We start from the raw sequence: 576716 nt of genomic DNA on the forward strand, positions 1-576716 counted from the left end.
CATATGCACACAGACATATATACACATATCTTCCTCCACTCTGGAGAGTTGTTGGTCAGCCAGGAATTTCTTGAGGTATAAATATTTCTGAATAACAGTGAAACAATCATCATTCCATTCTTGAATAATTTTGAAGTGATTACTATGTGCAAAAGCTGCAGTAGGCATTATGGGGGCCTGAAGAGAAGTAAAAGCCCCAGGAATCTTCCCTACAGAAGTTTATAGTGCAGATAGAAAAGGAGACAAAATTCAGTTACCGTTAAATAATAAAAGATTGTTTATGATCAAGGAGCTAATTAACAGCAACAAACAAACCAAAAAGAAAAACCCAAGGAGAGCACTAGTTTAGAGGAAAAAGAAACCACAAAGCTGAGGGCAGAGAAATTATTCAAAAATACCTATTGCGTGCGGCACTTTGCTAGGTACTGTACGCATTGAGTTAAATCGTGTCTATCCTTTAGATTCGAAATTAGTAATTGATGATAGTAATCATGAGGCCAGAAATAATGTCATATATCTCGCCAATGAAGAACATTAAATTAGTAAATCATTTACATCACTAATGTAAAAGAGGTGATGACGGAAGAAGAATCTTAGAAATTATTTATTGTGGAAAATCACTCCCTTCTTTTGATTACAGTAGTGAATGCTTTGCTAGAGAGGTGGGCTTTCTGGAGCTATTCAGTTCAACATCAAAGGCCTTTTCAAGGAAATATTAGCAGGTAACTTATCTTTTTAGTATTGTATGAAAAAGAAGTCTACAGCATTGTCCTAAAACCAAAAAAAAAAAAAAAAAAAATGCTCACTCTTCTGAGAGCCATTGGTCTTAACTACCTCAGACACATAGTTTTGCAAATGCTTCATCCCAAATTACACATTTCATCTGTGGAATTCAATGGCAAACACTTGTGCCTCTTAGAATTGCCAGCTTCTATATTCAGAGTAGAAATCATCCATAGTTTATAACAGAATGACATTAGACCAGAGGTTAAGACACTTGGCTCTATTTCTGGCTCCGACATTTTTCCTTGATTGTGGTTCACCAAAACAATATTATTGTGTCATTAACAAAGTCAAAAGTTACATTTTAAGGATATAGTTCCCACATTTAAAAATGTCTTGCCTACATTGTCAGAATTATAGTGTACAAGACCGTCTGGTAGTTATTATTAATATAGCTGTGGAAATTTCTAAGAAGCTAGATTATTAATTGGCTTTGCACAAAAGAGGAAAATATTAGCCTTCCAAAGTAAAACAAAGGTGGAATTACTGTTAGCTCTTGCTTATCCATTGTATTTAGGGTAAAGAAAACTATCAAGATATCAACTGTGAAACCCACAGTTAGTTCCAAATCTCCTTTCAGTTAGAGTGATCCCCAAACTCATTGTTTCACCAAATCTCTCACTGGAGCAGTTAACAAGTAGCCGCAGGATGGAAGTTTGGCTCCTTTTCCTTTCTCTTGCCCTCCCTCTGGTGGAGGTGTTAATGAGTGAAATGCCCAAGATGGGCAGCTGAAGGGAACTCCAAGGGTTTACATTCTCCACCAGTTACACCTTTGGCATGGCGAATGACTGGCTGATGGCTGCCACTTTATAGACGCCCAGAGAGTGTCCACAGTGGTCTGCTTGGAATGCATCTAAATGAGAGCTCAAACAGTTAATAAAATACTATTATTGCTCATGCCTTCAAGAAAGGAATTGGCCTAATTTTTAACTGGGTTAAAATGTTCCTAATACATAACAACAAAATGTTATAAAGAGTAGGGTTCCCAGTCGGGGAGACAGGATAAACACCTGCTTTATAATAAGACAAATAATGTAATCAGAATAATGTTTTTACATTTTGAAAGTCCCTTCACATGTATTATGTCACTCGACACTCTCAACAGCCCAGCTCGCTAGGAAAGGTGATGTCCTACTCGGAGGTCCCAGGAAAGGACTAGGACCCAGGTTTCCCAACTCTTAGTTCTGTGCTACTGTCCCTGTCCATCCGGATAGCCTAACGCACAGATACATATGATAGCAATTTATCACACTGGTTCTCAAAAACATTCCCAAATTTTTAGAACATCATGATCATTCCTATCCTAACAGAAATAATATACATATAACAGTAACTTATCATAATGGCTCTTAAAAACATTCCTCAATACGGAACATCATCATCATGCCTAACCCAGAGGTGAGATTAAATTAGTTACCCACAAAGCATACTAATTAGCGCATAATAAGCTAAGTAAGTGTTAGTTAATATTGTTGTTATGATTATGAAAAACCATGTTGGAGTATCGTGTTGTAGTACAGTGTTGTGGAGAAAAGCACGGACTCTGGAGCCCATCTCCTGGGCTTAATCCTGGCTCTGTCACACAGCTATCTCCTTACATTGTGTGCAAAGCTCTTGAAGGAATACCCAGCACAGAGGCAGTGCTTTATAGATGGCAAGCACTCTTATTACTTGATAGCTCTAGTACTCGGACACATAAATAATAATCTGCCTTAAGTCACAAGGTAAATGATGGAGCCAGACTGTGATCTGGATGCTTCCATTTACCTCTTATAGAAATGTCTTTGTAGGTTATGTTATTTTTCCACACTTCCTAAAATGGGTTAACCTCCTTTTCATGTCTCCTTCCATGGCCAATATTTACTCTCCTTTACCAAACTGAAAATCTTTTTCAAAATCAACATTTATGAAAATTTCCATTGCAAAAATCTTAACCCTAGATGTCCTCAGCGGTGAAGTACTCCATGCATGCACATTTGCATTTGTAAAGAGCTGTTTTGTGCTTGAAATTGTTTTCCCTTTCTGGACATATTCTATAAGCCCACTAGAGGTACGCTACTTGAACCCTGCATTTCTATTCACTTCTTGTTAATTCACTCAACAGTATCTAGAACTGGATACTGCTATAGCCCAGTGGGCTATTCAGTAAATTACCAAATGACTGGCAGGCATCCCCTCTATTTTATTCTTTTTTTTTTTTCCTTTCTTTGTTATTGGCTGACTAGTTTTGTCAGGGGCTGTCACGAACATGCAAATTTCATGGCCATATAAAGATGATCCAGTCAAAGTCTTTCCTCTAATTGAGGCCGAGGATTTAGTTGTATATTCTAAATGTTTGTCACCTTCCACTCTGAGGAATATTAAAAACTAAGGCACAGGTATTCAGGCTCCAGGGAGTGGTGGCCCCCCCACCTCCCATCCCGCCCAAATCAAGAAACAGGACCCCTGGCGGCGGGCAGGGAGCAGGGGATGGGGAGGCGTCTTAAAATCTCAGGGGATAGAGTGGTTAAGAAAGAAGGAAAAGGTAAGCAGATCACATAGCTTCTTGGTTTTGTTCTTTTCCCTCAGGATGGTGGTGGCAGCTGATCAGACACAATAGCTGGTGGTCCCCTGCCGGTGTGAGGATACAAATGACCCTCAACAGCACCAGCAGGAGGACTGGGAAAGGGAGAAGGGGTGTGTCTGGGAGGGGGCGAGGATGAGGGTGACAAGGTGACAAACGCCGCCACCTCAGCGGGCTACCCCACTCCAGCCGGACGGGGACTGGAGCCGGTGAGCCACCTCCCGGGGGGGTGAGGGGGTGGGAAGGGGAGACAGAGGGGCGGTGGCTTTTCCTACCGGGGGAGGGGCCAAGGGTGGAGGGAAGCCTGAGTCAGCAGCGTCTGATTGGCTCTTGTTTTCTCCTCGCGTCTCCCGATTGGGCCATTTGCAGCGGGAGATGTTGTGAGGCGCGGCGGGGCGGAGCCAGCCGCCTGCAGTCTGAGGCAGGCCCCGGAATTGGGTGGGGAGGGGCGGCGGTGGCGCTCGGTCCCCGGAGCGGCTCTGACCTGTGGAGTGGAGCGGCGCAGCCACCTTTTCCTCAGTTCCGCTAGCCACGCCGGCTTCATTCAGCTGTCTGCAGATTTAAGAAGGAAAAATAATTGAATGAACCACGCCTCGCTGCGACCCCCTTCCCCCAACAGGAGAAGCAATTTTGCTGTTGGGCGTGAAAAGGACACTCCCGTATTATCTTGAAGTCACACGTCGCATCTCTGGTTCTTTCCCCTCCCGCAGCAAAAAAAAAAGGGGGGGGGGCAAAGATTCGCCAAGATGTGTTCCTCGCAGTCTGGGTGGGACCTGTGACCCCTTACATTCGCGAATCCAGTCATAGAATTGTCCCTGACGCCCCTGACGCCAAGCACCGAGTCTTCCCCAGTAGAAACCTCGGCTCCTGGCCGCTCCCGCTCTGCCCTCGGGAGACAGGAGAAGGCAGGGAAGGTTTTGTGTGAGCCTGGTTTCTGGGAGGGGTGTTGGCGAGCGGGGCGGGGTGGGGGGCAGTGAGGGCTTGCAGGTCGGAGACGCCTTGGGAGGGGGTTGGAGTGAGTACCCCCTACCCCGGCTAATCCCCCTTCTCCGGCGTCGGTTCCCGGGACCGTATTATTCAAGACAGAAAATATTCAGCCTCAGAGCCTCCCCTGGGGAGGGGAGGGGAAGGAGGTGGAGTGGGAGGAGGTGGATCCAGGGAGGAAGAAGCGAGAAATCCGCCCCCGGGAAACAGCTCGGCGCGGCAGCGGAGCGAGGCACTTCTGTCACTTGGCGATCGCGGGCGCCCGAGCGCGGCCCCGGCCCGGCCCGGCGAGGCGAGGGGAGAGTCCGGCGGCCGCCGCCCCGCCCCACGCCCTCCCGCGGCGGCCGAGAGCCCGGGGCCGGCCGGGGCAGGTCGCGGCGGTGCCTGGGAGCGGCCGGCCGGGGGCGGCGGCCTCGGAGCGCGGCGGCGGGCGGGCAGCGCCGGATCGTCTTCCCGCGCCGTCCGGCTCGCTCCGGGCGTGCGGGGCGCGCTGCCTGGGGCCGGCCAGCCCTGAGCGGATCCTCTCGCCCCGCTTTCTCCGGTGCGTGTCTGTTTTACTTTCCGCCGTAGCCGACAGGGCGCAGCGCCCGCGGGCGGGTGTGGAGAGCCCGGCTCGCCGCGGGCTCCCTCCCTTCCCGCCACCTCAGGCCACCCCGCCCGGCGCTGGCGCGGGGCCGGAGGGAGTCCGCGGCGGGCGCCCGGCGGGGGCGGAGGGGCCGCGCCCGCGTGTGCGGAGCGAGGGAGGGCCGGAGGAAGGAGGGAAGGGCACAAAGGCCGGCGGCGGGCGCCGGGGTCCGGCCGGCCGGCCGTGGAGGAGGGGCGCCTCCCGTCCGCTCATGAATATTAACCGAGCCTGCGGCCTAGCGCGTCCCGGCCGGGCCCGGCGCCCGGCCCGCGTCCCCGCTCCTGCTCGCTGCCGCGCCGCGCAAGCTGGGCCAGGCGGGCTGGGAAGGGTAAGCCCTCTGTTTGTTTTTTTGTTTGTTTGTTTGTTTGTTTGGGGTTTTTTTTTTTGTTTGTTTTTTTGTCTTTCCCCCGGGTCTCCCGACACCTTTTTAAAAGTACATATTTGGGCCGCCCTTCCCGGGAGATCGAGATCACCGACCCGCCTCTGGAAGGGGCGGAGGAAATCGTGGTAGGTGGGTGGTGGTTTTCTTTTTCCTCTTTTTTTTTTTTTTTTCTCTCTTCCCTAGGTGGCCCCAGGGAAGGGGAAAGATAGCGTCGAATGGTAGTTTGGGGAGAAGCAAGTAAATAAAAGTTGCCCGGGCTGCGGCTTCGTTTCTGTCGCTCCGGAATAATGTCCCTGAAACGGAGCTGCTCCCGAGTCCCACCCGCGGCCGCGCACACCTCCCCACCCAGCCCCGCCGCGGGCCAAGCAAAACAGCCGCCTCCTCCGGGGCAGCCTCGGGGCGCGGGGGCGCCGGGAGCGGGCGCCCAGGCTCCCCGGGCTCGCCTGCAAACGCCGGCCGAGCCAGCGCTGCCGGCCTCCGAGGCTGGCTTTTTGTTTTTGTTTTTTTGGGGGGTGGTGGAGAGGAGCGAGCAGGGGTTGTGAAAAGTATTATTCCATTTTCATCTCGTGGGGAGAAAACTTCCGCTACGCCTAAGTGTCTGGGTGATGCCGGAGAGCGTAGACACTCTCTCTTCTGCCCAGAAAACACACTGATGAAAATGCACTTGGAGAAAAGGGAAATTCTTTCTTGAAGGCTGCACACCAACCAGGCGTGTTTGACGCAACCACCGTGCAGTTCTGAGGCTTCCCTCTCTCCCTCTCTCTCTCTCTTTTTCCTGATTTATAGGAAATCAGGACAATTTTCTCTAGGAGGATTATTTCCTCTTTCGTGCGTGAGGTCCATCAGCGTGGACCGAATAATCTTTCCAAGTGGTGGAAAGGCGAACTTGGTGTAGACATGTGGCAAGGCTAAGGTCAGCGTCTGGAGAAAGTTCATGCCCTTGTAACCATTCCCTGTTCCAGGAGAGATCTCTCTGGGAGCTGACGTTCCAGCCTTCGAGACCCACTCGGATTCCTCCTGGTCTGGGAGTCACGCCGAGGAGGAGGGGGACCGCGGTCTGCAGTTGGCCTCGTTAGCTGCCGAGAAGACCCATCGTCTTTGTTTTTCAAGTCTTGAGAAATGGACGAAGACGGTGAAGTCAGTTGAAGTCCGGAGAAATAAATCATCGGGGCGTTTTGAAGGGGCTTCATCAAAACATTTCATTCCCTGGCACGTTACTTGTTTCACCAGCCCTGCACCTCCGGGAGCCTGGTGTGGAATTCTTCCCTTTTTGGTGTGTGGTAGCATTCCTCCCCCCAATGTGGACTCCAAAGGGTTGGTCCCTTCTTTGTCATTTGAAATGAAATGATGGCCACACGTCGGACTGGGCTACCGGAGGGAGATGGTGACAAGCTCAAGGCCTGTGGGTCCCCCACGTGTGAGGTAAGTGCAGAGGCAGCATCTTGGGCCACTGGCCACGGGGTGTCCTGCTGGCTGGGGGGTCAGCTGACAGGCTTTGGGCCCTTTTGGACTGGTTTGTGGGAACGCCCCCGCTTGACCCTAGGGCGGTGCAGCCTTGCCCATTTTTGTTTCCAGGAACTTCCAGCCATTCTTCTGCAAGAAGGGTTTCCTCATTTTGAAATGCCCCATCATGCCCCATCACCTCAGACTTGGGAATTCTCCCCTTGGAGGTGGCTGGGAATACTTTGACGGGTGTCTTTTCCTTCAGTCCCCGTCCTCCAGCAGTTTTGGAGTTGGGCTGCTTACGGGGTGCCTTTGTGCATTTTCGTGTGTCCGTCGCCAAGATTTGCCCTCAGAGGTGGAGCGAGGGGAGCTGGTGACGCTTGTTGCCACGGGACCTCAGTCTCACTTTGGCTTTGATGGGTATTCTGGCTTACCGTTGGTGTGGACCTCTGTTCTGGGTAGAAAAACAGGTCTTTCCCCATGGACAGTTTAAGCACAGCCTTGGAAAAAAAAGATTTATAGAGTTGTAACTCCAACTCCCCGAAAAATCTCCTGCCTTTGCTGTCCTTTTATTTATGCCTGCCTTTCACTGCTCAGAAGTTCTGTGAGCCGCCCCGGGGGTCAGGTGGCTTGCATCGCCTTTAGCCCATCGCCTCTGGAAGGGCTCAGAAGATTCTGTGCCAGGCTTCCTGAAATTTTTTGGAGCAGGCAGGACAGAAATCAGAAAATCCATTGATTTATTACACCCATGTACCCCGTTGCCTCTCGTATTCTTTTTTCTCTTCATGTTTGGAGCTCTGTAATGACTATATTGTGTTTACTTGGTTATTGGGGATTTCTGTAATTTGCTTGCTAAATGCGCTGAATTTTAAACTTTACTTTTGAGCCGTCTCTATTTTTATTGACAGATGGGATACATAACAGTAACATCCCCCAAAGAGCCTTTGCTCTCATTCTGTCATTTGTGCTTTGCAAGTGTTAAATTTTAACTTTATGGCCACAGGTTCTAGTTCTGAGTGTGTGAGTTTTGGCATTTTAGTAAAAATGAGTCAGGGTAAATTTTTGTGTTTAAAGCATGCAGAAGAACTTGCTTCCTATATCTGACTTCATACTGGATTAGAAAGTTTATGCAGAAAATACAGGGAGGTAGGCACAGTATGCCATTACTGCACAACTTGTTAGAACTGTAGGTTTGCAGTTAGGACCAGTGTTTTACTTTTTGACACCTGTAAACACCTGCTTGCAGGTAAAATGTGATTAAGTATAACACCACAATCCTCTGATCATGGTAAACCATAATAACTCCTTTTGGAAGGCCTCCCTACAACTTTGGTGATTGCTTAATGTGTATTGTAGTTACATAATAATATGTACTGTGGTCCCAAAGCCTTATTTGTCATTGTCTTGTGAATACTTTAATTAGCATGCTATTTGCATTATATTTGCAAGAACTAATGTTATTTGATTTTCTTTTTTTGTCAGTTAAGGGTTGTCCTGAAACCAAGAATTTCTAATAGACACATCTTGTCCTTGGCTAGAAAGCAATGTTTCCAGTTGCAAACTTGGCTTATGTTAACACTGACAGTTATGTATTTTTTTAAGGACTGTGAAATTTGTTTTCATTTGGATGTTACTGCTGGGATGGCCACATTATTTCTAGTTTGGGAAACAAGAAAACATTACATTGCCTGTATTTTGCTCATTTAAAGGTTATACACAGAACTTGAGTTTGGTGTTAAGCTATAATATTGTTTGGGTTTTTAAAGAATAGGTATATAGCTTACATTCTATGAGAAATAGAAATAAAGGGGCTATATGCTATCAGACAGCATCTTAAAATCTCAGGGTAAGGAGTAATTATTGCCTGTTTCATTGTTGTGTATTTAGCTCTCATTGATACTTCTGAAGCATGTTAAATCTCATATTTATTAGTAATAAAATGAGACTTGCCACTGGAATACTTTGGGTTGATAGATAATTTAAGTCTTTGACACTGCAATTAATTTTTGTGTTTAATTTTATTAGAAGTATTACATTCTGAAGTAATACTGTCATTCTTTAAAAAATTTTAGAAACTGATAGCTATGTTCCTAAATGTGTGTTTGAATCGTAAATTGGTATGTGTTTTAACCTAAAAAGAGATGAGCATATATGTCTTAATATCGATGCTGTTGATCATCCAAGAAACTTAACTGTGCAGGACAGGAGAAATCGATGCAGTGAATTAATAGAAATCTCTGATTCAGGATTTATCTAATTAGCTAACTCCACTTTTTATAGATAAGGTCTATTGCTTTGTTGGAAAACATTCAGAAACTTCTTGTTCATCTTCTGTATTAGAATCTAATTGTGTTGATACATGAATAAATGTAAGCACCACTCCCCAAGAATATATCAGAAGGTTAAAAACCAAACAAATAACAGTCCTCTTCAAATAATGAATTGTGACAATTTCGTAGAATGTATTTAAGGATTGTGCGGTAAGGATAGCACAGTTCTCTTCATACAGAATTAAATACTTTAGATATCTGAAAATATGGTTTCCTGCACTCTGAGCCGGCTAAGTGTGCTTTGGTGTGTGTGTGTGTGTGTGTGTGTGTACAGCCTCATCTGTGAAGTGTTCTGACAGCCAGCCTTGAGGAGCTTTGCTTACAGAATCACTTAGTTTAGATTTGGTGATCTGATCACCCCTTTCATACCCTATAGAGCTCATCCTTTAGGGTCCAGCTTGCTTTTTTTTTTTTTTTTAAACCAAAGGCAAAAACTTTTTCCTCAGCTTTTTAGAGCACGTTATTTTTCCTATTTCTCATATTTATTTCACTCTGTCTGTAGGCCCTCGTGTTGCCCAGCGATAGAATTTTTAGCACTTTTCACTGCCTGTTATCAAGACAGGCTTATTTACTAATGCTAATTAATTTCTTTCATTTTATGGCGTGCTTATTCATCCAGCCTGAGATTATCCTGTGACTACAGTGTATCATAGCTGATGAAAGACAATGGTTGGTTGATTTTGGAATGGTGTAAATGATACAGGAAGGCATTTTCCTGTGTATGAACTCACGAGAGTTCATCCTTTTGCTGTTCTTTCTGGAATACCTGTGCACTTTGCTTCGATCCCAGACCCCCTCGTTCCTTCTCAGGTGCTCTCCTGTTCTCTGTCTCTGTCCCTTCCTCCCTCTGCTTCTTCTTCCTCTGCTGCCCCTTTCATGTTGGCTTTACCTAGAGCCAGGCTCTTGCCATTCCTCTACTCCTCTCTTTTCTCCCTGGGTTTCATTTTACACTCTCCCATGGCTTTATTCTGCATGCTGGTGATTCTAAACTTACAGCTCAATCCCAGGTTTCATAGTTGATCTTCAGACCTATGGAACCTTTTGCCTCTTTACCAGTTTTTTTTTTAATCCAAAAAAATGCCCAAAGGCATTTCAAATTTAACAAATTTGACTCCTCTTGCTGAGTTCCTTCTTTCTGTGAGTAGCAACGCCACCTCCTTATCTGTCCCCATCAAAGACCAGGTTAGCACCCTTGACCCTTCTCTCTCCTCATTGCTCCTATCCAAAGTCCTGTGGAGTCTGCATTCCAAATCCCACCGCCACTACCCGAGTTCAGGTCAGTGGCTTCTCACTTCCGAACTCCTCTCCCGGTTTCCCAGCCTTGTCACCAGCCAACGCTCTGCCCGTGCAGTCGTCAGAGTGCTCCTCCTCAACGTTCCCCTGTAGAAAACAGTTTTCGGGCTTCCCACTGCCTTTGGAAGAAAGGCACCTGTCCAGCCCTTCTCCTGTCATATGTCACCTCTTCCTACACTTCAGTACTGAACTGCTGTCAGGTCCGCTGGGGCAACACAAGTCTCTCTGCTTTGGGCCCTCACAAATGCTGTTTTCTTTCACCCTTCCCTCCAGCTCCCCCTCCTCCACCTGCCACCCCTCCATGCCTGATTTTGACTCATCATTCTGGTCTTTTCTTCAATTTCACTTCATCGGGAAAGCCTTTCCTGTTCCTCCCAGGCTGGATTAGTGGCCCCCAGTGCAATATCCCCCAAACACCCTGTACTTTCTCAGGAATAGTCCTTACGTGTTTGTTTGTGTCTATTCCCCCCTGGACTGCAACCTCCATAGGAGCAGGTGCCATGTGTGTTTCTACTGTGTCTGGCTCATAGTAGGTGCTTAATAAATATTGTGGACTTAATGAATGAATACATAGGAAAGGCTTTAATTTTTATTCAGAGTTCACTTTGAGTCCAGTGTATTGTACTGTCTTGATGATCTGCCTGCCTCACTGATCCCTCCTTCTCAGTCCCTGAAGTTTCCTCAACTTTCTGGCCTGCTAAATCTTCATCTACAGCAGGGCTCAGTTTGGCCCTCTTTTCTTCTCTCTGTGCTCAATTTTATGGTTTTACTTATTATTAAAAGTGTTTTTTTTTTAAGTTTATTTATTGATTTTGAGAGAGAGAGACAGCGCGAGTGGGGGAGGGGCATAGAGAGAGGGAGAGAGAATCCCAAGCATCAGAGTCAAACCGTGAAACCGTGAGATCATGACCTGAGCTGAAACCAAGAGTCAGATGTTTAACAGATTGAATCACCCAGGTGACCCTGTTTTATGATTTTAAATATCAAGTGGGGTTCCATGGTGTGATGGTTAGCACTTTGGTTTTAAGTATCAAGTATATACTGATAATTCATATATACACCTATGAGAGAGAGTGTGTGTGTGTGTGTGTGTGTGTGTGTGTGTGTGTGTCTCGACCCCTGTTTGAATTCAGATTCCTGCATTCACTTGGCCACTCTGTCTCTTCTTGGATAGATAGTAAAGAGACATGTCGAAAACCACTCCTGCCCACCTTCCCAGTTTTCTCCTCCTCTCAAGCCCTGGCACTCCCACCTTCCAGGTCAGGCTTCTTGGAGTGATCTTTGGCCTCCCTCATGCATACCTTGCAAATTGGGTTGCCTGTTTCTCAGCTTCAGTGCTTTCCAGCTTGGAGTCTGTTCTCCACACGGTAACCAGACCAGAGGGGACGGTACCGTCTCTCTGTACATCAGAGGGTCACTCCTCTGCTCCTATTCCTCTGATGGCCTCTCATTTCCCTCAGGGTTAAAAGCCGAAGTTCTTCCATGCACAGTCCCAGTCTGCCCTCCCACCTCCCTGATCTCACCTCTTGCTACTTCCACTGTCCTCCCTCTGTACTAGCCCTTCTGGACTCTTGTATATACACACTGGGCATGGCATTCCCCAGAGCCTTCCCACTAGCCATGCCCTCCATGTGGAACACTCTCCCCACTCAGGCCTCTGCATGGCTCGTTTCCTTGTCTCCTTCAGGTTTTGCCTTGAGGTCACCTGAGTGTCGCCTTTGCTGACCGTTAGTTAGGTTTAGTGAAGGCCTCTCCCCTGTTCCATGACACGACCATCCCTCCTTCCTTGTTGTATTTTGCTCCCCTATCGCTTCATCTCCCTCTGACATAGCTTATCCATCTGATTTTGCCTATTTATTTGGACAGATCGTACATCTAGAATGTGTTCAGTGCAGTTTGTTTCGTTCACGTTGTATTTTCCGTGCCTAGAACGATGCCTTGCACATTATAGGCCCACAGACATTTTTTTTTTTCCAATGAGCGAATGAACGAGTGAATCAAGACTTAAGAAAAATTCCCAAGTGTTTTTGAGTTTATCTATGGGTACATAACATGTGAATGCTTAATTTAGATGAGACAGAAGTGTGTAGGGTGTTTTGTCTCTGAGACCTCCATTTCCGTTAGGACCAACTGCTGTTCACATTTTTGGTGCCTTTTTTCTTTGCACCTTTCCTTTGGGAAGCTGGTATCCAAGTAACAGTAACCCAGACAGTGTGCAGCAGAAATGAATGAAATGATTTGCACTAAGAGGTGAGATAATGGTAATTAATAGACTGGTGGATGGGGAATCAGGCTGGTGGGAAAACTATAAAAAGATAATATGTCTGTATTGGTGATCTTTTTTTTCTTAAAATGAATGGCCAATGTATTAATGCTCTTTATTAAATATTGTTCATATCAGACTTTTCATTGTAAGTTAAAATTGTTCACAACATTGACTATGACAAAATGTTAGCACTTGTTAGTTCTAGACGATGAGAATTTGGAGTGATATTATTTTTGTATTTTTTTTTTGTTGCCTAATTCCAAAACTGCAATAAGAAGACACCATTTACAGATTTTAAAAAATAAGCAATACGTTACTAGTCTTGCGAAAATTTGGTTTCTAGGAAACCTACACTGCTTAAAGTAATACTTAAATACTTTTTAAAAAGGATTCACACTACTCAAAACAGTACTTAATTTTTTTTTTTTTTTTTTTTTTTTTTTTTAAAGCATGTGTTCTTTTCCAGTGGAGGCCTAGGATTCACTCTAGGCTAGTTGTAGTACCATGTAATCTAACACTGTTATTTAAACATGTGTTCCTTTGTATACCTGAGTCTAGATGTCAGAATATCATTGTGTGTCAAAAGCTTTGTGCTGCAGGTTGGGATTAAAGGTAAAGCCTGTCAGAATTAAGAATGGCAGCAGTCGCCAACAGCAAGTACGGAGGGACATTTCCGCAGGAGTCCGGATTTGGCTGTATTGAGTGGGACACATAACTAGATACAGGCCATCAACAAATGAGTACCCCGGTCAAAAGAAGATTTCTCCACACATTGTTCGTGTTCCTTAGCATTCGTTTCTTCCAAGCTAAACATTTTATGAAGTCCTTATTCCTTGATTACATAATCTCTGATCCTTTCTTCATTTCTGTCCTTTTGACCAGGTCAGATAATCTAGCATGAAAGTGATAATTCAGTTTCTTTTGTTCTTTGCTCTGTGAAGGGACCTGTCATCTTATTATATTTAACAACATGGTGATTTAAGTATGAGCAATGCTAGTGTCGCTGAAGATGCACAGATGCTGTTATTGAATGCAGCTATCTTCTATTACAGAAAGACCATATGGTGGGCACTTGTTTTTCTTTCTGGTTGATGTGATTAGATTAGTAAAACGAAAGGTTAGTGGGCTTAAAAATTGTCCTGTTATTTATCTAATTTCAATTGACCAGAAAGAATTAAATATGTTAAATCTTATGAGCCTTCTGTAAGTTCTATTGGTCTGGAGTAGGAGGACATCTCCATTTAAAAGCTTAATTCTGGATTGTTCCCACCAAAATAGTTTTTTAGTTGAAATTGTCTTATTCTTAAAAAAACGAGTATTGTGCAAGTAGTTTACTTCATAAAAAAAATATGGAAGATGGCCTTTTGTACTTCTAAAATTATCTGAAAGACAACTGGTTACCTCGTACTTAGGTTAAAGAAACTAAATGTGATGGAAATTGTTTTTTGTAAGTCCTCTTTTTTTCCGGTTATCTATTACTATGCAAGAAATCCTGCTGTGTAGATTTGTGAATAAGAGAATAGATCTAGAGCCCAAATTTGATATTTCTGAATATTCATCTGTTTGGGGGAAATTTTTTAGGCAGCCCAGAGCTAGCTATTACTACCAAAAGATGGCAAGTTAAAGAGCATATTTACTTTTCCTTAGTCACACCAGCTGCTGTTGAGTCTTCTATTTGATATTGGGTGTGTTTTTGATTCAGAATTGGTTTTTTTATTGCCTTTCCCTCTTGTATGTGTATCCCTGTTCTAGATCCACATCTGGCACAATTATGAGTAGTGCTACATACGCGACCTGCTCCTGATCCTGCAACTTCTTTTTCCTTCTTACAACCTAGTGAGGACATAGTCTCTTGACTTACACTCTTGTTCACTGCCTTAATCTTTAATACAACTTGACAGAACTTACATTCTTAGGAACATTTTGTTTTTCCTTTTTCTTACAATGTGGAGAGTATCCTTGAATGTCGATAGATGGAAAGCTGGACTAATGATTACATTTCTTCTGGATATGTCTTAGCTGTTATGATCTTGGGGATATTGGCATCATTTTTTTTGTTTTAACCTCAAGATATCTAGACATCTATAATCCCCAGCATTTTGCTAATAAAGATTCAGTATTTAAAAGAATTTGTGTTAGCTTGGTCAAGGAGACCTACTTTCTCCTCTGGATTCTGCATATTGGCTTCTGGAAACATATTACCTACCGAGTGAATGTGAGGGGAAGGAAATGCTCTGGGCACCTAGTTGAAATCATTTCTTTATTTTAATGCTTTTAGGAAATGTTTTCAATTTATTTTTTTTTCCCATTTAGTAATATATTACTGACACCCTTCTCTGCCCATAGGGAAGATATATACAATTGACCCTTGAACAACGGACATTTGAACTGTGTGGGTCTAAAATGTGGACATTTTTTGACAAAGACAAGACAGTGCTGTAAATGTATTTTCTCTTCCTTATGATTTTGTTAATAACATTTTTCTCTAGCTTACTTTATTATAAGAATACAGTATATAATACATATCATATACAAAATATGTGTAAGTTGACTGTTTCTGTCATCAGTAAGGCTTCCAGTCAATAGGAGGCTATTAGTGGCTGAGTTCTGGGGAGTCGAAAGTTATACACAGATTTTGAAGTGTGTGTGTGGGTTGGCACCCCTTCTGTGTTTATGTGTCTCTGTAGATGGATGTGTGTGTGTCTTTCTAGATAGATAGATAGATAGACAGACAGACAGACAGACATATACCTAGACACACACACACATACGTGGATCTTACCAATTTTGTAAGTGCAGGAAAAGAAAATTACAAAGCACTGTACCAAGTTATTTTCAAGGATTGTAATATGGAAAAGAGATAAGATTTATTTTGTATGCTGTGAAGGGCAGAACTAAGGTCAGTGGATAGATAGATGAGCCAATTGATTGAGCTCAGTATTCAGAAGAATTTTTTTTTTTTTTTTTAATAGAAGGTAACTGAAATTCAATGTGTTCTTTGCAAATAGAATGACCTTCACTTGGGGGAATAACAGACAGAATTCCTGCTTTGGTAGGAATTTAAGTCAGACCAATCTGGGTGATTGTTATAATCACTTGCATAACTTATAAAACTACAGATTTTTGTTCCCACCATTAAGCTAATGAATTAGAATCCCTGGAAGTGAGACTGAAAAGCCTTAACTTTAAAAAAGATTCCCTGGTGACCTTCCAAGTTTGAGAACAACAGGCCTAAATGACATTCATAGCTCCTTCCAAAGTCTGAATTCTTATGGTACCCTGATTTTGGAATTTTTCTGACCAAATTGAAATCAGTATAAAGAAAACAGGCAGAAATATGGAGACGGAATTTAAATGACTAAGCCAGTGAGCACTTCAGGATTAACATTACAATTATTTTCTTCTATTTGTAATCATATATATTTCTACAGGTCATTGGTATACCAAAGTAATATTCGTTTCATATAAAATAAACTTTAAGTCAAAAGAGCACTTTGGGGCGCCTGCGTGGCGCAGTCGGTTAAGCGTCCGACGTCAGCCAGGTCACGATCTCGCGGTCCGTGAGTTCGAGCCCCGCGTCAGGCTCTGGGCTGATGGCTCGGAGCCTGGAGCCTGTTTCCGATTCTGTGTCTCCCTCTCTCTCTGCCCTTCCCCCGTTCATGCTCTGTCTCTCTCTGTCCCAAAAATAAATAAAAAACGTTGAAAAAAAATTAAAAAAAAAAAAAAAAGAGCACTTTAAAATTCAACAGTGAGATAGTCCCACATTTTTGTATGTTATATTTTAATCAGAAGTTACCATTTTAAAACTGATGGAATTCTGACTCTGGTCATATTGAAGCTATTGTTACCTTTTAGCTGTATTATAAAAGTAATTTGTTTCATGTCATTGACAGAAGGGTATATTTGAGCAAGTAACTGGTAGAATAATTTCTTTTGTGCATCTTATAATCATTTGTTCATATTAACTCTGTGTCAAGACTAGGAAAAGTTACAACGGCAGAAAACGTATATATACACATTATCTCTATATATGTGCTCTTTCATATATATCATTCATGTGTATATATGGTACTCTTTATCTGAGTATACATCCTGAAGGGTCTCAGAAAGCATTCTAACATAAGTAATAATTGTTAACAGAATAATTCCCTCTATATACCCTTCCTCTTTTAACACTAGCCCCTGTTCTGTCTGTCCATTGAGTCCGTTTTGTCTTTCAATCTCATGGACTATGAGATGCACTAGTTATCCACATTGTGTTATCACAATGCAAATACAATGTAAGCTAATTATAGAGTCCAATTGCTAATTCTGCAAAAGAAGCAGGATTTCTTGAAGTCATTGAAAGTAATGTTGGAGAAGGAGCAAAGCCACTGACCGGGAGGATCTGACAGAGTGAGACCAGTAGACAAATGGAGAAGGCATAACGGAGGTTGATAGGCATCTCAAAAGAGAATGATTTGAATTCACAGGATTAAGAGAAGCCTTTGAGAAAACTGATGTCCTTGAATGTCATGGGAAATATGCGATGTATTTCTTTTCTTCTAGGAAGTGATGTTTATCTTAGACCCCATGGTTGAATCTCTGTTTGCCAAGAAATACTAAAAAGCAGGTATGAATACATCAATAGAAGAAGGAATAGCAGTGGTGAATGGACTTCCTTTGCTTTCTTTTCCTAGGTAAAGACTGTTTCTGAGAGTTAATAGGAAATCCAAACTTCACTAGTTGCCTTTGATGTAAAGCTGTTTAAACAGAGGTCCATGGCTTACTTCTTCAAAGGTCCTGCTGTTACAGTAGTTGTTAGATGCCCAAATATTTTAGGGTTCTGAATATTTTAGATACCTTGGCCTTAAAATTTTTTTTTTAAGTTTATTTATTTATATTTTGAGAGAGAGAGAGCACAAGCAGGGAAGGGGCAGGGAGAGCAGGAGGTAGAGAATCCCAAGCAGGCTCTGCACTGCCAGCATGCATGGAGCTCGATGCTGGCTCAAACCCACAAACCATGAGATCATGACCTGAGCTGAAATCAAGTTGGACACTTAACCAACTGAGCCACATAGGTACCCCAATGCCTTGGTGTTTTTAATCCCTTTATTGAAGTATGATTGACATGTAAAAAGCTGTACATACTTAATGTGTACAGCTCAGTGAGTTTGGGGATAAGTATATACCATGAAATCATTTCCTCCATTAAGGCTATAAACACAATCATCACCTCCCAAAGTTTCCTCTTGCCCCTGTATTATTGCTACTGCTATTTGTACTATTATTATTATTGTTATTTTTGTGGTAAAACCCGTTAAATTAAGATCTACTGGGGCGCCTGGGTTAAGTGTCCAACTTCGGCTCAGGTCATTGATCTCACAGTTTGTGAGTTCGAGCCCCGCATCGGGCTCTGTGCTGACAGCTCAGAGCCTGGAGGCTGCTTCGGATTCTATGTCTCCCGCTGTCTCTGCCCTTCCCCTGGTTACACTCTGTCTCTCTCTCTCTCTCTCTCTCTCAAAAAAGAAAAAAAAAAAAAATCCATCCTCTTAGCAAATTTTAAGTGTCCAGTGCAGTATTGTTAGTTATAAGCACTGTGCTGTATAGTAGAACTCCAGAACCTTGCATAACTGAAACCTTGTACCCTTTGACAAGGGTTACACTATACACTATAGACTTAGTGGGAGAGACTAGGTGTCATTGGAATCTCCCTTGGGGTGGTATGAATCAAATAGAATCCTTCGCTGAAGATAGTGACAAAACCTCATTTCATATTCATAGTTCATGGTTACTAGAACTGCATCTGCTCTAGATAAGAGATAATGCAAATTCTCTTCAGTTTAGAGGAACTTGGAAGAGGAATCGTCTTTCCCTGTTTACTCCTTAGCTTCTGTCACCACGCTCGGCTGCCTTTAATTTGATCATCATAATCTTTTATCTAACTCTTACCTTGAACTAGTTGCTGAAACACTATGTTTGGATCAAGCGGGATCTCTAGGAAAAAAGGCCGATACTTAAGGCTCTGAAATTTTCGTATGTCTTCAGGATGCTTAAGGATACCAAAAACATATGGCTTAGAGAGTGAATACTACTGGATTTTGCCAAGCTATGGTGAAATGTGTAGCAGATTTTTGACAGTATGTCTTTTCTAGTTGGCTTTGAATTGACAGCGGACCAGATAGCAACTTTATGTCAGTCTCTGGAAAGGATTTCAAACTTTAGAAATCAGTTTGTGTGATTAAGAGGGAAAACAGAAGAAACTGATATCAGGAATAAAAGAGGGGACATCATTCAGAGCCTGCAGACATTTAAAAAGATGAAAAGGGGATATTATGGACAACTTTATGTCTGTGAATTTGACAGTTTAGATGAAATGGGCAAATTCTGTGTAAGAATTCTGGTACCCTTCAGATTTGTTTACGTTTGTGGGGGGTGTGGGTTCCCACCCCAGGCAATTCTCCAACACCAACTAGGTGTCCTACAGTTCTACTCAGTTCTGACACTGTGTACCTGGAGATAACATCCTAGCATCAGATCATCAGATCTCACAGATTAAGGGCTCATTCCTGGAAGACGGCCCCCTCCCTTCAGCTGCCAGGTTGTTGCCTAACCCACCAGCTGTAGATGGCTGTAGATCAGAGGTTCCTACAACCCCCTCCTTGGGTTCGATTAGTTTGGTAGAGTGACTCACAGAACTCAGAAAACCATATTACTGACTAGATCACTGGTTTATTTTAAAAGAATACAATTCAGGCACAGGCAGATGGGGGAGATGCCTAGGGCAAGGTGTGGGGCAAGGGCGTGGTTATAGAGCTTCCATGTCCTCTCTAGGTGCACCACTCTCCCCAAATCCTCACGTGCTCACCAACCTGGAAGCTTTTGAACCCCATCCTTTTGGGTTTATAGTGAGGCTCCATTACATATGCATAATTGATTAAATGATTCGCCATTGGGGAATGATTCGAACTCCAGCCCTCTCTCTTTCCCTGAGGTCAGAGGGTTGGGACTGAAACTTCCAAGTCTAATCACAGGGTTGGTTCTCTTGGCAACCAGCCCCTATTCTTAGGTGCAGTCCAAAAGTCACCTCATTAACACAACAAAAGACACCATTGTTGCTCTCCCCACTTAGGAAATTCCAAGGGTTTTAGGAACTCTGTGCCAGGAATGGGGATGAAGACCAAATATGTATTTCTTATTATAAATCATAGTATCACACCTTGGGAGATACAAATTACCAAAACTGGCACAGGAGAAATAAAAAAAATCTAACTAGCGTCATAAATGTTAAAGAAATAGAATTTGTAATGAAAAACCTCCCCACAAAGAAGACTGCAGATCCTGATGGCTGCACCGATAGAGTCTATCACGTGTTTAAGAAAGAAATCCTACCAATACTATACAAACTCAAAACACGAGGTGGAAGAACGCTCACCCTCTCCTTTTTATGAGACCCAGCATCAGCCTGGTAATAACTAGACAAGAACGTTATAAGGAATGTTCAGACCAAGAACCATTATGGCTGTAGATAGAATTCTTAACGAAATGTTAGCAAGTCAAATCTGTCAGTATATGCAAAGGATAATAATGTCATGATTAAGTGGGAGTTATCCCAGAAATGAAAGCTTGTCATTTTAACATATTAATAATGAACAAATTTAACAATTTAACATAATACAATTAAGGAGAAAACTCATATGGTCATCATCTCAGTAGATGCAGAAAAAGCATTTGACAAAATTTAACACTCATTCCTCATAAAATCTCTCAGAAAACTGGAATATAAGGAAATTTACCCAATTTGATAAGGGAATTTTATGAAAAAAGCTCCAGCTATCATACGTGGAGAAATCTTGAATACTTTGCTAGCAAGGTTAGGAACAGGGTGAGGATGTCTGCCCTCAGTACATCTATTCAGCAACGTACCGGAGTCCCTACTTAGTGTAACAAATCATGAAAAGGAAATGAAGGAAGGAAAAAGGGAAGGACGAAGTAAAACTCTTTATTTGCAGACAACATGATTGTGCACATAGAACTTTGTAAGAAATCTACCAAAAATACTTTCTAGAACTAGTAAGTGGATTTTGCAAGGTCACAAGACACAAGGATACAACGCTACTGTGCAGAAATCAGTGTATTTCTATACATTGAACAATTGGAAAATGAAATAAAAACATAGCCTTATTTTAATATCTTAAAGACAACCTAAATATGGAGAGATACCCTATGTTATGGATTGGAAGACTCAATATTAAGATATGACTTAGCCACAAATTGCCAAATAAATCCAGTTCAATCCCAGTTAAAGTTCTAGCAAGGCTTAACAAAAATTTTTTTTATAAATAAACAAGTTAATTCTAAAATTTATGTGAAAATGCCAAGGACACAGAGTAGCCAAAACTGTTTTGAAAAAGAGTAGTTTTATATTACTTATTTATAATACTGTTTTATAATGTTGAAAGCTACAAAAATAGAGACAGTATAGAATTGGCATAATGATAGATCTGTATAGCAGTGGAAGGCAGTGGAGAGTTGGGAGACCCTTGTTTGTGTATTTGATCATTTGAATTCAGTGAGGTTATTCAGGTGGTGCTGGAACAAGTAGATATCCATATGGACAAACATGAACCTTTGCCTTACATCCCACAGAAAAATCAACCCTAAATAGATCACTGACATACATGTAAAAGCTAAGACAATAAAACTTCTAGCAAAGAACAAAATATGTATGACTTTGGGGGTTAGACAAAGAGTTCTGAGACAGGACACAAGAAGCACTCACCAGAAAAGAAAACAAAATGATAAATTGGATTTCATCAAAATTAAAACCTTTTGCTCTTTGTAAAGCACTGTTAAGAGAATGAAAAGCAAAACCACAGGTGGGGAGAAAATATATTTGTAAAACATATATCTGATCAAAGACCTGCTTCCAGACAACCCAATTTTTAAAATGGGGAAAAGTTGAACTACTTTTATAGAACTTCTTTTATAGAAGATACAGGAACCGTATTTCAGCACATGAAAAGATGTTCAGTGGTATCAACCATTAGGGGAAAAAATGCAAATTAAAACTACAATGAGCTACCACTGTACTCTTATTAGAAAGCTACACGTAAGAAGAATAAAAGTACCAAGGGTTGTTGGGTAGGTGGGGCAGCCAAACTCTTAAACATTGCTGAGAGGGATGTAAAATGACACAGCCATTTAGGAAAATATTTTGGCATACATTTATCACGTGGCCCACTCCTAGGTACTTACCCAAGGGAAATGAAAACCAATGTCCTCAAAAAGACTTGTACATTAATTTCATAACAGTTTTATTCATAGTATTCCCAAATTTGAAGCAACCCCAAATCCATCAATAAATAATGGTATATCCACATAATGGAATGCTGCTCAGAAATTTAAAAAGAAGTATTGATATACTCAGCAACACAAATGAATCTCAAAATGTTGAGAAAAAAGAAGCCAGACTTGGAAGAGTGCATAACGTCTGATTCTACTTACATAAAATTCTAGAACTGAGTAAACTAAGCCTTAGTGACAGAGCGCAGATCACGGGTTGCCTGGAGCTGGGAGGGCTTTGATTGCAAAGGAGCATGAAGGGAGTTGGGGTGATGAAAATGTTCTTGATTGTATGGTGGTTGTGGTTATATGGGTATCTATAGTGGTCAGAATTCACTGAACTGTGCATTTTATAGGGGTGTACTTTCTTGTATATAAATTAAACTTCATCAGAATTTATGTAAAAGGAAAGCAGTTTGACAACACCAGATTTTAGTTAGGATGTAGAGCACAGTGACCTCTGCTACACTGCTGATCAGAGTGTAAAATGCCACCATATTTTTAAAAACCTTTGTCATTTTCTTATCAAGTTCAACATATACCTACTTTATGATCTAGCATTTTCATTCCTACGTAATTACCCCCAAGGGAAATAAAACACACGTTCACACAAAAGGCTTGTTCAGGAATGTTCATAACTGCTTTATTCAAGATAGCTTCAAACTAGGAACAACTCAATGTCTATTAATAGGAAAATAAATAGATTTTCATGTATTCCTAGTGTGGAATACTTTCTGGCAATAAAAAGCAGCAGGCTGTGTGTGCATGCAGCAATATGGATGAATTATCAATATAATGAATAGCACGATGGATGCACATTGCCTCTGTGGGTAAAGGGGGTGATTTCCAGAATGACTGGGACACATGGCAAACTTCCTGGGGGTGATGGAAATGTTCTGTCTCTTGAGGTTGGGGGGAATTACTTAGATGCATGTGTTTGTAACGTGTCATATACACTTAAGAGCTATGTTTTATAAGAGTTAAACATTGGAAATGTTTAAATGTGTAAATATTTATGCCTCAATGAAAATATATGAAAAATGCAATTAAGAATACAAGACACTGCTCACGTGAGCTGCACACATTGTTCTAAAACCGGAACAATATGGAGATTAGGATGTCACCTGCAGAAAGATGACACACACATTGGTGAAGTAGTCCATATTTTTTAAAAAATGCAAAACAAGGAAAAAAATTAAATGTAATGAGAAGTTAATGAGAAGTTAATGAGAAGTTGTCTTTCCTCACTCTCAAATCCTCCAACTATATGTTTTAAAAAGAAGGAAATCAAAATACTTTTAGCTTCTGTGCTTTTTTTTTTTTTTTTTTTTTTTTTTGAGAATGGTCAGGGAGAGAGAGTTGCTGTACCTTTCAGAAAGTTGACCTCTTAAACCTTTAATTTATAGCCCTAACATCATATCATTACATCATATCATTGGACTTCTCTTATCCTCCTAGGTAGTTCGGAAAAATTCTTAAGTTTTGTTTTTTGATAGAGAAAAATTTTTAATTTTTATTTTTTTCTTAGTTGTAGCTAACATTGAAAACTTAAAGATAGTTGAATATGAAAAATTATTGAAAAACTACATGTTCTGTAGATTTTAAGTTGCAAAATGTTGATATGTCTTGGGTTTAAGGAGACTGGCATACAACTATTAGGCAATTTAATTTTATCTCAGCCTTTAATTTGTTTTGGAAGCCAACATAAATAAGTAAACTTCTCTGAATTCAGTTTGTAAAAAAAAAAAAAAGAAAAGGTCGTTGATTTGTTCGCTTATGACAATTTTGTACTTAATTACTGTAGTACTAGATTCTTATGTAGGTAAGAGCCTATGTTGTAATGTTTCCCTTAGTTATGATCAGTAATTATAGTTCATATTTTCTTCTTGGTTCAGAAGTTTTTGATTAACTTTTTTTATTGTGGTGAAACACACATGAAATGTGTACCATTTTTACATGTACAGTTAAGTGCATTAAATACAATTCACTGTGTTGTGTAATGATCACTGTTTCTAGAACATTTTCATAATCCTGCACAGAAACTTTGTACCCATTGAGCTGTAACTCCCCATTCCCCTAACCCCTAGTAGCCTCTATTTTTTTTTAAGTTTATTTATTTATTGTGAGACAGAGAGCACAAGCAGGGGAGGGGCAGAGAGAGAGGGAGAGAGAGAGGATTGCAAGCAGGCTCCGCGCTGTCAGCGCAGAGCCCAACACAGGGCTCGAACCCATGAACCGTGAGATCATGACCTGAGCTGATATCAAGAGTCAGACAGTTAACCCACTGAGTCACCGAGGAGGGGCGCCTACTCTATTCTATGTTTAATATGAATTTTCCTGTCCTAGATAGCTCATATAAATGGAATCATACATTATTTGTCCTGTTGTGCCTGGACTATTTCACTTAGCATAAAGTTTTTAAGGTTCACCTATGTTGTAGAACGCATCAGAACTTCATTCCTTTTTATGGCTGAATGATATTCTTCTGTATGTACATAGTGTATTTTCTTATCCATTCCTCTGTTGATATGTACATTTGGGCTGTTTTTGCCTTGACTATAGTAATAATGCTGCTGTAAATATTGGTGTACAAGTTTCTGTTTGAACCCCTGTTTTTAATTCTTTTGATTATATACTCAGACGTGGAATTGCTGGGTCATATAGTAACCCTGTGTTTAACATTTTGGGGAACTGTTGAACTGTTTTCCACAGTGGCTGACCATTTTACATTCCTGCCAGCAGTGTATGAGCCTTGCAGTCTCTCCACATCCTCACCAGTACTTGTTATCTTATATTTAAAATACTACTTTTTTAAAAATCGTAGCCAACCAGCATATGGATGAAGCGAAATCTCATTGTGATTTTGATTTGCATGTCCATAATGACTACTGATGAGCATCTTTTCATGTGCTTCTTGGCTGTTTATCATCTTTGAAAAATGTCTGTTCTAGGTCTTGGCCCATTTTTAAATTGGGTGTGGTTTTTGTCGTTAACTTGTAGGAATTCTTTATATTCTGGATATTAATCCATTATCAGATATATGATTTACAAATATTTTCTCCTGTTTTGTGTGTTTTCTTTTTTACTTTCTTTTTTACTTTTACTTTTTTTTACAGTGTCATTTAATGTATCCGATTTTTAATTTTTATGAAGCCTAATTTATGTTTCCCTTTTGTCGCCTATGCTTTTGGCATCATAATGAAGAAACTGTTGTCAAATCCAAGGTCATGGAGAATTTCCATGTTATCTTGTAAGACCTTTATAGTTTTAGCTCTTAAATTTAGATTTTTGATCCACTTTAGGCCAGTTTTTCTATATGGTATAAGGTAAAGGTACGACTTCATTCTTGTGGATATCCAGTTTTCCCAGCACTGTTTGTTTGAAAAACTATCCTTTCCCTATTGAATGGTTCTGGCACCTATATTGCAAACGAATTGCCCGTATACGTGCGGATTTATGTCTGGGCTCTCTATTCCATTGGTCTATATGTCTAGCCTATACTACAGTGTACCAGTACCACTGTTGTAGTTTTATAATAAGTTTTGAAATTGGGGAGTGTGAGTCTTCCAGCTTTGTTGCTGTTGTTCTTCTTCTTCTTTTGACATTACTCAGTACTTGTCATAAGTGCACTCTTTAATCCCCATCATCTATTTCACCCATCCCCCCACCCACCTCCCCTCTGGTAACCATCAGTTTGTTCCCTACAGTTAAGAGTCTGTTTCTTGGTTTTCCTCTTTGGTTCCCCCTCTGCGTGTTTGTTTTGTTTCTTAAATTCCACATCTGAGTGAAATCATAGGGTATTTGTCTTTCTCTGACTGACTTATTTTGCTTAACATTATACTCTCCAGCTGTATTCATGTTGCAAATGGCAAGATTTCATTCTTGTTTATGGCTGAATAATAGTCCACTGTGTGTGTGTGTGTGTGTGTGTGTGTGCGTGCGTGTGTGTGTACCACATTTTCTTTATCCATTCATCTATTGATGAACTCTTGGGCAGCTTCCATAATTTAGCTATTGTAAATAATGCTGCTATAAATATAGGGGTGCGTGTATCCCTTTGGATTAGTGTTTTTGTATCTGATTTTTTTTTAAAAGCTAGGGTCTAGGTAGCTGTGAGTAGCTGTTTACAAAGTCAACCTGTATAATCTGTTGATTCTCACAAGCAAATTGGCCACTGGACCCCCAAGAAAGAGTAATGTTGGTGATAGTATTTTTTAAGCTTTCCTCTTTAAAGAGTTAAATCATATAACACTTCTTCTTTGAAATATTTTAATGTGTTCCGGTTCTATAGACATCTTTATTTATTTAATCGTTGTTTCTGCTAATCTCCTTCCTCTACTGTTTTATAACCTGTAAGCTCCTGGAGGTTTTATGGTGATGGTTTTGCTTTTCTGCAGATAATATGAACAGGCAAGGTCAGGAAAAAGTGAATTTGTTTCTGTTAGATTAACTGTGTATATTTCTAGAAGATTTTGTTGGCCAGGATGGTCTCAAACCTCTAGTTGGAAGAGAGCAAAAATACAGACCATCAGAATAGATCTCCAATAGCTGGAAGTAAAAGAGTAGTTAAGCCTTTGCAAAAGGTGATATGGTTGTTAAAGAGCTGTGACAGTTTATTTTTTAAAGTTTATGTATTTATTTTGAGAGAGAGTGAGCATGCAAACATAAGCAGGAAGGGGCAGAGAGAGAGGGAGAGGGAAAGGGAGAATCCCAAGCAGGCTCTGTGCTGTCCACGTGGAGCCCCATGAGGGGCTTGAACTCAGGGAACTGTGAGATCATGACCTGAGCCTAAACCAAGAGTCAGATGCTTAACTGACTGAGCCACCCAGGTGCCCCAAGAGCTGTATAGTTTATACTTGTTTTTGCCTAAAAATACATAAATCAGAAAAAAGTTAATTAGCGCTTTGACTTCTAGCATGCAATATTTATTTATTTGTCTCCAGTTTTGAGTGTCACAGTCTTTCAATATTTTTTATTCCTATTGCCCTTTATGTGTTTATACTATGGGCATTGACTAGCCTTTTATTTAATCTTTTTTAATTTTTTATTAAAAAAAATTTTTTTAATGTTTATTTTTGACAGAGAGAGAGAGAGAAAGCATGAGTGGGGGAGGGGGAGAGAGAGAGGGAGACACAGAATCCAAAGCAGGCTCCAGGCTCCGAGCTGTCAGCACAGAGCCTGACGTGGGGCTCGAACTCACAGATGGCGAGATCATGCATGACCTGAGCTGAAGTCGGACACTCAACCGACTGAGTCACCCAGGCACCCCAGCCTATTTAATCTTAATATGCTTTTTGTAAGTGCTAGGCTGTAATGCCTGTTTCCTGGAAACATACAGGGAGATAAAGTAGATTTTAGATATTTTTTTAGGGTTTTAAGAGTGAACACTGAACCCTTATTAAGTACCTTAACATTTATTATGTACCTTATTTAATCCTGACAATCACCATATATCACATATAAAAGATGTGTTTTTGAGGAAAACTTGAAGTTCATTTAACGCTGAATCACTGTGGCAGGACTTAAAGCACATCTGCTTCTTCCATGTGTCTTCTTACTGTCCACCAAGAGCCAGATGGGGCATTTACTCAAGCCAAATGGCCGATCCGTTGTCCCTTGAATATATGGGAAGTCTGAAGTGTTTTCATGTCTGATCTTGTTCATTTTGCCTGAAATGCCTTTCTCATGGCTTGTCGTTTATGTTAATTCCCACACTTCCTTCAAAATTTGGCTCAGGGTTTATCTGCTTGTAAAGCTTTCTCTGACCTTAGTGACCCTAGGTGAAGCTGATGTTCCCAGTTCAGGGTGGATGGTCTTGCTTTCTGTGGTCTTCTCCCCCTGCTTCTTCTTTTTTTTTTTTTTTTTTTTTCTTTTGGACTCCTGCTGCCTAGTTACCCTCAATTCCCGTGTTATTTGTACAGATCTGTAATCCAAAGTCGTCGTGTTTTTCAGAATCCAGAAGTCTTCAGATTTTAGAAATGTAAGATGATGCAGGTTCTGGAACAGCACCCCGCTATCAGTAATTTCTGCTGACAATGTACGAATATTTATCCTATAGGGAATAAATAAAAGCTTAGAAAGAGCTTTGTGTCAGGTCATGGAAGGGCAGATTTTGCCATTCGGTGAGTTACAAAATATGTTTTGACTTTTAGGGTTGTTTGAATTTCAGAAGTGTCAATATGGGATTATAGATTAACTAATTTTTTAGAAGTATGAACCATATGTTGTAAAAAAAAAGTAGTGATCATATGACTTTATGATTTTTTTTGCTTAATTCTTTCCCTTTACTTACAGAAATGGTCAGTTCCCTGATCAGCTTTCAAAGGTGACCTATATGTATGTATTTCTGTATTTATCTGCCTATCTCGTATTATTAGCTGACAAATGCAAACATAGCTCCTAGGTTTCAATTTTTATACTGGCTCCAGTTATCCCATTTTTGACCAGTGGTAGCCTCTTCAAGTTTTCAACTGAGTCCATGAGACATGGGCCCGTGTGGTTTTCTAGCTCATCTTTTATGTACATTTCCTGCCCAGGACCTTAGAACCAGCCATTTCTCTAAGAAGTCCTGCTTTCTTTTAGTGGTGAATGGTATTTTGAGATCACGTCTGGATCTTGGGAGTGTTCCTTGCCCCTGGGTTTCAGTTGTTTATGATCCTTTTCATATTAGCTTTTTTTATTTTGAAATAACTTTAGACTCACAGAGAAGTTGCATGATAGTATAGAGTTGTCGTAGAGTCTTCACCCAAATTTCTTTCATGTACATCTGAAGTAACCATAGGACAGTTGTCAAAACCAGAAAATTAGTATTGCTACAATATTACAATTGAAGTATACGCTGTGTTTAGGAATGATTGATAAAAGCTTGATTATAGTTGGACCTTGAGTCTCTGAGTCTTTATTTATGTATTATTACTTATTTTTGGTATGTGCTTCTGTGCAGTAGCTCTTAACTAATAAGATCTATCACTCACCTGGGAACTTTTGGACATCAGATGCCTGAAACTTTTCCTTCCCCTCTCCCAGAATTTTTCAGAATCTCAATATGGGGATAGAATAGTATAGGTATTTGGGGATTTTGCTAGAATCCTGTCTGTTTCAACAGCTTAATGAGATGATTCAGGAAGGAAGCATTTTGTGTTTGGCTCACAATTGGTGATAATGACCCTTTGGTTCCTAGGATAAAAGTTAATCTTTTTGTTTTGTTTTAAGTTTATTTATTTATTTTGAGAGAGTGAGCCTGCGCTGGGGAGGGGCAGAAAGAAGGGGAGAGAGAGAATTCCAAGCAGGCTGTGCACCGTCAGTGTGGAGCCCCATGTGAGGCTCGAACCCATGGGACTGTGGGATCATGGGCCTGAGCCGAAACCAAGAGTCAGGTGCTTAACTGACTGAGCCACCCAGGTGCCCCTAAAAGTTAATCTATCTTAAAATGATTCACATTTGATGCTTCTAGTGCCAGAGATTTCTATTATACTTAGAACCATCCTTCAACATTTATTAACACATTCAAAAAATATTAATTGAGTACCTTCTAAGTGCCAGACATGAGGAAACACCAGTGAAAAAATCCAGACATGGTCTGGTCTGTGCCTTCATGGATACACATGGATAATGAGAAGTACAAACAATTGAACACATAATTTTAATAGAATGCAATGAATATTATCTTAGGAGAAGAGTGGGTAGCTGTGAAAACACAGAACAGACAGACCTCACCTAGTGTAGGGATCAGGGAATGTCTTCCTGGGAAGATTGTTTTTAGTCCGGTAGGAGTTAGCTAGGTAGAGAGAAGAATCTTCTGGCAGAGGGAACAGCCTTAGTCTTTGAATATGCCTAGTGGCTACAGCTAGAGAGAATTTCTAGTATCTTACTTGAGAAAAGAGTACAAGACCAAGGAAGGAAAAAAAATCTAGAGGCGAGCAGCAGCCTATATTGAATCTTTTCAAAGCATTCGGGTTTTCATAGAAATAGCAACTCTCATTTTTACTCCTGTTTCATCAGTTTGTATATCATCTAAGGTACATAACCACAGTAATACAAATAAAACCGACATAAAGAGGTGTGCCAAAACAGACTGGTTGTGTTGAGCGTGCATCTCATTTGGTGGGAGCGGAAATGAAGTGGCTAGAGACTGTCTTCCCAAACATAAGAGTTGAGTTGCCATGGGCCCAGCCAGGGTTCATACAGCAGGAATTGAGGATTTTGGTTTGTCTGGCAAGTCATTTAGGCAGAGGTCAATTAAGCCAGTGTATACTATAATTATAGTTTGGGAAATAGATGAGCTCATTGAGAGAGATGAGAGAAAAGAGCCAAGGTCAGAACCTTAGGGAACACCACCAATTAAGGAAAAGATAGAGGAAGAAAAATCAGCTAACGATTTCAAGAAGAACTAGTTAAAAACAAGCTTTCCAGGAGCCTTTGAATCTCATCCTACTTAGACTCTTAGCAGTCTTGCAACTTTGTTTATCTGTGTTTAACCTGGCTTTTGGCAAGCTTATTTTGCCCTGAAAACCTTTTTTCACTTAACTAATTCATATTCTGCATCCTATGGAAGAAGTAGGAACAGTTTTTAGGAAACACTGCCACAGGCAGAAAGGAACCAGGAAGGGATTTAGGTGGGGTAGTCATACGATTAGTGTGTTGTTTCAGAGATTGTTTTTGGTAGTCCTCTGGAGGTGGGATTCCAGAAAGGAGTGGGCCAGGGTGTTTGGGAGACCAGCTAGAGGCCCTCGTGGTAAGCCGGGAGAAAGCCGATGGGGTCTGAATTTAGGCAGTGATAGTAGGAATAGCAAAGGGGCCAATTCACACGTTTTAGTTGAAAAGACAGGATCTGGTGACAGATGTGAGAGGTAAGGGAGAGGGAGTCTGGGATGGCTGGTTTCTGTTTCGGTGACCAAAGGGATGGATTGTGCCACCATACTGCAGATGAGGGACACAGAGCTGGTGTGGGTTGTGATGGGGAGATAATGAGTCCAGTTTGGGACATGTAGTATAAGGTATCGAGGTATACGCACTTGACAAGAGTTTAGACGTGAGATGGGGGCTTGGGAGAAAGGGTGGGGCCAAAGAGAGGTTTGCAGGTAATTCATACTTACAAAATCATGGGTCTGGAGGATGACATCATGGAGGGACAGCATAAGAGATGAGAGGTAGAATTCTAATGTGGACAGGAAGGAAGCCCATCTTAAGAATATTAATAACCATTACTTATTAGGGGTCTGTTAAACACTGTTTTAAGCATGTTACATATGTCATTTTATTTCATACTCGAACCCCCATGAGGGCAGGTGTTAGTATCTCCATTTTATAAATGGATGAGCTGAAGCTCAAAGGTTATGCCATTAGCTCCTGGTCCTACATCTGGTAGATAGCAGTTGAGGCGGTGAAGTCTCTCTTACTGCAGTCTAGCCTCCCTTTCCAGAAGGAATGGTCAGAGAAGTAGGAAGAGAACCAAGAGAACCACGGCAGGGTACCCGGGATGAGAGACCTTTAAGGAGTTGTTAGCAGGGCGAGACGTACTGAGAGATGAAGACAGGATTCAGAGATGCCTTTGGATTGAACACAGCGTGGTCACTGATGCTGCCACAGCATCGAATGGGGAGCTGGTTTGTTGTGGGATGTTGTCAGCACGATGGATTTATTGTACCAGCTTCCCAAATTGTGTTTTCATGGACTCTATAAATGCTAGCCTATGACTTCCGGAAAGAAGGAAAAAGCAATCACCTTTTTAAAAATCAGATGATAATAAAGTCAGAATGAGGCTTTTGTGAGAAGTCTTTCCCTCATGCTCTTGTAACTTACACGTACCAGTGTTTGGGAAGATGATATAGTTCTGCCGGTTAGTTATTGCTGCTTGGACAGGAAAGGGAGGGGGAGAGCGTGTCTGCGGCTCACATCACTGCAGAGCTCTGGTAACAGCGCTCCGGTGCTGACGGGAGCTGAGTCAGAGAAGACATACACGCAGACTGTGCCGTGAGCCGTCATGGCCCAGTTCAGGATTTTCGACTGTATGATCAACCACAACTGGAGCTTATTGTGCAATCTGTATTGTGCGTGGAGTGGTCAGGTTTGTTTGATACATATATGTACATATTTGCTTTTTAATTCAAAACTGCTCTAATGTATAAAGCAAAAAAAAAAAAAAATCAGTGAAAATGCTGGTTATAAAATCAGTATCTTCGTGTAACAGTGAAAAAGTAGTCTTTTAGACGTTACTTTGTGTTGAAATACTAATTTAACAGGGCACATCTCAACTCTAATGATGCGAATTTCTCTAAGAGAATTACATGGACTCTTCAGTTGCACAGATGAGACTTTGTAGAGCTTTCTGTGGTGGGGGAGGGGAAGTTGGAATGAATTATTTAAAAATAAAACCAGGAAAAAATTAAAGCAATAGAATCATAAAACAAAGTAAATGTTGTATGTTTTTGGAGACATTTCCCATTGTGTTTATAGTTAGGTAGGCAGGATTTTGGAATGAGTTGCTTTTTGGCTAGTTTTTCATTTTTCATGAAATATGGTTGATTTCTTTTACTGTGGGGTTAAATGGAAGTTCCTTTTTGGACTTAGTTTGTTCCTGAACAGGCTTTTAGGAAATAGTTATTGTGCAACAGAGAAACTTTGCTGAGTATGTTTTTTATGAGAGTTGCCATATACGTTTGAGTTTTCTTCCCTAAGAAGCAAAAACTCTCTATTTCTCCTTTCAGCCTCAGTCAACGTTGTTATTATGAGGTGTAGACTGCTTTCGTAAGTCGCAAATAGCTCTGCACGTATTCAGCATGATAGCGTCTCTCACAAAATGGAAAGATACTGGATGGTAGCTTTCTTCTATTTATTGGTGAATCTTTAAAAACTATGAATTACTTACCTTACAGGGTTATTAATCTCTTGGTGAGTGTTCGTCTTCCTTATTTAAAACTGTTCTGTAGTATTGTTTGAAATTTAGAAGAAAAGCTAAATTTAAAATATTGAAAGCAGTGAGTGATAAATGAAATGTCCATCCCCCACCCCCCCAAACACAGCATCATTTCTCAGTTCTCCCATAAACACAGCATGAACAGAAGTTTATGAGACATGAATTTAGTTCTAAGTGGGACTTGTGGATCTCCAGTACTTTCCTTTATGTCCTATTCTCTCTGTCCTGGAATGGTGAAAAGATTTTTTCATAGTTCAGGTTGGGCACAATAGACTAACGTATCAGAGATTAGAGATGGAAAAGGTCATGTAGTCTATATATCTTCCAGTGTAAGATTGATCTCTCAGTGCACTTTCTCGTTCTCTCCTAATGGATTTACATTACCGTAAAAATATGGATTTTGAATGGCTACTTAGAGAATAAAAGAAGATAGATACTTCAATTATCTTAGCATGTAAAATTCATACTATCAGGAACCTACCAAAGCTGAAACTTAAAAAGCCCAAACCAAACTGAGTGGTTAGTAACTGGTTCACAGCTCTTACTGGACTTATTAGTTAGTCTCATCGTCAGAAAACTTCCTAGTTTGAGGTCTAGGACCTTGTCAGGACTTTGGCTAATCCCAAAAGAATATTTGACTTGCGACAGAATCCAAGGATGAGTTGATCCAGTGAGCTGGCAATAGAAAGTGCTTTTGGACCTGCTGTGGCCCGGGGTTCTGTAGGCTTGCTGTTGCAACTGCTTCAGGGCAGCAGTTGATTTTATTTGAGTTTATTTTCCCCGTGGTTTAGATCCAACAAGAGGCCATTTGGTTGCCGGCGTCACTGAGAAGAGTTTGCAGAATTTAGCGTAGAGTGAGAATGGCATGTGACCACGTCTCCTGGGACTTTATGCCACCCCTTAAAGTATTTGATGGAGGTTACAAACTCTGTGATTTGGGGGCTAGGCTTCGGGTTCCATAAGAGTGAAGAGAGTTGAGGGGCGCCTGGGTGGCTCAGTCCGTTAGAGCGTCTGACTCTTGATTTCGGCTCAGGTCATGATATCCTGCTTTGTGAATTCGAGCCCCACACCACACTCTGTGCTGATGGTACGGAGTCTGCTTGGGATTCTCTCTCTTCCTCTCTCTCTGCCTCTCTCTCTGCCCCTCCCATGCATGTGTACACTCTCTCTCTTTCTCAAAATAAATGAATAAACTTAAGAAAAATATTTTAAAGAGTAAAGAGAGTTGAAGAGAGCCAGGTGTAAGACAGCAGGCACTGGTGGAGACTGTGGCAAACTGGAGAATCAGTTTCAGGAGACTGATACCATGTCGGACCTCTTGTTGTCAATCATTTAGTTTTTAAGGGAAACTTTAAAATTAGCATCTTGATGTGAATTCATCCTAATTTTTAAGTGCTGGTGACTAATCCAAGTTTTCCAAAATACCGAGATCTAAGCAAAACACATCTGCAGCCAAATGGGGCTTAAGGCTTCCCATGTACAATTTCTGGTTTCTAAGAAACTTCAGGGCAGCAGTTGATTTTATTTGAGTGTTACTATTGAAGCTAAGCGGTGGAAGGATGCTGCTGGAAAGTTTATGATATAGGTAGGGAAATGTAGGAGAGAAATAAGAGGAGTAAAGGAAAGGGCCGGGTGAGGAGTGAGGGAGGCTGACTGAAGGAGCAGCAGATGAGATAAATGATATGATGGGAACAGGAGGGTGCCGCAGTGGGCACGTTTCTCAGTTGATACTTTGTTGGCATACTGCTGGGAGAGTTCTGATTCGGGGTCTATTATTTATTAAATACTTGTACACTGCTGGAGGGAGGCAGTACAGTGCTGTGGATAAGAGTACAGATTTTAGTGTCCAAGAACTGGATCCAGTGTCCAAGGCCCAGTGCATCCCTGGCTGGTGGCCCCAGCATTACTCGCCTCTGCTTCCTCATCTCGAGTAGTACCTTCATCACAGACTGTTGTGAAGGTTAAATCAGATGACCTGGGTCCAGCATTTAACCCAGGGCCTGACACAATAAGTGCTTCACAGTGCTTCCTGTAATTATTAACATATTCTAGGCTGGATGGTAACATATATAGGGGTGATATCGTTTGAGATCCATATTGGAAATAAAAAGATGGGAGCAAAGAGGTCTGTTATTTTAATTTTTAAAATTGTAAGCCAAGTGCAGAGTCACTTACAAAAATTGGAAAATATGAATTAAAATTGATTTACCTAGTTCAGTTACTCAAATACAACTCTTATTAATATTTTGGTATGTATATTGCAGTTTTTTTTCCTGCCCATATAGTGTTTTTTTTTCCTCTGTGCTTGTGTAGTTTACAAGTTGTAATCATAGTATACATGCAAATTGTGACACAGATGCCATATTGTGATGTCATTTTTAATTGCTGCGTGATATTCTACAAAATGTATATATAATGTAATCTTAATGTATTTAATGTTTATTATCTATATATAATATTATGTACTTAATATTTCATATATTACACTATTAATATATTTAATCATCTAACTGTTGCCAAACTTTTAAATTGCTTCTAGTTTTTTTTTGTGATTATAAATAAAATATGGTGAGTATCTTTGTGATTAAAATTGTTTTCACTGCTAGGATTACTTGCATATAGGATACCATTTCAGAAGTGAAATTACTGGGTCAGAGTGATAATACTTTTATTTATTTGTTTATTTTTTAGAGTGATAATACTTTTTTTTTTTTTTTTTTTTTAACTTTTAGAGAGAGAGCGCGTGGGCAGGGGAGAGGGGCAGAGGGAGAGAGGGAATCTCATACAGGCTCCCCGCTCAGCCTGGAACCCAGTGCAGACCTCCATCCCACGACCCTGGGTTCATGACCTGAGCCAAAAATCAAGAGTCGGACGCTCAACTGACTGAGCCACCCTGGCGCCCCGAGAGTAATAATACTTTTGAAGCATAACTTTTATAAAACACATTTCTATATTAAGAAAATCTTAGAGAGTAGAGTGTTCTTAGACTTTGTGAGAGATGAGTGAATTTTAAAATTTTATGGGTGATAATACTTTGCATTTGCACCACACCATGAGGAAAAGAGGACCCTATGTTTCTCTCCTTTCTCTCCCTTGGTATATGAAATTTCAGCTGTTCTGATCAGTATTTGGAACCAGGGCTGAACGTTTGGTGGTGGTGGAGCTCAGTCATACAAAGAAGTTTGCCATTAAGGTTTCAACATGTTTGGGACATAACCAGTAACCCATTTCTTGGTTTTCCCTCAAGCCCAGTAACAATCGATCTTGCCCGGCCCCTTATCTAGGGACCTCAGAAGGGATACTGGGAGGTGCCAAGCATGGAAGATCCTGGCATATCCTTCTTTTTATACATGTGCAGAGCACCCACCCTGCAGTACGCACTGGAACATGGCCCCCATTCAGAGCCCCAAAGACCACCAGAGTCAGCGCAAAAGCCCAGAGCCCTATGTGATTCGTTCCCCTTCCTCCATCATCTCCATGACCTTGTTTCTACTGACATTTCTCTGCTCCGTTGTCTCTAATCACACTGGACTCCTTGCTGTTTCAATCCCAAGGCCTTTGCTTCCGGTTCCCTTTTCCTGAAATGCTTTACTCCCAGACCCCTCTGCACGGCATGCCTTTTCACTTCCGTCAGGGTTTTACTCACACGTCTCCTTCTCAATGAAGTGTTGCCTTTAAGTTCGTTGTCAAGTGTTACAAAGGGAAAAATAATCATACTGTTAAAGAAGATACATTTCTTTCTTCGAAAGAAGGTTGTAAAAATGGTTGGAAACTTTATTCCCTAATAGAAATAGTCATTCTGTGTTAAGTCCATTTCAGGGAAGAAGAGCCAGATTGGATTCCTTGAGTTGGAAACTGGGAGATAACCATACTGATGACTCAGGTGTATATTTTTCATCTCCTCCTTGGGGAAACCAAATGGAAGACAGAAAGAGAGTCTGCAGAGACCTTTTGTGCTTCCTCCTTGAAGCTCTTTCCTCTTCTCCAGCTCCTCTCTTTGCTCCTTGATTGTTAAGAAGCAGTTGGTAGCCTACGACAGTCTGTTCCTTCCAGCTGTTAGAACAAGCTGCTGCTGCTAACACTGGTCGGAGGAGGCTTTCAGTTGATAAGCTAGGAAATTGGGAATAGGCCTTTTGACACTTAAGATACCTTAAATTCTTGCTAGTCCTAAGTGTGATCCACAGACCAGCAGCATCTGTGTGGCCGGGAAGTCGGTAGGAAATGCAGACTTCCAGGACCCACCCCAGCCCTATAAAGTCGGAATTTGCATTTTAACAAGATCCTCTGGTGATTCTTCTACACAGTAAAGCTCTGCCTTAAATGATGGAAAGAACTAAATGCTTATTTGACTGTTTTTCTATAAATATTACTTTACATTTTATCTTCCTTTAAGAATTAAGGGAAATGTAAGGTATTATAGGGTTATCACTTACTACGTGATTTAAATTATATTTATATAAAAATTCTAAGTGGTTAATTGCTTCTTTTTTTTTTTAAATTTAGAGAGAGAGATTGAAAGGGGGAGAGGGGCAGAGGGAGAAGGAGAGAAACTCTTAAGCAGGCTCCACACTCAGCACAGAGCCTGACATGGGACTTAATCCTATGACCCGGGAATCATGACCTGAGCCACAATCAAGAGTCAGATGCTCAACTGACCGAGTTATCCAGGCGCCCTACTTCTTTGTTTTTTGTTTTTTGATCAGGGAGCCTGAAAATGAGGGCTTCTCTTTAAGGATGCTAATGGCTTGGCTTTGCTAGGCAGAATGGTATAAATTGACTTTTTTCTCGGTTTGACCTCCAGGAGAACCCTCTCTGCAGCTGTGTGGCATGCTTTGTGAGTCATCTCTTTCCTCGTTATGCTCACTGCTCACTTCCCTACGAACGAACGGCCTTGTACTGGAGATGCGTAGTTGCGATCAGCGGGGAGTAGTGCAGGAGAAACTTGCTGGTGGGCAGGGTGAAGATGGGATTACAGAAACGCTTACATGTGTAGGGATATGACTAGCATTGCTGCAATGCAGAGAGGGCTGATTTTCCATGCGTAGAGTTTACAGGTGAGATCAGTGGGCGGGGGGGGGGCGGCTAGGAATTGAAGGAGCAAGGCGTCATAACCACTGTGAGGTGAATTATTGGTTTAAGGCACAGGAGGGAAGAAAAATACCTCTCTGCCCTATGACTAGCTCCGTAACACCAAGCTTCCAAAATGCTGAAAGATGTCACAAGGAGCTTTAGTTCAGTGTTTCGTTCTGTTTTGTTTTAAAGAGAGATAGAGAGTACCAGTGGGAGAGGGAGAGGGAGAGAGCGAGAGAGTGAGCTAGGGAGAGAATCTTAAGCAGGCTCAATGTCCAGAGCAGAGCCTCATGTGGGGTTTGACCTGGGGCTTGGATCTCACAACACTGAGATCATGACCTGAGCTGAAAGGAAGAGTCAGAGGCTGTCACTTAACTGACTGAGCCACCCAGGTGCCCCTTAAGTTCAGTGTTTTGTGAGAGATAAAAAGAGCTAATGTTTAGTGGGTACTTACTATGTGTCAGATATTTTACATAGTTAGCCTCCTTTAAATCTTATAATAACCCTATCGAGATGATATTGTTTTCACACCCCCACTTTACAGGAAGCAGATTAAACATGGGGATAAGTCACTTGCCCAGGGCTGCACGCAGCTCAGAAGCTGCAGACCAGGATGCAGCCCAGGGAGTCAGACTTTGCAGCCCTTGCTCTTAACGCCCGTGCTATTCTGCCTCTGTCCTGAAGGGTAGAATATGGTATTCGGTGCATCAGTTTTTAAAACTGGTAACTCTGAAGCTGCATTAAGAATGCAAATGACAGGGGCGCCTGGGTGGCTCAGTCAGTTAAGTGTCTGACTTCAGCTCAGGTCATGATCTCACAGTCCATGAGTTCGAGCCCTGTGTCAGTCCTTGTGCTGACAGCTCAGAGCCTGCAGCCTGCTTCGGATTCTGTGTCTCCCTCTCTCTCTGCCCCTCCCCCGCTTACGGTCTGTCTCTTTCACTCCCAAAAATGAATAAATGTTAAAAAGAAAATTTAAAGAATGTAAATGACAAAGGGTGCCTGGGTGGCTCAGTCGGTTGAGCGTCCGACTTTGGCTCGGGTCATGATCTCATGGTCCATAGGTTCGAGCCCCACATCAGGGTCTGTGTGGACAGCTCAGAGCCTGGAACCTGCTTCGGATTCTGTGTCTCACTCTCTGTCTCTCTCTCTCAAAAATAAACATTAAAAAATTGTTTAAAAAAAGAACGTAAATGACAAAAATTATATATGTATATATTGTTGGTTGATGGCCAATATAGGAAGCAGGGGACAAAAGGAGACTAAAAAAGGAGTAACAGAAGCACAGATTGGGGAGAAAAGGCTTAGGAAGTCTGGAATGAGAGATACTCGGTACTAAGGGAGAGAGAAAAGGCTGAACACTAAGGGTAAGACAGGTAAGAAAACACAAAGAGGGAGAACTAGGTTTTGCAATAACTATTGGTGGTCGTGAGTGTTAGGTGCCTTTTGTAACGTGGGTTAGTTAATGTCACTTTCTTAGGTCTTTGCTCTGCTACTGAAACTCCAGCATTGCTAATATGCATATACATGTGTGATAATACTTCGAGGTGGTGACCATGCTATATAAGCAATGTAATTATCAACTGAGCCTATGTGAGCAAAGCTTAATGTTGAAATAAAGTTTTAAAAAGTAGCGTCATTAATTTCCTATAACAATACGCATAATTGCTTCTGAACTCAAAAGTGGTTAGGTTTGAATAGTAAGCAATTAGATTAAATAGGTAGTTCCTATCCATGGTTAACCCTGAGCCAGCTGCCTCTGGACCTGTAACCAGAGGGGCCAGAGGCAAACTGTGTCCTGCCCCCTTTAGCCTAGATACTCAGCCTGGGAGCTCCAGTTGATGGGCAAACTCGGGTTTAAATGAATAAGAAAGACAAAATGGAATTCTCTGAAGGAAAAGACTGATTTGTAAATGACAGACTGAATAGTCTGTGGATAAATGGAATGGCAGACTCATCTGTTTGGACTTTTTGATGATAGTTGGGCTTGATTACAAGGAAAAAAGCACTGAAAGCATGAGCTTTTGAATGCTACCTTTCCCCACCTTTGGGGGACCCATTTGCTTGAGAAGTCGGATGGTCTGGTGGTGAGAGAGCTTTGGACTGAGAGTAGAGGCTTCTGTATATGCTGTGTGCTCTGCCATTATTTGGTTGTGTGATTCTGAACAATTCTGTTGACTCTCTGGATTTTAGTGTTCTTAGCTGTAAGTAGATGATTCCAGTTCTAGCAAAAAAAAAAAGATTTTTAGAAAAGCCGGATGTGTCTTACATGCTGCTATATATTTGAGGAATGACATTTTCACTCCTGTGTTGTATCGTGTTTACTCACGACTGAGAGGAGAACCTTGCTGATAAAGGGTACCATTCATAAACTTTTAGTTTATGCCATGAATGGGAAGGTCTGTTATTTATTTAAAAAAATTTTTTTTAACGTTTATTCATTTTTGAGAGAGAGAGAGCATGAGTGGAGAAGGGGCAGAGAGAGGGAGACACAGAATCCGAAGTAGGCCCCTGGGTCCAAGCCATCAGCACAGAGCCTGATGTGGGGCTCGAACCCACGAACTGTGAGATTAAGACCTGAGCCGAAGTCGGACGCTCAACCGACTGAGCCACCCATGCACCGATAGGGATCTGTCATTTATTTAATAGAAACTTCACAGTAGTTGCTTTGAACTGTGCAGTAAGTACCTAGTTTTCCCAAGGGTGTCCAAACAGAAACAAACGTAGAGCTGCAGAATTTACTAGTTTTATCAACATAGTGCCTTAGAATGTTCCCTCCAAAATGCAATACGTAATACTCTCAAACTCTTATTTGAAGAATATAGTGTTCAACATTTTAGCTTTTAAAATGGGAGTTATAGGGGGTCTTGGTGGCTCAGTTGGTCGAGCGTCTGACTCTTGATTTCAGTTCGGGTCATGATCCCAGGGTCTTGGGATCAAGCCCCGTGTCAGGCTCTGTGCTGACTGGGCATGCAGTCTGCTTAAGGTTCTCTTTCTCTTTCCCTCTGCCCCCCTCCCCACTTGTATGCATGCTCTCTCTCTAAAAATCAATCAATCAATCAATCAATCAATCAAATGGGAATTATAAAGCTATATTCCTAATGTGAAAAAGCATCCTCCTAATTGATGGCCAATTTAGGGAGTACTGGAGAAGATGTTGCCTGAACAGGGACTAATAGGAGAAGGGAGAAGAAAAGGTGGGATAGGAAAGTGACAAGAGAGAGAGAAAACAGTTAAGAAAACAGAAAACTGCACTAGAGTCTCTCTGTTTTCTTTTCCTCTTGAGGGAAGGCCTCCTTCCCTTTATTTGCCCCTGTTGTCCCCACACCCCCTCTTGCCCCTTCACCCATCTCCCCTTTACAAGACCATTTCACCCATCTTCCAGCAGCTCATAGCTTCAGCTGTCCCCCTTCTCTGTCTTAGTGAGATTTGTCGCTCCTGGGACCTTACTCCTATCTCCTGCAGGGGCCGGGGAGAGCCAGTGACAGACTGCCCCTAGGAGAGACATGTTTTATCACCTGTCTCTGCAGATTCTGGGTTAGGCCCCCGGGATGCCGTTCTTATTCTGACTCTCATTCCTGAATTTCTCCATCCTGACTCTAAATGTTAAATGCTGCTTCCTGGGCTCTGCTGTTCTGTGGTCCTAACATCCTCACTGCTCCTGGAGAAGCCCAGATCTGTAGCAGGATTCTCTGCTATTAGTTCTGGCCTGCTGCTCAGAGGAGCCGATCCTCCTGCCTCGGTCCATTCTAAATTGCCCTGGTAAATGCAGTGTCCTCAGGCCTTCCCGAGGAACACGGTTTGCTGGTTGGTTTTCTGGTCTGACCCGTTAGGCCCATCTAGGATGCCCAGTTGTCTGGTCTTTAGAGCTGTCCCTTCCACCACAGTCAGCAGTTCTGGCATCTGTATTTCATTTAATATGGGATATCACGTCTGCCAAGCTTCTTGGAGCCATCCCTGTAGTGTATCAGCCTTGGCTGTCTTATTCCCTGCATCGGTGTTAAATCCTGTGTCAAGGAGAAGTGCCTCATCTTGGGGCGCCTGGGTGGCTTAGTTGGTTAAGCGCCCAACTTTGGCTCAGGTCATGATCTCACGATTTGTGAGTTCAAGCCCTGCATCCGGCTCTGTGCTGACAACTCAGAGCCTGGAGCTGGCTTCAGATTCTGTATCTCCCTCTCTCTCTGCCCCTTGCCCTCTCTCTCTCTCTCTCTCTCTCAAAAATAAACATTAAAAAAAAAAAAAGAAGTGCCTCGTCTTTTTATTTTTTAAAGTTTATTTCTTTGTTTTGACAGAGAGATAGAATGACTGGGGGAGGGTCAGAGACGCGGAGGGAGAAAGAGAATCCCAAGCAGGCTTTGCACCACCAGCTGTGGAGCCTGACTTGGGGCTCAAACTCACGAACCCTGAGATCATGACCTGAACTGAAATCAAGAGTCGTACTCTTAACCAACTGAGCCACCCAGGTGCCCCTCAAAGTGCCTCATCTTAACTGTTATCCAACTTTATATTCTACCCCTCCCTGATCTAGCACCCGCACAACCATTCCTGCTGTACTCGCCCATATACCAGTATATGTTGGCCCTTTGCTCCTTTGGCATATAATCATTTTTCTTTTCTTTTCTTTTCCTTCCTTCCTTCTTTTTTTAAAGCCTTATTACTGGAACCAGAGCAGCTTTAGTCTAGTGCTAATATTCCCCCTCTGGTGAAGCAATATACTTGGGAGTATTTTACCTGGTGCCCATGACTTCTGGGGTTTTCCCCATGCTGTCTGGCGGGAACTGGCACTCTTCCTATCCCAGTGTGAGCTGCAGGGATTGGTCTCTCCAGGTCTTGTCTCGGCCAGCTTCCTCATAAAAGCTCATTAGTACTCGGCTAAAGCCTGGGTGGGAAGGACCCAGAGCTCCCTCCCTGCTCCATTTTCTTTTTCGTACCCCTCCCTGAGAGCTCTGGCCACTGTGGCTTCATTGAACTTAGGGGGGCCCAAGGTGTGCCTTGGCCTTGACGTTTTCTTGTGTAGTACGCTGGGGGAGTAGTGCTCACTTTATTTCCGTTTTTTTCAGCAATCACTATCCTTTGTTGTCTGACGCCCAATGTCTGGAAATCATTGTTTTATGTATGTTCAAATTTTTAGTTGTTTTAAGTGGCAGAGTAGTTACCTACCGCAGAAAAACAGGTTGCCTGCAAAATTCCGTGATTTAGAACAATAACATTTATTATCTGCGTTTCTGCTGGTCAGAATTCCAGGCGTGGCTTCACCTGCTCCTCTGGCCCAGAGTGTCTCATGAGGCCACACTCAGGGTCAGCCAGAGCTGACATCATCTCAGGGCTTTTCTGGGGAGGGATCTGCTTCCAGACTCACTCACGTGGTTGCCGGTGGGATTCAGTTTCCCACAGGCTGCTGGGCTGAGGGCCTCAGTTTTTTGCTGGCTGTTGGCTGGAGACTGTCCTGGGTTTCTTGTCACATGCGCCTCTCCAGAGGACAGCTCACAAGATGGCAACTTGTTTCATAAGAAGGAGCAAGGGAGAAGAGCCAGAGAGAGAGTGCGGGCAAGAGAAAGGTCACAGTCTCTTGTAATCTAATCTTAGAAGTGACATCCCATCACATTTGCTGAATTCCATTCATTAGAAGCAAATCACACCCGAAGGGAGGGGAGTGTATGTAGGCATAAACACCAGAAGGTGGAGATCACTGTTCTCTTTCCTCTTTTGTCTCTCTATAGTTGGGGCTGATTATCATCTATTTCAGAATTGGGAAGTGTGTTGGGATCCCCCAAACAACCCTCTAGTTCGATGATGTGCTCAGAGGATGTAGAAGATTCCGCATATTGTAGTACTGAACTATGTTTCATAACAGCAAAGGACACAAAGCAAAAGCAGCAAAGGAAGTCCAGAGAAAACCACACAAACTTCCAAGAATCTCTCCCAGTGGAGTCGTGCACAGCACGCCAAATTCCTCTAGCATCACAGTGTGACTGTGTGTGAAGTCTGTCTACCAGGGAAGCTCATCAGAGACCGTCACCTTCTGCCCAGCATGGACCCAAATCCCAGACCCCCAGAGGGCAAGCAAATGTTCAGCATAAACCATGTCGTCTGCATACACAGTTTAGGCTCAGTGAGCGACTTTCGTCAGTTAGGGAATGGCGGGAGCCCCCCTGGATCCAAATACTCCAATGACAATGAAGAACCAACCTGTAAGCTGGCCTGTCTTAAGGATGGCAGTCTCAGGCCTCCTCTATGTTAAGTCTTTTCTGCACAGGAGGGAACGGGACTTTATATTAAGCTTACCATAAATAATGGTGATCGGTCAAAATACTTTGTTAAATCAGTGATTCTGGGTGTACACCTAGTGGTGAGGGAGAAATGGTGCTTTTTAGGGCCTTGAAATATAAGGAGCTTCATTCAGGCAGTAATCCTAATGGTTAGATCCTGACTCAAGTGTTACAATGCGTATTTTTCGGTAAGCTTAGGAAAAATGAAATTTCGGTGGTGTATTGGTATACATCTGTTGCTTCCACAAATATTTATTGAGCACTTGGTTTTTACCTGGCTTCTGTGTTAGGTCTTAGCTATAAAATGCTGAGCATGTATGTCTGTGGTCTTGGAGATTATACTCAAGTAGGGGAGACAGATTTAAACACGGAAACACAGAAATAAATCATTACAAATATAGCATTTCCTTTGTAGGAAAAGAAATATTCATGTTCTGTTCATTCAATGTACATTTTTCTATGTACCTGCTTTGTGCTACTGTTCTGGTGTGAACAAAACAGAATTCCTGCTCTCACGGACCTTATATTTTAATGGTGGGGGAGTGGAACAGAAAATCAATCAATCAGTCAAACAAACGTTTCAGACTGTGCTAAGTGCTAGGAGGAAAAATAAAGCAGGATGGAGTGACAGAGAGACAGATAAGGTGGTCAGGAAAAGCCCCACTGAGCAGAGTAACTTCTCTGAATAGATGATGTGTAGGTGGAATCCTGATTGAATTAAGGAAACAGGCCATATAAATGTCAGCACTCAGGTGGAGGGAACTGCAAAAGTAAAACCCCAAAGATGGGAAAGAGTTCGGTGTGTTTGAGATTTGTGTGGCAGGAGCCCTTGAACAGGGGAGAGGAGTTAGGGAATTAGGTCAGAGTTTTATCCAGGACCAAGGTCATGGAGGGTCTGTAAGAGAAGAGTTTGATTTCCTTCCCAGTGTGACGGGGAAGCCTACTGTAGGGCGTTTAGCATGACAGTAACATAATCAGATTCATGTTTTCACAAACACATAAACATTTTAAATAGAAATACAACAGTACACAACACACATAAATCATAAATACGCAGCTTGGTGAATTTCACACAGTGAACACACCTGTGGATCGTTGTCCAGATCAAGCTATAGAAAGTGAACAGCTCCTTAGTAGCCTCTGTTATATCCCTTGTAGTCATCTTTCCCTCTTAGTCTAAAGATAACCACCATGTATTGGTTTGCCTGTTTTGAGTTTTATGAATGCTGTCACATTTTATGTACCCTTTTGTGTTCGACTTTTTTTTTTAACGTTTATTTATTTTTGAGAGAGAGACAGACTGTGAGCAGGGGAGGTGCAGAGAGAGAGGGAGACACAGAATCCAAAGCAGGCTCCAGGCTCCGGGCTGTCAGCACAGAGCCCGACGCAGGGCTTGAACCCACAAACTGCAGGATCATGACCTGAGCTGAAGTCGGATGCTTAACCTACTGAGCCACACAGGTGCCCCTGATTTTTTCACTTAGTATTATCTTCGAAGTTCATCCATGTTGTATTAGCTGTAAATTTTAAAAATTTCATTTATAGTAGGTCATTTTATGAATATACCGCAATTTATTTTTCAATTCATTTTGATGGACGTTTGGCTTGTTTCCAACTTTTAGCCCTTATAAATAATGGTGCTCAGAATATTTTGAACATAGTTTTATATGTGTGGATTTCTGTTGAATCTATATCTAGGAGTGAAGATGCTGGGACTCAGGATATGTATATTTCATGGCCAAACTTTAACAGATATTATAAGCAGTTTTGCAGTTTTTCAAAGTGGTTGTACTAATTTATACTCCAATAGGCAGTATTTGAAAATTCTCATTTCTCTACATCCTTGCCAATAATTGATTGCCAGTTAAAAAAAAAATTTTTTTTAGCCATTTTGGTGTATGTTTAGTAGTATCTTATGGTTTAAATTTGCATTTGTCTGATAATTAATGAGGTTGAGCATCTTTTCTTACACTTATTGACCATTTCAATTCCCTCTTTTGTGACGGGTCTGTTCACATCTTTTGCCCCTCATTCACTAGCTCTAAGAAGTAGGTGAGTTACCTAATTTCTTTGAGTATACTGTTAAAAACTCATAAAATAGGACTAATGTCATCTAATTTTCAGTTTCTTTGAATAGTCTTTATTTGAGTAACAAAGCAAGTTAGTATCAATCCCAGGCCTTCATTTTTCAGAAATCCTTAAGAACTGCTTATTAAATATTTCACTCATTGACACTATCTACTCAAATATAAAGGTTTTTAAGGATGGGAGATCCAGATAATAGAGAATCAACTTTCAAAAAATAGGACTTGTTTGTAAGATAAACTCTTGCTTTGTCCTGTGGAAATTATAATTATTTAGTCAAAATTTGAATTACTTCTACAACAACAGTATCAGTATCATCAACAAAAATCTGGAAATTGATTTGGGAGATGGTCCAGCCAGCTAGTATTCAAAGAAATGCCCTATGTTATCCAATGCAACCATAAATACCTGTTCTATAACCAAAGCAAAGGAGTGTAAAGGAATGTAAAAAGCCCTTCTTTTGATATAGAATTCCCTTTTGGCTGTTCAGGCTGTTCATAAATTTTTTAGTAAAATTTATGTAGGTTGGATTTGTATTTTTTATGAGTATTGTATGGACTTTATAGTATTTTAAGATACTCCATATGTGGCTGGTATATTTATGCCTATTGAAAAATTGTACTTGTAAATGGTTTTAGAGACTTTAAATTGTTATATCTTTGCTTTTCTGATATACTGTTGAATCATTTCTGTGTTTTAGCTAATTAAAGGACTTTTTCTACGTGAAAATATTATCTATTAAAAATGATCCATTTTATGATGTAGTTTCCAGAAATATGCTAGGTTGAAAGGCAGTTATATTTATAGGACATAAATTATGGAGTGATTAAAATAATTTATTGCTTTCTAAAAGGCTCTATCCCAGAGTTCCTTTAAATAGCAAACTCCACAAAATGTGTATAAAATACTTTTTAATATTTAATCATAACTTTTTGTGAACAAATTACAAAACAAGGACCTCCTGCATTTGGAGTTTTTTACGTAGCTGGGTTTTTGAAATGAGTAAAACACAATTGGGTTCGACCAAGAAATAGTGACGCATTTGAAAGGGCAAAAACAGACCCCCCACATTCCTACATTAGTAATTGGATGGCAGCCTGGTTTCTCCATCTCGAAGCCCTGTCTTCCCCAGGGGACTATGGATGCTTAGATCACATCATCTCGTTTGCCTTTGCTGGACCAGGCAACTCAAAGGTGGACCCACTGTCATGTCTCTCTGCCTCACGTTAGGGCGCATCCCAGTGCTCAGACTGATTTGAATGTGAGATAGTTGGGCCCTTCTTAGAGTGACTTGTTGTATACTCTCTGAGATCTGGGGTCTGTTTCCCCACATGGTCGTGTCTGAGTTCTTGTGTATTTTAAGCTCTCTTTCTAGTTCCCAGAGATTTTGCTTTGATTTCTACAACCATGTTTTAAGCTATTACTGTCAACCCTCATTTATAATTTTGTATGAGAACTGTGTTCTGAACTCCAATGACGACATGTTTTCTTGTAATTCAATCTTAAACAAGCTGGAGACTCTCTGTGTATTTTTTGTCTGTGTTATTTATATTATAAGTCTTTAAGAATAGGATGTTACAGACAAAGATGTTTAGTCTCACTACTAATGAGAGAAACAAAATTAAAACAATAAGAACCACTTTTCATTTTAGCGTATTTGCAGAGATTAAAAAATGACTACCCATTGTATGCTGGAATACGGATACAGTGGTCTCATGTATTGTCAGTGGGTTTGTGACTTTGTTTTATAGATGGCACTTTGGAATTTTGTATGGGAAACTAAAAACAAACAAAACTATTTGAGCCAGCAGATCTATGCTTAGAAATTTATCCTGACAACTACTTATGGGTTTTCACAAATATTGTCTTTAAAGTGGTTGTAATAGTAGTAATACTAATAGTAAGAGTAGCATAGGGAAGTTTAATGTACTGTGTACATATCTAAATGACTTACCCTATTTAGAACATTCCATATGTTCATAGGAATGAACATATCCTATTCACTAGGGAAGAGTGAATAAATAAAATGTTTATTCATATGATAAAACATGTTAATATGGAAAGGCATTCATAACATATTAAATAAAAATAAGTAGATTAAAAGAACATTTTTCCCAAGTGCATATTTATATGTATTTACATATGAAAAATTCTGGAAGGATGTATATATACACCAAAATATTGACATCCATTTTCTCTAGAGGAGCACTGGTACATGAGTTATTTTCTTTTGGCTTTAGTTCTATTTTCTAATATGTCTTTAATGAACATAACATGTACTATGTGTTTAAAAAACATAAATTATGAAAGGAAAAAGAAAGATAGGTTACCCATTAACTATTTTCCCCAGATTGCTGAAACAGTCTATCAGTGGCGTTGTGTAGTGGAAAAGTTTCAGGATTAGGAGACTTGGAAACACAGGTTCTGGTCCGAACTATGTCACTCATTAGCTACGAGACCATCAGCAAGTCTCTCTGGGCCTCAGTTTCTGTATTTGTGAAATAAATTTGTTGAACTAGATCTCTGATTTTTAAGCTCCCTAACAGACTGTTGGAAGTTTCTATAGAACTAGCAGAATGAAGCCAGCTTCTGTACAGACTCTCCCTGCCCGTCTCTCCCAGACAGAGCAGCTCGATGTATTTGATATCTTGTATACTGAGCTTCTGTTTTAGGATACCCTTTAACCAAAGGTAAGGGAAAGGAAAAAAAAAAAATACCCTGTTTCTAAGATTCAGTAATTCTAAGTACTTTTTACGCTACTTCCTTTAAGCTTCACACCTTCATATTCATTGGGGTATAAGGTTCTTATCGGGAAGACCTTATCTTACATGTGTCAACCTTGCTCTCCTGGAAATAACAGGTGTCAGACTATGATAGGCTACATTCATTGAGAGCTAGTGAGGAAATTAATCTTCTTGTCTGATGTAATACTCTCTTCCTGATGTAATACTGACCTACCCTACTTCAGTTTGGACCCTAATGAATAGTTGGGGTCACCAATAATAATTGGGTAACTTTTGGCAAATTATTTAACCCCTTGGAGACTCAGTGTTCTATTTTATGAAATGGTGAATGACCAAGTTGGATTATATTATCTCTATGTTTCCTTCTAGGTCCATCAAATTCTGTGAAATTATGTAGTCTCTACAGTTCAGTCCAATGAAATTGAGTCAGCTGCTAACCTTGGTTGCCAGTATAGGGTCATTGATAATCATAAATTAAATTAGATTTGGAAAATTTATTTGTATGTTCGTTTAACCAGCCCCTGACTTTGTAGATCATTACAGTGCTTCAAACAAAATAGTGAAACCACATGATACGGGCCTGACGTTCTCTACATTTGTCTTCTCTATCCCATGTGTATGCTCAGAGTTACTTGTGTCTGCTCAGAGGGGACTGCATTATTTGTTGGTAGCTAAAATGAACTGAAGTTTAAGCTTAAATTGGAGATTCCTGTCTGCCCAAAGGGTAGGGATATAATTGTTTTTAACCTAAAAATAAAATCTGTTCTCTGATTGAGAGTCAACAAGATTTTATTCATATCAGAAAATAAGTAGCTTCTGAAAATAACTCATGTAATAAAGCTTCTTTATAAGAAAATACGTGTAAAAATAGACATCTGTATTTGAGTTTATGGCTATTTCTCTATCTTTGTTTGATAGGAAATAGAGCTATATACATTTACTGTCTCAATTGAGAAAAATGGGGGAAAGAGTAAACAATAATTCCACAAGATTTTAAATTAATCGTTTTATATTATCCTTTTTTAAATTAAAAAAAAATTTTTTTTTTTATTTTAGAGAGAACATGAATGGGGAGAGGGGCAGAGCAAGAGAGAGAGAATCTTAAGCAGGCTCCATGCCCAACACAGGGCACCATCCCACGACCCTGGGATCATGACCTGAGCTGAAGTCGAGAGTTGGACATTGAGCCACCCCGGTGCCCCTATATTATCCTTTTTTTCTTAAACTCTGCTCATTTAATTCATTTAAGTTTAATTTGCTTTTCATGTACTACTTCCTGTCAGGTTTTTGTTGGGCACTGGAATAAGACATAGACCTGCTCCTCAGGAAGCTGCTCTGTGATTAAAAAGACAAAGGTATAAACAAGTAATTATACTACGGTAGGATATGTTGTACAGTAAGGACGTTCTGTCGGGTAAAGGACCTGAGAAACTGCTTCAAAGTAGTGGTTGGGGAATTCTGCTGTAAGGAACTCTGGCACTGAGAAGGCAGTGGACCATTCAGCACAGACGGAATTTTCAGAATACAACCTGTCAGCAAGGAATATGCTACACAACATTGAAGGCAGATGGGCAAAGTTATTAGTGCTTGCAAGCATGTTCATTGTAGAAAATCTAGGAGTTATTTAGAAAAAAGAGAAATCTGGCCTTTGATTCCAAAGATTGTGTGTGTGTGTGTGTGTGTGTGTGTGTGTGTGTGTGTGTGTGTGTGTTTAAAATAATTTTTATAGGAGCGCCTGGGTGGCTTAGTTGGTTTAGAGTCCGACTTTGGCGCAGGTCATGATCTCACAGCTCATGAGTTCGAACCCTGCGTTGGGCTCTCTGCTGACACCTCAGAGCCTGGAGCCTACTTCGGATTCTGTGTTTCCAGCTCTCTCTGCCCCTCCCCTGCTCACGATCTGTCTCTCTCACTCTCTCAAAAATAAATAAACATTAAAAAAATACTTTTTATCATACTCTGACTTTTATATTTTACTTTTTTCCTTAGCATTGTGTTTGGGCATGCCATTTACCATGCCATTAACCATTTTTTCACAATCATGACTTCAGTAGCTATATCATGATTTTATTTATTCCTTTCTATTGCTGTTATTGGACCTTTAGTTTCCAATTTGCGTTTATAATACCTTGGAATGAACATCTTAGAATATGAATCTTTGCCCTTATCTCTTATTACTTTGCTACTTATTAGGTTAAAAGGTATAAAATTTAAGTCTCTTGATAAATATTGCCAAATAGGTTTACAGAAAGAGTATGCTCCCAGGTAGAAGTGTATGAGAATTTTCATTTGATTCCATTTTCTGTAACACCATGGGACCACGTTTTTGCCTTCTTCCCTTCCTCCCCAGTCCTTCCATCCTTCTTTTCTTTTCTCCTTTCTTTCTTTTCTTTTCTTTCTTTCTTTCTTTCTTTCTTTCTTTCTTTCTTTTCCTGATTAATTTTAGTGTACTATTTTTTCTTCCGTGTCCTTCTCTATCTAGAAAGAATCAGTTAAGTAATTCCCTTCAAAAATCCTTAGGAGAAAAGTATTTTGGAAGCTGAGTATCTTTCCTTTATGATTTGAAAATCTCATGAAATGAGAATTTAGGAACTGATTAATTTCATGTTTAAGAAGAAAATTCTAGCAGTATAATACTATATTGGGAAAAGAGAGAGGTATGTTGTACTAAATGATCAATTCTGTCATTGCATCTTTATGATTAGCAGATATTTTCTGGCAAGACAGCAGCAAAGGAGGAATGTAACTAAAACTATGTTCCTTGATTTTGGTAGATATATTTAAAAGGCAATAGATTATAAGTTCTCAGTAGAGCTTGATAGACTTTGATGCTGTGGGCAAAATGCTTGTCCTTGCATAAATTGTATTAAACTGTGAATATTTGCATGATATAGTGCTGTTGTTTTGTTGTTTGGGTCTATGCTAAATGTGACTACCACTGTACTCTTTTAAATCTACATTTAGCAAATGCTTTATTTCTTTCCATTCTTTGGCTCTTTCCTGCCTTTAGGAAGTTCCATATTTATTAAAACTCAGGAAAGGAAAAAGCAATTAAGCAGAAATTTTAATACTTAATAGAGTACTGCTGCATGGTTTGTGGGAGAAGTACATCACTCTGCATCCCTTCAGCTAAATATGAATACATAAATAAATACGTTTATGTAAAGCAGATTTAAATAACTTTGGCATTCCAGTTAATAGTCATCATTTCATGTAAATCTGTTCCTAGTATGCTCAGAAGGCGTTCGACAATCAAGCTGATAAATTTCTGTGACGTTTCGTTTTTCGTGGGTAGTTAGTTTGGAATTTTGGTTTCTGTAAAATCTAAATTATATAAGGCCTTATTAAAAAGAAGTATTTGAAGTCTATTGGAGATCATTCTTCTGTGTGGAGTCTTCTGTATGGATTTAAGTATGCCTTGCAATCTAAGAGGACAAATTTATTAGATTAAATAAATACTTGAGTTAGTTGAATGTGTATTTAGTTGTATTTGCCCTTAATAAATGGATTGATGAACTATTTTAAAAATGAAATATTGTTTATAAGTCACGAGTATTTTAAGGAGAATCAGATTGAGTTCTTTTACATTTTTGGATAGAGAGCTGCTTTTTAGAGAAAAGGTTTCTACAATTGGAGTTTTATGTTTTAGGACTGCGGGAAAGTCACTTTACTTCTCTGAGCTTCGTTTTGAAAAAAATGGAAATCCATGTGTCTCAAAGTTGTAATACCACTTAAATATGGTGACACTGACAACACATGGGCGATGCTCACTGGACGTTAGCTGAACTTTTAGCATCACTTATGCTCATATTTGCTTGTAGTTAATATCGGAAGAATTTTTGATATAATGATGTATCTTGAAGTAGAAATATCTCTCCCTTATATGAAGTGGAATTCAGGCGCTCAGTTGTTCAGGAAACAACCCTGCAGTGTGTACAGCACATGCAAAATACTTTATAAAAATATTTTTTCATTTGATTTCTTTTTCTCTAAAACCAAAGCCATAAATGATTTTTTTTTTAATGAGAAATGAGGTTCAAATATTTCCAGAGATAGCACTAAGGCAGTATGAGTGAAACTGAGGTGGAAATATTGAGAAAAGTCTGTGTGTTCAAAGAGAGATGGTCTCCTAAACCATATGTTCCTCTCGGTAAAGTAGGATGATAGGGATAAACTATGGTAGTGTCTGCTTATGGCCATAGTCCAGATCAGATTTCTGAATTACACATTGAAATTTACTATATTAGCAAGCCATCTTCTGGCATTAAATTGTAAAGGCATATCCCATACAGGTAAATACCATAAGGAAACCATCTAAATAGTATATAAACCTATGTAAATGCCTTAAAGAAAGTAGGTAAATCCAATGTAAATACTTTATTTTTTTAAAGTTTTTATTTATTCTGAGACAGAGAGAGTGAGCATGTGTTTGTGTGCTTGTGTGCGAGCTAGTGGGGGAGGTGCAGAGAGAGAGGGAGAGAGAATGCCAGGCAGGCTTCATGCTGTCAGCACAGAGCCCGGGGTGGGGCTCAGTCCCACCAGCCCCGAGATCATGACCTGAACCGAAATCAAGAGTTGGTCGCTCAACCTACTGAGCCACCCAGGCACTCCCTATGTAAATACTTTAAAGAAACTATGGTATAAAGGATGTCCTTCCAACGGGGAGATGTTCTTAGAGGCTTTAAAAAATATATATTTTTTTAATGTTTGTTTATTTCTGAGACAGAGACAGAGCATGAGCGGGGGAGGGGCAGAGAGAGAGGGAGACACACAATCTGAAGCAGGCTCCAGGCTCCCAGCTGTCAGCACAGAGCCCGACGTGGGACTCAAACTCACAAACCGTGAGATCATGACCTGAGCCCAAGTCGCTCAACTGACTGAGACACCCAGGTGCCCTGAGGCCTTTTTTTTTTTTTTTAATTGTAATTGCAAAATAACTGGAAAAAGGCCTGTTTCCTTTTATAGGATAAAAGATAAATAAGATGTGGTATATTCACAATGGAATTTTATATACCAGTGAAAATCAGTGAACCACATCAGAGATGGGGCAGCCGTTCCATCAATCCCTTTCCTCCTCTTTCTGGCAAATAGTTTAGTCACATTCCCCAGCCTACCTTGCTTTAATGAATTTTTTAAGTAACAGAATTAGAAGGTGATGCCAGAGGCTGTTAAGGAAGAAAAAAATGAATGCAGAAAATATGCCAGTTAGATTCAGTCATACCTGCTTCCGGAACCAGATTAGTAAGGAGGAACTCCTTAAAACTGTAAGGAAAGGTTTACATGTGCCAGAGGACTCATGAGGATTCTCGTTCCACGTATTATTTTGAAAGTGATTTCGCTATTTTAGCAGACAAACTCAGACTTTCCCCTGTTATCATGAAGACATTTATTATTAGTCACAAGAGGACCAAGGGAGAGAGTTAAGTAGGTGTCATCTAAACCTGTCACCACCACTGATAACACAACTCAGAGAATATGCCCAGGAAATGGGGGTGAATGGTTGTGAAGAGAAGTACATTCTGACTTTTATCATCTTGTCGTCTTATGAGCCTGATAATATTACCAGGTTATATGGGTCATAAGTAAATTCGAAATAACTTTTCGGGGCACTGGGTGGCTCATTCGGTTAAGCTTGACTCTTGATTTCGGCTCAGGTCATGATCTCACGTTATGTGAGATCGAGCCCTGCATCATGCTCCGTGCTGATGGTGTGGAGCCTGCTTGGGATTCTCTCTCTCCATGTCTCTCTCTGTGTCCCTCCCCTACTCTCTTTCTCCTAAAAAAAAAAAAAAAAAAAAAGATAAAAAGATAAACTTTTCAAAGTCATAATAGTTTAAAAAACATTAAAATTTCTCGAAATTTCACAATAATCTCCCCAATTTTTAAATTTACCACAAATTTTAAAATACCTATCTTTTATGAGGGTGAAGTTGTAAAATTGAGGAATTAAGAATTTGTGTCTTTGAAATATTGGGATCTGAAAATCAGAGAGAAAGAGACAGAAGGGAGAAAAGTGCATCTATGTAAAAATTACATTTAAAACCAGAACTCTGAATAGGAAAGGAAATCACATAAAAAAAATACTGATTCAAAATAATTGTAAATCATAGCATATAGGAATAGCAGCAGAAAGGGACCTATGTCAACAGTCAACCTAGATAAAAGATATTATAGGAATTTGCAAGGAAATAATTAATGTAAAAATTAAGAGTTACATTTTAAAAATTAAATCCAGGTATTTAATTTGAAATATTTTAGACTAAAGTCATCTAGATTTTTCAGTTTCTTTGCTCATCATCTTTTATCTCTTAAATATTAAAATGCCTACTGAGAACTAGAATCCTTGGAAAAACACATCTAGATACATCTTTAGGAGACTCTAGAAACAGAAGCTGCAAGTCAAGGGTTAGCAAGCATACTTAGCATATAAAAAAACTTTATTCAAGTGTGTTTTAGCTTGAACTTGGAAGTTAAATTAGACTTTAAACAGACAAACCCTGAAAAACATCATGTTTCCACATATGTTGAAAAATTTTGCAGAGAAATGCCACACCAAGGAAACCTAATATGTGAGGAATAATTTGCTGTAAGATTAACCTCTCTGTGGCATTACAACTATGGAGGAAGTACTTTAAAGATAAGCAATATCTAAATGATGGTTGTCATTTCCTTTCTACTCATGACACAGAAGCTAAAGAGTAAGTTCTATCACCTACTAGCCGGTTGGTTTTGACGGGTTACTCAGTCACCATGAATCCAGGTCTCCATCAGACTTGCTATGATGTCTGTAAAAATCTAGTAGAAACTTTAATGGAGAATCCAGATTTTTCTTTTCCCTTCAGACAACACTGTGGTTTATGGTTCATCTGAGTATCTGAAAACTGTTTTCATGATACCTTTTTGAAAGAAGCCATTATTTATTGGTGACTTCTGGGTTTTTTTAAAGAACAGTTAACTAGTGCTTAGTATGTGTGATTTACTGGGTTTTTTTTTTGTTTTTTTTTTGGTTTTAACATTGTTTTCCAGTTCTTTTTTTTTTTTTTTAATTGTTGTGTTTATTTATTTATTTTGAGAGAGAGAGAGAGAGAGAGCAAGCATGACAGGGGCAGAGAGAGGGAGTGAACAAGTGGGGATGGGGGGAGGGGTAGAGGAGGGCAGTATCTCAAGCAGGCTGTGCCCTGTCAGCACAGAGTTCCATGTGGGGCTCCATCTCACAAATGGTGAACTCACGACCTGTGCAGAGATCAAGAGTTGGACACTTAAGGGGCGCCTGGGTGGCTCAGTCAGTTAAGCGTCCTACTTCAGCTCAGGTCATGATCTCATAGTTCGTGAGTTCGAGCCCCGCATCGGGCTCTGTGCCGACAGCTCAGAGCCTGGAGCCTGCTTCGGATTCTGTGTCTCCCTCTCTCTCTGCCCTTCCCCTGCTCACGCTGTGTCTCCCTCTGCCTCAAAAATAAACATTAAAAAATAAATTAAAAAATAAAGTAAAATAGTTCACCTTATAAAAAAAAAAAGAGTTGGACGCTTAATTGACTCAGCCACCCAGGCACCCCATGATTTACTGTTTTAAGCACTTTACAGACTTTAACTCTTTTAATCCCATAAGGATGTGAAGTATGCACTGGTATTATCCTCATAGTAAAGATGTGGAACTGAGGCACAGATGCGTTAAGGAACTTATCCAAGGTTCACAGCTGGAGAACCAAGGACCCAGGCCCAGGTAGACTGGCTCGAGTCCGTGCTCAGTCCCTTCTGTGCGATCCCATCTCCTTGGGTTATCAAAGAAAAAAATCCAGCCAGACGACAGCCTTACCTGTGGTAACATTTCAAAACTGTAAAGGAGAAACATCTTAAAAGGGTGTTGTATCGGGGCACCCAGTGGCTCAGTAGGTTAAGCATACAACTTTGGCTCAGGTCATGGTCTTGCAGTTCATAAGTTCAAGCCCTGCATCAGGCTCTGCGCTGACAGCTCAGGGCCTGGAGCCTGCTTCATATTCTGTGTCTCCCTCTCTCTCTACCCCTCCCCCAACTTGTGTTCTCTCTCTCTCTCTCTCTCTCTCTCTCTCTCTCTCTCTCTCTCTTTCTCTCAAAAATAAATAAAAACAGGGGTGCCTGGGTGGCTCAGTTGGTTGAGCGTCCGACTTCGGCTCAGATCATGATCTCACGGTCCGTGAGTTCGAGCCCCGCGTTGGGCTCTGTGCTGACAGCTCAGAGCCTGGAACCTGTTTCAAATTCTGTGTTTCCCTCTTTCTCTGCCCCTCCCATGTTCATGCTCTGTCTCAAAAATAAAATTAAAAAAAATAATAATAATAAAATAAATAAATAAATAAATAAAAACATTAAAAAAAAAAAAAAAGAATGTGTTATCAGTTTGAAGTCTGGCCTATGGGTAGCCTGGGTGGCTTAGTCAATTAAGCCTCTGACTCTTGATTTCAGCTCAGGTCATGATCTCCACGTCCTGAGATCAAGCCCTGTGTCAGGCTCAGTGTTGAGTGTGGAGCCTGCTTGAGTGAGATTCTCTCTTGCCCTCTCCCTGTGCCCCTCCCCTGCTTGTGCACGCACCCATGCCTGCTCTCTCTCTCTCTCTCTCTCAAAAAAAAAAAAAAAAAAAAAAAGCCTGGCACTAAAATAAGAAAAATCTTACTTTAGGAAACTGATAACATTGTCAGTGGTAAGATAAACTAAAATACTTTCAAAGTAGGAGTAGGACTCATAATCTTAGGTATATGATAGAATTAATATTAGAATTTTTTAAGCTGAACACAGCCTGGTTCCTGGAAACTTCTAGGAAGCTATCCAGATTCTACTTAAAGTACAAGTAGTTACAAAAGATAGCTGAGGGGTCATATATTTATTGTGTGCATAAGCATTCTTTTGTAACTCTTGTGTTTACTTTCATGACAGCTCAGGATAACATTTAGACTTTGTCCTTTTTACCTATGTGAGTGTTTTTTTTTTTAATATCTTCATTGAAGTATAATTTACATGCTATAAAATTCACCTGCTACTGTCAGTTTGCATTTCAGTGGTTTGCACTAAATTTATACAGTTGTGGAACTTTGATCACAACCTACTTTTAGAACATTTCTATCATCCTAAAAAGTTCCGTCATGCCAATTTGTATTCTCATCCATGAGGTTTTAATTTCCTTTATTGTTATATGATTGTTTTCCTTTCATACCTTCTTTCACTCCTTTGGGTTGCTTTGTCTAATTGTTATGTCTGGGTTTTATGCAGTTAGTTTTCGTCCTTTATTTTGGTTTCTTTTAACCTTGAGCTATTATTTATTCAATCGAGTGACCTTGTTATGAAGTCTTTTAAGGGGATCAAATGACAGTCCTTAATCCACAGAAATTTAACTGCCATTGTTCTAGTCTCTTGGTTACCTCTTGCACCCTGACGCTGCTAGTACATGACTTGATGCTCATGGTGGGGAGGTGAGACGTGTGGAGAGGGACATGCCTTAGGGGTCTTCTTAAGTGGAGGATTCTGTAACTGCGGTGCCCTTCACCGTGTGCCTGTGGTTTGCTCTTCTGATAAAGTCATCACATCAAATGGCTCTGTGGGTAAGTAGAAAAGGAGTAGAGAAGGCCCATATGTGTATTTCTTTTCATCTTCTCTTTCTATGTGGAAAGAAGTATAACCCTCCCTTCTGTCCTGTCAGGAAAAGGTAGGAGGCTGGAGAGGATTTAGTGTGATGTTCTGGGAAGGTGGAATAATAGAAACAATTGAGCTATGTTGCATTAAAAAATCTTTAAAAGTTTTCAGGATCAAAAAAGAAATTCCTTATTCTTCTTCATCCCATCCTCTCCATTTTTGTGAAGAAGTCAGTAGAATAAGACATAGCAGGCTTAGTTAAGAAACTTGAAACATGAACTCATAATGCAAGAGGGTTATCTCTATATTCAAAGGAAAAGTAAAGACAACTTGAATATATTTGGAAGCTCAGGGGCCAAGTCATAATACTTCACTCAAGATAAATTTAAGACATGGACAGTTTTCAAAGTGCTAAAATTGTAGTCCTGCAGGAAAGTGAAATTTAAAAATATAATAAATTAGATCAAAGAGCTATTGGGGAGAAGAATCTGTGCAGACTACAGAATAAAAGAGAAGAAACATAATATGACATAGGGGAGATATTCTAGCTTTAGATTCAGGAAGCCATGATTTTAATTCTTGCCCTGACACTAGCCAGCAGTAATCTCAGATAAATCGCATAACCAATTTGGGCCTCAGTTTCCTCATGTGTAACATGAAACGATTTATTAATCTTAAGTCTTGAAGAGTCTTTTGTGCTTTACAATTATGTAATAAGATGGCAACACATGAATAGATGTTTATTATTAGCCATTAGGGAAACGCAAAGTATAATCACAGTACCTATCGCTACACACCTATAACAATGGCTAAAATAAAAAATAATGACAGTACCAAATGCTGTCGAGGAAGCAAAGAAATTGGATCACTCATACATCATACATCCTGGGAACCTAAAATTGTATATTCACTGTGGAAAATAGTTAGGCAGTTTCTTACAAAACTAAAGATGCAGTTACCATATAACCCAGCAACTATGCTCTTGGACATTTATTCCAGAGAAATGGAAATTATGTTCACACAAAACCTGTATACAAATATTTGTAATATATTTATTCATAATAGCCCCAAATTAAAAACAACCAAGATGTCTTTCAGACAAACTGTGGTGTATCCATACCGTGGAGTACTGTTTAGCAATGAAAGAGATGAGCTGTTGACACATGCAACAACTTGGGTGATTCTGCAGAGAATTCGGCTGATTGAAAAAAGGCAATCCCAGAAGTTTACTGACTGCATGGTTCCAGTTATATAACATTGTTGAATGATAGAAATACAGAGCAGAGTAGTGGTTGCCTAGAGTTAGGGGCTGGGTGAGGAGCGAGGGGAGAGGGTGGATGTGGTTATGAAAGGACCACAGGAGAGATCCTATGGTAAAAGCACTGTTCTGTATCTTGACTGGTGGTGAATATACAATTGTACACATGCAATAAAACTGCACAGAGCTAAACATAAACAGGATACAAGTAAAACTGCTCTGAATATGATGAATGGATGCTATCCATGTCATTATCCTGGTTGTGATACGTACTATAGTTTTCCAGGATGTTGATGTTGAGGGAAATTGCATAAAGATTAAGGAGATCCCTTGGTGTTATTTCTTACAAATGCATGTGAACCTATAGTTATCTTAAAATTAGAAGCTTAATTTAGAAAACAAAATAAATTATGTATATTTTATTTATCCTTGTATCCTAACTGGGTGGAACAGTGTTAGATACACAGTAGGTTCTCAGTATTTATTTACTGAATAAATGGGGGGATTGCTTATGTGCATGTATAAAATGATTCTTTCATTTGGATCACAAAAGGAGGATCTAGTCACCGCTTAAATCTTGACTAAACTATTTAGGTGATTAAGCCCAGAATAATAACCTTTATCCTGCAAACTTTACCTAATTGTATGATCACTTTTGCAGTTACTTGAGACTCAGCTTGATTCCCCCATGTTGATGTTTGCTCTTACTCCCTCTTTCTAGCAAAGTCCTAGAAGGGAGGATAAACTAAAATGCATTTATGATAAATTAGCTTCAGGTGCACAAAGTCTCCATAGATGATTTCAGTCTTGATTATTGTAGCTTTATGATAAGCCTTGAATTCTTGTTCTGTAAGTACACCAGTTTTGTTCTTTTTCAAATTTGTTTTAGCTGTTTGGATTCTTCTCATTTTAAAGTGAATTTTAGAAATGGTATGTTAACTTCTAAACAGAAATCTCCTGGATTTTTATTGTGATCTCATTTCTAGATCAATTTGGGGAGAGTTGACATTTTAAGAATACTTAGTCTTCTGATCCATGAACATGGTATATCTCTCCATTTATTTAGATATGCTTTAAATCTCTCGGCAGTGTTTTGGATTTTCAGTTAATAAGCCTTGCAAATCTTTTGTCAGATTTGTCCTTAAGTATTTCGTATTTTGAGCAGTATTTTAAAAGTTTTTTCAGTTACCAATGCTTATTGTAAGTATGTAGAAATACAACTGATTTTTGTATATTGCATATTATTTTCATTCACATTCCACTGACTAGAATTCCATTGACTAGAATTTGGTCACAGCTGCCCTTATGGCAAGTTTGCCTGGAGAATGTTACTATCTAGTTATCTTTCCAGGAAGAAGAGAAAATGAAATTGATGAATAGCTAACTACTAACAGCCCAAATATTGACTGTGTGATGAAAATATTAAGGATTTAGAAGTCTCTTGGATTTATTTTCTTTGTAGTGTAATAAATTTTTTATCATGCAAAAATTAATTTCAGGACATTTTTTAAGTTTTAACACCTTTATATGAAGCAAGTCATTCTGAAGGAATAGGTAGATTCACTAGTGAAACATAATAAAAATATAATAAAAGGAAGCATGTTCAAGTATTTGCCATTTGACAAAGGTGGCATTTTTTTTTTTTTAAGTTTATTTATTTATTTTGAGAGAGAGAGAGAGAACAAATGGGGAGGGTCAGAGAGAGACGGAGAGAGAGAATCCCAAGCAGGCTCTGTGCTGTGAATGCAGAGGCCAAGGCAGGGCTTGAACTCAGGAACCATGAGATCATGACCTGAGCCGAAATCAAGAGTCGGATGCTTAACCAACTGAGCCACCCAGGTGCCCCAATAAAGGTGATATTTCAAACTGCTGAGATGAACTTGGAATTGTAATTTAATACAAAATCTTAGCAGTAATGCAGACACAATTTTGAGATACCTATTAGATTGGGGAGATAGCTGGGCTAGATTTAAAAATTAGGGGTTGTCTATATATAAATGGTATTTAAAGCATTAGACTGGATGAAATCACCAAAAGACAGAGTAGAACTAGAAAAGTCTATGGACTGAGCCCTGGATATTCCCAATGTCAGCAGTTGAGCAGATGACGTAGTAACAAAGGAGACTAAGAAATAGCCTATGAGTTAGGAGTAAAATCAGTATAGGAAGTCAAGTGGAGACAAATTTTCAAAAAGGAGAAGTGATTCTTGAACCCATTGGTAAGTCACATTAAGACAAGAACTGAGAATTGACTGCTCAGTTTAGCAATGTGGAAGCCGTTGGTAACCTTGACCAGGACAGTATCAGGGAATTAGGGGATTCAAAAGAAAATGGGAGGAAAAGAATTCAAGAGAGCAACTATAGTCAACTTTCAAAGAGTTTTGCTCTACAGGATAGGCAGAGTGGTGGTGGCAAACAAGGGGGTAGCTTGAGAGGGCTATGTGGTTCGAGGATTTTGTTGTTGTTGCTTTAAAATTAAAGGACTTACAAAATGTGTCTATGCTGATGGGAGTATAGTAAAGAAAATAGATGATGTGAAGGAGAGGGGAGAATTGCAGGAATCACATCTGTGAGCAGTAAAAGGGGTCTGGTACATGGGTAGGGACCCCAGAAGAGTGGGCCATCGGAGCAGGATTGTGATGAGAAAGAGGGCAGGAGAAGCTGGCCACAGCTGTAGGGGGGTAGATGTGGCAAGCGACTAAGCTCTCATCTCATGGCCTGTGGTTTTCAGTGTGACAGAAAGCAGGGTCATTAGCTGCAAGTGAGGACGAGAAGGGATAAAATAGTCATGTAGCTCGAATATACTGGACAGAACTATATTATTATTGGCAGACAACAGTAAAAGCTCCCTTGAGGTTATGAACTTAAAATGAAAACAGCTTCGTATTTATTTATTTGTTTGTTCGATTTCTTTCTTTCTTTCTTTCTTTCTTTCTTTCTTTCTTTCTTTCTTTCTTTCTTTCTTTCTTTCTTTCTTTTTCTTCCTTCCTTCCTTCCTTCCTTCCTTCCTTCCTTCCTTCCTTCCTTCCTTCCTTCCTTCCTTCCTTCCTTCCTTCCTTTCTTTCTTTCTTTCTTTCTTTCTTTCTTTCTTTCTTTCTTTCTTTCTTTCTTTCTTTCCATCTCCGCTCATGTTTGGCCACATAGGTGCAGGCCCAGAGCAGGCAGTGTTAATTATTTATCCGAGGTTAGATTGTGTCAAGGTTAGGACTTCGAGGAAGGAAGAGAAAGGCAATGGAGTGAATTGAAACTGGCTTACAAGGGAAGTGAGAACATGAGGTGGTGAGGGACAGGGAAGAGGTAGGAGGCAGCAGCTCCAGATGGCAGACTTAGAAGAGCTGAGGGATGGATGGGAGGGAATGAAGAGTGGGTGTTTGATTTGCGATTATGCAGGGTTTTCAGCCATGACCAGATGAAAGCCAAGAGTGGAAGAGAAGAGAGCAGAATGCTGGATAGCCAGGGTAGTGGAAGGACTAGCTGTGTGGGTACTGAATTTGTGCTCAGGACTTGAAGGTCTTGTCTGTTATTTTCTAATTATCTTTTATTTCTGTTGGACTCTCTGATAACAGTTTTAGTGTTCTTAGTAAGAGAATCACGTCTCTTCTTTCATAGTTTGTGTTTCTTAGTGCTTTACGGGATGGTCATGGTGTTAGCTTCATACCTTCTATCGCGTTTTCAGTTTTAACTGTTAGACTTACCAAGGGTTCTTTCTTGCATCTGATTACCTTTCATAGCATCCCTTTCTAGAAAAATCACGATGATCTACGTGATTTGTAATACAAAGAATATGGTTCCTCTTTCTCCTTAAGGTTTGTATCTGCACTCATACATATGGTTTTTGTCCAAGTGAGGAAGTCTGTTGAATTTTCTAGTTAACTTTTAAATGTCTTTTTATTTTAGGTATCAAAGAGTAAAGATGGAAAAGAACAAAGTGAAACTGTATCACCATCCGAAGATGAAACATTCTCCTGGCCAGGTCCCAAAACAGTTATGTTGAAAAGAACATCTCAAGGCTTTGGTTTTACATTGAGGCATTTTATTGTTTATCCCCCAGAGTCTGCAATTCAATTTTCATATAAGGTAAGAACATTAATTAAAGGAAGTTAAAAACAACAACAACAACAATGCAAGGCAGTTCCTGTCTCCTTCTTATCTTCCTCTCATCCTCCCCTTGTGCCTTCCTTATGAAGGCTCCATCCTTCTGGAGGTTAATGAGGTTGTTATTGCCACGTTTTGGGGAGGGCACTTTGAATTGAATTGAGGCTTGCTTTGATTTTACTGGAATTTCTAAATAACTATTCACATATGGGTATTTTTTTTTTTTTTATATTGTAGGATGAAGAAAATGGCAACAGAGGAGGTATGCTATAAAAATTTTAATTTTTCTCTGTTTTGCTACATGTCTTTCTGTTCCTTAAGTAGTATTAAATGAGCTGATACAGTTTTTCGAGTCCAAATATATATATAACTCTTAGATGGGAGAGCCCTAGAAATGAAATAATTTTACTGTTTTATGGATTCCATTGTCTCAGCATGATTTCAACATGTGGTGATTTTATTGTGAATTATATGTTAGTGCTTATGCAGGGGAACATCTATGATTCTGAGGAAAGTAATTGTGATATTTTTATTTAATTAGTAATCTTTTAAATTCACTAATTTTTTTTTAGGTAAGAAATGCTGTGTGTTTTATCTAGCAGATTTTTTGACTCAAATAGTGAAAAAGAGAGTACTTGGGGTCTTCTCATAGTTAATCTTACTCTTGACTGAAGCATTATCTTTAATAAGCTTATTAAAAGGAGAATCAGGCCGGGGATGGGGATATTTCTTATTAACGTCCACTCATTTTTGTTTTAATTTTATATGAACTCTGATGAGTTAAATGTCACACACAATAAAATGTGCCCATTTTAAAAACTTTTATTTCTAGATGATTTTAGACTAGAATAAAGGTTGCTAAAATAGTACAGAAGTTTCTGTATATCCTTCGTTTAGCTTCCCATAATGTCCAACAACTTACACATTCGTGGTACAGTGAACAGGACTAAGAAATTAGCATTGGTCTGATACTGTTAATTAAACTACAGACTTTATTTGTTTTTTTACTAGTTTTTCTACCAGCATCTTTTCTCCGATGCGAGATTCCACATTGCATTCAATTGTCTTGTCCCTTTGTCTTCTCTAGTCTGTGACAGCGCCTCAGTCTGTCCTTGTATTTCATGGCCTCAACACCTTTGAAGAGTACCAGTGCGTTATTTTGTACAGTTCCCGTCAGTTTGGCTTTGTCTGATGTTTTCTTATCATGACTTTGAAGTTACACCTTTTTAACAAGAATGTCATGTTTGCACCAATCTTAAGTGTACAGTTATACATGTAAGGTACATTTTGATAAATCTATAACTTGTGAAACCACCATCCCAATCAAGCTCTAACACCAAAAAGAACCTTTCTGTAGAATCAGTAGGTTTTACACCTGAAACTGATGTAACATTGTATATTGCTATATACTTCAATAATTAAAAAAAAAAAAAAAAAAAAAAAAAACCTTTCCATCATTCCATAAAGTTCCCTTACACAGCACTCTGCTGTTCCTAGACAACCACTAATCTGCTTCCCATCACTGCAGATTAGTATTTCTTATAAATGGAATACCGTATCATGTACTTGTTTGTGTCTTTTGCTTGCTGTAGTATTTTTGAGGTTCCACTGCACGGTACAGATAGATACTAACACTGCTCTTTCATTTGTTGCTGATTAGTGTGTTTGAATACACCGCAGACTGGTTATCCACCCGTTTGTTTATCCACTCCCCTGTTGATGAAACTTTGTAATACCCATATCTGATTTGCGGTCTTAGAATGGTCATGCTAAGGGCTAAAGGGGAAGAAAACAATTTCTTTCAGCATTATCAAAAGTATTCTGTGAGTGTAAGGCCAGGTAGGACCCTTCATAGGTTATCACTGTTGTGCAGGGAGGGCCACTCTTGTGTCACCATCTGTCATGCACTGGGGTTCAGGAAGAATTCCAAATGTTACTTGGCATGAGCTAGAAATAGGTGTTAGCGAGGAAAGGGAAAGCTTACAAAACAGCTTCAGCAAGAGGAAGGAGGATGTGGGTCTTCTGTCCTCCCATCGTCCCTCAGGACGATGTGCTGGTGCTCAGGTGGCCTGTTACACACAGCACCTAGAATAATGCTGTCTTTTAAGAAACAGTCTGACTTATGTAAAGTCAAGAATTGGTGGATAAAACAGGGTATAGTTAGTATGATATGATCATATCATATCATATCATATCATATGATCATATCATATAGATAGATGATGATGATGATGATGAGAAGATGATGGTGATGATGATGATGATGATGATAATGATGATGATGATGATAATGATGATGATGATGTGGAGGAGGAGGGGGAGATAGTGTGGTGGCAGTGGTGGCAGCTGATTTATAATGTGCCGGGCACTGTTTTAAGATTTTTTGTGGATTAGTTCATCAACTTTCTGGGGTGGATATTATCACCTCCCTATTTTAGATGAGGAAACTGAAGCATGAAGTGTTTAAGTAATTAGCAAGGGACAGCATTGGACCACAAACAAGCCATCTGGTTCTAGGGTTTCCTCTCACTTTCTACCATGGTTTTGCAGAAAATTCTTTACTTTCATAATTCATCCTTGGAAATGTAAGAAAGAGCATTCTGTTCCCTTGAAAGGTAAAGAGTATTAAAATACCTTAATTCAACTTTCATATGCAATTTTGGTTAACATAGTCTTAGCATTTTATACTTGTTCTTTAATTTTCTTCTTCTTTTTCCTAACTGAACATGTCCTATTGGCTTAAGTCTGTTCAGCAGAAGGATAAAGCATTATTGCTTTAATATTTGCAATTGATTTCCATCTTTGATTTGGTTATATTTTTGATACCTATGCATCTCATGACTGATAGAATGTTTTTGGTATTTTTCACTTAGTTGTAAGAGATGTTAAGGGCATTCATAGGTATTTACCAAAGATAAATGAAATATTTGCCTGCAAAACTATTTGTACAGGAATATTCATAAGTGCTGTATTCATAATAAATAAACACTGGATTCAACCTAAGTATTCATCAATATAAGAATAGATAACCAAATTGTGGTGTATCAATGCAATGGAATACACATAGCCTTGTGGATCAATCTCATAAACATTTCTTATATTGAAGTGAAATTCACATAATACAAAATTCACCGTTGTAAAGCGAACAATTCAGTGACATTTAGTATAGAATTAAAGGTCATGTATGAAACGTACATCTATCACCTCTGTCTAGTTCCAAAACATTTTCATTGCTCCATAAGGAAGCCCATATCCATTAAGCTGTCATTCACTATTCTCCCCTCCCCAAAGTCCCTGAGAAATCCCAGTCTGTCTTCTGTCCCTTTGGACTCACCTATTCTGGATATTTTATAAAAATAGAATGATACAATATATAATGTTTTTCATATGGCTTCTTGCATTTTGTGTAATGTTTTTGAGTTTTGTCCATGGGGAACAGGAATCAATACTTCATTCCTGGCTGTATAGTATTCCCTTGCATGTATATACCACAGCTTGCTTATCCATTCACCCATCGATGGACATTTGGACTGTTTCTACCTTTTTTGGCTATTGTAATTAGTGTTGCTATGAACTTGTGTATGCAAGTGTTTATTTGAGTCCCTGTTTTCAGATCTCTAGGATATATATCTAGGAGTGGGATTGCTCCGCTGTTATGTGGTAATTCTGTGTTTAACATCTGGGGACCTGCCAAACTGTTTTCCACATTTCCATGGTAACTGTACCATTTTTACATTTGCACCAGCAATGTGTGAAGGTCACAGTTTCTCCGCATCCTCATCAGTGCCTGTTATTTTCCATTTTTGAATTATAGCCAGTCTAGTGAGTGTGAAGTGGTATCTCATTGTGGTTTTGCTTTGCATTTATTTCCTTAATAACTAGTGAAATTGAGCATCTTTTCGTGTGCTTGTTAACCGTTTGTATATCTTCTCTGGAGAGATGTCTATTTAAGTCCATTGCTCCTTTTTTTTTTTTTTTTAATTGGGTTATTTGTCTTTTTGATTTTGAGTTGTAAGTGTTCTTTATATATTCTAGATAGTAGATTGTTATCAGATATATGATTTGCATATATTTTCCCTCATCCCACAGATTGTTTTTTTCACTTTCTTGATAATGTCCTTTGATGCACAAAAGTTCCTAATTTTGATGAAATCTAATTTATGTACTTTTTCTTTTGTTGTTCATGCTTTTGCTGTCTAAAACATTTTGATGAGTGAAAGAAACCAAGCACAAAAGAGTACAGACTGTCTGATGCTATTTGTATGGGAGGAAAGATAAATCCAACCCAAATTGTGGTTGCCTGAATTGATTGCAAAGGGGCTAAGGGAAGTTTCTGGCAAGATGGAAATGTTCTTTATCTTGATTGTCATGGTGGTTACATGGGTTTATACATTTGTCAAAACTTAGGAAGCTCACACTTAAAATGAGCACATTTTATTACATGTAAATTATATACCTCATTAAAGTTGATTTAAAACAAAGAGAACATATATAATAATTTAGTTGGATTTTTTCCCCCAGTGTTTAGCTATTTCAGCCAGTGCAGCTATGAGCGTTCTTATACATGAACTTTTGGGAACACGTGTACTTATTTCTAGTGGGTCTGTGTATCCAGGGGTAACACTAATAGGTATGCATACAGGCACATTTAGTAGATACTGCTAAATTGTTTTCAAAGTGATTATACCAACTAATATACTGAACCACGAGGTGTGAGAGTCCCAGTTGTGTCATATCCTCACTAACATTTAATATTTGTCAGTCTTTTTAATTTTAGTCATTTTAGTGGGTGTATAGTGGTGTGGCATGTGGGTTCATTTTTATCTTCCTGAAAACTAATGGGGTTGATTACCTTTCGTTTGGCTATTGGGTATCAGTACTTTAAAAAAAATTAATTTGTAGGAGTTCTTTAAATATTCTTGATGAGGAGGGGCGCCTGAGTGGCTCAGTCAGTTAAGCGTCTGACTTCGGCTCAGGTCTCGATCTCATGGTTTGTGGGTTCAAGCCCCACGTCAGACTCTGTGCTGACAGCTCAGAGCCTGGAGCCTGCTTCAGATTCTGTGTCTCCCTCTCTGTCTGCCCCTCCCCCACTCATACCCTGTTTCTCTCTCAAAAATAAATTTAAAAAACATTAAACAATTTTTTAAATATTCTCGATGAGGATTTTATTAGTTGTATCTATAGCAAATATCCAGCTATTAGTTACCTTTCAATTTCTCGTTAGTAATTTTCATAAAGGAAAGTTCCTATTTGTAATATAGTCCAAATTGTCAATCTTCCCTTTTATGGCTAATACGTTGAATCCTATTTAAGCATGGTCACAAAGATATTCTCCTGTGTTATCTATCTCCAGTTCACCTGCAATTGACTATTTTTGCATGTAGTATGAAGTCAAGATTTTTTCCCCCTATATGGATATACATTTAACCCTGCAGTCTTTAGTGAAAAGACCGTACTTTCTTTACTGCTCTGTAAAACCACCTTGATCATAAAGTATCTGTATATGTGTAGGTCTGTTTCTGGACTTCCTTCTTTCCAGGGGTTGGCCTGTGCCTCACTTTAGTGTAGCTTCCAAACTAAGAACAGTTCTATATTTTTAAAAGGTTGTTTAAAAGAAGAAGAATATGTGACAGAGACTGTATATGTTCTGCATGGCCTAAAATATTTACTGCTTGGCTCTTTACACACAAAATTTGTCAACCTTTGTTCTGTTCCATCGGTCACTTTCTTTGCAGCAAAACTGTGATCTTAATTTTACTGTCGTTACTATATAATAAATGTTGCTGAAAGGTAAAGTCTTTTAAGTTTGTTGTTCACGATTGGATTGGCTGTTTTTGTCCATTTGAAATATTATAACACTTTTAAAATCAGTTTGTCAGTTTCCACACCCACAAAAAAATCCTATTGGAATTTTAATTAGCTTTGTATTAATTACAATATTTGATTATTTGAAAACATTTGAAATAATTGAATCTTCTAATCTGCGAGTGTAAAGTCTTTCCCATGAAGGAGTGTTGAATTTTTCTGCATCTTTTGGAATAAACCTTTTATTTTTTTCCCTTTAATCTCTTAATATAGTGAATTATATTGATTTATTTTTCCAACTGTTAAACATTGCATTACTGGACTAAACCAAGCTTGTTCATAATATATGATACTTTTTACATATTGCCAGGTTTGGTTTTCTGTTGTATTTAGGATTTTTGCATCTCTTTTCAGAGACTGTCTTTACCTAAAGGTGGGCCTTAGTTTTTTTGACATTTGGTGTAACAGTTCGGGTTCTCTGCAAAACAGACGCCACAACAGGAACAGATGGCAAGACAGTGTTAGACGTGCCAGAGATTTCATGGGAGAAGTGTCTGTGCAGGATTGAGAAGAAGGGGGCGGGAGAGGCAGGGGAAGACTTCAGAGCGCACTGTAGGTCTGACATCTGTGAAAGAAGAGAGGGAAGGGAGGCTCCGGTAGGAAAGGTGCCAGATTGCAGCACAAGGTATGGAGGTCTCTGTGAGGCAACTGGGGAGCTCCCATGCAAGCACTGCCCTTGAGAATCCTTGGGCAGGCGTGGGGAAACGTGGCCTCTGTGCAAATGTGGCGGCGGATATTAAAGGGCAGCAGCTGGGGCTGTCACCCAGCTGTGTTCCCCATAGCAGCCTCTCTCGAAGGAAATCTGCACAGCACACCTGCATGCTTGACGGGGTTGGGCTTTCTCTTTTTCACCCCTGCTCACCCCACATGTTACTTTGGAAGCCTCAACTGAAAGCATGGTGGTGTTTTCCAGGCCCTCTTCCTTGGCTGGCCTCGAATGCCCATTTTTGTTCCCGTGGCCCTTTGAGACTGATGGAAGCTCTGCACAGCCCCTCGGTCTCTCAGCTGTGGCTTTGGAAGCAGAAAAGGCCTCGATTTGAAAAACGGTGTAAAACACCGAGACCACCTCGCTGGACTTCCTTCTCTCTGGGATCTTGTCCCTCTGAGTGCTCTTGCCTTGGAGCTGTCTCTGCCTTCATACAAATGTTACCTGTACTTGGTCGAGCTTTTCTGGTTGTGGCTCATGTGTGGAAGAGTTGATTCTGAAATAAGGCAGTTCACTATTGTCAGATTTGGAAATTTTTGTCTGTTTACGTTTAATACAACTCATAATACATTTATTGTTTAATCGCCTACTTTATTTTAAAGTTTCTATTTTATTTTGAATTTCTTATATTTCTTTTCTCTCTTTAAGACTAAGTAATATATTGTGATTCTTTTAGTGGTTATCCTAGAAATTATAATATGCAAGTTTATCACAGTCTAATGCTAATTAATATTTTACTCTGTTCTGAAACAATATAAGGGCCTTAGGTCATGCTCTCTCTACTTATTTCTCTCCCTCCTACCTGCAGGATACTTTTATGTTGTGTCACAATTCTCTCGGGATTTTTGTTGGTTTGTTTTTTTCCTGAAAGGTCTTTGCTTTGCTCTCATTTTGGAAAAGATTGTTGCTACAGAATTTTATGTTGATCTTTCCTTCCAACATATTGAAGATCATATCCCACTCTCTTTTGGCTTCTATACTTGCTCATAAGAATTCATATTTTGGTTTATTGGTTTTTTGAAGGCAAACTTTTTTCATATCTACTGTTAAGATTTTCTGCATGTCTTTGGTGTTTGGCCATTTTGGTGTTTGGCCATTCTTGGTGAAAATTTATTTTTATTTTCCTTGTTTCCAATTCATTGAGCTTCTTGTGTCTGTCATTGGGTGTCTATCATCAGTTCTAGAAAATTTTCAGTCAGTGTTTCCTCACGTATTATCTGTATTTCAAGGCTCTCTTCAATTCTTCAATGCTCTCTTAATTCTTCAATTAAACATATGTTAGATGTTTTTATTCTGTCCCCTATGGCTCCTAAATTCTCTACTTTTTCCTCTTTGTTTTTGGTCTTCCCCAGCTGCATTTTGGATATTTTCTTCTAGTATATATCTAATAATCTTGAGTTTTAAATTTTGATTGTTAGAAGTTCTTTAGGGTAATGTAGTAAACTGTACATGATCGCTTCTTATAGTTTTCTCTTTATCATTTTTAGGCCTTTTTTTTTTAATAATTTCTTCAAACATGCTAAGCAAAGTTGTTTTATAATCTGGTTCTGGAAATTCCACTATCAAGAGTCTTTCTGGGTCTGTTTCTCTTTTCTTTTCTTTTCTTTTTTAAATTTTTTAACGTTTACTCATTTTTTTGAGAGAGAAAAGAGAGAATGAGTGGGGGCAGGGCAGAAAAAGAGAGAGACACAGAATCTGAAGTGGGCCCCAGGCTCTGAGGTGTCAGCACAGCACCTGGGGCTCAAACCCACGAGCAGTGAGATCATGACCTGAGCTGAAGCTGGACACTTACTGACTGAGCCACCCAGGCGCTCCTCTGTTTCTCTTTCCTTTTTTTTTTTTTTTTTCTGGTTCTAGCTCAGGATAGGTTGGGTTTTTGTTTTTTTTTTTGCTTTATGTATTGGACTATTTTGCGTTTGTTGACCTTCAAAAGTTATTACTGGAGATTTTTTGAGATCTAGGGTGAAAAAGTTGTTTTCAAGTAGACTGGTGTTTGCTTTCATACAGAACCAGGCGATTGTATTTTTAGCCTGCAAATCAATGTGAAGTTTGGTCTGTAGCCACTTTTTAGAAATTGGTTTCCTTCTCTTTTCCCCCTTCCTTTGCTTAGCACCCAGGTAGCTTTCAGGTTGGTGGAAGCATAATTTTCAGTTAACATTATTCTTAAATGTGGGCTAATCTTCTAATTGATTCATAACTGTCTAGGACTTAGGCTTTTCTTCTGCCTGCTGGGTGAAGAAACTCTTAAAATGGAAGGGGCTCATATTCAGTAGCCTGCACATATAGGGTTGACATTAATAGTATTTGGAGATGTTGTCTAGCAGCTAGGCTCACATGTATACGCACTCTGGTTCAAATATAAATTGTGCATTCCCTTGTAGTAGCTCAATTTGCTAGTACATCGATACTTCATTGGAAGATTTGCCACCCATATGTCATAATAAAATATCTTTATATCCTATCAACATGGATAAAATCAGATTACGAAGTTATTTGTAGTTTGCTGTTACGAGCAATGTTTCCTAGTATAAAAATGTATAAGCTTACAGATGCGCGCACACACACACACACACAAGATAAGTGATTCTTCATGTTGCTATTGATAAGTTAACTTCAGATATTCATTTTATTCATCTCCATCTGAGGTGGGAAAGGATGGGAAATGAGGGCTCCCAGATCTTCTTGTGGTTAAATAGGACATGGTTGAAACACTGGGGAGCCCCAGAAATCAAAGACAGTGATGGCAAGGATATATATAAATTTTATGATGTGTATTTTTTGAGAAGATTGAAAGAACTTGAGCCTTTGGCTTGCAAAAGAGATGCAGAGGGCAAGAAAGTGATAGCTATTTTCAAATGTTTGGAAGCCCATTTTGTATAAGATGAAGTAAATCGATTGTTTCATGCTTCACAGTTAGTTTCCCTAATTCTCTTCTGGAAAATCCCTCCTCATATTTTGGAGACAGCTAATCCGAATGATTGCTCCTGCTCCATGGTAAACACGCTGAGATTTTCTGCCTCCTCCTATACCTGATTCTGGGAGGTGGTGGCCGCAGCACAGATCTGATACAGGAAAATGCAGAAATAAGAGGGGCAATGATATCTCTTATCAAAAATTAATCATCGGCGTGTGCAAAGTGAAATTTTCCTACATACCCAGACTATTCATTGTATTTATGAAGACAGTGTTTTTATGCATTGCTTTAAGGACAAAGATTATTTAAGGAAGGAAACTGTCTTTTATTGTTAATTTCCAGTGTCTAGTAAGTACCTGGTAGGAGCTCAAATGTTTGTTGAGTAAACACTGTTCCCAGATGACTCTTCCCAAAGCTGCAGAACTCAGCATGTTCATGTCTGTACCTCCGCTGTCGAGGAAGAAAGTTATTGTCTCTTGTCTGCCTTCTTATCTTTCACCTTTCTCCCCTTTTTATGCAAAGTGTCAGACTTTTTTTTTTTTCTTTAATTTAGAGATCTTATTTCATATAACTGCTGAGCGTGTGAGCTGGGACAGTAGTAACAAAAATGTGGTAATCCTGGAGTTCAGTAGGAATTTGCGCAACCTCTTTGTAAAATACACTGCTAAGGTGGTCAAGTTAGATGTGAGTTAAAAAAAAAAAAAATCTATCTATCTATCTATCTATCTATCTCTCTCTATATATATATAACTTCACCTTAAAAGTTCCAGGAAACCATTTTCACAATAATGGAATTTGATTGGATTAAAGTAGGCACTGTCAGAAATCCAATTTTTTGGAGCAGGTTTTAAGACTTTGAAAGGCATGAAGTTACTTTGGTGGTCAAGAAAATAAATGCAATTTTAAAAGTTTCTGGAAGCGTTCTAAAACCTTTAAGATATATGACATCCAGGGTCTCAGAAAGCTAACTGGGGATAGGGCTATAAAGGTGAAAAAGTCAAGGAAGGTACGTGTTTGGAGTATTAATGTTCTAGGCTGTCCCCTGGAATAACTTCTCCACGGAAAATGTTGTTGCAGAGGTGATCCTGTAATTAGGTGACTTTGAGCTGTCTTTTCCCAGCTGCTGCATGACTTAAGACCTTGATCACAGACACCATCTGGCTGGATAGTCCCGTTTGGTTTTTTTTCCCTGATTGCTCTCCAGCTAGTCTACATTCAAAGTATGTGATTCATAGATACGGCTAATAAGTTAATGGTAAGAGTTATGGTCTCTGTTTTCGAAGTTTAACAGATAACTTTTCAGAGTAGAAATATTTGCATACGAATGCTAAATATATTATATATGGAAATATGTTTCCTGTTGCTTATTCATTCACTTAGCAAACATTTGTTGAGTCACTGCCATGAACAAGTCGCTAATCTGATTGCTGGGAAGGGAGCAATATGGCCTCTAACCTGGCTTTCTTCAGATAGTTGTTCAAATGTCACCTGCTAGAGAGGGTTTGCCTGACCATTTCATGAAGATAGTATTACAGCCTTGCCTTTCATTTTCCCTCTCCTTCCCACTCTGCTTATTATTTTTCCTAACACTGTCACCATCTCTCCTACTACCTGTTTCTTGTGGAACATTTTCTTCCTCCATTAGAATGTAGAACAGGAACTCTATTTTATTATTTTGGCTTAAAATCCAGAACAGTTTCTGGCCTGTATACATTCAACAAATGAGTAGGTAAGATATGGGCCTTGGCTTCCAAAAACTCCTGCTCTGGTGGACACTGAAGGTGTAATATAATTCTATAAGTGCAACCACAGAGGTGTGTACAGTTTTGACAGGACCACAGTACAGAGGGGGAATCGTCTAAGCACCAGGGAAGGGGGTCTCAGGCGGGATGTCCTCTGTGCTGTTGACAGATGAATAGGACTTTATCAGGAGGAAGGAGGAACAGTGTTCTGGAACAGATATATCAGAGACACCCGGAAGTTATATTTGCCCAGATTTGGTGGTAGGGCTTGGGGGTGGATTTTATGTCACCAACAATGGTTGATTTGTGGAGGATTATGCTTAGCTTTTCTGTCATACATGAGTAGATAGATGGGGGAAGGGGCATTAACTGCGGGATTCTAGAGGGGAAGCATATCTTCCTCTGGGGAAATGGGTTTAGTTTGGGATAAGTTGCATTTCTGATGCCTGTAGAACGTTTAGTACCTAGTTGAAAATTTGGGTGTGGAGCTCATAGAGGTGGGGGTTGAAAATAGATTTGGGAAGTCATTATTATATATGCTGTAATTAAGTCCTAGGGATAAATGAAACCATGCACAGAGAGCATGAAAACAGAATAAAAGATAGGACCCTAGGGAACACAACATCCAAGAGATGGTCAGAGAACGAAGAATCAGAAAAGGAACTCTGAGAATAAGTTTTAGAAGGTCTGAGGACAACCAGGAGGAGTCGACGACCTACTAATTAAGAGGTGGTCATTTTAAGGGGGGAGTGGATAATGTGCCATTTGTCACAGAAAATTCATTAGGCTGATGACTAAAAAGATACTGTTGGACCCAGTCTGACAAGTAGCAAAGTGGTAAGATAGGAGAATAGTTTCAGTACAGTGAGCTGACGGGATGTGAGAACCAAATATCAGTGGGTTGGAACGTAAATTAGAGCAGTGAACCTCAGTGAGCATGGGAGTGAGGTGTGTGGGCGATTTTGCCCCCAATGGCATACTTCTCAGTGTCTGAGAAACCCTGAACTGAAAGTAAAGAAATGAGGATAGGAGTATAGACTATTCTTCAGGAAGCATGAAAAGGAAGGGAAGGAGTATAAGAGATGATAGCTATGTGGAAAGACAGGGAGAAGATTTATTGTTGTTCTACATTTGGGAAGCTTTGGTAGGTCTCTGAGAACATGTATTTCCGTCCAGCGGGGAGAAGAACAGAGACTGACTGAAGTTTTACCCACGAGAGGAGACCGTGAGGGAAACAAGGTTCTAAAGAAGGCCAGTACTCAAGTCCTTACTTGAGGTGGAGCAAAAGGAAGTATGGATGTGGGCAAAGATTAAAAAATGAGGATACAGCCATCGAGGTATGGTGCCGTAAGAGGCAAAGTTATCCAACTAGTGTGAGGAAATCAAGATGGAATAGCCAGTTTAAGAAGATTTTTTGGAGGTTTGAAACCGCAACCTTGAATGTTCAGTGAGCAGTACCAAGAACTTCACTGAACTTCGAAACTGTAAATCATTGGGTTACAGGTTATGCTGAAATAGCAGGCCAAGAATAGGAGCAGAGTGGGCATCTGGACAGAATTCTCCATAGTTGGAGATTGGCAAATGGAATGCTTTGGAAGGTCAAGGAGAAAAGGAAGTGGAGGTTGCTGTTGGATTTTGTTGATCCATGAGTGTTCTTAGCAAGAAAGAGAGTGATTTCTGGGGGAGCCTGGTAAGTCCTCCTTTTTAAGATGGAAGGGCTTGATAACAATGTGAGGGGCAAATTTCATTGGTCAAGGGGTCCAGCGATGGTAAAATGGAAAGATACACAGATGGAAAGATAGCTGCTTGTGGTTAGAACACTGTAACACATTTTTCTGGGTTTGCAGAGAAATTAAAATCCAGCACAACAGGAATGGCAGGGCTATGAATCTACACGCGAGACATACTTTGTGAAATTCCTGAAACTTCAGACAGAGAGGAAAAATGATGCTTCATAAACTTCAGATACTCCAGAAGGCAGATCCCAGAACTGTTGTGTTCATTGTAGGATAATCAGCACCTGGCACATTTATGAGCTCAGTAAATATTTGTTGAATGAATAACACTCTTCCAGAGTCTTTCTTGTCTAAATAGATTGTCATGCCAGAAAATTTTGATTCATGTCTGACACCTAGTGGTATTTTACTCAAACTGCTACTAAATGGCAGCATTTTCTTTTTATTTGAGGGAGATTCTGCCGCAGGTCATTTGCAGTGTAAGAGCTTTGTTCCTGAAACATATCTCTGACTTGGTTTGGGGCAGTTTTACTATTGACATCAAGCACTGTTCTGTATGCTGGACTTTTTCATGTAGGGTATGTTCTTTCACACGGATGACCTCACTGAATTAGAATACGTAGGCAGAGCATTCATTGGGAACGGTTAACTTGATTGGGTACTTAACTTAGAGTTCTGTGGTGATTTTACACGTGAAACCTTTCTAAATTTATTTCATAGCTTTTGGTGCTGTCATTTCTATGTCATGGCATACTGCTTTTCATTAATGTTAAGTAGGCATTTGGGACAATGAATGTAGAAGGCAAGGTTGTGTTTATCGTCCGTTTATATTATCCACACCTTGGAGAGTATTACATAGTTTGGAGAACTATGGGAGGGTTTTGTTATCTTTCCTTAAGAAAAAGTAGAGTTCCTATTTGTTGGTGATGTATGCTGAAGTATTTGAAGTATTTCTTGATGAATTGGCATGATATCTGGGATTTGCTTTAAAATACTTTAGGGAAAAAAAGTAAGCAGGAGTGAAACAAGACTGGCAGGGTTTTTGCAGCTATTTAAGTCATGTTCATGGGGGTTTATTCTACTGTTTTGTCTATGCTGGACATTTTCTGCAGTGAAAAGTAAACGAAAATAATCAGATGGGTGTGGGTTAAAAGAAAGTATATCATGATTAAGTAGAATATGGTCTGCTTTTTAATATTTAACAGATTTTATTTCGTTATGTTTCACCTGATACCTCTTGAAGATGAGGTTGAGTAGAGATATGTGTTTGCTTATAATAGATATAATTTGACTGAGCCCCAGCAGGCAACATTTTACAATGTCCAGAGGTTATTGGAATTTGAGGTTTGCAGCTCATAATTATTGGAGCTGCAGATTGGAGGCTTGGGAGATACAGTTTTAAAGTACTAGCCATCACTCTGGAAATGAGAGCACCTTTAGTAGAAATTTGGGAATACCTAGATTTAATAAAATGGCATATATTTATTTTTTTAATTAGTGCTTCTGCCATAACCAAAGGAAATGGAGTACCCAATAACCTGCCATATCAGTCTTCTTAAATTGGCTGCTGCTTCATAATGATATATATGGATTTTTGCTTGTTAGACAATGTGTCTCTGTTAGGCTCTTAGGGTAATCTTGTATGCCATCAGCAAACCAGACCCCCAAAATAAAGATTAGAAGCCTGTTTTCAGCAATTAAAAATGGTTATGAAATATTTCAGGCAAACAGAAAATATAGGGGAAAAAACGTGGCTTCCAAATGCTTGCCACCTGTATTTGTCGTGTTACCGTCTCGCATCCTTCCCCCCAGTTCCAGCTCCCCCTTCCCTAATCGCCCCCCCCCAGACATAAATGATTATAAGTATGGTTAAGGTGTTTTATATTACTCCTTCCCTATTCTCTTTCCTCAGAGGTAATCACTAGCCTGAATTTGGTGTTTATTTCCCCCCGTTTGTTTTCTGCCTTAAAGTAGATTCATAATTCCTAACTTTTGCTCACTAAATTCTTCTGCATAACCTTTTATTTCCCCCCTGTGGCAATCTATTACCCATCCAAAAGAAGCTGAGCTCATTTTTCATTATTTAGATTTAACTCCGGTATCTATTTCAATCTACATTGTGGTTTCACTTATTTTTGGTCTGAAAACTAAATATCAATTTCAATAAGCTATTTAATTGATTTTCTTTAAATAATTAATGCCTGGAGCTTTAATGTTCCATTATGTGATGTATCTCTCCACCTTTGTGGGAGTATACTTCTTCCAAGGCTTGTATAACTTTCCTATGAAGCACAGTTTAAGTTCAACGGTTTTCTCTTGTGTAGAGATTCTTTTTTTACAACAAAGAAATAAATTAAAAGAATACTTAAAAAAATAAACTCTCATTGTAAATGAGAAGATTGGTTCCATTTTTTAAAAAATTGTTCAGCAGCAACCTTAAGAACTCAGAGAGAAGGAAGAATTTTAAAAGCTTAATCTCAGTGGTAGCCGTTATTTTCCATTGCTTTGTTTTTGTTTAAAACATGGATGGTATTTCTTTGTGTAAAGTATAGGGGCGCCTGGGTGGCTCAGTCAGTTAAGCGTCCAACTTTGGCTCAGGCCATGATCTCACAGTCCGTAAGTTCGAGCCCCGCATCAGGCTCTGTGCTGACAGCTCAGAACCTGGAGCCTGCTTTGGATTCTGTGTCTCCCTCTCTCTCTGCTCTTCTCCGGCTCATGCTCTGTCTCTCTGTGTCTCAAAAATAAATAACTTTTTTTTTAAAAAAAAGTATATATTTTTTTCACTCTGTTAAGAAATATTTTTCTCTTGGGGCGCCTGGGTGGCTCAGTCGGTTAAGCGGCCGACTTCGGCTCAGGTCATGATCTCGCGGTCCGTGAGTTCGAGCCCCGCGTCAGGCTCTGTGCTGACAGCTCAGAGCCTGGAGCCTGTTTCGGATTCTGTGTCTCCCTCTCTCTGACCCTCCCCCGTTCATGCTCTGTCTCTCTCTGTCTCAAAAATAAATAAACGTTAAAAAAAAAAAAAAAAAAGAAAGAAATATTTTTCTCTTGTCCTCAGAACTACAGGATTCCCTGACTTATACCTATTACTCTGTGGATATTCATTACAGGGTTCTTTTTGCAAGTGGCATACTTCAAAACTGTCACTTCTTAAAATAATCTATTTGCTTTAATCTGTTTGCTTCTATTCTAAGTTTAGATTTTGAAATAATTTACATGTTGCAAGTGATTTTGGTTTTAGCATTCTCTAAAGAAGAAAGTTATTATAGGTTTAAATAATCTTTCTTTTTTTAATGTTTATTTCTGAGAGAGAGAGAGAGAGAGAGAGAAAGTACACGTGTGGGGAAGGGACAGAGAGAGAGGGAGAGAGAGAATCTGAAGCAGGCTCTGCTCTGTCAGCACAGAGACTGATATGGGGGCTCAATCTCACAAACCATGAGATTGTGAGACGCTAACCGACTGAGCCACCCAAGTGCCGCTAAATAATCTTTCTTAACCGACAAAGCCCACTGGCCTAGAGATGTAGCACACTGGTTTCAACACCAGTCTTTTTTGAAAACAGGTGTGTAGTTCATGTCAGCTACTGGAGACTTTTTAGTGCAATCCCTTAATTTTTTTCGACCTTCTTTTCGTTAGCGTTCTGTAGTGTTTGGCTTATATTCCTCAACTTTCCCATAATCTGGCAGTTACATTTGTAGAGATACTCTTTCAACCAGGATTTAATTAAGTGCTTTCAGAGTGACAGGCCCCCTGGCTCATTTATCCCTGATCTGTATGTAAACCTTCTGGACGTTTATTATCAGTCTAGCAGAGTAATAACATTTATTAAATACCTACTTGTATTAGACATTATATAAGCATTTTAATGGATTATCTCTTTTAATCCTCATAACAGCCTTGTCAGGTGGGGATATGTTACCATCATCCTCATTGTTCAGATGAGTTAACTGGATCACAAATAAATCATTTGTCTCAAATCACAGGGAGGTGAGGTTGCCAGATAAAATACAGGATGCCCAATTAAATTGAATTTCTGAGAGACAAGTAACTCTTGTATGATTTGATACCCCCCTCCCTGGAAAATAAGTGGCAGAGCTAGGATTTTAAACCATATAATCTGCCTAAAAGGTCCAAGCTGTTAGCTACTGCCATATACGGGCTGTGAAGAATAAAAATCACATCTGCCTGGATATTCGTCCAGTATTTGGAAGGCAATCACTACCTACACTTACTTTCTTCTTTCTTTCTTTCTTTCTTTCTTTCTTTCTTTCTTTCTTTCTTTCTTTCTTTCTGTCTGTCTTTCTTTCTTTTCTTTTCTTTTCTTTTCTTTTCTTTTCTTTTCTTTTCTTTTCTTTCTTCCTTCCTTTTTACTCATTATTTTTCAGTATTTAGTATAATGTAAAAATATGTGCTTTTTTCCCCTGATTTCAAAGTCTAATATTCAAGTAAATTCATATATGTGTTTATGTCTTCTTGTTTAAGTCTTTATTAACTGTATATTAAATAACATAGCCATTGTCATTTAGCCATTTAGATTATTCAAATTCTTGTCTTTTTACTTCCTTTTCTCAGATACAGAAAGATTTAATTACATGTGTGTGCTAAAAAGATACCTTTTCTTTTCTTTTCTTTTCTTTTCTTTTCTTTTCTTTTCTTTTTTGATAAGATCAAGGAAATGACACTTGAATAAGGTATTTAACATGGGGCGCCTGGGTGGCTCAGTCGGTTGAGCGTCCGACTTCGATTCAGGTCATGAACATGCAGTTCATGAGTTCAAGCCTCGTGTCGGGCTCTGTGCTGATAGCTCAGAGCCTGGAGCCTGCTTCGGATTCTGTGCCTCCCTCTCTCTCTGCCCCTCCACCGCTTACACTCTGTCTCTCAAAAATAAAGATTAAAAAACCTTTTTTAAAAAGGTATTTAACACTTCTTTGAAGCATGTCCTATGTGTTCTTTAAAAAAAATGAGAAAGTATAAAACACAGATGTAGAATTAAAAGAGGCTTTTCACTAAGAATTGCCAGGGAAGCTATCTGGCCCTGCCAGATGATAATACAGAGAAGTAAGAAATCATTTTTCCTTATGAATTACCACAACTCAGGATCAGACTTTTAGTTTTGCACATCTGGAAATTGACTTAAAAAACTAAAGACACAGAGTGCCTGGCTGGCTCAGTCAGTAGAGCACGTGACTCTTGGTCTCAGGGTTGTGAGTTCAAGCTGCACGTTGGGCGTGGAGGCTACTTAAAAACAAAAACACAAACAAACAAACAAAAAAATGAAAAACAAAACAAAAAAAACCAGGGACACAAAAGATTGAATAAACACACATTTTAAATCTGGTATTTTTCATTTCCAGTTTCAGTAGGGTATATTAAAGAGAAGATGGTTTTTAAAATTATTTTTTCTTTTAAAAAATCCTTTAAAATTTTTAATTGAAGTATAGCTGACAGAATATATTAGTTTCAGGTGTACAATATAGTGATTTGACGTTTATATATATTACGAAATGCTTGCTATGTAAGTGTGGTTACCATCTGTCACCACACAAAGTTATTACAATATTATTGACTATATTATCTATGCTGTACTTTTCATCCCATGACTTACTTATTTTATAATTGGAGGTTTCTACCTCTTAATCCTCTTCACCTATTTCACCTGCCCACCAACCTCCCTCCCTTCTGGCGACCACCAGTTTATTCTCTGAATTTGAGTCTGTTTTGGTTTTTTGTTTTTTGTTTTTTTTCAGATCCCACATAGAAATGAAACCATATGGTATTTGTCGTTCTCTGTCCATCTTATAAAAAGAAGACACTCTTAAAATTAATGAGCCAAGTGTTTAATTCAAGACTTAGAGTCAAGGAACATGGAATTTGAAAAGAAGTATGTTTTGTAGTGAAACCTGTCTGTAATTAAGGGATATCAATTTTCTATTGTCCAGAAGGAATCAGATAATATCTAGGTAGCAATAGTAAGTCAGATTTTAGAGAAAATTCAGAAAGGAAAGTGACAACGAGAATCAAAAGTGTAATTCTCAGCAGATGTAATAGTTTCTGCTATAATATTGGCCCCTATTTTATTCAGTCTTTTCCACCTTCATATGTTTTCAGGCACAGTGTATTGAAAGATTTGTCAATGACAAAGTGTCTCTGGATTTGTAATGACAATCACTGCAAAGTTAATATTTCTTTTATAGAAATTAAAATTCTTTTGGACTACATCTGTTCTGTATATGTGAAATTTTCTATCGGGTTTACTACATTGCTATCCAGCTAACTTTTAATTTTTTAATAGAAATTATTAATGTGATTTACATTTTGTATTTTTTTTTTAATTTTTTTTTCAACGTTTTTTATTTATTGTTGGGACAGAGAGAGACAGAGCATGAACGTGGGGGGGGGGGGGGGCAGAGAGAGAGGGAGACACAGAATCGGAAACAGGCTCCAGGCTCCGAGCCATCCATCAGCCCAGAGCCTGACGCGGGGCTCGAACTCACGGACCGCGAGATTGTGACCTGGCTGAAGTCGGAAGCTTAACCGACTGCGCCACCCAGGCGCCCCTACATTTTGTATTTTTAAATATAAGTAGGGTATAATCACCTTTCGGACATAGTGGACCAGAAAACATTAATGAGAAAAGTGTTTCTTCTCTTTGATTGTACAAATCTTTCCATGAAAGCAATGACTTGATTCAGTAAAACTTAGTTAAACCCTCAAATCTCTAGCTAAGAAAAAGTAGATGGTTTTCTTTCAATGCCAGCTCCTGTAAATGTTGAGTTGGCTACAGAGAGACCTAGACTGATTACGGACTTGATTGAAATTAAGTAATTGCATTTTAAGTGAGTGATACTGAAAAGAAACTTTTTTTTCTATTCAAAGTCTTTATAAGCGGACTATCTACTTGTATTCAGTAAAGCTTGACAAAAGAATAAATAGTTCGATTATTTTTGAAGCAGCAGGGAACACCATGTTTGGATTCAGACCTGAGTTCAAATCCCTATTCTGCCTCTTTATAAGGTACTTAGTCTGTTTCCTCTCAGGTACAACGACAATATTAGGATCATAAGGCCCATCCCGAAGGCTTGTTATGAGAATCAAACTAAATAATAAATTTATTTATTCATTGAATAACTATTTATTGAATACCAGTTCTGCACTAGGCATTGTTGTAGGTACTATGGATATCAGAGAACATGATAAAAATCCCTGCTCTTCATTTTAGTGGGAGGGACAAACAGCCAAAAGGCAAGCAAATAAAAATGTAATTTTAAGTAGTGAGTGATAAGTTCTGTGAAGAAAAATAAAGCCTGACATCCACGGGAAGTTTCCCCCGGCTTTTTATTATAATTTTCAACACACAGCAAAAACCTTGTCCATCTTGGTTCAGCAACTAACCTGTTGCTATATTTGCTTCATTTACCTCCTATCCACATGTGTATCTGGGGGGTGTGGGTATCTTGGTTTATTTTTTCTCCCAACCCATTTGAAAATTAAGTTGCAGATATAATTATAGAGATATAATCATATAATCCTAACAATTAGTCCCTAACTACTTTAACAGATACCTCTTAAGAATTAGGACATTCTTCTTTATAGTAGGGATTGAACTAACATTAGTTCTTTTTTTTCCTCCAAAGCCTCATGGAGAAAGCAGTCATCAGAAATGACAAAAGGGTTTATAATATTTTCATGTCATCTGAACATAGAAGGCTGTATAAAGTTTCTTTGGGAAGATATATGATATACAGTATATTTATAATTTTTTAAATTGGATAGTAGGTACTTTGTAAGTGTGTTTTTATTACCTTTCATGTCTTTAATCCTTAAAGACATAAAAATATGTCACTAGTTTTCATTTAAGCGCTATGAAGAGTGGAAATGTACATTGACTGAGGAATTACTCCATTTAGCCTTTGGAAACTCTTTAAGAATGTAAAAATATAGAATAATTATCTCTATTATAGAAGAAAAAGTTACTAGTTTGTTTAAGTAGAAGTGTTTACTAATTGCAACTAGATTATCAAGTGGCAAAGCAAGGATTTGGATCCATATCTACTGGCTTCTAAAAACAAGCAATTTCCACTATACCCTGTTGCATTATAAGTGATTGACTTAGCCATTCACGACTTCAGAGGAATTCCTTCAGAGTAAATAGTTAAATATGTAAAGGAATCTACTGAGATATATTCCTTTATTAAGAATTTTTTGAGCCACCTTTGTGATGCACCATGATGAAAATTTAGTTTTATATGGCAAGAAATGTAAACCTTTAATATTTGACACTCATCTTTTGCCTAGCATTGCAATTTAACATATATTACTATATTACTCCATGCATATATATGTGCTTCATTTTCTCAGTCAAGTTCTTTAAGAGTCAGGGCTGTGTCTTCTACTTCAGTGGTTCCCAAGCATGAGTGTGCATCACAATCATCTCAAGAGTTTCTGATTCAGTAGGTCTCGAATGGAGTCCTCAAATTTGCATTTGTAACACATTCCCTGGTTATATCAGTGCTGCTGGTCTGGGGACCACACTTTGAGAACCGCTGTCTACCTCTTGGCCTTACCTCTCACCACAGTCCTTGCCTTGGTGCTTATCACTTAGCTTAAATGCCCTCTCATCTGGGAATCTTCCCTTGATTTCTAGTTTATTGAAACTGTAAGTTGTTCTCAAATGTTAGTGTGTACAAGAATCGCCTGGAAAACTCGTTGACAAAGCAGATTTCTGATTGGACCCTGAAACATGGATTTGTAGCAAGCACTTTCAGTGTTAATGCAGGTGATCCATCGATAGATTGTGAAATATTGACTTACGGAGTTGATCATGCGCTTGTCATTGCTATGATTTTGTATTTTATTTATTATTGTTTTCTATACTACAGTATCATTTTGTGTGTATGTCTGTCTCCCACCAGAGCCCCTGAAGGGAAAGGACTGAGTCTTAGTCATCATTATAACTTAATGCTTAGCACAATGCAGTGTTAAAGAGCAGTAGAGTGCGTACTGCCTGTGAAATCTAGCTATGTGACCTGGGAGGATTTAATCTATCCTAGCCTCAGTTTCCTCTTTTATGCAGTAGTGGTAGCAACACTTAAGTGCCGTGGAAATTAGTTCTCAGGGCATGTGTAGTCTTTAGTGTAGCAATTTATATACAGAATGTCCCCACTAAATGGAAACCATTACTATTGTGATGGTGGTTGTGTTCTAGAAGAAGCAAAATAAATGTTTGAATTAATGAAAACTCCTAAATTATGATTTTAGCATCCATATTCAGGATATGTGTTTCACGCTTCATTAAAAATCTTTGCTTCGTTGCCTAAAATACCATTTTCTCTTTTGGCATTTTAATAAAATATTGTGAGATAAAATCATGCCTTGGGCTTTTTTTCTCCTGCAGGAAAACCAAGAAACCGCTTGGAACCAATGGACACCATATTTGTTAAACAGGTTAAAGAAGGGGGACCTGCTTTTGAAGCTGGATTATGCACAGGTGCTAATATTTTTCTTTAAATAATAGCTTGTAATTTCTTTTTTACTTCATTTCTTCCTTCTTCCATATTTCATTTTCCACATTTTTATCTCCTGTATGTTTTTTCCTATGTCTCTGCATCAGTTATTACTATTTTTGAAACCTACTTAGCTGTGTGTTTCTTGATACCCAAACTGATGGGTTTGGACAGAAATAATATAAATTGTAAATTAGGAGCACTTTTGGTTACCACTTAGAGAATGGACTCTTGGGGGCCCTTTTAAAAGCACCTGTTTTGCATACATTTAATTTTGATGAGGATTACAAAAAAGCCAAATGATAAAGATGTTTATTGGCATAATTGAAATAATCTTGGAGATCCAAGATTTGGAAGTACCTTATCTGCCAGAAGTGAATTAACTAATTTGCACTGCAAAGAATAACCTAAGTCTGCAGTGGAAGGCAGGACTTGCCACGTAGGTATCCGTGGATGCGGTCTGGTAACTGTTCTAAAATACTCTTGTGATCTGTGATTTCAGCAAGTCTTTTTTTTTTTTTTAATTTTTTTTAATGTTTATTTATTTTTGAGAGAGAGAGACAGTGCTTGAGCAGGGGAGGGGCAGAGAGAGAGGGAGACATAGAATCTGAAGCAGGCTCTGGACTCTGAGCTGTCAGCACAGAGCGTGACATGGGGCTTGAATCCACGAACCATGAGATCATGACCTGAGCTGAAGCCAGACACTCAACCAACTGAGCCACCCAGGTGCCCCTCTGTGATTTTAGTAAAAACTAAGAGATTTAGTTTAGGTTAGTACACACACTAAAATAGTTACTCTTTTTGTTTTCAATATGAGATAATTTAAATGAAAATTAGTAAAGAACTATGTATTACTGCCTTTTGAATAAAGTGTAGTCTTTTCAGCTATAAATAGTACAATCAGCGGACGTTGCCACTAAGATTTATTAGGATGCACTATTTATTGATTATCTCTTCTGTCATAGTTAAAGTAAGCCTAATCCTAATCTCATTAATGTGTATAACATGTATATCAGTGTACATGTGGGATTCCATTACCCGGAATGTATCTCCTATCTTATCCTAAGCCTCGCAAAGGCAGGAAGATATGGAGATGCTGTGAGAAGCACCCAGAAAGTACTTTTTTTTTTTTTTCTATTTTCCATATCTTTTCTCTCTCAGTCTTTTCCTTTCTGCTCCCCTGAATTCTTACTAGTAATCCAAATGTCCTTTTCTCTATTAAAATGAAGAACGAGTTAATATACAGAAAGCCAAAACCATGTGCACACCCATATTCAAGTTCCGTAATATAGCACTAATAAAAAAAACTAAATGTGTTGGGAGGATACTACAAGGAAATGAGACTGAAAGTAGAGGATAGCAAGGTAATAAGAACAATCAAGTGTCTAAGCGCACTGAACGATGCTTCTCTATCAGAGATGACAGGGGAAACAGAGAAAAAGCTAGGAGTTCTGCAACTCAGAAAACAAGTGATAGGGTTATAAATAGTATAGCTGGAGCCACTTGGTGACTATACCTTTTGGCATTTCTAAGCTCATCGTTGCCTGGGGCCCTTAAGACCTAGCTCTATTTCATCAGCTGTATGTCTTAAAATTTAGATTCATTTTTGTGAAAGATACTTTAAAAGATAATGACCAAGAATATGTTAAAAATAAGTACATTAAGAGATATTTCGAGAGTTGGGGCACCTGGGTGGCTCAGACGGTTAAGTATCCAACTTCGGCTCAGGTCATGATCTCACGGTTCGTGAGTTCAAGCCCTGTGTCGGGCTGTGTGCTGACAGCTCAGAACCTGGAGCCTGCTTCAAATACTGTGTCTCCCTCTTTCTCTGCCCCTCTCCCGATCACTCTCTGTCTCTCAAAAGTGAGTAAACATTAAAAAAAATATTTCAAAAGTATTCAGAAATGACTTTTTAAGGAATTCCCCATGTGTTTTTTTTTTTTTTAATTCCTCTTTGTAGGTGATCGAATTATAAAAGTCAATGGAGAAAGTGTTATTGGAAAGACCTATTCCCAAGTAATTGCTTTAATTCAGAACAGGTAAGATTCCTGAAATATGATTAATTTTGGCCAAAGATGGGTGTTTATAAATCAGTGGAGGAAGTACACTTAATACATTAATGTCTGTACCCTACAATGGGATGTGGAGAAACAGGACTTTTCCTTAAAGTGGATAACACATTTGAGAATTGCCAAGGTTGAACTACCTGATGGTAGCTTAACTTGGTGGCTTTGCTTTAGCAAATCTATCAGATTTGTGATTAAAGTCCTTTAGAATCTGAAAGGAACAGAGTTTAGATTTAAATGAAATGACAATTAAATTTATGATTTGGTTATAACAAAAATGCACATGAAAGCCAATGTAATTTATTTTAAAACCTCTTCCTTAGATATCTTTATATACCTTATTGAATCACATTCTTGGCTCCAGTTTATTCATTTGTTGTAATAAAGACAACAAGAAATTCTCTTTGAATCCATCTCTCACCTACGTTCTACAGAATGAGAGACTTTTGAATTCTAAAGGCAAATAAATATGTGTAGAGAGACTGTGAGATCTCAAAGATAACTTAGTCCTACTCTTCCTGTCTACCACACACCGAGAAAATTTTTCTTAATTATAAATAAATAAATAAATGGAAAGCCAAAGTGGTTACCAAATTGAATTCCTGTCAGATGCTACTGGCCATGACTGGGGTCCCCTTGTCCAGATCATCCCTATTATAATTAAATTGAAGTTCACTATTTTCTGAAGACTTTTATCAAAGTCCTCCAACCATGTCTAAAGCATTTTTTGATATAATCTAAGTTATTTACACTAATGCCCTAATACATTGTCATTTTTGCAGTTAGATGATGTGATTGGGATGTATTGCTCTCCAAGTATTCTTCTTACTGTTTTACTATTTAATGAAATTCTTAGAGAAAGCAAATCTTAAATCTTGCGTCTGATGTTAGATTCTAGGTGTTCCTGACAGTGATCCCTATTTGATCTCAAGTATTGGAGAGAACAGGGGACTGGTGAAAAATTTAAAGCCACTTCAGAGGCAGTGGGGAGGTCACCCAAATTTTTACTCCCTTGAAATAATTTAGATCATTATACGTACACCAATGTATCTTATCAATTTGTAATTTAAGAATTTTTCATGTATTTGCTAACATCTCTTCTTTAAAAATAGTATTTTTCCAAGTAACCACGACTTAATCTCTGTTACTCAAAATCCACATTAAGTTTTTTTTTGGTTTTTTGTTCCTGGTGCAGTTCGTCTCTCAGAATAATAACACTTTGGAATGACAGTCTTGATTTTTCAGCTGATAAAGCAATTTGAAAAATAGAGGAAAACTGTTTTTTGATTATCTTATTTTCTTTTAAAAAATTGTGTTCCTTTTGTCTGCAGTTGGTAGCAAATGGATAATGCAGCACAAAGCCATTGAGATTCTGCAGTGTATTAATGTAAAAATGTATCCTTGCAGAAGAATTTATCTAAGCATTAGTATGTATTTTCTACCAGCTCTAAATACTGAAATACAAGTACCTACATATTTTATCAATAAAATTTATTTGAACCTGTGGTTCTTACAGTTGACTATTCTCAGCATTTATGAACCTCATAATAAGTTCAAATCGAACAAAAAGTGACACCAGTAAATTATTAGGTTTCGTTTTCTTTTTTTTGTTGTTGATTGTTTCTTCATCTCTTGATTGTATTGGGGGAAGAAAAAAATCTGTCTGATATTGTTAGGTTAGACACTGAATCACGTGATGGAGATAGCCCACCATCCTTGCCTTTTCTAAATGTAATTCCAGGTCACAAGACTCAGTATAATTCACCCCTTTGTGCTTTTTTGAACCTAGAGAAACTTCTCTATCATTTTTAACAGGGCAGTTATAGTACCAAAATAAAGTGAGACTTTGAGCCGTTTCTCTAAAGCCTCTAAAATTAAGTCAGAGAAGAAAGCAAATAGTTGAGACACTATATAGTTTTGAGAAATGAGTCATTTTGATAGTTATGATGGTGAACTCTGATTTCCTTCACTTCTGAGGCCAAAAGGGAATATTTCAAAATTGAGATGTTTAATATTACTTAAAATGTTAAATTTGAGGGTTCTTTGGTTATTTTCATGTGACTATATTTTTAACTTGATAAATAGTGAAAATATGTGGTAAAAATTATAATTCTTTCTGTGACTTGAATTAAAATAATAAATAAATATATGCTGAAGAGCTTTGTTCCAGGAGTATTTAACATAAGTAATATACTTCATGTTCCTAAATTAGAAACACATTATAAAGAAGATCTACCTGGCTATAAATAGCTCTAACATATGGCAGGATGCCTTCTTTCATTCATAGTTAGCTTGTATATATAAAAGTGACTTCTTTTTTTAATGATTTGGGTTTGAAAAGTAAAGATTAAAAAAAAACCCAAAAATTAAACTCGTAAACAAATTTAACAGATACCTCTGAGCTATTTTTTATGTCTTTTGTATACACTTGCCCCTCCCCTAAAATAATTTTTATATATATTCAATTTCAGTGATACAACATTGGAACTTAGTGTTATGCCAAAAGATGAAGACATTCTCCAAGTGGTAAGTTTTATTAATTTAAATCTGAATTGTTCAACAGTCTCAAACACTGGTAAAAATCCTTTAAAGATGGACTTTAAAGGTGGAGGTGGACAGAATGAAAGATTCTGGGGAAATTTAGCAGAGTCTGGGATTCTCTATATTTTACCAAAAAACAAATAAACAAACAAAAAAATTTTTCAACAAAAAAAAATCATCAATTTTTACAATCAAGTGACATAAGAATGTTCTATTCATTTTGACAGTGAATTTCTGTTGTTGCCATTTGGAAGGAAATTCCTAAAGAGTTTGCCCTGGTGTTACAGCCTAGGTAGTCCTTTGACCAGAAGTCATAGTTCAGGGCATAGTATATATCCCCAGGAATTAGAATCGTTTTTTTTTTTTTCTTATGAGAACAGAGATTTTGTGAAAGCCGTTTCTTAATTTTTCAATATGTATGACTGTTTGTAAATTAACCTACCAAGCAATGTTGGTAACAGTTCAATCCATTCCATTAGAAGAAAGGTTCGCAATGAATGAAGTCTACCCTGTGAAGGAAAAATGTCAGGGTCTTCAAGAGGAAATTATACTATATTGAAGTCTTTAGTATTTAGCCTAAATTTTTCCTCATTTTCAGAAAGAAAATAAGTTGAATAGAATCCTTAACTATTTTATTGGGCTTAAATATTGCTGAAAGTAAAAAGAAGTAAAACATACATAAATTTATAAACATATATAAATTTCATTCAAGAAAATACTAGTTTTCCTCAATTGACTTTGTAGTTTAGTAGAATAAAATAGCATCAGTAAAAGCTTTGAAGTAACACCCTCTAAGCTTCAGTGACCGCTGAAGTTTGTGTTTTTCCTTTTAGCAAATAATTGTGTGGTTTTTTTTTTATTATTCAAGTACAGCAGGGAGCTCATGGAATCTTTGTGATGGGAATGGAAAGGGTAAAGTCATGTTTTTCATTTGTAAGACATTAGTTTGAATTTAGTTTAAAATAAGTCCTAGGATCTTCTGTAAACAATTTTTTTTCTTTAAGAGAGAGAGAGTGAGTGAGAGAGCACGAGAGAGGGGCAGAGGGAGAAGGAGAGAGAGAATCTTACACAGGCTCCCCACTCAGCACAGAGTCTGACACGGGGCTCAACCTCACAACCACAAGATTATGACCTAAGCTGAAATCAAGAGTTGGACCCTTAACCGACTGAGTCACCCTGGTGTCCCAAAATGTTTGTGTTTTTTTTTTTTTTAACAGAAATGTGATTAAAGCTGGTCCTAGTGATTCAATTTATCCACTGACATGTAAAGTATAATTGACTAAAATCCATGGAGACCCATCTTATGTTTTCCAGGCATAGGCATGCGGATTGTATTTAGGAATGGCTTTTTAGCAATAACAGATCACCCTCCTCACGTACATAATTCTTCTGGCGTTGGGAAGTCTCAACGAGGAAGGTGCACCTGTCCAGGGTAGCTGTCCTAGGCAAGTAGAACTAGCTTGGAGTACCCACCCTGGTACTTGAGCAGAGTGAGAGAGCCGCAGACGTAACCACTGAAGGCAATGGGAGTCACCGGATTAGAAATAAATGAGGGACTCCAGGCTGATGTTCCTCCTACACAAGATGATGCACAGATGTGGAGGAGGCCTTCCCTTGAATCCTCCTTGGCAATTTGATGACTCAAAGATAGAAGGCATTTCCAAAACAGAACTGTTTTCTCATCTTCAGTGGACTCTTTCCTTGCCAAGGTGAAGGCACTGGGTTGGATGCTGTTTAGAACAGGTCTCGTTTCACAGAATGGCTGGAGTTGTACTGAATTCCTAGGGCAGGAATCAAGCACAGAATTACTGTCGCAGCCTGCTGTGTGGTTGATGAAGAGTATCAATGTGGAAGCGGCAGTGGTGGAGGGAATAATTTTCTAATTTCATGATCAGTGGAAAATTAGGTTAATTAGCCTGTCGTGTTATATTTTATTTAGGATATGTGTATTTAAAACAAAGGCAAAATACAAAGTATTACAAACACAGGGAAAAATTGGTGCACTTGAGTGGCGTGAGCACACGGATCTACAAAGCTCATTAGTAAAAGGTCGTGGTAAGGGGCGCCTGGGTGGCTCAGTCGAGTCGGTTAAGCGTCCGACTTCGGCTCAGGTCGTGATCTCGCGGTCCGTGAGTTTGAGCCTTGCGTCGGGCTCTGTGCTGACAGCTCAGAGCCTGGAGCCTGTTTCAGATTCTGTGTCTCCCTCCCTCTGACCCTCCCCCGTTCATGCTCTGTCTCTCTCTGTCTCAAAAATAAATAAACGTTAAAAAAAAAAAATTAAAGGTCGTGGTAAAATTGTAACAAAATTCATTTTTAAAACGTTATTTGAATTATTTTAATCTTAAGAGATTAAAAGCATATGCCCTGAATGATAAAAGAAAACCACACTTTTAAACTCAGCCTTCATTCACATTTGAACGTACTATAATTCATGAGAAAATCAAAGGAGTGTATATAATTAATGCCTACTATGCATTGTTCCCTAAAGGATTTTAGAAGGTGGCACCTTCTTTTTCTGCATAAATGTTTTTAGCTGGGATATCTACGAGTGTCATTTTTTAAAGCTATTGCAAAACACAAAGAGAATCTGGGATTTAAAAAAAAAATATATATGTAGAAATTGTTATAACAGATTCTAGAGTTAAAATGTTCTGTAAAGGCCTTAAGTATTTATCTTGGTCTTAAGTCTGGTACCCAAAGTATATGCTTTAAAGATGTATTTGTCCCTCTTGAGACTGAATATTCATTGTAAAGAAAAAGTAAACATGAACATTTTTACGACCACTGTAAAAATTACTCACCCAAGTGAAAGCTTCTTGTAGTTTGTATGTGTTTGCCTGGGTGACAGCAGGGCTGTGTGTCCATGGAATTTTCTTTTCTAAAGTGATATATGGACGAAATTGTTCTAGAGGCGCTCGGCTCATCTTGGCTTAGAAGATTTAATTTGGTTTAAAATTCGACTCACGGAAGGATAGGTATGTAGTAATAAATTTCATAATTGCAGATGACCAGTCATATAATATTGAAAAACATGAAGTAAAACGAAGAACAATTCATTGTGTTCCTACTAGTGCCATTAGTAGTGCTCCTGTACCCACAGCCTCCTTTTCTAAACCAACATCTATTTTCTAGATGAGCAATATGAATAGTATTACATTCATTTTAGTCATTTTGACATATTTTATTTTTTTTTTAACGTTTTTTTTTTTTTTTTTTTTTGAGACAGAGAGAGACAGAGCATGAACGGGGGAGGGGCAGAGAGAGAGGGAGACACAGAATCTCGGAAACAGGCTCCAGGCTCTGAGCCATCTGCCCAGAGCCCGACGCAGGGCTCGAACTCAAGGACCGCGAGATCGTGACCTGAGCCGAAGTCGGACGCTTAACCGACTGAGCCACCCAGGCGCCCCTTGACATATTTTATAATGATAGTTTAGACTGTGATATCTTAGCTTCATATTTTTAAGGTATTATCACAAAATAAAAAACTCTTTCTGGTCCATTTTCAAAAAAACAAAACCAAAACCAGAAGGGTTGTTTCGTTACCCTCCCAAATGTCGGCCATGCATGAAGTCATCAAGTCACCCAAAAAGGGGTTGCTGCCTGAAGAGAACCCTTTCTTGAATGGGCTCACGATAGGAGATCTCGACCTGACCATTCTTGTCAGTGGATGCATCGTGAGATTTTGTTAAGCGTTTGGCTTACTGGATTCCAAATTAAATTTTAAGTTGATTAGTCCTTATGGCTGTGGAGATTTGTGGGCATGTCTAGTGTTTGACCAGGGCACTCTGAGCCTGCTTTTGCTGTTGTGCGTTAATAAACATAGCAAGGTTAAACAGCTTTTCTAGTAGACAGGGAAGGAAGCAACAGTGTTAGGACTTGAACCCAGGTAGGTCTGAGACCAAAGCCTATTCTTTAAATTGAACCGCAGCCCTTTACTGCCAACAGGTGCAGATGAGGAGTTAAGTGGCTTAGCATAGTCACATGGTCACTGTCAGTTTTAAGTATTTATAATTCTAACATGCTTGTAAAGCCACAAATAATTTAGAAAGATATAAAGTTTTCACACCACCCCCTTCTTCCACACCCCACCTTGCCATGTTTGGCGTGTATTTTATTATACAGACAGACATGTAATTATTTTTTATTTTATCATAGGTAATATTATTAAATTAATAGATCAGCCTGTTAAAGGTGAAATGGTAGGCAGGAATTTCAGTCTTACCGACTTAGTTATTCTGCAGGGGTTTTTTTGTGGGTTTTTGTTTGTTTGTTTGTTTTTATCATCTATTAGACAATAAATATGGAATAGTAATAGTATTGTAATGGTAATAGGTATGGTAATTGCGGTTTTGGTTCAACTCTACTAAAACCGAACTGGAAGATTATTTTAGGATGAGTTACTATTAGATACTATACATAGAATCGAGATCCAGACTATTAAAATTAAATTTTATTTAATATGCTCTCTGCAGTTCTGATTCCAGATGACGAATTCTGTGGGTCACCTTTCTTTCCTTACATTCCTCACCTCCCATCCCCTCTCTTTTTAAAGAACCTTTTGGATCTGTAGGCAGGGCTGCTGCTACTCTGTTTTCATTTGGAATGGCTTTATTTTTAAAATATGAGCTTTTAAACTACTAAACTACTATAAGATATAAAAATTAACTACTAAGTAAAGGAAATCCAAGGAAGAATATTGAGTGGTATATAAAAGAGCTAAATGTAAAAAATGGGCTAGACTTTTTTTGTCATAGCCTGTTGAGTTCAATGGAGGAAAATTTAAGTGTTTTCTAATTCCATCAAAACATCTGCATATATTGTGAGGTATTCATTTGGGCTTAAATCAAATGTAAAAATAAACATTACTAAGAGCCAAATAATGCAGTTCTTATGACACTGGTTTCAAAAATTGCTGGGCCATGTCATTTCAGACAAACTTAATACACATGATGTTGACATTATTATAAAAGAATATAAATTGGCATCGTTACATATGAATTACTTTGTTTACATGATATTTTGTGCTATTTAATTGGTGCCCGCTGACAATTCAGATTCCCAATATGTAGGAATGTATGTAGTTACAACACTCATGTCAGGTCATGATGTCTCAATGGAAGAGTTGGTACTTTTCAACCAAGCACTCGAGAAAAAGTATATTTTTCTGTGAGCAGAAACCTGTGAGAAGGTTATAGAGTTTTTGGTTCTGTTCCCAGAAGGTAAAACCTTATCAGTGGGTTCCTGTTGACCTCGAGAGGTTGCATATTGTAATCCATCCCAGGTGATCCACCCAACGTTTGCTCCAGCCCTGATTAATACTTTCCTCCTTGAAAGAGTCTAAAGTGGTCCTTAGTAGGCAGCTTGTTTTCCAGAGGAATACTTAAAAGCATCACGGGAGAAGAGGATTCTTTAAAATGTGTATTGTCTATTCCTAATTTACTTCCCTAAACTTATTTTGGAGCTAATTTATGTTTGTAGCATAGCCCTGAGAGTAGCCGTAGAAGTGTGTTCCCCTAGCATAATTCCCAGGTATGTCCATGACCTACCTGGACACATACAAAGCCACAATGGTCGAGGGCACTGCTGATTTGCCTGTGGATGTTAATGGAATGGCATTGGACCCCAAACTTTATGAGAATGAGGAACTTTCAAGGAGACAGATAAACAAGCTGTTTAGTGTACATGAACTCTGAGACTGTGTAAGGAAATTCAGTAATGCTCTTGAGTGAATTCATATTTTACTCATCTCAATTATATCCGCTTCTATTAGTCTGTGTAGAATATGCTGTTTAGTTAGTCCACTGTTGACGTGTGGTCCGTGTGTATGTATGTGAGGACCCACTTTGCCATAACTTTACCCAGAAGTGGGGACCCATGAATGTAGGCTTTTTAGTATTGAGATTTGTTATTTGTGCTCTTAGATAGAGATAGTTGAAGTATGTCAAATATTTTTTTCAAGTTTTTAATAGTTCTTGTTATATACTTTTATTATTAAGATAATATTCCTTTCCAAAATTTGAATAAAGGAGGTATCCCTAAGTTATTAGTTCTAGAATAGTACTTCCCAGCAGAAATTCCAGTTGTATTAAAACCCCTTCAGGGGCGTCTGGGTGATTCAGTCAGTTAAGCATCTGACTTTAGCTCAGGTCATGATCTCACAGCTCTTGTGGGTTCGAGCCCCGTGTCGGGCTCTGTGCTGACGGCTTAGAGCCTGGAGCCTGCTTCCGATTCTGTGTCTCCCTCCCTCGCTGTCCCTCCCCCACTTGCGCTCTGTCTCTGTCTCTCTCTCTCTCTCTCTCTCAAAAATAAACATTAGAAAAAAATTTTTTTAGACCTTCAAAAAATACGAGTGCTACAGCCAAATAAGCTTGTCATTTCCCCTTGAGTTTAATAATGTACATTAATGTAGTAGAGGTTTTGAGAAGGCAGGGAGCCTACCAATCAATCCTTCACTACATCATTGAGCATGGAGAATACTCTCCTCCCCCTCCCTTTCAGGTGATGCTTAATAAAATTGCACAAACACACTGTGGGAAATACTGTACCAGACTGTTCACTCATCCAGACGCAATTTTCCTGCCATGGAAAAATATTGGTGTGAATATAATCAGCATCGAAAAGATAGTCTTGTTATAGGCATATACCCATGTATATTTTGATTGACTGTCTTCATGCCTTAAAAATATTATGGCATGCATGTTTTCTTTTATCTACTCACTCAGCTTTTTCACCGCATTCTTGTTTTCTGTAATATTCATTATAAGTTTTAAAGAGTTACTCTGGAAGTAATATTTCTATGTCTATTCAGTAATTATTTTCTTAACCTAGTAAAACAGGACAAAAGGTACAATGTTGAAAGATCTCAATTTTTGAGCGAAACATATTTAATAAAACAGTCAGTTTTTCTTTCCAAGTCATAGTGTAAAGACAGCTCCCGTCCGCTGACAGCTTGTGGTCGTGCTCTGATTTACAGGGGAAGGAGGAGGTTGTACTATTTTAAATGCATAATAGAGCATTCGTTTCGTCATCTGGAAGCAGAGATGGAAGCAGCTCAGGGGAAATGAGAGACATCAATGTTGCTCTTGTGGAAGGGAAGCTTTGTGGCACAGTATCAGACAGCAGTGCAGATGGAAGACAATACCTGTCAGGAATGCATGTCACCAGATGTATTTTGCTCTCAGAAATGGTAGACGAATCAAATAAGAACCAGATAAAAGCCTGAGAAAAAGACGCTCGGAAGGATACTGAAGTTATTCTTTATGCTTCACTGCCCTTTACTTCTCTTGGTACCTTCCGGAGAAATCAGTATAGATGTATTTTTAGCTTGCTGTTTCCAGCATCAGTATGACAACATGATTCTGTCTTTATATCAGTAAGCAGCTTCTACTATGTTTTCCCATTTTCTGCTAGCTACAGTTTACAAAGGATGTCACAGCTCTGGTAAGAAATGCACAGAAGCCATTTCCTTGCTTTTTAAGTTATGTTTTATAGAGATTTGTAATCAGCCCACCTATTAAAACTGTAAGTTTGCTTTAGCGAAATCCCTCCATAGTGTTAATCTTACTAATTTGCAGAATGTGTTTGTGATGTATGGTTTTCTTTATTTTCTTTTTTTTGTTTGTTTTATGTTTGGTTTTCTTTTGAATCCTGTGCATAACTGGTATTAAAACATAACATTTACCTGTATGTGTATTTTTTTAAGTATCTCACCCTCTCTGTTTCCTTGGTACTTTGCTGTTATGTTTGTGGCTGCACTTGGGCTTTGCAAGCTGTCTGATGCAAAGGCAGGATGTGATGATAGACATGAATTTAAGCTTGTTTTGATTAGGGGAGGATGTGTAACATGATACCACACCTCACTATCTCAGATGCTGACATAGTCCTCAGTTACATCAATTGGTTCTGTTTTATTGTGTCTCTGTCTTTAATTTCAGTTATTTTGAAGTTTTAAAATATATGGCTAGCTAATTTCACCAGTAATGGATAAAAAATAATTTGAGCTGCATGCCAGCCTATTAGTAATAGAGAAATGTCTCCTTATAGTAAGAGACCAAATAAATTTGTGCAATGTAATTTTGCATTTGCTTAAAATAAATAAAAATTATGTACAGAGAGATGAATTACTTTTTTCATATTTTGGGGTCTTTAATATACATGCTTACTTTAAACATGCCTATTTTCTCTGATTTTAAATACTAAAATGTTTAGCATGGCTTAGGACTTAATTTATCAAAATGGATTATTTTTAAGGACTCAGTAATCATGAATCTACAAGACACTGCTCAATATGTTACATTTAATTTATGCTAGCAGTGGTGCTTAAGATAAAAAGGCATTTGGCTAAGATTTTTAATATTTTCACCTTCACTCTGGCAAAAGATCAAAATGTTCTCTGGCAAAATGATCAGAATGTTGCTGGGATTTATCAGGCAGCCATTTAACCTGTCAAATGCTGAAAGATCATCAAACTTGACTGGGGAAAATTTTAGAAGCAACAAGGCTGTATCTAATTGGCTAGGGGGAAATTTGGTATGTTTCAGTCTTTTGAGAAAACAGGCAGTTGTCATTTCTATTTGTTGCAAATTCTACAATTTATTTGATTTCTGAAAGACTAGCCCTTTTCTAAATTTGTGGAGCATCCTTATGTTGTGTTTGCATGCTTGCTTTAGCGAATGTCACTTAGGAAGAAGGCAGGGCATGGTAAAATAAAATAGTGCATCGCAAGAATGGAAGCTGTTGTTCTTTCTGTGAATTTTAAATGACGCCTTTTTCTCGTTTCCATGTAGGCGTATTCTCAAGATGCCTACCTGAAAGGCAATGAAGCCTACAGTGGAAATGCCCGCAATATACCTGAACCCCCACCAATTTGCTATCCCTGGCTGCCATCTGCCCCTTCAGCCATGGCACAGCCAGTTGAAATCTCTCCTCCAGATTCATCATCGAGCAAACCACAAACCACTACGCCAGTACTGACGCAGCCTGGCAGGGCCTATAGAATGGAAATACAAGTGCCTCCATCACCAACAGATGTTGCAAAGTCCAACACAGCGGTGTGTGTTTGCAATGAAAGTGTAAGGACTGTCATTGTACCTTCTGAGAAGGTTGTAGATTTGTTAACTAATAGAAACAACCACACAGTTCCTTCACATAGAACTGAAGAGGTGAGGTATGGCATAAATGAGCAGACCGCTTTGAAAACAGTGTCAAGAACCACATCGCCACCATCATCAGTTCCCACTGCCCATCTGATTCATCAGACGACAGGCTCCAGATCATTGGAACCTTCTGGAATCTTACTTAAATCCGGCAATTACAGTGGACATTCAGAAGGAATCTCAAGCAGCAGACCTCAAGCTGTGGATTCTCCTTCTGTCTCTGTTAATCACTATTCTCCAAATTCCCATCAGCACATAGACTGGAAAAACTATAAAACTTACAAAGAGTATATTGATAACAGACGATTGCACATAGGCTGTCGGACGATTCAAGAAAGACTAGATAGTTTAAGAGCAGCATCTCAGAGCACAACGGATTATAACCAGGTGGTACCAAACCGCACTACTTTGCAGGTACGACGTCGAAGCACCTCTCACGATCGAGTGCCGCAGTCTGTTCAGATCCGACAGCGCAGCGTGTCCCAGGAGAGGCTGGAGGATTCTGTGTTGATGAAGTATTGCCCACGAAGTGCGTCTCAAGGAGCGCTGACATCTCCGTCTGTTAGTTTCAGTAATCACAGAACTCGTTCATGGGATTATATCGAGGGACAGGGCGAAACCTTAGAAAACGTCAGTTCTGAAGGTCAAATACCCGATTCAAATGGAGAGCGAAAACAGACTTATAAGTGGAGTGGATTTACCGAACAGGATGATAGACGAGGTATTCATGAAAGACCTCGACAGCAAGAAATTCATAAGTCTTTTCGAGGTTCAAATTTTACCGTGGCCCCGAGCATCGTTAATTCTGATAACAGGCGAATGACTGGCAGAGGAGTGGGGTCTGTGTCTCAGTTTAAAAAAGTGCCACCAGATCTGAAAACACTGCAGTCCAACAGAAATTTTCAGACTACCTGTGGAATGTCATTGTCTCGAGGTATTACACAAGACAGGTCACCTCTTGTGAAAGTCCGAAGTAATTCTCTGAAAGCGCCTTCTACGCACGTCACAAAACCATCGTTTAGCCAGAACTCACTTGTCTCTGTCAAAGACCAAAGACCAGTAAATCACTTGCATCAAAACAGTCTATTGAATCAGCAGCCGTGGCTGAGAACCGAAAGTGCCCCGGATCACCAAGTGGAGACGGGGAAACCCCCCTCTTTACCTGGAGCTTCCGTTAAGCCTATCCCTCAGATGAGTGAGAACTACGGCGCTTCGGATTTAGAATTACTTGCCCCTCAAAGAAATCAAGATTTAACTCTGCAAGAGGCTGAAATGCAGGAATCGAATACCTTAGATAATAAAGAAACTGTCATCCTAAGAGAAAAACCTCCATCTGGCCGCCAAACACCACAGCCTTTAAGGCATCAGTCTTACATCTTGGCAGTAAATGACCAGGAGGCCGGGTCAGACACCACCTGCTGGCTGCCTAATGATGCGCGCCGAGAGGTCCATATAAAAAGAATGGAGGAAAGGAAGGCCTCAAGTACCAGCCCACCTGGGGATTCCTTGGCATCAATCCCGTTTATAGGTGAGCTTATTCACAGCCCGTGGCTACTGTGTCAAATATTTTGCAGATCTTTTCAGCAAAGTATTATTTCTAGTTCAACGCGCACAAAAATTGTACGCTCGGATTTTAAAACACTTGTTCTGAATCTCCTGCACCAAGCTAAGACCAGAGCCATGAGCTCTTACCCTCAAAAATTATTTCAAGTGACTGTTTGCCTTTTTTATTTTAACATTATGCTCTCAATACTTTTTTTTCTTTTTCTTGAATAAGACAGAATTTCCCTATCTGGGCCCAAGGGACTCAGCAAACCAAACCGTACCTAGTTGACGATAATATCTGAACCGAAAGCCAAGTAGAACAGTGTTAATAATTAGTCATCGACCTTTCATTTATGCAGTGCTTTTTACTTTATTATTTCTTATTTCTTTGGCTTGAATGAATAGACCTCCTCGTTGGCAAGTTACTTTGTCTTGGAGTGAATCTTGGGATAGGTTTGGAAAAATTACTTAAATTACAAGCATGTGCCCCAATATGGAACAGCTGTTATGTTTACTTAGGCTTTGTCTGCTCCCATGCACCCTAGATATATTCTCCACAATGCAGCCAGTGTGGTGTTTTAAAAATGTAAATCGGGGGGCGCCTGGGTGGCGCAGTCGGTTAAGCGTCCGACTTCAGCCAGGTCACGATCTCGCGGTCCGTGAGTTCGAGCCCCGCGTCAGGCTCTGGGCTGATGGCTCGGAGCCTGGAGCCTGTTTCCGATTCTGTGTCTCCCTCTCTGTCTGCCCCTTCCCCGTTCATGCTCTGTCTCTCTCTGTCCCAAAAATAAGTAAAAAACGTTGAAAAAAAAAATAAATAAAAAAATAAAAATGTAAATCGGGCATCTGGGTGGCTCAGTCAACGGTTAAGCTTACGACTCTTGGTTTCTCCTCAGGTCATGATGTCGCCATTCATGAGTTTGAGCCCTGCATCAGGCTCTGCACTGTGCAGAGCCTACTTGGGGTTCTCTCTCTCTCTCTCTCTCTCTCTCTCTCTCTCCCCCTCTCTCTCTGCCCCTCCCCAATTTGCACAGTCTCTGTGTCTCTCAAAATAAATAAACTTAAAATAATAAAATAACAGCGTAAATCAGATCATTCCACTCCTCTGACCAGAAAGCCCTGTTTACTTTCCTCATTACCCAGAATACAATTTCAAATCCTTCCGTGGCCTGCAGGGCCCTCCGTGATGTGCCCCACAACACCCTCCACTTCTCTGATCACTTCTCCTGTCCTCTGTGCATGTGTAACCCATCATCAGCCACCCCAGCCTCCTTGCCCTTCTGGAACACGCCAGGCATGCTTCAGGGCCCTAGCACTGCCAGTTCCCAGCCCTGGAACACATTCCATAGATAGTCACAAGACTCCCTCGCTGCATTTGGGTCTGTGCTCAAGTTAGTACTTTATCAAAGCAGCTTTCCCTCACCAGCCTGTCTAAAATAGGTACCCCCCCCCCCCCACAACATACACAGAACCTGACATTCTCTATCCCCTTAAGCTACTTTATTTATCTTCATACTGCTTGTTTCCACTTGACATGTTTTATATTTTTTACTACACGTTTCTCTGTAGAGCTAAAACATATGCTACTTGAGAGCCAGGATTTTAGATCTGTTGTCTACGTCTGTAATCTCAATACCTAGAACACTGCCTGACATGTTCAACATGATATTTGTTGAAATAATAGGCTAAGGATAATGTTTGAGATGATGGTTAAATGTATAGCAAAATAAAAAAGTTCTCATCATAGTTACTATGCAGCTCTAACACACATAATCTGCTCACAGGATTATCTTGTATGTCTTTAGAATTACCTTTCCCTAATAATGAGAAGTTTAAGCTATAGAGAGATTAAATAACTTCCCTGAAGTCACACAATTAATAGACAGTAGAGACTGACACTTGGCCCTCTGACTCAGCCTCATCACAGAGCACGGCTCCAGAGGACACCATTTATATAGATGCATTGTGAGGAGCGCCCCCTGGAGTTGTGTGATGCAGGGGCCTTCTTTTGAGGCCACGGCGTGTACTCATATCCTGTTACCCCATAAGTTCATGAAGAGTTCTCCATAATTTTATAGTATATTGTGCTTCTCTTTGAGCAACATTTCAAGGTTTTTTCTTTTCTAGAAAAACTTTTTGTTTTAATGTTTTTATTTCATTTTTAGAGACAGAGAGTGAGCGGGGGAGGGGCAAAGAGAGGGAGACACAGAATCCGAAGCAGGCTCCAGGCTCTGAGCTGTCAGCACAGAACCTGATGTGAGGCTTGAACTCACGAGCCGTGAGATCATGACCTGAGCCGAAGTCGGACGCTTAACCGACTGAGCCACCCAGGCACCCTTCTAGAGAAACTTTTTAAATCTACTGAGCTATTGGACAGTCAGGCAACACTATCAGAATCAGCTTTTTTTTTTTTTTTAATGTTTGTTTTTGAGACAGAGAAAGTGCACGTTCGTGTGTTCGTGTACGCGAGAGGTGGGGGAGGGGCAGAGAGAAAGGGAGACAGAGGATCTGAAGTGGGCTCCTCACTGACAGCAGAGAGCCCATTGTGGGGCTTGAACTCACAAACCTCAAGATCATGACCTGAACCGAAGTTGGACGCTCAGCCAGCTGAGCCACCCAGGCCCGCAGAAACCTTTTGAGAAAGTTCTGTGTAACTTGTATTTTTTTATAAATATTATATATTCAAGTTATAAACATTGCAGGGAATCTCAACCTAAATTGTACTCAAATTTATATCCATACCCTTAAGTCCAAGCTCAGAGAATAGAACTTTGCCATAAATGGAATCTTATACATCATCTAGATATTTTTTAGAAAATAACTGAGGACTAACGATTGTTTTATGATTATTTTTAAACATAAAAGTCCCTACAACTTGCGGTTTTATTTGATAAGCCTATGAGATTATACCAGAATAATGACATCGTATTTTCTTCCTATTTGATAAGAATAATATAATCAGATTATATTGGAATAATAAAAAATGTGCTAGGTATATCTTTTAATAGTTCTTCCTAGTTATCTATGCGCTGAATAAATCAAAAACTCAGTTGTTAGGGGTGCCTGGGTGGCACAGTTGGTTAAGCATCTAACTCTTGATTTCAGCTCAGGTCATGATCTCAACAGTCCATGAGTCGGAGCCCCTTGTCAGGCTCTGTGCTGACCTAGCAGAGCCTACTGTGGATTCTGTCTCCCTCTCTTTCTGCCCCTCCCCTCTTGCTCTCTCTCAAAAATAAATAAACATTAAAAAAGAAATCCACTGCTATTGAAGAGAGAACTTTGGCTAATATATAAAATAAAAATCCTTGTAATTCTATATGCATATGGATTTAGAGACATTATTAAAATAAACTATTTTCTTTAAGTCACTAAAAATAAAAATGCTCAACTTACTAGTTCTGATCACATTCTACTTTAAGTACTTTTTAGTACAATTTCATATTTACCTCCTAAAGCCTTAATATATAGCATATGGTTACTGTAGTGTGTAAGTTATACCATAACCAGTGGAATAGGGCAGGATAACAAACTGAAATACAAACAGTATTTATTTCCCTCTGTTTCTGTATGTAAATGTTGTCCACAACACAAGAATTCTTAAAAGTTTCTATGCCCTGGTGGAATAATGCCAGGCCTCCTGAGTTTTTAATTGTATGCTGTTGGAAGTAAAGGCATTGAAAAGAATTGTAATATTTATCTAATTTTTAGAACATAATATCAAAAGTATAATTTCTTTTGCTTAATATTCTTGCCTTTTTCTTTTTAATGTTTATTTACTTATCTTGAGAGAGAGAGAGAGAGAGAGAGAGAGAGAGGGCATGAGCAGGGGAGGAGCAGACAGAGAGCAAGAGAGAGGATCCTAAGCAGGCTCTGCACTATCAGCAGAGAGCCCAATGCAGGGCTCAAATAGGGCTCAAACTCACAAACTGAGACATGACCTGAGCCAAAATCAAGAGTTGGACACGTAACTGACTGAGCCACCCAGGTGCCCCAATATACTTGCCTTTTTACTGCAAAAAGCGTTTAGCTCTTTAGTAACCCAAATCCTGCACTTTCACCTTGGAAGTCTAAAAAGTACTTATTAGAGACTGTGTTGTTGAATAGATAAGTAACTGATCAATGAAAGAACTTTTAGATTTCATTAAGTATAAGTTCTGTAACTTAATATTGACATCCTTTTATCATTTTAGAGTGTTACCTGACTCATACGTGTTTCTCTTTCCAATCTAGTTATTTTAAAAAATTTTATATATATATTATAAAAGTGGGATAGACATCAGCACTGAAATGAAGTAAAATAGACTATTTGCAGTGTTTCCCAGTATATTTTCAGGAAACATTAATTCCATTTGATTAAGGAGAAAAAAGGAAAAACAGGGATCAAATAAATTGAGAAATGCTGGGTTTAAATAGCTATACAAGTTTTATTTGTCTTTCCCATAAGACTCTTAGACTCGTTGATGTGCTACTCTATATTTTCTAGGTAGGTAGGATATAATACAATTTTTCTCAGAAATATTTGACCATGAGCCCTTTTATTTACAGTATCCCTGTTTAATGTATCATAAAACACTTTGGAGAATATACTTCATGGTATTTCATGGAACATTTAAAGGGAAGAAATCAAGATTTGCTTTTATATTATCATACTCCAGAATCTTAATTTCTGTGATTTTAATAATTATTTTTGGAGGGCGCCCTGCCCTGGTAGCTCTGTTGGTTGAGTGTCCAACTTCGGCTCAGGTCATGATCTTGTGATTTGTGAGTTTGAGCCCCGCGTCGGGCTCTGGTGCTGACGGCTTGGAGCCTGGAGCCTGCTTCGGATTCTGTGTCTCCCTCCGTCTCTGTCTCTCTCTCTGCCCCTCTCCCACTCATGCTCTGTCTCTCCCTCAAGAATAAATAAACATTAAAACAAATTTTTTAAAATTATTTTTTGTTATTTGAAAACATTATAAATGAATGCAAAAAATAATAAGTGCCTTGGCTTTATTCCCAAAATACCAGAGAATGGAGCCAATTCATTTATTTAGTTATTTATAATACAGAGCAAATGATAAGTCTTACAGAGAGAAAATTTTCCAACATTTTGTTACAGATTTATTGTTTAATATTTCTTTTGGTTCACAAAGATTTAGAGAAGTGAAGAAAAGAAACCATTTTATTTGTTCTTAAATTAGGAATATCAGTCATTGACAGTAATTTGCTTACCCCCCACCCGCAGTTTATAAAGCTTCACAGTAAGTACTGAAAATAAATTTTGACTTCTTTCACGAGTAAACACAAAACACAAAATGAGTAATGAGCTTATAAGTAATTTGACATCACAATAGTAGGACTTCAGGTGTATTCCACCATGTGGACTTTCTACATTTCTTTATACTACTCATATAATTTTGTTGATATAAAGAAACTATAGCTGTATTACCCACGCTCAGATTTCATTTCAAATATATTTCCCCTTTTTTTTTTTTTTTGCCATATTTCTAATACCCCTTCTTGTTCTCGCCCCAAAGCTGGCCAATATGCATGTACTTAGTGTTAGCCTACGTAAAATTGAATTAGATTGGTACAACCTTACTAGTCCTGCCATTTTAAACCAATTCAGGAGTTTTAAAGCTTGTGAGATACACATCTAGATTATAGTGTCCAAAATTTACCCCAAAGGAATGGGAGTGGGTGACTATCACCCTATATACCCCTTCCCCTCTGGGAGCTCTAGTCGCCTATTAGAGGCAGTGCACTGAGCACCCAGTCCCTCTTTTATACTAGTACATAGATACTTTCTACAAAGCAACTAATCTACAAAGAGAAAAACTATACTCATCTTACAGTCTTTTCATATACTAAGATGTGACTCCATTGGTACTTAAAACTTACACTGAGATTTTTGCTTAGATTAGATTTGCTTAGATTTACATCTCCATAAAGTTTTCAAAATTCTTCTCACTTCTTAGTCTTTCAAAACATCATCTATCTCAGGGACACCTGGGTGGCTCAGTAGGTTAAGCATCCAGCTCTTGATTTGGGCTCAGGTCATGATCTCACCGTTCGTGAGATCCACGTCAGGTTCTGCACTGATGGTGTGGAGCCTGCTTGGGATTCGTTCTCTCTCTCTCTCTCTCTCTCTCTCTCCCTCCCCCTCTCTCCCTCCCTGCCCCACTCTCATGCATGCTTGCTCTCTCTCTCAAAAAATAAATAAATAAATAAACATTTAAAAAAATCATCTATCTCATAGGAAGATACAGTATTTTGGTTATTAAAAATAACCAAATCTGAAAATGGCTTTCACAAAGCCAAATGTTTACTTAAATGCATGTCATTGAGCTGATTATTAAAGAAGCTTGGCCATAATAATTCCTATTGTTTTTTTTTTTTTTCCAACGTTTTTTATTTACTTTTGGGACAGAGAGAGACAGAGCATGAACGGGGGAGGGGCAGAGAGAGAGGGAGACACAGAATCGGAAACAGGCTCCAGGCTCCAGGCTCCGAGCCATCAGCCCAGAGCCTGACACGGGGCTCGATCTCACGGACCGCGAGATCGTGACCTGGCTGAAGTCGGACGCTTAACCGACTGCGCCACCCAGGCGCCCCGTAATAATTCCTATTGTGATAATGAGTTGAATTATTATTTAAAAATGGAGATATTTGAATTAGGTGATGGCACCCCTTATCAGTTTATAATAGGACTTGCAGTTTCAGGAACTCTAGTTATAACTAATGAACAGTTTCAGTAAGTAGAGATCTGTTGCTTAATGATCAGAGATGAGAAATATATGTTAATATATTAGTGGCTTATTTGTTTAAAGTTTATTTTAAGAGAGAGAGTGAGAGACTGAGAGAGAGAGAGAGAGACAATGAGCGCATGAACGGGGGAGGGACAGAGAGAGAGAATCCCAAGCAGACTCTGTGCACTCAGCACGGAGCCTGATGCGGGGCTCAAACTCATGAAACCTTGAGATCATGACCTGAGCTGAAATTAAGACTTGAAGGCTTAACTGACTGAGCCACCCAGGCGCCCCTTAGTGACTTATTTTTTAAGCATCCTTTCTAACCACATCTTTTTAATTTAATGTATGTGGCATTTCTTGAGTGTGCCATTTTTATCAACCCCACAACTTTTCCACCTGATGTTCGGGAACTGGTATTGCTGTTAATGAAGTTAAGAAAATTTGCCTAGAGAGTTCCAGTTTTTTTAGAATTCCTTCAGTTCGTTATGGTTACATTAGATTAAAAACAAAACTGTGGTATTACCAAAGATTAATCGGTTGTTACTTGTTAATACACAAGAAAGAACTTATGCTTGCCTGCTGAAAAGAGAATTCAACCTGCTATATAACCTGTTCATTTCTTTTGATTTAAACTGAGTAGAAGTATCACAGAAGGCAAATAAAAAGGAAGGATAGCTTTCCCATTTGAATTTCTTTTTAGACAAAGAATACATTAACTTTATTCATTCTCCTTTTCCTTAAGGACAAGGAAAAATCTCAAAGATTTTTAAACGTGTATTTTGCGTGAGGTGTAGGTTGACTTTCTAGGTCATTTGTAGTGAATGTCCCCTGTTGTGGAGCATTTTGTTTAATCCATATCTTTAGTAAAAATGATATATATACACACACACGCACACATATGCATACGCACACACTCAGGCTCTTCTGGAAATATGCACGTTTACACTAGTTACCATTTCTTCCAACTCACACAAATTTACTCCTTCCCTTGCAACTACAGTTTATTCCATCCTTGAATATTATGCTGTTTACATTCCTTAAACCCCTCTGTTATTTGGGGAGGGGGTAGGATTACCTCTTGCTAGCAGAAGTGAAATAAAAAGCAAAGTTACTTCAAGAAATTATTTTGCCATAGTCTTTGCCAAAAACTCCAATAATTTCACTGAGTTGCATAAAATTATTCTCAACTATAATTTCAAAATATAAACTACATTGATGCCATGCTTTCTTTGAGTAATTATGTGAACTGTGAGAAAAATTCTTCATAGCTCAGCTTGTTTTAGAAAAGGCCCATTTTGCCCTCTGTTCTAACCTGCAGCATTGGACAGGAGGTGTTAGGAGTAAAGCTGGTCTGTGAAAGGGAACTAGAAACACACTGTGCTCTACCTTTGTGTCGGTTGGAATTCTCTTGGTTACAAATGATAGAAAGTTTTTTTCATATTAGCTCATGCCAAAAAGGATTGTCGGCTCACGGTGAAGAAGTGTTGGGGTGGACCTGGTTCTGTGCGTGGCTGGGGCCAAATACTCAAGTGATTTGTCATCAAGATTGTGTATCTTTTTCTGTTTTGCTTTCTTCCTTCTCAGATGCTTTTTCTCCACGTGGTAGAAAAGATGGCCGCTGGCAACTCAGTTTACTGATTTTTATAGTTTTTGTTGCCGGAGGAAGGGAAGAAAAAGACTACTTTTCTCAGTATCCGTATATCAAATCCAATGGAGAGACTGTGTGACTAGTCCTAAATGGATCATATTCTTCACCCTTGGCCAGTCACTGTGGACTCAGTGAGCGAGGGCCCTTGCACGTATACCCATCCACAGGATGGGGGTGCTCTGCTGAACCCCACTGAACCCCAAAGATAGAGCTGGGCAGCTAGCAACATACATTCTCTGCAGTCATCTTGCAGATGAAGAAGAACAAATAGGATAAGAACATCATGAGGTGAAAATATTTGCCAGGTTGTGAGATGAAAAACAGCTGTCCTATTTCACTTGGTTTCGTTTTGTTATTTCATTAGTAGTCAGGTTTTCACAGGATTTTTTTTTCACATTTTTATCAGGCTTTTGTATTTCTTCCATGATTTGTCTTTTCATGTGCTTTGCTCTTCTGTTATGATTTTAGTTTTTTCCGTTTATAAGAGCTCTCAATATACTTTAGGGCTTCCATTTTTTTTCTTTGTTGTTTGAAAAATAATTCTAAGAGTTATTCATCGTTTCACAATATGCTGCCTTGATTTTGTACCACTCTATTTTTCTTGATTTGTGAAATTTTATAGATGTTCTTCTAGAATTTTAACTGTTAAGAAATAACAGTGAAGATTTTTTTATTCAGATGTGACTAATCAGTTTAAACATAATAACTTGTAGTATTCTCTATTTGGAAAAAAGCCCCAAATTATGGAGTATATATTTTCTGGGAGAATTAGTTATTTATCTATTTTTGGCAAGCAGTATTTTCCGAAACTAAAATAAAACTTTGGACACTTAGGTCTGTCAGTTTTACAGGTTAGGAAACAGTATCGCTTTGAATTTTAATATATAATAATTTCAGAGTCCTCCACCTTTTCTTTATTGTGAAGAGCTATGGGGCCTGTAGTGAATAAAGTCAATTAGGGCCTCATATGTTAAGTGAGTTCTTTATGCAGTTTAGGTTACCCTGAGGGGTTATGCCGCCTGGTAATAGCAAGTCTGCAGCCTTGATAGGTCAGAAGTATGTTTTGTATGCCTTGCTTAACATCTTAATGTTGTATATGATATGCTTAGGACAGAGATGATCCGTTATTTTCACCTGACAGAATCAGTTTGATTATTAAAAATATAGGAATTAGTTGAAAATCTGACAGCACACTGGTTTTCTCTTTGGACAACTAAACAGTGCCCATTTTCTTACATTGGAAAATGAGATGAGCATGAATTATTTTTGTTTTTATGTAGTCTATACATCGGTAATAATGAAAGCAGATATTAAAATTAGGGGTGGCTCAGTTGGTTAAGCGTCCAACCCTTGGTTTTGGCTCAGGTCGTGATCTCGCGGTTCCTGGGATTGAGCTCTACGTCAGGCTCCACGCTGACAGCCTGGAGCCTCCTCGGGATTCGCTCTCTCCCTCTCTCTGCCCTAACCCTGCTCACGCTCTCTCCCTCTCTCTCAAAATAAGTAAATAAACATTAAAAATAAAATAAAATAATTCCAATTAATCATTACAGTGGTATTTTTAAAACAGTAGAAAAAGTTCTCACATTTTTACAGAGAATAAGGAATTGGATTTATTAGTATAATTCATAAATGTGGAGTAATGTAATTTTGTGTATTTTAAAAGTATATCTGGCTTTTCTTTGTCTATCTTTAACATAGTAGATCTGTTTATTCTAAAGAATGCAAAGACTAAAATGCGTGAGCACAGCGTTCTAACCTTCCAGCTGGGCCTCCTCCACTCACCCTTGCTCCCAGACCAGCAGGGGTCTGTCCCAACCCTTTTTGCACAACATGCTTAAAACAGAGATTATTTCAACCCAGTGTAATGCAGAAATTTCCTCCAAAGTGTAGTCAGTCAAAATAGATTGAATGCATACCTCTAGGAAGTCCAGAGTCATAAAAAAAAAAAAAAAAATCACCTTTGAAATTTTGTTTAATGCTTAATCCATGAACATTTTGAATTTCATTTCATGTAATTTAGTTTTAAACAAATATAAAAATGTTTTAAGTTACTTTGCAAGGCATGAAATGGTCTTGAAAGATTTATCCCACGGCATCTCCTAGACACTCTTTGACACCTATATTTCACACCACTCTTGTCGATGTTTTTGCACAGAAATCTCTTCAGACTATTAGTACTTATCAGTCCTACATATGCCTGATCATTTCTAAAGAATACAGTATTTTCCCATTTATAACCATGTTTCTGAATCTACAACAGATTGGTGACCTAAGCAGACCCCATAAGACTAACTTACTGTATAGATATGTATCATTTGAAAAGGTTGGTTAATTTGTGGTAATTTAAGTCATAATGACAGTTTTAAAGAATACTATAATCTGTAGTAAAATTAAATTTTATCTTTATTCAATTGATGTAAAAACCTGTTATCGCCTTCCTTTTGAAAAAAGAAAATTGTATGCCCACTAACATAAGATATTAAATCATCATTTAGTAAGCTTGATTCATAGAGAAATTTTTTAAATGTTCTCTATTGCAAAGATATAAAGAGCTGCTTTTAAAGACATTGTAAAAACAGAAACTAAGCTCAAGGTAGTCAGAATTTATAGACTGTAGGTATACATGTTATAATTTTGTATCATTAGTCATCTTGATTAAAATGCCAATCATTAAAATGATAGAACATTTTTAGAATTTGGTCAAAATTAAAATAGTTCAATCTTTTAAATCAAAAAATCAAAAACCCTGTTTCATCATTATAATATATTCTTTTTTAAATATTTTTTTTAATGTTTATTTATTTTGGAGAGAGAGAGAGAGAGACAGAGCATGAGCAGGGGAAGGGCAGAGAAAGAGGGAGACACAGAATCTGAAGCAGGCTTCAGGCTCTGAGCTGTCAGCACAGGGCCTGATGCAGGGCTTGAACTCACGAACAGTGAAATCATGACCTGAGCCAAAGTCAGACCCTTAACCAACTGAGCCACCAAGGCGCCCCTATAATATATTCTTTATAGAGGGTTTTGTTGAGATTTTCTAAGACTGTAACTGTCCTTTCTCATTTTTCTCAAAAATTGAAGGTATACCTGTGTGTTTGTGCACAGGAAAATTTTAGGTATTGATACTCTGAGAGTTAAGCCTTGGCCACATCACCTTGCTTAACTTCCTGAAATGATGGGTAATACATTTAAAATGGGAAAGTAATTCTTTTAGGGTAGTGTATGATTATCATTCTGCTTTTATAGGTTCAGGTTCTGAATACCTATGAACTTTGGTATCTTGATTGCCAGTTAATGAAAGTATTAATTGGTTGGTAGAAGAAGCAACTTCTTTAATTTTTTGGACCACACTCTCAGAATTATTTGGAATTACTAGAGTAATTATAAGATTTTTATCAGACCAAGTATGTCATTTATTGATGATTTAGTGGTTAAGTGTTAAAATCTGTATCTGGTTTTTCTTTAATAATAAATGCTGGTTATTGATCATTAAGTCATTTAACATTCCAATATTTCCTTTCTTTTTATTTTCTTAAATTTTTTTTTTTAAGTAAGCTCTAAGCCCGGCGTGGGGCTCGAACTCACAACCCTGAGTTCAGTAGTCACATGCTCCACCGACTGAGCCAGCCAGGCTCCCCTCCAATATTTATTTTCTTTTTATCTTCTAGATGAACCAACGAGCCCCAGCATTGATCATGACCTTGCACACATCCCTGCTTCGGCTGTCATCTCAGCCTCCACTCCCCAGGCACCCCAGGCGCCCCAGGCACCCTCCATAGCAACGGTCCCACCCAGTCTCACCACGTCGGCTCCTTTAATTCGCCGCCAGCTCTCCCATGATCAGGGTATGTTTCAGTGAGTGGCTGTGCAAACCATCTCTGCTTTCTCAGTTTTTTGCTTAGAATGCTATGGCATACTGTGATCTGTGATCTCTTCTCTAATAAGAGGATCTGGAAACCACTTACAGATGTCTAAATGTTGGATTTTAATTACAGAATCTGTCGGCCCTCCCAGCCTAGATGCCCAGCCCAGCTCAAAGACCGAAAGATCAAAATCCTATGATGAGGGCCTGGATGATTACAGAGAAGATGCAAAATTGTAAGTCTCAAGCATATCATTTTAAGTATCTGTTTGTGGGTGTTCAGCATGATTGTGACATATAAATACTGAATTTTAATGATTTCCTTTATACTTTCTAACTTTATGTAACATTAGAAATACAAATAAAAAATAAAGCAAAGTTGTTATTCAGTAATATATTCAGTTGAGTTTTTAAAATTAATGTTTAAAAATCAGTAATACACAAACATAATACAAACAAGATATGTATTAAACAATCACTGCTACTCTAGGCCGCTAGCCACCCAGTTCTCTTCTCAGACATGACTATGTTACTATTTTCTTTTGTATTATTTCAGAGCTATTCTATGCATCGAATCACATACACATGTTTACATAGGCTCCTATGTGTGTGTGCACGTATCCTAATCACTTATAAAAACAAGTGATAGATGCTATACACACTGACCGTGGAGATCATCTAGTGCATACAATCCTGGCTCACTTCTTCATGATTGTTTCATTTTCCATTGAATGGCTGTACCAAAATCTATCTAACTGGTATTCTACATTCTATTAATAGACATTTAGATTGATTGAGCCTTCTGCTACTGCAAACAATACTTCAGTGACTATATTTGTACATAGTTCATTTAGTGTATAAGTGAATATGGTTGGAAGAGAGATTGTTACATCAAGGGGTGTGTATTTTTTTTATATTAATATGCATCATGCATCGTCTGCTGCTCTGCATAAAGCTTGTACCAAATCACAATTCCACCAACAGAGTATAGAAGTCCCTCCTTCTCACCAGCACAACATGTTACTTCACTTCTGATTTTTCTAAATCTGATGGTATCATATTGTAGTTTTTATTTGAAAATTTCTATTAAATTAATTCAACATCACTTCTTATATATTTAAGAGATATTTATATTTTCCTGTGAACTGCTTCTTCATATCCTCTGCCCATCTTCCTACTGGTTTTCCTGATTGGCTTCTGGAGGCTCTTTATATAAAGGAAACGAGCTCTCTTCTGAGATAAGTGTTGTTAAGTCTTTTCCCAATTTAGTGTTTTTCATCTGATTTTCTTAAGTTCTTTTTATTTAAACTCTGCAAAACTGTTAAACTTTTTCCTTGCAGTCACACTTAGGATTTTTTCTTTTTTATGGCCTTCGGATTTGAGGTCATACTGAAAAAGCCTTTCTCTCCTCCAGAATTACAACAAAATTCTTCCATGTTTGCCTCTCAGATTTATGTTCCTCTTTTTCTTTTGTGTATTTACAACTTTGATTCATCTGGAATTTATTTTATTCCAATTAATGAGATAAAGGGCCAACTTTATATTTTCCAGGGTCTCTCAGTTGTCCCCAGAACAATATTTTTCCCACTGATATTTCATCTTTATTATATATTAAATTATTATGTATATTTAGTTTTATTTTTAGCCTCCTTTCTGTTCAGTTGATTTATCTATCTACTTGTGTACACCAGATTCTGTTACTTGTGGTGGTTTTTTGTGGTGGTTTTATAATGTATTTATCATCTGGTAAGGCCATTCTCTCATTACGTTATGTTTTTCCAAATTCTCCTGGCTATTTTTGTTTATTTTACTATTTGAACTTTAAAGTCAATTTTCTAGTTCTTAAATTTTTATGGATATTTTTAATGGCACAGTGTTTAATTTCTAAGATTAACTTAAGGAACATTGACATTTTTATGATATTGAACCTTCGGTCAAAGAACAATTTGTCATTTTTTATCATGGTATTTTTGGAAAGATTCTCTGAGGCTTCCATTTGATTATTACTTATATTCCAATAAAGTCAGTTCTTCCTGGACCAACCACACGGGGGAAGTTTGTGTGAGGTGTGGCCATGGCAGTGGTCCGGGCTAACAGGAAGTTTTCTAATGATGCAGAGTTGAATTTGTGACCTATTTTTGCCTTCACTTCTTCCTCCCCGAAAGATACCCTGCACCAGCTACACACTGTTCCCTGCAGAGATGGCCAGACTGTGTGTTTCCTCCTTCGTTTTCATAAACCCTGATATCCGTGGTGACGAGCGAGGCTCCTGTCACCAGCTCTGGCACCCGGTTTCCCACGTTCCAAACAAGGGAAGGTTTTGATCTCTCAGTAAGCAGCGCACTGCAGTGTTGTCTGAAATACGCCACTAGGGGTGTCCTCTCTTCCGGTATCCAATCTTTTCTTCACTGTGTTTAACCCCCTATCTTCATGTATGTATATATTGTAGTTCAGAGTTACACGTGTCTCCTGATACTGGTAGATGAAGTTTGCGTATCTATTTCTAGCGATCTTGTTCAGGGCGGTTTGAAAAGGAACGGGAGTGCCATCTTCAGTCCCATCTTACAATCAAATCCTTTTTGGTTTTTTGGTTTTTTTTGCTTTGTGAACATTTATTATGTGCTAAGCAATGTTCTGGGGCATATTACATATATTATCACTGATCTTTGTAACAGTTCTTTAAAGCAGATGCTGTTGTCTCTCATTTATGATTTTTTAAATTTATTTTTATGTTTTTAATATGAAATTTGTTATCAAATTGGTTTCCATACAACACCCAGTGCTCATCCCAACAGGTGCCCTCCTCAATGCCCGTCACCCACTTTCCCCTCCCTCTCACCCCCCATCAACCCTCAGTTTGTTCTCAGTTTTTAAGAGTCTCTCATGGTTTGCCTCCTTCCCTCTCTGTAACTTTTTTTTTCCCCACTTTCTCTCCCCTCGGTCTTCTGTTAAGTTTCTCAGGACCCACATATGAGTCTTTCTCTGTGTGACTTATTTCACTTAGCATAACATTCTCCAGTTCCATCCCCATTGCTACAAAAGGCCATATTTCATTCTTTCTCATTGCCACGTAGTATTCCATTGTGTATATAAACCACAATTTCTTTATCCATTCATCAGTTGATGGACATTTAGGCTCTTTCCATAATTTGGCTATTGTCTAGAAAACCTCCAAAAGCATGGAGGTTAAAGAACACCCTACTAAAGAATGAATGGGTCAACCAGGCAGTTAGAGAAGAAATTTAAAAATATATGGAAACAAATGAAAATGAAAATACAACAATCCAAACACTTTGGGATGCAGCGAAGGCAGTCCTGAGAGGAAAATACATTGCAATCCAGGCCTATCTCAAGAAACAGGAAAAATCCCAAATACAAAATCTAACAGCACACCTAAAGGAAATAGAAGCAGAACAGCAAAGATACCCCAAACCCAGCAGAAGAAGAGAAATAATAAAGATCAGAGCAGAAATGAACAATATAGAATCTAAAAAAACTGTAGAGCAGATCAATGAAACCAAGAGTTGGTTTTTTGAAAAAATAAACAAAATTGATAAACCTCTAGCCAGGCTTCTCAAAAAGAAAAGGGAGAGGACCCAAATATATAAAAATCATGAATGAAAATGGAATTCTTACAACCAATCCCTCCGAAATGCAAGCAATTATTGGAGAATACTATGAAAAATTATATGCCAACAAACTGGACAACCTGGAAGAAATGGGCAAATTCCTAAACACCCACACACTTCCAAAACTCAAACAGGAAGAAATAGAAAATTTGAACAGATCCATAACCAGTGAAGAAATTGAATCAGTTATCAAAAATCTCCCAACAAATAAGAGTCCAGGACCAGATGGCTTCCCTGGGGAATTCTACCAGACATTTAAAGCAGAGATAATACCTATCCTTCTCAAGCTGTTCCAAAAAATAGAAAGGGAAAGAAAACTTCCAGACTCATTCTATGAAGCCAGCATTACTTTGATTCCCAAACTAGACAGAGACCCAGCAAAAAAAGAGAACTACAGGCCAATATCCCTGATGAATATGGATGCAGAAATTCTCAACAAGATACTAGCAAATCAATTCAACAGCATATAAAAAGAATTATTCACCATGATCAAGTGGGATTCATTCCTGGGCTGCAAGGCTGGTTCAATATTCGCAAATCCATCAATGTGATATATCGCATTAATAAAAGAAAAGATAAGAACCATATGATCCTGTCAATCGATGCAGAGAAAGCATTTGACCAAATTCAGCATCCTTTCTTAATAAAACCCTTGAGAAAGTTGGGATAGAAGGAACATACTTAAACATCATAAAAGCCATTTATAAAAAGCCCACAACTAATATCATCCTCAATGAGGAAAAACTGAGAGCTTTCCCCCTGAGATCAGGAACACGACAGGGATGTCCACTCTCACCGCTGTTGTTTAGAATCCTAAATTTCTTAAAATTAATTTTGAATTAAAAAAAAAAAAACAGCAAAACAACTTTGTCCCCTAAAGTGAAATTATTTTGAGTAGTTAAAGCACACCTATCTTTGGAAGCCCTAAGCCTTTTCACTGGCAGCCACTGGTCTCCATATCAAAGCATCCCGAATGCGGTTGGCAGGAAGAATGGTCTCCCTGCCACATTATCAATCATTGTAACATTGTGGGAACCCTTAACAGAGCATTGCAACTATGGTTAACTGATAATTTATTCTAAAGCCCAGTGTTCAGCCCGAGTGGTTTTTTTCTTTCATCTAAAAAGAAGGATAAACTCTCAAACTTTATGCAGAAACCATTTTAATTGACCAGATCCACTAAGAAAGCTTCTAGCATGGAATCAAAAGTGTAAGTATTTAGAAAATTAGCTGTTTGTCTCATTTGCATTGAACAGTGAGCATTCAACATGGTAATGATGAAACATCAGCTTATTATCGAAAACTAACTTGTGACACTCAATTTGTTTTTACATCTCTAAGGTGTTTTATGCATTTATGGCAAATATTTATACATTTCTTTCCGACAGGTCCTTTAAGCACGTTTCTAGCCTGAAGGGAATCAAGGTTGGTATTCAATATTTTTTAAATATCAGCAAATGATAAATGTTTCTATTTACCTTAGCTTACTTTGGCTCTTCACAGGGAATTACTGCTATTATCCTATATTCTGTCCCTTTCAGGTGCATTTGGAAAATATTATTTATAAGGTGTTCTTTTCTAATTTCTAAACATATTCATCAGTGTATATACTTCACACACATTGTGCCGATTTTTCTCACTCTATCAGTTTACGGCCAAAAATCGAACTACCCAGCCACCCTGTATCTTGCCGTATGCATATTTTTCTTTCCTCAAAATTATCGTTTCACTCCTACCCTCCGCTTTCCTCCGTACAGTTCACCCCGTCCTCTCTCGTCTACTCTCCCTTCCTACTTTGTTGACAACACACACAGAAGGCTCTTAGACAGGAATTTCCTTGTTTCACATTCTCCAGAAATCTCAGCCATCTTCATTTGCACCCACGGTTTCTGCCTCCTTTACTCTTAAGTATCTGTTTACTGGGAACATGATCCGGTTAAAAGCCTACGTCCACATTTCTTTGGATTCTATCACTTTTCGCTTTCTCGAGATCATTCTCCCCTCTGCAGAATCGCTCTCGCCAGTGGCTCATTCACCATCATATGGGCACGTTCTACTATTTGCTATATTCAAAAGACAAACAAACAAACCTTGCTTGAATCTACATCCCCCTCTATTTCCTCCTCATATTTTCTCTTCCACTGTTCACAGCAAAACTGCTTGAAAAAAATGGCCAGTCGGTCCACTTCCTCACGTCACATCTTTCTCACCCCACACGTACCAGAATGACACTGCTCATGCCAAGATTACCAGTGATGTTCAAGGTCCCCAAACTAACGGTTATTTTCGATTTTTAACTTCTTTGACCTTCCAGTAGTATCCAACACCATTTCCCACTGCCTTTCTAAAACGCTTTCTTCTGCTGGTTTCCATTTCTGCCTCTGCCATTCTAACATTTCAAATGTTGGAATGTCTAGAACTGGTTCTGACCCCTCTTTCATCTCTGTCTGCCCTCGTTGCCAACATGATCTTTTCCAGAGATCTCCCACAGTTTATACTGCTAGCGTTGGCCTCTTCCCCAAGCTGCAGCTCATGTAGGCTGCTACCCTTTTGACATCTTTATTTGGGTGTTTAATAAGCAATCCAGGTTTAGTGGCCAAATAGATCTGGGTTATACCCCAGACATGCTTATCCAGTTTTCCCCATCCCACTAGGTCCACTTCACCCAGTTTTCAAGCCCCCAAACTGGGAGTTAACCTTGTTGCTTCTTTTTCACCCTCCCCCATATCAAGTGTTATTCACTGTACCTCCAGAACACGCCCTGAAGCGATCATGATGAATGTACATTCATTAGCTATACATTCTCCCTGAACTGTTCTTTTTCCTGACCTATCATGGATGGCCCCTTTCCTCCATATTTCATCTTAAATATTCTTCCTTCAGTAGGCCTTGAACTTACAGCCGCTACTCAGTCATTTGTTACAACATCTCAGTTTTCCTTTCCCAAATGGTACTAATCACAATCTGATCATTTTCTTGTTTTTATTTTTTATTCTGATTTGTCTTTGCTCACGAAAATGTGAGCTCTCGAGAGCAGGAACATTATACTATTTCTGTTATTTTTTTAAAGATGAAAAACTTCCTACAGATGACCTTTAAAAAATGATGGCAGTCAATTCACAATTCACGTGTTTTGGTTTTTTTTTTTTTTCCAACAAGACCAGAACATTTCCTAACGGAATTGATAAAGTTGGTATTCTTCAAAAATAACCATTCATTTTGGAACATTAAAGATTTTTTTCAGGGGCGCCTGGGTGGCTCAGTCAGTTAAGTTTCTGACTTAGGCTCAAGGCCATGATCTCATGGTTCATGAGTTCAAGCCCTGCATCGGGCTCTGTGCTGTCAGCATAAACCCCGCTTCAGATCTCTTTCTCTCTCTGCCCCTTCCCCACTCACACGGCTGGCTCTCCCTCTCTCTCTCTTTCTCCCAAAAATAAACAATAAAAAAGAGTTGTTTTCAGTAAAGCAATTTCCATGTGCAAATATTTATAAAGGAAAAGGATATTTTACTATATTTTTTTGACCTTCTCTGTAGATCATAGACAGCCAGAAGTCATCAGAAGACTCTGGGTCCAGGAAAGATTCTTCCTCAGAGGTTTTCAGTGATGCTGCAAAGGAAGGATGGCTCCATTTCCGACCACTTGTCACCGATAAGGGCAAGGTAGTATGTTTTCTCAGCTACTGCGAGTGTATGGAAGGCAGCCCCTGTGAAGTAACACATAAAGTCTGTACAGATGAGACGGCAAATTATCCAGAATAAAGAGTAGAAGACATCACATATAAATATCTTTTTCCAGGTGCCTGGGCGGCTCAGCCAGTTAAGCGTCCGACTCTTGATTCGAGCTCAGGGCATGATCTCGAAGTTCATGGGATTCTCTGTCTCTCTCTCTGTGTCTCTCTTTCTCTCTGTCTCTCTCTGTCCTGCACCCACTCATCTATGATCTCGCAAAAATAAATAAATAAACATTTAAAAAAAATAAATAAAATTCTGTCACTTTTATATAAAAAATAGTTTTTTACATAAAGGAAAAAGTTACTTAAAAAAATTCTAATCATTGATTTAATTTTGTATATTTTTGTCCTGTGTATCAACTGCAAATGGAGTATACTGTCTTATATTTTGCCAGCATAAAAGAGAAATGAAGTTATTCAAGAAGGAACTCAGCTTTTCTTATCAGTTTATTAGCCAGAGATTTTCGGAGTCCTCCTTTAGGGAGTGACAATTCTCCATATTAATAATTTTAAATATTTTATTTAGCTTTCCCATTTTATTCTTTTAAATTGCTTTTATAATTTCCTTGTTTCACTTTATTTTATAAATATTGAGTTATATAAATGAGTATCACAATATCTATATGCTTCATTAAGTAGATTTCAATACAATAAAACCTTTGCCATAAATTTCTTACAATATTTGGGCAGATTATTTATAAAAAAATTTTAATACTGTCAAAAGAGTTTAATTTTTAAGAAAAACCCACCTTGGGTATGGATATTGTTGCTTGACCGCATAAAGTTGATCAGTCTTGTTAACTTAATTCATTCCTTGTACATGCTGTTTTTAAGCATTATTTGTCATTTGCATGAGCTGCGACTTTGTTGTCAGCCTTACTTTCACTCAAAAGACTTTTCTGACTGATTTTTTTTCTTTTTGTTCTCTTACCATTTTTATATATTTTACGTATTTTGCTACTCTTGTTTTACCTTGCTTTGTTCAATTTATCTTAATTACTTTGTTCATGAACGGTAAAATAGTTTTTTTCCTCCGACCAAAATTAAAGTTGACATTTCACTGTCCTTGATTTTGTCATGAATACCTTGCCTAGCTTGGTTTACCCTCCGCACAATTTGCCAATCCTCTCCTGGCCAACGCATACGATCGTGAATCAGACACCTGCTAGACTTGGTGTCCATTTGTGTGTTAACAGTATTGCTTGGTGTGTTTATCCTGTCACTAAGACTGTGCCACGCATTAAGTATTCCTGAACTGTTCCTGTTTTCCAGCGAGTTGGTGGAAGTATTCGGCCGTGGAAACAGATGTATGTTGTGCTTCGGGGCCATTCGCTGTACTTGTACAAAGATAAAAGGGAACAGATGACTCCGTCTGAAGAAGAACAGCCCATCAGCGTCAATGCTTGCTTAATAGACATCTCGTACAGCGAGACCAAGAGGAAAAATGTGTTTCGACTCACCACATCAGACTGCGAGTGCCTTTTCCAGGCCGAGGACAGAGACGACATGCTAGCGTGGATCAAGACCATCCAGGAGAGCAGCAACCTCAATGAGGAGGTGTGTGTTCAGAGTGGTGCTTGTAAAACCAGATTCTTTTGTGACATTTTTCTTAGGAAGACTGAAAGGATCTGATACATCATTTAAAAAGAAGTTATAAGGGGGGCGCTGAGTGGTTCAGTTGGTTGAGCGCCAACTTCAGCTCAGGTCACGATCTCGCAGTTTGTGAGTTCGAGCCCCACATTGGACTCTGTGCTGACCGCTTGGAGCCTGTTTCGGATTCTGTGTGTGTGTGTCTCTGTCTCGGTCTGCCCCTCTCCCCCTCTTGCTCTGTCTCTCAAAAATAAACATTAAAAACAAGTTATATGCTATTTTTGCTTGAAAAATTGATCAAAAGGAAAACTCACATGTCCCTACTCAATATTATTTTGGAAATCTCCATTACTGAACTACAAAAAGAGATAATTCCTATATTTTGCCTACTTTCTTAGAAGCAGGGTCAGGAAATCCTAGGTCCTAGTCCTGGTCATTACTAAGTAATTCCAGCTCTGGCTCCTTATCTCAAAAACAGAATTACTGTGAGGCTTAAGTTATAGTGAAAATACTTGTCAAAACAAATTACTGTATAAATGCAAAGCAATACTGATAGGAGGATTTTTGTTAATGGAAATATAAATTCAGTCAAGAATATAATAGAGCCTGCTAGAATTTAGTCATTGGTTTTCAAGAAAACTTGCATTGTCAGAAATCATGGGATAAGCTTGTTTTTCTTTTCAGTAAGAAATATGTAGGGACTTGAGGGTTTCTGGCTCACAAGCAGCAAGATATTTTTTACAACAGGAATTTCATTCATAAAGGTAGTGTTTTCAGGGTACATAATTATAAACCTGACAGTGCACGTTCGGTGGTGATTAAGTCTATAACTTTTGCTCAAGAGTATCTTCTCATATCATTAACACAGTGTTTCTTACACACTGTTCTCACCTTTTGTGCTCATTGTTAGGGCACACACAAAGAAAGCACAACACTCTTTTCCCTTAACTCACGGTGCACAGGGACACCCAGATTAACTGTAAAGTTATGTTCTCTAATGTCGTCATTTCCATTACATCAATTCAGATTATGAAAAAAGGTCTTAGGTCTTAGGAAAAAGTCTGTGCTTTTCTCTCTGATAGTTTACACCCTACCATCTTTGTAGTTAAAAATTAACACCAGATCCATTTCAATGCAACCTTTGTTTTACACCACCACTGTAAAGCTTCAGACTTGAAGTTTTTCAGAGTAAACAGGGAGAGTAAGAACTTTTTACATGAATAAATTTCAGCAACCATATGAATGTGTCATCACCGTTTTATAAACAAGGACACTGGCAAAGAGAGGTTAAGTAATTTCCTCCAGGTTACACAGCTGGTAAGTGTCAGGGCCAGAATTTAAACCCAGGCGATCTTACTGTCGATCTTAACTGTGTGATCTCTCAGCTGCTTGGTAGGAAGAGTATTTGAACTCGAGATTGTTTGACTCCAAAGTATATTTGTAAATTGAATTGTTCATTCTAATCAAAATGAGACTAATAAAAAAAATGGGGATACATGTCGATGTATAATTGGAATCAGTAGAAAACAATCATCACTTCATGGTCAAATCTGAGTTTACCGTACAGCATATTATAAAAGTTAATCTGTTGAACTTGAAAAGCCCAGTTTTGTGCTTTTCTCTTCGGATAATCTAAGTACCATTTCTGACACTAAGTCACTCCCAATCTCAATGTTTCTATGATTCATCATTAACAAATTTTGACAGTATTTTTCTATCCTTTATCCAACTGGGTTTTTTTTAATGTTTATTTTTGAGAGAGAAAGAGAGCAGGGGAGGGGCAGAGAGGGAGGGAGATACAGAATCTGAAACAGGCTCCAGGCTCTGAGCTGTCAGCACAGAGCCCGACGCAGGACTCAAACCCACAAACCATGAGATCATGACCTGAGCCGAAGTTGGACGCTCAACCAACCGAGCCACCCAGGCGCCCCCACAACTGTATTATTTTGAAATGCTGATCATTTCTGGTGTTAGAAGAAAAAAAAATGACTCTCTGGTTTCTGCCATTGATAAAAAATGTCAGATCGATAAGTTTGAACACCTGCTGCTTGCTCGCTTTAGTCTAGGTATCGTAGGAGTACAGAAAAGAAACAGAAAGCTCTTTGTTGGCAGTGGGTGGGAGGTATTTGGATCATTTATTGCAGAGTGATGTTGGGTGATGTTGAACAGAGGTTTCAAAACAAGCGCACTGAGAATATAGGGTTTGTATTTACTAAGCAATGTAGTACAATAAAGAGCTTCAAAAAATAAGTAGAGATCCCCACTTAAGTTTAGAATTGATTTTCTAATCTTACCTCCTGTTCATTCTGTAGGACACTGGAGTGACTAACAGGGATCTAATTAGTCGAAGAATAAAAGAATATAACAGTCTGATGAGGTGAGAATCCCACCATGCCTACAAGTTATTTTGGATGTAAAATACATAATTGTTAAGAAATGTTCGTTTCTTTCAGCAGCAAAGCAGAACAGTTGCCAAAAACACCTCGCCAGAGTCTCAGCATCCGGCAGACTCTGCTTGGTGCTAAATCAGAGCCAAAGACTCAAAGTCCACACTCTCCCAAGGAAGAGTCAGAAAGGAAACTTCTCAGTAAAGGTACTGATGTTAGCATTTCTGGAGAAATTTGACAAATACAATGGTTTAAGATTGGGATTTTAAAGGTATTTCATGTTTCTCTGTACCATTTCTGCTGACCTCAGCCCAGTGTGAGCTAGCTCAAAGGTCACCTTGGACCTGGTCTAGGCTAATGGGCCCTTTCCCTTAAGATGAGTCTTTGTCTTGTAGTAGATGAAGTGAAGGAAAATATAACACATACATCTACGTAAAAGACACTGCAAATGTGATTAATGCAGAGAACACAGGCACTGTCATTGTCAGATAAAACCATCATGTTTCCTTTTGCTAAAATCTCACTATCAAGAAGTCACATTGATCCTAATTTCCTGACTGTTTTAAAGAAAACTGCAGGTTGTAAAAGGGTGGAGAAGCGTAACAGATTCTGATTAAATTACATAGAAGGTTAGAAGGAGTGCTATGTTAGGAAGAGAAGAGAATATAATATTTTTGATAAATATAGGAGATATTATTTATAAGACAGGACTCTGATTTATAGAAATATTGATAAAGGACATGATTTAACCGTGCTTGTTTTCATTTTTTTCTTATGTCTTTTTCTTGCATAACAAAAGATGATACCAGTCCCCCAAAAGACAAAGGCACGTGGAGAAAAGGCATTCCAAGTATTATGAGAAAGACGTTTGAAAAAAAGCCTACTGCTACAGGAACGTTCGGTGTCAGACTAGACGACTGCCCACCCGCACACACCAATCGGGTATGAGATCCCAGCCACCTGGATTTCCTACAGTCACTAGTTCAATTATAGTCATTGTAGGACCTGAGTACACAGCCAGTCAGATAACAGAGAGTGTATGTCAGTCTGCCCAGCATGTTCCTCCTCCTAGCAGACCCAGCTTCCCTGAGCATTGCTGACCTGTCAGGGTGTGCTGAGTAATTTTATCTATAAACGCATTTTTTTCTAACATATTCACTCTGATATCAAATCATGATTCGTCCATTAGGAATGTATCTGAAATGTATCTGAAATGGTAAGAGTTCATTTTCAAATCCTGTGTGTTTCTGCTTTTAGCATCTTAAAAGAAGGATGAGAACAAGAACCTGATTAAGAAAGTAATAATAAATGTAAATGTGCGTGTGTGTGTGTGTGTGTGTGTGCGCACGCGCGTGTGTGTATACAGCGTCCATGTTAGGATTTGTGTCATGACTTGACTGATGTTGTTCTCTCCCCCTCTTCTTTTTTTGACCTTGTTCCCCTTTATCCACCTGAGTCATGCCCACATTCTCATTACTGCAGACTTTCCTCGTTTCCTCTTCAGACCTTCATCTCCCTGGGGACCCTCCTCTCTCTGTCTTGACCTAGTTGTTCTCCTCCCACTGTCCCAAATCTCTCTTGCTGCTTTGATCTATTCCTGGTTCTGCCATGTCTGCATTCTTCATTTTCTCTCTATCAAACAACAGTGATTGATGTTTTTCCTCTTGGATGGAAAGGGCCTTTTAGCTACGATATACATCTACTAACAAATATGAACATTTGTGCTTTATTAAATAAAATATTTATTTCTTGTTTTGCAGTATATTCCATTAATAGTTGACATATGTTGCAAATTAGTTGAAGAAAGAGGTCTTGAATATACAGGTATTTACAGAGTTCCTGGAAATAATGCAGCCATCTCAAGTATGCAGGAGGAGCTCAACAAGGGAATGGCGGATATTGATATACAAGACGATGTAAGTGTGTTTATATCTGTTTGAATACCTGATCTGTGTTTTTTTTTCCCCTTTGGTAGCACTGACAACAAAAATGCCACATTTCTATTTTTGCACCCCTAGAAATGGCGAGATTTGAATGTGATAAGCAGTCTACTAAAATCATTCTTCAGAAAACTCCCTGAGCCTCTCTTCACGAATGGTGAGTGAACTCCCACACAAAAGATACCAGTTGAAATAGTTTAAAATGACATTGTTGGAAAGCCAGAGAATATTAAATTGAACCTGGAGAAAATATTTTGTTAAAGGAAGCAGGAGATTTTATTTACTTGTTACTTCTGTGTAAACCATAATTATGGCTATTTTCTTTAAAATTATAGCTATTTTTTGTCATTCAGATTGGTTTTTCCTCCTGATAAATTTCAGTGAAAAAGTTTATAAAATTATGTAGGTTCAATAAAACATATCTTATCCCGTTCATGCATGTTTACTTGTCAGATTAAAAATGTGTTATTGTCCTCTGTCAAAATTTTCAGACATACTACGGTACAATTAGTAGAAAAACATTTTTTCAGTCGAGCCAAATATTTGACTTATTAAGACACTGTTCTCAATGTTGTGGTTGGGGGGAGAAAAGAATGGACAGACTACAAATAGAAGACAGTACCCTCAGAGAACTCACATTTTAGGGAATTTTATTTGATGATAAATCTTAGAGGATCGTTAAAAACAGTAGCAGGTTTGGAGACTTACATTTCAAAGGCTATTTTGGGGTCATTCCTACATTTTAAATGTGTGTGTGGTGTTTTGAAGTTGAACCTCAGAGGCAATCCAGATTATAACCCACCTAAGCAATTTAAGATAAATTTCTTTTTATTGTTCTTATTGTTGTCAGATAAATATGCCGACTTCATTGAGGCCAACCGTAAAGAAGATCCTCTAGACCGTCTGAAAACATTAAAAAGACTAGTAGGTATTATTTTCTATTTTTGGAGGTACAACTGAAATTCAGCCTTTAAATCCACCATGAAACTAATATGTTTCAGATCCACGACTTGCCCGAACATCATTACGAAACTCTTAAGTTCCTTTCTGCTCATCTGAAGACAGTGGCAGAAAATTCAGAAAAAAATAAGGTGAGTAAAGTACATATGGAAGAGGTATACTTTCAGTGGCTTTAGTTGAATAGATAAGTTTCATTGCTTCACGTCTATCAAAAACGGGGTTACAATTCAGCAAAGGCTCTGAAATCCTGTTGGCCGGTGAGCCCCCGTAAAGATCACCCTTAAAAGGAAGAGATCCCAAAATATCAGTTGTCACCATTTGAAAAACACATTTCTTTTCACATTTATCCAGCAAGAAAAATTTTAAATAAGTCAAAACCTTCTTTTATTTTTCAGCTGTGTATCAGTATTTTGGATAGGCACCATTTGTGACACTTTTGCGTGCTACAGTGATCCAGATGTACCAAGTGGTGTATACAGCAAAACTGACCTGTTCTTGGTTTGTTTTGTGTTAAGCAGATAAGACCTTCCTGTTTGCTTGTTTAAACAACACCATCGCATTCCCTTTATCAAACACACCAAGATTAGTTACCCTTCGAAATGATCTGATACTCAGTTTGTGTTCAGTTTTTCCTGATTGGTTTCAAGAAATGTCTTTGTACACCTGTTTGTTTAAATCATTATCTGAAGTTCCACACATTGTGTTTGGTTGATACCGTTGTAGTCTTCATTCATCATTTTTATCCGTCACTGGTGATTGTTGCCTAAACCCATTATATCATTAGAGGTTGCAAAATGATGGTTTTCTGAAGCTCAGCATTACTGACAAATATTTAAACGAAGTCATTTTGGCTTCTGGAGAAGAAAAACACAGAATACCACAAGCTCAGGACACTGCTGTCCCCCTTTTCTAAGAGTTATGCCTGCTTAAGGTAGAGAAAAGCATCGATTCAGTCAGTTTAGTGTCTGTGGTGTTCTGGAAGACAGTTGCTCACAGCTGTAGTAAGGCTGGAGTGTGAGAACAGTGTCAAGCCCTTTCCCTGAAGATTGAGCAGTTTACAAGCAGTGTTATAATATCCTTCAGGCTCTCAATTTCCTCAGTAGTGATAGGGCTATAAAAGGAAAAAGGAAAAAACAAGAGAGAGATTGTACTGTTTCCAGAAGTTCATCCAGTAGAATCCAAAGAGTTCTCGATACAATTATAGCTGAAGTATTTTCTAATTATTTCAGCATTCCCCAAAGTGCATTACATCATTGATCAGTTCATCACTTTTGCTGGTATTAGAAGCACTGGAAAAGTAGCGGTTGATGGTCTAATCAGTGTAGAAAGCACTGAATTAAACAACACTTAACAGGTTTCTTTACTGTAGATTTTTTTTAGTGGTTTTAATATGTTAACTAACACTGTGACTCTTGAAGAAGTGGCTAAGGCATTTCATTTCCCTGACTTATTTGATGACACTTCTGGAACATCTTTCAAAAAATACAGAATTTGGGGGCACCTGGGTGGCGCAGTCTGTTAAGCGTCCGACTTCAGCCAGGTCACGATCTCGCAGTCCGTGAGTTCGAGCCCCGCGTCAGGCTCTGGGCTGATGGCTCGGAGCCTGGAGCCTGTTTCCGATTCTGTGTCTCCCTCTCTCTCTGCCCCTCCCCCGTTCATGCTCTGTCTCTCTCTGTCCCAAAAATAAATAAAAAACGTTGAAAAAAAAATTAAAAAAAAAAATACAGAATTTGCCTTAAATAATGAATGACTAAATAAACTGCGAACTACCTGTGTTATTAGTCTTATGGAGGAGCCAGCTACAAGTATATACCCGCATAATAAATACGACTGTATACCAGAAATAATAATGTGCATTACCATTAGTCTACAAATGTAAATGAGTCTAGCAAAAATTTTGCATGAGACCTTTGAGATGGACTTTATTTTGTGAGCCACTTTCACCAGTACAGATGGAGGAATAAGAGGACAACATCTCCCGGAGGGAAAATAAGAAACAGGCCTGTGAGCCCAGTTCAAGTCAGCCTTTCCTGTTGTCAGATTTTCTTTCCACCAAGTCAGCTTTCTATGAAAATACTGACTTTGATCGCAATTTCTACTTATATCTCTGCAGTGAGCACAGTGTAATAATGCATGTATTACGGTAGTTAACATATTTGATGCATAAAAATTACTTCAGAACAGGAAGTCTGTGCGTTTTCCACTTTGCACCATACCTAAAATGTGTGTATGCACGCGTGTGGGCATGCGCCTGGCTCTCCCAAAATAGTATAGCAGTGGGGCCCCCTGAACCAGTTTGACTCTTTGAGTACTGCAGTGATTTTTTTTTAGCCTCCTGGTATGTTTTCAGGGTTGGTTAAAGCTATTTGACATTTTAATCAAATCCTAAATTCAAAATATGACACCAGACACTATAAGATATAACAAAGGGAAACAAAGGATCTATACATTAGGTAACTATGTGATTAAACAAGGAATACAAAATATCGTGGAAATGAATGTTCAAACATAAAAGCATGTCCTGTCGAGGCATTCAGATTGGCACAAGGATAAGCGGACAGCTTTGTTTTCATTGAAGTAAAATTGGTCAGAAAAGAGTATTTCTGGACTTTAGGTTTTTAAATATTTGCATTTTTAATGTACTACAGGGACAAATTTGGAAAACGTTACGTGTCTCTGAGCACCTTTTCCAGTTTTTCATTTTTGAGGGGAGAGGGTTGCCCTCTTCTTTCGTGAATGTTTTTTTCCTTTGATTTTCATATTTTTGTCAGTTAATGTAGCTGTCATAATACTAGTTTTGAACCAGATCAATCGCTTGCAATCAAAGACTTCATTGAAAAAAACGAATGCCAGTTAAGCATAGTACGTGTCATTAAAGCAGGAAAAAGAAGTTAGGTGTAGATTAGCTTATAGAAAGCCTAACTAGGAAGCATTTTTTTTTTTTTTTACACACAATCAACCAACCATTCTTCTTTGAATTCTTTTTCATCAAAAGAACCTTTCAGAAATAAAATGCCAAACACGCAATGGGAATTTAAGCCTACTTTCTTAAGAGACATTCTGATATCTTTCAATAACATCCTTTGTTCCAGATGGAACCCAGAAACCTAGCAATAGTGTTTGGCCCAACTCTTGTGAGAACATCTGAAGATAACATGACCCACATGGTCACTCACATGCCAGACCAGTACAAGATCGTAGAAACGCTTATCCAGCACGTAAGTTCAGGCTTCGTCTCCTCAAGAAAATCCTTTTGTTGTAAGCAGCTGATGTTTGGTAGGACAGAATTTGATTATAATTTTTTTTTTTTTTTTTTTACTGAGAAAATTACCTTTTTCTTTTCCTATATTATTCTCCAAAATATAGATCTATGTAGGGGCTTATTTCATTTCTCTTTTCACCTTTTTTATTTTAACTTTCAGCATGACTGGTTTTTCACAGAAGAAGGTGCTGAAGAGCCTCTTGTAAGTATTGTCCGTCAGCATTTGTACTGACTTGTTCTCATTTGGGACACCAGATCCCGATGCCACACAACAGTGTCACCTTCCTGCTTTGTATGCTATTGTCTGCTTTGCACCCCGGAAGCAGGTCTATAGCTCCTCAGTTTCTGGTCTAATGAAAATACAAGTATGATGCTTATTTTGTAGTTAATCAACTATGTGTAAACGGTGTAAAAAGTTAAGCACATGTGCTCCACTCAGTAATGTGTCTTTTGCTAAATGTTGTTTGACTTTTAAAGTATCTTTGAAGAGATGATGAAGAGATGTTTGTTTATTAACCATAGACAACAGTGCAGGAGGAAAACACAGTAGAGTCCCAGCCAGTGCCAAACATAGATCATTTACTCACCAACATTGGAAGGACAGGAGTCTCCCCTGGAGATGTATCAGGTAACTTTTGCCTGGGCAGTGTTGATCTCTAGGTTAAAAGCTAAATTCTTAATAACATGAAAGAACAAATCAATCACAAGTAACAATTCACTGTGATTTTTTTTTCCTTTTCCTCTTCTTCTTCTTCTACTTTATTTTTCTTTCCTTTCTACTAATAAAAAAACGTAATCTTCCTTTTCTGATTGATCTTAATTATCTTCCAGTGACTATAATGCCATTGGCAGTGCATGGAATTGTAATGCTTGTCCGAATGGAAATAGGAGGGAAATGAGCATGCAAACCACTGTTTTGTTCTTTTTTTTTTAATTCACAGTTTCCATGTAATAGTCATCACAAGGTAAAACAGATATATGCTACTGAATATGTGGTTGCTGTGATGGCAGAAAGTATGATCTGGACTGTATATAAGTAGTTCTTATTCTTGAGCTAGACATTCTGTTTGAAAGCAGCCAGCGAAATATGTTGAACTGCTAAGTGGGCACCATTTTCATAAATGCAGTATATTATTTGTCACTAGAGATGTCACAGTAAAAAAGTCAATCTATTTGACCTTTTCTTCTGTTTTTCTCTTGCCGCCCTAAAGTCTGGTTAAGTAGTGGTTTTCCTAGGCTCTTTTGCTGACAATTTTCGCCTGCCAAACTGTTGCACTAAATCTAGCATGTTGTTTCACACGCTGTTCTCCCTTTGTCTCTAGTTCTTGTTTGAGTCCTAAAGGGTTTTTTCAGCACTTACTGACACAGGCAAATCTATACTGATGTTGAACAGGCGAAGTGGGAGGAGTCTATCACACGGTAATGTCGCTAGTGGATTCTGTGGTGGCCCTGATGGACAGCTGGAGCTGTAGGAAGAAGGAGGATTGCTGTCCACACTGTAGCTGCCTTGTCTGCAGAAACCCCCGATTCTTGTAAATGCAAACCTGGTTGATCTGTGGTGTAAATTTTCTCTTCAAGATTATTGTAAACAGATCAATACTACTCTCTTAAAAGTTTTTCTGCTGTTTCTTGTTATTTCTGAAGCAGACCGTGAGGAGAAATAGCATGGTATGGTCCACCAGTTCTTAAAGTCATAAAGCATTTAGCCATGTGTTCAAAGGGGCGTGGCATGGGGCTCAGCTCATTAATTTTGAAAATCAATTTCCCTCAAGTTGAAAGACAAAAATTGCACAATTGGTACTCTCCTGAATAGCGCTAGCCCCTTCCTACCCTCTTTCTAATTGTATAATCTGAGTTTTTGCCAGACAGTGAAAATTATGGTCTCCATTTTTCCATTTCCATAATAGCATTTGTGATAGATAATTACAAAACTGGTAGCAATTTGACCAAACTAGTCAAAAGGATCCCTGACTGCACAGATGTGACCCTGGGGTCTAAAGCACAAAGATCAGCATTATTTACAAACCAAAGTGACCTGGAAGCAGGGTTACCTAATGCATCCGTATGCATGCAGTACATGCTTACAAAATTGAAGTCTGACGGTCTGACAAAAATCAACATAAGCACACCGAGTATGAGTGTCTCAATTCGCAGCGAGGCCAGCTGACAGTCTTGAAAGTTCTACATTGTGTATCAGTTTCAGATACAGGATGTGGTACATAGTACAATTCTTACAAAGGTCTTCCAGCTTCTTTATTGCTAGATTTACTCGTTAGAAATTCGATTGAACACTAGCGCTTCTGTTCTTGTCTAGTCCAGGGCTCCTTTGCCATTCCTATCATCGAGCTGACTCTGCCTTCAATTCACAGCATCCTTTCATGGCGGTGGCTTTCTGTGGTGCAGCTTGCATCTTTGTGAGCTCTGACTATCCACTGTGTTCTCTTGTTCTGTTTGAGTTCTGCTTTCACATTTTGTTCTGTGCCTGTCTTTCCATAAGTTTTGCATTGTCCGTTGAAAGCAGTACACATTGGCTGATACTGACCGTGTTTTATTTAACTTCTCACAGATTCAGCTACTAGTGACTCAACAAAATCTAAGGTAAATTGTTTCGTACAGTTTTGGGGAGGAGTTGCCTTGTGGCTGATTTTTGGTCGGGGTGGGGGGGGGGGCGGGGAGGGGGCGGGGAGAGTTGCCTTGTGGCTGATTATTGTGATGAGTATACAAATGCATCCCTTTCTGCGTTTCCGGACACAGACCGACAAAGTCTTTTAAAGGGAAGAATGGATTCTTAGAATATGGTAGAATACTGGATTTTGAGTTGGAATGTTGGGTTTCTCTCAGCATAGTTTAGCCTAAACCAGAGGAGTAGACACTTTTTCATTTTTAAACATGACAATTTTCTAACACACACAAAAGCAGAGAGGATAGTATAACGAGTCCCCATGCAACCATTATCCATTCTCAACAATTAACACGTGGCTGGCCATCTTGTTTCATGTGCATTTCACCCACTTCCCTCCTCCTGGACTACTCTGAAGCAAGTTCAAGCATCGTATTTCATCTGTAAATATTTCAGTAGTAATATAGGTTTTGTGACTATTACACATTCTTCTGAATGATACATATTTCATAAGAAAATATATATTCTCGGCTCCTTTCAGCAAACTCAGTATTTTTGCATAATTTGTATGCCATTGACAACACTGCCAAACTATACAACATTTTGAGTAGTTTTGGGAAGTTTTTTATTAGTTCACTTTGTCCAAACTTTGCTCTGCTGAGACAGTAGCAACTAGAATTGTCAAGAAACTTCCTAAAACATTGTTCTATTCAGAAATGAGACGAGAGATTTATATATCGTGTTTAAATTCCATAACGGGGCTGTGTATGATTAAATTTTAATTCTTGCCAGAAATTTTACAAAATATTCCAGTCACATCACACCATTTGCTATAACTTATGTTGTGATTTTTACTGGCTTTTGGCCCCAGCTTTTTATTTTGAAAAATTTTAAACCTAGAGAAAAGTTACCAGAAAAATAGCGCCCACACCTTTTGCCTTAGATTCATCATTTGGTAAATCTTGATATACATGTGGGGGTCGATCATTTGAGAGTTACATATAGACACGATAACACTTTATCCCTAAATGCTTCAGCATCCATCCCCAAACAACAGGGCATTGTCCTGTAAAATTACAGGGTAATCGTAATACCCAGGTACTTAGCATGAGTACACAGCATTACTATTTCTAATGTAGAGTTTTTATACAAATTTTCCATGTTGTCCCAATGATGTAAATTGTTTTTTATTTCCCTATACAGGATGCAATGAAGGATCACTCCTTGCATTTTATTGTCATGTTTCTTTAGGCTTCTTTGATCTAGGACAGTTTCCTTTTTGTTTGTTTGTTTTGTTCTGGTGGGTTTTTTTTTGCCAGAGGATTTCAGATTTAGATTTGGATGTTATATTTGAGATTTCAGAGTTACTTGAAATCTCTCCTTCCCTCTTACTAGGTGCATATTTCTTAATGTGTTGTTATAACAGCTTTTCCATGTTAACAATGGTGGTAGTTGTATTCTGCCTGTAATACGGTGGATATACAAGTAGTATAATTCTTTGTAGCAATTTTTCAATTGTAAAATAACCACAGCCAAATTATTTGCTCCAACACGTATATGGTCACAGAATCATAGGATTTTAAAGGGGACCCTAGGAAATCTTAATGTAATCTAATTTTGTCTTGGTTAAATAAACGAAATTGAGATGTTGGAAAGTAAATCACTTGCTCAGTGTTCTGTGCGGCAAGCCAGAGGAAGGAAGGTCAGGCTTGATTCAGAGTCCAACCGCAACCATTCTCCACTACAGTCTTCAGCAGAAGGTGTTAAAATGTAGATAACCAATTAGAAGGGTACTGGATAACCGGGCGTTCCTTTCCAGCCCATAAAAACAAAGTTCTCTTAATCTGTGATTTTATTGTGGTGAATGCTTTTTCATACAACAGCCTAAATTTTTTTTTTTTTTTACGACTTTGATACGGTAGTTTTAGTTTGTGTCAGATCTTTATGACAATAGAGAAACACACTTTCTGCTTCTATTACTCAGCATACTTCCTGCCTTCCTGCTTGTCTTCCACGGTCTGTGATCAAATGTTTCTTGACCCCCTCGCCCACCACTACCCTTGACTTAGCAGATAGGCATTATGAAGAAACTAATTAAATAGTTGTCGTCAAGACCCTATTGAGCATAGCTAAGGAAACCAGTAGCCTGCACTACAGCTTTAACAATGATGGTGCTTCTATGGTAAGGATTTAAGATCTTTAACTGACCTTACATTATTTGAATTGTCTGGTTTTGTTGTTACCTTGAGATAAATGAGACATTCCCTACCTGATTTGCCCAGGCAAGTCTGAAGACCCAGTCTGGCTGAACTAATGCAAGACCAAAGGGTTCCCTTAATGAGCTTATCTGATACCAGATATGTATCATATGGCGTCTGTAATTAGAACACGGAAGTCAGTCATACAATTTTAGTAACCCATGGCAGAATATTGTATGCAACTCTGTCAAAATATTAACTCTCAAACCTGTGTTCCAGATTAAGGAACCTGAAGTAGGTCCAGCATTGCACAAGCAGGGGCAGTGGGTAGGTGCAGGGAAACTAACAAGAATAGGAGCTCTAGGTAGCTCTAAGCACGAACTGTTTCCCTGTGAAAGACGGATGTATGTGCACTGTGACTTGCCAGATAAATACCACCAGTTACCAAGACATGGAACTGGTCATAAAGAAAGAAAAATGTCTCTTGGGACCAGGTCACACGGAGGCACAAAACCCCACACTCTGTAGTGTGCGTAGAGCTTCCGTAGAGCTAACTCGGTAAGAAACGTTTGGGGGAAGGCCTCTTCAGGCGAGCTCCGTGGCGTCCTTGTGTTGAAAGCCTCGTTTCTCTGATTGCCTCTCAGGGCTCGTGGGGATCTGGAAGAGACCAGTACAGCAGGGAACTGCTCGTGTCCTCCATATTCGCGGCCGCTAGTCGCAAGAGGAAAAAGCCCAAAGAAAAGGCGCAGCCCAGCAGCTCAGAAGACGAACTGGACAGTGTGTTTTTTAAGAAAGAGAGCACAGAACAGTGTCACAATGACCTTAAAGAGGAGTCCAAAAAAGAGAGTGAGGCATTGTGCAGAAAGCAAAGGCTCGTCCTTTCCAAAGAAAACAGCGCCAAGAAGGACAACGGTGCCCCAAAAGATGAAAAGACGCCCCCGCGGCAGGAGAGCGCGCCGTCGGAAGAACCCTCACCTCCGCACAGCTCGAGGCACAGCAAGTCTCCGACGCTGAGCGGCCGCTTCCCCTTGCTGAGAGACAGCTCCAGATCCCCGGCCGCGCACAAGTCGTCCCCCCACTTGGAAGAGCCGGGGTCCGACTCTGGCCCTCTGCCCAGCACTTCCTCGCAGGCTTCTCCGGCCAGGCCTCCCACCAAGACGTCCACCAGCCCGGAAAGCAAACGCGGCGAGGTTCTGGCCACCGTAGGCACCGCCACCTCCGACTGTTCCGCCGCGCCACCCACCGCGTACCCGGCCAGCCTGGACTGCAGCCGGCTGAGCCCCGACGTGCGCTCCGTGGCCGAGAGCAAGGGGGACGAGGCGGACGACGAGCGCAGCGAGCTCATCAGCGAGGGGCGGCCGGTCGAGACGGACAGCGAGAGTGACTTCCCCGTGTTCCCCGCGGCCCTGGCCCCTGACAGGCTCTTCCGGGGAAAGCTGCAGGAGGCCGGGAAGGCGAGCCGGAGGAACTCGGAAGGCAGCGAGGTCAGTTGCACGGAGGGAAGTCTGACACCGAGCCTGGACAGCCGAAGGCAGCTCTTCAGCTCCCACAAGCTGATCGAGTGCGACACCCTGTCCAGGAAGAAATCGGCGCGGTTCAAGTCCGACAGCGGCAGCCTCGGGGATGCCAAGAGCGACCGAGAAGCCCCTGCCATAACCCGGGTGTTTGACGTCATGAAGAAAGGAAAGTCGACGGGCAGTTTACTGACACCGACCCGAAATGAATCCGAAAAACAGGAGCCCACTTGGAAGACCAAGATAGCAGATCGGTTAAAACTGAGACCCCGGGCGCCGGCCGACGACATGTTCGGAGTAGGAACCCAAAAAGCGAGCGCCGAGGCGGCCAAGAGGAAAAACATCAAACGGCGGCACACGCTAGGAGGGCACAGAGATGCCGCCGAGATCAGTGTTTTGAATTTTTGGAAGGCGCACGAGCAGGGTGCGGAGAGGGAATCCGAACTTTCAGCTGTGAATCGGTTAAAGCCCAAGTGCTCAGCCCAGGACCTCTCCATCTCAGACTGGCTGGCCAGGGAGCGCCTGCGCACCAGCGCCTCCGACCTCAGCAGAGGGGAGACCGGGGGCCCCCAGCCCGAGAGCTCGCACGCCTTGGAAGGAGCCACGGCCCACGCACCTTTGTCCTCCCAGGCCAACGCGGGCGGCTCTCCCGGTACCTTGGCTTCAACCAACAGGCCCCTTCTTTCCAGCCCACCCCAGTCACCTGACCAAATAAATGGAGAAAGCTTCCAGAACATGAGCCAACACGCTAGTTCTGCAGCATTATAATGCCCAGCCTCCTCGACTGTCTGAAACCCCGGGCGATAAAGCACAGTTGCATCCCTGTCTTTAAACTGGGGTATGTCCTCCATAGCAAATAAAAAAAAGCTACTGTTACACGTTCCAGTAACTCTGTAAATATTTTCTTGTACCAGAATTGTTATTATGCAGCCTTCATTTGGGCTGGTTTCATCATTTTGCACTGTGGAATAGCTTTACAGTGCATTACTACAGCCAGAAGAACATATATATATATATATATATATATATATATATATATATATATATAGGATAGTTGTATACAAATGAGCAAGGTATTTGTTGCAACTTACTACATAGTGTATACCCAAGATTACTGAAGAAAATAGCTGGCATTATTAGTATGCAGCAAATTTGTTCTTTTGGTTTCATCACTAACAAAAGTGCCTCATCATAAAAATCCATTTGGTTATTAGGGTGCCATATTGTTAAAATTAGATAACTTACATTGAATAAATGAACGCATTTTATTGGTAACAAAGTTCATTACATTTACCAGTTTTAACACAGGTGGATACGGAACTTCCATTCTTTAGTCATTCCAGGTGGATCTCTGAGTTTTATATTCAAACTTTTAATACAGTTTTTGAGTTTTGTGTGACTTGAATTTTTAATCTTTCTGTAAAATACGTAACTTAAATGAACATATTATATGTGTATCTTTTCTTCAGATACCAGATTTGATATAAATGTTGTAACATAGGTGTGTAGATAGTGACCTGGACGGAACTGGCTTCTTTATCGAGAAGAATATAATTCTGCATGAGGACTTAATGAATCCAAACCTGTGTCATGCCTGTGTGCATACCCAATTAAACACTGGAAATAAAAATTGTTTTGGTGAACTTTGCATGGCTTGAAACTTATTCTAATATATTTTTAAATGTCTTCCATTTATAACTGCCTTAATTGGTCCTGACTTTAAGAAAATCACTGCTCTCTTTATATAGTCCATCTCTCTGCTGTGTTGGACAGGGATCTCTCATAAATGTTTACATTGGCCTAACCTCCCTTCTGCACACAGATAATATTTAGCTTTTCTAGCTAAAGTAACATGTTGTGTTTACCTTTTGTTGGAGATAATGAATGAAAAGGGCTTGTGTTTGGGAATCAGATCAACTCTGTACTTCCTAGATATGTAAACTTGGACAAATTATGTAACTCCTCTGAATTTATCCCCTCAGATAAATAATGATAATAGTATCCATTATAAGGGTTATTAGATTTAAATGCCATACTGTTCCAGATATAGTGCCTGCCACTCACAACTTGCAAAATATGTCAAATGTATTCTAAGAAATAATGGGTACTTAAAGTCTCAGAATGGTAAGACTGGAAGGGCCTTAAAAATCACCAAATCGAGTTGTTTTCAACCCTGCCAGACCCCATATTCTCATTCTGTAAAGAATATTTTTAAATTTCTCCTTTACTATTCTGAAGAGAAATTCACAGATACTATAAACTACCTGTATAACAAATCTATGTATGTAATATATATCTTATTCCATATATTATGGAATGTCTATAATTTTCTTATAGAAAGGAAAGAAAATGATTTATAATAAAGTAATAAACAATTCAATATGAGAAGCAGTCAGATATTTGCACCAATATAGAGTCACTAACAGTGCAATAACTTTATGTACCGTGAGTAGTTTTGCTACTGGTGACATGATACTCTTAAACGATGATAAAATTCTGTACAAAATATAAGTACGCTCTTTCCTACTGTACACAGTAGGCATATTACTGGAAAAGCCAGTGTATTCTTAAAATCATCAAAAGTACTTTTTATATGTAAAAACAAGAAGCTGGTTCAAGGCTCAAATAATGATTTTCTATTCATTTCGGTTCTTATATTTATTATCTTCACTTTTCTTTGGATCTTGAGATGTTTGCTAGATCATTGATTTTCAGCCACTTTTTGTTTTTTGATATTTGCTGTTTAAAAGGCTATTTGTTTTATTTTCATTTGTTTCAAAACATTTTCTAATTTCTGTTGTGATTTTTTATTGTGATTTCTATTGTGAGTTATTTAGATGTATATTGCTTAATTTCTAAACATTTGGAGGCTTTCTAGTTTGTCTTGTAAAAAAATTATTTCTAGTATAATTCACATGATCATTAAACATATTCTGATAGTTTCAAGCTGTTTGAAATTAATGGAGATTTCCATTACATAAACCAGCATGTGGCAGATTTCTATAAATGTTCCACGTCCACTTGAAAAGAATATAACCGGGGGCGCCTGTGTGGTTCAGTCAGGTAAGCCTCTGACTTCGGCTCAGGTCATGATCTCGTGGTTCATGAGTTCAAGCCCCACATCGGGCTCTGTGCTGACCACTCAGAGCCTGTAGCCTGCTTCAGATTCTTTCTCTCTCTCTGTTCCTGCCCTGCTCACGCTCTGTCTGTCTCTCTTTCTCAAAAATGAATAAACATTTAAAAAAAATTTTTTTAAGAAATAAAACAATATAACTGGTGCTTTATTATGTTAACTGGGTCAGGTTTCTTAATTTTAGTTTTTCAGATCTTTTATATCCTTACTGATATCTTACCTAGCTCGTATCATTTCCTGAGAGGTGATGAAGTCTTATGTTTACAAATTTTTTTGGTCTCTTATTTCTGTCCATTTTTTCCTTACACATTTTGAAGCTAGTTTATGCTAAGTGGACATAGATTTAGAATTATTTTATCTTCATGGCGAATTGGCCACTTTATTGTTATGGAATGCCCTTCATTCTGTCTACCAAAGCTGTTTGTGTTAAAGTTTAATTTTATATGATACTGGTGTGACTGTCTCAGTTACTTTTGGCTAGTGTTTGCATAGTAATCTTTCTCATCCTTTTACTTTCAACCCTTGTGTGTTTATATTCGGTTTTTATCTCTTGTAGCAGCATATTATTCTTTTTTAAACGTAGTCTGATAATCTTTGTCTTTTAACCGAAGTACGTAATTCAGTTACATTTAATGAAATTACTGATGTATTTGGATTCATATGTGCTGTCTTATTTGTTTTCTACTTGTCTCACAAGTTTTATGTACCTTTTTCTCTTATTTCTTGCCTCTTCGGAATTACTCAAATGTTATTATTATACCCTTTTCCCCTTCTATTAGCATGTTATTTATTCTTTTACTATTCTTTTAGAGACATCTTTCATCTAATAGGACCTAATTTAAATGAAACATTTACTACTTTGACATCTGCTTATTATAGTTGATCATATATATATATATATATATATATATATATATATATATCCATACCTTGTAAGACATTATTTTTGTTTTATATACTTGAATATTCATCTGCATTTACCAACAATTACCATTTCTACTGCTCTTTATTCTTTCCTTATTTTTGTGTTTTATCTGCAGTCTTTCTCTTCCTAAAGAACTCTAATTATAGGGTCGCCTGGGTGGCTCAGTTGGCTAGGCTCAGGCATCTAACTTTGGCTCAGGTCATGATCTCATGGTTCATGGGTTCAAGCCCCACGTCGCGCTCTGTGCTAACAGCTGGGATCCTGTGTCTTCCTCTCTCTTTGCCCCTTCTCCCCCCACTCTCAAAAATAAACTTAAAAAATCTTAGAAACAGTGAATTCTCTAAAAACACCCAGATAGCCAGGGATCTCCTGTTAAGTAGTATGATTTTATGTGCATAGTTCAGTGATTTACAGTTATTCAAATTGTCCCCAGCCTAAGTTATTCTCGTCTCATTTCAATAAAAATGTAATGGTTAGAGGGGTGACTGGGTGGCTCAGTCGTTTCAGCGTCCGACTTCAGCTCAGGTCACGATCTCGCGGTCCGTGAGTTCGAGCCCCGCGTCGGGCTCTGGGCTGATGGCTCAGAGCCTGGAGCCTGCTTCCGATTCTGTGTCTCCCTCTCTCTCTCCCCCTCCCCCGTTCATGCTCTGTCTCTCTCTGTCTCAAAAATAAATAAACATTAAAAAAAAAATTAAAAAAAAATGTAATGGTTAGACTAGCTTATCCTGCAGGTCTTGTGTCTAAGTTTTGTTTTGTGTCTACCTTTTAATGAAAAGGTTTTAAGAAATTTTGGGATCTCATTTTAAAAGTGGTTTTATACTGCTTCTTTAGTGAAAGAAGGGACCCAGCATTTGTTTGGGGGTTCCTTTATTCAGATTTATAAAGTGCACGCTGAAATGCAATTTCTGCTCTCTGAAGGAGCTGACAGGTGGAAATATGTAATTACGTGGAGGTGTCAAAGATTCCTACTTCTCGGTTCTTAAATTGAAATCATATTCTTTTTTTTTTTTTTCTCAGAAGTTTATTTATTTTGGGAGAGAGAGCATGAGTGAAGGAAGGGCAGAGAGAGAGGTAGAGAGAGAGAATCCCAGGCAGTCTTCGCACGTCAGCACAGCGCAGAACCCGACACAGGGCTTGAATTCACAAACTGAGATCAGACCTGAGCCGAAATCAAGAGTTGGGACACTTAACCGACTGAGCCACTCAGGAACCCCTTGAGATCATATTCTCTAAGCCTTACTTCACATCCACCTGGAACGCTGCATTGAACGCTCAAAGCCCTGGACTATAGTCATGACCTGCTGCTGACCAGCTGTGTGACTTTTGGCAGAAAGTTACTTCTCTGGGCCTCAGTTTTCCCATCTGTAAAAACAGGTTGGAACAGATGATCCTAAAGTAGCTTCAGGCCCACCATTTGATTCTTCTGTAGACTATAATGCATTCTAGCATCTTCTAGCGTCTTCCACATATGGCAACATTGCTTTATCTTTTCTTAAGAAAAAGTAGAGAAAAATACTGAAAACACAGAGAAGAAGAATATGACACTCGGTTTATATTGCCCAGGATGAACAAATATTATTAACATTTTTGTAATATTGGCATCAGCTCTTTTTTAACAGGATAAATATTTCTGTTTTTACTCCACTTTGTTACCCTTCCCATTCCTATTCCCTTCCCTCCTCCCAACACAGACATCATGAGTATATCGCTCCAGTCACATTTTACTTTTATTATGTATATAACCACAATTATAACGTGTAATATTTTTAATTTACATAAATCATAGCATAGTATCTATCTAACTTGCTGTTGTCACTTCATATGTCTTCGAGATCTGCCTTTATTGAACCATGTAGCTCTATTCTATTTTCCCATTTTTCTTGGGGTGGGCGTGGTGTTCGAAGGGGTGTCTTTGTACTTGCCTCTGTGCACACACATACAGAGTGTCTTAAAAGCTTCTGGGTCGATACTGTGCACCTTTTCGACTTGACTAGGTTTTGTCAAAATAATCTCCAAAGTGGTGTCCACTTAGACACCATCAGCCGTGTATGAGTTTTCTCATTTCTTCACATCCTCTTGGATGCTAGATATTTTGGGGTTCTTAATGTTTTGTCTGGAAAGTTGATGCATGTGAGGTAACATCTGACTGTTGTGCATAGTCAAGACAGTGTTTTCTGTTGCTGGCTTTTTCTCAGAGATCTTTATATAAGCTGGATACTAATCCTTTACCTGTTGTGTAGATTTCAAATATCATCTTTCAGTTTGTAGTTTTTAAGGTATTTAACTGTATATTTTAAATTTGTCTTTTTAAATCAGTTACTAGCTTTTACATGTACTTGTTGAGTCCCATTTAAGAAATACTTCTTTGGGAGCCTGGGTGGCTCCGTCGGTTAAGAGTCTGACTCTTGATCTCAGCTCAGGTCTTGATCAGGGTTGTGAGTTCAAGCCCCACATTGGGCTCCACACTGGGCATGAAGCAGAAAGGAAAGGAAAAGGGAAAGGGAAAGGGAAAGGGAAAGGGAAAGGGAAAGGGAAAGGGAAAGGAAGGGGGGGAGGGGAGGGGAGGGGAGAGGAAAGAAGGGGAGGGAAGGAGTGTTTTTCACTGTTAGGTGTTTAGGTGTCTGGGACTTTTTTTATAAATGATGTGAGGTAGTATGACAACACTTTTTTTCTCCTATGGTAGTTATTGTGGATGTTTTTACTACACAACTACAGATCTAGGAATATTAATAATAATAATAATAATAATAATAATAATGTTATTCTTCGTCTTCGTCTCCGTCTCCATCTCTGTCTCCTTCTCCTTATTCTTTTTTCTTCTTCTTCTCCCTCCTCCCTCCTTCCTCTTCCTTTCTTCTTTTTTAGTATAGTTGACAATGTTACATTAGTTTCAGACACATAATATTACATTGGATCCAGGAATTCTTAAACAGGACAACCAAGTGTCCCTCCTTGCCACTTCACTGTTGGAAGGTGGAGAAATTCTACCCCAGCAGCGAGGATGCTTTAGCAGACTGTTTTGTGCCAACAGAGAACAGCAGGCGCTGGTTGTAACACAGGCAGGTCAGCTGGCTGCTCAAAAGGAAGTAGGGCTGTACTGCGGGGGCGAGGGGACACCTGCCACCCGGCCTCATGGCATCCCTGCAGTGCAAACTAAAGTGAGAGCTGGAGCAGTGATGAAATACACAAACAGGAGAAAGCTTAGTTCTCTCCAGCCAAGGAGAGGATTGAGACTTTATATGTCCCAACCTTCCAATCGTAAAGCAGCTACAAAAGGAAACTATTGGGAAACGCAGATAGAGACTTATCAATTGTCCACTTGACTGTGGGGTTTCTTACTTTTTAAAAAAAAAAAATTGTCTTAAGTTTATTTCTGAGAGAGAGAGAGAGCGAGCAGGGGAGGGGCAGAGAGAGCGGTAGAGAGAGAATCCCAGCAGTACACTGTCAGCACGGAGCCGGATGTGGGGCTCCAACTCAGAAACCGTGAGATTATGACCTGAGCCAAAACCAAGAGTCGGCTGCTTAACTGACTGAGCCACCCAGGTGCCCCGACTATGGGGTTTCTACAGATGCTTTCTTCCGGACATAGAAAAAATAAAAAGGCCGTGAAACCTTTACTTTTGAGAATAGGATAAAGATGATGGTTATGAGAACCTACCAGCAGAATTGAGCAAAACACCAGGGTGCTCACACGCCATATGCTGAAATTCACATAGATTAGTAGTCAGTGTTAGATTGCAAGATATGGATACATTTTTCCAGTAGGCAGAATTACTATTCTCCCAGTTCTCGACGGCGCTACGTAAATACAGATGTGTGGGTCACCTTACAATGATGTTCATAGTTTCCTGGTGGGTTTTTAAATACATATATTGAAGTCAGTCTTGATTTTCTACAGAATTACTCTCACAACAAGTATTTAAAGATCTTTATCATGTCTCCCAAATCTTATCTTTTTCCATTTTAAGCATCCTAACTGCTGAACATGGAAGAGTGGTTGAAAGTTAAAAGGAGGTGGATATTATCTCCATATGAGGAAGAGAATTCTAACCAGGTCCCACTGTTTAGTGAATTGAGTTGACCTTTGGAAGTAGAAAGCTGACATCAGTGTGCATTTGCTCTGCTAGATTGCTCTCGATTGTGGCTCATTCAGTTCTGGTTGTTGGACTGACAGAAAGTAGATTTTGCAAAAAAAAATTTTTTTTAACTATTTTATTTATTTATTGACTTATTTATTTATTTTAGTTTTTGAGAGAGAGAGGGTGCAAGTAGCAAGGGGCAGAGAGGGGGAGAGACCGGCAGGGAGAGAGAGAATCCCACCTGATAGTGCGGAGCCCGAAACAGGGGCTCGAGCTCACCTGACAAGAAGCTAGTGCTCACCTGACACAGGACTCGAACTCGTGAACTGTGAGATCATGACCTGAACGGAAGTTGGATGCGTAACCCACTGAGCCACCCAGGTGCCCTGGAAATGAAGTTTTGTGTAGACTCTCACAAAAGCTGTATCCTCCTTACTGAATGTTATTTATGGAGAATCCAGGATCTCCCCTCCCCCCCCACCCCTTTCTGTTTAGATACTACCTAAGCATCTTGGGAAGCATACCTTAGTGGCCGTTACCAAGAATGTTTGTTCATTTGAAGAAATAAGCAAATTCTAATGTCCCTAAAAAAATCACATCTACTACTGCCTTTAGTCTATTAGGGTGTTTTCCATCCACAGGAAGTAATTTAACCTGACACAAAGACATCTGATTCCAATTTGATTTTTTTTTTTAAGTTTATTTATTTTGAGAGGGAGGGAGAGTGGGAGAGAGCAGGGGAGGGACAGAGAGAGAGGGAGAGAAAATATCAAGCAGGCTCCATGCCATCATCACAGAGCCCAACACGGGCCTCAAACTCATGAACCATGAAATCATGGCCTGAGCGGAAATCAAGAGTCAGACCCCTAACCGACTGAGCCACCCAGGCGCCCCCAGTTCGAATTCTTACCAGCCGACGCTGGCTTTCAGCTAGGGGTTCAGCTGCACATGTTGACCAGTGCACACGTGGCCTCTCCAAGCGGCTTGGGCTTCACACAGCATGGAGGCTGGGTGCCCAGAGGGAGCGTCCCAACAACAAGCTGCTCTAAGGGCATAGACTAGAAGCCACAAGGCTACTTGGAACCTAGCCTGGGAGAGCCAGAACATCACTTCTGCATTCCACTGGTCAAGCAAGGCACCAAGCCCAGACCAGATTCAAAGGGAGGCAGATCAGACTCTACCTCTCAAGGCAAAGGACGGTGCAGGATCTGTGGCTTTCTTTAACAAGGTGTACACTTCTCTGTGTTAGTTCTTTTATCTCTGGCTTAGGGCGTTGCCTCTTAGTATCAGTATTTGTATTTTCAAGCGCCCTCAAAAGGTATTTTCTCTAAGCAGCAGGATGGACAGCCACAGTTTCCAGAATGCTCTTCCCAGGCCTTTCCTCTTCCCACTTACACTTTTTTTTTTTTTTTTTTTTAATTTTTAATGTTTACTTTTGAGAGAGAGGAAGACACAGACTCCAAAGCAGACTCCAGGCTCCGAGCTGTCAGCACAGAGCCGGGACACGCGGCTCGAACTCACAAACCCTGAGGTCATGACTTGAGCTGAAGTCGGACACTTCACTGAGCCACCCAGGTGTTCCAACACTTTGAACACCATAAGCCCCGTCGGCTCTGTTTTAGTGCCGCAGGCCCCTGCCTCAAAAACTGAAAGCCGCCAACGTGCCCCTTCGGCAGCTGCCCTCGGTGTTCCCATCCCCTGGCAGGTGCGCGGCCGGGCGGCGGGGCTGTTTGCCCGCTGGGTCGCGCGGGGTGAGCTAGGTCAGGCCGCGCTGGCTCACGACTAGCAAGGTCTGTTCCTCTCCCGTGTTCGGCGGCTGTGGACCAGCGGCAGCTCCGTTCCGCGTCTCCCCCACGCTGGGCTGGGCGTTGCCAGCCACCGCATCCACGGACAAGAGAACGTGGCAAACGGTGCCCGGCTGCACAGCCCCTGCCTCTCGCCGGTCACCGCTAGAAGCGCTCGCTCCGGGGCTCTGCGGGGCAGCGGCGTCCCGGCTCCTCCCCGGAGGGCATTGAACGAGAGTGGGGAGGGGGGGTGGCACGCTTCTCCGCCCTCGTCTTCCTTAGCTCCTCCACCCCCACCGCCCTGTGAGAGCCGGAGTTTTCGGAAAGGGGAGTGCGGTCTTGAGCTTAACGTCCTTTCAGTAGAAATAACCGCAGTCTTCATTTCTTACCATTGCTGTAGCCAATCAGTGGCTTAGGACTGCACGCATTTACTCTCCCCCGCTTCTGGAAGTCAGAGGTTCAAAACCACCTTCGCTGGTTGGAAATCACGGTGAGGCTGTGCCCCCTGAAGGCTCGAGGGGAGAGGCTGCCTTTGTCCCTTTCTAGCGTCTGGAGCTGTTGTCCCGGCACCTGGGGGCGGGTGGCTCCTCCCTCCACCTTCCAAGCTGGTGGCATAGTACCTTGCTTCGGTTCCCATACTACTTTCTTCTGTAGCCCCTCGCTCCCTCTCTCTTATAAAAACCCTTGTGGTTACATTGAAGAGCTGCCAAAAATCCAGGATACTCTCCTACACTTGGGTAACGTAATAACATTGGCAAAAGTCTCTTCTGCCCTATAAGGTGATGTTCACAGGTTCTAGGACCTGTGTGTCTCTGGAGGCCATTATCCAGCCTACCACAAGGGTGGTCTACCAGAAGGTTTGAAATGACTGTATTCTAACGACATAACTTTTTTTTTTTTTTTTTAAGTATACGCTAACCCTAAATGTACTCAACATAAGGAGGCAGGGGCCAAGAGCTAGGCTCATGCTTATTCTCTCCATTATGCTTAAGAACCTAAATCTCTGTCAGCTACTACAATATGGCAGCAAGGATTGCAATCCTTGAGGGGAGAACTCAACGGGCAGCATCGGAATGCCGCTCAGGGCGCCTTCAGCTCGGCGCTTTCCAACCCCCCCACCCCCCCCACCCCCCCCCGCATCTCTTGGCCCGTGAGATCATCGTTGCAGCCTTTCCCAACCAGAAGTTCTCATCCGAAACACACCACACAGAAAATGGTTTGAGCAGCGATTCTCTCAAGAGTGGATGGTACATGCCCAGTACCATTCTAGGTTCGGAGAAAAGAAGTCAGTTCCTCACACACAACACGTGTCTTAGGTTCGGCGCATGTGTATATTTAAGTAGAAACGTTGCACAGCACACGTCACCAAGGCTAAAGGGGTCACACTACTGCTAAAGGGTCAGTATAAGGTAGAAGTTAGTGCCTGGGATTCCGAGGGCTGCTGAGTGATTTGGTATCCCACCTCTGCCGCTTACAAATAATAGCATCTACCAAGGATGACATGAGCTAACGTCAAGGCCTAGAAAGCGCCCGATACATCGAAAGTGCCATCTTGTAGTTATCTGCAAGATACGTCTACATCTACATCTTGTAGCTACCTACAAGACTAAACCCCACAGGGTGGAGGTCTCTGGTTAACGGCTGTATTCCAGATGCCCAGAACAGTGGCTGGAACACCGTGGGCGCACCTAACATTTGTTGAGTGAATGGAGGATCTTATTGAAAGCCTAGACTGAGGGAAAAAATGTGGTTGGAAGTAGGGACGTCATGTAATTTCTTATCCAGTGCTGGACGCTTTTCTGAGTAAAGGATCTTGATCCATGTGGTGTTGATTTTTGTGCGTGTTGTGAAGTGAGGATTTATATCTTTTTATCCTATGGTCTCAGTACCGTGTAGTGACCAGAGCCCCATTTCCGCACTGGTGAGCAACACCAGTTCTGCCATATATCATGTTCCCATGTGTGTGCCGGTCTGTTTGGGGCTCGCTATCCCCAAACGCTGATCTACTCCAGTCCATAGGTCCTGAAGACTACATGCTTTATAAAACTCGATGGGAAGATTTTGCTTCCTGATTCTTCTTAGTCAGGCTATTCGAGGTACTATGAGGTTCCACATGAGTTTTATAATTCGATGTGATGTTCTCTTTCATTTTTTCTTTCTTTTATTGGGGGGGTATTTTGTTCTATGTTTAATTTCTCAAGCTGAATACTTAGGCTAAGGAGTTTAGCTCTTTTATTTCCATCTTTCCTCTTTTGAAATGTCATCATTAGAAGTTGTCCATTCCTCTCTAAGTGGCATAAGCGACGGCAAACAAGTTTTAATGCTAAGTATTTTTAAATGTTTGTTGTGATTTCTTCTTGACACATAGTTGTTTAGAAATATGTTTCAGATGTTCCAAAAATAATAATTTTGTTAACCTAACTGCATTTGGCAGAGTATGTAGTTTCTATGATCTAGTTCTTTGCAATTTGTGGAGGCTAGTATGCAAGCAGCTCTGATTAATGTTCTGTGTGTGCTTGGAAAAGATGTGTACTCTCTAGGAGCGAGGGACACGCCATTCTACGTACGTCCATTGAGATTTTAAAATCTGTATGTTTTCTGGTTTGGGGAGGTCAATTAACCAAGATGGCTGCCCACTGTGGTGATGATACATGTGTCACCTTCTCCTTCTAGGGTCTTTTGTGGTGTGGGATGGTTGGTTGGTTGGTTTTGCTCTTGGAGTCTTGCTGTGTCATCTTATAAGTTTAGAATTGCTGTAACTCTCTGCCTCTCTCTTAGAAGGACGCTTCTCATTCCACAATGATTTAACTGTTATCATTTCCTCGTGATGCTTTGCGTCTCTATTTTAACTTAAAGCCTGTTTTGTATTTGTTTTATATTAATATAGCTACCCTACTTTTGTTCTTTTTGGTACTTGCTTGGTATATTTTTCCCATCCTTTTACCTTTAGCCTTTCTATGTCTCTCTCCATTATATGAATTCACAGTGAAGTCCTTAAAATGAATACATGGTACATTTCCTTCCCTTTTTCTTGTTTTTAAATTAGTCTGATGAGCTCTATCATTTCACTTCCATGATTCCTCTTTTTACACTGATGGTGCTTATTGATTTGTTTCCATCATCTGTTGGTTTTGATTTGCTTATATCAGCTGTTGAACTCCTTGTTTTCTCTTATTTTTTGTTTGTTTTTTACCTTTATATCTTCACCTTAACTTGAATTGAGTGATATTTTCTTCTCTTTCCATTTTTCGCTACCTAATTTCTGTCCTCTTAGTGGATACCCCAGAAACTTTAATATGCATACGAAATAAATAGAGTCAACAGCTGTACCTTCTTCCCAAGCTATTCAAAGATCTAGGTATACTTGATTTCCAGTTGTCCTATCCTTTTTAAAAAATTTTTTTTAATGTTTATTCATTTTTTGAGAGAAAGAGACAGAATGTGAGTGGGGGAGGGGCAGAGAGAGAGGGAGATACAGAATCGGAAGCAGGCTCCAGGCTCTGAGCTGTCAGCACAGAGCCCCACGCGGGGCTTGAACTCATGAACCGCAAGATCATGACCTGGCTGAAGTCTGACGCTTAACCAACTGAGCCACTCAGGCACCCCTCCAATTGTCCTATCCTAACTTTACTCAGGAAAGATCGTTTTGCCAGATACGCACCCATAGGCTGCCAGCAGTATTTTCCCTCAGTATCATGAGATATTAATCCATTCTCTTTTTGGGCCTTGGTGTTGCTGTTGTGAAACCCAGTCAGTCTGGGTCTGTGTAAGTAACCTGTTATTTTTACTAAGATTGTCCCTTTGTGTTTGGTGTTCTGACACTTTGCTACAGTGTGTCTAGGTATGGATTTCTTTTTATCTTCTTACTTAGAATTTGGATTTCTGAAACAGAATTGATCTCTTTCATCCATTCTAGAAAATGTCTCAGTCCTTTTTTTAAAAAATTTTTTATGTTTATTTATTTTTGAGAGAGAGAGACAGAGTGTGAACAGGCGAGAGGCAGACACAGAATCGAAGCAGGCTGCAGGCTCCGAGCCATCAGCACAGAGCCCGACGCGGGGCTCAGACCCACAAACTGTGAGATCACGACCTGAGCCGAAGTCGGACGCTCAACCGACTGAGCCACCCAGGCGCCCCTCTCAGTCCTTTCTTAATATTTGTTCTCCCCTTTCCTCTATTATCTCCTCCAGGAGCTCCTATTAAATGTCTGTTGGGTGAACTCACTCGATCTTCCCTGTCCCTTCCCTTCTTGCTCCTTTTTTATGTCTCACTTTCTCTCTTTGTTGCAACCAGGTTGGTTCTGCGGGACTACTTGCCAGCTGATCATTTTACTTTTGGCAATGTCTAACCTGTGCATTCGTCTGTCCACGGAGTTTTTAATTTCACTTTTCTCTCATTTTTAGAAGTTCTGCTATGTCTTTTTTCCAAAACAACCTGAGAGCTCTTTTTGTTTGCATCACATTTCATGATTTCTTTTATTTCTATAAAATGTTAAGCACATTTCTTTTAGCATGAATGTTGGACCAGGCTCCCCAGCTTCAAATCTGAATGAATTTGAACAAGCCATGTAACTTAACTTCTCTGCGCCTCAGTTTCCTCACATGTGGAATGAAGGAAATAATAATGTCCATCTCATAGATACTGTTGCATGCGTTTGCTGTTGTTATTATTATATTTCGGATCCAATAATCGCCATAACTTCAGTTTTCTCAGGTCTGATCCTCTTCCTTTTCCTTTTCTACTCCTCTTTTTCTTCTTCCTTTTCCTCTCCCTTCTTGAAATATAATGGACATATAGCATTAGCTTCAGATGTACAACATAATGATTTGATATTTGTTTATATTGTGAAATAATCACAATAAGTCCAGTTAACATCTATCACCACATAGTTATGATTTTTTTTCTTGTGATGAGAACTTTTAAGATCTACTCTCAGCAACTTGAGGTCTGATTCTTTAATCTGATATTTCTATAGACTCTTGCCTATGGTGATTGTTTTTTCCATATGATAAAGCATGTTTGTGGTTTCAATTCATCCAAGTCAGAATAGGGGCTCCTGGGTGGCTCAGTCGGTTGAGCATCTGACTTTGGCTCAGGTCTGATCTTGCGGTTTGTGAGTTCAAGCACCGTGTCGGGCTCTGTGCTGACAGCTCAGAGCCTGCAGCCTGCTTCAGATTCTGTCTCCCTCTCTCTCTGCCCCTCCCCTGCTCGCACTCTGTCTCTCTGTCTCTCTCAAAAATAAACATTAAAGGTTTTAAAACATCAGAATAATAGATTTATAATTTTATCATTATCATCTTCATGCCAAAAAGGTAAGCGTTTGTTGAAGTGTGTACAGTTCAGTATACCTAAGTGACATTTTTCTATTTTTGAGAATACCCGAAGCCCACTTTCTAAGATTAGTGGGCAAGAGGACTCAGGCATTTTGATGCCCACTTAGTCTGTGGCTTTGAAGGTCAATGTAAGATTCCTAGGAGCTCATAGAGTGACACAGGAGCCTCTGGAGAGGTTTCTTAGAGGAGCCCTTACCTTAAGAATCAAAGAAAACAAGTCTATCAATAACTAAAACCAACCAGAGCCACTGTGAAGCCACGTGACCTAATATTTCCCTTTTGAGTGGTTAATCTGAGACTCCAAGAGATCAAAAGCTGTTAACCTGGGCAATGAACTTGACATTTTTAGACTGTATTGTTGACACAAATAATCAGTCTCCCTCATTTCATTTTTCAAGCAGCCAGAGAGAGCTTTAAATTTGTAAGTTGTTCATCATCTCTGTTCATTTTGGCCAACGTGATAGATTTGAAGAAACCTACTAAAGTTTCCCTTAGGCTGTGTTGACATTTTTATGTTTTGACATTCCAAATTCTTCCTTCTCAGAAATTCTTAGGGGAAATATCCAATTATTTTCTTTCCTTTTACCAAGATGACCTGATCTGGAAACTGAAATAGAGCCCCGCAGGACCCTCTTGCTGTGGAAAAATGAGAGAAGCGAGGGCTTTGATTCAAGACGCTAGTGGGGCCTGTGGTTGATTATTACCGGTTAGCAGCATTTCCCGTCCCCACCCCAGGAAAACATCACTCAAACACGGAAGGCTTCATCCCCAAAGAAGGAATCAGCAAAGTAATCTTGTGAGTGTAGATTTCTTACCCGGGGGCAAGAGAATAAAAACTCAAACCCGGTAGCTTCGCAAAGACTCAAAACACAAAAACAGAAATGTGACTTTTTTTTTTTTTAAATGAATGCTCTATTGTGTTTCTAGGATAGATAACATTTTTAATATTGGAAAACAGTAATCTTCTCATCCCTCCAGCCCACCCGAGCAGACATCATGCAAACAAAACTTAAGCCCTGAGATTGTTGGTTAAGCATTAAGCGTTCCAACTTCCTTGGGTTCCTTAGCCCGCTGGGAAGGGTCTGCAGACTGAGGAACCAGGCAGTAGGCCAACCTTGCTCAGCCCCCCTGCCCCTGAGCCCTCCTCCCATGCAGCCTTCCCTCCCAACATTTGAAGAGCATGCCCTCCAGCCACAGCTGCGGATTGCTTTCTCCAGCCTGCCCCTTACCTCATTATTTTCATCTCATGCGGTCTTAACGGACTGATTGCTCGCCTGAAGCCATAATAATTGCCAAGGTGAACAAAAGGAGATGTCACCTAAAAATCCTGATTTTTTTTTTTAAACTGGAAGGCCCCACTAGTCCTGCATTCCTGCAGAGCAGGGATGGGGTACCCCCTATAGACCCCCTATAGACGGACCTTGTGCTCCAGGGTCCCCCTGCCGGCTCCCCCCTCCTGCCCGGGGCCACAGTCGGTACTGCAGTATCTGCTTGAAGCCCAGAAGAGTCACCACCAGACTCGGGGAAATTAGATGTCCCGAATAAAGAAGCTAGAACCCTTTGGCTTCTCTCTCCGGTTCTATCCCAGAGTCTTATCAGGGGTAAGAAAGAATAGAAAAGGACAATTGAAGAGGGAGCTCTTTGGACGACATGTGTTTCCTTGACACCAGACGGCCCGTCTCCACCACCCGGGTGTGAGGCTGGCAGCTCACACGAAGGGAGCAGAGCCTGGGTGCCAGGCGACCGCTGTTCTGCATGTTTTCTGTTCATCTGCACGATGATTCTCATGGTTGCCCGGTGAAACAGATCAGGGCACAGACTTGCTTATTTCTCGCTATCCGTGTGCACAGACTACGTTTCCCAGCCCCTCTCCCGGCCAGGCGTGGCCACATGACTCAGTTCTCACCCCCTGTCCAGAAAATGCGGTTTTTGCGACTTCCAGCAAGTGTGTTTAAAGGGAGGGGCGGGCCCTTCTATAAGCTTTCCTCTTTCCACTGTCAGAGGCTGAGCTCTAGAAGGCCCCTCATGAGGTACCCAGGAAAGCGAGCCTGGCATGGTGGAGGCTGCCCACGTGACTCCGTGGACTGCCACACCAGCCGTGGACTCTACCCCTGGGCAGCATGGACGCAGTACGGATAGACTTCTCTCTAGTTTAAGCCATATTATTTGGGGCTTATTATGTGCAGCTGAACCTACTCCTAGATGATACAGAAGTATTACATCCCTCTGGTACAGATGAGGAAACTGAGGCAGAGACATTCCGTGATTTGTCTAAGATTATACAGCTAAGAATGGCAAATGGTGTTCCACCCAGGTCAGATTCCCCTGCAGAGTGCTCGAATATCTAGCGGCGGTATTTGAATCTATCAAATTGACCCCAGTGGTTCTGGGTTGTTGTTGTTTTAGTAATGGAATTTTAGAACTTATAAAGCGTAGACATTTCTATCCCTATATAATTTTCCAAGAATACAAAACTAAATGAAAGTATTAAGTCAGTATTATGTGTCTGAATAAAATCTAGTCAGTTGAAAATTTTAGATTATGATGTATCAGGATTTACTTTTTTTTTTTTTTTTTTTTTTTTTGAGAGGCAGAGATGGGGGCAGAGGGACAGAGGGGGAAAGACAGAGACAGAAAAGAGAGACTGAGAGAGAATCTTAAGCAGGCTCCACACTTAGTGTAGAGCCCAACACAGGGCTCAATCCTGTGACCCTGAGATCACGACCTGAGCCAAAATCAAGGGTCAGACACTTAACCAGCTGAGCCACCCAGGCGCCCCTAGGATTTTCCAAAGTGAGAAAATTTACCGGATGAAGTATGTCAAGAAAATATACAGGACATACAGAACACAACTTTCAATTGTTTAAACACATTTAAACAAACATTATTGAAACATTATTTTAGTTACTTGCACCTTTAGTTACCACTGTAGTTAGTTACAAGTTTTCAAACTAAAGGATGCCGCCAAGTCCCTTCCCTATTTAAAACCCAAATGATTGCTTGGGGCACAGTTTCTTAGAAACAAGGCAGACAGACAGAATATGCCAGATCTGCAGAGATTAGAAGTGAGCCCAGGGCCGTTGTTCCATTGCCACATTCTAGGACCATCTCTCAAGTCTGTTTCCTCAACTCCTTTCCATTGACACAACCCTCTGGCTTTCAGGACGTTGCCTGGATTCTTGGACTCAGCCTCTTTCCCCTTTGGCGCTTCTCAGCTTCTGGAAGCCACCACCGAATTGCTGTCACTCTTCCTGACTTCAGGGCGACGCTGTCCATCACAACACCCCCAGCGTCTCTGTTCCCCTCAGCACCCTTCCCTCCTTCCTCTCCCACCTGATCCCTGGAGTAATAGTCACTTCTCCTAAGGCGCCATTTTCCAGCCCTTTTCCCTCTGGGAAAGATACAAGGAAAGGTCGAGGGGGAGGTGAGCTGATCCGGTCCCTCAGTCAAAGCAATGCCTGGTCTTTCCCAGTCCTGTGGCAGGAAGACGGCCTAGCAGGGAGCCGTTGCTATTCCCATGCTTCCGTGGCTGTCACCGAGAGGCAGGAGGGACGGCCTGTGCACCAGGTCGGCCGGCAGCCCCCCTCATGTGCCCCTAAGCTTGCTGGCCAGCTGGGCTGCAGGCCACATGGGTCTGTACCTGAGGCTCTGTGCTTTTCTTCCCAGAACCGGCTGGCTGTCGGCCCCGTGGGGCTTCCCAGGAAGGGGGGGGGGGGGGGTGACATTCTCTCTGAAAATAGGAGAGGCAGGATGGACGGCCTGTGCACCAGGTCGGCCGGCAGCCCCCCTCATGTGCCCCTAAGCTTGCTGGCCAGCTGGGCTGCAGGCCACATGGGTCTGTACCTGAGGCTCTGTGCTTTTCTTCCCAGAACCGGCTGGCTGTCGGCCCCGTGGGGCTTCCCAGGAAGGGGGGGGGGGTGTGTGTGACATTCTCTCTGAAAATAGGAGAGGCAGGACAGTTCTGGCCATGACGGAAAGGGGGCAGCCAGACCTCAGGGGTGGTAGATGGGGTTCCTTGAGACAGCTGGGAAAGTGTCAAGGCATTTCCTGTCTGTCCTCCTGTAGGCTTTGGCGTGACAGGACTTGAGAAGGTAATAATTGAGTTCATTTTTCAAGACCTTAGTGTACAGTTTAAAAACAAAGATTTTGCTTGTTGTGGCTTTGTTTTGATTTTGAATATTGTCAGTTTTTCTCAGGGCCACCATCTTGCCAGAAGCCTCTGGTATTGCCATGGCAACAGAAGGAGGGACCGGTGCTTGGTGCATAATATCGATGGAATTCAGAGATTATCCTCTTCTGAATATCATCCATGGGCAAGCAGGATATTTTAAATTTGCAGAAGGCAGAGGTAGAACGAAGGGGTAGGGGAGGTGAGACTCGGAGCCACCCATGGTCCCCACACATCCGATTAGGCACTGATGGAGTCCTTCTTCCTATTAATCTCTGCGATCTGTCCCTTAGCTGCTGTCCAGTCTCGGGGCACACTTGTGAGCCCTCTCGATGCTGAGCCCCTACCCTCCTCCCGTCAATCTCCACCCCACTTCCGGAAGGCTTTCCAAGATGCAAATTGCGTCACTTTCTTGTTTAAAATCCACTCACACTTTCCTCTTGCCTACGAAGCAAATTACTACTTTTGTGGCTTAGAATGCAAGACTTTTCTTGTTTTGGTTCCACTAATTTTATGGCATCGTCTCTGCTTCCTCCCTGAGGCACTGGCCCAGCCAAATACAGTTTTTCCTTGAGTTGTTTCTCTGAGTGGACTTTTCTTGCCCTGCCCAGTAAGGCCGTGAGGGCCACACGGCTTGGTGCTCCCACCCGTCCTCAGCACTGTACCCACACCTCAGTGGTTTGTGTCTATTTCTTGTCCTGCCTTTCCTGCCAGATTCTGAGGTCCCTGAGGACAGCTGTTGAGTTTTCCCCCCAGGGGACCTCACACAATTGCCCAATAATGAGGTACACAATAGAATGGAAGACTTGGCAGGTTTTGTGCCCTTGGGGCCTGTCAGCAAGGAGGGAGGCCACACTCTAAAAGCCGCAGGGTGATTTAAGGCCTCCTCAAGGGTAAGGAGCCAAAGTAATGAGGGGCTGGTTGAGATGGACTAATCATGAGACAACCCGCCCCCCACCCCAAGCAAAGATTCCAGGAGCCAGTCTCCCCTTGCACCCCACTGGCTGCTCTCCATACTTCTACATACTAGTCCTCCCAAGATGGCAGGCGGCTTGGCGCCCTGCGGCCACACACTTTATCCACTTCTTTGCTTCATTACTTCCTGCTCACCCGTCAAGACTCGGCTCAAATGACAGCTCCCCTGGGAGGTGTTCCTTACTGCCCCTCTCCATGGAGCACAGCTTCTGGATCTTGGGGTTCCTACAGCATCTCAAGACCCCCAGGTCACTCTGAGAAGAGATGATTCTCTTCTAGATGACCCCTCCCTTCCCAGGGAACATGGTCTCTGGAAGTCATGCATGTAGCTCACACGTGTGTAGCTCACACCTCGGGCAGGACTTCCTAGGGGCCCTCAGAGCATGCTGGGATATAGCATGTTCTATTCAGAAACTAAAACCCCTTGATCATTCAAGAAAAAAGTTGATGATGCCTCAGAACTGGCACCCGGCCTCAAAAGCTGCCTGGAATGGAGACAGAGTCTGGGACACATCTCCATCTCTCTTTTCCTGGGGTTCCAATGACCCCTGGCTTCCCTGGGCACATCTGTTTCCTTCCTCTCTCCCCGCCCCCTGCCCCTCCCAAATGCAGCTGTCTCCAGGCCAACTAGGAGGCTAACTATCCCTCACTGCTCAGCGCTGCCTTCAGCCTCCGCCCTGCTGCTAAGGGAATAGTCTCAGGTCAACTGCCCTTCAAATCCCAGCCACACATGACTCAGAAGGGCAGGTCACAGAACACCCCAGGTCAGTGAGGGAGGCCAGAGGTTCCAAAGACTCTCCCTCTTTGGGTACTTGTTATGGTGAGAAACGGCCGTTGTATGTAGGTGATGAATCACTGAATTCTACTCCCGAAACCAATATTGCACGGTATGGTAACTAAAGTTTAAATAAAAATCCGGAAAAAAGAAAACAAAAAAACAACCCTCGCCTTTGTCCCCAGGCGGCCGCTTATAGCCCTGAAGAGGGGCGCAGCGCCACCTGGTGGACCTTCCAGGTAAAGCTGCCCCATGTTCCCTCAGCCGCCAGCCTTCCGGCCGCAAGTGCTGGGCCTCCCCAGGCCCCTGAGATTTTCAAGCCCCAGCGTTCACCTCGTCTGGTGCTCCCCTACTGAGCCGGACAGGACTCGTCCCTGCGGCACTGGAGGAATTTTCTCGGCCTGCTTGCTCCCTTCAAACCCCTTCAGAACAGGGGAACTCACGTTAAAACAAACAGGAAAGGGCAAGAGTCTAAAAGGGCTAAACTGTGAGGGTCGGGGGGAGAGGGAGCAGGGGGTGAGAGCGGGAGGAAGGAGGGCAGGCGCACATGGGGAGTGGCAAGCACCTCTTCTTTCTTCTGCCACCCCGAGTCCCAGTCAAGCTGCGCACGTAGGGGTTTCCCTCAAAGGGAACGGCATTGGGTACAAAATGTGATACGACCCACTCTCACTGGCACCTTCCGTGGGCCAGACCCCGTCCTCTTGGACCTCTCCGCCATGAGACAGACATAAATACCCAACCAAAGTGAGCGCAGGGGTGAAGCTGGGCTTCTCGGCCTCGGCACTGCTGACATGGGACTGGGCCAGCTTTTGCTGTGGCGGGGGGGGGGGGGGGGGTGCCCTGTCTGTCGTGGGGTGTTTAGGAGTGCCCCTGACCCCTACCAGATGCTAGAAGCATCCCCACTACCCCCTTGTGAGAACCCAAAGTGTCTCCTGACATCTCTGCGTGTCTCTTGGGGACAAACTGGCCTCTCGCTGAGAACCCCCGAGGTAGACATCTTGGTCGCCGGCCGAAGGAGCCCTGTGCTGTGACCTGGAAGTGGATGGAGACAACAGGGGCATGAGCACATCCCATCCAAGAACACCCAGGGCTCTGAGTGGTCCTGGCTTCCACACAGTGCTGACGCTGAGGGCCTGGACGTGCGAAGCAGCGACAGCAGCACCTCCAAGAGACGTCAGGGCAGAATTTCTCCGCCATTTTTGGTAGCACGTGACCCTTGTTACAGATGGAGATTCCACGTCCCTCCCCCAGCGTCCCTATGTGGCTTTGGGATACAGTAAAGGTGGCCAAGCTGAGAGTGACTGATACACACGGGTTGTCTTTGCCTTCACGCCCGCCAGGCCCTCGTACAGAGTCTGGAGTTTTATTTCGGGGTCCCTGGAATGATCTGCTGACTTGAACAGGTGGAAATGTAAATCTGTTTTGGTGTACCTTTGGGGCCCTCACCCTGGTGACCTCATCTAACCTTCATTATCTCCCACGGGCCCTGCCTCCATCACTTTGGGCGTTCTGGTTTCGACATCTGAATTGTGGGGGACACCGACTTTCAGTCCATGGGTTCTGCCCTCTGATGCTTGGGAGGCCACTCCTGGATGCTGGACTCTTGGCTTACATGTGGCCCTTCTTCCTCTGTCCCTACAGTACTTGGAAGGAAGGGAATGTTAATTTTCTCCTTCCTCAGTTTATCATCACTCTCCCCCACAGTAGGAGTAATGAGAGGTAGTGAGCGGTTCGGAAAGAGAGACGCTGAGGTGGCCACAAGGGCCACTGTCATCCAGGGCCACAGCTGCATACTGCTGGTGGGTTGTGCATTGGTAGAACTGTGGCCAAAACACATGAACGAAGTTGAGAGATTCGGAGAGAAGCAGAGCGCTTCCGTCTCTGCGAGGAAGTTCCAGAAAGGACCACCAGGTGGCAGCAAGTGAACAGAAATTTCCTAAGACTATGTCCTAGCTCTGGGGGACCAGAATGGCAGGAACAGCATGAGCCTGGCATGCGCTCTCCACCAGCCTGTGTCTCCACAGAAGAACATGGTCCTTCGTGGGTTTTGGCAGGTGCTCTGGGCCCCTCTGTGTATATGTACAGACGCTAATTCCTGTACTTACTGGTTTTCACTGATGGCTCACACTACCATATACCTCTGACTCCCATAAATGCTAAGGAGAGGGCGTTCATAGCAGGGGCCCTGATCCAGGCTTCCTGGAGAGAATATTCCGGGCAGAGGAGAACGAGTGGCTCAGGCTTGTCCGAGCAGCAGAGCGGACAGCGGGGAAGCAAGAACAGGGGAGTGATGGGGATGGGGTTGGAGCTGACAGGGAGGACGGTAGCAGCCAGACCCTGTGGGGCAGGAAGGCCTTGCTTCACCCTGGAGTGTCTCCTTTAAGGAATGTTAGAAGTGTCAGAAGGGCAAAGGAGGGCGTGGCCTCTTCCTCTGGAATCCGCCCCCCCCACTCCCCCTGTGAAAGAACGTTTTTTCCAGGATGTGGAACGTGTGTCCGACCTGACAAAGCCCTTCCACTGTGTGATTCTGTTCCTCTGTGGAAACAAAGAGCATCAGATTGCAATCGCTGTGCCATGATCTATTTATTCCTGAAAGTTTCATTCCCTGACTGCATTTCCAGGCGAGTGAACTCTCTCCTGTGAGTAAAATATGCCCTCTTGGCCTGGTTTACTGTAGACGTCGGGGCAAAACCCACTTCTCTAGGTACAGGAGGTAGACAGGGCCCTCTGAGCAGAGACCATGCCTGGGAGGCCCTTTCTGCCTTGGAGGAGACCAGGAATGTGGAGGCGAGAGGCGCTGAGGCCCCAGACTCTGGCACTGGCGCGTGTGGACCAACGAGCACGAAATCAGGTGGGGAACGACACCCGAGAAAGGAGATCCCGAGTGGGTCGAAGACGAGCCTTGCCTTCCTTCCAGGTCTAAGGAATCTTGTACCTCTAACGCGTCTGGAATCTCCCGTCTAATCAGCCTGACGGGCTGCACTGCAACCAGTTCTAGGGCTAGCTCAGAGCATGACTGAGGAAGTCGGCTGCAGAGAAGCGTGTCATGCCTTCCCCAGACAGAACCACAGGTCTGTCGCTCACCAGTGTGATCATCCGTGTTCCTTCTGCCCTGCAGAGGTATGCTGGCTGGCCGGGGCGCGGGGTTGGTCCCTACCGCCCTTTATCAATAGAAGAGGGGACTCAATCTCATTCGTTTCATGTGGAATATTTGTATGTAAATCCTCTAACTAAAGCCAAAGCTGGGGCTGAAAACGGTGCACTGGGTGTCGCAACATGGAGGCACGGCTGACCCTCGAGGGAGCCATTTCAGGGCGCAGTGGGAGCGGAAGCTGGTGGGCTCAGTGGAGGGATCCTCGTGGGGGGTGACGCCCAAGACAGGGCCCGCTTCTGGGAGCTGGGGAAAGGCACTGGGGTCACCTATCAGGCATGGACCGAGGGCTCTTGGTGGGGAGAGGCTCTGCGAACATTTCTAGCCCGAATCTGGGAGCCTACCCACCACCCTCCGACCTTCTTACTGGACAGGGGTGAAGGCGGAGATAGGCTTCTCCCGCCTGGTCCCCCTCTGCTCGCCGTGGGCTTCTAGATTCTCTGCCCCATCCTCAGATCCCGTATTGCCCGAATAGTTTTCATATTTACACGGGCTGTCCTCCTCCCTGCTGCCCCTCCCCACAAAAGGAGTGCTTCTGCACTTTGCTTTTTTGGCTTTACACATGCATATTTCACACAGAGACCTAGATGCACCATTTGAAACACATCGCAACTTGGTATTCACCAGCCAGTGGAACCTCCGTAACAAGCGTAAAAGGGCACCTGCAACGTCTCGTTGTAACCGACTATTGGGAACCATCGTGAGGACGCCTGGCTTCTCCAGAAACTACGGGGGGCGGGGGGGTTATACCTGTACTTTCTTGGCGTCAGATGTCAGATCCTTGAATTACTCCAACCCCAAAGGCACTTGAGTGCTGTAATTGTTAGCTACCTGCAAACGAGACGAGCCCTACATGTAGCCAGTGTTGGGAGACCCCGGGGCAGCACCGGAAGAGTCAAAACACAAGGACAGCTTCAGATGCCCCGGGGGGGGCGACACTATCAGCTGGGAGTGAGAAACAATGTCCCTCCAGTCCAACTATGTTTTTTAAAATGGTTGGAAAACTTGACAAAGAAATAAAATATTTTCCAAGTCTGAATCCGCTCTCATGGGGTAATAGTCACCTTTTGTTTTTAAGATACACCATCTTCAGGGCTCCTGGGTGGCTGGTTACGCATCCAGCTCTTGATCTCGGCTCGGGTCATGAGCTCACGGTTAGTGACCAACAGCGGACAGCCCGCTTGGGACTCTCTCTCTCTCTCTCTCCCCCTCTCTCTGCTCCTCCTGTGCATACTCTCCCTCTCTCTCTCTCTCTCAAAATAAATAAACATAAGAAAAAAAAAAGACACCCCATCCTCTCATTACTCCCGGGCCCCTGCTGTCCTAGTGCGAGACTGTGGTTCCCAGCCCTGGCTTCCCATTAGAATCGCCCGGAAAGGTCTGACAATCTGCTGCACGGGGAGAGCCTCTGTCCCCCTCGTTTAGAATCTCTGAGGGTGTGACCCAGGCCTCTGCATCTTTAAGGGTTCCCATGTGATCACAGGTGCAGCCAAGTTTGAGAATCTGGGCCACGAGTCCCCATTTATTCCAAATGCCAGATCCGGCTTCCTTGGGTTCTTCCGTCACCAGGGTGGATCCCACTGGCCATCCCTGTTTTCCCCATCCTGTCCCTAGTCAGAGAGGAGACCGTGGCGGGTGAGAGCCCTCGTTCTAAATGATTCAGCACCTTGCTAATCCCAGAGCTTCAACAGTTAGAAGAGAGAAGTCTGTTCCCACCCATCTGCTCAAGATTTCCTGTCCCTTTCCTTTTTTTTTTTTTTAAATGTTTATTTTGAGAGATAGTGCACGATGGGGGGAGGGGGGGGGAGAGAGAGAGAATCCCAAGCAGGCTCTGTGCACTGTCAGTACACAGCCTGACTCTGGGCTGAAACTCAAAAACCAGGAGATCATGACCTGAGCAGAAATCCAGGGTCAGATGCTTAACCCACCGAGCCACAGAAGTGCCCCTGTCTCTTTCCTCCTTAAACTAAATGCTTAGAGCTTGGTTTTCTTTTGTCCTTAATCACTTGCTCTTGCAGGCATGAATGGAGAGCGCACACATGCTGATATGGATAGAGGTGTCATGCAAAAGTTCCAGAAATGGCAGGCCGTTCAGGCGCCCCGAGCTCTGGGTTTGGTCCCTAATGCTGTCTTGTGGAGAAGGGCTCGCGAGGCCGGATCCTTATGCCGTCCAGGTTGGCCCTGACTTTTTCCAACAACGAAGTGTGTGTTCAGTATTCTATGCCAGTGAGTCTCAGCCAAAGCGGTTCTGCCCGTTAGAGACAAGTGCAGGTATTTGTGGAGAGCTCTGTAGCTGTCACCGTGATGAGGCAAAACTGGCATCGTGCGGGTGCGGGCCAGGGACGCCAGGCGTCCTGCAATGGGCTGCCAGGAACTGTCCCCTGCGGCAGGACCTGGTAACGCCCCGCCCAACATTCATGCGAGCGAAAAACCTATTTACAACGATCTGCACCTGCAGGCCGATTCTGCTTTAAAAATAAGCTTTTAGGCATTCTTGGAAAGATGCAAAAAAAATTTTTTTTTCACTCAACAGAGTGTTGCATCTGAAAAAAATATTCTCCGAGATAAACCCTAGGGGCTCCTCAGATTCGTGCGACCGTCCATCAAGTCGGTGCCATGGGCTGGATGCACAAGCATGGACACGTCTCGGGTTCTCCTCTGTGCGTGGAGAATAATAACGGAACCTCCCTCAGAGGACTGTTGAGAAGATTAAATGCGACATATAGAAAATTCTTGAGACAGAGCCAGACACATGTTGCACCTTCAATAAAGGTTAGGGTTGTTGTCTTTATCACGGATAACCGGACACTCGTCCCGCTCTTCCAAAGGCTTCCATCTGGTTGCAGAGAAGAAGTCAGACTGCGGGAGTCCAGAGGAGAGGCCTTTCACAGAGGTGATGGCATGTGGCCCTCTCTGGCATGACACACAACTTTTAACAGTGTTGCAGCGTTACAGAGGTTGCTTTTCTTTCGGCGTCGTGACTGCAACTCCTTCCAAAGCCAAGCAAACCAAAGACATTTGCACAGGAGAAAAGCCAGGGCCCTAGAATCATGGCTACTAAAGACCGGTCCTTTTGTGAGGTTGCATTTTCAGGGTCAGGAGAAGGTGCACCCCAAATCACCCTGCCCAGACTCCTCAGATGGCGGGAGGAGTTGGTGTCCATCCCTGAGCTGAGCACCCAGGGCAAGACCCGTGAAGAGAAGCAGGCACATCCGCTGGGCTCCCAGAGCAGTTCTGGCCATGCCTGTCCCCCAGACTGCTTCCCGAGGGCCCCCCTCTGCAATTTGAACTAGCTTCTTCCCCTCTCCATGGCTCTGAAGATGCAAAAGCATTTGAGAGCGACCAAGAAATTTTCTTTGGAGGGGGAGCGGAGGAAGAAAGACTGCTTCAACCAAAAACTCAAAAGGTGGTATCGCAGAAGCAACCAGGTGACGTTGCTGGGGAAACGCACCACGGACCACAGGCCCCTGTGCCGTGATCTCTGCTCCTGAGAAGGTCATGTCCAAAGATAATAAAGTGATTGCACGAGCCCTTTTGAGGAGAGAACGTCAGATCTGCCAGGGCTCGTGGCCGTCCAGCTGGAAACAAAAGCTCATCCTGATGACCTGAAGGCAAGAAGATCAAGTTATGCTCGGCACACTCCACCTAGAAGACAGCGGATCACATGCGGCAGACTTAACACCAAATGCTTCATTTGTCGAAGTGCCTAGCGTTGGTGGCCAAGTCCTTGATCCTTGTGTCTGTCAACGCATCCACAATAACTGCCGTCCATTGCCTATCGAGGGCCAGGTATCATGCTAAGTGTTCTGCGTGTATCACCTTTTATTTATTTATTTTTTAATGTTTATTTAGTTTTGACAGAGAGAGAGAGACAGAGCATGAACGGGGGAGGGTCAGAGAGAGGGAGACACAGAATCTGAAACAGGCTGCGGGCTCCGAGCTGTCAGCACAGAGCCCGACGCGGGGCTCGAACCCACAGACCGCGAGATCATGACCTGGGCCGACGTCGGTCGCTTAACCGACTCAGCCACCCAGGCGCCACTACCCTGTGGATTTTAACATAATGCACTTGTTGAGTTGTTGTAGGACGTGATTGAAATGTCGGAACATTTTATACCTAAAAGCTGTAAGATGACGACTTTCCGGAGCCCTCCCCCAAACACGTGATTCATATAATGTTAACACGTAATTTACACAATGAGTGGACCTGTAACATACTAGATCTGATAAAGGCATCCCAGATCTGTAAACTTGAAGCTTACGGACACCGACAACCAGGTGCTCAGGTAATACTCATTTTCCCTTTACATCGAACCAAGTTAAATATTTTGGAGGCCAAAAAGGATATGAAGCAGTTTCCTGAGACTGTTCTTGTCGATTCCATACTCCTGGTGGTATTTTCACCGACTGTTACCCACAGTGTAATGTTAGCTAGCGTATGTCTTTCTACACCAACAATATTTTTTGACACTGAGAACTCGAAAAAAATCATAGTGATAAAGATGCTTTATTTCTACTTGACTTCTACCGGACATTTAAAAAGAAAAGGTAGTAAGAGCCCCTCTTGTAAACGAGGGTGGAGACTCTGGACCCAGGTTTGCTTTCTGTTAGCCAAACCTTGGTAAAGCCACAGAGGAGAGAGTCAGCAGGTTACATCAGAAGGCACCGCACTTGCAATGAATTGATCAGGAACTCATCATGAATCAGAGAAGTAGAGCTTTCTGAAAGCCAGCTCGTGTCCGTTACACGTTACTTATAACGTCCTCAAAACCCAAACCAATTAACTTGGTAATAGTTATGTTTGTTCTTTGACTAGGAAGCAGTTCGAGTGACAAGGTACAAAAAATAATAAGCATGCAGCCCTTTATTTAGTTTTGCAAAGTCTCTGCTTATCGTTCTGTATATTACATGACTGTGTTATACAAATACATTTATTTACAAAAACACTCTATCTGTGCAAACTTGTTGCTTTTTAAAAATGTACGGGTATCCCCATTTCTGCCCATCCCAAGATATATTTTTAAAGCATGCATAAAAATTAACTTTGGTGTGCGAAAACTACTCTGTGCTGCCACATACGGTATTTTTTATTATGTCTATTTATATATGTACAAAAGTTGATCAGTTTACAGAACCGTACAGAAGTGTACATGTTAAAATCCACAATGCAAGAGTGTGGGTCACCAGGTCTCAGGAAACAAAGGAAGGTTTAGATACTGGAAAGGAAACAACTAGAGAATCCCAATATGTTAAGAGAAAGAAACAAGAGAAAGAAAGAAAGAAAGAAAGAAAGAAAGAAAGAAAGAAAGAAAGAAAGAAAGAAAGAAAGAAAAGCAAAGAAAACTAGCTCGCTTGGGCTGCAAATTATTATACATAATTCTCACGGCAGTGCAATAGGTTTGATAAACTGCCTTCTACATACGCCTCGTGTCGGCTCGTGTAGAAGTTCACTGGCTTTTTGTCTAGCACGCTACTTTCAAATGTACAATGCTATAGTATCAAAATGTTTTTGGCAAAAAAGATCTTGAAAGGAACCATGACGTTCTGACAAAAATAGAAATCTGTAATAAAGCTAAATAACACCAAAATAAAAGGAAATATTATAGTATCTGTTTTACAATTTGTATAGATAGTCACGCTTGTGTATTTCTCGGTTTCACGTCTAGTCTCCGTAATGAAAAATATTTTTGTACAAAACATACTAAAATTCTGGAATCATACATGTTTTACATGCTGAGTACATTTTCCTCCCCGTCTCTCACACACCCTTCTCTCCTGCCAGCCACTCTTTTCCTAACACATGCTTACTTCATTTGACGGGTATCGGCTATAGACAGTAAACACTATGTAATTACAATAGCAACGAAGAAAACAAACAAGCTTCACTGACATCTATTAATCCAGTATTTAGCACATACTTAGCATTAAGCCTCAAACAGTACGGCAATATGTTACATTCGCTTGGGAAAACAGTTGTGGAAGACTGTCGAAAAACATTTTTTGTGTGTTTTTTTAACGGTAACTCCGACTTTCACCTAACAGGATTTGGCCTTTAAGAGGTTTCCTTGGCTGTGGATGGGGTGGCTTTGCTTGAACTTCCGTTCTGTGCCTTGTAGCTGGTGAGGCCGGGAGTGTGGATGGTCCTGATGCTCTTGGCACCTTGATTCAGTGAAGTGGGGGAGGCGGGGGAGGGCGGGGAGGAGGAGGAGGAGGAGGGGGAAGGGGCTGCTCGGCCGTTTTGAGTCTGCAGTGAGAATGAGAGATGGTGGCCTTTCCCTGTATGAGTGGGGCTCTGAAACTTTAAGGAGCCATTAGAGACAGAGGGGATGAGGGAGGCAGAGGGAGCAGATCGTCCTGTTTGGGGGCTGAGAGGGTTAGAAGTAACCGGTGGTTTAGTAGCAGGTGGAATAGGCAAGTTAGAGCTGTCACCACTAGAAGAGGGCAGAGAACTGCTTTTCCCAGAGCTGGGAGAAAGGGCTGGAATCTTAGAAGCAGGTAAGGAGGGGAAAGTAGGCTTACAGTCCCCACCAGCTTTCTTAGCACTTCCATTAGCCTGCAAACAAAGATGGCGGGAGACAGTTTGTCAGAAAGCTGGTAACACGATCAAACCACAGGGTCTGGCAACACAGCCCTTCTGAGAATGACTAAATAAAAGAAACCAAATCAAACCGAACCAGTTCAAGGCCTAAGCTAAGTTCTTGTTGTGCTGCACTGGACCTGGTAGAGACCCCCCAAAGTACAAGAGCGGAGATGTGTAGAACGGGAGGAAAGGAAGAACGGCGTAGGTGAGAAGAGGCACACCATCCCGCTACCGTTCCCGGGTGCTAGGTCGGCCATGCGTCTGGGTGATTACTGGGGTGGGGCGGGGGCATCGTGATGGACAGTTAATGTGCCTCTAATGCAACGCAGTCAGCATATACGTTAGTACTGGTGACTTTCAGGGCAGCTCAAGGACAGGTCTGACTCGGTTTCCCGAGGTGTTCTGATGAACCACTACATTCACCCAAAGAAAAGCCGACGGGCCCGGCACCTTGTGTTAACAGTTAAACTTTGGAGTCACAAAGTAAAAGATGTTTTATTGCAAGCATGCAGAAGCGTGGTGAAAAGTTTAACGAAGGTTTTTAGACTTTCTTCATGCCCCAGATCCAGGGTGTCTACGTAAACCGTATCTTACAAAGAAAACATGATATTTGGTATAAACTAAGTCAGTGACTTGCTTCTTAAACGCAACAGTGTCCATCCAAAATTGGGTTTAAGGTAAAACTACCTGACGGTATTGGCGGGGGTCCTGCAGTTTGGACTGCTTGCCAGGCTTGTCCAGGCTTCCGGGTCTGTTCTTGGAACTCATGGGGACCGGCATCCTGCTCGTCTGTGGGGTCCCGGTGGCACCCTGTGGGAAGGAGCAGCGGGAGGGGAAGAGAAGGAGAAGCACGTGAGCGGATTGTCACGCAAGCTCTCCCACTATGTGCAGAAGCTCAACGTGAGAAGCCACAGCCCTACATGCAGGACAGATCTAGGAGACGGACATCAGGAGACACCACTGGGGTTAATTTGAAGAATCAAACAGAATGAATCTGCTCCACTACTGATCAAACGGATTTTAATGTGAGTATCAGAGCAATCATTTCAACAGCACATGACTGACCCAGCGTCCTCTGCGTTTACCCAACACCAATCAGCAACAGAGGTAAAAAGAGAATCAATTAGCTGTTAGACACCTAGTTGTTGTTGTTTTGAAGGTGAGGGAGAAAGTGTGAGAGAAAGGGATCGTGGCGAACAGACAAAAATAAAACCACAATGAGCCACCTGAAAGGAAGCAAGTAAATCACGAGACACCTGTTGCTAATGGTGATTATGGCAGATGTAAGAAAGCAGCTGGGTCTTTTCGTTTTCCATCAGACCAAGATACCTTACGTGAGGCTGAAGGTACGGACGAGGGGGGCTCTAGGGCAGTGGGAGCTTCATCCAGAACTAGCAGGGAGCGGGGAGAGGCCTCTTGGGCTATGTGGGCTGAGCTTGCAACAGAATCTCTGTTGGAAGAGCATGAAGCGTCCACTAGGGCTTTTGGACTCATTTCACTGATTGTGGTTTCAAGCTGTTTGATGGTCTGCTCCAGGCTGTCCAGCGTCCTGTAGGTATTTTTTCTAATTTCGTCAGTTCTGGAAATCACAGGTGCGTTCTCCGCACTGGGCGGCTCTGGTCTCCTAAGCATACTTTTGGGGGCGTCTTCAGGTTGGGACCTAGTGATTTCAAATCGTTTAGCTTCCTTGTGCTGCTTCAAAGTGCCGTCCTCCTCCTCCTCCTCGTAGACCACCACCTGCAGCGTCTTCTTCCCCGTTTTGGTTCCCGTGCGAATTGCCTGAGTGAGAGCAGCCAGTTGCTTTTTAGGGAATTTGAATTTAAACTTTTTCTTGGGGCTTTCAAACTGGTCATCCGTCACGTCACCCTTGCTTTCTGCACTTGGAGAATCTGCGTGGCCGAACCTGCTCAGCTCGTTCTTACTCGTTTCCTGTCCTGGGGGTTCAGCCTCTGGTGAAAGGCAGTGTGGCTGGAATTTACCATCAGCCTGCTGCCCTGATCCGGGGCTGCCGGATGCAACCTTCTCATGCAACTTTTGGGAAGTGTTATTCTGGAGTACAGGGTCTCCGTTTTCCTCCTCTTCCTCCTCCTCTATCTTTTCCTCTGTCATCATCCTCTCTAATTCCTCGTCGCATTCCTCGAATATGGTTGAAAGTCTCTTATATGCAGACCGGATGTCCATGGGCTCGTCAAAAATGATGATAACTGGTTTCTTGTCTAGGCACACGACTGGCTCTTCGTTTTCGGCTCCTTCTTGTGGGGACGTTGCTTCTTTCTTGGCGTCAATGTTAACCGTCTGTACATCTTCCCCCTTTTGGCTCACTATGTCGCGGACCTCCCCACTGGAGAGCACCTGGACGGCAGTTTTGGTGATCATGAAGGCGATGTTGTCGGTGGTCGCATTTTCTTCAGTGGGAGAACTTGGTGTCGATTCTCCGTCCTCGCTGGAGTTCACGCTAGCATGCCGTGCCCCCTTGGGTCTTAGAGCAACCTGGCCGAACTCTGTCATGTGAACCTCTTGATCTTGAGTTCTGACATCACACGTGCTCAATTCAGTTGACCTAGCGGGAGAGGGAAGGTCACACCTATCTGCGTTTTCCTGTCTTTCTAGTCTCATCTCCTTCGTCTTTCCATAATTCATCTTCTGATTCTTAGCGTCAGGCACAGGGTACTGCAGTCCTGAGCTCTTAGGTCCTTTGTTTATTTCATCTAATGAACAAAGGCCAGAGTAACTGGGATTGACCTTAGACACATTTTTCTGGGTATAGTTTCTACTGTCTTTAAATAAACGTTTGCCGGGTATGGAATTTTCCTTCTTTAGGATGTCTGTTTTATACTCTGATGTTCTTGATGCATCAGAAACACTATTCTCCATTGCTATTTCCCATTTAGGATGGTCAAGGGGTGTGAGAGCCCCTGTGGGAACCTGAGAGGGAAGTGGAGGAGGGAAACCACACACATTAATCAGAACAGGATCCGCGAAAGGGGGCCATGAATCTGCATGGTATCTGTCGGAACGCAGATTTGCTAAACTCACCTTTCGGGATTCCATTTGGGGGCCGTTTTCATATTCGACATCAGATTTCCAAACGTCTTCATGGAAAAATTCCAAATTCTGGTAGAATAGTGTAGGACATGTTACTGCACAAAACCACATCCCCCCCCCAAAGTGGACTATAACTAAATCGTTCCTTTAATCACACTTCCAGAACCTGCGGGCCAAGCACATCTGCCAAAGCCTAGACAGCTCTACTTTGGCTGGCTTTGTTGTTCTCCAGCTTCCAAACACGCCCTGTGTTCGCACGAGACGAAAATCTCAATTAGCAAAATAGTTTAGGGATTTGCAAAATTGGTGAGGGAGCAGTTAAGAGAATAAAAGGATCGATTCTGAATCCACACGTTCTCTCTCCAGCATCTGATTGTGAGCTTAGCAGAATCGAAAACGGGAAGAGAGGTGTAGTGCAGTAGAAAGCACAGTATCTTGGCAGGCAGAAGCTTTGTGGTTCTAATCCAGCTCTGCCCCTTAACTGTGCCACCTTCACTTTCCTGGGCCTCCGTTTTCTTGTGTATAGACTGGGGAACTAGACCAGAACCCTTCCAGCTAGTTATTTCGGTACTATCTCTGCTGCTTTTCTGGAAACTGTCCTATAAGGACTCTGCCCCACTTGGGTGTAGTACTTGGAGATGAAACGAAAACCTTATTTTTCCCTGGTCAAATGACAGACTGACAGTGTATCTGCAGTTTGCACTTGGACTTGGCCAAGTCAAGTGTCACAATAACCTTCAACCTAATAATACCCAAGGCGGTCAAATCCAAATTCAGAATGATAATGCCGCCAAAATACCCTCGAAACACCTCCAAAGCAGATATTGGAGACTACAGCGGTGACTTTGACATCGTAAGTCAGCTTCTAGTCTCTGTATTCTCGGATACAGAGCGAAGGTCCATTTCTGTGGGTGTCACCGAGATTCAGGACGTGAGGACCCAGCAGTGAGGCTCAGGTCCGGACAGTGCTTCACCGGGAAGCGTGGCCTTGTCTGGCTCCCTTGGGCTCTGCCACGACACTAACACTAGCTGTGCCTTGTCGCTTCCAAAGCACTGCTGCCCTTTCTTCTTGCTGCCAAAGCCCGAAAGGAAGAGGTGGTTACAGGGGGAAGGGACACAATCCCGAGAAGGTTGTCTGGCTAAAGCAATGACAACATAACAAAGCATAATAACCGGGCCCTGCCCAAGTCAACCCACGGCAACCCCACCGCCCTGTTACAAATGGAAAGGATGTCCATACACATTCAAGGAATAACACACAAACAACAGAGTCAGTATTAATCACATGGAAACATCGTACAGGATACAAGGTGCATCAGCCACCGGATACCTCCTGTTAAACCTCCCCTCCTCCCGGTAAGGCCCCAAACCAGTGCAACAATTCGGCCGGTGCAGACGAACAACATGAGGTCTTTTGTGGGATTTTAAGTTTGGATCATTAAACAACTCACACATCCAATAAAAGGTTTAAGAAGAAAAGCAAGAGAGGTTTCAGACTAAGGTTTCCACCCCGAACACGGAGGCAGCAGAGCATGCTAGGACTTGAGTGAGAATTTACCCCTGAATTGGAGAAGGAGTCGACATGTAATCTAGGCACGACACGTGCACAGCTGACGTTCTTCTGGCCCAGTGCCCGGGGTCAGCGCTGGCATCTGTTCTGACTGGTCAGGGCCCATGCCATACCCACTGCTAAGTATTTCAAATGTCACCCAGAGACACACGTATTTTAAAAGGGGTGAGGTAGCAAGAATACTCCGATGAAAGCCACTAAGATAAAGATGTCAAGGGTAGGTTTCACAAGACCTGTTACTTTTGTTACTGGGCTAGAAAAAAAGAACGAAATTATCACAACAAGTGCATTCACTGTATCCAGGGTAGCTCGGTCACAATTGTCATGTAATCTCACAATGATATCTCATAGGTAATCTTAGAGGGTCAAGACTGCGTAAAATGTGGTTAAACCTCTTAATGTCTGTTTATAGGTAGGTCCTGAGGTTTGGATCATTCAGAAAACTGTGTGGCAGGCTCTAAATGCATATGGCAATCAAGCAAAATCAGAGACACAGTTATAGGAAAATTGTACACAAGTGAAGCACTAGGCTGACACCTCATGATGATAAGGAGAAAATTTTAAAGAAATACTTGATTTATAGAAGAGTAGACGAATAGCCCAGGAGGAGTGCTGACAAAAATGTGGGGAGAAGTCTGATACTCATGGTTATTGTGAGACAGGTCAGTCTGCTGTGTAGAAGTATCTAAAACAAGCACTTAAGTGCCTATACGGCTCTCACTACAGACTTGGCCTATTATCCGACGGACTCCTGATTGAGGTGAAGGGTATCTCAAGGCTATGGCTTTCTAATTGCAAGGCGAGAAATCTTATGCAACTTTTCAGCCAATCAGCAAAGTTCTACGAGACAACGATGATCTCTAGAGGGATCTTCCGGAAGTTCCCAGTTCCCAGTGTTTCAGACAGACATCGGCCCAGGTATGCCCTGTGACTCAGGATATGCCAGGGCCTTTCATGAGGTGGTTTTACTTAGGGCCACTGTAGGGCAATCCCACAGACTGAAAGAGGAGTATATTTCAAATAGGATGTCATGGGTCCACCTGAAAGTAACAGGAGATTCTCTTCATGAGAAAGATTTAACAGCAATAATCTCATAACCTCTCCTGCTGCACGGAGATGCCCCCAGCACCCCCCCCCCCCCCCACGTCGGTAGACCTAGTTTGCAGGAGGCCCTGGGATGGTTGTGAGGCAGGGAGGAGGAGGCCGGTCTCCTTGTCAGGGCCTCACGGCCGGGGGCTGTCAGCCCCAGGACCGCATCTCTTGAAGGATTATGCTAGAACAGCCCTCTGATTAGTGATCCTTCATCTCCCTCACTGAGGCTTCTTTCACGGGGACTGAGGTGCCCACCAGGAGTAGCTATTAGGCTATGCTACGGCTGATTTGTTTGACTTTATTTAGGGGAAGCTCGAACCTAGTCCTTGCGAAAAGTGCTAGGACCGGAGTGGGTCACGATAAGCTTTTAATCCTGAAATTCATTCAGATAAGATGGCTTTATGCCCAAGAATCCTAAAAGCTCTAGAGCCAACTCAGAAAGTTGAAGCTCACACATTCAGGCCAATGTCCTTTCCCTAAAGTACTTACGTAATGACGGTGAACTTTGTTTTAGAGCCCGGACAGCTGTCCTGAAGCCATTAGGACGCCACAATGTGTATGAGCACTGAGCTTACACCGAACTTATTGTCTTGCAAGGTATATTTGAGAATTTGTCCTACTTAACGCAAATTCCGTCTGGCGTTCCTGAACACGTGTGCAAACACATCTGCGTCGTTTCTACGAGGATACACCCAGGGATGGTGAGCATATAGCTCTGCGGTGTGTTTTGTCCCTACCCTCTAAGGCTTGCAGCTACTTCTGACACAGGCGTGTTGGATCTAGAAGACACGTTAAGAATTAGAAAAAGTGCTACACACTTGACTGGTGTTTCCATTTTCTTCTAGAGTTCTAGAAAATCTGCAAGGGGGATACTCTTTAGTTTGGGAAGATAATGCCCAAGTTCTGCATAGACTGTTACAGGAACACACAGCGCACGCTGGGAACCCGAACCAGGTATCTCTGATTAAACCTAAGGCTGTGTCTCCGTTAGTTTTAAAAAAAAACAAAACAAACCAGGTGAGAGGGAAAAAGAGGGCACAGAAAGAAGGACAAACGCAGGAGCGGTGTTAGTGTCAGAGCAAGGAAAGAAGGACCATTCGACTGTGTGGCAAATGTGTAACTGCCACGTTACCTTCTTCTCCTTGGGTGGGACTGTGGCCCCCGGCCTAGTGTCTTTAACGTGACTGTCAGCCCGGGACTGCTCAGCGTGACTGTTTGAATTTACATCCATAAAGGAACACTTCTGGAATGCCTAAGGGATTAAAATACTGAGGTTAACAGGGATGCTGGCGTAGTGAGGAGGGAGGAGGGAACAGACAGGGAGTCTGGAGGCGTGGAGACCCCAGCCTAGTCCTGCCGGGCGGTCACACCAGGGACGGGGAGGCGGCGCCACGAAACCTGGTTTGGCATTTGGCCTCAGAGCAGCAAAGCTGAGCTCTGAGCCAGAGGCAGAGGCTTCCTCACTGGCTGTGCCACAGCGTGATAAATGGACAGAACCCTTGGAACGCATGCCCTTTGTGGGGTGTCTGGGTGCCTCGGTCGGTTAAGCGACGGATTCTTGACCTCAGCTCAGGTGGTGATCTCACAGTTTGTGGGACTGAGCCCCACACTGGGCTCAGCGCTGAAAGCGTGGAGCCTGCTTGGGATCCTCTCTCCCTCCCCCTCTCTCTCTACCCCTCCCCTGCTTGCACTACTCTCTCCTCCAAAGTGCGCAGAGCCCGATTGGGATTCTCTCTCTCTTTCTCTCTCTCTCTCTCTCTCTCTCTCTCTGCCCTTCTTCCCCTGCTTACACTACTCTCTCGTGCAAAATAAACTTTAAACAACAACAACAAAAAAGAATACAGTAGTAACATAGTAACAGGTACTCCCACATTCTAAGGTGCTCTGAGGTGCATTTAGAATAAAGTGATGCTCCTGAGTGCCCATGGGGTTCTGAGCTGCCTCCTTTCTGCCTGAGCTTCTAGATCTGTCCTAGAAAACTATCAATTTTAGTTCTAAGAGTCCACCCCAGTTTGGGTGAACAGTGGGTGAGGGAGGCCAGTCCTCAGACAAACAGAAAGCACAGGCTGTGTCTGCGGGGCAGAGAGGGAGTGACAATACGGTCACAAAAGCAGGAAAGATGAAGAACCCAGAACCCAAGCTTCTTGAAATCAGTGGCTCTCAATTCAACTACATGTCACCTAGTTAAAAAAAATTTTTGTTACCCAGGCCTCACACAGAGAATAATTAATTCAGAATTAATTCACAGGCCTTTTTTTTTTTTTTTTTAAACTCCCCCAAATAATTCAAATTTGCAGTCAGGATTAAAGATCAGCTATTTCGATGAAAAATCCCAAATAACTGCCTCAATATTTTCTTACTGCCGAATATGGCCCTTTGGAAATAACTCCGTGGGCAGAAAGAATATCCAGGCCCGTGCCAAGTTGACTGTTTCAGCACGGGTCCTAAAATACGACTTGAGCCGATGCCTGGGACCTTCCCCGGCCTGCTCTTCTGTTTCTCTGCTTGTTCCTTCTTCTTGAAGCCAGTGTGCTGGCTCCCCCCTTGGGGTCTCTCAGACACCCCAGTCCTAGCAGGCCCTGGAGATGCCCATTGAGGCCACCTGCCATCTCTGCTGGGCTGTCAGACCCTGGACTTTGGAGCCTCTGTTTTTTTCCGACGCCTGGTAACACACAGCAGGAAACTGTTCCACAGTCACACTCAGGAGGCCGCATCTGCTCCTTGTCCTGCCTCGGGGGCATCTAAGTGCAGAGCCCAAGTGCGCGGCTGACCTCCTGATGCAGCGGGTAGGGTCCCTACTCCAGAAGGAGGGATCTTGGCTTTGGTTAAGTCAGGCTTAGAGCACTTGATTCACCAGTATTACCTAACCACCAATAACACAACAAGAAACCACATACTCCAGGCTTTGAAAACTTTCAAAGAAACCATCAGAGATATTTAGATGTCAGTGGTGGGAAATATTCCCAAGTCATGAGCTCTAAAGCGTAGCTGGAACAAGTAAATGACTTTTCTTTGGGGGCTAGTGCAGGATTATCCATGAGCCTAAAAGTTTCTACTTCTTGGATTATGAGTGACTGTTCACCTTGCACAGATGTAAAATTACCTAGTTCTTCGTCATCCATTTGAACCAAACTGGGCCGCGATCAATTTAAACCATGCTTTGGGGCAGAGGCTACAACGAACGGTCCCAGAATCTGCCTACACATCTCAGGACGAGCACCAATCTCCCGACGACAAGCAGCCCGGCCATGCCAGTGTCATTAGCCAGAGGGTCCTCCCTGGATCACTGAGTGACAGACGCCTCCACCCTCTCAACTGTTTCATGCATCGCTAACCGTATACATCTATGGTTCCTATGTATGACATTCTTTAAACGTCCTAAAAATCTGTCACCGATCTGATTGGTGGAGGGGATGTCCTAGGCCAGTCTGAGAGAAGCTCAGAAGGGCTCAGCCCTGTGACAAATCAACCAGCAGCCCTGTAAATCCAAACAGCCCAATTTTGGTAGTTATTACCACGGAAAGCAGAGTGGAACAGCCATGGTAGAAATGACATGGCTTAAAAGTTCTCCTTACTCCACACGAAGAATGCACACCCATGGTGCATGCACTGGTGAAGAGGCAATGTATTTTGGAGCCCTAAGTGTGTGATCTGACCGTGTGATCTGACCATCCAGAGAGGGGAAAAAATGCTACAGTGAGTATGGGTCAAAATGAAATATTCTATGAACAGACTTTGGTCTGGGAATTGTGCATGCCTCTGATTAGAAAAGTTCTTAGAACATACACCCAGGGTAGGTTCACATCCATGATTTGAATGTGGGGTAAACTTGGAGTACAGTTTCTGTACCCCATCCTTAATCCTAAGAATGGACTGTGTCAATTAATTAAAAAATAAAAATCGAAAACTAATAAATAATCATTTCGCAAACAGGGCAAAGAAAATGGGAAATGAAATCGTTCCGTTTTTCTGCATATTTGGAAAGATGATGCTGACATCGAATGGGAACTTGGTATGAAGGACAGAAGACCTAAGGGCAGCCATTCTAAGTATTAAAACCAAAGTTTTTATGAGACCCACGTGAAGGAGGCCTTAATCAGTCCTTATGAAGACAAGACAATGGCTGATATTTCGGATCCCTGTCTGAATTGCTTTTGAAATGAATGGACTATTAAAAGCAAGGAAAGTAAATCCTCTTGGCCGGAGCTAGGAAAACTCGCAATTCATTTCCCGTATAAACTTCCTGAATTGTTTTGTGAAACAGTCATTCCTTACACACGTCATGAAGTACCCTGAGGGTAGTTCAGGGCCATCTTGGAAAACCGGAGGCCAAGGCCAGAAGATGCTGCTTACGAGGCCTAGGTCCAAAGGCTCCTTGCCAGCCCTCTCTAGCTAATGGATCTGTGAGAGACGTGGCCAGAGCGGCCTGGGTAGGAAGGCAAGGAGCCACAACCAGTTACCTCATCCACATACCTGGAGTTCCGCCATTATTTTGTCTCCTTCTTCTTCTTCCTCCTCGTCCTTTGAGGACGAGGTAGCGACTGGCGGTGGGGATGGGGTCCAGGTGGAAGCCAGCTCCTCGGTCGGACACTTAGAGGCTCTAGCCTGGGGGCTTGGCCCAGCATCTTCACTGCTTGCCTGTGGAAGATTCAAATCACGGATATTAGCTCAACGCCTCTAGGGGCTGGCAAAAAGAGGCACAGATTACAGCAACACACGTTCCCTTACTGCCTGGCATGTCGGCTTCCTACCTCTTCAAATCGAGTCGAAAGACTATTAATATCCCTTGCTTTTAGTTTGGGTTTTTTTTTGTACAAGCTGCCATTTTGGTGAATGGGTTGAAGATTTTAAACAAAGTTATAACTACTCAACATTTGGTGCCTTTAAGAAAGGCCTGCCCGTACTACATCTCCTTGGAAGTTGTATTTTACATTTAACACAAGAGACCAAACTTGCCAAGTTAAGTGCAAGCTAAAACCCACTGAACACCTTTCTGTACAGACTCTTACAACCGTGTGAGCTAGTCTCACTTAGCTTTTGTGAGGTGGACTTTCCTTTGCGTCCCCTTCTACTCCGTTTTCAATCTTATGAGGCCCTTGCTGGAGAAGTAGCTTGTGATTTGCATTTTACATTGTTGCAGCTACAAGTCAAGTAAGGATAGAGCTGGTGGTGCTGAGTCTAGTCCAATAACACTGGCTGACATTTTCCCATCTGTGGGGCTTCCTGTGATGTAGCTTAATCAATTCTCTCCTCTGCCTTACTGCTTTCTGTGTTCTACATGAGAATAGAGAGAACCTTGTCTAAGGGTATCATTTGAACTCAGAGACCAGTTCACCAGAGCTGAACCCATCAGACCTTAGCGGTGATGTTCTCCTTCCTGCTGGTGTAGACCACATCGCCGGACCTCGTGGTGGTGAGCCCTGATCCTGGCAGGTAGCTCCGCCGAGGGGGTGGGGGAGGAGGAGGTGGGGACTTACCCCCCAGCTTGTCCAAGTCTTGTTCTGAATTTGGAGAGTCTTCTGGAAAACAGTGTGTCATTGCAAAATAACCTCTTTGCAAGAGAACTTCCAGAACAGTGTATTTCTATAAACTTGATGCAATCTGATGTAAACATCTCTCTGTTCTCTCCATAGTGCCAGGATTAAAGGCATAGACCCTATAGCCTGACTGACTTGAAATCCCGAAAAGACCCTGCACAAGTTAATTAACTTCTCTCTGCCTCAGTTGTGTCGTCTATTAAATGGGTATCATAATAATCCTCTCCACTGGGATGCTATGGAGATTAAATACCTTAATATACACGAAGCATTTAGAACAGTGCTTAGTGACTTACTGTAAATGCAATGCAAGTATGAGCTATCATTATTAAAAAAATATGTGCATATATATATGTATATATATATATGTATATACATATGTAGCATATATACATATGTAGATAAGCTTCATGCCCAGTGTGGAGCCCAACATAGGGCTTGAACTCAGGGCCCTGAGATCAAGACCTGAGCTGAGATTAAGAGTCAGATGCTCAGGGCGCCTCAGTGGCTCAGATGGTGAAGCGTCCGACTGCGGCTCATGTCATGATCACACAGTTGGTGAGTTCGAGCCCCGCCTCAGGCTCTCCACTGTCAGTGCAAAGCCCACTTCAGATCCTCTGCCTTCCTCTCTCTCTGCCCCTCCCCTGCTCACTCTCTCATTCTCTCTCAAAAATAAACATTAAAAAAAAAAAAAAAGAGTCAGATGTTCAACCGACTGAGCCATCCAGGTGCCCCAAGAGCTATCATCATTAAGTAAAACTTCTGGGTATTCCTTGGAGAGATGAAATATTAGAGCTTAGAGACAAATCCAGAGCCCCTCGCATGGCTGCTAAAGGAAGGACGTGGGAGACAGTGTTATTAGCAGGAGGAGTTTGTGCAGGGGATGTTAGAATAGAATCTGGCCGATGAAGGGCCAGGAGGGAAATGCAAGGCAGATGAACAGAAAACAAAGTCAGGGACAAAATGGACTTTTGGTCCTGGTTATGTGGTTGGAAAGGGTTCTCTGCTAATGAAAGGAGGCAGTAAACACAGAAATGCAGAAGGAGAAGTTGGCATTGACACCAAAGGTTAGGAAATACAGATATCTACTTAGCTTTCTCCAGAAAAATGTCCAGAAAAGGCACTTAACCAAATTCAAACCTCCTCATTTCTGTCCTTTATCATCATTCCTCACCTCTGCCTTTTACCAGCCTGAACCCAAGTGCGCACTAAAGCAGCAGAAGCAGAAACTCAGGGTTGGACCTTCCAACCGGGCTTTGCCCCAGCTCTCTCTAGGAACACGGCCTGCCCTCTCAGGAATATGTTTGTCCTTTCTGAGCAACCTAGTCAGAGCTGTTTGAGGGACACGCTTGAGAAGTTTCTACTTAAAGCTGTAGTAAGGGTGTGGGTGCTCATTAGGGTGAAAGGCCAGTGGTTATGTGTAGCCGACAGTTCTGGTCTCCTGCAGGAGAGTGTGGGTGACGAGGCCCCAGCAGCAGTGGGCCACCCGGCTGGTTCCTGAGCCAGCGGCCTGGCCGGGGGACAGCCTCATCAGCTTTGTGGGTCCCCCCAGGGACTGGCACAGGCTGACGGGCCCTGGAAGTGGGCCCAGGTCTCCTCTCCTGGGTCACGAACCATGACTGCCTCTTTGCCCAGCTTTGGTCAGGGCTCCTCCGAGCTCTCCTCTCCGCGAAGCCTTGCCCTTGCTCTGTGTGCTCAGCCCAGTTTTAGCAAAGAATTCCGTGAAGTCCGTTTAGCAAGAATCCCCCATTCTTGACATCTGAGCTGGTTCTTCACTCCCTCTGCACATCCAGGCCCTTGGCCTGCCTTTTAGCGAGACTCTCCCTACCCTTGATGTATTGTATTCAGAGCTGGGTTCAGTTTCTCTCCCCTGCTGCCGTGGTCTTGAATAAAGTCTGGCTTGCTCTTTTTAACAAATATCTCTGTGAATAATTTTTCTTTAACACTGACTGAGGCTACTGTCTCTAAAATTTTCCACTGATTTTTTTAGGAGCTACTATCCGTTCCCGTTTTCTAAGTAGTCAGACAATTTATACAAGAGGAAATACAAATAGCTTTTAAAAACCCTGAACGTAGAATTTCACCTCATTAGTAAACAAAAATCAGTAAAAGCAGTGACATCCATGCCAAATAAGTAAAAATGATAGAAACCAACGTTTGCAGGTAACAGATTGTATCCTTATGCATTTCTGGTGGCTGGTACATTAGCAGACTCTCTCTGAAATCAGGCCATGTGTTAAGACAAAACAAAACAAAACAAAACAAAACAAAACAGAACAAAACAAACTCAGCTAGTGGAGCATGTGACTCTTGATCTCAGGGTTGTGAGTTCAAGTCCCATGCTGGGTATAGAGTTTACTTATAACATAACATAACATAACATAACATAACATAACATAACATAACACAACATAACATAACACGCTTAATTGAGCAAAAATACTTTGGGGAGTAATTTTTAAAAAACACTTTATGCAAGTTATTTCTTTGGTTTTAAATGTTTGTTTATTTTTGAGAAAGAGGGAGACAGAGTGCAAGCGGGGGAGGAGCAGAGAGAGAGGGAGACACAGAATCGGAAGCAGGCTCCAGGCTCCGAGCTGTCAGCACAGAGCCTGACGCGGGGCTCGAACTCATGAACCGAGAGATCGTGACCTGAGCTGAAGTCAGACGCTTCACTGATTGAGCCACCCAGGCGCCCCACTTTATACAAATTTTTTTTTAATCTGAAGGAATAAAAAGCCCAGATGTGGTAAGATAACAAGTGCAATCACGAGAAGGAACAATTATGATTTATAACTATTTTTTATAACTTATTTGTGATTATAAAACATCAAAGGACTACCTGACAAAAGCAATAATAAGGAGAGCCAAATTAGGCCAGATGGAAATGGAATGGTGTAGATTCTTACCCATGAGAAATTCCTCACGGGGACTTTGGGAGAGAAGCCATCTTTGTGAGAACAGGGCTGCCCCTCCCGGGCCCCTTCCTCCTAAGGTACTTGCTGCCTGACCCTTCTGGTCCCTAAACAGGCCTCACCCAGCTGGGCAGGTGGGGAAAAGGGGTGAAAAACTTGGCTCACACAGGCTGATGGGGGCAGTTTCAGTGAGGGGAATTTTAGAGCAGCTTTGGCGAAGGAGAACAGCGAGACAGGGTTACAGTGGTTACAAATTGTATCTACGCTCATGTTCCTGGACATGCATGCAAGTCAAGATGGCGATTCCTTTCCAAATTAATTTCAGCTACTGGAGGAGGCACCATTGAATGTGGCTCTGAGACACTGGGCTGCAGGTAGAATGGTGTCTCTGTTCGCAACTTTAAGATCAGAGTAAGGCATGAGGCTTGTTGGTTGGAGATTTAGGAGGCTGAGTTTTCTAACCGTTATTTTATGTTCTTAGGGACACATTGAGGCTTCACTTCCATAGTTTAGTTAGTTCAATATACAATCTAATAATTTTGACTTAAAAAATGCAATTTCGCCTCATGATCTAATGTCCCCTCGGGACCTCATAAAGGCTGGCATTTTCTTCCTGCAGCATATGAAAAGCTCTTACTCTAAATGCGGCCCTCTTATTCTCCCAGCTGGTGCTGTGAAGTGTCATAAATTCACAGGAAATGTGGAAGCCGGGAATCTAAATTTTACCTTACCGGGCATTGTTCTAGTATCCTCAAGTAGAACATCGTTTCCAGGCTATGGTTATAGTTAAGAGGCAGTAGTGAGAATGTAGTGATACCTGAGGATTTGCTCCAATTTATAAGAGTCTTACGAAGTGAGAGATTGGTGCTGCTGGCCAGCACGTGCTTACGTGGGCAGCACTGCCCTGACCCGAGGGTAGCCAGCCCGCATAGCCCTGTGAGCACCTCACCTGAAAGTTCTAGCTTGTCTACCGGAGCATCGCCCTTTGGTTGTGGGCCCAAGGCTGGTGGCATCTCCAGGTTTGGAATTGACCTCATGATGTTGGCCTGAGCTTCTTCCAGTAGCTTCTCAAACTCTTTCCCGTTATAGTGGTCCAGATTTTGCCTTTTCTCTTCCCATTTCCTCTCTGCTTTCTGCAGGAAAAGAACAAGTGAAGAAGGTTTAAAAACCAGAGGGAAAGCTAATCAGAGATTTCGTGTCGGGGTGGCGGAGAGCGTAACACAGGTTAAATGTGGATAAAATAATGCTCCGGTTTCCGCACCGAGGGACATTTTTGCACAGACAAACGTGCCCCTGTGCTCTCTGCTGTGTAAGCCCAAGTGGTCTTCACTCACACAGAAGCAAGCTCAGAAACCCAAATGCATTCTTTCCATTATTACTGAGCACTTACTGCTACTTTCAACCAATACTAATAAAAGGACGCAGGGATATGCTTTCAAAAGTATGTATCCCATCACCAAGTTTTTGTTCTCGAAACGGAGCTTTCACTGTGGAGGAGATGTGCAGACAAACAGAAGCTAAGCCCAAAAACACTCACCAGGAACAAGGAATCCTACATCCCAGTCCCATGGCTAAGAACTGCTATATGGCCTCTGGGTCAAACTTTCTTACGTGTAAAATGGGGTTTATCTGGGTACCCTCGAAGTTCCATCAAGTTCTCCCAATAGGGAGAATTACATGAAATGCATTTTTAAATACCTGCACATTTTTTTTAAAGGAACATTGTCCTGTGATTTCGAGGTGGCACAGTAATCCTTCCAGGAGGGCAGAGAACCCCAACACGTAAGAACTGGAAAAGACCGAGGGGATCACTTCACCAACACACTTCACACGTGAGAACGCCGAGGCCCAGTGAGGCAAAGGATGTGTCCAAGATCCACGCTGCGTAAACAAGCCTCCACCGCCACCGTCCTTTCCACCCCCCTCCCTTCATTGTTTCTTCCTAGCATTTATGACCATCTGGCATACGCTGGTTCTCGGCCTCTCCCTACAAGCAGGCATGTTTCTTGAAGGCATGGACTCTGTCCCTTCTGTTCCCTGCCTGCCTCAGGGCCTCTGGGGGCTGGTGCACAGCAGGGCTCGGGGATACGGTCCGTGGAGGAAGCTCACCTTACGCAGCAGCAGTGGAGCGGGCGGCGAGGCCCAGGCCTCCTTACCGCAGATCAGGGCATTTTCAGAGACGACTCGTGAGTCGAAACTGAGAATACACACGTGGCCACGAAGGCCACGCCCAGTGGGTTCTCAAGAGACGTTTGTTAAATAGATGGGTCGTCCCACTGACACGGTTTCCATACAGAGATGTAGGAAGTGGCAGATTCCACTCACTCTCAGGAGGAAATGTGTTGTTCAGTTTTCGCCCCTGCCCTGCTGGGCACGATGGGACAGAATCACCGTCAGGCAATCACATCTCACCCCTCCCGTGAGCTGCGTTTCATAAACGGCTGGCTTGGAGGAGAGGCACAGCCGCTGACTTTGGAGCAGAGGCAGAAGCTACCTAGGGTCCAGAGGCCCGGTTGCCCTGACCGTGGCCTTGGCAATTTGAAGAGGTTATTTTTTTCTTGAAACCTGAGTTATCCACTGCTGACACGCAAGAGAGGCGGGCACGGTGAGGAGCAGGGTCTGGGGTAACGACGCTGGGGAGACAAAATGTGATACTCAGGTGTGGATACCGGCTCTTGATAGAATCTTTAAAACCATGGCGTGTTTTCTATGTCGTGTGACTCTAAGACCCAGTTTTCTCTTTCCATTTTGACCGCCTCCACCTTGCATCCTGAGACTACTCTAATGACTTCCCACCCAGCAACCTTAATTCGAGACCCCACCCCCTTAATTGATTCTGTACATTGTTTCAGAGCAATTTTCTGAAGATGCTGATTTTTTATCACTGCTCTGAGGGGCCGCATTTTTTCGGACACCCACCCCATGACCTTGAGACGTCCTGGACTGGTTTGCCAGCTCCCACACATCCGGTTCCAGTCTGTTTTGCCAGCCTCATCTCCTCTATCTTGTTCCCCTAAAACAAGTTTACTCGTGGTTCCCTTTGCTCCAGCAACCCCTCTGTGCTAGCCCTCACCAACCCTGCTCCACTTACCCAGATTCTACTGACTTTTCCAGGCCAGTAGCAAACCCTCCACCGGCCCGCATTCACCAGTGATGTGCTTGAGCAGGGAGAGCTGACTCACATCTCCCCAGCCGCATGCCCACTGATGTCCCGCTGAAACTCGAAATCAGCGACGGTGGGAGAATACGCCTCAGAAACTGGCAGATTCTATGAATCAGGGCTTCCCCCTGCCCCCACCAGAGAACTGGTTGGTAAACACTTCCCAGCGCACCATGGTTTCACCTTCCCACAGGATGGGGTGTCTCACCCTTCTCTGAAATCCGACTGTTCTCTTAATCTGGCCATCGAAACCCATTTGTAGTTCAAAAAATCTCTCTTTGAGACAAATATATATACATACATAGACATATAGATATATCGATATATCTATGTAGATATATCGATATATCTATATAGATATATCGATATATCTATATCTATATATCTATATATATTTGATATAAATGTATCTTTGACACATATATGCATTCTCTTTACAACCAGACTATAAACTCCTTGAGGGAAGGACCAGATGTTATTCCTCTATAGGGTTAACGAGAAATGGACGTAGGACCCTACCTCAATGGACACTGCCCTGTTCTTGGCGCTCGCGCTGTGGATTTCCTCAATGAGCAAGCTCTGCATGGCAGAGCCGTTCATGGGCATCTGTGGGGACTGAGGAGCCTGTGCCGACTGCAGAGCTGAGGTCACTTCCTGTGTAGTGGCCGAAGGGCTGGTGGGGTGGGGACCCGAGCCCCCCGGCAAGTGCTGGGCGGGGTTGAGCAGGGCGGCAGAGAGCTGGGAGGGCTGGATGACCACAGGGGAGCTCTGCGCATGGTGAACGGTCAAGGGCACCACTTCTGACTTCACGTCGCCGGGGACTCCTGCGCCGTGGAGGGGCTGGCCTGAGGTGTGGGGTGCCTCCTCCTGGCTCTTCAGGACTTCCGCGGCCGTGGCCTTTTCCATAGCGACGTACTGTGCGGCCTGGGCTGCATCTGTACCTTTCAAGAGCCCATCGGTGACATGTCTGGGAGAAACCATGCACAGAAGCATTAACTCTTAAGGTAGGTAACTTGCATTTTATTTGTATGGCACACTTGAATGCCGTGGCATCTCAAAGCCAGGCAAGAGGTTGCAAAATTAAGACATCTGACAACCCGGAGTAGCAGCTTGGGGATGAAGGTTTCCATAGCAACTTCCTAATGCCCTCCAATTGCCTCCTGACCGTCTCTGGGACCTGACTGCTCAGTCCTTCCCTCACGAGATGGTCTGTCTCTGCCTTTCCACCAGCACCATTGTGCCCAGCCAGACACGGTTCCATCACTATTGGTGTGGGGGCAGCCAGGAGTGAACAGATGATTCTAACATTAACCCCCTCCACCCAGTCCCCGCTGGACAGCCCTCAGAGATGCTCTGTTCTAACCCCAAAAGCTTCCTGAGCCCTCCATATTCTCCTCCTTTGAAAATCCACATGGAACTCTTGTTCCTCTCCAAAACCTAACTGCTAATTATCTACTGTTGACCAGAAGGATTACCTATATCATAAGTACCTGATTAACATACATTTTGTATGCTATGCCTGGATTCTTACAATAAAGTAAGCTAGGGAAAGGAAAACGTGATTAGGAAGATCACAAAGAAAATACATTTACAGCATTGTCTTGTACTTATCAAAAAAAAAAAAAATCCTTACATAAGTGAATCCGTGCAGTTCAAACCCGAGTTGTCCAAGAGTCAACTGTATTTTAATTCCTGGTGCTTGCTCTTCCTGTCGCTTGGATCAGGCTTCCTTCCCCACCTGGACTCGACCTCGCCTTTCTGGGAGGTCAACAGTGACTCCAAATCTAACAGCCCGGTTGGTCCTCATCCTCCTCTGCATTTTGGGGTCACATGAAGCTATCTGTGCATTTCCACCCACGGTGCAGTGGAAAGAACACGGCTCTGGGGTCAGACAGGCCTGTGTTTGAATATCATCAGTTCTGGCAGGTTCTAGCTCTAGGATGCTGGGAACTGTACCTTTCTGAGCCTCAGATATTTTTCTGTAGAATGTAGTGATGATGATAAGGAGGAGGGAGGATGAGACTGCCTTCTGGCGCCTTCCTCGGGAGCTGTTGTTACGATCGATGTAGGGTATGTCAGCTGATATGATACACGGTACTTGACCTATAATCTTTAATCAGTCCCTTACTTTCTTCTTATTAAAATGTCTATTTTTGATTTGAAAAGAGACACTGCATTCGATGACTCTCCTCTGCTACTCACTTGTTTCTTTTGCTGTTTACCTACCCTGTTCCTCCAATCCCCAAGGGACCCCCGAGGATCTGTTCCCCCCCTTTCCCTCTCCTGCCACCGTGCCCTCTCTTCCACTGTCAGTAGTCATCTTCATGAAGGCAACTTCCAGTTCTCAAGCTCTCCTCCCTCCTGCCCTCCCTCTCTCCAGTTTGGCAGGGCCACGCCTTTAACGCTGTCTCTTGAACTTCATTCAGTGTGTATTTCTTCTTCTAACTGAAGTCATCTGTGCTCCAGAAGTGAAGGAGGCTAATAAAATATTTTGACGCATTCTTTAATCTTAAAGTGTTATTAAAAAGGACCACCTTCAAATGATTTTTTGAAAAAAATGTTTACTTAATGTTTCCTAACTTGTGCCAAACGCAGCAGGCTTGTGCTGAATGATCGGGACCTCAAGTCATACTGCAATGGAACGTCTAAGGTGGGAAGGAGTTGCTGCCGTCCTCCCTCACGAGTTTCCCCGCCCCCGGGGGGGGGGAGGCCGGTTACCTCCGCAACATGGTCAGGGTGTCGGTCATGCTCCGTACTCTCTGCAGGAGGCTGTCCAGCCTGTGGGGCTCCTCCTTCAGAAACCGCACGGCCTCGACTTCTATGCGCAAGATGGCTCGCATCTTGTTTTGTAAGGTGGGGAATTCTCCTGCAGGCCAAGAGCAGAGGGTGAGTTGGAGAAAAAGCGGAACAAGCCCCCATCCCACACACGCACGCCGGGTAGGGTCGGGAGCTTGGGGTTCCTCGGCTGCAGCGCTCCGCACACACCTCCAGGAGGCAGACGCCTGTCCGACAGAGCCGGGTTCCAAGTGACCTCGGGCAAGGGCAGAGGTCCTCTGCGCCTCACTTCCTGTCTGCTTATGTGGGATAAAGGCAACTGTCCCTGAGGGCCATTTTCAATGAATCTGGCACAGGTGCCCTGGCACACTGGAAGAGCCAGTGGAGAGAAACTGTCATTGGTATCATTTCGCCCTAAATCTTATGGCGCCCACTAAAATAGAAGCTCCAAGAAGACAGGGACATCTGCCCATTTTGTTCAGTGAGGCATCGCCAGTGCCTAGAACAGCGCCCACAGGGTATTTGATGAACACTTGCAGGCACACATGCACGAACGAACGGATCTGTCACTGTCGGACAGAGTTTTAACCTCCCCCCCTCCACCCCGCTCTCCTCCCGGAGACATGCTTCGGACTTCTCCCCTTCAAGGAGGAGGCTCACCTTTCAGGGTGGCTACTGCTTCTCCCACTTGTCGCAGGAGGAAAGCCCCATCTTCCACATCTTTTAGAGTGACCACTCGGGTAGCCGACGTAGAGTCCTTCTTCAAGTCTTCAACGAAGTCTTCCAGCTCACTGGGGGTGGGGGCAAGCAGACCAGTAGGTGGCAGTGAACACCGAGACCCCCGAAAAAGGGCAGCTGTAGTAGCAAAGGGCCCATCCGAGCCTCCTGTTGCTCACCGCGGCCCAGCCTCCCCTGGCCTTCCGCTAAGATGACGGCAGTATCTCAAGAGAGTAGCTTGGTGTGGCTTAAATATTCCTCTGAGGTGTAAGGCGGGTGCAAGGAGTTTTCCCAGGGCCTGTTCTTGGGGATGCCCAGGTTGGCCAGAGGGGAGGTGGTGGCTGGACCCATTCTTTATTTTCAGTGGTGCTGATGCCGACTAAGGGAGGGGAGTGTGCATTTTGTCAGGTGATGGGGTGGGGGCGGGGAGCGCACGCCGTAGCGGGGCAAAAGGAGGGGTCCTGATTGGCTTATATTAGCCTTCTAAACCTGAAACTTGATATATTGGGCTGGATAATTCTTTCCTATAGGGACTTGACCTGTGCATTGTAGGGTGTTTCGCAGCACCCTGCCCTCTACCCACTAGATCTAGTAGCACCCTCTCCCCAGCGTGTGACAAACAAAGATGTCTCCAGACACTGGGAAATGTCCCTGAGGGAAGTGGGGATGGGGTGGGGGAGGGGAGCAAACTTGCCCCTGATCGAGAACCTCTGGTTTATACTGATGGCCTCATCAATAAGGACTGACTTTCCTCTCTAAGCTCCAAAGACGAAGAATGATCACAGATCTGATTTCTGGTGTGTATGTGTGTGTAAGAGAGAGGGAGAGAAAGGCACACGCAGGTGTACGCACGTGCGCACACACACACACACACACACACACACACACAGGTACTGCTAGTTCTGAGGTCTTCTGCTTCAAAATGCAAAGCAACCAACGAAACAAACCAACAACATCCTGTCTCCTGGGCACATTAATCACCCATCGTAAACACGGTTGTATCATTTCAGTTTGCCCGTAAATCTGACGACAGAAAACTTCTCTTAAGGTAGTGGAGGACAAGAACGTTGAGAGATTAAGAACCACTAGGTGGCGGTAGGCAAACAGCATTCACCTACAGGGGCAGTGCTAGGGGCTGGCGGGGAACAGGGAAAGAAGACACCACGTATCTATAAAAAGATGGCCTGCCAAGACCCTTCCCGCTAAGTGGGGGCGCAGATGGAGGTTATGGATGGCACAGCTACTGCAGGACGGATTCAGGCGGGATGCCATGTGTGTTTAACAAGGACCAATGGGGCAAACAACAAGTCCATCTGCTGTAGAGAAGCGAGATGGAGTTTTTGGTGACGTCTTTCATTCTATTATGGAAAATGGACCCAAATTGCCTGTGATCCCTTCAGATGAAATACTGCAACTCAGGACCCAAAGGGAAAGCCCCAACTGCTCACTGTCCACATTTGCAAACTATGGGAAGGTACCTGGTGTTATGGGAACCCACCCACAGGAAACTTCCTGCAGCTAACCACACCCCTGAGGAGACGATGTATGCCATCCCTCCTAAGAGCTCTAAATATGGCACCTATGTGTGCAAAAGTTATTTACCACTTCATCACCAAACTGAAATATCTTGGAGTGTGGACTGGACACACTGTCCAGTCCTTCCAAGTTCCGAGGGAAGAGCTAAGACCCAAATGTTATCACGGTTCCATTTACAACCCACAAGTCTGCCAGGTGTCAATGAATACTCCTAAGAGCGATCATCTGACCTGAAGTCAGTCTGCCTAAAGTTCTATTTTAATCTCTTTTACATGATGTGCCTTTGGGATTTCATAACTCTGAACACAGAAGACCCATAAATGTCACAGCTTTTCCTGGGTTGATCAAGGAATATACACAAAAGTGTATTGATATTATTGTACACAACAATGTCATTTCTGTTCATATGTTTATGATATATATTATGAAGCACTCAGATAAAATTTGTTTATTCAAAATCTAACAGAGATCATGGAGCTAAAATGAATGCTGAAAACAAACTTTCAATATTATGTAATCAATATGACTTTGGAGATGTGAACTCGGCTCAAAGGAAAGCCAGATGTTCACAGATGCTGTGGTTTAGCTCTAAATCCATTCTATTTGTGTAAGTTGCTTTTCATACTATGTTAGTTAAAAGAAGCATTAATGTTTTCATTAATATATTAATGAAATATATTTCATTTGACAGTTATTAGAAGCCCAATTATTATTAACAAGTAGAAACCCACCAAAGAGAAATGATCTGGATTCCATTTCTCTCCATATTCTAGATCCAAATTTCACTTCTCTGCCCTCTTAATGGCTCACCAGCAACTTAGTCCAACATGACGCCCAAGAGAACTTATTTTCCACTGTGTGTGTGTGTGTGTGTGTGTGTGTGTGTGTGTGTGTGTAAGGTGAAGGGCAGGGAAGGGGAGAGAAGGGAAGGAGGGGAGATTGTTTTCCTGATGTTCTTAAGTTGAAATTTCCAGTTGTCTTTTTTTTTTTTTTACATGTATTTATCTTTGAGAGACAGAGTAAGACAGAGCACAAGTGGGAGAGGGGCAGAGAGAGGAGACAAAGAATCTGAAGGAGGCTCCAGGCTCTGAGCTGTCAGCACAGAGCCCGATGCGGGGCTTGAACCCACAAACCATGAGATCATGACCTGAGCTGAAGTCACTCAACCGACAGCCACCCAGGCGCCCCCAGCTGTCTTTTGTAACAGTCCGTTTTCATTTGATTTCTCTTCCCATTCCTGCTTTTACTCCTTGATTCAGGCCTACTGACATTTTTTTAAAGTTTATTTATTTATCTTGAGAGTGAGAGTGCATGCATGCAAGTGAGGGAGGGAGAGAGAACGAGAGAGAGTATCCCAAGCAGGCTCCATGCTGTCAGTGCACAGCCCAATGCGGGGCTCAATCCCACAAAACTTGAGATCATGACCTGAGCCGAAATTAAGACTCAGATGCTTAACTGATGGAGGGAGCCACCCTTGTGCCCCAGGACTTACTGACTTTCGACTGGACTGTTCTAGCTGCTGCCAATATGGTTTCCCTGACACCAATGTTTCCCCCTCCAACAGTCCTGCACATGATCACCAGAGGGACCTTTCTGAAACACAGCTCTGCATCCTTTGCTGTGTTTCCTTGATCAAAAAACTTTGCTGCATCCTTGATCAAAAAACGTCAGTGACCTCCTCATCAGGCTGGTCAAATGGGAAGACACTTGAGAATCTCCCCTGGTTAAATGTACATTCTTACGCTCCATCCAGAGAGGTTCTGGATCTGGGGTTGGACCCAGGAGCTTCCATGAAAAGCCAGGAATCTAGGTTTCTGTCACATGATCCTCCAATCTCGGTAAACACAGTCCCCGCACACACGGAGCAGGCAGGCAGGGCAGGAATGTGGTGTAAGATACGGGCAGGCATCATGCAAGGGGGAATGGCGTTACCAGACATGAGACATGGTCTAGTATCTTGCATCATCTCCGCCAACGTGGTCGGCCCCCAGTTTTCCAAGGACACCTTGCACCTTCCTGGTCCTGAGTCTTGCTGGCTCACAGGGTTGCTCTGCCTGGGAACTGCCCATCCCTCGCCCCGCTTTCACTGATGGAACCCCGCCTGACCTCCAGGCCAGCCTGATTCGGTTTAACAAACCCTTTGTGAGACCCCGCTAAACACACGGCGCTGCCCTGGGTCTGGGGCCACAAGACAAAGAACTTATTTCAGGTTGTCTTCTTGATCCCTGGGGCCCGAAGCAATCTCTCCTTTGCGTAGGGTCACCTGGCACAGGTGAGCCACCTGTTTTGGGCTATACACATACTCATATACTCTGCTTTGCCGGACTGGAGCTCCTCAAATGCCCTGTGCACATCTTCTCCAGGTGCAGCCAGCCCACAGATGAAGTGCTCTCCTGATAGGCTCCTCATGCCCCTTCCTAGCTCACTCCTGTGCTGGGCTGCTGGGGTAGTACTGAGATTAAGTACTTTTTCTAGAGCAAAAGCAAGACTTAGCTGACTGATAAACACAATTCTTAAAAGAAGGAAATTTACTTTTTCGTGATTTAATTGGAAAACATAAAATATTCTTAAAAGGCTACACGTTTTTAAAGAAGTTTTCAAGAAGAATCTTTTAACACCTAGATGTAGACAACTGGGCCATCACAAAAACATTTCAGACAAATAATAGCCTTATCACCTCACGGTGGGTGATTAATGGTCTACAAATGAATGAACTACATAAAATATTAGAAGCTATTTTGAGATGTTGGTGAACAGTGGTCAAATTCTTTTTTTTTTTTTTTTTTTTTTTGGAAAATTATAACTCTAATTGATTTTTCCCCCCCTCTGGACTGCTACTGAGAGGGACATTCTTATTTTAATTAGACACGCTGGGTGGGCATCTGGGGTGACACAGGCTCAAATATCAAACAGTTGATGGAAAATAACACTTTCCATCATGGAGACTTCCGGTTCTTCTGCCCATGAGAAGAACGTGAAAGTTGCTTCTTTCTAGTCCCAATTTGGGAGATTTAAGAGAATTAACAATGCTAGGAGAATCCAGAAAAATTACTACTCATTACACTAGAAGGTGAAATCATTCTATGATAAATCTTCATTGCATAACAAAACATAGATTACCATAAAAGATGTGCCCACCCCAGTGACTGGGGAGTAATAAAACCGCTCATTTCAATAGTGGGACTTGATAGATGCTTTCAATAAGAACCTCATAGAAGATTGATAACATTCAAGGAGGCATCTTTCATTCCTGGATCAGACATACTTTACACTTAAATTCTTCTTTTGTGCTTTTAACTACAGTTGAATAATAGGAAGATAATTTTAACACCGTTATTTTGGCTATTAGTTTTCATTTACTGAGATTAAATGCAGACTTCCCATTTATCATTGGGTTTTGCCATTTGCTTCCTCTCATTTTCTCTGTTGCCGAGCCCTACAAAGGAGCGCGGTGCTCCAGCTGTTAATGAGACAAGCGCAGTTGAATTTCCCGGGGTCTGGACAGAGGGGCGCTAAGTGTCTAAGGACACCCAGAACCAGCAGAACCCTAACTTGTACACAGTAGGTGCTCAATAAAGAAAGAGGGAGGGGCGCCTGGGTGGCTCAGTGGGTTAAGCGTCCGACTCTTGGTTTCGGCTCAGGTCATGATCTCACGCTTTGGGAGTTAGAGCCCTGTTTCGGGCTCAGTGCTGTTGGTGCGGAGCCTGCTTGAGATTCTCTCTCTCTCTCTCTCTCTCTCTCTCTCTCTCTCTCTCTCTCTCAAAATAAATGAACTTTTAAAAAAGTTAAAAGAGAGAGAGGGAGAGAGCACCATCTAGGAAGGGGCTTCTCGTTGGCAAGGACAGTGTCTTTTTCGGGTCCAACGGGTGACTGGCACTCACCACAGCTTTTTGACGATCTTCTCCTCTTCGTGCAGGTATTTCTGTCTCTCTTGTTCCACGAGGACGCGCTGCCGCTGCACAGGGTCCTCCAGCCTCTTCATGGTTTCGATCACTTTGCCGCTGATTTCCAGCTCCGCCTTCTTCATCATTGCCCTCAGCAGCTCCTGGTTCTGCAGCTGTTGAACAAAAGAAATCAACCTCAGTTGGTGCTGCCTGACTGACATCGTGGCGACTGACTGCCTGACGGTCTTCAGAAGCCGGCTGGGGTAAACAGCCCTGCAGCTGAATATTTATTTCAGTGAGAAAGGGAAGGAAGCAGAGATTGTATGTAATATTGCTACTTCAGCCAACATCTGAGGTTTACTGCCAACTGCTAACCAGACTTTCACGTCTGTGTCTGCAAAAAATAGGACACTTACTCCGGTCAGTGCAGCATGGACAACAGGCATAAACTCTCACCGACATGTTTTTTACAGGGAGCAGCTGAGAGCACTAGCTTTGGAGTCAAGCACCTTTTTTTTTTTTTTTTTTTTTTTTTTTTTGCTGGTTGTGTAGCTCTGAAGATGCGCCTGGGCTTTGCAAGCCCCAAATTGAAACACGGAACTGAGCGTGTGATGATGCAGAACCCAGTGACCCAACCCACACTCCTTCCTTGAACTCACGTGATCTTGGAAACATCACTTCTCTTTCTCTGTGCAAGACTTCAGCTGCAAGAGTGGAACGTTTAGGAATATGGCTTACAGTGTTAGGAGAATATCTGTAAAGTTAGGAGAAGTCGTCTGTGCACCAAAATATTCCTTCCTGCCTACTGCAGCCTCCTTCCATCATGGTGCCCAAAATACCCGTATTAGTTGGCCTTTTAGATCTCAGAGGCTTTTTTAAAAACTTTGACCCCCTTCACCCATTTCTCACACTCCCCTCCTCTGGAAACCACCAATCTGTTCTCTGTATCCACGAGACTTTTTTTTTTATTATTATTATTATTCCTCATATAAGAGAGATCATATGACATTTATCTTTCTCTGACTCATTTCGCTTAGCATTGTGCCCTCAAGGTCTATCCATATTGGCACAAATGGCAAGATTTCATTCTTTTCTATGGCTGAGTAATAGTCCATTGTATATAAACACTTAAATTTTTTAATTTTTATTTATTATTGAAGTATGGTTGGCATACAATGTTATATTAGTTTCAGGTGTACAACACAGTGATTCAACAATTCTATACGCTACTCAATGCTCAACAAGCGTAGTCACCATATAATATTACAATATTGACCATCCATTGGTGGACACTTTTGTTTCCATCTTTTGGCTATTGTAAACAGTACAGCAATAAACATGGGAGCGCATGTATCTTTTTGAGTTACTGTTTTTGTTCCCCTTAGATAAATACCCAGAAGTGGAACTGCTGGATTACATGGTAGTTCTATTTTTATTTTTAGGGGAACTTCCGTATTGTTTTCCGGAGTGGCTGCACCAATTCACGTTCCACCAACAGTGTACGAGGGCTCCTTTTTCTCCACATCCTCGCCAACACTTTTCATTTCTCGTCTTTTTGGTACTAGCCATTCTGATGGGTGCGAGGTGATATCTCATTGTGGTTTTCATTTGCATTTCCCTGATGATTAATAAAGTTGGGTATAATTTTCACGTACCTGTTGGTCATGCTCATATCTTCTTTGGAAAATTATCTATTTTCAAATCTGCCCATATTTAAAAATTGGGTTGTTTGGGGTTTGGTTGATTTTTTCTTTTTTTTTTTTTTTTCTTTTTTTTTTTTTTTAAATTTTTTTAACGTTTATTTATTTTTGAGACAGAGAGAGACAGAGCATGAACGGGGGAGGGTCAGAGAGAGGGAGACACAGAATCTGAAACAGGCTCCAGGCTCTGAGCTGTCAGCACAGAGCCCAATGCGGGGCTCGAACTCACGGACCGTGAGATCATGACCTGAGCCGAAGTTGGCCGCTTAACCCACTGAGCCACCCAGGTGCCCCGGTTGATTTTTTCTTTGTATTGAAGTATACGTACTCTGGATATTAACGTTTTATCAAATATATGATTTGCAAATATTTTGTCCCATTCGGTAGGTTGCCTTTTCACTTTGTTGATGGTCTCCTTTGCTGTGCAGAAGCTGTTTACTTTGACGTAGTCCTACTTGTTTACTTTTTCTTTTGTTGCTTTTACTTTTGGTGTTAGCTTTAAAAATTCATGGCCAAGACCTCTGTCAAGGAGCTTACCGCCTATGTTTTTTTTCTAGGAGTTTCATGGCTTCAGGTCTTACATTCCAGTCTTAAATCCATTTTAGAGTTAACTTCTGTGTTTGGTGAGAGATGGTGGTCCAGTGTCAGTCTTTTGCATGAGGCATCCAGTGTTCCCAGCACCATTTATTGATGAGACCTTTCTTCCCTCATTGTATATCCTTGGCTCCTTTATCATAAATAAATTAATTGACCATATATGAATGGGATCATACTTCTGGGCTTTCTATTCTGTTCTATTGATCTACATGTCTGTTTTTATGCCAGTACCATACTATGTTGATTATTATACCTCTGCCTTATGTTTTGAAATCAGGGAGTGTGTTGCCTCTAGATTTCTTCTTTTTCAAGACTGCTTTGCACTGTTCAGAGCCTTTTGTGGTTCCACTTTGGATCGAACCCCAAACTCTGGCTACCGTGAGACTTTGGCATGTTCCTTAGACTCACTTGGTCTCCATTTCCTTATCTTCAAGGATGAGGATTCATTTCCTCTAGCAGTGCTTGTCTGAGGATTACATGAGCTACTGCTTGGTATCAAACAGGTGATCAAGAAATGTTGATTTAGCCATGGACTATTTCAGTGTATTAGTTAAAAGAGAATCTATGTTTGGGGCACCTGGGTGGCTCAGCTGGTTGGGTGTCTGACTCTTGATTTCAGCTCAGGTCATGATCCCACAGTTCGTGGGTTCACACTCCGCAGTGGGATTTGCAGGCTAACACACAGCCTGCTTGGGATTCTCCCTCCTCTGCTCCTTAAAACAAATAAAGAAACTTAAAAAAAGAGAGAATCTGTGTCCTTCTTGTTTACACAGGTCCATGTGTACCAAATGCCATGTAATCACAGACCATGAAAACATAATACTTGATGTTGGTGGTTGCAACAACAATGATCCCAGAGGAGCTCAAGGTTCTTGGCAATTTGTTATTTTCCCTGGGTTTTATGTAGGCTGTTTGCACACATCCTGCCACGACATCCACATAACTTTCCATATACTTTCCAGAGCACTCTTGTTCCTTACCCCGGAGATCAGAAGATGTGTGGTTTGCATCTGGCTTCAGAAGAATGTAGTCAAACGCTTGATTCCTGTTTCCAAGTCCTGTATTAAGTGCTTCTCTGGGGCAGGAGAGTTTGCTAATAGCACATCCATCAAGCGAATTCGTTCAACCAGCCTCAGAGACAGAAGTTACGTGATACCTATTGTATCAAACCTAAAGTTTCCCTGAAATTTCCATTAGCTGTTTGTTTTCTGCTGTCATGGGCTGTAGCACAACCACCGTATGTGACCTCGTGAGAATGATGCCTTTGTCAATTGTCCGCGATTTGTGCAAACGCCATCTGACCATGTGACCTCAACTCAAACCTTCACCGTGTCTTCTATTTTTGTTGAATAAAGATAAAACATTTCAACACAAGCAGCAAGCAGGGCCACCGTCACGTTCCAACATCAGCTCTGTACTGATTACCTGCCCATCCAGCAAGACACTGCCTGGGTTCCATTTCTAGTCTTACCACGTGGTAGCCATGTGACCGTGAGCAAATTATTCATTGGTGTCTATCTATAAAAGGGGCAATAATCGTTCTTATCTCATGGGCTGGTAATGGAGATTCAGTGAGGGAATAAAGTGCTTACAACAGTGTCTGGCACAAACCAGGCCCTGGGGGCGGGGCCTGCAGTTTTGTCTGGAAGGGAAGCAAATAGAAACGTGCCACTCCCGGGTTGCCTCCTCTGTATGACTCATAGTTATGCTCTCATGGCTTCTGCTAATAACGGCTTTTTCTTGTGGTCTTAAAAACAGTCAGTATGCTGCTAAAAGCCACCAGGTATGGAAACGATGCATCGAGGGCAACTTCCTCCCATGTTCTCTGCAGCTACAGCTTTGCCCACAAGGCACAAGGAAGTCTCACCCTTTCCCACATCGCCAGTCTCCTCACATGGCATGCAGCCGGCAGTCCCTGCTCCAGTCACACAAACATCCTTCCTTTCTGTTCTTCGACTGGCTAGGCTCCTTTCTGCCACAGGGACTTTGCACCTGCTGTTCCCTTCATGTGGTTAATTTCTGCTCTTCACAGAGTCTCCAGGATACAGGGCCATTCATGGCAGGTACTTAATAAATACGGATAAACGCCTGGACTAAGCAGTAATGCTGTTAAGAGCAAACAAAGGAGAATCCGAAATTCCTTCCTAGATTGTAGATATATGGGCTGGCCCATGGGCTCAGATATGCGGTGGGCTCACCTCTCATGCCCCGACTTGCTCTGACTGCAGTGGTTGTTGAATATACACGGCAGCACTGCCAGCTATCAAAACGGGAGGTCAAATCCCACAGAGCTATTTCCTTTGAAGGGGTGGGGAGATGAAGAGTCACAGGGATGCAAGGGCCAAATAAGTGCATGACTAAATGTGTTGAAAAGTGACTGACACCTGGGTGCTACCCCCTGAGAGACTGTGATTTCATTGGTCTACCGGGTAGCCTGGGCACTGGGAATTCTTTCAACTCCTCAGACGATTCTGATGAGTCACTCAGAGTAAACATTATGGTCTAAGAGAAGGGCTCTTGAATGGATGGATCATGTCACAGCCCTCTGTACCTAACCCTCCCACCAAATCTCACAGACAAATTCCAAAACAAGTTATGGTCCTGTTAGCAGCAGATATTAACAGTGGCTATCAAACTGGAAATTATTACTGGGATGTTTAAAATTCTGAAAATTGAAATCTGGACGATGGGAAAAGTGGAGCTCTGAGAGGTTAAGTGACTTATTCAGGGTCACTCAGTCATTAAGGGCAGAATCATGGTGACAACCAAGTCTTCTGAATTCCACCTAGTCATTTTTCAACCACCCCAAGTTGCCCCTCTAACAAGGCAGGGACGTGTCTGTTTTATTTCCAGCCACCAAGCAGTTTCTGGCACACAGTAGGTACCCACCACATATTTGCTGCACAAATCAATTTCAATAGAACATTACTCAGAAGTGCAGACATATCAGAAGAATGTACGTAATAGTCAAGTTATTCAACTGGTAACATGGTCAGATTGCATTAAAATTATTCCCCTTGGAGAGGAGGTTTGCCCGGAGTTCCAGGTTATAGGATCCTCCTTCCAAAAGAGGGGCTTACCAGAGCCAGCTGGAGGGATTACAGAGGGAATTTTCCATAGCCCAATGCTAGGCAATGATAAGTTAATCATGAAGGAATAAGCGTGTGCCCACGTTCTCCTTCCCCTTTCCGCTAGTCCCCCTGCCCTCCTGGACGGTGTTCTGGCCAATGTCCCTAGGACACAGGACTCTCCTGTTCATCCCAGCAGTGTGTGAAGTGAGCAGAAGGCAGGATGTAGATCAGCATCTCTCTCTAAATGCTTCAAATAAATTAGTCGTTAGCAGTTCAAATCATTACGATGATACCTACCTTTCAATTAACTTAAAAAAAACCTCTATTATAGGTTGCAAGCAATAAAATATACCCATTTTAAGTGCACAGGTCAGTGAATTTTGACAAATGTATACACCAATGTAACCACCACTGAAAAGATAGCATTTTTTATCATGCTAGAAAACTCCTTCATGACCTTTTGCAATCAGTCACCCAAACCCCAGCCCAGAGAAACCACCAATCTCTTTTCTGTCCCTATAGATTAGTTTTTCTGTTCTGCAGACACAGTATGTAATCTTCTGGGTGTGGCTTCTTCCCTTCTTCCCTTCACCCTTTCTGGGTGTTGTTGAGTGTTTTAATAGTTCATTTTTGTTTATGCTGAGTGGTATTCCATTGTGTGGATAAATCAATTGCATGGATTTATATTGTATATACTAACATTTTTAAATGTTTACATATTGACTTGATTCTGGTGATTTTGCTTTAATTTACTTATTTCTGGTAGCAATTTTTGTAGTCTTTCTGATTCTATATATATACAATCATGTCATTTGTGAGTAGAGCCAATTTATTTTCCTATATGTATGCCTTTTCTTTCTTTTTCTAGCCTTATTGCACTGGTTAGGATCTTAAGTGCAGTACTCAATAGTAAGTGAGAACAGCCTTCTTGGCTCTTGTTTCTGATTTTATGGGAAATGTGTAGTGTTTCACCATCAACTATGTTTTCTGTAGGTTTTTCAGACATCCTCTACCAAGTTAAGGAAGTGTCCTTGTACTAGAGTGCTGAATGTTTTTGTCATCAGCATTGAATTTTATCACATGGTTTTTCTGTATTTATTGAAATGATATGCGTTTTCTCCTTTATTTCATAAATAAGGTCAAATACATTGATTTTTTTTCATGTTAAAACAATCTTGCATTCTTGGGATGAAAACCAGGATAATATTCTCTTTATATACTGCTGGATTCAGTTGCTAATATTTTGTTTTGGATTTGTTACATACACTTTCATGAGGGATACTGGTTTATATTTTCTTTTCTTAAAATATCTTTGACTGGTTTTGCTTGTAGGGTAATGCCAGCTGGCTTCATAAAACCACTTGGGAAGTGTCCTCTATCTGATGAAGGAGTTTTTTTTTTTTTTGTTTTTGTTTTTCAATACTGTAAAGATGTCATTTCATTGTTCCAGACTTAAGTTGTGTCTCTAATGAGAAGTAGGTGTTCATTCTTATTTATATTCCCCTATTATGTACGGTGTCTTTTTTCCCCCTCTGGTTGCATTTAGAAAAATTCTAGCCATTATTTCTTCTAATATTTTTCTCTTTTCCCTGGACCACTTAATATCGTTTCACAAATCATTAAGTTTTGGTTCATTTTCTTCAGTCTTTTTCTCTCTATACTTCAGTTTGAACAGTTTCTATTGCTATGTTTTCAAGTTGACTAATATTTTGTTTTTATACTAATAAATCTTCTGTTAAGTCCATTCACAGATATTGTGTTTTTCAGCCCTTGAAAGTTACACTTAGATTTTTAAACGAATTTTGTTTCTTGTCTCATTGTGTTCATGTTTTTCTTTAAATCCTTGAGAATAATTATTATAGCTGTTTTATTTTATTTTTATTTTTATTTTATTTTATTTTTTTATTTAAATTGGTTTCCATACAACACCCAGTGCTCATCCCAAAAGGTGCCCTCCTCAATACCCATCACCCACCCTCCCCTCCCTCCCAACCCCCATCAACCCTCAGTTTGCTCTCAGTTTTTAACAGTCTCTTATGCTTTGGCTCTCTCCCACTCTAACTTTTTTTTTTTTTTCCTTCCCCTCCCCCATGGGTTTCTGTTACGTTTCTCAGGATCCACATAAGAGTGAAACCATATGGTACTTGTCTTTCTCTGTATGGCTTATTTCACTTAGCATCACACTCTCCAGTTCCATCCACGTTGCTACAAAGGGCCATATTTCATTTTTTCTCATTGCCACGTAGTATTCCATTGTGTATATAAACCACAATTTCTTTATCCATTCATCAGTTGATGGACATTTAGGCTCTTTCCATAATTTGGCTATTGTTGAGAGTGCTGCTATAAACATTGGGGTACAAGTGCCCCTGTGCATCAGTACTCCTGTATCCCTTGGGTAAATTCCTAGCAGTGCTATTGCTGGGTCATAGGGGAGGTCTATTTTTAATTTTCTGAGGAACCTCCACACTGCTTTCCAGAGCGGCTGCACCAATTTGCATTCCCACCAACAGTGCAAGAGGGTTCCCGTCTCTCCACATCCTCTCCAGCATCTATAGTCTCCTGATTTCTTCATTTTGGCCACTCTGACTGGCGTGAGGTGGTATCTGAGTGTGGTTTTGATTTGTATTTCCCTGATGAGGAGCGACGTTGAACATCTTTTCATGTGCCTGTTGGCCATCCGGATGTCTTCTTTAGAGAAGTGTCTATTCATGTTTTCTGCCCATTTCTTCACTGGGTTATTTGTTTTTCGGGTGTGGAGTTTGATGAGCTCTTTATAGATTTTGGATACTAGCCCTTTGTCCGATGTGTCATTTGCAAATATCTTTTCCCATTCCGTTGGTTGCCTTTTAGGTTTGTTGGTTGTTTCCTTTGCTGTGCAGAAGCTTTTTATCTTCATAAGGTCCCAGTAATTCACTTTTGCTTTTAATTCCCTTGCCTTTGGGGATGTGCCGAGTAAGAGATTGCTACGGCTGAGGTCAGAGAGGTCTTTTCCTGCTTTCTCCTCTAAGGTTTTGATGGTTTCCTGTCTCACATTCAGGTCCTTTATCCATTTTGAGTTTATTTTTGTGAATGGTGTGAGAAAATGGTCTAGTTTCAACCTTCTGCATGTTGCTGTCCAGTTCTCCCAGCACCATTTGTTAAAGAGACTGTCTTTTTTCCATTGGATGTTCTTTCCTGCTTTGTCAAAGATGAGTTGGCCATACGTTTGTGGGTCTAGTTCTGGGGTTTCTATTCTATTCCATTGGTCTATGTGTCTGTTTTTATGCCAATACCATGCTGTCTTGATGATGACAGCTTTGTAGTAGAGGCTAAAGTCTGGGATTGTGATGCCTCCTGCTTTGGTCTTCTTCTTCAAAATTACTTTGGCTATTCGGGGCCTTTTGTGGTTCCATATGAATTTTAGGATTGCTTGTTCTAGTTTCGAGAAGAATGCTGGTGCAATTTTGATTGGGATTGCATTGAATGTGTAGATAGCTTTGGGTAGTATTGACATTTTCACAATATTTATTCTTCCAATCCATGAGCAGGGAATGTCTTTCCATTTCTTTATATCTTCTTCAATTACCTGCATAAGCTTTCTATAGTTTTCAGCATACAGATCTTTTACATCTTTGGTTAGATTTATTCCTAGGTATTTTATGCTTCTTGGTGCAATTGTGAATGGGATCAGTTTCTTTATTTGTCTTTCTGTTGCTTCATTGTTAGTGTATAAGAATGCGACTGATTTCTGTAATTGATTTTGTATCCTGCAACTTTGCTGAATTCATGTATCAGTTCTAGCAGACTTTTGGTGGAGTCTATCGGATTTTCCACGTATAATACCATGTCATCTGCAAAAAGCGAAAGCTTGACTTCATCTTTGCCAATTTTGATGCCTTTGATTTCCTTTTGTTGTCTGATTGCTGATGCTAGAACTTCCAGCACTATGTTAAACAACAGCGGTGAGAGTGGGCATCCCTGTCGTGTTCCTGATCTCAGGGAAAAAGCTCTCAGTTTTTCCCCATTGAGGATGATGTTAGCTGTGGGCTTTTCATAAATGGCTTTTATGATCTTTAAGTATGTTCCTTCTATCCCGACTTTCTCCAGGGTTTTTATTAAGAAAGGGTGCTGGATTTGTCAAAGGCCTTTTCTGCATCGATTGACAGGATCATATGGTTCTTCTCTTTTTTTTTGTTAATGTGATGTATCACGTTGATCGATTTGCGAATGTTGAACCAGCCCTGCATCCCAGGAATGAATCCCACTTGATCATGGTGAAGAATTCTTTTTATATGCTGTTGAATTCGATTTGCTAGTATCTTATTGAGAATTTTTGCATCCATATTCATCAGGGATATTGGCCTGGAGTTCTCTTTTTTTACTGGGTCTCTGTCTGGTTTAGGAATCAAAGTAATACTGACTTCATAGAATGAGTCTGGAAGTTTTCCTTCCCTTTCTATTTCTTGGAATAGCTTGAGAAGGATAGGTATTATCTCTGCTTTAAACGTCTGGTAGAACTCCCCTGGGAAGCCATCTGGTCCTGGACTCTTATTTGTTGGGAGATTTTTGATAACCGATTCAATTTCTTCGCTGGTTATGGGTCTGTTCAAGCTATCTATTTCCTCCTGATTGAGTTTTGGAAGAGTGTGGGTGTTTAGGAATTTGTCCATTTCTTCCAGGTTGTCCAATTTGTTGGCATATAATTTTTCATAGTATTCCCTGATAATTGCTTGTATCTCTGAGGGATTGGTTGTAATAATTCCATTTTCATTCATGATTTTATCTATTTGGGTCATCTCCTTTTTCTTTTTGAGAAGCCTGGCTAGAGGTTTGTCAATTTTGTTTATTTTTTCAAAAAACCAACTCTTGGTTTCGTTGATCTGCTCTACAGTTTTTTTAGATTCTATATTGTTTATTTCTGCTCTGATCTTTATTATTTCTCTTCTGCTGGGTTTAGGCTGCCTTTGCTGTTCTGCTTCTATTTCCTTTAGGTGTGCTGTTAGATTTTGTATTTGGGGTTTTTCTTGTTTCTTGAGATAGGCCTCGATTGCAATGTATTTTCCTCTCAGGACTGCCTTCGCTGCGTCCCAAAGCGTTTGGATTGTTGTATTTTCATTTTCGTTTGTTTCCATATATTTTTTAATTTCTTCTCTAATTGCCTGGTTGACCCTCTCATTCGTTAGTAGGGTGTTCTTTAACCTCCATGCTTTTGGAGGTTTTCCAGACTTTTTCCTGTGGTTGATTTCAAGCTTCATAGCATTGTGGTCTGAAAGTATGCCTGGTATGATCTCAATTCTTGTAAACTTATGAAGGGCTGTTTTGTGACCCAGTATATGATCTTTCTTGGAGAATGTTCCATGTGCACTCGAGAAGAAAGTATATTCTGTTGCTTTGGGATGCAGAGTTCCAAATATATCTGTCAAGTCCATCTGATCCAATGTATCATTCAGGGCCCTTGTTTCTTTATTGACTGTGTGTCTAGATGATCTATCCATTTCTGTAAGTGGGGTGTTAAAATCCCCTGCAATGACCACATTCTTATCAATAAGGTTGCTCATGTTTATGAGTAATTGTTTTATATATCTGGGGGCTCCGGTATTCGGCGCATAGACATTTATAATTGTTAGCTCTTCCTGATGGATAGACCCTGTAATTATTATATAATGCCCTTCTTCATCTCTTGTTAAAGCCTTTAAAGTCTAGTTTGTCTGATATAAGTATGGCTACTCCAGCTTTCTTTTGGCTTCCAGTAGCATGATAAATAGTTCTCCATCCCCTCACTCTCAATCTAAAGGTGTCCTCAGATCTAAAATGAGTCTCTTGTAGACAGCAAATAGATGGGTCTTGTTTTTTTATCCATTCTGATACCCTATGTCTTTTGGTTGGCGCATTTAATCCATTTACATTCAGTGTTATTATAGAAAGATACGGGTTTAGAGTCATTGTGATGTCTGTATGTTTTATGCTTGTAGCGATGTCTCTGGTACTTTGTCTCACAGGATCCCCCTTAGGATCTCTTGTAGGGCTGGTTTAGTGGTGACGAATTCCTTCAGTTTTTGTTTGTTTGGGAAAACCTTTATCTCTCCTTCTATTCTAAATGACAGACTTGCTGGATAAAGGATTCTCGGCTGCATATTTTTCCTGTTTAGCACACTGAAGATATCGTGCCAAGCCTTTCTGGCCTGCCAAGTTTCAAAGGAGAGATCAGTCACGAGTCTTATAGGTCTCCCTTTATGTGTGAGGGCACGTTTATCCCTTGCTGCTTTCAGAATTTTCTCTTTATCCTTGTATTTTGCCAGTTTCACTATGATATGTCGTGCAGAAGATCGATTCAAGTTACGTCTGAAGGGAGTTCTCTGTGCCTCTTGGATTTCAATGCCTTTTTCCTTCCCCAGTTCAGGGAAGTTCTTAGCTATAATTTCTTCAAGTACCCCTTCAGCACCTTTCCCTCTCTCTTCCTCCTCTGGGATACCAATTATGCGTATATTATTTCTTTTTAGTGTATCACTTAATTCTCTAATTTTCCCCTCATACTCCTGGATTTTTTTATCTCTCTTTCTTTCAGCTTCCTCTTTCTCCATAACTTTATCTTCTAGTTCACCTATTCTCTCCTCTGCCTCTTCAATCCGAGCCGTCGTGGTTTCCATTTTGTTTTGCATTTTGTTTAAAGCGTTTTTCAGCTCCTCGTGACTGTTCCTTAGTCCCTTGATCTCTGTAGCAAGAGATTCTCTGCTGTCCTCTATACTGTTTTCAAGCCCAGCGATTAATTTTATGACTATTATTCTAAATTCACTTTCTGTTATATTATTTAAATCCTTTTTGATCAGTTCATTAGCTGTTGTTATTTCCTGGAGATTCTTCTGAGGGGAATTCTTCCGTTTGGTCATTTTGGATAGTCCCTGGAGTGGTGAGGACCTGCAGGGCACTTCCCCTGTGCTGTGGTGTATAACTGGAGTTGGTGGGCGGGGCCGCAGTCAGTCCTGATGTCTGCCCCCAGCCCACCGCTGGGGCCACAGTCAGACTAGTGTGTGCCTTCTCTTCCCCTCTCCTAGGGGCGGGATTCACTGTGGGGTGGCGTGGCCCGTCCGGGCTACTTGCACACTGCCAGGCTTGTGGTGCTGGGGATCTGGCGTATTAGCTGGGGTGGGTAGGCACGGTGCACGGGGGCAGGAGGGGCAGGCTTAGCTCGCTTCTCCTTAGGTGATCCACTTCAGGAGGGGCCCTGTGGCAGCGGGAGGGAGTCAGACCCGCTGCCGGAGGTTTGGCTCCGCAGAAGCACAGAGTTGGGTGTTTGCGCAGAGCGAGCAAGTTCCCCGGCAGGAACTGGTTCTCTTTGGGATTTTGGCTGGGGGATGGGCGGGGGAGATGGCGCTGGCGAGCGCCTTTGTTCCCCGCCAAGCTGAGCTCTGCCGTCCGGGGGCTCAGCAGCTCTCCCTCCCTTTGTCCTCCAGCCTTCCCGCTTTCTGAGCAGAGCTGTTAACTTATGACCTCCCAGACGCTAAGTCGCACTTGCTGTCGGAACACAGTCCCTCCGGCCCCTCCGCTTTTGCCAGCCAAACTCGGGGGCTCCGCTTGGCCGGCGAGCCGCCTCTCCACCCCGGCTCCCTCCCGCCAGTCCATGGAGCGCACATCGCCTCGCCGCCCTTCCTACCCTCTTCCGTGGGCCTCTCATCTGCGCTTGGCTCCGGAGACTCCGTTCTGCTAATCCTCTGGCGGTTTTCTGGGTTCTTTAGGCAGGTGTAGGTGGAATCTAAGTGATCAGCAGGACGCGCGGTGAGCCCAGCGTCCTCCTACGCCGCCATCTTCAGGAAGTCTTATATCTGTTTTAAAGTCCATGCTGCTGTTCTTGTTATTCCTGCCATTAGTGGTTGATTTCTATCAACTGAATTTTCTTAAGGTTATGGATCACATGTCTAGTAATTTTTGATTGAGTGCTAGGCAGGCAGTTTTGAATTTTGTTTTCCTTTACAGATGGAGTTTCTCTGGCAGATGGTTCAGTTACTTGAGGATCATTTTTGTTCTTTAGAGGCTTGCTTTTAAGCTTTGTTAGGGTGAATCTAGGGTAGCCTTTACTCTGGGACTAGTTTAGTCCTAAAACTGGAACATGGTTCTTCTCTGATCTCTATTGAATGCCCCAGGTGACCAATGAAACCTCTTTACTCTTGCTTGTCAAAGTATGAACATCTCCCAGCCCTGTATGAGCTCTGGGGATTTTTAATCTTAGAGCTTCCTACTTTGTTTTTGCCTGGTTAGGTGGTCTTTCACACTACACATACGTGGCTTATTATTCAATAACAGAGCACAGATTTATATAGTCTTTTCTCTGCAGAGCTTTCTCTTATTGGTACTCAACTCCACAAATTCTAGCTGTTTCAGCTCTCTAAATTTTTATCTTATCTCCTCAATTACACTGTCAGTGCCCTGCTTGGGTTATTGCTTTCCACATCATGATCTGAAAAGTGCCCCAGGCAGAAAGCTGAATTTCACTTCTTTGCTTTCATACTCCTAAGGATTACAATCTGTTGTAATGTAATGCCTGGAAACAGTTGTTTCACTTTTTTTTCCCTCCAGTTTTCTAGTTGTCAACAGTGGGAAGGCAAGTACAGTTACAGTTACCCCTCATTCTGGAAGCATAAATTTATTGTTGGGGCACCTGGGTGGCTCAGTCGGTTGAATGACTGACTTTGGCTCAGGTCATGATCTCATGGTTTGTGAGTTCGAGCCCCGCGTCGGGCTCTGGGCTGTCAGCACTGGAGCCTGCTTCTGATTCTCTGTCTCCCTCCCTCTGTCTCCCTCTCTGTCTGCCCCTCCCCCACTCATGCTCTGTCTCTGTCTCAGAAATAAACATTAAAAAATTAAAAAAAAAAGAAACATAAATTTATTGTAAATGCTATGCCTTAGGAATAATGTTCTTGGCCATTAAATATTTAATTAAACCAAATAAGCTGTCCCTATCAACATCAAGAAACTAGGAAACTACCTGAAACTAATTTCACCCACTTCTAATTGGACAATGTGCCTCACATACTCAACCTTGATTTCTTAGGCAAAACCTAGGACTATCAGTCTAGTCCACACTGTCATATAGTGGAACTGACTTCCTGTTCAGCGGTGACACTGAACAGTGGTTGTACCACAAATCAGGAAGTTTCATGATGGTAGCCAGACTCCAGAATGACTCCTGGCTACCTGGTTAATTAAGTTCCCCAGGCTGTAGGGAACAACATATAAGATGCCTGGTGACAACCACATGTTACCTGGGAGATGACTCCCCACCTTAGACAGACTCCATGTGACAGTCTACCTAGGGCTTGGTGCATTGCATGGCAGCCTACTCATCAAACCCTGAACTATTTCCATTTATTATTTCTGCCCAATGGGTAAAAATAGATCTGCTCACATGGACCAAACTGTAGTGTGCTTTTCTCAGGGATATACATTCCCATGATCATTTTTTGGATGATAAATGAGACTCACACACATTTCTATGAGGCACTATCTTATTTAAAAAGCCACCTTAAGATAACACTATTGAATTATATCATTTCAAATACAAGGTCTCTGTGTACTGCCATGTTTCTTTTTTGTGTTGGTATTTTACCTCCTTCCTCTCTTAGGAGAGCACAGTAAATTCTCAGTAGTCTTAAAAATGGAACACTACGTTCAGAACCAGCCCATTTTTTAGAAATTTATCAGGAGGCAGAAAAAGGAAGTAGGAACCAAGGGGGGGAAAAAAAACTGTGAGAATTAGACAAGTAAGACGTATTCATTCTCTCTTTAGGCCAAGTCCCACCTGGGCCTTACAGAACTTGTACCATATCTTCCAGAAGTTTCCCTCTCCCCTCAGCCCACAGAGAGGGACAGAATTGCAGTCACTTCAGTGGATATGGGATTGCCTTGGGAAAATCCAAGTACTGTGGCATTTTTGAAGAAAGATGTAGCTCATCACTTAGGAAAAGTAAGCTTTTTCTAAATCACACCAGAAGAAGTAATGGATAAAGATAGTCTTTTGAAGGAAACATTTGTTAGGTATAAGGCCATCTATCTGTTTCTATTATTGGCAGCTAATTGCTGACCCGACTATTACCTTGGAAAGTTCCTTATGGCTCTTGTATCAATTGTAACTAAGTAGAGAACACGTTCTATTAGCCACTGGGAATGAGGTGCGTTGTTAGAAGCCAGGGCTTTGAAGTCATTGGGTGTTTTTCACACATACAGGGTGGTGGGTACCCCATATGTTTCTGCTTCACTCTTGTGATAGCTGACTGAGATCACAACATTTCCAAGAAGCATCTCAATGGACTGAGCATTCATAATACCCAAGAGCAATAGTTCTTACCCTGGAGCATTCTAGAGTCACCAGTGCCTGGCCCCTGGTTCACATCAATGAAGTCAGACTCTGGCAGTGGTCCTTAGGGTATTAATGTTTTTGTTAAAGGCCTCAGGTGATTCTAATAAGTAGCCAGGATTAAGAACCATTCTCTTAGACCAATAATTCATGTGAAATTGGAGAGCAGAGAATTATATGAATAGAGCTTTAGTGGTTTTCTTCATCTTCTGCTTAGGCTCCTTTTGCCTCCCTTGACATTCTTTTTGCCCTACTTAAATCTACCCATCCCACTGTGTCCTCATCAAATTTCTATTCCTGAGAATAGTCCATCAATTCTGAAAATAAAACGCTCAAATAGGATATGCTCTACCGTCTAGGATTTTCCAGTGATTTAATTATCTAATTACTGGAGCCGGCTGCCAAGCACAAAAGATTTCATTCAGTTTCACTATTTTATAACACAGTTCAAAGAACATTTGAATTTCTAATTTAATTTTTGTTCTTTCGAGACTCTTCTGCAGAGTTTCGTATATCTCTAATGATAGTTCCATTATTGAACTTATAATCACTTTGGGGTTACACTTCTTTTTTAGTGTATAATACATATGCCAAAGGAGAATTGGTGCTGAGATAGCTTAATTATTCTAAGCTGTTTTTGTCTTAAAGAGACTCCCCTGACTGAAAAGACAGAGGCTTGACAGGAAAGAAAGCTGACAGGGACACAGGAAACACAACGATGACGTAGAAACAACAGCCGTCAGGTTAGGTAACAAAGTGTTTAGCCTTCACTATGCGTCTGCTCCTTAGAACTGCACAAACTTCAAAGCTCAAGAGCATGTCGGCTCCTTGTTCTTTATACCCCCGGAAGCCAGAAAAGCTGAGCAATTCTGGGGCAATAAAGGAACTTGCATGGTTAAGATAGCATTCCCAGACCTTGACCGAAGAGTTGCATTGTTTGAGGAGCTATGATTCCAAAACTCAGCAGCCACAGTTCAAGGTCTGCAAGGAGTGGCGGGTTGTGGGCAACTACCCCGACCCCCACAGCCAGCCAGGAAACCAAACAATGCCAACCGTCACCGGGGTGATGCTACAGCCACACGCATCAGCCTCCATATCAAATGTGCCACACTTCCGAGGTACTTATGCTAAAGCAATTCCCCCTCCTCCCCCATACCAACAAATGCTCACTTTGGAACACAGTAGGTACCACCATACAAACAATATTTAGGAATTTTTTTGCCCCGAGGGTCTAGGAAGGAGAGGTCATTTCCAAATGGCCAGAAGGTGGCGCTCACAGGCAGACGCAGCGTGAGAAGGGGCTTTACCCTCCCCAAATCCCAGGTAATATTAACCTGGGACACAGCAGACCCATTCTGGCCTGCACATTTGTCATTCGACCTGCAGGGTACTAAATAATTGGTTTTTAATTACTTTCCAACACTTTTAGAATGCATACGAATAAATCATACGAATCCTGTGTTTCCAGAGAGAACACTGGACTCTAATTCTGTCAGGTTAAGAGCTGGCTGGAGCTGAGTGGTGACTGACCTTGAGAAGGCCAACTTGCCGTTGTCCCTCCTCCATTTCACTTGTTAAGTTACTGCCTGGACACTGTAGGCAGTGGACTTTGTCACCTGGCACACACCCTCAGCCCAAACCATGCACTCCACCACCACGAAGTGTATTTAAAATTGCAAAGTGAGGCGAAGTTGACGCAGAGGATGAGGAACGTCACGGATGACGTGACTCAGAAGAGCACTGAAATGACTTCGCCTGGGATGTCTAAAGTATCTGGGACATTGCCTGGGAGACAGAGTAGCCTCTGGAGACCCGAGCACTGAGCAGTGTGGTCTGTTCTGACGGCCCTCACGGTCCAACGTGGGGCCCCCGGGCAGGGCTCTCAAGGCAGCTGCCTTTCTGTTTGTTCCTCGTAGATAGAGGGCGAGAGGAAGTCGCCACCTTAGCTTTAATTAGGTGGTGAAAAATGTAGGGCTCAGGCCACGAGTGAGCTGAAGAGAGACACAATCTGGGGCGTTGAAGCCCTTTCACGTTGCAACTCCCTTACCAGCCCAGGAAGTTCTGTCCCCCTGGCTACTGACGATGCCATGCTCCCTGTGGCTGCTCAAGGTTTCCCAGTGGGTTGACTTCTACCAAGGTTTAAATGAGCTTCTTGAAGTCAGGGAAGATGCCTGGGTACTAAGCCAGCACTATACCTGCGATGATTAACCCATCACAAAGGTAGGGGCATGAGGCAGACACGTGAACCATCTCACAGAGATCTCCCAAAGCGATCTCATAAAGAAATGCCCAGCCCCAGCCCCTGATACCCGGAACCACCAGATACGCTATTCTGCTTCAATGGATCGATGGGACCCATTCACGAAGATTAGTGACACAAAGAGTCGTTTTCCCTCTCTGCTGATTCCCAGGCGGTTCATATATTCCCGAACAATGGAAAAAGGGAAGGAAAATATTACGGAACACACAATCCAAATAAAATGCAAATGTTTTCCTCAACAAATATTCCACGAGGGCTTCTTTTCCTTACGAATTCATCTTCTAGTCTAAACTCGTATTTCTAAAGACACCATAGTCGCTTGCAAAAAAAGCTTAGCTTTGTGCATACTCGTTGAAGAGAAGCCAGGAGCCGAAACCCTGCGAGCAGTAAGTCTTAACTGGCTATTACAATGCTCCACAGGCTCCTCTTTCTAGCCCTCCTCCAAAAAACAGATGTTTAATGATTTTTTCATGTGTAAAAGCATGCGTAGCTTCAAGAAGTGGTTATAGATTGACTCGAGTTGTGATGAAAGGCTCTAGACCAAGACGACGTGTTCAAGAGAGGAAACCGTGCCTTTAGGGTGCTACTCTTTATGTTTTCAGTTAGCCCTTAGGAGGGAAGGGTAGAGAGAGCCCCGGGAAGGTGCTGAGTGGCTAGGGTTGTTGGAGGTGAACAGGGAGGAGAAAGCGGATTCTGGGGAACTAGGACAGAAGACGTTGTCCACAAGGAACTCATTCAGTACCTGAAGCTGTCGTATCTGTTGGAGCTGGAGCTTGAGTTCGGCCACACTCCGCCTCATGTCAAGCAGGCTCATGTGCATGGCCGAGGTGCCGGCAGGCAGGGGCTGGCTGGCTGGCCCTGAGGACTCCAGTGCGCTGACAGTCTTTCCCCCAGAAACATGGAGTGTTCCTAGGAGAAAAGAGTAGCCAAGAACCTAAGCATCCCAGAAAGAAAAGTCTAAATCCCATCCCAATACAGATTACTGGTAAGTCCTTCATTATGAACAAAAATTTTTTAAGTTAGGTTGGTCCTCTAAATGGGGAAAAAAAGGAATTGGGTTTAAAATTATGAAACATTCATGCATTATTATAGTATGTGGTCTGTAAATGTCACATCCTAGAAGGCAGATCATAGGACAGTAGGTATAACATAATGCCACATTAAGGAAGCTAGCTAGCTGTCTATCTTTTGTGTGTCTGTCTGTCTATCTATCTATCTTCTTTAAATACACAGGTTTGCACAGAGCAAAGATTAGCTGTATATATAACAAAGTGTTAACATTCTCTCCAGCTAGTAGTATTCCATGAGTTATATATTTTTTTATATTACTACTTTTTGTAGTTTTAAATCTGCATAGTGAGTATGTGGATTTTTACAACAAAAATATAAATTTTTAAGTTTTTTTTTAACATTTATTCATTTTTGAGAGACAGAGAGAGACAGAGCATGAGCAGGGGAGGGGCAGAGAGAGAGGGAGAATCGGAAGCAGGCTCCAGGCTCTGAGCTGTCAGCACAGAGCCCGACACAGGTCTTGAACTCATGAACCATGAGATCATGACCTGAGTCAAAGTCGGATGCTTAACTGACTGAACCACCCAGGTGCCCCCAGAAAAATAAGTTTTTAAATTCTGGGACCTAACACAGTGCTTATATATGACTACTTCCTGCAGGCAGATGTATCCTGAGAACAGGCACTTAGTTCGGGGCAGATTCAGCCAGTCACCAAGGGAAAAGTAAAAGGAACAGGATACTCTCATGGACCTCTTCAAGGTTTTCAGACCAAAAGAAGGACTCCTGCTCACATCTCCTTCAGTGAGAAAATCAGGTATGGTACAAAATTCTCTAGGAGAAGAATAAAAACAGGCAGCAGAAAGAAACTCTTCCTAAATAGTTTTCTAGCTGCCATAAACTTGTGCTCTGTGGGTCCAACTTAAGCCTCGTGGATTTCGTAAGTCCATCCGGGAAGGGCCTGATTCGACAAAGTGTGCTTTAGAAAATGCCTCAAAAAGGATCCCAAGTACCACTGACAGGATCAGCAAGGTACGGGAATCAAAAGAAAATGCTGTTGTATTTATAGGACAATGCAATTCTCTGGAATAGGCCTCCAGAGTAGACTCTGAATTCACATTACACACACGCACGCACACACACCATCTTCTGGTTAGCTCTCTTTTCTGCAAAGGACAACGTGGGAGGTTGGCGATAGGCTGGGCAGGCCTTCGAGGACAGAATCCTGTTGTGCCTCTGCACAGTCTGAAGTGGACGCAGCACAGGGGCCTCTCTTTCCATCTGGGCTCAGCAACCAAGGGATCCCTTCCCTCCCCCGCACACACAACCCTGAAAGCCTCAGCGGGGCTGCTCCAGGGTCTAGATGGCGTGCCAGTGAGTGAGGGAGGGCACAGCTGTCCTCTTGCTTGGTCTCAGCAATGCCAGTGATTGCTGACGGGACACCAAGTTCCTCACCCCTAGAGGACCACTTTCCCAGCCCTCTCGTGGCCCTCTTGCAGAAGTCAGGATCACAGAACAGAAAGCATCATAGGGATTTCCAAAGGAACCCCAGCAAAGCAGACAAACAGCTGGTCTTTGTACGAGCTAACTCTTATCATCACCGGTCGCGGCTCTGACCAACTTTTGTCTGTTCCCCCTCAAATCAAAATCGCCCCCAGAAGAGCAAAGTGTTTCAAAGAATATTCTCCCAGGGGCACCTGGGTGGCTCAGTCCGTTGAGCGTCCAACTCTTGCCTACACCATGGAGGTATTTCTCCAGTGAAAACCACACGGTGCCAGCTAGCTACCTCGCATGCGGCATTCAGAACTGCTCCGCTATTCTTCAGCCTGGGAAGGCACCCCTCCCTTCTACCTCCCCCTCTTCCCCTTACACACCGTGAGGACACCACAGCACTCACAACCTCCTGCACGGAGGAAAAGCCGGAGACGACATACCATCTGTGAGAGTTGAATGCTGAACACTGGTTTTAAAAAGTACCTCTCACCACCAAATGTCGTTACGGAATCTCCACTCATTTGTAAAATTTTTTCACTTCTAACCTAATCCACTAAATCTGGTTTCTAACTCCATCGTTCACTTAAATGGCCACTGGTCAGGGGTCACCCCAACAGATGCTGGGCTGACATGAGATCTCCTTGGCGTGATGCTGGGCTTTGTCACTCATTTACTTCTTTTTCAGTCAGTCTTAACTGTTCCTATCCCCTTTCTCCTTACCTTTCTGCTGCTCCATCTCGGTCACTGTCTTTTCTGATTTTTTCCTCAGCCAACCCCTTAAATCCTGGTATGTTTTCCTGGGACTGCTTCTCCTCTCCCTGGATCTATTTCCACCTGCAAATGTCTCCCACATCTTTGTCTCCAGCATCCAGTTATCTTCAGATGCACGTACCAATACCTTCCCATCGCTTCCGGACTTTTCCACAAGCAGGTCAAATTCATGATTTCTCTTCATCTTCTCTAGACCTCTGTCTCTGTAGGTCTAATTTTAGCAAGTGGCACTATTCTCCTCCCAATTATTTAAACCACAACCCTGGAAATCATTCTCAGTATCTATTTCCTAGTTGTGTGACCTCAGGTAGGGAACATGACCTCTTTCTCTCTCTCAGTTTCCTCATCTGTAAAATGGACAAATGGGTAAATTGTGTAGGATAATGGAGCCAACGCAGGTGAACTGCTTATTCCAGTGTTTGGTGCAGACAGAACCCCCCACTGGAGTTAGCTGTGATTACTATTTCTCTGAGAAGAGGGGGCAGGAGTCTCTGCCAGCCTCCCCTCCTCACTTGGAGGGTCAGCAAGTGGAAAGGCTGGGGGAGCAGGTGCCCTGAAATCTACAGATGGAGCTGCGATTGGCGGGTGGGAACTTGAATGTTAAGTGAGTCCCCTTTCAGACGAGACGTGCACAGGATGTGTGCTCGCCACGCCCACACGGGAGGTGCTCGTACTCTGCTCCCAACAGGCCCGGACTGGTCAGGAGAATCAGGGTGCAGTCTGCAGACCTCACTCCTTTCCGTGCACTTCGCCCTTTCCAGGCAACGCCCACCCCCACCTTTCTCCTCCCCAGCCTGCCCTTAGGTCATTCACTTCAGTCAAGTACTTTGTAATGTGAACCTTATTAATGCAAAGATGATGTGATTTTAATGTATCCTGTTGTGACAGAAAGAACACAGGTTTGGGAACTGGCAAGATCGGCCATGACTTCTACTAGCGAGCAGTGTGGCTCACATCTTCCTTAGAGGATTAGATGTGTTCAATGATATAACATACGATATAAAACATCTGGTATGTCCTTGAAATGGGAGGCTCCTTCTGTTCTCTTCTATCCACAGTAAACCAAATATTCCTAAAGTAACAGGAAATCTGGGTTTCCGTTTTTTGGTTTTTTTTTTTTTTACGTTTATTTATTTTTGAGACAGAGAGAGACAGAGCATGAACAGGGGAGGGGCAGAGAGAGAGGGAGACACAGAATCTGAATCGGGCTCCAGGCTCTGAGCTGTCAGCACAGAGCCCCATGCGGGGCTTGAACTCACGGACTGTGAGATCATGACCTGAGCCGAAGTTGGACGCTTAACCAACTGAGCCACCCAGGCGCCCCTGGGTTTCCGTTTTTTATTTACCCTCGGCCAAATGAGCTCCTTGACTTCTCTATAATTCCCTGGACTTGTCTACAGAAGAGGGATTATCTTTTTTTTGTCTCGTAGCTTACTTCCTAGGATTCTGGAAGAATCAATATACTTTGCACCCCCGTACAAGGCTGCTATGGCCACGAGAGCCCCGTGGACCACATCTAGCCCTGACACATTAGAACAAGAGACACCAAATCCAGCAGAGACTCGGGGAACAACGCGCGTGAAGTTGCCAGTGGCGCCATGGGCTGGCTCAGCCTTTCAGAGGAGAAAGCTGGCAGCATGTTGCCAGTGCTACTAAAGCTCGTCCCTCTGGACTTATTGATTCCACTTTGGGAAACACATCTCAAGGAAGTTACACCTGTTCCTCTCCCCTGGTTCTAAAAGAGACAGGGACAAAAATTTTCAACACTAAGAAATGAAACGCCTACATATCTCTAAAGAGATTGGGGCACCTTCACACAAAAGAATGAGGTAAAACGACAGGTGGGACGGTGTGGCTGTGGGTCACATGTGGGGCCATACACTCAGTCTTCCCATCTGGAGCATGGGAATGACAACTGTGCCTATCCTGCGTAGATGTGTCAGGAGCTAATGAGTTCATGCATGAAAAGCACTCAGAACGGTGTGTGGCATAGAAGAAACACTCACTAAGTGTTTCCCATGATGAGCATGATGATGTCACCAAAAGTGAAAAGGGGTAAAGGGACGATGTAAAAGAGCACGTATGCATTGATTAGAACAATGGTGTCGGGTACTCATCATTTCTAGAATCGAATCCAGAGGAACGGAAGGTTGCAGTGTTAGGTAGGCAAACTTTGTTCTCCCCAGCTTCACTGAGACTTAATCGACACACAACATTGTGTACCTTTAGGATGTGTTGATTTGATATACTTATATATTACAATATGATTACTACCACAGTGTTAGCTAACACGCCCATCATGTCACATGATTTACCATCTCTTTTTTGCGGCAAGAACATTTAACATCTATTCTCTTGGCAACTTTCAAGGGTACAGTTGAGTACTGTGATCTGTAATCACAATGCTGGGCATCAGATCCCCAGAACGTGTTCATCTTCTAAATGGAAGTCTGTACTCTTGACCAACACCTCCCCGCTTCCCCCAACCTTCAGCCCCTGGTGACCACCATTCCGCTCTCTGTTTCTATGAGTTCACTAGGTTCTTTTCTTCCCCCTTTACATTCATAATTGGTGAGAAAATAAAAGAAGGAATGAATATCTCTCAAACAAACTGGCAATCGTTCTGAAGACAGGTTTAGCAATTTCTGCTAAATAATTCTCTGGCTGAAGCCAAGGCCACTGATTGATTTCTGAGTAAACCAACAAATCCCATGAGGATTGGAAATGCTGGACGCCCAACCCTCCTGGCTTTACAGCTTAACTGCCTGTAGTCAGCTAGGGCGGAACCAGGTCTAACAGTGGACTCAGCTGAAGTCCCAAGGTCTGTCCATTCTACCATGCTGCACGACACTCTGTGGCTTCCCCCAATTAGGGGTTTCACCCAACTTGCCACATGCTTCCTGTGTAACTCACTAGCCAAACATGTCCCTGGTCATGATTTCTATTTCTAATCCAACACAAGGGAAGACCTCTTACTCTTGAGAGGAGGCCCGCTTTGAGCCTGTGGCAGAAGACGTACATTAAATATACCTGGATAGCAGGGGACTCCACTGGGCATATAATTGGAGCTTCTTTTGGGGGGATGCTGGCATTTAAAAAGCTGGCCTTGGTCCAAGCACACCTTCTCTCCCCACCTCTATCACTGGCTCCCTTCTTGTCCGTCCCCATTCTGCAGCTGGGCTGAGGTCCTTACTCATCGTAGAACCTTCCAGTGGCTTCACTTTTTGCACTAAGAGTAATATCTAAATTCCTTACCACGGCATTTGCTCATGCCTCCCCTCCCTTCAATGGCTCTTCCTCTCCCCACTCACTCACCTGAGTCCCATTCATCCTTTGGGCCTCAGCTTATGTCACTTCCTCAGGGAAATGTCTTAGTCTAGGCTAGCTCTGTGGATGAAACACTCACCCTACGCTTCTTCTTACCACTCAGAATTACTCGTCCTGTATCTGTTTCTCCCCCCGGCTTAGGAATTCAGGCAGGCAGCCCTGTCTGAATTATGCCCACTGTCTCTGCCCAGTGCCAGGCACATATATATTTGTGGGATGTATGGCCATATACGCGTGTAAATGAAAGAAGAATGAATGAATGAATGAATGAAGACGGAAAGGAGAGGACTGAAGGGCTTAGGCCATCTCCCCTCCCCTGAATGAATGACTCATCTGGAATTTCAGCGTTATGCAGGGAAGGTGTGGGGGGTCAGGCGTCATCCAGAAAGCCTCTGAAATCACACCAATTAGGCGACTTAGGGAAAGGTTAAATGCTCCGAAACAAGCCAGAGCTAACCAAAGGCAGCCTGTGGAGGCTCTGAGGGACACTTACCTGCACCATCTGTGTGGCTCTTATTGGCTGTGGATTTCATCATTTTCTCGCTGAATAAAAGAAAAAGAGAGTCAGCTATACGGTTTCCCAAATGCCCTTTTTCTCCCCCCCTTCCATTGACTATTCTAAGCAATCAGCAGCAGCTAGTGATGGTATTAAGCAATGTGTTTTAGCATCAGCGTCACTATCGGCCGGGATGGAAGAGGCTTCCCAGGTAGGCGTCTGACACTGCCGGTGGAATGCGGCTGAGGCACGCTCACGACTTTCGGATGAGGTGGATGTGGAGACGTGTGCATGGCACTGGCAGGCACTGCACGGTGGTCCATGAAGCCACATGCACTCTGGGAAACCCACCTACCCTCCTTGGGCCAAAGTGTTACCTTCGACCAAAAATTACCGGAAGGAAAAACAAACAAACAAACACACAAACCACGATTCATAGAGATGTGCATATTTTCAGCCTTGAGATGATTACAAGGAAACGGATTTGAATGAAGGAATGATCTTAATGATTAAAGAGAAACAGATCGAATTATCTGTAATTGGTTTGCTTTCTTCTTTTTACCTAGACGCATCTTTGCTATTACTCGTAATGGGCCCTTTAAAAAGCGCAGACTGAACAAGACCAGTTAAACTGGCAATCTGTTTCTCCATGGCTTGCATCCTCTCTCTGGAAAACAAGAGAATGGTTTGTTAAAGCTATATTGGCTTTCAGACTGGTTTGTCTGGGTGAATGATCACCTGAGGGTTATAAAACGTACCACCTAGGAGGCTGGCAAAGTTCACCCCATCCTGGCTCGGGGAATGTTGCAGAGCCGACAAAGCCCTGCTGAGTTCAAGAGTCGATGATCAGAGGTTAATATTAACCCAGTGATCTCACTGAGAAAACACCGGTCAGATGAGAACAGGCCTTCTGGAAAATCGAACAGCGCCTCCTTCGGAAATGATTCTGTGTGCGCGTCGTGTTTTTGAGGCTCTCTGCCCTGCTTTCGCTATTTTCTCTCTGGCGCCAGCGGTGTCCCAGGCCAGCTGTGGCCTAGTGGCACAGACTTCCAAGCTGTCCTCGTCAGCTGGGAGGCTGCTGCCTGATTTTGGTGTCAATGACAGAGATGTTTGTGGAGAGTGGAGTGATACTTGTTTCATAGCCCAAAAGCAACGCACGTGAATGTCTTTTAAGGAAAAACATGATTGGGATCAATCTCTTGACTTGGGGGTAGGGGATGCTCAATGTAATGTCATAGGAACCTTAACCTGGGGCCTTTTACAGGATCAAGTAGGAAGACAAATATCCCTAACAGCTTCGGTCATCTTAAGACAGAAATGAAGAATCCCCTACACAGTTATGTCCCCTACACAGACACCGCACGTTAGTGTTCAGGGCCCTTTCATGCTCCATCACAATTCATCGGGCCTTTGAAACAGGCTCACATTGTACCTCGGACAATGGCAGTTTTACAGAACGATTAGCATTGTTTTCAATACATTATACACACGTCACCACAACAAAGTAACCTCTACTGAGTAATGGGCAGCACAAATGTGAATTCAATTACCCTTATGTGGTAGCTTAAAACAATACAGGGAAGAGAGTCGAGAACAGTTTGAATAGTGTGGGCACCTCGCCTGCCAACATATCCCATCAGCAGATGTCAGCTTGAGACAGAGAAGTGAACCCACTCTTCACTGTGGATCTCCACCCCACAGACCTCTGTAGTGTCAGCAACAGTGATTCCTGTGCTACAAATGGTATATGCGTACATCGTGGCTTTTAAACACAAGCCAACTTCTTTATCTGGTACCCAATGGAAAAAATCACTGTGGTCTGTTCCTCCTCTAGAAAAAAATAATGGGTTAAGTTGGACTAATTGAGAGGTGATGTATCTGAATCTCAACGTTCATGGCAATCAAGAGGATTTTTAAGGGTCATTTTGCCTAGACACAACCTTTAGGCCTTGCATTTTGCCTTGGGAGTATAACCTTTAGCACGATATGAATCACTGACGTTAATTTCCCAATTACGAGTTTCTGACTTCACAATTTCATGCATTTTCTTTAGCTTAAAATGGATCATTCTGTCCCAAGACCGAGTTTCTTGGATGTGAGTCATACAGTCTGAATAGTTACCAGTTCTGAACACGATAAGGAAAAAAAAACCCAACTGACGTATTAATAATATGATCTCTTTGTTCTAATGGTATGGAGAGGAGAAATCTCAAATAGTCTGAGCCGAAATTCCATGGAATGGCTTTCCAGGTATTTCCAGGCAGAGTAGTGAAGACCAAACAACAAAGCTGCAGAACATTTTGAGTCTTACACCTGTGCTCTTGGCCTTGTCTCTGCCATAAGACAGAACATGTGCCAAAGAGACAAGTTAGTAAGAAATTTCAGTCAAGAAATCAGGTTAGTAAATATCCAACGGAAATCCCAAGCTTATCAGACCCATACGGCAAAGAAAATATGGGTAGTGGTTGATCATGCTGCCTTCATGTGGGAGACACAGCCTTAGTCAAATGGGCTCGTGGGAAATGAATGACTCCCAGCAGCCCTGCTGAGCACTGGATGGAAGTCGTCCAGTGCCTCCATTCTTCCCACGGTAATGCTGGAGTCAAGCTCATGGCCCTAAGGGTGCAGGTGCATTCAGAACCACCTTGAGATATACTAGCTTATTCAATTCTAGGAAAATGCAAAGAATTCCTGGATCCCTTCCTTCCTTCTTTCCTTCCTTCCTCCCTCCCTCCCTTCCTTCCTTCCTCCCTCTCTCTTTTTTAAGTGGGATGACATTTTTAGAGTCTAGGCAGCTTTGGTTAAGGAGTGGCTTAAAACAGTCCGTGAAGCTGGAATGTGGGATAGGAAGGCGCAGTGACAACCTATCCAGACACGACGACAACAAAGTTAAGAAAGGGAAGAAAAAGGGGCCCCGTGGTGCTCAGTTGGTGAAGTGTCCAGGCTGTGATCTCGCGGTTTGTGAGTTCGAGCCCTACATCGGGCTCTGTGCTGACAGTTTAGAGCCTGGAGCCTGCTTTGGATTCTGTGCCTCCCTCTCTCTCTGCCCCTCTCCCACTCACGTTCTGTCTCTCTCTCTCTCAAAAATAAATAAATATTTAAAAAAAAAAAGAAAGAGGAGAAATGGCTAAGTCTATGACTGTAGGGAATAAAGGAGAATCTGACAGCATAAGGGATTCTAACATTACCCAACCTGATTAGGGCCCAATCAGTGTTCTCTCTGATCATTGCTCTCTAGTCACCACTTTCATTACCCAGTTTAACAAAGGAGGGCAGCAGCACAAAACAGCAAGCAAAGCACCTGAATCATTCCAGGTTCAGAGCACTGCTCAGTCATCATCACGGGTAGAAGTGCAGAATGTTACAGCACAGGTTGGGTCCTCTCCACATGGGTGTCCATGGGGCTTCCTTCTTACACACCTTTGGCTTTTTCCTTGGCTCAGTGGGTACTTGGCTTCTCACTGGGCCCCCCCTGACAATGGTTTTAGGATACAGAGAAAGACAATACCTAACCAGCGCTCCATTCTTCTTTCCTCACGGAGACATGATGCGATTAAGTCAAAATCACAAAACTGCCTGGGGTAAGAGTTTGGGCACCGTGGAGCCCAGCCTCATACCCAGTCCTGGTACACACACACTTGGTTCTCCCTTTCGATCTATGAGAGTATGGTCGTGAATACTCCCTGAGTGGCCTCCTCCATGCTATGTCACTGGTGGGGCCACCAGGAAGGAGACATGATCTGTCAGAGGCTTGAGAGTTCGGAACACTTGAGTCTGATGGCCAAGAGGGAGTAATTCTCTCCCACTGTCCAGGAAACAGCGGGGAGGGTACACGACCGAGGCATCACACGTACCAATTTGCACATGCGTGTCCCGCTGCCTCGGCCAAACCCGCTTTACAAAAATACAATTCTTTTGACACATGGTAATGAGAAAACTTTTTCCCTCCTATTTAATCATCAAAGTGTTTCTGGTTTCAGGATTCATTTGAGGGAGATTATCTGATTTATAAATTCATAAATAAGATTGTCTTTCCATTTCATGGTTGGTAATCTGGAAACAATTTTATGGTTTAACTAAATTATAGCAACTGGAAACTTATGCAGCCTTCTCCCATGATGAAATGTTATGAAGGATGTTTTAATGTGAAAAGGAAAAAAAGAGAAATGCAGTGGAAGAAAAGAAATTAAATATGACCCTGTCATTTAATTGCAGTGGCAATTTTGTATGATAATCGTCAGAATATTAAAAATGCTTAAGCTAATTCTTGCCAATATTGCTTGGTTTAAGGTATTACAGAACTAGTATAATTACTGTTGAAAAGATGGTTTAAAAGTGATTTCATAAACCATTTTGTATCATTCCATAAACCATATTTATGTGATTAGGATAGTATGGTTAACTAGTCATTTAGTGCCATAAAGTCAGCCTGGCTGAATGCATCTTCTTGGGACCCAAGCGTAATATTAATAAAAAATTCAAGTCCAATCCAGGGAAAGTGCTGATCCCAGTATTTAAATTCCCTCTGCTACAACCAGCTTTCCCTGCAAACCCGTGTCTGCCTGTGATGAAGCAAAACCCTGACTGGGCACAGTCTGCTCTTGTCTTCAGAGTTCAGGGAAGGAAAGAGTCTGCATTTGAGGGAACGTTTCAGCCAGTGACTCCATTTACACAACTTAAAAAAATTTTTTTAATGTTTATTATTTATTTTTGAGACATAAAGAGAGAGAAAGAGAGAGAGAGGGAGAGAGAGAGAGAGAGAGAGAGAGAGAGAGAGCGTGAATGCAGAGGGGCAGAGAGAGAGAGGGAGACAGAATCCGAAGCAGGCTCCAGGCTCTGAGCGGTCAGCACAGAGCCAGATGCGGGGCTCAAACCCACAACCTGTGAGATCATGACCTGAGCTGAAGTCGAACCCTTAACTGACTGAGCCACCCAGGTGCCCCCATTTATACAACTTCTTGATTCAAATTTCCACCTTCGACATTTTTTGCCTAGAGACTTGCCTTTATGCTGACTGAGGCCTCGTTAAACCTGAATTAAGTCCTTATCATTGTACATCTAAGTAAATTAATGCCTATTAAAAAACAAGTCGGTGCGGCAACAACTAGGAGACTGGTAATTCCTCCATAATGAATCCCTAAGGATATGGTTTTAAATATCCAGAAGTGTCAGGGAGCTGATGGAAACCAGTCAGGCGAGCTGACGGGATCAGCCTCTGTCGGAGGCGCTCACCTTCCAAACCAGCTACCAACGCTGAAACCCACGGGTACAGGAGAGTCAATTACAATGACATTAACCAGAGCTGTTCTTCTGGGAGTGCTTACCAGGTGGCCAATCAATTCATTTCTAGTTCTAATATTTTGTGACTATTTTTGTGTTTGGTTCCTGCTCATCCCGTCATCTCTCTCTCCCCAGAAAGTCAGAAACACAGTCAACAAGTCACCAACAAATGTTTTTGAGCACTTAATATGTGCTAGGCATGGAGCAATCCGCTGTGAACACAGGGGTGAATGAAGTACCATCATTCCTTCACAAAGTCACTTTTTTTTTCTTTTCTGGGAGAAATCTAAGTGAACTAAAACCCTTCAGTCTTGGCAGTGACAAAGGCATTTTCCAGAGCTGAACAGTGAACAGGCTTAAAGCTAGGCGATGCCCTTGTTTGCTCATGCCCTGATTCTCTGGTATGAGGGGGAAAAAAAAAACCCAAAGTAATTAAAGACACTGTTTTCAGAAGAGTTCAACAGAACACTGGAATTCAAATTATCTGAATTTGTGGTAAAGCTTCAAATAGGACTCTGAGCAATGAACTTTCTATTTCTGCCTGATGTTAACCTACTGGTGAAAAAAACTGTAGAACTAAAAACATTCCTCCAAAAACTCCCCATAAATTTAACTTCTCATGGAAACATCTAGATTTATGGAGGAGACACTGATGGAGTTGGTAGTCACTGCAAAAGGGCTGCAATGTTTTGTATGTATTAAGATCGACCCCATCCTCACCCCACTGCATGCTGCTCAGGGAGAACGACCATGTCTGGCGATTTTTCTCGTGTTCTCAGTCCTTAGATGAAAACTGGGCACACAGAGGGTGATGAAGAAATATCGTTTCTAACACTGGCCTTGAAGGCTTCTATTTCTCTCCTTGTCCTCTGCTCACGGAGAAGGAAGACTGGGTATGTTCACGTTTCCTATTACCCCTTCAATTCATTGTTCTGTCTGAGCTCACAACATCTCCCATGCTTCTGAATTCTGAGTTACTCATCTGTGAATGTCCTACGAGCATCTAGGAAGTTCCCTCACATCCTTGGAGAACTTCAGCGTGGGAAGCTGGCCTCCTGTCTGTCACATTCCAATCCATTATCTCTTGTGGCTTCAATATCTGCTCGGATAACCTTTCAAAGTTGGCCAATACAGACCTTCAGCGCTTCTTCACAGACATGCTCTGACCTTACATTCTTACTTGGTATGCTTTTATTGTCTAGATCTAAAAGTCCAAGTTTTCACCAAGTCAAGAAGGAAAAGAAGGAAACCGTGACCGAAGCTGAGGTGTTCACCTGGAATGCTCTGCATTTTACTTATGGGCACAAAGATACATGCATTTAACGGCACCTGTAAAAGAAACAGGCAGAAATGGAGCCCCGTTTACAAGGGGCCAGGGGAAAAAGCTATTTCTAATCTTTCTTCATAACCTCACGGAGGCACTGAGAAAATGGAGGTTTGTAAGAGGGATGTTAAGAGAGAATTTTGTGAGAATGACAGTATTCCTCGGAATAAACAGTTCTTCACATATTAGCCAGTAACTGATCCTGTTTCTCCTAAAGGAGTCAGATGACATTTGAAGGCCAGCAACTTCAAGAATCACTGAGTGTGAGTGCTGGGACGGACACTGAGGGGGTAAAGGATGCCAGTCTTTCTTGCCGACCCCAGGCTTCAGAGGACCCCAATGGGGTGGGCACAGCTGGCTGAGTTCTAAGAGGTGCGTGTGCTCCAAGCAATCAGGTGCCCCTGGATGATAGACACAGAGCAGTCTCCTGGGGAAGAGCACCTCCTCCTAGAAGGAAATGTGTGAATGAAGCCCAAGAGAATAGGAGTTAGCAGAGGGAGAAGGGGAAGGAGAAGAGAGTAGAAGAGTGTTCTAAGGGGAGTCCGAGGGCAAGAGCAGAAGCATTAGACTAATACAATTTAATGGAAGCAAAAACTGTGGACCAGGAATTAATCTAGACCTGTGCTCTGACTCCAGAAGCGGGCAGGGTCAGGGTACGGAGACTTGGCAGGAGGCAAGGGTAGCAGATCAGGTAAGTGTGGTGGTGGCTGGGACCAGGGTGGCATCCATGAGGTCAAGAACTACGGCTGGAGTCGGGGCGCCTGGGTGGCGCAGTCGGTTAAGCGTCCGACTTCAGCCAGGTCACGATCTCGCGGTCCGTGGGTTCGAGCCCCGCGTCAGGCTCTGGGCTGATGGCTCGGAGCCTGGAGCCTGTTTCCGATTCTGTGTCTCCCTCTCTCTCTGCCCCTCCCCCGTTCATGCTCAGTCTCTCTCTGTCCCAAAAATAAATTAAAAAAAAAAAAAAAACAAAAACGTTGAAAAAAGAAAAAAAAAAGAACTACGGCTGGAGTCAAGGAACCTTTGGTACTGAACTAACAGCATTCTCTGGTTGTCCAAATGGGGAGTGCGAGAGCCAGCAATCAAGATGACACCCGAGGCTTTCCACCTGAGTAAGGAATGAATGAAGCCGCCGTGCCTGAGATGAGAAGACAGGAGCTCATCTTCGGACACAGGGGTTCAAGCCAACCAACAGACATCCGAGGGAGGTGGGGAACACAGAATCTGCACTCACACGTCGCTTAATGCCTCCAAGCCTCAGCTTCCTCAACCGTCAAACTAGGCTAACAACAGCCTTCCCTGTCCCACAGGGCTGTCATCCTACAGAGGCCCAGGAAATGACGGCAAAGGAGAAAGTATATGTGCAAGCACCTTATAACCCACAGAACATTAGGGGTGCACGCGGCTTCCTTTTACCCCTTTGACTTCATTCACTCAGCAGGTATTTTTCTGGCATCGACTGTGTGCCAGGCACAGTTCCAGTGGCCGGGGGATGTAACGGTGAATGAAACAGAGGGCTTGCTCTCATCGAATTTACATTCTAGGGGATGAGGGTAATGGTACAACAACGATTTATGTATGTGTATAAATAGATGTATATGGTCTTATATAGAAATATGTATTTTATGTATTTAATTATATGTGTGTGTGTGTGTGTGTGTGTGTGTGTGTGTTGTAACTTTAATTACAATGGCCGGTAAGGGCCTCGCTGAGCTGATGGTGTTGGAGTAAAAGCCCTGATGTTGGTGAGGAGCCAGTCAGGTAGACATGTGGGAAAAGAGGGCACAGGGTAGAGAAAGAGCATATGCAAAGTCCCTGAGGCAGGAAAGGCCTGACAGGTTCAAACACAGGAAGCCAGTGATGGAGGAACTCGTGACAGGTTATGCAAAAGGCTGAATGAGCTTTCAGCATGCAGAGGAAATAGGCCCTTCAAAGTCTCCTGCCCCTTGCCAATCTCCTCCTCAAATACCATGTCTGAAATGCTGCCAGACTTAGAATTCTAGAATTACAGAATTTTCTGGTTGGAAGGAACTTATTTAGGTCCCACACATTTACAGATTTCCTTCCATTCTGGTTCAGTGATCTTGACAAGCAAAAAAAAAAAAAAAAAAAAAAAGGTGTGGCGGCCCCAGCAGGTCAGGCAAAGCACAGCCGCGCCCAGGTCTGTGCTCCCAAGAGCATAATCACTCCTTACAAACGATGTTCCAACCGTGTTCTGCCCAGCACAGCAAATGCGCCTGGGAGTTCTCCAGGTAGCTTTTAACATATTTCACAACTTGCTTTCTGGGCATGCTGTCCTGGCTGGGACTAGAATACAGTCCCAAGTCAGGCATGAGGATACCCACATCCAAATGGCCAGATCCAGTGGCCCTGCAGGAAGAAGTCAGTATTGCTCTTATTTATAGAGAATTTTCCAGTTCACTGTCCAGTTTCTACCCATGTTGATTAAAGCTGCACAGAACCACTGAGAGGTTCCAGCGAAGGGCATGGAGGTTTAGCAAGGCAGAGGTTCTCCTAAAGACACACGGCTAGTTCACCTGCGATCCCATGATCTGGTGCTCCCTGCACGGCTCTGAGTTGCCTCACACAGTGACTCACCATCTGGGGTGAGGCACTCCACATTTCCGTGGGGGCCAAGAACCTTCACTCTCCAGGACAAGCCTACACCCCGGCGTATGAAATCACCTCCTTTGCATTTTCTTTCTCTTCCCTGAGGGGAAGCTTTCATATTCATGCTCTGGAAGTGACATCTCACATTTTGTACAGGTACAAACCGGTAGGAACAGCCGTTCATTCATGTCCCAGCTACCTGAACAGGGGCCTGTAATTCACCTTCCAAGGAGAGATAGCGTCAGCGGTGATGGATAGATGGTCCCTTGACTGGTCCTAAGGGAGCTGTGACAATAAGTTCTCCACTCCCAACTGCTTTTGATCTGTGAAATCGCAGCATGAACTCAAAAGGTAATGACTCGGGAAAAGGAAGGAAGACATTTCCTACCGTTGGCGTCTATCATGTCTTTTTGTATTTTGTCTTCTTAGATACTTGTGTTTACTGGGGAAGTTAGGGACATACTGCCTTTATTACAAAGACAAAAACCACACTGAGACAGTTTGATAGTGAAAACATCATGTGGCTGGAGTAGCTCAAGACATGGGGCTTTTGGAAGGTCTCCTGCCTGTATCTCCTACAACGTCAATGATGAGCACAGTGGTCTCTAAGACCCCTTCAGCTCTGAGGATGGACAAGGAGGAGGTATTCACTAGTACTACACGAGTGGAGTGGGCAATGCAGACTTTTTAAGACCTGAGGTTTTTGGAAGTTTGAATGAATCCTTAGACCTGGTGATATTTTTCAAACACTTCATTCATGAAAAATAAACTCCAAAGATTCAATAAGGACCAGTGTAAATCTCCATCTCTACCAGACAGAAGGACAACCAATCACAAATGAGGCTAAAATGCGTCCCTGACATCACGAGGACCCGGGATTATCCACCTCCTGGGCCACAGGGTTACTTAGAGGAATCCTATCTTCGGGCTGGCTTTGCATTGCTTCGGGCAAGACTCTGCATTGAACTGTTCTTGCCATAGTTCAAGGAGGAAGAAACTGTACCTAAACATTTTTTCCTCTTCTCTTTGAAGAAGGCAAGGAGAAGGGAGTATCTGAGTCGCACAGGATGTAGGTTACTCTGGCTTTGCTTCTGGTTTCAGACGTCAGGCATCTGACTGACAGCACCTCGTGAATATTCAAAGAAGATACAGGGTGCATTTAATTTCATCTAATTAGTGACAGATGATGGCTTTCCCTTTTGAGAAATTGGTTTGCTTAAAGTAACACAGACCTTGTGACATTCATTCCACTGGTATTTTTGGTAGAATAGCCCTTGTGTAAGAGCAAAGCTACCTTCATAAACTTGTCAGTTCGTTAAGTATTGTGTTTACCAGTCAGTTCTTGCCTGCATCTAGCAGCCTAAGGAATGACAAGCAAAGAATACTCAACCATGAAGTTATATTCCTGTGAATTAAGTAATAATTCAATTTATTGGCGCTCATTTGACTTCTGAGGCTGGCAAAACGTCATATCCAGATGCCATTTTTTATAGTACCATAATGGCAGAAATAGAGCAAATTTTGAATCGAGATCAGTCTGTCTTTCCAAATGTTATCTTTTCACTTCGTTGTGTATGTCCCTTAAATTGTAGTCCATTCCGACATTCTCATGAAAGCTCCCAGACCAGTGTAAGTTCAGGAAAGTTCTCTTTTCTTCTGAATTCACAGCAATTACTGTCTGTATCACTTCTTTTGAATTAATTATGCACAAGCAGTCCCCAGATGATGATAGCCTTGTAATTGAAAAGTTTACTTGTACTTTCATTGTTTAGAACTCGGAATTGGTGGTTGGATTTCCAGCTGGCCCACAGAAGCCTCTTTAACCTACGGTGTATTATTAGTGCTATCATTGTTCCCCATTGTTTTCAAGAAAAAAACGTGTCCTGACTTTCCAGCTGGACGTGGAGGTGTGAGAACAGATCTCCCCCTGGAGTCCCAGCCTCAGGGAGAGACACTCTTTCCCCCTTAGTGGCCTGGCATGGCCTCCTCCCTTCTTTCTTCTTCACTAGGAGATAGTGTCACTCTTAGGTGACAACAAGGACATCCCTGGGCACCACCCGTGAATGAAACCCTACTGCTGTGGTTGTTCCTGCGAAAACAGTTATTTAACCTACAATTGTAGCTCAGAAGCTTCCCGTACGGAACTGTGGCACAGCTTATCTGTTTGTGTCATGCTTTTAACGTTTTATATGCTGTCTTCCTGATTTCTAGTCCTTGTGCATGGGGACCACATCTATGTTTCTTTGTACGCTGTAAAGCATCCAGCCCTCAGCTCAGCACTTAAGAGGGGCTCAATAAACATTTATTGATCCATAATTAGAGCTCCATGGGAAAGCAATTCAGACAAGGGCTGAATCAGTCAGGCACTGTTAGGCATCAAAACAGATAAACTCATAATGTCAGCTCTACCTGGTAGGTCTCTTTGTCATCCCTTAGATAGCTCTGGTGCATTTAAAAGGATGCCCTAATCCCGGCTTGTCTTTCTGCTCCTGGACCCAAGAAGAGATGTAACCCCGACTACTCTCCTGAAATGGATTTGAAAGTGGCTTTGATATTCGCGACATTCTAGTTTGGATCTTTAAGCCCAGTCAATTCTGTTCTCTGTTCACACTTCAGTTTTATGGTCTCCACACCCCCCACCTGCATTATGTTCTTCCTGGTGATACACTGGACAATTTGTTTCCTGGCTTCTTTAGGTACGGTCTTGTGTCCTGGCCAGCTCTGCTTAGCTGTTTAGCAGCATGCAGCAGAGAGCTTTGCTCAAAGTGGGGACACTCGAGCACTTACTATGTGCCAGGCACGGGACATGGCACTTAACTGTCATGAGTTTTTCTACTCCGTGAGGTAGATTCGTTACTATCATCTCTATTTGACAGATAAGCAAACTGAGACAGAGATTCAGTAACTGGTCCAAAGTCTCTACTGCTGGCAAGTGTTAGAACTGGGAATCGAACCCAGGCAGTCTGGCTTCGGAGTTCACATTCATAAACAGGACACGTTGTGGCCTCTCCATAAATGGCTGATCACAGATTGATTGAATCAAAGGTGACAGTACCAATAGTACGTTCCCACAGTAATGAAGTTGCTTTCCCAAGAGGTGAAGGGCAGAATTGGAGCCATGTTTTATGAAGGTCACAATTGGCATTCCTTCGTTTCTCCACTTCATTGAGTAGAAAAAGTCCACATTTCCCTTAGAGGGGTGCTTCTCAAACAGGGGCATTTTGCACCCATCCCCCCAGTGCAGGGGGTGCATTTGGCAACCTCGGGAGGTATTTTGATTGTCATGACTAGGGCGGGGTAGAGGGGAGTTTTGCTACTGACATCTAGTGGGGTAGAAGCTGGAGATGCCACTAAATATCCTTTGAATCTCAGGGGAACCCCTCTGTCCCCGCAAACAACACATTATCCTGTCCCAAATATCAATTAGTGCAGAAGTTAAGAAACCTTGTTCTAGAAAGATCCCAAGTGTAACTACTTAGGAGGTCTCTGATGTGGCTTACTTTGGACTACACATTCAGGAAAAGGAAAAAAATTATTATTTTTCAGTCATTCAGGCTCACTTCTCCAGTAGGATAGAGCATAGTTTAGAAAACCTTCAAAGGTCTACCAGTCACTGTGAACATTTAAAAAAAAATTTTTTTTAATGTTTATTTTTGAGAGAGAGAAAGAGAGACAGAGCACAAGAGGGGGAGGGGCAGACAGAGAGGGAAACAGAGAACCTGAAGCAGGCTCCAGGCTTCGAGCTGTCAGCACAGAGCCCGACGCGGGGCTCAAACCCATGGACTGTAACATCATGACCTGAGCCAGAGTCGGACGCTTAACCGACAGCCACATAGACACCCCTACTGTGACCATTTTTAAACGACATAAATTTAAAATTTTAGACTTTCACTCAATCAGTTGTTCAACCAAGCATGCATCCCACCCCTCAAAGCTACCAACACAGTAACACGTAATCCTCATAAAGTAAGAAAGTGAGATGAGGTGATTAAGGACAGACATAAGCTATCAGCGAGCATGTGGGCTTCCTCCCGTACACAGAAGCTCCCTGTCCTCTTCTAATTGGCCCAGGGCAGGGAGGGAACTCTGCTTCTCTAAATCTGGGAATTCTTAGAAATCACGATGGGATCTCACATGGCTTTTCTTTCTCCACATACAGGTGCCTAGGCAGGGCAAGAATTTGCTCCCTGCTGGATTCTTCACTCATTTGTTGAATTTAGCCACGGTAGTGTGGAATGGTATAAAAATATAAGTTTACCATGTCTTGAAAAATATTACATTAGGAAGAATCTGTTATACATTTGGAAAGAGAGCGATTAGTCACTTTGCAATGAGCACTCTTGAATTCTGAGTGTTCTTTCGATAAAGATACTTTACATTATAGGATCCACACTATAAATAGAAAGTAGCAAAACATAAATGTCCTAGATTTTTACAGTTCTTAAGGGCTGTTTTATGTGCCGTGAATAGAAATAACGATGCAGTTTAATGAAGGAATTTTATAACCTAGGGAAGACAGAACCTCATGCACGGAGTCATCTGTCACACGCCCTCCCCTACCCCGGGCACTCCCTCATAGCCACATGGACCATTCTCTTCTTGGGGTCCCAGCCGAAGGGACGTCATCTGTGTAAAGCCACTTTAACACTTGAGATCATCTTCCTTCTAGAAGCTCAGATAGAAGAATTGCTGTCTTGAAAGTCAAAGTGGCTGGAATCTGCTCCCCTGCCCCCAAGATCCATGGCCATCTCAAGAGGAGAGCCCTACCATCATCTATGTTCTATTATATACGCTATTTTCCCCCCAGATCTTCTATATATAACTTGTCATCACTAGATGCCTTGTGGAAACATCTTTATAAGAAAAGAGAAGCCAAATTCTTTAGATCAAGGCACATGACTAAATATAAGAACCGACATGAAATTTATCTTTAACTCGTCATTTTCAAGTCAATAGAGCTGTTATAAAATCATGTTTCTCACACCTCCCCCTCCCCCCCCCAAAAGCTACTGTTGGAGGTTTCCTAAGTACAGATGGGAAAGAAAGAATTTTTCTCTCTGATTTCAAACATCCTGCAGTTATCTGGGCCATTTCATATACGATGCTCTTCTGAACAGCACTTGAATTCAGCAGTGCCCAAAAGAAAGCAACGCTACTGATTTCTTAGTCCCCCTCCTGTGTTTTTGTAGCTTCACATCTTAGATGTAAAATTTCGCTTCAGAGTTTCATATAAAAAGCACTCTCAAGATTTATTTGCTTTTTAATATTTTGCAATGGCAACAGAAATTGATTTGGCGCTTCACAGGACCCTGCATTCACGAAGGTGGACTTTTAAGGGTTGAACTCTTAAAAGTATACAGATTAAATGCATCCAAGATGACAGCACAGTACAGGGGGAAACAATGGGCTCTAATTTTGTGCTTCAGTAATTGTTTCCGGCGCTCTTGTTTTGAAACTTTTACTTTCACAAAATACGATTCATTTTTTGCAAATAAAATCTATCAAAAACGTTCTCTTCTTTCTTTCTTTCTTTCCCCATTGCTGCATAATTGCGCTAATATACTAGCTAGGGCAGTTATATTTTAAATGGCCTGTATATACTTAGCAGCATAATTATGCAAATGCTACCATGTTTACGACTGTAAATCTCCTTCAGGAGCAGTTACTTAGCATCCGGTCCTGAAACAAATTTTGAAAAATTCTAGTTGAAATGCTCAGAATGCACACCTCAATTTACCTCTCTGCTGGGTAAAGGTGTAGCTCACACATCCTCACCCATCAGGCAGAATATTGCACAGTGGTAAAAAAAAAAAAAAAAAAGTATGGACTCTTTAATAGATGCCACTTACTGGCTTTATGACCTTGAGGAAGTACTTAACCTCTCTGAGCCTCAGTTTCTGCATCTAGAAAATAGGGATGATGGTGGTATGTAAGTGATACTACCCTTTTGGTGAGGAACAGGGAATAGTGGTTCTAATAAAGTGCTGAGCAACTGAATTCATATGTGACAACAGGTAAGATGCTCAACCTCTTTCAGACTTCATTTCCTCAACCAGATTTTTAGGATTATAATTATTATGTTGGCTTCCTTCAACCAATTCAGGCTAGAGAAAGTCCCTCTATCAAAATTAGCTTTTCTATTATTATATGAACTTTGGAGGGTTTTAAAAATGGACTGGGCTGGAAAGTTATAAAAATACTCACATTAAAAAAGAAATTTAGATACTCGGAGTGTCTCATTCCCTAGACAAATTTTGCTGATCTCAGTACCGCTTCTGAATGAGTATTAAATCTAAACCAATCTATTTTTGTGCAAATTCATGCTTTATCACCCTAGATGACAGACAGTGACACATTCTTTCCACTTCCGAAGGCCAGATGAGAAAGCAAAATTGCACTCTATAAGGAAAAACACAAATGGCCATTTCGAACACTTACAACTTGAACCACTCACTCCTCTTCGTGCACAGATCAATTCCCATGAGCTCCTGATCTCTTAGTCCAAATGGTTTCTGCTGATCACAATTTTCTTTCCACTTATTCAGATTTACGCTTATGATGACGTTAGACCCATGCCCCCCCAGGCTGGCGTCGCCCGCAGCATGCGTCCCCGCACTGTGTGCCTGCCCCCCGCCCTTTAGCATGGCTACTGGCCTGCTTCACTTGACCCCCCCCCACTGTTCAGAAACTCCTTGCAGACAAGGATGGCCTTTGATCCTCCTCCGTGGCTTCTCCAACCCCCGCAGGGCACGCTGCACAGGGCTGGTGCTCAGTCGACCCCTGTTCCCTCGGTTTGACTCTCAAGAGGGGTCCTCAATAACTCCCAGGCGCGCGCAGACCACCCGCGGCCACCCTCACCAACTTACCTGGTCTCTCTATCTTTGGGTATTGTCGCAGTGCTGTAAGCAAACACTTGCTTCTCCACTAGAGGTGGGCCGAAGTCCACAATGCTGGATAATCCTGGAGCGGTCCGTGGTTTTTCAATATACACCAAGGTGCCGGGCTCCTTTTTGAAGGCCTGGCGGCTTGGAGAGGCCCGATCTGGCTGCAGGGTGTGAGGGGGCCCGTGGGCGTTATGGTGGGCATGGATGTCTACCATTCTCAGGTCACCGACTCGGTGGGGAGAGGCGGGAGGTGTTTTGGCGCCCAGAGTAGGCAAGTGGCTATCTGGGTATTTCCTTGATTTCTGTCTGTACAGTGACTGCTCCATATGCATTTCTGCTTGCAAGGAAGGGTTGCAGTATGCACTCGCCGAGCGAATGGCCGTGCGGTGATATGCAATGATGTGATCAGGGACATCCAGCGGGTGCCCACCATGGGAAGAGGCTATGCTCATCCGTCCCTCGTGATAAAGGTAGGGATCAGTATAGAAGCCCTCGTTTCGGTACATGGCAATGCTCTTGCCACTCATGTCTTCGTCCGGCTTCACATCTCTTCTTTCCAAAATGGCGCTTGGGCTGGGTGAGATGGATCTGGAGACTGGCAGGCTGGAGAGTCTGTCTCTGGGGATGGTGGCATTGCCAGGAACAACCATCGGGCGGGTGCCCCCGTAAGGAATTCTGGATGGGGAAGGAGGCATGGAATGGGGCACAGGAGTGGACGGTGGAGAACTTGGAATGGCATGGGGTGGATGAGCTGTGGATCCAGGCCGAGAGGCACCAGGGCCATCTCCTCTTGCATAAACAATTTCTCTCTGCATCTGAAAATAAAACAGGACGTTAGAAAATCTCCTTTGATATTCACGTTCGAAGAGACGTCTCGGTGTGACAGTGTGGCTTTCCTGATGTAGCAGGCTGAATCACGGCCCCTCCCTCAGCAGGATGCCCGTACTCTAATCCCTGGAACCTGGAGCTATGTTACCTTTTCGTGGCAAAAGGGACTTTACAGATGTTCCTTTTTAAGGATATTGAGATGGGAAGAATATCCGGGATTATCCAGATGGGCCCAATGCTATCCTACTGTATGTGCAAGAGGGAGGAGGGGGTCAGAGTCAGGGAAGGAGACGAGAGGACAGAAGCAGGGCCAGAGAGAGAGACTAAACGATGTTCTGCTGATAACTGTAAAGAGGGAGGAAGGGGCCAGGAGTCAAGAGTTGCAGGTGGCCTCTAGCAGCTGGAAAAGGCAAGGAAACGGATGCTCCCCTAGCGCCTCCAGAGGGAGTGAGGCACAGCCAGTACCTTCATATTGCCTGTAAAATCCATTCTGCACTTCTGATCTCAACAACTGTAAGCGAATGCGCTTTTGGCGTCCTAAGCCACTAAGTCTGTGGTAGTTAGTTACAGCAACCCCAAGAAACAAATACACCCAATAAAGAGCTCAACATTGTGAGGTTTTGGGGGGAAAACACCGCAGTGGTTTGCTTTGGCAGGTCATAGCTTCTCAGAGACACTTAATAAATGCAAATCTAATGTATCAAAAGTGCTAAAATATTATTTTCTAAAATTTGTCCGGGGCGCATTTTCCAGTATTGGCCATGGAAAGTAGTTACTAAGCATCTCTCCCATCTCTCCAAGCAGAGACAATCTAGAGACATGGCCAGAGAGGGTAATGAGATGCACAGGGAAAACTTGGAAGTAAGTTTCATTATTTCACCAGCCCTCTACTTGAGCCTTGGAGAAACCAGCTCCAAGAGGTTGGGAGAAAATAATGATCTGAGAGGTAAGAATGTAATTGGAGGCAAAACTCATGGTGGTGGCGGGGGGGGGCGGGTGGGTAAGGTAGAGAAGAGGGAAAGGAATCTGAGGCATGGTGAAGAGTGAGAATCCTAAGAAAACCCTTCTGGGTCTGCCATGTGATAAAGAGCCTGATGGAGTTGACCATCGTAAGCCAAGTACTTCTTGCCCAGGCAGCAGTGACTTCTGGGTGGTGTCATTACCATCCAGTCCAGGAGAGTGAAGACTCCCACTCGGTCTTCCATTAGCTCTCCTTTGCACGAAACGAGGAGTAAAGAATCAATGACTTAAGAATCATAGACACAGAGAACAGACCGGTGGTTGCCAGAGGCAGGATGTTGGGGTTGGGTGAAATGGGTAAAGGGAGTCAAAAGGTATAAACATGCAGCTGTAAAATAAATGTCATGGGGATATAATGTATAGCATGATGACTATAATTAGTAATACTGTATTGTATATTTGAAAGTAAGTAGGGGAGTAGATTTCAAAGGTTCTTCTCACAAGAAAAAAAAACTGTAAATATGTATGGTGATGGATACTAACTGGACTTATTGTTGGTCATCATTTGCAATATACACAAATATCAACTCATTATGTTGTACATCTGAAACCAATATAATGCTACCTTGTCAATTATATGTCAATAAAAAAAGAATCAAGGTAAGGGGGCAAGGGGAAACTGATTTGCAATTACGCTACTGTGTGTAGCAAGGGGCAGAATAAAAAATACAAATTAATTCAAAATATGAATATTTGATACACTTTGTTTTGGTCAACGCCAAAGAAGGTAATAACTAACTCACCGAGATTCTCCAAACGGCTATAGGGAAGGGATGGACAGACAGCTTTGGCACCTACCAAGCTCACTCTTCAAGTCCTATTTGTACCATCACAGGAGCCCGTATTCCTATCTAGACTTTTGGCAGATGTGACAGACAGGGGGAACATGAAGGGTTGGGAGGTGGGTGAGGTAGGGGCATGAGGAAGAGAGCAGGTGGGCTCACATGGACCAAAACCAAAGTGGGCAATCAGGAGACCCACAGTGTGAGTGATGGGGAGGAATAGAAAAAAAAAAAAAAAAACCAAACAAAGAAAACAGAGGCAACAGGAGAAGGCTGAATGAGGATGAAACAGAGACCAATGTGCTGAACACGTACTGTTTCCTTATCTTACAAACGCATTCATTTAGTAAGCAATATTTACCAAGCACTTGCGAAGAATAAGGCATTGTTCTAAATAAGCCCCCAAGTTCCTGCCCTTGAGAAGGTATATTCCTCTGTATGTTTCTTAGATGAACACACAGAGGAAGAAGCCTTGGGAACCCCACAGCTTCCTTATCTTGTCTCAGGAAGAATCCGCCAGTGCAGAATCCCTGGTCCGGGAGTTTTATAAACGATGCTGGATTTTCTAACAGAAATGACCAATAAAACAAATGCAGGCAAGACGCAAATATGTGGCAACCAAAAGGAACCTTCCGAGGGTGTGTTACCTGTGCATCACTGATTTGGTTCCTCAATCCCCTGGTGGGGGCCCCAGAGTATGCAGGCTTCTCACGTGCAGCTACAATTTTATCTCCACTAGCCCCATGTGCACTCCCACAACAGGCTAGGATGTTCCCCCCTCTAAACCAAATCTGGGACGTCCTCAGGCTGTCCTCACCCCTGGGACTCTCTCCCCATTTCCTGGCCCTTGTGGATCCAAACCAAGACTGAGGGTCAAGGTCTGGCTCCAGGTGCATCTGCTCCACGTGGCCCAGGCCTGACGCCCTAGCCCACATGGTCCTCCCTCTGCTCACTCACTTGACACCCTCGTAACTCAGGGGCTCAGGGCCTTAGACCAGGAGGGCATCCCCAAGGTCAGTGTGTGATGACATACAAGACTGTCCTCCCACAATGGCTGAGTAACCATACGTCAGAAATTCTGCAACAGATCTATACAGATCCTTCATAAATATCTCTACCACCCCATCTTTCACAAGGCAAGGCTCAGCAAAAAGAAAAGTGGTTAAGTAACGTAGGGCTTCATAGATCATAAAAGACAAGAGGCACTGGCTTAGGCAGCAGCACATATCTGGCCAAACTCCCCATGCAATCAGACCACACAACACAAGATTTAATCCAAACAAAGGTAAAGATAAATTCATACAGATTCAAACATGCCACTGTGTGTAAGACATAACACAGCGAGTGCGCAGGGCAAATCAAGTGCAACGAAAGACAGGTAACTGTTGTCATTACTGATACCATTTCTTAAAAAAGGTTCCAAATGTCTGTTGTTTATCCCTCTGGATAAACAATAATCCAAACTATTAGTCGTCTTTATCTGGCCTCAGATTACATCAGGGTTTGGGGGATCCAAATTGACCCCAATTAACACACAGTGAACGCCCCCCTTTCCTGGCAAGAGAGTAAGAAGACACATTAATAGTTCAAGTAGTACACAACTGTCTAGAAGGATGAGGAATATTAATGAAAGGAAAATAGAAAATTAATTTTAATTAATGAAAAGTTGAGTAAATTTCTTTTAAAACAACAGAGATACCAGGGCGCCTGGGTGGCTCAGTCGGGTAAGCAGCCAACTTTGGCTCAGGTCATGATCTCGCTGCTCATGAGTTTGAGCCCCGTGTTGGGCTCTGCGTTGACAGCTCAGAGCCTGGAGCCTGCTTGGGATTCTGTGTCTCCCTCTCTCTCTACTCTTGCCCCACCTGCACTCTGTCTTTGTCTCTGTCACTCTCTCAAAAATAAACATCAAAAAAATTTTAAAAACAACAACACAGACACCTGCATAGATATTAAAAAAAAAAAAAACAAGTTTGCTGATGTGAGAAGAAATGGTTCGGAGGTACATTATATAACGAACTTTTAAAATAAAACACACTCAAATCTCTAATACTAGACTTTCTTGGTGCCACGTACAGATGAATTCAGAAAGAGAAGTAACAACAGTAATTCTGATATGCTGTGCACTCATATGCAAATGTGGGTGATAGTCAAAATATTTACCATCTGGTAGCTAATGTCACATGGGTGCCAACCAACTGGAATGGGACTCTGGCCAACCAGGATGGATCCTATCTGTACGCAATCAGCATCATGTACCCAGTGGTAATGCTGCCTATCAGCCTTGTCTTGTCCATCTCAAACCAACGTTGCCATCACCCCTCGGGGTCACTGAAAGAATCGCTGTCCACCTGAGTCATCCACAGTGGCGGTGAATACAAGGACTCAGCTATGACAGAACAGGTGACCTAAGACTGAATGCCTCCATCAATCCTGGTGACTTGGAGGTTGGAAGTCTTTGGCAGAATTCCTATCTTGCTTTGCCAAGCTCTGATTGACTTTACAAGACCCCTGATAAAAGAACCCATGGTAATGTCCTCCTCAGCAATTCCCCTCAGCCCAGGAAAAGAAGGACACGATGGTTCCATCAGACTATGGGAAAATGTTTTAAGCCTACAACTAGGATGAACCTTTAAAATTTTAAAACTGAGGTTCATCCACGAAAGGATATGGATCAACCAAAGGCACTCTCTCTGAAAATGAGGCAGAAGCGACAGGGAGATGAAAAGAGAATCTTTTTCAAGTCTTCACCATGATCACCCAAGGAGACCACTTGCTGTTCCAGGAAAAAGTGGACTTTGTAGCCTCCAGGGGTTATTCACTCTCTGGTTGGCAGTGAGGATGATGGTTAAGATTCTCTAATACATAATCTTAAGAAGTCCCAGTGTTACAGCTTAGTGCTCTTTCTGTGGAGAGATCTCCTAGCATCAGGCACCTGCACGGTTTTGTTCTGTTTTCTTGTTTAACACAAATGGCATTAAATGCATATTGAGTTCTTCCTGCACTAGGCCTGGAAGTCAGACCTCTTAGGAGAAAATTATGTCAAACTTCAAAAGTAAAATAAATTAGCGGCACACACACACACACATCACACCCTATTGTGACTCACCTTATATCTGTATATCAGTATACAGTATATCAGATATCTGTACATCTGACTCGCTTTTTCTCCTGCCAGTCTCTGATGCCACTAATCCTATCCTGTTATTTTTCTCAAAATATCTGGAACCCTTGTGTCACGGATACTTCTGTCCCAGAAGCCTTCAACACTTAATGTCTTTATGTAGGCTTTGAAGAATTTCATTTTACAGCAAGAAAAAGCTAACCTAAGCCCAGGAATAAAGGGTCTTTTCACACCTTACCGGAACACAACTCGAACCTCGGATCTCCATTTGCCTATACCTCGGCCCAGACAAAGAAAATACTCGATTATCTTCACTAGAATCACTGGCAACGTATGAACCAGACAATTCTCCTTACTCTATGCCTTCCTTTGTTGAGCATCACTTCTCCCTCTTGCCATTACTGCCCAAACCCCTGCTTTCTCTTGTTTGACTGCTTCCAGCTCTTATAAACAGTGGGGCTTCCTCCGGAGCTCAGCACCGTGGCTCTGACCGAGAGGCCACTGCCCCTGCCCACAGCACAGACCTCAGTACGCTGTTTGGGCCACACTTCCTAGAGACCAGAAAGAATCTGGGGGCAGTTTCAAATTGATTATCTGAAATTTGAGTTAGGAATCCTAACATATATCTATATTTCATTTCCCCGAAACACAGTAAGTTAAATCAAACATTGCTCACTTAGAAGTTGCCTGGATGTAAGATAAGAAGGGGCAAAAATCTTACAATTGTTTCTGGAAAAAAAAAAAATCTAGCATGCAAAATGTTTATTTCAAATCATTTTGGGAAGCTGTCTCATGTAATCACGTCTCTTTGTGGAGTATTTAAAATATATATATTCTTTGCGGAAAGGGAGTATTCTGTACAGTTTATTGTATTTCAAACCCCACCCTTCCAAGTCTAGAATTTGTAAACACACCAGTCAGTCAGACCACACAATGAAGTAACCGGACAAAACTGAAAAGGATTGTTATAAGACTCTTTCATCCTCAAAGAATTAAAGCCACTTACTTTTTCTTAAGGAAATCACCTGTACAACTAACGCCGTGAAAAAAGCACATTGGCTCAGCTCCCAATTATGCGCTTTCTTTGTTTGCTGGTTTCATCTAAATCCTCAGTTCCACTGTTGGATGTTTTAGACAGCTTTCTCTTCAGGGAAGAAATCGCAAAGGCCACAGATCCTAAAACGTTCCCGGGTTGAGTGTTTACAACCGGTAAAAAAAAACCATTCTGTTTCCCCCAGTCTTCCGAGTGAGGCTGTCACAGGCATGGATGAAAAGTAGTCCTCCCCATGATAAGCCAATTTCTCCTCCCCTTGGAAATTAGTCACTGAGTAACCTCAGCTCACATCCAACCACAGGCTACCTCACGGGTGACTCAGGCCTGTAACAATTGCTTACACGGAAAACACACACCAACGAACAGACTCCGAGAGGCCTAGGTAAATGGGTTAACAGTGAAAGGAACGTGACAAACTAGACCGGACGGAGAGGCAAACAGGATCCCTAAAACAGACAACCAGCCACCGCAAGACCATCGGAAACCCCGGGACGCTAATTACCGTACTGGACCAACTCTCCGAGTGTGATCCGCTGAGAAAAATCTAGATAGGCCAGCAGCACCCAACACTCATTGTGCTGCCACACTTTTGAAGTCGGTGGCCTGGCAAGTGAAGGGAACGCGAGCCTCTCCCCTCCTCGTTTTGAACAGCAGAAAGAAAACAGAGGGGTGATTAAGGAGGCTGTCTATTAATTAACCAGCCTGGTTTTACCAAGATGCACTTTGGGTAGCAGCCATGAATCACTCCTACCCAGCGCCGGGCAAGTAACTGCGATCGTTCTGGGAAACATACCTGAGAGAAGAGGGAGGGAAAACTAGGGCTACGCCACGAGGGGATTCCAGAAAGAGAGCCAGAATCCTTCTGCCCCACCCTCAACAAGGCTGAGGAGCGGAGACCAGGGCAGTCTCCAGAGGCACCCCAACCCCCCCCCCCCCTCCCGCCCCATCGGCAACTGCTGTCAATGCAGCTGATCTCTTGCGGGGCGACAGGCACAAGAAGGTGTGTGTTCCCAACAAGAAGTGGCTTGTGCAGCGCTGAACAGAGGACAGGTATCAACGCCTCACTCACAAAAGGTGAGGGAGAAAAAGCACTTCCTTAGCTGGCGGGTAGGCTCTGTTTAATCACCACCATGCTCTCTGAGCCCTTAGGGACAGAGGGGAAAGGAAAGCTATCCAAGTGGGAATCCAGCGACAAGTAACTCGAAATGCTGGGCTGGAAACCCACTGGCCTCACGCCACACCCCGCAACCAGGCTCTGGGAAGCCTGTGCATTTTTCAAACATTTTAAGGCTTTTCGAGGCTGTTCTTGCTGACCCAAAGAATTCCATGACGTCTCTCAGGTTCATATCCAGTCAGTGCTTCAGGCTTTCTAAAGAAAACTGTTTACTGCCATCAGAATGCTTTGTGGCTATTAAGGGCGGGGGACCACGGAGCACGGGGCACTGTCACCCTCCTAAGATGCCTCGTTAGACACAATATTTGGATGAAGTGGTTGTAACAGATGCCACCTAAGAGGTCGGAAAAGAGTAGAAGGAATGAGAAAACGCTTGTTTCGATGTTTAATCTCATCAGCAGGAGTTTGTGATTTCTCACCAGAGTATGGGAAGCACGCGCGCTATCAGCCCCTGGAACATTTGGCACACATTTGGCAGGTTTTGCTTCTGCAGTCAAACACACGCTTTCCAGGAAAGGAGATGTAGGGGTTGGTCTCCCTTGTCTGATTAAGCCATGATTCCACCCCTACCATATCCCCCGAAGACCCTGCTTTCCAGCATCAGATGTCCTAACGGCTCTTGTACTGATTTACCTGCTGTTTACACAAGCAGGACGGCTTGTAAGAACAGATGAATGAATGTGCAGTGTCTGGGCCACACTGTCCCCCCCGGAAAACAGACGCACTGAGCGCTCACCGCTGTTTCGCTACGTGCCTCACGCCATACTCCACACGGGCGTCCACGCCGGCTACGGCAGAGACAGGTGGCTTCTGTTGACCCAGCTGCCTTGCAAGTTGGGGTGGGGGGTGCAAGGTGAGAGAAGGTCTGGTTTACGTCTCCCATCTCTTCCTTCCCGTCACGTTCAGAGCAATTTCCTTTCACTTTTCTGAAACGTTTCAGGGCACGGTCTGGAGAGTACACGCATGGCCTCATCATGAGGAGAGCTGTAATTCACCATCAGGAGTTTGAAAGCTGCGGTGAATCAGGATGAGTTAAATATCCTCCAGTACGAAGCACACAGGTCACCCTTGAGAGAGGACCCTAAGGTCCTCGAGTGCCCAGTGAAGAACCAGGCGGGCTAATTTCCTAAGCAATATCCTGGTGCTGTGCAGGATTTGACTTCACCTGTCCGGCTCGTGCTCTCCAGAGAACAGCTCATTCAGGAGAACTCACCCCAAAATGTGGCTCATTCTGGGTGCGGCCAACCACCGCGTCCCCGCACTCTGGCGTCCTTTCTTCGCCGGACCCTCCTCTGCGTGACCCACCTTGGGAGGCTACAGCCTTTGTGAATTTGTTCTTCTCACTATCGATGCCCCTTCTTCCTTTCATTAACTGGCACGATAAGCAAAGTGGAAGCAATTTATTTCTTTTGAGTTAGTATTAAAAAAGAACATGCTAGTAAATATTCAGCATTACCTCAACAGGAAATAATTTTTATGCTCTGGTAAGGCTAACAGTCTTGGGGAAATTTATTTCTATTTCCTCTCTCTCATTCATTTCTTTATTGGCTTTTAAAAAATTACATATGATAAAAGGAAACCTAAAATGTGCTTATGAGCATGAAGACCGCGTGGTGAAGGGAAGTAATTACGATGTTGGGAAATTTCAAGTCCGTCTTGCTTACACTGTTAAAATTGGAAAGGCGGTCATTTGTGAGGTCTTCGCGAAACTATTAATGTTTCATTTGATCATAAATGGAATGTCTCCCAGACACGAGACAGACAGACTGTTGCCAAAATTATTCAATTCTCAGCAAAGAGATGGTCCAGTCAGTGGTTAGCTGACGGCTATATTTAAGAGGAGCGTTATTTCCACAAATATTTTGACATGGGAAGCACTGGTGAGCCCTCCAGTACCGGGACCCAGCTGACGTAACACTGCCCAACGGTGATTAAAGATCCCAGTCTGGAACAGAATAAAGGGATGTTAAATAAATCACTCAGCTTCCAAGCCACAGTCAGTAACTGTGTGGAGCTGCAGGGCAGATAAAAGAAAAATGTGCTTCTCTCACTGATACTTAATCTTCTGGGATACTCCTGTATCATCCAGGCCAAGGACAACCTCCTTTTGCACCTAAAATAGTTACAGTTTATAAAACAGTTATCTTCTCTCTACCACTTGTAACAGATAGTGCAAATAAGTCCTCGTTTTTCATCCCCATCTCCCTGCACACTCACGCATTTCCCGTAAGGATGCTATTCTTTTATGCATCTCCCTTTGGGGCTTGTGGATTTGTTCTACTGGTAAGTCATTTCTGTCACCCAAATAGAACTTTTCAGTGCCTTCGACTTTATTTTTCCTTTCCTGACTGTTCCCTAAACTCCCATTTGGCTTGTCAACACGCACTCTGCAACATATAATACATTGCTTTGTTTATTGACAATGTTTCTCATGCTATGAAGGATTTTCGATGGTTACGGACACACCTATCCACATACACAAGACGGTCACCCAGCCGTCTGCAGCTTACAGTTGTGATTCTATTTCGCGGACCTCTGAACTCGGGGAACCACACACAGATCTGATACTCCTATCCCCATGTGATTGGTTAGGAAAAGGAAGCGTCAGGAGTTTCGAACCTCGCCCAACCTCGCGCGGTGACAAAGTCGTGAGGCGGCAAGAATGCCCGCCTTCAGGTTCGCCACCGTGTCCCTGCTTCCTTCACAGTTTAAGTGGGAAACCACGTGTCCTCTAAGACACTGTGTGCTGCTCTGAGAGGAACCGTGCCCCCAAGGCCTTCCCCGCAGGGACTACTGAATGTTTATCTGCTTGAGCTCTGAACTTCAGCAGGCAGTGTGGTGAACTCGGCTTGAGCAGTACCTTGTCTGCTTCACTCTCTGATCCAGATTTTCACAGCAAAGGAAAAAAATAATAGACATCTCAGGGGACTTTGGATCCAATTATCCAGACACTGTCTTGATTACTACTAGGTTTTATCTACTTGCCTCAAAATTAGTTACATGTATGGTAGTATATGTCTGTATACATTACACTTGCATATACGTACTTCTCTGTTCTGTATCACTGATTATCACTATATAGATATCACTGCATCACTAGTCATATATGTGCAAACGTGTATATACACACACATAGACTTTCATCGGTCACAGATGCCACATGACTTATGGGATAAAATGTCTAGGCTTCCTTTGATTGGCATTCCTCACCTCTCTGACTCCAGTCCCAATGCCGAATGACATTCCTGGGACCGTATCTCTCAGAGGTGTATAAGTCACTGAAAGAGCTATTATAATTCTGTCACTGTATCCTACGCCCCTCTAACATTTCATCAGGGAAACCGACCAAGTTGACTATACGATGAGTGAAAAAAAGTTGATATAACACTATAAAGCTTTAGGATGTTCACGACAATGTTAAGAATATTTTTACTACATTTTTAAAATAAGTCATCATTTTTTTAAGTTAGTTTATTTTGAGAGAGAGCGCACGAGCACGAGCAGGGGAGGGACAGAGAGAGAGAGATAGAGAGAGAGAGGGAGAGGGAGAGGGAGAAAGAATCCCAAGCAGGCTCCTCGTTGCCAGCCCAGAGCCTGATGTGGGGCTCGAACTCATGGCTGTGAGACCATGACCTGGGCCAAAATCACGAGTCAGATTCTCAACCGACTGAACCACCCAGGCGCCCCTCGATGTAAGAATTTTTGAAAAAACAAAAAAATCTCGGTTTGATGATATGACACATCCTCACCGTATCTCAACAAACTGATGACATTCTGTATAGAATTTTATGCTCACAGACACAGCTTAAGGATAGATATTTCTCAGTGTAAAAAATGGTGTGTAAACAAATCGACGGCTGATAGATGCCAAGCTGGAAAACAAATGGTCTTTTGTTCTTGGTCGGTCGCTGTCCTGTCACATCCCAGGACCCCTGTGGCAGTGTCCAAGAGTGTTCCCTGGTATGTGTAACTCCTTCAGGTCCACTCCCTGTCCCTCTTTCCTCATGACTTTTCTGGAATCACCCCTGTGGACCTGGGTTACAAGTGAGGTCCTTCTAATGGCATCACCCCACTGCCTGTATGCTGCTCTGTTTTCATATCAATCAAAGCAAAGCATGTGCTGGTTCTATTAGCAAAGAATAGAACAAACACACAACACAAGGTGAGTTATGCCAGCAGAGTCAGTTTAAAAGGGAATTTTACATAAAACCACAATGAGATACCACCTTATACCTGTCAGAATGGCTAAAATTAACAACCCAGCAAACAACAGATGTCAGAGAGGATGTGGGAAAGGGGAACCCTCTTGCACTGTTGGTGGGAATGCAGACTGGTGCAGCCGCTCTGGGAAACAGTGTGGAGGTTCCTCAAAAAATTAAAAGAGAACTACTCTACGACCCAGCAATTGCACTACTAGGCATTTATCCAAAGGATACAAAACTGCTGATTCAAAGGGGGCACATGCACCCCAACATTTATAGCAGCACTATCAACAATAGCCAAAGTATGCAAAGAGCCCAACTGTCCATCGATGGATGAATGGATAAAGAAGATGGGGTATATATATACAATGGAGTATTACTCAGCAATCAAAAAGAATGAAATCTTGCCATTTGCAACTACGTGGATGGAACTGGAGGGCGTTATGCTAAGTGAAATTAGTCCGTCAGAGAAAAACAAAAATCCTATGACTTCACTCATATGAGAACTTTAAGAGACAAAACAGATGAACATAAGGGAAGGGAAACAAAAATAATATAAAAACAGGGAGGGGGCCAAAACAGAAGAAACTCATAAATATGGAGAACAAACTGAGGGTTGCTGGCAGGGAGGTGGGTGGGTGGGATGGGCTAAATAGGTGATGGGCATTAAGGAGCACTTGTTGGGATGAGCACTGGGTGGTGTATGTAAGTGATAAATCACTAAGTTCTATTCCTGAAATCATTATTACTATATGTTAACTAACCACATGTTAACTAACTTGGATTCAAATTAAAAATAAAAATGAAAGTAAATAAAAATAAATGTTAAAAAAGAGGCTTCTGATGTACGATTTTTTAGTTCTGCTGTTATTCTGACCTTCAGCTGAACAGTATTAACAAATGTATCAAAAGCAGCAAGGATCATGTGAGGGGAAGAACCCCAGAGGATAACACTGAAGGACAGTAATTCACAAATCCACCAAGTTCAATTTCCCCTTAAAACAAACATGACAAAACAACAATGGAGATCCAGATCAAAACAGCCCTTGTGCCAATTCTTCATGGCTTCAGAAGAGCCAATCGCTCTTCTCTTGAGCAACAACTTTCAACCCCCAAGCAACTTTCAAACCCTAAAGAAGTTCCATGGGTATCCCAGGTGTATTGAGTGTGTGAGCTGAGAAAATTCTCTCCTGTAAGACTGAAAACAGATGCCATTTGTTGTATAATTATATAGACTCATAAATTTCCCAGCTCTCATTAGTTATGAAAGAATCTAAAAGGTTCCAGGCCTATAAATTAAATGGATATATCTTTGAAAACGTGTCTGTCTTCCTCAGGTGTGACTGGAGTCTGTGGCAAAGATCACAAGAGCAGCTGCAAGTTTGGACCAAGCCAGGGGTCCCGGATGCCCCCATTCAGGGTGTCTTCCAACAGTCATTGAAGCATGGTAGAACCTGCATTCAGAGCCAGATGCTAACATCAGGTTCATTATACATAAACGAGAAGTCTCATCTAGACTGTCCCTATATGATCACATTCTGTGTATCCATGGCATATTTTCTAAATAGTCATTCTGTATACGAAGCTCAGGATTAAGACTGATGAGGGGGGAAAAGGATCTTTAAGACATACTTCTCACCTTTTAAGAGCTTACCTTCTAGCATGGATAATGAGGCACGTACATGAATATTCAAAGTAAGACAAAGCAAGAATAACTCTGGCAAGCGTCCAATGAGTGCGATACACAAATATTCTCGGAATCTACAGAAGGGTAAGATTCTTCTGGCTGGGATAGTTGAGGAACACTGCTCTGAAGAGGTGAGATGAAATGAATCCACACATTATGAGCAAGACTTCAGTAGAGAAGAAAGAAAGAGGTTGCTTTCTTAGGTATTCCAGGCAGGAAGTAAGGCGTCATTAGAGACCAGAGATGGGGAACGCCAAGTGACCCAGAGGAACGGACAGATCTCTGACCCAAACAGCAAATGGTTCTCCAATTTTAACCTACATTAGAAGCACTTGCTAAAATACAGATTAATGGGCCCCACTTCCAGAGTGTCTGAGATAGTAGGTCAGGGGTTGGGCCTGAGAATTTGCATTTCTAACAGGTCCCCAGGTGATGCCAAGCTGCTGGTCCGTGGAATGTTCTTGAAGAACCACTGCTCTAGGGAGTAAAGGGGAGTGGGAAGTGCCCATCAAAATCTTCCTTCTAGTGTGGGTTTGGTTAAATCCTAATTCAGGAAGCTGACCTTATTAAACTTTGGGTGACAATTTTAATTACTTACGATTTCTCTATAAATAAATACTTTCAACTAAATCTGCCAGGAGAAAACGGAACAATGGCAAGGAAACTCGTGTTTTTGAAGACTTCCTATTTACCAATGCTTTCCAAAACCAGCTCATTTAATTCCCAGCAGATTCCCATCAGATAAACATTATAATCCCCATTTTACCGATGAGGAACTGGGGCCCAGAGACTTCAAATGTCTTACCCAAAGTCAAATAACAGGGCCAGGATCTATGAAGTGCCAGAAAAATCTCATACTCGAGTGTTAAGAAATCAGTGTGGAGGCTCGATCTTCTTTGAATACTCTTCAAAGGAAGGCAGCGGTTCAGGGATCCCTAAGATCAGTATCCTCACCATGTAAAATCGGGTTCAGAAATACCTGAACAAAGTCATCTGTATCGAATGTTACAGAAGACACAAGAGAACAGTAACATAGACCAGACCATGTTACCGTTATCTACAAATGTGGGGAAAAACCACCTTCCAAATGATGACCCCAGGATGTCTGTGAGCCCCACAAGAGGGCTCCATTTCAAAGAAATACCTTTGTGTGTTCAGTTCAAATATCACGTCAAGTCAGCCAGCAAGCCAGTGGACATGGCTCAGAAATCTGAGATGGTCAGCAAAACCACTACTTCTCCTTATTTGGATAAATAACAGCCTCCAAGACAACCAGTTTGGGAGCTGTGCATACCCCGAGGCTGGGTTTGGCAAGCCTCTCCACCCACGCCCTGCCCGGCCTTGCCCTGTTCGACAGCTGGGGGAGTCTGGCCAGTCACCGCTTCCCACTGGGTTCCAACACTGCCAGAAGCCTCCCGCTCCGAGACGGGATCTGCTTCCCTGTGTCCCAAGAAATGCCGGACTTTGGGCATTCCTACATACAAAGGAAGCCCTGCGTTCCCAAATCTCAGCAGCTCATGAGAAACAAATGGAGAGCCACTAGCTCAGTGACTCCCTGTTAAAGAAGTCACGGTCCAGGGGCACCTGGGCGGCTCAGTCGGTTATGCGACAGACTTCAGCTCAGGTCGAGATCTCACAGTTCGTGAGTCTGAGCCCCGAGTCGGGCTCTGTGCTGACAGCTCAGAGCCTGGAGCCTGATTTGGATTCTGAGTCTCCCTCTCTCTCTCTGCCTCTCCCCCGCTCATACTCTGTCTCTCTCTCCCCTTCAAAATCAACAAACATTAAAAAAAATTTAAAAGAAAAGGGAAGTCACGGTCCATAAGACAAAGCTTCCACATCGGGTGAGGGGGTGGACATGGTGTAGTTGTCTCCACCACCCCCCGCACCCACACAAAACCACGGGAAAGAATCCTCTGTCACACAGGAGGCAAGACAGGTAAAGACAGTGCTCTGTAATCTACGGAGCCTTTCGAAGTTCATGACTAGCAGCCAGAGCTTTCAACTCACTTCAAAAGCAACATAGGGACAAAGCTTCTCCCAGAGAGGACAGGAAGACAGGGGTGAACACACAGACAAAGGGAGTTTCTTATACTTGGCGCAGTGAGACACAGGCTTCATTCCGATGGCCCTCGACCTCAACTTGTCCTTCAACAGGCTGCAGTCTACAAGTTAGTTTCCAAAACAAAACATTTTTAAGGGTCTAATCATCCTCTTCCATCAGTACTCCTCCGCACCATGACGCCCAAGGAAGGCGGTGGGTTGTGATGGAATGAGTACTGGATGCTGAATGAAAACACTCTGTTTCTCCTCCTGAGGATCTCCTCGCTTGTGCTCTTACCGCCACGATTGTGGCTCTGCCACCGAACTTTTCTGAACCTCTGGTTCTGCTGCTCGGTTGCTTCAGGAACACCTCCTAGTTCTGTGAACATCAAGTGAGCTGAATTACTCTTGTATGGCTTGCATGCAGGGAAGCGTGAACCGCGTGGGTTATTATTAAAATTGCCCACAAGCATTCATGGGCTCACTCAAATGAGAGCAAAATGAATAGAATGGATAATGTTCACTTTAATATATTCATAGGAGCGCGATGAGAATGACACACTTTCATGAGATACACGAGCTCCCAGAAAGAAAGACTGGATGGAGCTTCTGAAAGGAAGCGTGCCATGCTGTATTATATTCCCAAGACATACCCTTGAGAAAAAAGTCTGGTTATAGGCAATGGACTCACAGTCAAGAAAGCGCTTTTCCTCATTCCCATTCCCGAATTAATGGGCGATTCTGAAGCTGGATTAGGCTCAGTAAAAGATTTCTAATCAACTTTATACTGATAGAGATTCAAACGTCAGTTATTTATAAACATTATGAGATGGGCCATTATCCACATCTCCGCTCTTGCCCTTCTCCTTCCCTTCCTGTGGCGCCACCTGGGAGAACCTGTCTTTGGGAAAGAATCTTGCCTGTAGCCAGAATAAAAGTTTTGGGTAGTGAGGGCAAGGATGAACCAATAAGCTAGACACAAGTTTTCTGGATCCTTTCAGAATTCCAACTATATTGTTCATTCTAGTCTCCCACATTTATATTAAAAGCAAGCATCTGTGTGCTTTAGGATAGTCCTTGATAGAAAAACATCTATCTTGCCATATTGCTCAAAAGATAGTTTTTGGTGCTCTTTTTTCTTTCTTTCCCTTTCTTTCTTTTTCTTTCTTCTTTCTTTCTTTCTTTCTTGAGCTGTGGTTATTTATTTATTTATTTATTTATTGCCAAGCGTGGTGATTTAATGCAAGTGTCATGGAAGGACGCCTGGGTGGCTTAGTCAGTTACGCATCTGACTTGGGCTCAGGTCATGATCTCACTGTTTGTGAGTTCGAACCCCACGTCAGGCTCTGTGCTGACAGCTCACAGCCTGGAGCCTGCTTCAGATTCTGTGTCTCCCTCTGTCTCTGTCCCTCCCCCTGATCACACTGTCTCCCGCTGTCTCTCTCAAAGATAAATAAAACATAAAAAAATTTTTTTTAAAATGCTGTCATGGAACTTACAGGTCGAGATGGCCCTTCAGATATATTCACTGCATCTACATTTAAAATACAAAAGAAGGTTTGGGTAGTTTTTATATTATTAAAATGGACTATATACAGGAGTACTTATCTATGGATAGAAATTCTCTGTCAAAATTAAAAATCTCAAAATACCACATCTGAATCGTTTTTATGCTCTAGTCACAAAGTGATACTGAACAAAAACTTATTAGCATTTCCCTAAATTTCTTCGGATCATTGTTACGAATAATAAAAATACAGAAACATTTTAAAACAACATATTTCAGTCTTAAAATGGTCATATTAACATAATTATAGCCTTAGGTTGCCAAGAGTGGCACATTTCTCATTTTCATGAGAATGCAGAGGTTCACCCAGATCGCAAGCTAATAGGTTCCTTGGTCTAAATATATACAATAAAATCTAAAGCAAATTTCTGAAGCATTAAGATCAGAACCCTGGAGATATCTAGTAAGTAATTTGCGCTGCAGTGGAGCAGATTTTTTTGTTTTGCAGTTACACAGCTGCTAGGAAATATATTTTTAGATTTGCTTTTAAAAGCAAGGAAAAATGGTATCCACTTTGTAGATATGTATCCAGAATGTTCCCTCAGTCCCTCCTACAAGGAGTCCACCATGTACAGAATGCTCTCTCGGTCGCCTTCCTTCTTGTTAAGTCAGTGCAAGGAACAGCTCTAGACACTCATCCTAGACGAAAGCTATCACACCCTGACTGTCATACCTAATGCTCTGGAGGCTTGCTTTATGAAAAACATGCATTGAAGTTTAAGCAGGTCTCTGCTATTTCTGAATCACCTCATCACTGACATCGTTATGATTTCTTACTGTGGTTGGGGTTTGTGTTTGACTGCTCTTCCTAAGATATCAAGGGCAAATGAAAAGGCACAGGTTCAGAGAGTTAAATCAGAACAAGGGAAAGCGTGAACTTTGATTTCACAGGAAAAGAAAAAATAAAAAGAAAGAAATCAAGTACATGTGTCGATCAACCGAGAGAAACATATTTTCTGTATTTCAGGAATATGGAGTGAGCGCCACCTGAACCACGAGAAGGCGTCCCTCTGGCTTAAATGGCACACTGGATATTCACCCCTTCTATCCGGAGAGCCTCAAATCAAGAAATCTGCACAAAAATGATTTAATGAACAGCTTTTCTTTTGTGCCAAATGACAAGGTGCTGGAGTTCTTCAGAACTCCTAAATGGGAATTAGTTCTGATTCTGACATCAAAACGGTTCATTTTTTCAACCATATAATCTTTAATGACGTTTTGCTCTGTCTTCACAAACCCCTGACTGGCCCCTTGTCTCAAAGCCTCCGTTTTTACAGTTTACTCAGTAATAAGACACTGTCACCATTTTGGCCACTTTCTCATACCAACTGTGCTATTACCCATTTAATGATTTTCTTTAAGTCAATGTTATTATTGATTGATTGATTGATTGGTTGGTTGGCTGAGTTAAGGAGGCTTCACATCCAGCATGGAGCCCCGTGTGGGGCTTGAACTCACGACCCTGAGATCAAGACCTGAGCTGAGAACAGTTGGACGCTTAGCCGATTGAGCCACCCAGGTGCCCCAAGTCAATTTTAAATTGACTCTTTTTTTTTTTTTTTTTTTTTACTTAGTTGTGGTGAAGGAAAAATATTCATTAACTCTCAAGCTGTTTGTGCTACTTACCTAATATTCATTAAAACATTACACAATTATTAAAATTTCAAAACCTGTTTTACGAGGTCCCACCGAAAATCACTGGTTCCGTGTGAAAAACGACTTTGAAAGTCATCTGAATGGAAATACATTAACATTTCAAACAGAGTTACCGTAGAAGCCATTTTCCTTAGCAAAAAGGCTGACTTTTGAAAATAAGGTTATAAGACTACACACCCCTTTTAAGCCAGTATGTATTGTTTTATTCAAAGCATCCCATAATTTGAAGCAGCTGCTGTTTTTCAGATGACTTGAGGGCTTATTCTCCTTCAATAAAAATATTGGATCATCTCAATCTGGTTAGTTCAAAATCCATTTATTTTTGGTCCAGGCCCATGCATTTCCAATTAATGAGGTTTGGCCCCGCCCTAGACACGTGCTGCTCTGGATGGTAGGTGAGGCCCGGCTATATTCAACTACAACAATGGCTGGCTACGAGAAGTCAGGTAGGCAACACTTTGCTAAATCAATCAAGTGAGACCCAGTGGGGCCAGAGCAAAAGCAGGGAAGCCCTGGGGGATGGACAAAGGGTTAGCCTGAGGGACAGGTGGCTCGGGTTCCAGCCCTGTATTTGTTCTTTCCTTATCTTGTGATCTTGTCTCTCCAAGTCTTTGCAACCACACTAGACCCCCTAAGTCTCACCGGATGGGTTCTAAAAGCTGATGCACGGGACGTCTCTCCACCTCCAAAACCCTAGGATTCCGAATAAGTCAGGCCCGTTGCTTGAGGTGGTACCAACTACTAGGTCAGGTATCTCCCTGACCCAAATCTACAGGAGCAGACAGAGTATCGCTCCTGCAAAAATGATGCGCAAGCCAAGGGATCAGCAACCCGATGGGAAGAAAAGCAGGGCAGAGAGGAAATGGCTTGCCAACAGTCGATATGGATGTACCTTAAAAATATATATTTTTTCTCTGTAAGAAACTAACATGCACTCCCCTCCACCTCACGCACAAATTTAAATAAAAGCAACACATACTTACCTGAGAAATTTTAGAAGAAGTGTAAAGGAAAGAATGGTCATCTGGAAGCCCTCTATTGGGCAAGATCGTGGACGGAGGGAGCCTGTGCATACTTGGTAGGAAACAATTTCCTACGGTCTGGGTTACCCTGATGGGGACCCACAAAGAAGGCAGAAAAGCTAAACCCCGGGAAGAAAGCAGCATGTAGGTGCACCGGTTACAACCTGAAAATACCAGGACATATGCTCCCAGTCAAAGGCAATTTCCGCTAACATCTGTATTTACAAGAGCCAAGAAAAGGGATGTGGTTTGGATATCAAAGGGCGGAGGGTGTGGTGCAAACCTCTCCTGAGCTCTCCAGTACTGGCACAGGATTCTTTGGGAACAACCCCAGTACCTGCTAAAGGAAGGTCCTGCTCCAATCGACTTTCAGTTGAGGCGGCTGCTCAGCCAGCCCCGGATTTCATGCAGAAATGGTGTTGGAAGCTGGCTGTCTCGATCCCGAAGCCCAAGTGCGATGCTGGGAAGAAAGAACAGCTGCATCCCCTGTTGACGCCGTTGGCAGTGATGACTTCGCATCACAAATCACCAGGATATTTTTGTGGCTGGAGTGGATCCCTCAGTCTCCAGGAGGGGGTGAGGGGAGCAGCAGTCCCTGGTCCCGAGGTGGCTCGGCCGGCTGCCCCCACTCCAGAGCCCTCCGCCTTCAACGTTATTCAACGTTCTCCCTGTCCTCCCCCAACGGCTCTGCCAGAAGCCTGACAGGCTGCGTAGCCTGGCATGTGGGCAGCTCTCCATTCAAAGACACTTTCTCACTTCCAGATCAAGCTCACGAATAAGCTCCCTGACCCGGGTCTATGAAACCAGTTTTCGAGTGACACGGCACAGGGAGCAAAGAAGGAAGGAGCAAAGAGGAAAGGGTAGTTTGTCTAAAACTCTCCCCACAGTGCCTCTTGTTTACCGTTCTTGTTCCACTCAGAGTAAGTTGTAACCAAGTCTCTGACACGACAACCAGTCTGATAGTAGGTTTTGGATGCTACAAATCTAAACCAACCAACCAACCAACCCCCCCCCCCCCGGCAAATTGTACTAAATAATTTATCTTGAGCCAAATAAAGATTGCTTATTTGTAATTAGTACTTTCAAGTTAAGTTCTCTGTATCTGACTTCAGACTTAGAGCTCTTACCTACTAGTGAGACAGTTGGCCTGGGCTTGAACTTCAGCTTTGCTACTTACTCGTATGGGATCTCGTTACTTAATCTCTTGGCCTCAGTTTTTCCGATCTAAAAATGGGTATAACTGTGCCTATGAAATTGAGCTATTCTGATGATTCAATGAAATATTACATATTATTTAGACCACACTAGATAACAACTTTTCATGCTTATTAACTCCTCTCGAAAAGGGGAAAAAGATAACCACAGGGATCTGGATAAGCAGATCCATGCACACATGAACCTTTAAAGGGACATAGACTCATTTAAAATCTAATTTCATTGCCGTGTTGAATTCTTTTTTTTAAAAAATGCAAAATATTGTGACTTAACTATTACAAGAATAAGACAAAATAGCTATGTCTGGTAAATAAAATTTCTGCCAAAGAGTTTTTTCAGGCAATCAATAAGCCTGACATAATAGGATTATATCTGTTACATAAAACCCTAGAAGTTTTAAGTGTTACTCATGAGGGTTACAGGGATATTTCTTTTAAAAAAGTCAAAACCGAGATACAAGAGCTATTTTTAATTTACAATTTAAAGTGTTTTTCACAAGAAAAAAAAAAACCCAACAAATAATTTTCCCTGGAGTGTTGAAGGACACAGACTAAGGTTCCCCTCCCATTGTATCACATCTTCAAATCTTCTACGTTTGTCTTAGAAACTAAATACGAGTCAACATCCTCATGAAAACACTGAAAACGGTCACAAAACACATACATCAGTGAAATCTATACTGGCAGATAATGTTGACACCTTCAATTCTTTCTAATAAGGTTAAACAGAAACTAGATCATAAGATTTACAGATGAAAGACAACCAAATGTCATTTAAATGGATTTTTCAAAACAGGCTATTGCCAATAAAAAAGGACTTTCCTTTTAAGCAGTTTGTAAAAAGTGAAAATTAAAAACCTGGAATTTCAACTCTTCATTGAATTGAACTTAAATACAGAAGACCTGCCTCAGTTGAAGGCAGATGTCCCACAGCATGACAAAAAAAAAATTCTGACAATGGTATTTTGTTATAAAGGCACAGTTCTTACCTTACATCTTCCGTGAACCTTTCTCCTCTAGAAGAAACTTTCTAGACTTGCAGAGACCTTGAAACCACCCATCTCTCGAATGCTTCCAGCTCTGTCTTTATGGTGACTAAATGCAAGGCTTGGTTTTTTTTTTTTTTTTTTTTACAGAAGGAAGCTTTTAGTCAAAATATGTGGTTTAAAGGAGCAGTATCCACCCTTGTTAAAACCATTTCACGGACATTCAGAGGTTTTGTTTCTACTCTATGAAAGTTAAATCTGAGTAGGAAGGCATTTTTCCTGTCCCGGAAATCAGCATAACTAAAACCAATGCTGAGCTAACGAGAAATGTTTCTTCCATGTGTTCCGTCTGGCAGAAACTGCAAGCCATATCAAGGAAACACGTGATGTTTATAAATACAATATGGCTCATGTTGTCATAACCTCTCAATGACAAAAAAAAAAAAAAAAGTGCAAGGAAAAGCAAGCAGCCACACAGCAGGAAAGATGAGATTTGTATCACTTGGAAGCTGTATATCAGATGTGCATATATTACCCTTTCTTGTTTCTTAGAAAATAAAAGAAAGTATTACTGGATGCAGCTAGGGAGGAAGAAAATCTCTACCGCGTTCTGGATAGCCACTGGATTCAAATGTGTTTGCCCCCGTAACCATTTCAGTAAGAGTAATTCCCTACCAACTGTAACATAAACATCTTTCGGCCGGTCAGAAAAGCATGACATAAAAGGGGCATAATTAGATACATCACTCAAGTGAGTTCCACTGTGCTAACTCCAGCAAATAATAGAACGGAGGCAAGGATTTCACGGAGCCTGGAACTGATTTGAAAATGTACAGATGTCTGTATCACGACTGATTATTGACCTGTTGATTATTGACTTCAGATCTTCTGCTAGATTAGAAGATTTGTGAGGGTAGTCACCACACTTGGTCACTATTACATCTTCAGAATCTCGCACAAGAGCCAGAGTCAGAGGAGGGGTGTGACGCATAATGGCTGGGTAAGTGAACCAGTGAACCTTGGGGGTAGGTGAACTGGTCTGAAATCATCAATCCTACTCTGTGAGTTTGGAGGTATTGGGAATTCTGACCAACAACTCAATCTACCAGCAAATTTGTCCTACTGAATTATAAAACACAGCAAAACAAGATCTGTTATATTTAATTGGGTATCCAGAGATTAGTGTACTTTCTACCACAGGTGAATTTAACTCCTGAAAATAAAATTTTTAAAAAGGGAAAATATGTGTGCTTTTCTGACAATCACTTAGTTCACTCCGACAAATCTGTTAGACTCATCTTAAATGTTAGGGTTATTGGGGTGCCTGGGTGGCCCAGTCCATTGAGCATCCAACTTTGGTTCAGGTCACGATCTCACAGGTTGTGAGTTCGAGCCCCACATCGGGTTCTGTGCTGACAGCTCAGAGCCTGGAGCCTGCTTCGGATTCTGTGCCTCCCTCTCTCTCTGCCCCTCCCCTGCTTGCACTCTGTCTCTCTCTCTCTCCCTTTCTCAAAATAAATAATAAACATTAAGAAAAGTTAGGATTATTAACTGTTATACAATTTTATTGATAGGATGGGAGAATTTGTTAGGACAAGACAGATATTCTCATTTCTCATTTTGGTCAGGAACTACCACTAAGATAAGCTAGGGAATGTGTTACAAATGCTCATACTTCTATTTACAAATCATTGTACTGATCTTAGCAAATAGGGCATTCACGGAAAGTTTGCAGTAGGAAAAGTGCTGAAGTGAACCCCTTTTTCATCCGGACAGTTAATGAGAATTTCCTCAGAGCAGGACATTGCCAGAGGGAAACACAGGGCGCATGAAGATGAACTGGAGGAAAACTTCACCCCTAAAGAAGCTCAGGGGTTAGAAAGGAACTTCTGGTGTGTCCATGGCAGGCACGAAGAAAGGGAAGGAGATGGACAGCTAAGGTCCTGTGGAGGTTCTGAGACAGGCTTGGTGAAAGGAAATGGTAGGGAGGTCATGTTAAAAATACTGGCTTTTGAGTTAGGTCCTCAAACATTAAGTGGCACACGGACATTGCTGATGAAGACAGCAGACTGGGGAAGGACAGTCATGGCCACCAGAGTGAGCAAGAAGGCCAGTCCTAGAGTTGGCCTGCCTGGTTCCAAAGCCAGTTCTACCACTGAAGAGCCGTGAGGCTTCGAGCAAGTTCCCTAGCCTCTCTGACCTTCGGCTCCCACATCTGAAACAGGGGATAATGAAAATTTCCTTCACACTGGGTTGTTCTGAGACTCAAATGAGAATGAATAGGGGTGCGATGTTTGGAGCAGTACCTGGCAGAGAGTCAGCAGGTGATGAATGATAGTCACTAATACCACTGCTGGTGGTGGTGGGTCAAGGAGGAGGACCTTGAATGATGAAAGAGTGTTTCTGGAAACTTCCACTTCTTTCCTTTTTTTAAAAAAAATGTTTGTTTATTTTTGAGAGAGAGTGCACAAGCAGGGAGGGGTAAAGAGAGAGGGGGACAGAGAATCCCAAGCAGGCTCCATGTTGACAATTCGAGAGCCGTGAGATCATGACCTGAGGCCAAAGTTGGATGCTCAATAGATTGGAGCCACCCAGGTGCCCTGGAAACTTCCATTTCTCTGGGGTTCTTTCCTCTTCCATTTCTATAGGATTACTTCATCCCTCCCCAAATCCCGAAACCTTCCTCTCAGCCAGAACACTACCCCATGGAAAAAAGCTCTAAGGCATGGCCATTTCAGACATACATACTAAATGACATACGCTTCTTCTTCTTTTATTTTTTTGGGGGAGTGGGTGGGAGTGGGGGTAAGGGTGGAGAGTATCTTTTTAGCTTGGCCAAAAAAGAATGAAATGGAGCAAAGTTAAACACAAAAAGATGCCACGAAATAGATGCATAGTAGAGTTAAGAAAGTGAAACAAATATTAAGAAAGGATATTTACATGTTCTAAAATCTCATCAGGAGCATCATTTCAAAACTTTTAAAACTTTAATAGAAATATCAAGGAAGGGAGGCTAGAACTGAATACAAACAGTTAGAAAGAACTGGGTTCAAATCCAATGTCTGACATTTACCAGCTTGTGGGCCTGGGAAAGACTCACTGGCCTCAGTCGTAGCATCCATAAAGATGGAGACAGTATACCTACTTTGCAGAGCTATGGACTCGACAGTATGTAAAGTATTTAACACATTGCCTACTGTAGAGATACAAAAAGGTCTCTTACCTTACATCAAAAAAAACACAATGGTATAGAATGAATACTTCTTATATTCTGCCTGATTCCACAAAGGAATAGAATTCACATAAATCATTACAATTTTGCCCCAAAAAAGTCAAAGTGGAGCATATGACAAAAAGATAAAAATAGGAAAATTAAAAAAGAGAGGCCAGGAACGAAGCCAACACACAAAATACACGCCGCAAACGCCTGTACGCTTGTTGTGGGCGGGCCACAAATTTAATTCCAAGCTTTAGAGTAGCAACACAAAGAGGGAAAATGATCACTTTCAAGATTCAAAGTGTCCATATGACAAAAATAAACCAGGAGAAGCACAACTATTTCTGGTGATGAGAACAGAGAGATATTTTTACAGTGGGTTCTCGTTAATGACAGAAAATGAATAATACAGTATTTACAGCACTACCATGATAGTACTCAATGCATTCCGTGTTTACACTCACCATGGGTAGGACACCTCGGCCGACTTTCTGAGGGATACAAAGATGAACACGAGGCAGTTTATGCTTTTGGAGAATTTACAGTCTTGCAGACTGAGATGAATGTGCATCTAAATGATTATAATACCAGGGGGTGCCTGGGTCACTCCATCGTAGAAGCGTCTGACTCTCGGTTTTGGCTCAGGTCATAATCTCATGGTTCGTGGGTTCAAACCCTGCATTGGGCTCTGTGCTGACTGTGCAGAGCCTGTCTGGGATCTGGGATTCTGTCTCCCTCTCTCTCTCTAACCTCCCCTCCCCCCCACATGTTCTCTCTCTTTCTCTCAAATAAATTAAAAAAAAAAAGTGCTATTACTTAAAAATAAATCGATAAATAATTATAACACAAGGACAATGTGCAACGTGCCCCAAAAAGGAAAGATAAATTCTGACAGAGCATTACGGAAAGCTTCATCGAGTAGGTGGTCTTTCATTTGGCCTCTAAAAACAAGCTTTTGTGTTTTGACAGATCTTAATGCAGATATTTTCAACCATTCAGAAACAGTGGAGAAAATAATACAGTGAATTCCTTTCATCTGTCTTTGACATTTTTCAGCAGTTTACCAATTTTGTATCACCTATGTCCACTTTTTGGGTTTACTCTGCTGGGATATTTTTCAGCAAGTCCCATTTATCGTGCCATTTAGCCTGTAAACACTTAGTATGTCTCATTTTAAAAAACATAACCAGCAAGCCATTATTATACCCAACAGAATTACCCGTTATCCCCTAATATCATCCAATTTCTAGTACATGTTCGGATTTCTTAAAGGGTTTCAAAGGTTTTTTTCTTTTTTCTTTTGTTAGAGTTGGTTGTTCCAATCAGGATCCTGACATGGCACACACATGGCATTTGGTTGTTAGGGTATAGATGTGACCCAGGAAACTTAATACTGTCCCCGCCAACCCTTTTCTCAGGCCAGTGGCTTATAGAAGGGATTGGGCAACCGTTTTGTAGTGTGCTAGATGGAGAGAATTTTGAAAGGTAGATATTTGGGGAAGGAAAGGCCACCTCACACACCTGGAGTAAGAACTGTGAGGCGTCTCTGCTTGGGTGTTGGGGTGCAGATGATACTGTCCATCGGCCTGTGCTATTCTTTGCACAGTGGGAAGGTGGGCTTAGGGGTATGGCTTGGGGAACAGTCGTCGTTAGACTGGGGTGAGAAGAGTTGGAAGCCTGGCTAAAGACCGTTGCACGACTGATTGCTAGGATAATACTGAACGCCAGACCTAGAGCGGCAGAGTCATGTTGCCAAGAGCTGAGGATCTGGAGCCTACCTACCTGGGTTCAAATCTCACCTCTACCACTCTCTAGCTGTGCATTCTTGGACAAATTTCTTAACATACCTAAGTGACTGTTTTCTGAGCTATAAATATGAGGGCTTATACTGATACCGGCCTCAAAATGTTGTCCTGGGGATTAAATGAGATCACTTGTAGGAGTGTGTAGTAAATGCTCAAAAAAGTTAGCAGTGGTGCAGGCAATGGTAGAAAGATCATCCATGAGAGGCCTTGCTGAGTGGCCTGCATGAGCTCCGGTGACCAAGGATGTGTTGAGAAACAGGGGTCAGGCACTTAAAGAATCACTGATAGCTCAACTTTTTAAGTCTCTTCTTCCCCACCCTTCAAAACACACGCATACACCATCGCAGTCACCCTACCATGTGCAAAAATAGAAAAGCAAGCAGGAAAAGGACTTAGGAGAAAAAGAAATTAGGATTTTTTTCAACAGGATATAATGGAGACATTGGAAGAATATCCACATGGAGATAGTCACTGGAAGTTGAACACTGAGCTCTTGAAGTCTAGAGAAATGGCAAAGTTAGGGTTATAGTTTCTAGGGTCATCCACATTGAGGTAAGTGAAGCCAGCAGTAAGATAAAAACCACAAGTGAGGGGCGCCTGGGTGGCGCAGTCGGTTAAGCGTCCGACTTCAGCCAGGTCACGATCTCGCGGTCCGTGAGTTCGAGCCCCGCGTCGGGCTCTGGGCTGATGGCTCGGAGCCTGGAGCCTGTTTCCGATTCTGTGTCTCCCTCTCTCTCTGCCCCTCCCCCGTTCATGCTCTGTCTCTGTCTGTCCCAAAAATAAATAAAAAAACATAAAAAAAAAAAAAAACCACAAGTGAAAAGGTGCAGATTTAAACAAAAGCAAATTCACACATATACACACACTCAACACACACACACAAACACACACACACCGTAGTGAGTTCTGCCTGAGCACACTGAAGACGGTTTAGGGGCAGAAGGAAGAGGAATTAGTGAATGAAGCAGGCTGAGATGTGTTTGAACATACGTAGGGGATTTAGAAATGGCGGTGTAATGGGAACCAAGATTTCTAAGGAAACCATTGGTTGGTGCAAATGTGGACCTGAAAGAAAAGAGGTCTGGGAGGCAGTGACCGATTTTGGTATTAGGAAATAATTTAGGATGTAGGGCCAATTCTGGGGAGTGTGTTCGAAATGCATATCTAAACGCAAAGCTGTCACATATCAGTAAAAATTAAAGACACACAAGAGGGAAAGAACTGAAAGATGGGAGCAGAAAATCTCAGGTAGCAATCTCAAAGTGCGTAAAAAGGTAGAAAAGGCCCTAACTGTGAAAAAGCCACTGGGTTTGGTGAACAGGAAGTCACTGGTACCCTCTGAGAGCCACAAAATGGAATGGCTCATCTTTGAGTTGTACATTTGTGAATTGCAAGCCCTGTGAATGCATGCACCATTTTTTGCAAGAGGGCCTCTTCCATATGGTGAGCTCAATCCCTTGGGAACTAAATTTCAAAGCGACTATCTAATTTTGTAATAAAACAAAAGCCATGTGATTAAATTAGATCAGGGTGATTTGCACCCACGTGTAAAGAATCAGGAGCCGGGTGTGCTCAGTTCCAGCAGAAAACTACAAGTCTCCTTCCACAGACTAGCCTCAGAAGTGCTCAGCTAGATGCTAAATGAAAAACTAGACACATGTTTTCCCCAGCAGGCATATTCTGTGCATGCTCTGGGGCCCACAACCTCAAAGTTAATACTTGAGTCTAACATGCTTCCTGAGTAACACCACCGCCATCATAAAACCGCTCTGGGGAACGGACTGTGGTGGATTCGGAGTCTCACGTTTTCTTGGGTTTTGCAGGTAAGATCTTAAAGGCACCGTTGCCAGACGGTCTCAGGGGCCACTGCCAAGCTCTGGTGTTGCTGTTTTTGCACCCCTGCTTGATCCAACCAATGTTTCTGCTGATATGCGTATTTGCTGGTAATGAGTGGGCAGCCGGGCGGGCTGTCCCAGGCTGCATCTGGAGGCTGGTGGTTGAAGGCAGATGACATCAGGCGCAGGGCTGCGTAACTGACTCATACGAGTAGTTATCATCAGATTCCTTCACGGCCACGCGCACATTGCAAACATACGGAAGGATGGAGCTCCCCTAAGCCTACCACGCAGCTTGGTTTAGTCTATAACAATTGATCCCTGCTTTGTTCTCTCTTTCTGTTCTTTACCATAACTGACGGAGTAATGCAGCTGGGCTTCAGGCCGGGCTCACCAAAACCTCCTTTCCTTTAATGGCAAGGCAGCCACGCTCATGGAGGAAAGAGAGAGAATTCCATGTCTCTTAGCTTCTGGAATCTGCAAATCGGGGCCAAGTTACAAACTGCAGGCATGATCACACCTCGTTGGTTTTAAAACCACGTTCTGTTTCTCATATCTGAGTAGTCTTCATGGAAACCTAAAAGCGTGTCTGTGGGTTGGATGGCGAACATGTGCTGTCTTGTCATCTGAGGACAACAGTTGATTTCCTCACACACACACACACACACCCCACTGTGTAAAAGGAGGCTGTGGGCAACACAGAAAGATCGCTAGGGTCTCCTCTAAAAGTGAAAGCAGGACAGCTTTACTGAAACTCATAGCCAAAGTTCTGAATCCTAACGGGTTTCATCCATATGGTTGATATTTGAGTCTCTACGTGCTCACTGCTGGTCTTTATGTAGGTACCACATCTGCTTAAGAGTTAAAACAGGTGTCCTCCCCAGCCATAAACAAGATTTTCAGAGGCGATTCTGGGGCCCCTTGTGGCCTCCACATAACAGAAACAGAACTGTGACAGCCACGAAAGTCCAGTTCGAAGGCCAGACATATCAAAAAAATAAGGATACCAAGGGAACAAAGACACTTAAGGACGTCAGTGAGAAAAAATAATGAAATAATAAAAAGCAAGGGTACTATGACACTCAGTCCATGTTTCATGATCAGCATGACTCAATCTGTCTTCACGTGGTGCTGGTTTACATTTAAAGTGTAACTAGCTAAAAATAAGCCTCAAAATCCTAGATTTTCTGAAGTAGCAACACAGCCTTCACTTCAAATTGCACATCATTTCTGACATAAAAAAAGCAGTTGAGGACGCAAGAAGCCTTTTTCCCCAAGGTGTCGGCTCTGTCCCACAATGTCATCACTCATATTGCAGTCCAGCATTCCCTAGAAATTCTTCCAGTGCTTTCGATCGGACCTCCTGGTCTCTGGGTCCTAAACTCACACACCTTGTGGGGGACGCAGAACAATCGTCCCCCAAAGATGTCTGCATCCAAATCCACTGAACCTCTGACTATACAAGAAAGGGGGATTAAGGTTGCTGCAGAGCCGACCTTAAAATAAGGAGATTATTTTGGAGCACTGGGTGGGCTCGATGTAATCACAAATGTCCTTAAAAGTGGAAGAGGGAGGGTTAGAGACGTGATGATGGAAGCAGGGTCAGAGAGATGCTATTTGGCTGAGTCTGAAAATGGAGAAAGGGGACCACAAGTCAAGGAATGCGTGTGACCTCCAGAAACCGGGAAAAACGGAAACATTCTCTCTAGAGCTTCCAGAAAGGACAGCTGATGTCCTGTCAGAGACTCCTGGAGTTTATAGTCCACTGAGGACCATGTCAGACTTCTGACCTCGAGAAGTTTAAGATAGTAAACCTGTGTCATTTTAAGCCACTAAACGTATATTCATTTGTTACAGCCACAACAGCAAACTGATACGTGCTGTCCGGAAGCAGAGACAGCCTTACCTTGGGAATGCTACCACGACACGGACAGACAGTGCCTGGGTCTCTTTGACAAGAACACCTATTCATTTACTTTTTTCTAGTTAAACTCCAGCATCCAGCAAAGTGCTAATCCTCAGAAAGGATGATATAAAATGGTGCAGCATCTTCTAAATTTGTGTGTGTGGTGGGGAGGAGGTACAGCTGGAGGGGAACGTAACATTATTGTTAGAAACTCAATCCCTTTTTAGCGAACCTGCATTAATGTGATTTTAAAAATCTGCCTTTTCTGTTCCCCGGTGCTTTTTTCTTCAAAATATCCCTGTGTGCTTTGAATGTTTGGATAATCTTCTGAGATGATCTACATCTAGAGAACTTTAGCTCCCAAATCATACAGATTTTTGGACTATGCCTTCAACGTGATTCAGATAAGGTCTGATAATATTAATACAGTACAGCAGCAAACGGTCTTCAATTCGAAAGGGAACAATTTAAGTAGGATGCTTGGAAGAGCTGACAGGAGAATGTTAACAGATTCTACGTGGAACTGTACATTGGTTTTTTTGTTGTTGTTGTTGTTTTGTTAGTTTTCATTGGAGAAAAAAAGAGCAAGAGATCCTCTGAGTAAGTTAATTGTACGTAGACCACAGATACTTTTATGCAAAGATTCTCAGGATCCCCTCGGAGTGAGGACACAACGAAATTCCATGCTTAGAGATAAATGAGGATGTGTCGGGCCCTATATCACTCCCTTTGCCCCAAATGTCCAGGAAATCTGATTTCTTTGCCAAGGAACAAACAATGAGTCATCAGACAAGATGAGTGTTGAGCACCTTTAAGATCTGACGGTGGGCTGTGGTTGCCATCAGGAGACCATGCCAGAGAACGAATGGGTCGGTCTGACCTGTCGAACAAAATTAAAAATAGAACGGGAACACTTACCCTCATGTCTCCATTCACAGTTTTCGGTGTGTGATTGAATGCGTGCGCAGGGTCCTTATTGTACACTTTGAGGAGCGATCGGTCCTGAATGTTCCTGGAATCAAACACAGCAATAACTATGGCAGATGAAAGGAGCCTTATTTTGGCCATGTCCTTTGCCTGCCCTGGAGAATCAGGTAAAAGACATGAACAGACACTCCAGCTGTTGTCTACAATCAACCAGACAAAAAGTCCCTTCACCACAAAATAGGCAAAAATAAATAAGGAAAAGGAGAAAAGTGACTTCGGCTTTTCTATCCTGTTTTTGTTCTTAGGAAAGTATCAGTCTTTCCCCAGAGTCCTCCACCCACAAATACCAGGTAGCACGGGCTTTCTTTCAAGATTTGAGCAAGGAAAGCTAACACTTAAAGACACAATAAAGCTCCAATACTTACAATACGTTCAAAGAGATGTGGTTAATATTTAAATATTTAATAGTTTACTTTGCCCAAACACCTGGTTTTCTGCTTATCTCATGAATGCGTACAAATGAAAATGGTTTCCCCTTCAAATACTGTCAGCAAGGAAAAGAAAATGTATTTGCAGTCCAGAAAAAAAAAAAAAAAGTACCACCAAGATCAAAACTAGTATCCTTCCGATGCTTTTTTTTTTTCTCTTCCACAGTGGGTTTTAAAAAGACTTTTCTGCATACAGGTTGACTTACTGGACGTGCAGGGTGTTTAGAAGGAATAGCAGAGAAAGTCTTCCGCTGGTCTGTTTCTCCTTCTGAGCCCAGCGTTTAGAGCTCCAGTGTCAGCCATAGGGCAGCAAAGGACAGAAGTCCCACACCTTGCTTACAGCCCTACCTTATAATTGTTTAAAAGCATATGAACGTCGATGAAGTCCTTCTCCCTCCACATTCAGCTTTCATCAGCAGAAGGGCCACCCAGGGCACTTTCAGCCCCGTCTACACTGAGTCTCCCCAAGGCCGGTGCGCTGAGCTCAGGGAAATGTGTGCAGGAAGACGCATTCCTTTCCTCCAGGTGCAGCACACGCTCTGTGGGCTGATCGCAATCTCTGGCATTACTGGGTTATGTTTTGTTTTAAATGAAGTGAGGGATTCTTGGACTGGTCTTGCTTCCCTCCTTTAAATATGTCAGTAATTGCTTTGAAGCAATGACTAGCCCAAGCTTGCATGGCTGCCCCAGCCTTCAAGTAGCTCATTACAAGCCGGTGTGAGAGGGGATGGGTTACTGCGAAGGCAAGAGCTCACAGAAGGTGAGGATACAGGAATTCCCTAAAGGACCCTCCTGTGGCTGGAGGTGGGGGGGGGTGGGGAGTCACAAGTGACAATATGAAGAAGCTGAAAACCTTACTTGAGCCATGAAAAAACTTAGTGTGATTCTAAAGGTATTTTAAAAAGATGAGGTTGGTTTATGATTAATTTAGAAACATGCTCATCCAAGAGGAACCAACAGTAAAGGCCCAGACTGCATTTACCATGGCAACATTTACAACATGGGATTTCAACCTGACCGCTCTACAGCATTTCCCTAAGGAAAATACGAAGAACCCAACACAATGACGAAATAGTTAAATGTTTAACAAATACGCTCTCACTTCAAAAATACTAGATATGAAAGGAAATTTGTCTCAAAAATACTGGATGTGAAAGGAAATTTGTCTCTGGGCTCAGAAGATGAAAGCCATTGTCTTCAGTTATAATCTACATGGTACATTTTGTGGGGAAGGGGGACACTGCATATAATGCCGATGGTGAGAATTTATTCTCCCATTCAAATAAAACGTAATTGAGGCATTTTATGCACATGAGCAAAGAAAGAGAGTAATTCTTGGGAAAAAAACCTACATTTGATCACCTAGCATAAACATTATATCCATCACGAAATAAAAACACTTTACCCACTTAAAATATTTGTAGGTCCATTTTTATAAGGAAATCAAAATACTGAAAAGTAAAATTATAGACAAAGTTATAAATCAATGACTTTCCAGTTAAACATTAAAACAATTTTTTTTTAACGTTTATTCATTTTTGGGAGACAGAGACAGAGTACGAGCAGGGGAGGGGCAGAGAGAGAGGGAGACACAGAATTGGAAGCAGGCTCCAGGCTCTGAGCTGTCAGCACAGAGCCTGACCCGGGGCTCAAACTCATGAATCGCGAAATCATGACGTGAGCCGAAGTCGGACGCTTAACCGACTGAGCCACCCGGGCACCCCACCAGTTAAACATTTTAAATGAGATTAAAATCACTTTCACAAATGTAAACATATTAACTGAATATTATTAATGTTTAAAGAAAGGATCCCATCTTCTCTCAAGCACTATTTTTATCTATTTTATCAACTGACTTTGCATCAAGGAGAAGTATCTCAGTTTGAAATGTGGGGCGACCTCTTCCTCTTTGACCTCCCTCCCATCTCTTTTTCTAAGACTTCCTTGCAACACTCTGGAAGAACGTGTAGAGGAAACCCTAGCAGTAACACCCTGAGTTTGGGAAAGTCTCCAGAAAATCGTGACTCATTGCAGCTTAAAAGTGCTTGCATGAAAATAAATAAGTAAATAAATAAAAATGGTTGCAAGACAGTGGGGTCCAATTGTTTCTAATCACCTCATCAGGCTTGAGCTCCATAATGAAAAGTGGCTTCGTGTAGTGTCATACGGATTTATTATTCCAGTACTCTGACTGCACAACATGGAAATTCAAGAAAATTGCTGTAAAACAATTGCTGTATGTCTGTGTGAAAATACTACATGCGATCGTATGACCACAAACACACTCTTCAGAGATACTGCGATCACTCCACGTTTAAGTTCATGCTCTATAAATTCGATTTTGTTTTTTTGGTGACAGGCTGATTAATAATTTATTTCAAAAAACAGACATGAATTTTCTGATACCCATGAATATTTAAACGTGTTTTTTAAAAGCAGCAAGGCCATGCAACAGATGTAGCACCCATACCTTAGGGCATGCGTCAAACTTTGAAAGCCCTAAATTACTCATACACTTTGGCACACGCCTAAATATGTCATCTGTGATCATTGTTAGATATTTATCAGTTTACACTCAGTATGCACTAGGAGGCATATTTTTAGGAAGTGGTTCTTATTAATTTCATAATGAAGAAACAGGGCATCCTGTTGTCCCCATGGGGAAGGGACCCAAAAATCCAAGTTGTGGACCAGGTCAGTTGGTCAGGGAACATTCCGAGGGAATAAGAAACTTGTCACCAAGGATGCGGACAGTCAGGCCTGGGGCTGGGCTTGGAAATAACCTGGCTGTGTGATCTTGAATGAGCCCTTTAACTTTTACACATCTGAGTTTCTGGTCCCATAAAATGAAAGGGCTGAATTAGTCACTACATAATTTTTTAAGTTCTAAAATGTCTAGAGGCTATAGGAGCGACTGCTTTTCTGTGCTGACCTAAGTCCGGTTTGTCAGGCTGTTTGGCTGGAAGAGATCAGATGGGTCCCCTCTGCTCTGGACACACCAACACCTCAGTAGACACAGATGTTTTTGCTTCTGTGCAGCCTGCTGTGGCTTGAGTCTGCTTAGCTTCATCTGAGAGGACATTCTCCTGGGGGCCCTGGAGAAAGCCCACCTGGGAAGTGAGATTCTTTGGTAAGGCCAACTATTTAAGAAAAACATGAAAAAGGACAATGTTTCTTGGCCTTTTTTCTTGTGGACAACAGCACAGGGTCCCCTGCTTCGACTCTAACCTGTTGTTAGATATGGCGCAGTGGGATCATTACCTAAAAGGTTTCACAGCCTCTGTGAGGGAAAGAGCACTTGAGAAGGCGCTGGGAAAGTTCCAGTCACAAGCATGGCCTTACGGTGTTGATCAAGTCCCTCCACTACCTTCTGGGCCTCAGTTTCCCTAACTCTTAGTGGACTAGATTATTTCTTAACATTCTTTTCAGATGTAATAGGCAAGGATCTATGTGGAAGAAGTCTGTCCTCATCTTTGTAAACCAGACCTTATAACTGGATTACAGAGAAGCAGATCGTGAATCCGCACCTGGGGGTAAGATAAGCCTACCAATCAGGGTAATGGCTGTGCTCTGTTCATGGGGACGCGGAGAGATTAGGACTCAGTACAAACTGTAACAATGCTAAATGCAGTATGTTGGACGTACACGTACACACACGCGCGCGCGCGCGCACGCACACACACGGTGTAACTACCTACCTTACGTCGCTTAGTTCATAATAGACATTTCTGCTTTCGTCTTTGATGTAAATGGCAACACTGGGCGACTCTAGCATCTTCATGGTGAGCTGCTGTGGAAAGGCACTTACGAAGAGAGCGCGGATTGTGTCTGCACTTGTGATTTCATTCGGCATCCTGAGCTGCTTGGTTTCATCCCCATACTGGAGATAGAGAACCCCTGCATGCAAAACGAACAGGGTTATCAGTCCAGATCAAGATGCACACAACACGCAGCAAAAGTTCAGCCGCTCCTGTCTTACCACAGACAGCAATGTTCAGGACAAGCTTGGAAAGAGTGTAACAAGAGACATTTGTTTAGAATTTCCAAAGATTCGCATAAATATTCACTTTTATTCTTTGGAGTCCAGGCTAATTTTCAACTCTTAAGACCAGAGACAGGAAGCTAACTTCTGGTAGCCGAAAGCAAAAGACAATACTTGATTCCCCTGAAAGGAATATTTAGGAATTTGACTCCGTAGGGTGATTTTCCCCATGTCTTTCGCTAACTAACAACACAATCATTATAGCGATGGGTACGCTATATAGTTTAAATCTTTATAGTCCATTCAGAGACATGTTAAGTGGAAAGGCTACAATATTTCTGTGGCTCTGATACATATTTATTGAATGTTTATACCAAATGAAACTATCTAAGAAAAGAATCTGGCACCCCAATGTTTCAAAAAGAAAATGGAGCAAACCAGTTACCCAAAAGACAAACGGAAACATCAGATCACAGAATTTTGGAGTTCCAGGGGGTATGTGGCTTCCAATGAACAATACCTCCCGGTATTCATACCCCTGTGAGTGTAATCCCTTACCACATTGTGTCTGGGTTTGACCATGTCTCACTTGTTTTGACCAATGAGACATTAGCATGCAAAATGCAAAATGGAGGCTTGGTAAGTGCTTGCACACTAGACCTTATCTTCTTGATGAGTGTGGTCTTGGATGCTCCCTCACTGAACCAAGCTTCTGTGAGTCCAACTGAGCCCAATGGTGAGGCCACATGAAGAAGAATGAAAGTCCTGACTGACAGCCCCCACTAAGCACCCATTCGATAGCCAGACCACTGGCCAGTCATGCGGGTGACCCGTCTTGAGAGCACCTCCAGCTCCCAGGTGACCTGCTCCAGCTGTCAGATGGAACAGAAATGCAATGCCCCCTCCAAGCCCTGCCGAAACTACAGAATAAAGCAAATAAATAGTTGTTAATTTAACTCACTATGTTTAGGGTCCCTTTTTATTCAGAAATGTATAACTGAAACAGGATATCAAAGATCCGGACATTTCATTTGAATCCACTTCCTGTGAGAATCTATTGAGGACAGACTAATACCCTTAGAGTAAGCTTTGACAGGAGAGACTCAAAAGAGAATAGAATATGGTTTCTGATTAAAGATGGCAATTCATGCAACAAATTCGTCTCTATCTCCTCCTGAAAGTCCATTAAGGTGACAACGAAGATTAACAAAGCATAAATTAAAGAATTAAGGGAATGAGAGAGGAAACAACAACAGACAAGAGAAAGTCAACGCCTAAGTCTTCAAGGGGAGAACTCCACACAAAACATGCAGGGCTGGGGCGCCTGGGTGGCTCAGTCGGTTAAGTGTGTCTGACTCTTGATTTCGGCTCAGGTCATGATCTCAGGGTCGTGAGATTGAGCCCTGCATCAGGCTCTGTGCTGAGCGTGGAGCCTGCTTGAGATTCTCTCCCTCCCTTTCCCTCTGCCCCTCCCCCACCTGTGTGCGAACTTAAGCGCGCGCTCTCTCTCTCTCAAAAAATAAAATAAAATAAAATAAAGAAATAAAATAAAGAAATGTCCCTTTAAAAAAAAAAAACCAACAAAAAAACACAAAGGAGACTAACAAACAAAAAACATGCAGGGCCAGGGAAGCTCCAAAACCAAAGCAACAGATCCTTCTGAGGGGAGGAATTCAGAATGAGTGCAAAGCATGAAGCCTGATGGAACTTTTCCTTCTTTTTAATGGTGCTGCAAACTGAAACTCCCCTTCTATCCCACTCAGCCAACCGACTCCCTACAGAAGAAGACTTAAGACGTAGAATAAAACAGACTGGATTCTGGCTCATCAGGCACAGGGGAGAGTGGGTGAGGTGCCTTCTGACAAAACGCTTGCAAAGAGGTGACCCTCAGTCAGGAAGCTGGAGGAACCCTACAGGGGTTCCATTACACTTGAGGGTAATGGTCAAGTGCTGTCTGACCACCTCATTGCGAAGCGGCCCAACCCCATATGAAAGCTTCCAGTTAGTACGACTATGCCCCACTCACACATTCACAGACTACCCAGGATTAACAGACATTTCACAGAAACCACTAACATGAAACACCAAAATAAACAGAAAACAGAAACTCAGAAAAGATGAGACTGTCCAAGAAAAGGGGAACATTTGGAGAACAAGGGCAGTCTCTGGGAACCATGACAGCAGGAATTAAGAATTGAGGGAGAAGAGGCGTGCCTGGCAGGCTCAGTCAGTAGAGCATGTGACTTTTGATCTTGGGGTTGGGTGTACAGATTACTTAATTTAAAAAAAAAAAATTCAGGGAGGAAGAAAAAGTTGATGAAATCACAGAAAGTAGAGCAAAAAGATGACAGGACAGGAGACAGTGAAAAACAGTAAGAAAAACAGAATTATTTCAGAGCATCCCAAGTCTTACTAACCGGAATTTGGATAAAAGAGATCAGGAAAAGCAAAAGTTCTCCAAAAAGTATCCTGAAAAAATGTTCCCCCACACTGAAGGACCTGACATCAGAGATCGAAAAAGCTTATGAAACACACCACAGACTCGGGCTTGTCACTGAGACATTCCAGATGGTAAGGGGAGAACAGAAGGTCCTACAAGTTCCCAGGGATTTGGGGAGGAAGGTCACAAAGAATCAGGAGTCAGAAAGGCATTAGAACAGCCACCCAGAAGGGGCTTGGGTGGCTCAGTTGGTCTAGCCTCTGACTCTTGATTTCAGCTCAGGTCATGATCTCACGGTCCTGAGATGGAGGCCCCCATTGGGCTCTGTGCTGGACATGGAAGCTGTTTAAGATTCTCTCTCTCCCTCTCTCTCTGCCCTTTCCCTACTCTCTCTCTCTAAAAAAAATAAATTAAAAAATTTTTCAATAAATAAGTAAATAAAATGAAGGAAGGAAGGAAAGAAGGAAAGAAAGAAAGGAAGGAAAGGAAGGAAGGAAAGGAAAAAAGGAACGAAGGAAGGAAGGGAGGAAAGAAAGAAAAAGAAAGAAGGAAAGAAAGAAAAGAAAGAAAGAAAGAATGAAAGGAAGGAAGGAAGGAAGGAAGAAAAAGAAAGAAAGAAAGGAAGAAAAAGAAAGTCAGTCAATAGCAACTCAGAAACCAGAAGACAATGGAGAAATAGCTTTGAAAATCCGGAAGGAAACATTTTTGATCTCAGTCTATATCCATGCAGACCATCAATGAGGTATTTATCATAATCAGCTTCTCATGAGGCCTTTCCACCTTGTCCAAAATTTCAGCAACCATTCACCCTAATACTTCATACCCCCCATTCTTATTTCATTTCTATTCCTCAGTAACTTTCACATACAGTGTAATTCATATTTTAACTCTTGCTGTTATTTGTCATCACTTTCTTCCTCTAGACTGTAACCTTCATGAGGTCTGGGATTGTTTTTTAAACTTTTGTTGTTGTTCACCACAGAACCCTTGGTGCCTATAGATACCACCTGTCGCGCAGCAAGTCCTCAACAAATGTCTGTTGAATGAATGAAGGAATGAATGGTTTGTCAGTCAGCCAAAAGGAATGTTCGTCTGGGGTCTGTGCAAGCTGTAAGGGCTTTTGCTACATGAAACAGCCTAGTAGTCTTGTTTCTGATTTGTACACAGATTAGAAATACTTTCTGAAGTAGCTGTTTCCTTATTCCTTGATTGGAGTAGTCCTTCTGCGCTGAGCATAAGCAGCTAGATTTCCCCTCCGAGGAAATTTTGATCCTCAGCTTCTTCAGGGAGTGAGTTTTTCAAAATATCCATGCCGTTACACATTCCTCAGGGTTCAGAAAAATCCTTTCAAGTCTGTCTGATCACAAAGATCTTGCAATTTTTCGTCCCAAACGGGAGACGTGGTGACTGCCCCAATGGGATCGGTAATGCCGTAGCAAAATGCCAAAACCACTCTTGAGGTCTGGGACCTGACCAAGCCTGGGCGAGGCCCCCGCCAATGGGTTACTTATGGCCTTGCTACAGTCAAACAGGACAGCCCCATTCACCCAGAGGGCCTGGTTCTCATTCCCACATCTGCATTCTGTACGTGTGTGTGCTTGAAATAGAATTTGTAGGCTCTGAGTGAAAAAAAAAAAAGAAAAGATTGGGCCCAAATGACGGTTACCTCAGGGTCTGGCTGGTGCAGCTGCCAGCTGGGGCTACGAGTCCAGTTAGAGATCGTGAAAATGCGGAGAAGACGGGAAAAATGCCTTTTCAAACAGAGGGGAAGAGTCTTTTTACACTGGATTCAGTTTGCTTTCTCGACTCAGGAGAGGTATTTCGAAATGCTTTAAGTCAGAAGGCAATCTCTTAATATATGATGGCATTTTACTTGCACAGTGATGAGATTCAGTACACGCTGGCTATTTTCCTAGCCCTCGGCTGTACTGCCTGATCCAGATTCCAGGGGCAGTCTGAAGGACTTTGGATCATAAACTCTCATTTTGTGAAGAAGGAGGACAGGGAAACGCCTTTAGAGGAGGTCTGCTATGTGTCAGCAACGGGATGCACGGTTTTCCCATCAGCACTGTGTCTCCTGTCAGGTGGCTATGATGGCCCCGTGTCACAGATAAGGAAAAGGAAGATCAGAAGGTCCAAGGTGCCTGCCTAAAGCGAAAGCTAGTAAATGGCTATCTAGCTTCGATATCCCATTCTGTCAATCCACAGACCCCACGATCCCTCCCTTGACGCATAAGGCGTCTGAAATTCTGCACGGAGTCTTACCCATCTCCTCCAGTCTTCCTCTCGGGACAATGCTAGCTGTCCTCACACTCTTGTCCTGCCCATCTGCTTGACGATACTGAAGCATGATGGGGGTGGGGGACAGCTCAGAAAAAAAGATTCCCGTCTTTAAGTCTACTTAAACGCTGACACATGGTTGGAAACAATCCACTTTGCGAGGGGAGCAGGGGCAGGCATAGGGCTCTGAGAGCAACAGTATTTAAATCAACCTCAAGACACCTGGAGCCCCTCTGAGAGGCCAGAATGTCCCAGGGTTCTTCCACCTCAATGGCCCTGCAGAGGCAATGTGGATTTTTCACCAAGAACTCTTGGTCACATTTTACAAAACAGAAATAAAGTACGCTTGGCAGGTCACGCTGGGGCTATACATCCTTATAATCTTTTGAATATCGGAATGAGTTCCGGAACGTGGGACATCTCAAATATTCCTTGTCTTGATGTAGTTAAGCAAGGATTTTCACCCAGTCGCCTTGCTACAGACTGAATGTCTGTGTGCTTCCCCCCCCATTCTTATGTTAAAACCCTAATCTCCCAGGTGATGGTGTTTGGAGGTGGGGCCTCTGGGAGGTAATTAGGCCCCCGAGGGTGGAGGACCCTGATGCCAGGAGTGCCCTTCTAAGAAGAGACACAACAGTTTGTTTTCTCTCTCCGTTCTCTGTCACACGGACATAGACTGAGAAGACAGCCATCGGCAAACGGTGAAGTGGGTCCTCCCCGGGCACCAGCCGGATTTGTTGGCGCCTTGGTCTTGAACTTCCAGCCTTTGGAACTGTGACAAATACGCTGTTTTAAGATACTCTGTGTATGCGAGTTTGTGACAGCAGCCTGAATGGGCCAATACAGACCTCAGTCTCCCATTGCTGCCCTATTACCCCACACCAGGCCGCAGTCCTATGGCACTCTGGATGTGCCGCAAATCTTGCTGTTCTGTGAACTCAGCATGCACGCTTACGACGTACGCTGCACCGCCACCGTGGGTGACCTTCCCACCAGTTTGCTCGGCACACACATTACCTCCTCTGAGTGATCTTCCCCGACCACTCCTCTGTCACGTTTCCACTGAGAATCGAGGAATTAATTTTTCTTTCTTTTCAAGTTTATTTATTCTGAGAGACAGAACAAGAGAATGCGTGTGCGTGCACGCAAGCAGGGGAGGGGCAGAGAGAGGCTCTGTGCCGTGAGCGCAGAGCCCGACGTGGGGCTCAAACCCACGAACTGGGAGATGGTGACCTGAGTTGAAATCAAGAGCTGGACGCTTAACCATCAGAGCCACCCAGGTGCCCCAGGAATTAATTTTTCTTACACCTGTGCTCACATTGTGTTTTACTGAAATTATAAGCATGGCTTTTTAAAAAAAAATTAATGTTTATTTATTTTTTAAGAGAGAGATCGAGTGCAAGCAGGGGAAAGGCAGAGAGAAAGGGAGACACAGAATCCGAGGCAGGCTCCAGGCTCTGAGCTGTCAGCACAGACTCATGAACCGTGTCTTTTTTCACCAAGGAAGAGTGTGAGGACAGCTAGCATTGTCCAGAGAGGAAGACTGGACTCAAACTCACAAACCGTGAGATCGTGACCTGAGCTGAAGTCGGACGCTTAACCGACTGAGCCACCCAGGCACTCCACAAGTATAGCTTTTAATTCCACAGTATGATTACCTGCATTCATCAGATGGGAATATATAGTAGAATGTTAGACTCATAGTAGATGCTCACATATCTTTCAGCTGAAATGAATTCAATTCTCCCTGTAATGCGGCCAATCTAATATGTATGCTTCCCTTCTGGCATGCCTTCCACAATCTCCTCTAAATGACATTTCCCACAGGCAGATGATGGGGACAATCCAAATGACCTACATTCCTCAGTTTCTCCAAATCCAATGTATGATTATGCAAATCAGTATCTGCATTACAACTATTGCAAATGGCCAATTGCCTTAAAAATAGAAAGAGTGCTTATAGTACTTTCCGATAGGGAACTCAGTTGTCAACTTAATAAGAAAAATATAAATATGAAAATATTAAGATAGCTTTTTATACCTGTGAAATTGGCAAAGACGTTTACAATACAATAAACAGTGCTGACTAGGGTTGGGAAAATGAATTTTCTCACATACCACTGTTGGGAAAGTAAACTGACAGCGCTTCTCTAAAGGGCTATTTGTGTCAAAAGCCCTCTAAACTACACATACGGTTTGAGCCGGTAATTTCATTTCTACATATTTATGCATAAAGATGTAGTGGTCAGGATGCTCAATAAAGCATCATCTATAGGAAGAACATAGGGGAATTCCAACATTAGGGGAGTCATTTAATAAATCCATTCATTGGATAAATCAATTCGTTGAACGCTACGCTGTCATTAAAGGAATTCTAGAAGGATACGAGAAAATTTTTTATAGTTTGTTAAGTGGTAAAGCATACTACAAAACAGAAAGGAACCAGATTTGTAGAAATCAGTTAATCACCTTGATGGCAGGGATGATGGAACAGGTCTTGTTTGGTCTGAAGCTTATACAGTTTTGAGGGACCTCTTTAAGAACAATTAGAAATAGCAAATCCAGTAGGAAAGTTAATTACTTATGCATGGGGACCTGAACCTTGGTTTCATCGAGTTCATGGTAAGTCTACCTATTTGATGACTGCACACCAAAGTGACAAGAAGAGTCATTGTCTTTGGGTGATAAGGTCATGGATGATATTGTTCTCTCCGATTTTTCTGCATATTCTCCATTTCCTAGAATAAGTATGCTTTCATTTGATCATTTGAAAAGGTAACCTCCACAGATCTAAAGAGACTGGCCAACTAGGGATTCTCCTCAGGAAACCGGGGAGTTTTTTCAGCTGGAAGAGATGGGCCAAGGAGGCTGCTCCTAGAAAGATTTCCGTTGGCGTCGGCAGAATTGTAAACTGGCATCCGAAATGGGGACGACATTGGTGGTTGATGTAAACAAAAGATTCCAGATTAGTTAACACGCTGGTGTATCCTTAAGAGACTGAATTCAAGAGTCTTATGATTTAGAACAAAATGAACTGAAGGGGACCTGTAGGGATGGCTTCATCCCTTCACTACATAAGTCCCTATGATGTGCCGGGTCCTATACCAGAAATGGGAAGTACAGAGGTAAGCCTCTGGTCACCCTCTGTGTTCTAACCCCTCCAGAGGGGCTCCATAAATGACACTGTTCTTTAGAAGTTAGCGATTCATAGCTAACACCCGCTGGCATTCTGTTTCGGACACAGCAGCGTTTTCAAGACAAGTCTGCATGGGTTCCTTGAAAAGCTCCAGCATGCCCTCAGATGTCAGTAACTTTTCCCGTCCTGAGCAGACCCATGCTGCTATGTCCCTTCCTATGGAGTAGCTTTTCAAGCAGGTGACAAAGCAGGATGGCGACAGTTGCCTTGTGAGGAGGAACAAGGTAATAGAAAATTTATTCTCCATAGAAAGTTGATAATCTTTATTTTTGGAATAACCTCTCAGCTTCCAGTGTCTTTGTTTTGGGTAACCAGCAACTCTTTGCAGAAGTATCTGAAGAATGATTATATCAATCAAATAGCTGCTTATTTCATCCAGATACCTGACATTTAAGGCAATGTAAGACTTTGTGAAGTCTTTTAACTAATTTATCTTCTATTAGTTATAATGGAGGAACTATGGAGGCCCTCTGGAGAATCCCTAAGGGAGAGTCTTTATGAAAGACTAAGAATTTCCTGGCAAATAAATGCAATTTTATGCCAAATTCTAATTTACAATGTGCTTTAAAGAGTCCTAATTGTGGAGCCACCTGCATTAGCATCACGGAAGAAGATGTTAAAAAAAAAATAAGTCTGTTGGAAGTTGAATATGATAGAATCTTGCCCCACTCAACAACCTGACAGGCAGTAGTCACTGGACAGAGATCCTGCTCGGAGGCACTCATTCTCAAGACAAAGTCTTAGTCATGGCACCATTGCGATTAACTCCTTAACTTTATTTTGTTCCAGACAAATCGGTATACCTGGGACTCAAGTGATATGATAGTACCATTGAAGTGAGATCCCAAGACATTTCTCTAAGAAAAAAAAAATGCCTTGAAGAATGTGTTGATGACTTCTGGAATTCAAGCTGTGTTAAAGTCATGAGTGTGTCAGATGCTGACTTCTGGGGCTGGGACCCTATTCATTCCCAGTGGATCTTACTACTCTTTTACATGGATAGTTAGAAACTTGTCTCTGAAGAAGCTATAATGCATAGTCACTACAGAACCTGTGCAATGTCAAGGGAGTCAATAATTTAATCTTGAAGGTTAGTCAGCAATTAGGGTGGAAAATGCATGAAATGCTGTGAGAAACACCAGAATTAAGTATGAGAAGTACGGTACAACTGTAACTAAATTCTTTCTTATACTTCAGGTGAGCAGTCAGTTAAATTAAACATCGCAATGTCCATTCATTTTATGTTTTTAAATTTTTTATTGTTATTTTGTTTTAGAGAGAGAGAGAGTACAAGCAGGGGAGAAGAGCAGAGAGGGGGAGAGAGAGAGAGAGAGAGAGAGAGAGAGAGAGAGAGAGAGAGAGAGAGGAGAGAGAGAGAGAGAGAGAGAGAGAGAGAGAATATTAGGCATGCTCCATGCTCAGCACAGACGCTGATGTGGGGTTTGATCCCACGACCCTGGGATCATGACCTGAGCTGAAACCAAGAGTCAGCTGCTCAACCGACTGAGCCACCCAGGCGCCCTGTCAATTCATTTTATAAGGCTAGTATTAATCTGAATGATAGGCAAGTAGTAAAAGGAAAAGCTTGAAATTTAAACGCAACCCCCTAAATAAAATATTAGCAAAACAGACCTAGCAAAGTATGAAAAAATACATCATGACCAAGAAGAATTTATCTCAGGAATATAAGGATGGTTTGACACTACATAATCTAGTCCTAATATATTCTACAATAAGAAATGAGGAGCTCTAGACGATAATCTTGATAGCGTCAGAAAAAGGTTAAGAAAAAATAAGTTAAAAGTAAGAACTCTTTTAATTTGGCAAAAGGTATCCAACCAAAAACCTCAAAGAAGGGTAACGCTTAATGATGAAACATTAGAAACATTGTCCTTAAACTTGGATTTTTGTCGGGGAATAGGAGCACCAGGCTGGCTCAGTCAGTGGAGCATGAGACTGTTGATCTCAGGGGTGTAAGCCCGAGCCCGATGTTGGGTGTAGAGATTACTCAAAAACAAAACCTTGAAACTCAGATTTTTTGTTATTGCTGCATCTGAAGTCAGTCTGAGTAGCACCGTTAGTACAAGAAAAAGAAATAAAAACGCATATGGATTAGGAGGGATAATCAAAACTGCTTTTTCTCAAGTGATATAACAGCGAATCCAAGGAAACCTGCAGACACACTATTAGAACTAATGAGGATTCAATATGACTGAATGATGTACAATCAATATATAGATTCAACAGCAACCCCAGATACTAGAAAAAAAATTAGAGAATACAGTTTAATAAAAATATACCACTGACAGCAACAATCCTGCAATTCTGAAGAAAACAGTAAGAGGGAGTACTTGCTGTATTAGCTATCAACACTATTAACACTGCGGTTTTGGCACCGGGATGGAACAAACAGAATTATGGAACAAAACAGCCCGGAAAAAGACACGGGATTTATGAAAGCTTGATATATGGCAGAAGGAGTGGGACAAAGCCATGAAGAAAGGACTATTCAAGAAGTAGTGTGAGGAAAGCTGGTTCTCAAAATGGAAAAAGTAAAAAAAGAAAAAAAAATCCTTTCCTTATGCTATAAGTAAAATAAATTCCTGATGGACTAAAGACCTGTGAGAAGTTAAAACTACGAGATTTAAAAAACAAAACAAAACACGATGCTGTCTGCTAACACACTGATATGGGGACTTTTATTTTATTTTATTTGAGAAAAAGAGAGAGAGAGAGAGAGAGAGAGAGAGAGAGAGAGAGGAGCAGAAGGAGAGGGAGAGAGAGAACCTTAAGCAGGTTCCACACCCAATGTGGAGCCCAACGCGGGGTTTGATCCCATGACCTGAGCTGAAATCAAGAGTCAGATGATTAACTGACTGAGCCACCCAGGCATTACAGGGACTTTTAAAAGAAATAAAAACCATAAGCCATAGAGACAAATACTGCTGAATGACACTACATTACAGAATATTTTTACTGTAAAAGGCATTATCACCAAAATAAAGAAGACAAACCACAGTCTGAGAGAAGTCATTTACAAGTCACGTGTTCTACCAAGGACTAGTATTCAGAATAAATAAAGAACCCTTATCAATCAATAAGAAAATAGAAAGCGGGAAATAATAGATATCCCAAACTCACGGCATAAGAAGGCAACTCGCAGAGGAAGAAGCCCTAGCAGCCAATAATCATAAAAGTGCCCAACCTCACTATTGATTATGGAAATAAAAATGGAAACCATGGCATTGCATACCCATCAGAGAGGCAAAAGTCAGTAAACCCAGTGACCCCAAGTATTGGTGAAGTCATGGAAAATGCAGTCTGCTCTTCACTGCTCGTGGGATACCTGGTAAAACCGAAGATGTTCATCCCGCCACCTGACTTTAAATTATCCATCAGAGAGAAGAATCTCACAAGCCAAGCACTTGTTCTAAGATGCTGTTTACAGCACCATTTCCCACCACTTTGTTCTCACTGGTTTATTCACATAATGGGACAGTAAACAGCATTTACAATGAAGAAACTAGAACCACGTCTATCGACGTATATCAATATCAAAAACATAATGTTGCATGGCCGCAGAAAGTTACCAAGGATGCACGCAGTATGTTCCTATTTGTGTAAAGTTTTATAATGCAGAAAAATAATATATACTATTTATGATATACCAGTAGGAGCACTAAAAGTGGCAGGACAGTCACATCCCCCAACTTCAGCATGTAGTTAGCTCTGGGAAAGTAGGGAGGAAGAAAAGAAGATCGAAGTTTACATTTTATTTCTTTAAAAATGCCAGAGGGCCTGAAGCAATTACAGAAAGATAGTTTTCCTTTCAGGGCACCCAGCTAGCTCAGTCAGAGGAGCATATGACTCTCGATCTTGGGGCCGTGAGCTCAAGCCCCATGTTTGGGACAGAGACTAGTAAAACAAAAATAACTTTAAAAAAAGAGAGAGATACTTTTCCTTTTAAAATTTGACAGAAATGTATAGAGCACTTTCCATGTACCAGACACTGACCTTTCCAAACATTAACTCCTTTAATCTTCTCTATGAGGTCGCTACTGTAATTATCCCCATTTCACAGATGAAGAACACTGAGGCAAGAGAAGTAACTTGTATGACTCATCCTCCCTGTTAATGACAGTAACCACTGTACTATGCTGTCTCTCAACTGTTAAACAGATGCGAATATCTGTTTAACTTTGGTAATGTCTATTATATTATGTTTTCTGTCTTTTTCCATTCAAAAAACTAAAAACCACATGTGCATGTGTGTATATATATATATATATATACACACGCATGTATGTATATTACACATATACACACACACACACATATGTGTGTGTGTGTATATGTGTGTGTGTGTATGTGTGCACACACACATACATATATTTAAAAGAATGCCAAATAATGCTGTCTAAATAGTGTCACTTCCACAGAGCACCCAGGAGCTTATACCTGAATGTAATTATGGGAATTTGGGAAGTTTTCCTTGACTTTTGATAAAAGAATGGGTATGGGAATTTTACAGTACAAAGGATAAAGGGCACAAAAGGAAGAAGAAGATTTTCTTAAAGACAAGAACAAAAGTGTGAAAGTATAGTAATCCTGGTCTCAGAAAAACATTTCTCGACCTTTCAGGGATATGCAAAATGCAACTTTTACAGTTTCCAATGCACGTTTTCAAAGTACCAGAAAGACTCTAGCTATAATTCAGAAAAAGCCTATAACCACCCCACTAGATTTGTACATCCTGCATTTTCTTCAATCATTCTGATAAGCAGATTTAGGTACAGAGATCATGGACATTAGTAAGACACCATCTGAGTTACTCTGAAACTTATTTTCTTCCCTGCTAAATTATTAGTATTTTACATAATAATAACCACTAATTATTTCGGATGAAGAAACAGATCTCTAGCAAAGTTTTCAGTATGAAATTCTAACTTTTATGTCATTTACATGTAGATTTCAAAAACCCACCACTATTCAGTGTTAATTTTATTATTCAGAATTTCTTTTGTTTTCTACTATTCTGTGAAAATTACTCTGCTCGAAAAGGTAACAACCTTCTTCACCCTCAAGCTGGGGGAGAAAGACATTGCAAGATGTTGACAGGATGAGCCTTTTTTCTCCCCTTGTAGGCAACCCCCCCAGGATCACCAGGGATTTCCCAAGGAAACTTTCCGGGTAAATCGGAGCAGTGTTGCTTATTTATACTTTGATATGCTAATGGCAATAAAATAAAAACCATCCTTTGCTGACAAATGTCATCAACAAATGCCAAGAGACCCACTCTCTAGGATTTCGCTCCAGAGGGCAGACTCCCGACTTTGTGAAACTCATGTTTATAAAGTAGTAACTGTGGGATACTTGGGCCCCAAAGAGTCTTGCCTTCTGGTGCCACTTCTTCCCACATCTTTTCTCTGCCTTGGTACCCCAGCTGTACCCCTTGGTCTCCCCCCAAAGTCCAGGCTTAGACAGGGGGTCCCATCCCCTGCAAGGCTGGTCTCTGTGGGTCTGTGACTGTCATGGAACTCATCCACTCTCTAGCAGCTCAGGGAAACATGCTGCGGTGGGGGGTGGAGGGGGAAATGACCTTCAGCTATCGGTCAGACTGTCAGCAAACGACTGGTCTTTGCCACCCTGAAGCCTAGGGGTGGATCTACTCATGTCACCAGGCCCAAAAGGGGGAGCTGCCTCAGTGAAAAAGGGGAGCTGCCTCAGCTGAAAGGTGACTCTCTGGCCACAGGCAGCCATTGAGGGATATTCAGGAACACTCGCTCTTCTGCTCCCCAAGTCTGCGAGAGAGGGCGATGCAGGGCGTGTGGCCAACTAGGAGGGTGAGGCATGCACTGGGAAGAGCAGCTGTTCGTCTTCTGGGCTGCTTTTTCTCAGCTTCTTCTTAGGTGTCTGAGGGGGAGGCTCAGAATTCTTTTCCAGAAAGTGGTGAGAAAGAGAGTGTGGGCAGTTTGGGGGAATTCATATCTCACTGGCCTTCATTTGGAGCTCTTAAAAAAAAAAACCAGACTTGCTGTTTCTCTTTCGTGACCCAAAAATACAAGGCAATCTACCCGATGTCCTCCTCTCGTCGGAATGATCGACTTCCTTAATGTCTGGGGTTCCATAGAAGCGCAGGGCCCATGTGCAGGAGTCCCCATGGAAGGAGGGCCAAACTGTGAGACGGAGGAGGGGTGCAGGAAAGGGACCCTGCCCCGGGCACTGCGCTTCAGAGCTTCTCCCCAAGTACTGAGGGGTGATGGAGGCGCGGCTGTCAGCAGGGCCCACGTGGGCTGGATAATCGCTCACATGTGCGTGGTGGAAATGAGGACAGGCTGGGGGTGGGGAAGCCCTTCTTCATCTCGTGACCCAGCACAGAACTCCGTGAGCATTTCTGAGAATGCTAAAAGCAAATCTAGTTTTTGACGTGGTCACAAAGGTATATTTATCGAAGGATGAGGAGAGAATATATTTCATCTAACAGTTGGCCAGCTCGATTTATAGTTTTAAAAATATTTAGACAGATGGCACATGAGCCCCTGTGCTCTTGCCCCAGGCAGGCTTGAGTGTGACACGGAGAGACGAGAAGCGTTCCCCCCAACGTCGGCATCGAAGCCGGGGACGGGACCTTCTTCACCTTCCGGCACTCGGGGTGGGTGTGCCGTCCACTCTATCAACAGATGCCTTTCTGTTGATTTTGTTCTGAGCAGTCCTAATGGAAGCAGGCACCTGAGTGTCCTCAACTCCTCCCGCGATTCGGTGCCTTCATTTCTGGGTTGTCAGTAAAAAGGGCGGAGTCACGCGAAGCTGACTTTACTGTCTCCACGTTTTTTATACGGTGGCGAACTGCTTTCCGTGCTGCTTAAAGCTTTGCGTTTTTCCTATTACTGTCACCTGCTAATCATTCTGTTTATCCGTTCACTACCTGATTCCTCCGGGCTTTCGGCGGACTCTCCCGGGGCTGCCGTAAAGGTTCCCTCTGCCGTGACGGGCCACGGCTGTCCTGTGGACACTCCCAGACAGACCCAGCCAGGCTCCAGCCTGAAGTGGGCAGTGACACACAGCATGAGGCAGGGTGAGTCTGTTCCGAGGCTTGTCCCTGGCTTCCTGCCCATCCCCACTCCCTGTGTCTTCCCTGCTGCTCCAGTATCACTCCTCCTGTGTCCTCGGGTCCATGCCAGAGGGTGTGGACCTTCTGGGAGCCTCCTCCGTGTCTTCTGTCCCTGCCCCTCCGCACGCCCTGTCCCTGTGGGGAGATCTGGAATATCGCGTCAGTCCCGGCCAGAGGCATAAAGGGGTTCCCAAGAGAGCTATTGTCTAGAAGAATCCAGAGAGATGGCGGTGGAAAGGCCGGGGACGAGTGCTCAGGACTTACTGTCGTGTGAGCAGGAGAGGAGAGAGGATGGTGGTGGAGCCTGAGCTGTTCGTCAGGTGTTCGGATCTAGGTCCTTTGGTGGCACATGTCCCGGTGGGGGCGGGGGCTTTTCAACGTTTTTATCAGGCTTCTCTAATTTTCCCAAGGCTACCCTTGTTGGCCATTTCTTGCTTTAAGAGCAAGTGGGAAAAGAGCGTTGCTGCTGGGGGGAATCCCAGTTGCACAGGGGTAACGAGATGAGGCCACACTCTCCCCCACCCCACCCCTGCTACTGCCCGGCCCCCCAGCACGCAGGGACTCCAAGGAAGGAGTGACTCAGGGTGCTAGGGGCCACGATGACGATCTCCAGGACCTGGCTCCACAAGTGACCTTTTGAATCGCCCTCAAAAGACCCCGGAAGACTTTTCATTGTACCTTTACCTTCTGTTCCCTCTGGTACTTTCCGAAGGGGCACGTAGGAGACATCACACATGGCTGTTTCCTCCTCCCCATTTCCCTTTGAGGTTCCAGTGCTGCCTTTTAAGAGCAGCTTCTGTTCTCAGCCCCAAGATCACAACAAAGAACAAATGTCTGAGGGTGGCTAAGGCAGCTGAGGGAGTGGTGGGTGGGGACAGGCCGCAATGACAAAAGCGTCCCTGCTCAGATCCCTGTCCCCTGGTCTCCTTTACCACTGCCCGTAAAATATCATCCCTGCTTCCAGATCCACCATAAATAACCTTTCTTTCCCCTCTCCCCACTTTCGTAGGTGAGACCCCCCCCACCCCCCGCCGCCAAATGTCTCAAGATCAAAATGATAATTGTTGACATTCCTACTAAAGGCACCTGCTTGATTAGCTAAGGGATCAATCAAGCCACGTTGTTGCCTGGGGCTGCCCTCATCAAAGCATGCACTGGACACACTGAGCACTTATCCCTCGCTAGAAGAAACCTGGAGAAAACAAGACCCAACTCAAATGACTGTCACTTACAGGCGTCCGTGCATTCTCTTGGCTTTATTTTCTACAATAGCAGGTCCACGGATATATAAACGTTATGCTTTAAAACAAACGTAACAAAAGAGAGAATAATAAGCTTGGTCCCTTTTCCACAGCACCAGTAATTCTACTTCCCTAGTGGGCTCATCCAGGTTAAAACAACTAGAGGCTAAGCAGATCCTTAAATGAAAGCTTGAGGAATAGAGAACATTCACGAAGCTCAGGGCCATTTTACATGCACAGAGCAGGAGCGCTGCACCCACTTCAGCACAATTAATGCCATAAAAGAGAGATTTCAGGGGCGCTCGGGGGGCTCAGTCAGTTAAGCATCCGACTCTTGATTTCAGCCCAAGTCATGATCTTTCGGTTCGTGGGTTCAAGCCCCGTGTCAGGCTCTGTGCTGACAGTGCTGAGCCTGCTTGGGATTCTCTCTCTCTCTCTCTCTCTCTCTCTGCCCTTCCCCTGCTCTCTCTCTCAAAAATAAATAAACATTTTATTTAAAAAAAAAAAAAGACAGATTTCATTCCCTCTAGAAATATTTGCTGAGTACCTGCCACACTGTTTTCTGAAGGTTGGGGATACAGCAGGAAGCTCAGAGGTCCTAGCTTCTACTGGTGTAGGAGAGACAATAAGCTCACAGACAGGAATGTGTAGAGTGGGCCAAATAATAGGGAACCAAACAAAACAGGGCGTGGGGGACAGAGAGCAGTGGGGTTGGAGTGGGTGGATTGCTATTTTATTCACAGGAGTTGGATGACCGCTGCTAAGATATTTGAAAGAAAGGTGGGAGCCGGTCTTGTAGGTATGTGGGCAAAGAACAATCCAGGCAGAGGGAACAGCAAGTTCCCTTGAGGCAGGAGCAGCAAGGGGCCGGCACGTTTGGAGGGAAATGAGTGGGGTGGGGGACAGGAGGAGGAGAGGAGATGGGGGAGGAGTCTCCATAAGCCGGGAAGCCAACAGAGGGCTGAAAGCAGAGGTGTGGCAAAAATGAGATTTATTTACCAGAGCCACTGTGCTGAGAACTGACTCCCGGGGACAAGGACCCACCTCAGGAGACCACCGGAATTGAAGGCACTAAGCCAGGAGAGAGAGTGTGGTAGTTTGGACCTGGGCAGAGTCCTAGGGATGGTGAGCAGTGACCAGATATCTGGATAGATGCTGCAAGGAGGGTGAATAAAATTTTCTGACAGATTAAGTGTGAAATGAGATCAAAGGAGGGGTCCAGGCAAATGGCAAGGCTTTGGCGTGAGCAACCGGCAGGAGGGGGACGCAATCTACTGAGATGGGGAAGACGCTGGAAGGACTGGGTGTTGTTGAGGAGGAACTAGTTCATTTTGGAGCCTGTTAGGGGGAGATGTCAAGTAGGTGATGTGAAATATGAATCTGGACTTCAGGGGAGAGGTCTGAGCCGGAAGGGTCATTATCATTGTTACGGACTGAATGTTTATGTCCTCCTCTCAACTTGTATGTTGCAGTTGCAACCCCCAATGGGACAGTATTTGGAGATCGGCCCTTTGGAAGGTGATAAGGTTTATCTGAGGACATGAAGGTGGGATTAGCACCCTCATAAGAAGAGACACAGGAAAGCTTGTCCTCTTTCTTTCTCCCTGCACAGGCACCAAGGAAGGGCGATATGAGGACACAGAGAGAAGGTGGTTGTCTGTAAGCCAGGAAGACTTGGACTTCCCAGCTTCCAGAACTGTGAGAAAAGAAATTCCCATGGTTTAAGCCACCAAGTCTGTAATATTTTATCATGGCAGCCCAAGGTGACGAAGTCAACCATACAGGGGACATTCGGCACCATGGGACCAGATCAGATCACCTAGGGAACTAGTATAACTGAGAACAGATGGAGTCTGGGGGCTGAGGCCAATGCTTATGGGTGAGAAAATGAGAAGGAACCAAAAAGAAGACTTAAGAGGAGCAGTCAGTAGGGCGCCCGGGTGGCTCAGTCGGTTAAGCATCCGACTTCCGCTCAGGTCATGATCTCGCAGTTCACGGGTTTGAGCCCCGCGCTGGATTCTGTGCTGCCAGCTTGGAGCCTGGAGCCTCTTCAGATTCTGTGTTTCCCTCTATCTCTGCTCCTCCCCCGATTGTGCTCTCTCTCTCAAAAATAAATAAACATTTAAAAAAATTTAAAAAAAAAAAAAAGAGGAGCAGTCAGTGGGGTAGGAAGACTGACGAGTGAGAAGTGTCTAGGAAACCAGGAGAAGCATATGTCTTAAGGACAGCAAGTGACCTAGCATGCCAGGCACTGACAAGTCAAGTAAAACATTGTTAATAATAAAACATTGTTAACATGTGGGGGTCACTGGTGACCTTGACCAGAGCTGTTCCTACGGAGTGGTGGGACTAAAGGTCTGAATGGGCGGGTTCAAGAGAAATCCTCGGAGAGGAAATGGAGGCAGGGCTTATAGACAACACTTTCCAGTCATTTTGTCATAATGAGGCAGTAACTGGAAGGGGATTTTGTAAGATACGGGGGAGCTTAAGCTAAAGCACTGGGTAATCCAGTCTCAAAATAGTCCCAAACGGTTGCTGAAGACTGACAAGCAGGTCGGATGAGCCACGGCTCAAATGCCATCGGTAATAACAGAAATATTTTTAGAAGGTTCAGATTTCTTTGACCAAACATTTTTGTGGTATTCTTCCAATCTGAATGGAAAATTGTAACAAACATAAAAAAAAAAAAATGCACAGGATCTTTCTTTGAGAATTCTGCAGACACAAACAAATTTTGGTCACAGTTGATAGGTAGCAATCTGGCTAGGACTTGCTCCTTTGCAGATGTAAGTAATCCACCCACTCCGATGACTTCTCTGGTTTTATAAGGCACACTCTGCAAGGGTTGGATGCTCCTTCCATGATCTCGGGGGTATGCTTGGCCAGAAGCAAAAGCGTCAATTTCCATCAGCAACTTCCTACTGATAACATCTAGTCTCCAAATTCCAAAGAAAAATTAAGTTTTCAATGCCCGCAGCTTGATGCAAGGAAACATACTGGTGTCTGTTTAGATGTGAGACATGTTGCAAATGAAAGAAAAAAAAATCACACTGGAGTTTAAATTTTCCACTATTTTCTTTCTCTCTGCCAGAATACGCTTTCCTAAGATTAGTGATGCTTGAAAATATAATGGAAAATATAGATTTTTAAGAAAATCACATATATGCATGTATATATATGTGTGTGTGTATATATACACATATTCACACATGTACATATGAATGTATACACGGTTCCTCATAACGGATAAACCAAGGAGTAATTAACCATTAGTATTATGAAAGAATTCACCAAGCATAGTCTGTAAGCAGCCGTTAGTGTCCAAATGTGCTTCAATTCACAATTATAAATTATTTGACCAAGGGTCTTGGGAATATAAGTGCAATAAAGGGGATAAACTAATACATTTAAAAGCTAAAAGATAAAGGTTCAGTAATAATTCAAAACAAAAAAAAAAACAGTCTTAAGCATCTCAAGAATAGTATACTTTCCTTGCATCACAAAATACTTGTGCATTTGTTCTATTCCGTTTATCTGAACATTAGGCTGACTATCTTTGTACCTCTCTGTGTCAATGAACATTAAGTAGGTATTCACTAGCACATGCCAGGAATTTTTTTTAAAGGGTCCATTTAAATGGAAAAATATTGATCAATTTGAGAGCAATCGCTTTGTCAGGAACAGATTTATTAATTAAGGTGTGGCCCCATTTAACCACAATAGATAGAATGTTAGCCTTAACTTGACGTGTACATTTTGCTGATATCTTTACTGATTTCAATTCTGTAAGTATCGTCTTCCATAGGTGGTACCCTCGTACACGGTAAAGTAAAAAATAAACCAAAAGAGCCTAATAGTGAGTCCTGTATGTGCCAGAAGACATTCAGAGCACCTCATGCAGAAGATGGAAAAAGACAATATGCACAAAGGACTTCAAGAAATGGATAATCTTGGTAGTTTGGAAAAAAAAAAAGTGTTATAACTGCCAATAAAAGATGGAAGGAAATGTGGCTTTTATGCTGAAAACAAAATCTGGGGTTACTCAATTTCTAATTCCTGTGCCAAAGCAGCTGCTCTAGATGACCTCGGTTAAATCATTTCATTGTTTCAGTTTGCTTACCTAAAAGTTCTATAAACCAGCGAGTCCTCGAATATTATCCAATTATTTGTGGTTATTTGACTTTTACTGAATTTAGGGGATAGAAACTTTCATAAGTGATAGACAATACTTCTAAACTATAAAATCAAAGTTCCCTTTTCAACACAGAGGCATACATAAATAAATGTTACAACAAATTGGCATTGTTCCTGTTAAAGACCCAAGGCTCGTTCGTCACCTGGCAGGTAATGCAGGGAACCGGAAGAACAGACCATGAATCTACCGGTGTGGGGTCTAGTCAAGCTTTTCCAGAAAAATGTTGTGTGACCTTGGGTAGGTCACCTGGCAAATTTTTTAGAACAGCTTTATTGAGGTAAAATAACACACAACATAACATACATATTTAAAATATAGAAAATTGAGGGGCGCCTGGGTGGCTCAGTTGGTTGACCGCCTGACTCTTGATTTCAGCTCAGGTCCCATCTCACAGTTCATGAGTTCGAGCCCCACATCGGGCTCTGCGGAGCCTGCTTAGGATTCTCTCTATCCCCTCTCTCTCTCTCTTCTCTGCCCCTCCCCCGCGCGTACAAATGCTCTTTCTCTCAAAATAAATAAACTTACAAAAACAAAGTAAATCAAGAAGTAAATAAATAAGTAAATAAACAAAATTTAGTAATTTGATAAGTTTTGATATATGCATATACTGCAGTGAAGATAATGAAAATCTGCTTAAGCCCCAAATGATCTTGTATGCCCTGGTGATCCTCACCATTGCCTAAGCAAAAACTGATCCGTTTTCTGTCACTACAGAAGTCATTTTTTCAGATTTGACCCTTTATTTATAGGTGTTAGTGCAAGAAAAGAAACTTGCCCCCCAGGCTTCCTACATCATGGGATTTAATAAGAGTGTATGTGAAAGTGCTTGACCAGTCCAACACAAACTACCGTATCACCCACTCCATTAATTCTTCAACATATACTTATGGAGCACCTACTATATGCAGGCACCATATCAGGAGCTTGTAAAACAGCAGTGAACAAAATAAGACACCTGCTCTTATGGACCTTTTAGGCTAGTCAGGGAGAGACAAACCTGTGTCAAGAAACAAATGACAAACTATGTCTGCGGTAATTAGTCTACTGTAGAGAAATAAAGCAGGTAAGGGTAAATCTAGAAGGAAAGGAAAAGATATTTGCGAAAGGGGGGACAGAGACACCCACTTCAGATAAGATGACATGTGCATTGTCATCCTGAATCAAGGAGATGCCACCCTTCTCACAGATGTCTGAAGAATGTTTCAAGCAAAGGGAACAGAAAGTATAAAAGGACTTGAGAAGCAGTAAGCTAGGATGTTAAGGGAACTACCAAGATGTCAATAGCTGGACTTCCTGCCACACCTCCCACACACCCTCTTGGGTATGAGGTGGAAGGGAGGCCAGATGGTAGATGGGCTTATACCTACTCACCAGATGGTGGATGACCTTGGACTTTGAATGAAATGATGGACCATACAGCACTTGGTACAGAAGAGTGCTGCAACAAGACTTAAGGGTTGGAATAACCGTTCAGGCGGCTCTATGGAGACTGTTGGTGGCAAGGGGGAAGTAGGGAGGCCAGGAGGAAGCTACTGCAAGGGTCCTAGCAAGTGGTGATGGTGGATTAGGAATGGAAGAGGTAAGAGGTGGCCAGGGTCTAGATACATTTTGAAAAGTGGGCCAATATGGAGCGCCTGGGTGGCTCAGTCAGTTGAACATCTGACTTTGGTTCAGGTCATGATCTTGCAGTTTGTGAGTTTGAGCCCCACATTAGGCTTGCTGCTCTCAGCAAAGAGTCTGCTTCAGATCTTCTGTTCCCCTCCCTTCTTGTCCCTCCCCCATTCCCACTCGTGTGCTCTCTCTAAAACAAGTAAAACATTATAAAAAAAAAGAAGCAAGTGGGCCAACAGCTCAGGATTTATTTCCCCACAGTGGCTTTATGAAATGCTTAATAATGACAATATTCCCAACTTATGCAGTACTTACTACAATTCAGGTACGATACTGAGCAATTAACATAAATTAACTACTTTAATTCTTACAACAACACTATGAAGTAGGTTCTACTTTTATATCCATTTATAGATAAGGAAACTGTGGCAAATAGTACTTAGGAATATGACACACATCACATAGTGGTTGGTGACAGAGCTGGTGTATAATTCTGGGCAGTCTGGCTCCAGAGTCTACACTTGATATGTTATATGACTTCTCAAGGTTAATGTGTAAGAGAAATAATAACTATCTTGACCCTGATGAACCCAATTCAACCAAAAAATTGAGAAACAAATATTATGATGGCCATTCATTGAAAATTTTGGGTCCCAAACAAAAATTTCAGAAATAACCTTTCCCTCTTTTGTTAAGAGAAAGATAAACCGGGAAGCCTGGGTGGTTCAGTGGGTTAAGCGTCCGACTCTTGGTTTCAGCTCAGGTCATGATCTCACAGTTCGTGAGTTCGAGCCCCACAGTTCGAACTCTGTCAGCACAGAGCCTGCTTGGAATTCCTTCTCCCTCTCTGTGTATCTCCCCTGCTCATGTGCACATGCTTGTTCTCTCTCTCTCTCTCTCTCTCTTGCTCTCAAAATAAATAAACATTAAAAAAATTTTTTTAAAGATAAACCAATTTTCAGTGGAGCCACTTTTTTTTACCAATTAAAAAATTTTTTTTTAATGTTTATCCATTTTTCAGAGAGAAAGAGAGACAGAGCGAGTGGGGGAGGGACACAGAGAGAGGGGGACGCAGAATCCGAAGCAGGCTCCAGGCTCCAGGCTCCAAGCTGTCAGCATAGAGCCCGATGTGGGGCATGAACACACGAACCATGAGAAAATGACCTGAGCCAAAGTCGGACGTTTAACTGACTGAGCCACTCAGGCACCCCAGTGGAGCCACTTTTCATAGGTCTTCTTGGATAAGGTCAAGTTGCCTGGCCACTATTCACAACCATGAGTACATTAATGGTGAGTGCTGTTAAAGGCTGCACTGAAGGTGACCCACTGGAAAAGCACGGACTCCAGAATGGGGCTGGGCATGAAGGATTCAGAGCATGAGGGCCATAACTGCCTGCCCTCTGATGAATTCGTTCTTTCTGGCACTTGCCTTTTGGTTTTTCTTTGGTAAAAGAATAGCTATCTTCGCTTTAGCAAGAGCATGAAATAAACCAATGGCCCTTTACTCTATCATTACTAAGACTTTCCGGGAGGCATTCTACTCTTTACCACCATTTTTCTAGTGCTGGATCTTTCTCTCAGGTCTCCTGGGAAATGGGTCAGGATTTTATGGATGAAGAAATTGAGGCCTAGGAAGTCTAAGAGATTTGCCTAGGGTCTCTGAGGTATTCCCTGACAGAGCAGGGATGGTAACGCTGAGATCAGAATGTTCCCAATGTTTTTATAGAAGGCTTTGAGCTCAGCCCCGTGACAGGTGCTTCTGTTGTTTCATCAGATGAAACTACTGTAAAAGCTGGGCAAACACGTTCTGAAGTCTGCACACAGAGGGGTGGGCAATCACACATGTTTTTAGAGTTTCAGGCTACATTTTGCTTAATGCTCTATCTCGGCTTTCTTCAGTACTTCCCGCCAGTGGAGAAATCTGTACACATTAAGGAAAGTTGGATTGTTCAGTAATACACCTGATTATAATTCTAACTTCAGGAGGCAACACATTTCAAATCTTTTTCTAGAACATCCGCTATAGTCATCCTAAGTACAACAGATGAGGCATAAAATCTTTTATGAGCCAGTAAATAGAAGCTTCTGCTGCACAATGTTTCAAGTAAAGATAAAAGTACTCCTTCTTTTCAATCCTATAAAATGGAGAGCTTTAGTCATTTATTCCTGGCTAAAAGAAGGAGAAAAAGCCTGATAGATCAGAGACAAATCCTCCGGTTCCTTTTATTCAAACCTGTCAACAGACCTGAGCCACAAAGCTCTAACACCTATTATCATCGATGTGTACGTGCATTCTCCCTGCACACTCTGTGAATATGTGTGTACGAGGATGTATCAGGGCTCGTTGGGCTTCCAGACCGCTTTAGCATCAGGAGAAACAGAAACAAGGTTTACAGATGGGAAATTAACTAATAGTTGGAGAGACTGGTGTTTTCCTTGACCTTCAAAATGTTACTTCCCTTTTCTCATCCGCGGGATAAAATGAAAAAGAAAATTCATTTCTAAGCCCATGCTTTGTTTACTGAGAAAACACTAAACTTGAACGTTAACCACTGCCCTTCATTCTCCCAAGTAACACAACTAGTTGAATGAGCTCCCGTGACACATGGCTTCACAACGACTGTTCAGAGCTGCCAAAGGAAAAGGCAAGAGACGAAAGCTTTCTGTTTTGCAGTAGATTTTGCCCACAGGCTGGGCCATGAAATGCAATGGGTAAGACAAAAGCTTTCTGTTTTGCCCACAGTTTGGAAATGGGTCATATTTCAATCCATGTAAGGTAAAAATATTTCACCTTCAAAACACACTGCAGGCATTCCCTTTAGAAAGTTAATCTATTTCAACATTCATTGTGCACAGCAGGGCACAGTGGAATTGAAAGAACATAGGCTTCAAGTGTCAGTGAGCCTGGGTTCAAATGCTGGCTTCACCACTTACTGCTATGACTGTTCATATGTGACTCACTCCCACGTAGTCTGTTTCTTCATCAATCCTTCTTTCAGGATTATGACAGCGATTAGTGATGTCAGTAGGTTTCCAGACACAGAACAGGTGTTCAGTGGATGATTTTAGTATGAAATAAAAGAACTTGGGTTGGTTTAGATGCCATTCTACCTTTTTATCATAAAGATATTTCAAATATATGGTTTTCTATCCTCCTCCCTAAACAGTACGAGGATTTAGAATGCTTCTACTCTCATCACACTCTCTGGACCAGTTTCTAGCTGGTATTTTTATTTTCCTTAGGTCTTAACTCCCTTAAATGATTCATTATGACTGATGCTTATTTAGATTTTACCAAAAAACCACGCTCACTAGTTTGTTTCCTCCACATCACTGGATACAGTCCACCTCCTCCTCCTCCTATGTTTATGACACTTCTTAGCAAAATATATACCTTTTTGTTGTCCTTTGTTCTGAAGTAATTATAGATTCACAGAAAATTGCAAAAAAAAAATGTGCAGGGAGGTCCCATGCACCTTCACCCTGCTTCCAACAATGCTGACGTTTTGTTTAAGTATAGACAATAACAAAACCAGGTCATTGAAATAACCGGGTCATTGAAATTGGGACAACCCACAGAGCTTACTCAGATTTATACATGCACTTGTGTGTGTGTGTGTGTGTGTGTGTGTGTGTGTGCGCACGTGCGCACGCATGTGCGTGCGTGGGTTATCCTATAAAATTTAACTGCACGTAACTACTAACTCAACAGTGCTATCTAACTGTATCATCCTGACAAGGCTCTCTCATGCTACCCCTTCCTAGTCACCTCCCCCCATACATAATCCCTGGCAACTGCCAATCTGTTCTCCATTTCTATGATTTTATCCATTTGGTGTTTTATATAAATGGAATAGTACCTTTAGAATTTGGGGCTTTTTTTTTCTCTGCACACCCCTGCAGGTACAACCAAGTTGTTGTGCATATCAGTAGCGTGTCCCTGTTTACTGCAGTAGAATTCCACGGTGTGGACGTACCTCATCTGTTTAAGTAGGCACCCACAGAAGGATGCTTGGGTAGTTTCCAGCTTTTGGCCATTATAAACAGAGCTGCTGTGAACATTCATATACAAGTTTCTGGGTGAACATTAAGTTTTCATATCTCTCAGGTAAATGCCAAAGAGTACAATTGCTGGGTCATATGGTAAGTCTATTTTTCATTTTAAAATTAACTGTAAGGCTGTTTTTCAGAGAGGCTGTACCCTTTGACATTCCCACCAGCAATATATGAGCGACCTAGTTTCTCTACATCCTCGCCAGCATTTGGTGTTATCATTATTTATCACCTTAACCACTCTGTGTGGGGGGTGATATTTCACTGCAGTTTGATTCTGCATTTTCCAAAAGGCAAATGATGAACATATTTTCTTCTGCTTATTTACTATCTGTACATCCTCTTCAGGGAAATGTCTCTTCTTGATTTTTTTGTCTATTTTCCAATTGGATTGTTTGATTTTTTTGCTACTAAGTTTTGAGAATTCTTTATATATTCTAGATACTAGTCCTTTCTCGGTTGTGTGACTACAGAGTTTTTTCTCCCCAACTACAGCTTGTCTTTTCATTCTCTTGATAGGGTCTTTTTAGGAGGCAGTCCATTTTATCAACTTCTGCTTTCATGGATCATGCTTTTGGTGTGATGGCTAACAACTCTTCACAAAACTTGAGGTTCTGAATACTCTTTCCTCTTTTTCCTCACGGCTTCATAATTTTACAATTAAGTCCGTGATCTATTTCAAGTAGATTTTGTATAAGGTGCAAGACTTAGGTTAAAGTCCTGGGTTTTACCTGTGGATGTCCAATTGCCCCAACATGATTTGTTGGAAAAACTATCTTTCCTCCACTGAATTGCTTTTGCAATTTGATCAGTATCAGTTGGGCATAACTGTGTGGGTGTATTTCTGGAGTCTCTATTCTATTTCATTGATCTTTGTGTCTATCTCTCTGCCAATCCCACACAATCTTGATGGCTGTAGTTCTATGGTAAGACTTAAAATAAGGTAAAGACTTGAAATCGGTAAACTGATTCCTCCCTCTTTATTCTTCTTGGCCAAAACGCTTTTAGTTATTCTAGCTCCTTTACCTTTTTAATATACATTTTAGAATCTGCTAAAAAAAAAATCTTGCTGTGATTTTGATAGAAATTGTTTTAAACCAAGGGATCAATTTGTGGGGAGAACTGAATCTTTCAATGTATGAAAGCAGTATGTCTCTTCAACTCTTAGGTCTCTGGTTTCTCTCATCAATATATTGCAACTTTCAGCATACATGTTTTACTAGATTTGTAATTGTTTCATTTTCTCTGGAGCGGTTGTAAACGGTCTTGTGTTTTTCATTTTGCCTTCCATTTGTTTGCTGTTAGAACACAGAAATGCAATTGATTTTGTGTGTTGATCTTGTATGCTGTGACCTTGCTAACTCACTTATTACTTCTATGAAGTGTTTTATTTACTTTTTTTTTTTTTTTACATTCTTTCAGATTTTCTATTAGATAATGTCATCTGGAAACAGAGGCAGTTTATTTCTCCTTTCTAAGTCGCATGGCTTGTATTTCTTTTTCTTATCTATTGCATGGGCTAGAACTTCCAGAATTATGTTGATTAAGAGTGGTGACATTGGACATTCTTTCCTTGTTCCCAATCCTAGAGGGAAAACATTCAATCTTTCACCATTAAGTATGATGTTAGCTGGTAGGTTTTTGCAGATGGTCTTTATGAGATGAGACAGTTTCCCTCTATTCCTAGTTTGCTGAGAGTTTTGATTTATTTTTTGAAATAATGAATGGGTACTAGATTTTTTTCAAATGCTTTTTCTGTGTCAATTGGTATGATCATATGATTTTTCTTCTTTAGCCTATTGATATGGTACCTTACATCGACTGAACCTCAAATGTTGCAATGGCCTTGCATACCTGGAATAAATCACTTGGTTGTGATTCATTTCATACATTGTTACTAGTTCTTTCAGCCAAAGTTCTGTAAATGCGAAAGTCTCTTTATTTTATTTGAACATGTCTTCTTTTGGCCCTCACCCTTAAGTGAAAATTTTGCCAGTTAACGAAATATTGCTTGAAAGTGATCTTTCCCCCAGGATTTCGAAGATATTATTCCATTGTTTTCAGACTTCTTGACTTGTAAAAGTATGCTGCTGTCAAGTTTTCTTTTCTTTTTAGATAACCTGTCCTTACTCTCTGGCTGTTGTAAAGATTTGCTTTCGACATCTGATGTTTTGAAGTTTCCCGACAGTGGGTCTATGTGTGGATTTTTTTCCCCTAAATTTTGCTTGGGATTTTGTGTGGTGTTTCAACTTGAAGGCTCAGGTCTGTCTTCAATTTTAGAAAAATTCTCATTTGCTATATCTCCTATTATTGTCTTCTCCCAATTATTACTAGTCTTGTCTTGTGGAGTACCTATTAGACATTGATGTCCTCGGCTGTTTTATGCTGCCTCTGAATTGCCCTTTGATGTTTCCTTCTTTCTTTCTTTCTTTCTTTCTTTCTTTCTTTCTTTCTTTCTTTCTTTCTTTCTTTCTTTCTCTCTCTCTCTCTCTTTCTTTCTTTCTTTCTTTCTTTCTTTCTCTTTCCTTTTCTTTTCTTTTCTTTTCTTTTCTTTTCTTCTATCTCTCCTCAGATTGTGAGATTTCCTAAGACTTATATTCTAGTGGATCATTTCTCTCCTCAGTTGAAAAACCCGCTTGAGGGATTCTGGTGTTCCTGATCATTTCTAAGTGAATTTATAGGCTTGCATTGCTTGTCATTGGTATTGTCCCACAAATAGTCTACTTCTTTTCTAGGCACATTGATGGCTTGCACCTCCTTTGTCCCTTTTGAAGTTGAGCACAGTGTTATGCTGACTTTTAACTGAACTACCACTGCATGCAGAAGCTTGGAGAGCCACAGCAGGACTTGTCAGGCTCCCCTTTCCTCCTTTAGTGACACACTGAAAAGGAGCCTCTATCAGCATGGGTCCTCGGGGGGGCCAAGAAAGGCAGAGGCTTCTGCCAACCTGCAGTGGGCAGGCAATTTGAGCAATAAATAGACACTGGTTGTCCCAGGTGCCACTGAGATTTGGGGATTGTCTGTTACTGAAGCATTACCTAGCCTATGCTGACTGATATACTTGGAGATTCTCCCCAAATGCCACTAGAATAAGTTCAGGCTCCTTCCCTATGCATGGTTCATGTCTAGGGCTTTTGTTTCTCTGAGAAACAACACTTTATTTCTCACCAATGTTGGGGTCAGAGTGTAAACTTTGTTGTTGTTTTCCTGGGCTGTAAGTAAGGTCTCTCCCTACCCCCATCCCATCTTATTAAATGCCCACTTATCTGAACCCCTGGCCTATTTCTGTAGGGGCCATAGTGTGTTTTTCTGTTCATTTTCCTGTTGCCATGTAAATATCAGAGTCTTAGCCCAAATGCCTGAGAGCAATATCCACTTCTGAAATATCTGTGCTCACTGTCGTTTCTACTTTGATACTCTTCTTCACTTCTGGAAGCTGGGGATTTCCTTTCCTTTATTTTAAACTCGGCCATGTATTCATTTTCTGCTGTTATTATTATATTTTATCTTATGTTTCCATGTGTTTGTAGGAAGAAGGGGACTGTTGGCACTCTACATTCCTTTACCTTTGCCATATTGCTAGAATCTCCCTAAGATCTCAACCTAAGAATCTCCCTGCAAACATAACTTCTACATGTTCTGGATTCTACTACTCACATTCAACTTAACACCAACTGTCTCCCTGCTGGGATGCCTGGGTCATACCCTTAGAACTAAAGAACAGAGGACCTGAAAGAGATGGCTCCAGAAGAATAATGGAACATGGAATGGAACCTAGAATTTAGAGATGATGTCTAACAAGCAAATAAGGGGGGAGCATCGTGAATGGGGGCAGTTGCCTGCGAGGCAAATTCCAAAAACAATATAGACTAAAGTGTAATTTAGTTTTTATTTATTTTTTTAATTTAAGTGTTTATTTTTGGGAGACAGAGAGACAGAGTGGGGGAGGGGCAGAGAGACGGAGACACAGAATCTGAAGCAGGCTCCAGACTCTGAGCTGTCCGCACAGAGCCTGATGGGGGGCTCGAACCCACGAAGCACGGGATCACCACCTGGGCTGAAGTCAGACACTCAACCGACTGAGTCACCCAGGTGCTCCTAGACTAAAGTGTAATTTAAAGGCACGTGACTTAATGGCATGTTCCTCTGCCATTAAAAAAAAAAAAAAGGAAGGAGAATCTGTCATTTGCAACAACATGGATGGATCTTGAGGACATTGTACTAACTAAAAGAAGCCAAACAGCAAAAGACAAATTCTTAAAAACAGAGTAGAAAGTGGTTTCCAGGGGTTGGGGGTGAGGGATATAGGGAAGGATTGACAGAAAGGTATGAACTTTCAGCTATAAGATATATAAGGTCTAAGGATCTAATGCCTAACGTGGAGGCAACAGTTAAGACTGTCTTGTGTAACTGAAATTTCTTAAGAGGGTACGGCTTCAATGTTCTCGCACACACAAAGAGATATAAGCGACGTGAGAGATGTATCACTTTCTGAGGGGGGGGAATTCCTTCACAATCTATATGTGTAGCAAATCATCATGATATATACGTTAAATAATTTACAGTTTGGTATTTACAATTTGGTTTTTCAACTATACCTTAATAAAGCTGAAAAGAAAAAAGAAAAAAAGAAAAAAAAAAGGCACATGACTGATGCAGGGAGAGACTGTCAGGAAGCAGCCAGCCTAAAATGGAATTACTGTGAAAGAACTCCTAACCGAGCAAGCAAAATATAATGTGAAAGAGTAATGATGGGGCATCTATTTTGGATTGGGGAAAAGCTGAGATGATCCCTTTAATTAACTTTGTGGATAAATAAAGTTAGAAGCTAATAGCTCTCCAACGGGAAATGTTTTGATTTTCACCGTTTTGATGTAAGTATTTCTAAATGGAATCCATAATATCTTACCTGAGAAAAGAAAAATGTAATTGACATTTTAATGTATTACTCAGGTCATCGTTATGAACATCAGTTAGCTGACAGAGTACTTACTATATGCCAGGCACCACAATAACAGCATTACTTATATGACCTCAGTTGTCCTTTACAATTATTCTAGAGGTAGGTCTTTACGGAAGGGGCTCCCCCAAACTCACATACCGGGTAAGTAGTGGAGTCCGGATGAGGTGGCCCTAATCACTACACCAGCTGCCTCTGTGATACTCAGTGCTCTTTTTTGAGGGGGAGGGGACACCATAGCCACAGGTGTGAATGGCAGGGGACAGGGGTGAGTACTGTAGACAGAAGTGCACCAGTATGGCTCCAGTCCAGCTTGTAGAGGAAGTTCAAGTGTTCAATGCATGGTATCTATGATTCTGCTTACTGCCCTCATAAAAGATCCATCCTTTTTCCAACAGACAAACTTCTCTTCAACACTCAAGTCCACTTCAAATGCTAACTTTTCATTAAAAACTTCCCAAGTTATCAAAATTGGAATTCCTTTCTTTCTCTTTTCAGTATAGTATAGTATAGTATAGTATAGTATAGTATAGTAGTTGAGCATGTGGGTCTGGAGACAGACTGCCAGGGTTCAAATCCTGGCTTTGCTGCTCAGCATATTAGATACGGCCTGGCATAGAGTAAGTGTTCACTGGCACAGAGTAAGTACTTAGCAAGTTTTAGCTACTCTGATGGCAGCTGCATTCGGGCTTTCTTTTCCGTATGCCTCCTCCACTAGAACGCAAACTTGGATGGCAGGAAACCATCTTACTCTAATTTCAAAACACCTGCAGAATCCAAAGTCGTCCCACCACTTCCTTTGCTAACACTCTCATCTCCCTAGATCGAAGCCAGACTTCAAATTGGTCTCCCAACTTTGCCCATGCCCCCTTGGGTCTGTTCCAAACCCAGTAGCCAGAAGCCAATCTTCAGAACTCAAGCGAACCCACTGCTTATACTTCTGCGATCAGCCATTTCCATTCTGATATGGCCAGTGTAGCCAAAGCTTTGCATGTTGCAAAAGGCCTACTCTATCCAGTCCCCACTGCTTCTCCAACCTCATTCCCTCCTCCTGTCTTACTGGGCAACTCCAACCACAGTGGTTCTCCTTGCTGTTCTTTGAAGGCTGCAGGCATGTTCTTGCTTGGATCCTGTGCGCTGGTTGCTGCCTCCACCTGGAATTCTCCTCCCCTGAGTATCTAGGTGGCTTACGTCTCCACACGCTCCAGGTCATGGCTCAAATGCCAGTCGTTCAGTGACGCTCTCCTTGTCCATCCTGTTTAAAACAGCAGCTCTCATGCCTTCCTCTCTTTGGCACTCCCTGTACCCGTGCCTCTATTTTATTTTTCTCCATAGCATTTATATCTATCTTCGGGCTTTCTTTTCCGTATGCCTCCTCCATTAGAACGCAAACTTGGATGGCAGGAAACCATCTTACTCTAATTTCTTACATAAGATATATGTGTATCTTATTTGTTTGCCATCTGCCTCAACCAGCAGAATAGAAGCTCCAGAAGATCAGAGGGTTGTGACTCTTTTGTGGATTGCGCCCAAGAGTGCCTATGTAGGAACTCAGTAAGTATTTGCTAAAAGAATGACTTTCTTTCTTCCTACCTAACATAACACCATGTGCACTGCAGGTATTTAATAGGTACTTGTTACATTGAACTCTTTTACAAAAGGCTCCTACGTTACTTGACTTTTCTTAGGAAGGCAAATGGAAGCATAGGAAAACATGTAACTCCACAATCATGCAAAACCAAACTAACTGCCGAACCAAAGCATAACGCACCTTGTTCCAAAGGAACTTTCCTCCCAGGGAAAATCTTCAGCTGCATTGGCCTCATTCATTTGCCTCTGCCTTGTCAAGACCAGGACCAATATCAACATCTGGGTGCTAACTGACCATGGCTGGGGCTGACCTCCCCTGGAGCAGACAAGGGGAGGACACTGGGGAGGGAAATACCTGAGTTTCAGAAACTGGGGCGTGTGTACAAAGGGGGCATGCAGTCCAGTGAAAAGGTCGGCCACCTTTCCATTGTTGAACCTACCTACATTTCTAAGCGTGTCAAGATGGGGGGTGATAAGCTGGTTCAGGGATAAGACGGGGGCCAAAAACAGAAACAGCACAGAGTCAAAGGTGAGACAGACTTGATGAACAAGACGCTCTGCAGCTCACGGTGGGAAGGATGCATATTCCCAGACTTCCTGGGAGGGCCCTGCTGGTGAATGTGTGCTGGGATTAAATACCCTAATTTCAGGACATTATCCAGGGCAGACATTTCAAGTCTCCATATTCTCCTGCCAAAATATAATGACCACTTTCCATCTCTTACCGAGGACTGGTTAAAATGCCTTCATGTGGTGCTATGTTGTGAATTCACTCTATTTCTTTCCTAGGGCATCCTAGGACCCTAACTCAGTGATCCGCATCAGAAACAGCAACATCACCCGGGCACTTGTTAGAGCTGCCGATTTCCGGGTCCCGCCCCAGATCCACTGGATCAGAACCCCAAGAGGTAGAGCCAGACACCTCTCCTCACAAGTTCTCTGCTAACGCGTGAGAACCACTGTCCTCAATGAGAAGTGTCATGAGAAAGAACACACCAGGGTAAGCAGACAGAGACTGGCAGGGTGGGTGCTGTCTCCCTCAGGGAAGTGCACCCTGATGAGCACCGTCTGAGCAGAGGTCTGAGTGAAGTGGGGACGGGGCCATGCAGGTATGGTGGGGCCAGGAGGAGGGAACCGAATCCAGGCGAAGAGAGAAGCACGGGCAGACCGGACCACTCGTGCAGCCAGGAGGCAGCATGGCCGGGGTCCGTGGAGCTTCATATGGGGAGTCTGATTTATTTTCAAGTCCTGACATGGGTACCATGTGTCTTTAGTTATACTGAAATCCCCTTAAATACAAGAACCAGATTTCATACAGTTTCTAAATAACTCACCCGGGTACCTTTAACAGTGCCGGAAACTGAACAGATTCTTAATAAATGCATAAATACATAAATAGAGGGAAAAAAAACTGGGGAGTGAGCAAAACTTGTGGAGGGCGGGGGGAAAGAAAGATTTATTTTGATCGTGTTTAGCTTTACGTTACTGGGAGCCATGCAGCCAGAGATATATGAAAGCCAATTAACACCTTAGAAAAAGCCTGAAAGTGAAAAGCTGGCAGGGATATCATTTCTAATGACATTAGCCAAATTTTCTAGAACTCAAACTCAGCGTGATGAAATTAGGAGTTTTCTTGATGGGATACAGTGAAATCAGTTAGATGTCAAACAACTTTCGTTTCCCAAACTTGAGGAGGGGGCTCAGGAGATGCCAAACAGAAAAGTAGGAACAGGAGTTGAATCGGTACCAAAGGTTTTTACATTTCCGCTCGCACTGCTGAGCGAGAGACACCAAGTCAACGCACTGTGCAAAGGTTGCAGAGGCTAAAACGAAACCAAACCAAAATAAACAGAAAACTTGACAAACCTCATTTTCCTGTCTGGGAGAAAGGAACACTTAAAGTTTGTGACAACTGCCATAAGGCTGATCGTCCTCTCAAATGAGAAAACAATAGGAAAGAGAAGGGCGTCCCAAGCCCCTATATCCGTCTGCTGGCGGCTATAACAAAGTCCCACAGACTTGGGGGCTCACAACAGAAATTTATTTTCTCACAGTTCTGGAGCCTGGAAGTCTGAGATCAAGAGCTGTTTCCTTCTGAGATTTCTCTCCTTGGCTTACAGATGCTATCTTCTCCCTGTGTCTTCCCATACCTACGTCCTTACCCCTCTTCTTATAAGGACATCAGTTCTATTGGATGAGGGCCCAGTCTAATGATCTCATTTTATTTTTTTATTTAAAAAATGTTTTACTGTTTATTTATTTTTGAGAGAGAGCAGGAATAGGGGAGGGGCAGAGAGACAGGGAGATACAGAATCCCAAGCAGGCTCCAGGCTCTGAGCTGTCAGCACAGAGCCCGATGTGGGACTTGAACCCACAAACCGTGAGATCATGACCTGAGCCAAAGTTGGATGCTTAACAGACTGAGCACCCAGATGCCCCTAGTGACCTCATTTTAACTTAATCAACTTGTTGGAGACCCTATGTCCAAACAGTCACATCGTGAGATACTGGGAGTTAGAACTTCAACATATGAACTTGAAAGGGGGAGCAGGCAGGGTATGATTTGGCCAATAACAGCCCCTAGGAGAGTGGTTCAGACTGACATATGATGGTAAAGACCATCACAGTGGTGGCTTGGGGCTCCAAAGCAATTTCTGGATGGAGAGAACGAGTCCACTGGTGGTCCACATAAAACATCATCTCCAGATTTAGAGGCCTTTTAGTTGTAATGCCATATCCCAGAGCTAACTCAAGAAATCTGCATAGGAATTCACCAGTTCCTTTACCAAAGAAGACATATGTCTACCCTCTAGCAATGCAGAATGGGTACCTTCCTGTGTTCTTATACTCTGCCTGAAATAACAGACGCTGCCTAAAATCTGTTTCCAGATGTCAGTGGGCAGCCCTCTGGAGGCCACTGCTAGAATGACAGCACCACGGATGGAGTTCTACTTGAGGGTATGACATAAAGCTGGCTTACATCTCAATATTGTTTTTGGTATTTCATAGAATATTCTTTAAACGCTGGTGCAAAAAAAATGTGTGGGAATTCTTATAGAATTAGATGAGCACAAAGGGGTGGTTATATTTTAAAGTCAGCTTTTGGTGCGCCTGGGTGGCTCAGTCCGTTAAGCGTCCGACTTCGGCTCAGGTCATGATCTCACAGTTCGTGAGTTCGAGCCCTGCGTCGGGCTCTGTGCCGACAGCTCAGAGTCTGGAGCCTGCTTCACATTCTGTGTCTCCCTCTCTCTCTGCCCCTTCCCTGCTCATGCTGTGTCTCTCTCTGTCTCAAAAATAAATAAACATTAAAAAACAATTTTTTTTTAATTAAAAAAAATTTTTTTTAAAGTCAGCTTTTAAAGAACACGTTAACTTGGCAAGAAACTTCTAAGTGTGCAACGAATCTCGCATTTACCAAAAAGTAACGAGACAGAGTCAACAGATTTTCATCGAGTTTTCATGGCAGAGGAAAACAGAGAACTAAATCTCTCCCCCCGCCATACGTAGTTCAGGCAACATCTCTTGATGTCTCTCATCTCTGATTCCAGCCAAACCATAGCAGCGCATATCAGAGTACATCATCTGAATCCAGATACTTCCAAACCCATTCCTGGAGAGGGTACAGAGTAACAGCCAGTATGACTAGAACATATTAAAAATTTGGAATTTTGTCTTCGTGGGAGAGATTCCTTCTCTAAGGCTCTTTTGTCATTCAAGCCTTCAGTAGCGACGTGCCCCTCAAATTTTCCTCTCCAGCTACAGTTATGTACCCCGAAGAGACAACGAGTAGTCAACAGCCAATCACTTAAGGGCCAGCTCAACTGTCAAGACTCTGTCAACTCTTCCCGTGTTACCAGATTAGATCACCAGAAATCTACAGAGTCCAAGAAAATGTGCCTTCTACCAACATGGCTTCACACTGGGTCCCGGGATTTTGACTTGTTATGCAAGGACGTAGCTGTATGAAAAAACTTTTCATAAGACAGCCGTTATTAAATACAACTATTACATAATACGTTGTCAACGACATTAAGATGCAGGAGCTCTTGGGTTATAGTGCTTTCGACTTTTTTTTTTTTTTTCTAATAAACTGGTATACACCTCGTCTTAAATAATGAAATCCATTTGACTCGGTACATTTCCCATTTTATCTTCTTTTTTTGTCTTTGCTGCAATGATAGCAATTATCCCTATCTTAATTTTTCTGGCACACATATTGTGCCCAACTGCTACTTGTGTTAATTCTTGTTTTAATGGTTCTTATAGACTTTTATTGTCTTTGAATGAGCCAAATCAAATCTATTTTGGATGTGGAGAGGTATAAATAACAGATAAAACTTGCCACACTTTCTTGTGTGGTCCTATGAAACCCGATCAAGGGTTCTTTTTTGAATAAGAGTATTTTTTACATCAGAAAAAAAAGCAAAAACATTACCTAGGAGTCTGGGTTAGGATGGGGTATCACAGCTGTGACAGACAGAGAGAAAGATTTCACACGGGCTTACTGGCAGGTTGATGTCCTGAAATAGCTTTGGAAATTTAAGTCACCTATCTAGTTATCTAACCCCATAGCTTCACCTGCAGTATTGAAACGTTTTATGTACACTTTCCAAAAAAGTGACCTGTAATTCAGGTTTAGCAACACCCCAGCTGTAGAGGAGGAGACAGAAGCAGCAGACCTCAAGTCTCCAGGACCCCTCATCGTTACGACCTACCAACGACAGACCCTGTAAAGTAACGGTGGCCTGGGAGGGCTCTGACCCTTAGAATGAATCAAATCTTCTATTCGCCTCTGTTGATGGCTCTCCTGACCTGCATCCGGTCTGTAAAGTATCCTCAAGATACTGTTCAAGGGCCTGGATCTCCTCAGGTATCATATTAACTAAACACTTTCTTCAAAGTCTGAGAAATCTGTTACAGGGTTTCAACCCAGGAGTTTATAGCAAGAGATTTCGAAAGGCATCTGATGAACTTTATCTTTTCAAAATAAGCACAAACAAACCATGAATCTACACAGTAATCTTTTACAAGAACATTCTTTCTTACGGGTGAATTGAGAGCCAAGAGGGTAAACTTGAATAAGTGTACTTCCTTCTTTCAGAAAACCTCATGTATGAAAACCCATACTTACATCACAAAACCACGCTCCACTATACCAGAGGATTTCTGGAAATATTCCCACAAACCCATTTTTTTCTTAGCTTAAAGATTGATTCAGTTCTGGGGCATCTGGATGGCTCAGTCGGTTAAGCCTCTGACTTCGGCTCAGGTCATGATCTCACTGTGAGTTTGAGCCCTGCGTCGGGCTCTGTGCTGACAGCTCAGAGCCTGGAGCCTGCTTCGGATTCTGTGTCTCCTTCTCTCTCTTTACCCCTCCCCCACTCGCACTCTGTCTCTGTCTCTCAAAAATAAATAAACATTACAAAAAAAAAAAGATTGACTCAGTTTACAAAAACTACCTTTCAGGACATTCATTACATCAAGTGCAGCAAGAAAAGTAAGAGGCAATCCTTTTGACTCACCCAATATAGTTAAATTAAAGTATTCAAGGACTTCTGTTGTATAGAGGAAATTTCTTCATAATTTCTTTCTTTCCTTTTTTTTTTCCTTCCCCCAAACCCCTGGTCTATGTAATGTTTTTACTCTGCGTGTGTGTGTGTGTGTGTGTGTGTGTGTGTGTGTGTATTAGCAGTTTAGCATAGCTCATTTTCAAACGAAATCTTACATAAAACTACAATCTTTATGGCAGAGAAAACTCCACAGAACTCTAGAATTGTAGGAAACACAGTTGAAAAACCCTGTCTCCAAGTCATTCTTCAGTGTACTGCCAAGTGTCTAGAAGTCATCAGTTTGTATCTACTGGTAATTATATTTTCTGAAACACACAACAGGAAGCACTACATTTTCTCTGCAAATACAGGAATCAGCGTTTGTATCAGTCAGGGTTCACTTGCAGAGCCTGAACCAGCTCCGGCTAATTTAAGCAGAAACTGACTTATTGAATGGTTTGCACAACCACTGAACTGAATCTCCACTGTAGAGCTGGGACACCGCAGAACCCGTTTGACAATGAGGAAGCTTCCTGCCACTCTGGATGGCTGACTCCAAAGCCCCTGCTGCCTTGAGCAGTAAGCTGTTAATACCATCGGCGATTCAGGCCACACTTGAGCCCTAGGTACCAGAAAAAGGGGTGCCTTGCACTTTGATTCTAAACACTAGCTTTAGTGACTACACCCTGGGATAATGACAAATGATCCTAAAGAAAAGCCAAAAGCTTTCATGTGTGCCTGGGTCCCTACTGGTGGAACCCAGAGCACTGGATATTCCAGAATGAGTCTGCATTGCAGCACAGTAGAAGGGAGGAGTGGACAATGCCAGCCAGCCACCATACCCACCCACGCCTGTGTGCTTAGTTCCATGCTAGAGAAAATACTGTCCTTTGGTCGCACCCTAAAAAGATCAGGAGTGTGCCCCAGAACCAACTGACCTGCTACAAAACTCTTTTTGTAATTTTTTGTTTTTACATTACATCTCCATCATCATTGGTGCTCGGGACAACAAATTTCATACCTGTTTCACTTACTCTGTAGAGCAATACTTCTTTGCAATTGTCTGACATCGATTTCTCTTTTAACTATCCACAGGCTAAGCCTTCATGCTGAAACAGTAAAGTGCTCAAATATGAGTCTTATAGTCTCTGCCCCAACCCTTCTTGGCTTTCCACTTTGTAGACGGGGGCGGTTTCCTCAACCCTTTGTTCTAACCTCCTACCTATTCTTGTGCACAGGAACAGAGATTCCGGCAACCATGAACCCTCCCCCCCTCCCCAAATCACTCTCAGAGAATGATCACCCTCGCCGTACCATTCTGGAATAAAAGAACAGACACAGAGATGCTCAGGAATTCACATGCACTGAGAAAATTCTCCCTCAATTAGTCTAAAATCCTCCCGAGCCGTTTAAAATCATTCTTGTTTGTTGAGGCTGAGTCTTTAAAAGGCAGTTTGTTACAGAAGTGGCAATGCCTCTGGCTGCCGGCTTGGCATGGGAGCTCTCTTTTCCACAGCTAACCGTTCAGAATATGGTCAACAAAGGCATCTGGCTGCAGCGAGGAGGAAGTTGCTGCTACTGTTCTTATTTTCACGGGAGTTTTATTTTCAAATTCCTGAGGGCACACAGAAGGGTGGGAACATCTTGTGGCTACCCTTTCCCCAAAGCCGGCTGTGGAGCCTCTAGACATCAGCCCCTGCCCATGGTCGCATTCCAGACAGGCATTTATAAGACAGCAATGATTAAAAGCAAATGGCTCCGTCGTTAAGGCCCAGACCTAGTATCAGCGGGACATTTTTTCACGGAAATTATTGCTAAAACCAAAACTCGACGGCAGAGCGGTTTTTACTTCATTTTGTGGACTTCCTTTCTCCTCATCTTCTCTATTTTCACCGAAGAGAGAGGGAAGGAGAAATGGCATGAGTTCCACGGAGGAAGAGTGCATCCGGGCTCTGGATGGGTAGAGCGCGGCAGGGAAGTGAACCTACAGAGTTGGCCCATCATTGCAACCTGACCATGTTATGGATCCGAGACCCTGAGCAGATGTCTCTATGTACCTTTCTGCTTTGTAGATCTCCAAGATCTACGTGCCTTCAGCATGGGAAAGGGCTCGTGGGTTTTGCTGTCATCGGGCCGTGCCTGCAGTCCCAGAGTCCCCTCCCCGATGGGAAGCCCGCATCCTGCGTGCAGGGAGAGTGCTGTGCAGACACCAGCGATGTCTAACTTCCCTGTGCTGAACAACGCCTCATGCTCTCCCCGCCCTTGTCTCTCCTCCACGCCTTCTGAAAGCCTCTGTGACACACGACGTCCACCAAGCACCGTGCCCAGCCCCCCTGGGCTCCTCTCATCCCTTGAATATGCTAAAGTAATGGAAAGGAGGAATTAGTCGAGTGGAAAAATGATTACGCAGGCAAGTTTATCTCCAGGCACAGGCTGCCTGAAGTGAGAGCAGGTTTCGTGCCCTCCAGGGAGCGAGAGTGGTTTGAGGATTCTGCATGCTCCTGGCCCCCACTCTCAAGGAGCCCAGGTCTCCTCCTGGTGCTGCCTGAGCTGGGGGAAGCCTCCTCTCCAGTGATTCCTTGTCCAGGTGCAGAAGCTTGGCCTCCACAGACAGGTCCTGGAGGTGCACAGCCCCTTGGGTGAGGAGACAGAAGCACTATCCTTGGGTGCAAAATTTAAGGGGCCTCCTCAAAGTCAGCAATCAGGATAAACAATATTTTCATGTGAAATTTTTAAAAACCAAAATCAGTGCAAAAATCCTTATGGACAAACTATGACAATTTTAAATAAAGACAGGATCGCCAGGGCTCCGGGAGAGATCTGAAAATTCTGCAGAGGCATATAAAGTGACAGTGCACAGATTCCCAAAGTTAACCGGGGCTTCCAAATGGCACCGGCGCTGGGTCTGCCGGAGGCTGCGGCTGGGTCCGCCATCCGTGGAGTCATCGCCACGTTCCTCCGCCACCAAGTGCTGGAGGCCACCCACTGCTCCTGGTCCTGGGCTTTCTGGGGGACCCGCTCTTCCCGGAGCCTGTGTGTGCATATTAAATAAAGCCAGGCACACTAGGGATTTTCCCGAACACAAGGCTGAGCAAGGCCCCCGGCAGGGAGATTGTGTTTAGACTCTCCCTGACTCACACTTTCCTGTTTATTTCCCATCCTGGCTCAACTGAATGACGCCACAAGGCCAGGTGCGGCCAGGAGGACATTCCCAAATTGGCCACCAAGAGGCGGCCAAGGGCAGAGCCAACACCTCTGGCCTTGCGCCAGCCTCCTTTCTGGAACCATGGCTCCCCTTGCTTGCTTGGGCCAACTTCTCATTGCTCTCCTCTCTGCTCACTGTATTCCTTTGTTTCTGCCCGAGAGTTGTAAAGCCCACAGGCCAAAAAGTGCCTTGTGGAGCTGGAAGAATCAACACCTTGGATACATTTTTTAATCTGCCGCGACTCTGCACTCGCCAGAACGTCAGAGCAAGGTGTGCTCAGGAAAACCGAGCCCCTTGCAGAGAAGCACGGCCACCTCACGAGAAAACACCAGCCACCCTCAGCCGTTCGTAGGGCAAGGCAGCTCCTGGTCCCTGCAGCTTCTCTGCCCCCACTTGCTTCCTGAACACCGCCAGGATCTACCTACACTCCCAGCTGTGCCTGGCTGCTGGAGGAAAGTCCTGCCAGCCAGACAAAGGATGCACTGTCCAGCAGGCTCAGTGTTCCCCAGGTATGGAGGAAGGCGCACAGGCATTTCTTCTTATCTTCACTTTATTTTGCAAAGCACAGGCTACCTTTACAGAGACCTGAACCTCACTCATTTCCTGCAAAGCACAAAAGCGAAATCCCCCCTCCCCGATGGGCACAAACTCGGTGGGGGTAAAGCACGGAGCGCTGTCATCCAGATTGGAGCACCCCAGCCGCCTGCTGGTGTGGAAGCCTGTGTCGTCTGGACACTGTCCGGGCCCAGGGTCCCCCTATGTGGCCCATTCCTTCATCTATATGTGAGGTTGATAGGAAATGGAGGCCTGTTTCTGCTGTCTAACTATGGGACCTCAAAAAAAAAAAAAAAAAAAAAAACAAACCAAGAAAAGAACAAAACAGATGTTTTGTAATTTTCTTCTGTAATTTATAAAATTACAAATATAATTTGTAAAAAAAAAAACCAAAAACCTGCACTATTAACCTAAGAGGAACTATACACAATTTAATGTAAAAAAGTAGCATTGATAATGCAAATAATAATAGTTTGGTTTCTTTTAAAGGACAGCCAGTACAATGTCTGAAACCAGTTTTCTCATCCTCTGCAACCAAGGGAACAAAATCGAGATTCCTCCTCACAGCTTTCTGCCCTTTTCTCCTTCAAGCAAGGTATTTGCTAGGTTTTATGTGGCATAATTTAGCTATTTTCTGCAGGGTCCAGCCCTGCAGCCGTTTGTGGGTGGATTCTGTCCCTGTCCGCTCTTACCCCATGACCTCATCTATCTGCAAAAACAAGTACTGACCTGGAACCTTAAAATGGCAGGTTAAGCTTATGAAATGGGCCGAGAGGTCTAAATCCTTATGGCCTGTACATTTTGTTAAAGGGCCCAAAACTTCTTCTAAAGCAAAGCAAGATAGAAAGTGAATTTCCAGTCTAAAGAAGCAAATGATCGTTGGTAAAGGCAGAACAATAGAATCCTTCTGCTTTCCCTAAAAGCCTGTTGAAAGGAAAAGCGATACCAAACGCACGCCCCCTGTGCTGGTGGGAAAAACAGCCCTGTGTTTACGGCTGTCACTAACAGTCATGGGGCCTAGCCCGAGTTTGGACGTGCTGTTTCTTCAGCTTGATGCAAAATTAGTGAAGTTCCCTAGGACTTGTGTTATGACAAAACGAGATCTAATTAATATTCGGATGCAAGGATGTGTGCTCAGAAGCATAAAAATACATACGTGCAGTAATAAAAAGGCATCAGAAACTGCCCACCGAGGCTTACCCAGAGATCTTTCTTTTGTCTGGTTGGTTGACCTCACCACCGGGAGACTCGCTCGAGTTCGGCTGCCTCTGGAAAAAGGACTTGGAACTTCTCCTTCAGACATGGCTTCCAAAGAATCACCAGACGTCTCTGATAAATGCTCGACAGGGTCGCCCAGATTGGGAGGTTGAGGACTGTGAGACAGTTTGGGGCTTCTTGTCTGCAAAAGGCAGTTGAGAGAAAGTAGGAAAATAAATGACTATTAATTATGCTGAAAATATTTGCAATGCCATCAAGGTCTGCCGATCCTGGGAAACAATATGGTAGGGAAAAAACTCCATGAGAAGGACTGGACACAGAAAACTGAAAACCCAGTGGGTCAAAGTACCAGTTGTGAAAGTTACTGGAAAAAAAAAAAAAAAACTGCCCCCAAGTATCCCATTAAGATTTTTATCACTGCTCATCTGTACAGATGCCACCTTGGGCAAGGAGCTGCAGACAAGCCACATCATGGGAAAGAATGATAGCAAATCAATTCCTTTGGCCAAATTCTAAGAGTTGTTATGACAACAGATGGGATTGTGCGTGTTTAAATATGCCTCAATGGATGATGCACTCACCCCACAGTAAACCGAACACAGCCAGTCCTTCAAAGTCTTACAGCAAGACTGTTTCCAAAATCAGTAAACTCAGATTGTGAGGGAGATATTTATATCACAGTTGAATTTCTTCTTTTGAGGCCCAAATCCCATAGGTAAGATTGTGTCTACCTTTGGTTATTACTACCTTGCCAATCAGCAGAAAGTGTTTATAACAACCTACACACACACTCGACACATAATTGCATTTTTAGTTATCTATACCACAATGCAAGAAATTTAATGTGGAAAATGCCCATAACCTATTAGTCAATAACATTCCTTGAACATGGACTACTGGCTGAGCATTGTGGGAGATGCAGAAAAGAAGAGACAACATGTTGCCTAGGGTCAAAACGTTCGAGAATGGATTGGTACAATTAGTGAAGGGCAAAAGGTAACACAAGACAGTGTGTAACTAAGCGTCGACTATGAACTATGTGGTACATCCAGTCACCTTTCCGACAGACATATATCGAGTACCCACCATGCTCCAGGCACTGTGCTCGGTACTGGGCCAGAATGATGCACAAAACCCACATGCCCCTGCCCTCATGGTGTTTACAGTCTAGTCAGGGGACCAACACTGAAGGCGAATTCAAGGTGCGGTGAGACTCTGCTAACTCAGACTGGTGGGGGTGGGGTGCTTGAGTGGAGAATCAGACATGGAAACTGTGTTCTCAAAACAGAGGGAAGCTGTGGGGCGCCTGGGTAACTCAGTCGGTTAAGCGTCCGACTTCAGCTCAGGTCATAATCTCACAGTCCGTGGGTTCGAGCTCCGTGCCAGGTTCTGTGCTGATAGCTCAGAGCCTGGAGCCTGTTTCAGATTCTGTGTTTCTCTCTCTCTCTCTCTCTCTCTCTCTCTGCCCCTCCCCCACTTGTGCTCTCTCTCTCTGTCAAAAATAAACATAAAAAAAAGAGGAAAGAGGTAAGCTGGGAGGAGGGGGTAAACCGGAGGGTAGGGATAAAGAGAGGGAGAGGCATTCCAGGTGGAGGGGACAGCAAGTGCAAAGTCCCCGACGCAGAAGGAGGTGACAAGCCCTGGAGGCTTGCTGGGGCAGGTGTCCAGCAGAGATCAGATCACAGAGCCTCAGAGTCAAGGTGAGGGTGCTCATTCGGATTCTAAGATACCAGAACTCCACAGAGGAATTTTAGGCAGGCCAAGAGGCCAGGGGGCCAGGATCAGATACATTTTTTTTGAAGATCACTGGAGCTATTGTGTGGAGGTCAGAGAAAGGGAGTCAGCAAAAGTAGGGGATTAGGCTGAATAAACGCATCTCCGCTTTCCCCTCTCGCACTGCCCATCGTGACCAGCATCGCATGATTCCAGGCACCTTCTGGAAGGCAAACTGATCAGAATTAATCAAGTAGGTGAGTTTTCTCTTACTCAGATACCAAAGGTGCTGAGGGGCTGGTGGCAGGCTACAGGCAGTCCACAGCAGCTAGTTTTGGGGTTTACTTGCATTCTTGAATTTCCTTTAAGACTTCCCAAGGCTGCCACTGCATTTTGAAGTTAAGCACCGAGACACTTAACTCTCTAGGCAGGAGCAACTTCGTGGGTGGACACCCTATGCCCCACACAGGACCCCACACTTAATAGGGTTCCATGCTTGGTTTATTGTTCTGCTGTGGCTGTCTTGAAACTCTTAGTGATTTTTGGAACAAGGTATGGTGAAAATTATCTAGCCAGATACACCAGGGAACCCTGTGAGGGTAGAACGATCGGTTTCTTTCCCCTCTTTCTTGCTAAAAGTACAAGGAGACCCCTCTTGGCAGGGGCACTCTTGCAGTATCTACACGCTCGCTCCTTGCTACACCTCTCAGGACCTTTCCACAGAGGAAAACTGGAAACGGGAAGATCAGCACACTCCCTGAAGTGTGGAATGTGGCTTCCGGGAGAGGATCAACCTGGGTGTTCCACAGGAAACTCTCAGCGCAGATTACTTGCCAGAAAGGACAGCCATTAACAGTGAAATTGTCTCTTTGGGTTAATTCTTGTGCGCAAGCCCCCAAAGTGGTTTATTCCCAGATTTATTTTCCATAAAGTCTGCTTCTGTAATAAAGATTGGGATCTGGCTTTGGCACCCTGTGAGAATATTACTGGACTAGAAAAATCCTCCTTAAATCACTGTGTGGCTCACCAAGGTCTAGATACATTCGTAGGGTCTCCAAAGAAGTAGTTACCTGGCTGCTACACTCAGCAGAATATGAAGGTAAGATGTCCTCACTGTGACTTAAAAAAAAAAAAAAAAGACTACACATTCGATTTAGCAAAATAGCCAAGAAATAATATTACTTGAAGCAACGTGGCCACGTCGATGACCTCTGCCGTGTGGTCATCTCTGCAACCCACGGCAGCTACGGTCCAGTTGATGAGTTGTCATTTTCCATTGCAAAAAGGAATAATCCTCGAAGATAATCAGAATCAAATTTCTATTTCTTGTACAGGGTCATCGTGGTGGTAGTGTGCATAAAAATAGAAATATAAGGGGTAATCTCTTTTTTTTTAACTTCCTGTACACAGCTACTTAGTTCCAAATATAAATTTCCTCTCTTTTTTCTGTGTCATTCATTTTCCCACTGCAAACTATCACTGCATATTAGCAATCTCCTCACAGGGTACCCCCTCCCAGATGCCAGCTCGCTGCTGAGACATCATTTAGTGCAGAGAAAAGACAATGGAAATTGCTGACACTAACTAGTGTCAGATACTCTGTGATTGGATATACGAAAAAAGAAAAGTCAAAAAGCATTCGGAACAGGGTCTCTGTATGCAACACAGGGCTAGGCTCCCGGGGTTAGAAGCACTGCTTTCTGGTTCTTGAGATCATAAGGCATTTGAGGGATATTTCGGGGCCAAGGATAATATATACATAACAGCTGCGCAAGAAGAACTTACTGTGAGTGCAGAAAGGGTTTGGGGGAGTAGCTGTTGACACCCAAGGGTGGGTCAGGAGAGGAGGAAGAACGTGGGTGAACATGCTAAGAGACGCCCTGAGTGGAGTCACGCACCTGCACCCGTGTCCTCAGGTCTTTAGGCACTCGGGGACACACAGGAGAAGGTGGGACAAGTGCTGGCCCCTTAAGGGACTTGTTCCCCTGGGCGCACGCTGAGGCATGATGTCGCTCTGTTGTCTCAACTGAACTAACAGATACATCGTCCAAAGCAGTGCAGTGCCAAGCTGTATCCTTCCCTAGGCAACCCTGGGGCAGGATTTTGCCTCCTGCTAACCTCTTTGGTAACACTGAACACATGGAGAAGTTTCACTTTTGTTATTTGACTTGATGCTCAGCAATCTTTGAAAGAGTTCCTGCCCCCAAACGATGTCCCTGTTCTCTGAGGAATTCTTCCCTGCCCACGTGGATAAGCACCTGAAGCCCCATGTCCCATACTTAGGATGGACAGACATTGCAGCTACCCAGGGACAGTCCTGCTTTTGCCTGTTGTCCCAGTGTGATTATTAGTAGAAATGCCCTTTCATTCTCAAGCATGTACTGGCATGAGCAATTAAGTGTAGAGTCGCCCATTCCCAGCCAGTCTCAGCTGATTGGACCAAGCAGTAGCCACCTGACTTGGGCTGGACCAATCATATTCTCTCCCTTAAACATGGAGACCTGGGACACAGGAGCTATTTCATTAGTGCCTCATGAGAATTTGAAATGTGAGGCCATATGAACTCATGGCTGAAATCTACAGGGAATGTGAAACAGGGAGAGTGCAGAGAAAGGATGAGGCAGATCTGTTCAAGAAAACAGACAAGAGATGTTCGTGACCTGAAAGACAGACAGCATCTATCTGGGCCACTGGGCATCTCGGTTTCTGATTCCAGCACATTGTGGGGGGCCTTTCCCACGAATTCCTTCCAATTATTTCCATTTTGGTTCTTAAACTAGTTTGAGATGACTTTGTGCCTTGCAACAAGCCATCACTTGACAAAGACCAATTCTAACAGCTCCCCTGCCTGGGCTGTTAACGATGCTAGCGTGTTTCCAATATTAGCAGTAAGACACGGAGTAAGCTAAACTCTTCAGAGTTTGGTTCCCATTATTTTGTAGTTCATAGAGTCAACTCTCTTTAAAAACTCTTTTTAAAAAATCTCTTTAAAAAGCATGATGTAGGGTTACTAAGATGTTACTTTGCAAAGGCACCCAAATATATCTTATTGAAATTTTCACTGCGTATGCTATTATTATTATACGAGAAAGGAGAGGTTCAATAACAAAAAAGGGGGGGCAGGATGCTCACACGCTTTCAGATTTGGCCTGATAAAGAAATCTTTACGTTGGGAGTTATTCCCATTTGGCTCAGGCGAAGTCTCCATCAGGCATCGTCTACAGCATGGCATTTGGAGTCTCTGCCCTAAGCTCCTGAGTGAGAGCTGACCCTCACTGCGGAAGACGCGTGGAGCAGTGGATGGTGGAAATGTTATGTGAGCCATATGAGCAGGACTCAAGGGTTTGGAAGGCTGCATTTCCCTCCCTGCTTCATGGAGACCCATGATACCAACCATCCTCCCCTCTGTTTCCATCACAGCCTTCTAAACGTTTACCCCAAAGCACCAGCTGACCTCAAACGTACAAACCCAAATGGGAAGTCCTTTGGGGTCATGCACAAAGGGATGGTTTGTGTAAACCCGGCCACCTGAACTCCATTTAGCCTTTCTAGTCTTCCCTTCTTCAAAGAGGGCTTTCTATCACCAAGAGATGCTGGGGTGACAGGCTTCACAAAGATTCCCCCCTTTGCTTCATCTGCAACATGCACAGAATGGTCCTCTAGAAAACGGTGACAGGGGGCGCCTGGGTGGCGCAGTCGGTTAAGCGTCCGACTTCAGCCAGGTCACGATCTCGCGGTCCGTGAGTTCGAGCTCTGCGTCAGGCTCTGGGCTGATGGCTGGGAGCCTGGAGCCTGTTTCTGATTCTGTGTCTCCCTCTCTCTCTGCCCCTCCCCCGTTCATGCTCTGTCTCTCTCTGTCCCAAAAATAAATAAAAAACGTTGAAAAAAAAATTAAAAAAAAAAATGAACACTTTGGGTTTCTCACCAGTAATACTGGAAGCAAGCAGAAAATGGAGCAATGCCTTCAAAACTCTTTCAGCTCTTCAATAATTACTTCTAACCTAGAATTTTCTATTCAGGCAAACTCTTAATCAAGTATGAGAGAAGACACGTGAGCCTTAAGAAGTTTACCTCCTCTGGGGTGCCTGGGTGGCTCAGTCAGTTAAGTGGCCAACTTCAGCTCAGGTCATGATCTTGCAGTTCATGAGTTTCAACCCCGCATTGGGCTCTATGCTGACAGCTCAAAGCCTGGAGCCTGCTTCAGATTCTGTGTCTCCCTCTCTCTCTGCCCCTCCCCCGTTCATGCTCTGTCTCTCTCTGTCCCAAAAAAAAAAAACAACAAAAAACGTTGAAAACGGTGACAGGAGCGAGCAGGGACTAACAAATTGATGCCTGCTTCACTGTGATCGACACACGGTAATCTCATTAAACCCTCACTGCTTCATGATACTGGTTACCGCTGAGAAAACAAATCATTTACACAACTTGCCTGAAATACTAGCAAGTGAAGCAACTGGGACCAAGTCTGTAAGATTCCAGAGCTGGCGGTCAGTGGTAAAGTCATTTAACCAGGAGTCTGGAGACGCTGGCTCTAGTTCAGCTCCTACCAAAAAGTGGGTGGTATTTAGCCTAACTAAGTCATAGTTTCTCATCTGTAAGACCAGAGGCTGAACTAGTTGGTAGTGAGTCCTTTCAGGAGTAAAATCTCGTAACTTAGGGGTGCCTGGGTGGCTCAGTCGGTTAAGCATCTGACTTCGGCTCAGGTCATGATCTTCCTGGTTCCTGAGTTCGAGCCCCGCATTGGGCTCTGTGCTGATGGCTCAGAGCTGGAGCCTGCTTCGGATTCTGTGTCTCCCTCTCTCTCTGCCCCTGTCCTGCTCATGCTCTCTCTCTCTCTCACTCTCTCTCTCAAAAAAAAAAAAACCAAAAACCAAAAAACAACACACACACACACTTAAAATTTCCTAACTTAGACATACACACTACACAAAGAAGCAAAAACCTTGTCATTCAGACTTTCATTTACTAAGATTTCCTTCAAATTATTTACCTGATTGCACTTGCTTGATAGAAATGTGTGGCTTAGCTAGCACTAAGATTTAGGTTTCCACACTTTCCTCCCCAAGTGCATGCAACATGGTTGCACAGCATTAATTTTTAAAAGACTGCCACACTTGCACTTTATCATCATGAACAAATATTTGCTGAAATGTTCACCAGGAGCATTATGCTGTACGAGGAGATCAAATTTATTCTTATTCTTCGCACTGCTGTTGTATTTGGAGACCAAAGCCAAAGAGAAAGGCAAGTTTAAGCTAGAGGCTTTGATGATGGGTTTCCATTCCCATTTTTCGGACCCCCTGGAAGTCAAAGTTGAAATGCCGAGATCCAGAAAAGGAAACTTGCAAATGTAGCTTTGTATAATATGTTCACCTTCAGGAGTGGTGAGGCGTCTGGTTAGCCAGGTGACTCACGTCACTTCAAATTATGTCATGTTTTGAAAACCAAACTCAACGTTGCCTTCCTGAAGTTTTACATCATCCGAATCAGGGCCCAGTTTCCACAGAGAATTCAGAAATATGACATTTCAAACGTATTTGGAATAATTCATTATGCTAATAGAGTTGACTTTGGATAAAATAGGTTTCAACTGTGCAACTCCACTCATACCTGGATTATTTGGTATACTGTAAGTATATTTTCTTTTCCTTACGATGTCTTCAGTACCATTTTCTTTTCTCTAGCTTACTGTATTGTAAGATTACAGAATATAACACATATAATATACAAAATATGGGTTCACTGTTTACGTTATCGGCAAGGCGTCCAGTCAATAGTAAGCTATTAGTGGTTGTTCTGGGGGAGTCAGAAGTTATACACACAGATTTGACTGTGTGGGGGGTCGGCTCCCCAACCCCTGCGTTGTTCGAGGATCAGCAGGACTCATTAACTGACTTGGTTAATTTGATCACGACATTCAGACACTTTAATCTCTTTAATTCTTGTACTTGGGGAGCTTTTGACTCAAACCTAGTTAAAATTCTGACTTGAGTTGAAGAGAACTTTCTGGCTTTTAAGTACTCTTGTGAAAGATTCAAGGTGCAAACTATTAGAAGTTAACAACAATAGATTATCCCCAGACTTTCGTTTTCTCTCTCATCCTTACTCCATGTTCCTCTGGCTTCCGGAGAATTAACGAGCTGTCGCTAAGGAAAGTTTAAGTTTCTCTACTTACAGAGTCCTTTCTACAAACCATAGCACAATCACTTGCCTTCCTTCTTTGCCTCTCCTTGTTTACAAATGACTTTATTTTTAAAAAAATTTTAATAAGTGTATTTATTTATTTTCAGAGAGAGAGAGAGAGAGAGAAAGAGAGAGAGAACAAGAGGGAGAGGGAGAGGGGCAGAGAGAAGGACAAACAGAATCCTAAGCGGGGATGCAGGGCTCGAGCTTACAAACTGTGAGATCATAACCTGAGCCGAGATCAAAAGTCAGACATTTAACTGACTGCGCCACCTAGGTGCCCCCCCTGAATTCTTTTATTTAATATCTACATCCAATGGGGAGGCCCGAACCCATGACCCTGAGATCAAGAGTCACATGCTTCACTGACTGAACCAGCCGGGAGCCCCTCCTTGTTTCGAAATTCTAAGGCATCTGCTGGGCTTGGAACCGGGGATGGGAAGAACGGCAAGAGCTCGCCGAGGACACCTGGCTCCCATCCTGCCTCCATCCTTATGGAAACCCACCCCAGATGGCTGTTATCTGCATCGGCCGACATCGGCTCCCTTCAGGTGGCCCGGCTGCTGCTGTCAGGTAAGTCTGGGACCCACAGCCAGGCGCGCGTCGGAAGCAGCAGGCCCTGGTCTCCGCAAGGCTCTTTGGCTACTTCCCACAACTTCTGCGGCTGAGGGCCAGAAAAACAAAACCCAAGCCGCTGTCTCCTCAAGGGCCATTCTTCTGCTGATGGCCAGGCTGGGGAATAGACAGAGGACATCCAGTGTTCTAGAACATGTCAGGTGGACATGAGAACTATAATACACACGTAAGACAGAATTGCTTGGTTTTATAACAATTATGAAAGTTTTGGGTGGGTCTGGTGCCAAAGACTTAGAGGAGAAGAAATCAGCTTTTATTTTGTTTTTGTTTTTGTTTTTAATTTTTTTAATGTTCATTTATTTCTGAGACAGAGAGAGACAGAGCATGAGTAGGGGAGGGGCAGAGAGAGAGGGAGACACAGAATCCAAAGCAGGCTCCAGGCTCTGAGCTGTCAGCACAGAGCCCGACGCGGGGCTCGAACTCACAGACCGCGAGATCATGACCCGGGCTGAAGTCGGACGCGTAACCGACTGAGCCACCCAGGCGCCCCAATCAGCTTTTATTTTTAATAGAAAACGTGAGTGCAAGCACTAAAGGGTCCTGCTGTCGGTGTAAACACACACACAACTGACTGTTTAGTGCATATCCGCGTGCCATGAGAGCAGCTCGGGGACACGTGCCAGCTTTCCAGTCAACCAGGAACTTCTGGGCCTTGCGACCGGAAGGGCATATCTGCACAAGCCCCCCTTTGACGCCAACTTGCAACCGTGCACACCTGAGATTCTTAGAGGTCCCTTCTGTCTGAAGTTTAGCTCTGAAAATCAGCATTTCCCTTCCTCAGCTTGGACCGAGGGGACCCGTTTTCTCTGGGATTTATTTTGATGAGTTACCCCTGATAAACTCAGCTTATGCCCTGTTTCTTCAAGGGTAATATTTCAACCCCTTCCCCCTTCTTTCCACCAAAAGGGTACCCAGACATTTTTCATGATTTTCACCTGTGAAAACAGAAAGATGTTTGGTCTGGAGTAAAATCAGACGACTCAGCAGTTGGGCAAAGCACAACTGTGTCTTTCGTCTCCACATTTTCCTTCGCCGTGTGTGTTACTTCGTTATCAGATCAGAAAGATGAAAAGGGCAGTGACGCCAAGGAGTCACTGGCCATTGCCTCCCTGTCTAGAGCCGGCCACAGGCATCCACACAGCGAGGCAGGCACGGCACTGAGCCACGTGAGCCACGCGGGACCCCTGTGCCACCCACCTCTCCCCCTGCAAAGCCCCCTCTACAGATGCCGAGAAACCAATGACAAGGACAGCCGGTGCCGAAAAGGATGCTTCCTCATTATTTATAGAAGCACCACACTACACAGATCCTCTCTTTCACATTATTTCTGTGTCACACGAATCTTTTGAGGTATTAATTCTCTTGTCTTCTCAGTTGTCAGCAACAAACAAAAAAAAATTATGGAACATCTACTCCTGTCGCTTATTTCCTGAAAAAAATTGCCAAGCCTTTGCGTTCTAAGGTCTTCCCAGGGGAAGGTCTATTAACATTGTCTTTATGCTACAGAGGCCAACAGGAAGACCTTCTCCCTAGATTGGACTTAGGAGGTGAAGGCGTTTGGAAAATAAATATGGTGGTGTCCTCCCACCCTCCACTGGGTGAGGAGGAAGGTTGCCAATTGGGCAGGAAAAGGGGGGATGAATGACTATCCAGGACCAGCTGGAGCATGCTAGTTTTATTGGTGGTGGTGGTGGCCGCCATGGTGTTCTTCAAATTATGAAGATCTGGATTCCATTTACGAGGAGTGTCCCCACTGGGGAAGACGGATGTAGGGCATGCTTACAGTGTTTGAAACTGGTTCCAAGCTTACCCAGTTTTATGGGACTAGATGCATTCCTTAGGATTGATTTATGACCCCAAGTGATAAGAATAAATTTCTCAATAATTGCTGAAGTCACACCAGATGAGTTTGATTTGCAAAAATTAGAAAGGTGATACTTTCTGTACTAGTGGGTCAGGGAGTGAATCTGTATATGTTACATCTATAATAGAATAAATAAACCTAGAGTAACATAGAAGGCTGACTAACAAAAGTATCATGGAACCAAACAATGGAATATTACACAGTCATCATCAGGGTCTTTGAAGGATTTTTTTTTCAACTATAACTTCAGAAATGGAAGCAATACCCCCCAAATATTAGCACTGGTTTTCTCTATAGGGTAGTATTCTGAGTAACATACTTTCCTCCTTATTTGTCCCAAATGAGAATAAATTCCTTCTGCAAATCGGAGATTTACAGAATGAGCATGATACTTTTAAAAAATTTTAATGTTTATTTTTGAGAGAGAGACAGAGTATGAGCGGGAGAGGGGTAGAGAGAGAGTGGGAGGACACAGAATCCGAAGCAGGCTCCAGGCTCGGAGCTGTCAGCACAGAGCCTGATGCGGGGCTCAGACCTGTGAACTGTGAGATCAGACCTGAGCCGACGTCGGACACTTAACCGACTGAGCCACCCAGGCGCCCCTAAGCATGATATTTTTAAAGAGCAGATCAGGGGAAGGGAAGACTGTCTCACAAAACATTTAGAAGCCAGGAAGATTCTTGTCTATGGTGACCTGAAGATACTCAAACCCACGCCTGTCTTCTCATGTGTAATCCTTATGATTAGATTCCAGGTAAAAGGACTCATCCTTAAAATGGCCCCTGACATGAGGACTCAAATGCATGGGGAAAACACAGGAACGAAGAAGACACATTTTCATTTTCATGCCATGCAAAATTCTGCAGGAATCCAGAATTGGGTGGACGTCCACGTCCAAAAAAGATTACAGCTAAGAAAGAAGAGCCAAAAGCCATCCGTTATTTTTTGGACATGCGGATAATGCACTTTACCTTTTAAGGAGACATGATTCTTGCATCCGTAGTTCTTTTTCTCCCCCCTCCCATCTGCAGTTCTGCCTCCATTACTATAACTTAACTTTAGGACTCTTAAAAAAATTTTTTTTAATTTTTTTGTTAACATTTATTTATTTTTGAGACAGAGAGAGAGAGAGAGAGCATGAACAGGGGAGGGTCAGAGGAAGAAGGAGACATAGAATCTGAAACAGGCTCCAGGCTCTGAGCTGTCAGCACAGAGCCTGACGCGGGGCTCGAACCCACGGAATGTGAGATCGTGACCTGAGCCGCAGCCGGATGCTTAACCGACTGAGCCACCCAGGCGCCCCAAGGGCTCTTAAAATTTGACTCCAGGTAAATTGGGAACTTTAGCAATTTTTCTTTTTTACAGTCTGTTGAATATTTTCTATGTTTCAACCCCTTCGTAGTATGTAGATGATATGATTCTCAATTTTTCCCTTTGCGAGGCTTGTGCCTAAAGGAGCAGATGCGCCCTGGGCCCCTCCCCAGGTCAGCTTGCAGGGCAGCCTCTCCCACTTTCAGGATTAGATGCCAACCTGCCACCTGCCCGCCTGGTGTCCTACCTGTAATAGGACACAGGCCTCGCTTCTGAAACAGCACCTTGAACCGGCTGTTCTCTGACTTCCCTCCCAAGCCGCAATGAGACAAAGACTTTGGAAAGAAGATAAGGCCTAGCTTGACTCCCTCTGTCTTTTAGCATTCTTCCACGGGGTTACAAAGTTATACCATCAGCGAGTTCCAAATCTGGATCTCGTTAACTCAGACCCCCTCCCCCCCCTTCAGACACACACTCCTGCAGTTAGTTCTCTTTAGTGTTGTGTTTTCCTCTTGAAGGAGTTGATACACGCGAAAAGGCCAGGCGAGGAACACGCCGTTTCTTCGTGCATCCTGTCTGTTATGGGGATGGATGTCCCTTTTCAGAAGGCAAGAGCAAAACAATGGCACTTGTGGAGTGTAACACAAGGAAAACGACTTCCCCTCGTGAAGCAGTTAATAAGTGTTCCTCTGTGCTATAACGGGAAGTATGTAGAATGTATGTAAAATGTCGAATCTATCAGAAAGGCTGACCCTGAAGTTAATGGTCAAGCCAATCACAGTTAGCTATAGTCCTAAATTTGTCTCCGCCTCCTCTGAGATTTTGCCTTCAGATTTTTTAGTTTATCCACGTGAGTGGATGTCTCTTGACTGCAAGCTGCCTGGAATCAATCACTCATTATTTCTCTCTCTCTCTCTCTCTCTCTCTCTTTCCCCTCCTGTATTTTGAAACAAGAAGATGTGCATTATAAACAAGTAAGTGTCACAAGCTTGGGCTCCCACTGTCCTCACTGGGAGAAGTCTGAGCAAAGCAGCGGCAGATGCCTTTACAATTCAGAGAGCTAGCAATGCACTTCAAAGGTTTCAGGATAAAAGGTGTCTGAGTGAGGGCTGCTGTTATTATGGGTGATGAAAAGCAAGGGCCTGCCAGGGGGCTTTGAAATTTCAAGTCAAATACAACCAGCCTAACAAGGAATGCTAAATATGCCCTGTAGAAGGCCTCCTAACAAAGCCATTTGCAAATTCATCCTCACAGCCCAGGCTGCAGTCCTTTCTGGAGAGGACGTGGGGCCCCCTAGAGCTGAACCGCATTGTAGTGAAACGAGAGGCTTTCCCTGTGAGCAGAGGCCCCTCCTTTGACTTACTTATCCTGGGAGATCTGAAGGTGTCCCCAGTCCCCCTGCAGTGAGGAAGGCCACAGGGAGCTGGGCCAGGCGGGACACTGGGGTATTGGAGGCGGCCATGCCTTCCGTGCTTGTGGCCAGACCCTCTTCAGACTTCTTGAAAGTAGGATCTGCTGATACTTTCCAACTCAAACACACACACCCATCACCACCACCAGCCACCCTCCCAATGTCACTGGAATGCTTTTCAAATGCAAAAATACATGTGAAAGTTCTGACAATTTCAGGGTAAAGGTTCTTTTCCCCTCTAGAGCCACTATAAGAAAGAACATCAGGGTCTGGGAACACGGAGGACAAGATTGAGAATGAAAGCACTTTCCTCTTTACCACACGGTTCTTACAGAATGCAGATTCCAATCTGGCCGTGCACTGGCAATGTGACCCCAGGTGAAGGCTCTCTGGAACCTTCATTTTCATTTCTACAAAATAATCAAAATATCTACTTGATATAGATGTGGTGAGGAGTCACCGAAAAAAATGCTCAGGAAGTTGTCAACTATAAATGATAGAAAGCATCTAGCTACCCTTGTGGAGAGCTGCTCTCTTGAGGGCGGTTCTAGATGGCTGGGCTCCCAGCTATCCAGTGGGGGTCCCTCGGCTTGGGGGGTCCTATGTGAGAGAAGTGAATACAACCACCCTCTTTCTGTGTCCACCCCGCCTGACATGAGTAAATGGTTACTTCCAATTTCAAACCAGAGGACGTGACATCTTCCGAGGCTGAGCGTTACTCCTTTAACCAAAAAGGAGGAAGAATATCAATTTCCAACCTTATTACATCCCGTTCCTCCAAAATACACCACTGTCATTGTAACTTGTGTATAAATGCTTTTCAAAAAATAATCCCTCAAAACGACTTTCAAATATCCCATTACTGGCTGATATATCCAAAAAAAAAAAAAAAAAAAAGTCAGTGCTGAGAATTTCTTTCAAGCATAAGGAAAGACAGCAGTGCAGGGACCCCAAACACTGCACAATTTATGATGGAGAATCCCACATTATGAAGCTAAATCTCTATTCTGCAAGAAGACAGGAACAGTTAAAATGGCGGCAGATTTTAAATTGTAGGGAGAAGCCATGCGTGACATTTTTCTCCTTTCCTGCCCTCCTGTTCAGCGCACGACACATGTGCAAGGAAATAATTAAGCTCCATTTTAAATGAATTATAGAAATTACAGAATTATAGAAACGTGAAATTACAGAAACATGAAAATGATTAAGCAGCATGGGAAAAAATTAGAGGTAAACACCCCATCGTAAGTGAGACCGTGGGGGGAGGGGCGATGATTCTCTGTAGCAAGTCTGGCGGAACTTTTACTTGAATGTCCCCTTGGGGACAAACTTTCCAGTTTGAGCTTGTTACCCACCCCCAAAAGACCCATGAGACCCGTTACTAAAAAAGGAAAGGCAGGGGCCCCTGGGTGGCTCCGTGGGCTAAGGGCTTGACTCTTGGTTTGGGCTCAGGTCTCCACATCGCGGTTCGTGAGCCCGAGCCCCGAGTCTGGCTCTGCACTGACAAGGTGGAGTCTGCTTGGGATTCTCTCTCTCCCGCTCTCTCTGCCCCTCCCTGGGTTGCGCACACGTGCTCTTTCTCTCTCTCAAAAATAAATAAACTTTAAAAATAAAAAAAATAAAATAAAAGGAAAGGAAAGGGAAAGAGGTCAGTGTGGTCACTGAGGACTGACCAATGGGAAAGAGACCACCTCTGTACAAAGGCCAGTCTGCCGGGGGCTTCCTAAACCTCACGGTTCAAGCCCTCATGGTAAAGAGCAAACACTTCTGGCCTGCACATGCTCAGGAGACGAGAAAGAAATAGGCCACGCGTCTGGAGGGACACAAAGGACGTGGGTGGCAATGTGAGAGAGGTCTGTGGGCACAGCGCCCAGCACCCAGCCAGGTATCCAAGAGCTGGAAACTCTCCCCACCCTTTCCAATTTTCATGTTCCAAACTGCCCCGTTTGGACACAGAGGGCACCGAGGACTGTGGGTAAATAAGTAACATGCTGAACACCGACTCTGGGGCCAGACGGCCTGGGGTCCAACACCAACCCTGTTACTTATCACGACTATGTGGTCTTGGTCAAGTAATGTAACGTCTCTGCGCCTCGGTTTCCCCATTTGTAAAACGAGGACCACAGTACATCCACCCCATGGGCTGCTGTGAGAAACTAATACTTTTAAAGCACTTAGAAGGGTGGCTGGCCCAGAGTAAGTCCTGTATCAATGTGTCTGTTGCTCTCACGTCTTGTTATTAACACGCACGTCAGTAACACGATCAGGAGCCAGCACCGGGTGTCCTGGGGCCGAGTGAAGGAAGAGCCACGGTGCTCCGAGGTTATCAGAATGACGTGGTTTCTGTCGGACGTCCACGACTACTCTGCCTTGAGCAAGGCGGCGAGGAGGGAGGCTTGCCGCAGAGCCCCACTTTTCAGATGGCTGCCCCATCTCTGACTCGCCTCCACATTCCTGCCGGCTCCGCAACTCAGTGTGTGGAAAGCAAACGAAGTATTTCGAAGCAGGCATGCAGTTAGCGTGCACCTTCATATTAACTCTCACAGTTAACACAGAAAGACACACGCGTGTTTCAGAATGCTGCAAGCATTTGGCTTTGATGGGTTTAAATCGGGGCTTGGGGGAGACAGGGAAAAAGTACAGCCCATCTGGTTTAGTGGCTGATGCTGATTAGAAAGCCACACGCAACGGAATAAAAAGGCAGGAGGTGAGGTGCAACTCAATGCAGAGAAAGAAAAGGAGTACTAACTCGCTGAGATGATTCAATTTTCATCAAGTACCTTTGAATGTCAAGTTCTGCCTGAAGAGAGATCAGCATGCACTGCAAAGCCTGTATAACAGGAGAAAAGGAGAAAAAAAAAGATAGAAAAGAAAAGGGGTGAAAACATGATGAGAAAAAAGAATAGGCTGACCAAAATGGACCGACCATCTATTTGTTCACGATGTAAATGTAGCAGTTAACCCCTGTCCCCTCAAGGAAGGAGAAAACAGTGACAGTCCCATCCTTACATTCTAGAAAGAAATGGCGAAAGCAAGCCCCGCCTGGCAACGAGTTTCCCCTAAAACATCTTGCCACCAGCCTATCTAAATTCACTGCGTCATCTGAGAATATGTCACATTGGCCAATTGTCTCCCAAGGCTGCAGGGAAGCTACGAGAGTTGCCAAACCAGATTGAAATACCCTTCCTAGTCTGAGTGCAGTTTGGTGGTGAGCCCCGCCTGCCATCTTGATTGGGAATGGCCACTGGGCTTCTCTCAAGACTGGCTTGTGAACTCAGTGCTCTGCACCTGGGCTCTGCCATGCAGGATGACAAGACTTTCATGATCACACCCAATGTGAATACTTGCAGGAACAGAAGATCAGGATCACAGCTGAGGGAACAAATTCTGTCCCTGAAATCTGGGTGACCCTGGAGTGTGTGTCTTCAGTTTATTATGCTTCCTGTGCCAGTATGTAAATATTTCAGTTCTCACTGATCCCCTGATGAATTTTTGGACTTTATCCTTTATGTCTATTTATTTTTGAGAGAGCGAGAGACAGAGTGCGAACAGGGCAGGGGTGGAGAGAGAGGGAGACACGGAATCCGAAGCAGGCTCCAGCTCCGAGCTGTCAGCACAGAGCCCGAAGTGGGGCTTGAACTCACAAACTGCGAGATCATGACCTGGGCCAAGGTGAGACGCTCAACAGACTGAGCCACCCAGGCACCCCCTGGACAATTTCGTTTTTTAAATAATCACGGTGGAAATACCTTTTTGTCTTTCTAAAAATGAAAATTTCCATAATCCTCATGAGCAGATGACTCACTCCTGAATCCAGAATCAGCCAGTGAGAACTGAAAGCAGGGTCTCAAAGAAATATCTGACTCCCACGTTCCCAGCAGCATTATTCACAACAGGCCCAAGTGGAAGCAAGGGTCCACCAACAGATGAGCGGATAAACAAAACACGGTGTGTATGTGTAATGAATATTATCAGGCCTCAGAAAGGGAAGAAATTCAGACACAGGCTACAACATGCAGGAGCCTTGAGAACATTATAGGAAGTAACATAATCCGCACACAAAAAGACAAACGCTGTAAGAGTCCGCTTACGTGAGGTACCCAGAGTAGTCAATTCAGTGATACAAAGTAGGATGACGGGTGTCAGTGGCTGGGAAGAGAGGGGGATGGGAAGGGGCTGTTTGATGTGGACAGAGTTTCAGTTTTGCAAAACGAAGAGTGCTGGGGGCTGGTTGCACAACACGCACCTAACACCACTGAACTGGTTAAGATGGGGGTCCCTGGGTGGCTCAGCCAGTTGAACGCCCGACTCATAGTTTCAGCTCAGGTCATGATCTCGCAGTTTCGGGAGTTCGAACCCTGCGTCGGGCTCTGGGCTGACAGCCTGGAGCCTGCTTGGGATTCTCGGTCTCCCTCTCTCTCTGCCCCTGCCCCGCTCATGCTGTCTCTCTCCCACTCTCTCTCTCTCTCTCTCTCTCAAACACACACACACACACACTCTCTCTCTCTCTCTCTCTCTCTCTCTCAAAATAAACAAAACTTAAAAAAAAAGTGGTTAAGGTGGTAAACTTTGTGTCACGTGTATTTTACCACAATTAAAAAGAAAAAGTAAAAAAAACAAAAAAAAATCGGCCAGTGAGATGTCCTGGCTCGACACCCGCTTGTTACAATTACTGCATGTGCACACGGATGTATCCATATGAATATGACCAAAATATACACAGCCTCTAAACATCGTCACAATTGAATTATATGGTATCTGCGGTCCATACCACCATTATAGATACAGAGATAAGATGTATATATGTGTATTTCTTTTATTTCTCACTAATTTTATATTATTTAGAAGCTGGTTTCACACATATCAGACACAAATCCCTACAAGGAAAAGAACGTTTGAATACAGAGGGCTACATCCCAAAGCCAAAAGACAGGTCTCTAGGCAAGAACTGTACTTAAAATGGTCTATCTAGAATGCATTCAGAAGTGGGGAGGGCGGGGGGGAGGCAAAGAACTCAAAGGGACTTTTAAGAGAACAGGAGAGTGACACCATTAGAAGAGCTATTAGCCAGACTGACCTCATAAAAGCCCTTTCCTAGGTGAATATATTCTCCCTAGAAAGGTGAGGGTTGCTGTAGGGCTTCTGATTCTTTACAGGCTTCATCAACTACGAAAGAAATCTGAAGCAGATCACAAATACTAAAGCCCCGTAGGTGCATGATAAATAAAAGTGCAAGATAAAAACAGGATGATAGATTTGAAGAGCTGCTGTGCACAAGCAAGAAGAAAAGGGTGCAGAAAACCAGAACTTGCATCCGAAGGAGATGGGAAATAAAATGGGCTGAGGGCAGAGAACCCGAGAGAGAGCCAGCCCCGCACGGCGCGGATGGAGAACAAGAGGGGGGAGGGGAGACCAGTTCTCCAACAACGTGGCTGCCAGGAGGGCAGAGACCCCAGCCTCTCTCTGAAGGAGGGCTCTCAGCAGAGGGACCTGCAACAATAATAATACAATACTTGGACAAAAGGGGGACAAAGAAAGTCGCTAAAGCAGCTGCTTTAGGCAAGGACTGCCTGCAATCCAAGAACGTAGGGGGACAAACACAGGAGTGGTCAAAGGCTTCCAACTTCGAGCAAGTACCGACTCTGCTTGTCATCCTTTCTTGCCCTTACTGCCCGAGGTCGAGGAAACACAGAAGCTGGGAGAGCCGTCCTGCATCAGAGCAGGAAAGGACCCTGGGGGTGCCAGAGAGGCAGGAGGCCTTTCTTCAAAGATGCGGTCGGTGGCTCCCACGCAGAAGGGGTTCCAGCAATTGGGTCTGCAGGAACTCGAGCTCTCTAATGACATCCATTTCCTCGGGATTACAAAATTCAACTCACAGAAAACCTCCTCACTTTTCAGCAGGTTCCATACGTGTGCAAAATGTTTCGGGCTCTATAGGTTCTGAGCCCTGCAGAAGGAAGTGTGGAAGGAGAATGGGATTTTATTAGGCCACTCACATACTCCGGTTAAACCAAGTGTGTAGAACTTAGAAGTCTGATTTATAGATTTGACCATAAAACAGAAAGTTGTTCCTAAAAAAAAAAAATCAGTGTGGGTGGGGAAGGAGCATCTCCGAGTCACTTCAGAGAATTATAACGGCGATCAGTAGTTGACGGACATCACGAGGCCACATCAAGATAAGGGAATGTAACGGCAAGGCCCACGACCTCAAGGAAACAGCTGTAGCTGCATCATGATAACGCCATAAAAATTAAACAGAAGGAAATTTTTATTATTTCAAAGATTCCTAATAAATCCGATGGCATCATAAGAGGAAAATGGTCAAGGGAAACGACACAGGTGGCCGTTCCACTAACTGGTGCTCAAGATGTCTTTGAGAGGCTAAATGCAGCAGGAAGAGAAAGAGGTTCAAAATCTCTTCCTTAAGAATAAAGACAGTGCTGGTGAGCCTGAGAAGGGCAGATCAGGAATAGTAAATATTGAGTAATGACAAAGAGAACCAAAAATGAACAACACACACAGTATTTCTAACAGCCTGAATCATGAGCACTATTCATTCTCTTTCTTTTGCTCTGTATCTTCCTGAGCTTTCTAGAATAAAGATAATTACATAAGAATACGAAAAGAGAAGAATATGGGTGACAGTCATAAAAGGCAAATGTAGGTCCCTAGTGAGTAACAGTGAGAGAAAAACCATAAGGAACTTTGGAGATTTGCCAAAATCAAAAAGCTCGCAAAAGGTTCTGGTTTTATCCAGAAATGGAAGATTTTATGATACACTTTCCTTCTAGTCAACTTTTGACTATTTAGGAGTAATTGAAGCAGTCTGAAGACTATTGTGGTCAAAGAAAATGTATTCATGAAAAAAAATGACAAGATCTAGCGAAAACACGTCCATATTAGGGGTTCCCCAGAGTTTGTAATTATACAGTAATCACGGAGTTGTCCATTGTACCTTCTTCTAACAAGAAGATCTAATTGCCAGAGTCTTAACTTAGAATTTTCATCATGTTTCTAAATTTACAGACCCGTATTTCCTCTTCCTCCTCTCTTATTGCCAACACCCTTGTTCTTTATTTTACCAATGGAGAATTATCAGTATTAGTTTCCACTTAGTTCCAGATTCAAGGGATGCAAAGTGCTATTCTGATCCAATTTCTGAAAGCCTTCTGTCTTCCTGCTCTTGGAAACACATAGCAGCTATTTAATTCCTGTAAGCCTGACATTCCTTATCTGGAAAGCGAGAACAATAATAGTATTTACTTCACATAGTTGTTATGAGGATCAATTCCTGGCACAGAATAAGAAGGCAAATGCTAGGAGCTTGAAACGTTTATTTAAAAAAAAAACTGCATTCCCCAGAAGATGCTTTACTTACAATAACTAGGAAGTACGTATCTAATGCCTTAAAATTTTGCATATCCTTTCGATTCAGCCATTCTATTTTGAGCAACTGACTTTAAGGAAATCTATAATCTATAATAATCCACAAGCAGGTACGCAGTGGAACCCACCAAACTAAGCAACTACTAACAATGATGAAGAAGCAGACTCCGTAACAACACAGAATGAAGGTCACACATATAATGGGTGTGTGAACATTTAACCCAATGTTAATCCATGTGGGTTGTGAGATCATAAGTGATTCTTTTGCTCTTTATCTGTTCTTTCCAGTATTTCCAGAATGCACATGTATTACTCTTACGTTAAAAAAATATGTATATATATTTTTTTGAACTTGTGGGGGATTTGGGATTTGAGCTTGCTTTTCTGATTTGTTTTTCCCTCCCCAAAATGAAGCACTGAATATGATATAAACAGCTACAGATGAATTTAAACCAAAATCAGAAAACAAGATTTTACACATTTGACAGCCTTAAAAATGGGAAGAACAATAAGATCCTATCTAAATGCACAGCCTTTTTTTTTTTTTTATCACTTGTAAGCTTGCCAACATTTTGTTTTTTCACCTTGACTATGTATCAGTTGCACCACGAGGGGGCGCCGCGAACTTAACGAGTACAATAAATGCAGCCTCTGGCCTGATGGAAGGAAGCAGCTGAAATCCCGAACTTGAGAGGAAGCAAGACATACTCCACACTGATGGCTTTGAGCCCACCTTCATCTCTTCAAAATGCCTCAGAGTCCCTTAGACAGCTCACTTTGGCTGGAGGTACCCAGTCTGGAAAACTAAAATGGGGCGACCATTTGTGTCATTAACACCAATGACAGCAGAAAGAGTTGATTTCTGCAAATCTAATAGATTTAATGAAGCTGCTATTGAACAAATGAAAATCAGTAGCCCCCATAACACAAAACTAAAGAACACAACAATAGCAAATGTTGCGGAAATCATCTTAGAAGTAATTTGATCCTAAGGACACACAGTTCTATCAGTAACTTGGAGACCAACATAATTTCAGGTTATTTGGGGTAAAAACAAACAAAAAAAAGTTACTCAACTGAGAGACCCAATTGTAGCATAATTCTTTTCTAAAAATGTTTAAAACATTAAAGATGGGATAAAATTAGGTAGGCTTTGTGAGACTTTGTGAGTCATGTTCAGTTTTATAATTGATTAATGATAAACTTAAAATACAGGATAAAGTCTCAGGGACTCTCAAGGGTAAATGGACAAAACAAAACAAAAAAAGCTGCCACATCTCAAAAAGAAAAAGATTCAGGGCAAAAATCCTAGGAATTCCGAATTTCCTAAGAATTCCAAGTAATTCTACAGTGAACTTAGGACAGTGATTGGGGGTATCACTCTTGGAAAGATATACGTGGCTCTGAGCCTCCAGTTCAACTCCTAACATCTCAGACCTTGGGCACTTTACCCTGAAAATGCTGCCTTTATCATGTGTCATGTGTGGTTTCCTCATCTTTTCTTTTTTTAAAAATTTTTAAAGTTTGTTTATTTATTTTGAGAGAGAGAGAAACAGAGAAAGTGAGCAGGGGAGGCGCAGAGAGAAAGGGAGAGACAAAATCCCAAGCAGGCTTCGGCATGCGGCTCTAACCCATGAACTGTGAGATCATGACCTGAGCTGAAACCAAGAGTCGGATACTTAACCGACCGAGCCACCCAGGCGCCCCATTTCCTCGTCCTTAAAGTAGTAAAGATAGTAATAATAATATTTGTGTTACTGTTTTGCTGTATGAAATGAGATAGTTTATGAAAAAATGCTAAATCTGTGCCTAGCATATAAAAACGCAGTACCGGACGCCTGGGTGGCTCAGTCGGTTAAGCGTCCGACTTCGGCTCAGGTCACGATCTCGCGGTCCGTGGGTTCGAGCCCCACGTCGGGCTCTGGGCTGATGGCTCAGAGCCTGGAGCCTGCTTCCGATTCTGTGTCTCCCTCTCTCTCTGCCCCTCCCCCGTTCATGCTCTGTCTCTCTCTGTCTCAAAAATAAAAGAAAGGTTAAAAAAAAAAAATTTAAAAACGCAGTACCTGGCGTAATAAAAGCCTGAGCTTGTCTGTGGCCAAGGGAAGCGTCTGAACGCCTCTGTGCTTGTGTTGTCATGACTCCAATGGAAGTAAGGAGTCTGATGTTTAAAACACCCAAAACCAAAACCAAATACATTCGTCTCTTTCTGCATACAACGGAATGCTGGCTCGCAGTAAGATACACAAATGCATCGACTACCTAGTATAAGAGACTGTTGGCTCATTAACAGATCTCAAAGGGCTTTATTCAGAGGTCTTTCCTCCACATTGCTGCTGAACAAAGAAAAAAATGGAAATGAAGTGCCCTGCATAGTGTTATATAAAATGGCTGAGAAGAATTACCCCAGGTCAGCTCCACAAGGGTGACAAATATCTTGGAACTGCCCCCTACACACAATCTATGGACATCAGGACGACCAGTTCCTTGAGAATTCTGCCTGGTTTTCTTCCACAGCACTTAAATGCCACCTGATAGACTAGATATATCACTAACTTGCTTGTTTCTTCTCTGCGCCCCCTCGCCCCCCATTTAAGCACCAGGAAGGCTGGGATGTCTCCAGTGCTGACTTCACTTCCAGAATGAATAGAAAGGCTGTGAAGGAGGCATTGGTGTTTGGGGAGCCTTGACTTTGGCAGTCTGCTTGCCTTGAGGGCTCACCTCCTGGTCTGTAAACTACCTCAGGTCTGAGGGGTTCAGGCGCAATGAGTTGGCCCAGAAACTCACCCAACGCTCACATCAGCCTCCCCAGCCAACCTGTAGGTCTGTCCCCAGCCACTGCTCATGCTCCATCGAGAGCATTCCAACCCATCACTCTGACTCCCCTGTGCCTTAAGGCTTCATGGCTACTCTCACACCTTCTTGAAAGGAGGCAAATGTCTATCTGATATGGAATTTCTGTCTGGCAGCATTTCCCTTCAATTTCCACCAAACCCTTCTCCCCTGGAATACTAAACACAAAGAAGACTCAAAGCTCCTAAGAAAAAGAGAGCTTCTGAACTCCAGATTTCTATTTCTCCCTCATTATGCCAAACCTCTGTAATACATTTCATCCTTGTTCCAGCTGACCCTTCGCTCCGTCAGGCCATCTTCTGACCGGGCCTTGCTTTGGAAGCAGCCTTCTTGCACTTGAGACGTAACTCAAGGTAAGAATTTTAATAGGGAGGAAAGTAGGATAAAAAATGGGATCATTTAGAAACCATTCGGGAAGGCACCGCATTTCTGATTCTCCCTGTTCTCCCAGAGAAAACAGTCAGAGGCCAGAATCTCTTAGATCTCGACAAACTTCCCCCCTAAGCAAGGGGAACCAGACCAGCAGAAGGATGCCTCTGAGCATCTCGTCTTCCCCTACCTAAGATGGGGAAATGCTGGCCTTTTCACACAACATCTATTCTAGAAGTTTCCATAATGGTTGGCGGTGATATAAATGCGATATCTATGGAATAATGGCCAATGCTGTTCTATGAGGGAGACGTGAGGCTCAGCGGTCCAGAGAGCACTGGGCAAAGAGTTGGAATGTGGGTTCTACAGGCTTTGCTGAGCATTCAGTGTAACTTAGACATCTGTCTGGTCCTCAATTCCTGATGTATAAAACGCAGAGTTAGATTCAACCTCTATGGCAGATCTTAGCTTTGGGTTCTCCAAAAGCATATTGCCTCCTAACGTCCTTGGCCACACCAGAGTGCTCCACACACAGTCGTTACTGAGGAAGGTCTAGCGTGTAGCTCCAAGAGCAGGTGGGAAGACGTTCAGCACTCATTCACTGTTGTCCTCTGAATAAATGACTTAAGCTGACATTAGGCTTTGAATTGGATCCATTAAACCACTGTGTCTCACTTTCCCCTTTCCAAGATGGCAACGACCATCTTGCCTACCTCACAACGTCACCAAGAAGCGTGAACGAGGTAAATCAGACAAAAGCACTGTTGAGTGTAAAACTCTAATAATAACAGTGCAGTAGTGTTTTTATGATGGAGAGGGAGCTGGAGGCATGCACACATGGACCAGAGTTCCTAGAATGCTTTGCTGCTAAAGCATGAAGTCTGGCTCTGTCCACTCCAGGGATGGACCTTCAACACCTCAATCCAGGAGCAGAGAAAAATCACGGTGGTGGATGTTGGCACCCCCATCTCCAGCTGGGGGTCTGGGCTGGGAGACTTGCTGACTGGAGGCCCTAAGGTCCACCTGACTGTGGAGCTGCGACCTCTCCTGACCTCAAGGTAATTGCGGCTTTGATCTCTAGTTCTATGCTGTTGTAGGTATGCTGAGCTCCACGGACTGGGCTCAGCCAACCCACTGGCCCTCATCAGCCCTTATCACCCAAGAGCTCAGTGCTGGAGCCTGGCCTCATTTACCAGTTTCTGGTTGATCAATTCCCAGAAATAGCCAAGTATATTTTTGGGGTTGAAATTTATTGTGAAAGCTATAAGCTTTATTGGGATAAAAATGTGTTCTGACACAAAAACTATTCTTGACAGTTCCATTTCACTGCTGACATCAATTAAATAAGCAAGTGATGCCATTTCTTAAATTCAAAGACGGATTGATATTATTTAAACAGACAAGGGCCATCATCAGTTGCTAGTCTGTGTGATAAAACATCGTAATTATAATTAATACAACATAACTGGGACCATAATTACAAATTAGTAATTTTAACATTGCAATTAAGGAAAATAATCTGTAGAGAAGCAAAAAGAAAAAAAACAACAACCCAGCTACAGCTCTCCGGCATGATTTTGAATCTACTAGAGTTCATACATTCTTCTAGCTGGATGAATACTATTTGTTGTCTTTTTTTTTTTTTCAATGTTTATTTTTGAAAGAGAGAGAGAGAGAGAGAGAGCGAGAGCAGGGGAAGTACAGAGAAGGGGACAGAGGATCCGAAGAAAGCAGGCTCCATGCTGTCAGCACAGAGCCTAACATGGGGCTCAAACCCAGGAACCCTGAGATCATGACCTGAGCCAAAGTCAGGTGCTCAAGCGACTGAGGTGCCCAGGTGCCCCTGTTGTCATTTTTAATATCTAGTTAAATCTTTTGTTGATAAAATAAGTAAAGACTTCAATCTTTTGAAGCAAAAGGTTGGATTCTAGGAGTTCTTCTTGACGTTTAACATACATCCCTCTGACAACGATGAATTTAAAACAGAATGTGTGCACATAACAATTCAACTCTAAACGGGCTTTGCTAATTGCCTGGAAATAGCAGGAGCAAAAAGTTGAAAACAGTCTCAAAGTACACGAACGGCCTCTGGCCCTACACTGAAAAACTGAGAGAGTGAGATCAAGAGAGAGAAACGAGCCCCTCAGCAAAATTAAAAGTCGTATAGTTCCTGTTTAGCGCCACTGGCATGGTAGTTTCTGGAGCTGCAGTGCAAATCACAGCTCAAAAATGTTCCGTGGGGCCCCGGCTCGTGCCACGAAAAGGCTTTCAAGAAAACATTTAAGTTTATCAACGGCCCTTCCAGAAGTGTAGGAACCTGCAGAACCTTCCCATCAAAGCTTCACAGAAAGAAGTCGAAAATACAGGACAGAACCAACACAAAGAGGACTATGCGGACACAGAGAGAAAACCAGAAACCGTTGTTCACAAGCAAAACACAGTGCTATTGTCAAGGCGGTGTTTGACCATACACGAGCCCCACGTGGGTGTCGGGGTGACCCTGTGACTTCACAGGCATTTCCATCTGGACCATCTACCTAGGCTGCCCCACCTCCTGTCCTTCAGAATACGGGGCAGTGGCAGCACTGGAATGTCAAGCCTGTCTGAAGGGCATCTGGTTCAGCCGTTTTGAGGTGGAGGGAGGGGAGGGGGAGACCCTCAGGGAGGGAGCAAAGAGGAAACCGCATCATCGAGATGAGCACTTCCTGTTGGTGTGAACATCTCTCTCCTCTTCCACCCGGAAGATCCGAGAGGCCGCGGTGGGTCTGAGGCTGATGTGCAGGTATGTGGGGTCATTCCAGGCTTTTGGGGAGGCCTTGACACTACTTTCAACCTTTAGTACTCACTGTAGAACCCTGCAAGATTGGCCAGCTATCATCCTCCCCCTTCCACAACCCCCCCACCCCAGATCCCTGCAAAGCTATACTCCCTCCTTTGGTTCGTACTCTCAGGCACGAGGGTCTAGGACAAAGTTGAGAAGGTTACTCATAATTTTCGAACTATCTGTTCCATGGTATTTCAACTCTCAGCCAGGGATGTCTGGTAGGGAAGCTCCCTCTTTCTGACCCTCTGACCCCCTCTCATAATTTACCAAGTATCATGATGACCCCTGCTTCCTTCCCAAAGCTAATAAATCCCACTTGCATATGTGTAACCAAAGCACAGCACGGTTCCTTTGCCTCTAGGAATGGTAACTCACTCTTTTAAGGCAAGACAGCAGAGCAAGAATAACCTTGATTCTTCATTTACTCCTAGTATGACACTGACCTGAACACAGGGCTGACTTTGAGAGGTCACTAAAGAGCTTTCAAATCCAGAGTGGAGGACAGAGTTTAAACAGATAGAGCATTTGATTGGCTGGCATAAGAAAACATTATTATTATTATTATTATTATTATTATTATTATTATTATTATCAGAGAGTGCGAGCAGGGGAGAGAGAGAGAGAAAGAGAGAGAATCTTAAGCAGACTCCATGCTCAGTGCAGAGCTTGACGGGGGGCTCAATCCCACCACCCTGGGATCCAACCAAAATTAACAGTCGGACAGTCAACTGACTGAGCCACCGGGTGCCCTGACAACATTATATTTTTAATAGAATGGTGGTGCTCTGGCCACCATAATGTAAAATAGTCAGATCAGAGCCTGTTTATGAGAAAGGTAAAGCACTGTTTTTAAGTTGATACTTCAAGTATGCACACAAAACTTGCAATTAATAGTAGGGAAATACAAAGCTATTATGTGGTTCATGATTACTCCATGTGGAACACCGGAAAGGAGGTTGAGTTTCTACGTACGCAATCTCTCTTTCAAGGATTATCTCAGCAAGTCACCTGCCCTCCCCATTCATAATGCAATTCTTAGGTCAGCTGAAGAGACTTATGGGTAAAGTGTAATCCAATGTTTGGCTCTGCTGTAGATTCGTCCACTGGCCTCTTTCCCACTCCAGTGGAGCAAACAGTGTTGCAGATGGGGAAGGTGGGCTTCGACAGCACCCAGTTAAGCTGATGGTCACACTTGACACCCTGGGATGAAGCAAAGCAGGCCACCTGGCAGGTGATCCATCCCAAGGGCGCCCAGAAGGCCCATTCCCGGCCCTGGGCTGCATTACACTCCCAGGCAGGAGAACGTCTTCTTGCTATGTTGCCAGCCACCAGCATGTGTAGACTCGTATCCTTTTCATTAACCACAAGGGCAAGGTCAGCCATGTGAGCAAGCAGGGTAGTGGCTTGTGGTCGGTCATGGGGGAAGAGGGTGATTTCATGGAAACCAAGAAGCCTTCTTGTTCCAGGAACATTACACCAACCTGCCAGCTGAACCCTGCAAATCCACAGCTCCTTGATTGGCTAAGCAGGGGCTTTGAACTAACTCCATTATTCAAAGTGAAGACACCCCTGGGGAGAGACAGCAGCAGCAGTACCAGATAAAACTTCGTATCAATAATTTAGCAGAGAGGAGATTTTGATAGGATACAGGAAAAGGGATCCAGAAATGAAATAAAGTGTGCAAGGCAATTGTTCCTTCCTTCCTTGTTTTTGCTGAGTTCGTGAGCCTAGGTGCAAGGTGAGGAAAGGTCTTGTATTCTCCCCGGCTCCCTGGCTTCCCCTCCCCTACAGGACGAACCTCCTGCTTCATAATGGGCAACAAGCTAGACCATGGATGAGACTCTGTGGGCGTGTCTCTTACACAAAGGGGCGGGGCCCACCTACCACCGCCCACAAATGACCAAACAGACACAAAGGAGTGCTGACCTAGGATCGTGAGGGAAGGGTGAGGTTATAGAGACTTCAGGAGCTCCAGAAAAGCATGGAGCTCGAGGCAGGAAGAAAAGGAGGGCACTAGATGGGAAGAAAGGAAGCCAGACGGGAATTTTTGAAGAGGTAGATTCCAACAACCTATTTACAAGTCACATATCCACTCTTTCAAGAAGTAACAGTTGAAATACATAAAATACCATCAAAATCCCCTGTTTACTGTTAGCTCCAATGAATAGAGGAGGACAGGATTTGGCAACAAGGTTTTATGAAGTTCCTTTTGTTTCTGTCACTTAACTCCGTGCTTACAGGAATAAAACAGAGACTAGTGAGCACACTACAGAGGAAATACGTATCCTATTTCAAGGTCAACTACTAATGGCTAGAAAGAGTTTTACTGTGTCCCTCCAGAGATGTCAAAACTTAAATAATGGAAGCAGAATTTCCTTGATTCTTCTCTGATGGAGAGTTTTTCTTAATGACTGGTGTTTTACAGCTTGGGTAGTCTGAACTGATCATGAAAACACATCAAAAGTATGGAATCAATACTAAAAGTTTTTAAAAGTACCACCAGGCAAAGACGGGTCTGTCTACTGCGCTGTCTCGGAACTAGAACACAAAACCAAATTATCTTTACCTACGATGGAAATCACGCCAAATATCTTCCCTTCGGTCAGCCCATGATCTAAATCGGACTGCCTCCCCTCCCCCTAAGTTTGTAAAGAGTCCCCCACAGCTGCTACTGGTATGGAAGAATATTATCCTATAGCGTCGATGTCATCATCGTTTAGAAGCCAGGTCACAGTTTTAAAACCAGGAAGCATCTGTAGCATATAAAATTACTTTTAACTTCTGAGGCTTCCAGGCCTAGAGCCAAAAGGTAATGAGTTACCTCAAAAATATTTCTTCACCAGAAAGAAATTATTTGGGGGGTAAGGGGTGAAACAATAGCAATTCAAACCACCTTACTCAGGGGTGAAGAGTAACCATCCATCGCGCTTGCTTTCCAGCTCTTCATTCTCTGTTCCCTGCCTTTTCCTCCAAGACCAAAATTCTTTGCATGCCCCAATTCTGGATCCTCTCTACAACATTCCCCAAAGGCCTGCTCTTCAGCTCTGGGGGCTAAAGGCATTCCGAGTCCACAAGCTTTTCATTATTGCTTATATTTCTTTTCTGCTGACCATGATTGCACATGAACTTGCCAACAATCTCTACTCAGGAGAGAGATTCAATTCTTTTTACGAAGAAAAATCATTTGGTACTTTATTTCTCCATGAAGCTCTCATAATCGAAAGGAGTTCAATGCATCCAGCAAGTGACTCATTTTCCTTAATGGCTTTCAGACACTGGCATGCACATTCCAACAGCCAGAGCAGGGAAGGTAGGACCGCCCCAGGTTAGACAAGGGAGGCTCCATATCAGCGTGCCCGGTGGAACAGGCCAGCCGGGAGCAGGGGGCTGCTTTGGAAAGGGCATAGGCTTGGAAGCAGATCGTCCTCGATACACTGTCCACCAGATAAGTTAGCCTGACTGAGCCTCAGGCTTCTCATCTACGAAATGGGAATACCACCGCATAGAGTTTCAGTGGGGAATAAATGAAATAACTCTCACGCCTGGCACATGGTCCAATGTCAATAAATACTTCTGCTTTGCTCATTCTCCAGCCTCTCTTTGAATATCCTCTTAGAATACACACAGATGTTGGGGAATCCTCAGACTAGAGGGATTGTGTTCTATATTCCACACTGGCTGATTCTGGCAGCCATTTTTTTTTTTCTTCCAAATGAGCAAGGTTACATGTCCTTCACAAAATCACAAAGGCAATAGTCCTCTAGTGATAATCAGCGTAACCTCCCATAAACATGTGAGGCCCCAAATTATTTCACGTGCTTGGGTCTGCAATGTGGGAGCAGCAACTTGCTCAGAGCACCATCTACCCTTCACCAGAGCTTCATATTTCTCCCCCAAATCACTGCTTTTCACTGAACTCAGTGCTCACAGAACAGGAATGAGAATTTAGTCTGCTTATTCTTGAGATCGACTATTAACTTGGCGACTTCTGGTTTCCATTATGTGCAAAATCCTATAGAACATGTAGGAGGTGACTTTCCTAAAATGTATATGATATCTCCTCTCTTTCTCTAAGACCTCACTAATTTCTAATTTAAACAACAACAACAACAACAACAACAACAACAAAACACCTCCCTTTATTTTTAGGTAATTTATACCAAAAATACAAGATGATTTTTAAAAGATCACTTATACCATAAACACAGAGTAAAAAAAAAAAAAAAAAAAAAGAAGAGATCTGATGTGAGTATATACTCGGAGCTAATAAATACATCCATTTGCTAAGCTGTGCTGGATATGCTATTCTAAAGCGACTACATCTACTAACAATAAAAATGGCAGGGCGCCTGGCTGGCTCAGGAGGTAGAGCATCCGACTCTTGATCTCAGGGTAGTGAGTTCGAGCCCCAGGTTGGGTGTAGAAACTACTTTTAAAAAACAACAACAGGGCACGTGGGTGACTCAGTCGGTTAAGTGTCTGACTTCGGCTCAGGTCATGATCTTGTGGTTCGTGAGTTTGAGCCCCACATCAGGCTCTGTGCTGACAGCTCAGAGCCCTGAGCCTGCTTCGGATTCTGTGGCTCCCTCTCTCTCCGCCTTACCCTCACATGCGCACTGTCTTTCTCTCTCAAAAATAAATAAACATTAAAAAAATTTAAAGAGAATAATCATACTCTAAGTACACTGGGTCAATAATTACCTCTCCGTTAAATAGTAGTTTTCTTTTTTTTAAAATTATTTTATTTATTTATTTTGAAGGAGAGAGAGAGCACAAGCAGGGGAGGGGCAGAGTGGGAGAGAGAGGATCCGAACAGGCTCCACGTTATCATCATGGAGCCTGAGGTGAGGCTGGATTCCCCAAACCTCGAGATCATGACATGAGCTGAAATCAAGAGTCGAACATTTAACAGGCTGAGCCACCCAAGCGCCCCCTATATAGTAATTTTTTTTAAGGCAAGGAATGATATGCAAATAGCATATACATGGCAACACGATCCTACCTATTCACCTCCGAACTCAAAGCATTTCTTCCCAAAGCCGAAATGGAATTGGTTGCATTTTTTTTTTAAATCAGTACTCTCTCTTTTATCCTACAATATTTTTCTCATTCTCCCTCCCCTCTGCCAAAAGAGTAATCCCCAGCTATGAAAACAAAATGTTTTAAAAACAAAACATTGTGATGTAAAGCCTTATGGCTTTTTCCATGGCATAACCCCCATCATTAATCTCCTGTTCACCTCGTGCCAAGAGTGGTCAAAGCTGGCATGTATGTAAAAAATAAATGGACCAAGTTTCCATTTCTTTTCTCCTCTGAGAAACGTGAGGAAAGTGTTGAGTAAGGAAAGTACTCCAGGGCAAGAGGATGTGAAATAATCTAAATGGCTCCCTTTACTCCCATTTTCCGGACCTCTAAGTGTTTATCTAGTGGAGCCTTCGAGCGAGTCTGGTGAGAAAGATCACGTACTGTGTCTTTAAGGAAACAAACCCACCCTGCAAGCTTAGAGGCCTAAAAAGGGCCATGAAAAACACACCTTTCTGGACGCTGGGTACAGGGAAATCAATTCAGGGGAACAAACATCTTTCACCAAGTGGTTGCCACCTTCGTCCTTCGGCTTTTTTTTTTATAGGATCCTACAGCTGCCCACACTTGAAGGGGGAGGATTTGAAGTCTCAAGACTAGTGCTCAAGTGCTCTAATTCATTTCTAACGCAATCATTTCTACTCCTCTTAACACTCACTAAGCCAATGCACAGGTATCAACGACAGCAAAAGTCTAACCAGGAAGCCGTTTCAAATTCTAAACCTGTTTTGTTGAGATGGTAGTGAGTGTACATTGTATTAAAAATGACAAAAATCCAAATTTCCACTGACCGCTGGCTGGTCAAACCAAATGTGGTATATACACACGATGGGATATCACTCAGCCTTTAAAAGGAGCCCTTAGAAAGGAAGGACATTCTGGGGCACCTGGGTGGCTCAGTCGGTTGAGTGTCTGACTTCGGCTGAGGTCATGGTCTCAGGGTTCATGGGTTCAAGACCCACGTTGGCCTCTGGGCTGACAGCTCAGAGCCTGGAGCCTGCTTCAGATTCTGTGTCTCCCTCTCTCTCTCTTTCTGCCCTTCCCCTGATCACGTTGTCTCTCTGTCTCTCAAAAATAAAAAAAAATGTAAAAAAAAAAAAGAAAGAAAGAAAGGACATTCTGACATGGAAAAACCTTGAGGGCACTTATGCTAAGTGAAGTAACAAGTAAGACACAAAAAAGACAAGTACGGTGTGATTTTACATAATGCTTTCACCACTAAACTGTACAGTTTGAAATGGCTGATGGTAACGTTTTTTTGTTATGTGCATTTTACCACAATTTAAAATAAAATACTGTCAATAGTCAAAATAAGTAAGAGAGAGAGAAAAAAAAAGTGAACCGAAAAGGTCAACTCCGGGGTCATCTACCTGGGTTGCTTAGTCCGTTAAGCGTTCAACTCTTGTCATTGGCCCAGGTCATGATCTCATGGTTGTGAGACTGAGCCCTGTGTCAGGCTCCACTCTGAGTGTGGAGCCTGCTTGAGATTCTCTCTTTCTCCCTCTCTCTCTCAAAATAAATAAATAATCTTTAAAAAAAAAAAAAAAAAAAAAAAGAACAATTCCTAGCCTGTGTTGTCCACAAAGTATCTGAAGATATAAGGAGGGATCAAATTCAAATAATTTTTAGCATATCGTTTATTGTGTGAGGATAATTCGTGGCCTGTGAATTCAGTCAAAGCTACGTCTTCTCCTAATGGATCTCTCCAGAGAGGAATGGCGTTGGACTCCATTAAATTGGAATGAAGATCTTTGCCACATTTCATTTCACCTAATGGTTCCTTTGGTATTTTCCCATTCTTCTGATTCTTTGAGATGTTTAACCTCACATGCTGGATGACATACAGATGCCCTTTGGAAGGTTCGCTGAGGTAGGCTGCTGTTGGTCTATGCTGCCCTTTTTGTTTGGGGACGGTGCTATGTGTAGGCAAACAATGCTGTGTTCTACCAAGTGGGATGTTGAGGACAGATCAAGCCACGTCCCTCCAGGTGCCTTCTGCCATAGCTTTGCCCAAGCCCCTGCTTATAAACTATAGGAAGACACCATTGTTATTTTCATTTCTACTATCCGTGAAGAAATCTCTATGCTTGGTGTCTCAAGTTAGCTGGGCTGTAAACATTTTTTTTCATATTTGAAGACAAGACAACAGAATATACATACCTTTTTTTCACACCCCCACTTTGCCTCTCTGGCAGGGTCTGAGACAAATGAGCACCTATGTTTGTTCAATTGAAAAGAAACAATCAAACTGCCCATTCAGCTCAAGATGGTCTACCCCCTGCACAGCTGATAATCGATTCTCTGAGATGCACTGAAGAGTTGATTCTGAGGTGAAAACGATTCTTAATTGTAGCAACTCATTGAATCTTGTCAGTTTTAACTCAAAATAGGACCCAAGGCACAATCCTACCATTAAACGTATGGAGACAGATAGCAAGAAATCTCATTTACTTTCTCTCCACATAAATGGTAAGGTCCCGCCTTTGAACTACAACGTGTACAAATAAGGAGGTTTTAAATCAGGGGCAATTCTCTGACCATAGTTAAGCACAGATCTGTGTAAAATGATTCTTTTAGAAAATAATTAATATGTGGGAAAAAAAGATCCTCCACTATTCACATTATTAACTAAAGGAAGGCTTTAGGTTTCCACATTCCCCAACAATAAGATCAGAACTGACTCTTGGACTCTACCCCAAAACCTCAACTTCCTGCTCTGTAAGATTTACCTCAGAAAGTGAATAGGTCCCAAATGCTGCCAAAGCAAAGACCTTTATATGAAATCAATCAGAGCAGGACAACCCATAACTCTATTTGATGTGCCACATACTAAAAGACACAGCACAAGAAATACTAATACTTTTCTGGCTGATCTCCTATAAATGCGTGCGTGAATAGATACTGTAATGTCTTATTTACAGAACAGTGTCACAGAAGTGAAATTTCCAGATAAGATTGGAAAAATATCATTTTGTGTGTTATTTTAAAAATCATCTTGTTTACTTTAATTTGGCATACGTTCAATCTTTTTAAGCTTAGTATGATGGCAGAAGTTAATTTTTTCAGATGGTACAATGTCATCATGAACGTTAGTTCTGATGGTAATAGAGAAAATTGAAAACAGAGGTCCCTTCATTAAGTAGGCACTAAACAGCGTTGCCTATGAACTGAGCAGAACAATGGCTAATGTTCCCCTTGCTTGACACGTATCTGAAGTTACAGTAAGTAGGGGCACCTGGGTGGCACTGTCCGACTTCAGCTCAGGTCATGATCTTACAGTTCATGAGTTTGAGCCCCACATCTGCCTCTCTGCTGTCAGTGCAGAGCCCGCCTCAGATCCTCTGTCTTTCTCTCTGCCCTTCCTGAACTCTCTCTCTCTCTCTCAAAAATAAGTAAACATTAAAAAATAAAATAAAGTTACAGTAACTCAAACATCCTGGAATTGGAAAAGGGAAAAACTGTTCAATGGAACTAAACATAGAGTTCAAAAATAAACTCAACTACAGGCAGAAATTTGGGTCTCATAGGGTGGCATTTCAAATCAGTGGGGAAAAGATTAATTACTGAGTTCGTGGTAATGGCACCGCTGACCAGCCACTTGGAAAAAGAAATAAGGCTGAGACTTTATCAAACTCCTTACCCCCAAAATAAACTTCAGATGGATCAAACAGCACAACCTAAGAAAGTTACGCTCTAAAAGTGCTAGAATAAAACAAACATTTTTAATACGTGATACTTGAATGGGGAGGGCCTTTCTAAAAACACAATTCTAAAAGGCAGAAATATAAAAGGAAAGATTCCTGATTTGACTATATGAAAGTTTTAACTTTCTAAGGGGGGGGGGGGGGAACCTTCCACAAACAAACTCCAGACATATAGAAAGGTATTTGCAACAGGTACAATAAAAAGTTAATCCCTTAATTTATGATGCAGTCTTGCAAATCAATACGAAAAAGGGTAATCATCCCATTAAAGTGGGCAAAAACACAAACAGGAACCTTATACACATATAAAAATCAACTATAATTAATAGGAAAATAAACCTTAACATCATTTATTTAAAAATAAACAAATCAAAACAATGAGTGTCTTTTCTCACGTATTAGATGTCCAAAGTTTTTAAAAAATTGATATTCCAGGTAGCAACAATAGAGAAAACAGCCTTCTGAAGTGTTGCAGGGATCTCTACATTGGCATAACCTTTCCGGTAGAATTTGTAAATATTTTGGACAATCAATTCTACTTACTACAGTTTACCCTGTAGAATAGTTGAGTGTAAAAACCCAGAAGTATGAACAGCTTTGTCTTCCTGATAAAGAGAACAGTGGCCAAAAGGGAGGTGTTGCAGGTTGAGAAAGGTGGAAAGGAAATGATTATGTAACGTACATAGGAAACTGATTTAATATTATGATAATCTATACGGTAGTCAACAATACAGTTACTAAGAAATGAGTTGGGTATGTATGACCTGATGGGTATCCTGAAGCCACACCATTAAAGGAGGAGGAAGGCACAAAACAACCATACTTTCTGAGAATTTATATAAATATAAAAAGAAGCTATGGATAGTTCTACTGGGATATGTGGCTAGGATTTTGGGAAAGGATCTAACAAGAAACCATGAACAATACTTACTTTTATTTTATTTTATTTTATTTATTTTATTTTATTTTTTAATTTTTATTTATTTTTGAGAGAGTGAGAGACAGAGTGAGAGCAGGAGAGGAACAGAGAGAGAGGGAGACACAGAATCTGAAGCCGGCTCCAGGCTCTGAGCGGTCAGCACAGAACTCACGGACCGTGAGATCATGACCTGAGCTGAAGTCGGATGCTCAACCGGTTGAGCCACCCAGGCGCCCCCAATACTTTCTTTTAGAAAGAAGGACAGAGAATTTAGGATAGAAGCTTTTAATTTTGTGGCTGTGCGTATGATTAATGTAGGAGTTGAAGTTTTTACCACATACAAATATTACATTTAAAATTTTTAGTTTATATTTTTTTAATGTTTATTTTTGAGAGAGAAAGAGAGCGCGCACGGCTGTGTGAGCGGGGGAGTGGCGGGGAGGGGGTGGGGGACAAAAGGACATAGGGTCTGCAGCTGACAGCAGTGAGCCCAATGTGGGCCTCAAACTCATGAACCGTGAGATGATGACCTGAGCTGAGGTGGGAAGGCTCCACCAACTGAGCCACCCAGGTGTCCTGAAAAATTGTAATTAAAAAAATTAGTCCTCCTGCTGTCAACTACCATCTTTTCTGTTGTCACAGTCTTCTACTAAATTTGTCAGGTATGTGGGGTTAGGTGGTTGTCTCTCTAATTAAAATGCTTAGGCTTAATGGCAGTCATTTGCTTCTTGACTGTCTTTTTTTCCACATCTAGATTTACGGCTTTATTCCAGATGTTTGTGGCTGCTGTTCTCCGTGATTGTGGCCTCACGCGTATTTGTATACGGAGCTCACCAGCTTCTCGTGTGTCCACGGTGGCTGGTGTATCTCAAAAGCAAGCTGACTGCCTGAAAAGAGCACAGTGCTATGCCTTGAGACATAATTTTACGCTATCAAAAGAGATCTGGTAGACTCCCTTAAAGTTTACTTATTTGTCCAAGATCTGTGTATTGGCACTCCTTTCAAAAGATGTCATTATAAAGGACAATCTTTTGGGAACACATAAGGATATTCCTACTCTACGCAACTATCTTTTTGCAGAGTCCCAGAAGGCCGATGCCAAAGGAGCCTTCAAGGCCTTTCGGTTGGACTCCCACATTTAAGAGACTGGCAGTGGACAAGTTCATTGCACTATTTAAGGTTACCACTTAGCAACCGGCAGAGCCAGTGGGAAATCCTAGATCTCGTGAATACCGGTTTCATGCTTTTTGCTCTAAAAACCACACTGAGGAGATCTGAACTACAACCTCAGCTCACAAAAATAAATGGTAAGGGAGCCACATGCTATGACAAAGAGTATGCAAGGAAATACACTTTGTTTGCCTGATTCAGTTGCATAAAGTTTTCCCAAGAATGTTGGGTTCAGATAGGGGAGATGTTATACTGAACTAGAAATGGAAATAAGGAGATAAACATCGAGTCTCCACTGAAAAGGAAAGCAAAAAAAAAAAAAAAAGAAGACCCAAGTCCAGATCGTGAGGAACAAAACACCGAATTTAAGTGAAAACAACTTTGTGGGGTCTCTTTTTTAGGAATGGAGGAGACGGAATCCTCCTGGCGTGATAATCTTCCAACTGATCCCAACTGCCATCCCTAACCAGGGGATTAGTGAAGATTTTGCTTATCCGCAGAAGACATGAAAAAGGGAATCTTATTACATGCGACTGCATGATGCTTCTAGAAAGCAATGAGGGAGGAGTTCATTTGCAGGCTGGGCCACTGAGTCCCACTTTCACCCAGGAAGAATGCATCTGTTGGTTTTCCTTCCGCCCTGCGATGGCTGATTATTTTGACAGGAGTAGGTGAAGGGTACTACGCAGTTCTAATCCGTATGGACTTGGCAGCCTACTGAGCACAGCAAAACGTCCACGGGAAAGGAAAGAGCAAAGCAATCAGAGAAGAGGATTTGCATTTCTTAGGATTACACGACAGAGAACTATGTCCACATAACATGTGTCAGACACATTTACAGACACACACGCACGCACACTCAGAGAATTTCCCACCACCAGAAACCTGGATGGAAGGCTGAAGTATTTCTGCTTATTTGAAAATAATTTCAAGCAAATTCCATGATTCCTTGTGAGGTTGATCTCTCAGAAGAAAAAAGCATTCGACTGAATACGAGGTAGTCGACTACAGAGGGTAGCTTAAGGCCGAAGAAAGCTCTCAAGTGTAGACTTCACCGTGAAGCAGTTTTCTTAAGCCAGGGACACCCAGCCTGCCCCGGGATGGGTAGGATGGGCACTGCAGGAGTTCGAGGGGAGAGGTGGGGGTTGGCGGAAGCGACAGCACTAAGGGCAGGACCTCAGTGTTGGCAGAATTGGCTTCATGTGCCTCTAGGACAGAGGCCAACGCAGGGAGTCCTCCTTCTGACCCAATCCTAAATGCCTGGAGATCAAGTCCCTTTTGGATTCTCCTTTCCTTCTACGTACAACTGCACAGCTTGCAATTCGTTTTCTTTCGGGCCATCACGACACTATGATACTTCGGAATTAGCCATATGTATGAACAAACTCTACACAATAAACCTGTTTTCCCGGCAAGCAAGGGAGAGTGGGAGAAAAGATGGAGTCACAGGGGGAAAAACAGAATCGGTCTTGTAAGACAGGCTTGAATGGTGGCTCTGGTGGGATGCTAAAGTTCCATACTTTAAAAGATGGCTTCTCATAATCATGACCCCTAAGTGCAATTATAGAAAATACTCAGAGTTGCAGACAGGCCTGGGTGCAACACGGAACCAGAACTTTCTCAGTGCACCATGCTGAGTGAGCTCACCAACCTCTGCGGGCCTTAACTTCCTCTTCCATGAAACAATGGTAATAACACCCACTGAAGAGTCATGAAGGTTGAATGTGAAACAGATGGGAAGCATCCGTCCTAGTTCCCGGCCCACGGTAGTTATTAAACAAATAGTACCAAGATTCCTATCATCCCACCTCTGAGGTTGCTATCTTCTTAATCTAGTAATTCAGCAGGTCCATGTAAGATACAGTCTAAAGGCCAAATGTGTTACTTTGACACTGAGAGAGTAAATCCTTTACAACGAATGGCACAAGATTTCCTTCCACTTCAGAGGCTGATTTTCTTTCCACTGAAATTAGGTAATGCCTGACGAATTATAAATGGAGACTTATTCAAATGGCCAAAAAGTGGATGACAATGCCCACAAGGGGGAAAATATATTCAGTGACTGAACTGTAATGATTACAACCCAAAGGAAACATATATTCTGTGCCAGTAACAGAGGGATATGTAAGAAGAGATGACAGGTAAGAAAAAGAGGTGAAGTAGAGACAGATAAGAAGGTACGGGGTAGGGGGAGATCATTATTTGAAGCCATGGGTACCAGATACTCATCAGGTTCTCTCCCACGTAGCATTTATTCGATCCATACATTGCCACTGAGAAAAATATGGTATCTTCAGTTTTACAGATAAGGAAACCAAGCTTCAAAAACTTGCTTAAAAAGGCTGCTTCAGGCATAAATCTGGATCTACATGTGAGTCACTTTGACTTAGTGTTTTCCTTCACTATGTAATGGAATTTATTCCAGAAACGTTAGTTTATATTTTTCTCTATGTCCTTCTATAATTGCAACATGATTCTGTTAAGATTAAGTTCCTCTGTCTTTTTCTTTTTCTTTGTTTTGTTTTGTTTTTTTTTTAGAAAGAGACAGAGAGCACGAGCAGGGGCAGAGGGTCAGGGTAGGGGGGAGAGAGAGAGAGAGAGAGAGGGAGGGAGAGAGAACCTTAAGTAGGCTCCATGCTCCGTGCAGAGCCCGATGTGGGGCTCAATCCCACAATCCTGGGATCATGACCTGAGCCAAAATCAAGAGTTGGATGCTCAACCAACTAAGCCACCCAGGCCCTCTGATTAATTTCCTCTTTCTTAAGAGTCATCTGTACTAAAAGCATCAATTGTATCTAAATTGCAAAGCCACAAGAACCAAGGAAATAAACTTAAAATGTCTTCAACTGACAATATTTCAAAAGGAATATGTATTCTTTCCAGAATCAGGGAAAAAACATATAAATTTATTTTATGAAAATAAGTGAAAAGAAAACTTATAAATTTATAAATTTATCTTATGAAAAAGTGAAAAGAAAACTCATTCCAAGCAAATTTTAGGTTAGACACAGAGAAATACCTTGAACATCAAGGTCAAAATTGTAAAGTATGCTCCACATCTTAAAACCTTGACAGCTACTTCTCTTTGAAAGATTAAATTCAGCCCACCTTGAACACATGAATAATTTCATGAGGTTCTTTCCAGCACGTCCACAACCTATAGGACTTGAAGAGTACCTGTCAGTCTTCTAGAAGGATGGGGCCACTGATGTCATTTGTTCCGGGGCCACTTAGGTGTGATTCTCCAGGACTGGGAGACTTGGGCTAAGAAGATTGCTTAAGGTCTGGATCTCCCATAATGGGATATTAAGTGTTCTAAAAGGTGCAAAGACCCCACACTTCAGACACCTGGGAAGGTACTCTGAAGGAAGTCTTGACAGAGAAACTGGATAATTACCCACACTGGGACAAATGCTACTGCTGACTTTTGGCCTAGAAAAGGCCTCTAGGGGAATGGAGTCAAGCCAGTAGGACATTGAGACTTATGCCGGATTGGGCATTTGTCGCTCGCCTTCTAGACTACAAACTCACTTAAGTTAGAAACATTTTTAGAGATTATAATGCTCCATCTATTAGTGCAACTAGCAACTAGTCCAGCAAAAAGGCAAATGTAAAAATGAAGTCTGCAGATGAACGAATAGCTATGAGTCATGCTCCCAGGAAGTGAGGTGTGCATGGGCAGTCCAACTCAAGATGGTAAGACGTAGGTCATGGAAGAAATAATGTGTACGCAGCATCAATCTTCCAGACCCCTTTCCAAGCTTCAAAACTGCATTCCATCATTATCAGGAAGACTGACTTCCACTAAGAAAGTGGGAGCTCATGAGAACAGCAGTATTTTTCAAAAATACATTATTTGTAAATATATTTTTGAATCAGTGAATCAAACAAGTTAACAGGAAGAATTAGAAGATCAATAACAACAACAATACTATGAAATCTCATAGAGTTTGGCCCAGATGATGATTAACAAGTCTCAAGTTTTTCAATAGCATATTAAGCACTATTGAAAATGTTGTCAATTATTGCTTGCTTCACTCAGTAACTCCTGAAGGAAAAGCTATAAAAGAAAAAAAAAATCTATAAAAGAATCAAAGTGAGGCAATGCTTACTATGTTTGCTGTGTTCTAGAGAAAGCAACTGAAGACAGTTATGTTTGGATGAGCAACATGGGACTTTTAAGGTGGACTTCTGTCTCTGTAAATAAACACCATTATTTTAAAATAATAATTTTTTTTGGGGGCGCCTGGGTGGCGCAGTCGGTTGAGCGTCCGACTTCAGCCAGGTCACGATCTCGCGGTCCGTGAGTTCGAGCCCCGCGTCAGGCTCTGGGCTGATGGCTCGGAGCCTGGAGCCTGTTTCCGATTCTGTGTCTCCCTCTCTCTCTGCCCCTCCCCCGTTCATGCTCTGTCTCTCTCTGTCCCAAAAATAAAAATAAAAAACGTTGAAAAAAAAAAATAATAATAATAATTTTTTTATTATGATAAAAACATAGAACATACAATTTACCATTTTAACCATTTTTTAATGTTTTTATTTATTTTTGAGGGACGGAGGGGCAGAGAGAGAGGGGGACAGAGGATTTGAAGTGGGCTCTGTGCTGACAGCAGAGAGCCTGATGCAGGGCTCGAACCCATGAACTATGAGATGGTGACCTGAGCCAAAGTTGGACGCTTAAACAACTGAGCCACCCAGGCACATCACTATTTTAACCATTTTTAAGTATACAGTTCTGGCATTACATACATTCACATTAAGTGCAACCATCACCACCAACCATCAGCTTTATCTTTCCAAAATGGAACTCCGTACGCATTAAACAATAATTTCCCATTCCCTCCTCCCCTGGTCCCTGTGATCAGCCTTCAACGTTCTTTTCTCTATGAATCTGACCACTCCAGAACATGCATAAAGTGGAATCATGCAATATCTGTCCTTTTGTAACTGGCTCATTTAGCATAATACCTTTAAAGTTCATCGTGTTTTATCACGTGTCAGAATCTCCTTCCTTTTCAAGGCTGAATAACACTCCACTGCATGTATACACCTCATATTGTTTACCCATACACCCAGCGATGAACACTAGCGTAGCTTCCATCTGTTAGCTATTGTGAATAAGGCTGCTATGAACATGGGTGCACAGATGCCTGTTTTGAGCCCCTGCTTTTGTTCATTTTGCATATATACCCAGAAGGAGATTGGCTAATTGCATGGCCATTCTATGTTTAATTTTTTTTTTTTTTTGAGGTACTGCCATCGCATTTTCCACAGTATCTGTACCATTTTCCATTCCCATCAGCAAAGTACAAGGGTTCCAATGTCTCCACAGCCTCAACGACTATTATGATTATCCACTTTCGCTCCCTGCCTTTCTCACTTCCTCTCTCTCTCCCCCCTCCCTTCCACCCTTCTTCCTTCCTTCCTCCCTTCCTTCCCTTCCTTCTCCATTCTTTTTAATAGTTATCCTAATGAGTGTGAAGTACTATCTCATTGTGCATTTGATTTACATTTCTCTAACAAGTAACGATGTTAATCATCTTTTCGTGTACTTATTGGCCATCTGTATGTCTCTTTTTCTTTGGAGAAATGTGTATTTAACATATAACATAATAAGAAACATATATTTGGTCTCTTCCCCCTGCTGCTGGCTAGGGCTCCCAAAACTCTCGTAATTTCCTAAGTGATAAGAGCCAGAAGAGTATCTTTTGCTACAATATTTGGTTTGTGTCCCCAGCTCCTGAATCAGCTTCAGAGTACCAAAGGTTAAAGGAACATCTCTCTAGTTATTCATAATGAGCCCCTTTCAGCCACACCTAAATTATGTTAATGAGGTGATTCTGGAAATCCCTAGGATTGCTGCCAGAGAAACCAACCAGAGAAATGTAACTTTCAGTCCCACCCCCAACCTCCTTGGAGGGAGGAGGGCCTGGGGGTTGAATTTATCACCAAAGGCCAATGATTTGATCAACCTCCAGAGTCCCTCTCCCTCCCCCTACAATTAAGCCTCCTTAAAAACCCTAACCAAAGAAATTTGAAAAGTTTCTGGGCTGGTGAACAAGAATGCATTCATGTTCCGGGAGAGTGGTCTCCACAGGGACGGAAGCTCCTGTGCTCAGGACCCTTCCAGATACCCCCCTGGGCACCTCTTCATCCCCTTCCAGATATCCCCCTGGGCATCTCTTCATTTGGCTGGAGATGTGTGTCACTTGGTATATCCTTTATTATAAAATGGCTATTAGTAAGTAAACTGTTCCCTTGAATTCTGTGAACCATGTTAGCAAATTACCAAACCTGAGGAGGGGGGAATGGGAACCTCTGATTTGTAGCAAGGTCAGACAGAAGTTGTGAGTAATCTGGGACCCACTACTTGCGACTGGAGTCTGAAGCAGGTGGCAGTCTTGTGGGACTGTGTCCTTAATCTGTGTGATTTGCACTAACGCTGGCCAGTTAGCGTCAGAATTGAGTCAAATTGTAGAACAAGTAATTAGTATCGGCTGGGAATCAGAGAACAGTTTGATATAGAAAAATGCACCCATCTGGTGTCAGAAGTGAATGAAGCATTGAGAAGAAAGTGTTTTTCCTTTCACAAATCCTTTGTGCATTTTTTTTTTGTTATCTTTTACTTGTTGTTCTGTTTAGTTATAGGAGTTCTTTATATATATATTTGATATCAATCTCTTATCAGATATATGACTTGCCAATACTTCCTCCATTTTCACAGGTTGCCTTTTCACTCTGCTGATAAGAGTCCCATGCTGCACAAGTTTTTAATTTTCAAGTCCAATTTTGTCTTTTGCTGCCTGTGTTTTTGACATCATATCTAAGAAATCATTGTCAAATCCAGTGTCGTGCAACTTTCCCTATGTTTTCCTCTAAGAGCTTTAGCTTTTACGTTTAGGTTTTTGACCCACTTTGAGTTAATTTTTATACATGGTGCAAGGTAAGGTTTCAAGTGGTGTACATTCAGTTTTCCCAGCACCATTTGTTAAAAGAATATCCTTTCCTCATTGACACTCTTGCTGAAAATCATTTGAATGGCATCTTTTAAAAAAGCATTTTCTAAGCAAGCACCTCTGTTAAGCTAATACTAGAGTCTGGGCCATTTCTTTAAGAAAAATCTCCCCAGACCTTTATATTTAAGTACAGATAGTGCAGCAAACATCTGTGGTTCTTCTACTGTGAGCCAGGTCCTGGATAAATCAACATGGACACAACACTGAACGAGCTGAGATCACAGTACCCTTGTTCATGCTGTGAAGGTTGAGGCAGATAAAAAAACAAAAAACAAAAAACCACATTTTTTTTTTTTTTGGTGCTAATTGTGATAAGATTAGAAGGTCTGTCCACATTCTAAGAGAAAATAGCAACACTCTACAATGCTTCTTTTATAGAAAACATATTTGGTAAATATAATTCATTTTTTTTAACTTTTATTTATTTTTGAAGGTGGAGAGGAGCAGAGAGAGAGGGAAACAAGGGATCCCAAGCAGGCTCTGCACTGACAGCGGTGAGCCCGATGCGGGGCTCGAGCTCTCAAACTGCAAGATCATGACCTGAGCCGAAGTCGAACACTTAACTGACCGAGCCACCCAGGCGCCCCCAAATATAATTCTTAAATGCAGTTAGAAAAAGGCAAAAATCGACAGAACTCCATGTTCTTCGTGCTCTTTTTCTTGTTAGAGACCTATCCCCACGGTGCCAGGTCCCCATAAATGTACACATTTAAAGCATATAACTTAACGGTTTTGGCTTACTCGTGGGATTGTCCATTGACATGGCAGTCGTTTTAGAAACCTTTTATCACCCTACAGTGAACCCCCCTGACAACTGGCAGTCACTTCCCATCTCCCCCTAACTTCCTCAGCCCTAGGTGACCACCAATCTCCTCTTTATCTCTATGGATTTGCCTTCTTTGGACATTTCTTATTAGTGGAAATCTTCTTTCCACTATCTTGTTTCACTTAGCATAATATTTTCAAAATGCATCCATGTTATAGCATATATGAGTCCTTCATTGATTTTTACTGCCGAAAATTATTCCACTGTATGGATATGCCGCCATTCACTAGCTGATGGACATTTGGGTTATTTCTACTTTTTGGTAATTACAAATAATGCTGCTATGAACAGTTACGTACAAGTTTTTGTGTGGATCCATTTGCATTTTAAAAGAAGACGATTAGAGGGGCGCCTGGATGGCTCAGCTGGTTAAGGTTCAGGTCACGATCTCGCATTTCCATCAGTTTGAGACCTGTGTATGGCTTTGTGCTGACAGCTCAGAGCCTGGAGCCTGCTTCAGATTTCAGTGTCTCCCTCTCTCTCTGTCCCTCCCTCACTCTTTCGCAAAAATAAATAAACATTTTTTAAAAATTACAAAAAAAAAAAAGATGATTAGAGAGGAAATTCTTGGATTCAAATGACACACAATTCCAGCAGTGTGGAGTTCAACAAAATGCCCAAGATTGAGAAGTACATTACATGCTATTCCTTCGTCCAACAAATCATTCCAAAAATGACAGCCTTCCAAGCCATACTTCTCTCGATATTATCACCTATTCTACAAATACTACAACTGTGTGCCAGATAAGGTTTTGGGACTAGAATTACAGTGGTGAACAAGATAGACATGGTTTATGGAGCTGAGAGGCACCAAGAAAAGTGTTAAAATTTTAAAATCTTTATTTATTTTTTAAGTGATCTCTACACCCAACATGGTGCTCCAACTCACGACCCCGAGATCAAGAATTGCATGCTCTACCAACTGAGCCAGCCAGGCGCCCCGAGAATGTTAATTTAAGCAAGCAAGTATGATAAAAATTTATATACACCACCATAAAGGAATTACATGGTAATTAGAAAAGGGCTAAACACACACAGTTGTAAAGAAGAGGAAAATGCCAATTAAAGCTTTCTTACAAAAGACTAGGTCCTTCAAAACAAATACAAGTTTCAACAAAGAGCTGAAAGAGATCAGAGGGCTCATCTCCTTTACTGCCAACTCTAAGTCCAAATTCAAACATTTTATAAATGTCTAAAACGTACTCATCCCCAAAACGTAACTGTTCATAATTTTAAAGATCTCTAAGAAGGTGACACCCTCATTCCTCACTGCCTTACCTCCATGTTTAATAAAGGTCACCCTGTCTTCCTCTAAATCTTTTCCAAATGCTTTATTAAGCTAAGTCATTGCCCTCTTAGTTTGTCATGAAAAGAAATATAAGCGGACATCAACAACGTGCTTTTAGCTTATCACTCAGCGTTTTCCCACACTGAATTCAAGTTTTGTTTTACCTGGAAGCCTTATTTCTCTCAGTCTGTTGACCATCTTTTTGACACTTTTCCATGTTTCCAACCACTCCTCTACTTACAGAGGTAAGACTGGATTCTTGTTCACCTAAGGATAAGACCAGAACTTAGTACAAAGTACTCCATTACTTCACCTTGTAGATTGGCCTGTTGATTGTGAGCTCGATACCAACAAGGTCTTCTCTTAACTCTAGTCAGAGGTCAGTGAGTCCCAAAAGGATCAACCGATAGGGCTCAGAAAGAAACAACACAATGCTATCAGATAAACTCAAAATGTGTGCCCTCTGAGCATGCAGCCTTCTAATTATGATAATATCATCATAAACCTTACACATAAAAATGTAAATATTCTCCTCTGCCCTACCCTTCCACCCTTGACATTACCTTCAGCAGCTTGTTTGACCATGCCTCCAAATGGTTACAATTATTCTGACTTAAATCCTTCCCTCTTCCCATCGCCACCAACAGCCTGGTCATTTTCTGTGTTTCCTGTATATCTATAGAATATTTACTAGAACATTTTGACTAAGCACTAGATTCAGTGATCACTTCAAAACCATTTCTTGCTAAGACCTTTTATGCCCACTATAACATTAATTCCTAACTAAAACACACTTTCAGCGTGCTGCAACAAGGTAGCCCCTCACAGAGTTTTACAGTAAGAAACAATCACTTGTTTGAGGTCCCGTAAGTGTGAACAGTAGAGGAGCATTGTCAACTCTCCTAAAATCAAACTAGATCACTTCTTCCACTTTCCCTCAACCTGCTGGGCTGCCACTGTGTCACAGAGAGAGACGGCATTCGTTTGACAGAATTTACTCACTTTCAGACCACACTCGTATACCTGCTACCTGTCGGCCTGCAAGGTGTTTCCAAATTGATTTTGCAATGATATCTGCTACTTCCTTCCCAAATCCCCTATTTTCTTCCAGGTCATAAACACTTTGTGTTTTTGTGATGTGTTGTTCCAAGGCCATTCTTCCTCCACGGTACAAAGAAATGACACCTTGTTCCTGTCTTAGTTTCATATTCTCTCTACAACTGGTGTTCTGCGAGGGTTTCATTCTGAGCAACTGTTTCCAGATTCATTGGTACCTACAGATTTTAATACAAGCAGTCTGCTAAAACAGCCTTTCACCAGCTCTTCTGATAATGTTGCTTCCTCCCCAATATCCCCAGTCAATACTACCAGATTTCTTTAAAACAAAGAAATTTTTCTTTGGGGGGAAACAAGAAACAACAAAGACAGCAACTTGACCTACTGCGGTCATTTAAAACCAACCCTTCCTTTACCCAACAGAGAAAGGCCATTCCCTGTCCTGTTGCTTCTGATGTATTTAAAGAATGTTTCCCTTGATGTGTTTTGAACATTGCTTCTCATTTCCTGCTTGAGCTTTCGACTCTCCTCTGCTGCTATTTCTTCGTCCTCCTCCTTGGCCTTCTGCCATCCCCCCTCCTTTGTGGTCGCATTCTTCTTCTTCAAGCAGTTCTTTGTTCATCCTGTTGGGTTTTCTCCTACCCTCTCTACCTTAGCTAGAATGGCCTTTCATTGTTTGCCTTTAACCAATTTCATTAAAGCATAGTCCTAGTCCATACTGCTGGATACTCATTTTTTTTCTTCTTTTCAATCTGTGTAGTGATAGTTTCCTCTGAAATACCTGGAGTCATTTTCACAAATTCAACTTTATTAATGCAACATTATTTTTTTAGCCATTGAAGATCCTAAGAAATACTAACGTCTTTCATAATTAGATACTGACCTAATCTCTACATCTGTAATAGTTAATTTCAAATATGACCTCCATCTTCTTCGAATCTTCTTGCTGTCTTTTCCAAAATGATCCCACTGTTCCTCTATGAGTTTATTTGGCTCTAGAAGGCAGAAGAGGGCAAGGAGATCCCTGACATCATCGAGGTCTTTGACTTGGTCAGATGTTCTGAAGGCCTGTCCATGACTTTTTTTAAGTGAGATATCTACAACAAAATTATTTGAAAGGTTTCCACGTGCTTTTTCTAAAATTTATATCTGAAGCTACAAACTTTCTGATGATCTCCTTTCACATCCTCTTAAATCACAAAAAGAATGCAAATAGTGACATAGCCTTACTTTTCAAGTCCCTACCTGTTCTTCAACAATCCACGCTTTTGAATTCTTAACAAAATATAACATATCGATTACTAATTAATTCCTAGTAAATGAAAAATAAATAGATACATTGGCATCTCTGTTAACAGAGCTGTTTCACTGCTTAGTGGCCCAGTTTGGGTCACACCCAGAGATGACATTAACATTTTGCCTTCGAAATAGGGTGTACTGTACCATGATAATATTTAGCAGTTGAAGAACATTAAGTCCCAGAATCCTGGGACTGAAGCAGATAACAGTATACAGATTTATGATTACACCCTCTGAAACTAGAATTTGTTGCTCTTTTTTTTTTTTCTTTAAGTAAGTTCTACACCCAAGATGGGGCTTGAACTCATGACCCTGAGATCAAGAGTCACATGCTCTATTGACTGAGCCAGACAGGTGCCCCAGGAATTTGTTAGCTGTCATCCCGGGCAAGTCATACAAATCCTCTATACCTCTATATCCTCCTCAGTAAAAATGGTAAGAAAAACAGAATTAGCTCAATGGGTATTTGAGAGGCATTAACACACATAAAGCACATAGGACTCAATAAGCAACTCCCTTAAGTTTACATGAAAGGGACTTTACATCAATTAATAAAATAGCAAAACACACTTAAAATCACCTAGGTAAACGAACTTGGGGAGAGACTGTTAAACAACTCACTAATGTGATATGTCAAGATCAGTCTGAGTATCACAGTGATGCTAGCTTATTGAACTAATATTTTGGAAACATCCATATTTGGCATATCCTACCCGGCTTTGTGAAGACAGCACCCACGAAATGATTTTCTAAAATGCTGACAACATCCAGACCAGGTCTCCACAAAGATAAGCAGTACCAACTTGGAAGACTACAGCTACCTTGCAGCCATTCCAATAAAAATGTGATGAGCTTGCACTTTTTATCTTATCTTCCAGGAAACAGTTCAAAAGCAAATATTTTATGCTGTCTTTTGAAAATACCAAGAAGCAAATATAATGTGATGAAAAGAAAACTAAAAGTGGTATGCACAAAATATTTCCAACTTGGACAACAATTTATCACCTTGCTTTTCTTAAATTATTAAGCACTGTTTGTAAAGCAGTGGCTGTTTCATGTCAACCTCTTCCCTAGTTACCACTGAAACACAATTTTACTTCAACTGTACCTTCCTACGTGTAAGAGTTCTAAGGGCCAGTATTTTTTTTTAATGTTTATTTACTCTTGAGAGGGAGACAGAGACAGAGACAGAGTGCGAGCAGGGGAGGAGCAGAGAGAGAGGGAGATTCAGAAACCGAAGCAGGCTCCAGGCTCTGAGCTATCAGCACAGAGCCCGACGCTGGGCTTGAACCCACGAACCGTGAGATCATGACCTGAGCCCAAGTCGGATGCTAAACCGACTGAGCCACCCAGGCACCCTTAAGGGCCGGTATTAATTCATATAATTGTGAAAGGGACCAAAAGCAATTCATATTTCCATTCCTTATTGGAAAATAAGAATGCCACAAACCTTTCAGTGGACAGCCTAGCTGAGAAAATGCAAAAGCATAAAAGTAGGAAAAGCCATTTTTGTTTGAGAGAAAACATGACGGACAAATGAAGAAGCATGACATTTAATAACACGGCACTATTCACATCTATTTGTTTCTGGTAACCATGTCCTTCACACCTTCAGATTTGAGAAATGTTAGAGCATGCTGGAAAAAATGAATTCTGCAACTACAACACCTGTGTTACGAAGAGCTTTTGTCTGGTGTCCTCAAACTACCTTACTTCAAATATTTGTATTTCACGAGGTAAGCCCAAGTATTCTGCTATCAAAATTGCAAGCTAGCATTCTTTTTAATTCTTAGAGGGTGAGGGGGCAAAGGAAGCAAGTAGAACTTTTGTGATTTAAGGTTTTCTCACCTAAGATGTTAATTTCAATACCATGGGTGAAATGAATACTCTTAGGAGATACAATGAGTAAAATGATAGCCTGTAGGAAACTACAACTTACGACATCTAACAGCATCAACACATCTACTTTCTCAGGTATCTGAAGCCCTCGTGATGGTACTTTCTTCCAGACAATTCTAGAACCGTCTGCTACAGAAACATGGTTCCCAACAAAGCCTTAATAGGGCAGGTCATGGCCCCTTTAATTAGTTTATCTACAACTTAAGATGGTCTCTTGCTGGGGCTCATTGCTGGGTTGTCCACAATATAAATGTGAGAAGATTTTAATGTCGATTAACAATAATAATTTCCAATATTTGAAATTAATACAAATATCCTACAGCCATTAAAAATAAAATGTCAAGACATTAATAGAAACTATTTTTAAATATTTAAAAATGGAAAGAGATTTGTGTCTGTCTGTAGGATAAGGTTTTTAAAAATGCTTGGGGGCACCTGGGTGGCTCAGTCAGTTAAGCATCTGACTTCAGCTCAGGTCATGATCCTGTGGTTTGTGGGTTCGAGTCCCACGTTGGGCTCTGTGCTGACAGCTCGGAGCCTAGAGCCCGCTACAGATTCTGTGTCTCCCTCTCTCTCTGCCTCTCCCCCACTCATCCTCTGTCTCTCTGTCAAAACTAAATAAATGTTTAAAAAATAATAATAATAAAAGAAATGATTTCTGAATTTTCTGAACTTTCCATAATGGTATGATTTACTTAAAAAAATTATCTTCAGAGAACCAAATATTAATCCTCATCTTTACTTATAATTTACTTTCAGAATCAGTTAAAAAAAATTTTAAAGGGACAAAATTTTTTTAACTCCATTAAAAACAGCTAAGTTTCTAAAAAATTATTATTAACCCCAGACTGAATAAAGGCTGACAAACAAACAAAACTTCTAACATCTCTCAAAAACTAACGCAGTCTATTAAATAAAAATCCTGGGGCACCTGGGTGACACAGTCAATTAAGCATCCCACTCTTGATTTCAGCTCAGGTCACGAGCTCTCAGTTCCTGAGTTCGCACCCCACCTACGGCTCTGTGCTGACAGGGCGGAGCCTGCTTGGGATTCTCCTGCTCTTCTCTCTCTGCTCCTCCATTGCTCACGGGTGTGCACGCACACACACACACTCTCTCTCTCAAACTTTAAAATAAATAAATAGATAAATAGATGATAGATAGATAGATAGATAGATAGATACATAAAAAAAATTAATAAAAATCCAGCTGCCAAGTTTTCCCCTGATATGAGAGTTTGGCTTTTTGGACTTGTAGACATCCATCCTTCCCACCATCACCCCTATCATGAGCCCTCAGGACAGGAGACTATAGGGCAGAGTTTAAACAAAGCACAGTCATATAGTCAAATTGGAGGCATAAAGAATAAACCAGTCAAACCCTTACCTTGCACCCCCTTTCCGTGACTCTTCGATCCCTTCCTTCGATTCCAATCACCTTCCACATCATGTGTTCACTACCCATGTCCATGCTCGGCTTGGATTCTATGCTCCAACTTTGTGATCAGTTCCTTGCAAATATTTTCATCTGCCTTTGCCCCTCTCTTCTACCGTTGCACCGGTCTGGCAATCAATACAGGCTCAACCTAACTAACCATCTGCAACAGAACAGCTAAAATTGCCAGAGGGAAAACTCCCCACACAACTCCACTTAATGGCCTTGCCTGAAACTCCTAACCGCAAATCTCAAATTAGCCCTCAACTCTGCAAAAATGATTCTCCTACACTTTCCTCATAATTTCACTTTATCATTTTCTGGGAGAACTACCTATTTCATAACTTCTCCTCTCTCCTCAAACTTCCAACATCTTCTCCTTTCTTATTGTCAGTTAATCACCTTCCTCCACGTGTCACCGACAGATAAGAACTATCTCATTCTCTTACTGTCAAACCACCAAACTTACGTACTTACCCATTATGCCTTGCCTCCTCTTAAGATGTTAAAGTGGCCTCTGTTCCTGAGGCCAGCCCTTCCGCGGTCCAGTCCTTTGTCTTCCCTCCCACACTCGTCCCCCTTTTTTATCTAGCTCATTCTCACAAGTGTACAAGCTTGCCTTAATATTGCCCATCTTAGAAACCAAAACTGATTGTTTTATATTCACGTATGCAGTATGCATACAGTATGCAATAACACATATATACATACGTGTTATATATAAATATACATCTAAAATAGATTAAGTGAAGCCAAGAAATCTGGGCTATGTTGAAGATGACCTACCCTTCAACTCTAGCTCTAAGTACATGAAAACCAAGTAGTTTTCAGAAAATTACTTAGCTGGAGAATACACTGTTTCATTAACAATGTAACACATAGGGGCGCCTGCGTGGCTCAGTCGATTAAGCGTCCAACTCTTGGTTTCAGCTCGGGTCATGATGTCATGGTTCATGAGTTCAAGCTCCCAAAGCTTTGGATCCTCTGTCTCCCTCTCTCTCTCTGCCCCTCTCCTGCTCACACACATGCATGTGCTCTCTCTCTCAAAAATAAATAAACATTAAAAAAATAATGTAACACCCAAATGGAACAAGGCTGCATACAGCATGAACAAAATTTAAAACAAAAACAGGAGTGTAATTATTTCATGTTCCCAAAGGAGGTTTTTCCTTACAGGTTTATTGGTGTGATCATTTAGAGAGAGCAGTTCTCTCTCAAATGCATGGATGCCATGATGGGTAAATCTTCCGAGAAGGAGGCAGGACAAGTCAGTGAGGTGGTTGGAAAAAGCACCCTCTGTTCATGCTGAGTTGATAGGTCTAGGAAAAAGGACCAATGGTATTCTCTTAGAAAACTTCATGAGCAGGCCTGGGATCTGGACCTGTCTGTCCCCCCGCCAGGGATGCCTGGGAGAGAGACAATCCTGAAAGACGCTAGCATACAGAATGTGCCTGAGAAGAAGACTAAAGGCTATCGCCCGGGACTCATAAAAATAGAGACAAGAGACCTGCACTCCAGACAAGGGACAGGAGGAGAGTTCATGTCCTGGGATTCATCCTCATGCCAACTCTTCTGAATTCTCATTTAGGGGATAACGTTGATTGCCGGGATAAATGCCTTTTGTTAATAAAAAGATCACTAAAATCAGGGCCAATTTTCCAGTAACATGTAGACTTGGTCTAACAAGTGACACAACACCTGTTATTTACCACACACTGTTATTTATTTCTAGGGTCAGGCTTTCTCAAGCCATGTACCAAGGAGTGATCCAAGAGTATGTTGGGGAGGGCGGTGAGCAATGAACTGCCCTTGTTACTGACAGCCACAGTTGTAAATCAGCAATGCAACCAACTAGGGTGGGTGAGAGACTCAACCAATATGCTCACATAATTCTATGAGCTCTGGATTTGGGGGACAAGGACCCTAAATCTAGTCGGACAGAATCTAATCCAAAGAGCATAAACTCATACAAGAAAATGGCACAGGGTAGAAAGACAACAAAATACCGAATACAAAATGGGCCAATGTCTTCATCATTTTTCTCTTCATCACTCCTCCAAAGTGTACAAACATGTTTACACCTGTCCCTGCTGACCCAGGTGCAAAGCCAAACTTCCGCCCAATTACCTACTCCTCTGTTTCCCCCACTCTGCATCAAGAGCATAATTTTCTCTAATCTTAGAGCCAGATCAGACAAATCAGTGAATTATAGGATCAACGGGCTGCTCACAATTAGTCTTGCCTGAGAGGTTTAAGAGAATCTATCCATACACTGGTGTAAAAGGTGGCTGATTAAGGGGTCTGGAGGCTGAGTTGCCATTAAGTAGCTGAGACCTTGGTTGAGAGCCCTCTGTTCTCTCCAGGGTCTCATCTATAAGTGGAAGGGCCGAGACCAAAATGACTTTCCTGCCCACCCCGGGACCAAACACATCCTTCTTTCTCGTCTCATCTAACTTCCATATATTCCCCCTAATAATTCCCTATTTATCCATGACCCCAGGAACTGATGTCAGCAAAGAGAGTTAAACTGTCATAGCCTGCCTGAGCTTCCCTCCTTGAAATCCAAGAGCTAAGCTCCAAACTCGAAAGGGAAAAGAAAATCCTCAAGACAAAACGCCACCTTCAAAGAACTCGCAAAACCATTGCCCCACACAACTGTATCGGGGAAATGTTGAAACAACGAAGCCAAGTCAGAAAACCGAGCTTCCATTTAAATACCCTGCTTATTTCCAGGTGGCGTTGGCATTGTTCTTTGATAAATGGAAATGAGAACTTCCGGGATTATTTGAAGTTGAGAAGCTAACAACCAGCCAGCACTTTCTTATCACCTTCTCCAGCTCCGGTTCTGCACGGTCAATAGCTCAGGGGGTCAAGCTCAGGATCGACCCAGGAAGGCAAGGCTCTTTTAAGCAATCTTGAAATAAAAGCAAGTGTAAGCATTATTACGAACACGTGATCATCTTAGGCTCCTCTCCAAGAAATCAGCACAACTGCAGTACAAGTTTGCAAGACCTGACAAGACTAACACACAAACAGGTATCAACACCACCTGTTTAAGAAGTAAGGGTCTACAAGACACAAAGATTACCGAAGAAGCAGAAGTACAAAATAAACAACGAATGAGCCACGGCCGGGGAAGTAAAATACAAGAATTCTTACTACGGCTCCCATTGGGGGCCCAAAACTATCTGTATTTTCTTTTCCATATTTCCAGTGGAATTAGTTCACATTTCCAGTAGAATTAGCTCATAATTCTAATATTAACTGAGGCACATGAACTCTTAAGTACAAAGAAGAAGTACCACCCACTCCCACACACACGAGCAAAAGAAAGTCATTATTGTTGGATACTCTTCATTCCACACAAATTTTTCTTCCAGGGAAAAAGATTCAGTCTATACTTTTTTCCCCTTCCTAGCAGCACAGCTGGATTTTACAATGGCATCATAAAGCAGATGGAGTGCTAGTAACCAAAAGCCAGAGGGCTGATTAGGCTGTTTGCAATCTGTATGTCACAAATAATGGACTATTACTGAAAAGTAAAGGTCACTCAAAATGAATTGCGTTCAGTAAAGAGCTTGGGTACGGATACCAGGGCTAGCTATCATTGACGGCCATAAAATTCCCGGTAAAAGGAGAAATGTCACATTGTCAGGGATTTCTCATGGCATGGAAGGATTTACCCAGTTGAACCCTGGTTCGTCTTACTCGGTGAGCTGCTGAAGCGTGCACAGAACTTGCTGTACGTGTATCAGTTGAATTGACACACGGGTCGCTCCATTAACCCAACATTCAATGAAGTGCTGGTGGGCCAAGAGAAGCCCAGGCTCCGGAAGAAACCAAAGGGCTGAAACCACATTCACATGTCATAAATAAAAAAAAAGAAAGAGGGCGGGGAGGGGGGCGGGTGCCTGGGTGGCTCAGTGGGTTGAGCATCTGACTCCATTTAGGCTCAGGTCATGATCTTACAGTCGTGGGATGGAGCCCCACGTCGGGCTCTGAACTGAGTGTTGTGCCTGCTTGGGATTCTCTCCCTCTCTCTCTGCTTCTCCCCCATTCATTTTCTCTCTCCCTCTCTCTCCCTCTCTGTCAAAATAATTTTTTTTTAAAAAAGGGAAGGATCACTTATAAGCCACATCACCACACTGCTATCGTCAGCACCGACAAAAGTTGTTTCCTTCGGTCATGAATCACTGAGATGGAAAGTAGTATGGCCCCGTTCATCTGGGGCCTCCCTTCTATACCCGTGTCAATAGAGCAGACGCCTGTCCACTACCGTCAAGATTCTCCTGAGCAGCCAGCCAGACAAGACCCAGGACGGAGCCGGTGCTTCCCGGTGGCACGTCAGACACCCACCCACTCTGAGTGGTTTGAGGACAGTAGCCTAGGTGGCATTGAAAGAGCCTTTGGCCCAGGTACACAGATGACTCACACTGCCCGCCATCTCTCCCACTGGGGCAAGTCCGCGGCCAAGGCAGGGTGCAGGGTCTTCTGCCTTGTTGGAGCCTACCTGCCCCTTGCGTCACCCTGCTCTCTCCCCCGGTGCTCGGCAATCCCCGCCTGCCAACTTGGCAGAGTGGGCTCCCCTCTGCGGATGGCACCACTTGGGTCTAACCGCTTCCGAGCTCACCCCCTGCTTTGGGCCCGAACCAGCGCAGCTTGGCCCCTGCTGCAGACTAACCGGGACTGGCCTGCTGTAGTGGAGCCCACTCTTCTGCGGCTTTGCTTTTCAGTCGCGGTAAAAGAACCATGAGAGAAAGGGCCCGTCTTAACCATGTTTGAGTGTCCACTTCAGTGGCCTTACATACGTTCGCACCGTTGTACAGCTGTCACGTCCATCCGCGTCCAGAACTCTTGCCATGTTGCAAAACTGGAACTCTACACCCATTAAATAACTGCTCTCTCTTTCCCACTCCCCCGCACCCCCGCCCCGCCCCAGGCCCTGGAAACCACCACACATACCATTTTCTGTCCCTATGAATTTCCCTACTCTGGGTGCCTCATATAAATGGAATCATACGCCCTGTGTCCTTTTGTGACTGGCTTGTTTTACTTCGCACGATGTCCTCCAGGGTCACCCAAGCTATAGCATGCGCCAGGATTTCCTTCCTACTTAAGACAGAATAATATTCCATAGGATGGATATCCACGCTGGTGTCTCCACCCTCTCACATGGGTGGTATCCACCTATGATGATAACACAGCAATGAACACGGGTGTACCAATATCTCTTCAAGTCCCTGCTTTCAGGGGCACCTGGCTGGTTCAGTCAGTGGAGCATGTGACTCTTGATCTTGGTGAGTTCAAGCCCTGCACTGGGGGTTGAGTTTACATAAATAAGTAAGTAGGTAAATAAATAAAATTAAAATACGCATTGAATTTATTTTGTATTTAAAAAAATTTTTTTAAACACTGATTTATTTTTTGAGAGACAGAGAGAGAAACAGAGGGTGAGTGGGGGAGGGGCAGAGAGAGAGGGAGACACAGAATCCAAGGCAGGCTCCAGGCTCCAAGCAGTCAGCACAGAGCCCGATGCGGGGCTTGAACCCACAAACCGCGAGATCATGACCTGAGCCGAAGTCAGAGGTTTAACCGACTGAGCCACCCAGGCACCCCTGAATTTATTTTTTAAAAGTCCCCGCTTTCAATTCTTTTGGCCATATATACTGAGAAATGGAATTGTTGGGTCACAGGGCAATGGTAGTTTTAATTTTTCTGAAGAACTGCCACACTGATTTCATAGCAGTTTGTACCATTTCCTCTGTAACTAAGATGATCCTTAGTAACTCTGGTGAGAACGAGAAGGTACAGAGCCAGGGCTGGGCCCACTGGGACCAGGCTCCACCCGACGAAATCAAGGAATGCAGACTGCCACTGCTTTGTATTTCTGTTTCTGTTTTTGTTTTTACACCATAAAAGTGGCTGTGTGTTCTCAGCCATCAGCAGTTCCATTTATTCCGATAAACGGACAGGTGCTGGGGTACCACGAGAGCTGCCCCAAGGCAGTCTTCATCATTTAAACCTGAGCCTCCTGAAGATAATACTTTTTGTTTTGTTTTTTTTTTTTTAATTTTTTTTTAACGTTTGTTTATTTTTGAGACAGAGAGAGACAGAGCATGAACGGGGGAGGGTCAGAGAGAGAGGGAGACACAGAATCTGAAACAGGCTCCAGGCTCTGAGCAGTCAGCACAGAGCCCGACGCGGGGCTCGAACTCACATAGCGCGAGATCGTGACCTGAGCCGAAGTCGGACGCTTAACCGACTGAGCCACCCAGGCGCCCCTGAAGATAATACTTTAACCAAAATGGAACAAAAGGTGTAAACCTGGGCTGGGAAAATTTAAAAATGAACTATATGCTCTTGAGTCATATTTCAAAAACGGCACTGCCAGCCTGAGATCTAAATTGTTAATTGTACACAACAGACTGCGGAGAAAGTAATCAGGCCCGCGCATACAATTTATATCTGTGATTAGCTATTCTATGTCTGATTTATGGCTTTTGGGTAGATGGATACCGATTTATTTTTCCTCTACAGGGCTCCATGCATGAAGTGTAATTACAAATTTGTTTGCATTTGCTGTGGTGCGGAATTAAAAACATAACCTTCTTGGAGGCTTGGAATAAGGATGCTTTCTTGTCCTTTATTTTTCCCTTAAAATGGAAATGGGTGCCAGATCGCATTCTCTATCAGATCCACAAACCCAATGTTGCAGCCACGTGATTCTCAGAATCACAGCTTTTACCTGATGAAACAGCTGGATATGAGATGACAGTAATTGCAAAACCTCTGGAGTTCTATATGCTTACTTATGTCATCTTTCCGCTTTGTCACCCAGAAACCTTTCACCTGAATGAACAGTGAACAGTGAACAAACCCGGATATATGGCAGCGCCTGGGTGGCTCAGTCAGTTAATTGTTCGACGTTTGATTTCAGCTCAAGGCATGATCTCACAGTTTCTGAGATCAAGCACCGTGTCCGGCTCTGTGCTGACAGCATGGAACCTGCTCGGGATTCTCTCTCTTCCTCTCTCTCTACACTTACCCCTCGCAAAATAAATAAACAAACTTAAAAGAAATAAACAAAGCTGGATATATGAACTTTTTCCAAGACCCTTCAGGTGTTCTGGTCAACACGAGTGGTTTTAGTGCTGGCTTGGGAAACCGTGGCTCTGAATGAAAGCTGGGCCGCACACCTTCAGTGCAGGTCCCTTTTGAAGACCGGTTGCTGGGGTCTTGTCCAAGTGTTTTTCTAGGGCTCTGCGGGGGGTTCTTCCTGGCTCCGCCCACCTGACATTCTCACACCCTCCCCAGGCTGCTCCAGCCCAGCGTCCCTTCTACCTTCTCTGCTCAACATCAAGGCCTTGGCTTCTTTCCACGGCTTCATCATAGGGCCTTGTGCAAACCCGCTTCACACTAAACCTCCCCAGTTCTACCGAATGTGTCATGAAGAAAAGCAAACCTGGAACTATGTATTTTCTGCCAGACCCTTGCTTTAATCTCTGCCCCTACCTTTACTGCCCTCCACAGCTCAGAGCTGCAGCTCCATAGAAACAGGGTGCATGAAAAGAAAAACCAACCAAAGAAAAAAGATCAGTCGTGCTGAGTAACAGGAAAGCTAGAAAGCTTTTTTTGGGGGGGGGGTGTCATAAATATATTATATACATATATTTTTTCATTATACAATGAGGAGATACATATTTTTTTAAATGGGAAAAGAGAGGGGCACCTGGGTAGCTCATCGGTTAAGTATCTGACTTTGCCCATGATCTCAGGGTTCTTAAGTTCGAGCTTCACTTCAGGCTCGGGGCTGACAGTGAGGAGGCTGCATGGGATCTCTCTCTCTCCCTCTCCCTCTCTCTCTCTCTCTGCCCCTCATAGGATTCCCTCTCCCTGTCTCTCTGCACCTTGTGGGATTCTATCTCTCTCCCTCTCTCTCTCTGCTCCTTCCTCACTTGTGCCCTCCCTCTCAAATAAATAAATAAATTTAAATTTTAAAAAATGGGAAAAGAGAAAAAGTTTAAGGTATTACCATAGCACCACCATCCCCACTCCATCAACCATGTAAACTTCATAGAAAATTTCCTTTCTGGGGCGCCTGGGTGGCTCATTCAGCGAAGCTTCAGACTTTGGCTCAGGTCATGATCTCAAGGTTTGTGGGTTTGAGCCCTGCATCGGGCTCTGTGCTGACAGCTCAGAGCCTTGAGCCTGCTGGGCATTCTGTGTCTCCCTCTCTCTCTCTGTCCCTCCTCTGCTTGTGCTCTGTCTCTCTCTCAAAAATAAACATCAAAAAAAATTTTTTTAAAAAGCAAAGAAAATTTCCTTTCTTACACCGAGATTCATTTCTTAGCTGTAAGCATACCTCCTTTGCACTGCTCAGCCAGGACATGCATTTTCCCCTGTGTCTCTAGATTCCCTCTGATCTCCTCTCAAAAGTGTCTCTTATGCTGCCTCCCCTTTCTGGAGCTCATCTCTGCTCTCTCTGCCGGAGTGAATCTATCCCCATAACAACTGCCACCACCCGTACCTGCGGTTCCCAAACTGTGCCGAGGCTTTCTGGGATGCCGCGGTGAACTCACGGAGGCACCAAAGGATATTTTTTACATTTTTGAGGGAGATGCCGCCATATTGGACACTGGTTGGACAGTTTGAACATGAGGTCCCCTGCATTCCCTTGGAAGATATCTTTACCAAGGCGGGGTTCTCAGAGGCGGCTGTGATAAAACAGGAAGTACTGTACAAAAATCAAAGTGGAACAGGAAATGGTGTCCAATCTGGTTCTCAGGTTTGGGAAATTGTGCCGTGCCCGGCATGTGCATACAACCCGTCTATTCTGTAAGTGTATTAGTTGGGGTTCTCCAGAAAACAGAACCAATCGTGTGTGTGTGTGTGTGCGCGCGCGTGTGTGTGTACAGAGAGAGAGAAAGAGAAGCTGATTTGAAAGAATTGTTTCATGCTAATGCGGTGGCTGGCAAGTCCAAAATCTGCAAGGTGGGCCAGCAGACCGGGGACCCAGGGAAGAGCGTATATTGCAGTTCGCATCTGAAGACCATCTGGCGGCGGAATTCCTTCTCCCCTGGTAGCACCTCACCTCAGCTGTTATCTCTCAAGGCCTTCGGCTGAGTGAATGAGGCCCACTCACATCACGCAGAGTTGCCTGCTTGACTCAAAGTCTACTGATTCAAATGTCAATCTCTCCTAAAAAAATGCCTTCACGGCAACATCCAGACCGATGTGGGATCAAATATCTGATGACTATGGCCGAGCCAAGTTGACACGTAAAATTAAGTATCACTTAGGAATGAAAAATATGTACCTTTTTCTTCCCAATTTATACAGCTGTATATTCAACCAGCCACTAACCTGTTAGGACATAAATACTCATTGAATTGTTTGGACTCTACTACTTAATAAATGGAACTGGTAGGTATTACTTTTGGCCTACAGGCACTGAGAATGCAGCCCAGATTGTATTCCCAAATTCTCTTTTTTTTTATTACCAAATTCTCGACGTGCATATTCTAAATGCTTGTCAGTATGCATTTCTTCTGACTGCATTTCAACATACATGCATATTCTAATGCATGCCCATATTCTTATATATTCCAAAGGGAAGAATTCCCAGTTATCTTCCCTCAAATGTTCCAAACCCAGTTTCTTATTTCCTCCACCAACCTACTGTCAATCTGATTTCCAGAAATGCATTTTTAATCTCATCCACCCGGCCTCCCCACTAACCACTGCTATCCACCCCACCATGGAACTCCTCTGAAACATAATACAATAATGTTTACCTATGTGATATGTTATTATAGAAAAAAAATTATATGCAGCCAGTTTAAAGCCCTTGTCACAAATTATGGGTTCATGATTTTTCAGAGGAAAATGTTTATTTTTAACTTCTCCCATGTCTTCATAGGCAGAAAAAGCAGTCAAGATAGAATAGGAAAAGTATACAGCCCAGGGATAAATTATTATCTTTTTATAAGGGACGTTCTCTTTGATTTAGGGAAAAAAAAAACAATACTTTACAAAATTGCCTTTCATGAATCATTTTGTAGGCAAAATGTTATTTTAATTTTCATTAAAATTAGTCTTGATATGGTGAGGCCATCCTGTAATAATAAACTTGAGCCAGCCTCTGTCCCAATGATGAGCTCAATCCCACCCAAAGAGCTGAGTCTGTGGGTGGCTTAAAAGACAAGTGTAACATTTGACCTTACACAGCCAAAAACCAAAGACAGAAAATGTTAAAAAATTTTTCATTTTATCTCTTTTCCCCTGAGAACACATACACCTAACAGTAAAAGATGGCCAGCTCTCGCTGTGCAAAACACTTTGACTGCAAACTCTCCTTTTCACTGATTTCTCATAATTAAAGCTAGAAACCACTAGAAGTAATCCCCTCTATTATGTCATTTTTGTTGGCAATATCTGCTCTACTGAATAAAGATGCTGCTCCATCATGCATAATAATATTTATGGAACTGTATTCCTGAGATACCGAGGCAATGTGATTTTTCTCTCTCAAGGAGGGAGCCTTGTTATTCATTGAGGGCAGTTGGTTTGCCATGAAAAGAAGCCAACCCATTCAAATGGGGCTTCTGGCTCCAGCTGAGTGAATGATCCTGCAGTCACCAGCCCTCAAATACCTATGGATGTCGGCGGGCCCCGCAGAAGACTCAGTGTTCTAGTGAAAACAACATCAAAAGGCTAGAAAACAAATAACAGCTCAGGGAAAGTTCATAAAATATTTGGTTAATACTAAAAACTAGAAACTATGACAATTGGAACGTATTTATCTAACAGAAGAACAAGTCCACGCTGTGAGATTTACAATGAAGGTAACAAAACATAAATAAACTTATACTTGGGGGTTTCTGGGCAAGCAAGAAATACGATATAAAAACACATCTGTCAAAAGAACAGCACGGTTAAGTGTATTTATATTTCTCCACGAAAGTACTTTCTCAGCGTATACATTTTGGGGCAATGAACTAGGGGAAATCTATAGGCTAACTTCTATATTGTAGTATTTTTGATATATGAATTTCCCCACTGGCCAATGTTTATAATAATTTATAATTCCAGCATCTGCTAGACTACACAGTCGTACCAGTTCCCTCGAAGCCTCAGAATAAACATAACCTGATTTTTCCAACGCTATTGCTAAAAATAAAAGGACCACACAGTGAGTATCTCTCACTATCATAAGAACTATTTGAACTGGCAGTTTTCTTTAAATTCATTCCATTCAAAGCCTTCAGAAAATTAGCAATTCTCCATGGAAGACCACAGAATATCGGAGCCAAAAGGGTTATGCGGGCATCTAGTCACTGGCTCAGAAATATGTTTTTTTTTTTTCTTCATTTGAGGTATAAAGCCTTTCTCCTGAGAGATAAAAGAGGTGATACCCTGCTTTTAAAAGGGGGTGGGAGGCCAGAGGACAGGGGTGAGGACCCTGTCTTCTAAGCCTGCTCTCTGCACCTGTCTGCAAATGAATAGAGCCACCGAAGCGGAATGAGGCACATTCTGAAACCATCTTCGTGTTCCTTTCTAGTAGCAGAGTTTCAAGAGCTGATAAAGTTGGCTAGGCACGGGTTCAGGTTATTTTGGAAATAAGTCCACTCCAGACTGTAAAATACGTTTAGAAACACTCAGAATGTCAACCGCTTAATATTTTGAAATGTGATGCTGAAGTTTATGGTCAAATCCATTATCCCACAGAGGCTCACAATTCACCCCAGTTTGTCCAGGACTTTCCCAGTATGAAAACTGGGAGTCCCTCATCCTGGGAATCCCCTCTGTGCTGGCCGACTGAGACAGGCCAGTTGGTTACCCGATCTTCCGCATAAGACTATGTAATATGTCCTAGGTGATCTCACTTTGAAATGACTCAAACCACAGTGATCCGGCAACAGATAAATACCCCAGAGTGAGGAATACCTTTCGGGGGGTAGACACATCACCCAACGTAGGTAAAGGAAACCTGGTGTTTCTGACATCATCCAGGATAGTGAATATACTAAAAGCATAGCTAAAGGTGTTTGAGACTGGGTTCCACGTTCACCCTGTAGGTAGAAAAGGACAGCTAAAGTATTTAAAGAAAGTGATTTTAACTTGGCGGATAACAATCCTCCTTATAATCTTCATTATATCAGATCTCTTTTGGATAAGCTCTTTTATCCCATCGATATTGGATAATATCAAGATAAGTTTCCATCCAGTTACTTTTAATGATCAAAAGTCAAAATTGTCATGAATAAAATATGTGCGTATAAACAGATACCTTTTCATTGTTCTTGTTTTAAAAATATTTAGCTCTCCTTCTGGCAACGGTTAGAATTACAATCATTTCCACCAGTGGATTTTGCCCTTGAAAATATATGAAGGCTCAGAGCCCAGTGGCAGGAGATCTGGCTGAGGTACTGTGCCAACGAGGGACAGGAGGGAGTCTGTCCCTTTTGAAAACAGAAAAGTGCTATTTTCATGATTAGTCAGAACTTCACCTCTTTCCTTTCAGATAACTTCCCACATCAAAATCCGACTCCAGAAAATAGGCAGAGAAACATGCAGAAAAGTAAGCATATAGTTTGTCCTGTGTTTCTATCTCCTTTATAAATAGAGGATTTCCATATTGGAAGCAGAAAATCAGACAAAGACCGAGAACTCCTATTTGTCACGGAAATCCTGTGAAACTCTTGGGCTCTTTCCACACAGTCTGGACCTCAAATTTCATCCTCCCTTTCTTTCTTTTTTTTTTTTTTTTTTAATTTTAGAAAGAGGCAGGGGGAGAGGAGCAGAGGCGGAGCGAGAGAGAGAGAGACAGAGATGGAGGGGGAGAGGGAGAAAATCTTAAGCAGGCTCCACGCTCAACACAGAACCCAATGTGGGGCTCGATCCCGTGACCCTGGGATTATGACCTGAGCTGAAATCAGACGCTCAGTGGACTGAGCCACCCAGGTGCCCCGTTCCTCCATTTCCTTTTAAGGGAGAAGCATTGCTTTTCTGCAGCTACTTTTAGCATCAGTAGCTGAGGCAATTGCTGGTGCTTCTGGTTGGTTTGTACAACCTTTTCCTCTTTGTAAGTTTCCTGTATATTTATGCCCCCAATCTCCTCCATAAACCCTCCTCTCTCTGCCTCTGGAGCACTGCTGGGTCCCATGGAAGACCCCTGTGCTAGAGGCCACCAGTGCCAAGGCTAGGTGGAGAGCCACCCAAAAGACACATGGGGTCTTGGGCAAAAAAGGGGTTTATTCTGTAGATACTAGACATCATCAAATATCACAGCCAAAGGAACTAACTGATGGGACAGTTCCTCGTGCCACACACATGTGCACACACACGTGTGGTCACAACACCAGTTCAAGTGCTGCCTGGGACAGATCACACAATTTTGCTGAGCTGAAGGTTATTCCTCGGCACGATGGTCCTTAGCTACTCCCATCTGAGTCTTTGCCATGTTATAAAGATGTTTAAATTTTAGGTGGAACTGTGGCCACAGACTAATGGGGCTAGTCCTCTGCAAAGCCATGCAATCGGTTCTCTTCATTTCATAAACGCAAAGAGAGTAACAGTCGAACTGCATGTGAGCTGAGGCAATAGAAATTTATTTTTCAAAAGAAAGAATGGAATCATAGGTTTTTTTGAAGCTCTCCTGCTGACAATCAAGTTGTCTTTCAGAAGTGAGTAAGACTGACTCCACGGATGCCAAGGATGCCGACCCAAACTGTTACCAGAAGGTCTGTAAACCAACACTGAGCTCTTAAATATCATGGCCTATAACCTTGACCCTGTCGGCAATTCGGGGGCCAGGAATTGTCATCGGAGGGGAAAACGCCCATCGAAAGAATCCTCTCTCATAAGACAGTTCCACCAGCTTTCTGCAACCTGCACACAGTCAAAATAAACACATTTCTGCAGGTGGTATCCCAAAGCAAAACAGTCATTATCTAAAACCACCCCCCTCTGCAGGAGGGCATCTGACAGGAAAACACACAAGACTTCCATATCGACTTCATACCGAAAAGCCCTGTTTGGCTCTAAACCCAGACAGCTTTAGCAATGCAACCCACTGATATTTCCACAGCCACCCTCCCTTTCCTCTTAATTAGACTGTGGATGAGCCTCACACTCCACATAATGGGCTCTTCCGAACACAGTCGCACTGCTCACTCTAATACAAGAACACCCGATCACCAGGCTCCTCTTCCCAAACCTACCAACGGGAGCACGGTGTCCTGTGTTCATGTCAGCGGCTGTCAGCAAAGGGTACTTCGTTGTCAGCTCGGCTGACAACCAGGGCTCCGTCACTGTCTTCAAAGAAACACTTATAAAAGCTACCCTCCCAGGTCCCCTAAGCATCCATGGCAAAACTGCAAAACTGTGTCCCACTCCCCTGTTGATTTTCCTCAAGAGGATCATTGGAGGAGGTCCCAGGGAAGCAACAGCAATACGAGATTCCTCTTCATATGTTCTTACATAGTGGATCTTTCACCGGTGTCCACACCCGGTGTCTTCTTCAGTACTAATCTGCAGCAAATCTATGACTTAGGCTTCTTTTTTAATCTTCGTACAGCAGAAGACAAATTTGGCCTTCCAGGTATTTCTATTTATGTCCATTGTCCCTGAAATGACTTCTGGATGGCCATGTTAAGCCGGACTCCTCCCCTTCTTGCTTTGGTGCAGAAAGGCTGACAGAGAGGGCAGGTATCTTGGACATCAGTAAATTCCCCCACCTCTGGAGGAAAAGCACTGTCCTTCAAGAGGAGGCCCAGATTCCACAAATAAACTGTGATGTTGATATCATCTGCTTCTTCCCCTGTCACCTTATGCATCCAGAGAATCTAACACTGGCCCAGGGAGGAACGCAAAATCCTGCTGCAAGAAGAATCTGCTTTGCAGGGCAGACAGCTTTTCATCCATGGGCCACAGGGTCAGGGAGTCTCAAACAACCAGCTGTGGTGCTGCCCTCTTCCTCCTGTCTCTGCTGCTGAACCTAGTTCAGGTGTCCATGGTCAAGCCCCTCTCTTTTCTAGTCTACAGGAAGCCCCCACAGACCTCAACTGCATTTCTTTTTCATCTGCAGAAAGAGAATTTTTTTTTAACTTTTGGAAGAGGTTTTTTTTTTTTTTTTTTCCGGTTGACAAAGAATCCCCAAATGGCTTCTAACACTCTGACTCCATACGTATCTCTTAGTGAGCTAAGGAATCCTAACTCAAACATAGAGGCCACCACTGTAGTACCAACCCAATATGGGATGAGTTATCAGGGTTTGAAGGTAATTGTCTCCGATACTTAATAGAAAGAGTTCCACAGAGCTGAAATCAGGGGCTAAGAAAAGTAACACTGTCCGCGTCACTACTTTACTCAGAGAGCAACTCCATGCTGCTCCTAGGGTCTTCCTCCCTCCCCTTAGCACGAATTCCCTAGCAAATACCGGAAAGTACGCAGTGGGTACTCAAACATCTGCTGATTCCCTCAGCCAGTATTTACTGCTTGACTCCTACGCAAGGCAAAGTGTGAGGCTCAGAGATGAGTCTAAGTCCTGTTTGCTGCCCTTAAGATGCTTGGAGAACAGCCGAGTAGCTGACAAAAGAAAAGTCTCTTTGTCACCCCTCCAAATACAAACCACTCTCACTCATTCTCCCAACTGTCATAGGGCACAGGCTAGGACCCAACACATAGCTGATCCTGGGGCCACATTATGCACATAGAGCACAGAGCTCTGAACTTGGACTCCCTGTACAACCACCACGGAGAGCCTGGGGCCCCCTGTTATGATTGCTGGCATTGGGAAAATCAGCAGTTTTTGACTTGGAGGAGACCCCAGCTCAAACTTTAAATGTTTAAATTGTTAATAATAATTGACATGCAAATATTTGACAATATTCAATTAAACATGTCTTATGTCATGAAAGGGGCTGAGTTCTGGAAGAACTGGAAGCCCAGGAATATTCCACTGGGCTCTGGTGATTTTGCTCAAAAACATGGAAACTAAAGAGAAGGATGCCTACTTTGTGATTTATAACTTTGTGACATATGATGGCTAATATTATGTGGCAATAAGATTGCGCCAGAAAGTGCTCAGATATTTGCTGAAACATTCTTCTGGGTGTGTCTGCCAGAGGGTTTTTGGGTGAGATTACGTTTGAACCAGCAGACTGGGTAAAGTAAATTGTTCTCCCTACTGTGGGTGGGCCTCATCCAATCAGTTGAGGGCCTGAATAGAACAAAAGGGTTGACCCTCCCACAAGTAAGAGAGAATTACTTCCTGCATGACTGCTTGAGCTGGGATACTGGTTTTTCCTGTCTTCCGGACATCAACTAAAGCATCGACTCTTGCTGGGTCCCAAGGCTGCCAGATTCCAGACTAGAATGTGTGTGTGTGTGTGTGTGTGTGTGTGTGTGTGTGTCCATGGCCAAATATGTTGGGAGAACAGCTTAAGGTTACAGGGCCATCTTCACTGCAGGTGTTTTCAGCGTCTTCAGTATGTAAATGTACCCTGTGGATCCCACAGTATTTTACAGCGTCTAACATCTGTGAAGATGTTACAGAAGCCTCTGTGTGTGTATGTGTGTGTATGTGTTTGTGTGTAATCTGTCATGGTCTACCGCTCCATGGGATATAGAGTTTGGTAACCCCACGCTCACACCATATTGATTCCCCCAGGGCACGGTGGGCAAACTCGTTACTCTTAAAAGGAGGATTTGTTGTTTTCACCCTCTCCTCCAGTAACTAACACTTCCCCTGTTTTCTGACTCCATTGCTATTCATTCATTCATTATCTCATTCATTCATTCACTTAACAAATATGTTATCCTAGGCCTTATGCCTAAGACAAAGGAAACGAAGGAGTCATGGACATCAGCTGCCATTCATCAGACACAGCCAAGAACTTATTTCAGAACCTGTTTCTGAGAAAGAAGGACAAGGGGGATAAAAGAAGTAATTCTGTGGAGGTTTGTGATGGATAAGCACAGGTTTTTCGGGCTGGATTCACTATCTTTACCCTTTTCAAAGAACAAAAGACAAAGTTCGGGGCCCATATCTGGAATAAACTCTAAGGAAGTTGACGACTTGCCCTGCTTTCCATTCAGTAGACCTCACCTCATTCTCAAAGGGTAGGGGGAATTGCCTGTGATTCTGAACTTGGCCTTGGTCCAGTTGTCCAGACCACCCTATTACGACTTCACTGCAGTCAATTGTATTACCTCCACAATTCCTTTGATTCCTTTCCAATCTAAATCCCCCTTTCTGGGGGGACTCTGGACGGTCTAGCCAGTGTATTATCTAACAGCGTATGGAATTTGGAATGGTATTTCCATACAAGGGCCGTACACATTCCTTCTCCAGGTTCCCTTCTAAACCACACGTGCTATCAGTTAGCACAGGAGGCTGAGAAGGAACATGGCGGAGGATAGGGAAGAAGAGCCAAGAGTTCAAAAGGAAGGCTCCTCACTGCCTAGCAACAAAGAACAGAGTCCCCAAACAACAGATTTTTACATGTAATAACAGATATAATAAATTGGTTTACTGTATCCAATTATCTTAGGCTATACTTATCTACAATTTAAAAAGTAATTGGTCAGTTAAATATGGCTGCCAGGGGCACCTGGGTGGCTCAGTTAAGCGTCCGACTTCAGCTCAGGTCATGATCTTGTAGTTCGTGAGTTCGAGCCCTGCGTTGGACTCTGTGCTGATAGCTCAGAGCCTGGAGCTTGCTTCAGATTCTGTGTCTCCTTCACTCTCTGCCCCTCCCCCACTTATGCTCTGTCTGTCCATCTCTCTCTCTCTCAAAAATAAATAAACGTTAAAAAGATCTTAATAAATATGGCGGCCGAGATCAAGAAGTTTTGATGGCCCAGGTGGGGATTGTATGACTCAATGACTTCACATTTCTTTGTTTCCCTCCATCACAAACCACTCAGAAGTTATCTCAGCAGGTGCGCAGGAAGTTTTTCTCTACAGTGAGTGAGAAAGCCTTGGCATTCAGGGTGGAGACGTATGCCATTCTGTCACAATGGGAAGAAGGGAGTGTGGGGTCGAGCAGTGTTTACGCAAAGATGTTCCCCATAGCGCTTCAGCTCTTTGCCAGGTCTGACGGGGGAAACTTGATGCAGGAAGTAACACCACGGGCAGCCACATCTTTCAGTGATTAGTAACACCCACCATCCATCCCTGCATGCTCACAGATGTAGGCTTTATAACATAGGAGCTCTTGAGAAGGAACTGAACGTCAGGCTAATGAAAAAGAAGAAATTATATTCACTGGTTGGTAAGGTTTCAAACAGGAGACTTGTAAAGAACTTCAGAATCAAAAAGCTGATCTGATATTTTGCAGGACATGCATCTATTATCAGAACATAGAACCTGAAAGAAAAAAGAAAGAATATAGGGGCGCCTGGGTGGCTCAGCCGGTTAAGTGTCCGACTCTTGGTTTCAGCTCAGGTCGTGATCTCACAGTTGGTGAATTCTAGTCCCACATCAGCTCTGCAATGACAGTGCGGAGCCTGCCTGCTTGGGATTCTCTCTGCCCCTCTCTTGCTCATGCTCTCTCTCTCTCTCTCTCTCCTCTCAAAATAAATAAATAAACTTAAAAAAAGAACATAGAATCTGCAAGAACTTCCAGGGAATAAAATAAAGTAAAACTTTTAAGAGAATCATTGACTTGAAAGTTGTTGCCCAGTTATTAAACAGCTTAGTCTTAAAAGGGAGGGAAACAACAGAAATCCAAGTGAAAACATCTCTGCCAGCCAGTGCCTGGCAGGTAGCTGTCAAACTCCTGCTGCCTGAACCACAGACATGAGGAAGGCAGAATGCAAATGTTCCAAGGGGTGAGGACCCTCAAACTATTTGACAAGGGGAGAAGCAGACAGACATCAGGCAGCTGAATTAGCGAGACGAGAAACATCACATTCCAAACTGTGGAAGACAAGATGTCCTTTGTAAGATACCAACAGAGGACAGGAAGTGAAAGGGGACACTTGGCGTCAGGGCTACTGACTAAGGGCGAGTTATTTTTACCACTTGGAAGATGTTGCTGCTGAAAGTTCTACTTCCCATGCACATGTGTGATATGTGTCCAGCCTTCCCTGACCCATTCTATGGCTTCGGAAAATAACCCCTGCAAAAGGCCAACAGCTGCCCGCAAGTCACTAAGGCACAAGTGGCCAGAGAGGTAGTAGCTTTCCGTATCAGGCTAAGGACCTGGTGTTTTGGAGAATTCACAAGTGTAAGAATTCACTATTGTTCCGCGGTATCTTCCAGGAATCCATATGGCTGGTAAGAGGAGGCTGTTTGTGGTATTGTAGGTTTGGGGCCAAATGATGCTCTGCTTCAATGCCTTAAGATGCTGGAAGTCTCCAACACCACAGACTGTTTGTACGATATTGAGAACAGAACAGGTATGCCCAAAGTTGCAAACCACTGGGGGTTCAGGAAGTCAGAACGTGAGATTATCCTCAGTGAGGACTGAACTTCAAAGTTGGTCGGAGGGTCTTCACAGAAGGGACACCTGATTAAGATGTTTTCATTGACACTGTTTGGCATTGCCGGGAGGGTGAGCTAAGTTTGCATTCTTTTTTTTTTTTTTTTTTTTTTTTTTTTTTTTTTTTTTATAAAACACAAATAACAGTGTTTTCCTGGAACATTCACAGTTGGTGAGCCAGAAAATCTTAACGATAAACTAAAACAACTAGAATTTGAAGAGAACTCTCTTCTTTTTTCAAATTCAACATCAGTGGTAGAACCGGAGGCAGAACCCCAGGCACTCAATTCCACGTAAACGGCTTTCCCAGCACTCCATTTTGATGATTTTTTTTTTTAGCTTGCTTTATTTTCTTTCCTGGGGTGATCTCTTTGTTTCCAATCTAGACGTTGAAACCTTCTCAACACGTTCCAAGCATGTTTCTACAGGTCCCAGCTGAGGCCCAGCCACCTAATGGATGCTCCTCGGGCTCCGCAGAGGGGACATGTCCAGACAGAACTATGGCCCCTTGTCTACCTCCACCGAACCCCACCTGCTCCTCACCTGGGAATGATATCACCATTCACCCAAGTAGATGTTGCAATCTGACCTATGGGATGTCTCTCTGATTTGATGTCTCTCTCCCTCCCATCACGAATGTTTCTGTTGTCACTTCTTTAATTGTATTTTACAAGCATTTATATAGCACTGACTGTGTGCTAGTCACTGTCCTAAGAACTTTATGAGCCCTTCATCATCTTTTGCCTTCATCATCAAGAACTCTCTTACCGGTATCTCTCACCGTCTATCTGTCCTCCCTGTGGCAGTCAGAACAACTTTGCCTAAAAAACCTATCCCATCATAGTACTTCCCGACACTTCTGACACTCTTCAATTTCTATCCTAGTTGGCACAGCCCATGGGGACCTTTATTACCTGTCACCTGTTCTTTCTGCCTCAACTCTCTTCACACTCCCCACGGAGTCCATGCTGCAGCCACACCACACCAGGAACCTGCTCTCACAGTGGCCACCTGCCCCTGCACTTGTCTTTCCCTCTGTGAGGTCCTTCTCCACCTGGGACCTCCCACCATCCTGTAAGGCTCAACCAGGGAGAAAGGAGCTTCCTGGCAGGTAGCTGTCAGAAGTGAGCAGTACTACTTTTTTTTTTTTTTCCCCCCCAAATACTGTGCATGTTCAGAAGGTATCCAGATTTCAAAGCATCACATTAAATGCCAGATTGTTCCCGACTCAGGATAAATGCCCGAGCCGCCGTCCTTGTCCGGCCCAGCTACACGCGGCTCTTATCCACTATTTCAAATCCCTGCTTTTTTAAAACCCCACAAATAACAGGGCGCCTGGGTGGCTCAGGCGGTTGAGCGGCCGCCTTCAGCTCAGGTCATGATCTCGCGGTTTGTGAGTTCGAGCCCCGCGTCGGGCTCTGTGCTAGCAGCTCAGAGCCTGGAGCCTGCTTCCGATTCTGTGTCTTCCTCTCTCTCTGCCCCTCCCCTGCTTGCTCTCTCTCTGTCTCTCTCTCAAAAATAATAAACATTGGGGCGCCTGGGTGGCGCAGTCGGTTAAGCGTCCAACTTCAGCCAGGTCACGATCTCGCGGTCCGTGAGTTCGAGCCCCGCGTCAGGCTCTGGGCTGATGGCTCGGAGCCTGGAGCCTGTTTCCAATTCTGTGTCTCCCTCTCTCTCTGCTCCTCCCCCGTTCATGCTCTGTCTCTCTCTGTCCCAAAAATAAATAAAAAACGTTGGAAAAAAAAAATTAAAAAAAATAAATAAATAAATAAAAAATAAAAAATAAAAAAAAAATAAACATTAAAAAATAAAAATAAAAAATAAAACCCCACAAATAAGATACCCTTAGTTTATTCAGATGATTTAAAGAATTTAGGGGCGCCTAGGGGGCTGAGTCGGTTAAGTGTCCGACTTCCACTCAGGTCGTGATCTCACGGTTCGTGGGTTCGAGTCCCGCGTCGGGCTCTGTTCTGACAGCTGGGAGCCTGGAGCCTGCTTCAGATTCCGTGTCTCCCTCTCTCTCTGCCCCTCGCTACCCATGCTCCATCTCTCTCAAAAATAAATATTAAAAAATAAAACAGAGTGGGGGATGAACACATTTATAAGAATAAAATTGAGCTCTGTATTTATAACCATGAGGCGTCACGCAAAGATGCGCCTGAGGTGGCCTGGACTGGGAGATCCACACGGTTTTCTGTGTTAGTTGAAAGGCCCCAGGCGCCCCACTCCCTCCTCTCGACAGGGGGCGTGCACATCCCCATCTGCTCGGTGGGACCCCAGCCCCAGGGACGCAGTACTGACAGAGGAGAAGCGCGCTCCTGAGCTGTACTGCAGTCAGCAGAGAAGCATTTCCAAACATCTAAGAAGAGTGGCCTGGAGGGGCCCCATGGCAATAATAAAACCCCTTGTGGATCTACAAGAAAACCCCCAAGTGAAAACAAATTAAACAGTTAACGGAATGGGAAGAAAAGTCACAAGACTTTTCTTAACCATATGGGCAGCCAAAAGAACAACAATAAAAAAGGAACCCAATATAAAATCGCAAATGGTGAAGCAATGGGAAACTGGAATACGTTTTCCAGGCACAAAGGCGACCGTGGGGGAATGATACAGCTGTAGTCATAGAGGCGGCTGTTGAGTCAGCCAATTCGGGCGAGAGAGACATGAAAATCAGAGGACGATGATTTATGCTAATTTCCTTATATCTGGTCTGAGTACTCTCTAGTTTGTTCTTCCAAACTTCCTGTCAGCATCATTTCTGGTTCTACCCATTTTCAGCAAGTTTCATATGGCATTTTTTTTCCAGTTGGCTTTTTCTCTGCTTTGACAGATGGTGATGAACAAGAACAAGGAGGCTCCAACAAGGCCACAGGCCACTTTCAGAAAAGCCCCCGCATGCAAATCTGAATTCCATTAATCAAAGACGAGCGCTGGGGGGTCCCATGAGCAAGAACCCCTGCAAACTAAGCGGAGAAGACAAAGACGACCAAGGCATGACCTTGAACTCAAGGACTCATAGTTTTGAGAGGGAAACTCGCAGCCTTGGGTGGATGACAGGCCTTCGAGTGCAGCGGGTCCAAAGCCTAGCTGGAGTCTGTCCCTCGGACCCGACCCTCCACTCAGCCCTCCCCATCTCTGTAAATGACGACACGAATCTGCCTGCCGCTGAGGCCACTGACCTCGTTTACAATCGTTCTCGATGCCCTCTCTCTCTCAAGGCCCTCAAGTCAGAGCAGCAGCAAATCCCGCCAACTCCAGCAACAAGGTCTGACTACTTCTCACCCCTCAGGCCACCACAGTCACGGCTCCTGGGGCCTCTCACTGGGCTACTCAGGAGTTTCCTCCTGGCTCTTCCTGCATCCAGGTTCCACCTACCTGCTACAGTCGACTCCGCAGAGCAGCCAAAGTCATTCTTTTCAAAAACAGGATGTAGGTCCTCAACCCTTCAACTCTTCTCTTAAGTAAAAACTCAAGTATTGCCACGGCCTACTGGCCCTATCTGACCTTGTCCAGCTAAGTCCCCAGAACCGCCCCATACTGGTTCCTAAGTCCACTCCAGCCACACTGCCTTGGGGCACCCTGCTCCTCAGACGCCCCAGGGGACCGTCCACCTCCAGACCTTTGTTGTCTCTTCCACAGACTGGGGTCTTCCTCTCCATGGGCATCCACGTGCCCGGCTCCCTCCCTCCCTTCTCCCTGCTCTCTGCTCAGATCTTCTCTAAGAAAGCACCCCAATCACTCTATATCCCTTACCCCACCTTATTTCTGTCCACAGCCCTCACGTCACCCGCACCATTGCTGACATTTGTTGATCGCCTGCCTCTCTTCACTGAAATGTCAGTGCTAAGACAGCACGTACTTTGTGGTGTTCAGTACTGTTTTCCCACAGACTGTGTGGTACGTGTCCTTATAGATAGACAGCGAATACATGAAAGGCTGAAGGAGAAGCAAGACATGTACATAATTAACTGCAATGCCAGAGCAAAGGCAATTCATTTAGGTAGGGACTCTTCATGCTAAAAAAAAAAAAAAAAAAAAAAAAAAAAAACCCTTCACTTTTTGTAGAAGTTTCTTTTGAATAATGAGCGTGTCTGTCTCATGGGACTCGCATGCAATTCCATAAGTAGCGCGTGCATCGGTGATATCTGATTAGTCATGCAAAAGTCACTGTGTGGTGCCTGACAGGCAGTGTACTAGGCACAGAGTAGAGCAAAAGATCAACCAGACAGGCATCCTCTGCCCACAGAAGTCTATACTGCTTTATGTTCAGGAAGACAAAGCATGAATAAAAAAGGATTCAAGGTGGAACCTTTGTTGCCAGCTTTTTGCAAGCAAAAGGCTTCTTGGAGTTCAGAAAGGGGCAAATAAATCACTTCCAGCTGGGGTAATCTCGGGCTGGCTCCACTGTGGGTAGGGGAGAGGGCAGGGCTTTGGGGGGCGGTGGGGAGAAGACCTAGGACTATCTGGAGATCAGACATGGAAGGTGCTAGCAGCAATGACGGCTAAGCTGGGTCGACGCTGCTCCGGTGCAGATGGCAATTAAATTTCAATTTTCCAGATGCTGAATGCCTTGATCTGAAGTCACTCAATCTGCTTTATAACCAATTAATATTAAGACAGAGATGTGAAAGGTTAATACCCTTAATATTAAATGCTTCGGGAAACGTTCTGGTCATTTTTAAGGCTTTTTTTGGTGTTCTTAACACTTCATTATTTAGTGCATTACGAAAATGTCATTGATACAAAAATAATGACCTGGGTCTGACTTTAACGCACCAAGACCAAAGGGAAATGTCAGAGCAGAGGGCACTGGGTGTCCCGGTTGCACTGGATTTTACTGTCGGAGATGCTGAAGTTGAGAAGCAGCCTTAAGAAGGTAACACCGCCTAAAATGCACAGAACAGCTTATGAGAACCATGCACAAAATGCCAACAGCGGCCTCTCTCATAGACCAGGAGAGGGATATATTTATACCACACCTAAAGACAATCATGCCGAAGACAAGAACGGAGGAACTTCTGCAAGCATTTTGTGACAAATGAATAAAGAGGAGGGGGAAAAAATGGACAAAAAGGTCCGAGAACACTCAAGTGGCCACGAGGTCACTTTTCAAATGATAAGCACTTAACTTGCAGAAGAAATGTGAAATAATTCTTCCAAAAGTAAACTGAGGATGTAGTGAGCCCTTGGCACCACAAAGCAAGGATTCGTTTCATTCTTAACATTTGAAAGTGATTCTCATGCAAAATGACTAACTCACATTGTCTTACAAAGAGTCTAATCCCCCCAGATGTCCCCGGGGAAGAAGGTAAATGGGTGGGGAAGCATCCCTATTTGTGTGGCCTTCTTTAGTAAAGAGCTGGTGACTCCCCCCTTCCTAGAGTAAAAATAAAACCGTTCCAAAAAATACCTGAAACCCTGGGGAAGTCCATCCTTCTTGTACCTGAAATTAAACAGACCAGGAAAGAACCCTATAAGAAAAGCTGGGGCTGGATGTAAAGCTTGCATCTGTTCTGGGAGCATAAAGAGCAGGAAAACAAGTGGCTTGGTAGGGGAGGGAGGCAGGAGTGGGAGGAAGAATCTAAGGAGCTGACAGGTGGAATCCAGAAACTAGGCAAGCAGGGCTGCAGGACGGGGTGAGAGCACGCGGTGGGGGGCAGGGGGGTGGGGGCAGTAGGGCTGAGGGGCTAGTTCTGGGATGATTGAGCCCTGCCACAGAGAGCCAGGGAAAAGGTCTTTTCTGGTTTCCTCTTCCTTCCTAAAACCGGCAGCAACTATTAACAAAACCAACTAACATGTGCCGAAGACGCTTAAGTTGCCACGGGAAAGTCACAGGTTTGCTTAAGGGATTGTAGGGTTTGTGGGACGTTTGCTGTAATTTGAGGGAAGGGTCCCCACAGGAGCAAAGCAAGAGTCTAGGGGATTTTAGGATTTTAGAGTGGTTTAAGTCAGGAGTTTTGTCTGCAGTTGGCTGGTAGTGTCACGATATCCTAAAGAACCTGGAGTTTGGAGCCCTGGCCCGATCCAGCCCTGAGGAATCCTGGTCAACTTCTCCTGAAGCCAGTAATGTGACCTCTTTAGTTTCCATTTTCAAAAAGTCACATATCAAGGTTATGATATACATTATTTACAATTTATCATGTTTGCGCCTCTCTGACGAGTGTTTCGAGTTCATTATCTCTAATGTTCACTCTGACCCTACAAGGATCCCCGGAAGTCAGAGTTCGGGAGGGTGACCAAGGCCACCCAGTAGTAAGTGGCAGGGGAAAGGCTGGCACGTGAGTGTGGCAGGTAGCTCAGAGCCCGAGCTCTGTCCCTCCTGCCCAAAACATGCATCTGCTACACAGCCACCCTGATCCATGCCTCCCTCTCAGCTTCTCGGCATGTGGGATGTGACTCTTCCCGTGCATACATTCCGAGCTCGAGCTTCCTATCTTTAGACAAAAACTCACAAGGCTGTCTATGTCACAGCGGTTCTCAAACCTATCAGATCGGGCACCTCTTTCACTATCCTGAGACGTAATTCATGAAAAACTTGCCTAGTTCCTTACACTTAAAAAAAATCAGTAGCATGTCCTAACTATTACATAAAGGCGAAACAAAAGAGAAATCCGTAACAAATAAGATGCACTTCAATGCATAAATGCTCAGGTGCAACTGCACCAGAAGACGGAGGCTCACACCTCTAGGTAAGATCAGTGTGAATGCAATGGCTACACATGCAGACCAATAGGGGCAGCGTCATTATTTTTCTGAAATAAACAAAAGGGAAAGTTCTAGACGAAGCAAAGAACAATATCCTCTCAATATGGTGGTTGCATTCCTGAAAAAAATCAGCATATGTACATTTTTTAATTTTTTTAACGTTTATTTATTTTTGAGAGAGACAGAGACAGGGGAGGGGCAGAGAGAGGAGAGGGAGCCACAGAATCGGAAGCAGGCTCCAGGCTCTGAGCCATCAGCACAGAGCCCGATGCGGGTCTCAGACTCACAGACCACGAGATTCATGACCTGAGCTGTAGTCAGCCACCCCACCGACTGAGCCACCCAGGCACCCCTCAGCGTATATTTTTTTAAAAATGAAAAAAAAAAAATAAGTATGTATGTATGTTTAGATGCTAGTAACGTAAACAGTTTTTCACCCCCAAAATGTCTAGCTGGATGTTCTGAAGTCATGGTCTCCTATGAGACAATTCTTCACCACGTGAGACCACGCACTGCACTGCAAGGCACCTAGCATCCCTGGCCTGTGTCCATGAAAATGTCACCCCCCCCCCCCAATTACTGTGACAAACAAAGATGGCCCCACAGGTTTCCACCTTGTGCCATAGCGGGCGGTTCTTCTGTTTGCGCTAAGCTGTAGGCGAGACTCCTCCTTCCTTTACGTGGTCTCCCTACTCTCCTTTTATTTCTAGACAGCTAAGGAAACTGTAATATCAAATTCTTTAGTGCTTTAAAAACCCCAGCATGTTATATTCATCTTCTTCTGTGGTTATTAGCAAGTCTGTATGAACTAGATGGCTTAGCTTTCGACACAATGACAAAGAATATCCTCCTAGCTTTTAGCTGCCATTTACTTGGTCCCAAAGATCACAGCTGCTAAGATGACAAAAAGCTACATGCCACACAAGTGCTTATTTTCAGAAGCTAGCAATTGTTTTTTGCACATAATCCATATTTAGACCCAATTAGTAAGCGCTCCCTCTGTACTTACCAAGGGCAAGACTGCCCTATGAGGGGATTAAAAAAAAAAAAGCAAAAACAAAAACAAAAAACTACCAAAGGTGACCCAAGGGCAGCAAATCAAAGATTTTAAAGGGAGAAAAAGATCTCCATGATTTAAGGCTGAAAATGGTCACAGAAAAACAATGGATGCCAGCTTACATTTGCTATGTCTGATTATGAGATAATCTTCCCATAAGTCAATGATAATAACATCAGCTCTTAATGTTATTCATTCATTAGTCATTCAACAGATACCCATAGTGTCCCTGGTGCACATGAAGTTCTATATGATGAAACACAGCAGAGCCTCTGGAATTTTCATGTGCACTGCAGCTACCTGGGGGGCCTTGTTACAATGTGGGTTCTGACTCATCAGTTCTGGGATGAGTAATGAGGTTCTGGATTTCTTTTTTTTTTTTTTTTTTTTTTTTTTTTTTTTAATTTTTTTTTTTCAACGTTTTTTATTTATTTTTGGGACAGAGAGAGACAGAGCATGAACGGGGGAGGGGCAGAGAGAGAGGGAGACACAGAATCGGAAACAGGCTCCAGGCTCCGAGCCATCAGCCCAGAGCCTGACGCGGGGCTCGAACTCACGGACCGCGAGATCGTGACCTGGCTGAAGTCGGACGCTTAACCGACTGCGCCACCCAGGCGCCCCGAGGTTCTGGATTTCTAACAAGCTCCCACGTGGTGTCGATGCTGCTGGTCAGCAGACCATATTTTGAGTAACAAGGCACTTCAGAGAATAAAATGATTAAATTAAACATGGGCCCTGCCTTCAAAGAACTTAAAGTTTACATAAGGGGACATATACCTTCCAAATAAACAGAAGAGCTATGTGCTATAAGAGTGATGTAACAGATAAAGTGTGATTCAAAGTCAAAGAATGACTCTTGGCAGGGGGTGGTTGGGTGTCTGGGAAGACAGGATGAAAGTGGCATTTCAGCTGCTCCTTAGTGAGGACACATTGGACATGTAGCCACAGGGAAGGAGGGTGGGGAGAAAACGCCTGGCAGAGGGATCAGTGTCAACAAAGAGAGAGAAGTTAAAAGAATGCTGTGCTGGGGCGCCTGGGTGGCTCAGTCAGTTAAGTATCCGACTCTTGATTTCAGCACAGGTCACGATCTCACAGTTTATGAATTCAAGCCCCACATCGGGCTCTCTCCTGTCAGCACAGAGCCTGCTTCTGATCCTTTGGTCCCTTCTCTCTCTGCCCTTCCCCTGCTCCCACTCCCCACTCCCTCTCTCTCAAGAATAAAGCCATTTAAATAAATTAATTAATGAATAAATGAATAAATAAATAAATGAATGAATAAATGAATAAATAAAAGTGTGCAGAGCTGCAGTGAAGAGGGAGAAGTCTCATTTGAAGGGAATGACAGTAGATGTGAATTAAATGGTGGGAGATGGCCCGAGAGAAGTCTGGGAAGTGGTCTGGGAAGCCCCTGGGACACTGAGGGGAGAGGATATTTGACCCCAAAATTCACCACTTTGGCATGTGGACTATTTTAAGCTGAAGGCAATCAAGACCCAGCAGACTCAGAAAAAACTTCAACCTTTCCCTTAACTATGTAAAAGAATCCAGATAGGGGACCTGTACCAGAACAGGAGCTGTTACTAGATATAATTTTTTTTTTATCTGAATGATCTATCTGTATGGTAAGACAGACATCTAATTACCAAATGTCTGCTCTTGTTATCATCCTGGGAATCACCCTCCCCCGCTTTTTAGCCCCAAGCCCCCATCCCATTCCTTAGCTCAGGATATCATATAAACTCAACTGCCCGACTTGTCCTTGGGTCTCAGATTTTTACAGGGCTCCCGTATGTTTGTTATTAAATTGTTTTTTTCCTGTTAATCTCTCTCATGTTGATTTAATTAACAGACGAGCCAAAAGAACCTAGAACCTACAAGGGTAGAGCAAAATTTTTTCCTCCCCTACAACACGCGGTCAGGAAATCGAGAACTGAGCTTATGACAACTATCCGCAGAGCAGCAGGAGGGACAGATGGAAAAGGAGGAGGAAGAGGAACAGGCTGGCAGACCTGTTTGAAGAGGCTACTGAAATAGTTCAGGAGAGAGAAAAAGAAAGCCTGAAATAGAGGCAGTCATAAATCTTTGATAAGAAAAAAAAAGCTGAGCCATTTATACCTTAATTACCTATATTGGGTTTTACTTTGAATAATGATCTACCTTCTGATGTGACAGCAAAGGTACACGCATTTCATAAAGGGCTTGGGAAAAAAAACTGATATGTTAATTAAAAGTTACAAGATGATGTACTTGGAGCATTCACTTCTGGAATTACATTGGAAATAACTAAGAGACGCTGTAATCTGTTTCAGAGACCTTAGATGGAATTTAAGTTCACTGTAAATGAATCATGTCCCACCTATCACAAAATACTCAGTCAGTTTTCATTCTCAGAAGAGCAGAAGAGGTGGTCTTCATGTTCTAAGCCACATTTCCTCTTCCTCCAGTTCCAGAAGCTGTGTCAATTTTAGGTCACCTCAGAAAGATGTCTATTTCCAGACAAAAGTATCTGGCTCTGATATAGATTAACAGAGGCTGTCTCCACAACATTAGTTTACAGAGGGGGAGAATACAAGGTGTTCCAAGGTGGAAAATATTATAATTTTAAATTCCCCAAATCCCACAGGTAGGGAATCAGGCAGGGTCTGTGTGATCCGACACCTTAGTAATGTGGACCATATCCAATTTGTGCCTACCTTTTGAATCTTAAAAGTTTCAGACCATTGACTCTTCCAATCTCAGCGGGAGACAGCAGAAGCCCCTGAAGTATGCAGCGGACCAAATGGAGGTCTTAAAGTTTCCATGTTCTTTTCTAAATCCTAATTAAGTGAAAATTCTTCTAAGGAATAATTTCACTGAAGCAGTTTGTTGAATTGTACACTGCAGCAGAACCATGTTCTGTTAAGGAAACAGATGCACCGACTGCGTTTCTGTTTACGAGATGCATACTCAGTAGTCTATTTTCTCCTCGGTGTGAGTGTATGTAACTGCCATTAACATGCCTAAGCGAAGCAGTATGCATGCACGGCAAACATCGTGCCCCTTGATGGGTGGGGATGTGCCACGTCAGTTGTTCAGTCTCCATCTCATTGATATGAAAGAAAAAAGCAAACAAACTGGAGTCTTTAACTGATTGACTATTAAAAGAAGTATATAGTTGAAGGGAGCCTGGGTGGCTCAGTCAGGTTGAGTGCCTGACTTCAGTTCATGGTGTGTGGGTTTGAGCCACAACATCAGGCTGGCGGCTATAAGCCCAGAGCCCACCTCGGCTCCTCTCTTTCCCTCTCTCGCTGTTCCTCCCCTGCTGTGCTCTCTCTCAAAAATAAATAAACATTAAAAAAAAAGTATATACCTGCATACATAATCACACTAAGAAATGAACTGAGGGAAATTAATGGAGGCAAAGACTGAAATGTACATGAAATAGGAGAAAAGTGCCTGAACCAAGCTGGCAAATGCAGAGCCCCAAGGTGGCCAGTCCCACTCCCTTTGGTGGAAGGGGATTATAGCAAGGACAGCTGTGGGGAACTCTTCATGCCAGGATGCCAGCAATGCTGGCAAAACAGACCCTGCACGGACTTCTGTGTCCCAGATGTTAGTTTCATTAACGGGCACTGAGGACCGAGAAACCCTATGTTGATTCTGGCAGGTAAACTGCCAATAGAGAGAAGTTATTGAAGACACTGCTGATGATGCATTCTTACCAAAGAGCAGACGACAGAGGGCTTCAGAGGTTGAAACACACACACACACACACACACACACACACACCACACACACACACACACACACACACACACCACACACACCACACACACACACACACACACACACACACACACACACACACACCATTCCAGAGCTCTACACCCCATGGCACATGCTGGGAATGGAAATCAATGACAGAAGCTTTTAGGCTGAGCTGCTCCTGATGGCTGCCAAGTCCAGCAAACATGCTTGGTTGCAAGTTAGAGGAAAAGTCCCTGAGTGTATCTGTCATTTCCTGGGTATAGAATGAAAGATGCAACTGGCCAGGTGCTTTCCTCTGATGCGTGGGAAGGAAGGGGAGGAGAAAGGGGCAAGTAGGCTGTGAGTTCAGGGTTAGCAAAGGCAAGAGAGTTCATCTAGTTATGGCCATTACAAAAGATTTCCTGAGCATAGAGTCAGGTGCATTTTGAAGTACAGCTTGTAGCCAGTAGGCGTCAGATTTCTGGTTCACAGGATGCTACAACTGAAGACCTAGATGTCTGTGTATTTCCAGAGATTACATAAATAAGAGTATTTCAGACCACCTTTTTTTGTTTTGTTTTTTAACCCAAGGATGTCCTGGGCACCCCCTCTCTACCCACAATGAAGAACTATGGGAAGTGGCTGTGCCAGGCAGTGTCTCACACTCAGGCTGCAAATCCTACATGTCTAATTTGACTCAGACTCTGATCCCTTTAAACAGTCCACCTCAACCACGAGTGTAGTTTTCCCTTATCAAGAAAACAGAGCAGGGGTGCCTGGCCAGCTCAGCCAGTGGAGCATATGACTCCTGATGACAGGTTTGTAAGTTCGAGCCCCATGTCGGGTGTAGAGATTACTTAAAAATAAAATCTTCTTTTAAAAATTTTTTAACGTTTATTTATTTATTTTTTGAGACAGAGAGAGAGCATGAACAGGGGAGGGTCAAAGAGAGAGAGAGGGAGACACAGAATCTGAAACAGGCTCCAGGCTCTGAGCTGTCTGCACAGAGCCCGGCACGGGGCTCGAACCCACGAACCATGAGATCATGACCTGAGCCGAAGTCGGACGCTCAACCGACTGAGCCACCCAGGCACCCCAAAAATAAAATCTTAAAAAAAAGAAAGAAAACAGAAAACAGAGAAGCACAATGGGATTCCCCATTTTTGGAGATAGCATATGAAGTGTACTATAAACAGTCTGGGGCAAATGCTGCCAGGGTTTGAAGAAGTTAACAGGATATGTTTACCTCTTGGTGGGCTGTAAGAACATTCACTCCCCTCCCTTCTCCCTAAACTGTTCACAGTTACACAAAATAAAGTCCGTTTACTTTTGACAAGCGAGGCCAGTGGACTTTCTTTAGAGACAGAACCACGGCGGTCTTGGGGAAAGTGTGCACAACCAGCCTGAGACACCAGAGCAGAAGAAGGGGGTTGTGGATGGGCAGACTCTGCGACTAGAAAAATACAGTGAGTGATATTGAGCTTCAGGTTATAATGGCCCAAACTGGTCCAAATCAGTTCCTGGTCCCATCTTCTGGAGTTTTCCATCAGTTAAACAACTTTGACAGCAAACCCTCATGACAATTCAGCCCTAACTCCAAACTACAATTTACTCCTTTGGGATCCCTTTTTATTTTCCATACCATCATAATGATCCAGAACAATTTTGCATTGTTTTCACTGTTTTATTTGTTCATGCATGTCTCCTTTAATTTTCCAGTGAGCCATTCGTGATTAGAAAACAGCCAGAGAACTCATCCAAGCATCTCCGTGACAGACCTGGACGGTGTTTCAAGTATTATTTAAGTCATTAAACAAAATCCTCCAGTGTTGTTTCAGTTGATTTCAGGATACAGACTCTCCAGGCATGCCACAGGGGTAGGGATCACGTACTCACTATGTTTTACCTAAGGCCCTGTGTGTGTTTGTGTGTTGGGGGTGGGCAGAGAATCTAACCGATGAACCTAATGTCTTCAGAGTCTTAGACTTTCGGGATCCCTTGTATTTAAAAATAGCTCTTGATTTGAAAAATCTGCAAAGGAAACCTAATCCCTGGTAGGATCCTCAACAGGTTTCTGATATAAGCTTATGAGTGGACAGGAACACAAGTCACTGTCCCCACAGAATGCCCTAGAAATGTCCCCACATGCCAAGGAGGAAGAAGAGGAGCAGAATTGGAATAATTGGCCAAAGTTCTCTAGGATAAAGGCTGGTAGGAACCTCCCGTGCCCTCAAAGTGTCCCCGGGTAGTTGGCAAGAAAAAGTAGCCCAGGTCTCCTTGCCCACACAACCACCTCAGGGGGCTACACTTCCTATCCCAACAGCCACTGCAGTCAATGCAGGAAGAGAGGTAAGGCAAAACGTAATATAAAACAGAAGAACACAAATAGGAGACAGATGGAAAGTAAGCTTAGAAAAAGAGAAAGCAATGAACTATCCCTGATTCCCCACCAAAAAAAGTCTTAAGAGAGATAGAGAGACCTTAAGAGAGACCTGTTGATATCATGCTTGGTTAAAGCTTTCTTTCCCTTATATTATGGTGGTAAGGTGAAACTCAGCAAAGGAGAAAGAGCGATCTCTTCTTTTGTTCTTGTTTTTGAATCTATAAGACCCCACCTGAGACATAATATTTATAGGCCTGGTTTTCAGGACACTTTAAGAATTCCAGCAGATTCCTACTTTGGGGCACTTTTGACTTTCTCCAAAACCCTCAAGTCCATGATAAGAAGTTGTGATGAAAATCAGATTTTTAGGAGTTGCTTTTAGGGGCACCTGGGTGGCTCAGTGCTTTGAGCGTCTGACTCTTGATTTCAGGCCAGGTCATGATCCCAGGGTTGTGGGACAGAGCTCCACGTCGGGCTCCGTGCTGAGAGCACATCTTGGGATTCTCTCTCTCTCTTTCTCTCCTTCTGTTCCCACCCCCTGCTCATGTTCTCTCTAAAATAATTTTTTCTTTAAAAAGTGTTACTTTTAACATATTTATTTAATGCAAGTAAGAAGCTTCTTTCTACAGAGAAGCACACTCCAGGTTCCACTGGTCTTGACTCTGTTGCTCAACTGATGATCTGGGAGACCCCCTCCCACGCTCTGTCTTTACCCTGATATCTGCCACCATCCTGGGCAGCTTCAGGACCCTCTGGACAAGCCCTTCATACGTTCTTTGGTCTCTTCCCGTAGAGAATCCTCACCTGCACTCTACCCCCATTAACAGCCATCCCTTGGAGCCTGGCACTGCTCACAACCGTGGCTCCACGTCTGAAATCTTCAACCCTACTCCTCACCTCCGGGGAAGCTCCCGGTTTTCACAACCCTGACTCTACCCACATCTTGTCTTTCAGTCCCTTCACTGTCACCTGGCCATTCCCAAGCAGATGGCCCGTGTCATGATCCATCACTTCCCCACACCTTTGTCCAACCTTCAACTCCTATGACCACCTATCTTTTCCCACACCCACACGCCACAGCTCAACCCCCACTCAGTCCTGGATGGACCTCCTGTGTTGCTGCCCGCTGCCGAAGAAAATTCCCCAGCTCGCTGTGAGGCGCCACCACCCCCCACCCCCACCCCCCGCGGTCTGTAACCCTGGCCGGGCTCACCCAGCGCCTTGGCGATAATCTTTCTCCACATTCCTCTCTCCTTCCCACTCACACCCCCACCCTCAAACCTTGTCCGTTCTCTTCGAGCTCCTACCTCACCAGCGACCTCTACCACGCTCCGTAGATCCTCATGGAAAAATCCAAGACAGGCAGCAAGCCTTCTCCAATCGCCACAGTGCCACAGACCATCTATATTCAGCCCCAACCTCCAGTCTTCCTGCACTGACAGTGGAAAAGATCCTTTTCTCCCTCCTCCTCCTCCTCCTTCCGCCACTCAAAGCAGGTCCACCTGCCAACTTTCTCCAGGCCTTTAGGCTCTCCCCCTCCCAGGCTTCCTTGGGGACCACACACTTCTCACCATCTCCCACAGTGAACGCCTTCCTTTCACAGTAAGGCTTCCAGAGAGAGCATGTATATTCCCCACTTCACCTTCTGGACCTGCCGATCAACTCCTGACCCACCGCCCCTGTCCCTCAACTGAAAAGGGTCTTCCCACGGTTGCCATGAGTTCACCGATGCTGAATCCAACAGGGATGGTAATATCCTCACCTTAACGCGGTAGTGGTGTTATTTTATTTGTGTTAATGAATAGTAATGTATAAGTAATGTAATACATATGCATTTATATTAAATTAAATTAATAAATTTATTATAAATAAATTAATATTGGGCTTAATCCTGTTTATAAACTTGGCAAGGGATGAGGGAAATAAGAGCCAATAGAGAGAAGACGGGGTCAAGAGTATAAGAAAGTATACAGACACGCCTCGGCATACAGTAGAGGATTAATACATGGCAAGCTATATAAGTGTGAAGAGCATTAGAAGCAGTTTTTGTAAAATGAACCTCAAACCCTTCTCATGGACTTGCCTAAAATGAAAATAAGATCATGTCACCTTTTTAAAAATTAAAAAAAAAATTTTTTTTAACGTCTATTTTTGAGAGACAGAGACAGAGTGTGAGCAGGGGAGGGGCAGAGAGAGAGGGAGACACAGAATCTGAAGCAGGCTCCGGGCTCCAAACCATCAGCACAGAGCAGAACACGGGGCTCAAACCCACGAACCGTGAGATCATGACCTGAGCCAAAGTCGGACACTGAAATGACTAAACCACCCAGCGGCTCCAGATCATGTCACTTTCTTAATGCTAATCTTTCCGCTGTTTCCCATTGTCCACAGGATGAAGTCCAGAATTCTTAACCTGACATACCTCCTAGTTCAATGACCCAACCCCCACTTCCTCACGTCCCAGCATCCCTGTGCCCCTCGCCTCCCCCCAACCCCACAACGCTGCATGGGAGACTCAATCTACTTACAGGCCACACCACGATCTCTTTGCTTCCAACCGACTCGTTCGTATCTGGCAAACTCTGGCTCATTCTTCAGGAATCAGCTTCAGGATCAGCCCTTCTGGGCAACCTTCCCTGATCCAAATCGCCTCTCATCTTCTTGCTCCCTCCTGGGTTAGGTGACTGACCCAGGTGTCACTGTGCGTTCTGTCCCCCGAGGTAGCACCTATGTCCTACACAGCAATCTTGTGCTGTGTCTCCCACTAGGCTGCATGACAAACGCTGAGCACCGTGCACATGTGCAGTCCACTTGCCGGGCATGTCCCACATACACGTTTGCTGAAGGAATGGCAAACCGACATAAGACTCGGAGAAAACCCTCTATAGCGCAGCGGCCTTACATGGATGGTGGTGAGTATCAGAAGGTAAAGCTAAATGGTGATCTAGCCCTGGGAGTGAAGCCCGTCAAAATCATGACCCTCAGTGTACAAATCTGTAAAATAGGAAAACGCTGGATAATATACTTCGACATTTTCAAATGAAATAATACATAGGACGAATAACTATCATAATATATGTAGTCCAAGCTCCATCCCAGTATCTTTCAAATACACAGTCGTCTTGGCAAACAAGCAACGAGAGGAATGTAAGGACGGGGGTCCTAAGTAGTAGGCCTATCACAGCATGCAAATCTCCTGTAGTGGGGCGCCTGGGTGGCTCAGTCAGTTAACTGTCCAACTTTGGCTCAGGTCATGATCTCGAGGTTCATGGGTTCGAGCCCCGTGGGGGGCTCTGTTCTGACAGTTCAGAGTCTGGAGCCTGCTTCGGATTCTGTGTCTCCCTCTCTCTCTGCTCCTCTCTGCTCATACTCTGTCTCCGTCTCTGTCTCTCTCTCCTTCAAAAATAAACATTAAATAAATAAATAGTAAAATAAAAATAAAACTCCTGTAGGACTTCCCAAATGAGAATAAACGTCAAAGGCTGGCTAAATTTCAACTGGCGGGATTATATTCTGCCAACTCCTTCTGCAGGTGTTTAGGATTGACCTAAAATGCCCCTCCAAACCCAGTATTTCTCGGGTGGCTACCAAATGCCAAAGTGAACATTTAAAAAGAAAAGCAAACAAAATAAAACAAAAACAAAAAACCTCTCACATTATTAAGTAAGATATACTTTATATATTTGAATGCTAAACAGTTTAAACAGTTTGGAAAATCGAGTTATGGTTGTATTTCACCAATTCACAACTCCTATAATTTAAAGCAATTTACTGGTCACAGAAAGAGAGATATGAGGTGATAGATATGAGAGGTCAGATGCCTTATTTAGTTAAATCAGGAACAAAGCAAATATTTTCTTGAAAAACCTTAAGCCACTTCTACTAACAGGCTAAAAAATCTTATTAACTAATTTCTTTGATTTCAACAAAATCCATTTCCATATTCACAGCAGGAAGTTGCCGAGTTCAGGCTATAAGTATGAAAGACTATAGTATTTTTTTATAATGAGCTTGGAGGAAAATATAGAAGACAAACAAGCTTCCCTCCAAGAAAAATGCCTTTAATTGCATTTACAGTAGTTTGGGATTACTTCCTGTAATTAAAAACTTGATTTGTCAGCCTAAGTCTTCTCAAGTATGGATATGGTCGGTTTGACTCACGGAAGTTGTTAGTGACCTAAGCATCCTAACTGAAACCAAGTGGGAAAAACCTGTGACAGGTAAAGTGCAGATGTTATTAAACCCAAATCCATAAACATGGACTGGGGGACTTTGCTTTTTTTTTTTCTTTTTTTTTTTTTTTTTAGAGAGGGAGGGAGAGCGCGTGTGCAGGGAAGGGGGCAAAGGGGGAGAGAAGCTTAAGCAGGCTAGATCCCAGGACCCTGGGATCATGACCTGAGCCGAAATCAAGAGTCGGGGATGTTCAGCTGACTGAGCCACGCAGGCGCCCCTGCATTATTTGATTGAATCAAATACAGTTATAATCCCCTATTTTTGGCTTAAAATGAAATAATTGGGCTGACCAGGTAGCTCTTTCCATTGGTGCTAGGTAGAAAAATCGAAAGAATGTGAGTAGCTTTTGTTCATCAATGCTTCCCTTCCTGAAGGGAAAAGAATGATTTGGTTTGAAACTACATAACAGAACCTCAGAGCTCAGAGTCTGGAGTAATACAAAATTACCCCAAATTAAGATTTTTCACATTCCCTTGGAGAATGCAAAAATGCCTCAGGAAGGCTTCTGAAGTCTTGAAAGCCAGAATCTGCAAAGAGTGAAGAGGATATTAAGGGGATAATGTCCTTGAAACTTTCTGCCTCATTTCCCATCAAATTAAATCTATAATAATACCTCCCATTGAATCTTCCTTCCTGCATTGTAAACTCCTGCAAGTAAGGTCGGGCCCATTTGATGTGTACAAATGTATATATTCCTTGAAACTAAATGAATAAATCTTCTAAACTGTATTAATGGAAAAAGGGTAACTTTTTTCTGAATTGGTAAAAAAAAAAAATCCTGTAGAATTAAGAAGTTGATGGTAGCACTTAAAGTCTCTTAAAATATGTACATTAGTTCTAAAAGATAAGTAAAACCATACAGAGAACTCTTGAATTCAACACTAAAGAAAAACCACTAAAATGGGGAAAAGAACTGCACAGACATGTCACCAAAGAACAACACACAAATGCCAAATGAGCATATTGAGAAAGATGCTTCACATCATTCGTCTTTAGGGAACTGCAAATTAAAACAATGAGACCCCACTACACTCTTACTAGAATGGCTAACATTCAGAAATCTGACTATACCAATTGCTGGTGAGAAGGCAGAGCAACAAAAACTCTGATTCATCGCTGGTCTGAATTCAAAATGGCACAGCCATGTCGGAAGGGAGTTTGCCATTTTTTTATGAAGCTGAACATCATCTTACCATACAATCCAGCAATCTTGATCCCAGGTATTTACACAACTGATCTGGCAACTTACACACAACCGCACAAACAACTCCACACTAATGTTGGTAACAGCGTTATTCATAATCTCCAAAACTGGAAGCTGCAAAGTTATCCTTCAATAGGCCAGTGATATTGGGGGACACTCAACAACCAACTATTATTCACCAATAAAAGCTACCAAAGCAACGATAAAGACAGGGATGAATCTCAAATGCATACTGGCAAGTGAAAGAAACCAGTGTGAAAAGGCTACACAGGGTATGATTCCAATTATATGACACCTTGGAAAAGGCAAAACCCTAGAGATGAGAAAAAGATCAGTGGTCGCTGGGAGTTTGGCAGGGAGGGAGGAGAGGCGAACAGGTAAAGCACAGGGGATTTGTTTTTTAGGATGATAAAAGTATCCTGCGGGATACTATAATGATGGGCACACGTTACCCTGCACACTTGTCAAAACCCACAAAACTTCAAAGCACAAAGGGTAAACTTTAATGCATATAAATTTAATGTATCAGTTCGGAGTTCGGGAGACCCCAGGATGAAATACAGACTGTGACAAAATAACCTAACTGCATTACACATGCATGAAACAATCTCAGTGAGGGGGTGTGGGAGGGGTGTGGGAGGTGCTAATGTAATTAACGTTGGGAAGGAGTGAAATCCATAAGACTAAAGACAAAAGAAACTGTACATAAGCACTGTACTCTAGTTGATAAATCCATTTGCCAAGGCACTGGCGAACATTCTGACACCGTTAATCATGTACACTGGAATTGAATGCTCAAGGAAATGAATGGCAGATGGTGGGAGCAAGGTTTCTCACTGTTGGGAGTGAGCGGTTACAGATGAGCAAGGGGAAGAATAATCCATGTGGTAATGGATTACAGTCGGGAACATCAGTGTGAACTCATATTTACTTACTGTCCGTATAGATGGTTACATTTGGATGCCATAGAAGTGTATACGCATGGGTTAATTTCCACACATATATCTCTTTGCTATCACGAAGAGGCCCTAAAAGAAGCAACACCCCAGAAGCAAAAAAGTAAATCTTGGTTTCTAATACTATTTTCCCATAAAAGGGACCAGGATTCCTTAGAGAGATGGCTGGTTCTAGGACTGCAGCAGGAAACCTATAAGAATCTGAAGTAGGGGCGCCTGGGTGGCTCAGTCAGTTAGGCATCTGACTTCAGCTCAGGTCATGATCTCACAGTTTGTGAGTTCGAGCCCTGCATCGGGCTCTGTGCTGACAGCTCAGAGCCTCGACGCTGCTTTGGATTCTGTGTCTTCTTCTCTCTCTGCCCCGCCCATGCTCACACTCCCTCGCTCAATCTCTCTCCCAAAAATAAACATTAAAAAAAATGTTTTAATAAAAAAAAGAAGAATCTGAATTATCTTTTAGTGCCATAAAGGAAAGAAATGCTTAAGACACACATACACATACACACACACACACACAGATGAGAGTCTATCAAAGGAATACAGGGACCCACCGAAAGCCCTCCCAATGGCCAAAGTTGGAACAATTTCAGCAACACAATAAAGTAGTATTAAAGTATACAGTAAAACCCAGAGTATAAATAAATATCCATGAGTCTATATGGATATAAATAATGGATTAAATAAATAAACGCGGAAGAAGAGACAAATCTCTCATGTAGAAGAAGTCCAAATAATTTATGTGAATAAACTAGATGACCTTGGGCATGGTGATGAGGTTTTAGATAGAATGCCAAAGGCACGATATATGAAAGAAATAACTGACGAGTTGGACTTCATCATAATTAAAACCTTTTGCTCTGTGAGAGACAATGTCAGGAGAATGAGAACACAAGCCACAGACCCGAAGAAAATATTTGCAAAGGACACATCTGATGAAATACTTGTTATCCAAACTATACAAAGAACTTCTAAAACTCAACAATAGGAAAACAGACAACCCAATAAAAAATGGGCCAAAGACCTAAACAGACACCTCACTGAAGAAGAGATACGAATGGCAAATAAGCATATGTGAGGACGTTCCACATCTGGTGTCATCAGGGGGCACAATTTGAAACGAGAACAAGATACCACTACACCCTATTGGAATGGCAGAAATCTGGAACACTGACAGCAGTAAAAGCTGGCAAGGCTGTGGAACCATAGCCTTGTGGAACCTCTCATTCATTGTTGGCGAAGATGCAAAATGGCACAGCCACTTTGGAACACAGTTGGGTGGTTTCCTACAAAACTCAACACACTCTTAGAATACACTACAGCAAGCGTGTTCCTTGACATTTACCCGAAGGAGGTGAACACTTGTGTCCACACAAAAACCTGCTTATGGGTTTATAGAAGCCAAAACTTTGAAGCAACTAAGATGTCCTTCAATGGGTGAATGAGTTCATGAGCTGTGGGACATCCAGACAATGGAATATTATTCAGCACTAAAAAAAAAAAAAAAAAAAAAAAAAAAACTGAGCTATGAAGCTATGAGAAGACACGAAGGAAACTTAAATTCACATTATGAAGTAAAAGCAGCCAATCTGAAAAGGCTACACACTGTATGATTACAACTATGTGGCATTCTAGAAAAGGCAATGCTGTGGCAAGATCAATGGTTCCTAGGGGGTGGGAGTAGGGAGAACAATGATTTAGGGGAAGCACAGAGGATTTTTAGAGCAGGGAAAATACTCTATAAGATACTGTGATGGTGAATACATGGTGTTATACCTTTGCCCAAACCCCTACAATGCAGGACACCGAAAGAAAACCATAATGCAAACCGGGAACTCTGGGAGATTATGATGTGTCACTATAGATCAGTCAGTTGTAACAAATGTAGCACTCTGGTGGGAGATGTTGATGATGGGGGAAGCTGTGTACACATGGGGGTAAGGCGGAAGGAGGGAAATCTCCATATCTTTTCTTGATTTTGTTATGAACCTAAAACTGCTCTAAAAATTGTCTTCACAAAAAACAAATTTTAAAAATACATCAAACAAGTCTCATTTGAGGAAGAGTATGCAAAATACCTGACCAGTACTCCTCCAAGTCACCAAAGTCACTAAGAACAGGCAAGTCTGGGGTGCCTGGGTGGCTCAGTCGGTTAAGCCTGACTTCATCTCAGGTCATGATCTCACGGTTCATGGGTTCAAGCCCCACATCGGGCTCTGTGCTGACGGCTCAGAGCCTGGAGCCTGTTTCGGATTTTCTGTCTCCCTTTCTCTCTGCCCCTCCTCCACTTGCACTCTGTCTCTCTCTCTCAAAGATAAATATTAAATCAAAAACAGAAGAGAAAAGGAAAGGAAAAGAAAAGAAAAGAGAAGAAAAAAGAGAAAGAGAAAGAGAAAAAGAAAAAGAGAAAGAAGAAGAAAAAGAAAAAGAAAAAGAAAAAGAAAAAGAAAAAGAAAAAGAAAAAGAAAAAGAGAAAGTCTGAGAAACCATCACACCCAAGAGCAGCCTAAGGAGACACCACAACTAAATGTACTGTGGGATCCTGGGACACAAATAGGATATTAGGTAAAAACTATGGAAAGTCGGATAAACTGTCAACTGTAGACATTAAAATAATAATAATACATCAACACTAGTTCATTCATTGTGACAAATGTACTATGTGAGATGTTACTAATAAGGAAAACTGTGGGATGGGTATATGGGAATGGAAGTAACTTGGTAACTTCTGGTAACTTTTCCTGTAAATCCAAAGTTATTTTAAAGTAAAAAGTTTTTTAAAAATATAGAAATCAAGGTTTGAAAATTACATTATATTCTACCAAATACTATACATCAGAGTTCTATTCTGAATAAATAAAAAATGTTGATTTGAAATAAGCTATCAACGCACCAACCCAAGGAACATTATTCCTCACATGTGTTGAGATAACACTATTTGAATAGAAACACCAATTTCTCTCAAATACCTGATAACTCTGTTTTCCTAAACAGAAAAATATACATCATAAATTGAAAGATTATAATTAGATTTAGTCTTCTATTGAAATAGTTTGTGTATGAGGAGAAGGTCATTTTCAACCGAGAAGGCAGGCAAATTTCAGTTTCAGTGGTGTAGTTCAGCACCTTTCATTTTACTTCCTAGAACCCTGTCACTCTATAGCTCCCCTACCAGAGAGGTCTAGGTGTTACAACTCGTGAACCTACATTGACATATCATAATCAACCAAAGTCCACCTTTGCACCCCAGATTATTCCAGAAATGTTGTCCTTGAAACATGGAACCTCATTTCTGGCCTACTCAGGCAAGTCATGGTCTGAGTCCTGTTTAGAATTCATTGGCATGAACCCCATAAAGCCGCAGACATTTGCCTGTCTGACATGTGTAAATGTCTGCTTCATATAGTCCCACATAAAAGACCACCATTCCGAGCCCATCACAAGCGGCGAATGATTTAATCAATTGTGCCTACTTAAGGAAGCTTCCCTAAGAAAATCCAATCATGAAAACCCAAAAGGGGTTCAAGAGCTTCCAGGTTGGTGAACCAGAACTCTTCCCGTGCCCCGCGCAGGGCTCCAAACTTCACAGGGACAGAACTTTGTTCCAGATCTTGCTTACGTATCTCTTCATCTGGCTGTTGATCCATAGCCTTTAATATTCTTTGCGTTAAACAAGTAATAGAATAAGTTAAAAAAAAAAAAAAAAAAAAAAGACTTCGACCTTCAACATTCCTTTCTAGAGAAATGCCAATGATAACCTGAGCACACAGGAACCACACCCACCTCTTTAAACCTAGCCTCAGGAGCCCAAGCTCTCCATGGCATTAAAAATGATAAGGGTCTATGTGTTCATTTTATTTCAGGGAGTCATTTCTTCAACACGGTAAGTCTTCACTGAGCCTTGCACACCATGAATCTTCAAATTAGATTTTAAAAAGTCAAAACATCAAGGGCGCCTGGGTGGTTCAGTCAGTTGAGCCACCGGCTCTTGATTTCAGCTCAGGTCATGATCCCCCCAGGGTTGGGGGATCAAACCCCATGTTCGGCTTCACACTGGGCATGCAGTCTACTTAAGATTCTCTCTCTCTCTCTCTCTCTCTCTCTCTCTCTCTTTGCCTTTGGCCTTCTCCCTACCCCACCCCGGCTCTCAATAAAATAAAAAATAAAAAGGGGAGCCTGCGTGGCTCAGTCAGCTAAGCAATGGACTCTTGGTTTGGCTCAGTTCATGATATCACAGTTTGTGAGACCTAGCCCCACATCAGTCTCTGCACTGACAGAGCACAGTCTGCTTGGGATTCTCTCTTTCCCTCTCTCTCTGTCCCTCCCCCTGCTCATGCATGCTCTCCCCCCCCCACAAATAAATAAACTTTAAAACTAAAAATAATAAGAAATAAAAATTGAAAAATAAAATAAAAAAATAAAGTCAAACTTTAAACCTGGAGACCCAAATGAGAGATTCTCCTTAGAACATCAGAGCTACAATCACCAGATGAACTTGAGCCTGCTCAACACTGCTCACTATTATTTCTGTCCGCTAGCAATATTATTTTCCCTTTTTTACCGTAACAACATGTTTCACACATAGCTTTTCCCTTCTGGCACTGCAAAAAAGAAGCAAAAGGTTCTAACCGGAGTTAATTGGTGACTTTTTTTTCTGCTTTAGATTTATTACATTTTAGTTTGAGAAGTTTTCACATAAATTTCAGATTCTTAATGATAGGCTGTAATTACTTTGTTTAATTGTAATAAAATAAATATTTTAATAACTATGTATATTGAATATGCAGAATTCATAAGCCTTTGGTTTGGAACATCTTTCTCATATGCTCTTTTGCAAAAACCCTTCATTATTTTTCGCAGACACTTAATTTTCTAGATAAATTTTCTACATACTCATTAATCATCAATATCTCCCTATTGAATGGTAACACCTCCACTTGAGTAATATTGTAGATCGTATAGCGAAGTGTTAATGGCAATTATGACAGAGTCAGATGCCACCAATGCCAAAGGACTTTGAAATCAAGGATGCTACTATGCTCTTGGCTCCAGCAAACTATATAATGGACAGAGCAAATTTTTTTGATACAGATACAAAACACAGATATAAGGGAACAGAAGGAGAAAACTCTTAAGTCCCTAATTCCTACCTTGTCTTTTCCCTAATCATAACCATTAATTTGAGCCCACCTTCAGCAGATTCAGCTGCCTCCACTCTTCATCAGTGGTGCCTTCACTGTCAGCAATCTCCAACCTCTTTTTTTAATTTAAAATCAAAGAGGTCGGTGGCCACTCAATGAAGGTGAATATCTATCTAGTATGACGTTGTAAAGCATGCTGGTGCTAACTCCCAATTCATTTCACAAGGAAGATCTGGCTGTTGGAATCAGTGGACCCCAAAATCATGGTGCTTTGGTTCAATCCTGATTTTCTAGAACAAATGTCATGACTTGAGCTAGCACTGGTGATTTACAGTAGCCAATGGCCACCTACATGCGATGAAGCCAGGTGCAATACTGGCTCCTATTATATCAAAACCAGGCCATAAAACCGGGAGCGCATTCACCGACAGTGGTAAATCCTTGAAGGCGGAGACTCTGCAATGTAGTTTTCCTATTGATCATGGGCTACTTTGTAAATTAGGTGACTTTCTGATGGAGATGGTGACGGTTATGACATGCCACAGAGCCAGCTGGAATTTTCTACAACTGCATGAAACAATGGACTCTAATTGTCCATCACATAGTTAACCTGGAATCTCTGATATACGTAAGGCAGAAGAATTGCAATTATTCCTAAAGGTGTTATGACAAGGTAAATGTGCATTTACTACTTGAAGACAGTCTCTAAAGTTGGGATTTGATAAACATCAAAAAGGGATCAGAGCTGAAATACAATGAATCTTCCATTTTAAGAGGATATGAATGAAGTTAAAAATTTATATCCCTTATTTGGATGACTTGAGAATGTGCTAATGAAATAGTGGCAAATTTGGGCGCCTGGGTGGCGCAGTCGGTTAAGCGTCCGACTTCAGCCAGGTCACGATCTCGCGGTCCGTGAGTTCGAGCCCCGCGTCAGGCTCTGGGCTGATGGCTCGGAGCCTGGAGCCTGTTTCCGATTCTGTGTCTCCCTCTCTCTCTGCCCCTCCCCCATTCATGCTCTGTCTCTCTCTGTCCCAAAAATAAATAAAAAACGTTGAAAAAAAAAAAATTTTAAGAAATAGTGGCAAATTAAAAAGGTTCGAGTATACCAAAAGATCCCACTTTTGTCTAAAAATATCTGTGCCTGGATAAAATACTGAAAATCACAAACAAAAAATGTTAACTCGGATTAGTTCTAGGGGATGGGCCTATGAGGGAATATTTTTCATATTTTTCAAATGTTTTAGCCACAATAAAGAACAACTTAAAAATCAGCAGTGACGCCATTCCACAAAACCTAGTTCTGTCCACCCTAACAAAACTGAAGCTGGGGATTTAGTACAAGTCCCTCTGAAGGGCGTATTACATTAGGCAGGATGGATCAGAATAGAAAGGATACGCGCTCAGATCCAGAGTGGGGGAGGGTCAAATGCAACCCCCCACATCCACAGGACAGGCAGATTCTGGCAAGATGACTGATGGCTTCCTGGAAAGCTAGGGCATTTCAGTATTGTATTCTGTCCAACCAGATGAAACTGAGGACTTGCTCCCCTCTATGCTGTATGAGCACAGATCTCCTGGAGGAGGTCATGAAGCGACCTAAGGCTCCAGAAAGAGTGTGCATGCCTTAGTCATCAGAGCCTCAGGCATAAATAAGGGATGAGGCACCACCTCATCTCCAACCTGTCTATTAATCTCTCATCGCACAACCAACACATTCACTGTGAATTAGCAAGATGTTAAGTCTCGTCACGTTATGGTGCCATTACCTTGTAAACTGAGGCACAATGGGGGATTTGGTCTTAGGGCCTTCTAGTCTGAGGTATCTTGCTAAGAAATTAAATTAAATGCGTGTTGGACACGGCATTCCTTTTTTATTCTTGGCTTTCTGTAAGATCTAGGATCATTAACTGTGCCAATTTCCTCTGCAGAAACTACTGTAAATAAAGGGTCTCAAATAGAAATGCAATTTGGAGACAATAAGATAAGAGTCGGTTTTTCAAAGACAGAACACAGTTTTCCCAACGTGCATGTTGGATGGTTTTGTATGGCCTTTCCTGACCCAGGGACTGAAGCACAGCCTTTTAAATAATGTTAAACTGAACACCAGTGACTGCTGAGAAGTCTTTTTTCTTATGCACACAGAGAACTTATCCTCATTGCTAATCATACAGGAAATCTTTGCAATGCTGAGGGGTGAACATAAATGCCAAGCATCCCAAACATTAATTTTGATTCCTGTACCCTTTCTGCAAACCTGGAGAGCTCCAGAGGTTTAAATTAAAACGTCCTCCATGCTATTGAAGAGAACACATACACAATTAAGAACAACTGGATTTACCGGCAGACTAAAACCTTTTGGTTCTACTTTACCTGCAAAGTTAAGAGATGCAAGTGAGGCATGGCCAGGAGAACTCAAATCGTACACCCTGAGAGGTAAATTTCATAATCCTCTGAAGAACAATGTTTGATCACAGAGCTCTTCATCACTTAGACATCAGATTTTGCTATTGGTGGGCCTTGACCTATGTAAACAATTTCCCTCAAAAATGTTTTACTTCCCTAGAATATTTTGTCTCTGTAAAGTCCACCTCGCCATCTTTCTAAACCCATCAACATTTGCTTTATGAAAACATAATTTGGGGGTTTTTACCAGCCAACAAAAAAATGTAGAAAATTCCCTAAGCTTTCTGTTTACCCTTCCTAGCTGATCGATACAACTAAGAAAACTGGTAGAAGGCAAAGAGGTCTTCTGAGAGAGTATTCATCTTTTCTGGTGGTGCCTCACTGCGTACAGGGTCTGTCCTATGACCACATCTCTGCCCGCTCCCCTTGGTCATCCCATCCACTCCCTGGATTTCGGATGATCTATATGCAGGTAACTCTCAAATCAACACCTCTCGCTCCCATCTCCCTCCTGGGCTTTACCCTGTGCTGCTGAACTGCCTAATGGACATCTTCCCTCCAATGTCCTATGCAATCCCAAACACAGTGGCCAAAACCAAATTCCTTATCTACTTCAACCTCTCAAACAGCTCCCGCACCTTTTGAAAGGCACCATCATCCATCCTGATGTCTATGCTAGAAACTTGAAGTCAGCTGTCTCCTGTTTCTCCTTCATCCTTCACTTCCACCCCCCAAATCCTGTTGATTTCAACTTCTTAATGCACCTTGAATCCATCGCCTTCTCTCCAACCTCCTTGCCACTGCATCTACCCTGGATCAGGCTCTCCTTTGTCATGCAGGGATACTGCAACAGCCTGATGCCAACTGTCCCAGCCTGCTGTCTGACAACTCCTTCCTGACCCTGGAGTTCATCTGACCTCCACCTTGCAACCAGTGGGCTTTGTAAAAGCAAATCCATGACTAAAACCTTCCAATGGCTCTCTACTACCCTCACCATAAGGTCTAGACTCTTTGACACGGCCTCATTGTTCTGCACATCCTCCCTCTCCCCACTTCCAACCGGGCCCTGAGACCCATCACATCCTGTTACCGGTGCTCAGTGTCTTGAACCTTCCTTGTTCAGCTCCATGAAAGACCCATGCTCTTTTCCCTCCAGGCGTCTGCATAAGTGCCTCTGTCCCTAGAAGCCCAGGCCTCTCTCTCTCCTTGCCTGGCTCCCTTATCTTTCACAGCTCAGTGGAGAGGATTCTCTTTCAGGGAAAAGTTTCCTACCCCACAAGTACGGCTTCAGAAGTCCCTTCTATGTGCCCCCATGTTGCCAACTTCTGTTATCACAGCACTTCTCACAGTCTATTTTAACTACCTTTTTGTTTGCTGTCCCACTAGATGGTAAACACCAGGTTACCCTGTTTCTTTTACTCCTTTTGTCTCCCTAGGGCCTGACATAACCCCCAGATGAGAGCCAGCAGCCAAACATTCGCTGAATGGATGAATGAGACTCGATACAAGGATGCCGCCACTTACCTAATGCCCACCGCATGGCAGCAACCTGCCAGATGCTTTGAATAGATTATCTCTTATTCACACAACTCTGCAAGCTCTGTAGTCTTTTTGAACATTTCACAGACGAAGGTCGGCAGAATTAAAACAGTCTTCTCCAAGTCACACACCGTTCCTGAGTGAATTGAAAACCAGGTCTGTGTAGTTTCAAAATTGCCTGCTTATCTCCCTGCAAACACCGTCTCTCCCTGAAGCCCGTGCACAATGACCAGAGTTCTATGCTTTGGGCCTCACGGAGTAATTCTAATCCATCTTCTAACTGACAGTCTTTTCACAAACGAAGACTTTCCAGAAGCTGCTGGTTACACTGACCCTCTGCACCCCCACCGTGGCTTGGCCCCTCACGTTTCTCCCTGGTGCCTCTAACCCTCTCCAAAGTGGCTCATCAGGGCCTAGCTTGCCCTGGCTATTTTCGCACAGAGCCTAAGAGGTGCCACCACGCTTTAAAGCATCTCACCCATGACAGCTTCCTTGACTGCCAAGACCACGCATCAACAAGACAAAAGGTGGAAACCACACAGTTGTCATCCGAAAGCGCCATGAAGCAAAGCCAGCGTGCATTGCTTCATCACAGGGGACGATGAACCCAAGGCCTGGCTGCTGGCTGGCAGTGCTCCTGCTGCCCTTTGACACCTGTCTGCTCGGGTGAGGGAGAGTCAGAGAGATGACACGGGAGAAATCTGGATAGCAGGCAGGCTTCGGTCTTCCTTCTCAAAGACCACCTGGGGCAGCAACTCCTCCTACTCTGTTCATGTGGCTTTTGTCCAGAAGGGAGAATTGCCACAGACTGGCAGCCCCATTGCATATGGGAGCAGCTCCAGGTCCACTCCAGAAACATACGAATTACCAGAAATAAATTCAGGGGCACCTGGCCGGCACGGTCAGTAGAGCATGAGACTCTTGATCTCGGGGTCATGTGTTCAAGCCCCACACTGGGCATAAAGCTGACTTAAAAGTGGACAAATAAATGAATTCAGCAATCCAGAAAAGGCCATTCCCTGGAACTAACAAATCCAGGCTAAGAGTGGACACGGTCTGTGTTTGCAAAGTGATCCCCTTTTGATCAGGTAAGAGTTAAGACTTGGTTTGAACACAACAAGGATTTCCAATCGACAAAACTAGGGATGGGATTGTAAGGGGACAACACATTTGAATATTGGCTTAAAAGTTTTTGGAAAATTCACACCCAGATTTCCATAGGATTTAGTAGCTAGCTCAGAAACAGTACGGGATGTTCTCAAGCCAAAGCAGAAGTAGGTGGAATTTGAAGTCGCTTTGTCTTTAACATTTCTGAAATGACCTTCCATTTTCAAAGGATATCAAAGCAGAAATGCCATATAATTTCCTTTGTGTTTCTGCGATCTGTTCAATGACATCAATAAGATAGATGATCAGCAAACAGCATCTAACTCCCTTTGTACCATTATTAGAATAACATGTAAAATGATATGAAATGAAACAGCACTGATTCCAATGACCTTGTGGTCCAATTCAATCAATTTCACTGAACAAGAGCAAAATCCACAGCAAGCACTCAAGCTGTTGAGTTTATGAATCAGATTCAACTTCTCTTCCACACGGGAGCGGGTCTGGGTCAAAAGAGAAAGGGTGGGGACTGGGACAGCATCTGCCTCCCCCATAAAACTCATGTCAACACTGTCAAGTTCACTGGAGGGCTGAATCTGGAAGAACAGGTTAAAAAAGAATATAAAAGAAGAAAGAAGGCATAAGGGAGGGGCAAGACTCCTGCTGCAGTCTGCCCCTGTCACATCATAATTGCAAATACACTCTACTTCGGAAAATTCTATCAAGAACCAAATAACACTGATGCTAAAAGTCAACAAAGCCAATAGCATCAATCTCACCTGTATTATTTTTTTTCTGGTCAAAAACAATTTTTTAGTGAGGTATAATTGACAGATAAAATTTTAAGATATTTTTTTTTTTTTAATTTTTTTTTTTCAACGTTTTTTATTTATTTTTGGGACAGAGAGAGACAGAGCATGAATGGGGGAGGGGCAGAGAGAGAGGGAGACACAGAATCGGAAACAGGCTCCAGGCTCCGAGCCATCAGCCCAGAGCCTGACGCGGGGCTCGAACTCACGGACCGTGAGATCGTGACCTGGCTGAAGTCGGACGCTTAACCAACTGCGCCACCCAGGCGCCCCAAAATTTTAAGATATTTAAAATGTGTACATCATTCACCTGTATCATAAGTAAAGGCTTAATGGGAAAGAAAGATACTAGAAATGACTGTATTATCATACAATTAATCCTCATTAGTCACAGATTCCATATTTGCAAACTCACCCAATTGCTGAAATTTATTTGTACCCCCCACATTGATACTTTCAACCCTTCTGCCGTCATTTGCTGGCATGTGCAGAATGAACACGCTCCCAGCTGATGTCCAACAAGGCCACATTCTGCCTTCTTGTTTTAGCTCTCACACCATTAAAAAATTCTTGGGGGCACCGGGGTGGCTCAGTCGGTTAAGCATCTGACTTCGGCTCAGGTCATGACCTCATGGTTCTTGAGTTCGAGCCCCGTTCAGGCTCTGTGCTGACAGCTCAGAGCATGGAGCCTGTCTTCAGATTCTGTGTCTCCCTCTCTCTCTGCCCCTCCCCTGCTCGCGCTGTCTCTCTCTCTCTTTCTCTCAAAAATAAATAAAACAGTAAAAAAAATTTTTTTAAATTCTTTCTGCACACTGTTTAGTGCCATGTTTCCCACATTTTTTCTGCCCCCCCCCCCTTTTTTTGTGATTGCACTATTTAAAATGGCTCCCAACTGTGCTGAAGTTCTGTTTAGGTTCCAAAGTGCAAGAAGGCTGTGATGTGTATATGGACAAGACAGTTGTCTTAGATAAGCTTCATTCAGGCATGATTTACAGCACTGTTGGCCACAGGTTCATCATTAATGAATCACCAATACATATTACATAAGGGGTTTTCAAACAGAAATACATGGGAAACAAGGCTTTGTGTTAACCGGTTGATAAAATGTTGTGACCAGAGGCTCTTGGGAACCTCACCTTGTATTTCCCCCTAGGAAATCCAGTATTCTGTAATAAATTCAGTATTCACTAATTCAGTGTTTACAGCAATTTATAGAACACAACTACTGCAAATCACAAGAATCCACTGTGTTTTCAAATTATAGCAAAAATGTCACCAATATGTAAGACAGTACTTGGAGGCAAAAAGCAAAGTATATTTACAGATAGTTAGTTCATCTTTTTTACTTTATTTCAGATTTACGAATTGGACAATCTCTGATCACTGGCTTATGTTGGATACTTATGTGGTCCTCTAAATTATGATGTTTTATTAGAAATCAGTCATAATTGTTAGGACGAACTCCTGAACATAATGTATATTTTCATCCTAAATCCTCAAAACGAGGATCTCACAGGTGCGCTATTCATATTCACCGGGGAGTTAAGGCTTTAAGATGTCAAATCTAGTCTTAACCTATTCTGTACACTAAGACTAGTATAAACTCACTCTGCAAATCTGCTATTTACCTAAAGCATGAAATGTTAGGCCACCATTTCAACTCAGGAGCAATGTGGTCGTTCCATCTATTATCCAGTCCAGGCCACATGGCCTATGCTATCCAAGACCTTTTATTTTTTATGGAAATCTAAAATTCTTTTTTTTTATGTTTTATTTATTTTTGAGAGAAAGAGAGAGAGCACAGGAAGGGCAGAGAGAGAGGGACACAGAGGAGCCAAGGGGGGCTCTGGACTGAGAGCAGAGAGTCTGCTGTAAGGCTCGAACCCACAAGCCATGAGATCACGACGTGAGTCGAAGTCAGGCGCTCAATCGACTGAACCACCCAGGCATCCCTGGAAATCTGAATTTCAACAAGATTATTAGAAGAAAAACAGACAAATCCTCTTGATATAGACTAAGTAAAAGTTCTTGTTAGCACCTTTGTAACAATTTTCTCTTGTCTGATTTGGGTACTACTTTGTTAAATCTATCTCCAAGGTTTTTTAAAAGAAAACAATAGCTGGATTTTCTTATCACCAAGTCTTAGAAAAAGCATTCATTATTCCCCCAAATTACCCAATAATATTAGACCAATCTGAAAATAAACATCAGTCACCTCAGGTCTTCCCCTGACTTAAAAATTTCTAGTTATTTGCATAAAATCAATTCAGAGAAATGTGTGCTATTAGAACTACTCTGATAATATGTGGATCACAAACTATTATCTTATTATTTAATAATTATCTTATTACTATAATAGTATTGTGAGATTTCAGTTGTTTTATGGCTTAAGGCATGTATTTTCTAGGTCATTTGTGCTGTATTAAACTTTTGCTCACACCAAATCGCTAAAATTAACAACTCAGGCAACAATAGATGTTGGCAGGGATGCGGAGAAAGAGGATCTCTTTTGCACTGCTGGTGGGAATGCAAACTGGTGCAGCCACTCTGGAAAACAGTATGGAGGTTCCTCGAACAACTAAAAAGAGAACTTCCCTACGACCCAGCCATGGCACTACTAGGTATGTATCCAAGGGATACAGGTATGCTGTTTCGAAAGGGCACACGCACCCCAATGTTTATAGCAGCACTCTTGACAATAGCCAAAGTATGGAAAAAGCCCAAATGTCCATTGACAGATGAATGGATAAAGAATATGTGGTATACATATATATATATATATATATATATATAGAGAGAGAGAGAGAGAGAGAGAGAGAGAGAGAGAGAGAGGTGTGAGGGAGAGGGAGAGGGAGAGGGAGAGGGAGAGAGAGAGTACTACTCGGCAATAAAAAAGAATGAAATCTTGCTATTTGCAGCAAAGTGGATGGAACTGGAGTGTATCATGCTAAGCGAAATTAGTCAGAGGAAGACAAATATCATACGACTTCACGCACCCGTGGAATTCAAGATACAAAACAGATGAACATAGGGGAAGGAAGCAAAAATAATATAAAAACAGGGAGGGGGACAAAACACAAGGGACTCTTAAATATAGAGAACAAACTGAGGGTTGCCGGAGGGGTTGTGGGAGGGGGGATGGGCTAAATGGGCAAGGGGCATTAAGGAAGGCACTTGTTGGGATGAGCTCTGGGTGTTACATGTAAGGGATGAATCATTAGATTCTACTCCTGAAATCATTATTGCACTATATGCTAACTAACTGGGATGTAAATTTAAAAAAAATAAATTAATTAAAAAAAAAAAAAAGAAATGTCGCTGCACTGAGCATCTGCTCTAATTAAGCTCAAGAACTTACATTTTTATGTTTGGGATTATTATTCACATTCTTGACTTGAGATAAGGATGGAGACACCCCATGTCACTCTCAAAGAGGTTCTAATTTAGGATGTGGAGCGGGCCAGCTGTACACAGAGAGGTCTTTTTGCGGGATCCTCACACGCTGAGATAGCAAGCTGGATGTGACAGATTCTGCCACGTCATCTGCCTCAAGTATTCCAAAAGGAAGAACCAAAAACACCCATGAAAGGGAAGTTGCAGGGTATAACTGGTGTCAGAGAAGATTGTTAATGTCTTGCATGGTCTAAGAACATCTCTAGAGGAAGGGGAATGAGAGAACGAGAAATACTTAATCTGATGTTTATTTTTCAAGTGTTCTTTCCTGTTCACACTTTGCAAAAGTTAGTAAGAGTCTGATCTCTTGATAGTAACCAGAGGGAACTTTACCAATCTCTCAACATCATTCTTACCGTCTCACTCCCTTGAGTTGGGCAAAATGAGACATCTTACACACACACACAAAAATGCCAGCTTCTCTCTCTTATATATTTAGTGTGGCTAAAATAACTCCTAGAAAATGGGAGTTTTCTCCATTTTTTAATACTTTTCCTTCACAAAGCCTGCTCTCCATAAATAGTCAACAGACCAATTGTCTAAGGGGCAGAAGGGCGTAGACTTTTACACAGTGGGAGTCCCCTGACATTCCTCAGGCAGTCAGAAACTTCTTTCTCAGAGCCCAGATCCCAGAGAAAGAATCAGACTGAAAGCTATTCCCCTGTTTGCTCTTTTCATTAAGACTTTTCAAAGAACACTTTATTCTAATGTACAGTTAGAAGAAAAGGAGAGTTAAGAATTCTTCCCCCAGGCAAATAACTCACAAGGGTTATGAAAAAAACCCCTTCAATATGATTTATTTCACAGGGATCACTGAGAAGTGTGTGGAAACAGATCGTGGATGAAATTCCAAGATGGCTGTTAATGGTTGCCTTGAAAAACATAAGTGAAAAAATTTCAAAGACAATTATTTAATAAATCCATTACTATTTTTTTTTTAATTTTTTTTTCAACGTTTTTTATTTATTTTTGGGACAGAGAGAGACAGAGCATGAACGGGGGAGGGGCAGAGAGAGAGGGAGACACAGAATCGGAAACAGGCTCCAGGCTCCGAGCCATCAGCCCAGAGCCCGACGTGGGGCTCGAACTCACAGACCGCAAGATCGTGACCTGGCTGAAGTCGGACGCTTAACCGACTGCGCCACCCAGGCGCCCCAATCCATTACTATTTTAACAGCTATCTCAATTTGGCTGCAAGGTGGTGACAATTTGTGGATGTGCATTCAATCTGACTAGACTTGGACAATCAGTCAACCTCAGTATTTTATTCCCAGCAATGATGGAGCGACTTGGCGAAGGCAGGGCCCTGCAGAATGTGGTTTTGGGAACTCATGCTCTTCTCAACGGGTCAGTCACTCATGGAATTTTAGAGTGAAAGAAACCTCAGACATTGTTTCATACTGCATGCAACTTGAACATTTTTCCAACAGGTGAGATTACCAAAATCAAAAAAAAAAAAAAAAAAAAAGGAAGGGAGTGAGGTCACACATCGAGTTGGAAATAGGACTGGGCACGACCAGAGCCCCCCTGCCTCCTGGTCTGGGGCTCCTAGCACCAACCAGGACTTTCAGTGAGCATTGTGGCCATCCCAGAGTGAGGAGTGAGTTTCCTGGTGGTTCCTCCAGATCTGATTTTACTGCCTAAACACAGCACATCTGTTACAGGAATGGGACCCTAATCGTGTGGAGAGAAAGGAGTAGGAGGCCTGAGAGAACTTCTAATGCCATCGCCTGGCTAAAGGTAGAGAAATGCCAAGTTATCTCCCCACCTCAGACCCCCACACCCTCACCCATCACCGTCGTATTTTTTACTCTTGTGACTGTCCCCACAAACCTTGGTCTCTCTCTGTGTTTCTTGTGATCAGCCTAAAACAGAGGTGGGCTCTAAATGAACCTGGCAATGAGCGCTATTTTATCTTCTATGAGGGCAGGTCATATTTTTGAAAGGAACAATTTTTATAGAAGAGGTTGGAGAGGGAGGTACCCAAGGACTATATACAGTTAGAATGAGCTATGCACAGGGAAAAAAAATTGGTAAGAGGCCTCTGTGTGTACAATTCCATTATCCTTATTCTTCACGCCCTTAATAAAAAGCAAGTAATAACTAATGGAATGGAATAAAAAGCAAGATAACTAATGGAATGGTTATCCTTCAAGCCAAAATTAGCACTTGTGATCCGGAATCTCAGCCAAGATTCAGATGGCACGTTGGTTACACTGAGAGATTTTCCCAATATCTATTTCCACTAAACATCATTCCTAGAGAAGGGATTCCAAAACCCCATTTAACTCAGTCTCTTACCGGCACACCGGGGTGGCTCAGTTAAGCGTCCGACTTCAGCTCATGATCTCACCATCCATGAGTTCGAGCCCCGCGTCAAGCTCTGCGCTGACAGCTCAGAGCCTGGAGCCTGCCTCAGACTCTGTGTCTCCCTCTCTCTCTGCCTCTCCCCTGCTTGCACTCTCTCTCTTTCATATAGATAGATAGATAAATAAATAAATATTAAGTGAGTCCCTTATCAAAATGTTAATATTTTTTTCCCTTCAGAATGACACCTTTTATGTCAGTCAAAATAGAAAATAATCCTAGAATTAAATGGCATTTTTTTTGGTAATTTTGATACCAAATTGAAAAAGAAGGCTTCAAAAGTGCTTTGAAAGTGGAACCAAAGTACTAATTAAAGGAAAAATTACAGGAAAATTAAGAATAAGCTTTTTCCAGTGACACTGAACCTCAGTAATTTTCTCCACAAGGACTTGAAAACCCTGTAATTCTCATAGAAATCTGGCAATTTCACCCATTTTCCCTCAGAGGAATAAATAGAGAGCTATGTGTTGTGGCTGGTAGTTCAAAGAAATAATGCTTTAAAACGGAAATGGGCAGTGGGGGCTGGGGGGGTAGAGCACGCCAGGATTACTCTATAGTATCCCTTCAGTTATCACCTTTATTTCCCATGCTTGCTAATGGCATGAAAATGAAAATAATAAAGATGCTATGCTTTGCGCAATTTAGTGACAGTGTATTCGATTTCAATGGAATGTGTGCACATGTGCACATGAATCGCCTTTATGACGATGGAGGAGCGGTCTGAGTATTTCAGCAGCCCACGTGTAACAGGAGAAGAGCGTCATCAGAACCTGGTGAGCGGGTACATGTGAGCCACAACTCATGCAAGTGTCACGGAGCTGGAAGAGACAGTGCTCAGTGACCACGCTTACTCTCCACGTCAACGACAGTCGCGGGTACGGATCCAGGACAAGCGTTCAAAATGTGAAAGACTTACTCAAAACGGTGATGAAAACGGATTGTTCTCTTTTGGAAATCAAGGAATGTATTAAGGATTTTCCATTACCAACACCTTCTGGTCTGGAAACAGACCAGACCAATGACTTGGATAAACCTGGAACCAGAACTCAGCAATCCATTTCCAGCACCCACTGCTCTCTCCCACTCACCCCAGGCTGGGGCACACTCTTCCCCACCTACACTGATTTGGGGTGGGTCTACGGCAGATGATGAGATGGGCGGAAGGGATAAGGGCAACTCGTATGACCACAGAAGTGAGATTGATTTAGTATTATATATAGCATGGGGCCCCAAAATTTGGAGGGGATGATTTGGCCCTCTGCAACTCCTAAAAGCACCCCTTGATAAGTATCTGCATTGTCTGAACATATCACAGAACTTCTTGAGGGAGCCAAACATATCCTCCGGCAGTGGGCTGCACAGAACAAAGACCAAGGGCTCTTTGTCCCAAAGCAACGTTTCTCCGAGAGAAAACCAACCCCACGCATTTCGCCTTCGGTGTGATCAGCCCTGAGTGAGTGGGTGCTCAGATCCAAATATTAGCTTTCATGTTTCTGCCAAAGTACAATTTGCTATATGCTTTTTGATGAACGTTTAAGCAGTCCTTTTCAAAATGGGCAAATCTTGGCAGGAGGTTAGCAAGTCAATTAATTGGCAGGGAGAAAGCACAGTGCAGTCTTACACCTCATTTTAAAGAGTAATTTCAAACATAACAGGTTGTTGACATATGGTACACAGGGAACTGTTGGTCTGCCCAGTTTTGTGAAAAGCCAATATAAGAAATCTGACCTTTCTTCCCAAATGAACTAGGGAGTAGTGATTTGCCCCAGAATCCTTCCCTTTTCATAGACAGCATCCTGTTTTTGTTTTTTTGTTTTTGTTTTTATTGTGTCTTCCCCGTAACTCACTGTTGGTCTAAGCACACTGATGATGAACTACCTGCTGGAGAAGGGAGCTTCAGGGCAGGAGAAGAGAGTTACAGGGTTAGCTACCACTGCCAGTGACTGGGTAATCAGAAAGCACAGCATCTCTTTAATTAAACGTTAAGATAATGGGAAATGTGTCTGCTTTATGAAAATTCATCCTACATCCAAATTTCAAGATTCCCTCTACTGCGAAATGTTAGGCAGACCAGTCAGCAGAGTGAGCAGAATATTAAGTTGTTTCTAGATCAACACATGCCAAGCAGGATGCCTAGATTAAAGGAAAACAGATCTGCTTCAATCGTGGTTTTTTTCTCTCTTTAAAAGCATTATAAAACATATTAAGCACTAAATACTAAAATAATTTGACCCTTTAAAAAAGCCTATTTAGGGGGCACCTGGGTGGCTCAGTTAAGCGTCCGACTTCGGCTCAGGCCATGATCTCATGGTTCGTGAGTTCGAGCCCCGCGTCGGGCTCTGTGCTGACGGCTCAGAGCCTGGAGCCTGCTTCGGATTCTGTATCTCCCTCTCTGTCTATCCCTCCCCGACTAGTGCTCTGTCCCTCAAAAATAAATAAATGTAGGGGCACCTGGGTTGCCCAGTCGGTTAATCGTCCGACTTCGGCTCAGGTCGTGAACTCATGGTTCATGAGTTTAAGCCCCACGTCGGGTTCTGTGCTGACAGCTCAGAGCCTGGAGCCTACTTCAGATTCTGTGTCTCCCTCTCTCTGTTCCTCCCCTGCTCGTGCTTTGTCTCTCTCTCTCTCTCTCAAAAATAAATAAAGATTAAAAATTCAAAATAAATAAGTAAATAAATAAATAAATAAATAAATGTAAAAAAAAAATTTAAAGCCTATTTAGCTGTATTAGCAGCCTATTATTCTTTTAAGATCAACTCAAATACTCCTTCTCTCTGAAGTCCTTCCAGATACTTATACCTGGGGAGAACTCTCCTCTGGGTTTCCCTATCATGCCTTACCCTTATTCCCCGCAGAAGATTTATTCCATCTGTTTTACATGTGTGGGTATATATACGTCTCTGCCCCTGGACTGGAGATCCTTGAGAATGCAAATCATCTTTATTAATCTTTATGTTCCCATAGCTTCATGGACTCCTGACTTAGTGGATGTTTAATGAGAATTTATTATTATGTTTATGAAGAAGAGGAAAAGCATAAAGTTTAAATAACTCAATCTCATTGTAATCAAAACGGACAAATGTCTACTCCAAGCGTCTCTCCTCCAATTACAGCTAGTTACATGATCACAGTAGCATCCCGGCAGGTTTTTTGTTTGTGTATGTGTTTGTTTGTTTGTTTTGATTTCTTTCATCCAGTTGCGGGGTGGCAGGGGGGAGTTGATTAACGGCATAATTGCCAAAAGTAATGTACCCGAGAAAAAGAAAAGGTGAAGTGTTTGGACAATCAATAAAGAATTATTAGTCCTTGATCCTATTAATAATATAGGAAATCACTTTTAGGTTGGTGTTCATTGTAAACAAACCGCTTTATAGGTGGATGCAGTGTCAATAATGGGGCTATCCAGGGGCGTCTGGGGTAGCTCTATGGGTTAAGTGTCTGACTTGATTTCGGCTCAAGTCATGATCTCACGGTTCATGAGTTCAAGCCCCACATCGGACTCTGCGCTGACAGTGCGGAGCCTGCTTGGGATTCTCTCTCTTCCTCTCTCACTCTGTCCCTTCCCAGCTCACTCTCTCTCTTGCTCTCAAAAAAAATATAAACTTTAAAAAAGCAATGCAATCTCAATAATAAAAATAAAACTTGAAAATTAAAAAAAATATATCAATCCTATTAAAGGATACACTTCTCATGATGAGCACTGAAGAACGTATAGAATTGCTGAATCCCTATATTGTACACTTGAAACTAACCTAACACTGTGTGTTAACTGTACTGAAATTAAAATAAAAAACTCAATAAAAATATTTTTCCAAAAAAAATTGGTCTTTACAGATCCAGATTTGGAACCGAATATAACGTGGCCTCCAATGTTCTGCATAAAACAAAGCATGTTTTGCCCTTTTCCCTTTGGATTTGTATGTTCTCCTTCCCGTCCTCTGAAGGTAACTCCCGAGTCCTTTCATTTCCTCTCTGGTTTTGCTTATTCACACTTTGCTGACTCCTTATCCCCCACACAGGCTATGTCAGGCCCCCCATTTAACCTCCCTAATCTGTTCTTTTTTTTTTAAAGTTTACTTCTTTATTTAGAGAGAGCAAGAGTAGGGGAGAGGCAGAGAGAGAGAGAGAGAAAGAGAGAAAGCAGGCTCCACACTGTCAGCTTGAGGAACCCCATGCAGGGCTCACACTCACTCGTGTGGGATCATGACCTGAGCCAAAATCAAGAGCTGGATGCTTAACTGACTGAGCCACCCAGATGCCCCTCCTAATCTGTTCGTAACACTCACCACAGTTCTAATTATTTCACGTCTAATTCCCCCCTTGAGAAGAGGGAAGCGCCATCTTGCTTACTGTGGGACGTCCATGCCTCTCACAGTACCCAGTACACACTCAGTCTCTCGGTTCTGTGAATGGAGGGAAAAGGGGAAGGAAGGAAAAGAAAAACTTTCACAGGGAGATAGGTGAGACAAAGACATTAAGACAGGAAACAGATAGCTATGGCTGGACCCACTGTCTCCTCACCCTCCACTCTTCTGACTCTGAGCTGCTTTAAGAAAGAAGTCTTTGTTCGAACGGTCTTGGGATAAAGACAAGAGCTTCGAAAAGAGAGCTGAGAGGAAGGCTGAATATGGGGCAGGGTATGGTGGGGGATGAAGTGTGCGTGCTAATGTGAGGAGGAAAGTCGCAGTGTTGTCAGTTGTAAAAGATTTTTAAAATATTTGCTACAGGACCACACTCCCACATAGCAGCATTGCCAAGGTTATCTGACCCGAGTGCAATGTAGGCAGATCTGAGACCATGTACAGGACTGATTTAGGCATTAGTTCTAGTGGAAGACACAAAGTCTTCAAGTCCAGATAAATTATGAAGGCCACGGCAAATGTCTCTGTATTAAATTGTCAAGACCAACACAACAGTAAATCCAGATTAAAATAACTTCAGAAAAACTTTGATGATACATGTGGTGTCAGATAGCTGCTTTCCCTGCTCTTTACAAATCCCCCGGTTGTTCTCATATGACAGGTATTGTCCCAACTATCCCCTGAAATCAACCTTTGAAGGAAGAGAAGGAAAGATGTGATCGCCCACAGTTAAATGGTTTCCTAGAGTATCCTATGGCACCCCCTTTATTTATGTGTATACTTTTCTCTTCTCCTTCTTCTTCTTCTTCCCCTTTTTTTTTCCTCTTCCTCTTTGTCTAACTCCTCCTCCCCTTCCTCTCCTCCTTTCCCTCCCCCCCCTCCCTCCCCCTCTTCCTCCTCCTCCTCCTTCTTCTTTGAACTCTAAAGCTGGTATTACTAGTTCAACACACTAATATAGACCTCAGCTTTCATCTGCTTACACAAGTGTGTCAATTTGATAAAATCTGAACCTGTCTGCTTTTGTTTCTTCTCGACTCTTCCTTTCCCAAATTACCATTTGGGTGTCTGTTCACTAGCAGATCCTTCCAAAAGCCATCTTGATCCTGTCCCTCTCAAAGACCTAGAAATATAACAAAATAGGGAAGACTGAATTTTAAGCACTCTTACACACTTTCGACTTTTACTGTGTGTGTTCTACCTGGCCCGCTTGCCTCAGAGCAAAGAAAGAAAAATCATTCTTATAATCGCTGTATGGACTTGAGGTGTGTGATTGAGTGTGCATCTAGCTATAAATCTATAATTACCCTATGACGTTTTATTATTTTTTGTTTTAAAAGCTTTTAAAATAGTTATTTTTGAGAGCAAGAGAGAGCGAGCAAACAGGAGAGGGGCAGAGAAAGAAAAAAGAATCCGAAGCAGGCTCCAGGCTCTGAGCTGTCAGCACAGAGCCAGACACGGGGCTCAAACCCACAAACCATGAGATCATGACCTGAGCCAAAGGTGGACGCTTAACCGATTGAGCCACCCAGGCACCTTTACCCTACAACATTTTAAATACTCCTCCCAAACCTACTGTTCGGTGGGCAAAAAAATGTGGTTTTTTTTCATAATAAAAATGTTAGAGGCTCCACACAGAAATGCAAACCTAAATTCACTCAACTAGGTAAGGCCAGTCAGCAACAACTCCAGTCTCAGAAAGAAACAGCCCCTCAAACCTAAAAGAGAAATGCTTATTGGTTAGCCTCACAAACACACACGGGAAACGAAAAGCTAAATATCTTTACCTGGAAAACAAGGTCCTGAGAGGCTAAAATACCTTATCAGAGTCAAGAGGGCAGAAGTGGCAGAAATTTGGCTTTCAGGAACCCGGAATGCCTCCATTAAGACATTAAAGACACCAGCCAGGCTCTCCTGGAGTGGCTGAAACCCAGGCAGGAGCATACCCAATGCGGCAAGCACGTCCGACGAGAGCTGAGCACAATGGAATGAGTGACCCAAGCCTTCCCTCCTCCCCCAAAATGGCCTAGCATTGTGCTCATTTTCAATTCTAAGCTTCTTTCTTGGCGACTCTTCCCTCATAGCCACTAACAAACAGGAGTAGCAGTGAATGGTTAAGGAGCCCAATGGGAGAATTTATAAAGAGATGCTTATCTTCTGTGGGTATTTCTGCATACAGAGAGAAAGGAGAGGAGTAAGGCAGGAGACAGGGAAAGAGGGAGGGAGGTTGACCGAACAGGCCAGGCTTCGGGTGAAGCCCTGACACGCACATGCACACCCTCATATATCACCTCTGTCTGGGACAGAGAAGCAGGAAGACCAGAACGGGCGACCTCAGCACAAGGAGGTGCCAAGACACAGAGGAGTCTTCCTGCTGGGAGCACTCTCTACGTGGGTGAAGTTTTGCCCTGGTCCACGATACAGAAGTTACTCAAGGGTACTTTAGGAAGGTGTTTTATCTGTAAGGACACCTCAGGAAGAGCTCCCACTTTCCCTAGTCCCTTCAATTAGGGCTCCCGGGAATATTTCCTCTTAAGACAGATCATCATTCAGCCTCTGGAACAGCAACAGTCTACCCGCCTAATTGGTAACAGAGGCCAATGTTTTGTCACAACTTGGTCAAGCCATCTTTTGCCTTAAGGTCTTTATCTCTTTGTGTGGCTCCCTGCACTGTGAAGTGATTTCAGATTCGTCTTCAGGGCGATCCTTCATGTATTTCCAGACAACAGCCTTCTCTTCAGTATCATCCTGTTCTTTCCACCTTCCCGTTACTACATCTTCTGCCACCTTTTCCTGCCTGAATCCTCTGACAACTAGAATGGGGCTGAAGACAGTGACATAGATCCAATATATTACAATGATCCCTGTATGTTGATTATTTCCCCCACCCACACACACACACAAGAGGTGGGGAGCCTCCTTCCCCCATAGAACTGGATCCTTGTGTGTCAAAAAAAAAAAAAAAATACTGGATTCTCAAAGGCCAAACAATTCCATCTACTGTGCCTTGGCTCAGTTGCTGGAAAGAGCTCAGGTCTCTAAATTTAGATTTTTCCCATGGTTTCGCTCAGGCAAACAGCCTCTCCATGAACCAGCAACTCGTGCCAGCCATCAACTGCCCCCCGAGCCTATCCTTGGGGTCTTGGTTACAATAACCAGGCTTACACAGCACCCCGACCTCCACACAATAGCCCCACCCATCCCTCCTCACTGGCAGGGTCTACAACCCCTCCCCACAACCCCCTCACAGACCACTAGAGAAACTTCTTCTTCTGGCCCCATGGTACACCCCAGGAAGGCCCTCGCTAACCCACAGCACAGGGGAAAGAACCCCCTCTCAGGCCATCACAGCCTGGGAGAGAAGTGCTTACTGAGTCCCAATACAGAATTAGAATCCAGAACCCATTTCCCATTGAAACAGCAACAACAAAAAATGAGGTCAGCAAATTTCCAGACTGAATGAACTTCTGTAGGGCTATTTAGAAGGCGGCTGCCAAATTCCATAGAACAGCTAGGAAATAAATGTTTACAGCCATAGGCAGTCGTTTGGGGAAGGGTACAAAGGCAGAGAGGTATTGATCCATAGTTTCTGTGGCACTGAGAACCACCATGTGGAACTCACAGGAAACAGTTACTTCATATGACCTGTTAACTCTCTTTTTTGAAGAGGCATTTTGACCCCCCCCCCCTCCAGTACCGTAAATCTACATGACATCTTTCCTCATGATAGTCCGGCAAACTAGGTAAAGGGTGGACGTCTCTCTTCACAGACAGAACAGGTGAGGCCCAATAAATAACATTCCGGTATTTAGCAATTTCTGTCGAGTCTCGAGAAAAGGCAATAAGTAGTCTAGATAAAGCTGTTGGCGAATTATCTTCTATCTCACAATTTTTTCAAAAATTAAATACGCTCTTTCCTGGGGGACGATTACACAAGTCAAATGCTGTCTGCGGCACGAAATGAATATTAGGGCCTTGTTTTTTGTGGTGTCTTTCCTAGTCAGAGGCTCCCCGACCACTTTGGGGGAGCCTTTCCGAGGGACACATATGCAGGCAGACAGAAGGGTAACATGCTCCTCTGTGCATCTCCTTCCTAATCCTTCAGAGATGTGACCATCATCTTCGTGTCTGTAGCTGGCACAGCGCACGCACGGAACCCGGCTACGATTCTACAATGTGAGCACTTCGAGTTACACGATCTTTTCCTTCCTGCTTACGCCCTCACAGCCCGTGAGGCCTAAACCCTTCTGTTTTTTTTACAGGATGAGAAAAGCAAACCCAGGGAAGGCCCCTCGATTTCCTACGGGGGACAGATCTGCAGGACCGAATCTTAAAGCCATGGGAAAATTCCAAATTTAGACACCTGAGCCCTTTTGAGCCACTGAGCGAAAACACAGACAGAAAAAAATGGTTCGACTTTTCAGAATCCAGTTTCACAAGAGAAAGAATCTCAACCCTGAGGTGTGAGTGTGTGTGTGTGTGTGTGTGTGTGTGTGTGTGTGTGTGTGTGTTGGGGGTTGGGCCTGGGGGCAGGGAACGGAGTGGAAGTTTGTCTGCTTTTCTTCTCACGCCCTCCCCTTTCTCCATCTGGGAGAAAAGGGTTGAGGAGAGTGGGAAGCACTGAGAACATTCTGCATTATGCCTGGAGGTGACCTCTCCGCAGGGTGGTTGGGCGTCGGACCCCAGCCAGGGAGCTATCATCTCCAGAGGTGCTCAGGCTCTCGGAAGGAGAGAGTAAAGGTAACAGCGAGTTCAGCTGACTCCAGGACTTTCCGGAAGGCACCCCCAAGGTTTTAGCACTGAAGTTGTTTGACAACGTTCCTATTAGGGTAATTCCAAGTGATTTGGCAAGCATGCTTTCAGTGAAGAAAGACCATGTGGAACAGCCAAAGTTTAATTTGTGAAAACAATCTGCACTCTCATTTTCCTATGGAAAGAAACACTCACAGACACACACACAGGTAGACTACTCTACTTTAAAAAAAAAAAAAAATACCAGCATCCTTTGCAAGCGCTAGTGCCTTGATTACTGAATTTAGTTGGAAATCTCATCACAATTGAACAGGGCAGAAGGAGCTTAACTTTCCTCCGTGTGCATCTGCGGGAATCAGACAGTGGTTCATCTTTGAAGGGCTGCCCCTGAGCCCTGGGCTTTGAGGGGAAAACAGTTTGCTGGAAAAAGCTATCACCTTCGTGATGACACAGTGCGGACAGGCATCTACGGGCTCATTAAAACGTAAGCCCCCGGACGACAGGACCTGCTTCTGAACGTGGTGGGCGCCCTGGGCTGGCTCCAACCTTAGTCTCCATGATGCCTGACTTCAGCAGACTGTACTTCAAGTCACAGGTTCTCAGCATGGCTCTCCCAAATTTGCTTTTTCTTATTTAGCTATCACTTCGTACAACTGTTAGCCCCAGCTCTGCAAAGCCGGTCAGGATTTCAAATCTCCCAGGCCATTGCGTATCTATGTGTTTGTGTGTGCCTCGGCATCAGGGGTTTGGACCACACAATAAATAATCGGGGACAGCATTGTCCTTTTCACCTATAATCACTTTGCTTTCCCCAACCAGAGTCTGTCTGGCATACAGCCCTTGTCAGAGACGGGGCTTATCGCCAGCGCTTCGGACGGAGTGGTACCTAAGCACTGGGAGGCACGCTGCCTGGGAGGGAATGCCACTCATCTCTTCCAGGCCACCTGGTGCAGCCCAGCGAGGGAAAAACACGAAGACAAGTCAGGAGCCCAGCCAGGACACTGGGATGGAGGGAAGCCATCAGGGTGTGCACCCAAACTACCCGGAACTCCTGAGTTATCCTGCTGCATCCATATCCTCCTGCCCTCCCTCCAAAAGATTCACAGACCAGCAGTGGGGAGGTTATCCTCAGGAAGACTGACTTGTGACCCTGAATAAGCCACCTATGTTTTCTGGCCTAAGTGACCTCATCTGTCATCTGGGGATGGTTGGCGATAGCCTGCGGCCCCTACGTTCTCTGATTCTGAGTTTGGTTTTGATCTGAGTTAGTGTGATTCACAAATTCAAGACTAGGAAGGTTAACGAGGTGGTAACTCAAGAGGAAAGGGTCCTGGGGATGTGTGAGGGCATCAGGGACCCAGTTCATGTTCTGACTGGCTTAGGGGAACTCAGGGTGTGGCTCCAAGGCGCTCCCCACCCCATGCCATGTCATCCTCCCTAAGGAGCCTAGCACTTTCTTGCCAGCCACTTCCCTAATAAATGGGATCTTCCTTTTCACTTCTTCCTAGGCCCAGGTTTTAAGAAGCCATTAGAAAACCAGGTAGAAACTGAAGGAGCCTCTCCAAAACGGAATGCTCTTCAATCCTTTCTTCTGGAAGGGACAGAACTGAAGTCTTCACGTGCAGGCCATGACCCTGTCCTTCCTTACCATGCCACCACCACCATGCCTGTGCCTTCCGTCACCTTCCTCCACTCATACCCTCTTTGAAAAAAAGTTTTTTCTGGGGTGCGTGGGTGGTTCAGTCAGTTAAGCGTCGTCCGACTCTTGATTTCAGCTCAGCTCATGATCCCCCGGGTCGTGGGTTCAAGCCCTGCATCGGGCTCTGTGCAGACAGCATGGAGCCTGCGTGGGATTCTCTCTCTCCCAAAACAAACAAATAAGTAATTTAACAAAAAAAAAAAGTTTTTTCTGACCATGTCGGTTAAATACGCATATATGTGCCAGACTCCCGTGTTCCACCCACTTCAAATTTACAGTCCTTGGTAAAAAGTCCTGGACTTTTCCCTTTCATGTAAATGACCAGCATCGGTTTTCTCCTGCCTGCGACCTTGTGTGTCTTATTCCGTAGTTATTCTTTACTGACCCATACCTTGACCTGCAGCCTTTCTGCCGCTCAGGATCACGTCAGCCCAAAGAAGTCTGAAGGACGCACCCCAGGCCTTGGAATCAACACCCACAGCCTGAGAAAGCAGAAGTAGCCTGAGCCAAAAGGTTCCAACGCTCCAACACAAAGCAGCACACACACACACACACACACACACACACACACACACACACACCAAATCCTCATACTGCCAATCATTTCTACTAAAATTTAAAACGCAGGCTTTCTGCAACTGCCGTTGGTTCCATTCCTTCAGGAACATTCATTTCTCCCCTCCACTCTATTCCTACATCAAACTCGACCGCTGTGATACATTTCCTAAGGTCTCTTGTCAGAACATCTTAAACCTGGCAGCAGGACATCAGGCACATGAAATAACAGATCAGATACAAAGACGCATCAAATGAATTCCGGTTCCGGGGCTTTTCGTTTTTGAGGCCTCTCCTTTTTTCTTCAGGTGGGCTTCAGCCCACGTCTCCACGTTCCCTCCGCTGTCTGGAAATGTCTTCCTCCCGGGAAGGAGGCCGGGCGGCCTGTCAGGTGCTGGGAAGAGCTGAGGTCTCTGCTGGCAAAGCTGTGCAGGCTCCCGCGGCAGATCGACATCTGTGACGAGGAACGGAGCCAGAGAGGAACGGGATGGGACACGCCAAACCCCCTCCACACTTTGCAGAGGTGATCCAGACCGGTTCAGAAGCAGCCGTGCGTGTTTTAAGAGACTCCTAACCAAAGTGTTAAGGCAGAGCTGAAGGGGGAGGCAGGAGGCAAGGGCAGCTTTTTGTTGTTGTTGTTGGTTTCTGAGAAGATTCTGAAACTTGGAAGCGCTTGGTTTTCTAATCTTTGCAGCGTTTCCAAATCAGGATCCCACAGGCTCATTATTTTAGAGCCCAGCACAGTTAAGATGGATTATACCTTACCTAGAGATGTTCTGTATAATCAAAGAAAAATGCTTCCTGCCTTTGTCCAGAAAATGAAGAGCTCTTTCAGAGTAAAGAGAGGCGATTTAATTATAATTAAACAACATTTAACTGCTGTGGGCAATCATCCTCTGCACTGAAGCATAATTTGACTTAAAAGAAACCCCAGCGACCCATAGCCCTCTCTGGCCCTCACTTGGCAATAAGCAGCCAGGAACCGCTGGGCGCAGGTAGTCAGGGGCACGTTCTACAGCAGAAGGACCCCGGGAAGAACGGGACCCCCCAGATTCATGCATGTACCTTGCTCGCCTCTGCTGCACTGCAGAGCCCCCGACAGCAGAAACTCAAGACTCCACCCTCCTTTCTCGGGCTTTCTCCAGGCGGGCAGACAGACGGCTCCATGTCCAGATCGGCAGGTGGAGGTCGGCAGTCACCTGCCCGGCCCCCAGGTGGAGGGACCTTTCCCCTCCTCGCTCAGCTTGCCTTCAGCAGCTCCCATCCTCCCCACACACCGGCCTGACGCACCCAGAGAACAGAAGCCCAGGATTTGCAGTGTGATTCACGGGTAGAAAATACCGGTTTTTCACTGCTACGCAAATGCTGCCTGGGTGGGGTTTAGGTAAATCCGGATGTGGACACCAAAAAGAAGGGCAAGAACGCTCCTCTTCTCCATCTGTTTCACTTGGACGAATGGGCTCGGCCCACGCACCTCTCATTCAAGAAAATTCACGTCGCAGAAAGTGAGAAGGGGCCATCTACAGTTCACCAGCACACATCTGGGCAGCCAACGGCCACGTGCACTTTCAGATGGAAGAGAGATCTTTGCTTAGCTCATATCAAAGTTATTTTTCGCATCATGAGGCGAAGACCAAATTGTCAGCTGTCTCAACACCAGCGTTCGGTCAAATTGCTTTATCCCGAAGGCCGAATAATCTGCCTCAAAACCCTCAAAACCTGCAAGGCCAGAACTTCCAGAACAGAAGAAGGAAAAGGGATGGGGGCGGGGCTATGATACCCAAATGCTTGAGAACCACCCAGAGAACAGGCCTCCGATTTCCTGATCGCACGGCCTGTGTCACCTACCCCACCGGACCGCCCTCAGAGCGTGCTCTCCAAAGAACATGGGCACCTGAGCAAGGGTCACTGGGTCACCGGGAGTCAAAACCTGGACCACGAACCTGCCCTGGACGTCACAAGCTGTGAGGCTGACCCAAAGGCCATCCCTTCTCTGAAGCTGTTTCCTCCCCTATGAAATGAGGGAGGTGAATGCTAATGACTGGCACTTCCAGCAAATCTCTGCGAGCAAGCCCGGAGTGAAGTACGCCCAGTATTAAAAGTGTTGGTGGGACCGGCACCCTGTGCACTCCACTGTCAGCTACCCTCAGTTGGGTGCGATCAGAAGGCCCAGTCTGGGGGCGCCTGGGTGGCTCAGTCGGTTAAGCGTCCGACTTCAGCTCAGGTCACGATCTCGTGGTCGGTGGGTTCGAGCCCCGCGTCGGGCTCTGGGCTGACGGCTCGGAGCCTGGAGCCTGCTTCCGATTCTGTGTCTCCCTCTCTCTCTGCCCCTCCCCCGTTCATGCTCTGTCTCTCTCTGTCTCAAAAATAAATAAACGTTAAAAATTTTTTTTTTTAAAAAAAGAAGGCCCAGTCTGAGCTCTGAGCAAAGGCGAGCTTCTGGTGGGTTCCGTATGGGAGCTGGTAGAACTGTTTGTTGACAGTATCTGACCTCAAATAGACCAGCACAAGATGGAAAAAACTGGGTGGACTGAAATCTGAATTGATGATGTCTTTTTGTGAGTTGCGGGCAGATGAGAAGGCAAAGGTCAGATGCATCACAATGCCATTGGAAAAACCCCAACTCGGGGACATATGACGCGTGTCTCCCGTTTCAGACACTGTTGTATCGCCTTACGCCTTTTTTTGTGGTCAAGGTGAAACATTTCAGTGGATATTCTGCATACGTGAGACTTAATGAAAGTGTCGAAAATTAGGAAAAACAAACAAACAAAAAAGAACAAAAACACCAGCATTTGGCCTTTTGGTTAATGACAAGAACAGTGGATTGTCTGTGGACACCAGGCGTGGGACCCTGGGTGAGCAAGTCACAGATTCTCAGGCTTCTGTAAAGTGCCGGTCCCGGGGATTTCCACAGTGACCACGGAACTCTGGACAGCCAAAGGACACTTTGGGGACGGTCACCAAGAGGGGGAGCAGGGAGACCGGCTTGGTTAAAAGCTCCCCTCCCCACCCCCACAAAGGGACGTCTATGCAAAACAATGTTTGAACAAAGCTGAACATATTCTATCACTCCTTTGGTTAAGACCTTTGCGTTACACAAAGAATAAAATCCAAATTCCTTTCAGTGGTTTCCTAAGCCCCTAGCCACCTCTCCCAGGCCACCTGCGTCTTAGCCCTTTAACCAGACAAGCCCTTTCCTGCCCTGAGATCCCTGCACTTAACCACTCCTCTTGCCTGTGCCTTGCCCCGCTGTTTGTGAGAGTGGCTGCCTCTCACAAAATCCCCTTTATGGCTTTCATGGCACTCACTTCAATGTGAAGCCATCTGCCCATCTGTTTTCTCCTGGCCGCCTGCGCTAGCACGAGCTCTCTGAAGGCAGGCCTTGCCAGTGCTCAACTCCCGACGCCTCGTCAGGACCCGTCCACACCAGAGACTCTGAGCGCTCAGTGACAAGTGACGCTTTGATAACAGGTGACCGTACAACCTTTATGCCGATTGAAATTACCTTATGCTCACACTGAATTCAAAAAGCCCTTCCACATATTTAATGCTCAAAAGTACACTCTCAGGCCTTTTTGTGGGCTGGTGGAAAGTCACCGGCTCTGGGGCTGTTTGCCTTGAAGAAACTGAGTAATCCTGGGCTAGTCAACTCCTGGCTTTCAACTCCTTCTCCCTAACGCTAGGGTGTTTCTTGCCGCAGCTCTCAGGCGTCTCCCACCCTGAGCAACCATGAACATTTAAGACCCTGACTGCCACTGATCCTTTCTCACAAAGACACGGATCCTCTCTCACAAAATGTTGTGTGAGATGTTTCCATGATAGTGGCTTCCGTGTCACAAGCACCTACTAAGCCAGATAATGGGTCAAGTACTTCTTATGCTCTGTCCCCAGGTGTGAACCACCTGGCTGCACAAATGAAAGATTCCTTAGATAGGGTGACTTGCCCAAGACCACAGAAATAGAAAGTGGCAGAACCGGTTCCAGCACCTAACTCTATCCAACAACGAAAGCCAGAGGGCTCCCACCTCCCCGCGGCGCCTCGTGGAGCAGGCCTGCACACATGGCAGGAGTCAGGCGGGTGAGGGAGACAGGTGCAGGATAAGGGTGGGGGGCTGTGGAGAACCCGAGAATCAGCACCCCTCCATCTTCATGGGGCAGCTGCTACTTAGCTGTCACACAGGTTTTAACAAAGAAACTGGAGCCCAGCGCTTCCTGATCATCTGATTTTTTTTCCCCCTCAAACTGTAAGAAATTTGATTTCTATGTAAAAACTCTCAATTCTACAAAGCTTTGGTGGCTTATCAAGATTTGCAGAAGCCATTGTGCAGGCCTCTCTAGAGACCGGGGGCCCAGGTCCGGTGCCTCTGATCTCTCCTTGCTCTGGCCGACACAAGGAATTACCTGGGAACGTTGCCCAATTTGTCCCTTCAGCTCTTGTAAGAACTTCTGCAATCACGCTGGAAAATACTGGCAACGAGAGTGCGCGTGTTTGGGGGCTATTATGCAAATGTGTCGGCAACAGCATTTTATGAAGTATTTTCTCTGAGCCACTAAGTATCCTTTCTCTGGGGTGATTTCTAAAGGTCTGCTCCCCAAATGCACGGAGGGGAGAAATTTGATCAACACACTCCAGCTTCCTTCGTCTAATGCTAGGAAGGAGCTTGCTTAATAAACGCATTCCTGACAGGTTAGCTCCAGGATTGACTTAAGAGGTATTGCTCACAAGGAGCAAACCGATGCCTGTTCCAGCCGCCTCAGTTTCTTCAAGTCACCCTTTGGGGTCACACTGAGATGTCAAAGAAAGAAAGAAGAAATCAAGAAAGCAAGAAAGCAAGAAAGCAAGAAAGCAAGAAAGAAAGAAAGAGAAAGAAGAAAGGGAGGAGGTACAGATGAAGACTTGAGGCAATAAAGGCGAGAAGTAAATCAAGATTTACGGCATGATTATGTTGTTCAGAAATCCACCCTCAAAATGCACAACAGTATTCATGGTGAGCACCTCAGGGATCCCAGGAAAATGCCCTAAGCCTGAGTCAGAACTGCTCCGCTGCCTTTGGGACCAAGTCTCTGGACTCTTCTGAGCTTTGGTTTCCTTATTTCTCTGCGTGCTTTCGTAAGGGATTTTTGGAGGATTATATATGAGATAAGTGGTGTGAAATTTTCCAGCATCCAGTAAGTAATCACACTTGTGGGCCTTCTGGTACTTATCTGCAGTGATCTGAATGCATGCAGAGAAACTGTTTATTGTATTGTGCTGGCACGCATGAGGACATTTGAGATTTGGAGGTGCTATGTATGTCTTAAAAAGCCCTGGTATTCAGGGGCGCCTGCGTGGCTCAGTTGGTTAAGTGTCCGACTTTGGCTCAGGTCATGATCTCACGGTTTGTGGGTTTGAACCCCGTGTCAGGCTCTGTGCTGACAGCATGAGCCTGCCTTAGATCCTCTGTCTCCCTCTCTTTGCCCCTTCCCTGCTCACACTCTATCTCTCTCTCTCTCAAAAATAAACATTAAAAAAAATTTTTTTTAAACCCTAGAATTTAATATTTGGAGAAAGAAAAATACTGTATTTACCCATGGAAGAGGAAGTTTCGTCCGTTTTTCTTTTCTTTTTTTTTTTTTTTAAAGTTTATTTATTTATTTGGAGGTAGGGGACAGAGAGGGAAAGAGAGAGAATCCCAAGCAGGCTCTGCATTGTCAGAGTGGAGATGCAGGGCTTGAACTCAGGAACCGTGAGATCACAACCTGAGCTGAAATCAAGAGTCAGACGCTCAACCAACTGAGCCACCCAGGCGCCCCTGGTCCATTTTTCTAATGATATAGAAAAAGTTCAATTAGCCTTAAAAGCGATGTGCCACCACCTGGAGGCTATAGTAATTATATTACCTTCAATGAAATTGCTTTAAAAAAAGAAAGTAATTGTTTAAAATTACAGCTTTGTTTTTCACATCACAGACACAATCCTGCTCTTTTTCTTCCCTAGCATAGTTATTTTTCTGTATTTTTTAATTAAGTTAACCAACTAATGTCAGCCATTTGTTTATTCACAAAATATCCCATTAAGAGGCACTTATACATTGGTTCCTTTCTGCAGACATTTGCAGTTAGCTGCAGAACTGAGATACTTCATGAAGTAAAAAGAATATATCTACGGAAAAAGTGAAGTTTCAAAAATAGCTTTTGAGACACTGAAAGGAAGAAAAGTTTACGAAAGATATGTACTGATGTGTGCAAAAGGAACACATAAACCTCCAACACTTGTGCTTTCAATGCATTCTGTGCATCCGAATTAAAAAAGGATTTGGAGTTTAAAATAATGCTGTCTAAAGCTTTCTTCCACGATCTGAGAGATAAAAAGCGTCATTTCTTTTTTTGCAAAAGGTATCCTGTGACAGGATATCTTCTATTCTTGTCTCCCTGTAAGTCTTTACAAATCTGTATAGTCTGTAGATATTTCACTTAGGAAACTGAATTACAGCTCTATAGACTATAACATGAGAGCTCAAGTTCCCTTTATCCAAAACCGATCCCCAGCCACTTGGCAAGGGGTAAGGTACACTTATAAAGTGTACTCATGAGAACTTGACAATGGGTCAAATGAGGATGGCCTGACCTAGGAGGGTGAATTTACTGCTTTTGTTGAAAAGTTCAGGGGTGCCTGGCTGGCCCCAATGGAAGCACATGCGACTCTTGATTCTTGATGTCGGGGTTGTGAGTTCGAGCTCTGTGTTGCGTGGAGAGAGACAGAGACAGAGACAGAGCGTGAGTGGTGAGGAGAGAGAGAGAGAGAGAGACAGACAGACAGACAGACAGATATACAGACAGAATCTGAAGCAGGCTCCAGGCTCTGAGCTGTCAGCACAGAGCCCGATGTGGGACTTGAACTCACGAACTGTGAGATCATGACCTGAGCCACAGTCAGATGCTTAACTGACTGGGCCACCCAGGCACCCCAGTAAACTTTAAAAAAAAAAAAAAGAAAGAAAAGAGGGGCGCCTGAGTGTCTCAGTCAGTTGTTAAGTGTCCTACTCTTGATTTGGACTCAGGTCATGATTTCACAGTTTATGGGGATGAGCGCCCCCTGTCGGGTTCCACGCTGGCAGTGCAAAGCCTGCTTGGGATTCTCTCTCTCTCTCTCTCTCTCTCTCTCTCTCTCTCTCTCTGCCCCTTCCCTGCTTGCACTCTCTGTCTCTCTCTCAAAATAAATAATTAATTTTTTTTAAAAAAGGGAAGTTCCCCTGAACTTAAATCAGGAGACTTAAATATATTTAATCCAAATACACATGATGCTCAGAACCCAAAACAGCATTTATTTAGAAAGCTGGGATCCTGACTCAAATAAAGTCGTTTAGGGGAGACTCTGCTAAAAAAGACTGCTTCAGAAATGACTGTTCCTATCAAGAAGAAGGAAAACAGAATCGCTTCCTTCTTCAAAGGACAACTACATCAAAACACAAACATGCTCCTGGGCTGGTGTGTGAGCCAGAAAAAGTCACTTTCTCAGACTACCTGAAAACTGCCAGCTGCCTGTGGAAGAACACAGGCTATGCTCCAGGGCGACAGTTTTTGTCGTAAACTAGGTTTTTGGTTTGTTTTTTTTTTTAATTTGAAAGTATCATATGCATGATAAAAATAGAAATAGTAGGGGCGCCTGGGTGGCGCAGTCGGTTAAGCGTCCGACTTCAGCCAGGTCACGATCTCGCGGTCCGTGAGTTCGAGCCCCGCGTCAGGCTCTGGGCTGATGGCTCGGAGCCTGGAGCCTGTTTCCGATTCTGTGTCTCCCTCTCTCTCTGCCCCTCCCCCGTTCATGCTCTGTCTCTCTCTGTCCCAAAAACAAATAAAAAACGTTGAAAAAAAAAAATTTAAAAAAAAAAATAGAAATAGTAGAGAAGTCCAGAAGTTAAAAATGAAAGCTTCTACCCTCCCCCTAGCTCCTCTCTCTGATTTATTAGGCTATCATCCTAGAAATTTTTAAAACTTTTTTTAATGTTTATTTTTTTCCGAGGGGGGGAGGAGCAGAGAGAGGGAGACAGAGGATCTGAAGCAGGCTCTGTCCTGATGCAGAGGGCCTGATGTGGGGCTCAAAGCCACGAGCCATGAGATCATGACCCGAGCAGAAGTCGGATGCTCAACCGACTGAGCCACCCAGGCGCCCCTCTAGAAATGTTTTATGTATAGATAAGCACACAGAAAATGGACATGCTTTTTCACACAAATAGGATCCAGCCTTTTTAAAATAAAAGGGCTCATGTTCTGTAAACGGTCCTGCTCATTTAACACATAACTGGGTAATGTGTTCAGACTTGCACACAGGGTCCATTTCATACACCGTCATGGCTGCAGTGAGTTGCCTTATCTCAATGGGCTGTAACACACTCTCAAAGATTCCTATTGACCAAATACACTGGGGAGTCTTGTCGAGAGAAAATTAGATGATATCTTTCGATGCCAGTAATCCTAGTAAGCTAGCAGTAGTCAATTAGTGATTTGACATGTAGGAATTTGTTCTTCACATTTGCTGACACATGCACAGATACAGAGAAGGTGACTGCAGCACTGTTTGTACAAAGGAGAGGAAAAAAAAAAGCAACCGAGATAGCAGTTAAAACGGGTCGAGTTAACATATCATGGGGCCACTACTGTCATTGCTAGGTAGAAAAAAGAGATTTATTTTTTTCTTTAAATTTTTATTTATGTTGAGAGAGAGAGAGAGAGAGAGAGCACACACACATGAGTGGGGGAGGAGCAGAGAGAGGGAGAGAGAGAGAGAGAGAATCCCAGGCAGGCTCTGCACGGTCAGCACAGATGCAGGGCTCGAACGTACAAACCGTGAGGTCGTGACCTGAGCCAAAACCAAGAGTTGGATTCAAGACCAACTGAGCCACGCGCCCGATGTAGAGAGACGAGTTTTAAAAACCTGAGTTCGTGCTATTCTTTTCATCACAAACCTGGAGACACACAGACATACACACGCTCCACAAAGAATAAATTGAAAATTGTCCTTTACGAGGCAGTTGGCCCGAGATGCTTTCCTCTGCAGTCTTAAAACTTACCCTGAAAAACGATTCAAGTAAAGTTACAATTAGAGGTGAAGGGGGGGCCCATGCAACCCATCCTGCTGCAAAATTCAAGCAGATGATTCAAAAACAAACAAACCAACCTGCCCCCCCCCGGAACAGGAGGCTAAATGCACCTTACTAACGACTACTGTGAAAACTTGATCTGACGTCCAAGTGTCATCGTGAGGGGTGTTTGGGAATGTTCTTAATGTCAAAGGCTGCAAACGACCAATGGTCCATCCAAATATCTGTTTTCTTAGCCACTCCAAAGATGAGTGAAGCAGCAGCATGCTTTGCTTGAGTGGCAAGAAATAAGGCCAAAGAAAGCCCTTTCTGAAAAGTTTGGGACGGACCAACAACATCTCGTGCGTGGGGGCTTTGCTCTGTCTTGTACCATCTGTGCTGAGCACAGAGCAGGGAAGACCCATGGCTCTGAGGGCAGTCCCACTATCGGGTGCACAGGGCAATGCTGTCTTGTGCATTTGCGAACCATCGTAAAACCAATGGTGGGAAACAGCATTATCACTTCCGTTGCTTAATCCTGAGCGCGGTCACAAGTGGAAGAGTACTGAGCAAAGGCACCCAGGGGCATGAAGGAAAACCACACTACCGGATTCCAGGACCGGATCTCCACCTACCTTCACTTCCCGACAGACTACACGCATGTCGTCACATAAAATGTTTTCTGTATGATCTCTAGAGAAGGCATTCTCTAAACACATGTAATATTTTACCTCTGCTCTGGTCTCTCCATGGAAGTAAGTAGTTCACAATCCTCTCTGCTAGCTGTCATCCCCAGTCTCCTCCCGGGTCCTTCCGCCATCTAAGGTTGCCCTGAATTCCACAGGTACCATGGCCTCTGGTTGCCCAGATGTCACACAACTGTCACCACAAACGAAGCAGAACTCGTTTTTGGTTTATAAGGGATGGCCAACTGAGTAACCTCAGACTCCAAAACAACAACAACAACAACAACAACAAAACAAAACCCCAAACCAAAACAAAACAACAAACAACAACAACAACAAAAACCCACTAAAAACAAAAGCAAAAATCCTTCTCTCAGCAGGCGATAGATTTTGGAATAACCTCGGAGGAAATTCCACCCTGAAATACAAAATGGCCACGATTCCAGGGCAGAGCCCGGCCATGGTGTTTCACGATTCATAATAAAAACAGATCCCACACAGACGGTGGCTATTGTGGTGAGCACAGCATAACTGAATAAGAGGTGTGAAATCCCTAGGTTGTGCACCTGACACTAATGTAACACTGTGTGTGTCAACTATACTTCAATAAATAAATTCACACACACACACACACACACACACACACACACACACACTAAAATTTAAGGGGGAAGAAACCAAAGCAGATCCCAAATTCAGGTTCCCTCAGGAATTGTAGCTTCCACTAAATTACATTTCTAGCTGCTTCAGAAAAAGTTGAGGAAAGAAAAGAGAAGGGCGAGCTCGGTTACTGGAAGACGAAAGCACCCTTCCCACTCCATCTGCTCTCCCCTCAACAACCACACGCTTGCAGAGAAGCCATGTATCTGAGATGACACCATTTCTCAGGATGAGTTTTTTTTTCCTTTTAAATAAATAGACTTTTTAAAACTGCTCCCTACCAGTTTCATAACAGGAGCGTTTCTGATGACATTCAATTGACGAATAGCAATGACATACAGCCTGAGCGTTAAACAGCTTCTAGATGGAACTTCCCTCGCACTGAAAAGAACTGAGTTGGATCAGGGCCAGAGGAAGCTCTAACTTCCATTTCCTGGACTGAGAGATTTCAGTGTCTTTCTTTCTGAAGAAACAATTTCCATGGAAATTAAAAAAAAAAAAAAAAGTTTTAAAACATTATTTAAAGACCACTAATTCCTTTACTAAGAAGCTTTTTAAGTTTGGGTGCTACATTTTATTTGGAATATGAATAGACCCATGTATGTTCTTCAATGGGAAATCTTGCTACTGATAAGTAATGAAAGCAGGATTCCAATCCAGGCAATCTGGCTTTTGAATCCCTGTTCGCCCGGCCCCTCTGACTCAAAAGACCTTTACTAACCTCACTAGGTGTAAAAGACACTTCTAGATGCAATCACTGCTTATTAATCAACAGAAAATCTCTGAACAACACAATGAGCTGTAATAAAAAACTTTAATGGACTCCTAAAAAATCCATTAAAAATGGGTAGAAAACTGTAGAAAAGATGCATTAGTGATTCTGAGCCTGTTTGGAATTTTGGCACCCTACATCTGTGTGAGTTCATGACTCTTTTCTACCTTAAATTTGCTACTTTGTGGTTCATGCTTGGTATTGAAACTTTGAATGAAGTAAATATTTGCTCTCAGACTCACAGATCTGCTTTTGAGATAACCAGAGCTTTTCCGGATGTCCCACACCAGTGCTGGGAACTGCAGGCCACAATGCAGTCTGATGACCACATTTAATTAATTTACTCATTGTCTGGCACAGAATGAGCTCAGCCTCAGCAGCTCCAAGATCAGAATGCCTTCAGAATCCAACTGGATGAGCCTACCCCAATATTCCTGCTAAGAACCCTCTTCCAGGAGTGTGGGACCTGAACAATCCTGAACAATCTGATGTGGAAAATTTGGAAAAATTGGAAAAGTCATTAGGAAAACCCGGGAACTAATAGAGTGTTTTCCCTGGCTAGAAACACTGCTGCTAAAAATAACACAATGAAAAACATATTTGTCTCTTACATACAATGGATGTAGAATATAATTATGGGCTGTTTTGGTCTGGGATGTAGGCAAGGGAGGGAGCTGCCAAAGTCTAGAATACAAAAAGAGAAAAGACATTGTGTCCAACCCCTCGCTCCCTGTGGTGATTCCCACAGCCCCTTGGTGACTTTGTTTCCTGCTCAGGATATACCTGTGACAGCAAAACCTGACTCTTCTTGGGGGTCCAAGAAACATCAGATGCAGGTAAGAGTTAAAACTGTTAAGTCTTTGGGGGCGCCTGGGTGGCTCAGCTGGTTGAACGATTGATTGACTCTCGGTTTTGGCTCAGGTCGTAATCTCACAGTTCATGAGTTCCAGCCCCAGGTCAGGCTCTGTACTGATAGCATAGAGCCTGCTTGGGATTCTCTAACTCCCTCTCTCTCTCTCTGTCCCTCCCCTGCTTGTGTGTGTGCTCTCTCTCTCTCTCTCTCTCTCTCTCTCTCTCTCTCTCAAAAATAAATAAATAAACTTTAAAAAAAGATAAATGGTAAAACAAAACAAAACAAAACTGTAAGTCTTCAAAGTGACTTGAGCTCCTATCAACAGGTAGCAGTGAAAAGTAAACCAACATAACTTCTCCAGCCTGCCTAGAAAAAACGTCACAAGCATAACTAATATAAAAACATGAACGTCCCAACTCCTTTGTTATGCTTAACATTTTGTATTTGAATTAATTTATAGAAATAGTTGTTGCATCCGGGAGTTGTCTCAGTAGCACATTAATTTTTTCGTAGACCCCTTAGATGGGAAAAAAACAGCAGAACACGTAGAAGGGCAGTTTACTGTGTTGTGTATTTCAGTACCTCTCTGAGCCACGGTTTCTTCACCTGAAAAGGAGGAATAAAAAGATCCTGCAATCCTCCTGATCTGTTGCAATAAGATGAAGGCTATAAAAACACGTGACAGAGAATCCAGTACCACAGAAGCAGAGAAGAAAAACAACGGCTAACACGTGGAACCTGAACTCTGAGAAGCACACTACATATTTCGTCGGTTAAACCTCACAACGCCATGATCATCACCGCCATTTTATGGAGGAGAAAACTGAGGCTGAATGATGTGAATTTACTTTCCCAGAGTTAGCACGGGTAGGAAGTGGTGAAGCCAGGACTCAAAACCCAAGGCATTCCAGCCCTTCCTTTGTCAAAGCATTCGGCAGAAACTGTGGCAGCCCAAGGCTAATGCGGGAGAACAGTTCCGGAGCTAATCCACAGTCCCTGACTGCAAGGCTTCAGGAGGCTCGCATTCTCACACGTTAGACAATTTAAAAAGATATTTTAATGCCTGCCCATTTGCTCCTAGACAGTTCGGGTGTCAAAAGCCCACGTTCCCATTTCACAGGTATCTTGCACTTATCCTTAACTCTTCCCTTTAACCTTCGAAAATGTTTTCCATTTCCTTTTAAGCTTGGTGGACAGAACTACTCACATCACAGCCTGACGTCCTCAGACTAAGCCCTTTAAGTCAACTTTGCAGGAATACAACTGCCTTTAGTGACCACTATCACGTCCATCTCTCTGGCAAGATTGCTTACTCTGTCTCACTAGAAATGGATGCAAACAGCCCTGTACCACCAGAGCGAGGCTTTCTTTTCAAAGCATGCTTTAAAAACTACCAACCGTTATCAACCATTCCCCCAACCCAAGAAATCTTAGAATTTACAAGTCCTGCTTCCCTAAAGTCCAGAAACTCTGATATCTCAGGATATTCTCTAGTGCTGTAAAATCCTTCTGTGTGAAAAGCACACAGACACCCTTAAAATTAAAAAGCGTGATGTTCATAAAAAGTTCGGTAATATTCCACGGGTTTTATTTTTAGCAGTGTACAACTTGAAAATATGGAAATACACGTAGTCCCAATTTCAGGGCTGGTCTAAGAGTTAAAAGAGAGAAAAAAAAGAAGAATCCAACATCTGGGAATAATCCACAAATACATATAGTATCTCAGATCATCCTTCTAACCTTTATCTGTAGCACTTTATAACATTAGCACAATCAGCATGATGCATAATGCATCACTTGTTTTTCAGACCTATTCAAAAATCTCAGTTCTTTCAGTAAAAAAGCCCTGAAAACACAGCCCTGAAGCACGCACATTGAACATTCGGTGTGGGAAAGCTGCACTTACTGATTCAGTTCTCCCTACCAAGAGAACAATGCAAAGAAATAGATCTCAATGCTTGCAAATAATTTTTGGCGGTAACTCAGAAGAAAAAAAAACAACTCGTATTTACCTGTACCCAGAGCTCCACAGGTGAAGCAGCAGTTAAAGTAAAAAAAAATCTAACGCATCTTCTGGAAGTTTTCGTCTCTAATGGACTCCAGGGTCATCCTTCCGAGCTGTCAGGTAAACCCCCCTCCATGTCTCTACTGTTTTCTTTTGCAGTTTTTTCCCCAGTGAAACTCTTGTCATTTGCATAAAGCCTTACTTCTAGCCTATAGGACTTTTTGAGTAGCTACTTGTTAAATTGGCTGTCTTGACATGCTCTTTCAAGCATGACATCATAAATCTCCATGGAAACCCTAACCCCACCTGCCTACATGCCAACGTTACCTGTCAGGCAAAGACTTAAACAATCGTCTGAAATTGTTCATTAATGAAACCTTTCGAGGGGCTTTGGATCTCTGCACAGTATAATTTGTGCTGTTGGCAGAGACTCAGCCAAGGACGATGGCTTCATTTTCAAAGCCTGAGCTGTTTTGCAGAAAACAATGATCAAAATTATAGGCATTCGTTAATCTGCCCCTCCCTGTCTAACAATGCACTTAATCGGTTAAAGAAAAACCTTCGGTGGCACATATGCCTCTCTCTGCAGGATAAAGTTACATCAAAAACATACGATTTGAAAAACTTTCAACTGATACTTCTAAGGCTTTTCCACTTTCCAGCAACCCCCTTCCTACTTTTTACCAGCAAAACTTGCAAAACAGGTTCTTTGCTGGAATGTGTGTGTGTGTGTGTGTGTGTGTGTGTGTGTGTGTGTGTGTGTGTTTGTAGTTTCTCTTGGCCTCCGGTTGCAGAGGAGGTAGGGGAAGGTGTTGAGAATTTTTTTTAACTCTTTCATAACATACTTGCATCTTTCATATATTTGTACTAACATAAGTTACCAGAATGACATCAAAATCAATCGAATCAAATTTTTATAGAATCCCTAATGCTTGCATAAAGCTTCAGGCAAATTTCTGCCAAATTTGTGCCCAGCCCCTCATGGCGACACTGGGCACAGCACTCTTGCTTCTCATTCTAACTTTATTGCGGACACACCTCACACTCCCAAGTCTAAGGCTGCTGACCCTGAGGTATCAGCAAGGTTTGAATGGGACTTGCTCCAAACTCAGGAGAGTTTACAGTGATGTTATCAAATAGCTGTCAAGTGCTACTGCAGAAAGTTCTTTCTGGCTTTCTGGCTCCGCAGGGAGCCGGGAAACATTTGAAGGCAGGCTCCCGCAGAATCTGCTAGAACCCTGCAGAATCTCGGAAGTAGCAGTAGTCAACACTGCAGCCTGCTTTAACATGCCACACAGCCTGCTGCAAGGGCAAGAAAATCAGCAGCATCTTTGAAAGGTCAGAGAGCAAATTTTACCGCCCCCCCCCCCATACCTTGCTGAGCCTACCCAGATGTTCAGAGAGAGAGCATCCATAGGTAAAAGCACTCAGAATGGCTCTTTTCCTAGAAAGGATTGTAAATGCTCCGTTTCCCCTCCTCTGACTATTCTGAGAGGTTTGCCCTGCCATCGTTCACAGTCAACAGATGCGACATTACCTTCCGAGGGAACCAAGAGCTACCCTGGTTTAATATAGCAGCCTGAGTTGGAACACTCCTTGGAGGCAAGACTACTGTCAGAGATTCAATTACTGCCTCTGTAAGATGAAAATACATCCAGATGAAGCCCACACTTGTGCTTTACCCAGTGGGGCACAAACGCAACACGAAACAAACAAAAACAAGGTATAACCAGATCTAGGCTTTATTCGGTTATTCCTCAAAGTTCCATTAGACAGAGCACACGAAAGTTGATTCAGCAGTCAGAGGGCTATAAATTAGACCACATCTGCCCTTTGGGTTGTTTAGGAAATTACAATATCTCCGCTTTTACTTACTGAATTCAAGCTCAGAAAAGAGAGTGAGTGAGAACAGTCAGAATCTGTAAGTCAGACAAATGAAGAGAGTCCCAGAAATAACTCAGATGTGAAAGCAACCTGATTAACCCACTCGTCTGCAGGCGGACTGAGGAAAGCACAGACCAAAGACTTTGTAACTAGGGATGACATCATTACCGTGATGATGGAGAATATTGAAATATTTACAGCGAGGTAAATGTGGAGCATAATACTCTCAGCAATAAGGAAACACAGGCCGGGCAGAAAAGCCAAGGTTTGCAAATCCACTAATGATTTTTCCTACTGTCCTTCAATGAGGAAAATGGCGAGCTGGACTGAGCTGGACTATGAGAGCACCGTGATTGGCCTGCCAGCAACTAAGCACCACTAACCAAGTCAGAGCTCAGCAAATGCATGTAGAAGGGCTATTTTGTTTCTAAATGTAGCCACATCAGAGGGATCCATGATGGATTTGGATAGCAAATGGGATTCTTTCTCTTGAATTTGTTTCAATAAACCTTTTATAACAGATGTAGACATCCACTCACTGAAAAAGCCCATGAACATATAAAGATACAGGTGACTGGTGGGAGAGGTTGGATTTAACCATCTATGGCCTGAGTTTTTGTTTCTTAAAAAACACACCTGGGTGGCTCAGTCGGTGAAGCGTCTGACTACAGCTCAGGTCATGAACTCACGGTTGGTGAGTTCAAGCCCCCCATCGGGCTCTCTGCTGTCAGTGCAGAGCCTTCTAGGCATCCTCTATCTCCCTCTCTTGCTGACCCTCCTCTCTCAAGAATAAAATAAACATTAAAACAAAATTTTTTTAATGTTTTATTTATTTTTGAGAGAGAGAGAGAGAGAGAGAGAGAGAGAGAGAGAGAGAGAGAGAATGAGCAGGGGCGGGGGTGGGGTGGGCAGAGAGAGAGAAGGAGACACAGAATCCGAAGCAGACTCCAGGCTCTGAGCTCTCAGCACAGAGCCCAAAGTGGGGCTCAAACTCATAAACCGTGAGATCATGACCTGAGCGGAAGTCGGACGCTCAGCTAACTGAGCCACCCAAGCGCCCCAAAACAAAATCTTTAAAAAAAGTAAATAAAATGAATTAGAAGTTGTCACGTGGAAAAGGAATGCTTCTTTGGGTAGAAGAAGCAATATTTTCATAATTAAAATAAGCAATCCTTACCTCATTTAAGTCTCACAGCAAAAGGTGATATAAGACTGGTTATTATCTTCATTTCATAAATGGAGAAAGGGAGCTTCAAGAGCTTAGGTCACTTGAGTAAGTCTACATGCCCACTAAGTGTGGGAGTGTCCCTTTTAACCCAGGCAGACCCAAGACTGAAATCCAAAACACATGTGCTTAACCACCAAGCAGTTATCCTGGTTTAATAACACTGCTCACAATTGAGGACACTAAAATCCTAACTAACCTAAGTCATGCTAAAATGATTTGTTTAGTAAAGCCTGAAGGTGCATATTGGACTGCAAAGGTGCACATTGGACTGCACAGACTTTCCAGAAATCCTCCCAGAAACACCACGCCCACAGATGGGGCTGGGCTGGGGTCTGGAAGAGTCGGGACAGGGTGGGCCATCAGCACAGCAGCCTTGGGGGGTGGAGGGTGGTCTCTATTTAGCTTCATGCTGTATGGAGGCCTTTGACAGCGGTCCAGAGCAGGATTAATGTATCACCACTCATCCACCCCAGGACAAACAGACCACTAACATGCAGAGAAGGCTAATGAAACAGCGGACACTCAAGAAGGAGGCACAACCTCCTAAAGTTCTGGTCTAAAGAAATACGGACAACCGTTAAAAAGGGAAAAACAAGTCAAATATACATTTCTTAAGTCCAGCACAGATTGTATGCATCACCAAAAGAAGGTGGTTCTATTTTTGGCTCTATTTTTGTTTGTAGTCATTGTTTGCTTTAGGGATGGTCCATTTACATTTGGTCAGCTTTTGCTACGGCGCTGGTTAATTTTCTGTGTCAACTTGGCTAGGCTGTGGTACCCAGACGTTGGGTCAAACATCTGTCTAAATGTTGCTGTGAAGGTATTTTTTAGATGTGATTAACACTTAAATCAGCAGACTCTGAGTCAGCACACTCTGACCATAGTGTGGGTGGGACTTATAGTCCCTTTGGGGAGGTGGTGGGGCGGTGGGGGGGGGGGGGGACAGAATCTGCCTCAAGACCTAGAAACCCTACCTGAGTTTCCTGCCTGCAGATCTTGAACTGAAGGCTGCAGCATCAACTCTTCCCTGAATTTCCAGTCTGGTGGCTTGGCCCCACAGTCTTCAGGTTGCCAGTACCCACAACTGTGTGAACCAATTCTTCAAACTAAACCAAATATCTCTCTCTCTCAGTCTTGCTCTTGCTCTCTTTCCAACTGTTTCTCTGTTTCTCTGGAGAGCCCCGACTAATAGAGCAGATAATGCCAGTGGGTATCTGCCCAGTCTTATTCTCTGGTTCCAGTTCTCTTCTACCTCCATATGAGTGCCTGACACTCATTTTTACTTGGAGCACCTACTGTCATTTCAAATACTGCTTGTCATGACTGAAACTTTGTTTAGTGTTTACTGAGCATGAACTGAATTTAATAAAGAAGAGATATTTCCTGTGAAATTAAGATAAAGGAATATAATCAAGTTCACTGAGTATTACACTAAATACCAATGGACTAAATTCTCCCATTAAAAGACAAAGACTAATAAGTTGAGCTAAAAAGGCAAAGCCAACTTATATGTAATTTCTTTTTTTTCAACGTTTTTTTTTCAACGTTTTCTTATATGTAATTTCTAATCAACATACTCAATATTAATAAAGAAAACTTGAAAATAGATGAGTACCATCTGTCTACACCAGATAAATGTAACGCAAAGTGACAATATTAATGATAAGAAAAGTTAACAAACACTAACTGGATACAGAGGTCATCTGGTAGTGTAAAAAGACAATTTATGAGAAAGGAATGATCATCAAAAATTTGTTTGCAACAAATAAAGCAAATGAAAAGCTGTAAAGCAAAAATTCTTAGGAATGCAAGAAGAACAGGATAAAAATATGTTGGTAGTGAGAGACTCCATGATACATTGTTTGAAACTGAACAGCACTAGAAAAAGTAAGGGCCACGACAAAATAAATGAAACAAACAACAAACCTGATTTAGAAGTGTGCACATTTATGTGTATATATAATAAACATAAAATAGGCAATTTCTCAAGAATACATAACACAATTCTTACAAATGCTGATTGTGCATTTGACTATGCAAAAAATTTTAAACAAATCCTTAAACGTCTTAAAAAGCAGCAATTTTACAGACTGCATTCTTTGATCACATCCAATAAAATTATAAATAAATAATAATCTCAACTATTTGGAAACGAAATACTCTTGGAAAACCCTTAAATCAAAGGAACAAATCAAAATTGAAACTTTCAACTGTCCTTAAGGAAATGAAACAGGAAATTTTCATACAAAACTTCAGGACACAGCCCAACCTGGTGTCAGGAAATGTATCCCCCTAAATGCCTTCATTATTAACAAGAAATACTAAAAATAAATAAACTTGATACTCACTTTAAGAAATTACAGAAGATAACAAAGACAACTTTAAAAACTAGGAAAAGGCAGGTAATTATGAAAAAAAGCTGAAAATGATGAGACAGCAAATCATAATCTGGAAGAGATAAATGCAAACTAAGTCTTTGAAAGAAATCAATATAACAAATAAAGCTGAGGTGCCTGGGTGGCTCAGTCAGTTAAGCATCTGACTCTTGGTTTCGGGTCAGGTCATGTTCTCCCAGCTAATGAGTTCAAGCCTGGCATCGGGCTCCGGACTAACAGTGTGCCGAGCCTGCTTGGGATTCTCTCTCTCCCTCTCTTTCTGCTCCTCCCCACTTGTGCTCCCATGTGCGTGCACACACACACACACACACACACACTCAAAATAAATAAATAAACTTAAAAACATACACATAACAGGTAAACCCAAGAGAGGGTGTAAAAATGGCATTTGCTCTCAAAGCCTATGGGGCAACTCAAGGTCATGGTACTCAACCGGAAGTAAAACAGATGCTGTGTGGAGTAACTGGAGAAAGAACATGGACACGGGGCAAGTACATCCTGGACCTGGAAGAGCATTGGTCTTCGCACATTCAATGCCCAGCACACATTTGCATAGGAGAATGTTCTGGTTGAGTTGAAATGTTTCAAAACAAAAAGGAAAGAGAGAAGGCGAGGAGGGACAAAGAGAGGACAATGGACCCAAAAGATGGAATCAGTGAGCAGTAATGATAGCACGTACAGCCCATTCATGTCTCCCGAACAACCGCTACAACAATACCACCCCATCCACCTGCTCCTCTCCCATCAGCGTCCCCGTGTTGTTTGAGTAAAACCGGTGACTGCTCCGGCTGTGACCTCGGGAAGTGCTCATGGAGGAAATCCTTGTACATTCCACTGGCCCAAAAATATCCCTTTGGGGCAAGTTTGACACAACTAAGTGTAGTAAGCTGTATTCATCTCCACACTGTCAAAACCTGTGGGTCAGTTCAAAGCTCCATGTGACAGCTGAGCATTACCCACTGTTCACAAGTCACCTCCACGCTTGCACACTGGTTGGAGCATACCCCTCGAACATCTCACATCAGGGGAAGGGCAGGAAAAGGAGAGGGCAGGCCTGATAAAACAAAGATACTATGAGAGGAAGGCAAAAGGAGGTTGGTGCAAAAGTCCAAAAACTACACAATTTTGTTGAAAAACCCACGGGGCTCCAGACCAGATTTTTTTCCTCCAAGTCCCATCCCTATAGCTGATCCCAAGAGTTAACACCCATCCCTCTCGTGACGATGACTAACATGCTTCCTTGGCAGTCCACTGGTCTTTCAGTGGTTCCACGCTTATGGACAGATGACACAGGGTGCTTAGTGACTTGCTCAAGGTCTGGGCACAGGTAGGAGCTGAGTGAGGACATGGGGTGCTCATTGGGTGCATTTGCCTTCCCCACTACCCCAGCCACAGCCCTTCGTCCCTTCATCCTTCTCCAATCAGACCCCAAGTCATTCCCATTTTTCTTTCGAATATCTGATGTGCGTGTCATCCTTCAGTGCTGGCTGAGCTCCATGCCCAAAGCCTTATCACTGTGGCCCGGATGCTGCAACCATTTCCAGGCCAGGACCCAGGCTGTTCTCACGGTCCCTCCTACATAGCACCGAGCAGATAACCTTTCAACTTTGCTTTTATTCCACTTCTGAGCTCAAGACTACAAGGTTGCCCTGTGTCTGACAGTCCAAGCTTTCTGCTGACTTTCAAGGTCCAATACAACCTGGCCGTCCTCTGCCTGACTCCCCTGTCTTCCCCCTCTGCCGAATGACACCATCACCTCACTTAAACTGGCCTACCCATTGATTCACAGGGGAGCCACCTCTATTCTTGTCTCAACATTGTCTCTTCCTGTCCCCCTCCTCCTCTATCACAATGCCTTCACGGCTGCATTCTATCCATTCAAATCATAATCCATTAATCTCCTTGCCACAGATATTTGCTGAATACCTACTATGCCCTGGGGATTGAGGAAATAGATAATTAGGACAAATCTGTCTCCAGGAGACCTCTATCATTCCAAGAGACACCATTCAAATGTCCATCTCTGTGTGAAATCCTCCCCCTCTGCTCTCCCACTGCTCTGAACTCCAGCAAGCTTTTGAAGTACATACTCCCATTCCCTGGAGTGTCTCACAGAAGAAGAGTCCCCAAAGCAATAATTCTGTGGTCAAACAGGCTTGGGAAACATTATGTTTCATTCCTCACCCACCTGTTCCCAAATCTCCAAATGAGACGTAGAATGCCTTTTAGCATATTAAAAGATCGGACAGACCCTGCAGTGTAGAATTTCATTTAACTCTAGATAACCAAAAATATCCCCAAATTAGAGACTTTCTCTCCATTCCCCAAACAACTAGTAACAGCCTGGGGATCCAGGATTCAGCAGAGCATGTTTTTACAAAATGCTGATCTAGATCACTGCAATTTCTTTATTTCATTTATTCTTTATTTTTTTATAGTTTATTTATTTATTTTGAGAGAGAGTGAGCATGAGTGGGGGAGAGGCAGAGAGAAAGGGAGAGAGAGAGAATCCCAAGCAGGCTCCACGCTGTCAGCAGGGAGGCCGATGTGGGGCTCAGACTCACAAACCATGAAATCGTGACCTGAGCCGAAGTGACACATTCAACTAACTGAGCCACCCAGGTGCCCCTAGATCGCTGCAATGTAGAACACACACTGTTTTATGCTGCCCTAATGCATACTGCCCTCACCCCTCCAGGATAATGCTCTCCTGAATGCAAAGGGTTTTCACAGGTACTCAACACCTGCCATCTATTTGATAGGATGTATCATCTCATGTAATCCTCACCACAAAAGTATCGTCAGTCTCATTTCTGCGGTTAAGAAAAGCCTCAGGAAAACAGATGATTCACCTACACTGCACAACTCAGAGCATCCAGCATATAAAAAACTCAGTTATATCAGACCCCATAGTTATCACTCAACAGACGCGCCCCCGGCAAAGCAGGTACTGGCTACTCTACACATACTGCCTGATGTCGAGCTGACAGTGTAGGTCGATGAAAGACAACCATCTGATTGAATTAATCCAAGAAAACACCTGCAGGAAGGATGAATAAAGGCAAAGACGTAAGCCGGCTACGAGAAAGCAGAGGACAGTCTAAACGCCTGTGATATGAGTTCTGTATCAATCAGCTGGACTAAATCACATTGGTCTTTTCTGGATTCCTCAATACTGCAAATCTCCATCTGAGCTGGTGGCAGTTTTCTCTAGGTTTTGCCGATCACCACATCAGAGGCGTCTCCTGCCACCGCATAGCCACACTTGGGTTTCTGACTCCCCTTCACTTCCCACCTACTCCCCGACACTCCTTAGCAGGTTTTCCAGTAGAATCTTATTTTGATTTGCTTTCAGACCTCTTCTTAATATAACACTGTTCTCTTGCTCTTCCTTCCACTAATTAAAACGAAAGCTAATGCAGAGTTTGGTGGCACCCAATTAAACATGGATCAAAAGCCATGTGTTACGAGTGATCCCCATTTAGGATTCTTTTCCTGTTTTCCTGTATCCTCTGTGATTAACGTCAACTTCCAATCAATTTTGCAAGTGAAAACGCAACTCCTTGAATTTAGTCTCTTTGATCGCTGAGTGTCCCCTCACCCTGCCCCCAGATGTCCTACTCTGTCATATTCCAAATCTTCAGAAATGCACTTCCATCTCCTTTGAGTCACAATTCAAAATATCAGTCCCCTGGGAAACATTTCCAGCTAGCTCCTTCATCTGGTCCCCCAAGTAACATCATCATCTGTTTCGTAGTAGACTGCTCTTTCTGCTTATTTTTTTCCCATTGGTTTTCATCACGCCCAAATTTCGATGACTATTGTTTCTGATTGCATTCTGATTTCTCTTAGACATAGCCAAGATCTGGAATTTCTGAGGACAGTTTTTTTATACTGATTCTTTCCATCGTAATTATATCCTTTGTTCACAGGCTCCAGCATTTCATTACATCTCACTTCATTAAACGCTCCCATATATGCTAATATAAATTCTCTAAATGTAGCTTGTAATTTTGTCATGACACCATGATCCTTCCATTTGGAGGTGTTGCTCTGGCAATAGTAACATCTCAACGTTTACGTTCCGTAGATACTTAAATCACTATTTATGTCACTGCTTCTTTGGTGCCAAATTCCTTTTCTTTCCAGAATTATTGAAGGCCAATCTAACAGGAGGCGGGCATTTCAGCCACTGTAAGATGACCACCAAATTGCATACTTACGACAATGGCCAAACCGGTACCCCCATTCCAACCCTTCTCCATTTCCTCGACATTTTAGACTAATGTCTACTGGTTTTGCTGCGCATCAGAGAGATGGTGTGATCTGGAGGCAAAAAAGCAAGACCTGCCCCATAGCCAAATAATAGGATTCAGTACCGGTGACTTGCCCTGTCACTGTGAACAAGAGCTAAGTAAGCTGTGCCTCAGTTTCCCATTCTGTTATGGAGAGTTCATAATATTGCCTACCACGCAGGGTTGTTGAGACGGTGAAATATACCAATACGGGCAAAGAGCAATAGTGTCATAATATTAACTGAGGCCAATAAGATGTTCTCCTTGCAGTCTTTTCCACTGTTTCACCACCATAAATAGTGGTCAAGAAAACAGTGCTAAAAAAATGCTGAACATTTAACTAACCTCCATGCTCACGTTCTCCATCTGGGTAAGGGCCTTCTTCCCCCATCCCACTGTGGCTTATTGTTAGTATTTGCTCCACATACCTTGTAGTAGATTTCTTTTATTTTTTTTTTTTAATGTTTATTTATTTTTGAGAGAGAGAGACAGAGCATGAGTGGGGGAGGGGGAGAGAGAGAGGGAGACACAGAATCCAAACCAGGCTCCAGGCTCTGAGCTGTTAGCACAGAGCCTGACTCGGAGCTCGAACTCACGAGCCATGAGATCATGACCTGAGCCAAAGTGGGACGCTCAACCAACTGAGCCACTCAGGCGCCCCTCTTGTATTATATTTCTTAAGCGCCAAAATGCTGTTTCGTTTTCCCTTAAGGTTTAGGCAAGAAACTGGTCTGTAAATGCATATTTAGTCATTAGTTTTGAACAGCTCCCTGGTTCTTGCCACTAAACATGGCTGTTCTCCCATCATTTTCCTTTTTGGTTGAGAATAAATTAGTAGCTCTAAAGAATTTCTTAGCTGGGTTCTATTGCTTTAGTTTAATTTATAAACTTTTCATTTGTGTATTTGTTTATTTATTTATGAAGCATACATAATTATTTAGAACCTGCCCCCTCTACAACTTTAGCCTTTTATCCACATCTTCACCAGGGCCCAAGCCTTCCACTAATGATGGTCTATGGTCTTAGTGTGCCTTTAGTTCCAATTAGATCACTTTCCAGGCTTCACTGACACACATATTCATGAATGTAGATGCATATTTGAGAAATTCTAACACTTCACATATATGGATTGATTAGGATTAGAACAAACGTGATAGGAAAAGAACAAATGTGATAGGGAAAAAAAAATCTGATTGGGGCACTGACTGGCTTAGTCCATAGACCATGTGATTCTTGATCTCGGGGTTGTGAGTTCAAGCCCCAGGTTGGGGGTAGAATTACTTAAAATCTTAGGGGCGCCTGGGTGGCTCAGTCGGTTGAGCGTCCAACGTCGGCTCGGGTCATGATCTCATGGCTCGTGAGTTCGAGATTTCATGATCTCAGATTTCAGTTTGTGAGTTAGAGCCCCCCGTCGGGCTCCGTGCTGACAGCTCAGAGCCTGTAGCCTGCTTCATATTCGGTGTCTCCCTCTCTCTCTGTCCCTCCCCGACTCGCACTCTCTCTCAAAAATAAATAAACATTAATAAAAAAATTAAAAAAAAAGAATTACTTAAAATCTTTAAAAAAAAAAAGGAAAATAAACCATCTGATTAATTTGGAGTTTTCACACATGACGTAGGGACGACATCAATTTCCCAAGGTATACAATGATACCCTGAGATCTACTGCATGAGGAATAATCCAGTGTGATTGAAATTCTGCCATAATATAATTAAGTTTATAAAAAAAGTCAAAGATGCCACTACATAAAGGTGTAAATATATGTTAATATATTTATATTACATTTAAATGTGATTAATGCCATTGTGCAGATAAGTATAAAGTTCTAAGTATGGATGTGCGATGTGCTGATGAAACCCTAAATGTTTATTTAGCATGAGCAGGGGTTGGAGCAGAGAGAGAGGGAGACACAGAATCCGAAGCAGGCTCCAGGCTCCAAGCTGTCAGCACAGAGCCAGATGCAGAGCTTGAACCTACGAACCATGAGATCACGACCTGAGCTAAAGTCGGATACTTAACCAACTAAGCCACCGAGGCGCCCCACTCACTTTTCAGTGTGTGGCGTTCAATGTCTGTGGGTCACATAGCGAAGCCCTTTAACTCACAGGCTTTCTGTGATTCGATGAGTTGTGATCAGGTATTAACTATCTCCTCCCCTCTATTAACCCTGCTTTGCATTCAAAACGCTTCCCCTGTGGGAGGTGACGTCCAGATCATACAAATTATTGGTAGCAAACAATACCCGCGTACACAGGTGTAGAGAGTGGAAGCAGAGTTGACAGAGGGAGGTTTGCTACCAACAATCTGCACACTCATTCATTCATTCAACAAAAGCCGATCATGCTTAAGTTAGGTTCCATACTCCCTTAAATGGTGACTTTACAAAGGTATTTAAGACAAGGTTCTTGTCCTCCAAAATATTCTACGTGGGAGAAAGAAACACAAAGAGAAGTACAACAAAGGCATGATTAGATACTACAATATAGGTACTGCAAGATGTTATGACCAACTCAGAAGGAGCGACATTTGGGCTGGATCATGAAGGATCGGTATCTGCGCACGAACGCCGTATTTCTTTTATTGACTTGATGGCAGGGATCACGCCTCATCACAGCACCTTTACCACGGCAGGTGCCAAATAAATACATATGGGATGAATAAGTGAAAGAAATCCAAATTTTAAGCTTTTGATGAAGGAAAAATCGAAATAAGTTTCGGAATTATAATAAAATTACGCTCTGACGATGGAAAAGATAATCTTCGGGTACTCAAATATGCGTGGGCAGAAAAGAAAACTGCCTTTAAATACTAATCTGAAAATAAGAACCACTGAGACTCTTCTTTTGGATACCATAGACCAGAAGACTGTAATGCCACGAGCTGCCATTGAAACAGGAGGAAGATCCATGGCTTTCTGAGGCTGTTTTTCAGTACTCTGAGATACTGAGATTATTGTCCTTTGACAAATGGGGGAACTGAGACAGAGAAGGATGAAGTCATTAGCTCCAATCCTGCAATTAGCACATGGAGGAGGCTGGATTCCGACCCAGCCCTGCCTTGTCCCAGAACCACACCCTTAGCTGCCCGGTGATGTAGCTTCACCCCCTGACTGGCCCACACAAGTAACCTCTACTACATAAACACTATGCAGCATTAATGGCCATGTGCTATCTTTGAAGACAGGTAGGAAGGAGGTTGCTACTCAACATGGCTGTTCTCCCATCAGGAGATCTCTGTTCAAATAATTTAGACTGAAGAAAATTCTTGACTGACTTATTTTCAAAGGCCCAAATTGAAGTTTTCAACCATAAGCCTTCCAGCGTCTGGACTCAGATTCTGAAATGTAAGGTATGCTCTAATTCTCCTTATGTTTAATACCAAGGAACTGGAACCTAGATGCCCTTGGTATCCAGATATTTCAGGTAAGATGCTGGCTGCCGCAGTTACCATCTTCCTCTCAAACTCCCCCCAGTGTCACTCTGTTCACGAAGGCCGCTTCTCTGGGAGGCAGCCAGGCAAACAGCCACCAGAAGGATACGTGGTACTGAGAAGCTCAATATTAGATAAGTGGTCAGACTTGTTTATTTGAATTCCTCCGTATGGCTGGTCATCTGATCTTCCTGCAAAGGAAGCCTGGAATAATCCACTTTAAGGTCGGGGAGGAACAAAGGGCATCGTGGAGAAGAAGACAGGAAAGAGGAACCACGCAGCAGGAGAAAAAGAATAGAAAAGCCAGAGGATGAAGTACTGTCCATAGGAATTTCCTAAACCATTACCTGAGCTTACCTCTGATTAGGGTTCATTGGCGACACTACAATGGAATGAAAAAATATATACACAGATCCATGCGTCAGACTCTATCCCTCTCTGGATGGTCAGCTTGGAATACACAAGAATTCATCCTGAGTTACCCAGTAAGGGGACAGCTGACCAGCCATGGCCAGACTACACCTGTGGCAGACATGCATGGGATAGGAGATCAGAGGTTGGGGCCACTAAGCCACAGTCATTATTCCCTGTCATCTGATACCATGCACCCTTCAGGTTATATTTAGGCTCCCCATGTGAGAGTTTTAGCCAGTTACTATCATCATAGCAGTAGCAATAGTTATGAGATGATAAATAATAACAGTAATGATAACAATTGAAATATTTTTAGCATGGAAAATATACCATTTTGAAATACTAATTTCTCAGCAAGATGAATACATTTCTAACTTAAAAAAATACATTCCACCTTCCTCATTCAACACATAATCAATTTCCTAACCTCCTTCACCGTGACCACTGGCCCCATAGTCTCTCTCTCTCTCTCTCTCTCTCTCTCTCTCTCTCTCTCTCACACACACACACACACATACACACACGCACACACACACAACCTCACCCTATCCCTTACACTTCATGTACAGACTGGTGGAGAGGAAAAAAAATTTCCTCTACCCTTTTAGGTTTTTTGACCGGTATATTGACATAAAAGAGATTAACGAAGAAAAACAAATTTAATTATGTATGTATGGGAGCCCCATAAGAATATGAGACCCAAGGACATGTTGGGTCAGTTGAGGCTTATATGCTATCCTGACCTAGGGAATGGGATAGGGGCTTAGGGCTTCAAAGGGGAGGAGGGCGATTCACAGGACAACAAGGAGAGATGATGCATAATTAGATGTTCGCCCTGCCATACAGATAAGTATTCCAGAGAAAAAGTAATCTCTGGTAATAGCTCTTTCTCTGAGCCAGGACCAGTATCCAAATTATTTTAGGCCATAACAACTTTACCTTGTTTATTATGCTTTTCTTGGTAACTTCCCATAATTGACTCCCTACTCCTAACATCTTCTTTTGTCTTTAGCTGAACATGATATTTAAGGTGATGGCTTTGGCCATTTTAGGGAGTTACTCAGAGTTCCTGGGTCTCTCCCATGTATACACAGGAAGCATACATATCATTAAGCTTTTGTTTGTTTTTCTTCTGTTAATCTGTCTTATATCAATTTAATTATTAGATTAGTCAAAAACCTAGACAGGTAGAAGGAATTTGTTGTTTTTTTTCCTCACCACACTACATGCTCCATAGGCAATGATCAACTTAAAGAACAGTGAAATAAACAAGGGTTCTGAGCTCAGACTTAACCAGATTCAAATTCCAACTTTCCCTTAGCAAATTGTGAGACTGTAACTATTCTGAGTTTGAGTGTCCTCGATCTGAACCACTTTGGATAAAGTACGGTGCCTCACAAACATGTGACACGTTACTTATATGGAGAGTAACCCTACTATCGACTAAAAAATAGGGAAATTTTTTACATGTCAATTGCACCTCAAGAAAACTGTAGGAAATAAATTTTAAATAAGTAAGTAAAGGGGCACCTGGGTGGCTCAGTCAGTTAAGCATCCAACTGTTGATTTCAGCTCAGGTCATGATCCCATGGTTCATGGGATGGAACCCTGCATCGGGATTTGTGCTGACAGAGCAAAGCCTGCTTGGGATTCTCTCTCTCCCTCTCTCTCTGCCCCTTCCCTACTCACTGGCTCTATCAAAATAAATAAACAAATTTTAAAATAAGTAAATAAATAAATAAATAGGGGGTACTTTCTATATATGCTTGAAATGAAAGGAGTCATCCTGTTCTTAACTACTAAAGAATTTATCTACATCAACCAAGCCTCCTGTTTCTTCTCTCCTCTTCTGGGTCTGCCACCTTTTGGCAATGTGAGCAAAAAGCAAACATACAGCCTATACACTCATTTCATATTTTTAGGCACTTTAATAAAGATTTCGGAGAAACCAGGGTTGAATTTGAACCAACAAATCGATGGGGCACCTGGGTGGCTCAGTCGGTTAAGCCTCCAACTTCAGCTCAGGTCATGATCTCGCAGTTCTTGGGTTCAAGCCCCGCATCGGGCTCTGTGCTGACACCTTGGGGCTGGAGCCTGGAGCCTGCTTTGGATTCTGTGTCTCCCTCTCTCTCTGCCCCTCCCCTGTTCACACTCTGTCTCTGTCTTAAAAATAAATAAACATTAAAAATTTTTTATTTTTTTTAATTTTTTTAACGTTTATTTATTTTTGAGACAGAGAGAGACATAGCATGAACGGGGGAGGGTCAGAGACAGAGGGAGACACAGAATCGGAAACAGGCTCCAGGCTCTGAGCAGTCAGCACAGAGCCCGACGCGGGGCTCGAACTCACGGACAGTGAGATCGTGACCTGAGCCGAAGTTGGACACTTAACCGACTGAGCCACCCAGGCGCCCCAAAAGATTTTTTTTAAATAAATAAACCAACAAATCGAAAGTGAGGATGAAGTATAGGTTCAAATTGTTCAGGCGAATGCCAATTTCCATTTCCACGGAAGACAGAAAGCTGAGTTAGTCAGACATCACTTTGGTAACGGGTTAAGTGGCAGGACCGTCGACTTAACACGCTAAATGGGTCTCTCTCTCTGCAGTGTGGAAATCAATAACAGCCTGTCCTCTACCCCGACCACGTGTGTCGCAGTGGCCCTGCTTCCTTTACTATGTTCTGCATCCTCAAAGGTCAATCTGATCACATGCTTGTGGGGTCTTCGGGGGACCCCCCCCCCAAAACTTTGTGGCCTGCCAAAAAGTCATTGCATACAGCCAAGAAACAACAACATCCCAAGGCACAAATGGGTGCTGTCTGTGTAGCTGTCAAGATAACCTGAAAAAACAGGTAGCTGATGACAGCAGAAAGCCAAGAATGCGAAAGGTAAACATCTGTGATTAAAAGGAAAAAAAAAACAGAGAATAGAAACAAAACCCTAATGTCAGCTTGCTAAAGAAAAGGGGTTCACCACAATCTATCCCTCTGTGCTCTCCTTTACCCTGAAAATGTATTTATGTCTGTCTGTCTATACGTATGTATGTAAGTATGTATGTACCTACATATGTATGTATATATGTCTTCATTCATTCATTCATTCATTCATTTATTCATTCATTCACTGTGCTAAGCACTCAAGTGCTATCTGGGTGCACAGTAATGGATCCTGGGCTTGGCTCAGTAAAGTAAGACCCCCTCACCACCTGCAGTTTAGATGTATTTGTGGTTGAACATCGGGACACATTTGGTGGGGACTGCCTCCTCTCTGGGTCTCCCCTCTCTGACACGCTGATAAAGACAACTGAGGCTTCAGGTCAAACCTTTCCCGTAAGCTGCCTCCGTCTCGCAAACCCACAAAGAGATCTGGAACAACCCAAAGGTGGGCACGATCCACTCATCCGTTTTGTCCCCTTTGACCTGCCACTTTGCTCTCCCTCACGTTCATTGCAGAACGAGCTCTGCTCATTTCGAACGGCAACATGGTCGTACCTGGTCTCTCAGCCTCTCTTGGTGGCCCATGATCGCGGTGGCATGATGGGGGTACTTCTGCTTCAGATGTTCCAGGAAAGCTTCTCTCTTCCTGTCCATCTCAGATGTTTGCATTCCCAGTATTTCTCTGGAACTGCGGGGTCCACCTAGAGTGTGTCTCCTTGGGATATTGCGGGAAGACTTGGAAACTGAAACGCGACTGTTCCCATTAGAAAGGCGTTCCTTGGTTCTGCGACATTCTGCATCTTCTAATGACGTGACTTGTAGATTGCTTTTTCCTTGTTCTGAAAGACAAAAAAAAAAAATACAGTTTGCAATGAAAGATTTTACTAGAAATGTCATTTACAGAACACTAAGAGGGTTTCTGGCTGCTGTTAATATGTAACCATAACCTGGCAGGTTATTTGTTTTTTAGGCAAGACGGGAACCAAATCAACAAAGGAAATGAGAAAAATTGCACTAACGCAAAAAGTTGTAGAAAGGTGGTCGTTTCCGACTCTTTCCCTGAGATTATTCAGAAGGAGAACACTTGGTCAGACAAGTTTGCAGGCAACTGGGTTACCCCTTACCTTCAACTGTAATTATAGAAAAGTTAGTTCCAGTGATTCTGATTATTGCTTTTGTTTTAATTGCAACCTCATGCTGGTAACAGGACTTTTACAGTTTCATAATCTGACGGTGGTTTCGGAGACACTTATTTCATCCCCAAGACCAGAAATAGGCATTATAATCACAGACATATGAGCCCCCTGAAAACTCCAGCCCCCCTCCATTAGCATAAACCAAGCAAACGTTAGAATTTTATTAGGTCAATATACTATTAGGTAAGAATGGAGAGAATGTAAAGGCTTGGACACATTTTGCCTGAAGTGGACTTTAAGACACACAGTGAAAAGGACAGAGATATGGTACATGTTGATGGCCTTGACCTAGACCCTTGGCCTTGACCTTGTCTCAGACACGGCCTTTCCAAGCCAAGTTGATGTCCACCTAGAAGGGAGCAAAAGAGGCAGGCGATGACAGTGGATAGGGAATCTCTGCTCATTCTCATTGGTTGGCAAGTAGGGCGTCAGGTCTGCATCTTCTAGCTGACTGAAAAAGGAGAATTACTTCTTAAAAAACAAAACTAGAAAGGGAGAGTTATGAACATTCAAAAGCACTTCAGACTCTCTTCAGCAGGAGCGGTACTTACACACCACACAGATGCAGGCAGGATAAGGTACTCCTGATCCGTGAACCCTGGGCTCTCAGGCGTCCTGCCTTTAACCTCACACCCAGACCATACAATATGATCTCTACACCTCACCACCTTCATTCATTAAATGAGGATGGCTGGACCAGTATTAGATGTGCAGCGTCTTCTAGCTCTAGATCCTTTGAAACCCAGTCTCAATTGAGTTTTTAAAGAAGTTTCCGGTAGAGGCTCATTTGCTAATTATTTACCTTTAAAAGTTCTGTGCAGAAAAAAAGATCCACTATTTGCAAGTTCTAGACTTGAGTCTCAGAGAGACAAACGAAACTTCACACCAGTGATACCCAGAGCATCCAGTTTATACACACACCAGCTCATCTAAAGGCCATGCCCCCAGTGCATTTCCCTCGTTGTCTAGAAACGCCTCTGTAGACAACCCCAGGTCTGACGCCCTTGGGTTAGGCATAGTGAACGTTTTCAACTCAGGCTGGTTCTCCTATTCTGGTTTTCCATCCGGAGAATGGTGTTCTGGGAACAATTCTTCTTGTTTACCCTTCACTTCTCATTACCTTGCTAATTATAGCATCTCCATCAGACACCAATGAGGAAAGGGAGGAAAAAACAGCCAAATTAGTTAATTCTCCTACTCTTCATTAGTTTCAGCAGTAAATTTAGAAGGGGAAGAAGACCGAACTATTGATTAAAAAGATATTGCGAGATTAACTGTATCATTTATTTAGGCTCCTTTCTCATTACATGGACCCACATGACGGCTGCCTTTTTTGTGGTGTCTTCTTTAATAAAACAGAAGTAACAGGATCCACTGAATAAAGCGAGTTGCAAAAAATGCCATATGTCAGGTTGGTAAATACGTGTGCAATCTGGTTTCGCTTTAGCTTTCGGAGTGCGTGTGTGTGCACATGAGTTTTACATTGGCCAAAAACTTGTTGTATACTTCATATAACACTATTGACTTCTACACAGTATTTTTAACGATTACTTTCGACATCATTAACATATTTTAAAAAATGATCCTGGGCAGCTAGATTAATTGGCGGGATTGAATCTCCGGGAAGGGGACTTCTTCACATTGGCAAACACACAGACACCCATATGGATAAATGTTCAGGCACCTTCAGCCACCAACAGCAGCAGAAAGTTCCATCTGCCTTGCTCTGCCACACAGACTCACAAGAACTATTTTGTCTCATCGAAGGATCCTCAGACTAGGTCAAGACAGCCAGAACGGTAGCCCCTTGGAGACTGAAAACAGTTTTCCGCTTTCTTCCTTCAGATAAATTCGGAAAGGAGCAGGGGAGGGGAGGAGTGGTGGTCTTTGCAGCCAATCTCCTGTCACCATTTACCTCTGGGAAGCCCCAACTTGCTGACTCTCAACCCCTGCCGTTTTCTAACACTTTGCACCGGAAGGTCACGTCAACCTTATGTTACTTTCCCATTTTTTCTTTTTTGTGCATTCTTCTAAAATGTCTCCAGTTGTTTAACAAGGTTGAATGTGACCTGGAGGAAGGCAGCAGAAGCACTGATGCCCAAATGCGCCAACGGCCAAAGGCACAGTCCTTTGGCGGACGTCCAATTGAGGGCGGGGCTCACTCCTTCCCGTGGCTCCCCTTCTTGCCCTTCACCCCACTCCGCTATCGGCCCGGTCTGTCTCCTGTCCCACCACCAGGCACCTGCTCACAGGCATCAACAACACCCCAACCCTATTGTCCACACAAAGCCACTTGAACACGCGTCCCGGTCACCTGAGCCCTTTCCTCAGGGAGGCTCAGTTCTTGGGGGCTCTCAATTCCCGGGCCTGAGGGAGAACTGACAACTCTACCACTCCAGTCATTTGGGGACACCGTGACCCTTCAGCTGGGGAGAAAAACTAAGCAGGGCAAAACAAGAGGCGACCGGGCAAAGGACAGGTAGTCACAATTCCACAGCCGTGGAGTCAGAGATCTGAGTCCCACCCATTCTTCATTATCCACAAAGCCATCCACACAGAAATCCAGTTCTATTTCTTGTCTGGAATGCACTGTGGTGCTAACATTGAAGTATGGGTGTGTCCAGCCACTTGCTATTCTGGGAATCCGTGTCAAACAAACAACGATGCTGTAGCGTGAAGGCAAGGCTTCCAGTTTCCCCTTCCTGCCGCTCCCAGCCTCCGCACGGCCCCGGGAAACTGCTCTTCCTAGCTCACTCCAAGCAGGGCACAGAGCAGAACAGGAGCGTCGAGCAGAGAACAGCCCCTCCAGCATTCCCGGGAGCAGAAGCAGGGATGAGGAGGGCAGCAGTGCCAGAGAGAGAGACTCTGCTGAGACGCAGCAGGTTATCCTGCGGGCAGGAGCCCACGGGAGCTGAAGGCTGGCCTCTGGGCCACAGCTCAGATGGCCTCAGCCAAGTCAGCTGACTTCACAGCAAGAGATTTGAGACCTCGCATCCTTCAGACATTCCACGCCTGCCTTCCACCTGCGAGCCAGCGACAAGACTTCCCTGAGATTTTATTCCCGAGTTCAGATTCGGTAGGCCACAGCCTCTTTGAGAAGGAGTCCCTCCCTTCTTTGTAGTGGCTTCCGGTTCGCTATCTCCAAGATGGAGCTTTGCCATGGTGCCAGGATCCTCTCTTGTCATAGGAACACCGTGGGGAGTTGCTGTTTCGTCTGGCTGTACAACCTCTCCGGGCCTTCTGTGGCAGCGACAGGATTTTGTCCGTCCGTGTCTTCAAACCATAACGTTGTCCTGCTGCACACACAGAAAGGCTGCGTTTTCCAGCCTTCATCTAGCTGGGGCCTGGTCCTAATTCCTCCAGTCAATGCAGTGTGGGTGGCCAGAGGTGATGTGGGCCACCTTCAGCCCTGGCCCCCAGCCTTGCTGAATGATCTTCCGTGCTCCTTCTCTTTGATCTTGGGCTAGCTGCCAGTCAAAGCTCCAGAGGAAGCCGTCAAGGCCTTGGCGAATGGCGGCAGGCTACACAGAAGGGGCCTAGGTCCCAGAGCCGGCCTGAAGGTGTGCCCTCAGGAGATCCACCTGGCCGGGAATATCCACATTCCACTGTGTTCAAAACATTAACGTTGGTTGTGCTAAACCACAGAGATTACAGGGTTGTTACAGCAATTCGCTTATCTGACTAATACACATCCCATATTCTGTTGGGGGCCCACGGGATTTCTTGCCTTCCTAGTTCTCTTGTTAATATCATACAGATCACCACCATATACGAACTGGCACAGAAACTACAGCCGAAATCAGACCATTATATATATTCACCTAAAAACCCTTAAAAATTAAATACGGGATAAATAAGATTTCTGGGATAGACAGAATAGGAACAGCCCTTGTGCTCCCCGGAAAAACATTCTCGGCTCAGGTGTTGGTTAGATGATTCATTCATTCTCGAAAATATTTATTGAGTGCCTACTCCGTACATTGAAAGGAGTTAGGAAATACAGTGAAGTTGTGATCGAGAGAGACATAATCCCCTTCCCTTACAGAGGATCCACATTATAATGAGGGAAGCAGACAAACAATACGTCATATAAATGTCACATAGTGATAAGTGCTCTTTAGGATAAAACAGGTCAGGGGCAGAGACTGATGGGGCAATTTTAGAGTTCTGTGCAAAGACTTAAGTATCTGGGACTCCCCAAGCTTGCGCTCTGTGGCCAGGGCCATTTTTTGCAAGTTCAAGGTGTACAATGTGTTGGTTTGATACATTTACATATTGCAAAAAATGATTACCAGCAGAGCAAATACTATCTCGAAACACTGGTGGATCAGGGGTTGGCGGAGGCAAGCAGACGGGCTGATAACACTTTACCTGCCCAGGGGTTTCAAGAGCTTAGGGGCCTGAGCAAAAGCAGACACTTCAGGGCCACTGTGGGCAGATAGAGGTGGCCCGAGGAACCTCCCCCAGGATCGTTCCAAGGAGCCCATGGGCTTTAAAGGGAGTGTGATAGTCTTAGACTACAGGTTAGCCAATAACTACGGAGTGCACACAGGGCACCTCGCAATATACTTTCACGCTGTTGTTTTCCTAGTAAGCTGCCTACTCAGCCACGGAAACCTCACTGATTAGAGCCATTCTTGGGGCGACCATCTGCCCCAATTTGCCAAAACACTTGTGGGTTACAACTGCCGTCCCAGCAAAATTATTCATAGGGTTCCTTTTCACTCTCCAAAGTGTCTCAGTCCGGACAATGAGTTACATGATCACCCAGGGGATCCTTATCTACAGTAGACTGGTAAACGCCAAGCCCGGCGGTGGAATAATTAGCCTTTGGTTCAAGAAATATTTATTGAGTGTTTTCTACGTGCCTGGTGTTCTGTTAGTGCAGGAAATGCAAAGATGAGGAAGACCTGGTCTGCCCTGGAATATCACGTTCTTATTGGGTGCAACCATCAAGAATGCCGGGCTAGAAATGGACACGGTGTATTACGGATGACGTGAACAGGGCTGGCTTCCCTGTGTGGTCCTCATGCTGACCAAAGAACCGAAACTGATGCCATCCTCCTTCGCTGCATCGCTTCACCCAGAACTCAACGGGACCCTACACATCCAATCTGAATGCTTCTCACCCTTAAGATCTCTCCAGCCACCCCTCCCAATCTCTCTGACTTCTAAATACTCAAGTGTGCCAGGGTGTACTGGGGACCTGTCCTCCTGCACACAGACCCAGTCCTAGCAGATCTGACATTGACCCCCGTCCATCCTCTTCAATTCGAGTGGAGAATATCCATGCTGCAATCAGCATCTCCGCTTGGATGCCTGATATAAACCTCTGGATCCTAACCTATCCAAAGGACTTCCTATTTTCCCCTCCACTTCCAAACTATACACACCCTCTCCTCCTCAACTCCACTCAAATGCTTTCCCTTTTGAGTAAATGGCAACTCCATTCCTCCAGCTAGGCAGGCCAACATTTCTGAAATCATCTCTGACTTCCCCTTTTCTCTTATATCCCACATCCAATCCCTCAGCAAATTCTTTTGCCTTAACTTTCAGTATACATCTGGAAGTGTCTCATCACCTGTTCTACCACCTGCTGGTCCAACCTCGTCCCTGGTTTACCGCAGAAGCCTCCAAAATGGTCTCCCTGCCCTTCCCCTACCCCCCATGTGGGTTATTCTCGGCATAGCACCCAATATTTCTCTTTTATAAGACAAGTCAGGCCTGCTAGCCTCTCCCCAGCTCTTTTGAAATAATCAAATCTCTGCCACAGTCTCACAGCCCTATGTGATTTGGCTTGGATTACCTCTTACCCTCTTTTCTCCCAGCCTTCTCCCATGTCCTTGCCGTTCTTTGAACATGTTCCTGCTATTCCCTCCCTCACCTCTTTCAGATGTTTATTCAGATATACACCAGTGAGGGTCTCCCTGATAACCCTATCTACAGTTTCACCCGCAACCCATGCACTTCCTGTTCCCTTTCCCTGCCTACAGTCTTATTTCTACTTAATAGAGTTACTAGATAAAATATAAAATGCCCAACTAAAATGAAATTTCAAGTAAATAATGAATAATTTCAGCATAAGTATGTCCCAAATAGTGCACGGGATATACTCATACAAAAATAATTATCTGTTGCTCATCTGAAACTCAAATTTAACTGGGTATTTAACTCAAATACAGGGTATTTTTACTCGCTAAACCTGGGAACGCTGGCATCTAACATGCTATGTATTTTATGTATCTGTTCATTGTCTCTCTTTACCACCTCCTTCCCTCCAAACATGGCTCTTAGAACAGAAGTTCAGTGAGGGCAAGTATTTTTCATCTACTTTGTTCACTGTTTCTCCCACTGAATGAATGGGTAAATGAATAAAGTGATTACATTCCCTCAGCCTGACTATCCCCAGCCTCTGAAGCATCTTTGAATTGCTGTGTTTGTTTGAAAGTTATTTCTTAAATTGGTCCCATTCTAATTGCCCCTGTAGATTCTGGGTCATTTATGTCAACAGATGGAATCCTTGCTGTAGGATCCTGCCCTACCAGATAAGGGGGGAGGGGAGGGATGGCAGCCTTATCTCCCACTGGACCCCACTGACCAGGCGCCCTCACGGAGAGTGCTCTGTTTTAGAAACACAAACACAGACACCTAGACCGAAGACTGTAGGACTGGGGGATCCTCCAGGGTTTTCTAAGCTTCAGGTTTCCTGCATTTCACAGGACAGGGGTAAGGTGGGGAGGGGGGGGTGTTTTAATTGCAGTGCTTGTGCCTAGCTTAGTTTTGCATTTTCAATGTGGATGAGTCATTTGTTACTTCCCTTTCGCCTTTTTAAAGCACACACACCTTTTCCCCTGTGCATAATCCCTACTCCCACGCAGAGCACTGTAGACCAGCAAGGCTTCTTTTAGTTCCTAACTGGCCTCCGGATGAACCTGGGGTAGGGTGGGCGGGGATGGTTTCGGATTGTGCGGGTTTATGAACACGCTGCCTATATGATACCATATGATAGGCTCTATAGGCTCTGGCATCACAGACGTCAGAAACTGGAAAGCAGAGAAGTCCTTTCTCTACCCAGCCTCGCTGTGAAATTTCTTTGGAACAACATAAGCTTCTGGAAATTCCCTACGGAAAAGACAAGTCTATTACAGACACAATTAAAGGAAAACTGCCTGGAGAAAATTTACCAAAATTCTCTAACAACTCCTAACTTTTGAATAGAGAGATTCACAGAGTCCCATCCATCATCCACATAGAGGTACAAGTGCTCCCCTACTGCTCTGATCTGTAAAATAAAACATCCCTAAACTCCGTAATTTAACTCTAAAATTCCGCAAAACTTGCATCCAGTGTGCATTTGCCTCATGGGATCCCCCAACCAATGAATGGAAATGCTGCCCTCCCAGAGATAGCCTCCCAGATACAGCTCCTTTCTCCCACGGCTGGAGGAGTGAGTATTAAAAGCTGCTTTTAGCGATATATTTTGTCATTGCCTAGAGATACAACACATACTGAATGCTTACTGTCCCACAAACGCGGTATCCCCAAGCCACTTCTTTTGCTGCTTACGAAAACCCTGCCAGAGATCAAGTCAGACCCAAGAAATCACAGCTCTCCACTCAGTTTTGAAAACGCACCACCCCAAGAAAAGCGCGTTTTCTTTGCCATGCGCCCCGTCTCGGGATTATAAAAAGCAGCCCGCGGCGAGGAACACGCTTAACTGTAACTCCATCTTTGAATGAGTCTGTTACTTACCCTGCTTCTGCCCGCTGTCTGCTGAGTAAGGAAGGCACGGCTCACATTTCTGGCTTTCATTTTCTTCCATTGTCCCTGCCTACGGCACAAGCTCCTTGCTGCTCTTTAAACTTCAGAGCGCAGTTCTGAAAGCTCCCAGAAAGCGCCTGGAAGGGGGCCCTGGGCGGGGGGAGGGGACCGTGCGAAACCCCACCCCAAACTATTCTCCACTCCGGTGCAAAGTCTCTCTCGCCGGAGAAAACTGCATTCCAGCGTCGGGCCGCCCCCGTCCCTCCGTGCCTGCGGCCCCGCGTCCGTCCGTCCGTCAGTCCGCCAGCCCGACTGGTCCCGGAGGAAGGGGGGAGGGGGGAGAGCCTGTGCCCCGGAGCCGCCCGCCGCCCCTGGCCGGGGCGAGCCCTGCGCGGCGCGCGTGGGAGGCCCCAACAGGTGATGGGCTGTCCGACCAGGACCCGGACTGCCTGGTTTGCACCGCTGCGAACTGCCGAGATCCCGCAGCCGGGGAAGGAAAACATTTCACATAGGATCGCTGGCGAGAATTGGAAGTCCGTTCCCTGGGTTCTTGAATCTCAGACACAGAAGGAGCCTCCCAAGTAGGCTGCTATACATATTAATACACAGCCAACTGCAGAACATCCCAAATTTGAGTGAAATCTCTTTATAAAAAAGAAAGAAAGCAAGCCTTTATGCTGAATGTTGTTAAGTAAACACTTTCTGGCAATAACTGTTTAGAACCTGATTAACACAAAGAAGTTGTTTACTTTTCGCACAGTCAGTATCAATCACTTGCACTGAACTTTAAAAAGAGTTTGTACCCCCATTTGCTTAGGCTTTGACGCCTCTCCTTTCCCCCAACACACACACACACACACACACACACACACACACACCCCTTGCTCACAAATCTTGAAAAGTAAACTAGTAAAGTCAACCTTCCGAATCTCTCAAGTTAATTACTTTAAAATATCTGAAAGGCAAAAAAAAATTGCTTTTCTTTGGTTGGGCAGAGTTACATCCAACATACTCATTCTCCTTTTAAGCTATCTACAAATATTTATTTTGTTCTTTACCCAGTCCTTGAAAAATTGGCAAATTTCCCAGAAAGTGAAAATAGGAGGCACAATGTCCACACACACAAAAAAAAGATGGGAAAATAATCTAAGCAACATTAGCTCTGTCATTTCAGCCATCTAAAAGTAACACAATCACCAGTAGGAAGAGTGTGATATTTTAATCTGTAGTGGCCTCATCAGTTGAGGGGAAAAGAGGACAATGGGTAGCTTGCTGACCATACCTTCATGCAGTTTAACTGGCCATTCAGGCAAGGTCTTAGATTAATTTAGATCAAGAATTTGTGCAGAACAATGGCTGGCCTATCCTCCAGATTCTGACCTCAAGTCACCTGTGTGTTTTGGCAGCGTGGGAGACATATTTTGGCCATCTAGGACAAAAAAGATGCGGAAGGCCCGTAGGGACAAAGGATATAGGGAAAATGGACATGCCAGAGATTGAGCCAAACTCTCACATAGGAAGGGAAGAAGAAAAGAAAGACCCTGAAACTCCTAACAGGATTTTTCTTGAAATCCAACATGTGGGCAATCTTCTAGAAAGTTAAAGCCATGCCTGGCAGCATGAATACAGGCAATTGAGTCGACAGGGCTCAAGGTCTCCATGACTTTGCGGCAGAATTACCTGGTAATCTTGCTCTAAGGAGGAACTAATCTTACACGGTTTCTGTACTGGTTCCCTGTGGGCAAATGAGTAAACGCCAGAGGAGTCTTGTTTTAACCTTACTATTTCCTCAGATACAAAATGTTCAGGAAGGAGGGATTTGTGTTCAGGCCCCCGGGTCCAGATTGTCCTGATACTTGGGTAGTTGTTGTGAATTTGTCTTCAAATTAACAATGCCAGGGACGGTTGGAGTGGTGGGGAGGGACACACCAGAGGATGTCCCTGGGCTCTCACCTGACTTGTTTTGGTGCCCGAAGAGCCTGTTCCTACCAGCTCCTACCTGTCACTTGACACAGTACAGTGGCAAGACCCCCACGGTGAAGGAGACAACAGCATACCTACCATAGCAGCCCATAACAACCAACAGCCCACTGCCTGCTGGGAAGCCTTTCTGGCTAGCTCAGTTCAGGCGGGGGTAGGGGAAAAAAATCCATTTTTACATGCAGATTTTGCTTTCCTGGGGCTGTTTGGAAAGTGGGAGAGCAGCCCTTCAAGGCCCTGTTGATCCCCAACTGGGCAAAATAAGGGCAGGTCTCCCACCAGTTCTAAACTCTGGTTAGTTTCCAGGCAGCCCAAGGAACCCCCTCTGCCCACCACGTGTTCAAGCTGCTGGGACCCTCCCCTCCCCCACAGGCAACGCAGACTGCGGCCTGTGTAGATATTCCTCCAAGCAAAACTCTTTGTGCAATGCGCAAAACGAAAAGGCATTACGAGTGAAGATAATTAACATGAATCATTAAGGACCAGGAAATCTAGACATATATTTATAGTAAATCACATTCTCTTGAATAGTTCGACTTTCTGACCATTCTATGGGGGAAAGCTTCTACCAGACTAGTTACTGGCCTTTTGTTCCTTCTCCTTGAGAACGAGAACTGAAAACAATTCAGAGAAAGCTCTGTATTAATGCCTTTGCACTGAACTATTCTGTACAACGCTCTTCAAAGCACACAGACCTTACTAGGACTATTTTGCTAATTGTCAGCTTCTCTGAGAGGGGTCTCTAGAAAATACTAACCGTTTTCTGCAATCTCCATAAGCTCAGTAACTCAGATCTTCATGAAAAATACTATTATTGTCATTGCTATAGCTGCGGAAATGTTCTTTCTGGAAGAAACCCTATTTGAACTAGAAACATGCCGTGCTTTTAGGTTTAATTTAATTTCTAGGTTTAAAAATTGCTATTACAAACCAATCTGCCTACTGCTGTACTTTGAAATGTGCTGTGAAAGGCAGAAGGGAAGCGGGAAGAACTTGAAATGTGATTTTCCTGCACTCATATAGAGAGCTACAATAATGATACCAGGGGGGTGAATTTTCAACTCCATTTCTGTTAACCAGGGAAGGTGCAAGACTATTTCTTGCTTAATGGCTCCATATGTTGGCAATTCATGACTCAAAATGAGCTAACACACAAAAAAATGTCATTTAAAAGGAAAGACAAGTGATGAGATAAAAGGGCAAATGGTGATTTTGCAGGCAGAACTATCCTGTTGCAGAACTGGGCCACTACTAGATTTGAAAACACAACTTAAACAGACATCCGCCATGACAGGCATTAGTGACAACAGTCAGAAACTATTGCGTGTGACTGCTTAGCAGGCCTATTTAATTACAGAGCTGTGGAAAGCATGTCAACTCTTCCTTTATGTGAGTTTTTCAAGAGAGAAATCATTGCTAGAATCCAGCCTTCGTGGAATTGCACTGATAGGTCCCAAATTCTTTTTTTAGTTTAAATGCTATTCAGCACGTGGAAACCAATTTGACAATAAATTTCATAATAAAAAAATAAATACAAAATAAAAGATTAAAAAAATGCTATTCGGCACAGGATCGCCTACGATGATTTGACATGAGGACACGAAAGAAATACTTAATGCTAGCGGAAGCCATAAAATGTAATTGTCAAAGGCATTGGTCACTGAAAGGAAAACTAAACAAAATAAAGTGAAAAACAAATAAGCCAAAAATGTTTCAACCGGAGCCCCCTTTGACGTGTTACACATTGCCTTTCTGAAAGGAACACCCCTGAGTGTCAGCCTGGAGTTCAGAAATGAAAGACTTGTGACAATTGGGAGAACATTTGCTTAAATGGACGATCTGGTGAATGAAATGCGGGCTCTCCCACCTTACTCTTGCCAGCAGTGTGTCAGCTGGTTAGGGTGATCTTACACTTAAATATAAACCAGAGCACTTGTGGCCGCGAAAGGGGACACTATAAATAATTGCAACAGGACAAGACGCGGAAACCACGACTGTCCCTGGCAAACCAGGACAGATGGTCCCCTCTGTGTAGCCCAAGATATGCCCCATGTGTTCTTCGGGTTTCCAAATGCAAAAAGAGCCCAAAGAAGGCTGTTTGAGTTTCCCCACACCGACCTCACCAGAGAAATTTAAGCATTAATTAAAGGTGTGAACCGTCATCTGAGCTGTTTTACAAGCCCCACCAACCACTTCACATTGAAGAACAAAAATCTCACAATAGCGTATTCTGTATGATTCATCCATCAAAACAGAATTTCCCTTTCTATGTTTAGGGCAAAGAGCTCACAGATGTGACCATGGAACCATTTCTATCTCTAGCATTCTCTCCAGGGGGTAACCAATCTTCTTGATCTTACTTGAGTCCTTAAAATCCCAGCTGCTCCAAGGAGACCTGGCCAGCCAAGGAGAAGTGAGTTGACCAAAAGCCTCCTCCACCGCTCACGTCTCTCTGTATACCAATGTCTTGGAACTTTTCTCCCTACCCCGTAAAATTCTTCATGCAATTATGAACACGAACTACACTTAGATCCAATGTGTTAATGCTTTAAGCATATTTGCTTTCTTTTCAAGAGAATCCATTGATGTCCATTTTTATCGGGGTTTCTTTTATCTCTTTTAAGTTGGAAGACACTGGAAAGCAAAGACCATGTCTGCCAAGCAGCGTCGCTGGGGCGGCCCATGTGTGCAGCACATCATGGGGAAACCAGCGCTCAGCTCTGCTTCACGTGGTCACAGCAGACCAAGTCTGGCTTCCAGGTGGCGACTTTCAAGTGAAAATGCAACTGATGTACGCTCCCCCCCCTTTTATCCCAGAGCGGGCTAAACTGTGTCATATTCTATAGAGTTCCTAGAGGTGGAACCCATGAAAATGTAAGAACGCCCACAGATACAAGCACCCTGCTTGCTCCTTGCTTTAACTCAGTGGTGCTATTATGAACCCTTTCATCAGAGAGTATTTGGTGGGACCTCATTGGGAAGGCATTTCCCTGGCCTGCTTCTGCCCCTGGCCTTCTCCACGTGCCCTGCAAAGCTTCAGTGAGTTGTTGGGGCAGTAAGGACTATGGGGAACCAATCACAGGGCCACAAAATTGGGATCAAGGGTAGGCTTCTATTCCCTCCCCCATTTTGCAGATGAGCAAAATGAGACCTGGAGAGTTAATGCCAGTCAGGCCCCCTTGTCAACCATCACGCTGTTGAATTTGTTTAACACTTAGGATATTTTATCCCCTTTTCTCACAACTGCCCTAGGGGACCCGTCAATTATTCTCATTCCTTTTTCTATATCAAAATGGAGCATAGGGGTGCCTGGGTGGCTCCATTGGTTATGTGTCTGCCTCTTGATTTCAGCACAGGTCATGATCCCACAGTTCATGGGTTCAAGCCCAGCATCCGGCTGTATGGGGCCTGCTGGGGATTCTCTTTCTGTGCACCTTCCCCACTAATGGGCACATGTGTGCATGTGCTCTCTCTCTCTCAAGAACAAACTACTTAATTAAAAAAAAAAAAAGAAATGGAGAATAAAGTCAGAGTTGGTACAGGGGAGAGTATATCTACTTTCTAAAACCCCTCTCCCCTCAATCACAGAATCGGGTCTCATATTAGCTGGGGGTCTTTGCTGTACAAGACACTGAGGCCCGGTGTATGCTGTAATGTACGTGCTTGCCTGTGTGCTGTTTCTGTAATGCCAGGAACATCCCAGGTGAGACATGGCTTCCCCCAGGACGTGAGGCTGGGACCAGCCATCAGAGATCATGGAGAGGAGCCTGCACATAGTCAGATAGGGGAAAGGGCCTGTGAGGTGAGTTGGGGTACTGGTAGGCTCACGTAGGCTGGTGGGGACAGGGTGCAGCACAGAGGTGGGGTGACCTCGGTACAGCAAGAGAGATGTCTGAGACATTCCCCTAGGGTCCCGAAGGGGGATTATTCCTACTGCTCCTCCTGAGCCTTTGCTCTCCTCATCCCCACCTCTAGAACTCAGAGGTCCTCACCTTCCCTACCAGGCAGTGGAAACGTTGAAACTGGATTGAATGTACTGATATTCTTCTCAGCCAAATAATCACTCACGTAGACTTTCAATAATGCACCTAGATTTTTGTTTGTTTGTTTGTTTGTTTGTTTGTTTTTTTCGCATTTTCATCAGATCTTAGTTTCAGGGAGTAACAGCCACAGACAACAGAGAACGGCAGGGCTGTGCAGATGCACGGCCCTCCTGATTCGCCCCCGGGAAGGCTGACACTGCGCTCCGGGGGCTCAGGGCGCCCGACGGGGCAAGTGCTCCCTCGGGGTGTGCGGAGGGCGGGCCCGTCTCCAGCTTCTCCATCAGGCAGGCTCACCCTCAAGTTTTGGGGTCAGTTCTTGAAAGCCAATCATGTGCTCCAGAACTTAAGTATTTTTACAGCGATCTTCTCTCCCCACCCCAGTCCCCAGGATTTAAGGAGAGGGTACAACGCGTGTTCGTTGCAGATGGAAAAAAGTTTTAATCACGAAGGACCTGACTTCAAGAGCCAAGAGGGAGGGGGAAGAAGACCTGGGGCGTTTACCAGCTGTCCTGTGGCTCTCCTTCTCCCCGGCCCCCAGGTGAGTTCTGTGGTCCTCCCCATGTGCTCCTACAGCTTAAAGTTTTGTTTCCCGGATTATACTGTTGTGCTTTTGAAACACATTCTTTGCCAGATTTTACAGTCTCTCAACTGGGCAAGGTTTAGTGGGGCAAGATATTTAATTAGAGGTTGGACCAAGTTTTCCACAACACTCTATGAGGAGTCTAATTTGTGTGAACTGATTGAATTCATAAAAGAACAAAATGATAAGTAGTTTCTACCTGCCGCCCCCCATCCCACGCACACCTCCCCCCTTCTGCACACCCCCCCAACCCATGTGCGTCAGAACCCAAGACCCTGATAAACGGCCAACTGGTGCACTGATGTGATAGACTAGTGAGGAATCGATGATATTCCCAGTGTGCCCTGCTCGCAAGCCCTTTCTGAGGAAAGCAGCCGGGGAGCTTCTCTGGGCCACCCCAGGTCAGTAGGGACCGGCTGGGGGTGCTCCCTGTCAAGAACTCAGGGAGCTCCAGGCTGGAGAGGGGCTCAGAGACCCAGTCAGATCGACCCTCTTCTTTCCTACAGAATTTGAATGCGGTACAGAGAAAAAGGAGTTAGGATGACCCACCAGCCAGGTTCGCCCAGGACTTTGGGTGCTCCCAGAATACAGACATTTCTCCTTTTTCTAGTGTTTATTTATTTTTGAGAGAGAGAGAGAGAAAGAGAAAGAGAAAGAGAAAGAGAAAGAGAAAGAGAAAGAGAGGGAGAGAGAGAGAATGAGTGGGGGAGGGGCCCAGAGAAGGAGGCGACAGAGTTTCTGAAGCAGGCTCCACGCTGACAACAGTGAGCCCGACTCACGACTCATGAGCCCTGAGCCTTGAGCTCATGACCTGAGACTAAGTCTGAGGCTCAAACGACTGAACAACCAGGCACCCTGGGATGCAGAAATTTCCATGCTAAAATCAGGAAAGTTCTGGGAAACCTGGGTTCAGGTGGTCACCCAGGTGCCGGCAGTATGGCTAAGCAAAGAGGAGCCCCCCAAACAGACATTAGCAGGCACAGCCAAGAGACTGCAAAGGAAAGGATGGGGCAGGGTGGGGGGGGGAGGTGCGGGTAGGAAGGGGGGGGAAGAGAGAGAGAGAGAGAGAGAGAGAGTGTTCTAGCAGAAGGGCAGTAGGCAAGGATGGAGCAGCTGAATGAGAGGGACAAGGACAGATTTCTGTTTGTTTCCAGAGTAGCTACTCCTTCTCCTAAATGTCAAAGGATCATGTCCAGCTGCTCAGGAGGCCTGGGAAAGCCATTTCTTAACCCTCTTACTTCCTCACATAAATAAGAACCCAAACTATGGGTAGGGCTATGCCTTGTCACCGGAGCAGGTCACAGCCTGTGAAAATCAGGACACTCAAGTGGAGAGGTTACAGAATCATTTCCGAGATAAATAAATATGGTTTGGTTCATCTTCAAAACACAATGTTCTTTGCCCCATCTTTTTCAACATTGATTGGTTGACTGATTGATGATTCAGAGAGAGAGTATGTTTGCTCATGTGTGAGTTGGGTAGGGTGGGATGGAGAAAGAAAATCCCAAGCAGTCTCCATGCTTGGCATGGAGCCCGACAGGGGAAACGATCCCATGACCCCCTGGTCCCCGGGGATCATGACCTGAGCTGAAATCAAGAGTAAGACACTCAAGCGAATGAGCCACCCAGGCGCCTTACGTTTTTCGAAATTGAAGGAAATAGTGAAAATTACCTCGTCCGGTCCGTGTTTCTCAAACTCCAGCAATTTGTGTCCTGTCATCAAATTGTTACACTTTATATTAGTATTGACTCACTTAAAAAGATGAAGCTTTATCTCCTTGATAATATTGTTAAAGTTACGGGTTTGATAAAACAATGCTCTATTTTCTGACTTTTCTACAGATGGTAAATACTGAGCTATTTTTTTAATGTTTATTTATTTTTGAAAGAGAGGGAGAGAGAGGATGGGGAGGGGCAGAGAGAGAGGGGGACAGAGGATCCAAAGCAGGTTCTGGGCTGTCAGCACAGAGCACACTGTGGGGCTCCACTTCACGAACCATGAGATCATGACCTGAGCCGAAGCTGGATGCTTCAACGACTGAGCCCCCCAGGCACCCCTGTAACTATTTTTAAAAAGTAAAATATTTTGTTCTTATAATTCATAAAATTGCTTTATAAGACACTGCAGTCTGGAGAGTACTGGTTTAGTGTTGGTAACCAATTCATCCATGTCCTCATTCACTCACCCCTTCGTTTTTTCAAAAATGTATGGAGCACAGGGCTGCCTGGCTGGCTCAGTTGGTGCAGCGTGCAACTCTTGATCTCACGGTTGTGAGCTCAAGCCCCACATTGGGTGCAGATATTACTTAAAAATAAAATCCTGAAAAAAATTATTGAGCACTAATTTGCCTTTGGGGGATGCTGGGGATGCTGGAATCAAGGAGACAAGCCACCGCTTTGTGAACATTTATCCCACCGCAACGTATTTATTGCTCAAATGTGAGCCTCTCTCATGAGACTGTGAGGTTGCAAAGGAGGAGGACCAGCTTTAGCCATTTTGGAACCTGAGCTCCTACCACAGCGCTGGGCACACTTACATACTGAGTAAGTGCTTTTTGCCTGGTGGGCTCAAGGAAGGAATGATGAAACCATGTGGACTAAGAAGATAATGTTCACTTAAAGAAAAAAGAATAGAGCTCTAGTTGAGATACAGACAAAAAGCATCGATAGAGGAATAGCCACACTGGTCAAGAGCAGGAAAGGCTTGGGAGAAAAGGTAACGTGTGGTCTCAAAGAAGGGATAGAGTTTCACCAGGTGAGTCACTGGGGAAAGAACATTTCAACCCAAGGAACCCCAAATGCCATGGCCAATGCCTTGAGAGACAGTGTGAGTGGGGTGTGTGTGGTGTGGGCTGTAGGGAGCGGGTGGTGGTGACAAATATTGGCAGAAAGTAAAGACATCAAAAAATAATGATAATCATGAGGATCAGGGTGGGCAGAAGATCGATCAAATGAGTAAGGGCCAATTTTGAGGGCTCTTGCATTTCAAATGAGAAGTTTATTTTGTTTTATTTTTAAATGCTTATTTTTGAGAGAGACAGCAAGAGAGAGCACACGCACACGTGAGTTGGGGGGGGAGGGTAGGCACTGAAGGAGGGGGACAGAAGATCCAAAGTGGGCACCATGGTGACAGCAGAGAGCCCAGTGTGGGGTTGGAACTCACGAACTGTGAGATCACGACCTGAGCCAAAGTCGGACGCTTAATGGACTGAGCCATCCAGGAACCCCTCAAATGAGAAGTTTAAATTGTATCCGGTAGGCGACAAGGAAGGGATGGACCAAATCTGTACTTTAGAAGAGTGATTCTGTTAGCACAGTGAGGGCTGCACTGAATGGTGGGGGGGTGAGGGGGGGTTAGGTGGGGGAGGGGTGAAGTGAGCAGCCGCGCAATTAGCTAGGAGCTGTGATAAATGTACCGAATTTCACAGTGTGTGTCTGCTGGGTGTCACGGACAATGTCCCTCCATTACTCCTTCCCGCCTTCTCCTCGTATTTGCTCTCTAGAGCAGGTGCCCTATTTACTGCCACCCCCATGTAAATATTATCCTAAATTACAGCTTATCCGTTACACACAGGTCTGAGTCACTACTCTGCAGAAATCCTATAGATGATCAAGCCAGCATCTATGTTTATCCAGTAAGAAGAAAAAATAAACAGCAACAAATGTCGCCCAGTGAGCACAAAATCAAAAGATGATGACAAAACAGAGGCAGGAAACTAAGAAATTAACAGAGTGCTGTTTCACTCAGGTTCTCAATTTGTGCAGAAGCCACCCCACGCTCACTCTGGAGCTGTGCGATCTTGGATGAGTGGTTATTTAACCTCTCTAGGCCCTCGGGTTTCTCATCTGTAAAATGAAGGCTTTAGGCTAGATAAACTCAGACACTCCTCACAATTATAACATTCTATTGCAGTCCTACTACAGCTTCCAGACAAGCCAGGCTCACGTTGGCAAGGCAGGGGAACCCCTGCTGGGAGCTGCCCCCCCCCCCCCGCCTCCCCAAGCAGCCCTGCCATCCACCGCCCCAACGTTACTAATGGAAGGGAGAAGAAGATTACCTATGCGTATTCTGACGTTCTTCTTTTGTAATACTGACTGCATAGACAAGGTTACAGCTTTAAGGTCAAGGGAAGAACGTGGTTTAGCCACCTTACTCCAAAAGAATATCCGTGTCCAGGGAGTACATACTCTGGAGTCCAAGCCTGAATCTTTGCTCCACTACTCATCTGCTGTGCAACCTCGGGCAAGGTGCTTTAGTTTTCCTAACCTGTAAAATGGAAATAAGAATAATAACTTATTTGGGTGTGTTTGGGTAGCTCAGTTGGTTGAGTGTCCAACTCTTGATCTTGGCTCAGGTCATGATCTCGTGGTTCGTGAGCCTGAGCCCCATCGGGCTCTGCACTGACAGATGGAGCCTGCTTGGGATTCCCTCTCTCCCTCTCTCTCTGCCTCTCCCCTGCTTGCTCATGCATGCATGTGCTCTTTAAAAAAAATTTATCCCGTAGGGTTGCCCGGAGGATTAAAGGAGGACAGTGCCTGGCACATCGTAAGTGCCATATAAGTGTAGTAAGTGAATACATCTCGGTCAAAACATGATCAATCACCCTCTACTATCCCAAAGTGGGGCATGATCTCCAAGGAATCCAGACATATAACTAAAGCTGTTGGACATAGGTAGAAAGTGCCATTGCTGGACAGGTGAGCAAGATCCCTTAATATTCATCAGTTCACTCCTACACAGTGACATTTCCTCTTCACGTCACAGGGAATTTATTTTGGCACTTCTATTCAATGTCTGCATTGCTCTGAACGAAAATAACATACAGTGACCTCAGTAATCTAAACATAATAGAAACATCAAGAATAGATCTGGATGAGGCATAGCCAGCGGCATTAACTTTGCATGACTGGTTGGGAAAGTTAAAAGGTGTAGAAACTTAGCATCTGCCAGGGAAGATCTTGCTCGCTCAGAAAGACTGGGGCTCCCCACTCTCGCCCCATCAGTAACAGTTCATGAATCAATGAATGAATGCACAAATGAATGAATGAACGTACGAACAAACGAATGAATAGGCCCTTGTAACCGAGGTATTTCTACTCTATGTTGAGGTCAAAATCCAATGAACACAGCACTGGGCACCCAAAGAGAATTAGCCAGAGAATGCTACATAGGTGAGGCATGGGGGAAGGCATGGGCAAGAAGTCTCAGGAATCTGATAAGCATATTACTCACTGATAATGGGACTCTTAAAACACAGTCAATACAGATTCATAACATGTTTGGAGTGGGATTTGGTCTCATCTGGGCTCTGGTTTTATGAAGGGGAAAACGAAAACCCAGACAGCACAGAGATTTATTTGGATTTATGTGTTTGGACGGTCATTTAACAGATCCACAAACCAATCGAGAGCACCTGCCAGCCCCTTGCAAGGAAGTGTTGAGAAGGATGATGGAGGGGGTGTTGGAAGGATGATGCCCACACACTCAGGGCACAAAAAGCTCGAACTGTATCCTAAGCACGGTGGAGGCGTGTGCGGGAAAGAAAACAGCAATCACGTGGTCAGATTTGTGTTTTAGAAAATGGATTTGAAAGAAGCAGGAAAGGGGACTACACTCCAGTGGCTATCATCATGGTTTAGGAAAAAAGATGTGAGAATCTGAACTAAAAGACTAGGCAGACTTGCGAAATACTTAGAAGGTCAGATGGCATGCAGATTAGTTAGAACATGGGTGGCAACAGTTGGGAAGATGACCCCTTATGGCTAAACAGCCACAGGTGACACATCAACAGGCCACCGAGGGTTTTACACTGAGTTGGTCACCACTACCACAAATAGACCCGACTATTTCCAATACAACTTCATTGCGCTGGTAGGTTTCTGTCGGTATATTCTTTCAATGTTGGGAACAGCATTGCCCATTCTAGGAAAACGGAAAGAACTCACTGTTTTGCCAAGTCCCTCTTTTTTCATAAAGTTAGGAATGGCTCTAGGCACATTACATGGCATCAATTTTGTATCGTATGCAATCTGATGGATGACTATGTGTGAAATTATAAATAGCTGTCAAGAAGTCCAATAACCATTCATCAAAGACACAACATATGTATGAGTTACAAAGCCAGGATGTCATAGAAAAAAATGCATTACTCATGTAGACCCTTTTATGATCCTAAAATTCCTGTGCCTAGCAATGAGTTCAATTTGTTTTGGGTACAATTTCTTGAACAATGCAATGTCCTTGGTTTAACTCCAAATCATGATGAAATATGTTGTGATGTGTTTTTTTTTAAGTTTATTTATTTATTTTTGAGAGAGAGAGAGAGAGAGAGGGAGGGCAAGTGGGGGAGGGACAGAGAGAGAGGGAGAGAGAGAATCCCATACAGGTTCTGTGATGTCATCATGGAGCTTGATGCAGGGCTCAAACTCACAAACCATGAGATCATGACCTGATCGGAGATCAAGAGTTCCAAGCTTAACAGACTGAGCCACTCAGGCGCCCCTAAATACATTAGGTTTTATGTGTTATGCCCAGCACCCAGCACAGTGCCTGGCCCATAGTCAACACCCCAGGAATATTTGTTGGATAAATGAACGAAAGCAAAGGCAACCGCGGGCAGAAGGAGTCCCCCTGGGCCGGAAGCCCTGCCCCCCGGGCATCATGAAGAAGCAAGAGGCCGCGGGAGAGCAGCACAGCATTTTACATCTCTTTTCTGGACCCACGTGCCTCTCAGGCTGCATTTAGGGTCTACCTGCACCTGCGCCTGCACCTTCTTGGGTCTTTCTTAATTACTTCACTTACTGAGACTCAAAGTCCCAAGGGATGACAGAGTTAAAGTAGGAACGCAAATCCCTGTTTAGGCATTCGGCCACTAGAGGGCGAGAGAGTCAAAAGCCTGCTTCTGAACGTCAGCTTTGCTCTGCAGGGTGGAAACTTCCATGTTTCCTAGGTAGCATCCTTAGCATTTCCTTTTACAAATAGTCCCCAGTACTTGATACAGCAGGACTCATAGTACAGTCTCACCCCAGAGAGATTTGGGATATCCACCTTTGGCAATGCTTTTCTTTTTCTTTCTTTCTTTTTTTTTTTTCTAATAGTAATTTAAAAATGAAGACAAAACCTTCAGGCAAATTTCCCAAGATTGACGGAGCAGGACTGCCTTGAGCTGGTGTCAGTGCAATGGCTCCAGAGCTGCCAGTCCAGATGTGCACCTCAGACCAGCCAGGAGGTGTGCCCAGAGGCCCTATGTGTCGGGAACGGGTGGCAGGCAGGATACAGGATGCCCCGTTAAATTGGAGTGTCAGATAAATAACGAATACTTCTGAAATATGTCTGCCCCAATTGGAGACGTAAACTGTTATTTTTATTTGCTAAATCTGGTAACCCTCCCTGCGTGGAGCATAGGATGCTTGCTCTTCCTGGACACACTAGGTGACATTCACAGCTCTGCCTTTCCTCACGCCATCTCCCCTGTTTGGGATGCTCTTCCTGTATTCACATCACCACCTGTATCATACTCCTGACTCAAGGTCTGGCTTGAATGGTTATCCCCTGCTTCCTCCCTGCTCAGGTAGGGCCACGTTTACCCATGTGGGGTAGTGCTTATCACGCCTGCCCAGCATTCTATGTGTATGCAGAATGGGATCAGTGATGTTCAGAAGGGACCAGAAGGGAGGGGACACATTTGGATCACCTGGGAGGAAGGCTCATCCCACAGGTTCCTATCCATGACAGCAAAAGCAAGGTTGGAAACCACAACTCTGGGTGACCAGCCCCTTGACGGCAGGACCTAGATTGTGTTTGTGGCTCCTCTGGGTGTCTTCTCTGCCTAGTACACAGACTGGCTCCCAGCAGAAACTCAGCACAGCGACATATTTTTTAAACAATATAACCAGCAAAGCCCAATTCTTAGCACTGCAACCAGCCCCCCCCCCATCTGCTCTCCCCACTTTGCTATTTCTTCACCTACACCATGGAGGAGAATGTCCACTCCTTCTGCCCTCTGCACAGAGCGGGAAATGTCACAGACTCTGAGGATAGGGCATGAATCCCATAGTGTGCAGGGTGCTGAGGAACCTGGGGGGATAAATAGGCAGAGAGAAGGAACTAGTATATAAAATCTATACAAATACAGGTTGCCTGTGCTAAGGACCAAGTGAGCTCTGTGGATGCCCCGTTTGAGAGTTGAGCGAAGTGAAAATAAAGGCCAGGATTGGCAGGGAAGTTTCGCAGAAGGGTTGGCAAGTTATTTATAGTCTTCTTGGAGATGATTTTTTAATAAAAAAAAAATAGCAAAGACATAGCACTCCTTCCTTCATTCCTTCAGAAACATTTATTGGGGGTCTCCTGTGTCCCAGGTCAACTACATAACAATGCAGGTCAAACATGAAATGTCCACAGTTTAATTACAACTGTGCACAATAAATGATCATGTTGGCAGAGGGGTGCTTGTTCCCATTCCCTGACCTTCCGAAGATGGACTTTCCCCCAGATCTCCTTGCCCCTCCCCTCACCCTTTCCAAGAGAGGCACAGTCCAACTCTCTCCCCCACCCTTCTCGGTCTCTGTGTGCCTGTCTGTCTCTCTCTGGGCCCCCATGTTGGTAGTGGTCCACATATTTCTGGAACGAGTGAGAAAGTTAGCCTAATTCTGCGGTGCAGCCCACAGTTGCCCTGACTCTAAGTTATAGTTTAACACTTACTTTATCAAGAAACCAAAATGCTGTTTTAGTCTCTTACTCTTTCATTTATCTCTTCATATGCTCAGAACTTGGATAGGGAAAGTGATACTATGTGTGGGGACTTCTTAAAACCACAAACTATCCCCTAGTATGTGTTAGTCATTGTTGTAAATTCTTTACATATGTAATTCACACTACAACTCCGGGAAGAAAGTTCCATCATCATCATCATCATCATCATCATCATCATTTTGCAATTGAGAAAATAATACATTCATTAGCTGGGCAAGGGTCACACATTTAAGGAAGGGAGTAGCTGGGATTCAAAGTCACTGACTAGCTGTAGAGCCTGTTGGCTCTGCTAGGCTTTCTTTTGTGGTGGAATCCTCTCAGGCTTTTCTCACCAAGTTATTTCAAATTCGCTTTAAATCAACAAACCAAAGTGTGTGTGTGTGTGTGTGTGTGTGTGTGTGTGTGTGTGTGTATTCTTTTAAATAAACGCTGAAGGTGAAAAGACCAAGACAAAAACCAATGCCCTTGTTGAGACATGAGATCTGCTCTAATGCCTCAAATGTTAAGAACTGAACACTTTTTCTCATTGACATTGTTGACACAGATGGAGCTATCTGGATTAGTGCATCTAGAACTCACTTATTTCCTCGAGGAGAGACAATTTAAGCTATCATTCTCGCTCAGGGTTGATAGCAACAATTTAAAGCATTCTCCCTTCTAGCTAAGGGAAGACGAGCATCGTGACCTGGCCATGGAGAAGACCACGTGAAGACCCTAACTCAGCTGGACGGAGGGAGAAGCATGTGGCAGCAAAGACCCTACTGTCTACACACGACTCAGTATTTGGATCATTTGGACCCTGGCATAAAGTCTTGTATCAGACATTGACTGCTTCACAGCAAATATTCTCTCCAGAGAAGTCACAGGATTCTGATTAAACCAGAGCTATAAGGTTTGTTCAGGACAAAAAGTTTCCTCAAAGGAGTTTTGAAGCCAGAGATTTTTAGCCAATTTACTTATTATTTTTTTAAGTTTATTTATTTGTTTTGAGAGAGAGAGAGCACAAGTAGGGGAAGGGCAGAGAGAGGATCCCAAGCAGGCTCCACAGCTCCACAGCCTGATGCCGGGCTCGAACGCACAAACCTTGAGATTGTGACCTGAGCCAAAGTCAGACACTTAACCAACTGGGCCACCCAGATGCCATTTTCTATAAGCTTCCTGCTTCTTTTTTTAATGTTGATTTATTTTTGAGACAGAGAGAATGTTAGTGGGGAGGGGCAGAGAGAGAGGGGACAGAGAATCCGAAGCAGGCTCTGCACTGACAGCGGTGAGCCGGATGTGGGGCTCGAACTCATGAACTAAGAGATCATGACCTGAGCCAAAGTCTGACACTCAATCAACTGAGCCATTTAAGTGCCCCAAGCTTCTTTCTGTAAGGATCACCCCAGCCATTGTTAATGTCACTTCTGGTCACAAACCCAGAACAAATTCATTAGACCCTATACTTTTCTTCAGTACATTAGAGATCTCGTTAGTCCTTATCTGGGTGTGACCTTTAGTTCGGGGTTGGAGGACCCCAGCATGGCCCCACATCATCTGTCTCAAATGTGCTTCTCTTGAAGTCTGGACCCTGAACAAAGAACATGTGAAGCACTTAACCTTGTGGGATTGCTTCTGGAAAGTAAGGTCACAATGATTATTTTATGCCTTGGACTTTGATCCTCATCTGGACTTCTGCAGGAATTTCAAAACCATAAATACTTCTCCCAAACAGAGAACTTTCTTATTCTGCCTGCTAAATGTTTCTTACTCTTGACCAAATCAATCGGCAAACATGCGGGTCTTTAAATCACATTAAACAGAGTAAAATTGTGCTATGAAAAAATACTCTCTGGTGTAAGGTTGCCTGATAACTTTTTAAGAGGACAGTGTGACAAACCTACATCCTTGTTACCCTTTCCTGGCCATGAAATTGTGTTCATCAGAGCACGTAACTGATATAGATTATACGTTGTTTTCTTATAGATGCTATCCATATGGTAGCTAATTGGAGAGTTCTGGCTGGCGTTTCCTGGAGTAGATGCCAAAGGATGGGAAGATGTTAAGAAAATAACTAGTCAGCAGGCTGCCTACCCTTAAACATGACATTCTCAATGGCTTGTTCTAATTCTGGAATTCCTAGATAGCACTGGGCTCTCCCAGGACATATGGAAGAATGGGGGAATCTGTGAGTAGGAGAAACTTCTGGGCTCCTTATGTTTGTCAACTAGGGCAATCCTGTTATATGAGAAAACTCCAAAGCTAACTTCTAAAGCTCGGTGGGGGGATCCAAGGCGACTTACTGTTCTACTCTGAGGTCGGTGCTTTAGCACCCCAGGCACACAAAGCTGTCGGGAAAGTTCAGGCTTGAGAAGGGTGAGAAATGACTATAGCACAAGACCTGTAGGCAACACCTTCCTCCTCTAACTATTTTACTACTTCTGGATGACAGTGTACATGTATGTGTATATAAGGGGAATGGAAAAAGATTTTTAATTGCTATATTCATTGTGGGAATTATGGAGTTTCATACAAAGGCAGTTACTTAGTGTCTAGAGCTGCTACCTAGTCTTGGGGTCACATTTTCAAAGTATTTTTAGACAAAATGTTTTGGACTCATCAGTCAACTATTTAGTGGTAAGAACAGCTGTCATTTAATGAGGGCATACTTTGTCTCAGGATTGATGTTGAACACGTTCACACATGGCATCGTGGGTTTCTCTCAACAACCCGATGAGGCACGTATTCTTATTATCCTCATATAACAGATGAGGAAAATGAAGCATTGACGGGTCAGCGAACAAGCCCATGGGCACACAAATATCAAGGGTGATACCACGGTTTGCAATCAGGCAGTTTGAGTGCAGGGCCTGTGTTCCCGACAGTCCACTGGACTCCCTCATTGAGGCTCAAGAAAAATGTCTGCTCTCCTTGATGCTTGAGGGGATGACAAGAAACACCTATTTCAAGACCTGAGTCTTGGCAATCACAGTATAAACACACATTACAGTTGATTCCTTAAGGCTTCACCTTGATCTTTCCTTCAGTACAACGAACAATTGCATTTCGGCTAGCAGGCAATGAGAATAAGCTAAAATAGAGAGTGGACTATTGAATGTGGAGAAGAAATCTCCCCCACTTCAGTTCTGGTCAGTTCTACAAACAACTATGGAAAGACAAATATGTACCTGGTACAGTACAAATATGTACTCTGGTCAGAGGCCAGAGAGTCAAAGATGCAAATGGGGGGTCCTATTTTATAGTGGGGTTGATCCATGGCTGAGATCCTCACACCCCTGAGGATCCCCATTGGCATGCTAGAAAGTACTTGAAACCTCTTTATTATTATGGTTTATCTCTTTGTGGCTTCAGTTTTACTCAAACATTGGAAGTAAGGTAGGGGAGTCAAGTAACGATAGCCAAATAGTTTGGACCACTTCCCACAAACATTTAAAAGAAACACAGAAATCATGGAGTTGAACAAAAACATTGCTTTCTTTTTAAGATAAAACGCTGGACTTCAAAGACATTGCATGCATGAGGTCAACCCCCTCAGGGTTAATCCCTTGATTTCCCAAGGTTACTCGTTCTTTTCACTGTTGAAAATTGGCTTCTTCACAATAAGGTGGGAACAGTGTAAAAGCACAGAATGCAGTAGTGAAGGCAAAGAAACAGATGATCTAGGAGGCAAGGTAGAGGCTGTGAAGAGCTTGTTTATGGTCAGTCAGTCAGCTACACAAGTTATGTGAGCAAATGTAAAAGAGGAAAGAAGGAGAGAAAAGAGCTTGATGAACCCATGATGTTGTGACAAGGAAGGAAGCTCAGGTTAAGGAAAATGGAGTGAAAGACTGGATCCCTAATCAGGTCTTCAGAAACCAATTATGAACACATCCTAAAGACACAGACTGGGCTGGGGGGCCTGGTTGTGAGTAAAGTTTCAAAGTCACATAAATAAAGTGAACTTAGACATGAGGCAATGTTGGAAGAGGAAAAGAGGAGAGTCAGAGAGTATAGAGTTGAGGAAACTAAGTAAAATTAGCCGGGGGGGGGGGTTGCAGGAGGGGGGATAGTGAAATTGAGTAAATAAAAATTCCTTATAACCGAGGAAAATGAAGGAGATCCAACTTCTAAATAATAGGCATCTCTGGAGAAGCCCAAGTAAGAGGAAAAGATATGATAATATCCAAAGCTAATTCAGGAAGCTGTTCTGAAATAAAAGACTTGAATCTACAGGTCGAAATATAGACTAAGACAAAAACTGATACAGATCAAATCATACAAGGGAAAAAGTCAACTCTGCAAGTAAGTGTGGAACAGTAAAAACTTCCAAGATGTCAAGTGTGACTGAAGAATTCTACACTTCACATGGTCATTCATGTAACAAGGAAAATGATTTTCAATTTTAAGAACTCAGGAAAATAATTTCTGTGAGCCTTTTTGAAGAAATATTGGAAGACCAAACCCCAATCATCCAAGAGAGGATTTCAAAAAGCTGGAGGAAAAGGCTGCCTTGAGGATAGAATCCATTTAGGACGAAAACCAAGACAACTGTAGAAATTAAAATTTCAGAACTTAAATTTTATGAACAATGGCCATTTACAAAGAACAATATTGGTAACGTGTATTGGGACGAGAGAATAAAAGTTAGGATAGTTATGTCCCTTTCCTAATTCTTAGAATGGGGAGTCAGAAGGCATTCCTGAAAGCTGGCAAATCAGGTAATAGAAGTATGAATTAGTATTCTGATTTTTTTTATCACGTATGCAGATTACTTATTAAAATAAAGAATAATAAAATAGCAGATAATTACAACAGAGGAAGAGGTCTTCCCAGAGAATGCTAAAAAGCATGTCTTGGAGGAGATTCTTATTAAGCATGTATCAACCAAACTGCAGAACTGGGTACTGACCTGGTGCATGCCCTTGTAACTTCCCTCGGCCAGAATTCCTTATGTTGTGGACTTGACATGAGGCATATCTTCTTGGAGCATCAACACTGTTCGAATACTGGAATGTTACCCGCGGTTTTACAACAGTGTAAAGACTTTTACAACAGTGATGGTTGGGTAAAAGGTGATCCCAAGAGTTCATTCTTTAGCAAGGAATTTCTCTTTTCAGATCATAGGTAAATGGGAAACAGAAGTTGGAAGGGCCACCTCTTCCTGAGAGTCTCTTCTTTCATTGAAGGTCACACTTTTAGGTCAGTGAAAACCATTATTTCAGCATTGTGTCTCTTTCTCTTTTTACATACAGAAACACATATTTTATAAATGTTACACATGGCCATGTTATATGTTATATGTAATGAGAGAAACAACTTGTTTTCCCTGAGACAATAGTTTTTGTTCCTGCACCAACCAAGACCAGGATTCGCCAGCACGTCTGTGATTTCATAGTTGCAATGACTCTCTGTGGGGCTCAGGCCCCAAAGCTAGTAGTGTGGATAACTAGGAACAGTAGCAGTCTTCTGCTGCTCCTGGTTTTAAGTGTAATACTGCTACTTATGAGGCCAACTTTCTTGTTCCTATTAGACCCTCTCTGTTGACTAGAGACCCCCCACCCCACCCCGTTCTCCATAAGCCTGCACTGGGAGTCTCATGAGGTGAGGAAGGGGTGCCAGCTGCAGGCAAAACCATACAGAATGTGGAGCAGAGGACCATGCCCTTGGAAGGTGCATAGCAGTGTGGGTGAAGTGTGAAGGCACTATACAGATGATAGCCTATTTGCACTAGAAAAAAGATCTGGGTTTTCATAAACATTTCTTCATAAAAAGGATTTTGCTAGGTATACTAACAGAAAAAAAAAAACCCTCACACACACACACACACACACACACACACACACACACACACGAAAACTATACCATCTAAAATGAACATCTGTTACAACAGCTGTTCCTAAAAGCAGATTAAGGTACAACTGCCACATGAAAAGTGAAAAAGGGGGAACATCTTCCCATTTTGCTCTGAAGGAATTTAGAGCCCTTCCCATTTATTACCCAGTAATTTCACTGGGATTCAGCATGATTCGAGCCTCACAAATGAAAAACCACTCTGTTATAAACCAAACATAAATATTCCACCAACCTCAGAATGTCTCAGCGCTCTAAACACAACACGCATCCCACACAGCCTTTGGTCCCCACTCATTGTCCTCTGTTTAAAATGAAGTCTTTGTCATTGAAAGAAACACAAGATCAACTAAGAGGCAGCTGTCCGGCCAACATGACTCTGGTCAGTGTGGGCGTCACTCAGAAAGGGGTGACTGCCTTTTGAGAGGGCCCAGAGGAGACCGGTTTTCAGAAAGATGTTGAAGAATGCAGAAACTGTGTCCTATAAGAAATGCGTCCGAGGGAATTGGAGACATTTAGTTTGTGGAGGAGAAGGCTTGAGGAGACATGGCAGTTGTCTTGATACATTTGAAAGGCTGTCACACAGAATATAGAATAGATTTATTCTATGCTGCTGTGAAGTGTGGAACAAGTGTCACGTGTCAGTGAGTGGGCTTATTTTGGTTCATTTTAGGAAAGATATTCTGTCTAATTAGATTTAGTAACACAATTGGTTGCTTCTTAAAATACAGGGGGAGCCCCCTGCCACTAAGAATAACCAAGCAGAGTCAAACTGAGCATTGCTCAGGAACTGCGTGGAGAGGTTTCTTATACTAAAATATAAGGACCAATCCAATGCCCATGCTTCCACATTCATCATTCAGGCTCAGTTACAAAGCTTTTTGAGTCATTTTTGAAACTTAGAGGACAATGACCGAGGGTGATCATTTTTAGGGCACAGTAATTTAGCCCCATTGGTTCTTTATTCATTATTCTCTTTTGTGAAGGAAAATGAGAAGCAGATGATGAACAGAAAACAGGGAAGGAAAATCAAAGGAAGAGGGGTAGAAGGAGAACCCAGGCCTTTCCATGACCTGCTCTTCTCTGGATATTAGGCTGTATTGGAGGAGGCATATCTAATGTAAACCACTGCGTGGCTAGAGTGCAAAGACAGTTTCATTCTTGAAAACAATTTCCTGCTAAAATTTCTCACTGGGCATGAAATTTCACCAGTATCACTGAGAGGTCCGTACACCATGACGTAGTTCTTGTTTGTTTTTATCCTCTTCATGGAGTTCTCTGGTATCTCCAAGTATATCTGAGCTCATCCACAGCTGGATGACACAAGTCATGTTTACAGATAAATGTTAAAGAACATGCATACTGGGGTGCCTGGGTGGCTCAGTCGGCTAAGTGTCCGATTTCAGCTCAGGTCATGATCTCACGGTTCATGGTTTGAGCCCCGTGTTGGGCTTGGTGATGACAGCTCAGAGCCCAGAACCTGCTTTGCATTCTGTGTCTCCCTTTCTCTCTGTACCTCCACTGCTCATACTGTCTCTCTCTCTCTCTCAAAAATAAACATTAAAAACTAAAAATAAAAAAATAAAGAACATGCACACCTCCACTAAGCTTCCCCTTCCCCAAGTAACATAAATATACACAAAGAGCCCTATTTACCCACCTACATCCTAAACAAAACCAAGTGCAGGGGAGCCTGGGTGGCTCAGTTGGTTAAGCAACTGGCTTCCAGTTTCGGCTCAGGTCATGATCTCACGGTTCATGAGTTCAAGCCCTGTATCGGGCTCCATGCTGACAGTACAAAGCCTGGTTAGGGTTCTCTCTCTCCCTCTCTGCCCCTCCCTTGCTCACACACTCTCTCTCTCAAAATAAACTTAAAAAACAAAATCAAACAAGCAAACAAAGCCATCATAATCTCCTTGTAGGAAAGAGTCACTTTTGAAGATGGATTTTAAAAATACAGAACTGTGAACTCAGCTGATCACCAAATATCCAGGAAGAAGAAAAACCCGCCAAGATGGATCAGCATATATGTGGTCTTCTAACTGGATCCCCATTGGTGCTAATCTAAATTCCACAGTTCTTTCAAAGCCCACTTAAATTCCACTTTTTCTATGAGAAATATGAAAAAGCACTTGACAGTTTCCTCCTGAATGTTTCATGGGTTCTCCAAAATCTCCGCTCCTGAAAGTGGACTTGTAATTTTGTCCTCACAGCGTGGTGGTGTCTCTGCATTGCATGGCTCCAACCCCTGTTATCAAAACAAAAATGAAAGACATCCCGGACACCACCCTTTCCCTCACCACAATATTAATAACCAAATCCCACCTAATTGACCTCCTATGTACCATTTGAACTCATCCTCCCAGCACTCTGGACAAAACCATCATCACCTCTCTCCTGGACAACTGTAAAAGCTTTCCAGGTAGTCTCCCGAGGCACATGCTTGCTCTAATCTAGAGCTGAAATGATCCAAAAGACAAGAGTGACCTTGCTCCGTCCCTTTGATGGCTTCCAGCTGCCCTCAGGATGCGTTCTAAACTCCTCAGCCTGGTCACAAGGCCCTGCAGGATCTGACCACTTCTTACTTCTCTAAGCGTTCCTCCCTCACTTCTGCCTGAGGGCTCAAGTCCTGTCGACCTTGCTCCCTGTCCCTCCAAAGAAGGGACCATGCTCTTTCCCACCTCAGAGCTTTGTGCATGGTTCTTCCTCCCACCCGCACTTCTAAGCCAAGTCCTACTCACCCAGGTCTCAACACTATGTCAGCAGGGGGAGTGTCCCCTGACACCTACCCCTGCCACATCAGGACCCCACCCCCAAAGCCCACTTAAATATTTGCATATCTCTTTTTGTCTCACCTTTGTAACCCACATCATACTTTTAAGTCTTTGTTCATTGTCAGCTTCACGAAGGAGGATAGAAATTCCAAGATAACAGGCCATGTCTGCCTCAATCAATGCTGAATTCCATGTACCTAGCACCTAATTTGTGCTGAAATCATTGTTCAATGAACACAGTAATGAATGACATGTGCTGTCTAAATCAATGATTCATGAATTTCACTATGCAGAAGAATCCTGGGAAGCCAAGTTAGCAGATCCATGATCAGTCCCAGGAATCTACATTTTTAATAAGAACTCCAGGGGATTTGGGTCCAGTTTTTCCTTAGGTCACACTTTGGAAAGCAATACTCCAAAGGATACAGACAGCAAGGGGAGAGAAGCAGAATTGAGGTTAAAGAGACAAAGGCAGTGGGGCGCCTGGGTGGCTCAGTTGGTTATGTGTCCAATTTGATTTTGGTTCAGGTCATGATCGCACTGGTCATGAGTTGGAGCCCCAGCTCTGGCTCCGCACTGACAGCTGCTTGAGATTCTCTCTCTCTCCCTCTCTCCCTGCCTCGCTCCACCCCCACATGGTACACACACACTCTCTCTCTCAAAATAAACTTTAAGAAATAGGCAAAGCGAACAAAATGTGAGAAGTTAAATAAAAACAGAAGATTTATGAAATTGTTCAAACAACCACTGCACATCTGAAGGACTAAATGACAGATTGTCAAATTAATTCCTCAGACAATGAGAGCCCAACGCACTTACAGGAAGAAGCCATCTGAAGTGGCTGGAGGTCTGTGGAGATGTTAAAATAGGAAAATAAATTTGAGGATAAGTTTGGAAGGGAGAAATGGTATTACAGACAATAGGAGCATGAGTTCAGACAAAGAGTGAAGCACTTTGCTCTAAAGAAGGTCTAGAAATTGAATGGTTTGGAATATGACTAGAAACATAAGGAAGGACCTGACTGGAGAGGTCCTTGAAGTTAATGAAGGGGTCAGGGTATGACATCCTAAAATATGCCATGTTATTAGCATAAGGATTATTTTGAAGTGAAAACAACTGAGAAGCAGCAAATTCAGGGGGAACTGTCTGTCCTCTTCTTTTCTGTCTAAAAGAAGGGCATAAATTTCTCTTTGTAAAGACGTCCTACCTCCCCTCTCTCCTCTTATCACTGGAGAAGGCACCAATTTGAGTCTGCGTAACAGACCTTACCAAATCCATACCTTACTAAACCCTTATTTTCCATTAGTTTCCCTCATATATTTATTTACCTTTCCACAATTAACCACTCTAGAAGCCCAAGCCTTTTTTTCCCTTGTCCTGTCACCTCTCCACAATTTACCACCTTTTATTAAACTAGTATAAGCTTCCAGATCCACCCACTTTGAGGGGTTTTCCATTCCTTTTTAAAATTTTTTTAATGTTTATTTATAAACAGAAAGAGAGCACATGCGAGCAGGGGAGGGGCAGAGAGAGAGGGAGAGAGAGAATCCCAAGCAGGCTCCATGCTGACCATGCAGAACCCGACGAGGGGCTCAAACTCATGATCCGAGCCTAAATCAAGAGTCAGAGCTTAACCAACTGAGTCAGCCAGGCACCCCGAGGGCTTTCCAATTCTTTTATGTGAGGTTCCCTACGTGCATGTGAAATAAACCTCTTCTCCTGTTAACCTGCCTTTTGCCAGTTTAATTCACAGACCCCAGTCACTGAAGAGAAGAGGGTAAAGACAAAGTGGGGCAAAGGAATGACAGCCAGAAACTCCCAGAGGTAATACTTGACTTGCAATTTAAATAAAGGGTTAAAATTTGAGATACTTAAAAAAATACTCTGTTTTCATAATATGCCCCATTTTTCTGAAGCACTGAAAGACTTCTCCAAAATGTAGGCTTCATGTATGTTGTAGAAATATAGGGCAAAGAATCAAGGCTAAAGAAGAAGGTGGTATGTACATTATGTCAAAGAGGCACTTAGTTCTAAGACCATGAATGCTGAGAAATTTCCAAAGAAATGGAACAACTGAAATATAAGTCTGACTGTGAACTCAGTTAACATAAGAAGAGTCCTTTTTCTCCACCTTACTTATTTCATGTTGGCTTTGATGAGCAGTGGAGAGGGATTGAAAGGGATCAGGATATGCTCCCCCCAAATATTCCATTTTGGCATAACAATGATTTTGAGCTGAAAGCAATTAAGTTGCAGCAGACACAGGACAAACTCTCTGCCCTCCTCCTTTCTGCTTAAAAGCAGGGCATAAATTCCCTTTTGCGAAGGGGTCCCCCATTCCTGTTCCCGAAAAAGGAGAACAACCCTTATCACTGGAGACACAGTCGGCACTGAGATAAGTCTGCATAGACAAATCTTACTAAAATAACCCTTATCTTTCACTGGTTTTCCTGCACATATTTTGTAGTCACTTTCCCATGATTTATTGTCCATCGAAGCCCAAAGAAAAGCCTTTGTTAACATGGTATATAAATCCCTGAGTCTAACCACTTCTTTTGAGTCTTACTTCTTTTCTGAGAAGCCCCATCCATGTAAAATACTAATAAAATCTGTATTCCTTTTCTCCCCTTAGTCTGTTTTTTTTGTGGGTTCAATTTGTTAGGCCCCCAAACACTCCAAGGGTAGAAGAAATTTTTTCCTTCCGGACAGAATCTGCTTGCCGAAACCAATAGGGCACGACCCCAGTATACGGTGGCTGACTGAATGAGACAGCGGTTGTAGAAAGGAACAAAGGGCAAGGCCACAGAACTTCACCCTGACTAGGTCCTGTCAGAACATCTGCAACCAGCTCCTGCATATATGGCATTGGTAGGTTGCGCGGTAAGGGAACTGAGAAAAGCTGGCTTCCTTTACCCGTTCCAGCTCGCCGGTGCCAGATGGATTTACCTCAGCTCCACCACGGATCCTTCACCTGTGAAATGGAGATGGAATTTCCGGCCATTTTACAGGGTTGTAGGGCTGCAAGGTGAAAGCTTCCGTAAACCGTACCCCTCTTTAGAAATAGAGTGTATCGTTAAAGTCGATCAACAGGTAAAGCAGTAAATACGTCCACTTGGAGCCTGCTTCGGAGTCTGGGTCTCCCTCTCTCTGCCCCTCCCCCGCTCACACTCTGTCTCTCTCTCTCTCTCTCTCTCAAAAAACATTAAATTTCGTTTCAATTAAAATAAATAAATAAATAACTAGCTCTAAAGTGGATTTAATATTTTTTTCTTAAATTTCTATGCCAGTGACATTCAAGGAAACACGAGTCGTAGTAGATGATACAAGATACGATGGTAAAATGATTCTGAACGGTGCATAACATTCTTACGTACATATGTCATGTCTTTGGCCTCACTTTATTTGCTTTCCTGAGAATAAACTTCTTAAACCCCAGCAGTACGTCAATGTTACTCTCCGAAGGCTAAATACTGCAGGAATTTATATCTGATATTTAGGAAACGTGCCAAACCTGGCGATATCTGTACACACATTAGATAAGAGATTCAGCAAACAGATGCTCCTTCTTGTAATCAGCCAAGAACTTCTAATATTCTGACAACTTGTTAATCAACCAACATATGGTATCACTTTAGTAAACACAACACTCAGATTTTGCTTTTTACAGGGCATTTTCTCAGAGATGTAATGGTCCTGACTCATCAACACTATTCACTGGAAATCAAGTGAAGCTAGCCTCCGTCACCACCTTACATTTGTTTAATTACTTGGGGGAAAAAATAAATATTGGCATTGATTTGGATTTTATGCATTTTTTTTCCTGACTTGAGATTTTTAAAACATCATCCTCTTAGGCATTTGTAAAGGCGGTAGAATATCTTCTTTATACAGATTCATGTATATAGATATATGGAGATGTCCAAAAATGCCTATAGTTCCTGTATCAGTTTCCTAGGGCTTCTTCTGTCACACAGTATGAAAAACTGAACAACTTAAAACAAGATATATGTATTTCTTCACACTTCTGGAGGCTGGAAGTCTGAAATCAAGCAGTTGGAAGGGCCATGCTCCCTCCAAAGCCTCTAAGGAAGGATCGTTCCTCCTCTCTTCCAGCTTCTGGTAGCTCCAGGCTTGTGGCACATCACTCCAATCTCTGCCTTACCTTCACATGGCCATCTTCCTTCTGTGTCTATGTCCAATTTTAATCTTCTTATGAGGACACCAGTCATATTGGATTTGGGCCCACTCTACTCCAGTATGAACCACATCTTAACCTAATTACATCTACGAAGACCCCATTTCGAAATAGAGTCATACTCACAGGTGTGGATGGGGGCCAGGACTTCAGTATATCCTTTTTGGGATATACTTTTTGGGACACCGTATCTACACAACTCAAATCTGGCCCTAGGAGATGATCCTATGAGATGATCCTTTTGGGCGTGTGTGAGCTTTTTCTCCCAGTTCTATAACTCTAGAGCATCGTCCTCATTGTGTTCCTTGAAGTGGGTCCAGGTGGCTCATACAAACATGGACCTGATGCTCGTAAAAGCCCATCTTTGTCCATCTCCCTCCCATCTCCAGAATCTCTTCTCACCATCTCCTTTCTTTTGGAGTCCACTTTTCTTCTGGCTTCTGATTCTCCTTTTGATCGCACACTTCAGCCCTCTGTGGTCTGCCTCAGCGTATCTTCACTTTTGCTCTCTGGTGCCACATCACTGGGCTCAGCTTTCCAGTCAGTCCCCAAACAAACCCAGTCCCCTCCTCCACCCCAAGGCACCAAGTTGTGCCAGTACCTGTGAGGAGTGGCAGATCCACTCCTTCCTGTGCAAGGTGAGCAGGCCAGGCCCTAACCACGTGAGGGAGGTGCTGTGCTGAGGGCATGGGGACAGGTGTGAGATTACCTATTTAAGGTCCCCTCTGCCATCTGCTGTCTCAATGCTTCTGTGAACAGTGATGGGGGTAACAGCATTTTCATTGCTGTTCAACTAAGTCTCCCATTTCTAGGATTTCAGTAATGATGTTCACTCCTGACATTTCAAAACATTATAAATTTCATGTGCTTTGATAACAATGAAAGCACCTCCTCTCCAACATGTCTAAAGATGACCCTGTGTGATTTCTTAGTTCTGATTTATAGTCAGAGCCTACAGAAGAAGCTCCACTAAGAAGACCTCATAGGTCCCTTTACAGTCTTGCCTTTGGGCCCCCGTCTCCTCACCCCCACCCCCCCTGCGGCTACACACACACACAAACACTGAAAACCTTCTCATTTAAGGTCAGTGTGACTAACCTCCCCTTGACAAAGTCAACAGTCAACTGAGCCCTGGTCTTACTTGGCCTTTGGCAGCATTTTTGATGCTTCATCACCTTCTTCCTCCTGGAATGGTTTCTTCACTGGATTCTGAGATCCCACCCTCTCCAGGTCCTCCTCCTCCTTGCCGATCCCTTTCTCAGGCCCCTTTGCTACCTCTCCTTTGAGCCCCAGATTAGCACATCTGCCACTTCAACATTTCTACCAGGGTATTTAACGGGCTCCTCAAACTTAACGTGCCCCAAACAAAATTCATAATTTACCATTCTAGTCACTCTGCTTCTAAAATTGGTCTTCCTTCCCTGAGCCCATCATGATCTGTGACACCCCCATTCACAAGGCTACTCAGGCCCTAAATCACTTCTTCTTCTTCTTCTTTTTTATATTTTTCCAGCTTTATTGAGATATAGTTGACATACAACATTGTGTACATTTTTTTAAGACTTTATTAAAATTTTTTTAAATATTTATTTATTTTTGAGAGAGACAGACAGACAGACAGAGAGTGACCTGGGGAGGGACAGAGACAGAGGGAGACACAGAATCCAAAGCAGGCTCCAGGCTCTCAGCTGTCAGCACACAGCCTGACATGGGGCTTGAACCCACAAACTGTGAGATCATAACCTGAGCCAAAGTCAGAGGCTGAACCGACTGAGCCATCCAGGTGCCCCAAAACTTTATTTTTAAGTAATCTCTACCCTCAACATGGGACTCAAAATTACACCCCCAAATCAAGGGTCACATGTCTGCAAACTGAGCCAGCCAGGCGCCCCAACATTGTGTATGTTTAAGGTGTACAATGTGATGGTATGATATGCATATATATTGGAAAATGATTACCCCATCTATTACGTCACATAATTACCATTTTTGCTATTGTTGTATTGAGAACATTTAAGGCTTATTCTCTAAACAACTTTCAAGTATACAACACAGTATTGCTAATTATTGTCACTATGCTATACACCAGATCCCCAGAACTCATTTATCTCATAACTGGAAGTTTGTACTCTTTGACCAAGATGTGCCCCTTTCCGCCATCCTTCCAGCCCCTGGCAGCCACCAATATACTCTGTGTCTCTGAGTTCAGCTCCTTTAGATTCCACATATCAGTGATCATACAGTATTTGTCTTTCTCTGTCTGACTGATTTCACTTAGCATGATGCCCTCAAGGTCCATCCATGTTGTCACAACGGCAATATTTCCTTCTTTTTTTTATAGCTGAATAACATTCCACCAAAATCGCTTTTTTCCTCTAACACTCCATACCCAGTTTACATAATACAATTTACAGAGATCCTTAAAAATAGATCTCAAATCTGACTCCTTCTCCAACTGCGCCTACCTTGTCAAAATCACCATCTCTTCCCAGGTAAACTGTTGGAAGAGCCTATACCCTGTTGCCCTGCAAAAAAAAAAAAGTTACAGGGACTCCTTTGTAAAGAATACCATGCCAAGTCATCAATAGTCTCTCCCTAATTTACGCATTCTGTGTGTGTACGTGTGCACGTTGGCGGGTACATATCAGATTGTTCTTCCTAAAGCCCCCGAGACTGCACCCTAAGCTTTAATAATCAAATTAATTTAATCAGTTAAAGTTATAAGCACCTTAACCCTCCTTAGAGACTTGAATTTAACCTTTCTGCAGACAATGGGTTTTTTTAATCAATGAAATGTAAGCAAGGGAAAGACAACAATGTACCAAAGTATTTAGTGCCTGAATGCAGATATCGCATTGAGATGTTCGGTCGTCTGATCATGTAACTTGAATATCTCAGCAGAGCTGTGACCATGTACTATGTTGGAACAATATGTTCTCACATAAATTGTTTCTTCGGTGGCCAAGAGGGAAGAACACTTGTTAGAAAGATACAGTTTCCCTAAGAAGGAAATGGGCTTCTCACTCTTCAATCTCCTGGAAGAACCCTCCTCTGTGAAAGGAAATTAGGTTTTGAGGTATAGCTCTAGTCTTGGGTGTGTAGGTGTGCATGTGTGTGTAGGCATGTGATGAAGGTGGTGACAGGGTGGGGGGGAAATGCCTTCCTCTCCCCTGGGGTCTGGTGGTGCAGTGTGGACTCTAAGATGTGGAGATGCCTGGGGCACACCCTGAGGTGAAGGGTGAGCTGGCCAGGTCACAAGGCAGCAAACTGGGAGCTGGGTAGATCTGGAAATGGCTGGGTGTGTGGTCTCTGAGCAAAAATATTAATAACTCATGCTCCATGTTGCAATGCCCTTTCATTTCCATGGAATATCCAAGATGCATGTCTCCATTCACAGTGAGGTTCTTCACTTGCTGGGCCTTGAGTCCAGAGGCAGGGTAGCAATGGACTTGACAGTAACCTTATAGAAAACACCTGGGCCCAGAGATGGGACATTTCCATGGTGGACTACCAACGCTGAGGCCATGGTGGCTACACAACAGATGTCACGAGGGATGTGTTCTTAAGGATACAAGAACCATCTGATGAGGTCATCAGAAATCCTGAGGGACACATGGAAATTGGGGAAGTCATGGCAAATAGATGAATCTCAGGCTTTGTGATTTGGAAATGTAAAAGGCAATGGAACTTTTTTGGTAGTCACAACCTAGAAGGCCGAAGATTTGGGTTACCCAAACTATTACTAATACTGGTGCTAACACTAATGCTAATAATGTAGTTGATAATTATTAAAAATTTCTTACAGACCATGCAGTCCTTCAAGCTTCTTAAATTCTAGCATTATCTAGGTAACATGCAGTTTTAAAAATCCATGTCTATCTTGAGTGTCTGTAGAATATTTTAATGTGATAAGGTTGAACCATCGTCTGGAGAGAGGGTTGAACCAGATCGCTTTACAAGTTGAATTCTTCTTAGATTCGGCAACTATTATGGTATCTAAGTAGTCTTGGTAACTTCTGAGTATTATGCTTCTGTGAATCACCTTATTAATTAACTTTACTGAAACTTACTATTTTGAGTGCAGAGCAAAGTAAAAGCCCATGATTTATTTAAGAGTGAGCCAGGAAGGTGAGAGCAGGACTGAAGCATCATGTCAAAGGGAGAAAGCAGGAATGACTAATAGACCTTAAACACCTTTACAACAAGATGCATGGAGAGCCTGAGTTTGAACTTGTGGACAGGAAGGGAAGCATGAATAGCACTGACCTCTTTGGTCAACTATTAGTTCTTAAACAAGGATTATTCCCATGTGGGCACTGGTAACAGCCAACACTTTATAAAGTACTTACAGTTGACCTTTCAACAACATGGATTGAACCACATGGCTCCACTTATATGTGGATTTTTTTGGATAAATACAGTACAGTACTGTACTTTCTCTTTCTTGTAGTTTTCTCAATAACATTTTTTCCTCTAGCTTACTTTATTGTAAGAATACAGGACATAATATATATTATGTAAATATTTCATCTACATATAAAACATAACAAATGTGTATTAATCAGTTGTTTGTATCATTCGTAAAACTTCCAGGCAACAGTAGGCTAATATAGTAAAGTTTTGGGGGAGTCGAAATTATACATGGATTTTCAACTGCACTGGGGGTCAGCACCCCTAACCCCCACATTGTACAAAGGCCAACTGTACTATGTGCCAAGTGTGCTCCAACCACTGGACAAATGTTGACTCATTTAATACTTGCGACACCTCTGTGAAACAGATGCCATTATTGTCTATTCTACCAATGAGCAAACAGAGGCATGGAGGAACTAACTTCCCCAAGGTCACACACCTCGTATGTATTAGGGCCGGAACCTGAACTCAGAGAGTTTGACTCCAGAGTTTGTGCTTTTAAGAACTGTGCAGACAGCCTCTCAAAACTGTGGCTGAGCTGACTTCTTTCAGAATCCTGGAACAGACCATTTATCCTGTCTCTGAATCTGGACATGAAGAAAATACCTTCTTGTTCTAGGGATAGTAGGAAAATGGCTCCTCCAGAAATGGCAAATTATTTGATAGTTTTTCCTTTCAAGCTTTTCTCCTTTTTCACTACTTCAGGCCAAGCCACAGCAAACCCTTAGCTCCCATTCAAATGGCTGCTGCCTCAATAGAAATCCAGAATTTCCAATTTATTCTTTCCTGTACCACCTTGTGTGAATTGCACATTTAGTACAGTAGCCCACAGTTGTGGGTTTAAATTCTGGTTCCATCCTATACCAGCTAGATGACCTTTGTCAAGTCATTTGCCCTCTCGAAACCTCAGTTTCCTCTTTGGTAAAAGGGGGATAAAAATAGCACTGACCTCAGAGAGGTCATGAGGATTATATTAAAACAATTATATAAACTGTCCCTCATAACTCCTAGATTGCAGGAAACTTTCAGTAACTCCTAGCTATTTTCTATCATTTGGATTGTGGCATGGACCATCATTATTACTGAAGGGAAAACATATTTAATTTTAAACAATTTAAGTGTTTTTTATAAAGATGTTTTTTTAAGTTCACTTATTTTAAAAACGTCATGAGGTCTTTATAGATATCTAGAGTAGTGAATCTCCCGTCATGCTCTACTCCTTATTTATGAGATCTTTTCAGTGGAAATGTTTCTCAGAACTTTTCTTGTCAGGGGTGCCTATTTTGGGGTTATAAGTTCACTATAAAATGATGAAGGTGATGATGATGATGATGCCCATGACCAACCTTGTCACTTTGAACTTTCACATTCCGATTGTGCCTAATCCGGCTGAGGATAATTCGAATTGAATGAAGTGAAGTCTCTGAGTGAATGAAGTGCTTCATGCCTTGTTTGTTCTTGGCAGATTGAGTTTGCCAATCTGAGCTTTTAGCTTACCCCACACGGGTTGGTAAGGCTCCACCTTGCTGATGCATTTCAGAGAAAAGAGAGTGTTTATAAAACTGCATTGGAACACTGCTTTTCCACGAATCATTATTGGGTGGAATACTACCCTGTAGCAAGCCCGTCCATCTGGAAGCCCCTTCAGAGGATTTTATACCCAGAGGACCCAGAGACATGAAGCTTTTTGACCCATAAGGTAGTTCCAGGGAGGATATCTCGCAACTACAAACCATACTCTTTGTAACTTTTCTAACTTACAATCCATGCAGACTTTTCTTTAAGTTTTTAGAACATCTTTGAGAGTCACACAACTCCAGTCAATTCAGAATAAGAGCAGATGCTGCCAACTTCGATCTTTTGTTACACAGACAGCAGAGGCGGCAGGGATATGAACAAAATATCAGAAGTGGTGAGGGTCTTTTGACCACCATATCCGTTCAGCATCGCCTTTGTCCTCTCTCTACCATAGAACTTGGATTTACTTACTAAGTGTTCCTCCCCAGACTGTAGTATGAGGAAGGCCGCCAAAGAAGAGCCTCCCCTGGGAATGCGTCCAGGCAGTGCATTCCTGCAAACCCCATGGACTCTCCATTTCACAGCCAGGAAAATAATGGAGTCCCCAAAAGAGGTAAATTTCACACAATGGATGTGGGGACAGATAGGAGAGTGTCTCTGTTTCCTTTAAAAACCAAAGAACAGAGACACCTGAAAAAGACTCATTCATCAAACACAAAGGCCAGTTCCCCCGGGACTCTCACCTTCCTCTCCTGCTTTCAGGAGCCACTCTATTTCCCTGTTCTGAAGTCTCAACTTGCCACCAAGCAGTGAACAGCAAATGCTGCAGAATATCGGACACAAAATAAAGTCTTCTAAATGCTGCTGTATTTGGGATAGAGACACACTAGCATTGGAAAATGTTATTTTTTAAATGTTTATTTAATTTTGAGAGACTGCAAGAAGGGGGGAGGGGCAGAGAGGGGGACAGAGAATCTGAAGTCGGCTCTGGGCTGACAGTAGTGAGCCCGATGTGGGGCTTGAACTCATGAACCGTGAGATCATGAAATAAGCAGAAGTCAGATGCTCATCCATCAGTTGGATGGATCATGCAGATGCTCCAGCATCAGTTGGCTCAACCAACTGGGCCACCCAGGTGCCCCAGAAAATGCCATTCTTAATTTGGGTTTTTGTATAAAGCACGGATATGTGTAGATTAATTAGACCCAATATTCCTTACCTGAGGACAAAATCTGTACATTTTCCATGGCTAGCAGAGAGATGGACAGTCATAATATATTCAATTATTGCTATTAAATATAACCTGTTTCCAAGAAAAAATCCCTTAAAGTTTTTTTTTGATTGTTAGAAAATTATCCTGCAAAACAGTAGTGCAGTGAGCTTAGATTTTTCCTGTATTATGAGTGTAGGTTACTTAATTTCTCACAAGCTGCTCAACATCATCAGTGTCATGAATGGGCTGCCATGAAAGCAAGATGGCAACCAAAGCTAGAAGAGAAATCTATCCTGTCTATAAGAAGCTGCCTTTCCCTTGGAAGTGTCCTGGCACCCTGGGATGCCCGAAGGCTGTGCATGCCCCTAGCACAGTGAACCCAGGGCAGGTTAAGTATTCAGTAAAATCTGACTGACTTGCTGATTGATTACCACCATCTTTTCCAAATCTATGTTCCATTTATTTATTTATCATTATTTTTCGGATTTATTGAAAAGGCGCTAGGCATTGGGATATAATAGGGAACAAAACAAATCTCTTTTCCTCAGGGAGCTAGCCTCCTGGAGGCATAGACGACAGTACACAAAGACTGGTAAATGCAGTAACATAAAACACAAAGCAGGACAAGGGGTAGAGAGTGATGGCAGTGTTATTTCAATGGTGGGAAGATGGTGATTAGGGAAGGTGTCTTTGAGGAGGTAATATTCACATTTAGGGACATAAATGAGGTGGTAGAGGGAGCCATGAAGTTACCTAGAGAAAAATATTCCAGGCAGAAGGAACAGTGAACATGTGCAAACATCCTCAAGCAAACCATGTTTGAGAAATATTCAGAGCACCAAGAAGTCTCTAGAAGAGACTAGAAAAGAGGAAATAAAGGGGTGAATATTAGAATAGGGTCAAGAAGGGCTGGCATGGGTCGAACCATTAAGGTCTTATGAGATTTTATGCCCATTGTGATGAGAGCCACCTTGCTGCAAAGCTCTCAGTTGCAATGCCCTTGGTAATTTAAAAACAAATAAAGATTGGGCCACCTGGTTGGCTCAGTCGGTTAAGCATCAGACTTTTGGCTTAGGTCATGATCTCATGGTGTATGAGTCTGAGCCCCACATTGGGCTCACTGCTGTCAGCACAGAGCCCTCTTTGTTTCCTCTCTCTGTCCCCCTCTCTGCCCTTCCCCTGCTTGTGCTCTCTCAAAAATAAATAAGCATTAAAAAAGAAAAACTACAAAGCCATAATCATCAAGACAGTATGGTACTGGCACAAAAACAGACCCTCAAATCAATGGAACAGAATAGAGAACCCAGAAATGGACCCACAAACCTGTGGCCAATCAATCTTTGACAGAGCAGGAAAGAATATCCAATGGAATACAGTCTCTTCAGCAAGTGGTGCTGGGAAAACTGGACAGTGACATGCAGAAGAATGAACCTGGACCACTTTCTTACACCATACACAAAAATAAACTCAACATAGATGAAAGACCTAAATGTAACACAGGAAGCCATCAAAATCCTTGAGGAGAAAGCAGGCAAAAACCTCTTTGATCTTGGCTGCAGCAACTTCTTACTCAACACGCCTCCAGAGGCAAGGGAAACAAAAGCAAAAATGAACTACTGGGATCTAATCAAAATAAAAAGCTTTTGCACAGTGAAGGAAACAATCAGCAAAACTAAAAGGCAACCGACAGAATGGGAGAAGATATTTGCAAATGACATATCAGATAAAGGGTTAGTTTCCAAAATCTATAAAGAACTTATCAAACCCAACACCCAAGAAAACAAATAATCCAGTGAAAAAAATGGGCAAAGGACATGAATAGACACTTCTCCAAAGAAGACATCCATATGGCCAACCGACACATAAAAAAATGCTCCACATCACTCATCATCAGGGAAATACAAATCAAAACCACACTGAGATACCACCTTACACCTGTCAGAATGGCTAACAGTAACAACTCAGGCAACAACAGATGTTGGCGAGGATGCGGAGAAAGAGGATCTCTTTTGCATTGTTGGTGGCAATGCAAGCTGGTGCAGCCACTCTGGAAAACAGTATGGAGGTTCCTCAAAAAGTTAAAAAGATAACTACCCTACGACCCAGCAATTGCACTACTAGGCATTTATCCGAGGGATACAGGTGTGCTGTTTTGAAGGGACACATGCACCCCCATGTTTATAGCAGCACTATCAACAATAGCCAAAGTATGCAAAGAGCCCAACTGTCCATCAATGGATGAATGAATAAAGAAGATTTGGTATGTATATACAATGGAGTATTACTCAGCAATCAAAAAGAATGAAATCTTGCCATTTGCAACTACGTGGATGGAACTGGAAGGTATTATGCTAAGCAAAATTAGTCAGAGAAAGACAAATATCATATGGCTTCACTCATATGAGGACTTTAAGAGACAAAACAGATTAACATAGGGGAAAGAAAGCAAAAATAATATAAAAACAAGGAGGGGGACAAAACATAAGAGACTCTTAAATAGGGAGAACAAACAGAGGGTTGCTGGAGGGGTTGTAGGAGGAGGGATGGGCTAAATGGGTAAGGGGCATTACAGAATCTACTCCTGAAATCACTGTTGCACAATACGCTGACTAATTTGGATGTAAATTTAAAAAATAAATTAAATTATAATTTATAATAAATTAAATAAATTAATTATATAAATTTTTAATTTATAATAAATTTAAAAAAAGCAAAGATAATAGTGGGCACAACACAAAAATTTGCTGTGTGGAAGATTTGGGGACATGTTGCCATATCTCAAGCTTCTGGAGTTAACTAAACTTACCAGGGCAGCCAACCTTCCTACCTGGTTCACCAGACCCTGTTGGTGGCTGGAATCTCATGAATTGTGCCTCTGAATGAGCCCCTCCAGTGCCTGGATCACACACTTGGCAAGCACACTCGGGTATGGAAACACAACTTTGAAACTGCTGCTTGATGATCCAGATGAAAAATGACCTCTTTACCATGGGGTTTTCTTTTGCTTAAAAAATTAAAAGCCATTTCCCCAGGAACTGAGAGGTGGGGTGCCCTGGGAAGCAGTGTCCTTTGAGGCTAACATGTCAAGCAGTGGCCAGGGAGAGCCCGAGACTGGCTTTGGTGAGGGCACTAAACAGGGACGGGCCCTTCTGCTGCTGCCGGGGGGACGTCAGGAAATCCTCCCACATACTGGTGAGTCTGCTCTTTCTTCTCACCTCACTTTATCATACAGAAAAGAACCTCATTCTTGAGTAATCGGCTCTTCTGTCATGTTTCTCCTAAAAAAGAAAACGCAGGGATCCCACATAGGGAAAGAATTCTGCACATCCCCACCCCTCCGCAAAAGGTCTCCATGGCACAGAGGAAATGGCCCTGCAGTATTTCAGCTTCTGCTTACAAGTTTTCTTTGGAATGAGGCCATGCTCTAGGCAGACAAACTCGGGACTGAAGCCCAGCTTATCTGCTTACTTGCATGTGTCCTCGGGCAAATTCCATACTTTCTTCAGGCCTGTTTCCTCATCTGAAAACATAATAATTGCCTCCTTATAAATATGCTTTAAGGATTAGGAATTGTATACCTGTACCCTATACCTATATCTATATATTACCTAGCATCTACAAGAAAGTTAATTATTGATGGTCATAATTCTTTTTACTATAATTAAGAACTCAAATCTTATGATTTTTAGTTCTCTGTGTCCCATACCCCCAGAAATCCCCAGGATTCAGCAAGCAGTCGGAGTGTGAAGAATCTGCCAGAATTAGGATCCCGATGTTCTATCCGCCAACAAAAGTTTATTTTTTTTAAGTTTTTAATTTTAATTCCAGTCTAGTTAACATACAGTGTTGTGTTAGTTTCAGGTGTGCAATATAATGATTCAGCAATTCTCTACATTACTCAGTGCTCACCAAGGCGGGTGTCCTCATTCGTTCCCTTCACTTATTTCACCCGTCCACCAACCCACCTCCCCTCTGGTACCCGTAAGTTTGTTTTCTATATTTAAGCATTGAAGCGTCTGTTTCTCGGCTTATCTTTCTCACTTCCACTTTTTTCACCCTTGGTTGGCTTGTTTTGTTTCTTAAATGCCACAGCGAGGGAAATCATAAGGTGTATGTCTTTCTCCAGCTGACTTATTTCACTCAACATGATACTCTCTAGCTCCACTGTGTTACCGCAAATGGCAAGATGCCATTCTTTTTTATGGCTGAGTAATATTCCATTGTATACATGCCACATCTTCTTTATAACAAAGGTCATGGTTTTAAGAGAAGAGATAGTGCCTAGCCAGGGAAAGACAAATGCTTTGTCAACATGTTGCCACTCTGCTCCGGGACCTTGTCGATCCATCATATTCCTCTTTACCGCTGAGTCCTGACCAGAATCCTGTGCAGACTCCTTCTCAGTACAGCACCTTTAGCATCCTTTAATAATAGATGGAAATTGTGAAAGGAGATGAAGCTTAATTCCTATACTTGGTCTAAATGATGACTAGAAAATAGTGTTTTTCTGTAAGCGAAGGGAGTAGGGTCAGTGAGGAAAGGGGCTGGTTAATGGATTTAATCATATAATAGAAGACTGGTGGGTTTTTCACAGTTGTCAATGTTGGGCAAAGGTGGAAAAAGCCTCGGGCCCCTGGAAGCGAGATGGCCTGGCCTGGCCTAAGCCCTTGTTAGACTGCCAGCCTTTGACCGCCTGAGAGGGTCGGGAGGCAGTTCCTTCCCAGGTTAGGTTTGCATAGGCTGTATAGGATTGTGGGAAAGGTAAAGGTGCCCTGTGCTTGGGATGTTAACCAACAAATGACTTTACAAATGAATTCCACAAAATTCTTTCCAGGACACATAATACAAGGCATTGGTTTGCTTTACCTTTTTTTTTTTAACATCTAAACTAACACACACACACACACACACACACACACACACCATTTCTAATCTCTCTGAGTGAATGTTATTCTGTTATCCAGTGTTTTTTTTTATGTTTTATTTATTTATTTTTGAGAGAGAGACAGAGAGACAGAGCACAAGTGGGGGAGGGGCATAGAGCGAGAGATGGAGAGGGAGACACAGAATCCAAAGCAGGATTCAGGCTCTGAGCTGTCAGCACAGAGCCTGATGTGGGGCTCGAACTCATGAACCATGAGATCATGACTTGAGCCGAAATCAGATGTTTAACTGACTGAGCCACCCAGGCACCCCTCCCGTGTGTTTTTTTATCAGGTAGAGGAGAGGAGTTCTTAAGAGCCAAGCCACCATAAAACAAAGAATAGAGAGTTCCAGGCAAGGCGGGGTTTTTACCAGTTTACTATTCATTATCTTTTCTTTTATGTTAAAAGTGTGTTTTCTGTTTTGTTTTGTTTTATTTTACTTTTCAAGAAATGTATTTTTTTCTCTCTTTTTTTGAAGTAAACTCTAAGCCCAATGTGGGGCTTGAACTCATGACCCCCAGATCAAGAGTCGCATGTTGTCTCATGCTGAGCCAGTCAGGTGTCTTGTACTTTCTCTTTAAAAATAGATTATTCTTATATCAAAGCTGTATTCTTAACTTATAAGTTAATCAACTGACATGCCTTTCCAAAAGCATTTCTCCTCCAGCTACCAATAACTAAACCGTGTCTTCTCACTCATGCTCTTCTGAACATGGACTTTGTAGGTCTTTCTTCAAACTAGCCTTCAGCAGCAACAGAAAATGCCTTTCTGGTATGTCCACCCATTCAGGGATAGCTTCACAGGTTTCCCTAGTGATTCATTTATCAAGTAAGAAGGATACGAGGGTGGTGTTTTTCTCTCATCCAGTCGCTCAATTTTAGTAAAAAGTATCTTTGAAATTTTAAACGTGATTTGCCCAGAGGTCTAAAAAAAGCCTTTGAAGCTGTAAGAAAATGAGTTTCAGAAAATTAGCTTTGAGTCCTGTCATAGGGGGAAAGCACATGGACGAATAAGAGCTACTGAGTTTGTAGTACTCAGGGTAAGTCTTGAATTGGGGATTTTATATAAAAAAATTTTTTTTATGTTTATTCATTTCTGAAAGACAGAGAGAGACAGAGCACAAGCAGCGGTGGGGCAGAGAGAGAGGGGGACACAGAATCTGAAGCAGGTTCCAGGCTCTGAGCTGTCAGCACAGAGCCTGACGCGGGGCTCGAACTCACAAAGAGTGAGATAATGACTGAGCTGAAGCCGGACGCTCAACTGACTGAGCCACCCAGGCACCCCTGAATTGGGGATTTTATAAACTGTCTTGTCACCTTACCCTCTGACAAAAACTGCCAACAGTTCACACAAAGAAAAGCAAATGCGTGAGAAACTTGTTTACTATAAGTCCACTGAATTGTCCTTTTCCTCCTGTAACCAGGTGACTGGATAGTCTGAACTCAGTGTTGAAAGCACAGAACAGTTTAATTTATTTTTTCCAGGCACTGCTTTCAACCATGCTGTCAAATACCATTTTTCTGTCCCTCAGTGACCTCTCAGCTATATCCTGTAAACTTCTGGTCACCTTCAGTTATGAAAGTCCAGGTCGGCTTAAAACTTGAACCTTGTATCCAGTTTAAATCTCAACCTTTCCCTTTCCCAGCACAGGCTGGGCTGTGGTTTTAGGGATATGCCATTGGAACTTGACATCACGGGTCTCTGGGCACCTCCTCCCCAAAATCTGTCTCCCCAGTAGGTTTGGGGCATTGAGGAGGTATCAGGTGAATCTTCTCTGGTGGTTTTCTTTGCTCCTTAGACTAACTCTAATAAGCTCTTGGCATCTACTCTGTGACAGGATCCAAATGTGGTTCTTAGGTGCCTGACTGAATTTTCTGGCTAGTTTTGGAGGATCTACACAGTCCTTGGAGGTGCGCCATCAGACTCCTGGTCAACATTCTCACTCCAACACAGACCCCACTATCAGATGCACTCTCCCTCCACCCCATACCCAAGCATTCTCTTAGAAACTCAGGAGCCCTGTGTGCCAGTGGAGAACTCTTAAAATGGCATCAGTGCCGCCTCCCCCAAACCACCCCCACCCCACCCCCATCGGTCCAGGCAAGAATCTCATCCATCCTTGCCATCGTATGCATTATAACTACCTTCAGTTTCATAACCAGGTCTTTGCTTTGCCTTGCCATTTCTTTTTCCTATTCCCTTTCCCCAAAACAGCAGGGCACAGGAACCAATCTGCAAGCTTGCTACCTGTGAAGAAGTCCAGCCAGCAAGAGATGTGCCAGTCTCCTCCTCTTGCTAGTACCTTTCCCATCAAGCCAATATTCCCTTAAGGCTTCAAGAGGGGAGAGAGCACCCCTACCATTCCACACAGAGACCCGCTGTCACAGTAAGCACTACATTCATGGAGTGGTGCCAGTTATTCCCAGAAACCTCTATCCCTTTCTGGGGCTCTGTTATTGGTTCTGGTAGCAGGGCATATTCCTCTCAAAGCCTTGGGGGAAGGTGTCTGCCTCCAGTTGTTGGGGGCTATCTTCAATGTGTGGGATACTTGAAGCCTCTTTGTTCTTAGATTCAGTCTCTGGTTACCAAATCCAAGGGAAAAGGGAAAAGGCCCAGTTGATATTCTTTTATACCATGATCCAAACATCTCCTGAAACCCACTTCCATCAAACCACAAGCTTTTCCAAACTGACCAATTCATTCATCCATTTGACAAATGTTTCTTGAGCTTCCACTCTGCGCCGGGAACTGTTGTAGGCACTGGGGATATAGCCACAAACAGGACAGGCTTACCTTTCTCAGACCATCTACATTTTATTGGAGGTGAGCACCTTAGACAGGCATGCTAGCAAGGCGCTTTCAGATGGTGATAAGTGCTCTAAGATAGTAGACTGCAGTGTAGCAGGACTGCAGAAGAAGGGCACCACTTGAGCTTGATGGCTGAGCAAAGCTTATCGGAAGGGGAGATCAATGAACTGGGATAAGTGATTCCCAGGCAGGGCAAAAGCAAAGGCCTTCAAGTGGGAGCCTGTTTGGAATGTTGGAGGAATTAAAAGATAAGCAAATGAGTGGTGTTTCCATTCTCATCTCAAGAGTTAAACCTCCCAAGATGCTTTTCCCTGCCCTCTGCTTGCTCCGGGCTAGTACCAGAGATAAAGATCTCCACTGCTCATTCTGCTACTAGTCTGCACTGTGTATGCTAGGCTGTTTGCAGCTGTCTCTCTGGACTTAGAGATTGGAGATATGAAGGAGCATTTTAATTCATTTATGTGGGTCAGGAATCAGGGAGTATCCTTATCAAAAGGCTACTTCTGGTAGCTCTCGTCAAATGGCCACCCATTGAAACATCAGACATCAGGTAATGGAAGACTAGAATTAGAAAGCTTCCGATGCCCAATTTCTTCCTAATGGGATTTATGGATGAATTCACTTGCATACTAAAATGTGTGTTACACCTTGAAGACTTATATAATTAAAAATATGTTGTTGTGAGGCTTACTTGCTAGAATAAAGTATGTAAAATGAAGAGAAAAGAAATAAGGTTCAAGAAATCTCAGGGGGGTCATTTCTCTGGTTGGTTTATTACTCTGAAATAAGAGAAAGCTCATTGGAATTGCCCATCTTGTTAAACAAAATTGCCTTTATAATATTGACGCCCCAAATGGAATATTTCTTAGTGGCATGGAATTTTAGAACTGGATGATATCTTTGAGATTATTAATAACATCCCTCTCATTTCGTAATTGAAAGACGATACCCAAAAGATTAAGAAGCGTTCCAAAATCACATGACATTCATAATTAGTAGAGTTGAACTTGAATCCAAACCTCTTTACTCCTAGTCTACTAATCTTGTCACTGCATTGCAAGACCTCTAACCTATGTTACCTGATATATACTGTGTCCAAAACCAGAGCCAGCTGTGCTCTCAGCAGAGTAGAGGTATTGTGGTTGGTAGCCACCAAGATGGCTCCCAGTGATCTCTGCCTCCTGATATTCATACCTCCAGTAGTCTCCTCCTAGTTTATACCAGGGTTGGTCTCTAAGACCAACAGAATGCGACAGAAGTGATGGCATATCACTTCCAAGATTAGGTTATACCAGAATGTGGCCACCATCTTGGTATCTCTCTCTTGGATCACTTACTCTGGGGAAACCTGCTGTCATGTCCTGAGGATGTTCAAACAGCCTGTGGTGAGGAAATGAGATACTCAACCAACCGCTAGCAAAAAGACGGCCTTGCTAACAAGCCCGTGAGTAAGCTTAGAAGCAGATCCTCTAGCCTCATGGGACTCCAGCCTCGGGTGACGGCTTGACTACAACCTCACAAGACACCCTGAGCCTGAACTACCCAGCTAAACAGATTCCTAATACAGAAAAACTGTAAGATAATAACTATTTATTATTTAGACGGACATTTTGGGGAGTGATTTTTTTTGTGCAGTAATAGATCACTAATACAGGCATGGTGCTTTAGTTCTTCTAAGTCACCCTTGGTACCATGTGATGGGCTGCGCTACTCAGAGACAACTCCATCGTCTCGCCTCCTCTCATGCAGGGGAGAGACAGGTACTTGCTCAGCTCAAGGACATGCCTCAGCTCAGCCTCTGTCAACAGGGATGAAGAAGTGGGAGCGTGGCCCTGCCAAATGCCAACAATGCCTCCTCAAGGATAATGCATGGCAGATGTTAGCCTGTGTTAAATTTTTGTTGGAAAACCTAGAACAAAGACATGGTGGTAGTTTGATGCTCACAGAGAAGTGTGAAAACAAAGCATGGCTTTAGGCAGACTTCCTTTAAAAGCGCACAATCTTTGCTATTTTCATGCTTTAGGAGAACTCGACATTTTCAGAGGCTGCCCTTCCCCTGCATAGGATTTGGTAGAAAATATTTTTGAAGATGTTAGTGAACTCAAATTTCATATTTTCTTAACCAGTTCCAGGGATGTGGACTCTTTAAAATATTTGTAATTTAGGGTATGGGGTGCACTTATGTTGTGTGTGTGAGTCTTAAAGGTACCACTTGGCACTTGAGTCATCCTGCCTTTGTTTCTCTGTTAGATTATTTCTCTTTTCTTCTTCAGAGTTATGTTTAAGCTCACTAGATTTATAAAGCTTCTTTAAGATGATTCTATCTAGTTAGTATCATTTCTTACCTATCACCTTCTTGCCATTCATCCTCATGTATGAGTACAGCTGAGCTTGGGCTATGTTTCTTTTATCTCTATGTGTGTCTTTCCTGGTTCCCTAAATTGACTCTGAATTGAAGGACGTTCAAGACTTTAACAGACTTAGTAAATGTCACTAAAAATTGCCAGTGCCTCAGAGGCTGGCATGGTAAAGAAGGAGTTGGATAATGGTAATAATGCCAACTCAACCTGGACATGAACTTTCTTTAGTGTGACTTTGCATATCATGTTTTATCTTCTCAACTTTGCTGTGAGAGACGTATAAAAAAAAAGAAAAAGAAGAAATCCATGATCCACTGTTACAGAGTTGGGATATAAAGACAAAAAATGTCTTGTGTACATTAATAATGTCTTTCAGGAGTTAGAGCCCAACCTTCACATAGTCAGAGGTGAAGGTTGGATCAGAACTACCAAAAAGTATGACAAACAAGGAGATCTGAGGGGATGTCAGAAGGCTTTATTATCCCCCTATTTCTTTCCCTCCCATAATGCCTGAAATCCGCCATTACACTAGAAGTCTCTGCATTTGAGTTATAGGCTTTTGAAATGCAAATACTCTTAGGAGTGCTAACCTGTTCTCTATTCTTAATATTTTATGCTGAAGTAGCTTACCAGACATGTTTCCTCAGGGTTGAGAGAATAAGCGTTCTATGGAAGAGGAGATAAGATCAAGCCAGATTTAGATCACAAGACACCTCGTGAGGACAGCTATTTCTTTGGGGAGACAAGGCTGTTCACTCACTCCTTATAAGGATTTGATGTCAGAGGTGAAATTGTTTGCCTTTTGAAAAGTTTACAGGTAAGGCACTAAATGTTAAGCATGCCTGGGGATTACAAATAGAATAGTTGAATTTTTAAATAAGAATTTATAGATTTGTGGGGGCCTGGTAATTAATGCTATTAAATTCAAGCACTTTGGGGACTACTTTTGTATTTCAATTTTAGCCATACTGAAGTCAGGAAGTGCAAAAGTTGAAGTTCTCATGGCAAGAGTAATTCATCCCCATTACACATTCTTGACAGAATCCTTACAAGCCCAAGAAATTTGTGTCTCTAATATACTCAGTTTGCTGAGCTGCTTTTGCAAAAGAGGACAGCACAGTTAGCTCCTTCAGGGCAATATGGTTACATTTTCAGTCTCATTATAGGACTCTTGGCATTTAGTTTGAAAGGCCAAGAGGAAAATCCATTTGTAGAACTTCTTGAGAGAGATAGAGGCCAAAATAGAACAGGGAAACCATTGTTTGTCTGTTCTCTATGGAAACAGAGCATTCAAGTTTGATGTAACAAGGCTTTTTCCAATTGAAAATTGAAATGAAAAAAGACTATTATTCATATAGCATCAAAAAATTGTAATACTTAAGGATCAATTTCACAAAAAATATGCGGAGCATACAACACTGAAAGTTATAAAATATTGTTTAGAAAAGTTAAGACCTTTATAAATGGAAAGTATATACCATTTTCATGGGTTGGAATATTTACTATTAAGATGTCAGTTTTTCACAATCAATACCCCAGAGTGTTTGTTTATGTAGAAATTGACAACGTGCTAATAAAATGTGTATCGAATGCAGACGACCTAAAATGCCCAAAACAACTAGAAAAAAGAAAAAAAAAAAAGTTGGAGGACTAACACTATCTGACCTGATGACTGATTATAAAGTTATAGTAAGCAAGACAGTATGAAATTAGCAGAAAGATCACCAAATAGATGAATGGAATGCAATAGAGAATCCAGAAATAGACCTACACATATATGGACAACTGATTTTTGACAAAGGTAGGAAAGCAATTCTATAGGAAAGAATAGTCTTTTCAACAAATGGTGCAGGAAGAATTGGATATCCATATACAAAAAAGTGAACAAATTTCATCTGATATTTTGCCAACTACATAAAAAGAATGTAGTACTATATATATCAAAGCCTTAAATGTGAATCCTGAAACTATAAAACTTCTAGAAGAAAATGAAGAGAAAAATCTTTGTAACCGTGGGACAGGCAAAGTCTGACATCAAAAACAAGATCTGTAAAAGAACAAATTGACAAAATGGACTTCATCAAAATTAAAAATTCCTGCTCTTCAAAAGATACTGCTAAGAGAACCAAGAGACCAGCCAGACAGACTGGAGGGAAAATCTTTGCAAGCCATATATCTGACAAAGGATATGTACTGGAATATATAAAGAGCTATCAAAAATCAGCAATAAGAAAAACAACCCGATAAAAAAGTGAGCAAGGGATTTGAACAGATGGATCTCCAAAGAAGATATAAGGATGGAAAATTAGCACACAAAAAAACATAATTGACACTGAACAGTAAAATCACATTGAGATACACAGTGCTTAAAATGGCTAAAATAAAAAACACCGATCATGCCAAGTGTTGATAGAAAGTGGAGCAACTGGAACTCTCATATGCTGCTGTTGAGAATGTAAAATGGCACAAACACTTTGGACAACAGTTTGGTAGTTTCTTAAAAACTTAAACACGTATCTAACCATGTGATATAGCCATTCCACAGCCAGGATATACTCAGGAGTAATTAAGGTATTTCAAAATGTATCTAAGATTTGTTTTAGTTAGGTACAGTCAGATACACATACACAGAAATGACTGTTAAGAAGGAAGAAGTTTTATTCACAGTTCCCTAGAAACAGAAGGCATGACACACTCAGAGGCACCACAAGGGGAAGCACTGGGGTCAGTCAGGAGGCAGAGAGAGTGAGGGGAAATCATGGGCAAGAGCCTTTACCATGGTTTTTGCGGGAAGGATTGGGTGAGTCAAGGTAACAAGCAGGCTAAACAGGATTAGGATTTGGTAGTTTGAAGATTTCATTAGGCTCCAGGGTGTAGGGGAGATCCTAGTTGTCTAATACTTAGCCTTGGATAGTTACAGCAGGTAGAGAGTGGTCTGGAATATATGAACCGTAAGAGAGGAAGCTGGGGAGTCTGGGTTACGTATTGGTTAGTTTGCCTATAAAAGGTGCACTTGAACACACATGGTTAATACAGAAATCACATGTCCACACAAAGACTTTACATGAGTGACCATACCAGCCGTATTTGTAACAGCCCCAAACTGGAAACAACCCAAATACATGCCAACACCTAAACGGATAACCAGATTGTGGCATATCCAAACAATGGACCACTACTCAGAAATAGAAAGGAATGAAGTATAGATAAGTGTAACAACCTAGATGAATCTCAAAATAATTACACTGAGTAAAAGAAAGGAACAAAAATGGAATATGTACGATTCCATGACATGAGGCATGTCATGTGATGAGGATGGAGAATGACATTAAATATAGAAACAAGGATATTACGCTGAATTTCCTGAAAAAGAATAAAGAAATTGATCCTAATTACTGCAGCATCAAAAACAATAAAATACTTAGGAATAATTTTAACTAAGGTTGGAAAGATCCGTACTCTGAAAACTACAAGACATTGGTGAAAGAAATCAAAGAAGAAACAAATAAATGGAAAGGTATCCTGTGTGTATGTATTGGAAGAATTAATATTGTTAAAACGTCAATACTAACAAAAGGCATTTATAGATTCAGTGCAATCCCTATCAAGATTCCAATGGCATTTTTTTTACAGAAGTAGAAAAATACTCCTAAAATTTATATAGAACCACAAAGACCACAAATAGCCAAAGCAATCTTGAGAAAGAAGAACAAAGTAGGACACATCACACTTCCTGATTTCAAGCTATACTATTCAGCTACAATCGTCAAAACAGTATGGTACTGGCATAAAACCAGACACATAGACCAATGGAACAGAAGTGAGAGCCCAGTAATAAACCTATGTATATATGGTTAACTAACATTTGACAAGGGAGCCGAGAATACCCAATGGAGAAAATTTGGTTTTGTGAATAAATGGTGCTGGGATAATTGGATATTCACATGTAAAGCAATGGAAGTGGACCCACATTTTATACTACTCACAGAAATCAACTCAAAATGGCTTAAAGACTTAATGTAAGACATGACACCATAAAACCCCTAGAAGAAAACAAAGAATATAGCTCCTTGACATGGGTCTTAGTCATGCTTTTTTTGGATATGATACTAAAGCATAGGAAACAAAATAAAAAATAAACAGGTAGGGTTCCATCAAACTAAAAAGCTTCTGCACAGAAAAAAAAAAAATCAACAAAATGAAAAGACAACCTATGGAATGGGAAAAAAATTGCAAACCATATATCTGATAAGGGGTTAATATCCAAAACATATGAAAAAAAAAACATATTCAACTCCAAACAAAACAAACACAAACCAAGCAAAACACATAACCCAATTTAATAAAAGGGCAAAGGTGGGATTCCTGGGTGACTCAATTGGTTAAGCATCCAACTTCAGCTCAGGGCATGGTATCACGGTTGTGAGTTTGAACCCCGCATCAGGCTTGCTTCTGTCAGCATGGAGCCTGCTTCAGATCTTCTGCCCCCCTCTCTCTCTGCCCCTTGTCTGTTTGTGTGCTCCCCCTCTCTCTCTCAAATAAACTTTTTAAAAAAATGGGCAAAGGATCTGAATAGACATTTCTCCAAAGAAGATATACAAAAGGCTGACATGCAGATGAAAAGATGCTCAACATCACTAGTCATTTGGGAAATGTAAATTAAAACACAGTGAGACGTCAGCTCATGCCTGTAGAACAACCATCATCAAAAAGATGAGAGAACAAATGCTGGTGAGGGTGGAGAACCCATGTGCACTGGTTGGTGTGATTATACATTGGTGAGGCCACTGTGGGAAACGGTATGTAGGATCTTCAAAAAATTAAGAATAGAATGACCCGGGGCACCTGGGTGGCTCAGTCGGTTAAGCTTCCGACTTCGGCCAGGTCACGATCTCGCGGTCTGAGTTCGAGCCCCACATCGGGTTCTGTGCTGACAGCTCAGAGCCTGGAGCCTGCTTCAGATTCTGTGTCTCCCCTTCTCTCTGCCTCTCCTATGCTCAAGCTCTGTCTCTCAATAATAAATAAATGTTAAAAAAAAAAAAAAGAATAGAACGACCAGATGACCCAGCAATTCCACTTCTGGGAATATATCCAAAGGAAATGAAAACACTAACTCAAAGAGATATCTGAACCTCCATGTTCATAGCAGCATTACTTATGGTAGCCAAGACATGGAAACAACCTCAGTGTCCACTGATGGATATACACAAAATGCAATATAATTCAGCATTTGGCCATAAAAAAAATGAGGAGATCCTATCATTTGGGACAACATAGACAGACCCTGAAGGCATCCTACTAAGTGAAATAAGTCAGACAGAGAAAGAAAAATACTGTATAATCTCACTTATATGTAGAATCTAAGACCAAAAAACCAAATTCATAGAAAAAGAGATTGGTCCTAAAGGTACCAAAGACAGAGGGAATGGGAAGGGAAACTGGAGGAAGATGGTCAAATGATACAAACTTCCAGTGATAAGATAAATAGGTCCTGGGGATGTAATGAACAACATGATGATGAACTCTGCTGTATGATGCATAGAAAAGTTGTTACAAGAGTAGATCTTAAGATTTGTCATCACACACAAAAAAATGGGAACAAGGAAACATTTGAGGGTGATGGAAATGTCATTATCTTTTTTATTTTATTTTATTATTTTGAGACAGAGAGAGCAGGGGAGAGGGGCAGAGGGAGAGAGAGAGAGAGAGAGAGAGAGGGAGAGAGAGAAAATCTCACACAGCATGGAGCCTGACAAGGGGCTTGATCTCACGACCCTAAGCCAAAATAAAGAATTGGTTGAGGGTACTTGGATGGCTCAGTCAGTTAAGTGTCTGACTCTTGATTTCAGTTCAGGTCATGATCTCATGGGTTTGTGGGATCAAGCCCCACATCCAGGTCTGTGGTGACAGCGTGGAGTCTGCTTGGGATTCTCTCTCTGTCCCTCTCCTGCTTGTGCTCTCTCTCTTTCTCTCTCTCAAAAGAAATAAATAAATAAACATTAGAAAAAAAAAAAAGAATTGGTCACTGAACCGACTGAGCCACCCAGGCACCCTGGACATGTCATTATCTTGATTGTGGTGATGGTTTCACAGTCTCTACATACGTCGAGGTTTATCAAATAGTATATATTTTTTGATGATGAAATGTATCTTTAATAACTTCTGGTTTAGAAAGACTTTCTGAACTTCAGAGTGGGAGAACAAATCACCAAGGAAGCGACTGATGGGTTTGACTGCATAAAGAGCTGAATATTCCATATGTCCTCCAATAGCATAATTTAAATGTATGCAGTTACTACAGCCCATTTATCCCTTGATCAAGCTATTTACAACTGCCTGTCGAGGAAACTTTTTTTTTCCTTAAGTTTATTTATTTATTTTGAGAGAGGGGGTGCGGGGGAGGGGCAGACAGAGAGGGAGAAAGAGAGAATCCCAAGCAGGCTCCACACTGCCAGCATGGAGCCTGATTCAGGGCTCGATCTCACAAACTGTGAGATCATGACCTGAGCTGAAACCAAGAGTCGGGTGCTTAACCGACTGAGCACCTAGGCACCCCACCTGTCGAGGGCATGTTTTATATTCTAGTCTCTGAAATTATCTGATCAGAGTATAGAAAACAGCTCAGTTTGAGGTCACAGAGTGGCCCGGGACACCTGCAGATCCAAGATTTCTTGGGAAACAAACTGGACTAGGAATTCCAGGTTACATCTTTTGGTTTTGGTTACATCTCTGCCAGTGATTCACGTGCCATTTCAGGCAAAACACTTGAGTTTTCCAGACCTTAGTTTCCTTGTATATGACATGAAAGTGTGGGATTTGGACGTTCTGTGAGCTCATGTTATCTCTGATGACGTGTGAGTCTGTGCTTCTAACCAATGGACAAGTAGCTTCACTACTTAGAGTTTGCAGGACCACCTGTCTCAGAGAGTTCCAGATAACTCCTGGTCAGATCTCCAATGACTATCAGCCCTTTGCCAACAGCAATAAGCAAGACTAGGAAAGAAGGCAAACGTGGCAGGTTAACCAGAGTTTTCTGCAAAGCACTAGCACTGTTTATTATTGTTATTACTGTGGTTGAGTACAATACTGTGGAATATCCCATCTTAACCATTTAAAAAAAATTTTTAACGTTTATTTATTTTTGAGACAGAGAGAGACAGAGCATGAGCGGGGGAGGGTCAGAGAGAGAGGGAGACACAGAATCCGAAACAGGCTCCAGGCTCTGAGCCGTCAGCACAGAGCCCAACGCGGGGCTCGAACCCGCGGACCGCGAGATCGTGACCTGAGCCGATGTCGGACGCTCAACCGACTGAGCCACCCAGGCGCCCCCCATCTTAACCATTTTTAAGAGTACAGTTCTGTGGCATTAAGTACATTCACGTGGCACACTCATCACTACCATCCATCTCCAGAACTCTTTTCATCTTGTAGAACTAGAACTTTGTATCCATTAAACTAACTCCCCACCCTCCCTCATCAGCCCTAGCAACCACCATTCTCCTTTCTTCTTCTTCTTTTTTTAAAGTTTACCTATTTATTTTTAGAGAGAATCCCAACCAGGCTCCGAACTTTTAATGCAGAGCCTGATGTGGGGATTGATCTCACGCACTGTGAGATCACGACCTGAGCAGAAATCAAGAGTTGACCCCTTAACCGACTGAGCCACTCATGCACTCCCCACTTTCCTTTCTGCTTCTATGAATTTGAACACTCTAGGTGCCTCACATAAGGGACATCATGCCCCACTAAGTGCTCTTCTATTATCTTATTTAATCCTGTCAATAAGCCAGAGGAGGATTATTCTTTTTTCTTTTTCTTTGTCCAAATGATATACAAACTAAGGCTTTGACGGGGAGCTGCCTTTACACAACCAAGAAATCACTGGGCCAGGATTGAAACATCAGTCAGCTAGTTCCAAAGCCCTCGTCCTTCGATTATTGTAACCGGATAACAATGCACTCAAAGAACAGTCAGTGACCTAGCAAAAGAAGGACAGAAGTTCAAGAACAATATACAGGTCAGTGGAATTCATTCAATTCCCAGTCCTGATTCAGTTGGCTATAATCAGCTGCTTAAGGCCTTAGTGGCTCAGAATCTCCATCTCTATAAATTATATGTGTGTGTTTATTTATATTACTTCATTCGGAAAACCAAGGTGAAATAAAAACGAGTTAGATAAAATGAATAAATCTCCAAGCTCCTTCTGAAAGAAACACGGTTCCATGTAACCACGATATATGTTTTTATTGCTTCCAGTGTTTGGAGTTAACGTCTCTAGAAAACACAGAGTACGATTCCAGACAGATGTAACCACAAGTTGTGTTCTTGCCCTCAAAATCATAAACTAACCCTTTCCCAGCTGCTGTTTCAGCTGGTGGTGAATCCTAGGGTGTAGGAATTTGCAATCCTTAATGTTATACGAAGGGACATTTGCTCCCAAGACCAGCTGTAGTCAATCAACCCCAGAATGAACCAGACAGCCAGACTTCATGGTGGCACGGCTAACAGGCCATGATTTGACGACAGGGTCTGCAGCCTGACCACAGTGCATTTGCATCTAGCAGGCACATTCGGAGCGAGTCACTTTTTTTTTTTTTTTCCAAAAAAACTACCCTTATTAGGTTTATTCTTAACTCCAAAATGAGTGAACGTCTTCCCTTTCCTACACCGGACATCTGAGACTTACACTTATTAAAGAATCCTGCAAACATTCCACATTTTCTAGAAACAGATTGCTTCAAATGAGAAGGGAAAAAAAAATTCCACCCTTAGAGTTGTCCCTTCTTGCTAAAAAGATTTGGCATTGTGTCTCAAATAAATCAATACAATCTTTCTTTACAAAGAGAACTTTTACCTTTTTTTAAGAGAATAGAGAGCGCCAGAGAGGAAAGTTCATTGAAGTGTTAGACAATGGATGAAACAGGCATAATAGGTTCTGCTTTATTTAGTCCAAAGGGAGAGTTACTGGATGTAGAGGGGGATTTGGAAGTTTCACAGAAGTAACATAATCTCTGCTTTGTAAAGACCGTCACCACAGTTAAAGCCACTGCCTATTGCTGAACACTTCACGCAGAAAGGGATTAAAAATGCTACTTCACAAAATAAGAATTTTTTTGGTAATTCGTTAACTTTCAGATTGGACACATGCAGCAAATATTTTACATACTGATTTGCACAGAAAGGTTTTTTAAAAGGCTAAGAACTTAACCAGTAAATGAGAAGGAAAGGAAATGGAGACGGAACCGGCACCCGCTCTCGATCTGTGGGTATTTACTGCAATAATCACATTTTATTTTTATAGCACCTCGCTACCATTTGCAATCTGGGCACTTACAGCAAATGTCTACTCGTCAAACCGGAGTTTAAAATACGTAAAACCACATCAGAAGAAAATCGTATATTCATTGCGTGATGCACTAAACGCTGAGGGAGTGAGACACCCAAAGAGGGAGAGTTTATTGTCCATTCCAAGAACCAAAGCATTCTTGAGACAATGAAGGCGGAGGGAGGAGGAGAGGAAAGGCAGTTTGAAAGCTTTTTTTTTTTTTTTTTGAGAGAGAGAGAGAGAGTGCGTGTGAGCAGGTGAGAGGCAAAGGCACAGAGAGAGAGAGAGAGAGAGGGAGAATCCCAAGTAGGCTCCATGCTCAGCCCAACGTGGGGCTCAATCCCATGATCCTGGGATCATGATCTGAGTGAAAATCAAGAGTCAGATGCTCAGGGTGCCTGGGTGTCTCAGTCGGTCGAGCATCCGACTTTGGCTCAGGTCACGATCTCACGGTTTGTGAGTTCGAGCCCCGCGTTGGGCTCTGTGCTGACAGCTTGGAGCCTGGAGCCTGCTTCAGATTCTGAGTCTCCCTCTCTCTCTGCCTCTCCCACATTCATGCTCTGTCTCTCTCTGTCAAAAATAAATAAACGTTAAAAAAAAAAAAAAGAGTCAGATGCTCACTTGACTGAGCCACCCAGGTGCCCCAAGTTTGAAAGCTGTTCTAACCTCTGATGTTAGGTCTGACCGGTGGTCACAAAATGTAACTACTTTGGTTAGCTGCAAGGGACTGCTATTCTATTTGGATGTTTAAACATGAAACTTAAAAGGTTGGGGTGTGGTATGGAAGGAACACGGGATTTGGAATTAGATAAAGTTCACGCTTTAGCACTGCCACTAACTTGTTGTGTGACCTTGAGTAATCCACCCATCTGCTCTGGCCCTCAGATCCCTAACCTATAAAATGAGGAGACTGGATTAGCATCTCTCGTCTTCCCTGGGGTCTGTATAGCTTTAAAAGGCTGTGATTCTCTGGTACAGCAACACACAAAGCTGGTAATGCATCTAGCCGGGGGCCGTCAATGAGTTTTATAAAACTCAGCAAAACTGGTGCTCCTGGGTAGCCCAGTTGGTTGAGCATCAGATTCTTGATTTTGGCTCAGGTCATGATTTCACAGTTCATGAGTTCAAGCCCAGCACTGGGCTCTATGCTGGCAGCATGGAGCCCGCATGGGATTCTGTCTCCTCTCTCTGCCCCTCTCCCTCGTATGCTCTTTCTCTCCCTCTTAAAAAAAATAAATAAACATTAAAAAAAAAAAAACAGCAAAATTTAGGGAGGAATTCAAGCAGGGAGGAAGACAGACATACTCTTTCGGAGATACGATAACACTTTCTCTCAGGAGAGATTTTAAGTCCTCATGAAACACTCACACCCAAATGACATCACTTCCTACAGTGCTTCTTACAGTGCATCACAGAGCCTTAAAGCATGACTGGCACGTGCTAGGTGCTTGGTGACCAAACTCCAGAAAATTCCCTCCTCTGGCCAGATTCTAGCCCTGTGTGGGGCCAGTGGCTGTGGGCAACTTTCTTAGTCCCGAGAGGTTTCAGTGTCCTCATCCTTAACATGGGGATAATGATAACAGTCGATACTTCTTAGGTTTTTATTCAATGAGATAAAAACGTAAAGTTCTGTCTGAGTAGCCCCGGACTACAGCAAAATTGTAAAGTATGTGACATCTGTCTGTAATATGCTCTTCTCCCCACCCTCTACAACCAGTCAACAAACAGCAGACACAAGAATGGGGGCATCTGTATATTCAGTTCCAGCAAACCCCTCAAATGAGCCTCCCTCCTTCTGAATTTATTATCTCTCCCCACCCAGTTCCAACGCCCCTGGCTTCTGACCCTTTGTCTTTGTCTTCTAGAACTGGAAGTCTGATTTCAGCTTCTCAAGCCTTCCAAGCTTCACTCTCTAGTTCATCTTGCTTGTCGCCATTTTGGGTAACATGGGCTTCCATTTCAGGTATGCACAAGAACCCAGAATTTGCAAAGCTGCCCACCAGGCCAGTCTTGCCCCTCTGTCTCCTGGAAGGAATAATACCCTTCAGTTCTAATTATTAAAAACTTCATGGGAAAAGTTCTGTCTCTTAATTATTTTTTTTAAATGTTTATTTTTGAGAGAGAGAGAGAAGAGCAGAGAGCCTGATGTGGAGCTCAAACCCACGAACTGTGAGATCATGACCTAAGCCAAAGTCAGACACTCAACCGACTGAGCCACCCAGGTGCCCCAATTCTGCTTTTTTTAAAACTATCAGCTCTATCAGGTCATTCAGTTATTGAGAATGAAGCCACTGGAATGACAGGAAGAGCCTACAGATGGATCCAGGAGAAGAGATTCCTGATGCTAGCTACCTTGGACGCAGCCAGGCCTGATGCCGAAATACCCCTAGTGATTGTATTGCAAAACCAATCGGTTATCTTTATCCCACTCTACCCCCAGGCCAATTTGTGCTGATTTCTGTTCCTGGCAAGTGAGAGAGTCCTGATACCTAACCTCCATCTGGACAGTCGTAAGACTGCTTCACAGAGTAAAGGAAGGGACGGAGGGAAAGACAGACCCGGAAATCATGGAGTCTTCAGGACTGCTTCTAAACTAGCCCTCTGTCCCCACAGATCTTCTCTGGGGTGGCCCACACTCCCCCCGCAAAACTGGAATCATAGCAGGCCCTGGGGATCTGGGGGCAAGACTGGACCATTCTCCTAAATAAATTCTCATTGTTGGCTCTCTTCTCAAATAAGGACACACTGGTGAACCAGATCTTACTGCCTTCTCAAAAATGCTTATGAATGCTTCAGAAAAATACAGAGTATCTTGCAATTCTATTTAAAGAGAAAATCTGTTCCTAATATTTTGTTTTCTTACTTCCAGACACTTCAAACTCACACACAGAAAATCCAATATCTGTTTATAAACAAACTGCCTCTAGTTTCTTACATGAAAAAAAGAGTTTTTTTCAATTTTTTTTTTTTTTTGAGAGAGAGAAAGCGTGCGTGTGAGCAGGGGAGGAACAGAGAGAGAGGGAGAGAGAATCTTAAGCAGACACCATGCCCAGCATGAAGCACCACTTGGGACTTGATCCCAGGACCCTGAGATCATGACCTGAGTCGAAATCAAGAGTCAGACACTTAACCGACTGAGCCACCCAGACACCCCCTCCCCCAAAATAGTGTTCTTGAGGAGAAACATTTAGATGTTGATACTATACCCTTTTATAAACTGTCAGTTCCATCACACCATTCACACTGTGAATCTGTCAAATCTAGGAAACTTTAATTATGATTTCATAGGGAAACACAATGCCAGGCAGTAAACAAGGTGTATACGAAACCTGACCACTGTATCCTCCTTGTTCTGTGTTTCATTCGGGGAATTAATAAATGCCCGGTAATGATCAGATTGTGTCCAACTCCCTCTACAGATCAATTCTAAAACCTGAAGATTCTCACTTTACCGCAGAATGAGGTTATCTGTTATCAACAAAAATAAAAACTCATTGCAATATCCACACTATTTTAAGACACTGAATTTAAGAAAAGACACTTAGATTAAGCCCTGAGGGTCAAGAATGAAAATTTTATAGAAAGGAAAACATATATTCAGAAAAACAGATAGAATACATCTTTTCCCAGTACAATTAAATATAAGTAAATGGGGAAAATACTAAGTTTAACATTAGTTTTTGTTTTGTTTTTAGCTTTAGGAAACTCTGCCTTTATATTTACATGTAGAAGATTAGCATCAGAAGTAGCAATCCTTGTACATAATACTACATAAGTATTCTGTAAAGCAGTTCAAATATGCACAAGAAAAAATTAAAATCTATTCGTAGTAATGAATACTGTAGTTAAGAATGCAAAATAGTTTTAGTAATTTAAAATCAAGAAAGAAAAAAGTCTCCTTTAGGGATAAATATTCCATATATGGTTTAAGTCAAAGGCAGTTTATTTTTAGGAAGCTGGAGAAAAATCCTTCTGACTCTTTTGGACTTATATGTTCAAAATATTTAAAGCGATATTTTAACTTTATATTTTTAAAAAACTAGTGTTTGGATAATATATATACCAAGCTTAATAGCTTTTATTTTACATCTCCTAAAATACATCACTGAAAAGTGAATCCAGGCAGGGTAGAAAATTCATTTTTCAAAGGACTAAATGATTTCGTTCAACATGCATTTCTAACATTATGAGTATTTTACACTGTTTAGACACGGGACATCTGTTGGACAACCTACTCTCTAAAACTCACATATATTGACTTGACCCTTCTAAGAATTCCCAAAGTAGTACTTTCAAGGTTAAGAGAGGCTTTCTAAGAATTGACAATATAGATCACTTTAAAGAGTTTTAGAAAAATAATCTCTTCAACCCTCACTGAATTACAAAAATAGAAATATTAAAATTGCAAACTGTCAAAAGGAAACAAGGCTGTGTCTGATCTCTGCAAGGAAAACACTGGTAGAAAAGAACAAGATGTTCCACATTTATCAACCAGCAGAAGCAGTTATTCAGAGCATTCCAGACTTAGAGAAAGGGTAATTAAAAATGCGGGTCCTGGGGCCTCACCAAAGCTTTTGAACTGGAATCAGAATCTCTGGGGGGATTTTTTTTTTTTTTTTAAACAAGCTCAGTAAGTGATTCTTAGGAATTTGCAAGCCATAGCATAATGATGTCGAAGAGATGAGCAACCCTCAAATCCTATAGAAGTACCAATATTTTCCAAGTAACTCTCTCTTGTATACATTTTGTTTTGCGTCTCCTTTCTCCCACCGTGTTTGGGGGATGGGGTAGGGGGTTTGGGGAGGTAGAAAGATGGGTCATCCTGACCTGTTTCCTCCTATGAGGGTTGAGCAGACAAAGGTTGGGACCACTGTATCATCCTTGTTCTGTACTTCATTCGGGGAATTAATAAATGCTCGGTAATGAGCAGATTGTGTCCAACTAAGGACTCAGTCCCTCTACGGATCAGGTTGACAGTGACTGTAGCTGTGCCTTGGATTTTCTTCGAGATACCAAATTCTAAAAAGAGAGTATTTCTCTAAATAACTCATAGAGCTTAGAAACTTAGGCCATAAATGAGAACGAGCAACTTCTGAAGTGTCTTCAAACTCTAAAGGATATTCGTACCCAATACTTTGAGCAGAGGAGCATTTATATGATTCAGTCATTCCATCTTTCCTGACCAGATAGCACAAATGCAATACATAATCATCGATTCCTCTCACAAGCAGCAATGTGTCTCCTTTCATTAGGTAAGTGCCAAATTTCTTGCAAAGGTTTAAAAAATTTTTCATATGCTGGTCACTCAGTGAATGCTTACTTTCTGGCTTTGCTTTTCCTGAAGCCCTATTTATACGATTCTTTTATAACAACTACTTGCCAGAATAGGTCTTGTAGGAGATTCACGTACATAGGAGTGTACAATACTGAATTATAATTTAAGCACCTGACTAATCTCAGATAATCAACATCTTGACACATTTATAAGCAAGGCCTCAAAGACCTGGTGAAACAGACAAAGAAGAATGTAACAAGTTATTCTTGACCAAACTGTTTAAAATGTGTTATCCTGATTTTCGAGCAATTTAAGACCTGTTTGCGTGACTGCTGGAGATGGGTCAGGGATAAAATAAATGCGAACTGCAGAGGAAGGCTCATGGAACATGAGCCGGTTCACGTAGGGGGACTTGTGCTCTTCTCCCTGTGCAACATCAAAATAGATCCTCTAAAATGTTCAATCACATACGAAATCAAAGTGTTCCAAAGTGTTCTTTGATCTATAGTGAAAACCCAAGTACGATGATAATCATTAACTGAAATAAGTTCCCTATTTACAAAACTGTGGTGACCACTTGGCAGCTGTAAATTACCCTTTGTCTAGGATTCAAAACCTCACAGAGAAGCAGGATATGTAAGTTATAAAGAATGTGAATGGGGAAGGAGAGGTGGGGTTAAAAAGAGAAAAGCAGATACCCCAAGCAGCTTGGAGGACACTAAAAGCAAGATCCTGGACGAGAGGAAGAAATAATCAGAAAACATCTAAAAATAGCAGGATTGTAGGAAATGGTGCTGAAGATATTCAGTCTGCCATTGTGTTCTGAATCCTGCCATTTCAAGTTGGGATCTATAAAAGGCGTCTTTTAAAAACGCATCATCTCCTTCCTAGCTATTCGGTAAAGATACTGATTACACATCCTGCTTCACGCTGCTTGGTCCATTCGCCAGGATTTTTTAATTTCTTACTTTAAAAGGTCAGTCACATGTTACATTGCTTTCTCTTTGTGAATTTACACCAATCTCAAATGAACATTTGTCCCTCTCATCTTTGCAACCATCCGTGGAAGTGTGAGGGTATGGCACATGCAAGATTTGCAAACACAGTTTCAAGTGTGCATCCTTTCTCTCAGCAGGGCTCGCTCCACATTACTCTTTGCTTTATGTCTTCCCTTTTATTCCCCACTGCCTTTTGCTTTACTTACAAGAAATGCTACATTATTGTTCTTCTGGTCGGTTTTCTTAACATTAATCAATTAAAAGCTTCGGAATTACTAACGTGTCCTAGATGATTGATACAATGAGACACAGACTTTGAAGCTATAGTCCCTCATTAAATATTGAGAAATACTTTACGATTTGGATGGATGGATGAATAAAAACAAAATCCTTTACTTAATAACACCTCTGATTAATTTGATTCTTGTCATCTTACTTATTGCTGGTTCCTTCGTTCTCTTATTTTTTGATCCAGAGTATGTAGATTTCCATCTAGTCTAGTAATGCAGATAGCCAACATTACTTCTTACAGAGTTGGGTCATAGACTTGAGCCTAAGTCGGCTGAGATGTCAATGATCCGTTGAATGCGTGCCACGCCCAGAACTCCCTCCTGATGAAACCTATAGTTCTTTATGATGGGTCAGATACTTTGCACCACATGACCCTGAGGGCCTGGCCAGAGCTGTCTGCAGCAGGAATCAGTTCCAGATCCAAAGGCTTGCTGCCACACAGGAGAAGGCCGGATATGTCAACACGGCCGCCCATCTCAGTGGTGACTGGCTGAGATCACACTGTGGTTCTTAGTGAGGCTGAATATGGGACACATAGGGAGGCTTAGTTAGTAAGCTGTAGCAGCAAAGTAGGAAGCAGACACAGAAGGTAGCCCCCAAAATGGTAGGGCGCAGGTTTAGGAGAATCGGATGCCTGCTACTGAGGGGGATGACAAGGTCACCCAGGTCACTGCAGCTGGGATGTCCGGAGGGTTGCAGGCGCCAGCTGCATCCGGCAGGGTTTTCCTGTTCCAGGGGCTCTTCAGGCAGCTATAGAGACACTTCCCTCCTTATTTCTCCGTTTAACTTCAAACTTTGTTCAACTAAGGTAAACGGTACCTCTCTCTGCAACGCGCAACCCTAAAAGAGTCTACAAAAAGAGTTTCTTTCTATTTCTCCTCTCTGTCTTACTTTTTAATGGTGTAGGAAAAACAGTTTCAGCATGGTATAGACTCCTATCTTTCCCCTGGTGGAGAATTATTATGGTTTTGGTCTTTGACATAAGTAATAAACTCTTTTTCTCTTCCTGTGTATATGCCCATTTTTTAGTATCAAGAATAGGACTCCGATTTTTTTCCCAGTCATTTTTTTGTACCAAACCTAGAGGGATAACTGATGTTTCTCAGTAATTGTTATTGGTCACATGACACCACGGGAGGCCAAACTGATTTATCCTTTTCAAATTCTCAGCAGTGTTCAAGGTTGACACCCACTCTGTCTCTTGCCATCAGTAGTACTTTTCTTTTTCATTCTTTCCTTCCTCCTTCCCTTTCTTCCTTTCTCTCTCTCTCTCTCTCTCTCTCTCTCTCTCTCTCTCTCTCTGTCTCCTTCTGAGAGAGAGAGAGAGAGAGAGAGAGAGAGAGAGAGAACACATACAGGGGAGGGGCAGAGGGAGAGAGAGAGAGAGAGAGAGAGGGAGAGAGAATCTTAAGCAGGCTTCATGCCCAGTGTGGAACCTGACATGGGGCTCAGTCTCATGACTGTGCGATCATGACCTGAGCCAAAATCAAAGTGTTGGACACTCAACTGACTGAGCCCCCCAGGCACCCCCTTCTTCATCTCTTTCTAATGACAGCCCTTAGCACTTTGCAAAGTCTCTGTTCTTCACCAGCTCTTCTGCCTGTCCATTCATTTCTATTCTCGTCTTTCTAGACACTGGGGAGCCATTCTATCTAAATCGTGACAGTGCCTCACACCCTCTCACCCATACGAAGACCATGCCAAAGAATGTTAAATTGTAATAATTGAGCAAAAAATAGAGCCACAGACTATGAGACCAGGAAGAGATCACCTAGTCCGTGTGATCAACTTACAAACTTCTATGTAAAAACAGCTACTCAATTCTCTTATCGGAAAACTGTGAACTTTGTTTGGAACAACTTGAGTCTGTGAACCTATGTTTTCTTCTTCTTTTTTAATGTTTATTTTATATTCTGAGAGAGAGAGTGAGCGAGTGGGAGACAGGCAGAGAGAGAGGAGGACAGAGAATCTGAAGCAGGCTCTGTGCTGACAGCAGAGAGCCCGATGCAGGGCTCAAACTCCCAAGCCATGAGATGATGACCTGAGCCTAAGGTGGATGCTTAACCATCTGAGCCACCCAGGCACCCCTGTGAATCTATGTTTTCAATTGCAAGTTTTATGAAATCTAAATGCAGATCAAGTATTTCTGATGGAACTTCAATGTCTCAATTGAGTTGTGCTGGATTTTGAAAAGACTGGAGATAGTAAGACGTTGCTCATTAACATTTTTAATAACATTTTTCATTAACACTTTTTAAGATTGATTGCATGATGAACTAATAGTTTGGATATATTGGGTTAAATATAATATATTATTAAAATTAATTTTACCAGTCTGTTTTTACTCTTTTTTTAAAAAAAAATTTTTTTTTAACGTTTATTTATTTTTGGGACAGAGAGAGACAGAGCATGAACGGGGGAGGGGCAGAGAGAGAGGGAGACACAGAATGGGAAGCAATCTGTGATCAGAAATTACAACTCACTGAAAGCTCAGATGAGGATTAGGATTTTTTAGCAATAAAGCATTTTTTATTTAGGGTATGTACATTGCCTTTTTTAGACATAATGCTATCGCACACTTAATAGACAATAATACACAGTAAACATAACTTCTATATGCAGTGGAGACCAAAATGTTCATTTGATTTGCTTTGTTTCAATACGCACTTTATTACAGTGGTCTGGAACCAAACCCACAATATCTCTGAGGTATGCCTTTATAGATTTCCAGACTTATTTACCTTGCCTAACTGGACCTGTGTATCCTACGGTGGTTAATTTTATGGGTTAACTTGACTAGGCTAAGGGATGCCCAGATAAGCCGTTAAAACATTATTTCTGGGTGTGTCTGTGAGGGTGTTTCTGGAAGAGATTAGCATGTGAATTGGTAGATGGAGTAATGACTGTCCTCTCCAACACAAGTGGGTATCCTCCAACCTGTTGAGGGCAGGAAGAGAACAAAAAGGTGAAGGAAGGCAAATTTGTTCTCTTTGCTTGATCTGGGACATGCGTCTTCTCCTGTTCTTGGACATCAGCATTGCTGGTTCTCAAGTCTTCAGACTCAGGCTGGTTAAACCACTGGCCTTCCTGGTTCTCCAGCTTGCAGATGGCAGATGATGGCACTTCTTGGCTTCTGTGATCACATGAACCAATTCCTGTTAATAAGCCTCCTCTTGTATATATCTAAATATATCCTATTGGTTCTGTTTCTCTAGAGAATCTTGACTAACATGCTTCTTGACCATCACCTCTCCTTTTCCTACTCCCCTCAGCCTCTGGCAACCACCATTACTCTTTGCTTCTATAAGCTTGACTATTTTCGATTCCACACATAAGTAAGATCACTTAACATAATGTGCTTCAGGTCCATTCATATTCTCACAAATAGCAAAATAGACAGGCAGATAGGTAGATAGATAGATAGATAGATAAAGATATACCACATTTGCCTTTTCCCTCCATCAGTAGATGGGCATTTAGGTTGTTTCCATATCTTGGCTATTGTGGATAATGTTGCAATGGACATGGGAGTGCAGATATCTCTTTAAGACCCTGATTGCATTTTCTTCAGATAAATACCCACAAGTAGGATTCCTGGATCATATGGTAGTTCTAAGTTTAATTTTTTGAGGAACCTCCATACTGTTTTCCATTAAGGCTGCATCAATTTACATTCTCACTAAGAGCATGGTTGCCTTTTCTCCACAACCTCACCAACACTTGGTATTTGTTTTTTGTTTTGTTTTGTTTTTTGTTTTATTTTTCTTTTCTTTTCTTTTCTTTTTTGATAATGGTCATCCCAACAGGTCTAAGGGTGATATATCATTCTGGTTTAGATTTACATTTCCCTTATGATTAGTGATACTGAACACATTTTAATGTGCCTGTTGTCCACTTGAATGGCTTCTTTGGAGACTTGCCTGTTCACATTCTTTGCCTATTTTAAAAATTGGTTTGCTTGTTCATTCATTTAATTTTGCTACTGTAAACTCAAAATCTTTTTTTTTATGTTTATTTATTTTTGAGAGAGAGAGAGAGAGAGAGCGGGGGAGAGGCAAGGAGAGGGGGAGACACTGAACTGCAAGGTCATGACCTGAGCCCCAGTCAGACACTTAAATGTCTGAGCCACCCAGGCACCCCACAAACTCAAAATCTTGAACAAAGATTACTTCTCCCTCAGACCCATGTGATTTCTATCAGGTTTCCATTTCCTAAACATTTTCAAGATCACCTGCATCCAATCTCAGTCTCTGTCATTTGGCCTTCCCACAAGATTGTCCTCTTTCATTATGGAGTCTTCTCTATTCATGTAAAACATAAACAACAAAACATTTCATATACTCGTACTTTCTGAGGTGGCCATAATACCCCCTGAGTACATGAAATATATGATGTTTAGGAAGGCAGGACCCAATTTCTGAACCATTGGCTCCCCTGCTACTGGAATCCCTACAAGTACCAGCTTACAGAAGAGCTGGAGAGAAACCCTCTACCCCACCCTGCCACTCCATGTCGTGAAACCCACCTCCGCGACAGTCCTCAATGCCTGCTGAGGCCCCTCAGGAAGCTACCCCCAGATTCAGATTCCGCTGCAAGCGCCAACATTGTGGGAACTGACGAAGGCAGAAATATGACAGGATGGAGGAAGCAGGCCCTGACCAAGACCTTCAGAGGCCCTAGTGATTTCTATGTATGATTCAATATGAAAGCAATACTAAACTTAGTTAAGGAAGTTCACCACAGTTCTCATTTTCCCCATTATACATATTATATTATATATTATATTTATTTGATATATAATAAATAATATCTATTAAGTGTATAAAAAATAAATTCTAAGTATATATGTATATAAAATATTTCTATCACTCTATTTAAAAATAAGTTTGTCTTATTCTGTTCAGGCTGCTATAATAAAGATACCAGAGACTATGTGACTTATAAACAACAGATGTTTACTCCTCACAGTTCTAGAAGTTGGAAGTCCAAGATCAGGGCACAAACCTGATCTGGTGAGGGCCCTCTTCTGGGCTGCAGACTGCTGAGTTCTTGCTGGAACACTCATGGTGGAAGAGGTGAGCTAGCTTTCTAGGGTCTCTTTTATAAGGACACTAATCAATCATAAGGGTTCTGTCCTCATTACTTAATTTCCTCTCAAAGGCCCCACATTCTAACACAATCACCTTGGGGATTGGGATTTCAGTATGTTAATCTGGGGACGGGGGTACAAATATTCAGATCCTAGCAAAGATTTTAGTGTTTCTGCGTTGTTTATACCTTCAGGAAATGTGTAGTCTGCCCCCTGGGTGATCCAGTGAGGGCGTGAGGGGGCTTTCTCTAGCTGCCTGGCTGGAGAGACATATGCCTTCTATACTGGAATTCATTTTCCAAGAAAAATAAGGTTGCATGCAGTGATAAGTTTCTATGGTTCAGCTATATTATGGATTAAATAAATTCTCAAAGGATAGCCTAAGAATCTAATCATTATTTATGTTAACATCATTGTTATGGGTTACTTGGTTCTAAGTTTTAATAAGTCAAATAAAATAACATTTAAAAAACAAATATAACAGATGTGTAAGCTTGTACTATACGCGGATGTTGATCTTGGCTCCCTCCAAATGATCAAAAGTAGACACCGATTCAATTTGCTTTTATCATCTACGTCTCTTTGGCACTACAAGTTCAATGAGCCCCAGACATGTTTTTGTTAAAGAACCATGGCTGAACGTTAGACCACAGCTGTTCCATCCAGGGACTGGACTCTGAATTCAGTGGAAATACTCCGGAGGCACAATCTGACCCTCTGCAACTGCAGTCATCTGAGGGTTAAGAACAGTGCTAATTTCCAATGCTAATACCATCTGCAGGGTAAGAACAATGCTAATCAAGTCTTTACCCAACCAACAGATATATTTTTTTTTCAATTTTTTTTTTTTTTATTTATTTTTGGGACAGAGAGAGACAGAGCATGAACGGGGGAGGGGCAGAGAGAAAGCGAGACACAGAATCGGAAACAGGCTCCAGGCTCCGAGCCATCAGCCCAGAGCCTGACGCGGGGCTCGAACTCACGGACCGCGAGATCGTGACCTGGCTGAAGTCGGACGCTTAACCGACTGCGCCCCCCAGGCGCCCCCCAACCAACAGATATTTAAATGTTGTAGCAAGAGCAACACTAATCTATCTTCTTCTTTTTTTTTTTTTTTACCCTTTTGTTCTGGAAAGAGTCATTTCCATTCATGTTCACTATATACCTAAGGCTTATTTTTCGTTGAGATGTGTGTGGTTTTAAAAAGAAGCCAAAATTCCATACTTAAGGGTTTAACATCCCCTCAAAGAGATCGATCAGTGCCAATTTCTTAGAGTGGCTGCCATGGAGTCACAAAGGTTCCAGGAGACTAAACAGATCACAGAGGTGTGAGCGCTGAGTTGGCCATGCCAGAGCTCAGAGGAGATCGGATGTCTCCTCCAAACCAAGTCCTCTAGCTAGAACACACCTCAGGAGAGATTCACTTTTTTTTTTTGTTTTTTAAAAGAGCTTTGCTTTGCCTCTCCTCTCCTCTTCTCTCCTCTCCTCTCCTCTCCTCTCCTCTCCTCTCCTCTCCTCTCCTCTCCTCCTTCCTTCCTTCTTTCTTTCTTTCTTTCTTTCTTTCTTTCTTTCTTTCTTTCTTTCTTTCTCTCTTATTTTAGGAAAGAGAACTCGAGCCAGGGAGACGGGCAGAGAGACAGAGAGAGAGAGAGAGAGAGAGAGAATCCCAAGCAGGCTCAATCCCACAACCCCTGGATCATGACCTGAGCTGAAATCAAGAGTCCCCATGCTCAACTGACTGAGCCACTGGGCACTCCCAGCAGAGATTTGGAACAAGCTTTTCCACTAAATTCCTGGGGGCTCGAGGCCGCGGCCAGAGCAGAGAAGCATTTCATTTCAATGTGAGAACTTGCACCCACTAAGTCATTTTTTCTATCTCCAAAAATGGTGCCCTTTTATGTAATTTTGCATCAACCAGGTAGGATTATTCTTTAACAAAGTGGAAACCCCTACTTTGCATGGGATGTTCTTTGATGCAGAAATCATTCCTCCAGTTTCCAAGAGGCTGTCTTTCACCTGCTCCCTGAGCTATCTTGTCCCCTGACCTCCGTCCACCTAACCATCTGGGGAGGTAAGCATTCCACCTGTTTGCACATTGGATCATTTTATTCCCATGACTGAAGGAATCCTCAGGAGACTCTTGAACAAGAGCTTAATCTCTTAATCAAATAACTATTTCTGTTACTAAATTTTACATGCTGGCACTCTTCAGTGACTACATGAAAACGATTAGAATGGATGACTAGACCAATTCTATGATCTCCTGAATACTACAAATAAAGATGTTTAAGTTGGAAAGCCTGGCGTGGGGGGAGAACAATTTTTTTTTTTTCCTGCAAAAACGGGGCCACTGCTCTCAAGTATGCTGTTACCTATACTGTGAAGACAACTAAAAATCTAGACCTACTTTAAAAATTATTTACGCTGACATAATTTAATAGTGAAATTGGTTTTTCTCATACACATCCTAGTATATAAGCATACTCCATTACTTACTTTTTTTTTTAATTAACAGACAATAGAACTGACTTTTGGGTGAGGATGTGTGTGTTCTATGAACTTAAACACAATGGTTAGTTTCATGTAATTGCTACCATGTGAGGCATGAAAATTCTCTCTTGCTGTCCAGTTCTTACTCACACTATCCCCTAATCCCTAACCACTAATCTTTTGTCACTATATTTTTGTCACTACTCTTTTGGAGAATGTCATACAAATGGAATCATATAGTAGGTGAACTCTTTCTTCCGGCTTCTTTCAATGTTATGTTTCTATGTTATGATTCCCACGAGTTGTGGCATGTATTTGAAATTTCATTCCATATTATTATGGAGGACTATCTCCCTGTCTATATTTACTGGCTTGTTTAACCATTTACCCTTTGAAGGACAATTGGGTTACCAGGTTTTGGAAATTATGAATAAAGCTTCTATAAATATTTGTACAGTAGTTTCTCTGTGAACACAAGTTTTCATTTTCTCTAGGGTAAACACCTAGAAGTGGGGTTACCGGGTCATATTATAAGTACATATTTTCTTTTTTTTAATTTTTTTTTTTCAACGTTTTTTATTTATTTTTGGGACAGAGAGAGACAGAGCATGAACGGGGGAGGGGCAGAGAGAGAGGGAGACACAGAATCGGAAACAGGCTCCAGGCTCCGAGCCATCAGCCCAGAGCCTGACGCGGGGCTCGAACTCACGGACCGCGAGATCGTGACCTGGCTGAAGTCGGACGCTTAACCGACTGCGCCACCCAGGCGCCCCATAAGTACATATTTTCTTAAAAAATTTTTTAACATTTTTTTTGAGATAGAGAGAGGGAGATAGAGAGAGAGAGACAGAGTGCAAGCAGGGAAGGGGCAGAGAGAGAGGGAGACACAGAATCCAAAGCAGGCTCTGAGCTGTGCCCCAACGCGGGGCTCGAACTCCTGGACTGTGTGAGATCATGACCTGAGCTGAAGTCGGACGCTTAACCAACTGAGCCACCCAGGAACCCTTGTAAGTATATTTTTAAGCTCATAAGAAACTGCCAAGCTGTTTTCCAGACTGAATGGCTATACCAGTTTGCAGTCCTACCAGCAGTAAATGTGGGTCTCCTTTGCTCTACATTCTTACCAGCACTTGGTATTGTTGGTCTTTTAAATTTTATCCACTCTAATAGGTGCATATGGCATCTCACTATGGTTAACTTTGCATTTTCTTAGTGATTTATGATGTCATATAACTTTCACATGCTTATTTGTCATCCATATGTGTTTTACGGTGAAGTGTCCAGGTTATTTACCTGTTTTCTTAATTAGATTGTTTGCTTTCTAACTGTTGAATGTTAAGTGTTTTTTAATCATTCTGGATACAAGTCTTCTGTCAACTACGTGATTTGTAAATAGTTTCCTCTAGTCCATAGTCTGCCTTTTTATTTTCTCAACAGTGTCTTTTTGAAGAGTGAGAGTTTTAATTTTTGATCAAGTCCAATTTTTAATGGTTATCATTAGACTTTTTTTCTTAACTTTTATTTTTCTGCATCTCCCAGATTACATTAAAAGTATATTACTTTCATATTTTAAATTACATTATTTAAAGTAGGACGAACGTCCTTTCCATTGAAAAAAATCCCAACAGAATTCATTTGCGCATTTGAAAGAACTGCCAAATATGACCTGACATGTCTACTTAAACGCTTGTTTTTTAAGATCATGAGGAGAAAAGGAATGTTTTTTAATAAGATATCATGACATCAGTTTAATAAGGGAATAAACTGATAATTAAATCTTAATGCTTCATCATTATTATGATGAATAGGATCTTTTTGACGCTGAAACCTTCCAAATACAACATACTGTCTTTACTGTTTTCAAGTTCAGGCTTGGCACATCCTGGTAGAGTTATAAATGACTTATGACACTTTATGTAATAATATGATTTTACTCTATGTTTTAAAACTACATGCTTAGAAGATGAACTCAGTTCATAAGAATTTAAAACAAAGTCTGGGTAAAAAGTTTTGGCTCTTGGCCCACCTTCGTGGCTCCAGACAGCTCAAGAAAGACAGGTTTGTTCAAATGTTTAGCCTTTCTAAAAAGGTGTAGGGGGAGCAAAAGATAATGCCACTTGCGAAGTGTCATTCTCTGTTCTGAACACTGCTGGGGGGCGGGGGATGCTTTGCTGAGGGTCTAGGGTGGCTCTACTGTAAGCCGGGGCATCTATAGTCATTGGGTCTGAGCAGCTCATCAACCCACCTGGCTGCCAGAGCAGACAGAGAACTATGATCCTGCTGACAACAGTGAAGGTGAACTTGAATCTCTGCAATCTTCAGGCTCCAACTTAGCCTCCAACACAATGATGATGGCTGCAATATTTTTACTTTTGTGAAGGGATTAATGTCAATGCTCTGTCAAACGTGATTCCATGCCATGCATTTTAAAAATGAATATGCCAGAATTTACATATTAAATAAGTGCTGTCCCCTTCAAAAGAGTGACCTTCTTTTAATGGTGCTGTCATCACTCAAGCCACTGTTGGTACTCCACTTGGGACTCTAACACCAGAGCTGATGACACATTTAAAAAAAATCTTTTCAATAGTGACAACGATTTGACCCATAAGGTAGGTCTCATGTTTTTGTAAGCCATCAAAAAGCGAAGAATATGGATAATCCAGCCTCTCTTTGGGCTAATTTCAAGAGCCAGGCAGTGTCTCCTTCTTATGGTATAAAGATAAATACTCAGCCTATGTTTCTTGAAGAACCAGGCCCAAAATATATTGTCACTGGTGGTAATGGTTTTCTTTGTAAATAATAACTTGAGACTCTAAATGAAGGAGGGTGTGGATTTGTATCATTATAAACTCATAAAAAGGCTATATAGACAATATGTACTCATCACAAAAATATTTTCAGCAATAGCAGAATCATTAATGCAAGTTTATAGCCTTCCAAGGTGACTAGTCATTCGACTATGTCCTGGTCTGTTTCCTTTTTTAAATTAATTAATTAATTATTTTATTTTGTTTTTTGTTTTGAGAGAGAGAGAGAGAGAGAGAGAGAGAGAGAGAGAGAGCAGTGGAGGCGCAGAGGGAGAGGGAGAGAATCTTAAGTACGCTTCATGCCCAGTGCAGAGCCCAAAGTGGGGGTTCGATCTCACAACCACGAGATCATGACCTGAGTGGAAATTAAGAGTCGTACGCTTAACCAACTGAACCACCCAGGCGCCCCTCCTATTTTTTTTTTGTTTGTTTGTTTAAGCAGTCTGCATATTTTATAGTCACAGTGGGTTTGTATACGAATACCGTGACCTCTAAAAGACAGATATGGGATAAATGAATGTTCATATAATGAAGACTTGCCCCTTGAAAGATCCAAATTTTTAAAATTCTGTAATTTTGAATAGAAGTTAAAACATGTATTCCAGGCCCCTACCCTGCCTATTTTATAAATAGAGGCTTCTGGACATAATTTATCCACTTATTGGTGACTCAGAATTATCTTTGCAAGCATCAATGACTCATTATGTTTGCAGATTCCAGAAACTGCAGCACAAATACAGGTAGGCCCAAGAACATATGGAGATGTATAGGTTCTTTGTCACTATACTGAATGGGTCCTCATTGCTATTTTAAAAAGAATAATTGCTATTTTTTTTTTTAAAAAACCCCTTCCTTGTAATGGACTCACCACCTTTGCTTGATCCTGTGAACATCTCACACTTTAATGCCTCTTTCATGCGTATCTTGAGTTCTCTGGGAAGAGTGTCTACAGTGTCAGATGTCTTAAAATTGTGTCCACATAAGTATATAGTCCTTGACGAATAGGTTCCACAGGAGTAATAACTCTCATGTTTTCAGTATGAAGCTTGTAATAATGTTTATATTGATTGCCCAATGACCATTTTTTAATTTTTAAAATGTCTTTTCAAGTTTTATTTTATTTTATTTTTGAGAGAGGGAGAGAGAATGCGTGAGTGAGGGAGGGGCAGAGACAGACAGGGAGAGAGAGAATCCCAAGCAGGCTCTGCACTGTCAGCATCAAAGCCCGATGCAGGGCTCGAACCCACAAACCTATGATCATGACCTGGGCAGAGATTGAGAGTCAGATGCTTAACTGACTGAGCCACCCGGGCGCCCCAAGGACCATTTTTTAAAAGCTTATTTATTTATTTTGAGAAAGAGTCAGAGAGGGGGGCGGGGATCCCAAGCAGGCTCTGCACTATCAGCACAGAGTCCAATGTAGGGCTCAATCATGCCAACTGTGAGATCATGACCTGAGCTGAAACCAAGAATCCGATGCTTAACCGACTGAGCTACCCAGGTGCTCCTGTCCAACCACATTTTTAAAAAATATTTATTTTTGAGAGAGAAACAGAGAGAGAGAGAGAGAGAGAGAGAGGAAGTGGGGGATGTGCAGAGAGAGCGGTGGGGATGGGATCTGAAGCAGATTCCATGCTAACAGAAGAGAGCCCAACGCAGGGCTAGAACTCTTGAACCATGAGATCATGACCTGAGCTGTAGTCAGACACTCCACCGACTAAGCCACCCAGGTGCCCCTCAATGACCTTTTTTATTTACTCTTATGTTTTGGCTGAATTTGGGGTAAGCAAAATTTCAGATCACAGCCTATGGGTAAGCGAAGTATCACCCTGAGCCCATTTGATGGATGGAGAAACCAAGGCTCAGAAAGCATAGCAGCAGAGTTGTGTCTAGAGCCCTGCATCCTGTATCCTAGAGCTCCTGTATCCTTACCATTCCTTCCTACCTTCAGGCCATGGACCATGCTGCTTTCACTCCTCAGGCTGCCCCACCTGCTCATCTTGCCATCTCCACAACTGCATGGTCACACAATGTCTCAGATCTCTCCCGTCTCTTAGCCTTTCCCTCCTTAAAAGCTCGCAAGTGCATCAGAATGCTGTTTAAATTCCTTGGCTTGCACATCTCCCCACTCTCCATTTTACTACTGCCTCCCAGACCACCTCCTAGACCTGTAAACTCAGCCCCACCCATTGCCTGAGCCAATCCCACCCAAGGCCAACAGACTCAGAATTGCCATAGGATGGATATTTCTCACCCTAAGCTCAGTGTTGAGGGGACATAAAGACCCACTGACCCAAAGCCTTCTCTCATTCTCACTGATAGCTTGGTCCATGAAAGAGCATCTGCTGTGGTTTCTGGATTTGTTCTCTAGTTCCGTCACTGAGGCAGGGACCATAACCTGAATTGCAACCTGCTTATCAAGAATCTCTGTCTTTCTTCTCCTCTTAAAGGAGAGAGAAAGGAATTGGCTTTTCCTGGTTCCTATAAATACGCCAGGTACCCTGCTGGGTAATCTATGTGTGGGTTGTATTATTACATATTATTGTTACTCCTTAGATGAGGAAACTAAGGCTTAGAGAGGACAAGTTATGTGTCAGAGGTCACAAAACTGGTGTGTTAAAAGCTGCCTGTCTGAAAAGAAGCTTTTCCTGTCTATATAGATTTCATTCCCAAACTTACTCCAAAGTGAAATGACTACCTTCAGGTACAACTTACTGAATTTGTCATCTCTGCTGCCTATAATTCCTTGTTTTCACACCCTATTTATTACATCAGCACCGCCTTGGTTATCAGCCTGGTCTATGTAGGTAAGAATTAATGCCCATACCTCACCGGACACTGTAGGGCAGACATTTGGCTACCTAGCGTGAAGGTCAGGCTAGCTACAAGGTTTTCCTTTTGCCCTGGTCCCCTGCCTCATCCTTAATTCCTTGCCTTTTCTGCAGATTCCCTGCAGAGATTGCAAGCATGCCTTACGCCTTTCACTCAAGCTGGAAGCCAACGTTTTCTACCTTATTTTCCATTATTTCCCCATGCTTGGCTTCAGCCAAATGGAACTAATTGCTTTTTAATATGCATCTGCTATCTTTTTTTTTGTCTCCATGCCCTTTTTTTTAAGACAATTTTTTTAAGAGGAGTTCTAGGTTTAGAACAAACCTAAGGAGGTACCTAAAGAGGGAGGTACAGAGATTTCTCATACCCTTCCCCACCATGCATAGCCTCTCCCATTATCAACGTCACTCAACAGGCTGGTCTTTATTTTTTTTTTAATTTTTTTAATGTTTACTTATTCGAGAAAGAGAGAGAGAGAATGACAGAGCGTGAACAGAGAAAGAAGGAGACACAGAATCTGAAGGAGGCTGTAGGCTCTGAACAGTCAGCACAGAGCCTGAAGTGGGGCTCAAACTCACAAACTCCAAGATCATGACCTGAGCCAAAATCGGATGCTTAACCGACTGAGGCACCCAGGCGCCCTATTTTTTTAAACCAAGGATGAACTTGCATTGACACATACCTTGCTTTTTTATGTTGTTTGCTCTGCTAGAAATGCCTTTAACAAAGCTCCGTCAGCCACCTATCCTCCCTAGCCCTTCCCAAACTTCTGCACATTCAAGTCCCTTTTCTTTGAGGCCTGGTGCTGATGTCTTGGTGTCCATGCAGCCTCTCGTTCAGGCACACTTCTGCTCCAGCTAGAAGCCAGCACTTTTTACTGGCCCTCCCAGAGCACTTTATTTGTACTTCTCCTGGGGCACTCCACCAGAATTCAAAAATAAATGGCGCATTGAACAAATCAGCTATGCCAATTGTAGTCATAAAAGAACGTTCTTTTTGCCTGTCACTGTCTCTTTAAACCTGAGCAAGGGGATTAGCTCTTCCCCTGACCCTGTTGAAAACTCCGAAAACTCTGGCAAAAGCATGCCTTTTCTGATCACTCGTAGTTAAGAAAAAGTTCTATGTTCTCTGAAGATTACAAAACACAGTCTCAATTCAGAAATGAGAATGACCGACCCAATATTCATGAGCATTTGAATCATCACTTGAAGCTGACCTTTCTTCCCCACCCCCAAGCCAATGCTGCCCTCAACATAGAGTCTTCCACATAAAGAGCATACTTGGTGTCTTCTCTCTCATTCCCATCTTCCTTCACTCACCCTACTTACTGTTCTTCCTGATGAACCTCCATCCCCGTGGTTGAAATAAGGAACAGGAGGGACAAGAAATATCTTTCTGACTCATAGAAATGTAAAGGAGCTTATATTTAAAGTTTTTTGTTTTTGTTTTTCTGTTTGAGAGAGAGAGAGAGCGAGCGAGCAGGGGAGGGGCAGAGAGAGAGAGAATCCCAAGAAGGCTCCGTATTGACAGCTCGGAGCCCTATACGGGGCTCAAACTCACAAACCATGAGACCATGACCTGAGCCGAAATGAAGAGTCAGATACTTAACCGACTGAGCCACCCAGGCACCCCAGGGAGCTTATATTTAAGTATTTAACATTCAAAGTGAATATTTAAAGCTGACTCTTTCTAAAACCACTTTTATGGGTTTTTCAGAAGATCTCCACTCTGTGGTTTTCTCCTGACTTGCTGACTTGAGCAGCAGTTCTAGCCCAGCTGGTGACTTCTCTCTCCCAACCACGGGGTATCTGGCGGTCCACCTCTGGCTTCTCTCTGCTGAGGACCCATCTGGGTGGCCATATTGGACATGATCTAAGATGCCCCCAGTGCCTCCTTTGGTTGAACAAACTCGAGAGGCAGGCTGATTCCAACTCTACAACTTTTCTTTGCTCCTGCCCTCAGAATAGCTAGGCAGTCATGGTATATTCTTTTCCAAGGTTCTCAGGCTGCAAGGAGACATCAGTCTACTGGGTCCCCTCACCTAGCCTCCGGGGATAGGTGTCAAGTTCCCAAAATGATCCTGTTTAGGTCAGTCATACTAGAGTTTAGATGAGGTAACAGAGTCCCACAGCCCTCATCCTTAGGGATGTAGGCAGAAAACACAGCATGATTTTTAATTTTTTTTAATTTAATGTTTTAAAATGGAATTCCTCCTCATGGAATTTTCTCTCAACTTTCACTTTCAGGGACCTTTCATATCTTCTTTGTAGCTGTGAAAGTTTAGATGATGGAACCTTTTCTTGATTATCCTTTGAAAATCTGTACCTTGATCTGTTGCTCCAATTTGGAATTTCCTATCTATTAGAAGAAGGAACGTCAGTAGAAACTTCTGGTTTAATGTCCTGTTATACAAGCTAAAACATGGCTAGTTCTACAGATAGCCTACTCCTTTAGGAGACTATATACTGCCTGAGAGCAGAGACCCTCTCCAATTCATCATATATCCCTCACAGCTTCTAAAATTGAGCACTCTCTCTAATAGGCAGCGTAAAGCTCCAGCTTTCTGGAATGGGCATGCTTGTCTTATATTTTCTTACAGCTGTTAGCACCCAGGACCGACCATGGGGCTATTTTTATATACTCTGCCAATTAACCCCAGTTCACAACTACTGAAGATGTGACAGAGGTTGTTCTGTGTTCCTCAAATCCTATCCTTTCTCCTCTTGGCAGCCACCTAGGTTTCATTTCTCGGTCTCCTTTGCATTTGGGCGTGGGGTGGGGTGGTCCTAGGGTTGAGTGCTGGCCCGTGGGCTGAGACACGGATGACATACGTGGCTTTCAGATCTGGCTCCCGAAGACCTCCTGGGAAGTGTCCTGAGATTTTCCCCACTTGGTGGACTGAATGCAGAGAAGGTAGGGGCCCTAGAAGTTGCAAGGCCACGCATCCTAAGTAGCCTGGGTCCCTTACAGATCAGCCAGAGCAGAGCCCTTACGGCATCTTCACCCTCATGCCATCGACTATGTTGCGAGTAACACACACACTCATACAGTGATAAGGCACCAAAATGTGGTCATTTATCATAGAACTACGTCCACTAACACAGAGGGCTAGATTCTCATAATATACTCCTAAAATCAAGCTAGGGAAATCCTTCTAGGAAGAATTTTCTCGACTCCCCTGAGAAAGTGCCCAAAGTCTATTTTCTCAGGATTGCAGGTAATACAGTCTATTCCTTTCCATGACACTTCACCTGCCCCCATCTGAAATATAAGTCTCACTGCTTTTTAGGTTGAGTGTTTTATTTTTAGTTGAAAGAAATATAGAGTACTTGTTTCCCTCGCCCATGATTTTCTCAGAAAGAACAGGCTCATAGTCTTAGAATTCATTTTTAATTAAAAAAAATTGTTACTGTGTATGAAGGTGTGGAGTGGGCATTATAATGGAATTTTAACTTGGGGGCTTGGCCTCTTTTCTGAAGGGCTGTGGTTCAGGATACAGTAGGCTATATTTTTGGAGTAGGAGAAAGACAAGTTCATTCGACCATGCAAATTAAATTACAAGACTTGGAATCATTATTTCTGTGAAAATGTGATCTCCATACTGTTAGTTCTGACATTCTTTTCAGATTTTCACCATAACAGTTCCACTTGGCCTTTAAATAACACAGGATCAGTAAAATGTCTCTGGCAGAAGATATGATGTATTAAACTCCAAAGTTGAATTGGAACATCTTTGCTTCAGTGTTCTACAATTAAAAATAACTCAAAAGAAACACCATGTAATCAAAGGACAAGGGAATTATTACCGATAACTGTAAAATCTTAAGTCCAAGGAGCTTAAATCAGTCTCCAAATCCACCTCAGACCTCAGCATGTTGTCCTATTTTAAATAAAACATGAGAAAGTTGACTGCAGAGCTCCCACTATTATCTATTTCAATATTCAACAACACTGAACTGTAATAATTCTTTATGTTTTAACTAAATCATTCATGTAGCAATCTAAAGATAGGCACTCTCATTTTTCTATGAGGAAGAACTGTGGTCACTGTTTTATTGGTCTTGAAGAACTTCAACTTTAGTTAAAGTTTGGGACCATCAAGTCCTGCATTGATTTCATAATGGTCTTTGAGATTCTTTTTCTTTTTTTTAATGTCCACTTCCTTATTGTGAGTGAAAGAGAGAGTGAGCGAGCAGGGGAGGGGCAGAGAGTGGGAGAGAGGGAGAATCCCAAGAATCTCCACGCCGTCAGTGCAGTGTCTGATGCAGAGCTCGAACCCACAAACCATGAGATCATGACCTGAGCCAAAACCAAGAGTTGGACACTTAACCGACTGAACCACCCAAGTAACCTTAAAACAGCAGGAGATTTTGTGGAAAAATTGCTGGAAAAGTTGATGATGGTGATTAATCATATGGTCTTGAAAACATAGTCCAATGACAGTACATTTAGTTTTTATTGAGAACTTACTATATGCCAGCCACTAGACACATTAAAAAAGTAATTTTGGGGCGCCTGGGGTGGCTCAGTTGGTTAAGCGTCTGACTCTTGGTTTCAGCTCAGGTCAGGATCTTGTAGTTGGTGAGAAAGCCCCGCGTTGGACTGCATGCTGTGCTGACAGTGCAGAGCCTGCTTGGGATTCTCTCTCCCTCTCTCTCTGCCCCTTCCCTGCTCAAGCTCTCTCTCTCTCTCAAAATAAATAAATACACCTTAAAAAAGAAGGTAATTTCAAGAGATACTGTTCTAATTTTTACAAGCAGCTGGATGATTTATCTGTTTTGGGTGCTTCTAGGATACTTATCTGTAATTTTTAATTTTCAAAAGTATAATGCAAGGACCCCATGGTATTCTTCCAACTCTATGTTCTAGGTGCATATTTTCTAGAAGTTCATTTTACATAGGGAGTTGGATACCACCACCATCATTAATTGGTGTGATATTGATTATGTAAATTAAGGGTTCACGGGTTCACACAAGATGCTACAGGACAGGAAATCTAGCGGTCGTCTTAAAATGGCCTATAGTTTGGTATCCAGCAAAATAATGAAACACAGACCTCCCACTGCATGCCAATTACCCATGTTTTTATAGAGGAAATAACTGATCAAGTTATATCATGTCTTTGAAGCCAGTAACACTTCAAATAACAAAGATTCCCGGATCAAGGAAGTCTTCATTGAAAGACTGAGTTGCAACTTATACACCGAGGGTGGAAACAATGTGAAAAGAAACATTTTTCTGTGAGAGAGGGAGGCGGGGGGGGGGGGGAGGTCAAAGGTAATGTGATACAGGGTATATGGGCAGAGAGAGACTCATGAGATCCATGATCATGAACCTGGACCTGATTAAGAGCAATAATGAGCCAACCTAATGCCACAAAAGGCAAAAGAAAGGAGAGCTCAGTGAAAAACTGAGGCCTGAATGGCCAGCCTGGACAGGATGGAAGGAAGTTCAAGCCAATTTCCAGGAATGGGTAAACAAGGTTATAAAATACATGAGATGGACGTGTATCAATGATAGAGTACAGACAGATAAATACAACAAGAAATAGTAGAGTTATATGGCAGAGAGATGGCTGTTTAAAACAAAAACCAACAATTAAAGTGGGAAGAACATAACAGTTTTAAAATTAAGAATTAAGTTTTGTATGACTGTGAAATAGTTTTATTGAATATGTCTTCATAGTCACTTATGCCACTTAGAAGTATGAAGTCTATAATATACCAATGACCAATGAGAACTTCCAGTGTCCTTTCAAATGTCAATGCTAACGTCTTAGGAAAGGAACGTGATCTCAGCAACTTACTGATTTTTAATGCCCTAATTTATTTGACATTCTCAGCCAAATATAATAAATAATACGTAACAACTCTGAGTTCTTTGTCCTGTGTCTCCTCTAATCCGCTTATTCCTCGATTATACTGCAGGCAAGGCACATAATTGAAATTTTAAATTAATAAAAAAATCACAGAAATCCTAAGGCAGAACCATCTGAATCAGGATTTTTCTGTACATTTCTCGCCGGTCACTCAGTATGGCCCACCTCCAGCACTGACTTCATCTCACATGACCTCAACAAGAATGAGATTGCTTCCCTGCACAAAGAGAGGGGGGACTTGGAGAAAGGTCCTCAGATGAAACTTTAGGTAAAGTAGGGTTCATTCGGACTCTCCCGAAAAGCGGTATGTCACTTTTAATGACCAGGGCCAGTAAGGACTTGGCTATGAGAGCTCGGGTAATAACACTAAACGAGCAGTTTAATTTGGCCAAGGATTATTAATGCGGTTTATGAAACTCTCGGTGGCTGTTTTATCTCAAGCCTTTGGCCCTCGCTTCTCCTGGTTCAAGCTTGATAAGCTCGGGGCTCGAGCTCATCTTAATGGGTGGTGGAAGGCTATGCTCCATTTCTCCCGGGACTTCATGCTCATTAGTCACAGTCACCAATTAAAAGCTTTGTTAGAGACCTGGAGGAATGTGCCACAGCACATGTAGAGGCCCGGAAGCCCCTTCCACATATATCATGGATGAATAAGTCTCTATGGCAGGCCAAGCCACACATGAGTAGATCATGTGCATCAGCAGACAGGATCAACAAAAGCAGTACAAAAATTTCGAGGTCAGCACTTTCTGGAGCCAGCCCTTCGCGTTCCGACTGATAAGGCTGGAAACATTTTCATGAGCCCTGCTGATCCCAGTCGTTTTCAGTGACAAACACATTCTAATTATTTTCAAAAGCAAGTTACATAATCTAGGAGGCAACCCACGCTCTGGAGTTTTCTAGAAATGATTATTGACTCTCATTTATCTCTCCTGTGACCATGAGGGGGTCAGGTCGAGGTTAATGTTCTGGCAAACCACTTGGGATCTAGAAGAACAACTGTTTTGGTAGGGATTACTGCCATTGTAAACCGGTGATAAGGGGTTGGAACGGTAATTCTTAATTAAGAAAATAAAAAGACTCAGCGTCTGTGCTCTGATCATGCAGCTAACAACTGACTCCATCTCAATTCAAACACAGAATACAATTCAGCAGAGGGATGGATTTATTTTTGTAATAATTTGTTTTAGATATTTAATCTAAAATAATACGGTGAGGTTTCAGAAATAACTTTGGGTATCGAGTGTTGAAACAATATTCGCTATATTTTTTAAATGAAGCTTTTGTTTTTATTCCAACTGTGTTTTATTACTAACTTGTTGCTTCCAAAGAAAATCTGGGGGCAAAATATCTCCAAATTATAGCACGTTCAGTGGAAGTAATAAAAACTTCCAACTGTGTTTATTTCAAAATATGCCATGTTTAGATAACATTCAATAACCAACATTCTTTTTAAGCAACTACTTATCTGTTTGGTAATGTGGTCTTTGACGTGTCATAAAGATTACATGTGGACGAATAAGATCAAGAAATATTAACAACAACAAAAATTCTGAGTATGATCTGCTTCATATCTCTGGATTTGCCGGGTACAGTGATGAGCGGTAGGGAGAGCTGGAAAGCATCTTAAGAAGACTGTGTACCTTTCATACCTAAGATTTGGTTACTAAGCTGCAAGCAGTCTATATGATGTGTTGCAGAAATGTCTCAAGGTAGTAGAAAAATCATAGAATTCTAGAGCTAGAAGGGGCTTTGGGCTTTTCGTTCTAACTTTTTAGAAAATATGACTTCCTGGTGTCTCAATAGAGGAAAAGCAAAAGACCTTTGTACTATTTCAGAAAACATGACTTGTTCCTTACAGAACACTGCCTGAACATTTTCTCAAAGTGGGATATGGTGCCTCCCCCCCACCAGCCTGTTACTCTCACCACACCAGGCTGTGGCTGAGTTTTTAAGTAATCTGTATATGCGACGTGGGGCTCGAACCCACAACCCTGAGATCCAGAGATACATACTCCATCAACAAGCCAGCCAAGTTATCTTCTTAGACTTTTTTTAATGTCAAAAAGGCCAGAGTAAGACTTCTTGTTCTAAAACTTTTCTCAAGAAAACTTGAATACTTTGCCACTACAAATGCTTAGAAATAACAGATAAAAAGACATCATTCTTTCAAATGCATTACTGAGACTGAAAAAAAAAATAGAGCAACAGTGAGAGAGAGAGAGACCTAAAAAGCAATGTAGTAAGGGCACAAATTGACAATGATTTCCATTAAGGGGTTTGCAAGTCTCAGTAACCTAGAAGCTTAGGTTTAATTTCCTGTGTAGGAGAAGCGGCAAGTGAAAATATCTCAGCAAATGGACACAGTAATAATGATGCTTGTCTGTCTCTAACTAGATACCAAGTGAAGGGAAAGATAGAATCCACTGAGAATTTATATCCAGGGCTACTTGTATGGTCCAGGAAAGCCTGAATCAAGAAATTAGCCTAAGGGCTCACTGTAGGACACGAAGCAAACACAAATGTAAAATGTCCCTGAAGGTTGGTGAGGAACTCATAATCCTAATTACAAATTGCATGAAGAAACGATCCATTAGAAGAATTACATCACTGACACAATAAATAAAAGATTCTGAACCTTAAGAAATTTGAGTGAATGAATAACAGATTTTTAAACTGTTTTTTAAAAAGATTCTATTTTTAAGTAATCTCTACACCCAACATGGGGCTCAAACTCACAACCCCGAGATCAAGAATCACATGTTCTACTGACTGAGTTAGCCAAATGCTCCTAAACTGTTTTAAATGACTAACACAAAAGGGAATCAGCTGTATGAAAAGGAGAATACAGGGGCGCCTGGGTGGCGCAGTCGGTTGAGCGTCCGACTTCAGCCAGGTCACGATCTCGCGATCCGTGAGTTCGAGCCCCGCGTCAGGCTCCGGGCTGATGGCTCAGAGCCTGGAACCTGCTTCCGATTCTGTGTCTCCCTCTCTCTCTGCCCCTCCCCCGTTCATGCTCTGTCTCTCTCTGTCCCAAAAAAAAAAAAAAAAAAAAAAAATTTAAAAAAAAAATTAAAAAAAAAATTAAAAAAAAAAAAAAGGAGAATACAGTATTAAAATAATAGACCATCTAAAAATGAAAACTACAGCAACTGAATGAAAACCTCAATGCATACATAGATAAAGGAGCTGTTTAGACACAGATGAAGACATAAACAATGATCTGAAAGACAGATTTAAGGAAACAGCTTGGAACAGAGCACTGTGGGATAAAGGGGTAAATATAAAGTTAAGAGACAGCATAAAATAATACAAACTCAATATGTCTAATATAAATTTCAGAAAAAGAATAGAATTATGGCAGCATCAGTATTCAAAGATATATGCCTGAATATGTCCCTGAATTGATTATACGATTCCTATGAGTTCAGAAGAAATCCAGATAAGTAAAGGACAAATCCACAGTGAGATACATTGTAGTGAAAGCAACCAGTGAGAAAAGACAAATTACCTACCAAGGGATAACAATTAGACAACAGTACACTTCTCAAAAGCAAAGATAAGTAACAGAAATCAATGGAATATTTTTCAAGGAATGAAAGAAAATAAGTGGCAATCTAGAATAATAGGCCCACCTAAATTGACTGTCAAGGGTATTTGCCAATTACTGACAGAGAGATCCTAGAAAACCAAAACTTGTTTCTTTGAAAAAAATAACAACTAGAAAATAGACAAAATTCTTGTAAGACTAATTTAAAAAGAAAGAGAAATGGCTGTACTAGTATGAAGAAAAAGACAACTAGAGAGAAGTAGAGATTTTCTTAGCAGAGATTTATCAAGAACAATTTTATGTCAATGCACTTGAAAATCTAGCCAAAATCGTCAATTCACTATAAATGTAACTTACAATTACTCAAGAAGGAAGACAAAGCCCAACTTGACCAAATTAATGAGAAAGACCATATCACTAGTGAAAGTCTATTCATACACACACACACACACACACACACACACACACAGAACCAGACCCAGGATTCTTTCAGACAAGTTGTATTAACTTTCAAAGTAAAAGTAGTTTTAATCTTGGGGCACCTGGGTGGCTCAGTCCATTAAGTGTCCGACTTTGGCTCAGGTCATGTTCTCACGGTTTGTGAGTTCAAGCCCCGAGTCAGACTCTGTGTTGACAGCTCAGAGCCTGGAGCCTGCTTCAGATCGTGTCTCCCTCTCTATGCCCCTTCCCTGCTCCTGCTTTGTCTCTGTATCTCTCAAAAATAAATAAACATTAAAAAAATAAATAAATAAATAAATAAACATTAAATTAAAAACAATTTTAAAGCAGTTTTAATCTTATATACACTTTTCCATAGAACAGAATAAACTGATACTCTTTTTAAACACTCATTTTATGAGGTAAGATTAACTTGATATAAAACGAACAATTATAGTCTCATTTACAAATATAAAAATTCTAAGTAAAATATATGCAGGCTAAATTTAGAGTGAGTATTTTAAAAATTGTCACCCACTAAGGGTGATCTCAGATTAGAAAGATGATTTGATTCTAGAAAAAAAAATTTTTAAGTTTATTTATTTATTTTAAGAGAGAGAGAGTGCAAGCGGGACAGGGCAGAGAGAGACAACATCCCAAGCAGGTTCCACACTGTCCGTGCAGAGCTGGATGCCAGGCTCGAACTCACAAACCGTGAGATCATGACCTGAGCTGAAGTAAGATGTTTAACTGACTGAGCCACGCAGGTGCCCCGAATTTTAGACAAATTATTAATTCATCAATTAACACATTAAAAGAGAAAAACCATGAGTACATCTCATAGATGCAGAAAGTATTTAATACAATTCCAAACACTCTCCCGATAAAACCTATGAGCAAATCAAAAATAGAAACCAACTTTCTTAACCTGATAAAAGATATAATTCACTAAGAACTCAAGAAAATATAATATGTAATGGTGACAAGTCAAGGGCATTTCATAAAAAGTCTAAACAAGATGGGTTGCCTGCTGTCAATACTTCTATTTAACACTGCGCAAAATGTGCTAACTGTAATAGCTAGCCAGGAGGGAAAGAAATAAATACATAAATATAAATAAATTAAATACATGTTAAATTAAAATAGGGGTGCTGGGTGGCTCAGTTGGTTGGGTGTCTGACTCTTGATTTTGGCTCAAGTCATGATCAGTCGTGGAACTGAGCCCCATGGGATCAAGCCCCACAAGATCGAGCCTCATATTAGGTTCCTTGCTGAGAGTGAAGCCTTCTTGGGATTTTCTCTCCCCCTGTCCCTCGGCCCCTCCCCTGCTCATGCTCTCTCTCTAAAATAAAAAAAAAGTTAAACAAATTAAAATAAAATGTAGAAATATTATAAAATAGGAACAGAATCGTCATTATTTGCATGTATGATGATTGTTTGTTTAGAATATACAAATAACCTACAATCTTAAAACTAATAAGGAGTTCAAGATGATTGGAGACAAGAGTTAAGCAAAAATCTATTAAGTTTCTATAAACTGCCAGCCAATGACTAGACTGTTTAAGAAAAGAAAATTTACAATAAAAACAAACCACTTCAATAATATATATAAGGTACTTAGCAATAAATCAAACAAAAATGTGGAAAGGTCTTGTAGGGAAAATTATAAAATACATTTGAAAGTCATAAAAGTTAAGCTTTAAATAAATGGAGAACTAGATCATGTCCATGAATGGGGAGACTTAATATTTACATATAGAAATCATCCCCCAAATAATCTGTAAATTCAATGCAATTTACAACCAAAATCTCAACATTATTTTCATGGAAACTGAAATGGTGATTCTGTGATTCTTATTTTTTTTAAGTTTATTTTTTTATTTATTTTGAGAAAGATACAGAGAGCAAGCAGGGGAGGGGCAGAGAGAGGAGACAGAATCCCAAGAAGGCTCCACACTTTAAGCACAGAGCCCAATGCGGGGTTTACACTCATGAACCTTGAGATCATGACCTGAGCTGAAAGCAAGAGTTGGAAGCGGGTTCCTGGGCGGTTCTGTCAGTTAAGCACCTGACATCAGCTCAGGTCATGATCTCACAGTTCATGGGTTTGAGCCCTGCATTGGGCTCTGTGCTGACAGCTCAGAGCCTGGAGCCTGCTTTGGATTCAGTGTCTCCTTTCTCTCTGCCCCTCCCCCACTCACACTCTGTCTGTCTCTCTCAAAAACAAATAAACAAAAAAATAAATAAAACAAATAAATAAAAATAAAACAAACAAACAAACAAAAAAGAGTTGGAAGCTTAACCAACTGAGCCACCCAGGGTCCCTGATTCTTTTTTTTTTTTTTTCAGTTTATTTACTTATTTTGAGAGAGAGAGAGAGAAGGGGAGGGGCAGAGAGAGAGAGGGAAAGAGAATCCCAAGCAGATTCTGTGCTATCAGCACAGAGCCCTACGTGGGGCACAAATCCATGAACACTAGACCTGAGCCAAAATCCAGAGTTGGACACTCAGCTGACTGAGCCCTTCAGGTGACTCTGAAATGGAGATTCTTACATTCATAAGGTATAGTAAATATGTAAGAATAGGCAAGACACATTTGAACAAAAATAGTAAAGAAGGGTTCATGTGTTATAAGGCTATTAAAACTATAGTATTGGTGCAAGGATAGATTGGAAAACAGACATATGGAGACTCAATAGCATTAAATGCTATTGCAAAAAGATGGGCTCATTAATACATTGTACTGGGGCAATTGCTATTCATGCAAAAAGTGAAATAAAATAAAATTTGATCAGTACATCACACCATACAGAAATATATATTCTAGGTAGTTTAAAGATCTCATAGGGAAAAAGTACTACTGTAAAACTTTTTGAAGACACAACAGAAAAATAGTTTTATTAAGTCATTTGGGAAAATATATCTTAAGATTCCCAGCATACAAACCATAAAGGAAGATACTGACAGATTTAACCATATTAATAATTTTAAACTTCTATATGATCAATGATGCTACACGTAATTGAAAAGGTAACTTATTGCCTGGGGTAGATATTTGCAAATCATGTACCCCCTCTCCCAATTATTGTCCAGAAAAAAGAAATACACACACACACACACACACACACACACACACACACACAGTGCCTACATATATTTATATATGTGTGTATATGAATATACACATATAAAGTACTTTTATGTGTGTGTGTGTGTGTATGTGTGTGTGTGTACATATATATATATATATATATATATATATATATATATATATAGTGTCTGCAAGTCAACCAACAATAAAAGACAACTGAGGAGAAAATGTGAGTAAAATATATTACAACTCTCAAAGGAAGGCGGTATAATACTCAATAACATTATACAAATATACTTAGCTTCACCCATAATTAGAAAGTCCTTACATCCAAGATATTAGCGAAATAGAATGTCTGATAATGCCAATTATTGGGAAGATGCAGCGAAATAGAAATGCTAAATCAGTGGTTCTTTACTGTTGTTGTACATTACAATCACCCAGGGAGCTTTAAAACAAATAGCATCCTTGGGTCTCATCCCCAGAGTTTCGGATTTAATTGGTCTGGGGTGGGACTTAGGCATTAGTAATTTTATTTTTATTTTTTTAAGTTTATTTATTTATTTTGAGAGAGAGAGAGAGTACACGCAATGAGGGGAGGGGCAGAGAGAAAGGGAGAGAGAGAGAATACCAAGCAGGGACCATGTCGTCAGCACAGAACCCTACACTGGGCTCCAACCCATGAACTGCGAGATCATGACTTGAGCCAAAATCAAGAGTCCCACGCTCAATTGACAGAGCCATCCAGACACTGCGGCATTAGTAATTTTATTTATTTTTAATTTTTTTAATGTTTTATTTATTTTTGAGACAGAGAGAGACAGAGCATGAATGGGGGAGGGTCAGAGAGAGAGGGAGACACAGAATCGGAAGCAGGCTCCAGGTTCTGAGCTGTCAGCACAGAGCCTGACGCGGGGCTCGAACCCACGGACCGTGAGATCATGACCTGAGCCGAAGTCGGATGCTTAACCAACTGAGCCACCCAGGCGCCCTGCGGCATTAGTAATTTTAAAAGGCTAAGTTATTTTTTCTCAGCTGGAGTTTAGAACTACTGCTCAGCATGGTTGATGGCTGAACACATCAGTCCCATTTGGAGGGTAATTCCGCAATACCTAGTACAGATGTGCACCCCTATGACCCAACAATTCAGCTCCCTTTGAAGGTAACTCCCTTCGAGAAATTCCAGCACAAGTGTAAGAAGGTATGTCCAAGGATCACCGCAGTACTGTTGTAACAGCAAAATTGCAAGGGCAACCCAAATATCCCCAAGTAGGAAAATGGATCAGCCAACCTTGGGTTATTTATGCAATGTAATGCTATCCTGCGGTATTACTTATGCAACGTAATACTATCCTGCAGTTATAATAAATGGACTAGACACCTATGTATCAACGTGGATACAACTCCAAAACAATGTTGAATGTAAAGTTATGGAAGATTATGGACAAGGCTTTATATATTTTAAAATTTGAACCCAAAGTAATGGTATAACCACAAATAGATACAAACACCTATAGATGTATTCATGTCTGGATCCCTCCCCAACACATACATATATACACACAGTAAAAATTCTAAAATATACATGGGGAGCACAGACAATTTTAGGATAATGATTTCTTGTGTGGGACAGAGGGAGAAGAAAAGGAAGTAGTGCTTTAACTGTATTTGTATTGTGTTTCATTTTACTTTACAAGTTATCTGAACCAAAGTTGTGGGTTTGCAGATAACTAACACATTAATTTTGCATGTTTGAGATATTTTATAATAAAATATTTAAAAGGCAAATGAGCAATGCACTTGTATGATCGGGGGGGGTGCATATCTTGATTATTTTTAATCATTGAAAAAAATATTTTAAAAACATAGAACTAAAAAGTAAACAAAGCAGTCACTGGATTTGGAGGCCAGAGGCTAGAGTTCTCGTCTTCGTTCTGCAGCTAATTAGTGATGTGTAAATCATTTCTCCATACTGGTTTCAGTTTCCTAATATATAATGTAAAAGCCTTGGATAAGATGATCCAGTCTCTACTCTAGTTTCAAGTTTCTCTGAATCTAAAGTTGTGAGAGGACAGTATACCTGATTTTAATTTTTCTCTTTTTTTTTTTTTTTTTGGACGCCATCTTCAAAGTATATATTTACTCATGGACTGACAATTCCAGAAAGTGCTACCCTAAGAGACATTCGGTAAACCAACAGTGAATCAAAGATGCAATAAGGGGGGAAGATTAGCTTAAAATGTTCTCATGACCCAGATTAGGAATAGTAGAAAAACAAAAAGAAAGTATCTTTAAATCCTCAATGCGTGCCACTCACAAATTTACGAATGAGTTGTTTCTTTATTCATTTTCTCATGATTTCATATGTCATGTCTTCAACGAGCATCTACAGACCAGCTTCTCCCGACTGGTCATATAAACGGTTAATTTATAAATTTATAATTTATTATAAATTTATTATAAATTATAAATTTATGAATTTATAATAAACTTATATTTTATACATGGTTAATAAAAATGTTATAGCCGTAGATGTTATCGTAAATTTTACGTAAGGTACATGCTTTATACTGCAAAAAATCTGAGCCCTTTCCCTTCATGCTCCCCACCTTCCGGTAACTTGAACAACTGTTCTGTCTTCTAAGTATTTTCTTTTTGCTTCCAATGAGAACCTGGCTCAACATGAACAACTAAAACACATTTGCTCACTCATGGGCTACATTTAGCCAGCAAGGTTTCGTTATCTCCATAAACCTGCAGAAGTGAAGCACAGAGAAGCATGACGTGGGGGTGAAGTCACACTCTACATAGAGATTAACACAGAGCAGAGAAAACTGAAATCCATTTCCAGCACACGTACAGAAACTCACTACTGAGGTCTTAGTTTCTCCTTGCAATGCATCGCAGCCTACTATCCATTCTAGGCTACCTATTTTCTGCTAGAAATGCTGTCCACAAAGTAAAGTAATACAGAGGAGCCTGGATAATCCACAACTTCGCTAGGCACTTGAATGAAAGAAACCATGACAGCAAACAAAAAGAATGTAGGATGCCAGTTGATGGGAACATTTGGGGACCTTTTTTTTCCTCATCAATTAAAATAAGTGAATGAGGCTGCCTATATTACCTGCATTGCAGGTTAAGTAAGGGAGGCTTAATGTCAAAAGTGTCATAGAATATTTAGTATCACACCTGGAAAAAGATGAAAGATGGCAGTCATTTCTTGCTAAATGTCATTATCATCATCATCATCATCACCATCATCATCGCCATCATCAGCACCACCCGTTAGCACCATAGGATTATGACACTTCAGATTTTTCCAGGACACAGGTTTATAAAAGAATTGCTCAAAGCAGCCATTCTCTTTACAAAGGAGGGTTGCCCAAGGTTGCAGAGATGACCCGAGAATCTGAAGTTTAGCAATATAATTTCCACTGGGGAAAAATGAAGTCATAGAGGCTCACTCTCACTTACCAGGTAGATAACAGGCCCCTTTAAAAAGGCAAAATCTACTGAACATTTTTCTTAACTAATGACAAGCAGTGAAACTCACATTCTTCATGGCTCTTCTTTTCCAGAGTTGGGCCCCCAAAATTCCACAGCTAACGAGTATCCAGAATCCATAAGGAGGGTGCCCCATAGAAGGAAGCACAAATCCTTTTGCGCAACTAAATCAGAGAGCAAGTAATTCCTCTAAAGGCTACAGACATCCAGGATGGCAAAGACCAGACTCTCATTTGGCTTGATTTTTCACTGTTCTGGGATCACCCCCTCCCTTTCGGGCCATTCCAAGATTGCACCATTACTGCTAATGCTTTCAAAAGTGGGACACAGATTCCCATGGTCCGCAACAGGACTTTACCCTTGGTCTACGTCTAGCTACTACACAACATGTAGGGAAGCATTTAAAGGACACCTGTAGAACTGAAATCATATACTCTCCTAAGGGAAAATAACAGAGGGTCTGGCAGATAATGATATTTAACTGATGGGCTAAACATTAACAGGGCCACTTCTGGGAGCACTTGGCTTTGGAGATCAGGAAACATGTTTGCCAGAATGAACAGGATTCATGTTTCTTACAGGACAAGGCAGACAGTATCTAAAGACTAGGGGAAGTTGGAGGGGAGAGTCCAACTCTCCATTCATGGAAGGGGCTTCCACAGATTGTTTTTCTTTTGAATGCATCAGTTCAGATCCCCTGGTTTGCAGACAGCTCTCATCTGGATGATGCCTTTAGTGGGGGGAACGGGGGTCCAGAGGAGGCAGAGGACATTCCTCTGTTCATTCTTCCCCCAAATATCAGCCAAATAACACTTTGAAGCATCCAGCTCTTCCCCTAAAAATTGCTGGGAAAGGTACCATGACCCCTCCAGTAGCAACCCCCCGATTCACAAGCACCACATAAGGAGGAAAGGGCTGACAAATGGGGGGGTGTGGAAATTAGGAGTCTGGAGGGGAACAGAACATTTTGGCCACTTCTAGTCCATCTCCCCAATTACTTGCGCACTGTCTCACCTCACCCAGCTAGATCAGCTTGACGGCTCTAGATTCCTGAGCAGGCACTAACATACTCACTAACATACTATAGTTCAACTTAATAGTGTAATCAAGGAAGGGTAATAGCATCTGAAATGTTTTAATGTTTCAATGCCCTCTGTCCAGAACATGAGGTTTTCTTTCCCCCATATTTGCAACACGATTTCATGGTACATTTTCAAAAGGGGTTCACGAGAAGTTGCAGTTCTAGTGAATTTTACTCTCTAGATTTACAGGTTCATCTGCAAATCTACCTAAGTATTCCAGAGAAGTTGGCAAAAGTTGATTCGCGGTTTGCTTGCTACGGCAACAACACTCTTTTCAGAAGAAAATTTTATGTGCTTGTTTTCCAATCTAAACTATAGTTTACGTTTCCAGAGGAAATGAAGCAAAAGATACTCACTTGAAACATTAATGAAATTAAATGACTCTCGCAATAAAAACATAAACATTACCATAAATATCATCTGCTACCTGCTAAACAGTGTTAAGGGCAGGACACTTCCTATCTCCTCTTGTAATTTATTTATGAGCTGGCAAAACATTTCACTTCAATTTCAAGTCCAACTGATAACTTCATTAAGATAACAATATGCAGAAGAAACTTAGGAGGGGATTAACAAGGAAGAAGAGAACAACAAAGACACGATACTTACTTTCAGTGGTATTTTTAAAGTCATCCTGAATTTCAAATTTGGCTTTTTTTATTTAAGAGCAAAGACTGATCTGAGCTATAATCCTTTGGTCCTCAGAGCATATTCCTCCAAAGGACACATCTTTCAGAAATCTTCCTTTTGGGTTTATTTCTCCAAGTATTCAAGCTCTACTGGGAGATAGTCAAAGACAAAGACTGTCCTTAAAAACAAAACAACCCCCCCCCCCAAAGCACAATGTAAGCAGCAAAGGAAAATTAAAACCTCTCCAAAACTAGCGTCAAATTCAGAACTGTAACTGCTCCCCTATCTCTGTCTGAATGCGTCCCCTTGTATTCCTGGTGACATTTCTCATCAGCCAGCCAGTGCTGTTTTCCAGCAATGTGAGCGTGTTTGAAGAGAAATGAACTCAGGCTCTGAAGTTCCTTGTAGTAAAGGAAAACATATGGAGGATTTCCTGCTGAGGACTCCCCGCCGAGGCACAAATTCGAGGGGGTGTGGAATTTACTTGTTAAGGCTCTCCGTTTTCTAGACTCAGCAGTATCTGCTCAGCAATGAGCCCACATGCGCACCACTGCTCTGAAGAGAGTTCTGGTATTCTGCAGTAACACCACCAGCAGGGACGACTTGTAGGAAGCAGGTTCACAGTATGTCAGTGCCCCCCCGCCCCCGTTTGTCCTGTGTTTCAGTCACATGTTACCTCCAGGACCAGATAAATGTAGGTAAGCACATTCTACGGGAATCGGGCCTTCTTTTCCCATTTGTTTCTTCCTTGTCTCTTCGCCGTCTCCCCCTGATTTCTTATCTAAGGTAGGCAGTTTCCGGATACGTGCCCTCTGTAAGCATGCACCCCAAAATTAATTGAAAATGTTGCTGGTGTTTTCTTTCTCCGTCTACTCCTTCCCCATTTGAAAGTACAGTCCTAAGGACGGCACATTTCAAAATAGATTATGAAGACTCAGGAATGTTAAATTGCACTGATGGTGAAAACAACGTTCTACAGAAGCCACTCACCATCACAGAGGCCTGCCCACTGACCCCACGGTTTGATGCTTTTTAATTGGAAATACAAAAAACAAAAGAGCCAATATCCAGAACTTACCTTTAAAAGCACTACTTGGAGCTACTTTCTTCCCCATCACCAACAGTGAGGACACTTCTGCCCATCAGAGGAGTTTTTCCCCTACCCGTCTGACAATCCCATTCTCAAAGCATTAACCATGTGTTAACCTCAATTCTCCTAATAATTCACTCTAACTCCATATCCATCTTTTATATTACAAACTGGTGTTGAACATCCTCTAAAAATAAGCTCCACATGATCTCTCTTTCCACGCCAATGCCTTTGTGCAAGCGTTGCTTTTGTGGAGCAAATGTTTCCACAAGCCCAGCTGAGTGACAGCATGAATGATTAAAAGCAGTAAAAATGGTATAAAGATGTATAAGTTGTATGTGGAGCTCTGGCCTATCTGGGTGGTGGGGACAAAGCAAGCTTTGGTGGGCTTAGTGAAAAAAATGCCAAAATCATCTGGAAAGAGATTTCACATCAAGGGTCCCCAAACTACGGCCCACGGGCCAAAATAAGGCCCAGTTAGTGTTTGTAAATAAAGTTTTATTGGAACACAGGCACACCCATTTGCAGTATCTGTGGCTGCTTTCATGTTTTAGTGGCCCAGCTGAGTAGTTATGACAGAGCCTGTATGGCCCATAAAGCCTAAAATATTTACTATCTTGTCCTTTACAGAACAAGTTTGCAGACCCCTCTTCTATGTAATTGAGGGTCACTAGATTAACTATGGATCCTCAGGCTTTTTTTTTCTCCTGAGTTGTGTAGTCAGAGGTATCATGGGATCATATTTAAGGAAATGCCAATCACTCAAATGTCCTGCCACCACTCCCAGAGTAGATGTGGCAGGAGAGCTTCTTGGGGGTCTGGGGTGGGGGGGATCAGGCCACATTGGGGTGTGGTAGGGTAGCATAGTCAGAGGCAGAATTCAGACATCATCGAGAGAGGGAAGCAGAGAAGCACCAAACACCATAAACGGAGGGAAAACTTAATGAAGATTGGTCACAAGTCAGGATATGGCATGTGAAACATGCCTAGAACAAGCTGTTGGAACTAAGATCTGGAGCAAAAAGGAAGGAGGTTGGGCCCTTTCTTTCTGGTGGCCTGGTGGAAGGTGACTAATGTGTCCCAGTTTGGACTCATCTGCCTCCTTCTCAGTCCCAAGGAATCTGGACAGTTGGCCGTCCAACTTGCCAGTGCCTGTGCAGAAAGCCCGTGGAAGGCGAGCTGAAAAGAAAAACCCGAAAGCCATGTTTTCCCAGGGCTTAATACCTTCCGACTCCAGGGAGCTTAGGTAAGAAGCAGGGAGCCACTCTGGTGCTGTTGGGGGCCACCACGGGCCACTGGAGAAAGACAGGGTCTCTGTTCTCTGAGTCAGTGAGCTCACTGGGAGAGCTTGCACCGTGAGAACAGGAAGGGGATGACCTCAAAACAACCCGTAAACAAGTATGAGATCATCTGTCCTACTGGCCGGTTTTGGCCTGGCCTTTTCACCCCAAAGCCAGCCTGCATTTTTTTTTTTTTTTCCAGAATAGCTGACCTGCATGATTTGATTACTCCCTGTTACTTTAAACTCCCTGCTTTAATTTTCCCAAACTCCACAGCCATCCCCAAATACTGCTCAGGTTTTAAGTTTAATTCCTTCTCCGTAACTGATGAATGGTGACCAGGCTTTCTACGCCCTGCAAATGTAGCTCTTTTTTGTCAGTAAGTCGGCCCATTGACAAGTATTTCTTATGCTGCTCCCACGTGCCAGGCACTGTGCTGAGTTTGGGCTTTAGGACTAAGTCAGATAGGCAAGGCCTCTGGCCTCATGGAGAGGAATGGAAAACCCCAAAACATACAAACAGGATGCTTTCAGATCACGATTAGCAGCAATAAGCAGAGTGCTATGATGCAGAATAACTGTGGGGTGGGGCAGGGATTCCGTCTCAGGTAAGGTGGCCAGAGAACTTTCTGAGAAGTTGACACATTAGCCAAAGCTGGAGGGGGAGAGGCAGCAAGTTGTGCAATGAGCTCTGAGAGCTTCGAGTTCAAGGACAGAGGTAGGAGGGAACATGGCATGTCTCAAAAAGCAGAAGGGACACTGGTGTGGCAATAGTGGGCAAGTGGGGGAGGGGTCAGAGACAGGAAGAGACCAGATGGTGTGTGGCCTTGTAAGGAGTGATGAGGAGGTCTGGATTTTTTCCAAGCGCAAGGCAAAACCATGGAAAGGATGTAAGCCCAGGAAGGTCTGTGATCTGACTTATGTTTTCAAAAGGATTTCTCTAGCCTTGTTGTTGAAACTGGATTGGAGGGGGTAAGAGTGAAAATGAGGACATCAGTGGAGAGATTAAGTGTTGGCTGGGATAAAATGGTGCCATTAGTGTTGAAGGGAAGAGAATGGTTTTGAGATGTGTTTTGGAACATAACAACTCTGCCGCCCCCCCACCCCCACCCCAGAAACGATCATCCGAAATCATTTAGTTGTTTGCATGTTAATTTTTCATTTCCACCCACTTGAAGGAAACTCCAGAGATCTGGGACCTCATCTTCCTTCGTCACCACGGTAGCCCCAGCCGCAAGCACACGCGCCACACAGAGAAGGGATGCGTGTCATTCCGCCAGCCGTACGTCAGGTATCGCGGACTACAAGCGAAGACTGAGCAGGGTGGGTCTGGAAACCACAAGGTGACAGGGGAACACAGAGCTCTACAAAGTTACCTTTGCTTCTGCAGCTGGACCGTGTGGGCGGATACAGCAGATGGCTCACTTGGCATCTTTTCTAGCCCCTTCTGAAGTGCTTCCTTCACAGGAGAGCCTGGGCGGCTGAAAAGGACACCTCTCAGTTGCCCTTGCAGCTAGGGTTCTGCCAGTCTCGCACACCCTCAAAGACTTGAACTTGGTCCCGTTAAGTGAAGAACAGCGATGGCACAAGACGCATCCCTTTTGCAGGTGCAGATTAGCAGGCCAGCAGCACAGCTCTGCAGGCCACAGCTGGGGCCAGCAGCAGAGGCTGTGACCAGAGCAGTCACACGGCGCCCCGTGCCTACCAGGGCTCTGTACCGGGCTTACCGCGTGGTTATCACAGTCACTCTTAGTAATTTTGAACAAGGGGCCTGCGTTTTCATTTTGCACTGGGCCACACAAATCATACCGCCAGACCTGCCCACAGTTCTGGGGTCGGCCTCCTCCTTTCCTAGGGGTTGTGCTCCTGGAGCCAGCAGTGGCAACAGCTTCCAGTTCCCTGCATGTCACCGCAGGTGGCATGGTTGCTTCAGGAGTCCATATCTGGGACAGTGGCTCCCTCGTCACCACAGTGAGGGGGTTAGTCACTTGCAAGACAGCTCTGCTCACCGGAGTTAGCTCAGAAGCCATTTTAGGAGTCCCAGCCCAGATCCTGATCCTCCAGATTTTAGTGATGTTGTAAGCAAATTCCCTTTCTGTTTGAAATAGAGGGGCAGGCGGCGCCTGGGTGGCTCAGTTGGTTAAGCGTCTGACTCTTGGTTTCGGCTCAAGTCATGATTGCACTGTTCGTGAGTTCGAGCCCCACATCAGGCTCCATGCTGTGGCATGGAGCCTGCTTCCGATTCTGTGTCTCCCTCTCTCTCTGCTCCTCCCCCACTCATATTCTCTCTCTCTCTCTCTCTCAAAGTCAATCAATCAATCAATCAATCAACAAATAATCTGTAAAATAGAGTGCATGCCTTTATCTTCAATACTACCACACCTAATTAGGGATACTCGTGGAGGAACACATTGCCTTCTTAAAGAGCTTTTCTCCTGTTCTGTTGAGATGGCAGAATTTAGCAGCAATACGGAGATTCTGTGCTCTGGACACGTTCTTAATTAGCGCTTGGATGCTCATGTGACAGGAGGGACATGAGCAAGCTGTCTGTCCAGACATATTGGTGACTGCCGGGACAAGTTACCACAAACAGAGTAGCTTAAAACAATAGGAATTTCATGGTTCTGGAGGCTAGAATTTCCAGATTAACGTGTGGCAGGGTTGGTTTCTTCTGGTGGCCCTGATGGAGAATCTTTTCTCTGCCTCTCTCCTGGCTTCTGTTGGTTGCCAGCTAACCTTGGCTTTTCTTAGCATTCCATACTCCAATCTCTGCCTCCTCAGTGTTCAGGTGGTGTTCTCCATTGTGTGTCTGTTTTCTCCCCTTTTTAAAATTTTTTAATGTTTATGTTTGAGAGAGAGAGAGAGAAAGAGCAGGGGAGGAGCAGAAAGAGAGGGAGACACAGAATCCAAAGCAGGTTCCAGGCTCTGAGCGGTCAGCCAACATGAGGCTTGAGCCCATGAACCATGAGATCATGACCTGAGCCAAAGTTGGACTCTTAACCGACTGAGCCACCCAGGTACCCCTATTCTCTTCTTATAAGGACACTAGTTACTGGATCCAGGGCCAATACTCATCCACTGTGACTTCATTTTCACTTAATTGTACCTGCAAAGACCCTACTTCCAAACAGGATCACATTCTGAAGTTCTGGGTGGATGTGAATGTTGGGGGAGGGAGGGAACACTGTTGAACCCTCTACACCCTTTAAGCCTATGGAATAAAATAAGGCCATCTGATTGATCCACATAGAAGTCAGACATCCTGTCCTGGCCAACTGAACAAACCAGCTACAGACACGTGAGGTTAGAAGGACTTGGAGGAAACCATGCTGCTGTGGAAGAAAATGAAAGACATTGCAATTTGTTTCACCTTCAGACTTGTCCTACCACCCACGGTATCTCTGTATATGTAGCGACATCTTGCTTTCTTCCAAAGCACTTGTTGTCAGAAAATCTTAAGGTTACGGAGAAATACCCATTTACCCAAACTAAATCATCAAAAATACCAACCCCGTCATCTGAATTTTTTTTCTCTACGAATGCACCCCTCCGATTTTGTCCTGTCTAGGGAAATTTCCATGGTATCATCATTAGCAAAGGACAAGTGTTCGTGCAGAGGAGAAAAAGGTCAGGCAAAGTCATTGAAACTAATGTTGCTTCACTCATGCACGGTGACAACTTTTTACATTTCAAAAATCAAAAAACAATTTGAGCTATTTTAGATACTTTTTTTCTAGTTCAATGGGATCTAATTCCTTTAAGCTGAAGAAGCAAGTATTTCTCCCCAAAAATGAATACCTAAAATGACATTACAAAATATAGCCTAAGGATGGAGATATCTTTTTTTTTATGGGCAGAGAAAAGAAAATTGCATTACTGAACTAGACAAAAAGCCATTCCATCAGAACTGTTTTATCGTTTTTCACTGTACATATCTTGCCATGAGAGAATTACATTTATCAGGCTGCAATGAAGGTATTTATTCCCTTCTTATTCCATTAATTAAACTATAATACAATCACTTGGGTTACCCATAACCAATCTTGGGAAGATTAATATAGGATGCTATTCTTTTGCTCATATTTGTCTTCTGCATGGTAATGAGATGGCAATAAAGTTTATGTTCCCATAACGTGTATGAATTGTATTTTGCACCAAATAGCTAACATCAAAAATAACTACTCGTATAAACAAACCACATAACACAATCATTCTTGGCACACATTAATGTGCCACTGAAAATATTAATACAATAGTCCTTGTAACTACAAAAAATATCTGAATGTTTAAGCAAGGAGAATGCATAAAGAAAAAAATTACTAAAAATATGTAGTATCTGAAAAAATAGCGAAATAGATTTTGGTGGTTAGCTATCAAATTACCTCATCATTAATATGCACTTTGAGGAAACTAAGACTTGCACTGTTCTAATCGGAGTATTTGTCTCCATATAATTTAAAATTCAAATTTACAATGCAGAACCATTGCTGGTATATAACAGATACTCAAAACCTATGCCATTTGGCCATTTGGCCACATTCACATTTATTAATAAATTATTTCTCTTACCACTTCTCAACAAAGTTTTATAATCCATTTGCTTTAGGTGGAGAAATTAAGACAAAAAACATTTTGAGATTTGTTTTTCAGGCCTATAGATGAATCAGAGCCACAGAAAGACAGAAAAAGACTGTGGGAGCCTTTGCACAAATATGCCTCAATTTACACCCATGTTTCTTCTCCTTTCATTTTTCCATTTAATGGGATGCCAAATACCTTATTTTTGTATGTTTTTATTGTCTAATCATAACAATCATTAACAGTGAACACAAACTCCTTTGGAATAATAAATCTTCATGTTTTTAATTCCTGTTTTTGCTTCCTGAGGATACCGAATAAAATCACAGGCTCTCCTACTTAGTCGTTCTCTTCTATGGGTAAAGGAGGGCTCTGAATATCCAGGATGATAGTTCACTTTCCTGCGGTTAATACAAACATCAACACTCCATCTTCACATGAAGACACAGATCAATTGATTTACCAACACTGACAAGGCGAATTGTGCACCATAATTCTCTTATACAAGCTCCAGTAAGTAAGTCGGCCCCAAAGTCCAGCTCTCATTTAAGTTAGGCCAGAGCCATCCTGCACTTGATGGGCATGTAAAAAATTCTGAATGAAGAATCTGAATGAATTAGCAACAATCAAATGGAATTCTTATTTTAATTATCACCATTCCAAATTGTTCTCACACTGAACTCTCTGTTGCTGTCCTGGATCACTTTGACAGCTACACAGTTCTTCCGTTAGCTTTTTTTTTTTTTTTTTAAGCTTATTTATTTATTTTGAGAGAGAGAGAGAGAGAGAGAGAGAGAGAGAGAGAGAGAGAATCCCAAGCAGGCTCTGCACTGTCAGTGTGGAGCCCAACGCCGGCTTGAACTCATAAACTGTGAGATCATGACCTTAGCTGAAATCAAGAACCCGCCGCTTAACTGACTAGGCCACCCAGGTGGCGCCCCCTCCCTTTCGCTTTTATATCCATACCTCCCTTCCTGACACCCTCCCCCCTCCTCGTTCCCTGACAAAATTTTTTTTTTCTCTTTATTACTGATTCTTTTCCTACTTATTCCTGGATCACTTATTCCACTTAGCATCCTTTCTTCAACGTTTAAGCTTTTTTCTCTCCTTTTCAACATCCTTCATTTCCCCCTGACTGTCCATCTGGATTTCTGTTGATTTCAGATTCTGGTTAGTTTCTTCTCACTCCACCTCCAGTGGCTATCTATTCACCATCCCACTGGGTTTCTCCAGCACAGTTCATCCCGAGTATTAGTGATGGTAAGTGGAAGGCATAGAGCCACGGGTCAGTGTAAATACCACTCAGTAATATATCCAGCAACCCTAAGTATCTTTTTTTTTCTAAAGACCACAATTCAACTAAAAAGATTAAACTCAACTACCTACATAAAACAAGGTAGTTATCACAATGAAAAAAATTAAAACGGCAACTGGGAAGATAAACAAAACAGTGAGTAGGTTTCTTTCCACTTGAGACATTAAATAATTTAA

At 42.7% G+C, this 576716-nt stretch overlaps 2 protein-coding genes, 2 long non-coding RNA genes and 1 pseudogene across 12 annotated transcripts; 3 read left to right on the forward strand and 2 right to left on the reverse strand.

Moving 5' to 3' along the window:
• Nucleotides 1-588: 588 nt before the first annotated feature.
• On the reverse strand, nucleotides 589-4871 carry LOC131483494 (uncharacterized). The gene is made up of 2 exons (XR_009247720.1): nucleotides 4134-4871; nucleotides 589-3898 (listed from the first exon to the last, which is right to left on the reverse strand). It is a non-coding gene; the product is annotated as an uncharacterized LOC131483494 (long non-coding RNA).
• Nucleotides 4872-6316: 1445 nt separating this feature from the next.
• On the forward strand, nucleotides 6317-139496 carry ARHGAP21 (Rho GTPase activating protein 21). Its single transcript, XM_058681681.1, is given in 26 exon segments — nucleotides 6317-6759; nucleotides 63822-64001; nucleotides 64257-64281; nucleotides 86374-86466; nucleotides 88443-88521; nucleotides 91020-91074; nucleotides 98500-98529; nucleotides 99876-101772; nucleotides 113828-114004; nucleotides 114155-114257; nucleotides 119039-119075; nucleotides 121186-121311; nucleotides 122655-122939; nucleotides 125285-125349; nucleotides 125429-125565; nucleotides 126159-126301; nucleotides 127120-127275; nucleotides 127378-127456; nucleotides 128150-128223; nucleotides 128301-128390; nucleotides 131352-131477; nucleotides 131682-131723; nucleotides 132044-132149; nucleotides 134088-134119; nucleotides 136984-138615; nucleotides 138617-139496. Coding segments are annotated over 26 exon segments (5916 nt in total). The 5' UTR covers nucleotides 6317-6681; the 3' UTR covers nucleotides 138686-139496.
• On the forward strand, nucleotides 23063-23162 carry LOC131484177 (U6 spliceosomal RNA; annotated as a pseudogene).
• A 27526-nt stretch (nucleotides 139497-167022) lies between the features above and the next one.
• KIAA1217 (KIAA1217 ortholog) lies at nucleotides 167023-475779 on the reverse strand. 9 transcript variants are annotated; one of them, XM_058681682.1, is made up of 22 exons: nucleotides 475594-475779; nucleotides 467201-467484; nucleotides 331721-331801; nucleotides 315836-316034; nucleotides 272366-272564; nucleotides 268171-268264; nucleotides 236119-236951; nucleotides 220604-220708; nucleotides 220039-220088; nucleotides 213688-213854; nucleotides 194985-195160; nucleotides 189511-189641; nucleotides 188794-188941; nucleotides 186595-187042; nucleotides 183865-184048; nucleotides 179819-179982; nucleotides 178937-179101; nucleotides 175596-175715; nucleotides 171793-171870; nucleotides 170086-171681; nucleotides 169444-169566; nucleotides 167023-168729 (listed from the first exon to the last, which is right to left on the reverse strand). In XM_058681682.1, the coding sequence occupies exons 1-22, from the start codon at nucleotides 475661-475663 to the stop codon at nucleotides 168229-168231; spliced, it is 5916 nt and encodes a 1971-aa protein (XP_058537665.1). In that variant the 5' UTR covers nucleotides 475664-475779; the 3' UTR covers nucleotides 167023-168228. The 9 variants fall into 9 exon arrangements, with proteins under 9 accessions (XP_058537665.1, XP_058537666.1, XP_058537669.1 ...); XM_058681683.1 differs by having other exon boundaries at nucleotides 213688-213837; nucleotides 220037-220088; XM_058681686.1 differs by lacking the exon at nucleotides 220604-220708 and having other exon boundaries at nucleotides 213688-213837; nucleotides 220037-220088.
• Nucleotides 342159-345987, forward strand: LOC131483496 (uncharacterized). Its single transcript, XR_009247721.1, has 2 exons — nucleotides 342159-342358; nucleotides 343495-345987. It is a non-coding gene; the product is annotated as an uncharacterized LOC131483496 (long non-coding RNA).
• Nucleotides 475780-576716: the final 100937 nt, after the last annotated feature.

The sequence above is a fragment of the Neofelis nebulosa genome, chromosome 8 (genome assembly GCF_028018385.1).
Source record: "Neofelis nebulosa isolate mNeoNeb1 chromosome 8, mNeoNeb1.pri, whole genome shotgun sequence".
In the NCBI taxonomy this organism is placed as follows: Eukaryota; Metazoa; Chordata; class Mammalia; order Carnivora; family Felidae; genus Neofelis; species Neofelis nebulosa.

What these genes read in the sequence shown, in the direction of transcription:
- KIAA1217 (XM_058681682.1), bottom strand. Translation starts at nt 475,663, where the DNA reads ATGGAAGAAAATGAAAGCCAGAAATGTGAGCCGTGCCTTCCTTACTCA. An exon ending in CTGTGAATGGAGACATGAGG is followed by an intron (nt 236,952 to 268,170) that starts GTAAGTGTTCCC and finishes TTTTATTTTCAG; the next exon opens with ATGCAGAGAGAAATTGTTTA. An exon ending in AGCAGTAGCCACCCTGAAAG is followed by an intron (nt 188,942 to 189,510) that starts GTGAGCCTCCTC and finishes CTTGGCCTGCAG; the next exon opens with GAGAATTCCCCACCTTACAA.